This window comes from Suncus etruscus, chromosome 3 (assembly GCF_024139225.1).
Source record: "Suncus etruscus isolate mSunEtr1 chromosome 3, mSunEtr1.pri.cur, whole genome shotgun sequence".
Classification (NCBI taxonomy): domain Eukaryota; kingdom Metazoa; phylum Chordata; class Mammalia; order Eulipotyphla; family Soricidae; genus Suncus; species Suncus etruscus.
The window spans coordinates 162,703,571-163,280,286 of NC_064850.1; the positions used below are offsets into that span (position 1 = coordinate 162,703,571).

Here is a 576,716-nt window from a genome sequence, read left to right on the forward strand (position 1 = left end):
GGACCCAGATGAAGACAAAAAAAAAAGCCCAAAATGGATCATATATTAGTGTCAAGGTCATATTGAAATTTGTTAATCATATTTAATATATGTGTGTAACTAATGAATATAGTTTCAAATGTTGTATATTTTCTTCCTATGTATGTACATGTATGTTTAAGAGAGAAATAGAAATAATTTCATTATTTTATTATTTAAAAATAATGTACTATTTTATTTATAAGATATTAAAAGTAACTCAGGCCAGCAGTCAGAAATGTAGCGTGACCAGAGAATATGTGCCTCCCATATGTGAATTCTTGGGTATAATTCCAAAAACTACTACTAAAATTTGTTTTTTTAATAGCAGCCTTCAAAATCTTCTTGGTACCAACAGCATGGCACCTATGACAATTATGAAAATTTTATCAAAACTAAATAAAATATCTGATAAAGTATAAAAATATAGTTAAAATTTCCAAAATTTGGGAAACTCATTAGAACAAGATGCAACTTTTGGCATATCAAATTGGCAAGTATTAAAACATTTTATAATATCAAGCATTGATGAAAATGAGAGACTATGAGAACTTATACATTCTGCTAGGTAGAGTACAAATTTCTTTATGTTCATCTTGATGATTCCTGTTATATAGACACTGCAGCAACGTGATAAAGAACTCTGACATTTTCTAGATTAAACTGAGCTGTTACTCCATATGAGATGGTATACACAGAACTAAGAGCCACAAAAATTTTCACAACAGTACGAGGATTCTGAATGTACAATGGCCAAAGAAGAATTCCGATGCACTGTAGAGAGTCAGAGAGATAATTCAGCAGGTTAGGCATTTGCCTTGTATGTATCCGTCCCCAATACTGCAAATGGTGCCCCTGTGTTACCAGGAAAGATCTCATAGCACTGAGCCAGAAGTAAACACTGAGCACAGGTGAGTATGACCTCCCCTAAAAAGAACAAAACTAAAACAAAAAACCCAAAGCACCCTATAAAGATTCTGAAGCCTTTCTGAAAGCACTCGCCCATGTTGTATTTATCTGGCAAAAAGGGAAAGGGTGGGGAAGAAGGGGGAAATTGGTGGTGGGAATGTTGCCCTGGTGAAGGGGGTTATTCCGTTTATTACTGAAACCCAACTACAAACATGCTTGTAATTGTGGTGCTTAAATAAAGATTTATATAAAAAATTATAAAAACGGGGGGGGGGGTCATGAGTGGAAAATGTTTAAGAAGCCCTATTCTTGCTCTTAGTACAGTGATTAGGATATGGGAGCAACACATATATCCAACAGAAGAACACATAAATAAATTCTGTATAAATAATTCTTTGTATAAATACTTTGTATTTATATTTATAAATATAAATGTATGTATTTATATGTATAAAATACAAAGAATAATGTGGCCACTGCAAATAAAGTCATGCAGTTTGAAGCAACTTGAATAGAACTGAAGGGTATCAAGCTGAGCAAAATAAATCAAAAGCAGATCATACTGATCTGTGATATATAGAGAAACAACCCAAGAATATAAACAATACTTAGTGATACCAAATCTTAGATACTAGAATATATGCTTGCGAACATCAGCATTGGGGTAAGAAGTAAAAGGAATGAATGGTCAATTAACAAATAAGAGGACATGGATGGTGAAAAAGGAACTTTGGCTCAGAGGTAACATAGAGGAGCCAGAGAGATAGTACAGCAGGTAGGGCACTTGCCTTCCATGTGATCAACCTGATGTTATCCCTGTAGCCCACATGGTGCCCCAGGCCTACCAGGAATGATACCTGAGTGTTGAACCAGGAGCAAGCCCTGAAATGTGTCTCCCCCTCAAAAAAATTGACAAATGTGTTGCCATAGTACATGGTACCTGAGCATAAGTCACTTACATCTCCCCTCTTGAGATGTGAACTTTCTTGCTTTCATGCTGGGTTGTGTGTTGGGACTCTTCTGCCTTTAGAGAAGCCCACACTCTTTCTTGAGCAGATTACTTGTTACACTTTTTCTTTCTTATCCTCTTCCTTTCCTTTATCAGTACCTCCAAATAAAACTCAATTTTACTTCTCAATAAATAAATAAACAAACGAATAAATAAACCAGAGGTGATATACAAATAGAGGAGAGGGTCATGAGCTCTGCAGTGGTGGGGTTTATAGAAATATAGTAATCAATACCAGAAACTTGAGTGCTATAACCCTAATAACTAAAATATTAAAAAAATTTAAAAGAAATCTTTCTCTAGAGTCAGATTCCTAATCTGCTACTTACTCTCTATGGAATCTTCAATCAACTACATTTTCTCTTATAAATTTCTTATTCTGTCTCATATTAAAATGACTTCCTTCAGTTTTCCTTTATGGAAAATAAGAAAATAACAGCATTTAGTTCAGACTCATAAGACTGCACATAGTGCTAAGTAAACATGAAACATGACCATATTCTCTATGGTAATATCAATTCTGTATTTCCATAAAAAGCTGACAAGTGATATTTATTTCATTATTATCTGAGCTGATATAATGGCAAATAAATAGCAACAAATGTATCCATTTTCAACCATGGGAAATTTCCTGATACATAGTTTTGATTAAAAAAACAAACAATAAAAATATATTGTCTATAGAGGTCTAAATTTGTAACTATGAACAGGTGCAAGATATTAATATTTTTATCTGTATAAAAGTTTCAGAAAAAAACTGCTATGGGAATATATCCAAATTGACAACAGCTATTTTTGCAAAGGGACTGAGATAAATGACTAAGGAAAGGGAGTCAAAGGAGCTATATATTTATCTGTTATGTCTGAATTCTTACCAGAAAAACTGTATTCATGAAATACTTCGTGATTAAAAATTAATACTTATTTAAAAAATAATTAAGGTCTAATTGGCTCCAGACCAATACCTGTAGTCACTACATTTCAGAAAACCCTTTTCGTTTACCAGGAAATTCTTCCCTCTTTGGCCATTTATTCAATAAAATTATAAAAAAATTTTGTTGCCATAATGGAGTTTTTAAGTTAATCATTTATTTCCCTATAAAAGTGACTCACACCTTGATACATACATGGAGTAATGATCATTATCATTTCCAGTCATCAATATTACTTCTATTATACCCCAAAATTAATTTTATTAAAAATGGAAAATAGCTAACATGAAAATGTAGCTCTAGAGCTTATAACTTCTCAACATTTGCACATTAATAATATAGGGTTCAGAAAGACAGTAATTTTACCTAAAGAATTGTAAATAACACTATGAGGATTCAAAGTTCCTTTAAGGACACCCATCATATTTTTCATCAAAATAGATACTTCTGAAATTCATATGGAACAACAAAATCTGCCCTCCCCCAGATATGCTCAAAATTTTTTTGAGAAAAAGAATATAGGAGACATCATTATACCCAACTTCAAATTGTACTATGAAGATATAGTAATTAAAACAGAATGGTATTGAAATAAAGAAAGACCATCAAATTAACTGCAAGAGTTGAAAATCCAGAGACAAACTCTCAGGTTTATGATCAGCTGATCTTCAATAAAAGATCAAGATTATGAAGTGGAGTAAGAAAAATTTATTCAACAAGTGATGTTTAGAAAAAAACACCAGGTACATGCAAAAAAGAAAATAAATAAATTCAAACCTCTTTCTAATGCCATACACAAAAATCAAGTCAAAATGGTTTAAAATCTCACTGTCAGACATATCATAGCTGAATCCATAAAGTAGATGTGGAGAATCAGGCACAAATTTCCATGACATTGAAGCTAGAGGCATCTCTAAGGATGAAAGTCCATTGACCAAGCAAATGGAAGCAAAGATTAAATGGGGCTATATTAAAATAAGAAGCCTCCGCACCTCAAAGGAACAGAAGACCAGAAGACAGAAGACAACTGTAGACTGTGGTAGAATTTATTTGCTACTATTCATATGGTAAAGGATTAATATCCAAGTGTGGGATTAACCAGAAACTATTTCCATTCAGTATATGCCTTGTTATTATTCATTGGGTGAAAACATATTTTAATGTAGTTTTGTTTTTTCTGGTGAGGAGGGGTACATCTGACTGCTCAGGATTTATTCCTGGCTTTGCTTTCAGGGATTAGTCCTGGCATCCTTAGGACCATGTGGATAGACAAGGATTTAACCTGGATTTGCCCAATGCAAAGCAAATACCTTACCTCTGTACACTCTCCTGGATATTTCCCTTTAGATTACCATTACTACTTTTTCTCTTTAGTTTATTCAAAATATTTATTAATCCACTAAAACATAACAGAATTGACATCAAATTTCTACTGGCATACATGGAAATTAGTCAGGGGGAGAGAGACACAGAATAGTCTCTCATCTATAGGTTTTAAGAAAAATTAAAGACATTGAAATAATTCCCAGGGATGAGGGCCGGAAGGACCGGCTCAAGATATTTAGCTCACCACAAGGAATGGTGAGTGCAGTTAGAGAAATAACTACGCTGAGAACTATCATAACAATGTCAGTGAGTGAGGAATGTAGAAAGTCTGTCTTGAATTCAGGCAGGTGGTGGGGAGGGAAGAGATGGGGGCATTGGTGATGGGAAAGTTGCTCGGTGAAGGGGGGTGTTCTTGTTATGACTGAAATCAACTACAATTATGTTTGTAATCACGGTGATTAAATAAATTATTTTTAAAAAATGAAAAAAAATTAGTAAATTACATTGTTACAGAAAAAGGGGAAAAAGGCACTATGGTAATGGCCAACAGGTTAAAGAAAAATTAAACTTAATTAAGTAGTAGAGGAAAAAATAGTTCAAATAAAATGGAAAAATATACACTAGTAAAATTTAGCCATTTTAAAATTATTCTTTGATTATGTGGAGTGTATTGTGTTAATTCTTTTTTTTTTAATTCTTAAGAAGAGATATTTACAGTTACCCAAAAAGTAAATAAAAGTTCTTAGGAGCACCATCCCATAAGAAAACAGAGTGGTGTTCAAGAGATCCAATAAAAAAAGAGAGATTATGCATTTGGAATGTTGACTTAATTAAACAAGGAGACCATTAGGCAGATGTAGATTTATGTAGTTCCATCTGCATAAGAAAAAAATCTAAGCCTATAAAGACTTCAAGATTATGAAATTCAAATCTAAAACAGTCAAGCACAACAAAGTAGGCTTGCGTGAAAACTAATCAATCATTTCTCTTTGTTTTGTTTGTTTTACCTTTTATAAGTCACTCCTTGAGCTTCTGAAATAAAAGCTCTCAAAACTACTTCCGTTTGGAGTTGTACCTTTACATTATTCATCAAACTTGCTTAACAAAATTGTTAAAGTTCTTTTAAAGTTTATCTTTTAAAAGGAGTTAAACAATTATACTATCATTAATGCCTTACCAAAGTCCCAGGTTTTATATTCAAGACACAGTACCATAACATTAACAATTGAAAGAATGAGGCGATTCAGTGAAGATGTAGATCTAACTTCCTTATCCATAAATGTTTTGGGGCATTTATGAAGTGAAGTAAACTCAGGAATGAGTAATTGAGCCCTTACTAAGTATGTACTTTACCATCCTAGTTGGGTGAATATTTAGTTTTATTTACTTACAGAAAATTTAAAAATGCGTGTGTGCTAGATTTCAAAAAATGTCAAGGTTACCAAATGTACAATGGTAAACATTGCAGGAGCAGCTTGAATGCAAACTCCATCCAAACAGCAACAAAATAACACCACATTTTAACTGTGTTTTATACTGAAAATAAAAAAAATATTTGAGACCTTACTGTATTGATCTAATATTTTATAACCTTTATGACAACAAAAATACCATGACTACTTTTATTCTTCAACTTTCTTCAGACTCTCCCTGAGACATGTTATTTAAGCTTCTAATTAAGGTAATTAAATTACCTTCTAATTTAGATTACATCTAGTCAGAAAATGCAGAATAAGAAATTGAACAACAGAGATGATGTCTTATTATATGTATATATACATTTAGCTACTGTATAGTACTAATTTTGATTAGTACTGCTTTCAAAGAAGTTGATGTTTTTAGAAGAAAATTAGGGGGATGGAGAGATAGCATGGAGGTAAGGCGGTTTGCCTTTCATGCAGAAGGCTGGTGGTTCGAATCCCGGCATCCCATATGGTCCCCCGTGCCTGCCAGGAGCTATTTCTGAGCACAGAGCCAGGAGTAACCCCTGAGCGCTGCCAAGTGAGACCCCCCCCAAAAAAAGAAAGTTAGAAATTAAATTTAGTTCTGTTAAAAATTGAATTTATTTCCGGTGTGTTTGCAGATACTCTCCATTACAACACTCAAGTATTCTAAGACCAAGTCTCAGTTGAATATTGTTGAGAAGCGGAGTTCCCTTCTGCTGTACCTCACCTTCTGCTAGTGGAACTAACATGTTCGCAATATGCTAGAGCAACGATTATCCTCTCATGTTCTGAGAAATGAGGTTCCATATCAGAGATTCCCAGAACATGGCCCTCACTTTCTAAGTGCTTAACTACTAGAAGAAGGGTGGCGCTCAGTCAAAACTTAACCACAATACGCTGCAGACTCTTAACTAAATTGTTTGCTGGGGAGGGAAGAACAATGCAGGTTAGGTTGCAAAGAAACTGAAAGGATGACAACTAGAGAAATCAGACACCTGGAAGACCTCTCTTGATGTCAGAACGAAGCCAGATATTGATCTCAGAAACTATTCTTTTGAAGAAGGATACCCAAGTTGATTAGGTATCATTTCTTCTAACTGTTTGATAAAATTCTTAAAAGAAGCAGGGCTGGAGTGATAGCACAGTGGTATGGCGTTTGTCTTGCTTGCGGCTGACCCAGGGTGGACCTAGGTTGGATCCCGGGGGGTCCCATATGGTCCCCAAACCATGATTGATTTCTGAGCGCATAGCCAGGAGTAACCCCTGAGCTTCACCGATGTAGCCCAAAAGCAAAATAAAAACTAAGATTTCTTGAGGGAAACTCTCTAAGTGCAGAGCTTTCTTTTTTCAGGGAAGTTATTATTGATTATAAGTTTAAATTTGAAATAAGTTGCTTAAATTTAAAATTAAATTACTTAAATAGCCTATTCAAATTAACTTATTTTCCTATGTAAGGTGAGGTAGTTTGTATCTTTCAAGAAATTGTTCCATTTCATTTAATACATTTGTTGTTTATATATCTGTGGACTTTTACCCTCTACATGGGCAATTTTATAGATCTCTACATGGGCATCTCTGCATCACTACATGGGCAATTTTATAGATCTTCACTATAAAAATCTGGAGAAATTCTTGGAAGTAATACCTCAAAAGCTTTTTCCCACCCCTAGTAGAGTCCCCAGAATATCTCGTTCTCACTTGTTAATATTCAACTGCTAAAAATTCATCAAATTTATTTAAATTTTCCAACTGGCTTACAACTCAAGCAGCTTCCATAACACACAAGTAGTTTTTGACTCTTTATATTTTCCTATCCTTTAAAGCAGGGGTCTTCAAACTACGGCCCGCAGACCACATGCGGCCCGCAGAGGTGTCTGATCTGGCCCGCCAGCAGTGAGCGCTGTTTGGTTGCCAAGATACCTGCCAGTATATACATTTAGTGTATGTCCAAATATCAGGAACCATGCACTCAAAATGGTAACCATCTTTGGTAGCACTTATGCCTGTGAACAGACTTTTTCAAGAATGAAACATCTGAAATCTCCAACCAGATCAAGATTAACTGATGCCCACTTGTATCACTTGTTACAGCTGGCAGTGACAAATATGGAACCGGACATTGACCATCTCATTAGCCAAAAGCAGGCCCACAGATCCCATTGAAATACTGGTGCGTGATCTGTTTATTTATAAATGATTTTCATTTTATTTATATAAGATATGTGCAGTGTGAGTAGGAATTAGTAGCTCATATAGTCCGGCCCTCCAGCTCTCTAAGGGACGGTAATCCGGCCCCCACTTTAAAAAGTTTGAAGACCCCTGCTTTAAAGGGTGATGGTTTGCATTTTCTTTTAATTCTTTGATGGGTCCAAGAAAAGTCATTGATTTTTAATTTTATACTTCCTATATATAAATATACATAAATAGTGTCTTCCAAGTTCTTTGTATGTTGGACTAAAAAGGAAGTTTATTCTTCTTTTGATTAAGCCATATTTCATTGTACAATATATCACTGTTTCTTCTGTTGGTGAATTTTGTTTTGTTTTGATTTATTTTGCTTATTGTGATAAAGCTGATGTGAATATTTTTAGTTAACACAGAAATCATTAATTCTTTAGTTGTAGATTTTATATAAACAATAGAACATAATGCATCTACATAACAAATACTTATAGAATGACATTGTGACTCATTCAGCAGTAGTTAACTGGATATTCTCTGTGGATAAAGAAATTGAAGAGAACATCTAATTTATTGTTGGTAACAGACTTCAATCTGAGAGTCCTCACATCTTGTAGCACACACCATATATTCAGTTGTATATAGAAGTATTTTATCTTCTTAAAACTGAATTTCTACTGAGACACTATTTTATTTCTAGACACATATTTTCTTTCAGTTATTTTTAAGTAAACATTCACAGTCAATAAAGGATTCATATTTTTACTACTCCATTTACCCATTTCCCTCCCTAATTTCAAGGTCTAGACTCGCAGGGGTCCTCAAACTTTTTAAACAGGGGGCCAGTTCACTGTCCCTCAGACCATTGGAGGGTCTGACTCTAGTAAAAACAAAACTTAGGAACGAATTCTTATGCACACTGCATATATCTTATTTTGCAATGAAGAAACAAAACAAATACAAATACAATATGTGGCCCGCGGGCCATAGTTTGAGGACCACTGGTCTAGAGTGTTGATAGTGCTATTTCAGTAGTGAAGTAGCATTAAACTATATTGTGAGTTTTGATGACATTGGATGTGTTGGACAATTTCCAAGAGAAGTTTTATATCATTAGTACTTTTTCTCTTTTGAAAATTTACACACTATTTTATTATGTTTTGTCAACTGAAGATATTACTTCCATAAATTATAGCAAGTTACTATCAAATATACATTATTTTGCATTTAAAATTCAAAGCATAAAACACAGGTTGTCTGAAAAATTATAACTATATTTCAAATTATAATAATTCATCATGAACACATGAAATTGATTCACTTTATAATAGTTCTACATACTTAACAAATATTATTTAGCCAGTAAAATAATATGAAATAAATTGTGTCAAGATTAGTAGAGAATGTGTTTTATTATTCTTGATCATATTAACTTGTGTATGACTAATTTGATGCTCCCTCCATATAACAAAAATTTAATATCAATCTTACCATTAAAGCCATTCATACAAAATATTACTTGTTCTACTTTATATAATCAGATAATTTCTGACTTCCTACACTCCCATATACTAGTAAAGTTTGAAAGAAAATTTAATAAACACTTAATTTCCAGATCCTAAATTTTTAGTGGAATTCATCATGGTATTATCAAAGTCATAAAGAATGAGCACTTCTTTATTGAAAACATAAAAAGTCAATAAAAAATCTATTCATAGCATATCACTAGTCATTTTACAGAACATCTGGAAAACAGGACAATATTTAAACTTTAAAATAGTTCATGATGGCAAAATTTAAAAGATTTGTGGTCTTTAAAATTTTTTTATTGTATGACTGGATACTATAATTGATTAAAATGAAGCAGAGAAGTTTCAAAAATGGAATTAAAACAATTATAATAAAGTATTTATAATATTATTAAGTATGAAGTTATTTAAAAACAGTGAAAGAAGAGGTTGAATTAGAATAAATATAAGCATCTGTCAGAAATCTTTTATTAAAAAATTAAAGTAATTTCTGTAAGAATAATACAGAGGAAAAATGCCTACCACGCTTGGAGAATAGCAAATAATATAAAGGCTGGAAAAAATATTGAGTATGAGAAGTAGAAAGGCAATCTAACTATAGCAGAAGGTTTATATCAGGATTACTACAAATTAAATCCAAAAGATACACTAAGGTCAGATTTATAAAAACAAAAATAGCCACAAATACTGAGCCAGTTTTTTTAAATTACAAGTAATAGAAAACTATTGCTGGTTAATGTTAAAGATTGGGTTAAGAAGGAATAATCTGGTGCTGATGATTAAGGTTGGATTAAAGCAAAAATAACTAGGAGAGGAAAAATCAATATAGGCATGTTTTCTAAAATAGGTATGAGATAATAATGGTTTGAGTAATGGTTATGCAGTAAGATTTATGAAGCAAAATTTTTTTGAAAAAAAAGAATCAGTAAAACTGTCTCATATGATATATAAAACTAATCAGAAGAGTGATTTAAAGACAATTCCAATATAATGTTGGAGTGTTACATTTCCTCTTAGTTCATTATGGAAATTATTTAGAGAAAATATGTGTTTTTTTAATTATAATTTGAGACATCAGCAGATATATAAAAGAAAATGTGCTGTGTGTAGTACACAGTAGAATGTTAGGAATATTTTTTTTCATTTTAAAAAATTTCACAGAAAAGTAGCAGGTAAAGTATAAAGTTTTAACTTGAACACCAAATTTAAAAATCAATTCATTATCCATCATGTTTCAAGTTTATATTCAAATATCTTGGTCATAATTTCATTTAACTTGTATCCATGTATGTATTTTGCTCAATGTTATAAGCATGTCTTGATTTGACAGTCTAGCTTAATAAACAAAATGTTTATTAGTAAAGGCTAATTTTGCTATTTAAGTAAATAATCTCATTTACTACCTTCAATAAATTGTGAACTGTAGTATTTCTGGTCTCTGGAAATATTAATTCTAAATAACATCAAAATAACTATGTGGTCCAAAGGCAATGGGAAAATAATTTTATTTTATGAGACTTATTTTTTAAGTCACCTCAAAACAATTATTTAATGATTTGTTATAGCAAAACCACAATATTATCTGACTCCAAATCAATATAAATTATTAATTTTCCAAGTGAAGTAATTTTAAGTAATCAAAAGTTCAAATATAAAGTTCAAGTCACATGATTGATGAAGACTCAGCTTTATCAGGAGTGAAGTAATAGTTAGATTATTTTGATTAGAATATTTAAATTATGTTCACCCTAAATCATTGTGGCAACATCAATAAGAATTTAATATTGAATGTATCAAATGCAATAAAAAATGTGCCAGAAAGAACAATTGCTAAGGAAACTTAAGATCACGGACTGTTGTGATGTATATTGAAATGGATTTTATACTTAGTCCTCTTGAATTATATAGGGAGAGTCAAAAGTTCTGGTGTAGCAGAAATCACAATCTTAAAATCAAGGAAACAGGAGCAAATATTCTTACTCCATCTCAGTAGTCAAAGTTAATGATGTTGCATGATAAGTCAAAATGTGGTCTACAGTCTTCTGAGATCTTGTAAAAAAATATAAAAGCTCATACTCCACTTCAAAACTGCTAAATAAAAATTTGCATTGTAATTAAATTCTCTTTTGCCTGTGTATGTTGAAATTTCAGAAGCATAAATACATAATACAACAGGCCTAAAACCATATGAATGGGGATATGTATATCATCTGCCAATGAAATTGCCATCTGTGTCTTAATCATATTCTGTGATGTCACTCACTTAGTTAAAAAAATTATAAAAGACATTCTTTTGTGGAGCAGTGGGCAGTGGGAGTAACCTCCCATACACTTGGCTGGTGGATCATTGTGAATGCCCAAGGATACAAACCTGTAGTCCATGGGGTAGGGAATTCCAATTCCTTATGAGCCAGTATCATACATGATCACTTGGTCCCATAAAAACATTCTTTGTGAAAATATTGGATGATTAGATTTTAATTCAAGAATGGTTAAAAAATAAGTTATGTAAATTTTATACAGAATCTGATAACTATAAAAATACTTTAATGTATTCAAATATTGATAAGCATAGTTTTTAAAAAATATGACTTTATAGTATGGTTGTTTATAAAGTTAATGAGGGACTACTTTATAGTTATATAGATAGATCAAACCCTTATGTTGTACACCTTAAAATATAATGTCAATTTTTTCTTAATATACATCACTTATATATGGTATTTATAATAACTATGAAAAATACAATGGTTTGTATGGGTTTGTCAAGAATAATGAGGAGAAAAAAATAAATTAAATGGAGGAGTATAAATACGAATATGAAAGGACAGGAAAGTCTCAGATGCATTGGTGGTATTAAAAAGGGCAGAACTAAATATCCAAGCCAGAGTCAACAACAATGAAATAATGAGACCGAAACTTTAACAACCAAAATTAAAAATGAGCCTGTTATGCTGGCAGGCTGGGACAAAGGGTGGTGGCATGAGATACACTCTTGGAATATTGATGGAAGGAAGTTGACACTGGTGGTGAGATTGGTCCAGAAACATTGCATATCTAAAACCCAATTATGAAGAACTTTGTAAATCACAGTAGTTTAACAAATTCTTAAAATTTTAGTTGAGATCTGTTTTTATTTACTGTCTAATTCACCAGGGGATAAGTGAATCCAGAAAGATTTACTGAATGTTATGTACCTGTGTTCCTATTTATTTGGGAACAAGTCTTTCACTTTTATAATCTTGCTATAGAAATTGCTTCATTTAAGCCAGAGGACTATTTCTTGCCTAAGCTTTATTAAACTTTGTTAAACAATTATAGCTCTGATTGTAATTGTGAATTGGACTGAAAATAAAACTGTAGTTTTTGGTTGTCTGCCTCATTTTCTATTTTTTTAATTTTTTTTTTTTGGGCCACACCCGGTGACGCTCATGGGTTACTCCTGGCTATGAGCTCAGAAGTCGCTCCTGGCTTGGGGGACCATATGGGACACCGGGGGATCGAACCGCGGTCCTTCCAAGGCTAGCGCAGGTAAGGCAGGCACCTTACCTCCAGCGCCACTCCAGCCCGGCCCCTATTTTTTTAATTTTTAAATTTAAACACCATGGTTATAAGATTATTCATGATAGAGTTGAAGACTGTATTTTTATTTATGTTAGAGATGAAAAGGATGAGCCAACAAGTAACAAGCAGTCCTTGAGCATCACTTTAAGCACTATACCAGATAGTTCCTATAAAATACCAAGGTCTCAAAAATGTTCAGTTTAAGACTTGTGTCTCTATTCAATAAATATGGTGTTACTGTGATCTGTTATAGCTATTAAAAAACAAGACAAAGCTTTTCAATAATGTGTTTAAAACTTTGCTATTATAAAACCATATGTTTTCAGGCCCCCATTATATTTCACAAAGTCCAAGTTATAATATTTCACATATCCCCTGTTATATCTTATTCAGAACATACTCTAAAAAGTAAATATTAGATGATTTTGATCTTTAATTGCTTAAGTGCCTAATTTATATCTTAAAAGCATGTGATCTTTCCTATATTCCTATATGATATTGTTTATCTGATTATCTTCTCTGAAATTCTTGAAGCAATAATTAAAACCATGTTTTGACTTAATTTGAAAAGCTAACCAATACAGAATGTATTTAGTCATGTGTGGTATCAAATACATTAGAGTTTACTCAGTATGCCCCACAAAGAAATCTTCCTATAAGGGTTACCTTGAAATGTGCGAACAAGGTTCAATTTAGTTCTCTGGAGAAACTATTATCATTACTTAAAAATGTAAAACTCTTAAAATCTTTTCAAAGCTAAGTGCAGTAAAAGCCCTGGATATTGAGATGTTGTCCCATTTCAGTCCTTTGTTCTTAACCAAGTTTAAGAAGCAAACACTGCTTTCCCTTTATAGGCAAGAGGAATGTTATGGGAGTTGCCATCTTGGTGTAAGAGTATGGGTGAACATAACAGAGAAATACATCCTTTTACTCTCAATTTAGTGAGAGAAGTAGAATGCCTGTCTTGAATAGGGGGTGGGGAAGGAGAAGATGGGGACATTGGTGGTGGGAATGTTGCACTGGTGAATGGGGGGGGGGTGTTCTTTTTATGACTGAAACCCAACTACAATTATGTTTGTAATCACAGTGTTTAAATAGATATTATTAAAAATAAACTTCTCTAGCACAGTAAAAATTAATTTTATGGGTGAACATAACAGAAAAATGCATCTTTTTACTCTCAGTTTAGATGAAGTGACTCCTCGATAAGTGCTATCTTTATCTTTCCTGATTCCCAAGTCTCTAACATGGGAAATTCCAAGATTGCTCCAATTTTTCTTTAGAACTTACTGCTGTGAAAGTTTTCCATATATAAGCCATTAAGTTGATTTTTCATTTTCTAACTTATCTGATGATGTTCTGAATATTCGTTGGAGGTTTTATTTCTCTTGTGCTGTGACAAGTACAATGCTTCATTTCTTCATTCTAGGGGTATCTATTGGGTGTATCCTATTTATCACAACATTTGGACAGCACAGTATGAAAATAAATAAGCAAAGATATATTTTAAACATTTATAAATTTTGGAAAATATTATGAAAGAAAAGAAGCATGAGACCATGAAAGCAAACTATTAAAAGAGACGCTTGTCTCTTAGTCTTTAACTAATGTGAATAAGAGAGATCTTACTGGTAAAAGCATTATCTAACTATATAGACACTAAACTAAATCTAAATCTTGCTTGTTTGTTTGTTTTGGACCACATCAAGTAGTGTTCCCATCTCTACAATCAGGGATCACACCTGACAGGGTTCATTTTTGTGACAAGGGACCATTTTTGTGGTGCAGGTCATTTGCTTGCAAGGCAAGTGTCTGCTCACCATACTATCTTCCTGGCCCTATAATCAAAATTGATGCATCTCCCAATCCCTGGCTTATGGAAACATGTTCACAGAGAAACTCCGTTATTGCTTTAGCTGGTTCTAATGTAGTAGCTACTGTGAAAAGTGAGTGCCAGGTTTAAACCTTTACTGTAGGTGTAAGGATTGCTTATAGAAACATTCAGGACGCTGTAAAAGGGGATGAGGGTCAGCAAGATACTGTAAGAGGTCAACATTTATAAAATGAATACTGTGCATATTTTAAACTTTGAAAAAAGCATTTATCTTGAAATACTGCATTATATACCAAGTACTGAGATAATACATTTTTATAGGAAACTTGTCTACATTTTGATATGAGGAAATGGAAGGCAGACTTCAAGATGTTCGCAACTATTGGAAGGTTAAGGAATAACTCTCATAAAAGATTAAAAAAACCTGTATATAAATTATGCTAATCTATCCTGAACCATGTCTGTCAAATATCAAACTATGAAAATTTTCTAAGAATAAGTAAATGAACTGAGTGTTGAATTATCACAAAAGAGATAGAAAGAAGATTGAGTCCAAATTTGTTGCACTCTAACTCAATTTTTTAAAGTATTTTCTCAAAAAAATTTAAAAGTAAGTCTTTTCTTCACAGACTTATAATCATAGTCCTTGCTAAGTTCCCTGAAGTATTTAAAATGCAAATAGCAAGGATTATGTGATTCATTCTCAAGAGAAAAGACATGGAAATCAACCCCACACTGAAATTACAAGTCAAAATTTTTTCTTCATAAAAAAGTTATTTTGATTCACCATGAGATACAATTACAAAAATGCTAATGATTAAGTTTCAGTTATACAATATCCAACAGTGCATCAGTGCATATTTCCTGCTACCAACATTCCCGGTTAACTTTCCACATTCCTCCACCCCTAGCCTCTCCTCTGTAGGCATTTCTCTCTCTCTCTCTCTCTCTCTCTCTCTCTCTCTCTCTCTCTCTCTCTCTCTCTCTCTCTCTCTCCTCTTTTTCTTTCTCCTTTCTTTCTTTTCCTCTCTCTCTTTCACCTTTTCAGGGGGGTTGGGCCACACCCGGTGACACTCAGGGGTTACTCCTGACTATGTGCTCAGAAATCGCTCCTGGCTTGAGGGACCATATGGGAAGCCAGGGCATCGAACCGTGGTCTGATCCTTTCTAGGTCAGCCCCCACCACTGCACCACCACTCCAGCCCCCCTCTTTCACCCTTTTAAACACTGGTTTACAATATGGTTACAGAAAGGTATGTATCATGCATTATCACATCCTTTCAGCACCCAGTTCCTGTCCAGAGTGATCATACCAAATATCATTGTCACATGGTCTCTTCCCTGCCTAACTACATTCCCCCATTCTTTGTGGTAAGCTTCCTACAAATCCTCCTCATCCTCATTTTTATTATCTTCGGGTATTATTGCCATACAATTTTTTATATCTCAGATATTAGTGTGATCATTCTGTATATCTCTATTCCATGGACTCATTTCACTCAGCATAAGACTCTCCTTATTTAGCCATGTATAAACAAATTTCATTACCTTATTTTTCATTAAAAGTGTGAAAAATTGACTTAAACTATAGAATTAAAATGCTACATCTGAACCAAACCTTAGAGGATAGACTCAACAGAGGGTTGGAAATATTTTTTCTTTTTTTCTTTATTTAAACATCTTGATTACATATATGATTGTGATTAGGCTTCAGTCATGTAAAGAAACCCCCCCTTCACCAGTGAAACATTCCCACCACCAATGTCCCAAATTTCCCTCCATTCCACCCCACCCCGACCTGTACTCTAGACAGGCTTTCCAGTTCCCTCATTCATTCATTCACATGATTATGGTAGTTCTCAGTGTAGTTATTTCTATAACTGCACTCACCACTCTTTGTGATGAGCTTCATGAAGTGAGCTAGAAGTTCCAGCCCTCCACTCATTGTCTCTGAGGATTGTTGCAAAAATGACTTTTATTTTTCTTAAAACCCATAGATGAGTGAGACTATTCTGTGTCTCTATCTCTCCCTCTGACATTTCACTCAGCATGATAGATTCCATGTACATCCATCTATAGAAAAATTTTATGACTTCATCTCTCCTGACAGCTGCATAATATTCCATTGATAATGTACCAGTTTCTTTAGCCATTCGTCTGTTGAAGGGCATCTTGGTTATTTCCAGAGCCTGACTATTGTGAATAGTGCTGCAATAAATATAGGTGTGAGGAAGGGTTTTTTTGTATTGTATTCTGTGTTCCTAAGGTATATCCCTAAGAGTGGAATAGCTGGGTCGAATGGGAGCTTATTTTCCAGTTCTTGGAGGAATCTCCATATTGCCTTCCATAGAGGATGGACTAGACAGCATTCCAACCAGCAGTGGATAAGAGTTCCTTTCTCTCCACATCCCTGCCAGCAATGATTGTTCTCATTCTTTGTGATGTGTGCCAATCTCTGTGGTGTGAGATGGTATCTCATCATTGCTTTGATTTGCATCTCCCTGATGATTAGTGATGAGGATCATATTTTTTCATGTGCATTTCCCCCATTTTCTGATGGAATTAGATGTTTTTTCTTGTAAAGTCCTGTCAGTGCCCTGTATATTTTGGATATTAGCCTCTTATCTTAACTAGATTGAGAAAGGTTTCTTCCATTTTCATCTTGCTGAAAGTTTGTGTCAAGAATGGGTGTTGGACCTTATCAAATGCTTTCTCTGTGTCTATTGATATGATCATGTGATTTTTATTTTTCTTGTTGTTCAAGTTGTGTATGATGTTGATAGATTTATGGATGTTAAACCATCCTTGCATTCCTGGGATGAAACCCACTTGGTCGTAGTGTATGATCTTCTTGAATTTTTCCATTTCTTATAGGTTCTCATGTTTAGTAGCTTAAAGTTTCTCAAAGTAGTCTCTGATTACCCTTTGGATCTCTGCAATATCTGTTGTGATCTCCCCCTTTTCATTTCTATTACGAGTTATCGGGTTTCTCTCTCTCTTTCTTTGTAAGTTTTGCCAATGGTCTATCAATCTTGTTTATTTTTTCAAAGAACCAACTTCTGCTTTCATTGATCTTTAGGATTGATTTTTGGTTTTCCACTTCATTGATTTCTGCTTTCAGTTTTGTTATTTCCTTCTGTCTCCCTATTTTTGGTTCATTTTGTTGGTCATTTTCTAATTTTATGAGCTGACTCATTAAGTTATTCAGGTATGCTCCTTCTTCCTTCCTGATGTGTGCTTGTAGAGCTATAAATTTTCCTCTCAGGACCTCTTTTGCTGTGTCTTATAGATTCTGGCAGTTTGTTTCTTCCTTATCATTTGTTTCCAGGGAAGTTTTGATTTCCTTTTTGATTTCATCTGGACCCACTGGTTGTTCAGTAGCAGGGTGTTTAATTTCCAATTGTTAAAGTTTTTCTTTGTGTGCCTTTATAGTTCACATCTAATTTCAGAGCCTTGTGGTCAGCAAAGGTAGCCTACAAGATTTCTATCCTCTTGATTTTATGAAGGTATGTTTTATGTGTCAGCATGTAGTCTATCCTGGAGAATGACCCATATATATTGGAGAAGAATGTGTATGCAGGTTTTTTTTGCGTGGAGTGTCCTATATATATCTAATAATCCTCTTTCTTCCATTACTCTTTTCAGGACTAGTATGTTTTTGTTGAGTTTCATCTGGTTGACAGGTTGACCTGTCAAGTGTTGACAGGTTTGTGTTGAAGTCTCCCACAATTATTGTGTTATTATTGATGTCTTCTTTCAGATTTGTCAGTAATTGTATTAGATAATTTGCTGGTCTCATATTGGGTGCATATATATATCAGAATAGTCTGATTTCTTCCTGTTACACATATCCCTTGATTAGTACATAGTGTCCATCTTTGTCCCTTACAACTTTTCTGCGTATAGAGTTGATGTCATCAGATATTAATATGGCCATCCCAGCTTTTTTGAGGGTGTTGCTTGCTTGGATGTTTTTCCTCCAGCCTTTGATTTTGAGTCTCTGTTTCTTCTGACTATTCACGTGTGTTTTTTGTAGGCAGCAGAAGGTTGGATTCATCTTTTTGATCCATTTTGCCACTCTGTGTCTTTTAATTGGTGAACAGTTCATTGACATTGAGGGAGATGATTGTCATAGGATTTAATGTCATCTTTGTAGATAAGTTTGCTGTGTTTGTTGGTCTCTCTTGTCTTAGAGTAGAGCTGTCAGTTTTTCCTTTAAGTCTGGTTTTTCATCTGTGAAGTTTCTGAGCTGTTGTTTATCCATGAAGCATGGATCCTTCCTTCAAACCTGAACGTGAGTCGGCCTGGGTGCAGTATTCTTTGTGAGGCATCCATTTCATTTAATCTTGTCACAATATCCCATTACTGTCTTCTGGCCTTGAGAGTTTCTTCTGACATGTTTGCTATAAGTTTCAAGGATGCTCCTTTGAATGTAATTTCCCTTTTTGATCTTGCTGCTTTCAATATTCTATCTCTATCTGAGGGATTTGTCATTGTATCAAGGATGTGTCTTGGGGTGTTTTTCTTTGGGTATCTTTTAGCTGATACTTTTCGAGCATGCAGGATTTGATTACATGTAGTCTTTAACTCTGGGAGTATTGCTTTGATGATGTCTTTGACAGTTGATTCTTCCTGGAGATCTCCTACCTGGGCCTCTGTGTCTCCAATGATTTATGTTGTTTCTGTTGAGTTTATCAAAGACTTCTATTTTCATCTGTTCACATTCCTTGAGTACTTTTTCCATTGCCTGATTGTTTGTCTTAATATTCTTTTCCAATTTCTTCTGCTGTGTTGAGTTTTTCTGCATTTCATCTTCCAGCATGCCGATTCTGTTCTCAGCTGCTTTTACCCTGCTGTAGAGGCCATCCACTGAGTTTTTCAGTTCAGCTACCATGTTTTTCAGATCTGTTATTTCAGTTTGGAATTTTCTGATTTCTGTCTTTGTGTTCTGTTCAGATCGATCTATGCTTTCTTTGAGTTCTACAAACATCTTCCATATTTCTATTCTAAGCTCCTTATCTGAGAGGTTAATCAGATTGTTGGAATTTTTATGTCATCCAAGCTATCGTCTTCATTCTCTGTGCATGGTGTTTGCCTGCGAGGTTTTCCCATTGTCACGCTTGTAGTGTGATTTTTTTTCTGCCTGTTGTGGTGGGGTTCATTGGTTAGAAAGAGTGCGCGGCTGCTCTACTGCGGCCTGTAGGTGACAGTTTTTTGTGGGTGTGCTCCCTAGGCCTCTGTGGAGAGCTTCCAGTATTCAGGAAAGACAGACAGGCACAGCAAAGATTTCCCTTGAAGTCCTCAGAGTCGTCCGAGGATTGGAAATATTAAGGAAAGAAAAATAAAACTGAAAATAATATAAATGATCAAACTAAAGAACTAATTGAAAAAATAACCCCCCCCAAAAAAAAAATCTCAGGATCATGTGGGAAAATATCATAGGATTTAATATACAACTAAAGTTTTGAAGGAGATTAGGGAGAGAGTTCAAAGGATTTTACATGCTTGAACTGCAGATACAATCCCTAGTGCCACATCTTACCCTGAGCACCATGGGGTGCAACCCCCCCCCAATAAAAAGCAAAAAGGAAAAGAAAAAGTGATAGTATACTAAATGTAATACAAAGGAAAATAGAATTGGTCAGATATAATATTTCAATGCTTAAAAGTTGACCATTTCTAAATTGTGTTCAAACACAATTATTTACATTTTCCAGATTTGTTAGACAAGTCAAAGCAGAAGAAATAAAAAGAAAAAAGCATTAATTAATACATGATACTCAAATGGACAGAATCCAAAAGTTAGAAGAAAAATATTATTTTAGTCAAATAATCATCTAACATGTTGGTTCATATCAGAAATAGAGGCAGTGAGGCAATATATTTAAAGTATTGGGAATGAGTAACCCTTTGAACTCAGACTTATTTTTCAATAGAGATATTTTCAGGGATTAAGGTAGAAAGAAAGCCAAGTTATTGCATTAGTTGTACTATAAGACATGTTAAAGGAATTTTATCAGGGGCCTGAGTATAGTACAGCTATCAAGGCACTGGCATTGTGTACAGTTGACCAAGATTCTGTCCCTGGCATTGCATATGGCCTTCCTGAACCCTTCCAGGAGTGATTCCTGAGTGCAGAGCCAGTAGTTACAACTGGACATTGCTGGATATAGCTCCAAAACAAACAAAAAAGAAACTTCATTAGGCTAAAGGTAAATAATATAATAAAAAATTTATTTAGGGGCCAGAGCGGTGGCACAGAACGATGAGGCATCTGCCTTGCCTGCACTTGCCTAGGATGGACTGCAGTTCAATCCCCCAACATCCCATATGGTCCTCCAAGCCAGGAACAATATCTGAGCACATAGACAGGAGTAACCCCTGAGCGTCACTGGGTGTGGTTCCCCCAAAAAATTAAAAAAAAGAAAATTCATTTAATCAAAAAGAATATTAGAAATATCTATATGTGTGCACTGTTTAAAGCAAAAACAATTGAGTCTTTTGAGATTTAATTAATTTTGTTTTGGGACAACACTTGGCTCTGCTCAGTGCTTCTCCTGACTCTGAACTCAGGGTTCACTTCTGGTGATGCTCGTGGGACCATATGTACCTTGGGGATCAAACTCTCATAGACAATGTGTAAAGCAATCATCTTGCCTGCTGTACTATCTCTCTGTAGCCTCTTCTGTAATTTGTAAAACAAATCAAATAGACCAGAAAAGAAAGCACATTTTTTTGCAAATGACAAATTTCAAATTAAAATTTCTGGTTCTGTTTGGTACATATATTTGGTACATATATTTAAAGTATTGTACATCAAAAGTTTTAATTGTGAGGATCCCCAAGTAGTACCAGGAGTGGTCCAAGGGGCTGCCAGCACTACAGAGCCTGAGCACCACTGTAGCTCGAGCCCTTCACATTTAGCCTTCCTACCTAGTGGTTTAAGTATCACTGAGAGTGATCCCAAGACCATACTTGCTTAGGAGAGGTGCTCTCAAAAAACAATAAACATGAAAACTACAACATAAGGGAAAACGTGAAGGGTAGGAGGTAAACTGACTTACATTTTTGTAATATTTCTACATTTGACATGAAATAGTAGAATATTAGCTTTAAGCATGCCTTGAAAGTTTATAGCTTTATATAGTTGAAATTTATAAAGTAACACAAAGTAATTTAAAGAGCTAAAGTTAAAAGTTGATATATATGAAAAAAGAAAAATGTAAGAATATCTAAAAAATAAACCTGAAAAATCACAACGAAAAACAGAAAAGGAGGAAGAGAGAAGGCAAGAAAAATATAAACCAATATAGATTTAAACCAATAAGATTTACAGTTGGAAGCTGAAGCAATAGTATAGTGGGCAGAGTGCCTGCCTTCCATACAGCTGAACTGGATTCAATTATGACTCTAAACAAGGACTCCACATACCACCAGGAGTGATACCTGAGCATAAATCCAGGAATAACCCCTTAGTATCAACCAAAACACAACAAAAAATCAGCGACAGTAGTAATTATTTAAATATTGAGACTAGGAAGATAGTGCAGTGAGTAAGGCCCAAGTTCAATTTCCAGTACCCATACGGTCTCCACATGATCTCTCAGAACCTACCAGGTGTGGCCCAAAGACAAACAAAAATTGTTCATAAACTTCACAGTCCATTAAAACGTGATTGTAACAGGTATGTAAAGGGAAGACCCAAATATATGTCAAATTTTTCTAAGGTTAATAAATTGATTTGCCCTGAAGAGAGTGAAAACAAGGGCACAAAAATGATAAAGAAATTGAAAGTTTGATTAGAAGTATATTTCCTAAGCACAGAACCAGGAGTAAGCTTTGAGCTTCATTAGTTGTGGCTCCAAACAATAAATAAATATTAAAAATGTGTCTGTTAAGGAGGCAGGCAAGAAGGAGAGGGTTATGTGTAGTAGGGATTGTCAGAAACCTGGGGACATTGGAGTGAAGACTCTGGTGGAGAGATTATTGTTCAAACACTGTATGTCTATAGCTCTTTTAGGAACATATTTGCAAACCACAAGCCTAATTATTTTTTACCCCTTCCCATTCCCACATTGCTAAATTTTTAAGGAAAATTTATTTTCAAAAATAGTCTATTCTGTAGGAGAATAGAGTGATTTTGTATATTATTTATCTAATAAAACTCTTCAAAACATGAAGCAAATACTGATGGAAATAAAACAACAATTGGACAAATCCTCTGTTGTGAGAGGCAGCTTCTGCCATAGATTTCAATGATTTTATTTCTTAATATTTATGTTTTTGTGTGTGAATGTGCCACATGTGGATGAAAATAAATTTATAAGTATTTAATCAAAAATTTATGGGACCAGAGTAATAATAGAGTATGTAAGCCATTTGCCTTGCATGTGGCAAACATAGGTTTGATCCTCAATAATCTATGTAGTCTTTCAAACCTGCCAGGAGAAATCCTTAAATGCAGAGCCAGGAGTCAGCCCTGATCACCACTAGCTATGATCTATTAACATACAAATACACTCACACACACACACACACACACACACACACACACACACATTACTTGAAAGCTACAAGGCAGTTAATGCAGTGCTTAGAGAGAATTAAAAGATTCAACTCTAATATATTAGGAAAGAAGACACAAACCAATAATTTAGTTTCTTAAACTCAAGTAGCATAAAGAAGGGTTAAAGGGAAATCAATAAAAGAAAACAAACAAAAGGCAAAAGTGATATTAATAGAACAAAACCTGATTTTAAATAAATATATAAAATGCAGAACCTACTTAAGATTTACCAAATACTTGCTAAAATAAATAAAAATATAGAACCCCCCAAAATTGATAAGGCATTACTCAAGAGATAAAAATACAGACTCTCAAATATTTGTACAAAAGTATTCATAGAAGTTATTTGTGAGGATCAAATACTGTAAACAGCCCAAATGTTTATCAGCAGGGAAATGGAAAAACAAACTGGTTATAATTATGCAATGAATTAGAAAAGGAAAACTATAAAAAGGAACCAACCATTGATACACATAAGGACACTAATGAGTCACACACAGTACTCAGCTATAAGAGGCACACAGAAATATGTACACTGAATGCTTCCATTTATATGAGTTCTAAAAATGACAAATTGAAAATATAGTGATAGATATCAAAACTGCTGTTATCTTTGGGTGGAGGAAGCATGCAAAACTTTACTGTAAAGAGGCACAAGGGCGTTTTTTTGATAATGTCTGTGCTCTGTATCTTGATTGGTGTATGTGGGTTAAAAAGGATAGATACATCTTTCAAAACTGTCAAAGCATGCACTGAAAATAAGAAAGTTTAGTAAGTGATAAAACCAAATTAAAAAAAACACCTTACCAGATGCTTAGGTGTAGTAGAAATTAATTTGGATCAAGTATAAAGGAATTCGAAAACAAAACTGATTCAGAAAATTTTTTTTGTCTTGTTTTGTTTTGTTGGGGGGGGTCACACCCAGCGGTGCTCTTACTCCTAGCTCTGTGCTCTGAATTCACTCCTGGGAGGCTCTGAGGACCATATTGGATGTCGGGATTATAACCACCGTCTGTCATGCCTGGATCGGCTGCGTGCAAGGCAAACGCCCTACTGCTGTGCTATCTCCCCGACCACTGATTCAGAAAATTCTTAAATAATCACTAAGGTAAGAAAGAGAAGACTCTATAGAATGGACTAGAGCCTATATGAATAGTCTTTAAGCTATTTGCTCTACTTCAAAATATTTACATTATAATTACTGTGTGTCATATATTTTATAAGTAGCCATATAAACTTTTAAGTATATACGTGTACGGCAAGAAACCAAGTAAAGATTTACAAAGCCCCTAACCACATAAAATATTCTTATAATCTGCTTTATTTGCCCACAATTATAGAATAAGAAATTATTAATATACTGAAATATTTATGGGTGAACATATATGATAAAACACGTACTTTAAAATAATACAAAGGGAGAAATGAATGGGTAGATGGCAGAATTTGACCATGGAGGTTAGTAATTGCTATGTCTGGGTCTCTGTTACTCTAAATTATTTTTTATTTATTTGTCCTACCTCTGTACCCAGAATCACTTATGACAGTGATTGGTGGACTACATGGTATGCTGGGATAGATCCCAGGACGGCTGCATGCTAGGCAAGTGCCCTACCTGTGTTCTATCATTTCTGCCTAATTTATAATTATTTGAAAGCTAAAATTGCAGCAACCAAAACTTGTGTTCTAAAGCCAGAGAAGTTTTTTGTTTGCTTTTCATGAATAAGTACTTTGAAGTTTTAGGGGAAACATTTATTTAACTCCTTTTGTGCTCCACTGCTAATACTAAAGGATCGTGTATAGTGTTCCTACTGGGTTAGCTTTTTTTTCCTTGGGCTGAGAATTGCTATTTTTGCCTGTCATATCAGGAAGGTTTCACAGGTGAAGTGTGATGGGAAGGGGGAGTGAAAACTAAGGCTAAGAACAAGAGCCAAATTTTTATTCATTTTCTACCAAAAAAATACATAAATAAATAATTCTAGAAAACAAGAGAGAGAAAAAAAAAAACCAGAAATGTTAAGTTTGATGAGGTGGAGGTAGAAGTGAAGCAAATCTTTGATTATTTATCTTTCTAGTCAGGATATAAAGAAATGGTTTAATTGAAATTTTTAGTTTATAAATTAAAAAATGAGCTTGTAAAATTCAATTCCCTACAAACTAATGATTGCAGATTGTAGCTCTTTGACATTAAAAACATATTTAATACATATTAAGCATTCAGTAGACACTTTCAGTTGCTGGATATTTGTTCATTTTTTTAAACAAACAACATATTCTCTAGGATGATGAGAATATAATTGGAAATTTAATCAGCTTATTTTTAAAGTTTATTAAAATTCTACAACATGATAAAAACAAACAAAAAATAAATCTTTTATAGTTCTATGTGCATTTTTTGAAGTTTCTTAAAATAAAGGTTAAATTGTATATTTGTATATCTGTCAATAAATGATATACATCATCTAACCTGGTTAAAGTATAAACAGATCACAGGTAGTAATATAACATTATTAAAATGATAGAACAAATTGATTATGAATAATCTTTACTATTGTTTGATTTTGATACCTGGCACAGTATTCACGGGTTATCTCTAGCTCTGCACTCAGAGATTACTCTTAGTAGTTCCATAGGGATTATATGGGTTATTGGGGAGTGAGTCTGGGTTAGCAGTATGCAAAGCAAATGCCCTACTCACTTTACTATCACTATGGCCCATGACTTGTTATTTTTATTAGTAGATACAGATTGCACTTTTTTGTCTTTAAAATATTATAGTAGAAATACATAACAAAAATTTAAAAATTAAATAATATGGTATTACATAAAGAAGATATAACCCTCATGCTTTGTGCAACATTATGTCAAAATAGTAACCTATTTTTTAATTGTTGAACAAATTAATCAGCAATAATTGAATTAATCACAAGATCCTATAAGATAGACAGTATGTATGTATAATAAGCATTTAGTAGTCCTTCTGAAGAAACAGATAACCTGAAGGTCTAATATTCATGAAATAATTAAACAACAGCACAGTACATTCATTACCTTGAGTAGGTTTTAAGAGAGCATTTCCAAGAGCAAATCTTTTATACGAGTTCAAGGAAATTTGATAACACAAGGACTCTAGAAAGGAATAAGGATATTGGTGAGAAAGGGATTAAGAGCATTTGAAATATAATATGTACAGCATCCAATCCTTAAAATATGTTTTACTTCTATAAAATAAGTATATTGCTTCTATTTTATTTGTACTAAAATTAAACAATCTTAATATATATTGTTTACTTTAATGCTGACTATAAATATATTGTTAAATAATGAGAAGCTCTTCTTAAACATTTCAGAGAGGTATAAACGGGTAGAGTTACAGTTCTTTGTTAAATTGAAGAAATAATATGAAAAAGAAAGCGTGAATTGACACCAACTGAAAGATTTTACTGAATATCCCTATATATATTTTATTCATAATATGTTTGGGCTTATTTTAAACATCTAATAAAAATAGGTGTATATAACCCAAGAGGAAAGCAAAACAAACTGTATACATGGTTCAACTTGTTCAAATTGAATGTATACAAACATGCTCTATTGAAAGTCTTTACAACCTTAAAAGTATCATCTCATATGTATTGTGCTATGGTAACAGAATAGAAGTTTCTTTACAATTTCCTCAATTTATAAATCTAAGTATTTTCCAAGCTTTTTTTTTTTTTTTTTTTTTTGAGAAAGGGTTGGGCCAGCTATATTCAAGGGTTACTGAGAAATTATTCCTGGCAGTGTTCAGGAACCATACGGTATGCTGGGGATCGAACCAGAATTGCTGCATGCAAGGTAAGTGCCCTACTTACTGTACTATCTCTCCAGTATCATCATCTTCAAAATAAAATAAACAGGCCTGATTTTCTAGTGAGAAAATTATGCTTTCATCATGGTCCTACTTTGGGATTTTTTAAAATGCTTTCTGAGACATATACAAAGCTTTAAGATGAGAAATTGAAACTCAGAATGTTTTCATCTGTGTCTATAGGCATTTTAGACTGATTAGAAGCTGAGAATGAATTTATTCTCTTGGTTATAACTATTATAAAATGTTTTTTTCTAGAATAGCAGGTTGATATAAAAAGAAAATAAGAGAAATGTGATCAGATGATAAGATCAAGACAAAAGGAGAAAAGAGCAAAGAAGTTACCTTAGTGTTTGGGGCACAAGTAAAATAAATACAAGTAAGGGCCAGAGAGGTAGTCTGGATCAAGATGTTTACCTTGCAAGTAAAATGAATACAAGTAAGGCCAGAGAGGTAGTCCAGATCAAGATGCTTACCTTGCATGCTGTTGACATGAGTGTGTTCCAGAACCACATCTGTAATGTACTACTGAGCACCCAGAGGAGAGGTCTTTGAGTATATCATCCAGAGTAAGCCCTGACCATGGTGTGTCCAACCCCTCCCTAAGATGTATATATTAAAATAATAATCACTAACATATGAAGTATTATGCTATCATTTTATATAAATGTAGTTTATCTCAATGTGTTCCCTAAAAAGAAAAATTTTGTTATTTCAAATAACATTTTAACTATCGTCATGCCCACATATTTATTATATTTTTTAAAGATTACAATTTGGTTAGTGTAGTTAATCTCCCTTAAACCCCCTTTTTACTATTTAAGTTTTATTTTTTATTTTATTTTATTTTTGGTTTTGGAGCCACACCCAGGGGTGTTTAGGACTTTATCCTGACTCTGAGCTCAGGGATCACACCAGGCTTTGCCCTTAGATACAAACAGTAGTCTAGTCCAGCGTTTTTCAACCAGTGAAGTGTAAGTGATTTTTCCCCGATAAGCAGGATGGCCAAATAAATCTGGGACAACCTGATCTGTGTAAAAGATAAAGAATCAGTTCAATGAAAAATAAATTGTTAGGAAACTTTGTAGCTTATTTCTTTGATATTATAAAAGCATTAACTTTTATTTAGAAATCATTAAGCATTAAGTTTTATTTAGAAATTATCAAGGAAAAATTTGACAATGTGAGTAGCTGTTAAGATTACTCATCTTTATTATTTTTGCCCTTGATTATTGTACTTGATCACGAATATTGTCAGATTTATTTTATATTAATGTCTATGATATATATTAGGTTTTTTGGGCCACACCCGTTTGATGCTCAGGGGTTACTTCTGGCTAAGCGTTCAGAAATTACCCCTGGCTTCGGGGGACCATATGGGACGCTGGGGGATCAAACAGCGGTCCTTCCTTGGCTAGCACTTGCAAGGCAGACACCTTACCTCTAGCGCCACCTCGCCGGCCCCATAATGTCTATGATATATTTGATATGATTCTTGTATATAAGTGTCAAGATTTTCTAACATTCTTAGGCAAAACAAAAACATTTATCCAGGGGCCAGAAAGTTAGCACAAAGATGGGGTGTTTGCCTTGTCCAGGACGGACAATGTTTCAAATCACGGCATCCCATATGGTCCCCCAGGCCTGCCAGGAGCAATTTCTGAGCACAGAGCCAGGAATATCCCCTGAGAGTCGCTGGGTGTGACCCAAAAACAAACAAACAAACAAACAAACAAAAACAAAAAAATTCATCCAAAAAGTAATGCAGAATATCAAAAAGTTTTTTTTAAAAATTGCTAGATTAACAATGACCTTCAAAAAATATATTTGAGCAAAATTATCCCCCGCCCCTATCCTCTGACATCACACTTAGCTACATTTACAATTAATTTGTGTTTTGATAATTGCATACTAGGAATTCTCCCAGGAGTAAAGGAAAATAATTTTCCCTAAGGATGGTAGGCTAGTCAAGGCAATACTGTGACCTACTAACCAGGATTAGCCCTGCCACGGAAAGCCGAATGGCAAAGAACTTCCTGGCAGTCAGTAAAACTTCAGTCTAACTAAAAGTGCAGGAGCATGGGAGCAAAAGAATACCACTGTTCTCTTGGACTAACATTAACTCCCTGACAGTAAATAGGATCGTACCTCAATGCAGAACTGCTCAGTATAGAGATGCTAACTTTAACCACATTGTTAATATGGGTGTGAAATGATGTGCTAGGAAACTGAATGAACATCATGGTATTTATGAATATCAATGCATATTGGAATCCTGTCAAGTTTCTTGAAGGTTTAGTAGAATCGCACGTTTCAGTGCCTGTCAGAAGACAATGTGTTTGAGGCCACTGAGTTCTAAAATGAGAGCGTTCCAAGAACAGAAAAGGATTCTGTCTTTGGCAGCCAGAAAAAAGGCAGAGCTTCTACAATGAAGTGGGCACATTAAAGAAATTGACATAAACAACATTTCCCAAAATTAGTCTGCCTATGGATGTTATTGTGGCCTCAGAATCTGGTAGCTCTCATACCCAAATGACTTAATCATATATTCCCCATGCCACACTTCAGTTGATCCATCTTTTTGGCCTATGTTGGACTTTTAGTCTACTTTCCACCATTGAAACAGGGAAGGAAGGAGGGAGGGAGGGAGGAAGGGAGGGAGAGAGGGAAGGAGGGAGGGAGGGAGAGAAGGGAGGGAAGGGAGGGAGGGAGGGAGGGAAGAAGGAAGGAAGGAAGGAAGGAAGGAAGGAAGGAAGGAAGGAAGGAAGGAAGGAAGGAAGGAAGGAAGAAGGAAGGAAGGAAGGAAGGAAGGAAGAAGAGAGGGAGAAAGGAAAGATGTAGAAGGGAGGGAAGAAGGGAGAGAGAGGAAGGGTATGAAGGAGGAAGAGAAGGAGGGAAGGAGAGACTAATGGAAGAATTTATGCATATTTCGTGTTCTTTTCGTCCTTAAATCATCCTTTTCTGAAAGCTTATACCCATGGCTGATGAGTTTAAATTTCAAACTCATCAAAATTTTCAAACTGATAAAATGATGGTTCTTTGACTCTTTTGAATATATCTTTACTCTGAATTAAATCAAACTATTTAACTATTTCCAATTGTGAATCTCCAAACTGTAAATAGCTCATAGGTAGCTGTAAAAAATTCTTTTTTGAATGATACCACACATATATTCTATATATCACTGTTCATTTAAATAACATAAATATATAAATATAATGTGGCTATAATCATTAATGTTCTGGTATTGCATATGGTGAGACACATTAACAAGTACTTTATGATGATGTTGATGATGATGATGATGAGGAGGAGGAGGAGCAGGATAGTGCTAGGAATCAAATCCAAGACCTCTCATCACAAAGCATGTTAAGTGTTCTAAACTGAGTTAAATCACCAGCCCTTAGAGTGTGTTGCAGGAGGCTGAAAAATAGGACAGAAGGTAAGGAATTTGCCTTGAAGAAACCTGTCAGTCCTCAACACTTGATATGAACCCTTTAGTATCAACAAGCGTTCCCATAATTTAACCATAGAACCAGGAGTAAGCACTGAACACTACCGGATATGCCATAAAAACCAATATGCTTTCAAATGTAATCTATAAATAAAGAAGCTTAGCTGGAGTGAGATTAACAGGCACACTAACCTGGTAGTAGTGAGTACCACTGGCCCAAATATCTTTTTAAAATTGAGTAAAATATTTAAAAAATATCAGAGATTTATTGTTTCTTGGTCAAAAGAAACAATATAAGTAAAGCACTATAAGTACGTGTGCTTAGCCCTATTAAAATATATTTTGCTAAAAGAAAATAGTCTGAGGCCAACTGCTAGTGATTGTTAAGCCACCAAGGTTATAATGAATTTCTGAAATAGCAGTCTATAGTCATCAAGGTTAAATCTCTCTCATCCAAACAAACCCTGCTATGAGTTTGCAACTAAAAAGAAAGTGCTCCTGCTATATTCTTGTTCACATTAGACTTTCACCTCTTCTGAAGTCATCTTCCAGAGATACTGCCAAGCTGTTAGTGTCTACTATGAGCTAAAGCTGATCATTTTATGAGAAGTTCCTAGTTGAACTCCAACAGCCTGTGTAAAATACAGATTATGTATAAATCACTGTTGCAGTCCATGCCCAGGAATCCATCTAGTAGCATTGTTTATAATATGGATTGAAGAAAGCAACATCTTTAGCGGTGACTGTTCAGAAAATACAAGTGATATTTCTAAAACAAGAAGTAGAAATATTATCCTTACTTCAACATGTTTAGATTTAGGGAGAATTACTATAACCTTTTTAAAATAAGTTCACAACTTTGCCTATCTCTAAGTATCATCAACATTAATAAGGAATATGAAAAGTTCTTTGGCATATAAACTACTTTGAAATTTTAAGATGGGGATGAAGTGTTAGCACTATAAAGCAGGTAGTAGGGTGTTTGCCTTGCACACAATCAACTAGGGTTCAATTCCAGGCTAGCCAAAAGGATCGTCCAGACAAAGTCGGGAGTAACTCCTGAAAGCAGAGCCAGGAGTAATGCTTGAATATTACTGAATGTAGCCAAAAAAATTTTTAAGATGAAAATTTTAAGATACTATTACTATTATCTGTATTATATATTGTATATTTAACTCCTCATCGGCCAATTAAACTTTACTTTTGTTTTCCCATTTGTCTCCTTGGATTTCATTGTTAATTTCTTTTAAATTATTGTCTATGCCATGACTAATTAATCCTACAGCCATTTTGGGAAGGGGGGACGTTGAGCCACGTGTGGCGGTGATCAAGGTTCTCTGCTGAGGAATCACTCACCATTGTGTTCAGGCAGAATGCAAGGACTGAATCTGGGTAAGCTGCATGCTATACAAAAGGCTTACCTGCCTTTTTGTCTCTCCAGTCAAAATACTGTTATTTTTATTATTAGATTGCATTGGTAAGTCAATCTATTTCTTCTAGAGAAAATATACTTGATTTTTTAAAACTAATATTATTCAGAGAAGCTTCTGAATAATGCTGTTTTTATCATTAATTTTTTTCTTATATAAATTTTCTTTTTTCTTTTATTATTATAATAATAATTTTTGTTTTGACCAAAGTGGATTACAAACCTTTCACAGTAATATTTTAGGTACATATTGACATTGAATCAGGGGAATTCCCACCACCAATGTTGTACTTCCTCCATCCCTGTTCCCAGCATGCATCCCATATCTCCCTTTCTAACCCCCTGGGGTTGCTAGTATAAATGGTTCCCTCTGTGTCCCCTCTGCTTGTTGTAGAATGGGTATCGATTCTGTTGTCACTGGCTTTGCATTTGGTGTTTAAGTCCGATCATTTTGATCACTACCTATTGATCATACAGATGTTTGGTCTTGGAACCCTCCATTATTTCCCCCTAAATTTGAGAGGCAGAACAAGATGGTTCAAGTTGTGTGGTTCTGTTTGAAGCAAAGAAAAATAAATAAATAAATAAATAAATAAATAAATAAATAAATAAATAAATAAGGAGGTAAAAATCAAACAAGCAAAAAAAAGTCCTTCTAGAAACTATAAATATCAATTTGAGAGAAGGGGAAAAGGAAGAGAAATACAACAGCCATACAAAAAGGAAAATCAAACAAAAAATCCAGACAACACCACAGCAATAAAGAAAGCCACCACACAATAACCATGGTCCTGAAATAAAAAATTATTTTGTGTTGCTTCTTTTTTTCTGCATAGGCACATTAAATATTGGGAAAATTAGAAAAGGAATTCCCTTGGCCTGAGAGATACAGGGTTTCTCTTGAAGTATATTGTTATGGGAATAACTACCGCCTCCAAACATGCTCATTTACTCTCCCCTGGGACCTTTTGTGGTGTATGGAAAACTTCTGCTTCACCATGGATGATAAAATCAGACCTCTGTATCTAGAGATCTTGGTTTCTGCACAGGTCAAAGAGTGGAGCCTATGAAGTCATCTTTCTTTACTGTTCTAGAAGTTTGGTTCCATCATTGTTACTTTAATCAGTCTTCTGTAGTTGGTGGTCTTGGTTTTTGGACTGATCCTAGGATAGAGCCCAGGATAGAGTCTTTCATTGTGTTTCCAGAAGACCTGTTCAGTTGCAATTGTCTCAGCCAGACCTCTGGAATTAGAAATAAGATCTTGGTTGTTGTACAGATCATAGGCCAAAGCCTAGACTAAGTCATTTTTATTGGTCCCTGGATAAGTTTTGCCCCCTCATGGTTGTCACAGTCAGTCTTATGTAGATAGTGATCTTGGCTTTTGCACAGATCAAAGGATGATGTGTCTTCTGATTTCACCTTATCATTAGGTGTTGATATAAGACAACCTGCTCTTAGATCAATTTGTTGCCATATTAAATTTCTATAAGCATAGCACAGCAGTAGGGCATTTGCCTTGAATGTGGCCAACATAGGATGGACTCTGGTTTGATTCCTGGCATCCTATATGTATATGGTTCCCCAAGCCTGCCAGGAGCGATTTCTGAGCACAGAGCCAGGAGTAATCCCTGAGTGCAGCAGGGTATAACCTCCCCCCCAAATGTTTTATAACAATAAGTCAGATTTCTTTTTGGGGTGAGGGGTGGGACACACCCGGGACGCTCATGGATCACTCCTGGTATGGGGGATGATATGGGACACAGGGATCTAACCGAGGTTCGTCCTGGGTCAGCAGCATGCAAGGCAAATGCCCTATCGCTGAGCTATCACTCCGGCCCCTTGATTTCTTAAGAACTTTCTAAGCAGCCAAGCTTGAAAATTTTCAGCTTTTACTTGGAAGCTGATTCCTTTTATGTTTCTCTCTTTTTCTCTAATATTCCCCACTTCACCTTTTCCCTGTTACCTTTTCCATTTTCATTAATTTCCCCATGTCCCATCTCTATCAAAGACCATTTATCTTCTCCAAGGTTGATTTAAAAAAAAGGTTACAATCAAATTTAAGTTCTCTCTCATGCAATGTATTCATATCCCTGAGTCACATATCCAGTTTTTTCTAAATTTTCTTTCTGAACAAAACTACCCAGAGTACTCTTTGTTAATACTTTTACAATAATTAAAAAAATGTACAATGTGAATATGTGTAGCTATATTAAAAGGTTGACATATGACCTTCACCACTGATATGTTGTGGAGGTCAAAGACTACAAACTAAACAGAACAAATGAGATAATTTTTTAGAATAAACATTTTTATAATAATAATTTTTATTTTGACCAAAGTGCATTACATATCTTTCACAGTAATATTTTAGGTACATATTAACATTGAATCAGGGGAATTCCTACCACCAAAGTTGTCCTCCCTCCACCCCTGTTCCCAGCTTGCATTCCATATACCCCTCCCACAAATGAGATAATTTTAATTTGGAACAGAAATGAAGTCACTTAAAAGGAAAGATATGTTTCTTTTAGTATCTTTGTAATATTTTATAAAATGAAAATAATAGCCTTTCACCTCAGCATCTATCGACTTTCTGTTACCTATATCTTATCTCAACAGTTAGACGTAAATGAATGGAGGACAGGTTCTATGTATTAAATTCCCAATTATTCTTCAAAGCATTTAATATTCATATACATCAAACAGGTAAGTAGATTCGGCTAAGATATACAACATAATGAAATTGATTACTATCATGAAAAACACTGACTGAAACTTCTAAGGAGTTCAAACAATGCAAGTCAATATAACTGCATATACTTATCACAAATACACATTATATATATTATATATACACCTCCCAAGTTAGGAAAAATGGACGAAATATAAGATTGGAGATACATACAAATACAGAAGAGAATTTATATAAAATATGTAGAAAATGTGTAAATTTGACATCTGAATTAGTGATTTAAAAATAATCAGGACTATTTTCATTATTTTTGGTAATCTGGGTTTCTAAGAATTGATTTTAATGAATAAGCAACCTGTGGGTAACTATATAATTAATATTTATGATGAGATATTGACTTACGTGTGCTGGGTAAGTCATGTCAGCTAACCTATATGTTCTGTGTCTTCTAAGTGCCAATACTCTCCGTTTTCTCATCCACCTCCTCTGCAAAGATGCTCTGCAAATAAATGAGGTAATGTTTGGGAAATGTTTGCAGCTTGGGAAAGAAACCCACTGCAGATGCCTCAAATATTACTATTTTATGTTCCAACCCGATATATCATTGCTCCAATTTCAAATGGAAACTAGACTGTTCTGATCTATCGGGTTCTGATCAAAATCTGGGCCAACATAAGAGGATGATTACATTTCATTCGAATTCGGAGGCTCTGTTCGCATCCTTTGCACGTGTAAAGGGGAAAACTGTAGGAAATAAACAAAGCACATAAATCAAGCTTGGAAAGAAAAATCTCTATCCAGAGGACACACACACACACATATATATATATATATATATATATATATATATATATATATATATATATATATATATATATATACACACACACACACACACACACACACGTAATTTTTTATTTCAATGAAGAGCATGGACACTGTATTTCCCTGGAGGAATATTTCAGTCGAGGAAGGAGAGTGCATGCAATAAGTGTGTGCGAGCGGGTGTGCATGTGTGTGTGTGTGTGTGTGTGTGTGTGTGTGTGTGTGTGTGTGTGTGTGTGTGTGTGTGTGTGCTGTGCGTGCGCGCCCGCGGAGAGAAGAGCGGGGCGGGGGAGGCGGATGAGGAGGATGAGATCATAGTTTCAGGATCCTCAGGAAACCCTGGTACTGGCAGCAGCCAGCCTCTGCTGTGCCCACATGACCCGCAACTCTGGCAGCGGCCCCGGCACTTGCAACATGATTAAATAATCAGCGAGCGGCTCCGACTCGGTGCCCGGATCTCCCTCCGGACCCATGGACACCTTGTAGGAGTTTGGCGCGTCGGAGACCCGGGGAGGCGACGGTCCATTCCAAGGTGTGTGCAGGGCATGCCTCGTCTTCGCGGGGCGGGAGGGAGCCGGGGTGGGGGCGGCGGGCGCGGGCTGGAGGGGTCCGGCGGGCGGCTGAGGAAGGGGCGCCCGACTGGCCGTGCGCTGCCCCCCGGGCGGGCGCCGGGTCCTCGGCTCGAGCAGCCCCCGATGCGCAGGGACCGCGGCCGCCCAGGGTGCGCGCCGGGGCGGCTGGGGGGGCCGGGGCCGGGGCCGGCGGCGCCCCGGGGAGAGAAAGCGCGGCCCGGGCGGCCCCGGCCGGCGGGCTGGCACGCGCGGGAGCGGGGTTCGCCCTACGCCCACTCGCGGGGTTCCCACCTGTGCGCGGGCGCTGGCCGCCCTGAGCGCGCAGCTGGTGCGGAGCGCTGCAGCCCGGACTGCGGCGCGGCGCCTCCGGAGGAGCCTCCCCGGGCGGCGGCGGCAGCTGCGGCAGGAGGGCCGGCCTGGGCGCGGGGCGCGGGGCGCGGGGCGCGGGGCTTGCGCAGGTAATTCCCCGCCGCCCGCGCCGCTGCCCGAGTCGGTGGCCCCCTCGGCGTGGCCAGGGCGGGTTGTTTTGGTGGCCGGGGCCGTCGCTGTCGCTGCGTGCGGGGACGTCCTCGCGGGTGGGAGGCGGCGCTGGGGCCGGGGCCGTTGGGGAGGACACTCACTCGCCCTGGGGAGCTGCCGGGGGGCTCCTCCTGCCCGGGAAACCCGCCCTGGGTTCCCTTCCAGCGAGCGGCGTCTGCGCGTCTTCCAATGCGCTGCGGTGCACGGCGGAGGGCTGGGTGGGAGTGGGCATTGGGCACTAGCGGACTGTCAGGTTCGGGGGGGGCGATCTATTCTGGGGTGGGGTCCTGAGTGTCTTCCCCTCCTCCAGCCTGTTGCCCACTTTGTACTTTTCCTCTGGGCCTAGAGGGTGGACTGGATGTTAGCTCCGGTGCCACCTTTGGTAGGGGGTGGAGGTGTCGTGTCGTTTAAAAGACCCAGGCCGGGGAGCAAAGAGGTGGCGACCCATCCCGGCTCTGTTGGTTCTGTGCCCCAGACTTGGTAAAACTTTTCCTTAATAGGGTTGACAGAAGTCTAGAACTTGGGGAAGGGGGAAGGGTGATTGGATGCACACTTGTGATAGAAGCATAGCAACCGCCACTTACTTCATTCTCGTTCCTAATAAATGGTCTTCTCCTCAAGTCCATATGATGGTTAGTAAGTATTCCTTTTCTTTGAGCCTAACGATAATCTAGATTGTTGAAGAATAGGTCGTTTCTTTTGTACACACACACACACACACACACACACACACACACACACACACACGCTTACGTAAAGATCGAAACTTTAGGGCAAACAAAACAAAACAGGACAGCTTTCTTAACAGGCTCTATAGGCTGTTTCATCTGCTTAAGCTGGATTCATTCATTCCATTTTTACACCACTGTAAGGGGTAACTTATAGTGCCATGTACCGACAGAGGAGGAAATTCAAACACAGAGAAATGAAAGAATTTGCCCAAGGTCATATAACTATTAAATGTTAGAGTACACTTGGGCTTTTGACCAACTTCGTCTTTAAAATGGCTAGACAGTTAATATATGCATAAAAATAGAATCCATTGACTCTAGTGTTCTATATTTAATATATTGACCACATCTTTTTACCAAGATCAAACACTTAACTGGTTTACATGTTTGGAGTAATTAAATCTGCCTCTGTTTTTAATGCTACGATTATGGTAAATATTCTTAGAATGATTTATTTTGCAAAATTACAAAAATATTTCACCCAGCAGTTGACTATCATCACAATAAAATTCTTATAAAGCAAGTGGCCAAATTTAAATGCACTTAAAACTTCCTAAAGTACCATCTTGTTTTCTTCAGGACACCAACTTGCAGACTTTTTTTTTTAGCAAGTTTAATCAGCTTACTCCAATCATTCTGACAATAAGTTGGCAAGTTTAAAAGAATTCTCTTTAACTCTTAGTGCTTCAAAGCAGGCTGTATTTTGAGGGATGCCTGTATGTTTTGCCTGTTAGGCAGTGGTACGTATATTATACAAAGCTGTATAGCAATGTAGTCAAGCCCAATTGTTAATTCTAAAAATACTCTTAAGAAAAAAACAAAACTCCATTTGTTGCCAGAGAGATAATATAGCTGGTAAGACACTTGCTTGGAGCGCAGCTGACCCGGGTTCAATACTGACACCAGCCAGAGTGATTTCTGAGCACAGTTGGGTGTGGCCCAGATCTGCACCCCCAACTTGACCTGCAAACATCCACCTTTTTTTAAATCAACCATGAATTGTAGTAAGGCTAGCAGAGTAAAACTCCAACTGAGATATTCGAAGAACTGCTTTCATTTGAGCTTCTCATGGTGTTAGGTACTATTCATTTTAATGGACATATTTATTTCTTAAGCCTTAATCTGTTATTCTTTAAAGTAAAAGCAATTACATCTTGATATTATAAGCTTCATAATTATTTTGACACTCATGAATTTTCTTAATGCTAGTTTAATTGCACTCATTATGCACTTGCACTTTTAAAAATCCACATTTATTCAACACTAGAAGGGAATAAAGACTGGAATCCAGTTGAACTACATGGAAACATGACCTTTGAAAATTATCCAACTCTGCAATGGTTCATTTATTCCACTTTACCAAACTAAGACCTGGATGTTATGGGACAGAGGGTGTGCCATAGTAAACTGTTATGGTCAGAATAGTTGAATGCCATTAGACACAAATGTTTTGATCTCAAAGTTTTCTGAATTTTTCAAATATGTTTATATAAAATATTGATAGTTATTTAGGAATAATCATCTAGTTTATATAAAATATTGATAGTTATTAAGGAATAATCATCTAACACATACATGTATTCTTTCTTAGCAGATTCATCTGTTCCATTCTTATAGCTTGTTGTGTAAAGACATCTTTCACTTGCAATATTTATATTACCTGGTACATTTGACATGACTTTTTTCCTCTCTACACTCACCTATCTAGGGATAGGAAAATGTCTCAAGCATTGTTTCTGAAGAAATGCCTCTGTTTCAGGAGAAGCCTGAGAATCAGTGATGATCGGAAAAACATAATATGCTCCTACCTACAAAAAGGGTCCAAGTTGTAGCAAAGTTATTATGTATTTTAAGAAATTATAAGCTACTTGGAAGAAGTACTAGGAGTATTTACTAAGTCTTATTGTCTTTAACGATTGCCGACAGGCTCATGTATTATTTTTTGAATCACAGGTCTCTCTGGTATCTCTACACTTTTCCAATCCCAAATAGACATATGCTGTTCTCAACTCATAATGCACTTATGATCATGGGCGGATTTAAAATAAAACTCATGTTAATTTTTTAATAGAGCACATATATTTTACATGATTATTATCCTGTTTGAATAGCTAACTTTAATGAAATATAGTCATTTTTTTGTCTTAGAACTTTTAGAACTGTAGGGATAATATAGCAGACAAAACAATTGCCTTGCGCGCATCCAACCTGTGTTTATTTCTCAGCATTGTATTTGGTTTCTCTAACACATCCATGCCAGAAGATCCCTGAGCACAGACAGAGCCATGATTAAGTTCTGAGCATAGCTGGTTGTGCCTCCTAAAACCCCAAAATAAAAAAGAACAGAGACTGTCTTAGAACTTTTTTCAAGTATTAAAGAGTCATATATGTTTGCTATCTTAAAGACAAACTGTCTCAAAATACAAATATAATAATTAATTTATTAAATAGTCCCTAAGAGTCTCTATAGCCTAATTTCTTAAACTATGGTTTGAAAATTTATATGAATAATTAAACAATAAATCTATAAAGTTAATTCTGTATGATTTATCTGTAAATGTCTGGCATATGTGTTTATTTCATATACCTATATACCCAGGTTGAGAGCAAAAACTCAGGGCTATAAGTTGAAAGTGTAAAACATTTAAGAAAGCCTTCTCTCAGGTATATTTCAAAAAGGGGTGTGATATTAAATGTTAAAAATATGAGGGAATTGGGTATTAAAACTTTAAAAAAATATAATGATACCTAAATCTGTTGAATAGCTGCTGTGTCCTTGTTCTTCTATGAGCTCTATATGAACTAACTTAATGTATTCATCACCATAGAGTCTCATGTTTTCATCATTCCTAATATTTTTCATCATCACACCCAACTGTACTCAAGACTTACTTCTGGCTCTATTTATGCTCAGCACTCCTGGAAGGGCTCAGGGAATCCTATGAAGTACCAGGAATCCAAACCTAGATCAGCCCCATGCAAAACTAGTTACCTATCTATTATACTATCACTCTGGACCATAATTCTCTATTTTAAAGAGTCAATAGAAGCCCTAAACTCAAGTATTCTGGTTCCATAATCCATAGTGTAATTAGTTTTACTTGCTTATTAACAATCACATCATTGACAAATTATAACATCCTCTAATTAATTTGATCTTCTATATTTTCAATTATAATAGTTAAAAATAAAACTTTTCAATATCAATAATTTTGTCATGTATTTTATAGATAAAATATATGAAGTAGGGGCCGGAGCAGTGACGCAAGTGGTAAGGTGTCTACCTTGCTCACGCTAGCCTAGGAGGGACCATGTTTCAATTCCCTGGCGTCCCATATAGTCCCCCATGCCAGGAGCAATTTCTGAGCACATAGCCAGGAGTAACCTCTGAGCGTCACCAGGTGTGCCCCCCCCAAAAAAAAAATCAAGGGTGTGTTTTATATGTTAAATAGCTGTATTTTGGATTTTGACCACATCTAATTGTGCTCAGGGCTTAATCCTGGCTCTGCACTTGGAGATTGCTCTTGGTGGGCTGAGGGGACCACATGGGATGCTAGAAATTGAATCTGGGTGTACTGTGTGCAAGGCAAATGCTTACCTGTGGTTCTATCACTCTCTTCCCCCAATACCTGGATTCTTCTGATCATTCATAAACTAAATTTTTTAAACTGTTTTGTTTTTATTTCCATTGTATTTGGAATTTTCACTGCATGGTGGATATAAAGTATAACATTAAATCACCTGTTGGATTAACTTGCTTAAAAAATATTTAATTTTGGGGAACCATATCTGAATTTCCTCCTGGCTCTGTGCTCAAGGATCACTGCTGGAAGACTCAAGGACCATAGCGAATGCTAGGAATTAAACCCAGGCCAGCTGTGTGCAAGGCAAATACCCTACCTGCTTAACTATCACTCCGGCTTCTACTTGGGTAAAAATTTTAAAACTCTGCTGATTTTTAAATTGGAATCTTTTGATATCTTATAAAGATTGTTATATTAAAATCTCAATATTGTTAGAGCCAGAGCGGTAGCACAAGGAGTAGGGCATTTGCCTTGCTACGAGCTAATCTAGGATGGACTGTGGTTCAATCCCTTGGCGTCCCATATGGTCCCCAAAGCCAGGAGCAATTCTGAGCACATAGCCAGGAGTAACCCCTGTGTGGCAAAACCTGTGTGGCAAAAAAAAAAAAATCTCAATATTGTCCAAATACTGCTAATTAAAAACATGACAAATTAATTAGCAAAGTGAGCCACTGATTAGGTTTACTAATACATGTAAAGCCTTTTGCATGTAGTTTGAAAATAAATGCTATTTATTGTTATTTATCCTAGCAAATCTGGGTATTATGGAGTTGATATGATTAATGTTAATATTAACCATGAATCACAGTTTAGATTTAGTATGCTTGTAAAATGTAATTCTTCAGAGATCTTGGAAATATTTAAAGCAATATTTAAATTCTCTGACTCATGTGTCCCTATTAAGAATGAGAAACATCATTGTGTATTCATCTTGATACAAAGTTTGATATCATGTTGTAAATCATAACTGTTACTTTCTAATTTATGCCTGAGGCAACATATGTAATAATTTTCTTGGTGTGTGTATGATCAGTGTATATGTGCCATCAGATACATCAATGAGTGATTCTTTAGCAGGAGTTGACAATATAATATGCCATAATGCATCATTAAACATTGTTGTCTTTGCATAGCTTTGTGTGTTTACTGAATATAAAATATATAAGTCATAATAATATAGGTTTATACTTATACAAATAGAAATAGCAGTTATGAAAAGAACACAAAGTTTATTTCTTGCTAATGCTAGGTACCCATGTTGGACAATAAAAGAATATATTTTGTCTCCGACCTCAGGAAGCTAGGCTGATAATGCCCTAAAACATTCTCATCTTTTATCAGGCACATGGGAACATGGTAAAAGTTTTTAAAGCTTCTATTAAGATAACTCCCTTGCCTCTTATTCTGATATTTGTTGGCTAAGACAAGTCACATGACTATTAATAACTTAAAGATGAATGATACAGTCCTCTCATATGCCCATATAAAAGATTACTGCAATATAGTGAATAGCTAATGATTACCACATAAAGCTAACTTCTCTTCATTCTCTTCATTAATTTTATTATCTAAAATGATGTTTTATTGTAAAGTGTAATCACTAAAAATCATATTTTATAACATCTACATAGGAAAGTAATTCCTATGTAAGACCATCAAGAAAATAAATGCTAAACTAGTAAAATTGACATGACTCTCTCAGTGGTGATTCTATTTAGTCAAAAAATATAAAAGCTGTGGTTTATTTTGAACAAATGGATGATGCAACCTATTTAACAGTAAGAAAAGCCACTAACAGTGCCAAGGACCACAATACAGCACCCACGCTGTGTTTTCTAAATAGATTTAGTGGCATCAACTTGGTACAAAAGGCAAAGCCATTATGTGTGTATCTTTTTTCACCTTCATAAACATAGATAAGTATATATGTACTATGATATTTTGCAAACTTTAATAAGATATACACATAATTCAAATTAATATTATATTGACAAACAAAATATGAAAATTTAGAATATAGTCAATCCAAACTTGAATAGTGAACGTTAACAGATAACTTGAGATAATTAGAAATTTAAATAGCCTTATAAGAAATAATAGAAATATTTCTTTTATCAAGGGTTCTGCATGATACATTGTAACTTAGCAAACAAACAAAGAAACAAACAAATAAAAAAAACATGCCCCACAAAAACCAAAGCATCAGTCACCCAGTTTGGAATTTCTGGACTTTGTGGCTGCATACACAACTATGTAACAACTCCAAATTTTTTCAATACTGTCAGAACACACCAATTTAGAATCAACATAAATTCAAAGCCACCTATTATTCAGATACAAACAACAGAAAATCAACTAGCAACAAATCACTTAGCAGACCTTCTGACAATGACTTAATGATCTCCTTGTGAGATGCACTAATTTCACAAATTCTCTTATTGTGTTACCTTTTAAAAAATGAGGGAGAAAATAAAAATAAACGGTACCAAGACCAAATAGCCATATGAACATTGAGTGGAATTAAAAAATGATCTGCTTAAACATCAAACCTAAAGTCAACAACAGAATAGATACCCTATCTACAATAAGCCATAAACAGAGGGGAACATTTTCACTAGCACTCTAGGAGACAAAGAGGAGATATGGAACACATGCTGGGAAATGGGGTGGAGGGAGGACAACCCTGGTGTTGGGAATGGCACTGATTCGTTGTCACTATGTACCATAAATACTACTGTGAAAGATTTGTTATTCATTCTTCGGTCACAATAAAAATTATTATTAAAAATTGTATAACCACTTATCTGTAAACAAGAAATATAGAATATATTGTTTTGTGCCTGCCAAGGAAGTAGTATTGGGAATAGTTGGGAATGAGGAGACAATGGTAGAGGAAAGTTTACATTGGTGGTGGGATTGGTCATGGAACAAATGTATTGTGAACTACTATGTAATAGATGGTCTTTAAATAAAGTCATTTATTAAAAAAAAGAACTTAGTAAAAACAAACAAATAAAAATACCCAAAGACTGCATTTGGAAATGGGCAAAAATATGTAGAGCTATTTCATTAAAGAGAATATTTTAATAGCAATTAGCCATAATAAAAGTCACCTAGCATCAGTATCCTTTTAGGAAATGTATACTAAAATCACAATAAGTATCACTTCATAACTATCAAAATATTTATTATAAACATAAAAATACATTGGTTTATAATATAAACATATTTTAATATATTTGTATATTTATATACTTATTTTCTGACATTTGCGTTATATTCATGAATATACTGAATACCTTACTTCTTTCTTAAATTTGGTTTGGGGGCCACATTCAGCAGTAGTTAGATCTTATTTCTAGCTTTGCACTCAGGAATCACTTTTGGCAGTCTTGAGGACCTTATGGATTTCTGGGATCAAATGCAGGTCAATCACATGCAAAACAAATGCCTTCCATGATGCTATAACTCTCTGGCTCCTGAAGATATTCTAAAAGTTCTATTTTGTGGCTCAGAGAGTTGTCTACGTAGAGGATGTTATCTGAATAAAGAGTTTTAGTTTTTGCTCCTTAATTTATATATCTTATTTTATTGTAATATTGAGCAGGCTAAAACCTTTAGTACTATGTTAATAATGGTGAAAGTGGATACACCACCTTTCTATAGTTCTTCTGGGAAGTGCACTATCAAGTATAATATCCACTGAAAATTTTTCTTTGGGAGCTAGACCTTGCCTGTACTTGGGGCTTATTATCAGCTTTGTTGTCAGGAGTCATTACTGTCATGCTTGAAGGGCTATATGGCCTAGGAATCAAATCTGGCTTCCTATATAACAAGGATTTGTGGCTAACCTTTTGAGCTATTTCTGTTACCTTTGAAGAATTTTTTGGTAGATATTTTTATCAAACAATAATTTTGTCTCTGCTCAAATTTTTTCTGGGTAGTTTAGTCATAAATTAATTAACTAATTAATTAATTTTGGTCATTTTTTATCAAGTTGATCATGCTGATTTTATTTTCATTTTTTTATTTGTTTGTTTGTTTTGGGCCACACCCATTTGATGCTCAGGGGCTACTCCTGGCTATGCACTCAGAAATAGTTCCTGGCTTGGGGGGACCATATGGGACTCCAGGGGATCAAACCGCAGTTCGTCCTAGGCTAGAGCTTGCAAAACAGACAGATGCCTTACCTCTAGCACCACCACTCCAGCCCCTGATTTTATTTTCATTCTTTATGTATGTATATATTCATTTTGGTTTTTAGGCTACACTTGGTGGTTCTCAGGGATTGACTACTCCTGGTTCTGCACTCAGAAATCGCTTCTGGCAGGCTTGGGGTACCATATGGGATGTCAGGGATCAAACCCTGGATCTGTCCAGGGGTGGCAGCATGCAGAGCAAATGCCCTACCTCTGTGATACTGCTCCAGTTCCTAATTTTCATTTTTTAGTCCATAATATGATGAAGTATGCTGACGTTTTAACTATCTTCCAATTTTGCAAGCATGTAATGCTGATTTAGTTAGTATATTATTTTCAAAACATATCTGGGAATATTTGTTAAATTTTTTAGCTCTTGCTTTGCACATAGTTACCTGGGTTTAATCCCCAGCATCCCATATGGTCCCTCAAGCACTACTAGCAGTGATTCCTGAAAGCAGAGCCAGAAGTAATCCCTCAGCATCACTGTTTTTGTTTTCTTATTTTCTTTTACAATTTTTACTTAAGAACCATGACTTACACTACCGTCAATAGTAATGTTACATGTAGAGCAGCCAGTCACAGGCAGAATTGCTCTAGGATTTTCTCAGAGCATGTAGATACCAGGGATTTGCTCTCATTACCAAACACTTACAGGCCACTTCACTATGCCTTGACCTCATTTTCCTCACTTTTTAAAGTAAATATTTTTTGCATCTTTATTTAAAGAAACAGTGTTTTGACTTTTGGCACAGGAATTACTGTCTTTATTATTGATATTGGAGCCTCATAAAATTAATTAGGATTTTTCACTCTTAATGTTTAGGAATACTTAGTATTTTTTAAGTACTTGGTAGAATTCTCCAGGAAACCATCTATGCTGGGAGATTTCATTCTAGTGTATAGTAGTAGCAGCAGCAGCAGCAGCAGCAGCAGCAGCAGCAGCAGCAGCAGCAGCAGCAGCAGTTGTTGTAGTTGATATTGTTATAACTAGATCAATGTCTTCCTAGAGCAGCCAAAACAGAATGTTATAAACCAGGTATCTTAAATAATAGCAATGTATATTTTCATGGTACTAAAGACTTGAAATTCCAATATCAACCCATCAGTATAGTTGCTTTTTTTTGAGGCTACTTTCTTTTTCTGCATATGACTATGTTTTCAGTGTGCTCTCACTTGATCTTTCCTTGGTGCGGCATTAAGGAAACATATATAAACCTTTTCTCAAGACATCAGATTAGATCAAAGATTATCTTAAATGGCATTTTTTTTCATTTATTACTGTAAAGCTCTTCTCCCAAAATACAGTTGCATTCTGGACTAGGGGCCGGGACTTTCACATATGAATTATCAAGAGGCACAATTTTTCCCATAAAAATGCTTGAATAGGGGCCTGAGCGGTAGCACAGTGGTAGGGCGTTTGCCTTGCACACAGCTGACCCAGAACAGATGGTGGTTCGAATCCCAGCATTCCATATGGTCTCCTGAGCCAGCCAGGAACGATTTCTGTGTGCTAAGCCAGGAGTAACCCCCCCTGAACGCTGCCGGGTATGACCCAAAAAACAAAAATAAAAATAAATAAAATTAAAAAGCTTGAATAAGGATTCAAATGAGTTTTTTTTGTATTATGTGAGTTTTTTTTTGGGGGGGGGTTGTTGTTTTTTTTAGAGTTTTAAGGGTGCATTCTTTCTTTTTTTTCTTTATTTTAACATGTACATTTACTTTGTCCCTTGAGCCCCCAGATTGTAGTATATTATAATATATCTTACACAAAGCAATCCAAAGCCACATAATTTATGCAACTCCATTAACATTAAAAAGCTGTAGTATTGTTGACACAATTGATCATAATACAATAATTCATTAAGAATGAGTCAAAGGACACAGCAAAGACTGTGTTAGTGTGGAAATTTTTTTGCACAGACCCAGCAAAATATAGGGAACATGGAAAGAAAAAGCCTTGGTCTAAATACAAGGAGACCTTACCCCTGATTTTCTGGCATAAGACCAACTCTAGGCTTCAGGCATATTTGGTTGTCCAACCCAAGTCTTTGTCTGTAGTGCCAATACACTTTTATTTTACACACAGTCACTGTTGTTGGTGTCAGGTTTCTGTAGCAAGTTGTAATAATTCAAAGAATTATTTATTTTTTCTTAATTATTGAATTTATTTGGGTAGAGTTGTTCATAACATCTAGTTTTGAATTTTGTATGTCTCTAGAGATATTTATATCTATGGTGTAGATGTATGTACATCTAGAGATATGTATGTCTACAATGATATCCTATACTGTTGATATTTTGTGTCTTCTCTCATGTCAGTTTTGTAAGAGGTATAATATGACTGTTTTTATAGCACCATAATTTTACTAAAATATAAAATATTTGTATTTGCAGTTTTATTTCTTAGAATCATCTCATGTAAAAATAGTTTTCATTTATATTCCTCCATTATTTTTATAACCTCCATTTCATTTATTTCTTTTTAAAATAATTTTTATTAAGGAACTATAATTTATGAAATTATTTATATGTTGACTTTAGGCTTACTATGCTCCAACACTAAAGCCACCATTGTGTCAACTTCCCTCCACCAGTGTCCCCAGGTTCCTGCCAGATTGCCTCTTGTAAGGCACACTTTTATGTATGGTTGTTAGTCCCATTTCATTGTTCTAGCATTTGTTTGGTTGTTTTAGAACTTCATTTTAATGACTTTGCTTTCTTCAGCTTGCTTGCTCCAGAACGTAAATTCCCTCTCAGTACACTCATAGCTATTTCTTACATATTTTGGTTTGTTGTATTTCCAATTTAATTTAATCTAAGCATGTTTTTGTAATTTCCACTGAGATTTCTTCTTTTACCCAATTCTGGGTAAAAATAAAATTTATAAGCATAATGTTTTGTTTCTAGATATATAGACATATTTCTGTTATTTTTTACTATTAATTTTCAGCTTATTTCATTTTTGTCAAAATGTGATTTCAATTTAGTAATCTTGGGGTTTATTTCAAGGCCTAATGTTTTGTCCGTCTTAAAAGCTCTAGAAAAAGTGTGTATTTATCATGGATCGAGTGTTTTGTAAGTGTTGAATAGATGCTGTTTGTTAATGTTGTGGATGAGGTATATGTCCCAGTGATTAATCAAAAATTTGCTGTCCCTTTTTCATGATGTTGTTGTGATGTTCAAGGTCTAATTCACATACTTGGTTATGATGTTGACCCAAAAGCGGTGACACCAAAGTTCTATTCAGCATGTGATACAGGACCAAGAGTAAAATTCACAGTCTTATGCTGATAGGGCTCTACCAGAGACACATTAAATCCCCTGTGACCTTTAAAGCATGTTTGTGTGTGTTGTGTGTGTGTGTTTGTGTGTGTGCTTGTGTGTGTGAGAGAGAGAGAAAGAGAAATGTCTCCAGTTATAATTGTAATTTTCTATTTCTCTTGTCATTTTTATCCATTTTACTTTATACATTTTGTAGCTCTGTTATTTGATACACATATATTTAGGATTTCTATGTATTCTTTATCTATTGTCTCTTTGATTATTACATATTATGCTTGTTTATACCTGATATTTTTATTTGCTTTGAGGTCTGCTGTTTTTTGTTTTTGTTTTTTGTTTTTGTTTTTCAAGCCATACCCATTTAATGCTCAGGGGTTACTCCTGGCTAAGCACTCAGAAATTGCCCCTGGCTTGGGGGAACCATATGGGATGCAGGGGATCTAACCGCGGTCCCTCCTTGGCTAGTGCTTGCAAGGCAGACACCTTACCTCTAGCGCCACCTTGCCGACCTCGCTGGCCCCTGAGGCCTGCTGTTTTTAATTTAATATAGTAACAGTTTTTCCTTGAGTGATGGAACATCACTTTATCTTTTTACTTTCAAACTTTATATATTGTTATTTTTTTTCATTTGGTTTCCTTAAAAAGAATAATTATTTTTAATCCAATCATTAGGTCTCTGATTTTTTTATTTGATGTATTTGAAGCATTTATATCTATTATAGTAATTTTTTGTTTTTGTTTTTGCATCACACCTAGCCACGCTCAGGGGTTACTCCTGGCTCTATGCTCAGAAATCGCTCCTGCAGGCTCGGGGGATCATATGGGATGCCGGGATTCAAACCAATGACCTTCTGCATAAAAGGCAGATGCCTTACCTTCATGCTATCTCTCCAGTCCCAATATAGTAATTTTTTTTATATGGTAGGACTTATATCTCCCTTGGGTCTGTCTTGCCTTTGTCTCTTCTATTTTTCCCTCTACTTCCCCTTGCAGTTATAGAATTACATTTTGTGTCTTCAATAGTTTATGTATAAATACTTTTATAGTGTTTTAGGGTTTTTTGCTATTATATCATATATATGTATTAACTAATCTATCATTTTAGCAAATGACAACAGCATTGAAACACACAAATCTAACTTTTTTCATGTTCCTTTATTTTTCCCCTACTCATAATAAAATAATTTTCTTAAATATTTTCTCTATAAGCACTTATATCTAATAATATATTATTTTAATTTATATCAGCTGTCAAATAATTGAGAAAGCTAAAGAGAAAGTCATTGAACGTTACTCATATATTTTCTTACTGAACTTTGTCCTCTCTAGATGTCTAAATTTTTCTATTGCCTCTTTTTTGTGTTAACAACTTACTCTTACCATAATGTTTTGTTTGTTAGGTTTTGGGGGTTAAGGGTTCACCCACACTCAGCAAAACTCGGACTTAATCCTGGCTCTGTATTCAGGAATCACTCCTGGTGGGGCTTTGGGGTGACTGTAAGCAGTTCTAGGGAAACAACTAGGGTTAGCTGCTTTGAGACAAGTGAATCAAATTCCATACCATTTTTTCTGGCCCTCTCTCTCTCTCTCTCTTTTTTTTGGTGAAAATTTTAATTCATAGTTTATTTCCAAGATTTTTAATTTTTTTAATTTTTTATTTTTAATTATGAGAAAAATGATGCAAAGAGGACGAGGTAAAGTTACAGTGAAAGGACAATCGCCCATAAACAGAGTTCTCAGAAGAAATCCCCTTGCTGACGCCTAAATATTGAACTTACAGTCAAAGAACATTAAGAAAAATAAGGCAGAACCCATGTACAATTACTTTGTCCACAAGTCCCCAGATTGTAGTACATTATAACATTTCTTAGCAGTACACAAAGCAACCTAAAGCCATGAGATTTATGTGACTCCTTAAACATTGAAGGCATATTATTTTTTTATATTTTCATGCGCATTCATATTAGTTTAAGTTAACATCAAAAGCATAAGAGGTTTTTTTTAAGGGTTAGTCAAAAGGGCACAGTAAAATCAGTGTTAGAGTGGCAAATATAGTTTGCATAGGCCCACCAAAATATGGGGGACATAGAAAGGAAAAGCCTTGGTCTAAATACAAGGAGACCCCAACCCTTGAATTTTCCTGTCATAAGACCAACTCTAGGCTCCAGGAAAACTAGTTTATTCAATCCAAGTCATTGTCTATAGTGCCAATACAGTTTTATTTTTCACACAGTCCTATTGTTGGCATCAGGTTTCTGTATTAAAGATCCTGGAATCTGCACATCCTACATTGAAGTCAGGCTGGTGTGGAGTATCCTCTAGTTTTACCTCACAATTAAGGGGCAATACAGAAAGCCCTGTCCAGTAAGCAGGTCATTGTTGTTGTTAAGTCTTCTCAGTGTTAAGGGAAGTCTCTTTTGAGTAGGTAGATGTCAGAGCAGCGGTAGGGTCTTCCCTGGTAGAGGATTGCCTCCAGGTGATGTTATAGACAACCTTGGATGTTTCGTAGATGTCTTCTCTAGATCGGGGTGAATGGAGAATGCCCATTCTTTTGAGGCCTGTGCCAGGTCTTTATGTCAATATTCAGGGTGTAAGGTCCCATTGCACTACAAGATTTGTGTGTTCCCATCTCTATTAGATAAGAACTTATTTGTATGTATAGTATTTTCCCGTTTTAGTGTGCCTATACAAACAAGAAATAAAGCCACGTGGCGTTATCAGAGTATATGTGGGCGTAAGAACATGTCCAACAACACGTTCAAACATAAGCATTAAACTGAGGGATTCTTTCACACAAAATTCCATATTGAACAGTTTACAAACAGAAGATAAAAAAAGGGGCTGGGGGATCATCACTGTATAAGAGAATATTCAGCAAAAGTTATAGCCGTCAAAAAAACACACATAAAATGTTGAAAAGACATACGTGTACTTTCTATGCCTTTTGGAATAGTTGGGTGGGTGTTAACTCCAGGGCACCACTTTGGTCTGTGACTTAGGACTCAACAGTACTTAAGTTAAAAAGGGTAAATGAGGAGTAATGATGATAGGGGTTAAGAGAGTTAAAGAGAAAAATGATCTTTTGTAGGGGTGTGCGAAAGGGCAGAGTACAAAATGGACATTCTGCATACATAAAAACATAATTCAGTGATAGTGAGTACTATTAATGTATCTGATGTGCCCCCTCACGATGTTGAAAATATAGACAGGAAAGAGATTACCAGAGACTGCTCAAGAAGCTGGGAGGCCAGAAGTTCAGAGCCCCACCCAGACCCTCCCTAAGGAGCCAAATCGGGGAAAGCCTAGGGTACCTTCAAGCTCTGCCAAGGGACCCAACTCGCTGGCTTGCCCAGGCATGTTGCCCTGGGGAAGCCCTGAAGATCTGGAGCAAGGCGCTAGAAGGGTGCTGAGGTTACCCAAGTCCCGGGCACACACACACACACACCCAGGCCTGGTTTAGGAAGGCCTCTGGCATGGCAGAGGTTTTCTGGCCCTCTCTAACCATTCTTTTAGACAGGCAGATCTGCTGTGGACAAAATATCTTTGTTTTGATTCATCTGGGAAAGCATTAATTTTTTAATGGACACAGGATTCTAGGGACAGTTCTTTTGAAACTTGAAAATGTGCCACTTTCTTCTACTTACTCTTTTTGTTTTTTGATGCGAAGTCTTTGTCATATATTGTTTATCCCCTAAACTTAAAATGCTGTTTACTTCTTGTTTTTTTCATTTTTATAATTTTTATAAATTTTTATAAATTTGAGGTCTATTATGTTTTGGCATACATTTTTTTTTGTTTGTTTCAGATTCACTTTGTAAAACTTTCATGGGTTCATTTATTTTGCCAGTTTTAGGTCATTTTTAGAAATTTTTTGAACATTTTTTTTATCTCTACACATATTTTCTCCTTTCACATTTCCAGATATTGTTAGAACTTTCTTATGGTTTAAAAATGCATTGGCTCCCTATAATTGCTGTATCAAATGACCTACCATATTCCTCAGGTGATTTTAGGAAACCATTTTAGAAAACCATTGTAGGAGACCTTGCCTTTTGTAGCTTATGGGGGTCACTATTGTCTCTGATGTAAATCACTTCGTCATATTGCTCAGCTTTGCCATCACATCTCCATCATGATCTAATCTAATCTGAACAAATTCCTTCTCGTTTAAGGAAGTTGTAGATGCATTTAAGGATCTTTTGGTTAATCTACCTGTTTTAAGGATTCCAATTTGATTACATCTGCACAATTCTTTGAAGGATATAATTAATTAAATGGTAATTTAAAAATTAGTTTCTAGGGATTAGGATCAATCTTGATATGTTAGGGGTTATCAATTAGTTCAGCATATACAGATATCTGAGTCTCTAATATCTGATATTAGTTTCAGTCTGCTGACCAGGGTGGGTTATTCCAATTGTACAGCTCAAAGATATTTTATTTCTCTTGCCACTTCAATTCTGTATTGATCCAACCTACTGATATATATATATTAAAATATATGCTATGTATATATATTTATATTTTAATATATATTTTAAATATAATTTTTATTTTAATTATAGTGGCTTACATATCGTTGACAATAATATTTTAGGTACATATTAACATAAAATCAGGGGACTTCCCATCACCGAATTGTCCTCTCTCCACCTTCTTTCCCGTTCTTCTTCCCATATCCTCTTCCCTTACCCCCGAGGCTGCTAGAATAAGTGGTCTCCTCTGTGCCTAGCTTACTACTTAGTGGTCTTACACCTATTTGGTCTTGGTACCTCCCTTATTTCCCTCCCAATTGGGAGGCGGGACTAGATAGTTCAAGTTATGTGGTTTTGTTTGAAGAAGAGAAAAGTAATAACCTGGAGAAAAAAGAAAGAAAAAAAGAATCAGATACTCTGGAAGTGGGCGGAGTCCTTCTAGAGGCTTTCATCCTTGGTTTGAGAGATGAAGGGGACAAAGAACGTGAAACACCACAACAGTACATAAAGAACTGCCAAATAAAATATCCAGTGAGCATTCCAAAAACAAACAAACAAAACAGAACAAAAAAACAAGGGTAAGCACCATATAAAAGCCATGGTATTGAGATAAAAACATGTGGCAGAGTCAGGAGAGATGAAGTCATGAAATTTTCCTATACATGATATACATGGAATCTAGTATACTGAGTGAAATAAGTCAGAGGGAGAGAAAGAAATGCAGAATAGTCTCACTCATCTATGAGTTTTAAGAAAAATAAAAGTTATTTTTGCAACAATCCTCAGAGACAATGAGAGGAGGGCTGAAACTTCCAGCTCACTTCATGAAGCTCACCACAAAGAGTGGTGAGTGCTGTTATAGAAATAACTACACAGAGAACTACCATAATCATGTGAATGAATGACAGAACTGGAAAGCCTGTTTAGAGTACAGGTGGTGGTGGGGTGGGAGATTTGGGACATTGGTGGTGGGAATGTTGCACTGGAGATGGGGGTGAACTTTACTGAAACTGAAACCTAATCACAATCATATATGTAATCAAGATGTTTAAATAAAAAAAAGAAAATAAAAAAATGTGGCAGAGCACATAAGAAAAGAAAAGAAGAAAATAAATAAATAAATAAATATAAATGGAGACATCCACTTCAATAGCCAAACCACAACAATGAAATTAACAAAAAATAGATAAGTAAATAATAATAAAAAATTGTTTTGTGCTGTGGGAACAACTTGACCTAAGAGCAAGTTATCCTACCTCACCAGCTAATGATAAGACTTGTCACTCTTTGGTCTATCCAAATGCCACCATGGCCAGACAATATGTATCCTGGGACCAATAAAAAAGCCCTAGTCTAGGGTGTGAGCTACGACCTGCAAAACAACTATGATCCCTAGTTCCAGAGATCTGTCTGAGACTATTGCAACGGAAGGAGACCTCTGGAAACATAATGGAAGACACTATCCCAGGCCCCTTCCTAGGATCAGCACAAAGACCAGGACCGCCAACCACAGAAGATGAATTAAAATGACACTGAGGGAACAGAACTTCTAGATCCACAAAGAAAGACATAATCGTAAGTTCAACTCCTTGACTCGTGCAGATACCAAGACCTCTAGATACAGAGGTCTGATGTTATCATCCAGGACGAAGCAGAAGTCTTCCATACACCACAAAAGCATGAAGGGGAGAGTAAATGAACCTTAAAGGAGTCTATAGTTAATCCCATGACAATATACTTTAAGGGTAGAGAAATCCTGTATCTCTTAGGCAAAGGAAATTCATTTTTGAATGACCCCAATATTTACTGTGCATCTACAGGAGAGAAAAAAAAAAGCACAAAACATTTTTATTATATTTTTATGGATTTTAGAGAACTCCCAAATGGTGGTCTGGAGATCTGCAAACCTCACCAATTGTTTTTCAGCCAATTGGGCAGGAAGTTAATAAAAGGCCCCATTAGGTGCTGCTCAGGCCCTGAAGTTCCAGGAATACATGGAACACCCTGACAGAGGTGCTAAAATGAACCTGTGGTGCTAAAAATCAGGTCAGGTCATCACAGCTTCAGCAGGCACCTTATTTCTTGTAGAATCTCCCAGTTCCATTGTTACTTTTTTTTCAATTCTAAAATTTTACTGCATGCAATTTTCTTGTATCTAATCTAATCTATTTCTTAGCCAATGACTTCTGCTTTTTTCATTTGATTCAATTATGTTTGTAACTGTCCATTAAAATATTTTTCATTATGACTATTTTTAAAGTTTTGCAACACAAATTTAACAGTTTGACAATTTTTTCCTTCTTTATTTTTGCCATCTGCCCATTTTTCTTTCTGCATCTAGTTTGAGATTTTTCGGTGCCTGATTCTTGTTATAATTAATTTAAATTTAAATTAATTTAATTTAAATGATAATTATCATTTAAAACCTGGTCATTTTCTCATTATTTTAGGAACCTCTCGATTGCATTTAAACCTACAAGTTTAGTTATCTTCTATTAATATCACTTCTGCATGCAATCTGGGCATGATCCTTCCTTAACATCAGCAGTGTTGTATAAAGCTAGTTCCTTGCTGAATCTTCTTTAATCTGGTCCAGCATAGGAATTCAGGCTTCTCATTTCTTCATATAAATCTCTCTGATGCAGAAATTCTATTTCCTATATGGCCTCCACTGACAACATTTGGGTGGGAGGTGATCTGATGACTGTTACACTGTAATAACAGTTCTTAGTCTCCACTTACTCTCATGTGATACCATATGATAAAAATATAGAGGAGATTCAGTAATGCAGTAGGAGAAAAGAGTCCATACTCCTCGCATAGTTTGCATTGAAAATCCAGTCAATGTGGGGAGTGGGAAATTTCATTTTCCTCCAGTGGGACTGAAAATCCTTATTCCTACTTGGTCTTCAGTGACATGCCTTGATAATCCCTGATGAGAGTAACAGTCTAGGCTTCCTAATACATCATTCTTGATAACACTGTGGTAGGGCTAACTCATTTTCTGTCTTTCATGATTAGAGTAAAAACATTAATATTTAATTTATATTTTATATTTCATTTACCTCTTTGCTATGTTGCTTCTTTCCTAGTCTTTTGGCTTCAGAAAGCAAAATTTTGATATTATTTCTGATCTTTTAAAAAATCTGTTTGTTGCCATTTTTAGGTTTGTGGTTTCTTTACCTGCAAGTCAATGACACACGGACAATACAAACACCTAGAGAAATTCACAATATTGACATTTTTAGGGCCCTAAGGACTCCTTTCAACTTTTTCTTAACCTTTTCAAAGCTTTTGTACACTTTTTCATATATATGATGTTCAGCATTTGGGAATTTAAAAAAACGAATGGGAAATTACTTCTTCATCTTCATAGAAGTCTATATTTTAACTGCAGGTGTAAACTGAAAATAGCATTAAGCATTAAGCTGCAGAGATTGATTCTCGAGATTACTGCTAATCTATTTGTGGATAATAAGCCTTTGACAGTTCAGTGAGATTAGGATGTCTTTATATGATAACGCAGACAGGATCACAGAACATCTCATTAGTGCAGAGATTCATGGACCACAAGGAGGGAAGTACTTTTCTTTCTACAAATCAATGCTTTCTCCATCCCTAGAAAATCATTGCTGCTGGCACCTGTAAGGTTGAGAATCCCCTTCTTTCTCACAGAATTTGTCTTCTGGTTATCCTGGCCCTTATTATATTTTCATTAAGTGTTCTTTATATGTAGGCAATAGTTTCCATTTAAATGAAAAGAATGAACACAAAACTCCATTATAAACCTCCAAGGACCACCTACCAGAAAACATGTATGTTAATTCTTTTGATGTTAAATGATGCATTAAAAATGCATGTATTGATTTGTCAAGTTGTTTGATCACTTCTCAGCAGGCTATGTTCAAGAAATAGTACTAAGAGTTTTCTGCTGAAAACCAATATGCTGAGTAATCAGAGTTGACAGGGAGGAGATCACAAAGGACAACAATCTAGGGAAATTCTTCCAAAAGACTCACTAAATTATTGACATTATTGTTACTCCTGGAATTCTCATTCCACCAGATTCTGATCCTCAAATAAGCGGCATCCACACAACTTTTTATGAATGTGTATACCAAGCATTTACTCACATCTACTAAAACAATAGTTAGGGATAGAGTGTAGCAATCTCTTGTAACACGGCATATAAGTGGCAGAGCTGCCATATATGCTGGAAATTACCATAAACAGATGAACTTCTCTAGCAATTATAACAGAGACAAACTGTGCTTTGCATGGATCTTAAGTAACCAATTTAAGTATTTAGGAAATTCGTTTATTGTATTTAATATTTTCTTTGAATTATATTTTCCAAATACATTTATTAAATGCATGACAATTTTAACACCCATAACTTTGTCTTTAATTAAAAACATCTTAATGACTTGTATGTTTGTTTTTCATCATTTGCCCAAATAATTAAAGCTGCTCTGTAACTGATTTTGAGATTTAAACCCCCAAATTAAGCCAGGCCTATACTTCCCAGCTTTTTATTTTTGTCCCCTCACAGCATCTAAGTCATACATTAATGTTATTTTTAGAAAGACTTTATTTTTCTTTCTAGAACTGACACTGATTATGAAAATATTGGGAGGCAAGAGTGGGTTATCTCTGCACAACTTGAACAAAGGTAAATTTTAGTGCGTCTTGTCACAGAACATTGTTCGAGACAGATGCATATGCAAATGTCTGGACTCATCATTGTCTTTACAACACCAATTTCACCATAGGGGATTTCCTCTCTGCTGCATGCTGGCATTGCCCTCTGGGATCACGTGAGATTAAAAGAGTCTTGTTACTAGGTTGTTTATATTGAGGGAAAATACACTGCATATCTGAATGGAGATTTTTTTATTTGAGACTAGTAACAAACCTTATGGATGGAGATAAACATTGTCAACAAGAATTAAAAGGTTCAAAATTTACAAAAAATTTTGTTACAAGAAAATCCTGACAGATATTCAGAAGTTGTCTGTCTCTAGTCCTAAATTTTGTTTCATTTTATTTTATGTTAAAGGTACTATTTTATATCATTTCATTAACAATGTGCTCAATTTCGAGAACCAAATAGATTTAAGTTCACTTAGTATCTAGTTTTGGTTTCTATTTTGCCTCTTCCTTAGTTATCACATTTTTCTATGTGTGATTTTTGTGTTTTTCTTTTGAGTCCACACTTTGCAGTGTTCAGCATTTAATTCTGATTATGCCAGGGGGTCGTGGCTTGGAAGGTTAGTGATGTTGGGTATTGAACCTTAGTCAGTTGTGGATAAAGAACACTCATTAACCAGGTGTACTATCTCTCCAGCCCTGCTATGTATAATTTTTTTATTTTTTTTATTTTATTTAAACACCTTGATTACATACATGATTGTGTTTGGGTTTCAATCATGTAAAGAACACCCCCCACCACCAGTGCAATATTCCCATCACCAAGGTCCCAAGTCTCCCTCCTCCCCACCCGACCCCCGCCTGTACTCTAAGCAGGCTCTCCATTTCTCTCATACATTCTCATTATTAGGACAGTTCAAAATGTAGTTATTTCTCTAACTAAACTCATCACTCTTTGTGGTGAGATTCCTGAGGTGAGCTGGAACTTCCCGCTCTTTTCTCTTTTGTGTCTGAAAATTATTATTGCAAGAATGTCTTTCATTTTTCTTAAAACCCATAGAAGAGTGAGACCATTCTGCGTTTTTCTCTCTCTCTCTCTGACTTATTTCACTCAGCATAATAGATTCCGTGTACATCCATGTATAGGAAAATTTCATGACTTCATCTCTCCTGACAGCTGCATAATATTCCATTGTGTATATGTACCACAGTTTCTTTAGCCATTCATCTGTTGAAGGGCATCTTGGTTGTTTCCAGAGTCTTGCTATGGTAAATAGTTCTGCAATGAATATAGGTGTAAGGAAGGGGTTTTTGTATTGTATTTTTGTGTTCCTAGGGTATATTCCTAGGAGTGGTATAGCTGGATCGTATGGGAGCTCGAGTTCCAGTTTTTGGAGGAATCTCCATATCGCTTTCCATAAAGGATGAACTAGACAGCATTCCCACCAGCAGTGGATAAGAGTTCCTTTCTCTCCACATCCCTGCCAACACTGTTTATTCTCATTCTTTGTGATGTGTGCCATTCTCTGTGGTGTGAGGTGGTATCTCATCGTTGTTTTGATTTGCATCTCCCTGATGATTAATGATGTGGAGCATTTTTTCATGCTATGTATAATTTTTAAGTTGACTTATACATAGTTACTATAAACCATAAATTAAAATCCCAGAAACACTTTATTTTATACTTTTAATGTCTTATTTTTGAGGAAGCTAGAGAAATGTGCCATAAACAATTTAAATGTTTTGATTAAAATTATACACATTGGGTCCCAATACAGAGCAGGTGGGCATTTGCCTTGCATGCAGCTGACATGGGTTTGATTCCTGGCATCCCATTTGGTCCCCTGTGTCCTTCAGGAGTATTTCTGAGTGCAGAGCTAGGAGTATCCCCCTGAGTGCTGCCAGGTGTGGCCCAAAACAAAAACCAAAAAAAAAAAAAACAAACAAATAAATGAATAAATAATAAGATGATAAAATAAAATAATACACATAGTTGATTCTGAAAATACATTTTCTCCTTTCATTATTCTCTGTTACCAGTTGTCTTATATTTATTAATCCTTTCTGTTCCTTTTGTGTTTTCAAATTGATTATATTTCTCATTTACTCATTTTGACTGGGTGTCTAAATGGTTGTGCCTTACAGTGTTTTGAGGATAAGACTTTTCCAAACCTTCATTATACAGTGTTTGTTAAATAATGCCATTTGGGCAGGTTGGAGGAACCAAACCATTGGAAACATATTTTTAAATGGGGCAGCAGCTGTTTTCTCTCACAGTCATCCTTTCTAAAAGAAAGGCCCTTACACTGGCAGTGCTAGTCAGATGTCTGCTTTCTAAAATCATTGATTGGTATTTTTAATATGGTAATTAAAGAATGCTTAGGAAAGGCTCAAATATGAAAAAAAAATAGTCCTTATACAATTAATGAGGAAATAAAAGGGGGGATTTGGAAAGGTAAGAAGTGCATCTCATATCCTGTGGGCAGAAGTCCAGATTTTTCCCTACAGTGTTAGCTTCTATTTATATACACAAAATGTGTCAGGTGATTTTTTTTTATCCACAAATATACATAGAGCCTGCCTTTTCCTTTTAGCCTACACAGTGTAAAAATAACCTTTACTTTTAGAATGTATACAAAATAATGTTTGCTGCTACTACTGATCAACAATTTTGAAAAAGTGACAGTAAAGTATACTTTGAAAATTCCATAAACTTTGGGATAGTCAAAGTAGGGAAATATTTCAAAACATCTGACTATTCATTTTATTTCCCTCACTATAAATACTGTTTGTTGACTTTTAAATGTTTTCTCTCTCTTTTCAATAATATTTCATTTTTCTTACATATCTTATTTTCTAGGATCATATAGCATTAAGTAATACATCAAAGGTCTCTAAATGCCTCTGATATAATTGGTTTTTCTTTTGCTTTGTTTCGAGGCCGTTTGGCAGTGCTCAAGGCTAACCTATGGCTCTGCACTCAGGGATCACAACTAACAGGGACCATATGGAATGCTGAAGATTGAACCTAAATTGACCACATACAAAGGCTATTCTGTCTCCAAACCCTATATAACTCTGATATTTAGGGATTCAGAGTTGTTTCATTTTCACACTTTTTGAATCTTTGTATAAACAAGGAAGAAAAAACAGCAGAAACAAACCCAAAGTAAGTGCTGCTAATCTGTTAGACAGTCGTTAGAAAGATTAAATAATCTAGTCTCACCCAGCAAGAAAAATACTAGCACTATGATTTCACATGATTAATCCTGTGCAATGATTTTGTTTAATTTCCAGGGTTGAAATTGATAATTAAAGTTGGAGAAAAATGACAAGGATCAGTGATTCGTTTATTGCTTAACTTTAATTTTTAGATAAGTGATTATATATATATATATTATATATTTTACCAGCTTTTATTTTATTTTGGTTTTGCCTATTTGCTTTGTTTTGGGGCTACACCCAGTGGTGCTCAAGGCTTACTCCTGACTTTACCCTCAAGGATCATTCCTGGCGGGGACACTGGGTCCTAATGTAGTTTTAGGGTTGGTGTAGGCAAACACCCTATCCCGATCCCTGTACATTTACTTGCAAGATTTTTCTGTTTATCTGTTCTTTGGTGTGTGGGGGGGGGATTGGGCCACACCCGGCGGTGCTCAGGGGTCACTCCTAGCTATCTGCTCAGAATTAGTTCCTGGCAGGCACGGGGGACCATATGGGATGCTGGGATTCAAACCAACCTCCTTAGATCCTGGGTCAGCTTCTTGCCAGGCAAACACCGAACATCTCTTCGGCCCCCTGTTTATCTGTTCTTTTATCTTCTTTCTTTGGTTGATTTTCTCTTTTATCACCCCACTTTACTCCTGTGTAGCCCCAATCACCTTCCAGCTCTGTTGGATGGTTATACAAGGAGATGCAATACTAGCTCTATAAAATATAAAACATTTTAATCTTTGCCTTATGCTTCTCCAAGTTTTTACCAAATCTATGAGGTTAAATTTTTGAAATGACATGAAATCTATGAAAATTTTCTTTTTAGTTTTCTATAAATCACTTCATATTATTCACTTAGATTCACCATTTTATGATATTTTATGTAATATATATGTAGTATATTACATTTTATGATATTTATCCTTTGCATAATTCAAACTCACTACAGTTCTACATATTTTTGCCTTAATGTGCTAAAGGTAGATATATAAACCTCATCTAGACCCCACTGAATCAAAATCCCTTTGCATTTAGGATTTTGTTATTGCTGATGTTGTGCTTCTGCAGGCAACTAAGGTCACATCTTGTAGTTTTGGCTGGAGTTAGGGTGACATGCCTTATTGGAAGTAAATCCTAACCTATAGCCTCACACTTATTTGACATGTGCTCTATCTCTTAAGCTTTATCCTTGCTCCCACCTCACCAAGTGTTGGATTTAGTTTTGGGGGCAACATCTGGCGGTGCTCAGAGTTACTACTGGATCTACACTCAGAAATCGCTTCTGACAGGCTCAGGGAGCCATATGGGATATCGGAATCAAACCCAGGTCGGCTGCATGCAAGGCAAACACCCTACCCGCTATGATATTGTTCTGGTCCCTGAATGTCGGCTTTGAGTTAATGCTATAGGCATTAATACAGATCTGCACTGCACAAACTAGGATATATATATATATATATATATATATATATTTATATATATATATTATATAAAATAAGGAAGTAGTACAGAAAGATAATTCAGTATACTGAAGTATATGCTTTGCAGACAAGAAGCCCAGATTGAATCCTTGCAATAAACTGATCACTTGAGCACCACTAGGAATGACCTCATTGAATGACCTCAGGAGTAGCCCCAAAGCACCTCCAGATATATCTTCCCCCCAAACTCAAATAAATAATTTTTAAAACTCATTCTGTACATATATTACCCTCAAGTTTCTAATTAAACAACCTGGTGACAATTTAAACATAAATTATCTGTAAACAACTAGAAAATGAATGAGGAAATTTGAAGGAAATAGCAGAGGCTCTTATGAATAGAAAAGCATTCGTTCAAAGATATGTATCTAAGTCTAAGAACTGACATTCATTTATAAAATCAGAAAATAAATTGGTAACTAAACTCAGAAACTAAATTGGTAACTTAGAGACTAAGCTTATATAGACTGAGTGTTAAATAAGGTTACTTATCTTAGAGTGATATATATTTACATATATATTAGAAATAATCAGAGTTCTATATAAATATATAGGATAGAGTTATAGAGACTAAGATGTAAATATCTTGCTGGTTTTACTTTTATCAATGTCCCTAGGACCAGAATTACTAGGATATCTTTGTCCTATATCTTTTTCCATGGGGGAAAAGTTACAGTTATAAATTCAGTTCTTGAATATTAAGGCCAGTCTAAAAGAAGTAAACTGAGTAAAAGCAGTGAATATATTCTGGAGACTTGCTCTGGACCAGAAACTTTACTCAGCATTTAACCTATAATTGTTTATCAATTACTTCACAATAATTCTTCGCAATGGTATTGTCTCTGTTTTCTAGAAGACAAAATAAGAAAAAAGGATTGGAAAGATAGTAGAGTGAATGGGTAGAATGCTTGAGCTACATGCAAATGACCTGAGTTTGACCTCTGGCACCATATATTATTGCCCTCACACTGTCCTGAGTCATCCCTGAGTGGGAAGGCAGTAGGCTCAAGAAGCCTTGTGCACCTCAGAATATAGACCCCAAACAAATAAACAAAAATATGAAATGACATTTTACATAAACTTGCTAAGTAGGACAGAACTACCAAGCAGAATTGAAATTCCCAGGCTCTTGTTAGTAGTGAAAGAAGAAAGAGACTGATAGATTATCTTTAGAGTGCCCGAGTTTTGCTGTCTAATAAGCAATCTATTTGGGTTACAATAGTTCTAATTGGTAGAAAAGGGAGGAGTGTGCATATTGCCATTTGTATGGATCAGTTACCCATACATCATGAGTTACTAGGATGGACAGCTTAAGAGGAAGAGTAATAAAATCCAGAAAATTTACTCTCAATTTTTCTTTTAAAATCTGTGCTAATATCTTATAGGAATAGCTAATTATAAATGTAAGTAATAAGTCAGGCATATATGTAGTTATATATATAGTTTTATATATATATGTGTATACATAGTTGACTTCAACTGCTACCCACTTTAGCTCAAGCAAATTTCCCATTATGTGGAGAACTTTCAACAGCTCGAATTTCCTCCTGTATTTAATTTCTATGAGTCCATATCTCCTTAATGCCCAGTAACCATCCTAAAAACCCTGCCAACTTACACAGGTTATCCTGCTGTACCTATCCCCGATTTCTTTACTCTCAAAGTACTACTTATTTCAGGTTATATATTTAGCAGACTTGGCTAAAAATTTTGGCATTGGACTTGGAAATATAGAGGATAGAAATATTAAATAAATGTCTATTAAACTATTCTTTCATTTCTAAAAGAAGTACACACAAAAAAACCAGGGTTTATTGTTTTAACTAAACTTCAGTATTTCTCTAGGTAAAAATGAGTGTAGATTCTTTTAAAAGTGACACAGTAATAAATCATATTTCTGGTTCTTTTGTGTCTTCAGTATGTTTTCTAGGAACTTCCTATAAGATGCTAAAGCTACTGAGATGTAACCCTTTTCTTTCTCCAAAAGAAAATAAAACATCATCTAATGTATAAATGATTTTCTTCTAAAAGAAGTCTCAGAAAGTCAGCTCATAGATGCCCTCCAGTAATGAATTCAGTAGATAAATAGAAAAACATGATCTTGAGGCTAACATTGAGCACTTGTTAGTCAGAAAGAGCAATAGTTTTATGGTTAGCATTCACTCAAGAATATTTTTGAGAAATATGTAACATACTGGGACTGGAAACCTGGAAACTAGAAATGAAAAACATAGGTTATATATTGATCAATTTGTCTTTCTTTTAGAAACAAAGCAAGTAGAAAAAGATAATACATGGGTTAAGGTTCTTGCCTTGCATGCTGTAGACCTCAGCTCAATCCTCAGCACCACATAAAAGCCTAGGCCCCTTCAGGAGTGATCCTTAAACTCAGAGCCAGAACTGAACCTTGAGCCTAGCCAGGTGTGCCAACCCAAATCCCAGGAAGTAAAGACAACAAAAGCAAAAACCAAGAGTAAAGGTAAACTCAATATGACACATTACAAGTATAAAGAAGCATTTTTTATATCTAAAATCTGACAGTTTTATATGGAGGTTATGATTTAACCAGTTTATTTGGTGGAAAAAAAGAAATATTTTACTATAATGAAAAGCAACCAATGCAGTATAAAATATCAAATTAACAAACTAGGAGAGAAGTAGCAAACTGTGAAAATATTAACTGTTTTATAAGCAAGCCAGTATAGAATGTTATTCACAGTTATGAATGTTATTCACAACTATAATCAAGTGCATGAGATTCACTTGCAAAATCTAACAATCCATGTAGGACTTTAGAAGTTGCTTACAACTGGTGGTAAGAATTGAAACAGTATGTTTTATATTGTCCTACTTTTACACAAACATGACTTTCAAACTATTTTTTAAAAATATTTTTCTTTATGCTTCTTACAGCTGTTAAATACAGACTAGATAAACCTCCTAAAATGGTTAAGATCTATAAAAATTCATAATCACAAAACTTAACACCAAACATAGGTTCATAATAATTTTTTTACTTTATGGAGTTTATATCTTTTTTATTTCTTTTTTTAATATAATTTTTATTTTGATCATAGTGGCTTACATATTGTTGACAATAATATTTTAGGTACATATTTACATAAAATCAGGGGGGATTTCCATCACCAATTTGTCCTCCCTACACCTCCGTTTTTGTCCTACCTCCCATATGCTCTTCCCTCACCCCCAGGGCTGCCAGAATATGTGGTCCCCTCTGTATCTAGCCTACTACTTAGTAGTCTTGCACCTGTTTGGTCCTGGTGCCTCCCTTATTTTCCCCTCTAACTGGGGGGCAGGACAAGCTAGTTCAAGTTACATGGTTTTGTTTGAAGAAGAGAAAAGTAATAAACTGGGGTAAAAGTCTAATACGCAGAAAATAAGTGGAATTCTTCTAGAGGCTCTCATCATCGGTTTGAGAGATGAAGGAGAAAAAGGTGAAACACTCCACCAGTACAAAAAGAAGTGTCAAATATCCAGTGAGGACTCCAACAATAACGCTAAGCACCACCACCACCACAAGAAAAAAAAAAAAAAAAAACCGCCACAGTCTTGAGATAAGAAACATGGCAGAGCACATAAAGAAAGAAAAGGAAAGAAAAGAAAAGAAAAGAAAAGAAAAGAAAAGAAAAGAAAAGAAAAGAAAAGAAAAGAAAAGAAAAGAAAAAAAGTAAGTGTAAATGGGGGAACCAGCTTCAATACCACACCAAAACAAAAAATCGACCAAAAATAGATAGGTAAATAAAAAAAATAATAATAAATGAAGATAAAAAGTATGAATGAAGATAAAAAGAATGAACTACTCTTGCTTGAAACCCACCTTAGACTTCGGCTATTGAAACCTAAACAGACCTTGCCAGTGTCCAAATTATTTGTGAAAGAAAAGTGAAAGTGACAGTGAAGAAAATTGACAGTGAAAGAAAAAGCCACACCAAAGAAGAAAGAGTATACCCCTTTTATTTTTCTCAAAACCCATAAATAAGTGAGACCACTCTGTGTCTATTTCTCTCCCTCTGACTTATTTCACTCAGCATAATAGATTCCATGTACATCCATGTATAGGAAAATTTCATGACTTTATTTCTTCTGACAGCTGCATAATATTCCATTGTATATATGTATCACAGTTTCTTTAGTCATTCATCTAGGCTGAGGAGCATCTAGGCTGTTTCCAGAGTCTGGCTATTGTAAACAGCTCTGCAATGAATATAGGTGTGAGGAAGGGATTTTTGTATTGTATTTTTGAGTTCCTCGGGTATATCCCTAGGAGTGGTATAGCTGGATCATATGGAGCTCACCTTTCCGCTTTTGGAGGAATCTCCATATTGCTTTCCATAAAGGTTGGACTAGACTGCATTCCCACCAGCAGTGAATAAGAGTTCCTTTCTCTCTGCATCCCTACCAACACTGCTTGTTCTCATTCTTTATGATGTGTGTCAATCTCTGTGGTGTGAGATGGTACCTCATAGTTGTTTTGATTTGCATCTCCCTGATGATTAGTGATGTGGAGCATTTTTTCACTTGCCTTTTAGCCATTTGTATTTCTTTTCTTTTCTTTTTCTTTTTTTTTTTTTGCAATGATTCCCAGAGACAAAAGAGAGTAAGACTGGAAGGTCCAGCTCAAGACTTGAAGCCCACCACAGAGAGTGATGGGTGCAATTAGAGAAATAATTACACTGAGAACCATCATAACAAAATGTGACTGAATCAAGTAGAAGCCTGTATAGAGCATAGGCCGGTGTGGAGTGGGGAGGAGGGACACTTGGGACATTGGTGACAGGAATGTTGCACTGGTTAAGGATTATTTTTAAGAAAAAAAATTATGCTTAGTTTAAAAATGCAAACAAACAAACAATAAAAAGAGAGTATACATCTTGGGTCTTGAAGTCCACCAAATATTTCATGTAGGCATTTTATCTGCTTAACAAATCATAAAAAGGAAAGAGACTAATTTAAAATTAACACATGGACAGCAAAATACAGTTTATAAGCAATTTTCTCACACATTGCTGCATTTCTTACTCACAATTCTGTGAATTAGTGATGACTCGCTCCTTTGTCATCAGAATTGAAACTTGCCAAATATCACACAGCTAGTAAATAGCCAAATAGGAACTTGAATTCTATCTGGCTATTCTCAAATTCTAACTTTTTTATTCACATCGTAATTATGACTCAAGGTAGAATTCTTCTACTCATAAAGAGCCAGGGTAATAAACAGAAAAAGTAAAATCTTATTCATATTATAGATTATATTATATATATATAATAGATATTAGACTATATAGGGTTTATTCCAAAATTAATATCTAAGAATTCTAAAGTTTATGTGACCTTTTCCAGGATTCAAAAACAAAAATTTCCCATGTGAATGAATGAGGGAACGGGAAAGCCTGTCTAGATTACAGGTAGAGGTGGGGAGGGGTGGCAGGATATTTGGGACATTGGTGGTGGGAATGTTGCACTGGTGAAGGGAGGTGTTCTTTACATGATTGAAACCTAATCACAGTCATATTTGTAATCAAGGTGTTTAAATAAAGATATTATCAAAAACAAAATTTTGTTATTATTATTATTATTGTGGTGTTGGGATTGAGCCCACATGCTAGACAAGTATTCTTCTAAACTGTATCTCCAGCCTTTCAATGAATTTATTAGAAAAAAATATTTGTAAAGGAACCTGTACTAGATCTTGTGTTTATGTTTTGATCTCTGTTCAACAGAGAAAAGGCCTTTTGGAACATGTATTCAAAGTCTATATATATATATATATATATATATATATATATATATATATATATATATATATATATATATATATATATATATATATTGAGTCCTAAAGGGATATATATATATATAAAACAACATATATATATGTTTTATCACTAGCATTCTTCAGAATCACCTGGAAGGTGATTTTATAAGCAGATTACTGGGTCTCTACCCTTATTTTCAGATTTAGAGAAAGGGGGTGGGCCAGGATATGTTCCCAGGTGATACTGTGACCCTAGGGGCCACAGACACTTGTGAAGAATATGAAAGATACACATGGCTACAGGTGACATGGGTGTAAGCTATATTCATTATAAATGAGAGATAATTAGATCTGGGCCACAAGGCAGATGGGATGAAAGCATATGGGAAATACTTATGAAGAACATTTATCAGAGATTAACAGAAGGGGCAAAGGTTGATTGAGTAGATGGTGGTTTATACAGTAAAGTTTTGTTTTTACAAAGGGAGCAAGTTTGAACAGATAATGAATATCTTTATTTCAGAAGAAAATTAATTTTCTTTATCTTTCTGAGTTTGAGATAGCCATTAACCTGTAGGTGAAATTTGCCTCATCATAATTTTACATAGCAAATTAATGTTCATAGAAAGATTTCATGTAAACAACTTTTGAAATTTGCCAAAAACCCATTTAAAGATAACTTGTTATGAAATCAGATTATACTTCTTCCATTTGTGTGTGTGTGTGTGTGTGTGTGTGTGTGTGTGTGTTTTGGGGCCACACCTGGTATTGCTCAGAGACAACTACATGCTTGATGTTCGAAAGTTACTCCTGACAGTGCTTTGGAGACCATGTGATGATGGGACTTGAACCCAGGCCTCCTGCAGCAAGACTTGTGGTTCATTCTACTGGGCTTTCTAGGAGTAATTTCTGAGGCAGAGCCAGGCAGGAGTAACTCTGCTGGGTATGGCCTAAAAACAAACAAAGACAAAACAAAAGAAAAACTGTTTTTATGGGCCTAGATATAATACAGTATCTTTTCATGTGGCTGGCTTGGTTTAATCTCCAACATCCCATATGGTCCCCTGAGCCTCCTCAGGATACACCATCCAGCCCCCAAACCAAGCAAATAAATTAAAGTAAAAACTGATATAAACCTCAATTTTCTCATTCCTGACATGAGTCAGATGGTATTCCTAAATTATTGTGTGTAAAATCAAAATATTGGTTCTTTTTTCCTTGAAGATAATTTTTTTTTTCAGAATACATTCCTAGGGATTACTCCTGGTGGTGTGTCAAGGGTTCATATGCAGTGCCAGGGAACAAACTGTCATCAGCCATATGCAAGGTGAGAGCATTATCCCTGGTTCTATCTCTCCATTTCTTCAAGGGTATTTTTTTTAATTCCTTATAATCAGGTTTATCAAACCTTTTAAAAGAGAGTAACCACCTTTCCCAATGACTTTTTGTATAAACTAGAAAACAAATAAAAATCAAGCTGGCTTTCTTTTTCCTATGTTTATGTTTTAAAGATGAAAATCTCGGTCTAAGGAGGTAAAGACAAATTTCAAAATGACTTGGATTGTTGGAGGAAGACCTTGGTCTAGTTTCCTGGCCTAGTTGACCCATTCTCTATTTTATGCTCTTTCTGGAATGCCTTTGTACCTAACATTCAAATAACATTGTCTCTGATGGTTGCTGTAATTATACCTCAAAGACCACCTTGTATCTCAGATGTACTTTGAGAAGCAAGAGAGTCACTGCGGTATGTGTCCTCCTAAAGCATCTGGCAGAAACACACCTCATTCTGATAATTCTATTTGGTTGTATCTAAGAAATGGGTGCTACATGGCCACTTTGGGGAACAATTGACCATGATATTCTTTGCATTCTGTCTGTTTAGTTTTAGTATATGTTTCCTTCTGAGAAGAAAACTTTGTCCTTTGACAGTGGTTTAAAATATGTAGCTACCCCAGGAACACTTCTAAATTACATAATTGGGACTCAATCTTCGAAGATTCCGAGTCAGTAGATCCGAAGTGGACCTTTAAAATTGCATCCTTTAAGGCTTCCCCAGTGAGATAAGAGGACCAGTGCCTGGGGTGTAACAGGATCCCTAGAATTAACAGTGCTGTTCCCTGCCATTTCCTTTTTAGATGAAAATTGCTTTTGAGAACATAACATTGCCCAGATTTTCTCTCCAGACTAGAACATGTTCTGTCCTATCTGAGTCAGCCCATTCCCATTCATCAAACACTTTCTTTGTGTATCGCCTTAAAGGCAAAAGATGGTGTCAGCTTGGCAGTAGCAGCAATAACAGAAAAGCCATCACTTACTGAGCATTCACTGTGTGACAGATGAGTTCTCAGTGTTGTTTCTGTGCTTTCTCATGGCAGAAGTTTACTCTATAGACTTTTATTTATAGCTGCTCACTCAGTATCTCATACAGACCTCTTGATTACTCCTGTCTCTGATAAATGCTTTGACCCCAGGTTTCTCTCATCTTAACATGTTCCCCTGAAGTCTGCCAGTTGTTCATGCCATGGGCCAGGCTCTAGCCTAGGACGAACCATGGTTTGATCCCCTGGCATCCAATATGGTCCCCTAGCCATGAGTGAAACGATTGCTGAGCACATAGCCAAGAGTACCCTCTGAGCATCACCGGGTGTAGCCCCACAAAAATAGTAAACCTCAGAGATATCTTTCATTCATCATCCTGAAACCTATGAGATGTAAATTGAAATCTATCCTAGATGTATCCAGCATCATCTTCCTCTCCAATTTCATCTCCAAGTACTCTGTGCTGTTCTCTATATTACTGCTGCTCTCTAAGAAACCAAGATTTTTATTATCTCATGTCTGGAATAACTAATCTAGACCACTTTCCCCTAGAGCTACTGTCTCATGTCACACAAATCTCTATCCACTTATTCTCCAGTGAGAACTTTCATGTTTATTCAAACTAAAATAATATTTCTGTTCTTTCTTCCTTGCTTCCTTTGTAGCCTTATTACCACCATGCAGTGTCATATATATTTACTTGGTTGTTTATTGTCGGCTTCCACTGCATGTTAAGCATTTTGAGAGAATGGATTTGTTTGCTTATCTTTATATTTCCACCATGTAGTACATAGGCAGTGTTCGTTACATCTGCTTTGAGTTCTTGTATGAAGAATGAATACATCTAGTAGTTGTTACCCTTCTGAATTTGTAGCAAACCTTGTCTCTTAGACATACATGGAATTCTTATGGTAGCTATGTTTTGTTCCTTGTCAAACACTATTGGATTTATTCTGTTTACCTTTGTGTTTGTATGATGATATTTGTATGATGATGGGGCCAGAGATTTATCAAGCAATATGCAACATGGTAGTGCATACCTGTTGTGCACTACAGTGTTTGGACCCCTGAGATGGTGCTGCTGATATGTAGTTATGCTTAGGAGGTACCAGGCAGGGCCATGCCTTCCTTAAGTTTTGGTCTTTTGGGGTATCTTCCTGGCCCTTTGGATTGTCTTTTGTTAATGTTTTCTAATTTAAATAAAAAGGAGAAAATAGAGAAAAGAACAATCCCTCAAATGTAGTTTTAAATACTTCCCTTTCCTAGGTCACAAGACTGTCTTCATTCCTTGCCCCATTGATTTCAGAGCTGGCAAAAAGACTATCAAATGTACATGTACCCTAGGCCATGAGAGCTTCAGAGAGAGGAAAATATCTAGGCAAGCTTGCTATGCTCTCCTAGATCTTTATGGAGCCAGAGGAAAGCGAGACACATAGTTTTGCATAGAAAAAAAAAGTATAAAAGTCTTCATCTGGGACCTTCAGGCTCATTTCACATCTTCTCACTCAAATATACAAATGGATCTTCCCTTCCTTATCTACGTCTTCCTTGTCCACAAAGAGTCTTTTGCTACAGAAGTTTTGCGTGTGTTCTGTGTTCATTGATGCCAGAAATGTTAGTGCCAGTCTGACCTTCTTGTGCTGAGTGGTTATTTTATGACACAGGAAAGCCAATAAGCATAGTCAAGTTAAAAAAAAAAAACCATATGTAGGTTTGGTGTAAGGGCTTCTTGCAGAAAGCTTTCATCCCAGCCTGTCTGCACATAGAGACCCTTAGAAGACTGGCAGCTCTGCTTGTGGGCAAATTGCCATCAAAACAGATGGGCCTGGGCAGGGAGAGGAGGGGCAGGCAGCTAAGCACGCACGTCCATTCTGGCCTCATGTGTATTTCTCATTTGTGTTTTTCATTTACAGGAGACAAATTCCTGAGCAGAAAGGCAGCATTTACAAAATAAAGTCTTTTAGCCCTTAACATTCAAACATTAAACAAAAACAGTCCACGTGGTGATTTCATTTAATTTCACATTGTAAAACTTATAGGGTAACTTGCTAAAGACCCTCTGAGTTCCAATTACTCATTTCTGAAGATAATTTTTTCTCTATTTTCTTTTTCTTTCATTATTTCCTCTTTCTCTTTCTCATCTCTCCATCCCTACTTTCTTTTTCCCTCACTGACTTCCTCCCTCCCCTGTACCAGGGGTAAAATTCCTGGCCTTATACATACAGGCATATATTGTATCAATGAGTCACATCTTTTATTCTTCTTTAAAAATCTAATTTTAGAAATTTTATTAAAGTAAATTTTATTTATTTTTTTGCTATTTTCAAAAAGTGATAGGACTTAAATTGCTGCAAACGCAAAAATATTTGCATGTTGAAAGTCTACTTTATAGTGTTCCATTTGCCCACATAGAAACTTGAAAAAGAATAATTATTTGAACTTTGTAAATAGCCTTTAATTATTTGTAAACATTACATTTAAATAGAAAATTTAAACATTATCTCATAGGATTCAGTAGATGTGCTTGCCTGCGTGCAGCTGACCTGAGTTCAATCCTGATATAACAAAAGAATCCCCCAAGCACCTCCAGGACTTCTTAAGCACAGAGCCAGAAGTAAGCCTTGAGCACAGCTGTGTGTATCCCAACCACCACTCCCCCAACAAATACCTTTTTTAAAAAAAAAATTTTTATTGACACCATTGTGAATTAAAAGGCTTTCATAGTTGTATTTCAGGCATATAATGACAGTGAATTAGGGCCATTCCCACCACCAGTTTTGACCTCTCTCCACCATAGTTCCCAGCATGCATTCCATCCATATCTCCACCCATAGTCCCCTGGACTGCTAATGTAACAGGTCCCTTTTGTGTATAGCTTGTTATAATTTGGGTCTCTTGATTCTATTGCCATTGACTTTGGCTTGGGTATTTAGTTCTGACAAATTTTTTTCCACTTAAAAAAAGGGGGGGGGGATGGCTCATCTAATCAATCCACCTTTTTTCCTTTTCTTTTCTCTATTTATAACAAATACCTTTTAAATTTAAAATGTATGTGTAACTCATAGGCATATTATGATAATGCTTCATATTATATAGTACCTTAATACGTTTTTCTTTTGGTTTTTCGGGCCACACCCGTTTGATGCTCAGGGGTTACTCCTGGATAAGTGCTCAGAAATCATCCCTGGCTTGGGGGGACCATATGGGATGCCAGGGGATAGAACCGCAGTCCTTCCTTGGCTAGCGCTTGAAAGGCAGGCACCTTACCTCTAGCGCCACTTCACAGGCCCCATTTTATTTTTTATTATCAATATCTTTATTTAAACATCTTGATTACAAATATGATTGCAGTCATGTAAAGAACACCCCCCTTCACCAGTGCAACATTCCCATCACCAATGTCCCAAATCTCCCTCCTTCCCACCCCACCCTCGCCAGTACTCTAGACAGGCTTTCTATTTCCCTCATTCATTCACATTGCTATAATAGTTCTCAATGTAGTTATTTCTCTAACTGCACTCATCACTGTTTGTAGCACCTTACACTTTCCACACAATTTCACATATGTTTTTTTCACTAGAGCTTTACAATTACAATTGGGAGGTGAAGCCTGTTGTTAGTGTCTCTGCAGCTGAGGAAACTAAGGCAGGTTAAGGTGACTGAAGCTCAAAATTCAAGACTATTATTATTTTAAGTTTAATTTTATGTCTACTATATGAGTAAAATGACCCAATAATGACTTTTAAATAATCATAGTTTTGCCTTTTATTTTTTATTTTTAATGACATCGACAGTGGTGGCCTGATATGTTTTGAATGTCTTGGCTATTTATCTCTAAGTTAGCAATCAGATTGTACTGAATGACAAATTCTACGTCTGACAAAAGTCAAGTATTCTAGGGCCTTGGGTAGGTTGCTAAATTGCCTAAGATATATTAAGTGTTAATCATGTTGATGGATATCCCTCATCTTTCATTACTGTACTCTCTGCCAGTTGTTAGTGATAGTAAAATTACTGCTGTAGGGCTAGATCTATTTAAATTTTTTCTACTAGTTGGGGCCAGAGCAATGGTTCAGTGGCAGGGTGTTTGCCTTGCATGTGGCTGATCCAGGACGGACCATGGTTCGATCCCCCAGCATCCCATATGGTCCTCCAAGCCAGGAGCGATTTCTGAGCGCATAGCCAGGAACCTGGTTATAGCCTGAGCGTCACTGGGTGTGCCCCCCAAATTAAATTTTTCTGTTAGTAACCATTTTTGACCAAGAAACATTTTTAACAGGTTATTGCTTTATTATTAACGTTATGCCAAATAAGAAATGCTTACTGTGCTTTTTTCCCATGCCGTTGATCAATTAACACAGAATTGACAGAAAATGTTTATGATTCATACATGCAAAGTACAAATGATTTTCCAGAGCCTTAGGACTATTCAATTGACACCACACAATAAATGACACAATAGAACAGTATTATTTTATAATCTGTGCATACCCTAAATATATATTTAGTGTTAACTTTATATGTGTGCAGTAAAATAGTTTTATTGGAAGACATTTACTTTAAAAAATGTGAAGTGAGGGGCCAGAGCAACAGCACAGCAGGCAGGGCATTTTCCTTGCACATGGCTGTCCCAAGTTTGATTCCCAGCATCCATCCCATATGGCCACCAGCGCTTGCCAGGAGTAATTTCTGAACATGGAACCAGGAATAACCCTGAGTGCAACCAGGTGTAGCCCCAAAACATAGAAAGTGAGGTGAAAAAAAGAGAAAACAAACGTACGAAAAAGATAATAAATAGCTTCTCCAGAGTGGGAAAATGGCTGTTGATTGAAGGCTATATACAATTTCTCCAAATTGTTTTAACTGGAATTCTCTTTAGACATCAAAGTTAGTTTGATATTTTCATAAGAAAAACTTTGGACTTTATGTGGACCTTTTATATTTTTATTTAAAAGCATTTTTCATGTACAACTTATTTATTTTAAATGATTTTTATTGAGGCATTTATTTGCAAAGCAATTCATAATTTTAGGCATAGTGTTCTAGTGCCTATCCCACCACTAGCATTAATCTCCCTAACCCTGTCCCCAGAGTCCCTGCCCTGTGTTCCTGTCAAGGAGAACTACATTCTATATAGTTTGGATCTCACATTTTCAGTGTTATTTACTCTGTGGTTTGGTTATATAGCTATACCACCCCTCTACACCATCAATGTACATGATGCCTTTAACCTCCCCCCATTTCATCCCACCTTACTATGTGCCCCCACACCACAATTCCTCTCTTTCTTCTACCTATTTCTTCAGATCAAGGGGAAATTGGTTATCACCCCTTGCATTTTCTCATCCAGTTCTCCTTTATACCATAGAGAAGTGAGATCATCCAATGTTTGTCCTCTTGCTTACTTCACTTATGATATCCTCCAGTTTTATCCCAAGTTTTATTTCTATTTTATTATTCCTTGCAGCTGCATATTATTCCATTGACACATCTTCATAATCTACTTATGTGCTGTTTGACTCCTAGTTTTATGCCACATCTTGTCAAATTTACTAAGTGCTGTAATGCCAAGAATATTTTGTTTTGGAACCTCACCCGAGCTCTGTGCTCAGGGTCAGCCAAATCCAAGAAAATTTTATGTGACTCCTGGTAAATAGGAATATAAAAATGAATCTTCAATAAATTTAACTAATTATAAATCATAAAGCAATTTATCTTAAAACAAATTTTAAGACTTTTCAAGCCCCCCTACATTTAGTAACATGACCCCATAGAAGTCATCACCTGTTGGGTTACAGATCCTACCCTAATCAATAATTGTGCCCCACCCTAGGGTGTGACCTGGTGATAGTATATTGGATTATTCCTTACTTGGTATTCTGCTCTCACCTTAGGGTGGTATCTGATATTTGTGTATAAAAGCAAGGGTCTGAGGAAGGCTGGGGTCATTCTGGGGGACTCTTCAGCCTTATCCACTGAATAAAGTTGAAGCCCGACTGCCTGTGAGTTTTCTACCCGCTGCTATCCTGAACCCTCAGACACGTCTGCTGAACAGGGTGGTAGCTGAATGGTCCGAGCTGGAGGAGAAAGATCTCATCCTCCATCCCATCACCTTCTAGCCCAAGGGCTGAATTACAACAATCACCCACAATTTAAGAAGCAAGATGCTAGAAAAATGGTAGTGAGCCATTTTTCGAACTAAATGGTGGCTTTTATAGAAAATGACTGGAATGAGAACTTGCTATAAAATGGAATTTTTTGTCTAAAAAAGATTATTGCAAAAATGATAAACCTCTATTTGTATCACTGTGTCTAACTTTGTGAACTCTCCCTGAAGTGTAATGTTATATTATTTTTGTTTTTGTTTTTTTGGGGGGTCACATCCAGCATTGCTCAGGGGTTACTCCTGGCTCTACACTCAGAACTTGTTCATGGCAGGTTCCAGGGACCATATGGGATGCCTGGATTCGAACCACCGACCTTCTGCATGCAAGGCAAACACCCTATCTCTTCAGCCCCCATATATTATTATTTTGAAATGTCACAAACCACATACCTGAATTTATCATCCAAAATAGCAGATTTAGATTTGGGGCATAAGACTGATAATATAATTTTCCAGTCAAAAGAGCCAATCAAAAATCTTTGGAAAGTCAGTTTACTTAAAGAAATGTAAAAAACCACACTCTTCATGAAATTGCCTAGATGTCATCTGAATCATTAAAATTGTCTGTCTGGGGCCGGAGAGTTAGCATGGAGGTAAGGTATTTGCCTTGCATGCAGAAGGTCGGTGGTTCGAATCCTGTCATCCCATATGGTCCCCCGAGCCTGCCAGGAGAGATTTCTGAGCATAGAGCCAGGAGTAAAACCCCTGAGCCTATTAAAACCTATTAAAACCCCTGAGCACTGTTGGGTGTGACCCAAAAACCAAAAACATAAAAAAAATAAAATTGTCTGTCTGAAGAAATAGAAGTAAGTTAAGTTGCAAATCATTTTCCAAGTAATTGATATCTATTGCCAACTTGAACAAAGTAGAATGATTTTTTATGGTGGTTGGTTATCTGGTATGCAAAGATAATATACTTTTTTGTTGTCAGTACCATGTTGAAAATTATCATTTTAAACTTTTTGTTAAGACATAGGATTTTTTAAAGAGTTATACATTTCTTAGAATCGAAAAGAAAAATATTCCAGGAACTTGTGACAGCCAGGCTATTTGCCAAAAAGAGGGAGAGAGGGCTACACTTAATTATTTATGTATGGGATGGAGAGATAAAATAGTTAAGGAGTTAAGGTGCTTGCCTTGCATGGTTTCGTCCAAACACTGGGCATTACTTCCTAAGCACTTCCAAGCATTATTCCTAAGCACAGAAGTAGAAGTTAGCCCTGACCTACACTGGGAGAGCCCAAAAGTGGAAAGGAAAGGGGAAGGGAAAAAAATAATAGGGGCCATTTGTATGAAAACCTTAGCACTCAAGAACAGAGAGTCCATGTATCACACACACAAATAAATAAATAAATAAATAATAATAATAATAATAATAAAAGAACAGAGAGTGTGGCAGGGGTCTTCAAACTACGGCCCGCGGGCCACATATTGTATTTATTCCCAATTTGTTTCTTCACTGCTAATTAAGATATATGCAGTGTGCATAGAAATTTGTTCATAATTTTTGTTTTTACTATAATCTGGCCCTCCAACAGTCTGAAGGACAGTGAAGTGGCCCCCTGTTTAAAAAGTTTGAGGACCCCTGGCTGGAGTCTCAGAAGCTGTACATAACGAAAATTATGGCATAGATTGGATGGAAGCTAAGTTTCTAAATTGCCTTAACTCCTAAATTGACCTTGAGCTCATTAAAATAGGAGCACCTATATTCAGCACATACTCAAGGTGATAGTTTTAAATTAAATGAGATAGCATGTCAATTGAATAGTACATATGAGAGCAATCACTCTTATAAGAAGTGAGGCGATTTCTTTGTTGCTCTATGCTCCAAGTCAATGCTAGTCTGCTCAGCCTCTCCCTCTTCCACAAATTAGTTAGTGGAAGTGAATAAGTACTTTACTTCTTAAGAAATCAGGGTGTCCAATGATGTGGGTCAAGGCACAGCATTTGCTCCTGGAATCTTACAATATGGGAAAACTTGCTGAATAACCAGACAGGGATGCTTTTTCTCTTCTGTATTAGTTTCAACACTTATCTCCATCTTCCAATTTTCCACCCCTTTCACTTCTTTCTCTTTTTTTAATCTCTAGATTCAGTTCTTCCTTTGGTTCTGTGCTGCTCTTATAACTCCTCCTGCCTGATTCCAAGAACAAATTCATAACCTATAATGAATGACATCTATCAGATATAGTGGAGAGTTTAAACTTTGGTTCATTGTTTTTGAAAAAAACAGTGTGAAATCATATTTTCCTGTTCTTTAGAACTCTTAATAAAGGAAAATATAGTCCTTAACTTTTGTTAAAGTAGAGCAAACTGTATTATTCCTTAGTAGGCAGTTTCTATTAAAACCAAGTGTTCCGTTGACATAACCATGGTAGAAATAGAAGTAAATAATTCCTTCACATAGCTCTTTTGATTCATGAAGAGCGAAGAAATTTTAGTGGTAAAACAAGAGAGTAAGATTATAATAATTTCCATGAAATTACATTTGGATTTAATGCAAACACATAGGCAAGGAGCTTCCAAGAGTCTTAGATGATCTATACACCTATTTTTATCATATTTGTAACATGTTTACATAGAAAGCTGAAGGGGGATCAAGTTAGTTGTGATGTCACCCAGTGGTCTTTTGTAGGTTATATGGTTTTTGTAGTATAATGGATGGTGAGTCCTTGAAATCAGATCATATGTTATAGTAGTTAAAAGTAGTTTAAAAGTAGTTAATAGTAGTTAAAAGTAGTTAAAAGTTTATTATCCACCCAAATTTTTGATATTAGAATCTAAGATTATCCCACTTTCTTTCTCCATATTCCTTTTTTCCTTTTTTGATTTTAATCTGAAATATTGTTACTAAAGGGGTGCATATCACTTTATTGCCTTTTATTCAGTTCTTGTGCAAATTGATCATTTCCAACTATCATTGTCATAGTGGTTTCTTCTCTGCCCTAACTGCATGCCCTCACTCTTTGAAGCAAACTTTGTACAATGGACAGATCCTCCTGGCTCTTGTCTCTAGTGTCTCTGGATATGAATACCATATTATCTTTTCATGCCCCACAAATGAGTAAGATCATTCTATGTGTGTCTCTCTCCTTCTGATTACTTTAGTGCAGCATAATAATCTCCATATTCATACATGTACAAATTTTATGACTTAATTTTTTTTTTTTTGGTTTTTGGGCCACACCCGTTTGACGTTCAGTGGTTACCTATGTGCTCAGAAATCGCCCCCTGGCTTGGGGGGACCATATGGGACACCGGGGGAATCGAACCGCGGTCCGTCCTAAGCTAGCAGTTGCAAGGCAGACACCTTACCTCTAGCGCCACCTTCCCGGCCCCGACTTAATTTTTCTTAACAGCTGTGCAGTGTTATATTGTGTATAAGTAATACATTTCTTTATCTTTTCATTTGTTCTTGGGAACTTGGGTTGTCTAATGCTGCAATGAACATAGGAGTATGGACAGGAGTAATTTTCTGTATGTATTTTTGGGCCCCTAGGATATATTCCTGGTAGTGGTAATGCTGGAAGATAAGGAATTTCAATTTCTAGGTTTTTGATGAATACACACACACACACACACACACACACACACACACACAGTTTTCCCAAATAGACTGGGCCAATCAACATTTCCACCAGCAGTGAAGGAGAATCTCTTTCTCCCTGCATCTATGCCAGTACTAGTTGTTCTTGTTCTTTATTATGTGTGCCAGTCCCTGTGGTGTGAGATGATACTTCATTGTTGTTTTGATTTGTATAATCCTAGTGATTAATTATATGGAGTATTTTAAGTGCCTTTTAGCCATCTGTATTTTCTCATTGAGGAAATATCTGATCAATACATCTTCCCCTTTCTGATGGGATTAGATATTTTTTCTTGCTAAGCTCCATCAGTGCCTTATATAACTTAGATAATAAATCCAAATGGGTATTGGACGAATAGTTTCATACATTTCAAGGGAAGTCTTTGTATCCTACTCACCATATCCTTTGAGGTGTAAAAGCTGTCTAGTTTAATGTAGTATAAAATGTTTATTTTTTATTACACTTGCTTGGCCAGTGGTATTTCATTATTGAATATACGTTTAGGTTCAATATCATGGAGTGGTCTTCCCTTTTGCCCCTATGTCCTTATGGCTTCCGGTCTGATATCAAGGTCTTTAATTATTTTGATTTGACTTTTGTGCATGAAATTAAAGAGAGGTTTGAGCTCATTTTTATGCATGTAGTTGACCAGCACCACTTATTGAAGAAGCATTTCTTGCTCTACTTCATATTTCCCAATTCTTTATCAAAGAATAATTGATAATATATATGAGGGTCAGTCTCAAGATATTAAAGTTTATCTCATTGATCTGTGGGTCTGTATTGATTCGAATAAAGACATGCCATTTTAATGAGTATTTCTTTGTAGTATAGTTTGAAGTTTGGAAAAGTTATGCCTCTCACCTTTTTTTCCCAAGGATTGCTTTAGCTTTTGTGGAGGCTAATTATTCCATATGAATTTGAAGAGTGTTTGATCTATTTCTTTGAAAATGGCATTAAATATTTACAATACCTTGGGAAATATTGCCATTTTTTGATGTTAATCCTTCCAATCCATGAGCAGTGTGTGTATGTCTATTTCCTGTGTCCTCTTTTAGTTTTGAAGCAGTGTTGTGTAGTTTTCTAGATTCAGTTACTTGATTATCTGAGGTACAATTGTTAATGTGTTTTTTATATCTCTTTTTTCTCTTTCACTATTTGTTTACAAAGAGCAATAGACTTTCACATATTTAGTTTGTAGCCTACCACTTTACTATACAAATCTATTGTTTATAAAAGCTTTTTTTTAAGTGTTTAGGCTTTTTTATATATAGTATCATGTCACCTGCAAACAGCAAAAGCTTGATTTCTTTCTTTCCTATGAAATTGCCCTTGCTATTCCTTTCCTGCCTAATTGCTATGGCAAGTATTTCCAGTATTGTAAAGAAGTAGTAAGATTGACAATTTTGTCTTGTGCCAGATCTTAGAGGAAAGACTAGTTTTCAAACATTAAATATGTTTGTCATACTTTTGCTAAGTGGCTTTGGCTATCTTGAAGAAAGATCTTCAGTTCCCACTTTGTTGAAAGATTTTAACATGAATGAATGAATGTTCATAATGCATATAATGGTTTCTCTGCATTTATTGCTATAATAATATATTTTATTGATGAGTATCATGTTTATTTATTTTCATATGTTAACCCACCCTTGCATATTACATGGTCAGAGTATATGATCTTTTGAACAATTGTTGGATTCTGTTGCTAGTATTTTGTTAAGGATATTTGCATCTACATTCATTCATCAAGAATATTGGCCTGTACTAATCTTTTTTGTGGTGTCTTTGCTTTTAGTATCAGGGTGATGTTTACTTCATATAGACTATTTGGGAGTGTTTCTGTCTCTTCAATTTTCTGGAAAAGCCTGAGAAGGATTGGTAGTAGGCTCTCTTTAAAAGTTTAAAAGAATTAACTAGTGAGTCCATCTGGGCCTGGGCTTTTGTTTTGGGGAAGCCTTTTGAATTACCATTTCAATCCTTGATAGTGACGTCTGTTTATGAATTCTGGATCATCTATCTTGGTTCAACCTTGGGAGGTTACAGGAATCCAAAAATTTATCCATTTCATCTAGATTATTTTGTTTTGTGGCATAAAAATTCTCAAACTAATCTCTGATTTTTTTGAATTTCTGTGGTATCTGTTGTGACATCCCCCTTTAATTTTCATTTGGTTTATTGGGTTTTTTTATTATTAATCTTTAAACACCTTGTTTACAAATATGATTGTAGTTGAGTAGTAGTGTATACTTATGACTCAGATCTTATAGTGACTGCTTTTGGACACTTTCTAATATTAAAAATTTTTATTTTTTAATCTTTATTTAAACAACGTGATTACAAATATGATTGTAGTTGTATGATTTCAGTAAAGTTTCTGAGCTGTTGTTTACCCATGACGCTGTGTATTTTTCCTTCAAACCTGGCTGGATGACAAATTTTTGATGAGTATTCATTTTGCTGAAATATTTCACTATATCCTACCACTGCCCTTTCATCTACTACTTAAATTTCAAATTAGAATACATAATTTTACAAATGTATTTAGTTTCATCAATGGTCACTGATTGGTTCCACTAATAAGAAGTAGATATCGAAATATCACACAGGATTCCTGGAAAGACTGCTTGATGTCCTGTTGTTTTTCTCAGTATGATGACTTATAAGGCATTGGGTCAACATTTTTACCTCTCATTTCTCTTCCTACAGCTATCTTGTTGTAATTCCTCCATATGTATTTTCACAGTGATAAAGACTTATATGGTAGTGGTTGTGGCTATATGTGGGTGTGTTCCATATGCGAGTGTAGTAGGTTCAGTTCTTTGTGCTAAAGAACAGTAGTAAAACGAAACAGGAATTGAAGTCACTTAGTCAAACTCTTAACTTTTTATATAGTAATATATATTAACCAAGCAGAATTTTCTACTCAACAAGAGCTAAATTTCTTATCTTCTTTTAGTACCTAACAAAAGGACAATTTTAGTTGTTCACCAGAAACTGCCAACAGTTTAAGAAAGAATGGCATTTTAATACTAGACATTCTATGTAGAGACAAAAATCTCAGTAAAACAAGAAAATGTTTCATATTTTTTCAAGGTCCTTTGCTTCCTACTAGAAAAAAAATTGTGAGATCATTGAAGTGGCAAAACAAGTCTATTTTTAGAGTGAAGACAACTTGCTACTAGTCTGATTTCTTCTGTTTTGTGACTTGTATATTTCATCTTTTTATAATTTAATTCAGAAGAACAAAACAATAAACCAAAGAAGGTAATTCTATAGTATTTAATTCCTAGACCAAGGTCATAAGAATACAAATAAGATAGAGATTTAAACATCCAACATTCAGGTATTAAACTGTTATTAAGATATAGCTTCTTAAGCTTCTTTTTTTACCCATGAACATATTTTTGTTTGAGAAAAGCTTATTGTGACCTGGACTATATAAAGTGCATAAAATAAGCACACAAATCAAGCATTTAATGATGGCAAATTATATATTTTTCATCAGATTTATCAACTCATCAGCCAGTTCCTTGCTGCCTGATCAATGTCCTACTGGCAGTTAAATTTTATGCAATGGGCCACCTTGTATGCTACCCCCTAAGTATTTTGTCTCATGTTATTTTATGCTATTTTAATTTTTTAAAAAATCTTTATTTAAGCACAAGGATTACAAACATGTTTGTAGTTGGGTTTCAGTCATAAAAATTACAGTCCCCTTCTCTAGTGCAACCTTCCCCCACCTCCTGTATTCAAGACAGGCATTCTATTTCTCTCATTCACTACCTTTGGAATGATAGTTGTTGATGTAGTTATTTTTCTAACTGCACAATCTTTGTGGTAAGCTTCATATCATGGGCTGATCCTTCTATCTCTCATCTCTATGCCTTTAGGAATTATTACAATACAGTCTTTTATTTTTCTTAAATTCCACAGATGAGTGAGACTATTCTGTGTCTATCTTTCTTCCTCTGACTCATTTCACTCAGGTTGCACATCCATCAATGTGTAGAAAATTTCATGACTTTATTTTACCTGACAGCTGAATATTTCATTGTGTATATGTACCGCAATTTCTTTAGCCACTCACTTGTTGTTGGGTACCTGGTTTGTTTCCAGATTCTGGCTATTGTAAATAAAGCTGCAATTAACAAAGGCATGCAGAGGGCATTTTTGTAGTGTGCTTTTGTGTTCCTAGGGTATATCCTTAGGAGTGGCATTGCTGGGTCACATGTAAGTTTAATTTCCAGTTTTTTGAGGAATTACCATATTGTTTTCAATAAAGACTGAACTAGATGTCAGTGAATGAGAGTTCCTTTTTCCCAACATCCCCACTAGCACTGATTGTTCTTGGTTTTTAGTGATGGGTGCCAGTCTCTGTGGTGTGAGATGATACTTCATTGTTGTTTTGACTGCATTTCTCTAATAATTAGTGATGTGGAGCACTTTTAATGTGCCTTTTGACCATCTGTATTTGTTCTTTGAGAAAGTGTCTGTTCATTTTGGTTTATAAATGTATTTTAAAACAAACTTTTAAAAAATTAAGAGACTCCATATGATGTTCCTGCAGCTAAATAAGTTGGGATTTAGATCACCAAACTATAATGCATGAAGAGTATAAAGATCATTTAATTAAACAAAAATACAAGCTTTACTTGTGCCTGTATCAATTTTTTAAGTCACCTGTAAATTCTTTCTTAAACTAAAAATATTTATACCTCTATTGCCTGTTAAAATTGTTTCCATGAACAGCCTTAGAAAGGATTTATAGAGACTATTTTCTTTTTCATGAGTATGCAAGAATGTTAACACACCTATTGCTGTGACTGATTTGCTTTTTAGTTTTATCCTACTTCCTCTTTTAATAAGTTAGTCATCACATTGTCTATCGAAACAGTTTCCAATACCTGGTTGCTATGAAAACACGGTCTTGATTCCTAGATTTCTAGTACAACTAATGTTCATTGGACAAAACTTTGAAATTAAACAATTGACCAAGCATGAGGAATTTCTGCCAAATCTGTTCAAAATGTTTGTCATAGTTACTTGGAACTGAAGAAGAATATTAACTTAATAGCTTGGAGTCTGTTCCATTAAAAATCATAGACTTGCCAATCAGGTTGGTATTGCCTACTCTGAACAGATGAACAGTCACATGTTTTTCATATCAACTCATATTTTCATAATCACAGAATAGAACATAAGAGTCATAATAAAAATAAAACCTGTAGAAATAATGTTCATTAACTCTGTAGAAATTGTGTCCTTGGGAGCTCTAATTATATTTATATGTTATTTTCAATTTAAATAAATCTTAGTTAAACTGTGATTAATACTCTAAATAGATCTACTCTTTTAGATAACTAATAGGGTTTTAGGTTGTACAATTTTTAAATGAAAAATGTTGTCTAGATCTAATGCAATGTTGCTATGTTCTATAATTACATTATTCTTCCAAGATATAGAGTCACCTAACTTGTCTAGAAAACATTACCTTTTCATCATTGCCTTTCCATTATTGTTTGTACCTCTTAAGTAAACAATAATTGAATAAGTGCTTCTATACTTAAATTAAAATTTTATTTTATTTTATAAGTCTCCCACTTATTTTTGGGATCCCAGTTTCACTCCCAAGGATATTCTTTCTTGTGTTTAGGGCTATACCTGGAAGTACTGTGGAGCCATATTGGTCCTGGAGCATGCAAGGTATATTCTGCATTCTTTTAAACTACCTATCTTGTCTCAGTTTCTTCATTTTAAGCATGAATCTATGTTCTCTTCTTTGAAAAGTTAGAGGATATGACTCAAAGTTGAACTGATGATAGAGAGTTTAGAACCATTTTTATGAATTTCTGGGTTTCTATGGCTGATGTATTTGGCAAAATTGATGCTGTCATATCCAATACCTAAATTCAATCATTCCCACCCTAATGTATATGTTATAATTGTCATACGTTATATTTTCAAGTCTCTTTTATGAGTATGGGTGACAATGGAAAACAGTTCTACCATCTGGGATGTAGGCTGTTGTCCACTTCTAATATCTCTACTCTTGTTTTTTTTTTCAGTCCTGCTTTAATTAACAGAATTAATTAAAATGTAGCAGCTATCAGATCTTCATAAGATAAAGGTATAGGAATATTATAGACATTAAGTCCAATATGTTGTATTTAAAACTGAAAACTGTCTACTTCCATAGTGTATGACTAAAGTCAGAATAGAAATGCCAAAATAAAATATTATTTATGAGAATTAGATAGCCAAGAGGATATAATGGTAGAAAATAACAAGACAAAGTAATATAAATCTATTCATATATATTTTTTGATTTTTGGGCCACACTCGGCAGCACTCAGGGGTTACTCCTGGCTCTACACTCAGAAATCACTCCTGGCAGACTCGGGGGACCATATGGGATGCTGGGATTTGAACCACCGTCTTTCTGCTTGCAAGGCAAACACCCTGCCTCCATGCTATCTCTCCAGCCCCAATCTTTGCATATGTTTTATTTTTCCTAAATATTTGATAGAAATATGATCAAACTTTTACTATTAATCAAAGTTGTAAATAAAATGAATTATACTAGGTAGTGTTTATAGGAGGAAGACAAATCAATTTTTTAGTAGAAGTCTGAATATTGCTGATTAAGAAATGATGGAGGGGCCAAAGAGATAGTATGGAGTCAGGGCGTTTGCCTTGTGTGCTAAAGGATGGTGGTTCGAATCCTGGCATCCCATATGGTCCACCGAGCATGCCAGGAGCGATTTCTGAGCGTAGAGCCATGAATAACCTGTGAGCGCTGCTGGGTGTGACCCAAAAACTAAGGGGGAAAAAAATGATGGAGTCAGTTTCCTTATGGATAGTCACAAAGTGATCATTGTGCCCAAGAAAACACAAAATCATGACCTATTAAAAAAATCATGACCTATTTTCATAATTTTTCCTTTCTTGGACTGTATTTTATTATAAGATGATGATGTACAAAATTGTACTTTAACAAAATCATCTTTTAAAAGTCACTGGGATGAATCAATATAAATTCATGATTTTCTGAAAATCTGGTTTTATCCAAGGAAGAGCTGAGTGACTGAGCTTGTCTTGCTAGAAATATCTACTTCTGGTAATGACTGTATCCTTTTTTACTCATTGTGCAATATCTAAAGTTTCACTGGAGATATAAAGGCATAATATTAGTGAGATAATTAGAGAACTTCTGGTAGGAGATAAGGTTTCTAGTCTAGTTCTCACTAGCTGTCTGTGAGTTTGGGCCAGAGAGTTTCCTCATCTCTCTGAACATTTGTAACTTCTAGGATTTCCCATTGCATTAGTGTTGTGAAGAAATGATTAAAGAAACTATTTTATTTGAAAAAAAAAAAAAGCTTTAAATCGGTAGATAGCAAAAGTATCTTTTTCTTTCTTTTTTTTTTTGCCTTTCTTTTTCATAGTCATTATTCTTTTTATAACTTCTCAGCCTTACTACTACTTCATTCATTGGCTTATATTTTATATAATTTACTCAGCTATATAAATGTAAAAGTGAACTATTTAATAGTTCATGAGGGCTTGTAGTTCATAAAGTAATTTGAATACCTTGTTTTTAGCCCAGTCTTTAAATTTAATTTTAAATATATTAATTTATGTCTGACTAATTAGGTAAGAATTTTAGACCATATTTTTTTATTTGTTTTATTTTACTTTGGTTTTGGGGGGTTTCACTCCTGGCTCTGCACTTGGGGATCACTTCTGGCAGGCTTCAGGACTATGAGTTGCCAGAAAGCAAATTAAGGTAGGCTTAGTGCAAAACAAACACCCTATCCACTATATTGTAGCTCCTCAGCCCCTTTAGACCATATCTGACATTGTTTGTTTTGTTTTGTTTGGGGGGGGCACACCTGGTGATGCTCAGGGGTTACTCCTGGCTATTTGCTCAGATATCTCTTCTGTCTTGGGGAACCATATGGGACACCGGGTGATCGAACCACAGTCCGTCCTAGGCTAGCACATGCAAGGCAGACGCCCTACCACTTGTGTCACCGCTCCGGCCCCCATTTCTGACTTTGTATTTTAAGAATATTTAACGTCTAATAAGTCCTGAAACCAAGAAATATAATACTTTGCTTCACGTGATTTTTATATAATAATATAAAAGTGGTGTTTTTCCATCCCTTGTCAATAAACCTCTCTCATAAATTGAAGAGCATGAAAGTAGTTGCCCAAAGGGTTAAGCCCTTTAAATAGAGTGCCTTTTAGAGATGTACCCAAACAGCCCAAAAAAACCTGCTCTCTCAACCATTTAATTTAATTTAATTCAACAAGCTTTTACTGGGCCCCTTTCTAGGTGTTGGTTATTGTAAGAGCTGCTCTGGGGAATACAAGCTGAGCGAGCCAATGGTGTTTGCCTCCTATTAGTGCACATCCAGTGGAAATCAAAGAGGCAGCATATATTACTCTCAGAATGGACCCCGGAAGTACAGAGGGAAGAAAGAAAGAGTTAAATTCTGACCACAGCATTTAATGGGTTTAACGATGATGTGGCTTCATTTAAGCTGATCCTTGGGAAAAAAAATTAGAGAAAGGGGTCTAAGGCCTTTTTTCTGGCTGAACGAATTAAATGAGCAAAGAAATGGAAGAGTGGGACTTGTGAGGTGCTGGTACTCCTTTGAGGAGCTATAAGAAGCCAAGTTGACTAGATTGCAGAGAATGGGAAGCTGCTAGAGCCATCGGTGGTCCTCAAACTTTTTAAACAGGGGGCCAGTTCACTATCCCTCAGACCGTTGAAGGACCGGACTATAGTGAAAATAAAAACTATGAACAAATTCCTATGCACACTGCATATATCTTATCTTGAAGTGAAGAAACAAAACGGGAACAAATACAATATGTGGCCCACGGGCCGTAGTTTGAAGACCTCTGGAAGAGAGTTTTCAATAGGCAGCTTCAGAATAGGGATATACCATATTAAAGTTTTGATGTTTTTCCTTTGTTTGTTAGTTTCTGTTTTTTAATTTTGGGATTTGAGCCACACCTGGCAATGACCAGGAGTTTCTCCTGGCTCTACTCTCTGGAATCACTCTTGAAAGTGAGTGGGGACCATAAGAGATGCCAGGAATTAAATCTGAGTAAGCAGTGTGCAAGACAATCCCCTGCCCTCCCAAAATGTTATTCTTTTATTTGTTTGGGGGTCACACCTGACTTGCTCAGGGATTACTCCTGGCTTTGTGCTCAGAAATTACTCCTGCTAGTACTCAAGAGACCATATGGTATGCCAGGGATCAAAGCCGGGCCAGCTGCATGCAAGGCAAATAGCCTACCTGATATACTCTTGCCCTGCCCTCTCCCCCAGATTATTCTTTAAAAAAGACTAGAGATGTAGCTCAGAAGCATACCTAGCATTACTAAGGCTTGGTTTTCATCTTGCTACCATATTCCTGCCCTATTACCATTAAAGGGGATCACGCTGGGGCCTTCAAGATCACCAGATATTTTGTGACTCCCATCACACACTGTCTGGGTATTCAAGGGAGTGTCTCTGAACCCCATGGTATTTATGGGGAAGACCCCCAAATTAAAATGAACAATTAACTCCTTGAAAGGACGCCCCTCTCACTAGCCTGAATTATTGCTCCTTCACTGATGTCCTAAATCCTCTTGTATCCAGCAAAGCCAGTATGGCATCACACTGCACTAAACTTGCCTGCTCACTTCTCTGTTGCCAATATTAGGCTGCAAGCCCTTTGAGAGCAGAACCATCTGTTTCTGTATCATCAGCTTTGAGCTAGGAGGCAAATGATTTTTACTTTATATAGAATCATCAAATGAAAATACTGGAAATTATGAGCCATGCAATCAGGGTTTTGTTTTAGGAGGAAAAAATTGGTGACAATGCATTGGAAGATATGTGGAAATGGAGAGCCTTGGTATGGGAAAGCATTTTTAACTCTCCTGAAAGACAGACCGAGGGCCTCAGTCAGGATGCTGAGAATGCTGTGAGCATTCAGTGACTCCCTGAAATTGAGACCAACAAAAAGAGGATGGTTCAAAGAGCAGAGGTTAAAGGTTACTTTTATTTTTTTCCACAACACTTTCAGCTACCAAGAATATTAAAATATTGGAGGAGCAGATTTCAATTTAGACACTGGAGAGAATGAACTCTCTTTTTGTTTTTTTTTGTTTGTATGGGGCTACACCTAGTGATGCTTGGGGGTTACTCCTGGCTCTGCACTCAGAAATCACTCCTGGCTTGGGGGACCATATGGGATGCTGGATGATCAAACCGAGGTCCATCCTAGGTTAGCGCATGCAAAGCAAACATCCTACCACTGTGCTATCGCTTTGGCCCCATGATGAACTATCTTTTGGATGTGAGTCGCCGGATCATAAATAGATGCAGTAGTATTCAGTCTTTTGTGTAAAGAAGATAATATCTAGACCAACCAATGGAATTTAAACACCAAAATAAGGGATTATTTACATAGAACATATGTCAGTGCTTCTCTAAGAACTTTATACATGTAAACCCCATTTAATCCTTAAATAATCCAATAAAGTGAGTGTTGTTATAAGCGACTATTTTCTAGATGAGCAGAATTAAGTCAGCAGAGAAAATTATGTAATTTACTCAAGTGAATGTAGCTGCTTAGTGTTAAAGCCAGGATTAAAGTCCATATAGACTAAATAAGGGGCTGAGCTCTGCCTCGCTGTCTAAGACCTTAATAGATGGCACTTTAGTTAGTGAAATAATATAGAACTTGGAAGATGCATACAATTTCAGATTTAAATTCTCCCCAAATTTGACCATTAGAAGTAGACCCACACTCTCATCGATTGAACTCTGAGAATGGGGGACAATGATATCTACTAAATGTAATGGCCCCTGTCTTTTTCTTTCTTAAGTATTAGCAATTAACCTTTGATTAATAACAGTAAGTGGCTCTGAAAGAAATGTAAATAGGACCAGAGAATAATAATCAACACAATGAGAAAGGCTAAAATGAACTTTTCATTAGCTTTTCTTCAGAAAGGTCTTCAAAGACTTGAGTTGATATGTGGCAATTTGGTGACTCATTTGCAATATGTATTCTCTGAAAATTAAGTCCTCTAAGTGCACAGAAATCATTATGACTAGAGACAAGGAGAAATCTGAAAATGTATGTGGTATATGTATAGACCATAAAAAAAAGCAAAAATACATGTCCAGTATGTAACTGACACTGTTCCAGATGTGATATTTAAATATCTTGATTGAGGCCTGCAACTGTACAGATGAAATTTTGAAGTTGTTTCAAAAATAACCCAGGACTTTTCTGTGTCCCTTAAATTTGGTGTGACACTTTTGGCTGGATTCTGCAGGAATAATGTAAATGGTTTTGAGAAGTGAGTGGATTTGAAAGGGAAAACAGTTTTCTTGTCTATCAGTCAAGACCTTAAGTATTTGAAACTCAGTTTCCTTATTCAGAATAGGAACAGAGGAACTGACAAAAAAATAAATAAATAAAAGAAACTCATCTTCTATTAGAGAACTAATTATGTAGTGTTTAAAAGAAACATTTTCCTTTTGGAGAAAAACCTTAAATGTTAACGCATTTGTTACTGCATTTCAACCACTTAGCCCCAAGGAAAGAAGGAAAAGTAGACAGAATTACATCAGTTCAATACTTTCCTTGCCTTAATAACTAGAACTATAAGATTGTTAAATATATCCACAAAGAACAGATGTGCTAGAAAAATATGTCATAACTCCTAAGGGAATCTGAATATTTGAAGAGGGATAATAATGGATTAATTTCTTTTCTTTCACTCACCTTTCTTCTCCCTTCCCTTTGGGAATATTTAAACGTCTGTTACATTGAAATTCTGGTGTCTGCATTAGGGATTTATCAACAAACAAATCAGTCATGTCTAAGTCAACTTTTCTCCTTTTTCCTCCTCTCAGATTGGTTTTCTTTATGGCATGCTTCAGGAGGTAGAATTTCAGCTACCTCTGTTGCATTGGTATTATATAGCTTTCAAATTATAACCACCTTAAAAAAACTTTTTTGTTGTACATTCTTCAAAAAGCTTTCTTTATTTTATTTTAAAGCATCCAATAAGTGAAGAGCTCTATGACCATATATTACCCTGAAGGTTCCCATCTTGTCTAGAAAGTCACCTATACATTCTATTTCTATGACCAAATATCCATAATTTAAAAGTAAATTTGAAAATAATGGCAATGGACTCTCTTATAGGCCAGACAAAATAACATGTATCATTTTATATTTCAGTATCATAGAGTTAACTTCCATTTTCTTCCCATATATTGTTTTAGTCTCAAAGTAATTTCATCACTTTCCCAGTACACACAATGCAATCTTAAGAGTTAAGGTCTAAATATTATTGGCCGCTAAAGCAATCACTAGTAAAACTGTAAACTTCAGAATTAGCATTGCTTGCCTATCTTTTTTTTTTTCATTTCATCTATTCTGACCCCTTTACCAATTTTTAGAAATAATGCAGTGTTCTAAAAATATTACTCAAAAAAGGTTATCACTGAGTTTGAGGTTTGCTCTGTCAGTCCCTAAACAGCAGTTTGTATTTAGGTTCATCCACAGTTATTTATGTGCTAAGTGAAGAAGTTGTATAGATTAATGTGAATTTGCTTCTAGCTTTGAATTCCTTTGTTTGTTTGTTTGTTTGTTTGTTTGTTTCTCTGAAGTTAGAAAAAATTGAACCTCACTTAATTTCAACCAACATCTGTTACAATTTAGTGGTTAAACTGTCCTCTACCCTGAGTAAATCTAAATATTAGGCCTTTTGAGCCCCAAATCTCTTTTTAAAAGATTTGGTCATATCCTATACTCTTATTTTGATGTTGTTGTTGTTGTTTTTGGGTCATATCCGGCAGCACTCAGGGGCTACTCCTGGCTCTATGCTCAGAAATCGCTCCTGGCAGGCTCAGGGGACCATATGGTATACCAGGATTCAAACCACTGTCCTTCTGCATGCAAGGCAAATGCCTTACCTCCATGCTATCTCTCTGGCCCCGCTCTTCTGAAATAAAATGCATAGCTATTTTAGCCTCACTTATATACCAGTAACATGAAATAACCCTCTAATTAAGATATAAAGGAAAAGCTAAAGGAAAACTATTTAGAAGAGGAAAATAATGAGTTCCAGAGTTTCACATTCTCTGTATGATTATGTAATAATTATAATAAAATTTTAAGTCATATTTACCTCAGCATAGAGTCACTACTTTGTAACAATTACACATAAATATTGGAAAATATCTTGTATATGGTCATATAAATATAATGCTGGTGGCTTCTTGGTGATATAATTTTCAAGAAAATGAATAAATCTTTGATAAATTAATTTTTAAAAAGTACCATTTCCCACAAAATATATACTTTTATGGATTGTAATAAAAGAAATGGTTAGCATATTTTTCACTTATAAGACTATCTCAAGGGGTGTTAAGAGGTCTTACAAGACTCAGGGCAAATTCTGCCTTTGAAATAGTACGACAGGTATAATGCGGGACTCTGAGCACCTTTGACCTTTGCTTATCATATAGTCAGAGGTGAAAACTCTGCTCTGAGAACTATGTGATGAGAATAATAAACATTGTTTTCCTAAAGTTTAGGGAAAATTATATTTGACTGAAAGTAATTTTTTCATGCTAATTGAACTACATATTACTTCAACATGAGTTTACTTACTTTGAGTCATAGAATCAGACAGGAATGTGGTCTATATTTTTGATTTGCTTTATTTTGTATTTGTGGCCACACTTAATCTTTTTAAGGCCTTACTCCTGGATTTGGCCTTAGGAATAACTTCTGGCTGGGCTAACAGGACCATATGTGGTGCTGGGTATCAAACCTTAGCTGACCAGTTACAAGATAAGTACTATTAACCAGTTGCAAGGCAAGTACCATATTCTCTGTACTATGTGGCCTGTTTTTACTCTTGTATATTGATATATAAATATATATATGTATATCATATGTATATATGCATATATATATATCTTACATTAAAGTATCAGCACCATTTCTTGGTTAAAAGAAAATTAAGATATATATAAGACATAAAATATATATATAAAATATAAAAATAAGAAAAATAAGATAGGGTATAAGTATTCAGTATTTACATATGTGCCTTTTTAGACAAAAGTAATCATCAAAATTGTCTTCAATTTATGAGTGTACTAAGACAGTTATTTATATACAAGAAAATTAAGAAAGCAAAATAGTATAAGATTGAGAAGACATTGAAAATGGTGTAACTAAAGTAGATATTTTGAGGAAATAGAAAATGTAGCTACCGAAATTTTACATTAAGAATTATACCTTCTGGGGCCGGTGAGGTGGCGCTAGAGGTAAGGTGTCTGCCTTGCAAGTGCTAGTCAAGGAAGGACCGCAGTTCGATCCCCCAGCGTCCCACATGGTCCCCCCAAGCCAGGGGCAATTTCTGAGCGCTTAGTCAGGAGTAACCCCTGAGCATCAAATGGGGGTGCCCCCCCCAAAAAAAATAACAAAAAAAAATAACAAAACAAAACAAAAAAAGAATTATACCTTCTTGGGGCCGAAGTGATGATGCAAGAGGTAGGGCATCTGCCTTGCATGCGTTAGCCTAGGGTGGACCATGGTTAGATCCCCCAGCGTCCCATATGGTCTCCCAAGCCAGAAGCAATTTCTGAACGCATAGCCAGGAGTAACCCCTGAGCATCACTGGGTGTGACCCAAACCAAAAAATAAAAATAAAAAGAATTACACCTTCAGCAGTAATACTACTAAGACTCAATGTTTAATATTTGCTGAACACAAGTGCTTTAAACATTTTTAATCGTTTTATCTTCAGAACAACCCCATTTTTCAGATGAAAAAACTAAAGTCACAGGACTACTCAAGGAACTGAAATTGACCTACATAATCTGATACCATTTGAATTTGTGATCATTGCTCTTTAGTATTGAGGACTATTCCTAGTAATATAAAATCTTATTTAAAACATTTTCTATAGGCACCATGATTCACAAAATGATCATAGTTAAGTTTCCAGCTATAATGTTCCAGCACCCATTCTACAACCATTCAGTGCCAACTTTGGTCCTTCCCTTTGTTAGACTATAACAAAGAATAAATTCTAGTTCTCTCCCATAAAAGTGAAAATTTGAAAATGAGGAGTGGAGATAGATTGTGATGGAGATGACTGATTTCATACTATGGGGTTTTATATCTATCGTTTAAAAAGGTGAATAGACACAAGGCACTATCCATTGAAAGTTAAAAGTTATTTTCACTAATACTTTGTTGAATAACTTGAATTTTCACATTTAAAAAGCTACTACAGGGCCGGAGAGATGACATGGAGGTAGGCATTTGCCTTGCATTCAGAAGGACAGTGGTTCCAATCCAGGCATCCCATATGGTCCCCCTAGCCCGCCAGGAGCAATTTCTGAGCATAGAGCCAGGAGGAACCCTGAGCGCTGCCGGATGTGACCTCCCCTCCCCACCACCACCACCAAAAAAAAGCTACTACAGGCCAGAAAGAGAAAGCTCAATAGACTCGAGTCAATGTTTTGCATGTGGAAGGCCTAAATTTGGTCCCTGGGGACCAATGTACCTTCATTACATGGACACTTAAATTGTGGTATGAATGTGTGTATGTATGCGTGGAATGGGGTTACACTTGGAAGTGTGGGGAACTACTGCTATCACAATGATCAAACACCAATTCTGGCAGTGCTTTTGGAACAGACTCTAGCCTTTATTTCTTAGGGCTACTTCCTTAGCTTCTGACCGCCAGACTCTTGAATTTTCTATATAGTTTTACCTTGACAGTATCTACTGTTGAGTATTGGCTATTTATAAAATTAATTTTATTATGTGCCACCTCGTTTTCTCTTTTGTTTTTGGCTTGCACCTGACAGCATTCAGGGGTTACTTTTGGCCCTGCACTCAGAAATCATTCCTGGCAGACTCGAGGACTAGGAATCAGACCCAGGTCAGAAGCATGTAAGGACCTGGCCCTTATATACTACTTCTTAAAGTATCTTTTCACATATACTTTTGTAATTTACACAAGTTTATATTTTTCTAAACTGAATCATATAAAAAACTGAACATTTTCCACATGGTGATCTTTCAATCTCATATATCATTTCTTCTTTCAGACTTACATAAAACAGAATATACTTTTGTTTGATTATTGTTGGTGGTTTTTATGGATACCACTTATTTAAAATTTTAAAGACCATTCTTCAGTCTGGAATATTTCCATGAAATATTTTCTTTTTTCTAGTTTGACACCAACATGACTCAATACCTCAATGATGCATTTAATTATCATTAAATACAACCAAATTAGTACATAATGATTATATACTTAAACAAATACAACATTCTTGCCTTTTATTTTTTTAAGTAAATTATACCATGACATATCTATTGTATATTCAACTGATACCTTTTAATATTTTCCACAATTTTCTTTATTACATATACATATTTCATTAAACTTTGAATTTATATCCCTTACCACTATATAAATAATCTTTGTTTCTGTGGGTCTTTATCTTTAACTATGTCCCATTGACTGAGTTTTCTTCAAGGTTCTGCTAAGCATGAATGAACAGACCACAAAAGGTTGAGATAAAGTTCTGTGGCATGCTACAATATGTGGTTCAGTTTCTTCTACATTTTCAGAGATTTATTCATCAGTGACAGAAATGTGCCCCTAAGTGTTTTTTTCCTGTCAGCATTACTCATGTTACCTTAAGCTCCCTTTTCAAAGACTCTTTAGATGTTGTGGGATCCTAAAGTTCTTCATGAATAAATGTATTAAATTCTATTAAATAGTACAATAGAATTATATATCTATATAAATTCCAAACATATAAAACTACTGATTGTTAATGTCCTACTACTATATTGAAATAGAACATTAAAATGCAACATAAATTTGCTTGTATTTATGTATTTGTACACATATACAGACCAAAAAAATTCTATCTCTACTCTTGAGGAGCTTAAAGAGACTCTATAAGCCTTGAGAAATCTAGATTAATTCACAGCGTTTACCTTATACTGACATTAAAAAATGAAGTTGGCTGTTGTGTATGTAAACATTTTATGGAATTATTATGTTACTGACCCTACCCTGATCAGTGATTGTGCCCTACCCTAGGGTGTGACCTGGCATTCTGCCCCCACCCTAGGGTGGTACCTGATTCTGCTCCCACCATTGGGTGGTATCTGATCCCACCATTGGGTGGTACCTGATTCTGGGGGATAAAAACAAGGGTCTGTGGAAGGCGAGGGGCTTTTGGCTGGAACTGATGCTGAGGCTTTGGACTTCAGTCTTGTCCACCGAATAAAGCTAATATTTCCACAAGCCTGACTGTCTGCGAGCTGTTTACCCGCCACTTCACCTCAGAACCGCAGGCTGAACAGGATGGCAGACGCATTCTTAGAGCTGGAAGGGAAAGACCTCATCCTCCATCCCTCCAAAGCTTCAGCAACAGTTCATTGCTTTGTAAATTCTTCCTGCTTCTCATGACCAACTTTTCCATGAGGAAGTTTGATAATATATCAATTTTATTGTGAGATGGCAATATGTTTTCCAGGATCTTGAGTGGTCTTTTGGTCATAAAATATTTAATAATCTGTGTTCTAGATAGCATTAACTAATTAATTAATAATAATCATGAATTAATAAAGTTTTTTAAATGTACACTTAGAATCTGCTTGTGCATCTGGGACATCTCCATCCTTGTTGTTTCTGGTGTCAATTACTTAACCTCTGGGCTTTGACACCAATTTATTAAGTTCTTTACTAAGGAGCTATTTGGAGGCCATCATGGCCAGGAAACCCCACATCTTCAGCCTCTCAGTCACAACAGGAGTTATAAACTTGTAGTTGGAAGCGTCCTTGTAGATTTTGTCTTAGGTGGCTTTGTCAAACAAGAATAAGTTATTGATCATGTCCTGAACATTGCCTTTGGACTATTTCTTTTCACTGAGTCTTAGTTCTTCTGAGATGAACTTTCCAGCATTCTTCTCTTTTGTTATTCTTGGGAGGAATTGCAAAGCTAGGAGAGCTCAGCTACCATGGCAGCTGGACAAAAAGGAAGTAACCTGACTGGTTATTTTTTAAGAAGTTTTCAGGCATGATCTCCCTGGGACCATGAAGTGTGAGATCACTTCTTACCTCTGTTTTATACTATACAACTGAAACTCAAAATCATCAAGTATGCCCAAGGCCAGATAGTTGACATCTGATGGAGCCAGGATTCAAACAGGCTGAGTTCAACTTTACAATTTTAAAACTATATATCTGGGCCAAACCCAAGTCTCACATATGGTCCATAAATAGCACCAGGAAAAAAAAGAGATTTATGATCCATCTCAGAGGAAGTTGGCTTTCACAGACAGTAGAGCAAAAGTGTATAAAATAGCATGAAGTTTTAAAGGCAGCCAAAAGTTCATAAAGCATTCTTACCATCACACATTGGTTCTTGGCTGGGAAAGTCATCCTCACACAAGTATTTTGTCTACTTTGTGTAGTAAGTATGGCTGCACCTAAAATTTATTTTCCATTTTTGGGGGGAGGGGGGTCATATCCGGCAGTGCTCAGGGGTTACTCCTGGCTCTATGCTCAGAAATCGCTCCTGGCAGACTCAGGGGACCATATGGGATGCCGGGATTCGAACCACCATTCTTCTGCATGCAAGGTAAACGCCCTAACTCCATGCTATCTCTCTTGCACCCCAAATTTATTTTCATTAACATTAAGCAATATGACAATCATCCAAAAGGCAATTAGATAATACTGCCTTTTTCAGAGCTGTAGTTACTTGGTTACTATTTCATAAAACCCGCATATGAAAACAACTTACACAATGTCTGGGACTTAATAAACCATTCTTCTCTAAATGGGTAAATATAGGATCAAAGAGATGACTCTAAGGGCTGGAGCACAATCTATATCTGCAGCAGTTCTGTGTTAGATCCCCAGTACTGGGTGGTCTGTGGAGCACTGTTGGGAATGGCCCCTGAGCATCACATGCTATGAACCACATCTGATTGAGTTAGGATTCAAATACTTTTCTCTCTATCTTCACCAACTTGCTGTTTCTTATCTTTTTTGACAATAGCCAAGTGACAAGGGTGAACTATACCTCCTTATGATTTTGATCTGCAATTTTCTTATTTGCATTTTCTACTTGATTATCATATAAGATACTGATGATTTGTGATGTGCATATTTTCCTATATCTCTTATCTATATATCTCTCTTCAAAACTACAAATTTTTATGACCATTTCTTAATTAGATATCTTTTGGGGACACACCTGGTGATGCTCAGGGGTTGCTCCTGACTATGCACTCAGAAATCACTTTTGGCTTGAGGGACCATATGTGATGCCAGGGGACCGATCCGCGATCTGTCCTAGGTTAGTGCATGCAAGGCAAATGCCTTACTGCCTGCCCCACCACTCCTGCCCCTAGAAATCTTTTAAAACTATATGAGTTTTTTATATATTTTGGATAATGCTCTACCAGATATAGTTTGTCAATATCTTTACCCAGTCAGTAGACTGTCTTTTTGTTTTGTGGTATAGCATAGAAGTTTTCTAATTTTACATATTTGTATTCATTTGGCTTTTTATTTTGTCGTCCTTGTTTTTGTGTCAGAGAAACATTGCGCAAACATGTTAAAGAACTTACCATCTATGATTTCTGTAAGGAATTTTATGGTTTCAGGTTTATATTTCATGTTTCAAATTAAATTTTGTATATGGCTTAAAATAGTGATGTATTTCATTTTTTGGCATGTGACTTCCAGGGAATGTTTCAGTAACAAAATCTATGATAGGTAGCATTTTGCAAATTGAAATTGCAAAATTTGAGGTTTGCTAAAAATATATTAATTTTAGGTCATCATTGTAATCTATATAACAATTAAAATTACTGTTGTACACATGAATGTCAAATAATTTTGTGTAAATTAAACTTCAATTGGAAGAGCTGCACTTGGAAAGTTAATATATTAGTCACTAAAGGTGTTCTTCAAAATTGTGGCAGTGAGTAGATATCTAGGAATTCAAAAAGATGAGAAGTAGTCCAAACTACAGAAATCAGGAAATTAAAATAGGGAAGTTCTTTTGTAAAAATTGTCTGAGGCCAGGGCTGGAGAGAGAGCTTGGAGGTTAGGCATTTGCCTTGCATGCAGAAGGATGGTGGTTTGAATCCCGGCATTCCATATGGTCCCCTGAGCCTGCCAGGAGCGATTTCTGAGCATAGAGCCAGGAGTAACCCCTGAGCACTGCCGAGTGTGACCCAAGAACCAAAAAAATAAAATGTCTGAGGTCAAATATTATTTCAACTGACAATTTCATAGAATGACAAATATAAAAGCATTAGATTTTCCACAATAAAAACTCAGTATTGTGAGCATAGGAAATAATAGTTCTACAAAGCAGAGATGAATATACTTCTTCAGTTCATCTAAGTGCATAGTTGTGTTTTTAGTGTGAAAAAATTGAGTCACTATAAATTACAGTTACTCATGTTTGAGTTTCAGGTGTACAATATTCCAACACCAGTCCTTTCACCAGTGTTTGCTTCCCTCCATTAGTGCCCACTGCCCTGCATTCAGTAGCCACAGCCTACTTCTACGACAAACAATTAATATTTTTCTCTTTTCCTTTTAGGCACTGTGGTTTGCAATCCTGTCACTGATAGGGTGTTATGTATATCACTTAGCCACCTTCCAATACCACCTTCTGCTCCTCAGTGACCATTTCTCTCTATCATTTTTCTTTTTTCTTTTTTTTTTTGGTTTTTGGGCCACACCCATTTGACGCTCAGGGGTTACTCCTTGCTATGCGCTCAGAAGTCGCTCCTGGCTTGGGGGACCATATGGGACGCTGGGGGATCGAACCGCGGTCCGTCCTAGGCTAGCGCAGGCAAGGCAGGCACCTTACCTCTAGCGCCACCGCCCGGCCCCTAATTTTTTCTAATGGTTCCTTCCTTAATGTAACCGTCTTTCCCACAGTGGCAAGTGGCAAGTTTTCTCTTCAAATTTCTTTAAATCCTCATTGCAATTTAAAAAAATTGTCCTTTGCTATGAAATATAAGGCTATCTGTTGAGCTGAGGCTATTGTTATTTTTGTCATCTCTGTAACTAAGCTGACTCCACTCATGCTTTTTTGGTGAGTCTAGTCTGTCAACCCTCCTTACAGAACAGCTTTGTTTTAGACCTCATTTCTTATTTCAAGCAATTTCTGATTCTTACTCAGACTCTTAAATTTATGAATCATTCAAAGGGACTCTCCTTTGCCATCCTACTACCTTGTCCATGTGAAAACCAACAGCAAGTCAAGTGGTTCTGCATGATATGCAATGATGTTAACCTCTGGACATCATGTCTGAAACCATTACTCAGATCCAAATCGCCGTCCTCTTTGATCTGAGCTACTATAGTGTCTTCTCCTTTTGCCTACCTCACAGCTAAAGCTTTCAAACAGCAGACACAAAAGCTTCTTACATTTTTCTTTGAAGCTTTATTTTTCTTTTGTCTTTGTCATTTTCATTTTGTTGGATTCTCTTGGGCTCAATCAATAACTAAGGCAATAAAGAAAACACAACATTGCTCTTTAGGCTCCAAGGTCCCTAATAAGTCTGCCTTTTCTCTTCAGTTTTTAGTATCTTCTTGTATTTTCTCTGTATATACTGCTGCTTATATTACTCCATAATAACATTTTAAAGTATATTTTGGTCATAGAATGTCTCAATTATGAATAATTTTATAACCATTATGCTTAAATAAATTATTTATAAAAATAAATGAATGAACAAAACAAAAATAAAGTGTAAAACATATTTTACTACTGTGCCTAGTTTGAATTTTAATGATCTTTTTATTAATTGCAAAATTTATTTCAGAACTTGCAAGACAAAAATAATGTGATCTAGGTTGTCTCTCCAATAAATTATCTTGTTGTACTTGAGTTGCATTTCACTTACTAGGCCATCTATTTCTTTAGATGCGCAATGATTCTTTTCTCACTCAGAACTTACCCCATATTGTTTTTTTGTGTGTGTGTTAGTCAGTCATTTGACATCAGTGCTATTCCCTGCTTAATTCCATCTCAGCTGGCAATTGATAGGCCACAGCTTGGGCCAGAGATGTGACTCATTGGTGAAGCACATGCCTCAAATACATGAGGACTTGGATTCCATCCCTGACACTAAAAATAAACAGAATAAGCAAGCTCAATAAGTTTCTTTTCATTTACTTCTCTAGTCACCTTACCTGATATTATTATTCTACTTTTATTATGTTTTACATCTTCTTTGGAAATTAGTAGAGATAATATTTTAATATCAATATTCAATATTAATTTTAATAATCTGTGGAAAGTGAATTGCACTAAATAAACACCTCATTAAGAGGAAATTAGTCAATTAGAATCCACCATTTTCCAAAGAACAAAAATAGTTAACTACGTTAAAGATCAGAATGTCATCATAAGCAGTTACTTATTTGAGTTTGCTTTTTTAAACATATTAGTTTACTTAATATGTACCAAGTTTTTAATTTATAGTCTGTGTTCTGAAGAGTGAGGATTAAAAAAAATCCCTGATCTTCTAGAACTTGCACTCTGCTAAAAGAAAAATAACCAAGAAGTATTAAAGAAATGTATGTTATATGACAAGTATAAAAATTAAAATAGGGCAAGGGAGGATTCAGTGCCTAAGCTTGCAAAGAATAGAAATATTTTTTTATTTCTAAGTAGTTAGAAATAAAATAGGGTGATCAGGAAAGGTTTGTTATAAGGTGGCACTTTGAGTAGACCAAGCTTGCAGGCATTGAGGAAGAGCAGAGGGAGCAGTAAGACTAAATGTTCTGAAGGGAAAATGTATGTGTTGTCCTTAAGTACTTGCTTTCATTAAGGGACAATGGGACTAGTGTGGTTGGAGCAAGCTGAGAGAGCAACGAGGCATTGTTAGAGATGAGGTAAAAGACAGTATTAACTGGAGATCATTAACAGACATTGAGCATGACAAATAGCATGTGCTTTTTGTACATACTTAAAGCTACTTACTGATTTGGAACATGGCTGTGAAAAATACTAACTTATGGGAAATGGAAACAGTGTTACCAGCACAGAAGCAAGCTGTATGATGGGATTTGAATAAAATATTTGTAATTCTCTGTCTAGTGAGACCATGACAGACATGACATCTGTAAAGCCTACTTTCCTTTGTTAACCTTACGAAGAGAGAAAGAATGAACAAAAGTCAACGTAACTAGGGCAAATTATAAAAAAAAAGTAATTGGAAATAATTCTCAAAAAAAATCAACTAATTGTTTCAACATTATTTAAAATTCCAAACTCACAGGTTTTCTGTTTTTTTTGGGGGGGGTTGTTTATTTTGTTTTTTGTTTTGTTTTGTTTGGGCCACACCCGATGACTCTCAGGGGTTACTCCTGGCTCTGCACCCAGAAATCACAACTGTCTCGAGGGACCATATGGGATGCCAGGGATCGTACCCGCATCTGTCCTGGATTAGACACATGCAAGGTTACCCCTACCATTGTGTTACCACTCCGGCCCCTAAACTCACAGTTTTTTTCATGACTTTTCTGCCTTCCATTATAACCAGCATGAAGAAGAAAATCAAGTTCCATGGGTGGGGCAAAAATGGAAATATTCAAAAGTTTGAATGGAAATCATGAGTATTCTTTTACTTTATTTTTGCTTGTTTATAATTTGAGAACTCACCCAGTAGTACTTAGGGGACTTTCATTTGGGGTATGGCCTCCAATTCACTAATGGGTACACAGGACCTACTTTAGCCAACTGGATTGGAAATTTAATTTTGGCATCCAAAGGTAATTTGTTACTTGCACCTTGTGATGCTGGAACCACTCATGCTACCCTAACGGCAATCAAGGGGCCTCCACAGCTATACCTATCAATGCTTAAGGGCCATGTAATATCCATGAATCAAACCAAGGTTGGACTCATGCAAGGCATATTCCCTATCCACTCTACTATAAACTAGGACATTTATTTTTAATTGAAATTTTAAAATTGCACATGATGGGTTTATATGTTAGGCTCAAATTTTTAGATACAAGTTAAAAATTAAATGATATATATATAACACTTAATATGAGAGTTGAGAGGTTTCAAAGACATTGTTCAGTGAGTAGTGGGTTGTTGCTTACTTTGCAGGTGGCTGGCCAAGATTCAACCCTCAGCATCACAAGATCAGCAGGCATAAATATTAATTCCAGAGCCAGGAGTAAGCCCTATGCAAATATGGGTGTGGCCCAAAATATTAAAAATAAAGCTGATATACTGGATAGAAGATGCAAAAATAGAGAAGTTGCCAGTTCCCACTTGGTAAATTTCACTCAGATATCTAAGTTCATGTAAGAAAGGCCATATAACTCTGACATTGTCTATGCCTTATAGAAATAGAGAATAAAGTATTATTCTCATTTTTCCTTATCATATTTCTTTTAAATCAGAAGTCAGGAAAACCATTTTCTAGAGGTCTTGAGTAAATATAGTTATTCTCAGAGCTAAAAAACCTCTTTTTCTTCTTTGACTTCCATTTCTTCCCGAATAAGCTGAAACTAATATTGCATCTCATCACTAATTCTCTATGCAGAATTACACTATATACACAGAAATTTAATTTCTATACTCTTTGAAAATATTATTTTACATTTTGTAATTATTATAAGCATTTGAATTAGACTATGCTCACCTTAATAAACCACTAGAACCACTAGAAATTTTTTCATTTTATCCTAAAAATTTTCACTCACAATCCTATACTTAGGATTTATTTATTTATTTATTTATTTATTTTGCAATGCTTTCTTTCTCCAGATAACTCCTAGTGGGAGGCCAAAGAGCCATACCCAAGATATGATGGGTTGATACTCACTTTGGCTCCACAGTCAGAACAGCAGTGCTAAGGGACATTGAGCATAACATGGAGCAGTACTGGGTGGGGTGACTTGTAGTTCAGGAAATCAAATTCAGGGTCTCACACATATTAGGGATGTGCTAGACCACTTTGACCTATGTTTCTTGCCCATGCGTTTTATTTTATAATAGTATTTTTCCATGGGATAAAATGATTTCTTTGAGAACACATATTATGTCTTAATGTTTCTTATATTTAAATATATAATGTAATGTCAGGATTATGATGTTTTGAACATTTGTTGAATGAATAATTCCAAAGCAAATGTTACAGTCTAAGATCATGAATGTATTTACTATTTAGAATTTTATTTCAAATAAGTGCATCATAAAACAAAAGAGTGTGCCTTGTATGCATGAGACTTGGGTTCATCCTTGATAGCACAATCAAATAAAAATAATAATAAATAAAATGTTTCTAATGGAAAAAAATGAGTGTTTGCAATATAGTGTCATATAGGTAATTTAAATAAGTCCACTTTTATATTTTACCTAATATTTTGATATTCACTGATAAGAGTGTTGATTCTACTTAAAATTCTGGCTATACAAGGCATCTTACTTCTTCATGGTAATCATTGATAATCTCTAGCAATTTAAAATTGGAATAAAATTTATTTTACTTTTATTAGACATTTACAGTAAACAAAAGCAAACTATGCTTTTAAAATCAAAAATTCTGGTGCTGGAATAGTAGAATAGCAGGCAAGGCTCTTGCCTCGGGTATGGCTGACCATACTCCATCTCTTACAGCCTATAACCTGCCAAGCATGATCCCTAAGTGAACAACCAACAGGAACCCTAAAGTTCTGCTGGTGTGGTCCCTAAATAAAAACAACAAAAATACACTGTTCTATACGTTCATTTATTGAATTATAATTATAAACTTTAGAGCAAATTTGTAATATATCTCATTTAGAGTATAAGAAATATACTCTATCAGAGGAGAGAAAAATCTTTAGTTTTTTGTATTTTTTTTCCTTTAAGTGTGTGTAGTAACATTCTATAAACATATATCAAATATGATTGTGACAAGAATATATTTTACAATCACCAAAGATGAAATAGGTTCCTCTAAACACACTCTGTTTACCTAACATCTTTGAAAAGGAATTAAGATGAAATTTGAACTACTGTCATTGGTATCCTTAAGAACTCTATATAATCATGCATTTCTGAAACCACTGCCCTCTAGGGACACTTTTCTAAGTATTTTAAAACACATAGTATAGTAAAAAGATTATACTCATTAGAATTTTGAAAGACTGGCAAAAGAACTTGTTTTCTCTTCTAAATTACACATTTGATGTTTGCTGCTTCACATTATAGTTAGGTTTACCTACCAGACAATGGCTATTTTGTGTGTTTGTTTTTGGGCTACACCCTGCTGTGCTCAGAGTTTATTCCTGCTCAGTGATAACTGCCAGTACTCCGGGGACCATTTGTGGTGCCAAGATTGAACCTGGACTGACTGTGAGCAAGGTGAGTGTCTTACCCACTGGATCTTTCCAAAGCCTGGAGAAATGACTTGCATGGAATCCTTTTGAAACCTGAAATAAACAAGTAATATAAATAAATAAATAAATAAATAACTTAGCAAAATAAAAAAATTCATTCTTTGTATATGTGATAAATGATAGAAATCATACTAATATTTTGCTCCTTATTATCTTAGAAGGTTACATATGCTTATCAAAATATCCTGCCTCAAAAAAAAAAAAAAAAAGAAAAAATATCCTGCCTAAGAATCATTGCTATATTGGAAATTTTTTAAAGTGTGATTTTTATTAACTCGGGAATACATTTTCCAACTATTTATATCTAGTTATGCTTGTGCAGAGGAAAGTTGTGACTGTTGTATCACAATTATTGTTATATCAAAAAACTCTTAATCTGGCTAAATCTCTACATGTACTTTTCCTTTCCATTGTCCAAATTATTTGTAATTTGATTATTTGTAATCTTAAGATTTTGACAGCATTTCCTTTTTTGCCCACATGCTACAACCTATAGTAAAATTATATTAACATAATATTGGTATTTTCTGTCATTAACTAATCTGTCATGGCTGGAGGATATTAATTTTATTTAGTATTTATTTACTCATTTAATTTATTGTTTACAAAATTAAAAATGATTACTAAATCATTTTCCTAAAAATGTTAAGAAATAGCTCTTAAATAGATGCATAGGAGTACATGTGAGAATTCTTTATCCAATGCTAAATTCTACTGTTCACTTTTAATAATGATTGTAGGAGGAAATTAGATAATAAGGAAGATTTCCTTACTTTGTGTGATCATTTCATTTAGGCCAGGGAAAAATCAAAGCTTGGTCCATGAGCATCTGGGCATCAAATTTAAATGTCTTAATTGTAGTGGAATCTAGGAAATCTATATTTTAACAAGCCTCCAGAGCATTGTGATGTGTGTTTTGGGGTGAGGAGAGTAAAGCTGGCAGTGGTAGATTGGGGGGATTGCTATGTATGGGATTCTGTTGAGGTTACTGTTCCTGACAAGTGTTGTGGGAGCCACTTAGTACCAGAACCTATACCCTCAAGTGTAGATTGTGAAGCAGTGTGAAAGCTTAAGAACTCATGAATTAGGGGGCCGAAGAGATAGCATGAAGGTAGGGCGTTTCATGCAGAAGGACAGTGAAGGAAATAAAGCTGAGAGCAGAAATCAATGAAATGGAAACCCAAAAAAACAATCCGAAGATCAATGAAAGCTGAGGTTGGTTCTTTGAAAAAATAAACAAGATTGATAGACCATTGGCAAAACTCACAAAGCAAAAGAGAGAAACTTGATAACGCGTATTAGAAATGAAAAGGGGGAGATGACTACAGATACTGCAGAGATTCAAAGGGTATTCAGAGAATACTTTGAGAAACTCTATGCCACTAAATATGAGAACCTGAACCAAATGGATATATTTTTGAACTCATATAACCTTCCACGGTTGAATAAAGAAGATGTAGCATATCTAAACATGCCCATCACTATTGAGGAAATTAAAAATCAAAAATTTGCCCAAAAATAAAAGCCCAGGCCCTGATGGATTCACTAATGAATTCTTTCAAACCTTTCAAGAGGAAATACTACCAATCCTGCCAGGCTCTTTTATGAAATCGAAAAAACAGGAACACTTTCAAGTAGCTTTATGAAGCCAACATCACCTTAATACCAAAACCAGATAGAGATGCTGTCAAAAAAGAAAATTACAGACCAATATTGCTGATGAACACAGATGCAAAAATCCTCAACAAAATCCTGGCGAACAGGATCCAGTGCCTCATCAAGAAGATCATTCACTTTGATCAAGTAGGTTTCATCCCAGGAATGCAAAGATGGTTTAACATCCATAAATCTATAAACATAATACACAACATAAACAAGAAAAATAAAAATCACATGGTCATATCAATAGATGCAGAAAAAGCATTTGGTAAGGTTCAACACCCATTCTTGATGAAAACTCTCACCAAGATAGGAATGAAAGGAACCTATCTCAATATAGTTAAGGCCATCTACCACAAGCCAGTGGCAAATGTTATCCTCAATGGAGAAAAACTAAAAGCCTTCCCTCTAAATTCTGGTACAAGACAAGGCTATCCTCTCTCACCACTCCTATTCAACATAGTACTGGAAGTACTTGCTATAGCAATTAGGCAAGAAAAATATATCAAGGAATCCAGATAGGAAAGGAAGAAGTCAAGCTCTCACTGTTTGCAGATGACATGACTTAGAAAACCCTAAAGACTCTACCAAAAAGCTTCTAGAAATAATAAATTCATATAACAAAGTGGCAGGCTACAAAATTAACACACAAAAATCAATGGCCTTTTAATACACTAATAATGATAGGTAAAAAATGGACATTAAGAGAACAATCCCATTCACATTAGTGTCACACAAACTCAAATATCTTGGAGTCAACCTGACTAAAGATGTGAAGGATCTATACAAAGAAACTATAAAACACTGCTCCATGAAATAAGAAAGAACACGCAGAAATGGAAACACATACCTTGCTCAGGGATTGGCAGGATCAACATCATTAAAATGGCACAATTTCCAAAAGCATTGTACAGATTTAATGCGATTCCTCTAAAGATACCCATGACATTCTTCAAAGAAGTGGATCAAACACTTAGGAAATTCATTTGTAACAATAAACAACCTTGAATAGCTAAAACACTCCTTGGGAAAGAAATATGGGAGGCATTACTTTCCCCAATTTTAAGCTGTATTACAAAGCAATAGTTATAAAAACAGAATGGTATTGGAATAAAGACAGACCCTCACATCAGTGGAATAGGCTTGAGTACTCAGAGAATGTTCCTCAGACATATAACCACCTAGTTTTTGATAAAGGAGCAAGAAATCCTAAATGGAGCAAGGAAAGCCTATTCAACAAGTGGTGTTGGCACAACTGGTTAGCCACTTTCAAAAAAGCAAACTCAGACCCCCAGCTAACACCATTTACAAAGGTTAAATCCAAATGGATTAAAGACCTGATATCAGATCTGAAACTATAAGGTATATAGAACAACATGTAGGTGAAACACTCCAGGACATTGAGACTAAAGGCATCTTTAAAGAGGAGACAGCACTCTCCAAACAAGTGGAAGCAGAGATAAACAGATGGGACTATATTAAACTGAGAAGCTTCTGCATCTCAAAGGAGATAGTGCCCAGAATACAAAGGCCACCCACTGAGTGGGAGAAATTATTCACCCAATACTCATCAGATAAAGGACTAATATCCAAAATTTACAAGGTACTGACAGAACTATACAAGAAAAAAACAACTAACCCCATCAAAAAATGGGGAGAAGAAATGAACAGACACTTTGAAAACAAAGAAAGGCAAATGGCCAAAAGGTACATGAAAAGATGCTCAACATCACTAATCGTCAGGGAGATGCAAATCAAAACTACTATGAGGTACCACCTCATGCCACTGAGATTGGCACACATCACAAAAAAGGAAAAAAAGCAGTGCTGGCAGGGATGTGGAACTGTTTTTCACTGCTGGTGGGAATGCCGTCTAGTACAACCTTTATGGAAAGTGATATGGAGATTTCTTCACAAACTAGAAATTGAGCTTCCATACGATCCAGCTATACCATTCCTAGGGATATACCCTAGAAACACAGAAATACAATACAAAAATTTCTTCCTTACATCTATATTCATTGCAGCACTATTTACAACAGCCAGACTCTGGAAACAACCAAGATGCCCTTCAACAGATGAGTGGCTAAAGAAACTGTGGTACATATACACAATGGAATACTATGCAGCCGTCAGGAGAGATGAAGTCATAAAATTTTCCTATACATGGATGTACATGGAATCTATTATGCTGAGTGAACTAAGTCAGAGGAAGAGAGAGAATGGTTTCACTCATCTATGGGTTTTAAGAAAAATGAAAGACCTTTTTAACAGTATCTCAGAGTCAAGAGAGATGAGGTCTGGTAAGTGTAGCTCATGACATGAAGCTCATCACATAGAGTGATGAGTGCAGTTGGAGTTATGAATACACTGAAAACTATCATAACAATGTGAATGAATGAGGGAAGTAGAAAGCCTGTCTCAAGTACAGGTGTGGGGGTTGGGGAGGAGGGAGATCTGGGAAATTGGTGGTGGGAATGTTGCACTGGTTGAAGGGGGGTGTTCTGTACATGACTGTAATCATACAACTATAATCATATTTGTAATCATGGTGTTTAAATAAAGATAATTATAAAAATATTGGTATAAAATTTTGCTTTGCACCAAGCATTATAATTAACAAAAAACATTGTTGAACATGTGCGGCCATGATGAAAATCATTTATTGACAACGTAAACTGGTATAAACATAATATCGAAATAAAATTACCTGTAACAATATTTATTTAAAGTGCTTCAAATTCAGATTCATCATCAGATACACTAAAGAGTTTCTCCCATTCCTCTCGAGTTAATTTTTCATCAGTGTCCCAGATGGCAGGAACATCTGTTTCTCCAGTTTCTTGGCTTTCTTCTGAGACTGAATTCCAAAGCAGGTCGTCTTCTGTGCCATCCATTTGATTGCTGATGTCTGTCTTCAAAAAAACTCTTGATGATCATTTCTTTTTTATGTGTTCCTATGATGTTTTAACCCAGGATGTCACGAGAGATAGGCAAGGTTTCTTGAGACGCAGTGCGAACTCACAATTCGCCTGCGCTGTCATTGGACCGGCCGCCTTTGTTTATAACGCACACCCAAACTTTGATTTCTTTACTCTGGTAGAAAGCTCTGCACGTTATACTAGGATAAATACGGTACTTGACTGGTATATGGCTGACCCAGGTTCGATCCCCAGCACCCAAGTCTCAATCTGGAGTGAGCCCTGAGTGCAGAGCCAAGAGTAAGCCCTGAGCATAGCTGAGTATGGTCCAAAAACAAAACCAAATAAAAGAAATGATACACAGCTTTACAATGTATTAAAAAAAAATAAAGGCTATTTGAAGATCTGGTGTATCTTATATAGATACATGCTATTTTGCACTAATCATTAAGACAAACAAAAATAATTTGTTCAATATTTTAGCATGAATTAGTCTTAGGACTTGGAAGAGAAAAGAACTGAGTCCTATTTCTTTTTTTAACATAATTTTTATTTTAATTGTAGTGGCTTACATATCGTTCACAGTAATATTCCAGGTACATATTTACATTGAATCAGGGGAATTCCCACCACTGAATTGTCCTCCCACAACCGCTCCCATTCTGCCTCCCATATCCTCCACTCTCCCCCCCAGGGGCTGCTAGAATGCGTGGTCCCCTCTGTGTCTAGTTAATTACTTAGTGGGCCTATTTCTAAGGAACATGACAATAAAGAGACAATTATGAAATAATTTTAAATCCTTGAAGTACATCAGGAGAACCTAAACAATGGTTTTGTATTAGTTTCCTAGAGCTACTGTAATAAATCAGGACAAACTCAATTTTAAAGAAAATATATTTAACTTCTCATAGTTTTAGAACATAGGAGTTCAAAACTTCATGTTCAAAACTTCAGCAGGACCGATACTTCCCAAAAAGTTGTAGACCATTTCCTACCTTCTTCTGTCATCTTCTGGCCATTTTAGGTACTTACATCTTCAAATGATTTTCCTTGGACTTTGTTTTGTCTTATAATTAGGGCCCACACTATACCAGTGGTCTATTCTCAGATTTTAAATTTTAATTACATTTTCCGAAATAGCATTGCATTCACGAGTTTTGGGTTGACATACTTTGGCAGACACTGTTCCGCCATGTTATAACATCCCAAGGAAATGAGTCTTCACTGCAGAGCATATTGAAGCAAGAGGAAAGATGGCATTGTCAGTTTCATTTTCCATATAGACAGCATGAAATGTCCACCATTTTTCCATTGTATCATAATGCCTGTCATTTTACAAGAACTCAACAATAAAATGATTTATGAAATGTGCGCATGTACGCATGTTTTCTTGTGAAATACAAATCTAGAGATCAGGAAAATAAATTTGAGTGGAAAGAAGATTGGTTAAGATTACCAGTGGAAGGTATGTGCAAATATTAGAGCACAAAGTAAGGAACAAAAGACAGTCCACTTTTGAGAAATTGGCTAAGTAAAGATTGAGAACTTCCTGTGAAAACAAGAGACAATCAGGATAAAAGGTGATCTACAGTATAAATACCTGTATATGTCTAAGCCACCAACACTACCAAGCTTGTAGCCAAACTACAATTAAAAATTTACCCGCTGGAGGGCCAGAGAGATAGCATGGAGGTAAGGTGTTTGCCTTGCATGCAAAAGGTCGGTGGTTCGAATCCGGCATCCCATATGGTCCCCTGAGCCTGCCAGGAGCGATTTCTGAACATAGAGCCAGGAGTAACCCCTAAGTGCTGCCAAATGTGACCCAAAAAACAATATATATATATTTACCTGCTGGGGCCGGAGCAGTGACACAAGTGGTAGGGCATTTGCCTTGCACACACTAGCCTAGGACAGACCACGGTTCGATTCCCCAGCATCCCATATGGTCCCCCATGACAAGGAGCGATTTCAGAGTGCATAGCCAGGAGTAACACTTAGAATCACTGGATGTGTCCAAAAAATTACCTGTCAAGGAGCCGGGTTAATTTTTATTTTTATAGAAATAAAGAAACAAAGCAAATAATAATTACAATTAAATCAAAACAGATTTTAATTAATATCTTTATTTAAACATCTTGATTACAAACATGAGTGTAGTCATGTAAAGAACACCCTCCTTCGCCAATGGAACATTTCCATTACTCATACCCCAAAGCTCTAAATCTAACAAGGAACAACAATTGAAAGCAGAGAGGAATTCCAATTGAAGGAGCAGGTTTTTGAGCGAGAGTAAGTTTGGATTAAGTAGTGGAGGGATGGGGACATGGAGTGGTAGAATAGAAGAGAGAAAACTTGTAGGCCTGAAAATTTATTATAAGCCACTATGTAAATCACAGAGCCTAAATAAAGTTTAAAAGAATAAAATTAACGTGAGATTAGTTAAGGTGATTAAGAAATATGGTTTATTTTGGGAAGCTTTGATATAGAAAATTTCAGAATGTTAAGTCAAAATTACAGATTATTAAAAATGAAAAAATATTTGATAAAAAAACAACTTTCTAAAAATCTCTAGTGGTCAATAAAAGTAATTTAATACAGAGAACTCCTTTTAATCCTCAATGGCCCTGTTTCAGAGAAAGTATCTTGAAAAACTTTAATGTGAAGACATATGTTCATGACCTATCTCCTTTGAACTCAGCAACCCACTCTGGCTAAGTTGTTAGGAATTGGTTGAGCTGCTATGCTGGAGTATTGTGCTCATAACCTCTCTTCCCATTGCAGAATGCTTTATCATACTCACAGCTGGAAAGTAGCTTCCAAGTTTCAATTCAGACTCTGATCTTCCATGTAAAAGAATGAAAAGAATGTTCTTCAGACATCCCACTGAATCTATGATAAAACATCATTCAGGCATGCATAAGAGGACTCAGAGACTTTCCTATTGAGTGTGTGAAATATCACACAATTAAAGCATCCTTTATTATTTTTATATACTAAAGATTTAAACCTGAGCTTTTAGGTGATGCCATCATCCAATATTTTTTTCTTTGAAACATCTGCTGTTAAATGAATTTGGCCTCTTAAAAGTCAGTAACAGGTTTACTCAATGGTGATAATCTCAATTGGTGAACATTTCAATGTTTGGAAAAACACTGGGCAAATTTTTTCTAGCCAATCTATCAATTTGGCCTGATTTTCCATTTCAAATTAAGGCACAGTTAACATAATGGTAGTTGTGGTAGTAATTATTGTTCTAGTTAGTTTGCATCAACTACTTTTAAACTTTGAGATTATTTTACATGTTGAAATTGTATTTTAATTAGCGAGAGGGCTGGTAGTGCTCAGAGCTTATTTTTAGCTCTGTGTTCAAGAATTACTCCTCGTGGTGCTTGGTTGACCATATTATGTACCAGGAATTGGAGTGAACCGAAGTATCTGATATATAAAAACAAGACAATTAAACCTTGATACTAAGGCTTTGACACAATTTAGAAAAATTCAGAAAAACTTTTATATGATCTCTCTGGCCCTTATATATTGCTATTATAAATAATAATCATTGGTGAATTTTTTTTCTTGAGCTCAGCTTTTGAGCATGTGTTCATTATCATTTCAATGCCTAGAAATTAGCCTGACATTAATTATCTTACAAAGCTAAGCTTTCGAATCTGGCAAAAAAAAAAAAGAAAAAGAAATTCTCCCAGAACCAAAGAGATAGTATAAGTATTCTATAAGGCATTTCCCTTGCATTTGACCAATCCTGGTTCTATTTTGTCATGACATATTCCAAACACCGCAAGAAGTGATCCTTGAGCAGAGATGAGTAACTGAGCACCTTTGTGTATGGAACAAAAGTAAAAATTAAATAAACTCTTTCATTGTTACATAATTTTAGACTGAAATCAAGAATTTAGATATGACCCTTAAGGGAATTGATTATTTAAAAATTTGTCTTAAAAGATTAACTTTTAACATCAGAATTATGGGCCAGAGAGATAGCATGGAGGTAAGGCATTTGCCTTGCATGCAGAAGTATGGTGGTTCAAATCCAGGCATCCCATATGGTCCCCTGAGCCTGCCAGGAGTGATTTCTGAGCAGAAAGCCAAAAATAACACCTGAGTGCTTCCGGGTGTTACCCGAAACCCAAAAATAAATAAATAAAATCAGAATTATAAAACACAGTCAATAAAATTCTTAAGTGGAACATTATAAAAAACCGGTTGTTGTAATACTGTTCTGTAATAACTAATACATATAAATCTGTATGCTGGGATTTATACTAGCATGGCAGTAGATAAACATAGGTTTTAATATCACAATGTTACAAATAGTTTATTATTCTACAAATTCAATTAAATGGTCCAGAGTGGTGGCACAAGTGGTAGGTCATTTGCCTTGCACGCGTTAGCCTAGGATGGACGATCCCCTGGCATCCCATATGGTTCCCCAAGCCAAGAGTGATTTCTGAGCACATAGCCAGGCATAACCCCTGAGCATTACTGGATGTGGCACAAAAAGCAAAACCAAACAAACAAACAAACATGATACTAAGGCTTTCATATAGTTTAGAAAAGTTCCAGCAAACTATTTTACCTTTGGCAGTTACATTCATAACTACATATATAATATATATAATTAGAATTTAATGATCTTTAATCCTTAATCTACTTATAATATCACTACCAAGTTCTTTATTCTACACATTTATTTTGAAAATATGATAGTGAGGCCGGGCGGTGGCGCTGAAGGTAAGGTGCCTGCCTTGCCTGCACTAGCCTTGGACGGACTGCAGTTCGATCCCCAGGTGTCCCATATGGTCCCCCAAGCCAGGAGCAACTTCTGAGCATATAGCCAGGAGTAACCCCTGAGCGTTACCGGGTGTGGCCCAAAAAAAATAAAAAGAAAAGAAAATATGATAGTATTTTACTTTCCTGCATGTTAAATTTATGCAGCTTTCCTTACATAATATTGCTTTCTGGAGAAAACTTCTCTGTAAAATACTGGGATAACAATAAAGGTTTCTGTGAATCTGAGCAATAGATTGGTAAATGAGACACATTCAACATGAATCTGACCCTGTTGTTCACACCAAATGATGATTTTATAAAATAAAGTCAAGAAAAATTAACTATAGCATATCATAGTTTATTAAAAAGTCAAACATTTTGTGCTGGACATATTTTAGGGTAGTGTGATTTCAAACCACATTCTACACTGTGGTGTGTATATGTATGTGTGGGTGCATATATGCAGTACTGGGATTTTTAAATATTCCATATTGCCAATTTTATAGAGACAGATAACTAAACTGATATTTTATTACATTTGAGGTTACTTTATAAAGGAAATACAGTTAAGATCTTAGGTGAAATAAACTTTTGGTTCAGGATTTATCTTTTTCTAAATCTCTTGTCATTCATCTTTACTTTGTCTCCATATTCTCTTAATCTTCCTTAGTTATTCTTTTATTTTTCTACTCATTCTCTAATAAGTTTTTCCACATTTAAAATATTCTATTTATTGTTGTTTATATTTAAAGTTTTAAAGATTACCTTAAAACAATATTTAGAAATGACAATATTGCTAAAGGACTTCATAAGGCCAATCAAGTGATTTGACTAGCCTAAGAAAACTAGTTGTTCTTGAGTCCATATTCTCTCCAACACAAGGCCTTGATCCTTAATACTGATTTCTTCAGTGAATATTTACATAAAAAGTATATTATACTGACTCAAAGATTGATTTACAAATCTTTTAAAGTAGAGAAATTGATCTGCCTTCTACCTAAATGATCTGTCAGGTTCTGAATTCATTGGGTCAACAAAGATGAGTTGACCAAAGGAGATGGTCATAATCATGAATGGGCACACACACACACACACACACACACATGCACAAACGTTCACGCATGTGTAGAAATGCCCACACATTGAAAAGCTTAAGCTTTTCCACTCTTCACTCTTTTTTTCCCTGAGAAATTCATTTCTTGTAAGTTTTCCTTCCATTAATTGAACATTTTAGTCATTGATTACTGTCAAGTGTTTTAATATTACATTTTGAAAATATTTTTATTTTTCAATTCAACATGTATATTTTTGCACTTGACAACTCTAGTATAGTAGTAAACTCTGTTATCTGGCTAGTTTACTCCTTATTTCATGAGTTTTTTAAATTATTTGTTGGGGTTGGAAAACTACTACAATGGGTAGGAATGTTACCTTGCTTGCAGATGACCCAGTTTTAATTCCCAACATCCCTGGAAAATATGATTCCTGTGTGCAGTCAAGATTAAGTCCTGAGCATGCATGGTGTAGCCAAACATATTTCATAATTAAGGTAGCATAGTTACAATAATATATTATTTATGGTTTTCTCATACTAAGTTATTGTACACTACAACAATCTAAGTGCCCAAAGACATTGTTTCCATCGATGTCCTTATCATATATAGTTTTGTTAAATGTTTGTACAGAGATATTTTCTTTTTTTTAAATAACAAACATTCTTTTATTAAAATAATTTGATTCTCTTATTAATAAACGAGCTAAAAGATTTATTTTAATATATGATAAAATTATACATACTCAATAAATACTTAAATTAAAGGACGAATCATAAACCATAGTTTCAAACATTGTCTGAATACCTTCTTTCATTTTTTTATATTGGTACTTTCTTTTTTTGCATTTTTTATTTAAACATCTTGATTACAAATATGATTGTGATTAGGTTTCAGTCATGTAAAGAACACCCACCCCCCCCGTCACCAGTGAAACATTCCCACCACCAATGTCCCAAATCTCCCTCCATCCCACCCCACCCCCACCTGTACTCTAGACAGGCTTTCCAGTTCCCTCATTCATTCACATGATTATGGCAGTTCTCCGTGTAGTTATTTCTATAACTGCACTCACCACTCTTTGTGGTGAGCTTCATGAAGTAAGCTGGAAGTTCCGGCCCTCCTCTCATTGTCTCTGAGGATTGTTACCAAGATGAATTTTATTTTTCTTAAAACCCATAGATGAGTGAGACTATTCTGCGTCTCTCTCTCTCTCTCTCTCTCTCTCTCTCTCTCTCTCTCTCTCTCTCTCTCTCTCTCCTTCTGACTTATTTCACTCAGCATGACAGACTTCATGTACATCCATGTATAGGAAAATTTCATGACTTCATCTCTCCTGACGGCTGCATAATATTCCATTGTATATATTTACCACATTTCTTTAGCCATTCGTCTGCTGAAGGTTGTTTCCAGAGCCTGGCTATTGTGAATAGTGCTGCAATAAATATAGGTGTGAGGAAGGGGTTTTTGTATTGTACTCTTGTGTTCCTAGGGTATATCCCTAGGAGTGGAATAGCTGGGTCGAATGGGAGCTCAATTTCCAGTTTATGGAGGAATCTCCGTATCGCTTTCCATAGACGTTCGACTAGACAGGATTCCCACCAGCAGTGAATAAGAGTTCCTTTCTCTCCACATCCCCGACAGCAATGATTGTTCTCATTCTTTGTGATGTGTGCCAATCTCTGTGGTGTGAGATGGTATCTCATTATTGTTTTGATTTGCATCTCCCTGATGATCAGTGATGAGGAGCATTTTTTCATGTGCCTTTTGGCCATTTGTATTTTTTTTTTTATCAAAGTGTCTGTTCATTTCTTCTCCCTATTTTTGATGGGATTAGATGGGCTATTTTTTTTGTAAAGTTCTGTCAGTGCTCTGATTATTTTGTATATTAGCCCCTTATCTGATGGGTATCGAGTGAATACTTTCTCCCACATGGTGGGTGGCTCTTGGAACCTGGGCACTATTTCTTTTGAGTTGCAGAAGCTTCTCAGCTTAATGTATTCTCATCTGTTGATCTCTGCTTCTACTTGTTTGGAAAGTGCAGTTTCCTCCTTGGAGATAACTTTATTCTCAATGTCATGGAGTGTTTTACCTACGTGTTGTTCTATATACCTTATGCTATCAGGTCTGATATCAAGGTCTTTAATCCATTTGGATTTTACCTTCATACATGAAGTTAACTGGGGGTCTATGTTTGCTTTTTTGCAAGTAGCTAACCAGTTCTGCCAGCACCACTTGGTGAAGAGGTTTTCCCAGCTCCACATAGGATTTCTTGCTCCCTTGTCAAAAACTAGGTGATTGTATGTCTGGGGAACATTGTCTGAGAACTCAAGCCTATTCCACTGATGTGAGGGTCTGTCTTTATTCCAATACCATGCTGTTTTGATAAATATTGCTTTGTAGTAGCTTAAAGTTGGGGAAAGTTATCCCTCACATTTTCCTTTTTCGTGGGAGTGCTTTAGTTATTCGAGGGTGTTTATTTTTCCAGATGAACTTCATAAGTGTTTGATCCACTTCTTTGAAGAATGTCATGGGTATCTTTAGAGGGGTTGCATTAAATCTGTGCAATGCTTTGGGTAGTATTGCCATTTTAATGATGTTAATCCTGCCAATCCATGAGCAGGTATGTGTTTCCATTTCCATGTGTCCTCTCTTATTTCTTGGAGCAGGGCTTTATATTTTCCTTTGTATAGGTCCTTCACGTTTTTGGTCAAGTTGACTCCAAGATATTTGAGTTTGTGTGGTACTAATGTGAATGGGATTCCCTCTTGACTTCCTTCTCTTCCCTATCATTATTGGTGTATAAAAAGGCCATTGATTTTTGTGTGTTAATTTTGTAGCCTGCCACCTTGCTATATGAGTCTAATGTTTCTAGAAGCTTTGTGGTAGAGTTTTTAGGGTTTTCTAAGTAGAGTACCATGTCATCTGCAAACAGTGAGAGCTTGACTTCTTCCTTTCCTATGTGGATTACCATGATATCTTTTTCTTGCCTGATCGCTATAGCAAGAACTTCAAATACTATGTTGAACAGGAGTGGTGAGAGCGGACAGCCTTGTCTTGTACCCAAATTTAGAGGAAAGGCTTTTAGTTTTTCTCCATTGAAGATAATATTTGCCATTGGCTTGTGGTAGATGGCTTCAACTAGATTGAGAAAGGTTCCTTTCATTCCCATCTTGCTGAGCGTTTTGATCAAGAATGGGTGTTGGACCTTATCAAATGCTTTCTCTGCATCTATTCATATCATCATGTGATTTTTATTTTTCTTCTTGTTGATATTGTGTATGATATTGATAGATTTACGGATGTTAAACCATCCTTGTATTCCTGGGATGAAACCTACTTGATCGTAGTATATGATATTCTTGATGATGCATCATCTTGATGATCCTATTTGCCAGGATATTGTTGGAGAACTTTGCATCTGCATTCATCAGGGATATTGGTCTGTAATTTTCTTTTTTGGCAGCATCTCTGTCTGGTTTTGGTATCTTGGTGATGTTGACTTCATAAAAGCTGTTTGGGAGTGTTCCCATTTTTTCAATTTCATAGGAGAGCCTGGCTAAGTATTGGTAGTAGCTCTTCTTGAAAGGTTTGAAAGAATTCATTAGTAAGTCCATCTGGGCCTGGGCTTTTCTTTTTGGGCAGATTTTTTATTACAGTTTCAATTTCCTAAATAGTGATGGGGGTGTTTATATATGCTATATCCTCCTTACTTAACTGTGGAAGGTTAAAAGTGTCCAAGAATTTATCCATTTCTTCTAGGTTCTCATGTTTAGTAGCATAAAGTTTCTCAAAGTAGTCTCTGATTACCCTTTGGATCTCTGCATTATCTGTCATGATCTCCCCCTTCTCATTTCTAATATGGGTTATCAGGTTTCTCTCTCTCTTTCTTTGTGAATTTTGCCAATGGTCTATCAATCTTGTTTATTTTTTTCAAAGAACCAACTTCTGCTTTCGTTGATCTTTTGGATTGTTTTTTTGGTTTTCCACTTCATTGATTTCTGCTTTCAGTTTTGTTATTTCCTTCTGTCTCCCTATTTTTGGTTCTTTTTGTTGGTCATTTTCTAATTTTATGAGTTGACTCATTGTTATTAAGTTATCTTCCTTCCTGATGTGTGCTTGAAAAGCTATAAATTTTCCTCTCAGGACCGCTTTTGCTGTGTTCCATATATTCTGGCAGTTTGTGTCTTCATTATCATTTGTTTCCAGGAAAGTTTTGATTTCCTCTTTGATTTCATCTCGGACCCACTGGTTGTTCAGTAGCAGGGTGTTTAATTTCCAATTGTTAAAGTTTTTCTTCTGTGTGGCTTTGTAGTTCACATCTAATTTCAGAGCCTTGTGGTCAGCAAAGGTAGCCTGCATATTTCTATCCTCTTGATTTTATGAAGGTATGTTTTATGTGTCAGCATGTGGCCTATCCTGGAGAATGACCCATGTACATTGAAGAAGAATGTGTATCCAGGTTTTTTGGGGTAGTTTCCTATATATATCTACTAGTTTTCTTTCTTCCATTACTCTTTTCAGGGCTAGTATGTTTTTGTTGGGTTTTAGTCTGGTTGACCTATAAGTGTTGACATGGCCATGTTGAGGTCTCCTACAATTATTGTGTTATTATTGATTTCTTCTTTCAGATTTGTCAGTAATTGTATTAGATAATTTGCTGGTCTCTCATTGGGTGCATATATATCAGTATAGTCTGATTTATTCCTTTTGCACATATCCCTTGATTAGTACATAGTGTCCATCTTTGTCCCTTACAATTTTTCTGAGTATAAAGTTGGTGTCATCAGATATTAATATGGCCACCCCAGCTTTTTTAAGTGTGTTGTTTGATTGGATGATTTTTCTCCAGTCTTTGATTTTGAGTCTCTGTTTCTTCTGACTATTCACGTGTGTTTCTTGTAGGCAGCAGAAGGTTGGATTCATCTTTTTGATCCATTTTGCCACTCTGTGTCTTTTAATTGGTGAATTTAGTCCGTTGACATTGAGGGAGATGATTGTCATAGGATTTAATGTCATCTTTGTAGATAAATTTGCCGTGTTTGTTGGTCTCTCTTGTTTTAAAGTAGACCTTTCAGTTTTTCCTTAAAGCCTGGTTTTTCATCTGTGAAGTTCTGAGCTGTTGTTTATCCATGAAGCTATGGATCCTTCCTTCAAACCTGAATGTGAGTCGGGCTTGATGCAGTATTCTCAGTGAGGCATCCATTTCATTCAGTCTCATAACAATATCCCACCACTGTCTTCTGCCTTGAGAGTTTCTTGTGACATGTCTGCTGTAAGTCTTAGGGATGCTCCTTTGAATGTAATTTCCCTTTTTGATCTTGCTGCTTTCAGTATTCTATCTCTATCTGTGGGATTTGTCATTGTAAGGAGGATGTGTCTTGGGGTGTTTTTCTTTGGGTCTCTTTTAGCTGGTACTCTTCAGGCATGCAGGATTTGATTGCATGTAGTCTTTAACTCTGGGAGTATCTCTTTGATAATGTCTTTGACAGTTGATTCTTCCTGTAGATCTCCTACCTGGGTCTCTTGGACTCCAATGATTCTTATGTTGTTTCTGTTGAGTTTATCGAAGACTTCTATTTTCCTCTGTTCACATTCCTTGAGTACTTTTTCCATTACCTGATCATTTGTTTTAAGGTTATTTTCCAATTTCTTCTGCTGTGTTGGGTTTTTCTACATCTCATATTCCAGCACACCGATTCTGTCCTCCGCTGCTTTTACCCTGCTGGTGAGGCCATCTACTGAGTTTTTCAGTTCAGCTACTGTGTTTTTCACATCTGTTATTTTAGTTTGGAGTTTTCTGATTTCTGTCTTTGTGTTTTGTTCAGATCGATCTATGCTTTCTTTGAGTTCTACAAACATCTTCCATATTGCTATTCTAAACACCTTGTCTGAGAGTTTAATTAGGTGGTCAAAGTTTTTTAGGTCATCTGAGCTATTGTCTTCATTCTCTGTGCATGTTGATTGCCTGCGAGGTTTCCCCATTTTCCCACTTGTAGTGTTATTTTTTCTACGTGTTGTGGTGGAGTACATTGGGTAGAAAGAGTGCACAGCCGCGAAGCAAAGTGGAGCGGCTGCACTCTTCTGGAGCCTCTGGGAGTGTTGTTTTTCTGGGCCCTTTTCAGCCCACTCCCAAGAGGTTTTGGAGACAGGACAGTGGGAAAGCACATACAGGCAACATTCACAGTCGGGAATCACTGGGCAGGTGTAGATTTTCCCAGCCCGATGTCATAAACAGGCGACATTCCTTTCTGCAGTATACTGTGGATAGCCGGTGTTCATGGTCTGACACAGTTCTTCGGTGCTCCTGGCCTTGGGTGAGCCTCAGGGAGTGCTATTTTTCTGGGCCCTTTTTGGCCCACTCCCAAGAGGTTTCAGATACAGGACAGTGGAAAAACACACTCAGGCAACACTCACAGTCGGGAATCACTGCCCTTGAGTACTTTTTCCATTTCCTGATCATTTGTCTTAAGGTTCTTTTCAATTTCTTTTGCTGTTGAGTTTTTCTACATCCCATCTTCCAGCATGCTGATTCTGTCCTCAGCTGCTGTTACCCTGCCCAGTGATTCCCAACTGTGAGTGTTGCCTGTGTGTGTTTTTCCACTGTCCTGTCTCCAAAACCATTTGGGAGTGGGCCGAAAAGGACCCAGAAAAATAGCACTCCCAGAGGCTCACACAAGGGTCGAAGCGCCAAAGAACTAAGTTTTTCATTTCAGCTACCGTGTTTTTCAGAACTGTTATTTCAGTTTGAAGTTTTCTGATTTCTGTCTTTGTGTTTTGCTTAGATTGATCTATGCTTTCTTTGAGTTCTACAAACATCTTCCATATTGCTATTCTAAATTCCTCATCCAAGAGGTTAATCAGATGGTTGGGATTTTTTAGGTCATCTGGGCTATTGTCTTCATTCTCTGTGCATGGTGTTTGCCTGCGAGGTTTCCCCATTGTCATGCTTGCAGTGTGATTTTTTCTGCATGTTGTGGTGGGGATCATTGGTTAGAAAGAGTGCGCAGCCGTGAAACAAAGTGGAGCGGCCGTGCTCTTCTGGAGCCTCTGGAAGAGCTATTTTTCTTGGCTTTTTTGGCCCACTCCCAAGAGATTTCAGAGACAGGACAGTGGAAAAAAATTTCCAGAGATATTTTCTTGATGGATGGAATATATAGCATACCGTTTCAAAGCTTATATAAGTATTTTCCTATGCCTGACCATTTTATTATCCAGTTCCTAGTGTTTATGATTGGGGTAATCTCCAAAATATCAAGCAAAGTCATAAGCTTCAATGAGTGTTCAGTTAGACTCTGAATTTGATTATATTCCTTACTTAAGGATAAATATACCCTTGAATTTTCAACCTCTTATTTCACCTTTTATTCATACTTGCTTTTCTTCTTTAATCTTCATATAAAAATAGCTTTAGGCACTCCTAAAGAATAAGCTTGTTGCTTGGATGAGGTGATAATACACAGGTTAGTTATAGATTTGATCATTGATACCAAATTAACCTTGAGCACTGCCTGGTATAGCAGTGAATATGGTAGTCCCTTGCTTGCATGCATTCTCAGACCTATGAAAACCACTGTGACTTGGTGTCAGTAGGAGTAGTCCCTCAGAGCCCCATGAAAAACCACTCAAGAAGCCCTACAAATAAAATAAAATAAGATAAAATAAAATAAAACAAAACAAAATGTAAAGTCCATGGGGTGGAACAAGACTTTAAACCATGAAACCAGACTGCTGTAATTATTAAAATTTCCCAAGGATTGGGCTGCTTGTCTTATATTTCCACCCCACCACCATATAACCCTTTTATGTAAAGCACTACTGAAGAGTGAAAGCCTGTATTAGTACTCACATGGTGAATGAAACACTTGATTACTTCAGCCTTCTAGCCTGTGAAGAAACTCTATACTAACAGTAAACAAAAAAAAACATACCAGAATAAAGGAACAAGGAAGAATTTAGAAAATCAGAGAGCACTTGAAGTATTTTGGGAATGGAGGAGTGGTACTTGATTTAGCTGAGCTGACTTGTAAACGCCCAGGTGCCTGCAGAGATAACAAGGAGAAGCCAAAGGAAACTCCCCAGCAAACCTCAGGAAGGTTCTCAAGAATTAGAGGTAACAAGTGTTATTGAAGGGAGAAGAGAGAACTGGTTCTGAAAACAGGAATGGTTAGTTGAAAACCTGAATGTTTCTCCCAGTCCCTTCTTCAACCCCATGAAGCCTGACAGCTGGCCCTTTCTCATCCTGCAAGAGACATGGGGAGAAGACATTATACTGAAGTAGAGAGATTACAAAGTCACCATTATTGGAATCAATGGTAATTAGAGGTTAGGAATAATTCAGAATTTACTAGATTAGGGACTGAAGCCATGGCACAAGCAGTAGGACATTTGCCTTGCATGTGCTAACTTAGGACAGACCACGATTTGATCCCCCATTTGATCCCCCAGTGTCCCCCAAGCCAAGAGCTATTTCTGAGTGCATAGCCAGGAGTCACCCCTGAGTGTCACTGGGTGTGGCCAAAAACAAGCCAAAAAAGAATCTACTAGATTAGGTGTGTGCAGAGAAATAGAAATTTCTTTCATCTTACAGTCTTTTCCCCAGAACACTAGCAATCAGATTTCCTCTCCTAAACAGAACAAGGGGAGGGACAAGTAGTGCGGACTTCTTTAAAAGCTCTGACTACCTCAAGAAACCTACTTAACTTTGAATGTCACAGTGAAAAGGCTCAACTTCGTGTTACTACCTTATGGTAATATCCCATGGCCCTTTATGAAGTTTATATCTATTGATCACAGGAGCAAAGAGCTAAGGAAAATGAGAAAAAAAATTAAAAGGAAAAATTGAAAGAAAAATTATCTACTGGGAAAATTATAAAATGTATCTGGTATTAAAATATTCCCAAATGTAGAGCCTCAGGGATGTTAGAAACATTTTATGAAACAAACCTTGGTATTATAAATTATAAGCAAGTAATAAATATATTGACATAAATAAAATATTCAATGGATGAGAGATAAGGGATGAATTTCAGGGAGGATATAAGAGAAAGAAAATGCTGGAGGAAATATAAAATTGGAAGCTATAACTTAAGGTCTAACATGCAGCTAAATGTAGTTGGATTTAGGATGAAAAACACAGGGAAAGTGTAGTTCAGAAATGTTGGGAAATATTACAAAAATTTTTCTAAACTGGATGAAATGACTAAAAATCCCTGTTTAAGAAACTATCAGTGGAGAAAAAGATAGATTTTACCAAATTATATTATTATGAGATAATTGAGTACCCAGGATATAAACATAATAAATGAATGCAGGAACAGAAGGACTTCTCACCACCACAAAAATCTAAAAATTAGTTAAGAGCCTCTGATAATTTTTGATGGAAAAGTATTTAATAATGAACTCTGAATCTAATGAAGATAGTAATTTTTGTCAGAAGAGAATAAATATATTTTCAAGAACTCTATTTCCAAATTTATTTGTTTAAGTATCTTTTTCATGAATCTACTGAATATATGCTCCCTCACAGAGCTGTGAGCAAGTTTATTGAAAACAAAGAAAATAAAGAATGTAGGAATAAGGCCTAACACAAGAGAAATAAAGGAGAATCCTAAGATTATATCTCAATAACTATATTGCTATAAAAAGATGTGGACAGAGAAGACTGTAAGAATACAACTAATATTATAGCCTATATTAAAAAATAATGATACATATCTATTGAAGGGTTTGAGAAAATGTTATTGCATGTAGAAATTTAAGCAGATATATTTCCAATATTAATACCAGTAAAAATAAAAGCTAAAAAGTGGGTGGATTTAATTATAAATCTCATGTGACTTGCACTGTGAACAATCAGCCAAATGTTGCAAATATATACTAAGATCACCATATAATTAAGTTGAGAGGATCAAGGAAAGGGTAGTGTGTGTGTGTGTGTGTGTGTGTGTGTGTGTGTGTGTGTGTAAATAAAGAAGAGGAAAAGTTTATAGATGTATATGCTTATGGAAATATGTATGAAGATTTTATTTTCATTTGAAGGCACAGATATAACATCAAATTTCAGAACATCAAAAGAAAATAGATGTTGGAGAGTACCACTTAAGAAAACAGAATAATCATTACAAACAGTAGCTCCAAATCCAGTAGTGGTTGATTCTGGTGGGTTGGAGGTAGTAAGGATGAGATCATCTTTTCTTCTTTTTTAATCTTTATTAAGACATCATGTTTTACTAAGTAGTTCAGAATAGAGTTTCAGCTATATAATGTTCCAACACCAAAGGATGGTACAGTCTTTTAACCTATATCATCTTATACTGCTTTCAATATTTGTATTTTAAATATCATATATGTTTAATTGATTGCAACCAGTTTATTAGTTTTCAAAGCCTGTTTTCCAATTTCCCAAAGGTTTCTTCAGGGACTGTCCTACAGAAAGAGGAAGCATACAGATCTTACACCTGAATGTCTGCTAAAGAAGCTGTACCTTGTCATTGAACTATTTCCTTTAAACAAATTGTCAACAAGTTTGAAAAGCTATGATTGACCATGTACTCAGAGAAAAAATGTTCCCAGGATAATACCTTTTCAGAGCTACCAGATTTCATCTAGTTTGACATTACCAGTCACTTTTTTCATCATACCAATTTGCCCAATTTATTTTGGGGACATGGACACTTGAGCTATACCTAGCCTCAAATTAGTCCTTTGTATTTTTGTTTGTTTTATTATGAGTCAAACCAAGTTGTGCTCTGGGCTTATTCCTTGCTCTTTACTCAGGGATTACTCCTGGCAGTGCCTGTGGAACTATATATGGTAAAAGGCAAGTGCCTTAATCTCTGTAATATCTCTCTGGACCTGCTTTTATTATTTTTGGACAAATTCTCAGAAAGTGGACAACAGGTTTATACGGAATTTTTAAAGAAATATTTATATGTATGTTCATAATTGTTTTGCCAATTTATATTTCACCTACTATATAGAAGTTTCTCTTTGCCTTATATCCCTTCCAACATTAATTATTTCTTAACTTTAAAGTAACAGACACTTTCACAAGTGAGAGGTAATATCTCATTTTTCAGTTTTCATTTCTCTAATAATGGATATTGGACATCTATTTCTGATAGCTATCTTTTCTTAAGAAGTGTCTATTTAGGGGCCAGAGCAGTGGTGGAGGTGGTAGGACGTTTCAATCTCTGAGTGTCCCATATGGTCCCCCAAGCCAGAAGCAATTTCTGAGTGCATAGCCAGGAGTAACCTCAAGCATCACCAGGTGTGCCCCCCAAAAAAAAACAACAACAAAAAAGAAGTATCTATTTAGTATCAGCTCTTTTATATAAAGTTTTTATTAGAACACCATGACTTACCAAGTTGTTCATAGTAGTCATTTGGGGAATTAAATGTTCAAACACCAGTCCTATAACTAATTGACCTTCCCTTACCAGTGTCCCCAATTTCCCATGAACCAACTTAGCCTGTCCTTTGCAGGCACAAAAACTTATTTTATATTGTTATTACACAAAATCAAATCAAATTATCAAAACTGAGATCAATATGGTCATTTTGAAATAATTGCTATATATATATATATATATCACTATTGGATATGATAAATTACTGTCTAAGGATTTACTGAGCTGTCATTGGTACTAGTTGAGCCTTCTGTGTTGCTGTATAGGCTCACTGAACTTGTTAGATTTCTATGTAGGTTTTCTATCAGATTTCCTATGATATTACTGGACTGACACTACTATGAAATTTTGAGGTGTTGCACTGCTGCTGCTGTCACAGTACCCAGGATCTTTAGATTTGAAACAAATTTGGTGACTCGACAGTTTGATAAGGTTAAGTTGTGGAGCTGGGCCATTTATGTTGAATGGGGTAGGGTGTTACATTGGGCTGCTGAATTTTCATGAAGAAAGAGAAATCTACCCCCACCCATTCTGAGAATGATACAAAGGGATCAGCACAGACCAAACTACCCTGAAAGAGTTCGTGGCCATTATTTTCTTTTAAATCTTGGTAGAAGAAGATCTGCTCTTTATCCTCTGAGAAATATGGTGGATATAGGCAGAGGCTTCAGCTCTTTTTAAACTGGTTTGCTTGCATTTTAGCAAATGAGTATTGTGAGAATTTGATGTATTTGGGATGTTAACCTTTGGCCAAATTTATAATATATTTGCCTATTCAATAAGATGTATTTTCATTTTTATACAAGTTTATTTCACTGTAGAGATTTTTTTATTTGTTATAATCCCCATTTTTTATTTTGCTTTTGTTTCCCACCCCTTGGAGTCAAGTGCCAAACACATTTCTAAACTTGATGTCCAAATATAGCCTATATTTTCTTCTATATATATTTTTTTCAGTTCTTACATTTGAGACTTTACTCCTTTACTCCATTGTTCATTTTTGTCTATGCAGTTGCATATTACTTGGTTTAATTATTCTGTATATGTATGATCAGATTTCTCAATATCATCATTGTAATCTCTTGCAAAGTACCATTCATATGCGCTCAATCTTCATAGCCAATCATCTCTCAAAGGCATTCCTAAAAGAATCATATTGAATATTAGGTTTGCAGATATGGGTTTTAAGTGGAAAAATATTTGGCCTGTAGCTTGTAACGTGAAAATATATGCTATCCAAGAAGAAAAACAACCCTCTTTTACAGTCACCTTTAAATCCATCACTAAGAATAACCTATATTAAGTATTTTAAGGATGGGAGAAAATAAAATTACAGAGACTATTACTTTTTAATGACCAAATTCTTCATATATGTTAATGCCTTACAGCTCAGTTAAGACTTGAATCTGAACACGTTGTCACCCTTCAAGGATCCTGGTACCAGCATTTCATCTACAGACCTATATTCATCTAATATCTGTTTCCAGAGTGTGCAACAGAGGTTAGTTGCTTTTTCATAAATTAATGATATTTTGTTTGCCTGTATGTGCCCTGTTTTTAAACATTCATGAAGGTCTTTTTGTAGGATCAAATCCTAACTAGTACTTATAAAAAAAGAAAAGTAACATTTAGTCATGATAAAAACTGAGTTCCAGCCACTATAAATCTTATCAATTGTCTCATGAAGGTTGAGGAGGAAGAAGAAGAAAAAAGTCTATTGTGTTCACTTAACCTTGGGTCTGCAGACTGTTGCAGAATTTTAGTGAAAATTTGCATAGATAAAATATAAGTGTAGATAAGGTTGGGACCTAAGAAGATTTGATAGTTGAATAATAAACTATAAATAATACCAATAGCAATTTATTAAAAGCATTTTTTATTAATTAAAATGAAAATATTGGCAGGCTGGGGGTTAGTGGGATGATATGGAATATGCTTAGGAAACATCAGTAGAGGGAAGTCAGCTTTGGTGGTGGGATTGGCCGTGATTCATTGTATGTCTGAAGACCAGCTAGGTTTTCAGGACTTTGTAAATCACAATTTAAATCATGGTTTTAATTTTAAAAATTAAGGTGAAAACTTGAAGGCCCTAACAAAACAATAAAACAGTTTTTAACAGTGTGTTCTATTATATATTGCATAGATAATATTCTAGTAGAGTCAATCAATCATACATAAAACATACCATTATTTGGGGAGTGGGATTATCAGTAAGAATGTTCAGTATTCTTTCTATATATCCTTCTGCTAACTGTGAGAAGAAAATAAATTTCCTCCAAAATCTTGAAGACAAACAAAATACATGCAAAATGTAAATTAGTGTATAACCATTTTTCCATAGGAAAAATATGTACGTTTACAGAAAAAGTCCTTCGGTTTCAACAGATAATTTCTGAGTGTCAGTTAAGTACTAGTGTTCTGTTAAAGATACCACCTAAGTAAAAGTGAATAACATGGCCTTCATCCAACTCTGTCCACTAGGCATAATTCACATATGTTTGACACCATTCGTTTGCCTTAGGGAGAAGTGTAAGGGTAAAGAATAATAGAGACAAGGGTATAGGTTTTATGGAATTTTCCTAAATTATGGGCCATAGAGTTAGTCTAGGGGTTTAATGCTTGCTTTACATATGATCTGAGCCCTGCGTAATCTCTTGACCACATATGATTTCTGTGAACACAGCCAGAAATGATCCCTGAGCAAAAGAGTCAGGAGCAGCTCCCCCCAAAATAATGCTCTATTCTCTGTTCTCTGTTTTGGTCTCTCTCTCTCTCTCACACACACACACACACAGAATTATGAAACACAAGTTTATCTGAGACATTAAAAAATTCACCAAAATAAACTGTGCGATTCTAGTTTCTTAAATTTTCATCATTGGTTCCCTAATGTAGGCTTTTTTCCTTTGTTTAGAAGACCATCTAGAGCTGAAATTTTAAAGTCAACCACAAAGAAACAGAAAGAACACTTTCTTTTGAGAATCAACCTTTGCCTTTGAATATTTTTGAGATGTCAGTACAAGTTGCAAGAGCAGCTGTGACCACACCACTGCCCTGAGCTCGGCCAGCTGACAGTTGCCTAGAGTTGGCAGCCAGAGCCAGTAGAAATTTGGAAACTCCAAAATACTTTGGGTGATTCATTTCATTACAGAACCCATAAATCCTTTATCAGGCCTTGAAGAAGTTGTCTGGTCCATAAAATTACATGTATTTAACTCATTTTTTAAAGATATAAGTAGGTAATTCTTCTTAGTAGCACAGACCTTTGACCCTACTGAAAACAAAATTAATATTCAACACAAACTTGTTTGAGGAATTGTGGGGGGCTTTATGGTGCTCAGGAATTACTCCTGGTTGATTGGGTAGCCATGTGGAATGAACAGATGAATGGACCTGGAATGACTGCAATCAAAGAACCCTACCTCATGTACTATGCACCAGCCCTGCAACACAAGTTTAGTAGTGATTTGAAGAGTCTTCACTTTTATTCATATTTTTTTTTGCAAATCTCAGTTGAGAAATGGAATATTCCTTGTTTTTCTTCACTTCCCTTCTTTTCCTTTATGTAGTTTCCTTTCTAACATTCACATTGAAGTTTTGTGAAGAAGTCCTGAAAAAAAAAAGTTGATAGAAAGGGAGAAATGCTTTTTGTATCCACTTTTCCTCTTTTCTAAAATTAAAAATATAGGTTTTTTTTTTTCTTTTGGTTTTTGGGCATACAAGCGGTGTTCAGAGGTTAACACTAGCTCTTCTCTCTGGGGTCATTACTGGTGGTGCTCCGAGAACCATATGAAATGTCAGGAATTGAACTATGGTCTGCACAAGCAAGGCAAATGCTCTACTTGCTATTGCTCTGGTTCCCCAAAATATAATAGTATGACCATAATTTAAGATAATTAAAAACAATTTCACCAGTAGCTCTAAAAGGTTTCTCACACTAAAAATCTGTAGTGACCCGGAGAGATAGCACAGCGGCGTTTGCCTTGCAAGCAGCCGATCCAGGACCTAAGGTGGTAGGTTCGAATTCCGGTGTCCCATATGGTCCCCTGTGCCTGCCAGGAGCTATTTCTGAGCAGACAGCCAGGAGTAACCCCTGAGCACTGCTGGGTGTGGCCCAAAAACCAAAAAAAAAAAAAAAATCTGTAGTGGTCCTTCAGTGGCAGACAAACAGCATTCTGTTTCTTCTTCCAGTGTATCCCAATATATTTACTAATGAGAAAATTCAACTTTTAAGAAAAGAATTGTCATTTCAATGTTTTACCTACCACTATTGCCATTTTGAGTAACATTTTATGTGACTATTGAAACTCAGATGAAATGATAGCACAAAAAGATTTGTAATGCCTTCAAATGTTTGCCCATTCTGCTCAACGTTAAAAATAATCATAATAATACAGGAAATTGACTTAGTCGTGTTATGTATACCTGGGAAGTTTTTCATGCTGAGTTACAGAACAGAACTTGAGCTGCTTTGCTTTCTGCTTCCAGGAATGCCCATCAGAGAACATTCTTTTTCAGGCAGCCAAGTTTGGAAGTCAGTTGGTTTCTGGCAGTAAGTAGGGGGAGGGGATGGCAGAGGGAAAAGCACAGCGAGTCCTCGGGCTGATCTTCAGCTTCCAAGTGTTTCCGTAATAGCCATCAGTGAAAGCATCTCCTTTTACCCACCGAGAGACAGGTAAAAAGACAGCTGAGTAAATCAGCTTAGATGTAACAGCGGAAGCAAGCGCAGTCAGAGGGAGGCGGGAGGAGAGAGGGCGTTTGAAAGCTTGCCATTGGTGAGCTTACCAAAGGCATCTGCCAGTGGGACTTCAATGGAATGTGAAACCAAATCATTTTCAAGTTAAAGATAGACACAGTATACACCAGGATCTCAAGGCTGGATTTCTAAACTCCCATCTTTCCCTAGAATTTCAGAGAGCTATGTTATGATCTGCAATTCACCATTTAGTTCAAGTTTGTTTCTTAAGTTAATAAGCTAAGAATTCATATATGTTCTGGATGTGCTGGAATTAAAAGGCTTTGAGAGATCAAGGTGTACAGAGGGTAAGTGAAAATTAATTTTAATGTGCATTGCTTCTCCGGGAAGATTAATGTGCATTCTTTTCCCTATTTGTGTAAAGGAAAAGAATGAAATGATGAAGGTTTCCCAGTGTTTTTCTAACATTCTTGAGACAGTTGGCATTATACATTTTGTGCAGAAAAATAATAGTGTGTTTCAGTTTATTTTGATATTTATATTGTGTGTTTGCACCTTTAGAGTTGTTCTACCTTGACTTAGTTTTTCCTCTTGAAACTCTTCCATTAAGCACCCAGCTGTATTTGAGTTCCGGTGTCAGGAGCCGCATGTCCTGTCACAAGAGCAACTGAATGCGACTGTGTCTATCATGCCATTTGATTCAACTGTATTATTAAGAACTAGATTTAGTTCCTTTGTAAGGCACTATGAATTTGCCTAATTTTAAAATTGGTGGAAAAGAGGAAAAGAGATGGTCAAGGGTGATCTAAATGTGCGTAAGGAATCTTAGATGTTCTGGTTTTAAATAAGGAAAAATGGGCAATTTTCCAAAGAAAAGAACTACTTATTAATAGAAGTTTTTTTTTTTTTTTTGGTGTCGCCTCATTAATTCCAAGCAGGTTTTCCTCCTCCAAAAAGGCTGATATTTTCTAAGTGAATGGAGGCGTACTAAGTCTATAGAGCTTGAGAAAGGAGGAGGGTGAGAGAGAGTTGTTTCATTTGCTATTGCCACACTGTGTTTGAAGGATTTCAAAACTTTTTCTTTACAAGAATGACAATTTTTAGTTCGCTTCATCTTTTGACCATGTATAGGTTTTATTTTTTGTTTTGTCAAATGACCTCCCAACTCTGCTCTTAGAGACAGCCTTTCCAAACATTCCTACTGAATAAATATTGTCCATAATAGTCACTGAGAACATGGTGTGAATTGAAAATTCTACTTTATATGGGGAAAATAAATCTGCTGGCATTCTTATTACATAGTGTGGGCCTGGATAGTTGTTATATGTAACTGGCCTACTTTCCCCTACCCCTGTCGGATAGCCAGATTCTAATGAACTGTATTAGTTAAACTAGTTGATGGGTCCTTTGCTCAACTTTGATAAGAATAAATAAGATATTGTCATTTTGCTAAAATGAAAACAAATATTATAGTGTCACTAAAATTAATTTACAGCATTTAAATAAGTTAACAGGACCCAGTAAAATGTGAAGTCAAGTTGGCCGAGCATAGTTTTCTTGGCTCCTGCTTATTCCCCTGGTGAGCACTGCTGCCAGGAGCCCTCCTGCCCTCCAGAAAGAATCTGACTGTTGATGGGGCCTGGAGCCATAGTACAGTGGATAGGAGACTTGTTTTGCATGCAGCTCACATGGATTCAATTCCCAGGGCCCTATATGCTCACCCAAGTTTGCCAGGAGTGACTCCTGGGTGCAGACCTAGAAGTAAGCACTAATCAGTTCAAGATGTGGCCCCCAAAACAAAAAGAATAAGATGTTGAATGTTTTAAATTCTATGCACTAAATACATCAGTAATACTTGTTTTGATAAAAACTACAAACCTTGCCTCAAGTTAGGCACATTTCTTAAAAAATTACATTAACTTTTTCTAATACTCATAATTAACCATTTAACTTGCAAGAGTTGCCACCAATATTCATTTTCTATCAGTTGGTGCTACTTTTTTCCCTTTATTTAAACATCTTGATTACATATATGATTTTGATAAGGTTTCAGTCATTTAAAGAACACCCTCTTCACCAGTGCAACATTCCCACCACCAATGTCCCAAATCTCCTTCCATCCCACCCCACCCCCACTTGTACTCCAGACAGGCTTTCCAGTTCCCTCATTCATTCATATGATTATGGAAGTTCTCTGTGTAGTAATTTCTATAACTGCACTCACCACTCTTTGTGGTGAGCTTCATGAAGTAAGCTGGAAGTTCCAGCCCTTCTCTTATTGTCTCTGAGAATTGTTGCAAAAATGGATTTTATTTTTCTTAAGCCCATAGATGAGTGAAACTATTCTGTGTGTGTCTCTCTCTCCCTCTGACTTATTTCACTCATCAGATAGATTCCATGTACATCCATGTATAGGAAAAATTTATGACTTCATCTCTCCTGACGGCTGCATAATATTCCATTGTGTATATGTACCACAGTTTCTTTAGCCATTCGTCTGTTGAAGGGCATCTTGGTTGTTTCCAGAGCCTGGCTATTGTGAATAGTGCTGCAATAAATAAAGTGTGAGGAAGGGTATTTTTTTATTGTATTCTTGTGTTCTTAGGGTATATCTCTAGGAGTGAAATAGCTGGGTCAAATGGGAGCTCATTTTTCAGATTTTGGAGGAATCTCCATATCGCTTTCCATAGAGGTTGGACTAGACAGGATTCCCACAAGCAGTGGATAAGAGTTCCTTTCTCTCCACATCCCCGCCAGCACAGATTGTTTTCATTCTTTGTGATGTATGACAATTTCTGTGGTGTGAGATGATATCTCATTGTTGTTTTGATTTGGATCTCCCTGATGATCAGTGATGAGGAGCATTTTTTCATGTGCCTTTTGGCCATTTGTATTTCTTTTTTATCAAAGAGTCTGTTCATTTCTTCTCCCAGTTTTTTGATGGGATTAGATTTTTTTTTTCTTGTAAAGTTCTGTCAGTGCCCTGTATATTTTGGACATTCGCCCCTTATCTGATGTGTGTTGGGTGATTAGATTCTCCCACTCGGTGGGTGGCTCCTGTATCCTGGGCACTATTTCCTTTGAGGTGCAGAAGCTTCTCAGCTTAATGTATTCCCTTTTGTTGATCTCTGCTTCCACTTGTTTGGAAACAAGTGAAGATGCCATTAGTCTCAATGTCATGGAGTGATTTACCAAAGTGTTTGTTCTTTATACCTTATGTTCTATATACCTTATGGTATCAGGTCTGATATCAAGGTCTTTAATCCATTTGGATTTTACCTTTGTATATGAAGTTAACTGGGGGTCTATGTTCGCTTTTTTGCAAGTGGCTAACCAGTTCTGCCAGCACCACTTGTTGAAGAGGTTTTCCCTGCTCCACTTAGGATTTCTTCCTCCTTTGTCAAAATTAGGTGACTGTATGTCTGGAAAACATTGTCTGAAAGCTCAAGCCTATTCCACTGATCTGAGGATCTGTCTTTATTCCAATACCATGCTGTTTTGATAACTATTGCTTTGTAGTACAGTTTAAAGTTGGGGAAAGTAATCCCTCCCATTTTCCTTTTCCCTAGGATTGCTTTAGCTATTTGACAGTGTTTATTGTTCCAGATGGACTTCATAAGTGTTTAATTATTTCTTTGAAGAATGTCATGGGTATTTTTAAGGGGATCGCATTAAATCTGTATAATGCTTTGGGGAGTATTACTATTTTAATGATGTTAATCCTGCCAATCCATGAGCAGGGTATGTGTTTCCATTTCCGTGTGTCCTCTCTTATTTCTTGGAGCAGGGCTTTATAGTTTTCTTTGTATAGGTCCTTCATGTCTTTGGTCAAGTTGACTCAAAGATATTTGAGTTTGTGTGGAACTAATGTGAATGGGATTGCATTCTTGACTTCCTTCTCTCTTTCCTATCATTATTGGTGTGTAATTGATTTCTGTGTGTTAATTTTGTAGCCTGCCACATTGCTATATGAGTCTATTGTTTCTAAAAACTTTTTGGTAGAGTCTTTAGGGTTTTCTAAGTAGAGTATCAAGTCATTTGCAAACAATGAGAGCTGGACTTCTTCCTTTCCTATCTGGATTCCCTTGATATCTTTTACTTGCCTGATCACTATAGCAAGAACTTCCAGTACTATGTTGAAGAGGAGTGAAGAGAGCAGACAGCCTTGTCTTGTCTTGTACCCAAATTTAGAGGGAAGGCTTTTAGTTTTTCTCCATTGAGGATAATATTTCCCATTGGCTTGTGGTAGATGGCTTCAACTAGATTGAGAAAGGTTCCTTTCATTGCCATCTTGCTGAGAGTTTTGATCAAGAATGGATGTTGGACCTTATCAAATGCTTTCTCTGCATCTATTGATATCATCATGCGATTTTTATTTTTCTTCTTGTTGATGTTGTGTATGATGTTGATAGATTTATGGATGTTAAACCATCCTTGCATTCCTGGGAAGAAACCTACTTGGTCGTAGTGTATGATCTTCTTGATGATGCATTGGATCCTATTTGCTAGGATTTTGTTGAAGATCTTTGCATCACCATTCATCAGAGATATTGGTCTGTAATTTTCTTTTTTGGCAGCATCTCTGTCTGGTTTTGGTATCAAGGTGATGTTGGCTTCATAAAAGCTGTTTGGGAGTGTTCCCGTTTTTTCAATTTCATGGAAGAGCCTGTCTAGGATTGGTAGTAGCTCCTCTTGAAAAATGAAAAATGAAAAAATTCATTAGGAAATCCATCTGTGCCTGGGATTTTCTTTTTGGGCAGATGTTTGATTATAGTTTCAATTTCCTCAATAGTGATGGGGGTGTTTAGATATGCTACATCCTCCTTACTTAAATGTGGAAGGTTATAAGTGTCCAAGAATTTTTTTATTTCTTTTAGGTTCTCATGTTTAGTAGCATAAAGTTTCTCAAAGTAGTCTCGGATTACTCGGATTGGATCTCTGCAATATCTGTCGTGATCTCCCCCTTTTCATTACTAATACGGGTTATCAGATTTCTTGTTTATTTTTTCAAAGAACCAACATCCGGTTTCGTTGATCTTTTGGATTGTTTTTTTGTTTTCCACTTCATTGATTTCTGCTTTCAGTTTTATTTTCTTCTGTCTCCCTATTTTTGGTTCCTTTTGTTGGTCATTTTCTATTTTTTTCTCTTTTTAAATTTACTGATTTAAACAACTTTATTACATACATGATTGGTTTGGGTTTCAGTCATGTAGAGAACACCACCCATCACCAGTGCAACATTCCCATTACCAATGTCCCAAATTTCCCTCCTCCCCACCCAACCCCTGCCTGTACTCTAGACAGGCTTTCTATTTTCCCTCGTACATTCTCATTATTAGGATAGTTCAAAACGTAGTTATTTCTCTAACTAAACTCATCCCTGTTTGTGGTGAGCTTCATGAGGTGAGCTGTAACTTTCAGCTCTTTTTTTCTTTCCTGTCTGAAAGTTATTATTGCAAATATGTCTTTCATTTTTTTTAAATCCCATAGATGAGTGAACCATTCTCTCTCTCTGACTTATTTAATTCAGCATAATAGATTCCATATACATCCATATATAGGAAAATTTCATGACTTCATCTCTCCTGACAGCTACATAATATTCCATTGTGTATATGTACCACAGTTTCTTTAGCCATTCATCTGTTGAAGGGTATCTTGGCTGTTTCCAGAGTCTTGCTATGGTAAATAGTTGTTTTGATTAGCATCTCCCTGTTGATTAGTGATGTGGAGCATTTTTTCATGTGTCTTTTGGCCATTTGTATTTCTTCTTTGTCAAAATGTCTGTCCATTTCTTCTCCCCATTTTTTTTGATGGAATTGGATGTTTTTTTTTTGTAAATTTCTGTCAGTGCCTTGTATATCTTGGAGATTAGCCCCTTGTCTGATGAGTATTGGGTGAATAGTTTCTCCCACACAGTAGGGGAGCTCTTGTATCCTGGGCACTATTTCTTTGAGGTGCAGAAGCTTCTCAGTTTAATTTATTTCCATCTGTTAATCTCTGCTTTCACTTACTTGGAGAGTACAGTTTCCTCTTTGAAGATGCCTTTAGTCTCAATGTCCTGGAGTGTTTTACCTACGTGTTGTTCTATGTATCTTATGGTTTCAGGTCTGATATAGAGGTCTTTCATCCATTTGGATTTAACCTTCGTACATGATGTTAGCTGGGGGTCTAAAGTTAAATTTTTTGCAAGTGGCTAGCCAGTTGTGCCAACAACATTTGTTGAAGAGGCTTTCTTTGCTCCATTTAGGATTTTTGCTTCTTTATCAAAAATTAGGTGATTGTGTGTCTGGGGAACATTCTCTGAGTATTCAAGCCTATTCCACTGATCTGAGGGCCTGTCTTTATTCCAATACCATGCTGTTTTGATAACTATTGCTTTGTAGTACAGTTTAAAGTTGGGAAAAGTAATTCCTTGCATATTCTTTTTCCCAATGATTGCTTTAGCTATTCTAGGGTGTTTATTGTTCCAAATGAATTTAAAAACTGCCTGATGCACTTCTTTGAAGAATGTCATGGGTATCTTTAGAGGGATCACATTAAATCTGTACAATGCTTTGGGAAGTATTGCAATTTTAATGATGTTAATCCTGCCAATCCATGAGCAGGGTTTGTGCTTCCATTTCTGTGTGTCCTCTCTTATTTCTTGCAGCAGAGTTTTATAGTTTTCTTTGTATAGGTCCTTCACATTTTTAGTCAAGTTGATTCCAAGATATTTGAGTTTGTGTGGCACTATTGTGAATGGGGTTGTTTTCTTAATGTCCATTTTTTCCTTATTACTCTTGGTGTATAGGAAGGACATTGATTTTTATGTGTTAATTTTGTAGCCTGCCACCTTACTATATGAGTCTATTGTTTCTAGAAGCTTTTCTGTAGAGACTTTAGGGTTTTCAAGGTAGAGTATCATGTCATCTGCAAATAGCGAGAGCTTGACTTCTTCCTTTCTTATCTGGATTCCCTTGATATCTTTTTCTTGCCTAATCGCTATAGCAAGTACTTCCAGTGCTATGTTGAATAGGAGTGGGGAGAGAGGACAGCCTTGTCTTGGGCCAGAATTTAGAGGAAAGACTTTCATTTTTTCTCCATTGAGGACAATATTTTCCTCTGGCTTGTGGTAGATGGCCTTAACTATATTGAGAAAAGTTCCTTCCATTCCCATCTTGCTGAGAGTTTTGATCAAGAATGGGTGTTGGAATTTATCAAATGTTTTCTCTGCATCTATTGATATGATCATGTGATTTATATTTTTCTTGTTGTTGATGTTGTGTATTATGTTGATAGATTTATGGATGTTAAACCATTCTTGCATTCCTGGGATGAAACTTACTTGATCATAGTGGATGATCATCTTAATGAGTCATTGATTCCTATATGTCAGGATTTTGTTGAGGATCTTTGCATCTGTATTCATCAGCAATATTGGTCTGTAATTTTCTTTTTTGGTAGCATCTCTGTCTGGTTTTGGTATTAAGGTGATGTTGGCTTCATAAAAGCTATTTGGAAGTGTTCCTGTTTTTTCGATTTCATAAAAGAGTCTTTCCAGGATTGATAGAAGTTCCTCTTGAAAGGTTTGAAAAAAATTCATTAGTAAATTCATCTGGGCCTGGACTTTTGTTTTTGGGCAGACATTTGATTACTGTCTTAATTTCTTCAATAGTGATGGGTGTGTTTAGATATGTTACATCCTCTTTATTCAAACGTGGAAGATAATAAGAGTCCAAAAATTTATCCATTTCTTCCAGGTTTTCATTTTCAGTGGCATAGAGTTTCTCAAAGTAGTTTCTGATTACCCTTCGGATCTCTACCATATCAGTAGTGATCTCTCCTTTTTCATTCCTAATACGAGCTATCAAGTTTCTCTCTCTCTCTCTCTCTCTCTCTCTCTCTCTCTCTCTCTCTCTCTCTCTCTCTCTCTGTTAGTTTTGCCAGTGGCCTATCAATCTTGTTTATTTTTTCAAAGAACCAACTTCTGCTTTCGTTGATCTTTTGGATTGTTTTTCGGGTTTCCACTTTATTAATTTCTGCTCTCAGCTTTGTTATTTCCTTCTGCCTCCCTATTTTTGGGTCCTTTTGTTGAGTACTTTTTAATTCTATGAGCTGCGTCATTAAGCTATTCAAGTATGCCCCTTCTTTCCTGATGTGTGCTTGCAAAGCTATAAATTTTCCTCTCAGTACCGCTTTTGCTGTGTTCCATTGATTCTAATAGTTTGTGTCTCCATTGTCATTTTTTTCTAGGAAGGTTTTGATTTCCTCTTTGATTGCATCTGGGACCCACTGGGTATTCAGTATTAGGCTGTTTAACATCCAGGTATTAAAATTTTTCTTCTGTGTCCCTTTGTAGTTCACATATAATTTCAGGGCCTTGTGGTCAGCTAAAGTAGCCTGCAAAATTTCTATCCTCTTGATATTATGGAGGTATGTTTTGTGTGCCAGCATGTAGTCTATCCTGGAGAATGTCCCATGTACATTAGAGAAGAATGTGTATCCAGGCTTCTGGGGGTGGAGTGTCCTGTATATATCTACTAGGCCTCTTTCTTCCATTTCTCTTTTCAGGTCTAGTATATTCTTGTTGGGTTTTAGTCTGGTTGACCTGTCAAGTGTTGTCAATGCTGTGTTGAGGTCTCCCACAATTATTGTGTTGTTATTGATATTATTTTTCAGATTTGTCAACAATTTTATTAAATATTTTGCTGGCCCCTCATTCGGTGCATATATGTTTAGGAGAGTGATTTCTTCCTGCTGTACATATCCCTTGATTATGTCCATCTTTGTCCCTTACAACTCCATTTCAAAAACAAAAAACAAAAAAACTTCATATTAAGTTTACTCATATTTATAGACCAGGCTGTTAGGTGAAAGAGAGCATGTTTTCTTTCATCTTTTGTCTATGTATAGTATTATTCTGCTTATCATTCATTAGCATTTCTCTTCCTCTATTGTAAAAATAAGAGATATATCAAAACATTTTAAAAGAAGAAAACTTTTTGAGAAGTATATTATGCACTGTATAAAGAGAAATCACTCAGTCAAACATATGGACAGCATGAATTGCAGTGCACATTTCCTCTGATTAATTTTTGTTTATATTTTTCTCTGGGGTTATAATAAGATTCAGAAATTATAATGATGTCAGAAACACTTCTAAATTTCCATTTCAGGAGGATTTAAAGATCCCTTCTCAGCACTGTAGGGCTGCTCCTTTGTAATTCCTTAAATAACCAAACAGAAGAACTCTTAACTGTCTCATGCTTGCCAAATTATGAAGCCAATTATATCTACATTCTGAAAATGCCTAGAACCTACAGCATTTGTAATGCTGCAAATATCTTGTGTGACCATTTTCTAGAAACCAGAACATAAATCTAAATTACTTAGATACAGTATTATAATCTTTTCTTTAAGATGACATGAGGGAAGTGTTTAATTTAATGAGGCAGAGGATCCTGGTGTGTAAGTTACATTATATTTTTCATTGCACAAGGGTAAATTATTACTTCAGTCTCCGATATGGTTCCCAGGTGGCCTCAAAGACGCAATGTAGCTTCCAGAAATGCCCACTTTTGGCTTAGGCAATAACTTACTCCATGAGAGTATGCTTTCTGAGAATTACCCATAACATTTTTTACAAAACGCTGAATTTTCTGAAGGTCATTTGCAGATACTAACTAAACTTGATTTTTACTTAAAATAGGGGCATTGGATGAACTGAGAAAACTGCATATTTTATGTCTAACACATTCAGAAAACAAGCCAAAAAATTAAGAAATTAGCTTTAAGGCATATTAAAAATATTACAATATGATATTTTCTGTTATTTGGGGTGGTCTTTAAAAATGTATGACTACAAGAATTAAATATATTATTCTATTTTGAAAAAAAAAACATAGTTCTATTTTGAACTCTATATGTATAGATTGTGTTTTTTTCAAACACACTTTACTTTCAAAGGTAGTACAGAAATTAAGTTAAAACAAACAAAAAAATCCCCTCTCCAATAAGTATGGTAGCATTTGGGTAAATGTTAGAGCTTGACAATTTTCAAAACAGAGCCATTCGTCCAGGCTTTCTGCCAAACCATTACTGGTAATCTGATGACAAGAGATGAAGCAAATGAAAGTGGTGCTGCCTGGCTTAGATATGCATTTGCTAAAAAAGAAGCCAACACATTTCTTATATAAAACACCAAAATTACAATTTAGGAATACACACAATGCTTTTACAAGTCTAGAAATATACACGTTAAAATCAACTGTAAGTCTAAGGCAAACCCAGAAGTAGCAGATAAAGCTAAGGCTGACTGTATCCTTTCTTTATCTTGAGTAGTTTTCATGTATAACAGCATTTCTCTCAATGGCCACAAAGGAAGAAAATAGATTACTCATTTCTGGCCAAGATTTAGGACTGCTTTTTCATGGCTAAATTCAAGTGACTGTGCAGAATCTCTTAATGATCAATAAGTAATTTAAGCTGTGATTTCGATTTATTTAAATGATTTAAATAAACATCTTTAACTTTGCTAAAAATATAATACATATAAATAATAGTAATATAAAAAGAAATCAGGCAGGTATTTTTAGAGGAAAAATGAATATATATTAAGTACAAGGGAAAAGGAATACTGAGTATATAACTGAGTATTCGTATATATTATTTTGACCACTGGAGGGCTCTCAGTTTTGTTTTGTTTTGTTTTTATAATACACTTTATCTTACATCAGTAGGTAGAAAGAGACAGAATTATGTAGTTCAACATTTTGATACTGAATAAAGAAGATGGCTCTTCGTAATAAATAGTGAATTGCAACTTGGAAGATGCTAACAAGCTTAATCTGGATGTAAGAGGCTATGACTCCAAATCCCTGTGCTTGGAATGGTAATAATGCTCTGATGCCTATTACGGGGAACCTAAAAGGCCTCCCCCAAGATCTTGATGATGCTGCCCATACATAATCATCTTTTGACAGATTCAATTAGAACTTTAAAAGCAGGAGAGAAAGACAGACGGAGAGCTGTGTCAGACCCTACACATTTTGTATATTTTAAATAACTGGACAAATATTTGGGGGAATTGGGATCATGCTTAAGTTCTCAAGCCTTAAAAAACAGTTAGGAAACCTGAGATGTAACATGGTCTTTGGTTTGGTTGTTATTTTTTTTTTAATTTTTTATTTTTAATTATGAGAACAAAGATGCAAAGAGGGCAAGGTAAAGTTACAGTGGAAGGATAATCATCCATAAACAGAATTCTCAGTAGTCCCATTGCTGATATCTGAACTTTGAACTTTCAGTCAAAGAACATTAAGAAAAATAAAACAGAACCTATGTACAATTACTTTGTCCCTCAAGCCCCCAGATTGTAATACAGATTATTTCTTAGCAGCACACAAAGCAATCTAAAGCCATAAAACTTATGTAACTCCTTAAACATTGAAGGCAAAGTACTTTTTTACATTTCCATACACATGCATATTAGTTTAAGTTAACCTCAAAAGTTTAAGTGGGTTGTTTTTCTTAAGGATTAGAGTCAAAGGAGCACAGTAAAAATGGTGTTATAGTGGCGATTATTGTTTGCATAGGCCCACCAAAATATGGGGGACATAGAAAGGAAAAGCCTTGCCTAAATACAGGAGACCTTACTCCTGAAGTTTCCTGGCATAAGACCAACTCTAGGCTCCAGGCAAACTAGTTTGTCCAATCCAGGTCATTGTCTGTAGTGCCAATACACTTTTATTTTTCACACAGTCAATGTTGTTGGTATCATGTTTCTGCATTAAAGATCCTGGAATCTGCATATCCTATATTGCAGTCAGGATGGTGCAGAGAGGCCTCTCATTTCACCTCACAATTAAAGGGCAATGCATAGAGCCCTGTCCTGTAAGCATGTCGTTGTTTTTGTCAAGTCTTCTTAGTGTTAAGGGAAGTCTTTTTTGAGCAGGTCGATGTCAGAGCAGTGGTAGGGTCTTGCCTGGTAGACGATTGCTTCCAGGTGTTGTTGTAAAAAAAACCTTGGATGTTTTGTAGATAGCTTCCCTGGTTCAGGGGTCAATGGAGGATGCCCATTCTTCTGAGGCCTGTGCCAGGTCATTATATCAATGTTCAGGGCGTAAGGTCTCATTGCACTACAAGATTTGTGTGTTCCAATTTCTATTAGATAAGAACTTATTTGTATGTATAGTATTTTCCCATTTTAATGTGCCTATGCAAACAAGGAACAATGCCATGTGGTGTTATCAGTGCATATGGGGGCCATAAGAACAAGTCCAACAATCCTCATGACATGGTTCAATCATAAGCATTAAACGGAGGGACTCTTTCACCAAAATTTCTTATTGAACAGCTCACAAAGAGAAGACAAGATAAAAGTGGGTAACTGAAGAGACACAGAAGTCCTGGCATGTGGAGTCTTCTGGGTGCAGCCCCTGCCTTTGTAGTTTGTGTATGCATAGGAGAGGAGTTTCTCTCCCCCACCCTCCCCTCAGGGCCCACTTTGCCAAGCCTGGCACTGAAGACCAGTCTAACGTCCAGGGATCTCAGTCCCCTAGACTAAGTGGTCAGCCCAGGGGGCCTATGGCTAGCTGTCATGCCCAGAGCCCCCAACATACCAGCTAAAGAGACACAGAAGTCCTGGCATGTGGAGTCTTCTGGGTGCAGCCCCTGCCTCTGTAGATTGTGTATGCATAGGGGAGGAGTTCCTTTCCCACACCCTCCCCCCAAGGTTAGTTTTTATTTTTATTGTTGTTCATTTTTATTCATTTTGTAGAATTAAAAAAAAAAACTTTTAAAATTATCTTTGCTTTCAAACCTGTAATTGTGGCTTGAGCACTTTCACAATGATTTCTAGAGGTTTAATTCAGCCCAATTTTGTTAGAGGCTGTATTGTAGGAGAATCATTGATAGTATATTAAACAATGATTTGGGGGCACACTCAACTATGGTCAGAGCTGACTCCTGGCTCTGTGCCCAGGGATCACACCTGGAAGTACTCAGAAAATTGTATTAAAGTTCAGGAGTTTAAGTAAGGTTGGCCACATGCAATGCAGGTGTAGAGCTTGTTTTAAAGATGTGAACATGGTTTTGCTATACAATCAAATGTAATCTCAATTAGTAACTCTATCCAGAAAAAAGGGACGTGAGGTGCAGAAGCAATAGTACAACTGCAGGTTGCTTGGCCTTACACACTGCCAACCTGGGTTCCATCCCCAGCTCTACACATGGTCCTGGGAGCCCTACCAGGAGTGATCCCTAAGCACAGAGTCAGGAGTAAACCCTGTACACTGTATAGTGCGCTCCCCTAAAATGTAACTATGTCTTTTACAAATTGCTACTAGACACTTTACATCAGACTTGCTGAAGGTAAAATGCACACCTTCTAGTATTCAAGTGAGCAATACTAAACATCCGTCTGATGTGAGCTTGTTCTGTTCATAAAGACTATTCACAAAAAGAAAAAATAAAAAAAATGAAAAAAAAATGAAAAAAAAAAAAAGACTATTCACAAAAGTCTAAGTTTTTTCTTAATGTAGTCAGGCATTGTAATGGTGAGGCCTACCCAGAAAATGTTCTAGTTCTTCTTGTTCCTTGCATGCTTTAATAAATGTACCAAATCCCAAAGAGAAAATTCAGAACTGACTTGTGAAATACTATTTATCCTTATCTTTCTTAATTTGAGTGACTGCTCTTCATGTAATAATATAAAGTAGATTTTATAACTGTCCCATCAAGAAGTCAGTTCTGTTATCTTCTCACCTGCTACTTAAAAATATATATCTTCCTTCAATCAGCCTCATAAGAAATCAGCACTTCTTGCAGCTGTCAAAGATTTAACCTTGAGTTGACTATACAGAGTGTGCCAAGGCATCATCTTTAAGTGCTATAATATGTCAGATCACATACCTAGAACACTGTGGCTTAACTCTTTACTTCCCTTCAATATAGATTGAGTGTCATTACTGAGTAACCATTTAATTTTGTTCTTTTGACTACTATGAAAGTTTATTGTGATATATGGCACTTTGATAAAAGAAACAGCAAAAGTATACTGATAGACACTTCATATATTCCCAGCCAAAAGCTCTGCCACAGTGTTCTAGAAATTTGTGCTAGGAAAAAGTTCTCTAAATGTAAACTTAGCGGCTTTCTTTATTGTTAAAGAGAAACAATATGACACAGCAGTTTTCTTTCTTTGTTTTAACTGCCTGCATTCTTTGAGCTAAACTGAATGTTCAGTGCAACTGATGATATAATTTGGGAGTGCCTGATATAATAATTGTTTGGGTTTCTTTTGCTTTTTTGGGCCACACCTGTTTGATGCTCAGGGGTTACTCCTGGCTACACACTCAGAAATCGCCCCTGGCTTGGGGGGACTATATGGGACACCGGGAGATCAAACCATGGTCCTTCTTTGGCTAACGCTTGCAAGGCAGACACCTTACCTCTAGCACCACCTCACCAGCCCCTATAATTATTGTTTTAAAAGTTTGTTTATAATTATACCTTAGCAAAGTTCAATTTGCTTCTCTTCCACAACATCCATCTCTCTCATAGGATGTCATGCATGATCTACATGTGTTGACTGATGTATGCAGATTGTACAGTGTTCCATCATCAAACCAAAAATAGTATTTCTTAAATTAACTCTACTGAGCACTATCTTGTCTTAAATGCTTTCAATAATCAATCAATTTTCATAACATGTTAAACTATTAGTAAGGACTGACATGGCTCTTGCAAAGAATGAACAAATAAAACAATTAAAATTTCCTTTTTCAAAGAACTTTGTTCTATAAATCTTAATTCATATGTTCTCATTTATTTCCCCCCAAAAAATCTTTGCCATTATTTTACCAAAGAAACAGGATGCAGATGCCTATATTTATGAAGGGACTGACATGTATAATATTAGTAAGAGTATGGCACCTAAAACTCCAGTCATATTTTGTAGCCCCTCATTAACTCAGAAATAAATAGAACAAGGGAATCTTCTTTTCTTATGGTATGATTATCTATATTAAGGAGAAGTAAACAGAAAAAGTTGTTGTCATTAATTTTGCAGTGCTTACACTCATCAGTTAATGTAATTACACATTGACATTTTTGGTGGTGTTCTACTTAGCTGTAAACATTTATCTATTAATACACCTTGCTTTTACTTTATAATTATGAAGCACTATATATTAATTTAAATGAATATATTATACTCATGTGAATTAATCATTACTCTGAGAGATTTCATTGCATAAAATAGTTATGAGTAGCTTTCATACTACACTGTTATTGCTATTAAAGTAAGTGCTATCTGTCTATCTTTCCCACAACTTTGGTAAAATAATTTTCTAACATTGAACTGGATCCAGAGTATTTCACCTCTAGAAGGAGTCACTATTAGAGAAGAGGGCACATTTAATTAAGAAGTGGTGAATATCTTGGTTTCAGTTTTTTGCATGAGGAAACTATGACTTAGAAAAACTAGCTATCCCATGACAAAAAGCTTGGAGTAGAACTCATTCCATATTTCTCTGTGTCTTAGGTTTTCACAAATTCATGGCAGTGGTTCTGTAGATTTTCTAATGACTTACTAATCTAAGCTACTGCCTTCCAAAAAGTTCATCCTGCTGTGGTGTATTTATAAAAAGAAGAAAAATATTTTTGATGTGGAAAACTAGGAACAGAAGTATTAGAAATAATATATAGAGCATTTAAATTGGTGGTGACTATAAATCAGTATTTTTTAAAACTCAGTCACATATAATACAACAAACAGACAAATGAAAATATGTTTCAAAGGCCAGACAGATAGATCACAAAGCACTGAGGAGCAATACAAGCCTATTGGCTTCTCAGTTAATTTTTATTATTCCTTTATGCATTTGTCATTTTTGAAAGCTTGTAATCAAAAAACTCATTGTTAAGTCATATCTTTTTTCATGTGCCTTTTAGTCATTTGCATTTCTTCTTTATCGAAATGTCTGTCCATTTCTTCTCCCCATTTTTTGATAGGATTAGATATGAATGTAGAGGGAAGTAAAAGCCTTTCTCAAGTAAGGCGGGGGTGGGGTGGGGAGGAGGGAGATTTGGGATTGGGGATGGGAATGTTGTACTGGTGAAGGGGTGTGTTTTATACATGACAGAAATCATACAACTACAATCATATTTGTAATCACGGTGTTAGAATAAAGATTAAAAGAATAAAAAGTAAGGCCGAGAGATAGCATAGAGATAAGGGTGTTTGCCTTGCATGCAGAAGGACAGTGGTTTGAATCCCGGCATCCCATGTGGTCCCCTGAGCCTGCCAGGAGCGATTTTGACCATAGAGCCAGGAGTAACTTCTGAGCACCACCGGGTATGAACCCCCCCTCAAAATAAATAAGTACTATTAAAGACTTGAATCAAAAGCTAGGTACCACTAAATTTAGAAATAGAAAATGAGTATTCTCATAATTTTTCAACCACATAAAACTGAAGGAAAATGAAATAATCAACATTCTTTCCCAGTTGGGGGAGGGGGACAAACACAGGACCAATAGTTACAAGTGAGGTCAACCAAACTTTCCAAATTACCTATTAACTAACCTTAAGTACAACTCATCAAAGAAAAGGGGCTGGAAAGGGAGGGAACTTAACACACTCACACACCCTCTTAGTAGTAAGGCCTTCCTCATTAAAAACATTATATCAAAGGGATAAGGACATCACAATGAAACTGCAAGAAATATTCCTGATGAGCAGCAGTGTAACGATTCAAAAATAAGATCTTAGTTAACTGTATCCAGCATTATCTAAAAAGACTCACACGTTATCAAGCAGGAATGATTCCAGAAATGTAAGCAAGGAATCTCTTGAACATACGCAAATCAAACGACACACTCCACTGATGATTTTCACTCTTCTTTGAACTCTTTGGGTAATAACCAGTGCTTCATGGGGTCACTCCTGCAGTTTCTGGAAGCCTGTGAAGCACAGGGGTCTTTTTTTATTCTACATTTTATGAAATGAACAATACCAAGGCACAAAGTAGAATAATAATTATTTTAAAGTCGATTGAAATCATTGCATTCACTTCTCCTACTATGACTAATAAACATTTTATTTGCGAGGGGGGTAAAACTGGTTCCCGTGGGCAAGAACCAGGTCGCCCTGGTAAGTAACCGTCTGCCAAAAAGTCCACGTTGTTTCCGATCTTCTTCAAAGCAAGCCAAGTTCCTATTTCAGTAGTGATGGAAACCTAGGTGATTGTTGGAGGGAGCACCTTCTTCTGAGTGGCTCCTGTGCCCCGTTGGCTCCACCCACATCGCCACACTCACACATCCTCCAAAACGGTCTTCAGCCCTCAGTTTCCCCTCGACTTCCCTCAACTTCTAGACACAGCAACCCCCAGCACTCATCTGTTCGGCTGAGGCTTCCTCTTGGTTGCTTCTCCAAACTCGTCCCCAGGTGTTCTTCTCCCTTCCAACCGAATCGATTTCCTCATCCGCATCGGACTGGAAGCCTTGGCCTGACTTGTTCAGGGTCTTCATGCTGCCAGGCATCTTGCTCTGGTCTTCACCTCCTTGGGAAGATGTCGCCTCCCCGTCCTTCACTCCACTCTCTGCAGAGCCACGCAGCCACAGCAAGAAGTCCAACTCTCCGCCAACTGCATCGAAGCGACCCACAAGTGTGTCCTTCTCGAGCAGAGCAGCTAACAGAGAGTCTTCCGTGTCTTCATACTCTTTCAAAATCGGTCCAAGTCGTTCACCTAGGTTTCCATTTTCGTCCAAGGCCATATGATATTCGGAGTTTTTGCTCTCTATACACGCAGAGAGCCGCTTCAGCTTTCGCCACCAAGAGAAGAGAACAAGGACCATTCCCCAAACAACAACGGAGGTCACCCACTGCAGTGGGGACCCATAGAGATCAGGGTCTGGCATCCTGAGGCTCAAAGGCGCAGCCACCAGGACTGAGCACACGTACAGAAACGCCACCAACCTCTCTGCCGCCATGGCGCAAGGCCACCTTGGCTACGAACAGTGGAACCAGGCAACCCCAATGGGCCAGAAAGGGCCAGAATTCCATCGGAGCAAACCACTGTGGGGTTGCCCGCAGGGGACTGTGATGGGAACACCTCGGCCTCCTGGCTCCAGTGTCCCCGCTGGTAACCTGGGGAGCCCTCCCATCTTGGTGACATCTAACAAATATCGATATCTTTGGGGATCAGGGCGATATACAGCAGATAGGTTGTTGGTTTTGCAAATGGCAGACCTGGGTTCCACCCACGGCCACACCCCACCCCCATTTAAGTTCTTCTGAGTCCTGCCACGAGTGACCCCTAGAGCCAGGGATAACTATGTAATAATTGGATTTGTTTATCTCGAAGGGGACCTACCTTTTTAATCTGATGGTTTTTAAATGACTGCTTCGTTTTCACTTATTTGTATCTATTGAGCGCACTTTAAAATTTTCTCAAGTGGAAATAAATATCGTAAGAATTAATTCTAATTTTGACTTTCAGTGAGTTGACATTTTTCATTGATCCACTGTGCAAAATTAATGTTTTTCTTGAACATCAAAATTGTATTTTTTAAGAAAACATCCTATGTTTTTTCTTTAATTTCTCAAATTTTACTTTATTCTATTTCCTAATTTACTGCTTGAATAGCGTATTTTAAGATCATATTTATTTATATTAAAGATGTTCATGCTTGTTTCATATATTTATGTGCCCTTTTTTCTTTTTAATTTCACTATTACTAACACTGAAAATGTTCAGATATGCACACACAAACATACATACAAAATATGAGCATGAGAACTAAAGTTATAATATAGTAGAAAGAATACTTACCTTACATTAATTACAGATGAGTTTGAACCCTGGAATCCTATGAAGTCCCTAAATCCTACAAGAAGTGGCATACTGAGCATAGAGCAGGTATCGCTTGTAATACTGTGATCTACTTGCAAAATTAATGTTTTTCATGGACTTCAAAATTTTATTAACTATAGAAATCATTTAAGGCTGTTTTCTTTAATTTCTCAAATTTTTCTTTATTGTTCTATTTCCTAATTCTACCGCATATGGTCATAGCATATTTAAAAATTAAATGTATTTATTTATAGATGTTCAGGCTTCTTTCATATATGTGTCCTTGAATGAGGGAAGTAGAATGAGGGAAGGAGAAAGCCTGTCTGTAGTACAGACGGGGGTGGGGGGCACAAGGGAGATTTGGGACACTGGTGATGGGAATGTTGCACTGGTTAATGGGCGTGTTCTTTATATGACTGAAATCCAACTACAATCATATTTGTATTCAAGGTGTTTAAATAAATATATTACAAATAAAAAAAAGAACATACTAACTTAAAAATGCTTTGAAACAGGGACTGGAGCAATATCACAGTAGGTAGGGCCTTTGCCTTGCATAAAGCTGACCTGGATTTGATCTCCTGCATCTTACATGGTTTCCTTGGATTGCCAGGAGTGATTTCTGAGCACAGAGCCAGGAACCCTCAGTAACCCCCGAGTGCAGCTGGATGTGACCCCTAATCCAAAGAAAGTTATAAAATATTATGATCATAATGGAATGTATTAAGTTTGTAAGACTATACAAAATAGCTAAACAGAAAACTACAATTTTTGAAGATAGAAAAAGAAGAGAGTCATGAAAATACAATTTAAAATAATGTAATGCAATGGTCATATATGATCATTTCAATCAAATGAATCATATATAGAAATAGAATATGCAACTATAGGAATATGATATCTATAGTGGGCTAAATGTAAGAATAACCCAATTGTCCTAATATATTGATGTAAAAATTATGCTTGTGAATTATTCTAGGTTATCACTCTTGAGTGATGACCAGGTTTTCACAGGGAATCCTGTGGTCCATAGTTCAATTTAAGAATATAAAAGGTACATGCTAATGTTTTGGTATGAAATCATGTTATTCCCATTAAAATATTTTTTGATGTTGTTTAACAAAATCAATCAAGATAGCTGACTCTAAGAATTATTTTCATGGCAATCTAATACTGCACATAGCATGCTTTGTTATTCTTTGCTTCTTTAAAGAATAATGCTGCCATTTTTACTTTATATAACATCCTCTCTTGTTGGTTAAATAGATTGACTCCCTAATCAGCAAGGAAGATTTGTTTAAGAAGATAGCTTCAGGACTGAAGAGACAGGACAGAGGTTAAGGTCCATGACTTAACATGTGTTTGACACTTCTTCAAACCCTAACACCACATAGTTCCTAGGCAAAGCACGGGCTGTTGTAGCACTGGCATGCATGCATGATCCCTGGCATTGTAGGGCCCGGAGAATGAGCATTGCATCCTCAGGTCCTTGAGGTATGACCCCCTAAAACAAACAGTCACTAACATAGCTTTATAAACATAATGGAGAATTTGCATCATATATAGTTTCATAATAACTTTGTTTTGCTTTTGGGATTATACTCAGATGTTCAGGAGTTCATTCTGGCTCTGTACTCAGGAATCACTCCTGATACTGCTTGGGGGATCATATAGAATGCCAAGGATCAAATCCAGGCAAGCACCTTACCATCCACTGTACCATCTCTCTGGCTCCTTATAATAAATTTGATTAGTAATTATAACATGAATTATTTTTACTGAGATGCTGCTAGATGAATTTACTAACAATATTTGGCTTACAAAACAAACTGTACCTTGCATATGGCTGATCTATATTTGATTCCCAATACCCTTTATTGTTCTTTAAGCACTGCCAGGAGTTATTCTTGAACACAAAGCCAGTAGTAAGCCCTCAGTAGAACTAGGTGTGGCTCAAAAGACCTCCTAAAACAAAAAAAATAATGAGACAATAAATTTTTAACAGTGTAATTAACAGGCTAAGAATATAAGTGTCTCACTAAATTGAAGATATAAATTTACTAGGTATGATACACATGTCTAAATATGACCAAATGAAATACAGACCTTAGACTAAATGAAGGTAATCAAGTAATAATAAAAATGTCTTTCTGCATCACCTATATGTTTATTAACTCAAGATTTATAATTATAACAAATAAAATTATTATGTGAGAATATAAAATTTTGATACGCTAAGAGGTTATGGGAAGTGTTCTGAAAAAGCAATTCTTTAAAAATACATCAAGCATGATTTACCTGGATGAATGAAAAAAAACAAAACTCAAAGAACACAATGCAATCTGAATATTGTATATAAGATAAGAAAAACAATTCTTCATAAATGGATCACTAACCTGGTATCTTTCTTACAAAGCTACATATTATGTCTCAAGATTAAATATATCACTGTTACATGATGTAAACTCATTGCCAAATTATTAGAAACAACTATAGAATTTATATGACACAAAACTATTTCTTGCCTTTTAACTACCAGTTTATTAAAATACTATGACTTACTGGTGCTTATTAGCTGATGATCAATGCAGAAGAATCATTTTATATGTTACTTACTAGATTTTTCAGATGCTATGTCTATTTATGAACTCTAAGCCAGGCTGGGCTCAAATGACTTATATCAGGCTAGAAGGAAGTAATAAGACAAAAGGACACTATGGGGAACAAACAGGGACCTGGAATGAGTGGATTGAGAAGGAGCCTGTGGAAACTGGAAACAATTTATTAATCTGGATTTAAAGATTCAGCTGCATGATGAGAAAATAAACACAATTTGTACAAGTACCACTTAATACGCTTATTGTTTCCTCAATATCATAATTTTCCTGAAAATATTCTTGTTCTCAAGAGTCAATTGGATTGGGTTGTTTGGGGGTTGTGTGTTAACTGAGTGGAAAAATTTCAGTCAGTCAAATCTTAATTGAATGAGCCCATAGAATTTTTTTTGTCTGTAAGACTCATCTGTGCTTAGAGACTTTAACTAAGCAGACTTTTTCCCTTCTAATAATGATGCTGGGTTAATTTTGTTCTGGCATTCGTGCCTAGCTCCTTTGCATCTGACTCATTAGAAAGAAATGAGCTCCACTGGTAAGCATGGGTATGATGAAGTATGTCTACTTAGAGGGAAATTCCACTAAATAGCCACCATTTGTACCAGTCTTGGACCACTGAATTTATCAACTGATGGAAAAATTTTCTACATTATGGCTACACAGGACCAATAAGTATTTCCCGGATATAAACTCTCATCAGCTATGCCCATATGGGAAACCCTTGGAAAACTCTATCTACATAACTTATTTAAAAAGATGTAAAATAGAGCAGTATCAAAGTCTTAAGAAAATTATGGCACATAATTTTATTTGATCTACTTCCATATTCTGGACAGAAATGGAATAATCTACCCTGATGTTTCTCTTCATATGGTCTTCCCTACTTAGTGTGATTGCTCTGTTGGCTACTGGAAAATTATAGGCTCTTTCTCTTCTCAGCTACTAAAGATGAGATAATCAGTTTGTAATTCCCAAAGATATTTCTCCTTAAAATCGCTTTTTCATAAAGTTCTTGTTTTCAAATTCAGCACAGCTTCTTATGGCTCCTAAAATATCTGAGTATAGATTGTTTCAGGACACAAATCTTGCTTTTCATGGGGGTACTGCCACATCTATTTCTCTCACACTGTTTTCACAATGCTAATCCATTAGATCTGTTTTTCATCTACTCCCTAATCGTGGAACAGGGCTGACTAAATATGTACTTCTGTTTTAGTTACAAGATTTCACAGAACACTTACTGCAAGTTATACACACACACACACACACACACACACACACACACACACACACACACACTCATTAGTTCTCAGTATGTGTCTAAGGTGATAACATTACACATCTGTCTAGTACCTTAAAGATTCTAAACTGTTTAGAGAAAGTATATAAAACAATTATTCAGAAAAGCAATCAGTTACAGGCAAGCTTTCCAGTGTTCTCCACATTAGACAACAATTTTTAGGTGGCACTCTACAACTGGACAAACTATAAGGAAATTGCTGTTTCTATCAGATCAAGGTTGGAGTTCTCATCTTTGCATTAATGACAATCCAGTTCTCGCTGACCCTTTCTTACAAAACATATCAATCCTTCTGATGTGTCACAAAGATTGTCTGCTTTAGCAAGGTCAGCATTTGAAGACTGTGTAGCACAAGGCAATATTATATCCTGTGCTTATTTGTTTTGATCATTTCAGGTTTTCCATTCTACAACTTCTATTTGAGGCCTTTCCCAGCCTATAGCAGGGTTCATCTTCTCTAGATTACTATTTAAACTATACATATAATACACATGTTTGCCTCTCACAGCCCTTTATAGAGACCTTTTGTCTCATATCTAATTGTATATTCTATGATATTCTTTTTTTGTTTGTTTGTTTGTTTTTAGTCCTACCCGGCTATGCTCAGCGGTTACTCCTGGCTCTATGCTCAGAAATCGCTCCTGGCAGACTTGGGGGACTATATGGGTTGCTGGGATTCGAACCACTATCCTTCTGCATGCAAGGCAAACGTACTACCTCCATGCTATCTCTCTGGCCCCTATAATATTCTTCTACTTATAAATTATGCATATTATATTTTCAATTTTTAAGTTGTTAAATACTGTGATTTACAAAGTTATTCATGATTGAGTTTTGGGTATGCAATATTACAACTCTAATCCTTTCATCACTGCCTATTTCCCTCCACCAATGTCCCCAATTTCTTCTATTCCCCATTCTTTCCTGATGACTGGTACTTTTTTCTGCTTCTCCCCTCTTTTAGGCACTATGGATTGCAATATTGGCAATGACAAGATATGCATGTCAGTTTACTTCCTTTCAGGACTTTGTCCTTCCCTGTATTATTTCCTTATGTCACTGTCATTGTTTTATATGACATTAGAGATTGTGCCAATTGGATTTAGTTTCACTACTACCCAAAGTATTTTCATCTTGGGTAAAACAAGCAAAACACATAACAACCATCCTCCAATATATCATGACCTCTAGATAAACTGTATGCCTATTAACTCCTCTTTTGTCTCTGAAGGTATCTAAGAAAGAAGTTTTCACAAAAATTACTTAACAATAGTTGCAAATTAGGTTACTATTAAATTCTAACTAGGTTTAATATATTAACTTGCCACACTGCCCTCTTTTGAGAAATCGTTCCAAAGATAAAAATGACTATACTTTAATACACCATATTAACAGTTGTCATCTGTGAAGAAAACAAAAATTTGATGCTTCTCTAATTTATTCATTCAACAATATTAAATATCTAGTTAATATAAATCAACCAGTTGTGCTGTCAGACCATGAGTACTTCAGAGGCACTTGCTATATGAAATGCAAAAATAAATGTTGAGCACTCAGAAGGTCCTTTATAAAGAACTGCTCATAAATCAATATTGTGTTCTTCTTAGTCTACGATTTTATATTATTGTTCAATTCCTGCCTTCAAAATGTTTATAATTTAACATAGCTGTTGGACATTGTCCTGTCTTCCTCCCTCTAACTACAAGGGAAGAATATATCCAACATTCAGGTATTGAAATATATAGACATTAAATAAAGATAAATAACAAAATATTAAAATCAATATGCCTATTTTTGATAAAGTAAAATAAAAATGATCTTTTTTATAACATCTAATAAAATTTCTTGACAAGCCTTGACTAGCATTTTTGCTCTATTGATATGATATTTTCTAGAATTTTTTTCTTTCTTAACCTTAGGAGTTGAAAGTATGTTGACAGTTGTGCTTTCAGTATACAAAGTTACAACATCTTTACCAGCATACAATACCCAAGACCTTCCACTACTGTCTTTATGTCACTTCTTATCTTCCTCTTTCTTCCTCCTTTACCTCTTTCCAACACTGCTTAGTAATCTGTTGGTATCTAAAGGTCAAGGACTTAGACAGTCAACAATATCAACAAAACCTTTATACCATGCCTTTGGGTAATTTTAATTAAAATTCAGTTCAAATAAATCTTTTATGCCTAGCAAAAGCATCTGCCATATTTTTCCCACTTAAGAAAATGAGCTGAAAATATGAGCATTTTCCACTTATAAAAATGCTGTGTCTGTGTAAAGTTAAAATATCTTCCAATTGCAATTTCAACATATTCTGAAGAATTACAGCTTTAATATGCAACTCTCAGTAAGCAACATTGATGCGTCATTCAGTGACATGACTGCCCCCCCACACACACACACAATGCCTTCTCTCAGCCTGAGCTTAATTCTTCAAACCATTAGCTTACTCTTAGTCTCTTTAGCTGCTTCATGACCAGGACATACACATTGCCGGCCATATAATAGGTTCTCAAACTTTTTTTAAATAAATACATAAGTTGATTAATTTATGGAGATAATGGCTTCATCTTAGCCTTTTAGTTTTTAGTTATTTTAGTTTTAGTTATTTTAGATTTGGTTTTAGTTATTCATTCCTTCCCATAGTGTATTCGTAAATCAAAGATCTTCTTTCAGTGCCTGTGATTAATTAGAGAAAATTGTATAAAGAACAAAAATGCTATTGAAAGATAGATCCTTCTGTCTAAACAGAAAGGAAAATTTTTTGAATCTATATTTTGTTAGAAAGGTCCCTTACCTGTCAAAAATCTCTTAAAACTCAACTTTAAGGAAGATGTATTATGAATGGAGCTCTGTTGATTTATGCTTATCGCAGCTCTGACAGAACCAAAATTAAAGTCTAAAGTGTTTTTGTATCTAATCTTGAAGATGATATCTTTGATAATAAGACAAAATTTTGTTTCCTGCTTTGGTGAAACCTACATATTTTGATTGATGAATCCACAGGATTACCATTTTGTATAGAGTCAGTGATTATTCTATTTAAAAGGTATCCTATGAGTTTTGGGTTTGTTGATCTTGTCATGAACCTGATCATAGAATAACAGCTCTCTTTCCTCTCTCATGGTATCTTACAAGAAGAAAAAACCTTCTTGTAAATCATGTAAACCATGTCCTATCTAATAAACTGACATATTGGTTAGTGCAATGTTGATTACTGATAACAATTCAAATTATTCTTGGGATAGAAAGCATGAGTGAGCTACAAAAATTTACACAATTTTTGATTTTTTATTAAAAATGCAGTGCCAGTTCCTACATACTTTAGTACTTACTGAAAATGTATACTGCTGAATATGTAGTCATGTCCATACAATTTTCTTTTTATCTTTTGTTAATTTAATATCTTTATTTATACAATTTGATTACAAACATGATTGTAGTTGGGTTTCAGTCATAGAAAGAACAAACCCCTTCACCAGTGCAACATTTCCATCACCAATGCCCCAAATCTCCCACCTCCCTACCCATCTGCCTATATTTGAGACAGGCTTTCTACTTCCTTCTTTCATTCACACTGTTATGTTAGTTGTCAGTGTAGTTCTTTCTCTAACTGCAGTCACCACTCTTCGTGTTTAACTTCATATCATGAGCTGGACATTACAGCCCTCATCTCTATTGTTTCTGTCTTTTATTTTTCTTAAAACCCATAGATGAGTGAGACTATTCTGTGTCTATCTCTCTCTCCCTCTGACTTGTTTCACTCAGCATAATAGATTCTATGTACACCCATGTATAGGAAAATTTCATAATTTCATGTCTCCTGACAGCTGTATAATATTCTATTGTATATATATATATATATATATATATATATATATATATATATACATACACCACAGTTTCTTTAGCCATTCATCTGTTGAAGGGCATCTTGGTGGTTTCCAAAGTCTGGCTATTGTAAATAGTGGTGCAATGAATATTGGTGTGAGGAAGGAATTTTTGAATTGTATTTTGTGTTCCCTAGTGTATATTCCTAGAAATGGTATAGCTGGATCATATGGGAGTTCAATTTCCAGTTTTTTGAGGAATCTCCATATTGTTTTCCATAAAGACTGAACTAGACAGCATTCTCACCAACAGTGAATGAGAGTTCTTCCTCGCCACATCGCCTTCAGCAACGATTGCTTTTGATCTTTGTGATATGTGCCAGTCTCTGTGGTGTGAGATAATATCTCATTGTTGTTTTGATTTACATCTCCCTGATAATTAGTGATGTGGATCATTTTTTCATGTGTCTTTTGGAATAGGCTTGAGTACTCAGAGAATGTTCCCCAGATACAGTCACTTAATTCTTGATAAAGGGGCAAGAAATACTAAATGGAACAAGGAAAGTTTCTTCAACAAGTAGTGTTGGCAAAACTGGTTAGCCACTTGCAAAAAAAGCAAACTCAGAACCCCATCTAACACCATGTACATAGGTAAAATCCAAATGCATTAAATATCTTGAGATCAGGCCTGAAACCATAACGTATATAGAACAACACATAGGGAAAACACTATGATATTGAGACTAAAGCCATCTTCAAGGGGGAAACAGCACTCTTCAAACAAGGGGAAGCAGAAATAAACATATGGAAATATTTTAAGCTGAGAAGCTTCTGCACATCAAAGAAAATAATGCTTAGGATACAAAAGCCAGCCACAGAATGGGAGAAACTATTGACCCATCATATAAGGGGCTAATATTAAAAATAAACTGACAGAACTTTACAAGAAAAAAACATCTAATCCCATCAAAAATGGGAAAAAGAAATTGATAGACACTTTGATAAAGAAGAAATACAAATGGCCAAAAGGCACATGAAAAAATGCTCCACATCACTAATCATCAGGGAGATGCAAATCAAAACAACTATGAGGTACCACCTCACACCACAGAGATTGGCACACATCACAAAGAATGAGAACAAGCAGTGTGGCGGGGATGTGGAGAGAAAGGAACTCTTATCCACTGCTGGTGGGAATGCTGTCTAGTTCAACATTTATGGAAAGCAATATGGAGATTCCTCCAAAAACTGGAAATCGAGCTCCCATATGACCCAGCTATACCAATCCTAGGAATATACCCTAGAAACACAAAAATACAATACAAAAATCCCTTCCTTACACCTATATTCATTGCAGCACTATTTACCATAGCAAGACTCTGGAAACAACCAAGATGCCCTTCAACAGATGAATGGCTAAAGAAACTGTGGTACATATACACAATGGAATATTATACAGCTATCAGGAGAGATGAAGTCATGAAATTTTTCTATAAATGGATGTACATGATATCTATTATGCTGAGTGAAATAAGTAAGAGAGAGAGAAAGATGCAGAATGGTTTCACTCATCTATGTGTTATAAGAAAAATGAAAGACATTCTTGCAATAATTTTCAGAGACAAAAGAGAGGAGGGCTGGAAGTTACAGCCCACTTCATGAACCTCACCACAAAGAGTGATGAGTTTAGTTAGATAAATAACTACATTGCGAACTATCTTAACAATGAGAATGTATGAGGGAAATAGAAAGCCTGTCCAGAGTAGAGGCAGGGATACAGTGGGAGGAGAGAGATTTGGGACATTGGTGGTGAGAATGTTGTACTGGTGATGAGGGGGTGTCCTCTTTTATGACTGAAACCCAACCACAATCATGTTTGTAACCAATATGTTTAAAGAAAATATTATTAAAAAAAGGAAAATTAGAATTATTTCTTACGATATTTATTTCCACTTGAGAAAATTTTAAAGTGCGCTCAATAGATACAAATAAGTGAAAACGAAGCAGTCATTTAAAAACCATCAGATTAAAAAGGTAGGTCCCCTTCGAGATAAACAAATCCAATTATTACATAGTTATCCCTGGCTCTAGGGGTCACTCGTGGCAGGACTCAGAAGAACTTAAATGGGGGTGGGGTGTGGCCGTGGGTGGAACCCAGGTCTGCCATTTGCAAAACCAACAACCTATCTGCTGTATATCGCCCTGATCCCCAAAGATATCGATATTTGTTAGATGTCACCAAGATGGGAGGGCTCCCCAGGTTACCAGCGGGGACACTGGAGCCAGGAGGCCGAGGTGTTCCCATCACAGTCCCCTGCGGGCAACCCCACAGTGGTTTGCTCCGATGGAATTCTGGCCCTTTCTGGCCCATTGGGGTTGCCTGGTTCCACTGTTCGTAGCCAAGGTGGCCTTGCGCCATGGCGGCAGAGAGGTTGGTGGCGTTTCTGTACGTGTGCTCAGTCCTGGTGGCTGCGCCTTTGAGCCTCAGGATGCCAGACCCTGATCTCTATGGGTCCCCACTGCAGTGGGTGACCTCCGTTGTTGTTTGGGGAATGGTCCTTGTTCTCTTCTCTTGGTGGCGAAAGCTGAAGCGGCTCTCTGCGTGTATAGAGAGCAAAAACTCCGAATATCATATGGCCTTGGACGAAAATGGAAACCTAGGTGAACGACTTGGACCGATTTTGAAAGAGTATGAAGACACGGAAGACTCTCTGTTAGCTGCTCTGCTCGAGAAGGACACACTTGTGGGTCGCTTCGATGCAGTTGGCGGAGAGTTGGACTTCTTGCTGTGGCTGCGTGGCTCTGCAGAGAGTGGAGTGAAGGACGGGGAGGCGACATCTTCCCAAGGAGGTGAAGACCAGAGCAAGATGCCTGGCAGCATGAAGACCCTGAACAAGTCAGGCCAAGGCTTCCAGTCCGATGCGGATGAGGAAATCGATTCGGTTGGAAGGGAGAAGAACACCTGGGGACGAGTTTGGAGAAGCAACCAAGAGGAAGCCTCAGCCGAACAGATGAGTGCTGGGGGTTGCTGTGTCTAGAAGTTGAGGGAAGTCGAGGGGAAACTGAGGGCTGAAGACCGTTTTGGAGGATGTGTGAGTGTGGCGATGTGGGTGGAGCCAACGGGGCACAGGAGCCACTCAGAAGAAGGTGCTCCCTCCAACAATCACCTAGGTTTCCATCACTACTGAAATAGGAACTTGGCTTGCTTTGAAGAAGATCGGAAACAACGTGGACTTTTTGGCAGACGGTTACTTACCAGGGCGACCTGGTTCTTGCCCACGGGAACCAGTTTTACCCCCCTCGCAAATAAAATGTTTATTAGTCATAGTAGGAGAAGTGAATGCAATGATTTCAATCGACTTTAAAATAATTATTATTCTACTTTGTGCCTTGGTATTGTTCATTTAATAAAATGTAGAATAAAAAAAGACCCCTGTGCTTCACAGGCTTCCAGAAACTGCAGGAGTGACCCCATGAAGCACTGGTTATTACCCAAAGAGTTCAAAGAAGAGTGAAAATCATCAGTGTAGTGTGTCGTTTGATTTGCGTATGTTCAAGAGATTCCTTGCTTACATTTCTGGAATCATTCCTGCTTGATAACGTGTGGGTCTTTTTAGATAATGCTGGATACAGTTAACTAAGATCTTATTTTTGAATCGTTACACTGCTGCTCATCAGGAATATTTCTTGCAGTTTCATTGTGATGTCCTTATCCCTTTGATATAATGTTTTTAATGAGGAAGGCCTTACTACTAAGAGGGTGTGTGAGTGTGTTAAGTTCCCTCCCTTTCCAGCCCCTTTTCTTTGATGAGTTGTACTTAAGGTTAGTTAATAGGTAATTTGGAAAGTTTGGTTGACCTCACTTGTAACTATTGGTCCTGTGTTTGTCCCCCTCCCCCAACTGGGAAAGAACGTTGATTTTTTTTTTCAGTTTCCTTCAGTTTTATGTGGTTGAAAAATTATGAGAATACTCATTACTCTCTGTTTCTCAATTTAGTGGCACTTAGTTGTTGACTCAAGTCTCTTTATAGTACTTCTTTATTTTGGGGGAGTCATACCAAGTGGCACTCAGGAGTTACTTCTGAGATGTATTCTTTAGCTCTGGTAGTTTCTCTGTGATGGTATTCTTGACTGTTGATTCTTTCTGGAGATTTTCTTCGTAGGTCTCTGGGACTCCAATGATTCCTAAGTTGTTTCTTTTAAGCTTATCAAAGACTTCTATTCTCATCTGTTCATATTCTTTGAGTAGTTTTTCCATTGTCTGATCATTTGCTTTAAGGCTTTTGTTCCATTCTCTTTTGATGTATGGAGTTCTTCTGCATCTTATCTTCCAGTTCACTACTTCTATCCTCAGCTATTGTTACCCTGTTGGAGAGCTTTTCCATTGAATTTTTTAATTTGTCTTCTGAGTTTTTCAGACCTGTTGTTTGACCTGTTATTTTTGTTTGGAGTTTTCTGTTTTCTATCTTCATATTTTCTTGATTCTTATTAGTGTTCTGTCCTATACTTTGAATTCTGTGAATATCCTTCATATTTTTTCTCCAATCTCCATAACTAGGTGGTTGTCTGTTGTTGGGTCATCAGAGTTGCCGTCTTCATGATCTATGCCTGATGTTGGTCTGCATAGTTTTCCCATTGTCACGCTTGTATTGCGGTTTTTTCTACGTGTTGTGGTGGTATTATTGGCTAGGTGGAGTGCATGGCCCTGAAGTGATGCGAAGCAGCAGCTTCCTCTGCTTCCACCCCTTGTAGTGGGAAGACTCACCTCAAGAGAACCAAGCCCTCAGGGGATGGATGCCAGAGACTATCAAAGTTCCCAGGCTGGGGCAATCAGAGGGAAGCCTCAAAATGTCTGCCGTGCTTAAGAGGCCCAGCAGAGTCAACTGTATCTACTGTCTCCTTCTGCCGTGCTTAAGAGGCCCAGCAGAGTCAACTGTATCTACTGTCTCCGGGCAGGAAAACTCACCTCAGGAGAAGTTAGCCCTCAGGGGATGGATACCAGAGACATCAAGTTAGTGTGTTCTTAATGAAAAAAATATAAGATATGTGCTGGTCACAAAATGAGGCTTAAAATTCTTTGGATTTAAGCAGATTACTTGGCATTAGGTCTTTCCTTTCTATTCTGTGGTGGCACAGATATATGTGAAGGAACAAATATACATTTGATACTTATAAGGTCAACTTTTCTTTATCAGTTCATGGAGCTTACATTCCCTTTATTAATGATGATTGAAGAGGAGGATCATTTAGAAAACAAGCCAGTCTCTGTTATCTCTATCTTAATATCTGCAAGCTATACTGCTGTTGATTTTACATCACTCTGGGCAGAGTGCCTTATTTTACAGTTCCCTGGTGTTATTTTGGAAAAGTCTTCTGCAGAAAATGCCAAAACACAGCATGAACTCTTGTCCCTTTTCAGGGGGAAAATCTTTCTATCAGTGGGATTTCTCAACTGTTTCAAAAGCCATTCAGAACTTCACTGGCAAATTTTGTTCATGTGGAATAAACCAATTGTAGTTTAACCTTTAAATAAGAGATAAAATAAGTGACAAAATAGTTTATCTTTTAATTTTTTTAATTCATTGATTTTTATATTTGAGCTACAGTCAGTTGTGCCCAAGACTTCCTCCTGGTTTTGTGCTCAAGGATCACTCATGGCAGTTCATGGGAGACCATATATAACTCTGGATCAAACATGGATCGGTCCCATGCTAGGCAAAGGCCCTACCCATTGTACTATCTCTCTGGGCCATAAAGCTATTTTTATTTATTTTTTATTTTTATTGAGGCATTGTGATTTTTAAAGTTATTTATGATTGAATTTTAGGAAGATAATATTCCAATAACAATCCTTTTACAAGTGTTCACTTTCCTCCACCAATGACCCCAGTTTCAATATAACCCACCAACCTACCTCTCTAGCAGGCAGTTTTTCCTTTTGATCACTGTGATTTACAATGCATAGTGCTTCATGCACCACTGTTTTCCACCTTCCAACACATTCTCCTCCTTTGGAGTAGCCACCATTCATTGTTAGTGCAATGCTCATATTAAAGACAAGTTATCAAGTTTTAGTTATTGTTATCTTTGGGCTTTTGTTGTTTCTTTGTTTGCTTGTTTGTTTGGGGGGGGCTTTTGTTATTTCTATACTTTGTTTCTCTATACCCTACCTACTAGAGATCATCCTGTGTCGGTCTTCTGATGAACTTCACTTAGCATGATATGGCATCTTTAAGGATTCAACACTATAGGCCAAGCAAGTGGGAACAAAGATAAATGAATTATTGGACTACATTAAGTTAGAAGCTTTCACACCATAAAACAAATTATTAGGAAGATAAAAAGACACCCATTTACTAGGAGAACATATTTTTCCACCTCTCATCATATATAAAGTGTAAATATCCAATATATAAAAGCCACGAATAGACCTTTATAAGAAAAACATAAAATTCCAACAAAAATGGGATGAACAGATGATGAAACTGTCAAAATGGCATTTGAAAAAATTCTCTACATCATTACCCATAGAAAAATGCTTACCAGAGAAACTAGCACACATCAAAGAATACGGAAAGAACCAGTGCTAGTGGATATGCATAGTGAGCAGGACTTTCATCTTCTGGTGAGAGTGTCAATTGGCCCAGTCTATTTTTTTACATTTTTTTATTTAAACACTGATTAAAAAACTCAGTTACAAAATTGAATTTCAGCCTTACAGCAAATGCCCCCTTCACATATGAATTTTTCCCACCAATGTCCCCAATTTTCCTCCCACCACTTGCTCTGGGGCAGGTATTTTGCTTCTCTCTCTCTCTCTCTCTCTCTCTTTCTCTCTCTCTCTCTCTCTCTCTCTCTCTCTCTCTCTCTCTCTCTCTCTCTTCTCTCCCCTCCCTCTCTAGCCTCCTCTATTCCTTCATTTTTTCCTTTTAAGAATCTGTAGTCTGCATTATTGTTAGCAAAGTGATATTGTGCATATCATTTTATCTCCATCCAGTACCCAGTTATTATTCTGAGTGATCAGTTTCAATTATCATCTTTATAGTGGTCAATTCTTTGCCCTAACTGAACTGCTCCACTATTACCATGCACCAGTCCTCTGGGTTCTCCTTTCTGTTTTCTCTGGCTATTATTATCACATTATCTTTTATCTTTATTATATCCCATAAATAAGTGAGATTATTTTATGTTTATCCCTCTCCCTCTGACTCATTTCACTCAGTATGTCCATATTGATCCATGTATAAGCCAATTTCATGACTTCATCTTTCCAAATAGCTGCATAGTATTCCATTGTGTAGATGTAACACAGTTTCTTTACCCACTTATCTGTTCTCGGGCACTTAGGATGTTTGCAGATTCTTACTATTATAAATAGTACTTCGATGAACATACCAGTGCAGATGGCATTTTTGTATTGTGTTTTGGGGTTCCTAGGATATATCCCTAGGAGTGCTATAGCTGGATCATATCGGAGCTCAATGTCCAGATTTTTGAGGAATATCCATATTATTTTCCAAAAAGGCTTGGTCCAGACTTTTTGGAAAGCAATATAGACAGTCCTCAAAAAATTAGGAATTGATCTTCTACATGATTCAGCAGATCTACTTCTTGGAATATTTCCCCAAATCCCAAAAACACTTTTCAGACGACATTTGCACCCCTATGTTCATTACAGCACTATTAACAGTAGTCAAAATCTATAAACAAACTACTGGTAGTGTGTCTAAGAACAGATGACTGAATAAAGAAACAATTGTATATAAGCATTCGAATACTGGCTGTAAGATGTGATGAAATCATGCAATATACTGCTAATAGATAGAACTGGAGAATATCATTCTAAATTTACTCTTATAGTAAAGCATTACCCCTAGCAGAGCTCATGGGACTCTGTGCCACTGCCTGTCGCTTTGTTGATGTGAGCCTGGCATGCAGTGCTTCTTGGGTCTGTGTGCAGGGGCTACAGACCCTGTCAGTGTTCAGTAGGCCTTGAGTTTTTGGGAAATTATACTCAATACTTTGTGCAAATTGAGTATCTTCTGCTTGATCACTTGAGCTATATATACTTTTGACCACAAACAACTGGCCTTAAATATTCAAGCCCAATGTTTGGGCTTTTTTTTTAATGTGTGCATTCTCTCTGGTGGGAACTGATTATTTCATTTAAGTGTTCCATTTTTCCCATAACCCTGCTAGCAATAGTTTTTTCTAGCATTTTTCATATAGCTCATTTCTTACTCTGTGAATTGATAACTCATGGTCATTTTAATTTGCATTTCACTGCTAATAGGTTATGCCAAACACTTCTTTTATTGTTTTTTGTTTTTTGTTTTTTTGTTTTTGGGCCACACTTGATGATGCTCAGGGTTTACTCCTGGCTATGTGCTCAGAAATAGCTCCTGGCTTGGGGGACCATATGGAACACTGGGGAATTGAATCACAGTCTCTCCTAGGTCAGTTCATGCAAGGCAAATGCCCTACCGCTTGCACCACCATTCTAGCCCATATGATGAACACTGTTTATGTACTGGTTGACCACTTATATATCTTCTTTGGAGGAGTATTCAAATTTTCTCACAATTTTTGATGGTGCTACATTTACTGTTGTAGAGCTTTGAGATTATTTTATATATCTTGGCTGTATATTGCTGGAGATTAGCCCTTTTGAAGTTATAGTGTGCAAATATTTCCCCCATTAATTATATTTTATAAGATTTTCCATATTTTCTTCATGATGTAGAAACTTAATGTATTTATTTATTTATTTATTTTTGCTTCTTTTATATCCAGTGAAATAAAATAATTGAATTATTCTGTAAAGTCAATATCATAAAGTTTTGCCTATTTTTTCTATATATTTTATGGATTTGGGTCTTTAAGACATTTTTGATTAATTTTTATGTATGATGTGAGATGTGGTACAATTTAAATTTTTGTATGTGTCTAGCCAGTTTTTCTACCAACATTTGAAGAGGATTTTCTTTCTCCATTCTGTGTTCTTAAATTATTGTAAATTCACTATTCATATAGCTAAAAAAATTTTTTGCAGTTTCAATTCTATGCTGTTGTTATGAAAGTCTGTTTTTTTCTAATGCTATCCTTTCTTGATTACTATGACTTTACTGTATAGTTTACAGTCAGAATGTGAAGCCTCACATCCCCTTTCTCTCTGATGAATTGAATTCCTTGTACCTCTTCTGAAATATATTTATCACTTTATGTTTATTTAGTTGAGAATCAAACTCACATACAATGGAGCTGTTTGATGATATAACTTAAAATGATATTCATGGTGATTAGTAGGAGACTGTCATTGATTTCAAGTTACAGATCATTACTTCTAATTTTAGTTCAGAATTTATGAATGAAAAATTGACAATTATTTAGTAGACTCCAAGGAGTCTGGGGTTTCTAAACAAGTAGCCATGATACTTACATAATACCTTGTTTTCTTACTTAATTGTTGATATTTAGAGAAAAGAAGAGAAGAAAAATATTGATAGAATTAGGTCCTAATGTCCTATGCCTTTGCTAATAGCAAAGAAAAGAAGTACCATATTTTCCGGTGTATAAGACGACTTTTGAAACAAAAAAAAGTCAACCGAAAATCAGGGGTCATATTATATGCCGAGTATATCCCGAAAAATATTTCAATATGCTGCTAAACAAAAATTGTCTCAATATTGCCACAAAACGAATTTTCCAACTCGATCCTGCATCAATCACTGCCAGGCTGCTCGGACTGCCTCTCTGACTCAGCCAATCCAAGCAGGCTTTTTATGCATGCAAACTAGACAATGTTCTGGACCCGAATCTACACTGTAAAAAGCCTGCTCAGATTGGTCAGAGTCAGAGAGGACGTCTATTACAGTAGAACCTTTGAACCTTTGCTTGTTGTGATTGGCTCACTGTGGTACATACAATTGCAGCACAGGAACTTTCTGTCTGATACAGCGAATATAGGCCTAAACCTATGTTTTAACTGCAAAATTAGGGGGTCGTCTTATACGCACAGTCATCTTATACACCGGAAAATATGGTATATAGTCAGCCCCAAGCACAGTGTATTTCACAGAGTCATTATCACTGTCTGTGGTATAGTCTTCTATTTATATTTTGCAAATAGGATTTAATTGAGTTTCTTGTTCCCCTTCAGCAGCTCTTATCTGATCCTTCAGAAGTGTAAAACCACTATTATTGCATGGCTAAAAAATGATACCATGCATGGGAAAATTTCAAGGAAAAGTGTATTTGCACTCCAAAATGGAAAGGAGAACATATATTAAGTAGTGTATCTTTTACACACATAAATGTAGTAAATCGATGAAAATGACATTTCATTTGCCTTTTTGATTGCAGTAGACCAAAGATTTTACTAGCTCTGAGTCTCTGCTTTACAAAGTCACCTTGTTAGTTGTGTTTCCTCTGAACAACTTCACAGGTCAGGGGCCAGCACTGATGATGTTTTGAGATAGAGACATTATTCTTTCTCAGTGGTTGGCCCTATCTTTCCACATGACAGGGATAAACTTATAAAATGATAAGCAGTAAGTGCTATAAGAGTACTCTCCAAGGGTTAAATGTTCATTCTTTACCTCTGGTAGAGAAAGGGAAACAGAATCACAGTGTTACTTGGTAGATTAAAACATTTTAGAGCCAAAGTGATAGTACGTTGGGTAGGTCATTACCTGGACTGTGACTTATGAACACTTGCATGGGCTCAGTTCTGGGCACCATATATGGTTCACCAAGCATTGATAGGTGCAATTCCTGAGCACAGAATCAGAATAAGCCCTAACACCGCTGGGTGTGATTTCAAAAAGAATAAGTCAGTTTAGAGAAATTAACTGGAGCATTAAAACATTGGAGAACATTTACCATGCATATATTTTCACACAAAAAATAAAATTTCCATTAATTTTTTCCATGTAGATTTACCAGTGTATTTGATTGGGCAGCTCTTCTTGTTAGAGTGGGAAGAATAGTGTTTTCTCATTGTCAGGCAGGTTCTGAGCATCTTTATGCTGTTTGTTACTGCTGCCTGTTCTTTGATTAGTTACTTAACACCCTTTATCTAAGAATCATCTCTGGGAATTGAGTGATGCAGTAGATAGGAATACAATAAGACCCCTAGTGTATGAAAAGGGAATAAGAGGCATTAGTTCCCTCTAACATTACTTGTCTATGCCTCCTTTGCTAACTCTCCTGGTCTTTTCATGAACACTTTTTACCTTTAGATCTACTAATACCCTGAAATGAGGTTCTAGTTCATCCTATTAAATAATGACTAATATTTAGAGCATTCAAAATGTACTGGTCCTTATAGTCAGTAAATCATTTAAATATATCATCTATTTACTCCTCATCACAAATCTGTGAGCCATGTTATCATTATTCCCATGATATAGAACAGGAAACTGAGACAGTGGTCAGCTTATTTACCAGCCTAAGAAACAGTAGACCTGGGATTGACAGTATAATTCTAGAACTCTTATTTTTCTTTCAAAACACTATACTTATGTTCAATTGATACTGCCTAGGTTTTATTCTTTGTCCTCACAGGAACTTTAAAAGAGTAGGCCTTACCTAAATATGTTAATTTGTAGCTTATTTCTTAGAGGAAATCTTTTTTAATACTCTTATTTAAATACCATAGTTTCAAAAAGGTTCATGATTGAGTTTCAGTCAATGTATACCACCCTTCACCAGTGCACATTTCCCACCACCTCTGTCCCCAATTCCCCTCCCTCCTCCCATCTGCATCTGGGGTAGACATTTTACTTCTCGATTCTTTCTCTTCTCTCACTCTTTTTCTCTCTCTCTTTCTCTCTCTGCTCTTCTCTTTTCTTCTGTTTATTTTTGGTTTTGTTTTTGGTTTTGTTTTTAGTTTTTTGGGCCACAGCCGGTGACGCTCAGGGGTTACTCCTGGTTATGTGCTCAAAAATTGCTCCTAGCTTGAGGTATCATATGGGATGCTCTAGCCCCAAATGTGTAAATCTTCATCACTTTAATTTATAGGTTTGCTTGATCAGCTGCTGTGTACTTTCATAATAAAAACAAAAACTGTTTATTTCACTAAGTGAAGTAACTAATATGAACAACTTTCAAACGTCCTGTCAGGCAAATCTTTAGTAAGATGTACTTACAGATCACTTGTTTCCAGATATTTTTCTATGGAGTGAGGATATAGTTTAAACCAGCAACTCTTAACCTAAAAATAGTAACATTTTGGGGGCAAATCATTCCTTGTTTTTTACATCATGAGATGTTTAGCTGAATCTATCTCCTCTACCCACAGAGATGAGTGACATCTTTCCCCTCCACAGTTGTGAGATACGTCTCCAGACATGCTAAATGTCCCAAGGAAGAGGAAGCAAAGTTACCTCCGAATGAGAACCACTGGGCTCAGCTTTCACGGAACTTACATCTGATTGGGCAAAGAGAAAAAGAGATAAATAATATACCTGTAAAGAGTATCAAGTTAAAGTAATTGAGCCTGCTAGGGACCTATTTAATAATATAGGAGAGACCCCACCTCAAGCTTCCTTCAATCTAACCTTGCTCCATTTTTGGAAAGCAACACTCATTCTGCTTTGCAATGACATTGCAAAACTACATCCCACTAAAGGTGCTTATGGGCCTTGTTGGATTGATATATTCCATTCATTAGCTATAAACAGAGCTCTCCTTAATCACTAGAGATCTCATAAGGAAAGATATACAGGTAGAAACTAAAGTCTAGTGGGAGGAGAAGATTCATAATCTCCTTACTCCATTTCTGTTCTTTTCGAATCTTAGCATTTCTCTGACTTGATGATGAAAGTGGCCTGCCCATTGCACTGGGAGACTGCAGGTCACCAAGGCACAAGATGTGAACAGACTTTATTCTTCAAGTTTTCTGGGATACATTACATTCCTGTTCTGTTTTTATTTGTCACATTTATCCTAGGTTTACTGAAACGAGATTAGATTGCTTGCTGTACAGTTCAGTGAATACTTGAAAATAAATTACCCTTTCAGATATAAATGAAGGTATTTTAAAAGTTTCAATAAAAGCCCCAGATACAGATATCTGCTGGTCTATGTTTCAAACTCTGTCAGAAACAGGTATTTGCTGCAACTGTGAGGGCAAAGATAATAATCCTTTTTGTATTTTTTATTATCCACACGATTTTGTAAGAAACTTCCTTTTATTTGGAGTACCTTGCAAAAACATTTATTTCATTCCCCAAGTCCCTCCCTGCCTCTGCGTTTTTCTGATAGGTTTTCTTCCTTTTCCCATACTCTTAGCCAGAAATACAAGCCTCAATAGCCATAAAGTTAACACCACTGTAGATAGTTGTCCTGATTTTATGCTCTGTTGTTGCTCCAGGTTCAATAGCTTTCCCCTGTCATATGTTCTACCTGCTACTTCGATTCTTAAAGGAACTGTAACCTTGACAAGAAGACCTAATACCCATCATGAGGGACCCTATGGCCAATTTGCAAAGTTATTATTTATTTGTTTATTCAGCCAGTCAGCATTTACATTTATTGAATGCTGCTTTGTTTAGTCCATGTGTCAAGTACAAGTACTCACACTTTGATACACCTAGCATTCATTCTAGACCTTACTCTCATGTCCAGATTCCACAAGCATGTTGCTTTGTCTTATTGGCAAGAATGTCTCCCATTATTTGATGCTAAGCCAAACCTGGTTATTTGCTTTATCTATATAAATCAAGTCAGAGTTCCTCCTTGTTTGCAATTAGTTATTCTTCAATAAACTACTTCCTGAATTTACATTTTTAAAAATTAAGTTTATTTTCTAAAAATAGTCCATTTCCATGTCATTACATATGAAGTGCTGATTCAGTTCTTTTTTTAAATATAAGTACTGTGAAAGTTAACAATGCACTGTCAGTTTACACATCTCTATGATGGGCATGGAGACATTATTAACAATAAAAATCATTGATGTTGTGGGAAAAAATAAATGTTGCCATCAGTGTAAATAACTATTAAGATAATATATCATTGATTTCTGGATGTCATAATAAATAAAAATGTGGCCATAAAGGTAAATTTTAAATTTACCTTTAAATTTTTTAAATTTACCTTAAATTTTTAAATTTAAAAGTTTCTTTTGAATTTTATGCTTCTAAATTTTTTTAGCAAATCATAGAGTCCCACAGGTCTACAATAACTATTTAGCCCTTTATCAAATCCCGTAACTTAAGACAATTACAATTAAATGATCTGAAAATTAATCTTTGCTATGTCTATATACACTATTATAAGTAAGTCATATGGATTATATCATTTAATTCTGGAAATGTACAGTTGAACAGGGTACCCCAGAATGTTACAGAATAACTCTAGATGAATTCTTCAGTGTATTATTTCCAGATCCCAATGTTCCCTCTACAGTATAATTAAATTTCTTTTTGAGATTTTTCCTACTCCAGATAGAACATTCATAATAAGCCCTTTAAGCAAATCCATGTCCTAACACTATGAAACCCATCTGTGCATTTTATATGAAACCCCCTCCATCAGTAACACTGCCCCTAAAATTGATTTGAGGGAGGGAGGCAGGTCCACTGGTCATGGGTGTAGAATTGAGAATAGGTGTAGGACGAGCCATCATTAATACTAATTGTAAACCAAAAGCAAAATTAAATTTTAAAAATGGTAGACTTCATTATTAAGGCTTGTTTTAGTAATGAAGAGAGCTGAGGATACTCTACATTAGTTTAGGTGTTTTGGAGTTTGTTATTTTTGTTCTTTTTGTTGTTGAGGGGGGTGCACCTGCCAGTGGTCAGAACTTACTTTTGTCTCTGTGCTCAGAGGATCAGATTCAGTTCACTGGATTTAACCAATGATGGCTACATATTAAACAAGTGCTTTTAGGGGCCAGAATGATAGCAAAGTGGTAGGGCATTTGCCTTGCATGGAGCCGACCCAAGATGGGTAAAGGTTCCTTCCCCAGTATCCCATAGGGTCCCCCGAGCCTGCCACTGGATGTGGCCCAAAAACTGAATTTAAAAAATGTGCCTTTATTTCTGTACTATATCTCTGTCCCCTGTATTTTATTTTAATGTAAACAAATTGCTCTTAGAATCCTTTGGTTTGAATTAAGAGGTGGAGAGAAAAATTGTGATATATATTAGATTTAAACAAAATCTAATATGTATCAGATAATTAAATGAACATGATTCCAAATATACTTAAATATAGATTATAAACCCTGAAAGAATAATCACTTATAAAAAAAATTCCTCGCCATAGCCATAACCTAATAAATAGTCATAATTGTTGTTCTCTGAATCATTTCTATTTTGAATACTCATTTAATTGTGTTGAAATAAGGCAGAACAATTATTCATTAAAGATGAGGTACTACTACAGTGATAGGAGATTTCCAAGATCTCACCACATCCTCAGAGCAATAGACAGTGTGTGAAAAGTTATCGAAGGATTCTACGAGTCCTCTGGGGCACCCTAGAACATAAGTAGCTCTTGTGTGACAACAATGAAAGCACTGGGAGCAGCGCTGGGGTCTCCCTCAGTGATTGCCCAAATAAAAGCTGCCTGTCTCTAGCTGCTGCCCCATTCATGGTGGTATTCCCTGAGCTGCTGAAAGAAAGTACAGATTAGAGAAGTAGCTCTTTCCTGTGCTATTTAAAACTCCTGGATGCCATTCAAATACACAATCTTACCTCCTTAGTAGAGAACTTAAGTCTCCTGACAGGAAAACAGCTTGCATATTCCACATGATTTAAAGCTGGCTTTCCTGAGAATCATGTTGCTTTGGCTCAATGAAGTTCCTTCGCTTCAAATCCTCTCAGAAATGTCACCTCAGTGCTGTCGCGAGCCTGTTGAACACTAACCGGAAATCCTGCAATTATTTGTAAGCAATATCTGAGCAATAGGCTGTTACAAAACATCTCTGGAGAGTAGATAGGATTTTAATCCGTGACTGGAAGTTAAAGGAATTTAGTGGCTATTTCTGGTGACATTTTTAATTTGCAAACATATCAACCTTTAGAATGAATATTAATTTAAAAGCAAAGTGTCAGAATATTCTCTGATGGTCAGAATATTGTCTGGTGTTTAGATCCTATGAGAATCTCCTCTGTTTACCCTGTGTGTTTAAACCACAGTCAAAACACATGGATGTGAAGTATGTTCCCCAAAGACAAATATCAGTATTATAAGAATGTATGAGTTATTGTTGATTTACAGAATTAACATTCATAAAATATCTGATTTGTACTAGCATTTTATGTTGTGAAAATCTACAAGAATCACTCTTCCATAACAGTAGTGATCAGAATTTATTCCTACTTCTGTGCTCAGGAGTGATCCCTGGTTATGCTGCAGAGGCCATAGAAAGTACAGTGAATTCAAGGTGCATAGAAGGTGCAATGAATTCAAACAAGCAAAGCAAGTGTCTTACCTCCTGTTCTATCTCTGCAATCCACCTGATTTCTAATGTTTTTAATTTTAATAAAATATATTTGTCCTTTATAATTCCCCGCAGAAGTTTTAAGGATTTATTTATAGGATGAACTAGCAATATATCAACAATGTCAAACATCCACAGTTTCATTGTTAAGATCCAAAGACTCAATTTTTTTCTTTAACATCTTTCATATTAAGTGATAGAAACTATTTTTCCTAAAGGAGGATAATTTGAGGCACACCTTGCCAGACTTAGAGCAAGTACCTTACCCCATATTATAGCTTATAGAAATTGTATTTTAAAATATAGAATTATAGTCGATGTTAATATGTACCTAAAATATTACTATGAAAGATATGTAATCCACTTTAATAAAGAAATAAATAAAAATAAGAAAAAATATATAGAATTATAGTTTCTGCTCCATATTTTAGGTTTAATTACCAGTATGAAAGTTTAGCATTGTACATTTCTCAGAATAAGATTGTGCATTTCTTTATTTCAAGATTTTACATTCCCATTCATCATTAAGCACTATGTATAATTGTATATACGTAGACATATATACACCTATAAAATTGTAGCCTTTAGTAACCTCAAACCTAAATTGCTATAACAAAACTTCAAAACTCATTAATTTTCTTCAATTTTATATTATATTGTTTCTATAAATTATCTGTCATTTATATTTTAGTCAATCTGACCATGGAGATTCTAGAAAAGAGGAAAAGCACAGGTATCAAAATATATAAATATGCCAAAACTCTATGAGTAAATAGTTAATCTTTCCCCCATGAGATTCTAGTCCATTTATATTCATTTTCTGTCCTAGTCATCCTTGAAAAAGACTCTTAATAATTAGCAGGTGGGGGCCGGAGAGATAGATAGCATGGAGGTAGGGCATTGCCTTTCATGCAGAAGGATGTGGTTCAAATCTGGGCATCCCACATGGTCCTTCGAGCCTGCCAGGAGTGATTTCTGAGTGTAGAGCCAGGAGGAAGCCCTGAGCATTGCCAGGTGAAGCCCAAAAGTCAAAAAATAATAATAATAATTAGCAGGTATACATACAAAGCAAAGTTATATAAAGGCAAAGAGATTAGAGTTTCCAAGTGACTGCAAAGCTAAATGAATCCTGAGGCATGTATGAGTTGGCTGTATTAAAGTTAAGAGGATATCTTTGCCAGTGTTATTTATTGAATTTTTACAAACTTTGAGTTTATTACTGAGATATATAAGTATAGAAAATAACTATGGGGGCGTGGGGGCAGAGTAATAGCACAGTAGTAGGGCCTTGCATGTGGTCTAATCAGGACAGACCCGGGTTCAATCCCAGGCATTCCATATCATCCCTCAAGCCTGCTAGGAGTGATTTCTGAACACAGAGCCAGGAGTAACCCCTGAGGGCCATCGGGTGTGGCCCCACCCAAAAACTAAAGGCCCATTGAGCCTGCCAGGAGTATTTCTAAGTGCAGAGCCAGGAGCCCTGAGTTCTGCAGGTGTGGCCCCCAAAACAAAACAAAACAAAACAAAACAAAACAAAAAGATATATATATATATATGTATATATACAAAGAAAAAAACTACATGACAGGGAAAATAAAATATCTCAGGTTTGTAGTCACTTAAGCATCTCTGGTGTAAGTTCATAAACATAAAGATATACCTTTGGTTTGGCCACTCACTGTTGACTTGTAATTATCAGGCATATTCTAGTAATAAATCAGACATTTCACTTTATAATCTCGAGTCCTTACCAAGTTTTATAACTTTGAGCAAAAGAAAACTATAATTAGTAGCTCACTTGAAGCAGTCTTTGTGCTTTGGCCTAATATGGATATAAAATGTATCTGGCATTAGTGTTTCCCAGTATTACTGCTGCATGCCAGAATGTTTAGACCTTAGCACAATGAATCCTTTATTACAGTAAATATAAAAAGGCATAAGATTTTAAGTACCTCATTATATTTTTGTAATATTCCTTGTACTCGGAAGCATGCTTTAACATATACTAAGTATTTTAATTTATTTTCAATGTAGTTAATTTCATTATTTTAATGATATCCTTTAGGACTTCTTACCAAACATTTATGATGTTGTGAGCTGAATGTGTTCATTATTATCACTTTGATGCAGAAGAAAATTGAATCTTTTAAATGTCTCCACATTATTTTTGGTATCAAGTAGGGATGACATTCTTCGAAATAGGCTGATCACAGAACAGGTCCTTGCCTGCAGATCCTGATTCTGGAAAACCTGTGGAGCTGATTACATTAAGAGGACAACTTAGTTATATAAATGGTTTGATTTTGGAGGTGCTTATTATCCTAAATACTAAGCACTTTCAATGAACCCTGAAAATACCCACTAGGGCACTTCACATTTATAGTTAATAAGATTTGCTTATGGTTTTTTCAGCCTATTCCTGAAACTTGTAAAGGTTAAGAGTATTGTAAATCCCACCCTGTAGTGTGAAAAGGTAATTAAGAGTTATTGTTGAATGGAAAAAGAGGAAATTTACTTTAGACTTTGTTAAAAGAACACTAACTGTATAGTCTAGATGTCCTTTCCATTCTCTGTGTTCCTGCCTTTTCATGAATCATCTTCAAATATGTATCTCAAATTGTAGATAGTAAAGAATGGGCTGCAGTGGGAAATGAGTTATATGAATGGTATGTGGAAACCAGACTCAGGCAGATGAGGGTGCTGCATTGAAATAACCATGATCAAAGGCTTCCTGAACCAAATATTGAACAAATACACTAAATAAGCATCACTAGAATAAATGAAGGGTCCCTTTAGTTTCTCAGATATTTTCTCTGAAATATTTATAACAGAAACTGACTAGCATCATTTTTCTAGTACGTAAATCATTTTCTAATTTTTAGTATTTTGTGAAAATTATGTCTTATTTACTAATATTTCATCTAAATGTATTACCAGTATCTATTTTCTTAACTTAATATAAGCATCAAAAGATTGAGGCAGAGACATATTTCAGACACCTCACCCTTCTTATGTTTTTAATTGCATAGAATGTGATCACTTAAATAGTGTTGACTGAATATGTATGTGCGCAGTTACTTTTAATTTTCTGGGTTGAGTATTTTGAGAAATGTTCTGGTTGTGTTTCAGAAGTTCTTAACAACCCTTACCCTTTATATCAATACCTTAAAAGGTCATTGTAGAAGTTATTTCAAAATGAACAAAATATCAGCAAAAATTTCTCCTTAGCTCATGAAAGTTCACAGTGAAAAACTAGATGCATTACATAAATTTTTGTCTCCTATTTTACTATACTGATTTATGTATAAGATTAACAAACAAACTTGCATTTTAGAACTAAGATTTTCAACTTGATACCTTTAAGCTTAAAAGAATATGACTCATTTGAAAAATAATTCTATGTGTCATTTTTTTACCTTGTTAGGAAACAGTACATTCTATGTCCAAAATTGAGCTTACATGTATAATATCTAAAGGTCAGTTTGAGCAATTAAGAAAATGACACTAATTTATTAGAATAATATTCACCAGCTTTTGCTTTTAACCACTTATTCACCACAATTAAATGTTTGGAATAGAATGCCATGTTTCATTGATTTTATTTTATAGCAATATGACATTACAAGTAACAAATTTCATGCTACTTTTCATTTCATTCAAATTATTTTCAAATTTCATTCAAATTATTTTAATGTACAGGTTATATGTTCAAATTATTTGTCTTTACAGATTTCCATTTGATGTTGATAAAGTGTATGCTTAAGAATTTCACAGTCTACTGAGAAATTAAAATAAACTTTCAGTCATTTTTGACTGAATATGTGTATTTAAAGAAAACTAACCAAGGATCTATTTTTTTATTTAAAATGGAATCAATTTTGGGTAATATTCATAAATACCGTATATACAAAGTTAATGCATAACAAATTATTTAGGAAGCAATACTTGATGTTACTACAAATAAATCTCAAAGTTTCTCTTTTATTTAAGTCTCTTTGTAACATGTATAATTCAGAGAAACAGACATTTTATGAGGTGGTCACAGAAGATTGGATTATAGCTTTTGTTTCAAATAATAGAAGGTGAACAATGATGGAGGCTGGCATGGCCAGAAAGGTTGAGGGTGTATAGAAAAGCACACAGAAAAATTATGCAGGGTTTTAACTAAACAATAAATAATAAATGAAGCTGGACAGAAAGCCTAGAGTCACAGACTCATAAAGCCTTTTAATCCTGTTGCCAAAGGACAGGTAGGGCCTATACATATAAAGAATTTGAAGTATAGTTGTCACTTTTCCTGTTATACAAATGAGGGTTGTGTCAGTCAAGTTCCCATTAGTACAATAATATGCACATCTGGTAAAAAGTAAATCAGATACTGATTGGTAAAGTTTCAGTGCCAGGTAGTCTGTGTCTGTTCAGTTATTTCCCAGAATTCCCAGGGCCACAGGGATTTTCATGAATTTATGAGTGAGCTTCCTGCATTTTCCTAACTGCTAGGCTTTTTATAGTCTCCTTACACTCTTTTGATTCCAATTACTTTTTTTCTTATTGTTTTTCTATTTCTTGTTAAAGGATAAAGTTGATAAGGGTTCATATTTCTTTTATTCAACATATGTTAGGTAAAACTTAAGTACAAAAATTTATTACAAGGAAATCTGAGAAATATAGTGCAATTGTTAGAAAAGAATACTAGGAGCCAGAGAGGTGGCACAAGGGGTAAGGTGTCTGCCTTGCCAGCACTAGCCTAGGACAGACCACGGTTTGATCCCCCAGTGTCCCATATGGTCCTCCAAGCCAGGAGTGATTTCTGAGTACATAGCCAGGAGTAAGCTCTGAGCATCACCGGGTGTGGCCCAAAAGAAAACAATCAAAAAAAAATAGAAAAGAATACTAATGCCATATCTTCTATGTTTCTAAAAATTAGGAAAAGTATCTCCTATTGATTAGTTTTTAGATTTAGCATTATCATGAAGGAATCGTGGAAATTTTAACTGATACTGTGTTTTTTTGTAATTATTTATCTCACAGAGCTCACCTTCTGAAGCTCACCACAGAGTGGTGAGTGCAGTTAGAGAAATAACTACACTAATAACTATCATGGCAATGTTATAAGTAAGAGACATAGAATGCCTGTCTCAAATATAGGCAGGGGTTGGGGGAAGAGGAAATTGGGGGAATTGGTGGTAGGAATGTTGCACTGGTGAAGGGGGCTTTCTTTTTATGACTGAAACCCAACTACAAACATGTTTATCATGGCATTTAGATAAAGATATTATTTAAAAAGAAAATAAAAGAAAGCACAATTTTATAAATAAATAAATAAAAGTCACAAAAACAAAATTAAATATGTGTTTATAAATTAGTACCAGCCAAATGAAAGCATATTTAAGTGCTTCTCTGGTTCCTAAAATAATACTTTCACCAGTAAATAAATGTTCAATGAATGCATACTTAAAGGCATGGATGAATAAATGAATTTAATATGATAGAAAAGGATAGGATCTAAAAAGCAGTAAGTTATCTAAATTAGTTGGTAAATTAATAAAGGAGAAATACCTTTCTGAAGAAATGTAGTTGAGGATAACACTTAAAGGATAAGGAAAGTTTAGCAAAGAGAACTGGTAATGAACAGAATTTGCAAGATGAAATCAATGGGGATGCGACTGTGACAGGAACACAGAAAAACTAGGTTTTAATGAAAAAATATGCTAACAAAAAATGGACCAGGTTTGTATCAGTCATTGATAGCAACAAATGTGATATATTTTGTCTTTAGCACTTTCCTGGCAACACAGGAGAAGCATACAGATAGAAATGTAATCATATGATCTTTTTCTTTTGATCTATTTGATTAAATATATTTTATCAAATCTATTTTATTTCATTTTATCTATTTTAATCTGAAAAGATTATTCCAGCTTACTCTGAAGAATGGGTTGAAAGGTGTAGAACAGAAGCATGGAAAAAGGCTAGAAACTATATTGCAACTCATCCAAATAAGATGAACTAAAACCAGTAGAGCAAGGTGGAAGCTAGAAAACTGGGTAGATTTGGTGAAGAGGTAACTTTGAATAGATAACAATGCAGTAAAAATTCTGTTTCTATACTTTATTGTTATTTTTTTCAAAATGCCATTATAATGACTGTGCTCCCACTAAAAGTAGACTTCAAAATAGGGAGTGCAGATTCTTTAAGAATTTTTTTCTCTAAAAACTTGGAAGGTTTGCTCAAAACTTGGTCAAGTCATAAGCATTCAAATTCAGTCTGGAGGAGCAGAAAAAATAAAAGTAAGTGTAAGGCTCTTACCTTGCAAACATATAGCCCACATTCAATCCCTGGTATCCACACATGATCTTGAGTCTACCAGGATTGATCCCTGAGAACACAGCAGAAGTAAACCCTGAGCACTGCCCAATGTGGGCCAAAAACTAAAATAAATTCAGTCTGTTTTCTGGAGTTCTTCAAAATTCACTCCCAATTATGTTGTTTTACTCTTCAAGAGATTAAGGTAATTAGGGACCATCTCTAATATCTTCTCATTCAGTATTATAATTATACTTTAATTTTAATGTTATAAAAGATAATCCAAGTATTGGACAGACCTTATATTCATAAGGTCAGAGCTTTGCTATTTCAGAACTAGTTTTAATAGTTTATCTCTTCATTAGAGTTTATTTGGAGATACATAAGAACTCCCTGTACAGAGGACAAGAAATCTGATGCTCATAAATTCCATTCTGCTCTCCTCTCTTTCCCATTTATCCTTGGCTTGTAGATTTATCTCTGTATGTTATCTTGAAAATGGACATCAGGGCAATTCCCAGAGGCATTGGGAAGCTTATTTTAGTGTTTACCAATGGACTTTTAAGAGAATAATGGCAAAGAGCTATTATGATATTGAGAATAGTTATGTCTACAAAATGGATGTTACCCAAAAGTTAAATGGGGGTGGAGGAGGGCAAGTGCAGATATATCATACAGGAAGTAAAGTCCTTGCTTTTCACATAGCCAACCTGTTTTGATCTTAGCACCTCATATGGTTTCCTGAGCCCCACTAGGAGTGATCCACAAGTACAGAGCCAGGATTGAATCCTGAGCACCATTGGATGTGGGGAGGAAATGAAGGGAGGGGAGGAAGAAAGAGAGGAAAGAAGGAGGGAGGGAGAAGGAAGGGAATGAAGGCGATTTCCTCCTCTGTCATAAAGTTAGAACCTCTTTACTAGGACTGTACTGGCAGTGACCTTCACAAATGTTAAATATTTCCATTTAAATATTATTTATAAGAATAATTTAACCAAAATAGATTATTTTGATCTATAAATCTATAGATGGGTTTTTGATGTGTTATCAATGGCTTTTTGATGGGTTATTGATCTTGAGCTGAGGACGAAGTAACCATGAATTTGACAAAGGATTTTTGGTTTCACTTGCCAAGCATGTTGATGTTCGTTGCTTTATTTCTGTGTTTCATATCTGTTTTCCCATTTCATTGATATTTGGCCCAACCTTGTATTTGCATGAAACCTATTTAAAAGCATTTTTCTAAAACACTGAAAATGACTTCTATTTGTCTCTTTCCCCCCCCCTGGTATATAATTAACTCATTACAAGCTATGTTATATATGATCACATAGGAAATTGAGTGAACTTTATAAGTGCATTTTCTTTCCTTTCTTTCTTTCTTTCTTTCATTCTTTCTTTCTTTCTTACTTTCTTTCTTTCTCTCTCTTCTTTCTTTCTCTTCTTTTCGTCTTTCTTTCTTTCTCTCTCTTTCTTTCTGTCTTTCTTTTTCTTTCTTTCTTTCTTTCTTTCTTTCTTTCTTTTTCTCTCTCTCTTTCTTTCTTTCTTTTTCTCTTTCTTTCTTTCTTTTTTTCTTTCTTTCTCTCTTTTTCTTTCTTTCTTTTTTGCCTTTGGAGGGGGTACACACCTGGCAGTACTTAGGAATAGCTCCTAGCTTTGCATTCAACAAATACTCCTGGCAGGCTGAGGGAACCACATGGGATGCTCAGGATTAAACACAGATTGGCCTTATAACTATTTGCTGTACTATCTCTTTGACCCTACACTTTGTTATTCTAAGTTTAGCTTTAGTTTGTATATGGATATATAATGGAAAGGGAATATAAAATAATGCAAAGTTTATTTTCCTTAAAAAGACAACATATATTTATTTTGATACTTTACTTTTCCCCCATCACACACATACAACAGAGCTCAGTATTCAGACTTAAATAAAATCAATTACATAGATGATGTAGCCAAAAAAGTCTTCCTTTTTGGTTATTATTAAGATTCCCAATGCACAGATCACCCATGTATATCTCTCATTATTCTGCTTTCTGGCATCTGGCACAGAAGATGAGCAAGAGAAAAGAGAAAAGAAAAGAGCAAAGGGAAAAGAAAATGTTGGCCTTCCCAGGCATCCTGATTTACTGTTTGAAAAACAAAACCAACCAAAACAAAAACTCCAAGTAGAAAACATTTGCTTTGCTCCTGTTCTCCCTTTGGGACATGGCCTTTTTATAATGATGATGGTAATTAGATCTCTCTCTCTCTTTTTTAATGCTCTTAATCATCTTTTAGATTTGGGGCCAATGTCTCAACCTCCAAAATAGAATCAAAATTCAGGTTTAGCCTGTGGCATTCCGACCACTCCCCTACTGTTTAACAAACATTCATTGAGCTTAAACACACACTACATTAGGGCTATCAGAAAAGCTGCTACTTCAGCTATTTATGAACAACTACTCTAATATCAATTAGATACATATCAATTCTAATATCAATTAGAACATTGAAATAGTTCATTGGATAAGACTCTTTTTTCAACTAGAATTGAAAATCTAAGAGATTTGTTAAAAAGCAAAGATCGCTCTTTTTCTACTGTCAGATTAAGAATTTGCATTTAATTCCAATGCCCATTGCAAATTTTTTGCTGCTCTATATCATTGGAATACTTAAAAATCATTTTCAATTTTAATCCTACACCTAGTAACTATCGGTAATAGGGCCTTTTATGGAGCTTAAACTTACATCTTTGAAGTTCCAGTGGATTTCCAGTGAATAAATCTGTTGTTATTATCCCCCAGACTGTTCAAAGTTTTATAAACTTTGTGTCTTTTTACTGCCTCAAACTTTTAGTCTGTAGACAAAAACATTTCTATTCTCTTTAGATGAGTCACAAATAGCTTGTGGTAGTCATAACCAAAAATAGCATGTAGAGTGTAAACAAAATATTTTTGTAAAGTGTTAACACTTTCTTTATGTATTTGTAATTTCTTCATAAGATTTGTATACTGATTAAGTGACATAATTCTTAATAACTAATTAACACAGTGCTCAGAATGGCAAGCACTCAGTAAATACTACAACTGTCACCATTTAATTTCTAAAATATTTTGATCATACATCATGTACTGGCCATTTCTGTTTTCTACTGTTTGCTTGGCTCCCTTTATTCCATTATATAGGAGTTTTATTTGTTTTTATAGCTAATATTATATGGAAAGAAAAAGTTCTTAGATATATAAACACATGCATTGGACCATCCATCTGTTCATTTTCTATTTACTTTTATCACAGAAATTGTATAAATATCACTATCATTTTTATTTTGGAATTTTTGTGGGGAGGGCCCACACCTGCCATCATTCAGTGATAAGTTACTCTGGCTCTTCACTCAGAAATTACTTCTGACAGGCTCAGAAAACCATATGGAATGCTGGGGATCCAACTCAAGTTGGGCATGTGCAAGGTAAATTCTTTAACCACTGTCCTAACACTTTGATTAGATATCAATTTCTAAAATAGATTATAGTGTATAGCTGAATAAATAAAATCCAAATTCAATCTGCAGCACCACATGGCCCCATTATTATCACCGATTGTACTCTTGGGGTCCCATCTACTGCCACTTGTGGCTCTGCTGATCCCTGGCATCTTAGGGTCTGAGCAACATCATATCTTCTAATCCAATAATTTAACTGGCCAGACTGATTGGCCATGAGTGACTTAAGGCCTCATGAAGACCACATGGGAGCCCTCCCAGTCTCCAGCAAATTTTTTATCTACTGATTTAAATTATATCTTTCTTGCAAACACTTATTTTACTATTAGTAAATAATAATATTATTATGGACAATATATTTCTCAGATATTTTTAATAAGAGAAATTTATGCATGTGAAAACAAAAAATTTATTTTGGTTTATTGTGATGAGTCACATTTTAGGAGTACTATAATCTAGTCATATGGTCGAAGAACAAGTCAATATTCATATTTACAAATAAGATAATTTATCATTTTACCTGATTCTCAAACTTTTACACTTTCACATTCATCCCTCAAATAAACCTACTAGGGAGATTTTACATTAATACACATTAATGTTGGGGCCAGAGAAGTGGCTCGAGTAGTAGGGCGTTTGCCTTGCACGTGCTGACCTAGGGCAGACCATGGTTCGATCCCCGGCATCCCATAGGATCCCCCCAGCCAGGAGCGATTTCTGAGTGCATAGCCAGGAGCATCACCTGGTGTGGCCCAAAAACGAAAAAAAATGTCAACATAGTAAACATTAATTTTCAATTATTGCTCCTGCTACAGAGGAAAGAATTATGATATGTGAATGGGAGGCATATTCCTGATTTCATAGTTTGAGGAATCCCATAGCAGGAGGCTAAGTCATTATTAAATTTTAACACAATATATGTTTTTTATAAGATTTAAGCTTAGACATATATCAATGATAACTTTATTTTACATTTTAATATTGCTCAACACAAAGTACAAATTGTCAGTCTGAGAAAAGGGGAAGACAATTAATTGCATTAAGGTAACTCATCTTGATTAAACTTATATGGACTGTAGCTATGAGGTTAGCTTCTGTATATTGTCTTGTGAGGAATCACTTTTGCAGAATAGAGGAGTGCTTAGTACATTAACTGTCTGAGAATTGTATAATTTTTATGTTAATGGAAATAAGTATTTAAAGACTGAAAAGGGCCAATCTGAGGTTGCTTTTTACTGTACCATTAATATTCTTGAAGCCCTGCCAGGTTTCCCAAACCACATAATATAGATGCTATTGCCTTCAATGGTATAGCTTGCTTTTAAAAAGTTTCTCTGAAGCGGTTTTGTTAACAGCTCATAAAAAGAATTTGTAAAAATCTTTATTTTTACAATATTTCTATTAATAAAATCTAGAATAATGAGAGGATTATGTAACCTGAGTGAGTGACAGTACTGGAGTAAGGTGTCTTCCGTGCATGCTGCCAAATCCTGAGTCTCTCTTGGTACCACATATAAGCACCTCCAGGTGATCCCTGAATACAGAACCAGAAGTAGTCTCTGAGTGGTGCACAGATGGGTGCTACTCAAATACAGAAAGCAATGAAAGACATTTAGTAAGCTATTGGAATATTTTGTTCACTAGTGTAATACAAATACCTAAAGTTTTAGTAAAATATTTTCTTACTTGCAGGCTTACTCAACATTATTCATTAAAATATTTAATTCATATCTTGAAATTAGTTGATATAAGTAACTATTTTGCAAATCCTTTAAGTTTTTCTTAGCTTGCTAACCTTTTCTTGCTTAAGTATATTTTCTAAACATGAGTACTTTTTTATTACTCAAAAGCAGGTGTCAAAAACTTGGATTTTTGATTTCAAATCAACTTGTCAAAGTAAAATGTAGTATAATTCCATCTCCTTTCATCATCCTAACTGAAAGTGTTCAAGAACTGTTAACCAGAGGAATAGTAAAAGTAGGGGCTGGAAATATAGTACAGCAGTTAGGGTGCTTGCTTTGCATGTGGCTGACATATGTTCCGTACTCTTCAATTCATATGGTCTTGAGCTTACCAGGAGTGATCCCTGAATACAGAGCAAAGTGTTCATCTGCGTTTGTCCTTTTTTTAACAGTGTTCATATAGTATTATTTAAGTAGCATTCAAATTCTTTTATAGGGTCACACTCTGTGATACTAGAGTGAAGAGAGCCCATTCCAAGCAGTTCTTGGATAAGGAGGTGCTCAGGGGTCACTAGGGTCATACCTAGCCCCTGGGAGGAGGCAACATGTGATGCCAGAGAGAAAAGAGAACCATATTCATGCCTTGCATGTGGTCCACTATTTAACCTATATCCCTGGTTTTATATTCAGCTTTTTTTTAATGAGAGCACATTTGGGAAAAATTATTAAAAACTAATCTTTTACTATTTCTTAAAATATTTTCATATATAGATAATATATAGGTAGGTTCACTAAACTAAGAAGAATAGTAGAAAGATATTTTAAGGAGTGCAATGAGCCATTATCCAATTGAATTCTCTTTCCCTTAGCTCCAGATCATGCCTTTCAGTTACTGAATTTAAAGGTCAAAATTGGTTATTCACCCAGGAAAAAGAAGAAACATTTCTTATACAAATAAAAAAAACATTTTCCTTTCCAATTAGTGTTAGATCCAGAATACCTGTCACTTTTTTTTAATTGCTAGAAAACATGATGAGGCTATCATTCAGAATAACTTCACCATCATTTATGAGACTGATTGTTTTCCAGCCATGCTCATAATACCTAAATCAATAATTAACATTAAATGGGTAAAAAAAAATATTCTAAATATAAGATGTAGGTGACTCTGGACTCCCAAATATATGTCAGCTTAATCTAGGATTCCACAGTCTTCAAAGTAAATAATAGCTAAGAAAAAAGATGAAATACTTCTTTAAGATTTACAAGTCAGGTAAATCTAGAAATGATCATTTTTCTTTGCTTGATAGAAATTTAGAGCCTAAGCTTGCTTTTATCAAAATCCTTAGTAAGTCAAAGGTTAAACCCATTATGTTATAATATAGTCTTTATAGCCATAGTCAAAGAATTTTTGAGAGCAAGTCTAAAACAAAACTGAAAAGCTACACCAAGTCACTTCAACAGAGCTCATTTGTTCTTTAATAGGAGCAGTTAGAGGAAAACTATTCCTTGACATCTTTGGCACTGCTCTTACATTCTTAGAACAATGGCCAGAAATAAGTGAACTATGAAATATGTCCTTTCTCCCATGAACTGTAAGTTGAGGGCCATTTACTATTCAGCATGGGATGTCTTTCTGTGCTGTGGCTTATGATGTATCCATTCTTTGCCACGGAGAACTAAGATCTCCAGATCAATACCTTAAATGGAATACTAAGGCCTTCCTATCCCTGTTCTCTTTGTGTACGTGTGTGTATCTCTGTGTGTATAAAAAGGGAGAGAAAGCACTTAAGAAATATTCTGAGGGGTGGAGATATCTTCTGATGTATCACTGTCCAATTTAAATGCAAATCAAATGTGTAATTTTGGTTTTTCTAGTGATTACATTAAAAAGATAAAGATAAAATTAAATATATTTTATTTAACCCGACTTATCAAAAATATTCTCACTTCAACATGTATGGGACACAAATCTTATTACTGAGATATTATATACTCCTTTCTACACTCCTTTCTATATGGTGTGATGTCTTTTAAAATCATTTTTGTTTGTCCACAGAATATCACACAGCGAGGTCTAAAACATGAGTCCCTTTCAGCACAGTATCCCATTTTATTGTTTCTTTGTTTTGAATTATACCCAGTGGTGCTCAGGAGTTTCTCCTGACTGCACTCAGGAAACACTGTTTCTCCTTCTGATGCTTGGGGGATCATATGGGATGCCAGTGATTGAACCCAGGTTGGCCTTATGTAATGCAAGCCCCTTACCTGCTGTAATACTGCTCCAGCCCTAATATCTTATTTTAAGTGACTTGCTCCTGATAGAGAAGCTCTCAACTTGAATTTCTCTCTAAGTTTCAAGATATACACACTGATGAACATCTGAGTTTTAATCACCTATTGGCATTTCCTTCTACAACAAAATATTTCCTCTCTCTGGTGCTTTCTGAAGCATCATATATACCTGGTTTCTTGCACATTAACGAATTACTGTATTTAATGTTGTCAGAGCTGCTGACTCATTGCCCATGAATGCCCCTGCAGCTCATGGCGACTGTTTGACAGAATGCCAGTAAGACTGCCTACAGCTTCTGAAAAGCTGACCTTGTAACAACATCCACATTCTTTTGGTTGGTTTGCTGACATATTCTCAACTCAAAAACCTGTTTTCAAAACAGAAGTATAATGAAGTATTGAGCTTTAAAAGCAATTGTATTTCATTTTATTAAGTAATCTAGTGAGTGAGAGAGGGTAAACCAGCCAGGAAATGAGGGTACAGAGGGAGTCATCTTAGAAGTTGACATTTGAGCTGCAGTCACATTATTCATGGGGACAGTGTTCTAAGGCAGCATGGACATCAAAATAAAACAAAGCTGTCTTGGGATTTTTTAAAAAACTTTCTCAAGAGCTTTTATTATTACAGAACTGTTTGAAATTTTCTAACATATTACTATTACTAACATATTCCTGACCTATTTGAAAATTGAAAAGTTATTAAAAAGTTACTCCAGTCTCCACCCTAAAAATGTTTTCTTCAATTTTTTTTCTGTCTAAAGGGATATAAGATATTCTTCATTGATTAAAAATACTAAGCTACTACTAAATACTTAATATAGTTATCAAGTTAACCAGTAACTTTTTTATTCTGATTCAACTAGTAAATAAGACTGTGTTTCAGATTATAGACTTCCAGGCAGGAATGTTTGGGGTCCTATGCTCATTAAGAATAAAATTACCAAGTGATTCATGTATCACATGTAACAGCCAGTCTGATTTTAGTGAGTTGCATGCAGAATGAGTATGCTCAGCTAGTTGTTTTGACACGCTCTAAGCACTAGAGGGAGATAACGGTTCCTCTCTCCCCTTTGTTCTTCCCCATGGGGCCACATTGAGTGCTTGTAGAGATGAATGAAAGGTAAAAGTTCATTAGTCCATGACATGAAAGGGAAGTGAGATTAGATCTCTAGAGAAATCCAATTTGGGGTGACATGCAAACCTTGAAGCACACTGTTTCTCCTATCCAGCTGGAGGCAACATTTTAAAATGTAAGATTTCATGTAAAAGTCTGGGTTTCTACCCCGACACGAAAGAAGAAAAATGTAGTCACTATCTTCATTGCACAGCTGCAGAAAGCTGATTTCTTTAAAACTGGGTACACAGTGTTATGATTTTTTTCTCATGCTACCACTCTTTTTTTTTCCAACACTGAGATCAAATGTTAAATGTCACAGTGAAGTTTTCATCATTGTTTTCTTAAGAATTATTTTTATAATAATAATTTTTATTTTGACCAAAGTGGATTACATATCTTTCACAGTAATATTTTAGGTACATAGTGACATTGAGTCAGGGGAATTCCCACCACCAAAGTTGTCCTTCCTTCATCACCATTCCTAGCATACATCCCATATACCCCTCCCTTATACCCCGGGGCTTCTAGTATAAGTGGTCCCCTCGGTGTCTAGCTTGTTGTAGATTGGGTATCGATTCTGTTGTCATTGGCTTTGGATTTGGTGTTTAAGTCTGATCATTTTTTATTACTACTTGGTGATCATAATACTGTTTGGTCTTGGTACCTTCCAAGAGCTATTTTGTTTTGCCTTTTCATTGTTGTTCTCAAGTCACTATCAAAAGTGGAAAAATTACAGCAGAACAAGTGAATTTAATAACTTCAAAAAATGTAAAAGAGGTTATTTCTCTCCTTAGTTTAAAAAATAAACAGGAAAAATATACAGGGACTTTGCTTGAATTTTTCTACATTCACTTTGAGTTTCTTCCAGATTCCTGTCTCTGAGTACAATGTCTATATAAGCCTGTGAACACACATAGATAAACATAACTTTCTAGCATGGCAAATGCTCCCTTTCTCCTGATTTTTCTTTGGTTTCTATTTTCTTGAATTTTGTTTAGTATACAATATGGTAAAATTAAAATCACAAGGACTGAGATTAAGACTAGAGTAAAAGTTCTAAGAAGATATTCTCAAATATTGCTTTGGTTTTAGGTCAAAGATTCTCAGATCTAGCTTTATGGCCATGCCAGTAATGTCCAGATCCCACACATGACTGTAGCAGGCAGCAGATAAGAGATTGAAATAAAATTGGTGCCAGGCATGTGGCCCAAGTGCCTTTGTAGTCCTTGAAAAGAACTGGGAAAGACTCCATCAAAGTAAAAAATTTAATAAAAAGAAATGTTGGCCAGGAAAGATAGTACAGAAGGCAAGCTGCTTCTCCTGCATGCAGTTGAACTGGGTTTGAGTCCCAGCACCCCACATAGTCCCCTGAGTAATTCAGGCCACATCCCAGTGTGGCCCTCCCAATAAAAAAAGAAAAATAATTTAAATATGCTCTTACTTGACACCACTACTCTAACTACCAAGAATATCTCTCGTGGCTTACTACACCAGGATTTCTAGAATAAAAAAGGGCAAAATACCTATTTTTGAACTCAACCTACTAGAGGGACAAAAATATCTGCATGTGCTTATTAGCTGCAGAGGAAGCACAGCGCTAAGGCTGCATTGGTCTAATATAAACAAACCCCAACAAACAGCTGATACTCCAATTTATTCACACATTGCTTCTTGGTTTTTAAAAGAAGCAGCAATATTATGTTGGAAATCACAGGGAGCATTTGTTATTTTTCTTTTGTATCAGGCACCCTATAGAGGGGTCCTTAAATCTTGGAACAATTCTATAAAGGAGGAACTGTTATTATTATCTGGGCATATAGAATAAGGATTTTGGAATGGTTAAGTAGCTCTCCTTAATTCACATTTATTAAAGCAGTAATGAGGTGATATCCCTTCATCTAACCACCTTAAAGATTCCCTTCCTCTTGTAACAATTATTCTTAAAGTGAAGTCCCTGTGATTGTGTGGACCTTGGTACTAATGATTTAAAAGTAATAATGAGCAGACTGGAAGAGAAGAGCACAGTGGGGAAGCAGCTTGTTTTCTTTCCAAGTGGTAAACTGTGGTCAAGCCCCAACATTCCATATGGGCTCCTATCCTCTCTAGGAGTGACTCTTGAACACAAAACTAGGAGTTCACTCTAAGCACCAAAAACAAAAAAGAAGAAAGAAAAATTATGATGGTTAAAATTATATTATGATAAAGAGAAAGTAAGGAGAACTTAAACAGAAAGTAAGGAAGCAAACATCATCAGCAATAACAGTCTTATTGAATCTTAAAACTCTAATATATGCATCACTAATACTCTAAGAAAATGCATATGCATAAAGTACTGTTGGCACATATTGAGGGACTCTATCATCTAGTATCTAGGAGTGAAAACTGAACTAGCCTTCTTTCTTGGACAGCATGATTTCTTGAAAGAATAATTGGCACACAAACTAATTATTCAGACAGGATATTTGACAAATATTTTCTTGGATGAAATTAACCTGTCACTTTAGAGAAAATTAACATTTTTTCTAAAAATAATAACATTCACGTTTTGAAGTGAAAAATAAAATGTTGGAAAACTTTTTCTCCCTCTAATCCTTTCTTCCTTTATTTGGTCATTTTTTTATATATTTGTTTTGATCTTTGGATAAAATCAAGCAGACATTTGCATCACAGGCTATTATTAATCTAATGTTTCCAAAGAATGCCATGAGGAGCATAATAGCTTCCCAATACTTAAAAGATTTTCCTGATGAGATTGATAGTGCTATAAACAAATATAATTTCTTATTTTTTGTCCCCCAATTCACAATACATACCAGGCAAAGGGCCTGGGTTGAGGTGTATCTGGGGTGCATTTATTGTACCTCCTCTTTCTATACAGTCAGTGTAAAGAACACAGCCTGTGGTAAGAATTGGGAGGCCTTATCTTTTCTTTTCTTTTTTAATAAATAAATATATATACATACATATATATATAAAATCCTTCGCCAGTGTAATATTCCCATGACCAATATCCCAAGTGTCCTTGGGAGGGGAGGAAGAATAACTTCTTATTAATGAAAAAAATTTGAATATCTGCAGCTCTCTCTGAATCAATGCTCATTTTCATAAGAAATACTGTTCCATTAAAAGTGAGAAGATAGGGGCTGGAGAAACAGCACAGTGGCATTTTCCTTGCAAGCAGCCGGCCCAGGACCTAAGGTGGTTGGTTCAAATCCCGGCATCCCATATGGTCCCCCGTACCTGCCAGGAGCTATTTATGAGCAGATAGCCAGGAGTAACCCCTGAGCACCACCGGGTGTTGCCCAAAAACCAAAAATAAAAAAAAAAGTGAGAAGATATATGCATACTATAATGAGTTTATTATTAATTGTAAATAATAATTTAAACTTTTTAACTTCTAATTGGAAGAGAAGTAAAATTTTGGGGTTTTATACAATAAAAATATTGAGAACCTATAATGTAAAATATAATGGCATTTTAAACTCTCAGATGTCATTGCAATTTACTGAGTCTCACTTAAATGTTTTATCTTTTATCCCAATCTCTTTAAAAAAGACTCTTGTTCCCTCTCAGTCTGATAAAAATTATGTCAGATTCTCAGTAATTCTCAGCTACTAAATTCTAAGGTCATTGATTCAAGGCCAGCAGTCAGAAGTGCACCATTGAAAAGAAAACCTGAACATTTAGTCCCAGAATTAGATCTTTCTGTCTCTTTATGATTTCCAGGAAAAACGTTCCTTTGTCAACAGAGATTGTCATCCATAGGTTGCACATAATTTTTTTCTGCTTAATCAAATTATATTCTACAAGCAAAAAAAATACATATTGAAGAATCTGGCTTTTATGTTAGAGTTTGTTGCTAAAATTTCACTCTGATATGTTTGTATAGCTGCTTCATTGTAATAATAACTTGACTCTTAGGTTCTATGCATAAAACATCACTTATGTAAGTGAAAAAGGTTTTAGAGAAATAAAGTTGGTAGGAATGGTTTGGACTACAGCCACTGGTACTTAAGACTTATTCCTGACTGTACTTATATGACTCCTCGTGGTAATCAGTGGATCATATATGGTGCTAATCTGGTTTGAATTTCCAGCACCATATATGGTCCACTGATTATCACTAGGAGTCATTTAAGTACAGAGTCAGGAATAAGTCTAAAATATCCATATATATATATATATGTACATATATATGTATATATGTATGTATATACATACACATATATGTATATATATATCCATTATAAAACTATATCCATTATATTTTACTTTTCTCCCTCTAACCCTTTCTTACTTTATTTGGTTATTTTTTTCTTATATATTTGTTTTGATCTTTGGACAAAATCAAGCAGACATTTACATCACAGGCTGTTATTAATCTAATAAGTTTCCAAACAAAATTTGAGCAAACTATTGATGGTCATATATTACTGAAGAGACTTCAGTAGAATCTAATATAGCTGTATATAACTAATTTTAAAAAATGAATTGTTGGAGTAAGAGAGATAGTACAGGGGTTAGTGTGTGTGTGTGCATGAGTTGATCTCAGATCTACCCTTAGCACCGTGTGGTCCTTCAGAAATCTTGGGATGCAGCCCAAGGACCAGAGGCAGCTCTTGGCTGGATCAGGTAATTCCAGGCCCTTCAGGATCTGAATAGCACTTTATCCTGCAGCATTATCACACAGAACCATGGGCCTGGTTGTCTGAGAATCTTCAGTACTGCTTAGAAACCAAAGCCTAAAAAAATTAATCTTACAATCTGAGACTAATGTGTGGTGCTTGTCTTTATTGCTGTCGTGCTCACTGGATATTTTATTTGATATTTCTTTTTGTACTGTTGTGGTGTTTCAATTACCTTTTTCCTGTTCTCTCTCAAACTGAGGTTGAAAGCCTCTAGAAGGACTCTGCCCATTTTCAGCTTATTTAATTTTTTACCCCATTCTATTGCTTTTCTTTCCTTCAAACAAAACCACATAATTCGAACTATCTAGCTCCTCCTCTCAAATAGAGGGGGAAACAAGGGAGGGTACCAGGGCCAAACAGATATATGATCACTAGTAGTAAGCTAGACACAGAGGGGACCACTTACTCTAGCAGCCCGGGGGGTGAGGATGGGGACTCTGGGTTGCAGGAAGGGAATGGGGGTGGAAGGAGGACAAATTTGGTGGTGGCAATTCCCCTAATTCAATGATAATATATACCTAAAATACTACTGTGAAAGATATGTAAGTCAATATGGTCAAAATAAAAATTAAAAAAATTTAATCTTAAAAGTAAATTTTGTCCCATTTTTATTTAACCCTTAAAGCTCAATTTAAATTTTTTTTGTCAGATTTGGCAGGGAGCTTACATTCCAGAGGTAAAAGTGTGAACTTGAATAAAACATCTTTTTCCTTGGCCAACAAAATATGTTATCTTTCTGCTTTATTTGGCATTAACTTAAACACGGACGTGTTAATGTTAAAATGTTAATGTTAACATGTTAAAATGTTAATAAATTGTTCTTTTTCTTCCATTTTAGTTGCATACTATTCTACTTAATTCATAAAAGATTCCTACATACAAAAACTTGAATCCCTTGTATGTAGTGATTGTGCAAATAATTGAGACACTCTTTGGTTCTACAATTGTATTTTTAAAATGTATACATAAATGACATAGTAACTTCATTTTGAAGAGTATTTTTAAAAAACAGTTTTTTTTTGCTATTTGGAATATGGATTCTCATATTAGAGATGTTTTAAAATAAAACAAGCAAACTATAAAGTAAAATTATCTACTGATTACTCTAATATGTAATAGCATTTACATAAGTAAAAAATAGTTGTCTTGGATGTTCCATATGTTCATATATTTTGTCATGTAACTAATATTTTTTAAAACTCTGTAACCATAAAAGAGAATGTATTTATCTTGAAAATATGTGGACTACTAATAATAAGTAAAAATAAGTAAAAATTTTTAATTACATGTAATTTTATTAGTTTATGACCTTATCATCTTACTAAAAATTATGTGTTATTCTTTTTTTTGTTTGTTTGTTTTTCGGGCCACACCCGTTTTATTCTTGGGGTTATTCTTGGCTAAGCGCTCAGAAATTGCCCCTGGCTTGGGGGGACCATATGGGACACTAGGGGATCGAACCGCGGTCCTTCTTTGGCTAGCGCTTGCAAGGCAGACACCTTACCTCTAGCACCACCTCGCCGGCCCCATATGTGTGTTATTCTTAATGGTGAAAAATTGAAAGCATTTTCATTGAGGTCAGACACAGGCATTGATGTCCATTTTCTTCACTCTTAATCAATAGAATATTAGAAGTCCTAGCAACAGCAATAAGGCAAGTGAAGGAAGCCAAAGGCATCTAAATCAGAAAAGAGGAAGTAAAACAATCTATATGCAGATGACATGATGATATACATTAAAGACCATAAACAATATACTAAAAAGCTCTTAGAAACTATAAGCATATATAACGAAGTGGACAGCAACAAAGCCTTACACAAGAATAAGTTGCATTCTTATACAAATCAGATTATACAAATGCACTCCTTTATACAAATGTATTTCTTTATACAAAGTCAGAAGAGAAAGAGATCAAAGAGTCTGCCCCATTTAAAATAGTGTCAAAAACTATCAGTACCTAGAAATCAATTTTTAAAAAGAGGTAAGAGACCTGCATTACAAAAACTCCAACACTTAGGAAATTGAAGAAGAGGGGCTGGGGAGAGAGCACAGTGGTAGGGCATGCAGCCAACCTGGGAGAGACCCAGTTTGATTCTCAGCATCCCATATGGTCTCCCAGCCTACCAGGGGAGATTCCTGAGTACAAAGCCAGGAGTGAACCCTGAGCCCCACTAGGAGTAGCCCAGAAATCAATCAATCAATCAATCAATCAATAGATAAAGTTAAAAAAAAAAGAAAAAAATTGAAGACCTAAGGAAATGGAAAAACATTCCAAGCTCCTTAATCAATCAGAAGGCTCGATGTTATAAGATGATTATCTTACCTAAACTACTATATATAGATATAAATACATATTTAATGCAATCATTATCCAAATTAAGACAACATTCTTCAAGGACTCAGAACAGTCATTATAAAATGAATAGTCAAAACCATACTGAAAATCTAGAAACTGAGGAGGCATCTCAATATCTAACTTGAAGCTGCACTGCAAAGCCATAGTGATCAAAACAATATGATATTGGATCAAAGACAGACTTTCTGATCAATGGGTCAGAATAGACTTTCCAATGACAACTCCTCAGGTATAATTTTTGACAAAGGAGCCAAGAACATGAAATGAAATAAAGACAGCTTCTTCAACAAACGTTTTAAGGACAATCAAATAACTACATGTAATTTATCCAAATTAAATTATCCAAATTAAGTTATCCAAGATAACTAAATTACAGATGGCTCCATATTTCAGACCTTACACAAAAATCAACTCAAAGTGGATCAAAGGCCTTGAGATCAAACCTGAAAGTACATTGAAGAAAACATGGGCAAAATGCTCCAAGACCTAAACCTCAAGGAGTTTGCCAATGATATGATGCCAATGACAAAAACTACAGAAACAAATCTGAACAAATGGAACTACATTAAACTAAAAACTTTCTTTATTGCAAAAGAAACATAAACTACTATTAAAAGACAGCTGACTGAATGGGAGAAAATATTTGCATTCAACATATCAGATAAAGGGCTGATACCTAGAATATAAAAAACTCAGAAAGATTAAACTTCTAAAACCTCAAAAGCCCATTAAAAATGGGGAGATAAAATAAATAGACCCCTTTGTGAGGAAAACCAGCAAGTGGCCAGGAGCACATGAAAAACTGCTCATTATCATTTATCATTAGAATAATATCAATCAAGATGACAATGACATATTATCTTACACCAGTAAGGATGGCACATATCAAAATACCGGGAACAATCTGTTTTTGTGAGAATGTGGTGAAATGTGGGAATGTTGTCAGAATCCCTATGGAAAACAGAAGAGAGGATTTTCAGTAAATTCAGAATAGAGCTGCCAGATGGCTCAGCAATTCCACTTTGGGGTATATATTCCCAGGACAGAAAAATATTCATTCAAAATGATGTATTCACACCATAATTCATCTTTCAGTATTCAGTATAATAGCTAAGAATTGGAATCATCCTAGATGTTCAACAACAAATGAGTGGATCATGAAGATGTGGTACATATATATAATGAAATATCCTATATTTTTAAGGAATTATGCAATCATGAAATTCATTGAAACATGGATGGAACTGAAAGATATCTTGTTAAATGAAGTAAGACAGGAGTAATGTATAAATACAGGATGATATCACTTAGATGTAGTATTTAAAATCATTTTATGAGAGAATGCAATGGTATAAATGGAAGTTGGTTCGAACAGTCTTGACTACAGAGTATATTGAGAAGGAAAGAAATAGAGTGGATAGTAGAAAGACAGATGTGAAATAAAAATGGATGGGGTAAAGTGGACTCAGATTCATTGGTGGTGTTAAAGAAGAACAGAAATAAATATCCAAGCCATGGACTCAACAATGTTGAAACTATGAGTCCCAAATTTTCACAATCAAACTTAAACAGGTCCCTGTTATGATGGTTGGCTGAGACTGGGGGAGATACGGAATAGACTCTGGGAACACTGGTGGAGAAAGATTGACACTGTTGATGGAACTGGTGCTGAAACATTATTTGTCTAAAACTTAACTATGAATAACTTTGTAAATTACAATGCTTTAGCTAAAAATTTTAATAAAGATTGTGTGTTTATTGATGTTTGCAAATATATATATGAACATATATTTATATAATTGTAGGCATCTACATATATCTATATAAAATCTGCAGTGATGTGTAAGGATTTTTTCTAGATAGTAGAATGTGGATACCAGTCAATCCTTTTTATCAACTATAGTAATTTTCACAGATCTGAAAATAATTCAGAATTATTTTTGAAAAAATTATGTCCAGATATGTATAGCTCCTTTCTTATTATTTTGCATTTTTTATTTTGTAGAAGATAAAAACATGAATACTTAAATGAGTTTTCAGTGACTGCACTTTCCTAGGAGGATAACCGTCCAGGTGCAATGTAAATCATGCAGGACCTGAGGGGCAGGACTGGGGAGGAAATGTGTTTTTGAAGTGCAAATATCATCTGAATAAACAGCTGCCATAACTTAGAGTAAAATGCTACAGATCCAAAGCAGTCCCTTTAAGACCAAAATATAAAACTAAGGTATGATACATAGAACTGAGAACTTTAAGCCCCCTGTTCCTTCTCAGCCATTTTAAAAACAGTTGACTGAATACCCTACTGAAATGTTGACATCTTTTTATTTGGGAGTTGCCTCTAGCATTATGGCATAAAAATTTTTGCTGTCATTTCTGAATGCATATGTTTATTCTTCTGAAAGCTATTTTGTCCAAATATTGTTTTTTAGCTGCTTTATGTGACTTTAACCTAAATGATGTATGATTATTTTTATCTCTAAACATGGATGAAATTTCAAGGGTAAAACTGAGTATCTACTTGTTCCAATACCCTTCTTGTTTTGTGTTATAGGGAACATTAAAGTAGTTGATTGAGGAGTACAGGTGAGCAGTAACTACTTTTTCCCTATGGGAACCTGGATTTTTACAACTTGAGCAAAATTCATGCTTCTGAGACTATTGGACTACATTAGATGGAAAGAAATTATAAAGACATAACTCCCCTAAAGTGAGATAAATTTCACTGAGTATTTAACTAAAGACCTAAACATCTTCACAAAAAAGCAGTTGGTTACATTGCTGAGAAAGAACTGTAGCTAGACTCAAAGTTTGGTTGACACCCAGGATCCCCCATTGGAACGCTTCTTCAACCTGTATTTTTGATTCTTAGTCATGAGGCCACAGGGAATCTGAAAAACTAAACTTTCCTGGTACCCCAGTAGCTGTCCTAATAACCTAAAGTAACAATCTGTACCCTTACAAGGAAATATGAGCAGAGGTATAAGACCTCCCTGGCTTTTAAACTGAACTCTATCAACCAACATGAACATGAAAAACTAATCACCTTGTGTCTGCAGTGGTTCTTTATTTAGGGAAACAGCCACAATCCCAAACCTATTAAACTCTAAGTTCCTAAATGCTTTTCGATAAAAGTAATAAAGGGAAGAAGGAAAATAGGGTGAGATTAGAAAAAGAATGACCCTAAGGGAATTCTAGATACGAAATGTCAGGAATGGTACTAGGATAAGCAGTCAAGATATATAAAAGATAAATTTTTCAAACTTCACTCTTCACCAGCCCCTTTTCTTACTGGCTTGCATATCTTAAAACCAAATGCATAGTGTTCTCCTACCCCATAGCTAAAAACATATGAAAAAAGATTTTTCTCCTTTGCTAGGCTTTCTACTTTAGGAAATCCCAGTTCCTACTTTCCCTGATTTTTCTTCCTTTCCTCAAATAAAGTTTCTATTGAATTTCGTCTCCAGCCCTATTCTTTCAGTCTACACTGCTTGAGGACAAGAATCAAAGTTTGCTAGAACACTTTGATCTTCTTAGGCCAATAATCTGATAAAAAAAATTCTGAATAAATTGATACCCAACTATAGAAATTGCTATTTGTTGATTCCACAATCATATTCTCATATGTTCAGTGAAGATTGCTATACATAAGGAAAGCTGATTTACGAAGGATGATGATGAAATAAATAAGGTATTTCCTGCCCTGAAGTTCCCCAGAAGAAAAGATTCCTGGGAGTAACATGGCCTTTGGTAACAGGAGCTGTATGAGCAAATCAAAGGATTTTGTGAAAAGACTAAGATTTCACCACCACAAAGGACCAAACCTCAGTTTAAACTGATACCATGAATAAACGGATATTACCTTTCTAGATGTCTATTTTTATATGCTCTAAGTTGATCGTTTCTTTTATTAAAACAAAACTTGCCCCTTACTATTTCTATATAGCCTCTGAATTCAAAACATGGAACCATAATTCACAATACTAAGTATGACTAAAACCAGTCAAATTTTTAGTCTCTAATTTTTCAGAAATCTAGTAAAAGTGACAGTAATTTTATTGTATTCCATGACATTAATTTTTCTTTTTTTTTTCTTTTTTTTGGGGGGTGGGTTTTGGGCCACACCTGTTTGATGCTTAGGAATTACTCCTGGCTAAATGCTCAGAAATTGCCCCTGGCTTGGGGGGGACCATATGAGACCCTGGGGGATCGAACCGTGGTCCTTCCTTGGCTAGCGCTTGCAAGGCAGACACCTTACCTCTAGTGCCACCTCTCCAGCTCCAACACTAATTTTTCTTATCTTTAGTCACCTGGTAGCATTTATCACCTAGAATTTAAATTAATGGATATAAAATTATAATAAAAAAATTTAACTAGGGGCAGGAGCAGTGGCACAAGGCTTCTGCCTTGCCCAAGCTAGTCTAGAACAGAATGCGATTCAATTCCCCCCACCCACCCCAGCATTCCACATGGTCCCCCAAGCCAGGATCGATTTCTATGGGCATAGCCAGGAGTAACCCCTGAGTGTCACCAGGTGTGTCCCAAAAAACAAAAACAAAAAAATATTTAGGGATACAGTCTAGGAATCCAAAAACACTATCAATAAAAGCCCTGTAGCACAATTTTCAATAGCCAGAATCTGGAAACAACTCAAGTGCCCAAGAACAAATGAATGGCTAAAGAAACTGTGGTACATCTACACAATGGAAATTTATGCAACTATTAGGGAAAATGAAGTCATAAAATTTGCTTATACATGGTTAGATATGGAGAATATGATGAAGAGTGAAATGAGTCAGAGGGAGAGAGATAGACATAAAATTTTCTCACTCAAATAAAAATAAAAGATAATATGGTAATAGGGGCCAGAGCAGTGGCGCAACCATAGGGCATTTGCCTTGCATGCGGCTGACCCAGGATGGCCTGGTTGTGATCTCTGGAATCCCATGGTCCCCCGAGCCAGGACTGATTTCTGAATGCAGCAGAGCCAGGAGTAACCCCTGAGTGTCACTGGGTGTGGCCCCTAAACAAAAAAAAAACAAAATAAGATAATATGTAATAATATCCAGAAGCAATAGAAATGAGGGCCAGAAAGACCAGTCCATGGTAGGACACTTACCACAAAGTGATGAACATAATTAGGGTACAGAAGTGTCCACTATGACACTGACAGTTGGAACTGATCACTCTGTAAAATTGAAATGCATGGTGTCCTTTTATTAACAATAGTGAAAACCACAGTGTCAAAAATGAAAAAAAGAGACGTGAAATGCAAACCCCAGAGGCAGGCAGGGATCAGGGGATAAAAGGATAGAAGGGAAACTGGGAACGTTGATGGTGGGAAAAGTGCACTGGTGAAGGGTGGTGTATATTCTATGACAGATATTCAATAATGAGCAATTTTGTGACCACGATGCTTAAATAATGTAATTATTAAAAATTATAAAAGGAATTTTAAGTGAATTAGGTATAATTTTCTGCTTCTATTCAAAGTTAATGTGAAAACTTGCTTTGCTAGTATTTAATGGCTGCAGCAATAGAGTAGGAATGATGCTTTTAATTTAGTGAGTGTAGGAAGTTGCACCCTTAGGCTGAAAAGCAAAAAAGAATTACAGATATTCAGTCCTGCTTACTTGGGAGTAGTCAAGTGGAATGGAAGTCAAGCAGAGTAAGAATGGAGCTGCATCCAGATTACACTACTGCTTTTGATAAACGTCCAGGAGAAATATGCTGAAACCAGGGTCACTGCCTAAGGAAGGAAGAGCAGAAACAAAACAAAACAAAAGAAAAATAACAGCTGAAACTGGTTTACATTAAATTTCAGGTTGCACCTTTCTTTGGTACTCTGTGCTCAGTTGAGCTGTGCTACCTCAGTCATTCTATGAGTTTCTTTTATTGATCTCTATTTGTGAACATTATTGGTTCTCCCTCTCCAATGCAAACACAGTACAACTAAGAGTAGTCTAGAATGACCAAACAACCTAAGAGAAATATAAAATGCAAAGCACCCCTCACACATTGCTGGGAGGAGGAACAACAATTAGAAGCATGATCCTGAAATGTCTGTAGGAGCAAGGGGTTCCTTGAGGGACTTTATAGTTCAAGATATACACAGATATGTTTTTTATGTGTGTATATTTTATTATACTTATTCATATGATCTTATATAAGACTGTGTATATTGCTTAACATTATATAATATTCCTACTTCTTTCTGATATGGTTTGGGGAATTGCATGAATGGGGAAGGCTAGTATTTTTTAACATATAACTTATTTCCAGTTGCAAAGGTCAGATTTAGAAATGAACTTTAAAAATATAAAACTATTTAAAAGCAGTAATTTAAAAGTAGTAATTGTAAAAAATACACTTAATTCAAAGAATGCTAACTATATTTCCCCAATTATATCAATGTAGAAAGCATTTGGAGTCCAAATAATAAAAAATGAGGAAGTAATTAACATTAGTAAATATGGGGAGATATGAGCATTCCCAGACTCTAAAAATAACCTATCAAACCATATCAAATACATGTAAGACCTATTAACACCAGCATATAATAGAAGCAAGAATATCATGATAATTAGTTAACCTTTCTAATAATTCCTGGGGAAGGATCTTGAAGTACTATTCACCCCCTTTCAGTACACACAGCCTTTAGAATTCCTGCAGCAAAACAGAAACAAAAGCTATGTTTGCAGCTTTCCATTTGTTGTAAAAACATACATTCTCTTTATATTTCTTTTTGAATACTGAAAAAAACAATGTGGGTCTTCCATAAAATTAAAAGGGTTATTATTAATTTATATAAAAAAATAAGAGGGCTACCTCTACATGGTCATGCATAGAATCTTAGAAATGGAGATCTGGATTCTGTAACACAAGAATTAGTTGTCTGGTGGCAATTTCTCTATCTCCTGTTAAATAATTATCTTGCTATAATTAATACACCTGTGACTTGGATTGAATAAGGGAGATTTATTCTATAGAATTTTCTTTATGAAAATAAAATCGTAGGATGCCTAATCCATAAAAGTTAAAATTATAATTGTAACCACTTTAGATAATCTGTGAAAGAAAACATAGTGCTAGATGGAGCCAGGACAAAAGGCACTTATCCCTTAGGGCACAGAGCCAGGCTTCTTCTGCCACTTTCTGTCCACCCCTAGAGCCACAAAACATTTTCTCCTCTTTATTTTCAGTGATTCACCCACCTCCCCACATTCTTTCCTTCCTCTAATCCATGGAATTTTGTGAGGTCCAAATTGTTGCTGTTTCAGAGCACCGGGAAGGGTAACATCCAGCTTGTGTGTTGATAGGAAGAAAGATGAAAGAGAAAAGGAAAGAAAACTGTGGAGAAGGAATAAATGATGGGAGATGGTGGGAAGAGAGTTGCAGAAAGAGCAACAGGAAACCTTTAACAGCTGGAAAATGAGTTAAGAACTTTTCTCAGATCTCACAGGTGAATTGTCTTATAACATTAATGGTTATGAAATCTTTGCTAGAAATATTAACAATTTTTTGAAATATTTTATATTTATGCTCTTATTGCACAACCTAATCAGTGGGTCATTAAATGATGTCAGGTTGCCTTTGCTATAATCTACCTTTGCATGTTATCTACATATGACCACTTGGACTTAAACCACTAGCAAAAATGTTAGTCTGAAAATTTGACTTCGACTATAATTTATACTCATTGTGTTGTAGAACTTGAGGCTCATTTTTCATAAGTTAATCACTGGCATAATACAGAGGATACCCTGTTGACCTATTTCTGGATATTTAACTGAAAACAAAGAACTGTGATAGAAGCTCAAACTTCACAGCGGCTTACTCTGATACTAACCAACAGCTTAATCTTGGGTTTAATCCCCTAAACTGTACTATCTCATTTGTAAAAATGACTTCTTGCACAAACATTCATTAATCTAAATATTTTTTAGAGTAAAGCAAACACACAGGTCTAAGTTGAATGTTAACAACCAGTAAGAGTGGAAGAGGGAATTTGTAAAAAAGTCTTATGTTTTAGATTTGCTTCTTCCAGCTTTCTAGTCCTGTAAAAGTATATGAAGTAGAGGTTTAGATAAATAAAGATGTATGTTTTCATTGCAGAGAAATAAGATTTAGCAGTACCTGCATGAAGTTCTTGAAGAGTCTTTATATGCCATAGTCAACTGCAATTTCAAAGAAGAGAAAATAGATGATTCTGAAAAGTTTATGCTGTTCCTTCACTGAATTTTAGGTGAGTGTCTAAAACAAAAATGGATTCTAAATTATTTCCACTGATAGTGCCTCTAGCATGAAAAGTCATGTTAAATATTATAAATATCTTGTACTATTTTTTTTTTGCTTTTTCAGGCCACACCCGTTTGATGCTTAGGGATTACTCCTGGCTAAGCACTCAATAATTGCCCCTGGCTTGGGGGGACCATATGGGATGCCTGGGTATTGAACCTCGGTCGCGATCTTTCATTGGCTAGCGCTTGCAAGGCAGATACCTTACCTCTAGCACCACCTCACCGGCGCCAATATCTTGTAATTTTTTCTTTTTTTAATATATTTTTATTTAAGCAACCTTATTACATACATGTTTGAGTTGTTTGGGTTTCAGTCATGTAAAGAACATGACCCATCACCAGTGCAACATTCCCATCACCAATGTCCCAAGTCTCCCTGCTCCCCACCGAACCCCTGCCTGTACTCTAGACAGGCTTTCTATTTCCTTCATACATTCTCATTATTAGGATAGTTCGAAATGTAGTTACTTCTCTAACAAAACTCATCCCTGTTTGTGGTGAGCTTCCTGAGGTGAGCTGTAACTTCTAGCCCTTCTCTCTTTTGTGTCTGAAAATTATTATTGCAAGAATCTTTCATTTTTTCTAAAACCCATAGATGAGTGAGACCATTCTGCATTTTTCTCTCTCTTAATCTCTCTGACTTATTTCACTCAGCATAATAGATTTCATGTACATCCATGTATAGGAAAATTACATGACTTTGTCTCTCCTGACAGCTGCATAATATTTCATTGTGTATATGTACCACAATTTCTTTAGACATTCATCTGTTGAAGGGTATCTTGGTTGTTTCCAGAGTCTTGCTATGGTAAATAGTGCTGCAATGAATATAGGTGTAAGGAAGGGATTTTTGTATTGTATTTTTGTGTTCCTAGGTTATATTCCTAGGAGTGATATAGCTGGATCATATGGGAGCTCGATTTCCAGTTTTTGGAGGAACCTCCATATTGCTTTCCATAAAGGTTGAACTAGACAGCATTCCCACCAGCAGTGAATAAGAGCTCCTTTCTCTACACATCCCCGCCAACACTATTTTTTCTCATTCTTTGTGATGTGTGCCAATCTCTGGGGTGCTAGGAGTTACCTCATAGTTGTTTTTATTTGCATCTCCCTGATGATTATTGATGTGGAGCATTTTTTCATGTGTCTTTTAGGATTTTTATTTCTTCTTTGTCAAAGTGTCTGTCCATTTCTTCTCCCCAATTTTGATGGGATTAGATGTTTTTTCTTGTAAAGTTCTGTCAGTGCCTTGTATATTTTGGAGATTAGTCCCTTATGTGATGGGTATTGGGTGAATAGTTTCTCCCACTCAGTGGGTGGCTCTTGTATCCTGGGCGCTATTTCCTTTGAGGAGCAGAAGCTTATCAGCTTAATATATTCCCATCTGTTAATCTCTGCTTTCACTTGCTTGGGGAGTGCAGTTTCCTCCTTAAAGATGCCTGTAGTCTCAATGTCCTGGAGTGTTTTTCCTATGTGTTGTTCTATATATCTTATGGTTTCAGGTCTGATATAGAGGTTTTTAATTCATTTGGATTTTACCTTCATACATGAGGTTAACTGGGGGGGGGTCTAAGTTCAATTTATTTGCAAGTGGCTAGCCAGTTATGCCAACACCACTTGTTGAAGAGGCTTTTTTTGCTCCATTTAGGATTTCTTGCTCCTTTATCAAAAATTAGGTGATTGTATGTCTGGGGAACATTCTCTGAGTACTCAAGCCTATTCCACTGATCTGAGAGTCTGTCTGTATTCCAATACCATACTGTTTTGATAACTTTCGCTTTGTAGTAAAGTTTAAAGTTGGGGAAAGTAATTCCTCCCATATTCTTTTTCCCAATGTTCTACGGTGTTTATTGTTCCAAATGAATTTCAAAAGTGCCTGATCCACTACTTTGAAGAATGTCATGGGTATCTTTAGAGGGATTGCATTAAATCTGTACAATGCTTTGGGGAGTATTGCCATTTTAATGATGTTAATCCTGCCAATCCATGAGCAGGGTATGTGTTTCCATTTCCGCATGTCCTCTCTTATTTCTTTGAGCAGAGTTTTATAGTTTTCTTTGTATAGGGCCTTCACATTTTTAGTCAAGTTGATTCCAAGATATTTGAGTTTGTGTGGCACTATTGTGAGTGGGGTTGTTTTCTTAATGCCCATTTCTTCCTTATTACTATTGGTGCATAGAAAGGCCATTGATTTTTGTGTTAATTTTGTAGCTTACCACCTTTCTATAAGAGTCTATTGTTTCTAAAAACTTTATGGTAGAGTCTTTAGGGTTTTCTAAGTAGAGTATCATGTCATCTGCAAATAGTGAGAGCTTGATTTCTTCCTTTCCTATCTGGATTCCCTTGATATTTTTTTCTTGCCTAATCGCTATAGCAAGTACTTCCAGTGCTATGTTGAAAAGGAGTGGTGAGAGAGGAAAGCCTTGTCTTGTGCCAGAATTTAGAGGGAAAGCTTTTAGTTTTTCTCCATTGAGGATAATATTTTCCACTTGCTTGTGGTAGATAGCCTTAACTATATTTAGAAAGGTTCCTTTCATTCCCATCTTGCTGAGAGTTTTGATCAAGAATGGGTGTTGGACCTTATCAAATGCTTTCTCTGCATATATTGATATGATCATATGATTTTTATTTTTCTTGTTGTTGATGTGTATTATGTTGATATATTTACGGATGTTAAACCATCCTTGCATTCCTGGGATGAAGCCTACTAGATCATAATAGATGATCTTCTTAATGAGGTATTGAATCATATTTGCCAGGATTTTATTGAGGATATTTGCATCTGTGTTCATCAGTGATATTGGTCTGTATTTTTCTTTTTTTGGTAGCACATCTGTCTGGTTAAGGTATCAAGGTGATGTTGGCTTCATAAAAGCTATTTGGAAGTGTTCCCGTTTCTTTGATTTCATGAAAGAGTCTTGCCAGGATTGGTATTAATTCCTCTTGAAAGGTTTGAAAGAATTCATTAGTGAATCCATCTGGGCCTGGGCTTTTGTTTTTGTGCAGACATTTGATAACTGTCTTAATTTTCTCAGTAGTGATAGGGTTGTTTAGATATGCTACATCCTCTTAATTAAACCGTGGAAGATTATAAGAGTCCAAGAATTGATCCATTTCTTCCTGGTTCTCCTTTTTAGTGGCATAGAGTTTCTCAAAGTAGTTTCTGATTACCCCTTGAAACTCTGCCATATTAGTAGTGATCTCTCCTTTTTCATTCCTAATACGAGTTATCAAGTTTCTCTCTCTTTCTTTGTTAGTTTTGCCAGTGGTCTATCAGTCTTGTTTATTTTTTCAAAGAACCAACTTCTGCTTTTGTTGATCTTTCGGGTTGTTTTTTGGGCTTCCACTTCATTGATTTCTGCTATCAGCTTTGTTATTTCCTTCTGTCTTCCTATTTTTGGTTCCTTTTTGTTGAGCACTTTCTAATTCTATGAGTTGCATCATTAAGCTACTTAGGCATGCCCCTTCTTCTTTCTTGATGTGTGCTTGTAAAGCTATAAATATTCCTCTCAGTACCGCTTTTGCTGTGTCCCATAAGTTCTGATAGTTTGTGTCTCTATTGTCATTTGTTTCCAGGAAGGTTTTGATTTCTTCTTTGATTTCATCTCGGACCCACTGTGTATTCAGTATTAGGCTGTTTAACTTCCAGGTATTAAAGTTTGTCTTCTGTGTCCCTTTGTAGTTCAAATATAATTTCAGGTTCTTGTGGTCAGTGAAGATAGCCTACAAAATTTCTATCCTCTTGATATTATGGAGGTATGTTTTATGTGCTAGCATGTAGCCTATCCTGGAGAATGTCCCATGTACATTAGAGAAGAATGTGCATCCAGGTTTCTGGGGGTGAAGTGTCCTATATATATCTACTAGGTCTCTCTTCCATTTATCTTTTCAGGTCTAGTACATTCTTGTTGGGTTTCGGTCTGGTTGACCTATCAAGTGTTGACAATGCTGTGTTGAGGTCTCCCACAATTATTGTGTTGTTATTGATACTATTTTTCAAATTTGTCAACAATTGTATTAATTATTTTGCTGGCCCCTCATTCGGTGCATATATGTTTAGGAGAGTGATTACTTCCTGCTGTACAAATCCCTTGATTAAGACAAAATATCCATCTTTGTCCCTTATAACTTTCGTGAGTATAAAGTTTGCATCATCTGATATTAGTATGGCCACTCCAGCTTTTTTATGGGTGTTGTTTGCTTGGATGATTTTCCTCTAGCCTTTTATTTTGAGTCTATGTTTGTTCTGACTATTCAGGTGCGTTTCTTGTAGGCAGCAGAAGGTTGGGTTGAGTTTTTTAATCCATTTAGCCACTCTGTGTCTCTTAACTGGTGCGTTTAGTTTATTGACATTGAGAGAAAGAATTGTCCTGGGATTTAGTGCCATTTTTCTAACAAAGTTTGGTGTCTCTGTTGGTCAGTCTTGACTTAAAGTAGGTCTTTCAGTTTTTCTTTTAAGATTGGATTTGAGTCTGTAAAGTTTCTAAGCTGTTGCTTGTCTGTGAAACCAAGTATTGTTCCTTCAAACCTGAAAGTGTATTTTGCTGGGTGCTGAATTCTAGGAAAAGCATTTATTTCATTGAGTTTTGTCACTATGTCCCACCACTGCCTTCTGGCCTTGAGTGTTTCTTGTGACAGGTCTGTGGTGAATCTCAAGGATGTTCCCTTGAATGTAATTTTTTTTTAATCTTGCTGCATTTAGAATTCTGTCTCTATCTATGCGGTTCATCATTGTGACTAGGATGTGTTTTGGGGTGTTTTTTCTGGGGTCTCTTTTAGTTGGTATTCTTCGAGCATGCAGGATTTGATTGCATGTATTCTTTAGCTCTGGTAGTTTCTCTTTAATGATGTTCTTGACCATTGATTCTTCCTTGAGATTTTCTTCCTGGGTCTCTGGGACTCCAATGATTCTTAATTTGTTTCTGTTGAGCTTATCATAGACTTCTATTTTCATCTGTTCCCTTTATTTGAGTAATTTTTCCATTGTTTGATCATTTGCTTTAAGGCTTTTTTCCAGTCTCTTCTGCTGTATGGAGTTGTTATTCATCTCATCTTCCAGTGTACTAATTCTATCCTCAGCTGCTGTTAACCCGTGGGAAAGCTCATCATGTTTTTCTTCAATTCATCTACTGAGTGTTTCAGACCTGTTATTTGACCTGAAATTTCAGTTTGGAGTTTTCTCATTCCTATCTTCATATCCTCTTGGTACTTATTAGTGTTCTCTTCTATACTTTCTTTGAGTTCTTTGAACCTCTTCCATATTTTGACTCTAAACTCCTTATCTGAGAGACTTACTAGTCGGTTGGCCATGTTCTGGTCATCTGAGTTACTGTCTTCCTTCTCTATGTCTGGCACTGGCCTGAGTTGTTTCCCCATTGTCACACTTGTATTGTGGGTTTTTCTATGTGTTGTGGTTGTATTTATTGCTAAATGGTGTGCATAGCCTCGTAGCGAACCACGATCCTCTGGCTCCTCCCTTTCTGGGCGTGTAAAGTCACCTCCAGGGAAGGCTAGTCCTCCACAGATGAGCCACACACAGGATGAAATCAGGCCGAAAATGCAGCACAGCACAGAAGACAGGCAGATAGGGGTGCTGGCATCTGAGTTCCAGCAGAGTTCAGTGACTTCCCCTTTCTGGGCATGTAAATTCACCTCCAGGGAAGGCTAGCCATCCGCAGATGTGCCACACACAGGATGAAATCAGGCCGAAAATGCAGCACAGCACAGAAGACAGGCAGATAGGAATGCTGGCATCTGAGTTCCAGCAGAGTTCAGTGACTTCCCCTTTCTGGGCATGTAAATTCACCTCCAGGGAAGGCTAGCCATCCGCAGATGTGCCACACACAGGATGAAATCAGGCCGAAAATGCAGCACAGCACAGAAGACAGGCAGATAGGAATGCTGGCATTTGAGTTCCAGCAGAGTTCAGTCAATATCTTGTACTTTTAATGAGGTGCTAGACAATGAAAGATTCATATCTGTGCTTCTTGTTTATAATTTTAATTGTCTTCTTTATGAAGTATGAGTTATAGATATGGCCTTGACATCTCTGAAGATGGTTTCTCTGAAGAAAATGTTCTAAAATTTTATTATTATATTTTCTAAAGGCCATCTAATTTTAATCATTTTAATATATTAAAATACTAAATATCAAAGTAAAAAACTAAAATGAGGCAAAACCATGTTTGTATAGTTTTACTGAGAGAAAAATTCAAAGGGGTGATGAAAGTTTAAAGTTTAATAATTAACTATCTTAGTGTAAACTAACATTTTAGGGTTGCCCATTAAAAGATTTTATAATGCCTAGTGTAGATGTGGTTTAGTGTAGGTCTGGTGCATAGATACACAGTTAAGTACATTTCCATGCACACACATACTAAGATTTATTGTTGCCTGGCCATAGCATGAATATATACATATAAATCACATTACATACATAATTACATTTTTATTCTACAAAAGACCGGAACCTGCAATTTGGTGCTTTACTGTTAGTTAACAGTATAGGGCTGTTATTTCTAAGCTAAACAGAAATACTGGAGAAATTGTGTGGTGGTCTTCCTGAGGAAATTGTGTGACTTTGTACCTTCTCCTGAGTACAGTTTTCATATTTGTAGTTTTATTTTTTTACTTGAACAATAGTGAATTTGTGAACATTAATTTTAATATACCTCTCTATTCACAAATCTATTTAAAACAGTGTAACTAACCAGTAGGGCATTGACCACCTTCTAATTATATTTAAACAAACAAACAAACAAATATGTTAGGGGGTGCAGAGAGGTAGCACTGCAGTAGGGCATTTGCTTGTATGCAGCCAACCCACAATGGACATGGGTTCAATTCCTGGCATCTCATATGGTCCTCCAAGCCTGCCAGGACTGATTTCTGAATTGCAGATCCAGGGGTTTAGGGTGTTACCCAATAAATAAATAAATACACTTAAAAAATAAAAGCCAGATATGTATTCATTATGATTTATGTTAAATATGATTTGGGGGCCATATCTGTCAGTGCTCAATGATTACTCCTGACTGCACTCAAGAATAACTCCTTGCAGGGCTCAGGGGACCATATCAGATGCTGGGGATCAATCTTGCACTGGCTGTGTGCAAGACAAGCACCTCCCTTTTATATTATTTCTCCAGCCTCTGTCCTTTACACATTTGATAAACTACAAATTGAAGGTAAATATTTCTCCATCATCATGGGGTCTGTTGATTTGATGTATTTAGATTCATTGGTATTTATAGTAAGAAAGAGAGAAAGAGAAAGAGAAAAATAAAATATTATTTCAGGTAGTTACAGGGTGTTTGGAAATACAGTTCACAGAAACTAAATCTTGAGCCCTTGAAAAGTATCATTAGTCAGTTTGCCTACTACAATACTCTGAATAAGAAAACTAAAATTAAAACGTATTTGTATAAATCCATATTTACTTATTATACATGTCTAAATCTGTTTTTACCTTTATATCCTTCCTTTGCCTGGCTTCTGGAGCTAGCTTCCATGGGCTGGATTTTCTAGTCCTTAAATTGACTCTCACTTGTATCCTCTAGTGACGTTGAACTCTGAGCTCCAATGTTATCATCTTTTGCCATATTCTTAGAATGTGTGCATTAGTGCCTTTGCACTCCCAATGCTATGTATCTCTAGGTTGAATCACTGACCAGATCAACTTCTCTTTTCTTCCATCAACTGTGAACCCATTTTTTTCTGGATAAAATTCCACCTACTTTAACATTCTAATTGTTTTTTTCTTGGTTGATTTCAAACTGACCCATCAATGTTTTATTAATTTCTTCCAAATTGATTGAAGGATAAAGTTAACAGAGTAGCACATGTACTTGCTGGACTTCTGTGTCAGTGCTGCGCATATGTATGTTGCCATCCATGGTGCCTGAGCAGGTCCCCTACATCTCCCCATTTGAGATGTATACTTTTGTGCTTTTGTACTTTCACATTGTGATATGTACAGGGTCTCTCTACACCTTTGAAGAAGCCATTGCACACATGCTCCTTGGGCCCATGGAAATAGTGCCTGTACGCACATGTCCTCATCTTCCCTCTTGAGATATTCACTTTCCTACTTTGATGCTAGTTAGTGCTCTCTTCACTTTGGAGAAGAGCACATTCTACTTTGAGTCTCTCTCTCAATCCTTCCTCTAATTTCTAAATAAAATTTGTTTTACTTCAGAAAAAATGTAAACAGCTTCTCTCAGGGAGGTAAATGATCCTTAGAAAATAATTTTAAAGTGAAGTGTAAATTTGGTTTTTGCCACACTAAAAACATTTACAATTATATAATATATAATGCATGTCCTCTATTATATATACATATATATATATATATATATATATATATATATATATATATATATATATATATATATATAATGAGATTGGAGCCACACCCAGTATTGCTCAAGTTTGACCCTGACAGCACTGTGGGAACTAAATTTAGTGCCAGGGATTCAAGTGAGGTCATCAGAATGCAAAGCAAGTGACAAATCTGTTCTATCTCTCTGACTCCTAACTTACTATATTTAAAGCTGTATCTTAAGTCACATAACATTGTGAATTTAATTTAATATGTAAATCTTCACAAAACTATGTTTATATTTTTATTTTGCCTATTAAATCAAAATGTGAAATTTTAAAATTCTAAGATATGTGTTCAATATAATTTCAATAGTCACCTTCTCAATAATCTGTAAGTTTATATCAAAATTACTTTTAGGGTATCAATCTGATGCATATGTTCACACTTAAATCTAGAGCTACAAGTCAAATTTATTATGGATCTCTTGTTCAATAATATTTTCTTGCTACTTAAGTTGTCTTATAATCATTTCAAACTTCCTATAATAGATTCTGAATATATTGGGAAGTAAAGGACCAGGATACTTTTTTTTATTATAGGTAAATAGTTCAACATTTTCTCAACAATCATACTTACCCTAAAGAATTTTCTTTGTATTAAAGTAGTTTTTATCATTTTGGTACTTTACTTAATTATTTAAAATAAAAATCTTGGTATTTGCATTTCTTTCTCATTTTTTATACAGCCATTCTTCCTTTGTTGTTTTCTCATAGCTAACTGTGACGGCTCATCTGTCCATTTTAATGAATAGTGGGTATATTCAAAGGGACATTGTGTCCCTACTACCAACAGTTTTCATCTATAAAATATTAATGTGAAACTTGCAATGCCTAATTGAGAATCTTCTTCAAGAATGTTAAATGTCATCATGAGCAGAAATACTTGGATCTCTTCAAAACTTAAATATTGATGACAGGATGAATGTCTGTATGATGTGGTTTAAGATTCCCTAAGATTTAAGATTCTGTTACCAAAACATATCTTCTTTAGTTTGGGACAGCAATTAAAGTTCTATTTATTGGAGCTGGAGCAGTGGTGCAGCAGTAGGGCATTTGCCTTGCAGATGGCTGACCCAGAACAGACCTCGATTCAATCCCCCAGCATTCCACATGGTCCCCCAAGCTAGGAGTGATGAGTGATTTCTGAGTGCATAGCCAGGAATAACCCCTGAGCATCACCAGGTGTGACCAGGTATGGCCCAAAAATCAAAAAAAAAAGTTCTATTTATTAACATTTCTCTCCATCTTTCAGAAATGATATTATAAAGTAATTTTTAAAATATATCTATAATTATGTATCTGTAAGAAAAAATAAAATCATCCAATTGCTGTGACATGGATGGAAATAGAGAATATCACAGACAGTGGAGTAAGAAGGAAAGAAATAGGTACAAAATAGTCTCATATGTGAAATTTAAAGTTAGGAAGCAACAAAGGGCAAAAGGTAACAGAACTCAGACTTTCCCCCACCTGAAAAGGTATGTCTACTTTGTTGTGATGTCTAGATGCTAATCTCCATAAAGCAACAAGGATAGTTCCTGGAAAGATTAATTGCTCAGCAAACAGTAGACAACTCTAATTATCCTATCCTATTTCTGACTGAGACAATTTGGGCTGCCTCTTTCTCTGTCTCCTACGTTCCTAGCAAATTATGCAAAAGGTCCAACAGAACAGTTGAACCTCAGGATCTTGCTTTGCCCATCAGTTGTCCTTTGAGAATATAAGAATGACCTCCATTAAAGTCATGTTCTTTGAGTCATTACTTTTGTTAATGCTGATTCGTCTTTCTAGACTAGCCTTCTTGCAACCAATCCACTCCCCCCACATACCCATGAACCCTCCAGTGACTTGCAATAGTCATTTTTTAAAAACAGATCCATCCCAGCTGTTGTTGTTATCATTTCAGTGAAGTCACTGATGAATTTCTTGTGTGTCAACAGTTTTCAGTACTGCCTCTGAATTCACATAACCCTTGGGCCATTTTTAGATTAGCTCCTATTATATACACAACAGGAAGGAGAGCAGTCTCATTCAGTCTCTAATAGTCTCATGGCATCATTTCTCATTTTTCTTATGTTATCTGTCTGTCTTTATTCTGAATTCTCACTAAGAACAAATGGTGTGTGTGTGTGTTTGTGTGTTTGTGTGTGTGTGTGTGTGTGTGTGTGTGTGTGTGTGTGTGTGTGTGTGTGTAATCTTTGAATCTCCTGTACCAAGCTCAGTGAACCCTCCATTTTATTTTAAAGGAAGTGTGGATGGTCATATTTTGAGATGTGTCTTTTGAGTGCTTTACTGTACTAAAGATGATAGCATTTCATCCACCCGTTACAAGCAAAACAAGAACTCAATTAGGAAAAAGGGAAGTTAACACAGAGAATCTGTCACTCAATTCACTGAGTTACAGAGAGACAACTCAAATCACTCACCCACAACATCAAAGCAGATGCTCCACGAACATTATCTAATTTAATTTTCATAATAACCCTTCAGTTTAGCCATTATTTTCCTCTTTACTCAAATAAGAAAACTAAGGTTCCAAGAAGTTAAGTACCTTACCAATGCCACATTTCTATTAAGTGACAGAATGAAAGAGTGAAGTTACATCTTTCCACTGCAGCAAATTGCCCCTCTAAAAGAGCTTTCCAGTTTAATCCTTTAAGAAGAATATGCAATATGTAAGATAGTGATAAAAATTTTCATTTTAAATATTTCCTGAGGAGTAAGCTATTTATAGGTCTAGAGTTATTTTTTTTTCGACTGAGAAACAAGTGTATGTTTAGTTTGGTGCTAAAATTAGTACTATTTTGGTTCAGTAAGAGTTTAAAAGATGTAACCCTTATTTATGTAAGGAAAAACCTCATTTATTGATGTCAGCATAAACTTAAGAATATTGATGTCTAAAACTGTAGAATAATTTTAGGGATAAATGTTATCTGCAATCACTGCTTTACATGGATGTCTTTAGAAGGCAGAAGTTTCTGTCTCTTTTTTTCCTTCTTAAGAATATTTTATGATTGATGCTCCTGGCAGGCTCGGGGGAGCATATGGAATGCTGGGCTTCAAGCTATCATCCTTCTGCATACAAGACAGGTACCCCATCTCCATGCTATATGGCCCCTTTTATTATTTCTTTTTTTTGTTTGTTTGTTTTGTTTTGCTTTGTTATGTTTTGTTTTGTTTTGTTTTTCTGGTTTGTCCTTTTTGTACTTTAGTTATTAGTGCCCGATTTTTTCTTGTTTGTTTGTTTGTTTTTAGTTTGTTTTGCTTTATTTTTTTACCCTTTTCTTCTTTTTTTCCTTTCTCCTAAAGAGAAATCTATAACACCTAGACAGATTTCTCCTAGTACCTATTTTTCCCCTTTTGCTTTTGTTTTTGTGTTTGTTCTTCTTTTCTTCTCCCTTTTCTTTTCATATATCTCCAACAGAACCACATTACTGGAATCATCTTGCTCAGCCCCACAATTTGAGGGGGGAAAATGAATGGTAACAAAACCAGACAGTCGAATGAACATTTAGTGGAAATAAAAAAAGATCAGACTAGAACAGCAAACCCATAGTCAATGACAACAGAATCGATACCCAATTTACACAAGCTGTACAAGTGGCGAACAGTTACACTACCATTATGAGGGGGTAAAGGTGGGAGATCAGTATGCTTGTTGGGAACAGGGATGTAGGGATGACAACACTAGTGGTGGGAATGCTCCTCATTCATTGTCACTATATGCCTTAAATATTTTCTGTGAAAAATTGTAACTCACTTTGACCGCAATACAAAAAAGAATATTTATGATTGATTGATTGATTGTGCATATTGACCAAATGGTAGAACCTACACTTTTCTAACATATGCAAGTCCCTTAACTTCAATACCCAGCACTGCAAAACATACCACTCAGGACAATTGAGTGTATAGTCTAGAATGGTAGTCAGAGAAATATACCATCAAATAGACACTCTACATCTCCAGGCACAGTCCCCACTCCAGTCTCACTGGAGTAACATGCATGCTTCTATGTCTGTCTGTGAATAAGATAACTTATAAAGAAGACGACAAAATAAGAACCTGGCCACATTCCCAGATTGTATCCGTGCCTTGTTAAGTTGTGTTTGGTTTATTAATTGCCCTTTATTTCATCAGAAGAGTTTACAGACTTCCTGTTTACCTTTATCTAAGTATTATTTAGTATTTGGTGACATAGTACAGGGATTAAGGTACTTAACTTACTTATGACTGACTCTGGTTTGGTCAGAGTCAAATGACTACATGGATTTATCCCTGAGTTCAAAGCCAGTAGTAAGTTCTGAACACTTAGAGTTATTGCTGCATGTAGTCCCCCCTCAAATATATAATTATAATTTAAAACAGTGATTATCCCAAGAATGAATAAAGTGACATTTTTCTGTCAAAAACTAAGGATTATGATGGATGGGTTTACAAAACAATAATGTGCCTTAACAGTCATTCGTATTAGTAAGTTTATTGCTTTAGCTTGTAACAATGAACTAGAAATTTTACTGTTTGTATGCAAATATGTTATACTTTCAAACTCAAATAGATAATTGTTCTATTTTACTTCAAATTCTAGTTGTATAACTATGTGAGCCTTCTATAAGTTGTGTTATCTTTCTAATGTTGGGTTTTTTTTAATTTTTATACCATTCCTTATTATATACATTATATAAACAACTCCAGTATCACATGGTTTCCTTTCTGGCACTAATTTTCCCCCAGGATAGTAGGAGGATGCAGGTAGGATCCTAAGGTGGGGGAGGGGAGTACTTATTACTCTCTAGATAAGGTTACTTTCTTCCTCTCAGCCATGCCAAATGAGCCATTCATGACCTCAGTTAACACTGTCAATGAGTCACCCTCCCCTGTTCACACACTTCCTACTTCAGGATCACTGTGCCTTGAGCAAAACAAAGTCTGTACTGGAATTGCTGTCATAGTCCCATGATACCTCGAATTCTCCTTTGGTAAGCAATATTTTCAGACGTTAATTAAACACAATGTTAAAATTATCATAACATAAAGTTTTCTCATTTACTATTGGGTTTTTCTTTCCAAAGTCATACAAGGAGTATGTCTCAACTCATTTCTTCTAAGGAGATTTCTCCATTTGATGAGACTTTTGTAACTGCATATCACCCAGTTCTAAAACTGCTGTATGTAGGGCTTTCACTTGCAAACTAGGAAGGGTTTTAGTAAAATATTATCAACTTCCTTCTGAAAGATTATGAAGGCCCCCACATGAAGACCAAGTTAACAGTCTAGTTTATCATATGATTACTTTCTCATTAAAATACTAAGGCCCCTTCACATTCACACCTAGAGTTCATGCTAATGTATACCAACTCCAATAAGCTGTGGTTGCCTAGTAACCAGGGGAGGCAAGACAGAAAGTCTGAAGAGCATAAATGAATAACTGAAACATTAGCTTTAGTTTCAGCTGGCTGACCCAAACCTTAATTCTGCACTAGCCACCCCAGACATTTCTAATAGTCTGGTGGAACAGTAGCTTTATCAGAAGTAGCTCATTAAATCATGAAAAATGAGAATTAACATTTAGCATAATGTCCTCTACAGTCTGACAGGGATTCTGAGAATAATTGTAGAAGCAAAGGGACTGGATCTTAACATTGCTGTTATACTTATTACATAATATTAAATTAAATGTCTGTTGGACTAAAGCTCCCAAACAGCTTTTGTGAGTGCTCCAGCTTTTGATTGTTCAGTGTTTCTTAGAAAATATTTCAACATTTAATCTATTCTTTGATAGTATAATCTTGCTCAAGTTGAGATTTTAAGGGTCCTGAAACATTTCTTTCCCTTTTGTTAGGCATTGTTCTAAAAAGTAGTGTAAAAACAAAAGAAAATGGGTAGAATAAGAGGACCTTAAGCTAAGTAATATATTAACCTATTAAATAATTTTAAAAATCTAATTCATTCTGAAGAAAGCATCAACAATAACTTACAGTATATTTCTATAACAAAACCCTATTTGAACTCGACTAATTGTATGCCTAGGCTTCCAAAGTCACTGTCTAAAAACTCTGCTGCTTATGAACATGATTTATTCAAGGATTAGGTAAGGGGACATTACATTTTTATGAAAATAGTAATAAATGTTCAATGAGTTTAAAGTAAATGCATGAATTTTCAGTGAAAATTTTACATTGAAATACTAGCATTGGGAAGTGGTTTTACTGTCAGGCTTCATTCTGTGTCCTGCTCTCACTTCCCTTCCTGAGTACCTGGAGTTTTTTTTTTGCTTTTGTTTCTGGGAATCACACCAGATGGAGATCAGGGTTTATTTCCTGGTTCTGTGCATAGGGATCACTCCTAGTGGTGTTCAGAGGACTCCTGTGTGGTGTCAGGAATTGAACCTGGGTCACCATAAGCAAGGTCACCATAACCTCTATGCTAACTTTCTTTCTAACTCTGAGAGAGGAATGATTAAAGAAGTATATCCAACATGCCAGTGCTTGCAAAGGAAATTTGTTTTTTATTTAAATAAAAAAATATGGACCCAGATGATTTTCCAATTCTAACTGAGAGTAGTCCCTGAGTGCAGAATCAGATATAAGCCCTAAGCACTGCAGATATGGTCCAAAAAAGAAAAATGTCATTACTCAAACAAAATAATTCATATTGACTCTGCCCTGCCTGAAAGTAGGACAGAAAATTATGCATTACTCTTTCATGAAGAGTGTACAAAGATCTGCCCACTTGACTTTAAGGCAATGATTCTAGCCAGAAACAACTCTGCCTCCCCCACCAGGGAACACTTGACAATATCTGTGGACAGTTTTGATCACCTTCCTTATGACTAAGGTGTGAAAGGCTATTAGCATCTAATAAGTAAAAGCTAGGATGCTGCTAAATATGCTACAATATTCAGAACAGTTTCCTAAAGGAAATCATTTATTTTTCCCAAGTGTCTATAGCACAGTCATTAAGACTCACTGTGTAAAATATGAAAAGACACAATCCATCTGTACAGGGTTTACATTAGGCACTTTCCATAGGTTGGTTATCTAGTTAATAACACCATTGTTCCATTAGGTATGTTCTACTGTTACCCTCATTTGGAAATAGCAGAATTGAGGCTCAAAAGGTTAATTAACTGGTTCGAGGTCATACAATCAGCAAGTAATGAACCCTGAATTCAAAATAGATGAAACTTCAAAGAGAAGGACCCCGCTCAGATCACTGTGCCTCTCTAGTCAAATGTAATTACACCTGACACCTTCTCTCTGTTCCATGAAACTGCATCTCCAGTGTCCCCATTCAGGTCATGTATGTCATTTGAGCAAACTAACAAGGTAACTAGCATTTTCTCTTTATTTATTACTAGAATTTACAGTTAATTTATGAGGTTGTAGAGGCATGAACTTAACATTGTCAGAGACTGAGGCAAGGGATCGGAAATAGGAAATTTTATTTTAACATGTCAGTCTTGGAGCTGGAGAGATAACACAGCAGTAGGGTGTTTGCCTTGCATGCGGCAGATCCAGGACAAACCTGGTTCGATTCTCCCCGTGTCCCCCAAACCAGGAGTGACTTCTGAGCACATAGTCAGGAATAACCCCTGAGCTTTACCGGGTGTGGCCCCCAAAAATATGTCTGTCTTTGGGGCCAGAGAAATAGTATAGCAAGTAGGGTGCTTGCCTTTCATGCGGTTGACCTAAATTTGATTCCTAGCATCACATGTGGTTGGTTCCTGAGCATCTGCAGGAGTGAAACCTGACCAAAAATGAGCCCTGAGCAACACTAAGTGTGTCTCCAAAATCTAAAAAAATAAAAACCCTAAGTAAATAAAATCTCTCTTTGGGGACAGAGATAGATAAGATAAAACAGCTAGATAAGATAGATAGGCAGATAAGATACTTGCTTTACATATGCCTAACCTGAGTTTGATCCCCTGCACCACATATGATCCCCCAATTATTGCTGAGGGTCCTCCTTGAGCACAGAGCTAGGATAATCCCTGAGCACAATTAGGTGCTACTCAACTCTCCCACCCTTCAAAAATAAAAATAGTATTCATAAGTCCATATTTAGATCAGGGAGATAGCATAGAAAAGAGCACATGTTTGCATGCAGGAGTTTCAGGTCAATTCCTGAGATCTCATAGTCCCCAGGTACTGTTGCTATTGGGAGTTACCCATGAGGCACCCAGTTAGGAAAAGCCCCAGATCACAGCACAGTTGTGGACCCAAAACCTAAATAATTCTCACTTTGGTGAGAATATGGGATTTCAAGACAGAATATGGTGCTGGCAGAACTGGTTAGCCACTTGCAAAAAAAGTGAACATAGAACCCCCAGTTAACATCATGTATGAAGGTAAAATCCAAATGGATTAAAGACCTTGATATCAGACCTGAAACCATAAGGTATATAAACCATAAGGTACACGACACTCCATGACATTGAGACTAAAGGCATCTTCAAGAAGAAAACTGTACTTTCCAAACAAGTAGAAGCAGAGATCAACAGATGGGAATACATTAAGCTGAGAAGTTTCTGCACCTCAAAAGAAATAGTGCCAAGGATACAAGAGCCAGCCACCATGTGGGAAAACTATTCAACCAATACCCATCAGATAAAGGGCTAATATCCAAAACATACAGGGCACTGACAGAACTTTACAAGAAAAAAAAATCTAATCCCATCAAAAAATGGGGAGAAGAAAGGAACAGTAACTTTGATTAAAAAAAAAAAAAAGAAATACAAATGGCCAAAAGACACATGAAAAAATGCTCCTCATCACTGATCATCAGGGAGATGCAAATCAAAACAATGATGAAATATCATCTCACACCACAGAGATTGGCACACATCACAAAGAATGAGAACAATCGGTGCTGGCAGGGATGTGGAGAGAAAGGAACTCTTATCCACTGCTGGTGGGAATGCCATCTAGTCCAACCTCTATAGAAGGCGATATGGGGATTCCTCCAAGAACTGGAAACTGAGCTCCTATTCGACCCAGCTATTCCACTCTTAGGGATATACCCTAGGAACACAAGAATACAATACAAAAACCCCTTCCTCACACCTATATTTATTGCAGCACTATTCACAATAGCCAGGCTCTGGAAACAACCAAGATGCCCTTCACCTGACGAATGGCTAAAGAAACTGTGGTACATATACATAATGGAATATTATGCAGCCATCAGGAGAGATGAAGTTATGAAATTTTCCTATACAGGGATGTACATGGAGTCTATCATGCTGAGTGAAATAAGTCAGAGGAAGAGAGAGAGATGCAGAATAGTCTCACTCATCTATGGGTTTTAAGAAAAATAAAAGTCATCTTTGCAACAATCCTCAGAGAGAATGAGAGGAGGGCCAGAACTTCCAGCTCACTTCATGAAGCTCACCACGAAGAGTGGTGAGTGCAGTTATAGAAATAACTACACAGAGAACTACCATAATCATGTGAATGAGGGAACTGGAAAGCCTGTCTAGAGTACAGGTGGGGGTAGGGTGGGATGGAGGGAGATTTAGGACATTGGTGGTGGGAATGTTTCACTGTTGAATGGGGGGTGTTCTTTACATGACTGAAACCTAATCACAATCATATTTGTAATCAAGATGCTTAAATAAAAAAATGCAAAAAAATATATGAGAAAATCTCAGGAAGAAAAAGTTCAAAGAAATTAATGAACAATTATAAATTAATGAATCAATTATGTTGAAACAAAAAGAAAGAAAATGCCAGTTTTGAGTGTCTCAAGGAAAGAGTCTGGGGAGAACTAAGAGTGTAGGAGGTGTTGGGTCCTGTTTACACCGTGATTGGTTATCGGTGTATCCTCAAAGAGCTCCCATAATGAGAGATTAATTCCCATTCCCGTATCCCCTGGTAATATTTATCAGCAGAAAATAATTCACACAGTGAAAAGGTACAAGAATGGGTTCAGGAAATCCAGTGCTCAAGAAAGGAATTGAAACCACAAAAGCTTTCTGCTCATAAGATGGAGTGCAGCTCAGTGGAAGAAGACAGAAGAATGAGCCCCAGCCTTTCTCAGACCCCTGCTTTTATTAACAAGAATCAGGTACTACCCTAGGGTGGGAACAGAATACCAAGTAAGGAATAATCCAATATTGTATCACCAGGCCACATGCTAGGTGGAGTACAATTATTGGTTAGGGTAGGATTAGAAACCCAACAGGAGGATGTAACACTCTCCTTGTTTCAAAGGGGATGGCAGACTGGCCTCTTTTATGGAGAAGCCTCTTGCCTGCCACTGGTCTGCTGTTCAAGGCAGCAGTAAAGCATGCATGGGCAGTGCAGACTTCTGGGAAATGTCTATGATCACAAAATCGGAAGAGGGCAATTCACTTTAACTAACACTTGCTAGAAAGGAACCCCATCATCTCTGGCATGTGAAAAGAAAACAAAACCCCATTTTCAGAATATAATTTTTGCTTCTTGACTCATTCCCTCAACCTATTCTGTAACTTTTCAACACTCTGGCAAGGACAAGTTGAGTCTTACCACCTATTCAGGCTCTTCTTAGGCATTGATTCATGACTCAGCCTGTGCTCTAGCCACACCAAAACATTCACTGTTTCCTCAAGAAACTTTTTCTTTGTTGGTTAGACAGAGTTACCCCGCAAAACCCCATATTATTTTGCTACGATGCTGTAACAAATTGCTGCCAAATTAATGGCTTAAATACCAAAAACATTTATCTCATAGTTAAGGGGAAGAGAAATATGAAATCACAGTACTGGTAAGTAGATGATGCAGAAGTTGAGTGCCTTGCATGTGGCCAACCCCTGTTCAAACCTTTTTTGGTTTGTTTGTAGCTCCAATCTCTGCCCCTGACTTCACATGACCTCCCTGTTTGTATGTCACTGGTGCCCTATTCTTTCATTTTTATTTTTGCTTTTGGCCACATCTAGCAATGCTCAGGGGTTACTCCTGGCTCTACATTTAGGAAATACTCCCTGTGGTTCTTGGGGAACCATATTGGATGCCAGAGATAGAACATAGTCTGCTATGTGCAAGGCAAGTGCCCTACCAGCTATATTATCTCTAAGGCTCCATCTCTTATTTATATTATCTGTTGTATTTAAGACCTAGCATCATTTATTGGAAATTCAGCTTGATCCTTAACAAATTGCATCTGAAAGACTTTGTTTGCAAATATAGATCACATTCTAATTTCTGTAGAAACATACATTTTAGGGACACTACTTATATTAGTATTCCTCAGAGAAAAAAAAAAACATTAAAGATATTTATTCAGGAAAGTAATCACTGGATTAATTCCTGAACTCCAGATGTTAAGTTCCCATATCTGAAATCTGGTGACCTGATATTTAGAAAAGCTGACAAAGTTCTAGTATAAGTCTGAAGGCATTAAAAGAATGGTCCCAGCACAAAAACAAAGAGAAATTTCTCTTTACACATCCTTTTCTTTTATGTGCCTTCAACTCCCTCCCATCAGATTCTCTGGGAATGGATAAACTCACTCACTGTGTCTCCCTTCACTTTCACCCATGTACCTGACATTTGTTAAGATTTCAGCTATCCTGATGATGGTACTTGATGGTGCACTTCTTTTTTTTTTTTTTTCTGGTTTGTTTTGATAGTGGTGGTGCACTTCTATTTGACACAATGACTAGTTCATTAATTCTCCACTTGTCTCAAACCCTTTTGCCCGGCTGCTCATTTGGTGCCATAGAATCTCTTTGATGCAAACCTCCTCCTTCCATTTCCAAATACCCAATTGTATCTTCATTTGTAGCCTTCAACTGAGGAAGTTCTCTCCAACTGCACTCTGTGTGCCACCCCTTTCTATTTTCTCTAGGACATCAGCCAGTTCATCCTCCCACATCATCATTCTCTGCCATTAGCAAAATATTGTTCTCAGCAGATTTCCTAGAGTCTCCATTATTTGAAACATTTCCCTGATTTCGCATTTCCTTTCCACTGCTGCTTAACTTCATTCTGTTCCACTATAAGTCAAATTCCCCCCCCCCCAAATGTTTACATAAACTGATACCAGTTCTTCTCACTCATCTGTCCCCTCAACATTCCATGAAAGAGGTTTCTGGAATTTTTCACAGTGCCAGTCACCACACACACAAGAAACACATGTTCTACCATTGAGTCACATTCATAGCTGGGAACAATTCTTATAGGATCTCTCCAGAATCAATGCTTGCTTTATTTTCTCTTAGCTTCTCAAAAATTTTCAACTGAATTTTGCTCCTTTCTCACCTTCCTGAAAATATTTCCTGTCATGGCTTCCATAGAAATTTTGTCCCAAGGCTTTCTTCTGTCTTGAAGTGATACCTACATGTTTCTCCCTGCTTTTATTTAAGCTTTATAGCTGCAACTTCCTGTTTATCTTTATCCATCCAAGCCCTGTTTTAAGGCTTATATAGATACAATATATGTGATATCACTGTATAACTATCTCAGAGAATGTCAAATTCAATAATTCCCTTCTATATTTCTGATTCTTCACTGCATTTCCCTTAATATTCATCTGTATCCAGCTTTATGTCTTTATGAATGACACCTCTGTTTACCTCAGAATGATGGAGAGTGGGACTATTTATAGCATCTATTTATCATAATAACTTTCAGTATCTGCTGTCAACTCTTTCTCCAAATATATTTCAAGTATGTCCACTTCTTTGCTGTCTCTACTGTCACTATTTAAATTTAAATTGTCAGTTGCCTTCAACATGGTTTGGCTTTATCTGCCCTTTGCCCTCTCCTTTGTATTCTCCTCACCATGACCAGGTTGTTCGTTATAAATAAGTTACCTGTGGCCCTAATGGCCCCCAACGTTTTAGGGCCCACACAGTTGCACATTGCTATGCCCTTGAACCCATGAGGCCACAGAATCAGGCTGAGTTTTCCCTGTAGGCAACATCAGGCTCACAGTCACTACTAGGGAATCCTCCCCACAAAACAAAACATAAAACAATCAAGAGATGGTGGAAAGTATGGTAGTTGTTTGAATGGAACATTCAGGAGGAATGTTTGGAGGTTGATAGAATGTCACTCACTGGAAGCTTGGTGAGGATGTGGAGAATCCATTACACATCTAGAAATGTAAAAGCTCTATCTCTCAAATCCTAAAATACTGTATACTAATTATAAACAATTCAAAGGGGAATGTTTAATTGAGTTAGATGGTATTAAAGTCATGTATTAAGGTCTTTCAAAGCTTCCCATTGAATTTAGAATAATTTCAGAATCCCTGATATAGTCTAAAATGAATTTTAAAATCCCTTTTCTATCCATGAACTTTAGTCACATCCTCTGCTTTAGTCAAACAGAAGTCCAGCCACTCTGACATTCTCATGTTCCTCCCTTATTTTTTTCCGGTAGTGTCTCAGCTTTCTTTATCAAGGAGATCAGAGATAGCACTAAATCAGCTCAGGATGTTCATTTATGGTTCTCATTCCAAAGATAGATGTGGACTTCATGCCCCACTGTGAAACTGAAAACAGTGGGTCAAGACTTTTATGTAATCTTGGCCATGATATAAATTATTACAAGTTAAAATATTAAGACCAACCATCTACTTAGTTACCTGAGATATAAGAAGGGATCCCATACTGGCTCTTCCTCCCAGCTCATAAAATTTTAAAATTTTACCTTGTAGGTAAAAATTTTGAACTGTACCTTGCTTTATGCAGAACTTCAAAGCCTCCTCCTGCTGAGGATGATCCTCAAACTTACCCCCATTTCTGCTCATTGAAATAACTACGCTAAAAGTATTATGACAATGTTAATAAGTGAGGGAAGTAAAATGCCTGTCTCAAATACAGGCAGGGTGTGGGGGAGGAGGGAGATGAGGGGCATTGGTGGTGGAAATGTTACACTGTTGAAGGGGGACGTTCTTTTTATGACTGAAACCTAATTACAAACATGTTTGTAATCATGGTGCGTAAATAAAGATTATTAAAAAAAAAGAAAAAAATTTCCAGCTATACCATCTATACAGAGCATTGCATTTGGGACTTTTCTTTGGGGTGATCACACCCAGCAGTCCTCAGGACTTATTCCAGCTCTGAGCTCAAATATTTTACCTGATGGTGCTCAGGGAACTACACAGAACGCTGGAAATTCAATACAGGTTGGCTGCATACAAAGCAAGTGCCCTACCCATTGTAATATTACTCTGGCCCTAAATCGTTTTTGGTTTTTTTTTCGTCTTTTTTTTTAATTAAATAATTTTTATTTTGACCAAAGTGGATTACAAAATTTTCACAGTAATGTTTTAGGTACATAGTGACATTGAATCAGGAGCATTCCCACCACCAGTGTTGTCCTCCCTCCACCCTTATTCCCAGCATGCATCCCATATCCCACTCCTTTGACCTCCGGGCTGCTAGTATAAGTGGTTCCCTCTATGTCTAACTTGTTGTAGATTGGTTTCAATTCTGTTGTCGGTGGCTTTGGCTTTGGTGTTTAAATATGATCAATTTTTATTTCTACTCAATGTTTATACACCTATTTGGTCTTGGTACCCTCCATTATTTTCCCCTCAATTTGTGTGACAGAACAAGATGGTTTAAGTTATGTGGTTCTGTTTGAAGAGAAGAAAAAAGAAAGAGAAAAAAGGGGAAATGAAAATCAAACAAGAAAGAAATGGAAGAAGTCCTTCTAGAGGCTATAAATATCAATTTAAGAGAAGAAAGAAAAAAAGGAAGAAAAACATAAAAACCATACAAAAAAATGAACCTGAAAGGCCCCATAGCAATAAAGACAACAACTAAACAATAATCATGGTCCTGAAATAAAAACAAAACAAAGCACACAAAAAAGAAAAAAACAATAACAACAACAACAACAAAAATTAATTTGTGCTTTTTTTGCATAGGCACAGTAAATATTGGGAAATTAGAAAGGGAATTCCCTTGGCCTAAGAGATAAAGGGTTTCTCTGCCCTTGAAGCATACTGTCATGGGAAGAACTATAGGCTAATAAATGCTCTTTTTCTCTTCTCTAGGTTCTTTGGTGCTGTCTGGAAACTTTCTGCTCAGTCATAATGATAAAATCAGGCCTCTGTAACTAGAGATCTCGGTATTTATACAGGCTATAGGATGGAGACTAGAGTAAATTCTTTCTTTATGTTTCTAGAAATTCTGTTCCAACACTGTAATTTTAATCATTCTTGGGTTTTGCACTGATCCTAGTACGAAGCCTAGGATAGAGTCTTTCATTATGTTTCCAGAAGTTCTGCTCAGTTGCAGTTGTGTCAGTCAGACCTCTGGGATTAGAGATCTTGGTTGTTGTTAGGGTCTTTTTGATTGGTTCCAGGATAAGTTCTGCCCAGTCATGGTTGTCACAGTCAGTCTTCTGTAGTTAGTGATCTTGGCTTTTGCACAGATCAAAGGATGACATGTCTTCTGATTTCATCTTATTGTTAGGTAGTGAGGTAAGACAATCTGCTCTTAGACCTAGTTGTTAACATTTCCTCATTGTCAGGATGTCATATCAGAACTGGCACATATTGGTGTTCGAGCAGTATTAAGAATGTCCCAGAGGAAATTTGGTTCCTGGAGCTGTTGTAGAGAACTGTGTCAGATCTATGTCTGAGATCTAGGATTCGAGGATGGATCACCACTATCTAATCACATGGAGTCTAAGTTAGGACCACCTGACATATGCTCAAGTTGGGAGGTGACCTTTATTGTAAAATGTATGAGTTCTTATCCCTAGTAGATAAGAGCTTGTTTCTTTTTTTTTTTTTTTTTTTTTTGTTTTTGGGTCACACCCGGCGGTGCTCAGAGGTTACTCCTGGCTGTCTGCTCAGAAATAGCTCCTGGCAGGCACAGGGGACCATATGGGACACCGGGATTCGAACCAATCACCTTTGGTCCTGGATCGGCTGCTTGCAAGGCAAACACCGCTGTGCTATCTCTCCGGGCCCAAGAGCTTGTTTCTATATGTAAAATTTCCCCTTTATTAGTATGCCTTTTGTCTTTGCAAAAAGAAATGGTGCTATATTATATTGCTGGTGCATTCGGGGGTGAGAGTGTCAGGATCCATCATCTCTGTGCCCTGGTTTTAACCTGAGCTTTTATCCCAGGCAAGACTTTTTCTTGTAGGTTTTTGTACCAAGCAGAATCAAAATAGGTGAAGTTAAGGAAAAGAAGAAAAGAAAAACATATATATATATATATATATATATATATATATATATATATAATGTACACTCACATATATAAAGAAAAAATAAATAAAAATGAGTTTAAAAAAGTAAGAGAACAAAGTGATGCAGGAGACTACCTTACATTTGCGGATAAACAGGCTAAGAGATAATATTATAGAGGTCTTCAACTTTTAAAGGAAATAAAGGCTTCCACATTGTCTTGAGATATTCTTGTGTGGGGGGGGTGGAATTCAGGGCACATTTTCATCACACACCCTGGTCTTGTTGAGTTTGAGAAATGATTTGTGGCAGAAAGGGCTTGGCTAGAGTTCTTGCACTGGGAGTCCTTCCGGAGCTGAATCTGTTATCAAGCGACAGTCCACAATGGAGGGGGGGGGGGGGTGTGAGAAGGAGGGCCACAGAGCATGAGTCAGCAGGAGCATTGGTTGTGGTTTCTTGCTGGGGGATGAGATGTGGGGCTGAACGGGTGTCCCTTTGCTTGGAAGCTGGGTGATGGTTTATTGGGGCGTGAAATCTATCTTGATATCTAATGGGTTAAGAACTGAAAAAAGCATTAATAAGGTGGAATATCAAATTGAGTTTGGGGGGTGAAGGAATAGTAGGATTTTTGAAGGGGGGAGGGCTACTATATAGGAGGGGTTATATACACTATAGGCATGGATTGTTTACAATTTAGGTTTGGCTCTCATAGAGGAGTCCTCTCTCTATGTAATCAAGCCCACATAAGGACAAACATTAATGATTTATTCTTAAGGTGTTGTTAGAAGTCTGACCCTAATAGGATGGGTCTGAGTTCTTAAAGACTGGTTGAATTAAGATAAATAATTAGTTTAGGTATAGCTTAAGAAAGTGAGGACGGGAAAGCAAAAGATAAGAGAGAGGAGAACAGAAAAATTGGTAAATATAGTAAAAATAAATTTAAAAAACAATTAATAAATCAAATTAAAGAGATTGGGTTGGTGGGTCGAAGTTGGGAGGTTTTCCCATTTTCTAGGCATTTCGTCAGTGATGGAGTTGTGGTTCTGAATCATTTTTGAGTGATTTTGATACTATTCTCCTTACCACTTTCTTCCAGACTAGGATATATAACTTAAACACTAAATTTAGTCACACAAAAAAAGAGTCATCTCAAAGAATATTAATAAATTCATAGCCTCACTTGGAATATGGAAGTCTATAGTTTAAAAAGTAACAATCCACTTAAAATCCAAGCCTAAATGTTTACACACACACACACATATATATATATATATATGTGTGTGTGTATTATATATATATATATATATATATACACACACAAAAAAGTCTTTGCGTGATGCCTAGTAAAATGGTGGGATACCTAGTAAAGAATGTTTTAATATTTTGCTTACTTTTATTGAGCCACAAACACATTCTAATGTCTGAAATAGATTAAATAGGTAGTGTTTACATTTGATACTTTGAATTTTAGTCCCACAAGGATAACAATTTGGGTGGGCAATTGAAATCACAGTATAACTTGGGATTATTCTATGCTTCTTGTATGAGTTTTGATGCATACAAACACATAATTCATTGCAATGTGAAGTGTTTTTACACACAACAAATATAAGTGACTAATATCCTCCAAAAACATTATTCATCTTTGATGAACAATAAAGAATACTAGTGCCTTTCTGCCTTGTATACTTGTAAGCAATAATACTGCTGCTATATTAAGAGGTTCTCCTTAGGGGCCGGGTAGGTGGCGCTGGAGGTAAGGTGTCTGCCTTGCAAGCGCTAGCCAAGGAAGGACCGCGGTTCGATCCCCCCGGCGTCCCATATGGTCCCCCCAAGCCAGGGGCGATTTCTGAGCACATAGCCAGGAGTAACCCCTGAGCATTAAACGGGTGTGGCCCAAAAACAAACAAACAAACAAAAAGAGGTTCTCCTTAATGTCTTGTCTGGCAAAGCATATTGTGGTGCCTTCAGTAAAAAAATAAAAGAACACCTGCTCACCATTATTTATGTGCAAATATCCTTTCAGATACCTCAGTGCTTCCTTCACAGGTTTCCTGCCCCTTCCCTTCCAGCATATTTATTGTTCGTGTGTGCAATGGTTTCTTTAGTTTCTCTACTTCATAAGTTGTCACAGAGGCTCTAAAAAGAATGCAATGACTTAATTGGCCATTGTGCTGTGTGGAGCACTGATAGTACTTCCCGGGGTGACTCCACTCAACTTCTTAGGGTGATTTATGGGAACCTCTGAAATGGCGATAGATGAGTGGTCAGACCCTGCTGATGAAGGATCTGACACAGAAGATTAAGGGAGGGTCCAAAAGGCTCAATTTATTTGCAATTATGGATCCATTTATATTAAATATGCCTAGGTACCAGAAATAATTATGGGGGGCACAGGGTACACAGGAATCCTTATTGGTGATTCTCAGATTAGAGGGTCAATGCAAGGCCTGAGAATAAGATGAAATATTACTCAGACCTGTAGTATTAGCCCACTTATATGTTGCTTATTAGCCTCTGGAACTAGACCCAATGTCGCTCAAGGCACCATATGATAACCATGTTTCTTAACCTCTGTACCATCTCTCTCCAGCATCCAGATGAAATTCATTTCAGGTTTTTTTTTTGGGGGGGTTGTTTTTTTTTTTTTTTTTTTTTGGGGGGGGTTTGGTTTTTGGGTCACACCCAGCAGTGCTCAGGGGATACTCCTGGCTCCACACTCAGAAATCACTCCTGGCAGGCTCAGGGGACCATATGGGATGCCAGGATTCGAACCAATGGCTTTCTGCATGAAAAGCAAACATCTTACCTCCATGCTATCTCTCTGGCCCCTCATTTCAATTTTTTATTTATTTCAATGGAAATTAAGTATATTGACTGAAATTTCAAATATCAGATACTTATTTTTAGTTATACTATATTTAAGCAATATTTCTCTAATATTCTTTTCCTATTACTCTTTGTGGGTAATTTTGATCTACGCTCTCTTGAATACATATTGTTTTGTTTTATCAGTCCATCCTAAATCACCTTATAAACATCTCAAATGTGTCAGCTTTTCTTGATAAACTTTTTCTTCTATAGGAATTGCCTTTTGTCATTTAAATCTTCATTTTCTTTTTTTTTATTTCTTAATTTTTTCTTTTTATTTATTTTTACTAATTTTTTGTTTTATTTTGTTTTGTTTTGGGGTCACACCCAGCAGCGCTCAGGGGTTCCTCCTGGCTCTGTGCTCAGAAATAGCTCCTGGCAGGCTAGGGGGATGCCAGGATTTGAACCACCGTCCTTCTGCGTGCAAGGCAAACACCCTACCTCCATGCTATCTCTCCGGCCTCTATTTTTAATAATTTTTTGACCAAAGTAAATTACAAGTCATTCACAGTAAAATTTTAGGTATATAGTGACATTGAATTGGGGCCATTCCTGCCACCAATGTTGTACTCCCTCTACCCATGTTCCCAGCATGCATCCCATATCCTCCTCCTTTGCCCCCCAGACTGCTAGTACATGTGGTCCCCTCTGTGTCTAACTTGTAGATTGATTGGGTGTCAATTCTGTTGACCTTGGCTTTGAATTTGGTACCTAAGTCTGATCATTTTTTATTTCTACTCAATGTTCATAGGACTGTTTGGTCTTGGAACCCTTCATTATTTCCCCCTCAGTTTGTGAAGCGGAACAAGATGGTTCAAATTATTATATGGTTCTGGTTGAAGGAAAAAAGAAAAAAAAGTGGGGAGGGGCAAAAATCAAACAAGCAAAAAATGGGAGGAGTCCTTCTAAAGGTTATAAATATCAGTTTAAGAGAAGAAATGGAAAAAGGAACAAAAACATAACAGCAATAAAAATAAATCAAACCAAAAAAATAAAAAACAAAAAGCACCACAGCAATAAAGACAACAACCAAACAATAATCCTGGTCTCGATATAAAAACAAAGCACAAAAAGATAAAACAAAACAGCAATAACAACTAAAAAAATAATTTGTGCTTTTTTTTTTTTTTTGCATAGGCACAGTGAATATTGGGGGATTAGAAAGGGAATTCCTTTGGCCTAAGAGATACAACGTTTCTCCGCTCTTGAAGTATACTGTCATGGGCATAACTCCAGGCTCCGTACCTGTTTTTTTACTCTTCCCTAGGTCTTTTTGTGATGTCTGGAAACTATCTGCTCTGTCATGGATGATAAGATCAGGCCTCTGTAACTAGAGATCTTGGTATTTTCACAGGTCATAGGATGGAGCTTAGGATGGAGTCTTTCTTTATGGTTCTAGAAGTTCTGTTCCATCACTGTTGTTCAGTCTTCTGTAGTTGGTGGTCTTGGTTTTTGCACAGATCCTAGGACATAGCCTAGTATGGATTCTTTCATTATGTTTCCAGAAGTTCTGCTCGATTGCAGTTGTCACAGTCAGACCTCTGGAATTAGAGATATTGGTTGTAGTACAGATCATAGGTCAAAGCCTAGACTAGGGACTGTTTTATTGGTTCCAGGATAATTTTGCCCAGTCACGGTTGTCACAGTCAGTCTTCTGTAGTTAGTGATCTTGGATTTTGCACAGATCAAAAGATGACATGTCTTCTGATTTCATCTTATCGTTAGGTGGTGAAGTAAGACAACCTGCTCTTAGATCAAGTTGTTGCTTTCCTCATTGTCAGGATGTCATATCAAAACTGGAGCGTGATGGTCTCAGAGCAGAATAAAGAATGTTCCAGAGGGAGTTTGGTACCTGGAACTGTTGTGGAGAACTGTGTAGGTTCTATGTCTGAGATCTAGGGTTCTGGGTTGGACAATCACTGTTTAATCACATGGAGTCTAAGTTGGGACCACATGACATATGTTCAAGGTGGGAGGTGCCCCTGTATTATAAAATGTATGAGTTCTTATCCCAAGTAGATAAAATCTTGTTTCTATATGTAAAATTTCCCCTTTTTTAGTATACCTGTACAAAAAGAATTGGTACTATATTATATTGCTGGTACATTTGGGTGTGAAAGTGTCAGGCACCATCATCTCTGTGACCTGGTTCTGAACTTTTATCCCGGGCAAGACTTTTTCTTGTACGTTTTTGTACCAAGCAGAACCAGAACAGGTGGAGTTAAGGAAGAGAAGAAAGCAAAACAAGACAATATACATACATATATATATATACACTCACATATATATAAAGGAAAAGATAAATAAAAATGAGTTTAAAAAATAAAAAATGATCAGATTTGGAAAAAATGAGTTTTAAAAAAAGTAATTAAGGGAACAAAGTGATGCAGGAGACTACCTTACATTTGGATATAAACAAGTTAAGAGATAGTATTATGAAGGTCTTAAACTTATAAAGGAAATATAGGCTTCCTCATTGTCTTTTGGAATATTCTTGGGGGGTAGAATCCAGGGCACATTTTCATCACACACCAGCCTGGTCTTGTTAAGTTTGAGAAGTGCTTTGCGGCAGCAAGGGCTTGGATAGAGTTCTTGCATTGGGGGTCCTTCTAGCTGAATCTGGTATCAAGCAACAGTCCACATTTGGGGGGGGGGGATGAGAAGAAGGGCCACATAGCATGAGTCAGCAGGAATATTGGTGGTAGTTGCTTCCAGGGGACAAGATGTGGGACTGAGTGGGTGTCCCTTTGCTTGGGAGCTGGGTGATGGCTTATTGGGGCAGGAGGTCAGTCTTGATACCTAATGGCTTAAGAACTGAAAGTAGAGTGTTAATAAGGCAGGATATTGACTTGGGATTGGGGGGTGAAGCGATAGTAGGATTTCTGAAGGAGGGAGGAGGGATAGTATATAGGAGGGGCTATATACACTATAGGCATTGAATTGTTTACAATTTAGGTTTGGCTCTCATAGAGGAGTCCTCTATGTACTTATGCCCACATAAAGACATACATTAGTGATCTATTCTTAAAGGTGTTAGAGGTCTGACCCTAATAGGGTAAGTCTGAGCTCTTTTTTTTTTTTTTGGTTTTTGGGCCACACCCGTTTGACGCTCAGGGGTTACTCCTGGCTATGAGCTCAGAAATCGCCCCTGGCTTGGGGAGACCATATGGAACGCCGGGGGATCGAACCGCGGTCCGTCCTACGCTAGCGCTTGTAAGGCAGACACCTTACCTCTAGCGCCACCTTCCCGGCCCAAGTCTGAGCTCTTAAGGACTGGTTGAATTAAGACAAATAATAAGCTTAGGTATAGCTTAAGAAAGAGAGGAAGGAAGAGAAAAAGATAAGAGAGAGGAGAACAGAAAAATAGGTAATTATAGTAAAAATAAATTAAAGAGAAAAGTTAATAAATCAAATAAAAGAGATTGGGTCAGTGTGTCAGAGTTGGGAGGTTTTCCCAGTTCCTGGGATGGGGTCAGTGATAGGGTTGTGCCTTGCTAAATGAAGATTTCAGGATTAGATAATGGCTGGAGCAGTTTAGGATACACATAGGTTTTGAGTCTTGAGCACTAAACAATGTGTTAATGAGCCCTACCTATGTGGAAGGCTACCCTATGTAGTATTGTCCACTGCATCTTATATATCAAAGTTTCTTTCCTAAAGAGAAACTATCAGTGTGGGTTTTGTTTGACATAGATTGAATTGACAATGATGCAACTCTTCATTTTCAAATGTGCTTTATTATCATAGTTGTCACTAATAACTTTGAGTTGCTATTGAGTGTATTGCAGTGCAATTGCTTTCTAGTTTCTTTTTATCTGTGAACTGTGTAATATACACACAAACACACGTGGCTTGATAGTTACTGTACACATTAACCACATTACATCAACTTGCTATTGACTACTTAATTATTTGTCCTACTTAAAAGGAAGTTCATTAAGATAATTCAGCTTATATTATTTTTATAAATACTTTTAAACACTGATTATGCTCTTAGGTATCTTAGTCATCAATCCATGAAACTGGAGAAGGTTTGTTGTGCCTCTGTATTCTGAGTTTCTAAAACAAAGTCAAAGAATCTGCTAAATACAATTAATATTCCAGCAAGTGATTTCCAAGCTAGTGATATTTCAACATGTGGTTTTACTCCTTAGATGCTTAAACTGGCACAATTAAATTATCTCTCCACTCTAGTCAATTATATTTTTCATGTATATCTGCAGTTATATTTTCTTTACCCATATTATTATCTCTCATCTACTATAGAGGCCATTTATGTTTCTTTGTCTATATCTAGCACAAACTGTACTTTCAAATGGCTTTTAATTAAAGTGTACTGAGTTAGAATAAATAGTAAAATTAGGATAATCCCTACAAAAGATACAATAAAATAGTCATCCTGTGTCGTATGTACCCAGACTAAGAAAATGAACTCTCTCCAAGGTGAATCACAAGCATCCATCTCTTTAATTTTAAACATAGATTGGATTTTTCAGAATGTCCTTCCTTTTTTCCTCTAGCTTAGGAAAAAAATGCTTCTTGTCAAATGGAGACATCATTTTGGTAGAGTAGACACACCAACTATGACAAAATATGAAATTTTCACTAGGGATGACCAAAGGAGAACCTTCCCTTATCCCCTATGAGTTGCCTAGTAGTCTACCCATCCAATCACACAGAGATTCTATTCTCCCAACAGAATACAAAACCATATAAGAAATCAGAACCCATGGATGAACTCTTCCTAATTTTATATCAATTTAAACACTCTACTATCCTAGCCTCTGAAGATTTTTGCCATTTTTTCTCATGACAGATTTTGGCCTGGAAGGTTATTTGCTATTTCTTGTTATCCTTTGTGTTTTGTTGTCCACATAATATGGCTTTAGAGATACTTCATGGGATTGTACCTGATAGACACAAAACAACATTGCTCACACTTCCTTTCCAACCAATTACTCTGAGCCAGTGTTTATCGTGTGTCTCCTGTAAGTGACAGAAAATCGAGTTTTGTTCTCTTTTCTTATTCTGCTCTTTGGTGGCATGGGTGGGAAGGAGGGAGACAAGTTCATTGACATTCAGAGGTATTATTGAAATGAAGGGATTTGGGGCCGGAGTGATGGAGCAGCAGTAGCATTTTTGCCTTGCACGTGGCTGACTCACGACCAATTGCGGTTCGATCCCTATATGATCCCCCAAGCCAGAAGTGATTTCTGAGTGCGTAGTCAAGAGTAACCCCTGAGCATCACCGGGTGTAGCCCAAAAACAAAAAACAAAACAAAACAAAAAGCGATCTGTTGCTATATCTGTATAGTTTGTTCTATGTTTGGTTTGTTTTGCTTGGTTGTTTGTGCTATGTGATGTTTCTTTTTTAATATGTGGCCTTTCAGTATCCTTTTAAGTCTGAATTAGATCCCAAATAAGTCCTTAACTACTGTTTGGAGTGTTATTGTTTCTTCTTCAACTCTGGGTGACAGAGTTTTGCCAAATGCTGTGCATATGATATTTTTCCCTTGTCTATTTCTCTGCTTATTACATTCTAATTACAAAATATCCTGGTATATATATATTTTTGGTTTGACTCTGGACCTCTTGTCTCTTTGTCACTTTGACAAGAGTAGCCTCTTTTCACTTTGGACCTCTTCCATATTCCCAGTCTACATATTGGGAAACTTCTCAATTATTTCTTTTTTGGGGGGTCACAACTGGCAGTGCTCAGGGGTTACTCCTGGCTATATGCTCAGAAATTGCTCCTGGCAGGCTCGGAGAACCATATGGGATGCTGGGATTTGAACCACCATCCTTCTGCATGCAAGGCAAATGTCCTACCTCCATGCTATCTCTCCGGCCCCCAATTATTTCTTTATCTAGCTTTTTCTCCTCTCCTTCTTTCTTCCCTTTCTGAATTCCTATGATTCTAAAATTCTTACTATTAGATTTTCACTCATTTCTCTTACATTCTCTTCTCTCTTTCTTTTTTTCCATTTTTTTTTAATTCCTCTTCTTTCTTGCTGGATTTGTTTCTGTCTTTGAGTGTACTCTTTTGCATCTTGACTTCATCCATATTGCTCTTAAGGCTTACTATTGCATTAGTAAGTTAGGCTACTTCTTTTGGATAATTTCTTTCATTTTATCCATCAAACTCTCTTCAAGTAAATTTATTTTTGCTCCAACAGTATCTTCAGGTTATTGAACATTGAGATGATTGTTTCTTTAAAGACTACTCAGGCAGATTACAGAGGTCTGATGTCACTGCTGATCCCTCTGGGATTTGTAGTCTTCTCTTGGCACCTTTGTGTTCTTTTATTTTCCTACTGTCTTAGATGTTGTTATCATCATTGAACAGGAATAGACAGTATTATTGCTTTTTTATGGCCAGATGGTATTCTTTCAGTTAATGCTGGGAGTGGGCAGTCTGGAAGATCCTACAACCTTTGTTCACATGGCATATGTGATTAAGTCCCATGTTGTAATGGTTCTGTTGGAATATAGTGCACATGGTTTGATGATTATGAACTAACTATCTGCATACAAAGTCCCCAGGAGCCACTCTCAAATTCTGAATATTCCTTTCAAGCTGTGCCATGCATGCAGAGTCTGGGTCTGGGGGACTGGGGTCAGAGCAGATAGATGGAGCTGGATTAATCCTCATAGGCAAAAAGTCCAGGAGAGTTTTGCTCCTGGAGCCCCCAAAACTCTGAGTTATCCAGTATAGAGTCTGGAGGACCTGGGTCAGAGTAAGTACGAGGAGATGAGAGTATAGCTTTGTACTGTTAATCTTAAAAAATCAAGATTTTCATTTACGAAAGAAGATCCATAACTTGTAATTAAGATGTTTGAAGCAATTAAAAATACAGTTTGGGAATAAATTTCCTACTATTTGAATCCCTGCTGAGGTTCAATATTCACAATAAGTTGTCTTTCTATGTAACCATGAATTTTACAGACTTATTTTAAAAAATATTTTTGTAATATGTAAACAATAGATGAACACAAAGAATTCATTAAATTCATTATTTATCATATTATTAAAACTCAGAAGAAGATCACATAGTTTAAAAGCACAATAAAGACAAAATAAAATATTTTTTGAGTTTTATAAATTTAATAGACTTTGCACCAGTCTATCCTTTCAAAAAATTTTCATAGATACTAATGCAATTAATATATAATTTTAGGTCAGCTTTTTAAAGTAAGTATGTGGTTGAATAAGATGTTTGAGGATCACAATATTTTTGACCTAAACCAATGGCTTAACAATAAAGCTCCTGTATAGTATAAATAAGTAATATTTTAAATGTGACATGAAAAACTGCATATGCATAAGTTCAAATTATTTTTGACCTGCTTTAATATCATTAACATTAGCAAATAGTTTTTGTATTTTTTTTGCTTTATTCAATCCCCTGATATCTGAGCCTATATTATTATTACTTTTTGTTTGTGGTAATTAAGTGCCCTTACTCTGAACACAGAGTAGTGAAGTTGATATAACTGTTTAATGCCCTCCATTGCTATGGGATAAGGCTTGGTAAATGGACTTCCTGAAGTTTATTCTGAAGCATTACGTCACAAAAACAATTTCTTTATTAGTAAGTGGATTCTTCAGACAAAAATGAAGTGGTTCTCACCAGCACAGACTATATCTCAAAATTTATTCATATTGAATGAAAAGTTTATCTTAACATTTGTGAAAGAGGATTTAGAAATTTGTGAAACCAAATATGCTGACATCATATTCCCAAAGCTTAAAGAGAAAATCAAAACAATTGCTTTAACATCTGACAAAGGATGTTTGCTAATCACAATAAATGCTCTAGTTACCAGTCTGCAGAAACTTGATATGCTCTTACATTTATAATCAATATTACAATTATATACCTAATCAATGTGTAGGAGAAAGCCCAAGGTAGATTCCCAAGGAAATGAATACAAACAGTGAGAGAATATAGAGAGCTATATATGAAAATAGTTTTGAATTATTCAAATTGTGATTCTATTTTTTCCTCAACTGTCCTTTTCTTGCCTTTTCTTCCTCAACTGTACTGAAGTGGATTGGGGATGCTGGTTTTCTAGTATATGTGCTTCTTGCCTCTTCTGCCTACTCTGCCCCACTTACACACTTTATAGGCCTATGTCATCATGAGCCACAAATACTTAAGGATGTTTTAGGATGGTAGCACTGCCAAAGCTATTTTAATAATCTCTGCTGATTTGTTGGAAGGCTTTTCTTTTTCTAATGATAAAGAAATTGTGCAATTTTCAACATTCCTTTTAGTCTTTGTGGCAAGTTCCTGTCATGACCATTTTTTTCTTCCACAGTGTGTGTGTGTGTGTGTGTGTGTGTGTGTGTGTGTGTGTGTGTTAAACCTTTGGCTCCTTGAACTAAAGTCTTCAAAGGAATGTTAATGTTAATTTACCTCTGCAATTGGCTTTGGTGTTAGGTAATTTCCTGAGTTAGATGACTGTGGAGTAAAGCAACTGTATACTCTATCTATATGAGTGAACCGCTGAGAGACCTTGTTATACATCAAGGTGATCTTTTAAAGGTTTGTTTATTTAACATTGGGAAATTATGGAGCTATTCAAAAAAAACACCGGTGTATATATCTGATTATTCATTTTTGTGATGTAAATATCTTACATCCTTTTTAATTTGAAAAAACTCACTAATAATTATATAAATTTTTCTTGAGACTGATATAAAATAAAAATTAGATGAATTCTTAATGCATTTGGAGTTCATATTAATATTATGCTAATAAAATACTAGATTGGTAATTATCCCACAATCCATTTCACTCTGAGAATATATGTAAACTTAACAAGTCAGTCCCTTAGATGATTTCTACCTGAGAACAAGCCACTCTCACTATTTGCTCCAAATGTTCACTTATGTTCTTTTTTAAAAAAAAAAAAAAAATATATATATATATATGGAACGCTTCACGAATTTGCGTGTCATCCTTGCGCAGGGGCCATGCTAATCTTCTCTGTATCGTTCCAATTTTAGTATATATGCTGCCGAAGCGAGCACCACTTATGTTCTTAAATGGCATCATGTTTCAAGCATATGATTGAAAATATGGATTGGTTTGAAACCAGTGATTTTAAGTATATTAAGTCAGGATTCAGTGTAGGAACCTGAAGCTACATTGTTACTCATGATCTCTGGTGGTAAGGATCATCCAGTCCAATCTTGTAGTGCTTGGGAGTCTCCAGGCATACATACAGCTGTGTTTAGAGGATCAGAGCTACAACCAGAGATGCTGAGAATAGCCCCTGTCCAATTTAGTGCCAGAAAATGGCAGTTTTATCAACGAGGGTAAGTCAGGCATCAAGGATCTCGTGTTCAAAAACCAAACCATTTTATAAATAATACTAACAATAATTTATTGAGGATGTATGGTTCAAATTCAGTGCCTGGTGCTTTCCTTGGACTATCATTTAATCCTTTTCTATAACTTAGTTTACAAAAAAATTTTATAGCTGAGTAGCATAAATTGAGTGAATTTCAATAAATCTGTCCAAGACCAAAACTAATAATGGGACATATTTCAAATTTTAAATTCTGGGTCACTTCACAATCATTCTTAAAAGCATCTTCCTTCTTCTGCCTCCCCTTAAGATGCATAATTTTAAGAAAAGTCCTGATATTTCTTTAAGATTTAACCACAACAGGGAAGGCTATGAGCACTGTTCAGGAAGAATGGGAATAGATTCCTCCACTATTCTGCAGAAAATAAAGCATTTGTGCCATTATGCCAAATTTTTTGCTGGTTACTTGGAATGGAAGGTGAATAATATGGTGTTTCTCTTCCTGGAAGAGTTAAGTTGAGGGAAAAATTATATGTGTGTTTGCATATACTAAACAAATTGTTATCAAGTGTGAGCAAAATTGGGGTCGTGAGGAAAACTATAGAAGCTCCAAAGAATAGCATGAGGGACGACTACTGGCTAGGGACCAGGAGCCCTAACTGTGAACTATTGTGCTTGAGAAGAGCAGAGCTGAAGAGAAGGAAGCCCATCCTCCAGGACTCCCATTAGCTTCCTTAATATCCTGGAAATAAAATGAAATTGAGACCTTAAATCTTAATAATATGGCAATTAAATTAGTGTAGGGGTTTATGGGATTATTCACAGCAGATATGGCCTCAATTCCAAACCTTTGCTCTTAATACAATACCCCCAAATATAGGTTGGTTGATTGCAACAGACTATCACCCCATATCCAACTTTAGTATAAGTATAAATAAAACTGAAGCCTAACCGATTAACTAAGAAAATAAATTTTACCTTCAGATCCAAAGTTTGCTCTGGAAAAATACTTTGAGATTAACCAGAATCACCACATAGGGATGTCGTGTTTTCAGCATCAGTGTTTCCTTACTAAATCAATATTTAAAAAAAAAAAAAAGTACTTTTAACTAATTGTGAGGCATATAGTGCATTTCCTACTGTTAGTAATTAGCATTTTAAAATATATGCTAATAAGAGTATTAAATAATTATCAGTGTTTCAAGGAATGCATGACAAATTAAAAAGCATATAGTTCATCCCTGTTGGGTTAAAGATTTGGGAAGAACTTTTATTCTTTTTCCTGGAGACACATTTTTCTTTTTTTTTTTTTTTCCTTATTCATGAAGTTGAGTCAGCAACAGAAACATATTCAAATTAGACTTGTCATACAAGGGAAAAAATCTGACTTTGTCGGGGTGGGTGGAGGGGGAAAAAGCAACTTTTTGTCAGTCTTTTGTATTTCAGCAGCTGGATTCATTGCTACCATGGTAACGGACCACATGATGAGGTGTATTAGATTGCTGTGTGTTGAGCACAAGGGGAAGAATGAACACAGCGTTTTATTGAAGTTAAAGGTTACTTTGGAGTTTCTTCTGTGGAAATGTGTGAGGTCAAATACTATAGCTTACAGCATATGTAGTACCGTAGAGGAAGAATTAGGGGCATGTCGGTGCATTTAACTACAAAACCAGGTAAGGTGCAATTGAATCTATGAAACGGAACTCCTTTGACTTCTGTTGCAGTGGCATAACTTGCTGGATGGAATTTCACTGTCGCCCCCACCCCCTCCCCCACAAAATTTTTCCTGTCCTGTTCCTCCACTTCTATTTCTCATTTTATCTCTTTCTACTTTTAAAGTCGAAGGTATTGTGAATTGTTGTGGTTCTGTGGTAGTTTGCATGTGAGGGTTTGTATGTACAAGTAAAGGAAACCGGAAAGGAAATATTAAGAATGCAATCATCAGGGTCTGCCGATCATGTGAGGCTCACAAACATGTTGCCCTGTTCTGTTCTTTGAAAACTGCCCACTCTTCTTAGAGGACACCTTCTAGGGGCATCGCTTCCGAGCTTGGCTCTTAGACTAACTTAGCAGCAGGACAAAGTTCTTCAGGATTTATTTCGAGTATTTATTGGAATTGGATTGTTCTCTTCTCTTTTATCATGGTACAGTAGCCAGTCTTATCCAACATAAATAGCTGACATTTTATCTATGGAATGTGTAACGTAGTTTCTTTCCTCTGGTATTCTGTTCTTTCAGGTATTGTGGTTGTAGGTGTGTTTGAGAATTTAAAATAGAAGCAAATAAGTCTAGGGATATGTATTACAAGAAGTCTTGCTGAGAGGCAGAGGGGAACCGAATGTAAACAATTCAGTGGAGCTTGGCGAAGACTCAGCTCCCAGGGCGCAGCGGGTTGTTTACACATCACCCAAGGCTCCCTTGCAAAAGGAGTCATTGGCCTTCATAGGCACCCAGCAAGTTCAAGGAGAAAATTTTAAATGAACAACTTATTTTGCTTCCTTGTTTGTCATTTTTATGATGTTTCATATCCAGCCGTTAAATAAGACACCAGGATTTGTTTTTTTGTTTTGGGTTTTGTTTGGTATTTTTTGTTTGTTTTGTTAGCCAGAAGCTAAATATGTAAGTAGAACTTCTGCCCTCTTAAGACAAAGTTGTGGCGGCAGTTTTAGGGTCAAAACCCCAAGGAAACTGAGCAGAGACTCACAGGCATGTTCACTGCTACCCAGGGTGCTTTTATGTGGGAAAGTCTTTGAAAAATAGCCTGAGTCAGCTAAAAGCAATTATTTGCCTCTAATTGGCACTGGTTAAATAAAAGCCAAATAAAAGGCCTAGTTTGATAATATACCAATCTTTTTTTTTTCAAAGAAAGGAAATTCAGATTTTTAAATGAATGTATGATTTGTGATTTTTCATTACTATTTTCAAAGTCTTCTTTTGTTTTTATACCTTTAAGTTATCTTCCAAATTAGAGCAAATTATCATAGTTATCCAAAACAGCTCTTTGCAAAGTTTGTATCAGAAGCATTCTAGCAACACCTAGCACTTGTAGTGCTTCTGCTTCTATAAAATTTATTCTTTTTTCTGTTGTATTTAAATTATAATGAACAGTCAGCAGTTCTTCCAAAATATGCTTTCTCAAACTTAATTTGTTCTTAAGAATAAGTCCCCAATACTAAGAAAAATGTTGCCTGGTACAATAATGTGTGGCATGGAATTGTTAATATTCTAGATGAAGTGTGCTCTCTCTTTTTTCCAAGGACAAATAAAATAGGAAAGGAGAGAAAAACGAGATTGATAGAGACACCAGGAAGATTATACAAGGGTCAAGGTGCTACATTACATGTGGTCAAACATGTGGTTCCACATATAGTTCTCTGAGCATCACCAGGAGTGACCCATGAGCTTCTTGGTTATGGAAAATAATGCTATAATGAAGTCGAGAGAACAAGTATTTCTTCCAAGTACTGATTTAATGCCTTTGGTTTTATACTCAAGAAACGGATTGCTGAATCACATAGTAATTTTTTTGTTTGTTTTTGGGCCACACCCAGCAGTGCTCAGGGGTAACTCCTGTCTCTGCACTCAGAAATCACTCCTGGCAGGCTTTGGGGACCATATGGGATGCTGGGGATCAAACGCAATTCGAGCCTGTGCAAGGCAAATGCCCTACCCACTATGCTATCTCACCAACCCCATATGGTAATTTTATTTTAAAAAAATTTAGAAACTTTCATCTATCTTTTATAATGACTGAATAGAAGCTCCTTTATAGTTGTTTTGGTAATTACATTTGTAAGTGGCAAAATGACTTTAGTGTGCTTGCTTTAAGGCAGTAATTTTGCCAAGATGTTTTAACTGGATCTCATTCTTGTCAGCCTTTTTATAAATTTTGCTTTATTGTTAATTTTGAATAATTAGTATGTTTCTTAACATTTTAGCTTTAATTTCTAGAACTCCCTAGCCTGTCAGACAAATAGATAATTAGCTGCAAACATTTACCTCTATTAAGGAGATAGAGATTCAACAGAGTCTTGATGAAGAAAAACCATAATGACTATTATAGCCTCTTCAATAAAGTTAATGATAATTTTAACCTCAAGATAATATATCTAAAATAGATTAAGTCAAGCCAATGAATGATGACTGAATATCAGCAAGATATTTAATTTTTAAGAGTTGCTATTTTTAAGCCTATGATTCACTAAGGATATTTTTATTGATAAAATGTGTAGTTTTGTCTGAAAAGTATTGGACTCTTAAAATATTCATAAACATTTGTAATAAAAATCACAGTGGGGGGCAGAGCAGTGGCACAATGGTAGGGCATTTGCCTTGCATGTGGCTGACCTAAGATGGGCCATGGTTCAATCCCCCAGTGTCCCATATGGTCCCCCAAGCCAAGAGCAATTTCTGAGCTCATAGCCAGGAGTAACCCCTGAGCATCACCTGGTGTGTCCCAAAAACCCAAAAAATAAGTAAATAAAATAAATAAAAATAAAAATCACAATCAGGGCCAGAGAGATAGCATGGAGGTAAGGCATTTGCCTTGCATGCAGAATGTCGGTGGTTTGAATCCCGGCATCCCATATGGTCCCCCGAGCCTGCCAGGAGCAATTTCTGAGCCTAGAGCCAGGAGTAACCCTTGAGTGCTGCCGGGTGAGACCCGAAAAACAAAAAATAAAATAAAATAAAAATCACAGTGGTATCATAATCATGATGCTGATAACAGCAATAGTTATGAATTCAGAGAATAAGATATTTAGAAAATTCTCAGATTTGTATGTAGTAATAAAAATTAAAAGGAAAAGTGGAAATTTCTAATGGGTACTATGATTTCCAGGTGCTTACACCCAAATATACTTAATGCCATTTATAGCACTAAAATTGATATGTTTATGTTCTTATCTGACTTCATAATTATGTGTGCTGGCTTTGCTCAACAAGCAGTAAAGGTTTTCATCTATAATATTCAAATTTTTCAAGAATTATGTACGTATGAATAAGTTTCTAATAAGAAAATTATAATCTCATTTTTAGGAATGACCAATTTATTACATTTTAATATAAAAGAGGACAAAGCACTGTTTTCATTTTTATGACATTAGCTTAATACACTTGAGAATTTTATTTTATTTTATTGGTTTTTGTTTTGTTTTGTTTTGGGGCCACACCCTGTGATGCTCAGGGATTACTCCTGGCTATGTGCTCAGAAATCGCTTCTGGCTTGGGGGGACCATATGGGTTACCAGGGATCGAGCGTAGGTCCATCCTGGGTCAGCCACGTGCATGACAAACACCCTGCCACTGTGCTATCACTCGGTCCTGAGAATATTAACATGATTTTTCACTACCCTGGAATGTATTTCATGATGTACTCATTATTATATTGTTTCAAAAGTATATTTTAAATAAGCAATATTTTATGTTTGAGATATATTGGTTTGTCAGGAAAAGATTATAGTTAGAAAGTATATGCCTATGAAAGAAAATGTCTAATGAATTAACATTTCCGTCATTAAGTATTTATCACAGCAGTCAAAATAATATAGAACTGTGATTAAAGCATCCCTATAATGACAGAAATCATGGGGCCCGGAGAGTTAGCACAGCGGCGTTTGCCTTGCAAGCAGCCGATTCAGGACCAAAGGTGGTTGGTTCAAATCTCGGTGTCCCATATGGTCCCCCGTGCCTGCCAGGAGCAGACAGCCAGGAGTCACCCCTGAGCACTGCCGAGTGTGGCCCCCCCCAAAAAAAAACCAAAAAAAAAAAAAAGACAGAAATCATGAAAGAATAATTTTAAGAAAAGTATTTACTCTTGGAAATATGCTATCATCAAAATTAATACAAGTAGCAATTTAGAATTATATTTGCAACATATATGAAAGATAAAAGTGATTATTCATAATTTATATTAATAATTTACTTAATACCACTTATAGCACTATTTTTTTAAATATGGAACGCTTCACAAATTTGCGTGTCATCCTTGCGTAGGGGCCATGCTAATCTTCTCTGTATCATTCCAATTTTAGTATATGTGCTGCTGAAGCGAGCACCATTTATAGCACTATTTAGAATCATATTTGCATTATATATGAATGTTATAGTGAGTATTCATAATTTATATTAATAATTCATAAATTAGAAAAATAATGACTCTGTATTTGGGCAATTAAAGTGTTAGGTAACAACCAATGGTGCTCAGGGGTTACTCCTGAGCAGGAGTCACTGTCATCAGTAGTGGAAGTAATATGTGGTGCCAGGAATGGAACCAGGGCCGACCACATGAATGGCAAACTTATAATCTCTTCAGTCCCTATTTTTTAAACTTTATTTATAAAAAGTTATATTTTTACCTAAACACTTTGCTTTACAATACTGTTAATAACACAATTTAAGGTCTAAAGAGAGCACATGCATTGCCTACTGCTGCCCCTAGTCTATCCTTGGCATTACAAGTGATTCCCTTAGCACTTCCGGGCTTCACTCCTGAACAAAGAGCCAGGAACAGCCTGAAAGTGCTGCCAGGTGTGATCCAACTGCCCCCACAACATAAATTGATAAACAAATAAAAATAAAATTGCAGGTAAACAGTGAAATATACAGTCACCACATATATTAGCATTCCTCTACCAAGGCTAGTTTACCCCCAACTCTTCAGAAATCTTGTCTTTTCATTTTAGTCAAATTATTGTAGTTTGGATTACATATTAGAATAGTATGAATAGTTAAGATTTTGATATACAGTTATCATACCTCACCCTCAAAAAACTGTCCACCAATGACATTGTTATTTCCAGTTCACATATCCTCAGGAAGATTTTTTAGAGAAGTTTTAAGTGTTAAATAAAATTGAGAGAGGTATAGAGATTTCCCATATATGCTCTTTCCCCACACCTGCCTTCTCCATTATTGGTATCACCAAAATGTTATATTTGTTATAATTAATAAGTTTAGATGAACACATCAGAAGCACTTGTAACCTATATTTTATGTTTGGTTTCGTTCTTGGTAACATATAAGATTTTTGACTTTAATACAGAATGAAATGCTGCTTCTAATATAGAAACACATACTGAAATAGTATCTTCACAGCTACAAAGCTGTGAAATTGGGGTGTTGTCACCTTCCTGGCTCATTAATGTGTCCACCGAAGTGGCTGTTCCTCAAATCTCATAGTTTTGAGATTTGGGGGGTTAGAGGAGGGAACCTCCTATACAGTATTCAGGAGATCCTGGGTACCCCCACTAGAGATTCTTGCCTACTGAGATGTATGTAGCTTCAATGCACTGATCTATTGCTCTATCAAGTAGTGCCAGGGGTACCTATCAGTTCTGGGGCCTCTAGGGCTTGAACTCAGGAGACAATGTGGTCCCAGGTATTGAAACAGTGTTGAGCATGTTCCAGGCATGCGCCCTAACTTCTATACTATCTTCTGGCTCCAGTTATGAAAATTTTATGAAGGTGTCATTATGTTAGTGTGAATTATTAATTCAATTTCTAGCCTTTCTTCTTCATTCTCTATAAGTTCTGGAGGGATACTGAAATCTCCAAGCCTCCATTCAAAATCAAGAACTAGATGGGGCCCGGAGAGATAGCACAGCGGCGTTTGCCTTGCAAGCAGCCGATCCAAGACCAAGGGTGGTTGGTTCAAATCCCAGTGTCCCATATGGTCCCCCGTGCTTGCCAGGAGCTATTTCTGAACAGACAGCCAGGAGTAACCCCTGAACAACGCCGGTGTGGCCCAAAAACAAAACAAAACAAAAAAAGAACTGGATAAGTACCATCTGGGAAGTAACCTCAGAGCAATGGCATTCTTGTCATCTAGGAAAGTCCAAAAGATATATATCTTATAGATAAGGAACCAGGGGCCAAGACTAAAGACTAGAATAAAGGGTAATCCTCATATTATTACTTCAGAAATTATAAAGGTTTTAGGAGTGCTATGCCAAGAACTGAGAACCAAAGCCTATATATATATACACACACACATATATGTATATATATATATATTATTGTTTGTTACTTTACAATCACACACTATACTTCACACTTAAAAGATATGCGTCCTGAGGTTTTACATTTAGAATTTTCTTGAAGTATGTCATATAATACAGGAGATAATACATAGGTAGCTTGATCATTTTCATGTGGCAAAAGAGCACTAAGATTTACTTTAAAAATACACTTATTTGTCTTTAAAAAATACTTAAGCCCTACAGATATAGCCAGTTCAAGAATAATGTTCTAAACTTTAAAAATATAGAGCATTAATATAGAACTAGGCAAAGAAGTGACTAGAGAGATAACAGTATAATAACATCAGAAAAGACTGAAAATCAGATATTTCTAGAAATATAAGCTAGCCATGAAATATGTTACTCTTGTCAGTCAGAATTCAGAAGATGTTCAGGGATCAGACATCATCATCACCACTATTTCCATTGTCACACTAACATGACAACCATAATAACCATGTATCATTCTCTTGGCATTAGGTGAGCATGTTTTCTACTTTATTTAATTTTTCTAGAGCTTCTGAAGCAAATATTTTTATTAAAAGGAAATTGTACAGTCCCTAATATCAGACTTACATGTCCAGGTGAAATTTGATTCTTGACTCTTCTACTATGCTGATCTTTCTTCTGTGGAATTCAAAATGCTATATCCTGGATCAGAATACTCTGGAAATATTGATGTATTTGAAGAAATTCATGGCAGAATTGTAGAAAATAGACTAGAGTGAAGCTAAACTAGATGGTGAGAAATAAGTGAAGAATTACCACTGCAATCTCAAGCGAAGATGAGGAGACTGAACTGAGAGGGTGAAAATAGAATTAGAAAATGAGTCAAGTTGAGAAGTATTTTGTCAATTAGTTAGTTCAAAGATAGATAATGATTGTTGTGACCAAGAAAACAGCATATCCTACACTAGGCAAGTTTTTATAATAAGAACACGACCTGCATAAATCATTCTGCTGGAAGCAGGTACCACGTCATCTCTCTTTCTGAAGTGTGACTCCATTATAATGTTGTTTGGAGACGTAACTGAAGCAGGAGCTTTATAAAAATTTCCCTATATTAAAATATTAATTTATTTTGCTATTGACAAATAACGATTTTTTCTTCCCAACATATAAGAATTTTAAAAACATAATAATGAGGGATTATTCAAAAAGATCAAACACATTTTCCTTTCTCATTATGGAAAGTCTTATAATTGAATTTAAGATTTGGGTAAATTATTATTCTCCTGCCTTTTCTCCCTAAAGGTGGATTAATTTTTCTCTTAGCAATATAACTTAGAGTTATTTATGGTTTGAAAAATAGTAGAATTAATTACTTCCAGAATTAGAGGCCTTCACTGTTTTTTAAGAAGTTCTTTTTATTTCTACCAAAGTCTGTAGATCACTGTTTGGAGAAGTATATTTAGAAATCTAGAAAAGGTGCGGAGAAATCTAGAAATCTAGAAAAGGTGTGGAGTGTTGTCTTGATAATCAGTGTCTTGGAGGAAAGAGGTATAACTGAAGGGGATATGCAGTAACTTGATTAAATAGAGAATTTGTGTAGTAGTTGTCAGCTGAAGAAAGTGAGGAAGGGTAGAAGCCAAGTGGGCAAAGTGCTGACTATGTAATTTTTCCCAGTATTATGGATCACAGTAGAAAATACAAGTATATATGGCACCCAAGCACATAACATTAAAGCTTTTACAATTTTTGATATAATAAATTAGAACCCCCTTCCTAAATGCCAGATAGTAATCTCAATGCTTTTTACCTAACTTATTTAATTTTAAGCTAGTTTATCCTTATTTAGAGAACAATGCTAGCTGCACATAGATATCACTAAGTACATGTAAGTAGTTTTCATGGTCATATAATACAACATCATGAATCAGTTACTTTAATCAACTTTATTTTATGGCTGAAAAAATTAAGGCCGGTGAGGTTAAATAATCTCCCTAAAGTTTCTTAATAAGCTATATATTTAATGGAGTTTAACCTCTATATCATCTAGTCTACTCTTAACCTTCTTAAAATCTATTTTATATATAAACAAATAATACCTGAAACGTGTTCACAAAATGCTTTAGGAATTATACATTTTTTTAAAAATCAGAAATTATTACAATATAGTAAGTTATAGGAGACATTATGATACTGATGTCATTATACTCAACATTATTCAAAAAATAGATATTTAGGTATCTTTGAATTTTTCTGGTATAAGGTTGATAAAAGCTTTGTTAATATACACTATATAAATTTGAGTAACACACAAAAATAATAAATAAATAAATAAATAAATAAATAAATAAATAAATAAATAAAGAGGGGGGGCCAGAGCAGTGGCACAAGCAGTAGCCTAGGACGGACTGCAATTCAATCCTCCACCATTCCATATGCAACCCCAAGCCAGGAGTGATTTCTGAGCGCATAGCCAAGAGTAACCCCTAAGCGTCACCAGCTGTGGCAAAAATTTTTTTTGAGTAACCCTTTTATACCCAAGTAATATTAGTCACTTTGAATAAAACTGTTGACGTTTTCATAGAAATGTTTCATATATACATCTGTATAGTTCTAGTCCTTTGGTAGAGAACAGTTGCTCATAATGGTGCTGATAACAGCAAGTAGAATCCTTTTTCATGCTTGGTATTTGGATGATATGTCATCTTGTTCATCGTTTTCATGCTAGGAATTAAATTATCTGACTTGTGCATCTTTTAAGCAAATGGTTGCAGCCAGAAATAGCTAGAAGAGTATCCTGATAGTTAAATGGTTGATTCCAAACAGAACCCAGCCAGATTCTAGAAAAAAGTCAGGCATTAACTGGTTTCTGATTTCTTCCCCTAGGTTATAGTTAAACTGGGAATAGATGTAATTTTTCATCTGCTGCACAAGAACATTTTTATGGGAAGTTGGGTGATTGAAATCTAAAGTTAAGCATGCCAAAAACACTAAAGTAAAGAGACTTAAACATTAAAGATGCAGGCAGTACAAGAATAACTGCTCTCTTGTGCTGGAATTCCTGGAGAGTATCATTCTACTGTGGATGGTGAATGAGAAATGAATGGCATAGGAGACAGAGGGGATTTGAGGACACCCTAACTTAGGATGGCAGAAAATTGAGCACTGTATGGGAATATAGAGACTCCAGAAAGAGCAAGTAAAAATTTCAAGACAGTTGTATTGTCTTCTGCATATGTGTGTTCTATAACTTCTTTCTGTGTCTGTATCTGTGACCTCAGAGTGTGGAGGCTAACTATATCACTGGGCAAGAGTGACAGGTCCACTACACCAAAAAGAGGACAAGGAAAACAGTACTGGGTACATCCCAGTTAGTGAAAGCCAAATGTGGGCATGGACTCTGGATCCTTTATAGCTATTGTCACCACCATCTCAGATGACTGCTTCTCTACATACTTACATCGCAATGTTTTTTTTAACTGCTGGGCAGTATATGGTTAATGTTCTTTATTCAGTGGATCACCAAAGTAAACTCTGCAACATTATGTGTCATTTATTAATTAGAGTAGTTTTTCTTAATCAAAGTAAGTTCCATAATGAGATTTACTGTTTGCATTATATTCAAATCATCTAACAATCCTGCAAGGGAAGTTACATCATTTCCTTTTCAAAGATGAAATGAGTTCTTGGGGGCCACTGAGTTAGCAATGCAAAGGAGAGTTTAACTTACTAATTTACTAAATAAGTAACTGCAATAAGTCTTACTTTCCTTTAAATTTCTCCAGGAAATATGTCTACTTTAGACAACTGTCATTCAATAAATAACTCATACTTAGTTAGATTATTCATCATAAATCCTATCCTTTTAATACTTTCAAGATAGCCTATAAACACAGTAGGGATTTAATAAGTGTTAGAGCTCCAATTATTTTCTTTTTGGTCTTTAAAAGTAATTATTCTGATTCTAACACATTGCATGAAAAATAGTTTTGGAACAGAAGAAAATAATTAGCAATTACAATTCCAGTATGACAAACCAAGGGGGAAAAGAAGGGAAGCAATTCTTTCTAATTTAAGGGAAATGAGCTTACCTCTAGAGTCTAAATGAATGAATTTAAAGTAACAGATAGCAAAAGATCTGAACATTCTTTGCCCATTTGAACCCCAACTCTTACCAAAAAAATCCACTATGAATACTGAACTACTTTCTCATGTTCATGGAACAATCAAACATGTATAATTTTTTTCTGACCAATAATCCTTCACTAGCTTTCTAGGTATACATTTTATCTTTATATAGCACACCATTCATCTTTCTAAATACCATTTATTTTCCTCATTTCCTCTCTTATTCAATATTGCCTTTGAGTTTAGCTATCTTTCTTTACTACAGGAGATATCAAAAATATTCTGTAATTAAGCTAATTTTCTGGGAGAATTAATGGTTAAATTTTTGATAGGAGAAATAAGCCAAAACAAATTATCAGCAACTTTTTCAACTTAGCTACATGGTGATTCTTTTGATTATACTTTTCCTTAATTTATTAAGAGTCAATCTGACTCACAACCTTTATTAAATACTCTTTCTGTCTGGTTTCTTCACCTCAACTTAATTATTTCCAGATTTATCTATGTTTATATATGTTTCAATGATATATTCACTTTATTGCCTTATTGTCTGTACATTTTTATTGATTTGACATTGGTAATGCTTCCAGATTTTTTACCATTAGAAATAAAGCTAATGTTCCTGTGAAATTTTTGTTTTGTTCTGTTTTGTTTTGTTTTGGAACTATACCTGGTGGTGCTCAGGGCTTACTCCTGCCTCTATATTTAGGACTCACTCCTGGCAGAGTCGAGAAAACATACAGGGTGTCAGAAGTCAAACCCAGATTAACTGCATGCATCCAGCCCTTAGCATGTGAAAAAACCATTAAACAGATACATATTTTACCTTCCTTTAAAAAATCTAGAGAGAATTGGGGGAAGGGTGTTGGGTTACACCCAGGGTTCTCAGGAGTTACTCCTGGTTCTGCACTCATGAATTACTACTGAAAGTGCTCGGGGGACCATATGTAATGCCAGTGATTAAACCCAGGTCGGCACTTGCAAGGCAAAAGCTCAAGAGCCTTGACCACTGTGCTGTCTATTACTGTGACCCCTAGAGAGAAATGTTTTTTTTAATATCTTTATTTAAGCACCATGATTACAGACATGATTGTGCTTGGGTTTCAGTCATAAAAATAACATGCCCTTCTCCAGTGCAACATTCCTACCATCAATGTCCCCCATCTCGCTCCTTCCCCACCCCTGCCTGTATTCAAAGTAGAAGGCATTCTACTTCTCTCACTCATTAACATTGTCATGATAGTCACTAGTGTAGTTATTTTTCTAACTGCACTCACCACTTTTTGTGATGAGCTTCATATCATGAGCCCCTCCTTCCAGTCCTCATCTATTGTCTCTGAGCATAATTAGTGATGTCTGTTTTTTAAAAAAAAAAACTATAGATGAGTGGGTCTATTCTGTGTCTCTTTCTCCATCTGACTTGTTTTACTCAGCATAATAGCTTCCGTGTACATCCATGTAAAGGAAAATTTTATGACTTCATCTCTCCTGATGGCTGCATGATATTCCATTGTGTATATGTACCACAGTTTCTTTAGCCATTCATCTGTTGAAGGGCATCTGGGTTGTTTCCAGATTCTGGCTTTTGTAAATAGTGCTGCAATGAATCCATATATGTAAGGAAGGCATTTTTGTTTTGTGTTTTTGTGTTCCTAGGTATATCCCTAGGAGTGGTATAGCTGGATCATTTCCAGTTTTTTGAGGAATCTCCATATTGTTTTCCACAAAGGCAGGACAAGATGACATTCCCACCAGCAGTAAATGAGTGTTCCTTTCTCTCCTCATCCCCAAAGCACTGATTGTCTTGTTCTTTGTGATCTGTGCCAGTCTCTGTGACTTGAGATGATATCTCATTGTTGTTTTGATTTACATTTCCCTGATGATTAGTGATGTGGAGCATTTTTATATGCCTTTTGGCCATTTGTATTTCTTCTTTGAGAAATTGTTCATTTCTTCTCCCCATTTTTGATGGATTAGATTTTTTTCCTTGTTAAGTTCTGTCAGTGTCATGTAAATTTTAGATATTAGTCCCTCATCTGATGGGTCTAGGGTGAATAGTTCCTAGAGAGAGATTTTTAATGATTTATTAAGAAATGAGCTAGGTAAGTATAAAAATAAAACTTCCTAATAAAAGATGATACATAATAGCATTAAAATTGTATATTACTATATGTCAAAAATGTCATTAACAATTTGCAGTTTAAATGATAGGTAAGAAAAATAAGTAGGGACTAAAATATTAAGAACTGTCATAGAAAAGGTTTGAAAAATTGAAAGCCTAATGTCTGAGTTAAGCTTTACAACAGTCCTAAAAGGTAAACACTGTTATCCTACTTTAAAATAGTTCAGAATGTGACCACTGCATTGTGCTATCTTATTATGAGAAAATGGACCATATATTATAAATATGACATATTTGTCAGAAAAGTTCAGTAACCTAACAGAAAAGTACATGTGAAACATAAAATATCCATAAAATATGTCTGTTTGCTACACTTAAGTGAGATAAGTCAGTAATCTTATTTCTTTTCTTGTCTCCCAAGAACTTGGACAAAAGATGAGAAAAAATGCTGACATAGTGGTAAAATGAAAAAGGAACATAAATAGGTAGTTCATAGCCCAAAGGAAATAAAATGTATGAAAATATAAAAACATTTTAACTTATGAAGTTAAAAATAAAATAATACTCTAATGCCTTTCAAGTAGATAATATATTTGAATATTAGTTTGGGGACTGTTTTGCTTTGTAAGTATTGGAGTACCAATATCTTACTTTCATGGTAGAAGTAAAAAAATTAGGAATTCTGATAAATAATATGACACTACAAGTATTAATTACCTTGAAAATAACTTTACTCTGGTAAAATTACAAATTGGAATAAACTAAAGAAATAATATGAAGTGGATTCTCACAAATATTAGTAAGGGGGGTTTAGTATCACTTATGGAGGTGCAACATGAAAACAATTTATATTTTATAACATAAAACAAACAGCTAATCATTAGGTAAGAAATCATACACAGCTACCAAAGGGGGTTTTACCAGGCTATCATAAACTTAGTAGGAAGTGGAAGATATTGGCACAAATTTTTTGGAGAGCAATTTAGCTGTATTTTAATTTACTTTATTTATGAGATTTGACCTACTAATATATATATAATATATTTGACCTACTAATATAAATATATCTAGAATGAAAACACCATCCCAAAGAATTTATAAACAAAAATTCATTACGTTATTAAAAATAACAGTTTAAAGTAAATAAATTCCCAACATGGAGAGTTAAAATAATTATCACACATCCATATGATGAGAGCCATTTAAGTTGTCATAATAATATTTAGATTAAGAGACAATAAAAGCAACATACTTGTAATGATAAACTGAGTAGTAGAATAATTTTTCCTTTTCTACATTCTTTGTTTCCTGTTTCCTTTATTGACTGTGTACTACTTTTGCAATGCTGTTCTGCAATATGGATTATATTATAAAAGCAAAATTTGAAACTAAATATTCAATATAAAGCCAATTATGAAAATAGCAAGATTATCAACTAAAATGTTAATAATGTGGTTCTCTATTTCTTACGTTTAATCTTTGGGATTGTTCTAAATAGTAAGAATTAGTTAGATAGGGCAACTTTGTTTTTGAGGAAAAAAGAATAAAACAGGGGCCAGAGAGCACAGCGTTCGGGCATTTGCCTAGCAAGCAGCCAACCCAGGACCAAAGGTGATTTGAATCCTGGCATCCCATATGGTTCCCTGAGCCTGCCAGGGGCGATTTCTGAGCTGAGCTCAGAGCCAGGAGTAACCCCTGAGCATCGCAGAATGTGACCCCCCCCCCCAAAAAAAAGAATGAAATATTTTTTTTACTTGTGAAAAGTAATTCGAGAAAACAGAAAGGAATTATATGCTCCTTCTTCTGATGGGAGAAATACCAGCCAGTTCAGAAGGTGAAATCACCTTATGTAAATAAAAAGTTTAAATACACTTGACTTTAGACTTAGATTTGGAGACTCAGAGGACATCCCTGAAGCTCTCTGCCTATGCTGACTGTATTTATTTAGCTTTATTTCCTTAAGTCATACTCATAGCAAATCTGTGTGTCTCACTATCTCCTGTGAAGGGCTTTTCAGTCAAATAGGGTGGCTGCCAGCAACCCCCAATTCACATACCGCCAACATCACTTTCCCAACTGAAAATTTTTCTTAGTAAGTCAAACAAAATCCCAGTTAATGTGTGGCCAAGGATAGCTTGATAAGTGCTCAGATCCCTGAACAATCAGGGGTGTATTTAGACCTACCCCCCACATCTAGCTCAGGTGCCCACTTCTATGACTGATGTCAATAAAGTTATGCCTGCGGCAATCAAAGGGAGTAGATTCAAGAAAGATCAGAGGGAAAAGGAAAAGAATGTTGGAAGGACAGTATGATAGTTACAATACCAGACATTTGCCAAAATTATTACATTCAGTCTTCAGGGAATTACATAACATATATTGGCTGTTCATTTTCAAAGAAGGAAATTGTAGATAAGAAAAATTTTAGTTGATTGCTCCAGAACATGCAGGCAGTTGTTTGCTCAAGAACATGGCAGGGAGGAGATTTGAAGTAAAGTATATCTGAGTCCTCAGCTAAACCTCTACTCCAAAATGTAGGTCTTTCTGCAGCTCCTATAGCTCCTATAGTCAATTCATCTGCAATCACATAAAACCATTTCAAATAATGAACTTCCTTGTTGGGTGTGTGAGATATGGTAATGGGGAAAACAAAATACATTCCAAATTAAACATCAAAGCATTCAAGGGTGATCCTCAGCTTCCATCTACCCCTGAAAACTGCTTTGAAATAAGATACCAAAAGGAATGTTATGTCAGAGCAAGTACCTGACGTAACTTATTGAGCATTTTTCACATTGGACAGTTCAGTAAAGTCCCATCCAATATATTAAAAGAATTTTATACTCAATTTTTAAGAACTGTTTTTGAAAATGTTTCCCATTTCATTTTGTTATTAAAAGAGTACTTTCAACAGCAGACAGGGTATTCTCAAAGATATAAAAGCAAACATAATCTAAATTAGGACTCAAAGAAAAGACAGGAGAGAGGACATTCAAGGTGGAGGGACAGAAATGGCAATGAGGAATAATGGTCTTTGTAAGTCTGGCAGTTCCCCAATCAAAACAGACAATCTAAAAGGAACCTAAGTTTATTTATACCTGCTGAGAACTTACTCTACCTAGTGATTAAGCCTCCAGGCCACACTAGATAAATTTTGTAGAGCTTTAAAACTGCAAAGGTTGTGTTTCCTTATCCTTCTTGTTTCCTGTCTTTGATTCTACCTTATTAAAAACACACAAACACTTATCTCTCCACAGTTCCAATAAGTTCTAAAAATAAATGTAGGGTTTTGCTTGAACCAGGACATTATGTCCTTCAGTCTTCTTTCCAAAATCTACAGGGTGTCCAAGTTGCTCTTGAAGTCTGTCCACAAGCGTAGCAAATTCATTTGTTCCCAGTTGAATGTCTTTTCTTGGCAAAGCTGCACATTATAGATAATACCCATGATGTAACTTCTGGGTAAATAATTTGTAGTTAAAAAAACACTAACAGGGGCCAGTGAGGTGGTGCTAGAGGTAAGGTGTCTGCCTTGCAAGCGCTAGCCAAGGAAGGACCACAACCGCGATTCGATCCCCCGGCGTCCCATATGGTCCCCCCAAGCCAGGGGCAATTTCTGAGCGCTTAGCCGGGAGTAACCCCTGAGCATCAAAAGGATGTGGCCCGAAAAAAAAAACAAAACAACAACAACAACAAAAAAAAACCACTAACCTTGAGATTCCCTTGAGATTCACTTAGCACAATTTATTTAGCTCTTCACTCAGATGAGTTAAAATTTCATATGTTAAGTAGTGTATGTAAAAGTGTTTTGAACTTTAAGTATTAAAGCAGAGGGCATCATTGAAGGAGATTCTGGCATTAGGATGGCCAGCCTGCACACATCCGTCTGAAACTAATTCTTTTCTTTTCCTTTATGTGCTATAACATATTTTTCATCTCAAGACCATGGCTTTTATGTGGTGTTTATCTTTATTGTTGGAGTGCTCACTGGATATTTTATTTGACACTTCTTTTTCGTACTGTTGTGGTGTTTCACCTTTTTCCCCTTTGCCTCTCAAACCGAGGATGAGAGCCTCTAGGACTCCGCCCATTTTCGGCGTATTTGATTTTTACCCCAGTTTATTACTTTTCTCTTCTTCAAACAAAAACAAATAACTTAAACTATCTAGTCCCGCCTCCCAATTAGAGGGGGAAATAAGGGAGGTACCAAGACCAAAGAGATGTAAGATCACTAAGTAGTAAGCTAGGCACAGAGGAACCACTCATTCTAGCTGCCCTGGGGATAAGGGGGGAGGATATGGAAGGAGGACAATTCAGAGATGGGAATTCCCCTGATTTTATATTAATATATACCTAAAATATTATTGTCAATGACATGTAAGCTACAATGATTAGAATTAAAATTATATTAAAAAACTATAAAGAAGTAGATTTCATTAACCCTTTTGCTCTGCTTTACAAAATTAAAAAATTTAAATATTTACAAAATTTAAAAGAGTGTAGATAAGTAGGAAGAATAAAGATCTTCAAGTCAGATTTAGGTTTCAAAACAATTTCCATCCAATAACTAACAGAACTTTCTGAGTCTACAAGTCTTTGAGTAATCCACTTGTCAGCTGGGACTCATTGAGAAATCAGATAAAGTTGGTGTGAACCAACGAGAAAGCTCAGTGCTCCCTAAAACCCTTGGGATTTCTTTGGGGATTCCTGTCCCTTAACCTATTATTCCCCTGGTTCCTATATGATGCAACCTGTATCTCATTATGCCTTGGTTGCATTGGGGGTGAAACTGATAGCTATCATTATCCACCAAATTCACTATGCACCTTCACATGTCTAGTAAACTCACTATTAAGAGTGGAGGTTGCCGGAACAATTGAACTAGGCTTGAAGCATATAGCCTTTGTCCTTTTTCAGCAGCCTCTATATTCTCCCATTTTTTCAATCTTATTTCATGCCCATAGATTGCTTTTTTAGCAATTGTAAACAATGACCCTCTTACTACTCAGAGAAATTTAACTCCCTTCTGTTCTTGTTTCCACTTTAATATTAAAATACATCTATGTGCTAGCAGAGCAAAGGGTCTCCAAGTGGCCTTCTTAAAAGACAAACATAATGTTGGGGCCGGAGAGATAGCATGGAGGTAAGGCGTTTGCCTCTCATGCAGGAGGTCATCGGTTCGAATCCCGGCGTCCCATATATGGTCCTCCCGTGCCTGCCAGGAGCAATTTCTGAGCCTGGAGCCAGGAATAACCCCTGAGCACTGCCGGGTGTGAACCAAAAACCACAAAAAAAAAAAAAAAAAAAAAGACAAACATAATGTTTAAAAGAAATTTTTTCATTAATTAAAAATACATTAATTATACCTGCCTTTGTTCTTTTCTAAGAGGTGTATTTTAGATAGAAATATAAAATTCTTCACAAGTATGTAAATGCATAATTAATTATAGTGACACCTATATGATTTTGTATTATATAACCAGTGTTTTTTTTCTTTTTTTTTCTTTCTTTCTTTTTTTTTTTTACAAAAGTTTATTCTTAAATGTACAATGTTTCAAAACACATCATTCTAGCTACTGTTGGCAATAGAAGCTACTCAAGAGAATCCAGATATTTAACCAGGAATAGAATTAAAGATCACCATGGTCGCCGGCACAACGAAGAGTTTACTTTTTGCCAGATTTCTTAATCCCACCAGTGGCCAGGGGCCCCTTACCCGCGGCCTTGGCCTTGAGCTCCTAGAGCTTCTTCTGCTCCTCCTTCTGCTTCTGCTTGAACGCCTTGTCTTCCTCGTCCATTTCCTTGCTCTGCTTCTTGGGCTGTTTCAAGGGCTTCTTCTTGCCACCTTCGCGGCCCGACATGGTGCCTGCCGCCCCTGGCCCAGACTCGGCCACCGGAAGCGGATAACCAGTGTTTCTTATAACTTACTTTGGGTATCACTAATCATGCTTACAGTTAATTATTTTTGTAATCATATGTTAATGTTTTTCTGCTCCATAGGACTAATGGCAGAAACTGTTTATCATGTTTACCATTTGCCACCAATGCTTCGTACATCATCAGTTCCACTTATTTAACCCTTTTTACATTTATAAAGAGATGAATATTATGGAGGGTGATATGGGGTTTAGTGAGTTCTTACCTTTAGGATGTTTGACTTGTAAAGAGATTATAAAGCCTTATAAAGAAATCCTATAGAGTTGAGACTATCAGCAGAGCCTTGGCTTCCTTATTAGATCCTTATTTCTCTCTGTTTGGGTTTTTTTGTGATTGCTGCTGTTCCCATCTTGTTAGTCTTTTCTCTATTCCTTTTGGGTTTATCAGACTCCATGGAGCTGAATTTCTTTGCCGTATTCCATTGTTTCACTGAAACAAACCACTATGCTTTTAGACTTGTTCAAGGAAACTTATCTTACCCATTAGTTGAAATAGTTGTGCTTTTCTTCCCTGAAAAGTTCTCAATGATAATAATTTGCTTTTTAGTTACCATGTTTGTTCATGTAATAACCTTACTTTACTGTTATGTAGCATTTCTTAATCAAGCACCTGTGCTCTGAACTGTAATGAAGATTATAAATTAATTTTTGGAATACAACTCAATTCTCTGCTGCAAAGTTACTTATATATGTGAAAACAGCATATTACAAAGCGAAGACCCCAAATTTATACTTTCCTCTCTGGACCTTTTTCTCATCTTCAGGTCAAGAATCTGGCCTAAGGAAATGGATTCCAAACTATAGTAAGAGATGGAGACAGATATGTTCAGTCTTTCTTTCCCTGCCTGAATAACTCCCTAATTATTTGTTTTTAGATAGTTGGCTGAAATTAGGATTGAATTTGAATAACATATCCTTGAAAAAAATTGAAATGATCAAGCTGGAGAAGAAATTCTTTGTGTGTGTGTGTGTGTGTGTGTGTGTGTGTGTGTGTGTGTGTGTGTGTGTGTGTGGTTTTTGGGTCACACCTGGCAGTGCTCAGGGGTTACTCCTGGCTACATGCTCAGAAATTGCTCCTGGCAGGCTCAGGGGACCAAATGGGATGCCGGGATTAGAACCGATGACCTTCTGCATGAAAGGCAAACGCCTTACCTCGACGCTATCTCTCTGGCCCCGTGGAGAAGAAATTCTTACATAATCCAAAACAACAAAAATTAAATCAATTAACAGGTGGTTTCTCAGTTTTAAACAAGTGTTATACTGGTAGAATTATGAGATAAAATGAAGAATATACTATTAGATTCAATTTTAGATAACTACTGAATACTTTCAGTATAAGTATATCCTATGTAGTATTTATGACATATTTATTTTAAAATTATCTCTTTATTTACTAAATCTGGCAACCTTTTATGCTAGATTTATAACATCATTTGAGAATGGAGAGTGGGCATGACAGAACAAATAGAACACAGATTATGAAAGAATGCTTACTCTTTATTTTCTTTTATTAATTGAATTAGTATATTTCTTAAAATCTATTGTATCATATAATTGCTTTTCCTCTGTAATACATTCTTATTCCAATCCGAAGTGACAACTCTCTGTACTTAATTTTTAAAATATGATGTTCCCATAAGCTATCTAATACTAATGTGTGAGAACATAGTCATTTTCTCACCTTTATACTTATATCTTTATTGGTGAGGATAGGTTGGTTCAACCCAACTGTACTCAGAAATCACTCCTGGCAGTATTTGGAGGGCCATACCTGTCACCAGTGTTTGAACTGAATTGAGTGCATGCATGACAAGTACTTAATCACAGTACTTTCTCTCTTGTCCTCTCCTTTTTTGTTATGTCATTTGGCCCTTGTACTACCCCATTCTCTATGACTACTTCCCATGACTTTGCTACTTCTAGCATTTGTTTCTTATTTAAGAGTTGGAACCAATATGAAAATGGTGTTCAATATATAGACTTTAACATTTCAGAGAATAAATCTAGAGGAATTGGAAATTCTGCTTTAATGCCCTATAAGTGGAAAGCTCTCAAAAGCACTAATGAAGTAGTGGATGTATCTGTAGATTAACTCTTGACAAAGAGTACAGTTACAAGGAAGAACAACTAGTTCCTTTGAAAATATTACATTCCCACAGTGTTTGTGTATTGCACACATATATGCCTAAACTCTTTGTCTTTTGTTTCCATTTGTTAGAGATTTCATTCATTAAAAACTATAAAAGAATATTTACAAATAAATTTTTGAGCCTTAATTCAAATGTATACATTTACTCAGGCAAAACATTTTAAGATATACACTTCTCACTGGTTTTCCAATAAGAAGGCAGACCAAACAAATGCCACTATGTCTTAGATCTTAAATTGTAGTAACAAATAAAAGAGGACTGTACAAACAGGTTTGAATTGTGCTGGTCCTAATGAGACTGGACTGAGTAAAGATGGAGTTAGTTTTGTAAAAGTAAAAATCTTTAATGTTCTGAAGTGTTCGGCTTTATTTAAGTGACTTAGGTTTCTTTGAATTACATTATCACATGCTCTTGCAGTGGTGGGCAACCTTTTTTTTCAACTGAGCCAAATCCCGCCAAAACCACGATTGAAATTTATTTTGAGAGCCACATTTTTAAAACCGAAAATACATAGGATGGTGCACTGTTTTTCGTTTCAATAAGTTTTTATTGAGAATATTCTGCATGCAAGTATCCACATAGGTCGAGAGAATACAAATAACACAACTAATAAAACAAAAACTTTAGAACGATGTTATTTATCGATAACAAATTCTGTAAATTTTGCCTTACAATGTAGAGAAAATTACATCTTGACCATGGCTGATAAAATCACAAACACTAATGTGAACATTGGCCTTGGTTCTGATCAAAGCTGTGTGGAGCCGTCCGCCGGGGCTGCACACAGGGAGCACACTGAGAGAGGCTAGGAGCTGAGTCCTAACTTCTAGATCGGCCTCCCAGCACACAGAAGAGCCGCATTAAAAAGTGTAAAGAGCCGCATATGGCTTGCGAGCCGCAGCTTGCAGACCACTGCTCTTGGGCTAAAATTGTGTGTTTAAAACAAGACTGAACTTTTGAAAAAATTATAGTTCATTTTAATCAGAAGATACACACATTATTTGAGTAGAAGTTATGTTTGAAAGTAGCAATAGAAAATCTAGTAAAGTCTTCTTAAATTAAAAAATTGTCTACTTGGTTATAGAAATGACAAAATCTAGAGCATAATTTCCTACTTGGTCCTCCGATAATTTACTCTTATTACTTTGTCATATATTATCATTTTTTAAAAGATAGGCATAGTACATAACAAGGTAAAATCTTTTAGCTGTTTAGTGAGAGTGCTAGAATTTGAAGGGCCTGTGTGTCTTTGAAAATAATGAGAAATCCAAAATTGGCCATTAGGTATTAACTACAATTAGATCAAGTATTATATATAAAAGATCTGTTAATCATCAAAGAAAAAGTTAGCTTAAATTTATTGTGGTGATTGAGTCCAACTCTACCTGTGAAAGTTTGCTCTAACTTCACATCCACAGATAACACTGAGTTGAAAATTTTATGCAATGTACAAAATGCCAGAATTGTTCTGTAAAAATAACTTCAAACAAAGTGAAACTTTCACTTAAATGAAATCATAGTTATTTCTTATAAAATGGTCCATTCTCTACCATCTCTTCACCTGTCAAAAAAACTAAAACTCTAAGAGCAAGCATGAAAGATTACTCTCATTTTATATTTAAGTAGTTTCTCTTAGCAGAGAGTAATGGCTGACCCTTCTTATTACCAAACATCTAACAAAAGGCTGCTTAGAAATATGACCCCCAGTTCTTGAGAATAGTTCCCTATCAGTAAAAGAGCAGTGTAGGGAAAAGCCACATAATTGACTTAATTTTTGTTTGTTTTTTGCTTTCTGAACCATAGCTGGCAATGCTCAATACTTACTCCTGACTCTGCTCTAAGAAATAACATCTGACAAGGCTCAGGTAGTAGTATAAGAGATGTTTGGGTTGGCCATGTGCAAGGCAAGTGCTCTACCCACTAAGCTATCTATCCTGGCCCTTAATTAAATTGTTTAATCTGAAAAATACCAAATTCTGACTCTATGATTCTCACTGCATAATAGGCTAACTCCGATCCCTGATTCATGTTGTATATCTACTATCTGACTAAAACTCCTTCATTTCTACTTGTATTATTTAACTCCATGTACGAAAGTCTTCCAAGTCTTTTCTTTTTCTATGAAGTGTAACTCATTCAAATTATTGCAGCTAATGTAATCTACCCTAACTTCATTTATTCTAGATACTAGCTGTACTAATGAATACCTTTCAGGTGGGCATGCCTTAGTGATGTTTACAGACACTAAGATAACAATTTTACCAAGTATTTTATGATTATAACTGTTATAAAAGTAAATTATGAGAGGTTTTTTTTTGTTGTTGTTGTTGTTAGGGAAACTTTTTTTATTTTTTTTATTTAAACACCTTGATTACATACATGATTGTGTTTGGGTTTCAGTCATGTAAAGAACACCACCCATCACCAGTGCAACATTCCCATCACCAATGTCCCAAGTCTCCCTCCTCCCCACCCGACCCCCGCCTGTACTCTAAACAGGCTCTCCATTTCCCTCATACATTCTCATTATTAGGACAGTTCAAAATGTAGTTATTTCTCTAACTAAACTCATCATTCTTTGTGGTGAGCTTCCTGAGGTGAGCTGGAACTTCCAGCTCTTTTCTCTTTTGTGTCTGAAAATTATTATTGCAAGAATGTCTTTCATTTTTCTTAAAACCCATAGATGAGTGAGACCATTCTGCATTTTTCTCTCTCTCTCTGACTTATTTCACTCATCAAAGAACTAGAGTATAGTAAAAAAATTAGAAATGTTTCCAAGGAATAGTAAAATGAATGAAAGCTTTTCAGGTTTAGGACTAAAAGGGGGTGGAAAGTAAAAATAGAATGGCACAGGCAAAATCAGCAAAAGGAAGACCTTAATTCTGCTTTACTTGCCATTTTTCAAAATGCATTTTAATTTACTGCAGAAACATTCATATACAAAAGGCATGACTACTAAATGAGCTCATGCAATCAATCACAAGTTTATTATAATAGGATTCAAACAATAAGTCAAGGCAACTGGCTCAGCTATTGAGATTATTTTGGGACCCTTAGAACAAAAGTGTCCATGTTGTAAGGTGTTCATTTGCTAATTCTAAACATATGGTATATAGAATCCAGATAAGTGCCTAAGTTCTAGGATAGTCATAGGGTTATAAATGGCCAACCCAAGCTTACTCTTGAACACCAGATATGGTCTCTGAGCAGAGCCATAGTGAAATATAAGCACGGAGCCAAGAATAAGCCCTGAGCACCTCCAGGTATGGTTAGAAAAAAAAAAAAAAAGAAGAAGAAGCAAAAGAATCCAGATTACCAAATAAACCAGATCAAGTTTTACTACACTTTGAAGTTGGATAAGCCATCACAACTCCCAAACTCCCACCTACACACACACCTACTCCTTTAGCTATTTTCTCCAGCTGCATTTTCTTATACCTCAGTCTTATCCTTCTCTTTTATATGCTACCCTGCTTTATTGAACCCCTTCCTTATGCTATGATGGTTTTGTGAACAGTTTTTTAAGAGGAGAACATTTGATAAGAATTGCCAATCTAATAGTAACACTACAGTCTCATGACCCTTCCCTGGAAAATTTTGCGCATAGTTAATAGTCCTAGAAAGGTCTTGGTTTTTGAGAGCCCAAAGCTAACAGCAGCATATTAATGACAGATTAGTGCAAAATATTGGCTTGGAAAAAATTCTCAGAACATGTAAATAACTCTAAACTTTTCATGATTAGCTCAAAATTCTTAAACTGAAAAGCATCACACTGATTCTGCATTATGTGGATAAAGGCAAGATTTATGTTAAAAAATAAACAATTGGGGCTAGAGTGATAGCACAGCAGTAGGGCATTTGCCTTGTAAGCGGCTGACCCAGAATGGACCTGGGTTCAATCCTGGGCGTCCCATATGGTCCTCTAAGCCAGGAGCGATTCCTGAGTGCATAGCCAGAAGTAACCCTTGAGTGTCACCGGGTGTGGCCAAAACATAAATAAATAAACAAATAAATAAATAAATAAACCTTGATCATATGTATCTGTGACATTTAAAAGCTGAAAATGACCAAGATTTTTTTTCTTTTTTTGGGTCACACCCGGTGACGCTCAGGGGTTACTCCTGGCTGTGCGCTCAGGTGTCGCTCCTAGCTTGGGGGACCATATAGGACGCAGGGGGATCAAACCGTGGTTGGTCTAGCGCTGGCAAGGCAGACACCTTACCTCTAGTGCCACCGCGCTGGTCCCTATATTTTTCTTTTTGTTAGGGATTTTGTTTTCTTTCTATTCTCTACCATCACCTTGACTCTACATTCTGTAGAAAATATTAAAGTTGTATTAACAACGGCAATATCAGACTTTTAAATACTGTGTCATTTAATGTTTCTTTCACTTATTTTCAGATTATCAAAGGACTTTAAAGAACAATAACTTTAGAGAACAACAAATATTTAAAAATATTTGTGACTACATCATGCCACAGAGCTATGATTTGCTTGCTTGATTGATAAGACTTCTGAGGATCCTAGAGATGACCTATCATTTCTTGATAGGCTTTCTATAGAGTTCCTACTCCTTGAGGTACTCATTTTATGAAACAAATTTGTAAATCAATGAAAGAAAGGGGAGACTTACTGGCGAAAGCAGTATATAATGAACATCTCTCAGCATGGCTCAAGGAATTGAATTTCTGGTGTTGTTCATTCCCATTGATGCATTGGACCTATTGATTGACTGTTGCACTTTATTATTCTCATGATGTTGAACACAATGTTGGGAAACAGTAGAAGGGATGCATATTACACGTGGAAAATTAGAAGAAATGGCCATTCTTGTTTGCCCCTGAAGTAGCCTCTGACTTTCATTTGAAATAGCTTGACTTTATGTGTAAGAGATGGGACTGACTCATGCTTCAAGCCTAATAATTAACAACTCCCAACCATGAATTTTATATTACTTGAGCTAAAAGTATAGTGTTGGGCACATATAGTTAACTAGCCAAGTCCCAAAGTCCTTTTCAACAGCTTTTTGGAGCTCTTAAAGAACAGTTTTTAGTAGTTCCTTTTTTCAATACCTAATCATTTCTAGGTAGTAGTTTAAGCTCATTAAATCTTTGAAATCACTATTATATGCACCACGGCTCTAGTGCCTTGATGGCAGAGAAATGGTGGGTGCTCGTCTGTGTGCCCCACAGTCAGGAAATTACTTGAGTATCCCTCTGCGAAAGACTTTCTTTAAAAAAAAAAAAAAACTACTTATTCAGTCTGGGACAGTCTGCTGCTTATTTCCCTTTATTGTGTCCTCACAAGATACAGGGCCACTTGTTTCCACAAATGCGGACAATAGAGCAGGAATCTGGAACACTTGTTTTAGTATTCCTAGAGTGGACACACATTGATGCATCACAAGATGATTTCTGCAGTCTCAAAAGAGAACTGATGTTTGTGTTAATGTTGTTCGGCTAAAAGGGTTTTGTTCTACATTTCTTGTTCTGCATCAGTGTGTTTCTAGACTTGTGCATGGGATATGAGGTTATTTGAAGTGAGGGACATGTGAGTCAGTGAAATAGTATGTTATGTGTATATTTTGTTTCATTTGCAAGCACTAACTTGAGAGATTGTGAGTCCAAAAATAGTTTTATTTTCTAGTTCTCCTGACAGCTCCATTTGCCACTTGTTCTTTTTATGTTATCATAAAAGAATATAATAAAAGGATTGGGATCTTTTGTCTTTTAATGTAATTCAGTACAGCATTGACTTTGGGAATAATAAAGTCTCCAGTAGCGTGAAACTCATTTCCATACCCTTTAGCCAGCTAACTACTCTTCAGTTTTAGAATATTTTATCTATTATAAGCAAAGTTCCCCAGTTAGGTGATTTTTAATGTGTCAAGTTGGGGTTCCAATGATTATTCTAAAGTAATAATTTACTATGTGATTTTTTACATTTTAATAATATGGAAATATTTACTCCATCAAATTTGATTGCAATAATTAAGAACTAGTTAAATTTATTACTAGAGGTGGGATTACAGTATAACATAATTAATTCTAATCAGGAAGTCCCCAAGATTTAAATAGTTTATATAATTTTGTGTATGAAAATTCTATCAGTAACACCCCATAGTGGGGCCTGAGTAATACTGTACAGCAGGTTAGGTGCTTGTCTTGTGTATAGTCAACCTAGGTTCTAACTCCAACTCCCCATATGTTTCCTGAGCCTCTCAGTGATGAATCCTGATTGCAGAGTCAGAAGTCAGTCCTAAGTATTAACAGATATAGCCCATTAAAAAACAACAACAACAATAATAAAATTCTAAAGTTAAATACTCAAAAGAAAGGTTCATATCATTCCTGTCTAAGCCTGTATATAATTAAATGCATTCAATAATCACTGAGGGCCAAAATATTCTATTTTAGTTTGTTATCTGATGGAATCCAGCAGTTTTTAAGTACATGGGGTCAAATAATATGACAGGATAAAGAGACAAAAATCTTGGACTGAAAGTCTGATCTGATCATCTATTTTTTATTTAGGTTGTTTGTTCTTTGGGCCACTCCCTGCAGTGCTCAAGAGTTATTTCTGGTTCTGTGCTCAGAAATTATTCCTGGCAGGTTCGTATTTTATATATGACTCATAACAGTTCTCAAGGGACCATCTGAGAAGTCATGGATCGAACACATACAAGACCAATGCCTTACCCAAAGTTCTATCTCTCTAGATTTCTAATCTATATAATTTCTAAGACTCACTTTTTTCAGCTTTAAATGTAAATAATAAGAGCAATAGATCTGAGTATTAATTATTTTTATGAAAATTAGAATTAACATTGTAGGTCTCAAGAGGAAAAATGGCTTTTAAAATCTATTTGTTACCTCAGTAATATTTCTTAATACTTTTCAATATTTTATATTGCTGATATGACAAACTATCACACATTTATAGAATTAAATTAATTTAAATGTATTATCAGACAGTTCTGGAGGTTCAGAAAACTAAAGAATTTCAAACTATACTAAAAAATTAGAGTATTGAAAGATTTGCTTTTCTTCTGAAAAATCTAAAGAATCTTTTCTTTGCCTTTTCTTTATTTTGTAGGCCACCTGTACTTCTTGGATTGTAGACTTTTCCTTTGTAAAGTCTATCTCTTTCCACTCTTATAAATTATAAAGACTCTTATAATTATATTGGAACCATCTAGGTAACCCAAAATCCTCTCCACATATCAAGATTCTTACTTAGTCATATCTGCAAAATCCTTTTGCAAAGTACAGTAGCATATTCACAAAGTCTTGGACTTAGGAAATAAGAAGCCTTGAAATTCAATATTCTACCTACCTATCAGCTTTAATTTTCTTATCTATAAAATAGGGTAGTTGTAAAAAATAGTACAAGAAGAAGGAAGCTTGCTTGCAGGAATAGATACCGATTCGATCCCTGGCATCCCATACAGCCCCTGAGCAACACCATGAGTAATTCCTGAGTCCAGAGGCAGGAGCAAGCTGGGTGTAGCCCTCGCCAAAAAAAATTCCACAACAGCATAGTATTTTTTTTTCAGAGTTAGAATAAAGACATGTAAAATGCTTAGTTAAGAGCTCATCCCTACGTGGTTAGAATTTAATAAAATTTGATACATTCCCATTCTGGAATTGCCAGCATCATCTCAACCTGATATGTAATTCCTTTTAGTTTTCTCCTTTCTTGAGAGTCTGTGTTCTCTCTTGGATATGTAATTTTCTTTCTCCAGGTCTCTCACTTGCTGTCTATCATTACCTCTTCTTTCTCTCTTTACTTCCTCTCCCTCCGTGCCCCACCTCCTATTTTTCTAAATAAAACTATTCTACTTCACCAAATGAGAATTTAAAAAATGTTGACTCTTATGGATATTATTATCAATGAATCCATTTCAGTCTCTTCCTACGACACAACCCAGGCATTCATGCCTTTGCCATAACAAAAAGATTCAGAGGACCTGAGGGATTGAAGATTGAAAAAGAAGGCACATTCCCACCAGCTATTCTTCCCTGTTCAAATTCTTGGCAACCTCCAACTTAGAGCCATGGCTCTCTCAAGAAACAGAGTTTCTTCTAATTGTTCCTTAATTTCAGACAAAATTCTTTTCAATGGAAGGAATATAACTGGGAGCCTTATAATTCATAGATAGACAGTGATCCCACAGCAAGAAATAAGGGCTGCCTCTGTTTCTTCTTTTTCCCTTCGTACTTTCCTCTTGCCAGTCAACCTTGGTCTCGTAGGGTGTGCATGCTGCCATTGTTTGCTGCGGGGTATCCAGCAGCCATAACTTTTGGCTGCTGTTACACTATGCCTGTTTCTTTTCCATGTGGCCTATTTAATTTTGGCATGTGCATTCATTAACCCCATGTACTTGCCTATGCTTTTAATGAATAGCAATCATCAGAGTTCTCACAATGCCATTGCTGTTTTCTAACTTGTTTTATGTTATGTCCATTTGAGATGTTTTCCATTGAAAAATTAGAGTGAAAAAGGAAAAATACATAATGTTAGTAATTTAATTTCTAACTGTGTTATTTCATTTTCAAGGGACCCATTACACTGGTAGATTGTAAAATTTTAAAATGTAGATTCACATAAGTTATTGTTTTAAATGAGAACAAAATAGTTCCTTCTAAAACCTAAAAAGTTTTAGGTTTACCATGTTAAAAAATGTTTGGGCACAGTTATATTTCTAGGGACATTATAGAAATTTGTATGAAGAACTTTTTACATATTAAGTAGACTTTTCCTATCTTCTTTCACAGGTTTCTTAGATTATTTGAAACCCTGTTTTCTTTTTATGCTTGTTATTGACTCTAAATCTACAAATGCATCCAAATGGCCATAGTGGTCTCTTCTCACCTCCCTCTTTCATCCCTACTCCAGCACTTGCCCTTCCATTTTCTCATCAAAAAAAAAAAAATTCCATGTAGTTTCTAGAGCATATTAGTCACACTTGACCTCCCAGAAAAATGCCCAAGTTATTACTTCCTTCTCCCAGACAATCAGAATTGCCTTCTCTTCACTGCATTCATCTCAGCATGGTATTTTTTAAAAAGTAATTAAATTTATTACACAATAGTGAACTTTTTTATTGTTACATTTCTAAGGACATAATTTTTCCAGTTTTATCGAACTACAATTGACAAAGGAAATTGTAACATGCTTATAATATACCTTGCTATACTTATATAAAATTAGCCCCACAATTAAGTTAATTTACACATCCAGCACTTAAAATATTTATTTTATGAAAATGATTTAGATTTATTGCCTTAGGAAAATTCAAACTTTAAATGCAGTTTTGTTAATTCCAGTTAGCATACAGCTATATTTGGATATGAGATAATCAAAGTTTATCCATCAGACAATTTTTTCTTTTCTCATCATCATCATCATTATTATTATTACTATTATTTGGTTTTAGGGTCACACCGGCAGCTCTCAGGGGTTACTCCTGCCTCTACGCTCAGAAATCGCTCCTGGCAGGCTCAGGGACCATATGGGATGCCGAGATTCAAACCACTGTCCTACTGCATGCAAGGCAGATGCCCTACTTCCATTCTATCTCTCCAGCCCCTTTTCCCATTATTTTTGTCTTAAGTTTTTGAGAGTGTGTGGCAGACCTTGTTTGTTCTTTGTGTCTCTGAGCTTGGGTATTGCACAGGTGGGACCATATAATGCAGAGGATAGAACTAGGATCAGCTTCATGTGAGGCAAGCACTTTAACACACACACACACACACACACACACACACACACACACACACACACCTTCTCTCTATCTGCCCTTATACTTAAGGTAAGAATTATACATTTTCCGGGCCGGGAAGGTGGCGCTAGAGATAAGGTGTCTGCCTTGTAAGCGCTACCAAGGAACGGACCGCGGTTCGATCCCCCGGCGTCCCATATGGTCCCCCCAAGCCAGGGGCGATTTCTGAGCACATAGCCAGGAGTAACCCCTGAGCGTCAAACGGGTGTGGCCCAAAAACCAAAAAAAAAAAAAAGAATTATACATTTTCCCACACCTATATTCATTGCAGCGCTATTTACAATAGTCAGACTCTGGAAACAACCAAAATGCCCTTCAACAGGTAAATAGCTAAAGAAACTGTGGTACATATACACAATGAATATTATGCAGCCGTCAGGAGAGATGAAGTCATGAAATTTCCCTATACATGAATGTACATGGAATCTATTATGCTGAGTGAAATAAGTCAGAGGAAGAGAGAAGACACAGAATAGTTTCACTCATCTATGGGTTTTAAGAAAATAAGGACATATTTGCAACAATCCTCAGAGACAAAGAGAGGAGGGCTGGAAGGTTCAGCTCAGGACATAAAGCTCACCACAAAGAGTGTTGAGTGCAGTTAGAGAAATAACTACATTGAGAACTATCATAACAATGTGAATGAATGAGGGAAGTGGAAAGCCTGTCTAGAGTACAGGTTGGGGTGGAGTGGAGAGAAGGGAGGAGGTAGGAGGGACATTGGTGGTGGGAATGTTGCACCGGTGATGGGCTGGGTGTTCTTTGTATGACTAAAACCCAACTGCAATCATGTTTGTAATCAAGGTGTTTAAATTAAGATATTAAAAAAGAATTATACATCTTGTTACTCTAAATCACAATGACTAATACACATAGAAAAGAAGAAAATGACTAGAGTAGCATAATTAAGAAATTTAAGTAAAGGGCAGGAAATAAACAAATCAAAGAAATGGAATAAGAAAAATGAGGAAAGATAGAAGAATTGCAAAGAATTATTCTTACAAGTCTCTTTTATCATAAAATTGCAACATTGAACTACCCATTGATTTTATCCTGCTCAACTCTTCTCTCACATCCACTAATCTTATTAGCCCATTTTAGTTTGTATTTGTTGAGAAGATTCACCTGTACCTGCCATGATAAACAGAGTAATTCTCTTGAGTCTTATATTATGGGATTCCATCTTTTTTTCCTGAGGTACAACAAGATGTCTGGTTTTCAATCCAATTTGATCACCTGCACAATTACTTAATCTTTTAGAAGCTTAATTTCCACATCAGTCAAATGGAAAAATATTATGATATTTCTTATAAAAACAATGAGAAAATCCATTTAAAAATTATACTATTTGGTAAATTTTAGAGTAAATGCTAATTGTTTAAAATATTGTCATGGTTTTAATTATTTTTCCCAGAAATTCAAATGATTAACATTGATGCCCTCTTGCCAAAAACGTAATACTTTCCTGTTGTGTTTTCTTTCCCAGTGTGCAAACTCCTCACTTAGACTGAAAAGAAAAGGAAATTGTGAAGTCCATTACAATTGAACTTTCGATTAGACTGTAAATTGGACTTAAAATTGGTTTAACATCAAAATTTATCTTGATGCTCAATGCTCTGTCCACCCACTTATTCTTATTCTCCTTTTCCCAGTCTTTCACATAGAACAATTCTTCTAGAATTCTCGGTAACAACATGAGCAGTAGCAGCCCCATTTTTTTCCTCAGCATTCAAGATGGACAAGAGAGAATTTATTTCTTTACTTTTTCTAAGTAATCTTCCAAAATGAAAGATGAGCTCAAATAATTTCAAATGTAGGAGTATGCCAGTACTACTTAAAGCACTTTACAGTTCCCAATACACAAATGAGAGTTTCTGCTTGGGACATTGAAAATCTAATCACTCTGGTTTCTACCATTTGATGGAGGAACTCATCACTGTCTTCATTTATCACTGTTCCTTCTCAACATATTTTGCATTTTTCTGACCTTTGCCATTGCCAGCCTTACCCTTATCCCAATAGTTGTTCTGAAGATGCTTCCACTGTATTTCCCTTACTAATAATCAGTGCCCTTGTAATATAAAAATATCTCTGATTCTTACCAAAATGTGTTTTTCTTTCCTGCAACCAGACCATGTTTATTTAATAACTATAATTTCTTTGTGGATCTATGAACTGCTGTTATGACAAAGGTAGAAAACCATTGACTTTCAGTCTTCCACGTCTTTGGACTGACACTAATCCATGGACTGGCAATTGAAGACTGGTCTAAATCTTATGCAAATTACAAAGGCTAAAGATAGTTTAGCAGGTAGGGTGCTTGTCTTGCATGTATCCAACCCATGTTAGATTCAGGTCAGCAACCCATTTGGTCCCCTGAACATTACCAAGGAGCTAAAAGTGAACCCTCAGTTTTGCTGGGTATAGCTTGAAAACCAAAAATAAAAATATAAAAGCATATATCCTCAACTCCAACTTCAATCGGATATTTGTCTTTTGGTTAAGTGTCCTTTTAGGCTAGTGGTGGACAGTCTCAGTAGGGAACCTCTAGTGGGTTCTTTCCAGGTCTGATGAGCAATTCACCAGTGAGCTTACATCTCTTTCCCCTTGCCCAATAAGGACACAAGTTCCCAAAACAGAGGATGATGTTCAAAGTGGAAGAACAAGTCAGAAACCCAGTCGAGCTATTTATTTTAGTAACACCATTTCCTTCTTTAAGAGTTTCATCTAGATAAAGGAATAAGAATAAAAGAATATACAATTACACTTCGCCTCAGGAAAGAGCTCTGTATACATTTTTTTCTTATTTGCCAAAGATTAGGAGTAGAATGTAAATCTGGAAAAGTCAAATCAAAGGCCTCTTTCATTAACAGAACTGGAAATGAGCATTTATGTGCCACCAAAAATACATTAAAGGGCAAAGGAGCTTGAAATAACCTTCATTGTAATTATTAACTTGAGGATTGTAGCAGTTAGTGATTGCTAAACCCATCATCTTCCTGTTATTCAACCAGGGCAAAATGGAGGGCAAAAAGCATGCTTAAGTATTACCATATTAAACACAAGACTGAAAGTCCTGAGAGTTTTCTTACATGGACCAGAAACAAAGCAGAGACAGATATTGGCTTTCACTGCTTTAAATTGTGAGGTCGTGAATCCATGTGTGAATTGTGCTCATATGGGCCTCAGTTCACAGAATTCTGCACATTGAAATTATTTTAATGCCTATGGTTATTTCTAGCATACTAGTATTTTCAATAGGAGTTTCCCATTAAAAAGTAGCATATATGAGGCCTGAGAGATAGCATGGAGGTAAGGCATTTGCCTTGCACACAGAAGGACAGTGGTTCGAATCCCAGCATCTCATATGGTCCCCCGAGCCTGCCAGGAGCGATTTCTGAGCATAGAGCCAGGAGTAACCCCTGAGCACTGCTGGGTGTGACCCAAAAACCAAATAAATAAATAAATAAACAAACAAACAAATAAATAAATAAATAAATAAATAAAGTAGCATATATAGGAGCTGGAGTGATAGTTATGGTATAAGTGTAGAACCAGTAGGGCATATGCCTGATCAGCCCAGGTTCCATCCCTGGCATTCAATATGGTCCCCTGAGCTCACCAGGAGTGATATCTAAGTGCAGAGCCAGGAGTAACCCTTGAAAACCAGTGGGTGTGGTCAAAAACAAAACAAAACAAAAAAATAGCATACAGAGCAGGAGCAGAGTACAGCAGAGTTTCCCTTGCACATAGCCAACCCAACTTCAATTAACAGCAACTCATTTGGTCCGCAAGCCGCAAGGAGTGTAGAACAGAACATTTGAGCATTGCTGGGTGTGTCTTTGATTCACCTAACAAAAAATAACAGAAAAAAATTTAGTGAAATTTGAAGTTACTGTGAGTGTACAGCAAGAGAAAAATTCTCTCTTTTTTTATTTTTTTGACTTATTGTTAATTTCTGGGTTTTACCACCTTTTTATCTTATCCTTTCAGAAAATCCCAATTAGTATCAAATGGTAGCAACTAGAAGATAATTAGTGATAAGAATCTAGAGGTAGCCTAAGAACTTGAAAATTAAAAGGAAAAATTATTTTGATATCTTCTCTCCCAGAAAATGCTTATTTGAAGGCTTGTCACTTATGGTTTTGGATAGTCACTCAGACAAAGGATCAGACTTCTCATCCATAATTTAATATATATATATATATATATTGCCTCTATGACTACCTCACAAGGTTCTAGAGAACAGTGTTTTATAATATGCAGAGAATTATAAGATTCTTTTTTTAAATATTCAATGTCATGTATACTAGAAATGTGTATCTATTATAGATGATGTTGGATTAAAGATGTATTGTGAAAGAATGGGATGTGGTATTTAAATGTAAGTTTGTCCTCTTGCAACCAGACACAGTTTATAATTAGATTAGCAGTGTGTCATATTTTTGGATTTATTCTTTCTTTCTTATGTGGTAGATTGGGAAAGGGTTCCACACAGTGCTCAGGAAGCAAGGGTCACTCTTAGCACTCCTCAATCAGATAATCTAATGCTCAATTCTGTAGTACTGCATGCCACAAGAACCACGTTCCACAGTACAAGAGCCTCCAAGGATACAATAGGTTTGTGCACTTGACCACTGAGCTATCTCCCCAGCTCCTATTATGTATTTCTTTTTGCTTCCCTAACCATTGTACTTTGGTGCTTCACCTCCCCCGCATAGAGGAACAAAGAACAGAAGCCCTCCTGGTTGGTGTCCCAGGCCTCTTAGAAGATCTACAGGAAGAAGGGGGACTGGGTGAACTCATCTCCTACAAACTAGTTAGTGGGGGGATGCCAGCAGATTGTTTCACAGTATATGAAAGAAAAATCTGAACAAAATGTTTTCCTATTTGCCAATCACCACATTCTCCTGAATGCCTTACATCTCTCTCAAATAAGTCTTTTAGCTTAAGACACATATCTTTATTTAAGCACCATGATTACAAACATGATTGTAGTTGGGTTTCAAAACACTCCCCTTCACCAGTGTAACATTCCTAACACCAATACCCCCCCTTTCTATTTTCCTATTAATTATTTCTTAATTACAGACTAGCAGAACCTTTCCCTTAATCACATGCTCCCAATCCTACCTTTCTCCTTTCTGGATCTTTCCCCCACTCAGCATGCTAGAGTAGTCTTGCCAAAATCTATGTTCCCTACTTAGCAATAGGTGGCATGCTACAATAATAAAGCTTTGTATTATCTAGACATGACAAATAACGCTTTCTAGATCTATTGCTTGTTTACCTCACTGGCATCTCAATGTTCATATGTACTCAGCAACACTGAACTGTCCCAGTTCTCAAATGCACACATACCCTTTTTAAAGCTTTATAGTTTTTTGTGACTTCCTTTCCCTATAATTTCCCTGTTGTCATTTTCTATTTTGAAAAATTCCCATTTTTATCTCTAAAACTTTTCAAGAATCATTTGTCTTTGATACCTCTTTTAATTAAATTACCATATCTAGTATTACAGACTTTCATTAATTTTTATTATATGAATTTATAAAAATTAGTTAAGTTTATTTATTTACCTTTTTTTAGCTTTTTTTATTTTGTTAAATTTTTGTGGACCACCCACAGAACACTTATTCTAATGGTGTGGGTCTTATAGTTGGGGTGCTCTGGCCCAGAGGTGCTCAGATGTCACCAGGGCTACTCCTGGATACAGCAAAGCATATGAGTTACCACTTGAGCTATCTTCCAGTATATTAAGATTCCGAAGGGGGTGTTCTTTACATGACTGCAACCTAATCACAATCATTTATGTAATCAAGATGTTCAAATAAAGAAGAAAAAAAATATTCCTAAGGGCAAGGTTCTTGTATTAATAATCTTCAGACCTTGATAAAAACTAGTACTGTCTGATAAACTAGCATAGCTACTTTATAACTATTTCTTACATAAATGAAAGAATAGACTTTCATAAGTGAAAAATATACATATCATGTAATTCATGGGTGTTCTAGGAAATTCTAAAAAATAAATACCTGACAGGGTTGCTTGTTTCTTTGCATTTGGTTTTTTGGCTACACCTGGTTGTACTCAGGAGTTATTTCCTGGCTCTAACCCCAGCAATCACTGGCAGGCTTGGGGAACCATATAGGATGCAGGGGATGGAACTCTGGTCAATTACCTGCAAAGCAAATACCTTACCCATTGTGCTATCTCTCCAGCTCCCATTGCTTAGTTTTTCCTTTAACATTCATGTAATTTTATGTAATCTTTTAGAAAATTCAGTTTGTAAGCATCACATCTGCATGAAGGAACATCAGAAATTTAAGACCAATTAAGACCTGTTGTGGGGTTGTGTACTTTGTTGTTAGATTAACCAGTTTTCACCTTAATCAAAAATGTCTTCTTCTTTACATACATTTATTCCAGCTGGGCAGGAAGAACCTCTGCCAGGGGTCCTCAAACTTTTTAAACAAGAGGCCAGTTCACTGTCCCTCAGACAATTAGAGGGTCTGACTCTAGTAAAAACAAAATTTATGAACGAATTCTTATGCACACTGCATATATCTTATTTTGCAATGAAGAAACAAAACAGATAAAATACAATATGTGGCCCGTGGGCCATAGTTTGTGGACCACTGCTAGACAGTCTCTCTACCCCAACCTGCTCTCCACCCATGGGAATGATTCTACTCTTCCCGTTAGACTTCAGCTCCAGCAGATCTCCACTTCTCGTAGTGGAAAGATCCCTGGACCCATTTTTGTCTCTCCCATTTGGTTTGGATTATTTCCTGCAGATGCCTTGTTTCCAGACACACATCCCCAATCCCCTCTGGGTTGGGATATGAATAATTATCTACATTTTGTGATATTAGTAGCATCAAAGATGGGTTGCTTTCTCCTTTCATATAATTTTAAGTTCCTGCTGTTAATACTAAAATTTATGAAAAAACATACTGCTTATAATTTTAAGGGCAAGATTTCCTTTTTATAAATGTATACTCTATTTCCCCTCCCAATATCTGTCCTAAAAGTTGTGTTCTTTTCTCTTTCCAAACAATGGGAAGGGTAATCGGGCATTATGTATCTCAAGTCTCACTATTCAGAGAAATTGGAAACTAAGGCACCCAAGTGATGCTTCTTGCTTTTTTAATTCATGGGCTCCCATTGTCCTGAGTTCCTCTACTGAATCAATGTAAGATGTTAACTATTAACTGCATTTTACTATTATAACTATAATCGTTGACTATTAAAGGAATGGTCCCAATTTTATCTAACAATGCTGCTTCCCAAAAAACTCTGGAAGCAAAACAAGATGTGTGTTATTTTTCTTTTATAATTATTATTATGTCCCTTGCTTTATGTTATTTTATAATTTGAGTGCACATTTTACTTAGAAGTGCGACTTGGAACTTATTGTTTAACTAATAGCTATGCTTTCCTGAGTTAATTAACCAAAAATGTTTATCGATAAAAGAAAAGGTAGTCATCTATTTCAACTGTTTCATTAGAAATGATTTTGCTTTATAATTCATGCACTAGATCATAATAAATATACATTAGCTTCTCTACTTCAAATAATCTTAGACTTGTGCAAGTTGAATTTAAATCTCTGATGAGTATTTTTTGAAATATATTTGAAAGCTAATTTTATGAAAAGCATATTTAGCTCTGATTTTTCTTTTTCCCCTCCCCACTTCTTTCCTTTTTCTGCATTAATTTGTTGCTTGGGTTTTGCCAACCACTGTAAAGAAATTAAAATAGTTAAAAATTATTTCCCTCAAAAATCTTACAGGGAAATATGCAAAAAGTGAGCTAGAAAAAGATATGTCACAATTGAGTAGGCCTTTTGCTCTGAGAGTTTAAAAGCCAGTTTCTACCTCCCTGGCATTTTCAATCAGAGCCTTCTAGACTACAATCCTTTTTTATTTATTTTTAATGTTCCTTTCATCTTTTAGCAACATATAGACAGATGCAGGAACATATCACTGGTTCTATACCCTCCTTTTCTACTATTTCAACTCACTTTTGAGGTCTTGAAATAAAAATTGGAAACTATATCAAGAGTATTTTGTGAATGTCAGATATTATTACCCACTCTGTATAAAATAAGTGGGATTATTTAAATCAGGCAAAGGAAATTTTTTCTCTTGATATCTATATATCAACTATATTGCTTACTTAAAATCATATAAAATAAAAGTACTGGGTCATGTTCATTGGTAAGTTATTTCTTCATGTGAGAAACTTTTTTAATTACTCTATTTCTTTCAATTATTATATAGGGCTGGCCCTAGTTTCATTATACTGATTGTGAATAAAACACAACTTACCATTTAACTCTAGAAATCAAGATTACTCCAGGTCCTTCTTTTCCTTTTTGGCAATAGACAAATAATTCTTGATTCATAAAGCTAACAAGTTTTACCAGTTGACTATCAGACACTGCTTTTCATCATCATGTTTTTCCTTTTACCCTTGGGTAAATCATTTTGTTCATAAGCCTGTGACCTTTTTAGAATTCTTCTGCAAATTTACTCCTAGGCAAACAACCTTTCTCACAATCACATGCTTTATTTCTATAGTATAATGACTTTATTATGTTTTTGTTGCCATTAAGCTTTTGTATATAAGAATTGTGACTTGATTACTGTTGTAGATACAGAGTTTGATTTAGGAATTTTATTTGATACAAAGAATTTAATAAAGATTTGTTGTGAATGTTGAACATGGAAAAAATGGAACTGTCTCTGAAAAAAATCAGAGAAAAGATAACCAGACAATCATAGAAAGTTCTTGGAGTTTTCTGAGGAAGATAAACCTAAACTGACATATGAAGCGTGACTGCAAGCTAACAAGACATGATAAGGCACCCCAAAATTTATAAGCAGCAAGGACAAAACCCATATTTATAAAAGATTGGGGGCCTTTGAAGGATAAGTTAAAAAGATCAACTTTACCTATGTCTCTCTACCTAGTGTAAAAACACAAAGAAAAAAAATAAAATCATTGTGATATTACATATGTGTTCTTGTGTGAGAGAAAAGTACTTTTAGTTTTTCAAAGTCTAACCAACTTAAATAAACTTTATATCCACCAGTCTATAAAACTTCATACTTAACCCTCAGGCTTCTACCTGATTAAGCCACATTTCCATTAATGTTCTCAGTATTTTATATTGCCTCAAGTCAACTTTAATCATTCTATCTTTGGATTCTATTTTAACTGCTGGCATTTTCATAGTATTTTTTTAAGAGTTTCACTGTAGAGAAGAGTACAATTAGAGATTTTTATGCAAGTAACCACTTAGCATGAAATAATGATGTACTAAAAACTGTTGCAGTTTCTAATCACCCATTTTAAATGAAATTTTTAAATGTCCTACTTATGAGAGTTGGGGTATACTGGGTTATCCTATAGCAGAACTAGGGGAAAGAAGTGTTGATCTTCCAGTCCAATGTATTACAATATATTGTACTAAGTTCCTGAGACTCTCAGCCTCATCATTTGTTGGATAGGCTCCATAGTGTCCACTCTTCTTCATAGGCATTGCTAAAATTAGAAGGAAAAACTACACATAAAATAAATCACCTGACATCTGGTAGACAGTCATATTCAATTATATTTCAAGGTCATCTGCTTGTAGACCTATTTTTATGTTGCAAAAGAAAAATTCTATAAGCTTTGTAACAAGTACAACTATAAAGGAATATACTCACAGCAGATTAGTGAAAGTAAAGCTATACTTTTGAAATTTTGTTTTAAATAGTCTTTTTCTGTATGTTTGTGGCATAACTTCAACAAGTGTGTTTACACAAAAATGGATTTCTGGCTCAATGATGTAAGGATAATATACATTGTACTCATTTTGTCTCATAGAATGATTGAAGATAGTGGGAAAAAAGGAAATACCATGGCAGAAAGAAGACAGCTATTTGCAGAGATGAGTAAGTATGGAATTTTTAAGGAACACTTTATAGTTTCTGTTAAACACTCATGAAAGTACTAAAAACAACTACTTAATTCTTAAGACATTTTCACTATTCCTTAAGAATCTAAATTCCGTGCAGAAAATACACACACTCACATTTTTTTCTATTGATTAGAGTTATTTTTGATTGTTAAAATTTGTTTCATGGTTATATATTTATATGAAAGAAAAATTATGATCTTATAGAGATGTAATACATTTGTAATAAAGATTTAATATAATCTATAAAATTCTAAAGGTTGTATTTATTCTCCTGCACAACCATAATGCCTGGAATATTGTAGGACAGGAAAAATTTATAAAATAAATTGAACAAAACTGCTCTCAAAATTTTATCACATAGTCATATGGGAAAGACATGTCAGTCATAGTGACCAGACCAAATATGTAAATTATTATTTGGATATCATGTATATTTGGGTGTAGACCAGATTCTAGAAGGTGAAAATGAAGATAAAAATGTAATAGAGCTTAGCAGTTCCTTACTAAAAAACCAAGCCAACTGCAATAGACTGCAGTAGTGAAGCCATTAATTAAGTAAAGATTATTGGTTGATATAAGTATGTATTTGCTATACAAGCAGTTAGTTGGTATTGTCTTCCTACAGTTTATTCTAATTACTAATAAGGAAGAACTTGACATTGGGATGGAAGAGACAGCAGGGCAATACATATTGCAAATAAAATGAATTAAAGAAAAAGTATTACTCCCTCATTGTATTTTTATCTTTCCTGCCCTACATGAGAATGAGCAGAAATGAGCTGTAAGTTTTTTTCCTGCGAAGACAATTGGCAAATTTGGGCTTCTAGTCGACTGAAATTGATTGGCTATATGTAAGATAAAGGAAAATTTCAGTTAAGATTCAGATTTTACTTTATCATCTCCTAATGTACCAATAGTGTTAGAACTAATAAAGAGAAAAAAAACTAAAATTGATGTGAAGAATGTCAATGATGTTTTTTTTCTTTCTACTTTTGGAAGATATCTAAATTGTTGATGAGAATTTTAGCCACAGTTTCCTGGACCGTGTTTGCATCTTCTCTCATGACTTACCTAGCTAGTCATCTGGAATAGTAAATGACCTTTGTTGACACAAATCTCAAAGAGCTAATGACCTAATTGATATCTGCCATTCTAGAGAGACAATCTGAGTTGGTATATCATTAGTTCTTAGACTAAAAAAAAAAACAAGAGTCATACACATTATGAACCAGTTTTTATCAGATTAAATAAGGATATATATTAACACAATAAAATCATAGAGAAAATCTTTGAATCTCTAATTCTTATATTAAAAAGTATATGAGAATATTAAAAGTAATGCATATTCAATGACTTTATAAATACCTGAGTTAGCATTAATACAAGAAGACCTCTGTTTCTGCACCTGATGCAATTCCTACCACAAATACATTTGTCATAAAGGTGTCATAATTGTTATTGAATTTAAATTAGCTATCTTAAATAAAGATCAATACATAGCTATAGAAAGGAACTTTACTTTCATTGAAACTTAGGAAAATTGTTCATTCATTTACCAAATTGTAATTTTGTCTTTTTATAAAAGCTGTGCACATTATTAAATATTTTATGAGTTCTCCTGATTAATGATCAGAGTTGTTCAGCAAGCCACACAAATGTCTAGATTTCTCCCTTGCATATACTACTCCCTATACTCAGATGCTGTCTTGAAATGGAAAAATACACCAGACCTGAGTAATTATCAGGAAGTGTCATGAGTACATAAATTCATAGTGTTCATAGTCAGGGAACTTCTTTAGGAGAAGACAGTTGACAGTTTTTGAAGAAGGAATCAATTTTGGTAGGCCAACCAGCAAACAAAGAAGAAAAGTCACCTCACTAAAATGTATGTGTTTTAAAAAAGACATGGTTACCCTAGCTCTATCAGCAGAATAGCAAAGAAAGAAAATGAAAATGATTATCAGAAAAGACTGGTGTTTATAAAAAGGTAAAAAAGAAACTTCTCCCAGAAGTCTGAAACTTATAAATAGGACATGCAAAGGGTACCAAAAGCTATAAATTTGTTCAGCTAGGTATTATCTTGTAATATTTTTAGAGTATTAGGTTTGGGGGCCAGACCCCAGTGGTGCTCAGGTCTTACTTTGTGCTCAAAGATCACTCTTGACAGGCTCAGGGGAACATATGGTGTGTTCGGGATTGAACTCAGATCAGCAGCATGTAAGGTAAACACCCTACCACTGTAATATTCAATTATAGTTTTAAACAGCAAAAGGGAATGCCAAAGGGATTCTTGTATTGAAAATTACAATGTCAATGAAAAATTGTATGAAGGCAAGGAAGGCTATATTAAAAACAGTTGCAAGAGGGAGAGAAGGTTGAATGAACTGAACAAAAAGTACCAGTGAACTAGTGCCAGAGTACTGAAGGTTGTTAGCTAGGAAGTTTTTGTTTTGTTTGCTAGTTGTCACAGTAAGGAAATTACCCTCCAATTCTTTCAGGAGACTGAGAGATTTTCTTCAAAGATTCTTTCCTTTTAAAGGAAGAGCTTTCAGATCCTTCAGAAAGTCATTCTGAGCTATAAAATTGGCAAGAGATTGAGAGACTTCCATCTCAAAGGGACAACACAATAGAAAGTTTTTTCTTGTAAATGATGGAAAGAAAAGGAGATCAAGAGTCTGAAGTCAGGTAGAAGCTTATCTAAATTTTAGTGAAATTGAGGGAAGCTTAAGAAGAATATAACCATAAAAAGGTCAAAAAACTAAGAATAAAGCGCATGGAGACTAGCAATTGATAGGAAAAATTTTGTTTTGGTTTTGGTTTTTTTGGGGGGGTGTTGATTTTTCTTTTATTAATTTTATGTGTTCCTTCCTTTTTCCCTTTCTTTTCTTAAATTGATATTTATAGTCTCTAGAAGGACTCCTCCTGTTTTTTGCTTGTTTGAATTCCCCTCCCCTCCTTTTTTTTTCGTTTTTTTTTTCCTTACCTTCAAACAGAACCACATAACTTGAACCATCTTGTTCTGCCTCACAAATTAAGGGGGAAATAATGGAGGGTACCAAGACCAAATAGTCATATGGACATCGAGTAGAAATAAAAAATGATCAGACTTAAACACCAAATCCAAAGCCAACAATAACAGAATCAAAACCCAATCTACAACAAGCTAGACACAGAAGGGACCACTTATGCTAGCACCCTTGGGGGGCAAAGGAGGGGTGATATGGGATGCATGCTGGGAATAGGGGTGGAGGAAGGACAACATTGGTGATGGGAATGCCCCTGATTCAATGTCACTATGTACCTAAAATACTACTGTGAATGATTTATAATCCACTTTGGTCAAAATAAAAATTATTAATAAAAAAGTAACTTTAGCAAATTCTTGTGTTTTAGCAGATTCATTTTAGCAGATTCTTTGAGCTCATTGTCACAAGCAGCAGAAAAAGAGACAAAAGGAAGTGAAATTAAGAGCAGCAAAGTGATTCACAAATTACAATTACAAGCAAAAATAAAAAACCTAGCAAGTAGCTTAACAAGCATATATATATATATATATATGTATAACCTTGGTAGTGGCCTACATTAAATAAATAGATAAATAAATGCAGATCACCTTAAATTAAAAAAACTCTTGCATAATGTTCAAATTTACCAGTTTACTTAATATAATTGGTTAAAAAGATAAAACTCCAGCTAAGTAAAAAGTCACCCTCACCTTGAGTGGTTCAGTAACCAAATAGTTTATCTAGCATTCCACAGAGATAAATTGTTTGCTCTTAGAATTAAACTCTCTTCTGTTTCCTGTGCTCAGAGCCCACTGACTATCTTTTATAACCCTTATGAAAATGCTCAATTGTTTCATGTCAGAATTGTCAACTCCTCAGAGGCAAGTCCTGAACTCAGCCACCTTAAAGGCAGATTCAGTGTTGGTTCAAACGCCTGTGGTTTGTAGGAATGGTAGGTTTTTATCAAAGGAAAGTATTTGGGATACAACTTTTCCAAAGATGAAGAAGGTCCTGGTAAAAAGGAAAGTGATACTATTGACTTCTCAACCTACGAGTGACCAGAAATTCAAGCAAAATAGCCATAGGTACAGGAACTAAATAAACATTGCTGAGTTGTTTGAAGGCAGCTACAGTGTTAGCTATTCAACAAATGAATAACTGCAATGGAATCTAGAACATGATTTTGCATTTTACCATAGGAATAGTAGAAAAATTAATTTCAAAATTTTAGAAAAAATAAATGAATGAAATATGCAACTACCATAGTCCATGGTCGAATTATTTTTACTTGTATCTTCATTTCCCATGCTCCACAGTCATTGTAATGGTATGAATCAACAACGAATCACCATTCTGGAAACTCTCTTAAGTTATCACTTACTCTAGTAAACTACTTACCTCTCAGTTTCTCCGTTTCTGTCTCTTAGTAACCTTCAGATTTTAGTAACCTTGCAATCAGATTGTATACGTTTTTGACCAATTCTCATCTATACATGTTTAACTTTCTTTCAAAGCTTTATCCTTATTGTATGACTCTCAAGTATTCCAGGAATCATCCGGGCTATTATTGTAGTCTCATCAGTCAATTCATCTAGACTATCTGAAAACTAAATATTAGTGCTCACCACACACTATTTAATCATCAAGGCTCCTGTTATTCTCCAGAAGGAACCAACCAAAAAAGAAGCATTAACAAATCTTCAGATTACCTATCTCATTCTTCTGTAATACAGAGGATCAATTAAATCTTGTGATGAAGTAGAAGAGAGCAGACATTGAGCTCCTGTTCCAAAGCATCATTTTACAGCCTACTGCATCGGGGAGAGGTGTACTTTGGCTCAATTGCCTTTGGAAGGAACTCCAGGAGAGGCAGATGGAGAGGGACCAGGGTTTTTCTTTTCAGAGGAAAAAGTCTTGCCAGAACTAAGAAATTTAAGTCGTTTTATATTTTGGCTGCATAAAGTTTAAATACTTAATCTGAATAATTAAAAAAATAATCTATGTCCCCGGTGTCTCCTTTTAAAGGATTGTTTATGAATATTGGAATTATTACTGATTATTGAGCCAAATTCATCAATAATAACACTGCTTTCTATCTAGGGAAAAAGACTTAATTTTCAGATATTTCTAATAGTCTTCTCTTTGATTTTCTAGATCCTAAAGAGTTCATTTCCTATGAGCTTCTCATATTTACAGAGGACATGTACATTGAAATATAAGTAATGGTATTTTGTTTATTTGGGACCACACCCAATGGTGCTCAGGGCTTGCTCCTGGCTCCGTTCTTTGGGATCACTCCTTAGGGATCATTCCTGACAAGCCTTGAACTACTATATATAGTGCTGGAGATTGAACCTGAGTCAGCTGAGAGCAAGCCACAGTAATAACATTTTTTAAATAAAAATTCAGAAATTTTATAAACATGAGCTATAAATTGGAAGAACAACATAAATATTAAATCTAACTTTATACCCAAAAAACTTCTCAATAAATCATAAAAAAAGGTATTCAATATAAGTACAGGAAAGTGTTTTTTTTTTGGGGGGGGTGCACACCCGGTGACACTAAGAGGTTACTCCTGCCTATGCGCTCAGAAATCGCTCGTGGCTTGGGGGATCACATGGAACGCCAGGGGATCGAACCATGGTCGGTTCTAGGATAGTGCATGCAAGGCAGGCAGACACCTTACCGATTGCGCCCCACTCCAGCCCCAGGAAAGTGTTTTTAAAACTAGAAATTTCAGACTTGATAAAAGTCAAAAGACCCACTTATAATTTAGCAATTATATTAGTAAATTTTTTATGATATTCACTAATTATCACAATGAAAATTTCAGTATATTTTGAGCAGGTATGAGAGAGGCTTTGGCATCTGACTTCTGTGAATATTTTATTTCAGGCAGCTATCATATAGGGCTCTAGAGTCTCAAAACTATATATGATGATAATGAGGAGAATAAACAGCAACTTCCACGCATTGAAGCTTTGTTGCTCTCTTGTTCTGTCATAGACACTGTATTCAAAATGACTATGGAGTTGAACATCTACCACCGACAATGGCCAAAAGGAAGCTACCTCCCCAACTAAATTTTAAATTCCATGAAGACAGGGAGTTGTACAGAATCTTCAACTGGTGGCAAAGACACTAAAAATACTGATAACTGCTCCCCAGTGCTTGGAAAATAAATCACCAAGTTCAGGGGGGTGAAGATTTATGGGGCTCCAGAGGGGAAACTAGATCAAATAAATTGATGATTCAGGAAGGCAAATTAAAGTTCAAACATTTTATATACATTTATCATTTGTTGTTTCTCAGCAGTGACACAGAAGGCCATTGAAGGAGGCCCATCTGTTCTAAAGCATTTACTGTGTTTGCCCTAAACTTTTTATGTTTGTGCCCACTTTAAATATGAGAAATTGGATAGCAAATAAAAACTTGACAAAGTTTACATAACAAGAAAGTGATAGATTCAAGTTTACTGAATTTATTTGGGGTGGAAGGAAGATCTGGTGACATACCATGCAATCTCAGAGATTATTTTCCTGGGTTTGTAGTCAAGAGTGACCTCTAGGAGGTTCTCAGACAACAATATACAGTGTCACGAATTGCACCAAGGTTAGCCTTCTGTAAGACAAGTGTCGTAACCCCTGTGCTAGCTCTTCAGACCATAAAGCCTGCTGATTTTAAAGCCCGTTTATTCTCATTGTATAATCAGCCATCTCTATCATAGGAGATTGCAAGATATCTTCGCTGTTATCTTGGCTGGATATTTGTGAATCCAAGAACAGTCCCCAGAATGAGAAATTACTTCCCATCCCCTTGTCCCCTTTCGGGGGAAGACCTTGGAAATATTTATCCGCAGCAAATAATAATCCACACAGACCAGAACGATAGGGTTTAAAAGATCGGGCAAGGAGAGCCAAAGAATCCTCCTGCAGCCAGCAGCTTTTCACAGAAGGACCCCTAACTCCTGTCCCTCCAGCTATTTATTCCCAACTCCACAGCGCCCCACCTGGAAGGGTTAGGTGGGGCAAATCCTAAGGAGACACTTTTATATACAATTCCAAGAATCATCTTGTGGAAACTTTTTCATATGCTACAGGAGATAATCCTACCATGTCTTTGGCTAAATGTCCATCTTTTAAAAACATTTTTTTTGTTTGGGGGCCACACCCAGCAATGCTTAGAGGTTTCTTCTGGTTCTGCACTCAGCAAATTACTTCCAGCAGGCTCAAGGGACCAGATGAATTGCTGGGGATCAAACTTGGGTTGAGTATATAACAGCAATTGTTCTACTCTCTGTGCTATTTTTCTAGCCTTCTGAAGAATTTTTTAAGGGGATTTATAGATTGGGTAAAGAAAAGTCCCTGCCTACATTAAAATTCCAAGTGTTCAAAATCAAAGAGCCTGTTTGTCAAGTAATAAATTCTAAAGATAATAAGTTTTAATGATTGTCCTCATAAAACCATAGAATATAGGAGGGTTTTTGGTAGAATTTTAAAGAGAATCTGAAAGAGATTAGTTTGAGTTGAAGGAATATGGCAAATTTTCAGTGAGGGATGCTTGCTAATTCACTTCTTATTTTATTAGAAAATACTTAATTAGCTTCCTGTATAGATACTTCCAAGTCAATTAATTTCCTTGCTACTCTAACATTTTTAATGAAACATTTCTGTAGTAGTTAGTGATAAAGTTCAAAACATTTAAAAAATAGCTATGTGAACTGACACAATTCCCTGCAATAGCACCAGAAACCAAACTCCCCGTAGGAAATTCCTAAAGCTGCTCTGGCACCAACTTGCACCAGCTTTGATATGACATCCTGAAATGAGTAAACAGCAACAACTTTATTTAAGATCAGGTTGTCCTAACTCATCATCTAACGGTAAGATGAAATAGGAAGACACATCACTCTTAGATCTGTGCAAAAACCAAGATCACTAACTACAGAAGAGTGACTTTGACAACCATGACTGGGCAAAAGCTATTCTGGGATTAATAAGAAGGACTCTAGCTTAGGATTCAGCCTAGGATTTGTACAATAACCAAGATCTCTAATTCCAGAGGCCCTACTTCCACAACTGTGATGAAGCAGAAATTCTTGAACCACTATGAAAGACTCTAATCTAGGCTTCTACTAGGTTCTTTGCAAAAAAACCAAGACCACTAATTACAGAAGACTGATTATAACAACAGTGATGGAACAGAACTTATAGAACTGTAAAGAAAGACTATCCTAGGGTTCACCTATGACCTGTGTAAATACCAAGACCTCTAGTTACAGATCTTATCATCTACAACTGAGCAGAAAGTTTCCTGGCACCATAAAAAAAACCTTGAGGTATGAGAATGAGTATGTACAGAGCCTGTAGTTGTTCCCATGACAGTATGCTTCAAGGGTGGAGAAACCGGGGCCGGTCAGGTGGCACTAGAGGTAAGGTGTCTGCCTTGCCAGTGCTAGCCAAGGAAGGACCTTGATCCCCCGGCATCCCATATGGTCCCCCCAAGCCAGGGGCAATTTCTGAGTGCTTAGCCAGGAGTAACCCCTAAGCATCAAATGGGTAAGTCCGAAAAAACAAAACAAAACAAAAAGGGTGGAGAAACCCTGTATACCTTAGGCCAAGGAAATTCCCTTTCTAATTTCCCCAATACTTAATGTACCTTTGCAAAAAGAAACACTTTTTTTTTGTAGCTTCTGGTTTTGGTTTTCTTGATTGTTTTTTGCTTGTTTGCTTGTTTGTCTTTTTGCTTGTTTTTTTCTTTTTTGGTTTGTTAGAGGGGATGTTATCTATTTATCCCTTTCTTCTTTTATTTTTTTATTATTTTTTATTTTTTTGTTTTTGTTTTTGGGTCACACCTGGCCATGCTCACAGGTTACTCCTGGTTCTATGCTCAGAAATTACTCCTGGCAGACTCAGGGGACCATATGGGATGCCGGGATTTGAACCACCAACCTTCTGCATGCAAGGCAAATGCTTTACCTCCATGCTATCTCTCCAGCCCCCCCTTTCTTCTTTTAAATTGACATTTATAAAATCTAGATAAACTTCTCCCAGTTTTTTTTCCTTTTTCTTTTCTTCTATTTTTTTCCCAACAGAACGACAGATGTAAATATAAGAGACATCCCACTTTCAGCATAAATGTAGTAGACATTTTTTGTTTGTTTGTTTTGGCCACACCTGGTGATGCTCAGGGATTACTCCTGGCTATGTGCTCAGAAATTGCTCCTGGTTTGGGGGACCAAATGGGACACATAGCCAGGAGTAACCCCTGAGCATCACCATTTATGCTGAAAGTGGGATGTCTCTTATATCTACATCTGACTTTCTGATAATCTCTCACCCTTTGAATGTGCTAATCCTTGGACTGAATCTAGAACATAGTATGCATTTATTTAATATCTATTTTATACTTCCAAATTTTAGGAATTCAGCCCCACATTTATGGTTCATAGTAACTATATAAGAACATAGCTATTTTTTAAAATAAGTTTTATTGTGACCAAAGTGACTTACAAATCTTTCACAGTAATATTTAAGGTACAAGTGACAATGAATCGGGGCATTCCCACCACCAGTGTTGTCCTCCCTCCACTCCTGTTCCCAGCATGCATCCCATACCTTCCTCCTTTGTCTCCTGGACTGCTAGTGTAACTGGTCCCCTCTTGTACAGCTTGTCGTAGATTGAATATCAATTCTGCTGTTGTTGACTTTGAACTTGGAATTTAAGTCTGATCATTTTTTTTATTTCCACTCAATGTTCATACGACTATTTGGTCCTGGTACCATTCCCCACACACACACCTCGCAGGCCCTTGTTTAGGTCTTTTTAATATATTTATCTTTTCCAGAATTTTATGGATAAATGGTAGAGTATCATCCCTATCTTCCAGATGAGAAATTTGAGGCTATCTCAGTGTGAGGCTGCTCAAAGAAATTGGTCGTAGAGACCATGCAGAGAAGATAACATTTAGTATGTTAAAACCTCACAACCAGATTCTAACGATCAATCACAGTATCAATAATTATCTGATGAGATTACATACTGATATTATTATCTTGTTTCAGACATAGATTGAGCAGACATAGACTGAGGCTTTGTCCCTTAGTCCATGTACCTGGTTGGCTTTCTGACTTCCTTTTTGAAGACGTGTACTCTCTTTTTCTAGAACCTATGATGTATGGTGCTTTGAAAGTCTGGCAGTTATATTTATCCTCTAATGAAATGATAAAATGTAACTTTTATTATTGTTTTATTTTATAAACACTATAAATTCCTTTCCATTTACATGGCAAACCCGATGTGCATTTTCTTGTCACCAGGGGCTCAAGATCTGGATCGTATCCGATTATCTACCTACAGAACAGCATGCAAACTTAGATTTGTTCAGAAGAAATGCAATTGTAAGTATTCCAGTTACATGAGCTAATCACCCTCATGAATCCCATCGGTTACATTCGTTAGTTTATTGAAGCAAGAGTCTTTTGCTAGTGTTGATCAGCACATGTTTGCACAGAAAGAATATAGTGATGCACAATTGAGAAAAATATTACTAAGTGGGACCTGAGTAATCCTACAACTGACTTTACTCACAGCCTTCCCAGGTTTAATATCCACATCCCATATAATTCCCCCCAAGTACTGCCAGGAGTAATCCTGAATGCAGCACCAGGAGCATCACTGTGTATGCTCACCCCCAAAGAAAGAAAAAGAAAAGGAAAAGGGGGGAGGTGGAAGTGGGAGTATTACTAAGGAATTCTGAAGGAATTCTCACTTTTGTCTGCTAAAGAATTTAAAAGGATTGGCCTCTGGTTGTGTGTATATTCCTACACTTGTAATGATTAAATTCTAAATGGATATTTTACTTCTTTTATCTTGTTTTGGTATGATAAAAGCAATGCCATCAAAATGCTGTTCAAGAATGTCATATCGTACATCAGTTTTCTTTTTTATTTGTAATTCTTTTTCAGATATAAACAAATGTTTATAAGTGCCCGGAGAACATTTAGGTTTCTTTCCAAAACTACAAAGTCAACCCATTTTATCAGAATAGTTCACTATGGTTATCTTCTTGAGACAATGGTATGTGAGAAAACTGTAAAACCTAAAAACAATAAATAAAATTTAGTTCTGTTTTTGTTTTTTTGTTTTTTTTTATTTCAAAATTTACAAGAATTAATGAATAGCAAATTAGTTCACTGTCCACTGTGAGCAGATTTTTGGTCAGTCAATGCTTTTATCCCATAAGTAATTTATTTTCTCTTCGAAAAAATTTTTGTTGGGGCCAGAGCGATAGCACAGTGGTAGAGCATTTGCCTTTTACACGGCCAATCCAGGACAGACCTTGGTTTTATCCCAGACATCCCATATAGTCCCCCAAGCCAGGAGCGATTTCTGAGCGCATAGCCAGTAGTAACCCCTAAGCGTCACAGGGTATGGCCCAAAAAGCAAAAAAAAAAAAAATGTTTTATGCTTTCCAGTTTTGAGAACTGAAACTATAAAAATTAATAACTTGTTCATGTTTTAAATTAGTATTGAATAAATATGTGGATTAAAACCACAATGCACTCTTGAATATATACATAACTCTTGACTAGATGCATGGATGTATGAAATTCAGTGAACACAGAAGCAGTCATGCCTTCATCTTTGTTTCCCAGAGTCTCTAAGCAGATATTTTTCTGGGCTCTGAGCAGGTCTCATCCTGTCAGAACTTCTAATCTTCCAACTTATCATGATATATGGAACAGTGTCCATCTGTCCTTTGGGTTTCTCCTCTACAGCTTATTCTCCAGCTATAAGAGGCTAGAAATAGGGGTTAAGTTGAGGACAAGATGAGAATGGAAAAACACAGGTTGGCCAAATATTACTGATATGTGGGACTCCTTGCAAAGTTAAGCAAATTGATGAAAAAAAAAAAAGAGTGAAGGAAACTCTACAATTGTGAAGGGATGTATGGCTTCTTTAGGCTACTTTCATCAGAGATGGAATTTCCAAAAGACATCACAGATGATACTGATGAACAAAAATATCAATAAATAATAGGAAGAGTGGATCCTAAATTAAAAAAACTAAAATTAAATTTTGCATGCAACTGCAGCCACAACCCCCACTTCAAATCCTTATAGCACAGGGGCCTCAAACTTGCGGCCCATGGGCCATTTGTGACCCTCGGTACAACATTTTGTGGCCCGCGGCCGGCCTTCAAATAACTCAGTATTCGCGATTATTCGCTTACCAAATAATTGCAATAAAAATCGCATTAGTAAGAAAATAATCGCATTAAACATTCACATACCCCAAGCAGTTTTGTTTGGTGTATGCAAATGTTTAATGCGATTTTTGCGATTTTTTTCTTACTAATGCGATTTTTTTCACATTTTTTATTGTAAGAATTTATTCAAGAGACAAAATTTATTAACATAATGAGGTAAACTAACATAACATAATATAGTAGCATACATAACATATAATATAATTGTTATAATAATACATGTAAGTCAAAGAAAGTTTCTGACTAAAAACACAAATTTTTTTCATAATGGCTTATATATCTTTCACAGTAGTATTTAGTTACATATTAACATTGAATCAAGGGAATACCCATCACCAAATATGTCCTCCCCCCATTCCAGTTCCCTTTCTACAACCCATATTCCCCACCATCACCCCCCAGGCTACTAGAGTAGGTGAACCCCTCTTTGTCTGGCTTACTACTAGTGATCACATATCTCTTTGGTCCTGGAACCCTCCCTTGTTTCCCTCTCTACTTAAGAGGCAGAGCTAGATAAATTGAGATATGTGGTTTTGTTTGAAGGAAAGAAAAGCAATAGATTGGGGTACAAAATAAGAGGAAAAAATAAAAAAGAAGTCAAAAGTCAAATACGCTGAAAATGGGCGGAGTCCCTCTAGACTCGAGGCTTCCAACCTCAGTTTGAGAGAGGATGTGAAAAAGGTAATTGAAACACCACAACAATACAGAAAGAAATATCGAATTAAATAACCACTGAGCACTACAGCAATAAAGACAGGCACCACACAATAGTCTCGGTTCTGAAATCAAATCATGTTCGAGTGCAAAAAGAAAGAGAAAGACAAGACAAAATAAAATAAAATAATATTGGAGACATCAACCTTAATCTCTACACCAAAAATAAAGACGTCAAAAAAAATCGATCAATCGATAAACATGTGAAAAATGATTGTTTTGTGCTTTTTTTTTCTATTCTTTTTCCCCCTGCAAAGGCACAGTAACTATTGTGGATATTGTAGAGGGAATTCCATTGACCTAGGAGATACAGGGTTTCTCCACCCCTGAAGTATACTGTCATGGGATTAACTCTAGACTCCTTGCATGATCATTTACTCTCCCCTTGTTGCTTTCGTTGTGTGTGGGAGACTGCTGCTTTGTCTTGGATGGTAAGATCTAGAGATCTTGGTGGCTGTGCAGCTCAGGGAATGGAGCTTATGAAGTCTTTCTTTGTGGTTCTAGCAGTTATGCTTCTTCAGTGTCGTTTTAATTCATCTTCTGTAGTTGGTGCTCTTGGTCATTATGTTGCTCCTAGAATGGAGCCTGGGATAAAGTCTTTTGTTATGTTTCCGGAAGACCCATTCAGTTGCGGTTGTCTCAGTCAGACTTCTGGAATTGGAGCTCTTGTTTGTTGAACAGATCGTATCATGTCTTCTGCAAACAATGAGAGCTTGACTTCTTCCTTTCCTATCTGAATTCCCTTGGTATCTTTTTCTTGCCTGATCACTATAGCAAGAACTTCCAGTACTATGTTGAAGAGGAGTGGTGAGAGCGGACAGCCTTGTCTTGTACCAGAATTTAGAGGAAAGGCTTTTAGTTTTTCTCCATTGATTATAGTATTTGTCATTGGCTTGTGGTAGATGGCTTTAACTAGATTGAGAAAGGTTCCTTTCACAGAATGGTCTCACTCATCTATGAGTTTTAAGAAAAATGAAAGATATTCTTGCAATAATAATTTTCAGACACAAAAGAGAAAAGAGCTGGAAGTTACAGCTCACCTCACGAAGCTCAATGCAAACAGGGGTGAGTTTAGTTAGAGAAATAACTACGTTTTGAACTATCCTAATAATGAGAATGTACGAGGGAAATAGAAAGCTTTAAATTTTCCTCTCAGTACTGCTTTTGCTGTGTCCCATAGGTTCTGATAGTTTGTGTCTTCATTGTCATTTGTTTTCAGGAAGGTTTTGATTTCCTCTTTGATTTCATCTCGGTCCCACTGGTTATTCAGTATTAGGCTGTTTAACTTCCAGGTATTAAAGTTTTTCTTCTGTGTCCCTTTGTAGTTCACATATAATTTCAGGGCCTTGTGGTCAGCAAAGGTAGCCTGCAAAGGTAGCCTACATTGATATTATGGAGGTATGTTTTATGTGCTGGCATGTAGTCTATCCTGGAGAATGTCCCATGTACATTAGAGAAGAATGTGTATCCAGGCTTCTGGGGGTGGAGTATTCCGCATATACCTACTAGGCCTCTTTCTTCCATTTCTCTGTTCAGGTCTAGTAAATTCTTGTTGGGTTTCGGTCTGGTTGACCTATCAAGTGTTGACAATGCTGTGTTGAGGTCTCCCACAATTATTATGTTGTTATTGATATTATTTTTTAGATTTGTCAACAATTTTATTAAATATTTTGCTGGCCCCTCATTCGGTGCATATATGTTTAGGAGAGTGATTTCTTCCTGCTGTACATATCCTTTGATTAATACAAAATGTCCATCTTTGTCCCTTATAACTTTCCTAAGTATAAAGTTTGCATCATCTGATATTAGTATGGCCACTCCAGCTTTTTTATGGGTGTTGTTTGCTTGGATGATTTTCCTCCAGCCTTTTATTTTGAGTCTATGTTTGTTCTGACTATTCAGGTGCGTTTCTTGTAAGCAGCAGAAGGTTGGATTGAGTTTTTTGATCCAGTTAGCCTCTCTATGTCTCTTAACTGGTGCATTTAGTCCATTGACGTTGAGAGAAAGAATTGTCCTGGGAGTTAGTGCCATCTTTATATCAAAGTTTGGTGTGTCTTTTGGTCAGTCTTGTCTTAAATTAGGCCATTCAGTTTTTCTTTTAAGAACGGTTTTGAGTCTGTAAAGTTTCTGAGCTGTTGTTTGTCTGTGAAAGCATGTATTGTTCCTTCAAACCTAAAAGTGAGTTTTGATGTGTGCAGTTTTCTAGAAAGCCTGTCTAGAGTACAGGCGGGGTTTGGGTGGGGAGGAGGGAGATTTGGGACATTGGTGATGGGAATGTTGCACTGGTGAATGTTGGTGTTCTCTACATGACTGAAACCCAATTACAATCATGTATGTAATAAAGTTGGTTAAATAAAAAAAAAGAAATTAGACACTTTTAAAATAGCCTTAATCAGCTATAATGTAAGTTCGAACACATGTTTTGTTTTAATATCTATAAACTTCTTTTAGATGTTCCCTAAACACCCCAAATGCAGTTATCTGTTGACTTCACGTTTACTCTACAGAATTATTCATACAGAGTATATGTATATGTATGATGTATATGACATATAGAACTGACCCACATATATAGATATATATATTTTTGTATGAAGTATATGACTTAGGTCCTGCAGAAGTATTCTGTATATAAAGTAGGTCCTGAATAAACATTCTTCCCCGAATGAATAAATATGCCCTACCAAAATGATTTTTTATCAGTCAAGTGCCGAGTCTTATATTGCCACCTTCTCAGTGATCAACCAAAAAAAAACTTGAGGCTTCCAAAGAACTCATGAAAATAGGTCAAATTCTTTCTAGTAATTGTCCTATTTTAACATCAATTGGATTCTTAATTACATCTGCAAAATCCTTCTTTCATTGCCAATACCTGGATTAATGGCAATACTTGTTTAAATAATGCAGAGAAGATGTACCCACAAGGAGCAAGCATTCTGTAATGAGGAGGGGGTGTGGGAGAATATATGATTTTAAAATTCTGTCCACCACTCTGCCCAGAAAATTAGATATTTTCTATTTTTCGATGGCTTTAGAATCTTGTATGAGAAAAAAAAAAAACAGTGCGGCAAACCCTCTGGCACAAAAAAATAAAAAAATAAAATAGATCTAAAATATGAGGTGTACCTATGAGAAAGATAGACAGACTCTCTTCAGTCATGAAATTAAAAGACAGCAGGAGAGTTCTCTAGTCCTACAGTCCAGCACCTGCCAGCCATAAAAGGGGTCTGCCCTTTAAATAAGACACAACCCCTTTAAATAAGACCCTAATCATGATTGGCTGCTGAGTCTATAAAACCCTCGCCAGGGTTGGCAGTTGGAAGCGATAATTGGAGGAGTAGGAAAAGAATTGGTTAGCCGGTGGAAGAGAGAGCTGAAGGAGCAAGATGAGAGTTGGTTAGCAGTTGGGAGAAAGAGGTGGAGGAGCAAGAAAGGAGTTGGTTGCAGTTGGAAGAGACAGTTGAATGTCCCCAAGCCCCGCTCTCTCTCCTGGCCTAGGGTCTTGTCATAGGTTCCTGGTCTTCTCTAATAAATAAGACTATGATATTTGTCAGAGTCTTGCCTGTAGGACTCTGGATTCTAGCAGCAAGGGCCCATCTCTAGCAGATGGAATCTAACAGATTCATTCAGTCAAGAGAAGAGGCAGGTTCCAAAACCTTGGAGCATAATTACATTTGTTTTTTATTGTCCCAAATATTCTTGATACATGATTTTCATTCATAATGTGTTATCTTTCTAGATGTTTTAGACATTTTCTTTAAGTGCTTTGGATTAGAATAGTGCACTCTAGAACATTCCCTATGGGGAAGTTGGTGGCAGCAAAACATAAACAAACACATAATAATGGGAAACATGTGGTCCTCTGGACACAATGGCACTCTGGTGAAGTGTTTGCCTCTAATCAGAGTACGCTTCTGATGAACAAAATTAAGATCTGCATTTTAAATCCTGATACCTGTGATACAGGCTTAATTAAAAGAGCTTCTTCTCCTTAGCTACTTTCATTGTTAAGATCTTAAAGATGCAGAATTTGCTTCCTTGTTAGTATTTTTATTTCTAGAGAACACTGTGAGTTTTCCTCAAGTGGTTGCCACCACATCACCTTGATTTTAGCCAGTACCTGTAGCACTATTTGTGGCATCTGGATGTAGCTACCGCCAGCTTCCTTCTCTCGTTGCAGCATTATTATGGCAGGAATCTGCATTACTTGTGCTCTTTTGCTTTTACAAGTTAAAAAAGTGAGTCATCTTTTAATGCCAGTCAACTGTGAAAGTCTTTCAGACTTCCCCAGTCCATCAAACAGGTGCAAATAGAATGCTACAGCCTTTTCCTAGTTATTCTGCCAAACTATGTGTCTGGCATTCTGCCAGAGTATGCAGAACCAGTCAGCAGAGCTTCACACGAATGCCAAGATGATGCCCTCCCAAAATCTGATTCCAAAACCTGGCTAGAAGAAATCATGTATAAAGAGAGCCATTGAAAGAAAACTAGTTATTTTTTCACCATTCAATGTTAGCCTAAGATATCTGCTTCAAGGGCCCGGAGAGATAGCACAGCGGTGTTTGCCTTGCAAGCAGCCGATCCAGAACCTAAGGTGGTTGGTTCGAATCCCGGTGTCCCATAGGGTCCCCCGTGCCTGCCAGGAGCTATTTCTGAGCAGACAGCCAGGAATAACCCCTGAGCAATGCCGGGTATGGCCCAAAAACTAAAAAAAAAAAAAAAAAAAGATATCTGCTTCGCCTCCTCTTTTCTTTTTAAATCATAATTATAAATTTTTATTTGTTCCAGGTGAGGAGAGCATAGCACAATAGATATTATGTAGTTTCCCTTAAATAAACACCAGATATGAGCATATAATTTAGAACCCAACTCAAATCTTCCAGGTGCAATAGTCTACAGTAAACAGTCTGACAATGTCTACAATGTCTGACAAGCTTGTCATAGAAGGTGAGCCCAGGGACCACTGAAAAGCTAATACAAAGCAATGACACGAGCCCTAACTAGGTAACTTTATTTATCAGGAAAATAATATATTCTGCATAATATCATCTATGATAAATTTTATGGTTTCAAATCTTATACAGCTAAATATGGTTATATAGGATATATTGTAGTGGAAAAGAAAATAGTTAAGGAAACTTTACATGACCAAAAAGAGTAGAGTCTTTGAACATACTTAAAACCATTTGTCCCATGAATTAATTACTCTGGAATGGTTCAATCAGTGATGCCTGGAACTGTATTAGAATTGGTACTTTAGCCTGTTTTCCCCCAGAAGAGGAGGCTCCATGATAAGGCTTATGTTGAAATAGTTCATTTGAATAGTCAATCCAGAGTAAAACTGGAAGAAAGGAAAGAAAGTCCCCTAGACAACATAGTAACTTCCTAAAGAGTCTGTGAATATTAATTCACTTGTCTGCTTCAGTGAGGCAAAAACTTGGAGATACTAATTTACTTGGTAAAGTGTGACCTACAGCAGTGAACAGCCCCTGCTTCTGGGTTGTACAGGGGAGTCCTCAGAGATTCCAGTTATATGCGCCTATACAGCAATAGCCAGAGATCAAGTACTGTCAGGGAGCAACTACATACAACTGGTCAACATCTATGCTATAATGATCACTTCTTCAGGAGTTGGATAAAAAGGTTGAGCTAAGATTTTGCAAAAGTAGAAAAGAAGGTACATGGAAGATGTTTACCATGTCCTTGAGTTTTCTGCGCTGGATATTTTCTTAATATTTTCTACGGATTTCTACAGATGAGTTAAAAAATGCATTTTCCAGGTTCTTGACACAAGATACCTGCAGATACTCTGTCCTGATGATTAGCCATTAAGACATCTCTTTATCCCAAATTTTAATCCAACTTCTAAACAATCTTTGTATTCACTAGTACTGAACCATAGCAGTTTTATCAGTGGGTAAATGGGTAAATAAAATTAATTTCCCAGTTTCTCTTCACTTGATCTCATTGCACAAATGAATAAAAGAACTGGAGGTGAATGAGAGATGAAGCTAAAGATTAGGAGAGGAGTTCAATGTGATTTTTATGCATAAAATATTGAATTTTACTCAGTAGACAATGCAATACTGTTTGACTGAAGTTTATAATATTTCTTAGGATAAAGGAGAAAGGGGGGCCAGAGAGATAGCATGGATGTAGGGCATTTGTCTTGCATGCAGAAGGACGGTGGTTCGAATCTCGGCATCCCATATGGTCCCTTGAGCCTGCCAGGAGCGATTTCTGAGCATAGAGCCAGGAGTAACCCCTGAGCACTACTGGTTGTGACTCCCTCCCACCAAAAGGCGAAAAGGCAGAAAATTCACTTCTACTTTTATCCTTTTATCCTTACTGAGTGAGGATAGTTGCTGTAAAAACCTGACTAAAGCAGTGAAATAAAGCAGTAAAAGCCCTAAGTAAGTTACTAGAATGTAGAAATGATAACAGCATATTTGAAGGAAACTATACTCAGTTACCCATGAAGCCTAAAATAACTGCCCAGAGGGGACATGAGATAATAGATCTTCTTCCTAACTTTACTAAGAATATTCTGAATAAAGTTAAACACTGGCAGTTAGAAATTAGTTATTGTTCACATCTTTCTTTTCATTTACCTTCTCATTATTGGTACAATACTTTGAAAAAATAATAGGCTTGATAAATGCTTGTTCAGTTTAATTTAGTTTAATTTACAGGATGACAGATATTGAGCCAACAATTATTATACCTCATTTTGAATAATGATACTGGTCTTCAAACATAATTTAAGTAACACTGAATACTTTCTTCCTAATACACCATGGGTATATAGCCAGGGCCATTGGGGGTCAACATGATGTTTTATTTTGTTCTTCACCAAAATATTTTATGGAACTTTTTTTAATATTCCTTTTCATCATCTACCTTAACCAGGGAATTAAGGTAAAACTAATATGTTATCCTTGTAAGACATTCTCTCCACAACCCTTAAGCAAAGTAAATTATCTTTGTGTTGGAGGCACAACTTAAGAAGCTTCGAGTTGTTGGAAACATAAAATAATTTGGTGAGCTATTTACTCAGATGATTTTACATTTATTCTCTAGAAAGATATGACTCACTTATGGGAATCAAATCTACAAATTGTGTTTTTATTAACATTTTCTGTTCAAATTTGTTTTTGGTTAATATGAGTGATAGCTAAACTCTTCAGGGTAATCTTATGAAAATAGATTTGTTGACCTGGCAAAGCATACTATAATTGAGTTCTTCCTCTCTAATAACTTTTTAAAAAATGAAGCAACATCACATTTAACTTTAGGTAAATTTTGGTGCATATCATTATAAATAACATCTTTTGCAATTTGGTGCTTTTTTATTTTTGAGGTGAGGAGATCCCAAGTGTTACATTGAGATGATCCGAGATCAAACTGGATTCATCACGTGCAAGATATGTGCTTTCACCACTTTACTATCTCTCCAATGTATCACAGCTTTTTAAATACTATTTTGCATTGAATGCCTGAATAAAAAAAAAATTCAGAGTGTCCTAAAAAATGGTTAATTTTCACATGACTTCTTTGACCACATTGTTCCTGACTCTCCTGGTACCTTTTATGCAAATTCCCCTGAATCAAATGAGAAATGAATTCCTGCTCTTTCTGTCCCTTACTTAATCCCATCCTTAAAGTCCAGTTCCACAACAGTAGTTCTCAAACTGCATTGTCTTTCATAATCAACTATGGAGTTGCTGATGTCCAAGGCTGCCTTTGGCCATTCCCCAGCCCTATCAAATCAGATTCCAGTTTGAGATCCACACACCGCTATGAAGAACATCTCTGGTTTCCACTACTACACTTTTTGACTAACTCTGGGGATCAAATTAGTTCTCATGAAAATTTTAATTGAAAATGAATTTGAAACAAAATTATACATTAAACTGTACAGGATATAAGTTCTCATTATTAAACTATACAGGATACAAGTTCTCATTCTAGTTGCTTGCTAAAAAGTGATAGCAATATTAAACAATGGGCAATGGAAATGATTAGTAAATTACAGACCAGCTTTTCAGTAAATTCCAGGACAAGTTTCTTAATTAGGTCAAAACTCAATCTGATCACTTCATCTTCATTGACCACTTTGCCCTATTGACCATTTCATCCTCTTCTTTCTTTCATCCTCTCCTTATCTTTATAGGTTCACATCCATGAATTAGGAAGCAAAGCAGTACCTTCTCTCCTCCAAATCTTTTCCAAGTTTTTTCTTATCCCGAGTTCCAGTGATTTTTTTGGGGGGTGGCCACATCCGGTGACGCTCAGGGGTTACTCCTGACTATGCGCTCAGAAATTGACCCTGGCTTGGAGGACCATATAGGGTCCATTCTGGGTCACCTGAGTGCAAGGCAAACAGCCTATCACCACTTAAATGGTTTTTTAATGTTTAATCTTCACTCCTTTTTTTTTTTTTGGTTTTTGGGTCACACCCGGCTGTGCTCAGGAGTTATTCCTGGCTCCATGCTCAGAAATCGCTCCTGGCAAGCACGGGGGACGATATGGGATGATGGGATGCCAGGATTTGAACCGATGACCTTCTGCATGAAAGGCAAACGCCTTATCTCCATGCTATCTCTCCGGCCCTATTTTTTTTGGGGGGGAGCACACCCAGCAGTGCTCAGGGGTTACTCCTGGCTATCTGCTCAGAAATAGCTCCTGGCAGGCATGGGGGACCATATAGGACACCGGGATTCGAACCAACCACCTTAGGTTCTGGGTCGGCTGCTTGCAAGGCAAAAACTGCTATGCTATCTCTCCGGCCCCTATCTTTACTTCATTTTGTGGACTGTTGATTTTCAGTATATCTTCTGAATGAATGTTTCCTTAGGGGAATTATAGTCTTTTATATGGACAAGACCCCATAGTTTGTTGAAATTGTTGCAGGTTGAAGCAGTAGAGAGCAGGAGCAGTAGTAGCCTCCAGAAAAGCAGAATGCTACAACCCCTGACCCAGTACAACCCTTTACTGATGATGTGCCTGGGAAGATCCGGACTGACAAGATTGGCCATAAGCATCTATGTGCATGGATATTTGCTTCCCACCTGCTCCCCTAGGCAATTGTAAGGCTTCATCCAAGTTCTACTTGCTCTACACAGCACAGAAACCCATCACCTGAGTTCTTGGGGAGTCATGAAACTTAGCCTGAAGCGAGGAACTTTCTCTTTGTAAGAAAATGTCAGTCCTGAATTCTGTCTGGGGCTCATCGACAACCTTCAAAGAGAAGAATTTCAGAAAAAGAAGCAAAGTTAATATTTATATATTATGAAGAAAGGAGGAGTAACTATAAGAGTGATAGGGAGAAATTACCAGCATCTCCAGAGGGTTGAGAGCCAAGAGTATCCCATAAGTGAAAGGAAATATGTATGATCCTTTCTGTGTAAACCCAGACTGGGATGGAGACTAATATTAAATGAAAAATCCATTTAAGAATTGTCATAAGAAAAATTCATTGCTGATGTATGTTTATCTTTTAGTGTGAAAAAAATGTATTGGATAATTTAAAAAGTAAATCCTCATAATTAACTTTTCTATAAGCCCACAATCACATTTTAAGATCTGTGTTGTGAGTGAACACAAGTTGGCAATGAAGCCTGCTGTTAAACAGAAATGTTACCTAAATTAGATTCTCATTCTTTAGAGACTGTGGTTAAATGGAATATTCATGTTGTGAATTCTGAAGTCCATGAAGTTTAATATCTATGGACGTGACTAATAAATGAGTTATTTTGGAAAATAACCTTTCTCCTTTGCTAGAGGATTTGATGCGTAATAGAATAGCATTTTCTCTCTATGCCTTTCTCTCTTTCTTGCATGTTCATACAGGTATATGAATAAAATCTGCATTTTATATATTCTCAATGACATATTGCCAAACTTTGTTCAATTCTCAGCTTGGCTGAAATTTTTCTTTTTCTTCTAATTAAGGAAGCACATCATAAAATAGTGAATAATCTTCTTAGAGACATATATCTCAGACCATTCTAAAACAATATGAATATACATAAGTATAAGGTATACTTAAAACTTGGGCTGGAGAGATAGCACAGCAGTAGGAGATTTGCCTTAGATGCAGAAGGACAGTGGTTCAAATCCCGGCATCCCATATGGTCCCCCAAGAGTGCCAGGAGCAATTTCTGAGCGTAGAGCCAGGAGTAACCCCTGAGCGCTGCCAGGTGTGACCCTAAAGCCAAAAAAAAAAAAAAAGATATACTTAAAACTATGTAGTTACTCGCTTCTTACAACACAATTACTAGGCAGTAGTAATTGACAGACAATTACTAGGAGTAGCAGGCTATCTTGGTGCAGCACTGAGGACCACTAACTTTGAGCAATGCTTCTCATACTTAATAAGGACAATCTGCGTGAAGATGGTACAAACTACCGAATATGCAGACTCTAATTTTCTTGGTCTGGGGCAGGGTCTGGGATTCATCATTTAAAACAAGACTAATTCTTTTCTTCCCTAAATGTGATTCTAGACTAGCAGTAGCAGCAGCTTGACTGGGAGCTGGTATACGTATAACTGTCCATGATTCTAAAGTTCAGCCACAATTGGAAATACTACTGTAGCATAACTAAAGGGAAATCATCATAAAATGATTGTTCATTGACCTTCCCCAGTTGCAAACCTTTTGAGAACTTCTAAAGGTTATAATCTTAATCACCTGGAAAGAACTTTTTGGAACCTTTTACTCACATTCCTGAATTTCAGAATAGTAAGTAGCAGAATTGGACTTGAAAATGTTAAAGCCATGGGGGGCCGGAGAGATAGCATGAAGGTAAGGCATTTGCATTGCATGTAGAAGGACAGTGGTTTGAATCCCATAAAGTCCCCAGGAGCCTGCCAGGAGTGATTTTTGAGCATAGAGCCAAGAGTAACCCCTGAGAGCTGCCAGCTGTGACCCAAAAACAAACAAACAAACAAAAAAAGAAAGAAAATGTTGAGGCCATCAGCAAGTGCTTTATAAAAAAAATATATCATTGCCAGAGAGATAGCACAGCAGGTAGAAGGTTTGCCTTGCACGCAGCCAACCCTGCAGACCTGGCTTCAATCCCCAGCATTTCATATGCCAGGAACGATTTCTGAGCAGAAAGCCAGGAATAATCCATAAGCGCCACCAGGTATAGCCCAAAGATTAAAAGCTAAACAATAAAGGATAGCATGCTTAGATTTGTTTCCTATACCCAATGTTTCATGTGATCCATAGTAAGCTAGATCTGGACTAACTCATGAAGCAAATGAAACCCTGAATGTTTATATTCCTATTTTCTCCAAATTTTCTCATATTTTACACTACCCACGTCAATTATTTCTAATTATAAACTAGTTTAGAATTTTGTACTTTTCCCAGAAATATTTGTATTTCAGTAATCTCTAACTACAAAACATAGTAATAGTAATAGCCCATATCCTATTTGAATAGTGTAAGATATCAGTGCAAACCATCTCTTGAGATCAACAGTCTTCCCTACAAACATACAAATCCCCTTCCTAGCGTGCCCCAACTTCATCCTTTTCAGCATCACAATCAGATTATCAAAGCTTCATTCATTTCCATCAGACCCATAATTATTATCTCTATTGTAAACAAGTGACCTAAACCAGCATTCTTCACCTTCAAAATTGTGCCTGTCTTAAAGGTCTATGAACAAGAAGTTAGAAACAAGATGGTAGACCAGAGATTTTCAACATTTATAATCTTCATTCAGGCTGGCACCAATCTTTATACCAGGGTATGAAGACTACTGATCTAAGCTATAATAATTAAATAATAGGGGCTGGAGCGGTAGTGCAAGGAGTAAGGTGTCTGCCTTGCCCACATTAGCGTAGGACGGACCACGTTTCGATCCCCAAGCATCTCATATGATTCCCCCAAGCCAGGAGCAATTTCTGAGTGCATTGCCAGGAGTAACCCCTGAGCATCACCAGGTGTGGTCAAAAACAAAAAAAATAAAATAATAGTTTTAAATTCTAATTAATTAAAATTTTTAATTTAATTTTATTTTATTTAAACGCCTTGATTACAAACATGATTATGGTTGGGTTTCTGTCATATAAAGAACACCCCCATCACCAGTGCAGCATTCCCATCACCAATAACCCAATTCTCCCTCCTCCCCACCCCACCCCTGCCTGTACTTTACACAAGTGGAAAAAGTGGAAGGTGTAAGTAATGTATGTAATTAGTACTAATATTACAATTCTGTGACATTAAATACTGCTTTTAAACTACACTTTATTCTTGATACAGTTGTTGAAAACCAATTATTTAAACATTTAAACAAATACCTTACATGGTATATTAATATAAAATGTGTGCAGTTATAAAGAGAAGGAAAACCCATTCCTAATTTGTGCCTCCTAGCTGGTGGGGCTGTGTGATGGACAGTTGAGATTCATTTAGTAAAATGTGCACAGTGCCATCTAGTGGTATACTGTCATCATTGCACAGCCTCACCAAAAGTCATTTTCCAAACTGATTTCTCAACAGTAAGCAACATTAATTGCCATGTCGGACTTAAAAGAGTTCTTAATAACTTTTTAATGACTCTCAACTTAGAGTGATTTTAGTGTTTTGTTTAACTAAACAAAGGCTGTGATACTTAGTTTTCTCTATAATAATTCATAGATATTAAATGCTTACTGTAAGAAGTGAATTATCTCATTTGATCTCTATATTGGAGGAAGGAGCTATTGTTGCCTGCCCCTTCACAGATGAGGAAGCCAAAATTTAAAGAAGTAACTTGCCCAAATAACTTGCCCAAGGGAAACTAATTTAAATCCATTTGGTTTCTGTGAGCAAGTTTCTACTCCTGAAGTAGTTCCCATGAAAATTAAGTCTCCAAGAAATATTTGTGAGAGAACCTCCCTCACCAGGCCTCGATATATTGACCTGAACTCCTCTAATTCCGGATTTATAACAATAACACTAATAAACTCCTGCTTTTATAATGGGGTGTGTCTTATGCTTCTTTTTTATCAGTCACATCTTATATGTTCAAAACTACATATTGATTCAATTATTGACTTAGCCCACTAAGATGCAGTTGAATTCATAGGTCTTGCAAATGTGAATAGGCTAGCATGGCTGTAGATTGAAAAGTTTAACTCTTGACATTACCATTTGTTGGTCATCTATTACAAATCAAGCTTTTTGGTCAGCAGTTCCATTTCTTTTTTTTTTTTTTTTTTTTTGGTTTTGGTTTTTGGGTTACACCCAGCAGCACTCAGGGGTTACTCCTGACTCTATGCTCAGAAATAGCTCCTGGGAGGCTCGGAGGACCATGTGGGATGCCAGGATTTGAACCACCGACCTTCTGCATACAAAGCAAACACCTTACTTCCATGCTATCTCTCTGGCCCCAGCAGCTCCATTTCTATTTTCTCTTTGAACCAACACTCCCTCTGGAATCTCCTCATCTCTATCAAGAGAATGAAAACTTTTTCACAGATGAAGTAACTTGACAGTTTTAACAGAATTTGAAGAGATGACTCAACCTTTTGAATTGCAAGATCTAGTATACTTTCCACTCTTAAATGGTAAATAGATGCAGTATGCATGAGCACAGTATTCCTCTGTACCACCATACCCTGTGCAGAAAAGTCCCCAAGTCTTCCTTGGACTAAGCCTCAGACAGCAGTCACTGTTACATGCAGGTATGTCTATCTCTAGTGCTTTCTTTTCTTATGGTCAGAGTTCAAACACTTCATAGCTGCATTTCTGTTCGTATCACTCTCCCAATTTAAAAAACTGTGCCTTTATGCTTTCTATTAAAAGCCCAAAATCCACATGACTACAGCATCCCTGTGACTTTCTCTAGTTCTTCTGGCCTCTTTGTGATCATAGTGTAATCCCTTTCCATACCTGAATTCCATGTCATCATTCTTGATATCTGTTTATGTAATCCTGAGTGATGTGTATGTCCCTAGCAGACATGCTCCTGAGACATTAGTTCCCTGAGACAGGAACCACATCTGTATTGTTTGCACTTAAGTCCCCAAAGCCTGCCTTCCCATAATTGTGAAACCTAGTGTAATTATATCATTCTAGGATCTATTATCTCAGCCAGAATTAATACTTTATCTTTGTCATATCTTAAATGTAGGAACACACAGGGAATACATTTATTTTAGTAATTTTCATGTGATTCCATGACATGTTATTTGTCCATCACAATAAACAATTATTATTTCATATAACCCATACTCTACACCAAGCATTCTACAAGCATAATCTTATTAAGTCTTCATAGTAATCATCTGGAGGTAAGAGTGATTATTGACTTCACTTTCTAGGCCAGGTATTTAGTGGGTATACATATGAAAATATATACACACACACATATATATTTTGAAGACATCCTTTGAAGAACCCTTTTTCACTGTTGAGTTATTCTGTTGCCATATGCTTACTTAGCCAACTGTTGTTCATTAAGTTCCATTGATGTGTGAGATTCTGTAACTGTTGGGGTGAGAACAGTTATTATTATGATTGTCTCTTCCAATTGAATGTTCTAGACAGATAGGGTAGCAGACATGCAACTCATTGCAAAAATAAGTCACTGTATTATATTTGAGATAAATTGCATTCTAAGGCTGCATAGAGGGGCTCTATGTGGATGAAAAGTAGACAAGTAAATAGGAGCCAGATCAAACGGAACTTTGCATTAACTGTTGATAAGTTGAATTTCAATATAATAGGAAGTTATTCGAGGAGTTTAAGCAGCATACAAATATCGAATATGATGATTAGCTCATACAACCATAGAAATAGTACGAGGCACTCATTTGCCTTGCATGCAGTCTACTCACAGCACTGCTGTGAACCCCAGAGCACCACCAGAAATGATCCCTGAGCACAAATCCAGGAATAAGCCTTGTGCACTGCCAAGTGTGGTCTCAAAGTCAAAACCAATAAACAAAAAGAATATCGCATCTAAATTATTCTACTTATAGCATATTAAAGAATTGAGATGAAAAAGATAAAAATGTAAAAACTAACTTAGTTAACCAAGGGTGGTACTATTGGTGATGAAGTTGGGCAGTAGGAATCAAAGTGCATAGAAATGGAGAAATTGGAAAGATATTTAGGAGATGGAATCCAGAGAACTTAGTTATTGACTGAACTGAGATGTGAAGACATAGGGATGAAATCCAGAACTGGAGGAGGGACAGAGTTGAGGGAGTGATTTTTACTAGGAAACGGAGCCCCAGAGAAAGTGAATTTGATAAGAGAAGAAATAAGTATTACTTGGAATTGTCTAAAGGACCCCCCCATAGGCATATTGACCACTTTTTACAGTGGACCCAGATAATTCCTCTCAAGGAATTTTGAAATTTTTCCTGGAATTTAAGAGATCCAAAAATCCAAGGTCCCTCTCTCTCTACAGAGCTTTCTCCTTCTTTGGTACTCTCCTACTCCCTCCTTTGCTGATGCTCGAAGCAATGCCTGTTTTAACTGATCCATAGCCAAGGATCAGGTAAGGACAGGTAATGCCTTTGGTGACTTGGGCACCCATAACAATACGAAAAATAGGTGGGATATTATTGTGGAAATTTTCATCATCGCTCCCCTGTTTTCTTCCTGCATCCAAATAGTTCCTCAATGATCAGATCCAGAATAATGTAGGGATCCCAGATACTTCTCTCAAGAATAAAATTAAGTAATTCAACTTATAGGTGCCATCTCCCTGGGAGATGCTCTATGGAAACACTGGCTAGATAACACTAGAAAATACAAATTCTTGTTATGTGATACATGAATGGGTTGCAAATTTATAATAATGAATTTGTTAAAATCCAACAAATATGTGTCTATTTCAGTTGGAAAGTAATTTGTATTTCTCTGACCAAACTAGAGATAAGCAAATAGTTTCTTCTTTTGATTCACATTGTTCATTTTCAAGATCAGAGGATATTGTCCTCTGACTGCATTTTCTGGTTTAGGAATACTTCATAACTGGGGAAATCTGAGGCTGTAAGTCTTTGGGATTTATAGAAAAATGAGCCTGATTTCGGCCAGCCCTTTGGATTCCAAATGGAGGATAAAGTGTTGTTAATTAATTATGATAGGTTTTTTTTATCTTTTTATTATAATATCTTTTTTTAAGCACCATGATTACAAACATGTTTGTAGTTGTATTTCAGTCATAAAAAGTACAGCCCCCTTCATCACAAAGAGTGTTAAATGGAGTTAGAGAAATAACTATATTAACAATTATCATGATGATGGAAGTGAATGAGACAAAAAGAATGCCTATCTCAAAGACAGGCAGGGGATGTGGGAGGAGGTAAATGGGCGGCATTGGTTGTGGGAAGGTTGCAATAATGTTAGTTTTTTTATAAAGACAGTTTTAAATGTGAATAAAGAGTAGGAGACAAAAATTTGGAATATGTGAAAGCAAAACATATTAATAAATGAAATAAGGGTGTATATATACATATATGAATATACTTCATTGAGAATGCAGCATTGTCTCCAAGAAAAAAATATAAAGAAAAATGAGTCTAAATGTGGTAAAGATGTCAGAATTCCCTTACTATAAATAAGAATATAAAATGCTATAACTGCTTTGGAAACTCTTCTAAAATTAAATATATACCTATCTCACAACTAGGCATTTTTGTCTAAATATTTTAAAAGACAAAGTAAAATCATATGATTGTACAACAATATATATTGGGGAGGGAAGATTTTGTCCATATCTGTGATGTTCAGAGGGTATTTCTGACTTAGTACTAGTAAATCATTCCAAGTGGTACCCACAGGACTCTATGTAGTGCCAGGCATCTAACCCAGACTTCTAATCTGTTCAGCTATCTCTGTTCCCTAAACAAAGATTTGTATGTGAATATTCATAGCTCCTTTGTACATAAAACAAACTATGCCAATCAACAGGTAAGTTGGTAACCAAACTTTGCTTTGTCCAGATATCAGAATACTACTTGGCAAAAAAAGGAACATGCAGCAACATAGATAACTCTCAAAGTAGTTAAAATCAATAAAATAACCCAGACCCCACCCTGAAATAGAGGATCTACTGAATGATTCTCACTATAGATATTCCAAAAAATTATTGCGGAAAAGTCCATAAATGATTGCCGGGGACAGGGAATGGGATTATAAAGGAACATGAGGAAACGTTTGGGAGCGATGAACACTTTCATCATCTAGACTGTAGCAATAGTTTCTACTATGTTATAACAAAACCTCAGAGCAAACAGAAATGGAAATGGATTTCTTCACTATCCTAATGAAAGTAACCGTGACTTACTTTACATGAGCTAGTCAATAATGTAGCTCAGAAACTGATCTTGATCTGCTTAGTTAAGTAATCTGTGACTTAATTCTGTTACATTGTAGAGATCATTTTTCTTTTCACCTGTTTTATCTTATCTAAACTCATTTTCTCTTTTCCTAGTCTAACCCTATGCTTCTATAAGTAAATGGTCTCTTTAATGCTCAATACAATATTATTACCTTTTAAACACTAAAATTTAACTGCTCTTCACTTATTCTTTGAAGAGTCAGTAGCTACAGTGGGAAAGCCCTTAAAAAGAAATAGTTATTAACTATAACTGCAAGTGATATGTACTTTAGACTTGCTAAGAAACTGGAACTTAATATTCTCAGCAATAATTAGTTATAATTATGTGTCCTGATAGAGTTGTTAATTAACACTAGTGGTAACCACATAATGGTAAGAATATAAATGTACCAATGCAACACATTGTGCACTGTCAGTGTACATATTATTATATACCAATTATATCTCAACTGTTTTTTGTTATTGCATCTCCTGCCTCATGCCTAAGAATTCATTGCCTTGACAGTGCTGCATAGCCTCTGTAACCATACTCCGAGCAATGCTTGGGGGTCATGGGGTGCCAGGAATCAAACCTGCAGACAAAGTCAGCTGTATGCAGGACATGTGCCTTAACCCCTGTACTATGTTTCCATTCCCTATTTCAACTTAAAAAAAAATACTTATGTTATTGACTAGTCTTAGCATCTGCCCGTTTATTTCCCTTAGTTTCTTTACATGTCACAAGTGGATAATAACCGTATTTCAGGGGCCATTATAACATTCAAAAAATTCACTGCCAACTATTATCTCCTTAATGTACACTGAAAAATAAATCTTTGGAATCATACACTATCATGTATATTTACTATTTCAACCTCTGTAATAACTGATCACATCCTGAAGCTTCTGAGGCACCTACACAAATCAAGATGGCAGTACAGGTGAAATTGTGAATTTATCATTCTTCACACATTCACTCTGCTCTGATTATATGTAGTGCACCTGGTGGACATTTGGAACGTCATAGAAGCATTGCGGGAAAATGCACTGAACAACCTGGATCCAAACATAGAACTTAATGTGGCCCGCCTCGAGGCTGTGCTCTCCACCATTTTTTACCAGCTCAACAAACGGATGCCAACCACTCACCAAATCCATGTGGAGCAGTCCATCAGCCTCCTGCTCAACTTCCTGCTGGCTGCCTTTGACCCGTAAGTGCCCTTTGAATGACTCTCTTCCTTTTCCATCTGCTATTCCTCCTGTCCTGCTTGGTCTTCAAATGATTTTCTAGAGTCACCAACGACCTTAGAATAGTGACTTATCTCAATAAGGCCTCAATGTGTTTAACAAACTTTAAATGTAGAAAAGTCTAGGAAGTAAAATAGCTCTATCAGGGCTCAAGGGCAATTGTATTTCTTGTGTTGACTTGTTTAACTCACTCCACTTTTCCTAGATGCCCTAGAATATTGAAAATTACCACATGAAGGTATGTCTGTGGAGCAATTTAATGAAGCCTAAAGAGGGAGAGAAATTAGGCCCCATTGCAAGTAGTTTAATCTGGTGTTTCTTAGGAGTCTTATCAAAACACTAGAGCAAACAGGAAAAAATTGAGAAGAGTGTGTGGACCAGTTTAAGGGAAGGAACCAGGATTTGCACTAAATGGATTAGTCAAAAAAGAACACATACAATGATGGGAAGTTATAATAGAAACCCAGCCTCATTATATTATCATTTTCTGCTCAGAAGATTAAAGCATTTCAGCACTGGTTGAGACTTTAAAAACTAGTAAGGCATTTTCCTTACACACGATAACCTAGGAAGGATGGTGGTTTACTCCCCCAGCGTCCCATATGGTCCCCCAAGCCAAGAGTGGTTTCTGATCACATAGCCAGGAGTAAACCCTGAGTGTCACCAGATGTGGCCCAAAAAGAAAAAAGAAAAAAGAACTAGTTTTTCAGATTTCTCAGTTAACAGATGAGTGAGCTGAAATACAAAGAGATTTCTCTTTTTTTTCTTTTTTTTTGGTTTTTTGGGCCACACCCGTTTGACGCTCAGGGGTTACTCCTGGCTATGCGCTCAGAAATCACCCCTGGCTTGGGGGCCATATGGGACACTGGGGGATCGAACCGAGGTCCGTCCTACGCTAGCGCTTGCAAGGCAGACACCTTACCTCTAGCGCCACCTTCCCGGCCCCACAAAGAGATTTCTTTATCCAGGGTCTTTCCACACTCCACATGTTAGTGGCAGAGAGGGAACTTAATACTCAGCAAATGTAATACTTTGTGAATTTGTAAATTCTCTGTTTTATATTATCAGTCTAAAATTTCTTTATTTTTCATTTTTTCTTTATTTAAACATCTTGATTACATATATGATTGTGATTAGGTTTCAGTCATGTAAATAACACCCCTCTTCACCAGTGCAACATTCCCACCACCAATGTCCCAAATCTCCCTCCATCCCACCCCACCCCCACCTGTACTCCAGACAGGCTTTCCAGTTCCCTCATTCATTCACATGATTATGGTAGTTCTCTGTGTAGTTATTTCTATAACTGTACTCACCAGTCTAAAATTTCTAATAACTCTTGGTCTGGGAATAGTATTGACATCTCCAATTTGACAACAGTTTTGGAATATTAAAAAGAAAAATTGCTAACTTGACCTTTCAGCAATCATTTTTAAGACTCTGAGAAGATTCTGCTTAGTCTAATTGTCTGACCAATGCTTAGGAATATTTGAGGCCCATACTAAACAGATGATGGAGGGAGAGGAAAGAAAGTATAGCAGTTTAACTCAGGAAGCACAGAGAAACAACTTATGAAATAAAAAAAGGAAAGTCATATATACCTTCCTGCATTAAAAAATCAAAACATGTGTTTTATTAAATTTTATTTTACTTGACCTGCTTCAAATTTTATCAGAACCAGCCAATTGGGCTGGTCAAGAAAATTGAAATTTGAAAGAAGAATAAAATTCTACTTCACTTGAATATGTCTTTTTCCCCATTCAAAGTTCCTCAAGAATAGCATATTTCCTAGTCCACCCCCACCAAAAAACACCTCAACCTCTATTCTTAGCTCTATGCTTACTGCCAACTACATAATCAGTGTCCTGGTTGCAAATATCTGTTCTTTGGCCAAGTCTGCCCCTTAGAAGACAATACACATGCAGGATGATTTGTGGAAAGCTGGGAATACACATTTCATACCCATGACCTCTGCCCATGCTTGCCATCATGTCACAGAATATTCAGTTCTTCTAGTCTAAAAGATGGTTGTTCATAACTCCTTCAGATAATGGCTGTCCCGGAAATATGTTATCCAGTGACCCAATTACTGTGAGACTGTGAGGCTATTCTTTCTACATCTAGATGATACCTTCTTTGGTCTCCAGGGAAACAGAGAATAGAGATGATAAAAGAATGAGAAAGAACAAGTTAGATAAGGGAAGAATATTAAGAAATAGTCGCATATTGATTCCCCCTTTCCTCCTCCTGCTTCTTTTGTTTTGGGGCCACACCTGGTGGTGTTCAAAACTTACTACTGACTTTGTACTCAGTGAGCACTCCTATAAATGCTCATGGGACAATATGGGATGCCAAGAGTAGAACCCATGTTGGCCACATGTAAGGCAAACCCCCTTCCCACTGTGCTAGCCCCCTGAAGTCCCCTACCATCTCTTCTTTTGTTCCATTCTTTCTTCATACTCCCCAAACTGGCCTACCTTCTGCTTGACTTGCATGCAGAGCTGCCTTCCAGCTGAGGTGAGGCTCTCTCTTTCAGACCCAGACAACAGATTGGCATAAACATTTCCTCTCTCCTCTTGACCATATCCCAGTCAGAGTGAGAGGATTTTTGAAATATTCTAAGAACTTTTGTCTCGTTATTTTTAGGAACTTGAGAGTAACAAAGGAACAACAACAGAAAGTTATAAGATGAAAATAATTCTTTTTTTTTTTTTCATTTTTGAGCCACATCTGGTGGCAGCTTTCAGGGGTTACTCCTGGCTCTGTGCTCAGAAATCACTCCTGGAAGGCTAGGGGAACCATATGGGATGCCGGAAATCGAACCCACGTCCATCCTGGGTTGGCTGCATGCAAGGCAAATGTACTACTTCTGTTCTGGACCGAAAGTAATTATTTTTAAACAGCTTTCTTGGGAACCAAATGTTACCTTGAAATTAATAATGACTGCAATGTATGACCATTTTAGGGGGAGGAAGCATATCTGCCCATAAATTAGGGTCCAAGTACAACAGGCTTTCATTTCCCAAGATAATGTTGCTCACTGTGGTCCAGGACCAATAGCTCCTTACACATGATTCTATTCTTAAAACACATGTCTTCCTGCCTCTTACAATCAACCACATCTTATTCTTTGTAAGCAGAGTCACAGACTCAAGACATTAATGAATCAATGAAGGAAGGAAGGAAAGTCAAAGGTTGAGTGGTGGTAGTGTTCTTTTTTTTACCCTTGTCATGCTGGGTTTGTTGAAATTTAATCCAATTTTTACTTACTAAAACATAGATTTGATTTGTCATCTGGATCCATACTATCAAATTCTACTTGTACTCTATGATGAAGAAAACTAGATGTCTAGTTGCTCATCACCAAATATAATGTGGGAGGGTACTATTTTCACCAAAACTTCAATGCATATTTTATTTTGGTTTTTGGGCCACACTCTGACTTGGGGGACCATATGGGATGCCAGGAGATCGAACCTTGGTCTGGCCTAGGCTAGGGTGTGCAAGGCAGACACCTTACCGCTTGTGCTACCACTCAGGCCCCATTTATCTTATATCTCCCTTTTTTCCCTGTAAAACACTAATTTCAACATCAGACTGATGACCAAATCAAATTTAAGTTCAGCAAGTTTTCCCCTCTTGGGAAAGTTTCTTATAATGTAGTTGTGTGTGGCAGTGCCCTTGTTTCTAGCAAATATTATTTCAGGTAATCAGATATTCAACACTCATAGTAGTATAGTAATAAATATTAAAAACCTTTTATATTCTGGGACCAAGTTATATAGTTAATTTTATTCTATAAAAATAAAAACGGTAGTAGTAGCTAAGATGTACTCAACATTTATTTTGTGCCAACAGTGTTACTGGTTTGCTACTATTTTTCTCTAGGCCAAATAAAGTTGAAGCCAAATGTTGAAGGCTTTGACTTTCCTCCATTCATTCACTGGCTTATTCATAACCTGAGTATTATGTCTGTGAGTCTGTATACAGGATTAAATAATTGAAAAGTGTTATAGCTTCATGCTAGAGGAGTTGATTGAATAAGAAATCATTTTGTCTCAAGAATCAGTTAAAGTTCATCTCTATTTGTGATTTCTCTTTTGTTTTTTTATATTAGAGTGAAAGCGATTTATTTTCAAGATCTACTTTCCTTTTTATAGGCTATCATTATTATGCTCACATTCTTAACCTTTCCAGTATCTGATATTTAGACATACTTGACAAGAGTGTATATGAAAGAAATATTTGGACTTAGCAAGTTTTACATTGTAGATTTAGAGTCACTTTTATGACAGCCCTGCAGAACTCCAAATCCATCATTTCATAGTTTTATGTCAAGAATACAAAATCCTGGCATTTTCGTCTTTGACACATCGCACCTGGCTGGGCCATTTGAACATCATTCCTACAGCTGAGCCCTCCCGGTGCCATCAGAGGTGCTACTTCCGAAGCATGGATATGAAATGATTCTGGAGCTCTGCCAAACAACTTCTGCCTTTTGAATTTTAAAAATCATTCTGATGTTTATTGCAAGATTTACTACAAAGTACACAGCCATTTCTCTGCCCACCAACAAAACATATTATTCACACTTGAGATTATGTGATTGTATGCAAGCAAAGGAAAAAGAGAAGCCACATGAAACAAATATTCTTCTTTCATTCTATTATCTGAACATCTAAAGCTAGATGTTTAAAAGAATGCATACTTTGCTTTACAGGGTTTTTTCTAAGTACATCTTATATGCAAGCTATTCATAAAACATTCTCCTAGAGCCAGCAAAATTTTGTTCTGGTCGAAAATACTCTGTTCCTAAATTCCTCTATCTTGCTAAAATGGAATCACTTTCCAAAGAGTTTTCAAAAATGTGGGTAGATTTTACATCCCTAATGTCACTCAATTTCCTGTCAAGGTTATACTTTGGTTGAGGAGCAGATGGGGTTCTGTGGGGTATGGGAGATCTCGTGGCAGTGTGAATCTTTTATTCTGGAAAAACTTCTGGCAAACTCACCTCCCCAGTGATAGGAGAAATTTTTTTCCCATATGCCTAGCTAAGTTTTTTTTCTTGTTGTTTTTAAACTGTATCCAGTGGTGCTCAGGGCTTTAGTTCTATACTCAGGAATCACTCTTGGCTGTGCTCATGGGTCAGTAGGGGGTGCTGGGGATCAAATCTATGTCAACCACATGCAAGGCTAATTTCCTACTGACTATGCTGTCTCTCTAGCCCCTACCTTGCTAGATTTTAAAAAGCCCAGAGAGACTCCAGAACCAAATAGAAGATTTCTACAGGTGCACATGCTAAATTCATTGTCCCTAAAACAAGAATAATCACTTGTTAGATGGTGCCAAACTTATTTGGTATACTGTTCCTTTTTCAGAAAAAAAAAATATTCAGCACCCTCCTGTAAATAATTTTTCTTTGAGTGAACAAACAGAAAACACAATCTAAGCTACTACACCACTCATCATTGCAAGGCCCACCCACCCTAGGAGTGGAATTGGCCATTTTGGGAAACATTGATGTGTGCAATCACTTCTAAATTCAAAGGGTGATGGGGCTGAAGAGATAGCACAATGGTAAGGCATTTGCCTTGCGCACAGCCGACCCAGGACTGATGGTGGTTCAACTCCCAGCATCCCATATGGTCCCCCCAAGCCTGCCAGGAGCAATTTCTGACAACAGAGCCAGAAGTAACCCCTGAGCGCCACAGGGTGTGATCCAAAAATAAAACAAAAAATAAATATATAAATTCAAAGGGTAATGTGGCTGTGTATCCTGTGTGCTGTAAAGTCAATCTCCACCATTTAACTCAAGCAATCAGTATTCTTTAATATAAAATAAATGGTAAGTCAGAATGGTTCTTTTTCCTTGTATTTATTAATCTAATATATTAAAGTTTGATATTTACTTGTAACTCATTTAATTTTAATATAACACATTTGTATTTTTTTGATGAGCAAATGAATTACAGGAAATATGTCATTTTTTTTTTATTTTGGAGGCCACACCCAGCAATGCTCTATACTCAGGAATCACCCTTGGTGCTGCTCAGGAAACCATATGAAACACTTGGAATCAAACCTAAGTTGGTCGTGTTCTGTGTAAAGCAAGCACCCCACCCATTTCTTTCTATCCACAGAAACTGTTTTATTTGTTTATATCCTCAACTTCTGGAACACTGAAAATAAATACTTATTGAGAATGATCTATAAGTGTTCCATAAGAGAACAGTAACTCCAGAGAGATGTTATAGTAGAGATGAACTGTAGAAACCAGAAAAGATGTTTTGTGCACCATTAATTTTGCACCAGTGTGTATAAAAACAGGTCAAGTGCTGTGTTTATCAAAAATGCTTACAAATGTATTGTAAAATATGTTGCTAAGAAGAATTTCTGTGCTCTTGAAAAAAACAATTTCTCTAGATTACCCAAGAAAACATCAGTCAGAAAGCAAATCTTCATTTTGAGGACAGACTTGAAGAATATTCTGGTTCCTGTAAATTCAAACAGAAAACACTCTTGGAACATTAAAGAAACTCTGAATTCTATTAGGAGTTTAACCAACTGACTTAGCAATATCTATTTATTGTTTTCCATTGTGTTATAAAGAGACATTTTCCTCCTAGGTAATTTTTCTCTTTAGGTTAGAGGCACCTTATGAAAATCTGAATATTTTAGTAAAAAAAAAAAGCCAAAGAACAAAGAAACGCTAAGTTTTGCTTTCTTATATTTTTGTTTGTCTGAGAGCTACTCACACCTCTGTGCATTGACACCACTTCTGTCCTGGGCCTCTCACATGCCAAGCACGCTCTCAGCCTCTCTAGCTTTTTCTCTAGGCAAGAAACTTTTAGGGAGAGTGTGGGTGGAGAGCCATTTCTAGGGGATACTCAGTAGATTTATCATCCCCAGTGATTCTTAGCCAACCAACTCTCAGTTCAGTACAAGAACCTGAGGATATAATTTCCCCTTTCAGTGCTGAGCTACCTGGGCCATTCTTGTACCCCAAGAAGATAAACTTTGAGGAAATTTTAATTTGTATCATTTTCTCATTTTCTGATTCTCTCATATCATTTTGGGTATTAAATAGCAATAAACAATTTGATTGGGTACTTGGATGTCAACTAAAACAAAAAATTTGTATAGCTACACGCTTCAGAGAATTGACTAAAAGTAGAATACACTTTCTTGTGCCATTAGTGAAGAAATGAATAGAGTATGTTTAGTGCTTTGCATTTTCACTTTAAAGAAAAAATTATAAATAAATATAATTTCATTTTATTTTTGAGAGAAAATTATTCTTTCAAAACAAAATAAAGCTAAGCAGAAATTTCATCTTACTGAAAGCTCTATTGTGTCTCTGAAGAATCAACTGCACTAGGAACTTTTGTTTGCAAAGAAAATCTTCTGTGGCCCACCACACCTATGGAAGTCTACTGGCAGGGACATACTTGCCACAGAAGAGCTGGGTTACCTCCTTTCTGAGACAATGGCCAGCCTTATACATGAAATTGAAGGTGTGCTACCTAAAAGAAGACAAGAACTTCGATGGTTTCAGCTTCCTCTTGGCATGGCCCATTCAAGGCAATTTAGCCTACAGCATTAGGAACAACCTGTGTTTTCATCCACACACTGACAGGTCTGCTTTCTGAGTTGTGGCTGTCAGCCAACATTCCATATGTGTGGCTTTACCACTTTCCTCCTGAGGCATTGCTCAGGCAGACTCACTTTGGAACAATATGTTGCTTTCCTGCTCATGTACACAAGTTCTCCAGAGAGGTTCCAGATATCTATTCACTGTATACTTGACTTTTACCCCCAAGATACTATGGATGGCCATGAATCAATTTGGCCTCAAAGAGGCATAATTCCGAATGAGCATTGTTCTTAACATATCTGCATTTAAGGTGTACTGATTCCTCCCTGTTCCTTATTTCCTGTGTTAATGTCAATTCTTTATTAACTACAAAATAGTAACTCTGATCTCAAGCTTCTTAGGTGACTTAAGAAAAATCATCATTGGTGTAAAATTTTATTAAAGGCCTATAGAAAAATCTTCTTTCTCTTTTCATCTTTCTTCACTCTATAATCTACACAGAAAATTTCCCAAAAGATAACTCAAGTGTATTTAATTTTTTGGTATCTGCATTCTCCGTTGTGGAGTCAGTGTTCTATGTTGATTACTTACCGTATTTGCCGGCTTATAAGACGAATTTTTGGCCCTGAAAAATATGCCTGCAAGTGGGGGGTCATCTTATACGGCAGGTACACTTCAGATAGACTGCCCATAGTGCTTGCCCCGTGCCATAGTCGCCTCCCGATGCCCGCCCACTTGATTCCACATACCGTTCAGGCAACAGCAGCGCTGCTGGGTGTATGCTCTGCTGTTATGCGATTTTACCACTCTCGCAAAATCGCGAATCACGATAGCATACTGGGTGTATGGTCGGCTGTGTGCGATTTTGCGAGTGTGGTAATTTCGGGTTACCGTATATTTCTTTGCATATGCATTGAAGATTCGGATTTTGCGCTATCATGGTGCCTGTTAGAATGTTGAAGAGCTCGCACTTGCGCACTAGTGAGGTCCCAGGGAGATGCTGTTGCAAGGGTGGACAGACTGCTATAGTGACAGGGCGGACAAACAGGGAGCAGGGACCAATCAAATTAGGCTTTGTATACAGCCAACAGCCAACCACAATACTGCACCATTGTACAGTTCAGCACAGAAAATGTCCACCAGTCAAACCCTTATGATCCCTATCATGGCACCAGCCAAAAGAAAGAAGTATGATGCAAATTTTAAACTGAAAGTTATAAACTTTGCTAAGGAAAATAATAATTGTGCAGCTACAAGACAATATGGAGTAACAGAAAAGATGGTTCGGGACTGGAAATCAAATGAGAAGGCATTAAAGAGTATGCCAAGGAGTAAGTGTGCATTAAGAAGAGGCACCCCACACTGGCCAGAACTCGAAAAACTTGTAGCAGACATGATGGCTCAACATCACCAAAACGGTTATGTGGTGACACGAAGTATAATACGCTTGTTTGCACTTCAGTGGGCCAAATCTAACCCAGATCACAGCAACAATTTTAAGACCACTATATCCTGGTGCAGTAGATTCATGGCAAGGCATGATCTGGTACTAAGGCAAAAGACAAAAATCGCCCCAAAATTACCCTCAGATCTGGATAACAAAGTGGGTAGTTTCCATCGATATGTAATACTACAGCGCACTAAACATGGCTATGCGTTAAGTCATATTGGAAATATGGATGAAACTCCAATGAATTTTGATATGATTGGAAATAAAACTATCCATCAAAAAGGTGAAAAAACTATTTTGATAAAAAAACAGGACATGAGAAGTCAAGTTTTACAGTGGTACTCGCATGTATAGCTGATGGCAACAAACTGAAACCTATGATTATTTTTAAAAGAAAAACAATGCTAAAACTCAAGTTCCCTGCTGGTTGTTTTGTGCATGTGCATGAAAAAGGTTGGATGGATGAGGAGGGTGTGAAGCTATGGGTGGATAATATATGAAGCAGACGACCTGGTGGTCTACTTCAAAAACGTAGTCTACTGTGTGGAATATGTTCCGAGCTCATTTAACTCCCAGCACCAAGGAAAGGCTTGCAAGAATAAGAACAGATGCAGCAGTTATTCCTGCAGGATTGACATCATTGGTACAGCCCCTGGATGTGTGCCTAAACAAACCATTTAAAGATCGCATTCGAGAACAGTGGAATGAATGGATGGTTAGCTGCGAAAAGTCATACACAAAAGGAGGAAACATGCGTGCTCCACAGTTGGATGTTTTGTGCCAATTTGTCATAAAAGCCTGGAATGATATTGATGCGCAAATGGTAATCAAGTCTTTCAAGAAGTGTGGCATATTAAATTCATTAGATGGTATGGAGGACGAGTACTTGTGGCAAGAGGAAGAGGAATCTGAAGCTGAGGCCATATCATCTGATGCAGAATTGGTAGATCCATACGATGACTGCCTTGCAACTGTATCCCAAGATGTCGTTGATGAACTTTTAATATCAGATGATGAAGAGGAGTTTGAAGGCTTTTAAGGGGAAACTGTCAAGCCAACAAAATTGCTAGGGACTTGCCTGGCACTTGCTCTCTCCCTCTATTTGTTATCTTACTTCTATCATTGACAGTCCCTCTAGGTTGTGGGCTGCTTGCCTATGTTCCTGAGAAGCATCTACGGTACCAGTCTATAGAGTGTGTTTTCTTTAGTGAATTACCGGTATGTTTACCGGTAATAAACTTGCACTGTTTTATGTATATGTTTGATTACATATGGCCTTGTGACAGTTTTCCTGCATGTCATAAGCATTTGAATATAAATTAAAATGTTGAAATCAAATCTGATATTGTTTTACCTTTTACTTGGTGTGTGAAGGTGTGCGGAAGAGGGGGTAGTCTTATACAGCAAGTATATAACAAACTCTGTATTTGAGTGGAAATGTTAGGGGGTCGTCTTATATGCCCAGTCGTCTTATACACCGGCAAATACGGTAAACTCCTTCAGCCATCATCATGAGGACCAGGCACAGGCTCGAGGTGAACAAGGACTGAACAGGGTACTGTTGTACAGACAGTCCTGCACATCCCCTAAATCCTTCTTAGTGATAGGGGTCACATTTGCAGTCTGGCACAGTAGCTTGCATGCCAATAGATTCCAGCAGACTAATTTCACACTTGAATTCCTGCAAAACTCTCATTGAGCTGCCCTCCACTGTGATTTATCTAGATTTATTGTGTCAATTTGGCAGAATAGCTTTGATACAACCACTGTTGGATTTAATATCATTAATCTTGTGTTTCCAGGAACAATACAAGACTAGTTCTCTTCCTCTGATCTTCATCTTTAAAAGTTAAGGCTTATAGATTTACCCATAAACTATAATCATTTTATTCTTTGAAAAAACATTGTATACCAATGTCATCTGTGGTCTATTCCCTTTTTTAAATTTCATTGTTCTCTTCAATTCATTAAAAAAAACTTGCATTGCTTTTGAAGTTTAATTTTTTTCATTTCTGTTTCTTTAGCATTTTAATTGATTGATATCTTCTTATATGTACTTTTCCATATTTTGCAACATTCTCTTTTTATTTGGATTATATTTCAGCAAAAGAAAATATATTTATTTCTTGCAATAAAAATGTTAAGACCTGGTTATCCATGTAATTGAAAATGCTGGGAATTGTGAATATAATAGTTTTGTTATAAATCACTGCATTTTTGTTATAGCTACCTACTCTAAAATCAGTCAACAATTTAATGAGTGGACCTTAACATTTATAGGGATACCTATGATAATAATTAATATTCATTTCCTAATGTTAAATTTTTATTGTTTACTAAATCTGTGTGAGACAAAATGCAAATGCTGGATATTCAGCTCATTTACCCTGGCAGGTGTCTTTGTCCCCCCAAACACCTCACAATGTGAAGTCAAAACTCATGTATACATGCAAATAACTCAAAGTCACTTAATATGATTAGTGTCAAATAATAGGTAAAAGTGAAGTGTAAGAAGTTGTCTCCACAAAGGGAAAACTGTTTTGAGAACAGGGGATTAGTAATACTAAGATTAGTATTTATACCTAATCAATGGGTTGAAGAGCCTTGGACATGCATGATGCTAAGGATGAGACCACTGAGGCAGAGCAGGATAATAGAAGACATGGGAGCAGATGAGATGGGAGAAAACAGATCAAGTTAGATAAATCCCTTAGAAGAAAAGAGGAAGCGAAAGAAAAAGACCATTTAACATGGTCAAATGTGTAATGCAAGTGTGCAAGCACAGACATCATCTCAGAGACTGTTTCTGTACTTGGAAACAAGAGCTCGTAAAATAGCAGTAAGAGAATGGGATGGAGGGAATAGATTAAGTGTATACTTACATGGTTCATTTTAGTTCCTCAAACATTTGTTGGGGATGGTAGTGAGATGATAAAAACAAGTCCCTCACCCCCAAGGTCCTTTGTTGGTAAGTACAGAGTGATTTTGAGAACCAGATAGAGTACTAAAGGAGGAAGGAAAAGTTAGCAAGAAAGTGGATCTGAGAGGCTTTATGATAGAAATGAGTTATACTTTGAACATAATAGATTTGAAAATGAGGTGCCCATTTTCAATAATAGTTATATTTAGTCTGATCCTCTAGCTTAGAAATATAAACAAAAAATCCACTAGCATTGGATTCGCTCAAATTTTCACTCTGCCTATTTGTGTTCCAGACACTATGCAAAAATAATATAAATATTAATGTCCTCCCTCTCTGAAGTCTAGTAAGGAACAAAGACAATTACTTATTATATTTTAATCTTTTAATATTTTCTTCGGAGGGTTATAGTTCTAGTTTGACCTTCTCCCATCTCATCTGATATGCTGACATATATTTAATCAAATATGTGTGTTTTCACATTAGTGATTCAGTGGAGATAGTACACCATTATCAAAGCAAACTTTACTTGCCTTTCAGCCACATCATTATTTTCAATAACTTCTTAGATCATTCTCAATAGTAGTAAGTAATAAAGAAATCAATTACTAATATAATATATTTACTGATTTCAAAGACATAAGAATAGACAGTTTAGTCTAGTTAGGAAAGAATTTTGCTGAAATATTTAAGTATTTCTTTTATATGTATAACTAACTCGTTTTCTCTGTGGAAGACAAGTTAGTTATTCTTCCTGAATCAAGGAAGATTTGACAGTTCTCTTATAATTTTGCTAAAAAACTATTCAAATGGTGTTCTTGTTTTTGTTTTTAATATCCTTATTCCTCTTGAAAATTTAATGTATCACATAAGCACAGTTAGCTTGTGAGAAGAAATGATGCCAAAAACTATGTCTATAATGATGTTAGACTTATATGTGAATAAAGCTAATAAACATAGAACCTATATTGATTTGGAACCTATATTAACATGAAAATCAGGGAATCTCAATAAAAGGAAGTGATTGGAAACCAACTACAAACATGCTTGTAATCATGGTGCTTAAATATTTGTAATTTAGGGGACCGAAGAGATAGCATGGAGGTAAGGCGTTTGCCTTTCATGCAGGAGGTCATCGGTTCAAATCCCGGTGCCCCATATGGTCCCCCGTGCCTGCCAGGAGCAATTTCTGAGCCTGGAGCCAGGAATAACCCCTGAGCACTGCCGGGTGTGACCCAAAAACCACAAAAAAAAAATATTTGTAATTTAAAAAAAAAGGCTTTTATTTAATAAAAGAAAGATATAGACAAAAAATTTCCTGTTATCTTGAACAAATTCAGGGATCTTCAGACATGAAGAAAGATTTTTTCCAAAGCCTTATTTAAATAAATTATGGAGACTGTGAAATCATGGTGCATAAAATTATTTTTAAGCACAAAGTTAAATTACAGAAAACGATGTTCTGTAATTTAAATCCTGTTACATAGACATATTCCAGTGTTCACTTTCAGCAAGTGACAGAGAAAAACTTGAAGAGTCTGCTATTCATTTTTTATAAATATATATATAGGAAATAGAGTTTTTTCCAGATATGTGTGTTAAATTGTATTCATAACCTTTTCCAAAATGGCTGCAGCCACATAATGCCTGAAGCTACACAGTCTTATGATTTCTACAAAACAGAAAATGTCAGACTTCATCATTGAAGGTGCTCCAGAATATGACATTGTTTCTTTTTTTTCCCTCCTCTTATCATTGAACAGGGAAGGCCATGGTAAAATTTCAGTATTTGCTGTCAAAATGGCTTTAGCCACGTTGTGTGGAGGGAAGATCATGGACAAATTAAGATGTAAGTTATTTCTTCTTTGTTTGTCTTTCCCATGTGCTAAGTTGTCTTTCTTCTCCCTAGTGTCCGGGTGTACCTTCTTCCTTGCTGTATTTGAATCATTTGAAGTATCATCTTCATTGATCTTTAGATTTTTCCATAGAAATATTTTCATATAAATGTTAATAAAATAAAATTACTATGAATTACTGTTATTTATAACCCAGCGAGTTTCATCAACTACACTAACTGTGATATTTAAGTTATAAGCATTCTTTCAAGTTTGTATTTTTGCTACCTTCCAGGCCTAAGTCCATTATCATAGAGGCACAGGAGATAGGTTAGACAATCTTCTTTTTGTAGGGAACTTAAAGTCAAAGCTTCTGGTACTTTCCTTTACTCTTCTTGGTGCTGTTCACCTCACTGGGAATGTTAAACCTTCTGAAATCCACATTGCCTTCATGTAAGCAAAAAGACACTCACGATGGAGAATTACGTTAGATGCTATATAAAACCTGATCATCAAAGTACACTGAGTGATTGTGTACTTTTTTGCCATACTGTTACTGGATATGTTTTTGTATGTTTTGTTTTTTAATCAGGGAATCATGGAGTTCAGGCACACAGCTGTGGCACAAGACACCAAGCTTGATCCCCAACAACTCCCTCACAATGCCAAGTGTGTTCCTCACACTGCTGAGTGTGATCCCCTGCGGCACAACCAACCCCTCAACAGCAACAAAGATGTGGGTGGTTGTTTATTTTAGGAAAAGAAAACAAGACTAAAAGAGTTAAAGTAAATCACATAGTTAGGAATGTGCTATTCCAGTGGTTCTCTAGTGTGTCTGTTCTCAGTCTCAGTATATGTAAAATCACAGCAGACTTTTTTTCAAACATAGACATCTGTCACCCAGGCTCAGAACTTCTGATTCAGTAGAAATTCTGGATTAGTATGAAGGTTCTAAATTCTGTTTAGGATGAGGACAGGGGTGTGAAAGGTTTCATTGATAACAAGATCAAAATGATGTATGTTTTATGGTTTTTGTTTTTGTTTCTTATGTTTTGTTTCATTTTGTTCTTTTTGTGGTGCCAGAAATCAAAATCAAAACATCGCTCATGCAAGGCAAGTATTCTACCCCTGACTAAACTGTGTACCTGGCTCCTAGGCTGGGCTAATTTCTTTTATAATATCTTTATTTAAGCACCTTGATTACAGACATGATTGTAGTTGGGTTTCAGTCATATAAAGAACACCCCTCTTCACCAGTCCATCATTCCCACCACCAATTGGGCTGATGGTTAAAAAAAAGTGATGTATTGAGCTCTCTCCCTTCCCCTTAATATTATAATTTTTGGTGATAATGCTAAATGAGAAAGTACTTCGTTAGGGAGATTCGAGAGTCTCAGTCCCCCAATTCAGCCACAAGGCTTTGTTTTCAGATAGGAGTGATCTTAATTATCCTTTTCTGTTTTTTTGGTGTTCTCCCTGGCTGCAACCATCTGTGATCACAGCCCCTTTTCTCTCCTGATGTGTGTCAATTTCTGAGGGGCAATATCTTACCTCTTGTTGCACTCTAGGAATAAACAAAGGAAGATACTGGTGGGGGTCTATATTTTAAATCTTCTATTCCCTTGGAATGTCCCCAAATATTTTTCAAGGCGATTCACATCCTTGGACCAGTAGAGAAATGAAAGTACACAGAAACTCCTCTTAAGTCTATGACAATCCTCACTTTAGAAATGGAAAGTTGGAACTGCCAAATGTAGTAGGCAAGAATCAGAAAAACCCAAATGGACTTTATGATGGTAGGTTTACTTTCATTTTATTTGGCCTCAGTGATGTGGAAAATTAAAAACTCTCTACCTTAAGGCCCGACTTGAGATATTAGAAAAATTAGAAGGTGGCGGAACCAATGTCCTTTTATTAAAAAAAAAAAATTCAGAGTAATCCAGGATTCATTTCTGCCAATGTTAGGCTCAGAGGAGGAAGTTTAGTAAAATTAACTATGGCAGAGAAAGAAGCAGTAGGGACCTTCCCAGCTGGCCTTAGAACACAATTAGTCCTTAGACCAATGTTTAGTTAAGCTAGATAAACATTGTATTGGATAAATACGTTTCTTTAATTTTATGAAACATTTTCACATATTTTCCTGGATAAAAATTCTATTAAATAGATTAATAGATCTAAAAACTGAAAGAATCTGTTTTCTGGGCTGGAGCAATAGCACAGCAGGTAGGGCATTTGCCTTGCACGTGGCTGACTCATGTTTGCTCCCTGGTATCCCATATGGTCCCCTGAAACTGCTAGGAGTGATATTTGAACACAGAGCCAGCAATAACGCCTGAGGGGCCCCCAAACAAAACAAAACAAACGAATCTGTTTTCTATCCTTCAGAATTACTCAGAACCTTTCTTGAACCAGCCTGATTCTTTTGTGTGTGTGTGTGTGTGTGTGTGTGTGATGTGTGGTGGGAGGTTTCACAAGTCATTTCCAGAGGACCTCAGGGTCACCTTAGGCAATACACTAACTGTTCCAGATGCTTTAGTGCTTGAGACCACACTTCAGTGCTAGTCAGGCCCATGCTGGGGACCATTTGTACCACATCTCCTGTGTTCAGAGTCCAAGGCCACCACAGCATTGGTAATTATGCATGAAATATATAAGTAGGGGCAAGTTGGACCACTGGGAGAAGTGGCTGGTTCTTGGTGAATAGGTGATTCCCATAACCTTCTTTTGCTGACTTACCTTTCATAGTAGAGCAGGCAAGGGAGTGGTTTTTCTCTATTGTGTTCATAATAAAAGTTAAGTGTAAAAATGCAGAATTTATCAAGGTTTAATGACTTTATTTTTTCCAGTAATATTTTCAAATATCTATACCAGCCAGACTTACTTGGCAAGTTTCCTACTATTAGGCATATGGACACAAGCTAATTAGTTTGTTCCAACTAGCCTCTTACTTTTTCTAAGCATAGATAGACAGAATGAAAGTAAATTAGAATTTTATTTATTTTAGATTTTGATTTTATTTATTTTAGATTTTTGACATTGCTGTTGTTGTTACTGTTTGAAGATCCAGGAATCAAACTAGGGCCTCACTTGTATAAGACTTTGCCACTCAGAACTCTACTTACTGGGGTTACATCCTTGATCTGTGCATTATAACTTAAAAAGGCCAAAAACAAAGCAGAAAAGTTAAAGCTGTGTTTTTTTGCTTTTGTTTTTTTTTTTTTTTTGGGGGGGGTGTTTCGGTCACACCCGGCAGCTCTCAGGAGTTACTCCTGTATCTGCACTCAGAAATCACTGCTGGCAGGCTCGGTGGACCATATGGGATGCTGGGAATCAAACCAGGGTCTGTCCTGGGTTGGCTGAATGCAAAGCAAACACCCTACCACTGTGCTATCTCTCTGGCCCCTAAAGCTGGGTTTTTTAATCGCTTTAAAATTACATTAATAGGAATAGCACTCTATGTTCTACCACAATTTCTATTATCAAAGGGAGTCACATCATTCAAAATACTCAGGGCCACCAGGATCCTCTAACAAGTACTCAATGTATATCCTAGAAACCAACACATGTTACACTCTGGGGATGCCTCATCTGAAGGACATACCCCTAACTTCAACATTGTTTTTGCTGTGATGATAAGCTATTGTTTTCATGGCTTTGATACTTATTTATACTTCCACTCTATCTCCTGGAGAGTCCTACAGACCTCAATAAATTCTGAAGCCCAGTGCCATGATGCTGGAATATCAAATTCTGTTCAAAAGCTGCTGGAGATGTTCGGTTTGCTTAGTTTGGAAGGCTAGCATTAAGGCAAATGTGTTTTCTGAGTTCCTCTTTCTGATCTACTTGTTTTTCCTTATCTTCCTCCATGCCTGCCCCCAGAGTAGTGTTTTAACAAATTGGCCTGCCTTTACTTTTCAATATCTCCAAGCATCTTTCAGACACTACCTGAATTCCTTAATAATGTTTTCAATGATCTCTGCCTCAACTCCCACCATCCTCTTATATGTACCAAGGCCCTGAATATAGAGAACTAGTTGGAAACCCTTGAGCACATCACTCTTGAGCTTATCTCCATGTATGTGCATATCCTAATCCTGTCTATAATGCCTGACTGACTCCTCCCCATATTGTTCTTTTTACTGTGCCTAGAAGGCACCTCTGGAAAGAAAGCTCTTCCTTTCAATACTCTCCCCTTTGGGAACTGTTTGAGCTCCTGATGCATCCTGTACATTCTCCTATTCCTATTTTCACAGCACTGTATTGTGACATGTTAGATCAAATATGCCTCTTATTATCCTCAGTAGATTGGGAGGCCCTGCCAGACGGCAAGAATGATGCCCTGATTTTTCTGAATATTAATTGCAATGAACAACAGTTCACACACATAGTATAATCTAAATTCATCTTAATTGAAAAAAAACAATAAATGTCAAAATAAATTCTTATAAAGAATTTTTATGGTACTCTAGGAAATACAAAGGTGTTTTAGGATAGGATTTGAAACTATCAAATATCTCACTAGGGAGACATCACCTAAACATGTAAGTGACTGGAAATGTAATATAAAATTAACAGTAAAGTAATTACAGTAAAAAGAGCTAACATTTTTATAATGTATAGTAGATACTTTCTGCTGCTCTGAATAGTTTACATCTCGGCTTCTTATCTCTTAAATAATTTAATTCTTTTATAGACCCTAATTTATATTTATGTAAGTATATAAAATTGTATTTATAAGCATTTGTTACATGTAAATACTTTTATATAATGTATAGATATGCATGCATGTATATTTACTTGAATATAAAGAAATAGAGAGTAGAGAACCCAGAACTAAGATATCAATAAGCACATTATTTTAGAGCCCCTTCATTATTCTTTTATAACCCTGAGTGTCTGTTAATAGCTACTTCCGTTTCATCCCAGGGACTCAGTCCAAATTGAATTCTTGCTCAGCACAAATTCATCAACACAAAAGAACTTCAGGTTTATAGAAGATCACTCTAGTTGCCATGGCTTTTATTCTGAAAATATTGCCTGAATTCTTTCATAAATTATTTAAGAAGACTGGCTTTTTCATACATACCCTGACCTAGTAAATTGAAGCCTAAGAGATGATTAAAAGAAAGTAATTATAATGCAAACAAGACGGCAATTCTTTATTTTGTTGCTTTGCTTTGTTTTTTGGGGGGTCCACACCTTGGAGCATTCAAGAGTTACTCATGCCTCTGTGCTCAGAAATTGCTCTCGGCAAGTGCAGGGGTTCAAACCCAGGTCCATCCGTGTCAGCTACATGCAAGGCAAACACCCTACCCGGGTGCTATCACTCTGGCCCAAGATGGCAATTCTTTTTAAAGGACAGTTTCTTTTCTCAAATTTCTTTTTCTCCTTAATTAGAATTTCCTTGATTGGAATTTTTAACAATAATTTCTTTGTGTAAGCACTTTGGTTACAAAAATGTAAATTGAGATGATTCATAAGAAAGAACATGTTTGTAAGTTTTAGGAATGCAATGTAACCAACACTAACCCATGCCCAAAGTACCGTTATCCTTCCCCAGTATATGTATATGAAATTAGTCTCTTGTTGTTGATTTTTCTTTTGCTGTTAGCAACTTAGTGTTGACTAGTTATGATAAAATAAAAGATAAATATTTCTATGGACACAACATTGTGAAGATGCATAAAAACATTTATTTTGCTGCTCAATACAATTTATCTAGCCTAATAATGAATAAGCTGAAACTCGGTAGAAATACTTTGGAACTGAAATATTTGAAGAAAATACAAGCCTATTCACATCCTCAAAACACAATCCAATAAAAACATCTAATGTGCACTCCATTTGGCTTTTCTGTAAAAACAGTATCCCCAGATTGTATTTTGACCTTGAAAATTAAACCTCAAGTGAACATTGAATTTACAGAAGTTTATCCCAGTAACTAAGCTGGCCTAGCTACAATCTAGCCTGGGGACTAAACAGCAAACTCCTGTGTTCCAAAAGTAATTTTCAGAGAATAATTATGAAGTTCCTTGGGAAATTATGACATCAGTATTCATTAAATACACAGTGGCAGAAGCTGAAGATCAGAGGTTCAGTAGATCAGTAATGCCAGAGCCTCTGCTGAAATCAGAAATCTTGACTTTCCCTCATTCATCATCCACAAGACCAGGCTTCCTCTTCTCAGTATCAGTGAGAAGACCCTTCCCTGTAAATCAGCTCCTTCCCTGGAATGCACAAGGATTTATAGAAAGTTTTCTGCTTCTGTGGAAAGTCAGTCAAGTGTTCTTATGGCATTCTTTTCCCATTGGGTTTGTTTTTTCAGTCTCTTAAACCCAAAACCAAGTGTTAGTGGTAATATAGAGAGCATACATTATATTTTATATTACATTTCTCATTATGTCTAAATAATGTCACCATATTTCTCACACTTAGTAAGTTCCTCCCAGTGAGTTGCATATGAGTTGACAACTGATATCATTAAAATAGATGCTGTTCTGTTTTGCCCAAGGTACTGGTTAAAGCTATAAGTTCTAATTGTCTACAAAAAGTCAATTACATAGAGAAAACACCATGCTGATAGTATTTCAACATAAAAGTTAGCTTTTATTCTTTCACAAAAATAAATATACTTATTCCGTAAAATCTTGTTTTTTGCAGAAATTATATGAAACTATCTAAAAACAGTGGGTAATGTTTATGCTATAAGTAAATATCTTTCCCTTTTCTTGCTACAGATATTTTCTCAATGATTTCTGACTCCAGTGGAGTGATGGTTTATGGGAGATATGATCAGTTCCTGCGAGAAGTCCTCAAATTACCCACAGCAGTTTTTGAAGGTCCCTCATTTGGTTACACAGAACAGTCAGCTAGATCTTGTTTCTCTCAACAGGTAGGGGAGAAAACATGTTAAAAGAGACATCCCTCAAAAGCAGTCACTTACCTTCCATATGTTACTCAACAGTAGTTGCTTAACAAATCCATTCTTTTTTTTTCTTTTTTTTTTTTGTTTTATTGGGTTTTTTTTTTTGGGGGGGGGTCACACCTGGCAGCGCTCAGGGGTTACAACTGGCTCTATGCTCAGAAATCGCTCCTGGCAGGCTCAGGGGACCATATGGGATGCCAGGATTCGAATCACCATCCTTCTGCATGCAATGCAAATGCCCTACCTCCATGCCACCTCTCTGGTCCCAACAAATTCTTATACTCTGTAGTCTGTCTTCCATTCTCCTACAGAAGATCTCGGAGTCAGCAATTAGACTTAGCAATATTCGTAGCAGTAATAAGCAATGACATTATTAATATTAGTGGTTCACAATAATAACGTTATTTTTATTCACCACCAGTGTGCTATATTCTTTTGTTCTTTACTTGCATGGACTATTTGAATGAGTCCTTTAAGCAATCCTATGCCATCATCATTGTCATAATATGCTGCACTATGTTAGGGGAAAATTGCCACGCAGCTTCACATGAGACTCAATTGTTACCCGTCTCCAAGTATCAACAGTCTTTAGCAAAGATGAAAAGACTTAATCTGTGTGTGCTACATTGGAATCTAGAAGGTTCAGAATATTCGAGACATAGTTCCCCAATCTTCCAAGACATGATATATTTGTGCTTAGAGTGACATGTTTTAAGTAGGGGACACATGTTAGCCATGGGAAGCTGCTTTCAAATTAATGTCCAGTGCAGTGATACTTTATATGTTCATAAATGTTTTCACAATTTTTTAAATGCAAACTAAACTACATCCTCAAAAAAAGGACCTCTCAAAGAGGTTCTCTCTTTTCTTTTAATAAATAGATCCCTGGGACTGGAGTAATAATATAGAGTTGCAGTGCTTACCTTCCACACAGCTGAACCAGGTTTGATCCATGGCGCCTCAGATGGTCTGGGGACCCTTCCAGGAGTGATCCCTGAGTGCTGTCATGCATACTGTCCTCCTTTTAACTAGTGAAGGGGGGAATTGTTCATCACTATAAATTGTTCATCATTAGTGAGAGCAGGGTTGTCTGACTTTTTCTGACTTAAGTTCCAATATGTCAATATTGCTGTGGTGGGCTTTTTGCTATTTTGCTATTTTATGCACTGTCTGCTCATCTACTCAGAACAAATGTACAAATAATCTCATCCCAGAAAATTATAACTACATGTTACATAGATATACTCTACAGAGAAACAAAAACAGCCTTAATTTTTACTCAATTCTTTAATCTCAGGTAGTTTATTATAGAAATATAAGAAGATACTGTCTCAGATATTTCTTTCAAAATTAACAAGAAATGGAGCCAGAGTGAGAGCATATTGGTAGGGCATTTGCCTTGCACACAGATGACCTGGGACAGACCCGGGTTCGATCCCTGGCTCCCGTATGGGTCCCCTGAGCTGCCAGGAGTGATGTAGTGATTTCTGAGCACAGATCCAGGTGTAACCCCTGAGCACTGCCAGGTGTGCCCAAAACAAACAAACAAAAGGCGAGGTCAAAATTAACAAGAAAAATAGGACTCAGTTTAATGGAATCCATTTATTTAAAAAGAACTGTGTGTTATGCTGCCATTGCTCAAAATTCCTTTGAAATATTCTATGTCCTGGCCTATTATATCATCTTTGATATAATCTAATGATGATAAAGTTTTATATATTAAAATATTAATACATCTTGGGACTGGAGAGATAGCACAGTGGTAAGGCATTTGCCTTGCACACAGCCAATTCAGGACGGACGGTGGTTCGAATCCCAGCATCCCATATGGTCCCCTGTGCCTGCCAGGAACCCCTAAGTGCCAATGGGTGTGACCCAAAAACCAAGAAAAATATATATATATATGAATACATCTTGAAATTTCTAGGAGTGGCTTTAGTATGCTATATACTGAAAGTGGAAGAGAATATTTAAAATATAAAAAGATTAAACACAAATAATAATCAGATTATTTTATCTTCTATTTTGCACATTTTTTAAAAGAAACCATATAAGGCATTTTGTGTTTATATCAAAAAGGACCAGGATTGTGAAATAGAAGTAGATATCTGAGAGAAAACACATAAAAAAAATAAGAGAATTTTGTAGAATTTAGCATGTTCCATATGATGGAGAGTATTATGCTGATGAAATGAGTCAGAGAAAAAGGGATCGACATAAAATGATCGCTCTTATTTGTAAAATTAAAAAGATATAAATATGGTAATAATATTCAAAGACCATAGAAATGAGGGCCAGAGGGAAGTGTCCATGATAGGAAGCTTGCCACAAATAGGTGGGGAGTGAAGTTAGGACAGAGAAATGACCTCTATTTACAATGATAGCTGAAAATGATCACTCTGGACAAGAACTCGGTGTTAAAAGGAGATAGATTTATATTCATGATACCCCTTCAGTAAAGAAAAATGTCTGCCACAGAAGCAGGTCGGGGGTGGGGGGGATGACTGGGAGAGGGCAGAGGGAAACTGAGGATATTAGTGGCAGAAAATGTGCACTGGCAAAGGGTGTTGGACCTTGATATTGAGTTTCATAACAGAAACTCAGTCATGAACAATTTTGTAACTATGTATCTCATGGGGATTCAATTTAAGAATTTATTTTTTAAAAATAGAGGCAAGAAAGACCACCCATTGCTCCTAATAATTTTCCCTCCTAATCCTGCAAAGCAGAATCATTTGCATTAATCCAAAATAGAGAAACTTAGAGATAGTTTGAGAATGAGTCTACAAATATGAAAGATCGATAGGGGTGTTATATTACAATGTGGCACACTTGAACATTTGTGAAGAATGTCTCTTACTCATCTTCCCTCATCTTTTCCTTGCCGTCTCTTTGGTGTACAAGTAATTGGTTTTTGTTTTGTTTTGTTTTGGTTTGTTTTGGTTTGGTTTGGTTTGGTTTGGGGGCCACACCCGGCGGTGCTCAGGGGTGACTCCTGGCTGTCTGCTCAGAAGTAGCTCCTGGCAGGCACGGGGGACCATGTGGGACACAGGGATTCGAACCAACCCCCTTTGGTCCTGGATCGGCTGCTTGCAAGGCAAACGCCGCTGTGCTATCTCTCTGGGCCCCAAGTAATTGTTTTTTAAAACGAATCAGAATTGTTTTCTACTGTTGCTGAAACTGATTCTACCTCTATGGAGATATTCAGTTCTGTGGTTCTTTCTATATATAAAGCAACTTTCAGGTTTGAAGTATGTTAATACTTTAATATGTTAATTGGAATTAACACACTCATGTTTTAGAGGTTAGTTGAATGCCTTGTATCTTCAGTCCCACATAATGTATTTAAAGCCAGTATATTGAGTTTTCTTTTATATAAATTTGTTTTCTGTGTTTGTGTGTTTTTGATGCAGAAAAAAGTGACATTAAATGGTTTCTTGGACACGCTCATGTCAGATCCTCCGCCTCAGTGTCTGGTTTGGCTGCCCCTTCTTCATCGATTGGCAAATGTAGAAAATGGTAAGTAGTTACTACTCAGCAAAGAAAAAATTTACACCCCATTATAAATTATTAGAACCAAGCTATAAAGTTTATAGCTAAAAGTCAACATCACCAGTCAGTAATTTCTGACTAAGGAGCCAGGAGTAACACTGGAGAGCTGCTGGGTGTGACCCAAAAAACAACAAAGCAAAATAAAACTCACTGTTTAAGGGAAGTCTGTTATTAGTTCTGACTTGGCTTTAGTTCTGAGTCTCTCTCCTCTGTCATACAGGCCTTAGAGAGGCACATTACCAAAATTAAGACTAAAATTCACTGACTCAGCATATATATCTCAGGCACAGGTCAGGGGTGACTTGTATACTTACTACGGCAGAAGAATGAGTAAGGAATGTGACTTTTCCTATTAAGTATTTCTTTCTAATTTTCTAATATTGATATATATGGTATTTATTGACTATTTCCTCCTGGCACATTAAGGTATGGTAAGAAGACAAGGAAAGAATAAGGTGACAGCACCTGGATAGATTTTAGCCAAAAGCTCCAAATCTTTAAATCGCAGCCATTGCAGTTAAAGATAAAAGTAATAGAAATTTTGCATGATTTTTAAATAAAAGCAAGGTTTCTTGGTTGAAAGAAATTTCCATTGGAATATACAAATTAAATATCAAATTAAGTTCAAGACAAGATTTTAGGAAATTTAAACATGGAGCAATTCAGTTTAATTTTAGATTTCCTATTGTTTAATTTAATTCTGAGATTTCGCTAGACTTAATTAGAAAATGATTTATGCTGCATCTCTTACTAGAATTTTAACTCCTTTACACTTGTTCTTAAATATGCTGTAGAGTTAAACTTAGCTTCTTTTCAATTCTCACTTTGAACTGTAGGCATCTGTCTTTATAATTTCTTTGAACTGGAATTTTTTAGTTTTTTGCTTACGAACGTTTAAACAACAATCCTACTAGTTTCTCTGTAGTCACTGCCAATTATATAACATTTTATACTAATTTAAATTATTAAAAAGCAAAAAAAATGAACAGTCAAGTTCTGAAACATGCAGGATGCGTTCATAGCACTATATGCAAAGCTAGTCATTTTCTAGTCATAAAGTTCTCATTCCATTCTGTGTTTCCTGCTACAAATCAGTTTCTTAGGCCCTGTGAAGAAAAGTTGTCCCTAGACTGAAGTGTCACTCCCAACCTTCCCTGAGAGCCAGAAAAGGGAAGAGATGATGCTTATTCAAAAAATAGACCATCCAACATAGGATGCCTGGAGCCAGAGAGCTAGTACAGGAGCTAGGCACCTGCTTGGCATGAAGGGCACTTGACTGCCAATGCCAACAGGAGTAATCCACCAGCACAGAACAGGAGAAACCCTGAGTACCTCCAAATATTTTCCTCAAAAAATAAAAAAGAAAAGAAAAGAAAAGAAAAATAGAGAATGCAAAACTGGTTATAGTTTTGCATCTATATTTAATTTCTCATTATTTTTCTTATTTGCCTTGACTGATAAAGTTTAACTTTACCAAAAACGTTCATTGAGGACAATTGTTTTTTAATATCCTCTGCACACAGTAATTAGATCATTACTTGAATTTAATCCTTTGCTAGCTTCAGATCTCAAATATTTCACCTTCCTACTTTCTTTCTTTTTTTTTTCTTGGTTTTTGGCCACACCTGGTGACGCTAAGGGGTTACTCCTGGCTATGTGCTCAGAAATCGCTCCTGGCTTGGGGAACCATATGGGACCTGGGGAATCGAACTAAGGTCCATCCCAGGCTAGCGCAGGCAAGGCAGACTCCTTACCCCTTGCGCCACCGAACCGGCCCCACCTTCCTACTTTCTAATTTAAATTTTCCATAAAAAGGAAATTAAGAATCTCTTGAACTATTTTTAATATAATTTTTATTTTAGTTATAGTGGTTTACATATCGTTCACAGTAATATTCCAGGTACACATTTACATTGAATCAGGGGAATTCCCACCACCGAATTGTCCTCCCACACAACCGCTCCCATCCTGCCTCCCATATCCTCCACTCTGCCCCCCAGGGGTTGCTAGAATGCGTGGTTCCCTCTGTGTCTAGTTAATTACTTAGTGGGCTTATAACTGTTTGGTCTTGGTGCCTCCATTACTGCCCAATTGGGAGGCGGGACTAGAAAGTCTTGAACTATTTTTAACTAGAACAGTGTTTAGATCACTTATACATGTTTTGGGGCCAATCATCATCCCTCACAGGAAAGAAACAAGTCTGTTAGCTGGAGGATCTGTCACTCATTGTAGAAACCCATTAGTCATCCATTTTGCAAAAGTAACTTAATATTCTTACTAAGTTTTATACTCCCCTTCCATTTCCCTTTTATCTTCTTTCCACATTCCATTTCTCTAATGTCTGGTTTCTGCCCACTGAACTGCCCACTCTTTCTCCATTGTGCTTCTCAATCTTCCAGTGAATTGTGTTGGTTTCCTGGAGACAGAGAATAATTTTAGGGAGAAGAAAAGTAAGTTTGGGTCATTTGTATTCTGGTGCAAAAGATGAGAATATAAAGAACAAATGGCATCATAAAAGTTTGCTGTTAAATAATACCTATCCTCTGTTCCATTTCATTTCTTCTACCAGTATAACAGATACTTGGTAAATGCCATGGAATTTCAAGCATAATTATAAAGTTTCTGTCTGCCTAAATTGATCTGAAACCATAGCACACGGCAGAAAAGTATAATCCCCGTTAAGCTGTATTTGTCCTTATTCAGGCTCATATTTTTATTTATTTCTTATGTCCTTTTTCTGCACCTCCTTCCTCCAGTCTTCCATCCAGTTGAGTGTTCCTACTGCCACAGTGAAAGTATGATGGGATTTCGCTACCGATGCCAGCAGTGTCACAATTACCAGCTCTGTCAGGACTGCTTTTGGAGGGGCCATGCTGGCGGTTCCCATAGCAACCAGCACCAAATGAAAGAGTACACATCATGGGTAAGGCAAGCCACAAGCAATACTTAGAGTTGGATGTATAAGTGTTGTCCTCAGATCTAGGGTTAATACAGAGTGGTGAATTGACAAGAGTAAGAGGTAAATTTACTTAGCACTTCAACATGGCTTCCTTACTCTCTCCCTGTCCTTGGTTTTTTCCAGAACTCTTAGTTAACCTATGTGAACCCAAGATAGCTGCCCAAGAATTAAAGAAAGACTCAATCTGTATTACTTTATGAAATATAAATAATTCGTATAGAATGAAGAAACTAAATGTCAGAGGTCAGATATAATAAGTGGATAAAGTCCTTGTCTAATTTACAGCCAACTCAGATTTGTATCCTGACACTACATATAGAACCCCAAGCCAGGAGTGATCTCTGAGTGCAGAGCAGAGAGTAAGTCCTGAGCACTGACAGGGGTGCCCCCCAAAAAACAAAACAAACATAATAAAGGAATATTGTGCTCGCTTCGGCAGCACATATACTAAAATTGGAACGATACAGAGAAGATTAGCATGGTCCCTGCGCAAGAATGACACGCAAATTCGTGAAGCGTTCCATATTAAAATAAAAAAAGAAAAATATCAAGCAACTTTTCTAACTTTCAGAATAAGTTAACTTTGTTCCCAAGTTCTGCTTTTCTTTCTGAGGGGCTGAGAATTGTTTAGACATTATTGCTACCTTCTTTACTTAGATTGTGGAGTTCTAGTAAGTGCATAACTGAACATAAATGAAAGACGTGTAATAGAGAAAGCTGAATCATGCTGTCCACTGCCTTTTTGGAGTGGGGAGAGATATTAATTATCCTGTGTTCATTGACTGTGTGGCCACCTGACTAACAATGACCTGTAACTGTCCAGGGTATGTGGCTCTGAATCTATGGGAGGAATTTGAGAACCTCCATGAACTTGATGTTAAAATGGTCAATGATTTTCTAATCACTTCCATTAAACTAAAATGGCAATTCTAAATATGTTCTTGCTCTTCTAGGAAATTATTGATACATATATTTTATGTGATGATGCATCATCCCTGCCAACTTGTCCTACAACAGTTGTATCTCTGAAAAATGCAAATTTTTCTTTTTTATGGTTTTCAATTCAGCCTACAATTTTTACTTAAGAAGTAACTTGTTCCTTTTTTATACTATGCATTTTAAATCAAGATGTTCTTTCTAGAAATTACCATTAGAATTAGATGTAATGGGACCAGAGTGGTGGCACAGCAGCAGGGCGTTTGCTTTGCACACAGCTGACCCAGGATGAACCTCAGTTCGATCCCCGGCATCCCATATGGTCCCCCAAGCCAGGAGAGATTTCTGAGCACATAGCCAGGAGTAACCCCTGAGTGACACCAGGTGAGGCCCAAACCACCCCCCCAAAAAATAGAATTAGATGTACCATGTAAATATATTAACCATTTAGCTCCTGTGCTAGCTACATCAAGTAATATCATCACTAGGATCTTCTTACCACTGCAAATGGGGTCACTCATTGTGGGTTATATAACATGCTGAGAATAAATTAATAATACATATTATGAAATACTAGCAAGTGCAGTTGATAGACTAAAACTCCTTCTAGCTTTTTATCAACAACATATTGCCAGTTTTACAACTCGTTTTAACTCAAATCTTTGGGAGCTAATGTTTGAAACTAATCATTCTTAATTGCTGTTTTACAGAAATACTAAGGTCAGAATAGGAACCTATTTCTTTAAGGTTGTAGACTCTAAAATGATATGGCAGAACAATGTCTTTATCTGTAGGATCATGAGATCCCAGAGTTCAGAGTAATTGCTTTTCAGTGATTGCTGTGCTATTTGAAGTGTCCTTCAGTAGTTTATTTCTTAGCAAAAACCCAAGAGGGACTTGAACAATAGTCTATAATATTATTTAACTTTTAGGAGGCCTCCCCAGCAGTGCGTGGGGGCCACCAGGTCAACATGTTGATACTGGGGACAGGGGACCAGGAGGCAAGTAGTGTCAAAAAACTAACTCGAGCCCTGTAGTATGCAATGCATGTGCAAATTTAAGCTAATTCCCTAGTTCCTTGACTTCTTTTTTAATTAAATAACAAAGATCACTTTATTATATTCCTGTTATAGACTCTAAATGTAAAAGAAAATAACAAATTTTAAGTGCCAAAGTGGAAGTACAGCAGGTAGAATATTTGCCTTGCACACAGCTGACCTGGGTTCAATCCCCTGCAACCCATATACCCCTGCTCCCTGTCATCCAGCACTGCCAGTAGTAATTACTGAGTGCAGAGTAGTGATCCCTGAGAATCAGGTGTGGCCCCCCAAAAAATTATAAATTTACTTCACATGGAAATGAAACCTCACAAATTTATAGTAAGTGATAGATTCTTTGATCAGTTTGATTGTACAGTGTTTTTTTTTTTTTGTTTCTTTGTTTGTTTTGGTTTTTGGTTTTGAGGTCACACCCAGCAGTGCTCAAGGGTTACTCCCGGCTCTACACTCAGAAATCTCTCCTGGTAGACTCAGGGGACCATATAGGATGCTGGAATTTGAACCACTGTTCTTCTGCATGCAAGGCAAATGCCTTACTTCCATGCTATCTCTCCCGCCCCTTGATTGTACAGTTTTAAGAAATCTTCCCCTACTTCAAATGAAAAAGTTGTAACCTGGTGCTTTGGAAAGAACATGAATTTTAAATTTCAAGGACTCAGATTGAAGCTTCACTTTGCTATTTAATTGGATGTATTCTGCCTCACCTGAAACAGCTACCATGTAACTAGATTCCTACAAACTCTTCGTGTTTCCCAAATAATTTTATTTTTTTAAGCAGAAATGATCTTTCTTGAACCAGGTTTGATCCTTGTCACCTCTGTGATTTAAATTCTTCTTTGTCTCCTTTTTTTATGTAAGATAGACTTGAGTCCTTGAAGTGGTGGATAAGAACAAATTATCTAGGAAGTATATAGGAAGTTTTCATCTCTCTTCTTCCCTTTTCTTCATCTGGAATTCCTTCCCCAAACCACAGAGGTTTTTTGGGGGGCGGGGTGCTGGGGGGGAGGGCTTTTTGTCAGGATTCCTGCTAGTCCCCACTTCAGCTGTGCCATTCACAATGGTGGTTCCTTTATCCCAGCACTTGCTGACAAGAAGGAGCAAAAGTCAGGTCCTGGTGGGCTGTTCCGGTACTTTACTTCCAATATCAAACTACCTGATTTAGCAAGTCATCAAGAAAAGACAGAGGAAGGGAGGAAGGGATAAAGGAAGGGAAAGAAGATGGAGGGAGGGAGGAAGGATCTATAAAAATCATTTCACTTGATAAAATTGTTCATTGTTAACACTTCTACTTCCTTTGTTCTTTTTTTTTTTGTTTTTTTTGTTTTTTTTGGTTTTTGGGCCACAGCCAGCGGTGCTCAGGGGTTACTCCTGGCTATCTGCTCAGAAATAGCTCCTGGCAGGCACGGGGGACCATATGAGACACCGGGATTCGAACCAACCACCTTTGGTCCTGGATCGGCTTCTTGCAAGGCAAACGCTGCTGTGCTATCTCTCCGGGCCCTGTTCTTATTTTTTAATATTTATTTAGATACCATGATTTGAATTTGTGCCCATGTATAATTTTAGGCTTATAATATTGCAACAACAATGTCAGTGTCAGTGTCAACTTTTCTTCACCAATGTCCCCGAATTACCTTTTCCTCCACACCAAACTTGACTCCTTGGCAGGCACATGTTTAGATTAATTATTGTACTTTAGGTCTCATGCTTCAATATTTATGATTCTGTTAGACAAATACATATACCTTACCTCTACACAACCAATGTGTCTAAGGCCCTGCAACTTAGGTCCCTATTATCTTGTATCTACTCCTCATTTCCCTCTTCTAGTTTTCTCTTTACTTTCTTTTTATTATTGTAATCTAGGACCAAGTTTTTGCTTCACTTTAGTACCTTGTGTTCCATTGCCATGTAATTCTACATGTCACAATAAGTGAGACCATCAATATTTGACTTTTTTTTCTTTTTTTTTGGTGGCTTTTGGGTCACACCCGGCAGTGCTCAGAGGTTACTCCTGGCTCCATGCTCAGAAATTGCTTCTGAAGGCACGGGGGACCATATGGGATGCCTGGATTCGAACCGATGACCTTCTGCATGAAAGGCCTTACCTCCATGCTATCTCTCCGGCCTGACCTTTTTTTTCTAACTTACTTCACTTAGCTTGATATCCCCTAGTTCTATCCAGGTAGCTGAAAACAGCATGATTTCATCATTTCTTGCATTGTGTGTATATACTACACCTTCATTATCACTCATCTGTTATTGGACACCTAGCCATATATCCAAGCCATTGTACTAAGTACCACAATGAATAGGGTATGTATCTGACCTTTTTTTTCTTCTTTGGATTTTGGGACACAGTCAGTGATTTTCAGGGGTTACTCCTGGTTATACTCTCAGAAATTGTTCCTGGCTTGGGGGACCAAATGGGATGCTGGGGGATCAAACTGCAGTCCTTTCTTGGTCAGCTGCTTGCAAAGCAAACGCCCTACTGCTGCGCCATCACTCCAGCCCCTGCATATGACCTTTTTTTTTTTTTTTTTTTTTTTGTTGTTTTGTTTTTGGGCCATACCTGGCGTTGCTCAGGGGTTACTCCTGGCTGTCTGCTCAGAAATAGCTCCTGGCAGGCACGGGGGACCATATGGGACACTGGGATTCGAACCAACCACCTTTGGTCCTGGATCGGCTGCTTGCAAGGCAAACGCCGCTGTGCTATCTCTCCGGGCCCTGCATATGACCTTTTAAATGTTTTAATGTTTGAGGTAGACAGCAAGAAGCCAAATTCTAGTGGAACTCATTTTCTCTACTCAATTCTACCATCTTCTTTCCAGAAATCACCTGCTAAGAAGCTAACGAATGCATTAAGCAAGTCTCTGAGCTGTGCTTCCAGCCGTGAACCTTTGCACCCCATGTTCCCTGACCAGCCTGAAAAGCCACTCAACTTGGCCCACATTGTGTGAGTGACTCTGCCCTCCTAATGAGAGCATTTTTCACAGAAACACTCGCAGATTTATATAACAGAAATGTCGTATCATTTGGCAGGTCCAAATTTTAATTAAAAAGACTGAAGGCCATGTCATAATTTTTTGTAGGTATATAGATAGTATTCTGCTATGGTGGGATGCAGGGGGTGGTATGAGGATCATTTGGGGAAGAAACACTGAAAAAGCATACTTAAATCATATGTTAGTGGGGTTTGCCCAAGTGTGCAATCACAATAGTATTGCCATAAAGAGAAAAAAATATACTTTCATATCCTATGTACTTTGGGTCCCAAATATAAAACATTTTTTCTCTATCATTAATAATCTTAAAGACACCAGCAAGCTCAGGGGTTATTGCTGTTTGATCTCAACCTACATAATGTTAAGACTCATGCTCTGTGCAAGGTAAGATTAGTGAGAGTCAGTGATTAAGAGATTAAGAGAAGCAGTGGTGGAAAAGTCAGCATATCATGCAGAAACAGACTTTGAACATCATGGGGTTGGAGGTATGATTCAGTGGAAAAGCACATGCCTTGAATGTGTGAAGCTGTGGGCTATGGTGGGCCTTGGCTCTGGCAAGGCTCAAGCACTACTTACTGCATCTTCTGGCTCTACCACTAAACTCCATATGTTGCAAGTGCTCCCAGGTGCCCTGAATATAGCCTGGTAAGAACCTATTACCCCCTGCCAAAAATAGTGTGCTTTGTATAAATACTAATGACCAGTATTAGTTTACTCGTATGTTACTTTTAGAGCAACACCAGCAATACATGCCTAAAATTTCCTATTACTGACATTGAACTAAGTGCTCAAACCAATAATGTAGGAGATGGAAGGTATTAGGCATTTGCCCTGCATGCTACACACACAAGTTCAATATTTGGCTCCACATATGGTCCTCCAAGTCCTACCAATTGTGATCTCTGGGCTCAGAGCCAGAAGTAAGTCCTGATCACCACTGGTTATGACCCAAAAACAAAATTAAAAAAAAAAAACTGATGTAGGCCAATTCTATAGGATATGCTTGTATTATTTTGGGGTTTATTTTATAAATATAAATCTTAAAATAAACCAGGGATAAATATATCTAAGGAATGTCCCAAAGGACAAATAAATGAACAAAACTAAATTAGAGATGTCTGGCCTGCTTTAGAGTTGCTTTCTTTCAGCCACAATAAGAGCTCAGCCAACAGTGCCACATTTGATTCAAGCTGCAAGGTGCCAGGTAGTTAAGGGGCTCTGAATGGCCTGACTCGAAGAGCTTTGCAGTGGAAACCGCTGCCTCTATCCCACTATGAGACAGAAGAGATGAGGTAGCATCAATGACTCACTGCTCAGGTTCTGAGCACAAGATGTTCTGCTGGTCCTCAGGCCTATGTATGCGTTTCTGTGTTTACAAGTTATTCTCTAATGAGTAAAAGAATAAGTATAATTTAACCTGTAGTTGCAATAAGATCTAATATGTTGTTAATCGCTGAACTCACAAGCAGATGCACTATCCAGTTTGGGTTCCTTGAAGAGTTTCAGAGTTCCTTTAAAATTCTAGACAAAATTTTATTGGATTCCAAAATATTAGTCAAAATATTTCAAAACCTGAAACAAATGTATTATAATCAGTTATGTCAACTATGTGATACATTTTCTTTAAATAATTTTTTAAAAATCCCTTCTATAATTTTAATATTATTTTTGATTATAATAACTAGGGGCCACAAAATTATTCTAGGTAACTTGTTTACAGTAGTATTAACATTTATGATCTTAATGTACACAGTTACCATTCTCAACACATCAAAAGCTATGACCCTTTCAAACTTCCAATAAAACTGTGTTACTGCTTAAAAAAATATTTCAAAATCAAAATATTGATCTATAATCACATGATATTTTTTTCAGGGTGAAGGTCTTAATCCTCCCACCCCTCCCCAAGCAGTGGTCAGGGGCCCCAAGTCCCAGGCCTATAAATATTCAGCATGGCTGTGAAGACCCAGCATTGCAGTGCTGCTCAAGCCTGTCAGTGCTGGGGCCCATCAGAGCTACTTCCTGTGGTATCTAGAGGGCCATGAAGAGTCAGAGAATAAACTTGGGGCTTCTGCATGTGCTTCAGTCCTTTAAGCTATTTCCCTGGACCCAAGGTCTTAACTTGTATAAAATGTTTTTCACTGTTGAAATAACAGACAAGAAATTCTAGGTATGGAATATCCAGTATTTCAGAACTATTTTTTCTATATTTAGCTTTAGGCATTTTCCCTACTTGTTGCTTCACTCAAATGCATTTACTTTGCACATATACTCATGTAGTTTGGTCATGGTGGGAGGCTGGAATTCCTTTTACTTTAGTATGCTGTTCATGAAGCTATTATAAGTCATAGGCACATTAAAGCCTTAAGCGGTGACATTGTGGCATTTATTCTTAACTATTGTACCAATTGTAACTATTGCCATTATTAAGTATGTATTCTGTTCATTTTTTGCTGCCTAAAGTGATACTTGGTAAGTAGTTCAATAGTCCACAGAGTACTTCTAAAAGACATAGTCATAACTTTAAGTGACTATGAGACACAAACGAGTGAGTGATATGAGATTATTGACAAGAAATTCTGTCTTGAGCTAAACACAATACCAATTTTATAAATATTGACCTCCTTACCCAGAATAAAAACTTTGCAAAAAGTCTTATCTTCATCTTAAGAAGCTATTATTTTTTGTAATTAAAAAAAAGGTTTAAAATCCCCAATATGACTTTATATTGGATAAGATATTATTTGATTTTGGAAAACAATTGAATCTTTGGTCCCTTTGAAAACCACCAGGAGTTACCAAGTAGGGCCTTGAGTTTAAAAGCACTGTGATGTACCTTAAACATTTACTTAGAAACAGCATTTTTAATTTCTTTGAGAACAACTTCAATAAGCTTAGCAGGCTAGTTAAAAATACACTGTGAATCTACTTGGTTTCTCAATTCCTAAATATAGAATTAAAGGAAGAAACGTTTTATGAAAAAGACAAAATAAAACAAGACATGTTCAGTTTTAATCTTTTTGATTTTTCTAAGAAGTCACAATGAAAATTTTTTAAATTTTTTTTAATTATGAGAACAAAGATGCAAAGAAAGAGGACAAGGTAAAGTTACAGTGGAAGGACAATTGCTCATACACAGAATTCTCAGAAATCCCCTTGCTGATTTCTGAACTTTGAATTTTCAGCCAAAGAGCATTAAGACTTTTGTATCTAGCCTTTTTTAAGTACCTTGTTACATTTACTTTTTTTAAATAAAGAAACTACAGAAGAAAAATAAAAGAAAAATAAAGCAAAACCCATGGACAATTACTTTGTCCCACAAGTCCCCAGATACATAATATTTCTTAGCAGCACACAAAGCAATCTAAAGACATAAAACTTATGTAACTCCTTAAACATTGAAGGCAAAGTACTTTTAAACATTTCCATGCACATGCATATTAGTTTGAGTTAATCTCAAAAGTTTAAGTGGGTTGTTTTTCTTAAGAATTAGAGTCAAAGGAGCACAGTAAAAATGGTGCTAGAGTGGCAATTATTGTTTGCATAGGCCCACCAAAATATGAAGGTCATGGAAAGGAAAAGCCTTGGCCTAAATACAAGGAGACCCTACCCCTGAAGTTTCCTGGCATAAGACCAAGTCTAGGCTCCAGGCAAACTAGTTTGTTCAATCCAAGTCATTGTCTGTAGTGCCAATACACTTTTATTTTTTACACAGTCTCTGTTGTTGGTATCATGTTTCTGTATTAAAGATCCTGGAATTTGCATATCCTACATTGCAGTCAGGATGGTGCAGAGCGTCCCCTCATTTCACCTCACAATTAAAGGGCAATGCAGAGAGCCCTGTCCTATAAGCAGGTCATTGTTGTTGTCAAGTCTTCTTAGTGTTAAGGGAAGTCTCTTTTGAGCAGGTCGATGTCAGAGCAGTGATAGGGTCTTCCCTGATAGAGGATTGCTTCTATATGTTGTTATAAAAAACCTTGGATGTTTTGTAGATAGCTTCCCTAGTTCAAGGGTGAATGGAGGATGCCCATTCTTCTGAGGTCTGTGCCTGGTCATGATATCAATGTTCAGGGTGTAAGGTCCCATTGCACTGCAAGATTTGTGTGTTCCAATCTCTATTAGATAAGAACTTATTTGTATGTATAGAATTTTCCCATTTTAATGTGCCTATGCAAACAAGGAACAATGCCACATGGCAGTGCATATGGGGGCCATAAGAACAAGTCCAACAATCCCCATGACATGGTTCAATCATAAGCATTAAACTGAGGGACTCTTCCACCAAAATTCCTTATTGAACAGCTCACAAAGAGAAGAAAATATAAAACATGGGTAGAATAGTCACTGTAAAAGAATACTTAGTAAGAGTTGTAGCAGTCAAAGAAAATACACATAAAATATTCAAAAGACATGTGTCCATTTTATGTCTTTTGAAATAGTTGGGGGTTGTTAAATCCAATGCACGACTTTAGTCTGTGATTAGGACTGTGCAGTACTGAAATTAAAAAGAGTAAATGTGGGTTACTGATGGTTGGGGTGAGAAAGTTAAGGAGTAAAAATGAGCTTTGTAGGGGTATGCAAAAGGGTAGAATCTGTTGCGGCAGGAGGTCGGTCTTGGTGCCTTTTTAAAAATCTGATGTACCTAACTTCAAATTTCACAAAAGACATGCCCATGAATGCTGAAGCGATAGCACAGTGGTAGGGCATGCAGTTACATGCATGTGTTGCATGCAGCCAACCCGGGACAAACCAAGGTTCGATTCCCAGCATCCCATATGGTTCCCCAAGCCTAACAGGAGTGATTTCTGAGCATAGAGCCAGAAGGAACCCCAGAGTACTTCGGGTGTGACCCACAAATCAAAAGGGGGGCATGCCCATGAAATTTAATATATTTCTTATAAAGGAAAAAATATTCACAAAAGTTTATTTTAAATGAGTCTCGTATGTCAAAGTGATATCATAAAGCATGTGAAACCCTGTTTTCAGAACTTTTACTAGTATATTTGTAGCAAATAAAAATACACATACTACATTGATCTCACCCAAAAAATAACATCTTAGAACACATGTTAGTAATGTATAGCAAAAACTGAAAATGTCCATAAAAAATGTCTTATACCACTAAGATTAAAACCTGAATAGTATCATGTCCATTTTCATAAGTCGAAATACTACGATGTGATGTCTTTTTATCACATCAACACCAATATATTCAGTAAGTCAATGTAATTGACATCTGGTTTATCAAAAATGCTACATTTTCAAAATCAAAAACAGAATTATAGTGAAACCAAAATTTTCTCTCCCTCCATCGGATACTTGCATCATTTTTTGTCATCTCTCTGAACTTTAAATCTTTTGTCAGTTTACCATGGGAAAAATTATGGTGAAGCTAAACCATAATTGAAATCTGCTTGGAGATGAGATAGAAATCTTAGCTATGTTGTTTTGTCTGAACTAAGCAGTCAGTAAGAAAAGCAAACTTAAAAGAAAAATAAGGTAGGGAGTGGTGTTTCAGGTTATGGATAATTCAAAGAAATTAAATTTCTCTTTGTCATTTGTGGGAAAGGTGGAGCTTTGGAGATGCCTGGCCTGCATGCCCATTTATATGATTCAGCCATATAACAGCAAGTCTGATAACCCTTGTATTATCCATTTATTACATTTTACTTAGTACCAAGAGCAAAATAAGTACAAAGTGAGTATATTACTGGTCCTTCCAGCTTTGTCAGCTTGGGAGATAGACATTATCATCATAAAGGGTAACTGAGAAGTAAGTTTTCCAAAACTTCAAGAATATGCTTTTTTTGTAAAAGAATGTTGATTTTTGTTACTATAAAATTTTCAAGGCCTCTCCTTTTAGGTATCAGTAGACTTAGGCTGTTTCTAATACTTGTTCTTTCAGACTGATTCAATCAAACACCAAAGCTCAAAGCAAATGCTTAAACATTCCTCTAGAGTTCAGAGATTTTTCTCTTGAATTTTAGCAAGATATTCTGTCTCCTCAAGAAAATGTAACTTTACAGCAATTGTAGAATTTAATTGAAAGGCAGAAAGTTTCTTTCTGAGCCAGGGAAGAAAGAACTGTGACCTTCCCAGCTCTTTTCCATGAGGAACAGTGGATAGTTTTTAACTTGTGATTAAACTTTTCTTCACACTGTACTTTCTTTGTAGGCCACCCAGACCAGTAACCAGCATGAATGATACCTTATTCTCCCACTCTGTACCCTCCTCAGGAAGTCCTTTTATTACCAGGAGGTAAGCTCCAATTTTATTATAACATAATTATTCTCAGGGTTGTAGAGATATCTCAGTGGGCTGAAGCTCATGTTTTGCATGTGGGAGGCTTGATTTTGATGACAAAATATATTCTAGTGTATACCAACTGCAGATTATTGTTGAAGACTAGTTTGAAAATAACTGTCACAACTTTTCAATGTCTTTGTTGTGGATGCATTTGACGAGAGCTGGGATGGCTTTGGGGATTAACATCTCTTCTGCAAACTTGCCTTTATAATCCACCCAGAATACAAATACAAGGTATATTTAAGGTATAATACAAGGTATATATTTACTACTAACACACAGGTATTTTATCTCTTTGAGAAAGTCACTTCTATAGCATTTTAAATGGTCCCATATAAAAAGAACTCTTTGTGTTTGGGTTTTTGGACCACATCCCGCTGTGCTCAGGTCCTACGCCTGGCTCTATGCCCAGAGATCATTCCTGGCGGGGTTCTGGTGTGTCCATGTGTAATGCCAGGGATTGAACCTGGATCACCTGCATGCAAGGCAAAAGGGTCTTACCCATTTGACTACCTCATCAAATCACAAGAACCCTCTTTTTGGTAAGCTGAAGGTTCTGAGGGTAGAAGACTAGACTTGAAAGTGTAATTTCCACATAAGTAAACTTATAGATAATAAGAACTTTAAAAAAGTGCGTATGTGTCTTATCTTTTGCACAAGATCCACTCCCACATGAGCAAAGAACAAGTGAAGCAGATGAGAGCTAGCATGATAAATATGTAGGATTTAAGGAATATTACAAATCTTTTGATCAAATATTATGAATAAAATACCAGAGGTTCACTTTATAAATACATGGAGGAGGCTCACAAGAAAACAGACATAAAGGTAAGAAAAATTTATCTGAGTCATTGGACATAAGATTTCAAATGCCTACCACTGGGGAAAAAATTCTCATGTTTTCATAAAGAACATAAGCAGCAATTTCACTGTAATATCCTGGCACGTTTTCATAAAAATTTAAATACACTGAGACTCAAAACAATGCAGGTTTTTTCATGTAAATATCCATATTTGCCCAGAAGTAGGAATCTGAAAAGATATAATTGTAATTGGTAGAGTAAATGAAATGTGAAACCTCATGGCATTTCCTTTCTATAAGTTAATTGATACGATGAGGAGACAACTGAACTACCAAAGATTCACAGCGACATAATATAGCTTACTCCTCAGTATGTCTCATTTTCAGAATCACCAGCAAATTCAGCCAACCTTTCTAAAACAAAGTCATAAACTTCAGAGTCTATTAGAAACATGAACCTGTGCATCTATCCCAGAATGATCTGGCATGATGTTGAAAATAATGCTGTGCTTTTACTATGAAGCTCTGCTTTCTGCAAATATCAAGCAGAGAGAGACCCTATCCTTACTGAAGATCATTTTATATCATTTCAGCTCGGACGGTGCTTATGGTGGATGCGTCTAGATGGATAACATGACTTCCTCTACTCTAGAATATTCTTATAATACTTTGCGTTGTTCTGCTTCCTCCAGGGTGCATGATATGCATTAACCCAAAATATGATCTTATTTCTCTTTTTTTTTTTTGCCATTTTTAAGTCCTTTGGGAATATCTTTGTGAATCACATCAGGTTTAAAGCCTTCATTTCCTCCTTTCATCATGGAGTTTGACCTGTGGTCTCTGTCTTTAAGAGTGCTGTTCAATAAAGCTGTGTATACTGAACATCTCTCCTTTCTGAGTGGACCTTGCTCTATTGATGGAAGGTTTAATGATGTCTTATTGTTTGACTTCCTCAGAGTATCTGAGGAGATAAATAAGTGCAACCAGCCCAGTGACTGAGGAGCATTAACTCATTAAGTTGTGTGTTAATCAGCTTGATCATGAAGTCTGGTCAGTACCCAGCCACAAATCACTAATAAGAGCAATAGTTCTCTTGCTGACTGCTAGTTACCTGCTCCAGCACTACTAAATTTCTCCCATGGTCCTGTAGTATATCTTAGTGATGACAGAAATCTCATAAATTTTCATGAGATTTATTTTTGTTCAATTGTTTTCATTGGACACCATGATTTACAAAGTTATTCATTTTTGAATTTTAGGCATTCAATTTTCTAATGCCAATCCTCTCACCCGTATCAACTTATCTCCATCAATGGCCCTTGTTTCCCTCCCACTTATCGCTCGCCTACCTCCTCGACAGGCATATTTTTAAGTTAGGTGGTTGTATTTTGGATCTTATGCTTTTAGTTTTGTTGGTTCTGTATTAGATATTCTATTAAGAATCTCTAGCTTGAGCTAAATGTCTCAGCTTGCTTCTCTTTCCCACATATCTTACTGATCCCATAATCTTATATGTAACTGATATCAAAGCGTCTTCTTCTTGGAATGAATTTCTTCCTTTATACAATTTATAAGACCCCAAATAGAAAAAAATTTTAGTCTAATGAGCTTCTTGAAAGGATGGAATGGGAAGACAATGTCACATCGCTAGACTGTATTACAGTAGAAGAATTGAATCCATATACAGTTTCCTCCTTAAGTAAAACAGCTAGATCAGGGGTCTCAAATTTAATTTACCTGGGGGCCACAGGAGGCAAAGTCGGGGTGATCCTTGAGTGCAAAGTCAGTAGTAAGCCTTGAACATTGGGGGTGTGACCCAAACAATTAAAACAAAACAAAACAAAACAAAAAAGATTCCTCTAGGGCAGGGCCACAAAATATTGTACGGAGGGCCACAAACAGCCCACAGGCTGCGAGTTTGAGACCCCAGAACTGATTATACTGAAGTATCGATTTCAAAACCAATTTTATGCAATTAATGCTTAATTTCTTTTGTCACTTGATAATGCTGGTGGTGAACCATTATGTATTTTCTAACCAGGTCAGAGAGAATAAGGATATAACTCAGTAGAAAAATTCCTGCCTTACATATGTGAGATCATGAGTATAATTACTTAGACCAACAAAAAAAATTTTTTGTTTCCTTGCCCATGTTCAAATTCTAAGATTGGTAGAAAGTCATCATGGCAAATGTCATAAATTAAAAGTTCTGTTTTTCCTATGATTAATATTCTCCAAGGACATGTGACTCTCAACTCACTTCTATACCATCCTATTTTTCCCATTAAAATTGGGGGCAAAAATCTAAAATTTAAACAAATTAAGAAAGTAGAAAATTTGCCAAGCAGATATTTTATTCACCCTGCGTTTTCAGTCATTATATTGTGTAATCTTAGAAAGATAAAGTGGAATGAGGATGACCCAAAACACCAGAATTTTCATTACAAACTCCCAACTTATTCCCTTATAAGAATTCCACTTTGATCTTCATATGCTAGCATGTTATATTTTGGCATACATATATATATTGGCATCCTAGTAATCTGCCTCATTCAGATTTGAGTATATAATTCTGGTTACCACCACCATCTGTCACATCCCTTGTTCTTATAATCATGTCTATAATCAGTTCTTATAATCATTTCTGTGATTCACTTTTCTTTTACTTAAAAGAAAATGGGAAAGAGTAATAAAGATGACTCATTTAACTCTTTAAATTAAGCTTTAGTAGAAGTCTTCCTGTAAGAGAGAAAGTGAGAGAGAGAGAGAGAGAGAGAGAGAGAGAAGTGTTTGTGTACAGGCATGAAGTCATGAAATGCTGCTTAGTCATTTGGTATAGTATGGGTCACATAACACAATTTATTGTTCAATTCAGTTCATTTATTTTCTTTATATCCCTATATCAAAATTATCTTCTTATAAATGCATAAATTTATTGTATACATATAGTTGGATCAATGGAAACCTCTCATCCCTGCTAGAAAGAGAATTCTACAGGTGATGGATGTTGAAAAAGTCACATCATCTAAGCATATCAATATTTAAAGTATTATTTCAAATACCACAAAGCTTTTACTCTCCTTCAGGGCCCACAATAATATATGTCTTATGGGGCCAGAGAGATAGCAAGGAGGTAAGACATTTGCCTTGCATGCAGAAGGACAGTGGTTCGAATCCCAGCATCCCATATGGTTCGTTCCCCCTCCCCTCAGTCTGCTAGGAGCGATTTCTGAGCATAGAGTCAGGAGTAATCCCTGAGTGTTGCCGAGTGTGACGCAACCGCCCCTCCCAAATATATGTCTTAAGTATGTTCTCCTTTTGAGAGATTATTCTTGAAAAACCTGAATCTTTCCCAAAATCCTTATCTGGATTAGATTAGTTAATCAGTCCTTTCCTTTGTAAAAATAAATGTATTAATTGTGACTTTCTTCTTCATTACCCATAATAATGGTGCCAAAAATGACTCATAAAGTGTTTGAACATAATCTAATATACTATTTTCTGGTTTGTCACGATAACATTTGGTTAACTCCTCATATTGTATTGGCCTCAGTAGTGCTTATGGTACAAGCATGCCCATTATCCAAAGCACTTTTCAAATCCTGATTCTTACCCAGGGAAGTAGAGTTTGTACGTGATTGTTTTTCTTGGCTAATTATTTATTCAGATAGTTGATTGGTTTGGGTTTTCAGCTACAAAAAGGCTAACTTGTGGGTCTTTTGAAAACATTGCCTATCCAAATGCTCTGTATGTAATGATCCAGATTTTTCGATATTAATATTACTTTTTAATTGTCAAACTAAGTTTTAATTGGTTATACTCTGATAGCCAAATATAATTAGAAATACAATTGAGTTACAGAATCCACTCTGCTTTTGAAAAAAATCCATTTCTGTATGACTAATTTTTTCTAAGAAAATAGATAAATGTATAAACCCAATAAAATTATTTTATGGAGATTTCTCCATACTCCACACTTTCTAGACATGTCATCTAAAATAACATAAAATTTGAAGAATTGCTATCTACAGAAAATTATTTATTTCATATACTCTCAAAGCTCCACTAACATACTAAGACTATTTTTAAACTTGCATTAAATTTGTCTTCATACTCAACTATTACAATTTTCTTTTTCTGATGTCAGTGAATAAGCAAGCCCCCCCCCCCTTCTTCTTTGCCTAAAAATCCTCATTATCTTCTTTTCTGTTTCTTTTTGTTGTTTTTATTATTGTGGTTTAGGTTTTGGGGCCATACCCAGCAGTGCTCAGAGGTTACTCGGGGCTCTGCGCTCAGAAATCGCTCCTGGCAGGCTCAGGGGACCATATGGGATGCGGGAATCGAGCCACCAGCAGTTCTGGGTCACCTCGTGCAAGGCAAACGCCCTACTGCTGTGCTATCTCTCTGACCACCCTCATTATCTTCTTAACCTTGTCTCAGTTGTTGTCTGTGCTCAGTTTGTCCTCGGGAAACTTTTCTAGACGCTCTGCATTGACAAAACAGAGTGACATTATTTAGCGATGTCTGGAGACAACATAGCAAAAGTGGTGAGTCAACTATGACCTAAGAATAGTATTTTTTCTATAGTACCTGCTTAAGATGGGTGACTTTCTTTCAATCCTGACTTGACAGCTCATTTTCACTTGAAACATTAAGCATTTTATGTTTTTTTCTGATTTGCATGTGGCAAATATTTTGTTTCAGATATAAAACATTAAAAAGGTTGAAAAGGAGAGGAAAACAGAATTTTCAAGAAATTACCTCTTATAAACTTACCTGAGGGCCCCTTATTGTAGTTAATTTACTTTGATCACCTTGTTACTAATTATATATGTAATTATTATAGTGAGAAGGAAAATATTATTCACATTGTCAGTAATTAAAGGTAGGAGCCAACTTTATGTCACACCTTACACTTCAAATGCCATACAAGTCAATTAGAATCAATAAAAATTGATATATAAAAATCTGTACTTAATTTGTCATAGTTTGGATATAATTTTTATTTAAACATTGTGATTATGGTTACAATTTTATATAATTTATTTACATAGGTTTTTCCATAAAATTGCTTGGGATTTTCAGGATTTTATTTAAAGCCTTTTATTTTATTTTATTTTAAAAATAAAATAAGGTGAAACTCCAGAGTACAGATGTGTGATTTATTGTCTTAGAACATCCCCCAAATTTCTTTCACTTGGATATTTCTTGCACTGACATTAGTTTTCACCCTCCAAAAAAAAATATTGCTTTAAATAAGAAAATGTGAAATATTTTAAATGATTTAATCATCTCAGAAACCATTTTGTCATTAAATATAAATTTATGCGGTTGTGTATGTGTGTGGAAAAAATGGGTAGAAGTTCACCTATCTTTATATATATACTATTTCATATAATTCTTGAAAGGAATTAGTGAGAAAAAAAATAAGATACGCTTTTTTGGGGGGAAGGAGCTTTAAATAATTGTTTTGCATTTTGTTTTGTGTATTTTTCTTGCAGCAGAGCACATAAATTTTAAATCTTTTCTTGTCATAGTCTTCAAGGTATGGTTGCCACCTCACCCCAATGTGATAAATTTGTATAAACAAATTTGTCACATACCTGATGGAAAAAAATGACAATAATGAGAAATATTATATATAATGCAGTTTAAATAAAAAAATTTATGTATATAATACAGTTTTAATAAGAAAAATTATGTATATAAAACAGTTTTAAGAGTTTAATTACTTCAAGTTAAGATCAGAAAAGATTTATCACCCATGGTCAAGCTCCACAGGTTAAGATTAAGAATGAATTTGCGGGGCGGAGAGATAGCATGGAGGTAAAGAGTTTGCCTTGCATGCAGAAGGTCAGTGGTTCAAATCCCAGCATCCCATATGGTCCCCCGAGCCTGCCAGGAGTAACCCCTGAGTGCTGCCGGGTGTGACCAAAAACAAAACAAAACAAAACAAAAAGAATGAATTTGCATTGAAGATAAGGCATATAGAAGAAATTTTTGGATTCAGATTTATGTAAAACCTATCATTGCCTCTAACACTTTTACATGCCGAAAGCACTCATGTTTTGACCAGGACATAAATTCTACTATACTTGAGGGTCAGAGCAATAGGACAGCAGGTAGGACATTTGCCTTGCATGCACTCTACCTGGGTTAGATCCCCAGCATCCCATATGATTTCCCACGTCTGCCAGGACCAAGTTCTGAGTGTGCAGCTAACTCCTAACTGCCAGTGGACGTGGCCCCAAAAACAAAAACAACCAAAAAATTCACTGTCTTATTCCAAAATCAATAGCAAGTGGAAAATATCACTTATCTATGCAAACTGCCAAACTACAATATAAATATGTACAATGTAGAGAGTTATATTATATACTATAAAGATAGTTTTGTTTTGTTTTGTTTTGTTTTTGAAGAGGCCATTATAAATTTTGCTTTACTGAGCAACAATTCAGGAGAAAAATTTTTAACTTTGTTTCCTTTCAAGTTCTCTGGAAGCTTCAAAGAAATTCAAGTGAAAAGTACTTTATGCAAAAAGATTTATAAACCCGAGTTTTGGGACCTAATTTCTGACCAATTAAGTTCTTGATTTATTCCATTTAGAAAGAGGGCCTTGTGTTTTTGTCATGCACTTAGCTGCTTCTTGTACATTCTTGTATTTTTTTTTTTTTTGGTTTTTCGGGCCACACTCATTTGATGCTCAGGGGTTACTCCTGGCTAAATGCTCAGAAATTGCCCCCTGGCTTGGGGGGACCATATGGGACGCCGGGGGATCAAACCGTGGTCACAGTCCTTCCTTGGCTAGCGCTTGCAAGGCAGACACCTTACCTCTAGCGCCACCTTGCTGGCCCCACACTCTTGTATTTTTGACTTCACAAAAAATAAGAAGATGAGGCTAATTTTAGAAAATGCACAAGCTGTGGACATTGAGTCTTCAAAGCCAAAAATGATACTAAGACTAGACCATCCTGAATTCTGCCAGAAATGATTCCTGAATTCAAAGTCTTGAGCACTGCCAATGTGTCCCAAATATCAAAAAATAAATAAATGAAATAAAATTACAAGACCTCTCTTTTAAAGAAATATTATAGTATATACTATTATGAAACAAGAATTCCAATTATAATTTCTCTAATTTTTAATTTTTCATTTATTTCTGGGGTTTTGTACTTTGGTCTAAAGAGTGGTACTTTCTCATACACACTTAACATTTGTAGTTAAAGTTTAAAGGTTTTGACATTCTAATATATAAACAATGCATACCATATTATGAACTTTCAAAATGTTGGGAAAGTTTGTGGCAAAACATCATTTCAATCTTATTAACTTAAATCGTCTTACTCAAATAGAGCCAAACAGCTAATTATTGTATTCTCCCTAAAGAGAAGAGCACAGATAATTTTAGATTACACTAATGTTACAGGAAATTAATCTAGAGAAGATCAAACTCTCATTAAGCATTTTACAAGTATAGTTCTAATAGCAAGGAAGTGTGAATATTCATCACAAAAACCTGAGTGACTTTGACTTTTATTAGGTATTATTTAAGTATCGATTGGTACTTTGATAAAAGTTCATTTAAAATTTTAGTCATCATTTAAATTTCAAACCAGCATCTTTTGTAACGAATTTAAAACTTGTTATCATGAATAGACTCAATTTACAAGTTAAGACTCAAGAAATAATTATGAATCAAAAGCATATATACTGCTGTTTTCTCTGAATGTTTTCTTTGCATCTGCATAGAGCCATGGTTAGATAACTTATTATGCTTTCAATATGACAGTCATCTCTAGATAATGTCAACAAATAAAGTTGGGAACTACAGAGAAAGCCAGAGAAGTAAAATCCTTGAGTGATAGCTAAACCGGCAGGACTTAGTGTAATATTGAACCTTTTCCATGATAATCTATAGGGGTGAGCAAATTTTTATTATGTCTAGGCATAGGCAATCAATCTACTTGGTAAGTACAGAGTAAGAAGTTAAATCTGGGATCATGGGAGCCAATGTGATTGAAATTGTGGATCTCAGGCCAGTTTTTTTCTACTTGTTCAACTCTGAAAATCTGACAACATCCTGAACATTCCAAAATAATAAGAATATTGTCCAACTAGAACTCAAATCTAAGCTTGGGGGATTCTGTTGCCAGATTCTATTCTTGAATGCATTGCTGTGTTTACGCTCTTCTTGGCATTCCCATCTTATTAACTAGCTCTCCTCCCAAGGACAATGAAGTAGAGCAGAACAAACTCCTGGCTAGGGCCGCTCCAGCTTTTCTGAAAGGCAAAGGGTAAGTTAAAACCCAGAGTGTCTCAGAATCCTGAATTAACATCACTAAAATTGGAGATTTCTTTTCTCAAAAAATATTTGTGTTTGGAAGAGTATCTTTGACTTGTTTTTTAAAAAAGAAAAGCAGTCCTCGTAACCCCATTAACAGCACCAAGTAGCTATTTTAAGCAAATGCATCTGTGTTGTCACTCACTTTCCCTAATTCTCCTTTGTTTTAAGATGACTACGCTTGAGATTTGATTTTTCTGAAGGATTCTTAATCTCTGATTACAGCCCATTTCAGTGTGACTGCTGTACAGATGAAGTTCTTGGTTGGCCTCAGTGATTTGAAGAATTTAAATATCTCCTTACAAGTTACTTACATGTGTGGAAGTCTTTATTTGCAAAGTTAGTGGAATGAAATTGTGACTTATGTTGCTTGAATTTTTGCTTGGTTTGTGATAGAACATCACTTTTTTTTCCTTGTTTGGTTTTCAAATGCATTTTCAACACAAATGCATTCCTACCTGCTCTCCTTATTTCTATCTACCTCTCTTAACAGCTGCCTTTCTTTCCTCCTGCTTGTTTCAGGATTCAGTACAGTCTGAATGTGGCAGACAGGCTAGCTGATGAACATGTTCTCATCGGGTTGTATGTCAACTTGCTCCGGAACAGCCCATCATGGTTAGTGCAGGTTTGACAGCTTGACTGTCCTTAGTAAGGGGAACTGCCTGATCACTTGACAAGCAGTCTATGGCAGGGGTAAAGTTACTGAGTGCCAGATGTGTCACTAAGACATTGTAAAATTCATTTAAGGTGCCTCTCTTAATGTTAGTTTGAATATTCCACATCAACATATCTTAGAAAAACACACTTGTTTTTCTAAAGGAAATATTTGTGTAAATAGATGCCATGCTACTAGTATTTGGTGGATGCAGGATGCTAAATGTTACTTGTGTAAATAATTACTCCACAAAAGTGATGCTTAAATATAAGTTTACATGTAAACTTATATATGTTTATATATTTTATATTCACATGAGCCAACATTTTAAATCCTCTTTTGCCTTTTCTTCTACTAATTCACAGAAAATATTTCTCAGTGCTCACCACCCTTACCATTTGTATTATTAACTAGTTCTTTGTTTCTAGAACTCTCCTCCCTTTAGTTTCCAAAGTTCCTTCCTATCATTGATCTTGATGCTTAGAATTACTTTATACGATTCGTGTATGAAATTATTTTGTTTATCATTAATTTAATAATGAACATATCTGCTAAATAGTAAGTATTTAACTTGCTTTTTTCTAAAATATAACTATAAAATTAAACATTTTATATTACTATATGCTACTCTCTGAGGATATAAAAGCAATCTCTTAGCAAAGTCCTCATTTGCTCAAATTTTCCAAGCTTGCAGATAAAACAGTATTTCTTTGATCTTTTCCTAATTCAATTTAAAAAAAAAATGAAATGTCCAAAGAGAAATATTCAGTCTGTCACTACTACCACTTTCTCCTATTTAAGTAATGAATCATATTGATCCGATTGTCACTTAAGCCCATAAAATCTTCACAGACTCACCTAACTTGTACTTGATGAAAGCTAGGCATAATTTGTATTTTGAAAACCAAGAAAATTTTCAGAGTAAATGATGAAGCAGGATCTTTTTTAATATTTTCTGCCCTCCATATTTCTTCTTTTTTCTATAATTACAAAAAGCAACTTCTCTTTTGGATGTTTTCCATTTTCTTCCCATCCTTTATGTTTAATCCTAACAGTTCCCTCCCTACTCCTACCACAAAAAAGTAAGTAGTGATCTCTCACCTCCTTTGTCATCATTATAGCTGTAATTCTTCACCTTTATTCAACTATGGTGAGAGCTATCATGGTAATAAGCATAAAAGCAACCATTTCTTAAAGCAGTTGCCTTGTGCTTAGCATTCTTAAAAGCTTTACTTAAATAATTCACCCCTAGTCCTTAAAGCAAATCTATAAACTAAATACTGTCACTGCCATCTTATAAACAGTAAAGGTATCAGTTTAGGACAGTTAAATGTAATTCTCCTACAGCCATGGAGAGCTAACCATCTGAGGATTCTAATCACTGTCCATCTGATCTCAAGCTCATAATTATTATTATGCTAATTGACTCTTAAAAACCCTCCAGACACACACACAGACAGAGAAAGTTCTTCTGGGAATTCCTCAATGTGGCAACCACCATCTATCCTTTTACTGAAAGTACACATCCTTTAGTACTACTTTTATTTCATCTCAACAACTGTCTTGTGCACACTAGCAATAAGAATGGTGGTGGTGGAGCCAGAGAGATAGCATGGAGGTAAGGCATTTGCCTTGCATGCAGAAGGTCCGTGGTTCGAATCCCAGCATCCCATATGGTACCCTGAGCCTGACAGGGAGATTTCTGAGCGTAGAGCCAGGAGGAACCCCTGAGCACTGCTGGGTATGACCCAAAAACTAAAAACCAAAAAAAAAAAAAAAAAAAAAAAAAAAGAATGGCGGCTGTTAGGAAGATACTGCTTACTCATTCAGTTTTATGCATTGTGTTTCTACATTTTGATTTTAAGTTTCAAGAGAACAAATGGATACAGAATATGAATGATAGAAATTAAGTCATTTTACATTTATGGAATGCTTCAAAAAGCCCTTTCTTGTGCATTATTTAATTTGTTTATACACCCCTATCAAGTTTGGATATTTTTCTTTTTATTTCATTGGTAAAAAAAAAAAAGTTGCTAAATCTGAGATTTTCAGCAACCTATCTCAAGTCACCAACAAGCAATGGCATTTCCACAGGACTTTTGTCTCTTGGTCCCAGAATCTAATTAAACTCTATTTTCAGCTTCTTTTCCCATGTATCTTCACAACGCCTAAAAATAGGAACCTAATAGGTGTTCTTGATTCAAAGTATTGTGCTTGTACTTCTTTGTAATTCTGCCTGGTTGACCTATGAACGGTTCTTCTGTCCTGTATTTAAAAAAAATTGTCATAAAAAGAAGTGGTGATAGTCAATCAAGAGGAAACAATTCAATGGTGTGGGGAAAGCAAAGAATGGATGAGGAAGAATAAAATCATCTGTAATGCTTTCTATATCCTCTATTTTTATTAGCTTTCCAGGGAAGCTATGACAAAAATTATCACTCTGTGGCTTGAACAACAGAAATTAACTTTCTCACAGTTCTGGAGGCCAAAAACCCAACACCGAGGTGCTGACCCAGTTGGCTTATTCTATGGTCTCTCCTTGACTGTACCTTGCTACTCTCCCCCAGGGACTCTTCTCTGTGTATTTCTAGTTTACTTCCTCTTCTTATGCAGACACCAGTCATATTAAATTTGAGTCTCATTATTGTGACCTCCTTTAACCAAGTTACTGCTTTAAAAACCTTATTTCTGAGTAGTCACCTTCTGAGAAAATAAGACTTAGTAGTGCTTCAATACATGAAGTTTAAGGAGAGAACTTAGTTCATCATACATACATACAACACTGACTCCCCTAAATTGTATGTTTTAATATTACAAACATGTAGTCTAAAATTTTATTTTATCACATGTTTATTTTGCAATCTTCTGAAATAAAAAGGAATTACTTAGTGACTTTCTTTTATTAGTTTTTATTTTCTTGTACATTCCTTTCTTCAATGCTAATGTTTAGGAACTTAGTTCTAGAACAAGACTTCTAAGAATGGTATTTGTGGGACCAGAGAGATAGTATGGAGGTAAAGTGTTTGCTTTGCATGCAGAAGGATGGTGGTTCAAATCCCAGCATCCCATATGGTCTCTCGTGCCTGCTGGGGTGATTTCTGAGCACAAAGTAAGGAGTAACCCCTGAGCGCTGCCGGGTGTAACCCAAAAACCAAAAAAAAAAAAAAAAAAGGAAAATGGTATTCCTTTAGAGTCCTGTAAATATAATTCTAAAGAATGTCATAAGGGGCCGGCGAGGTGGTGCTAGAGGTAAGGTGTCTGCCTTGCAAGCACTAGCCAAGGAAAGATTGTGACTACGGTTCAATCCCCAGGCATCCCATATGGTCCCCCCAAGCCAGGGGCAATTTCTGAGCGCTTAGCCAGGAGTAACACCTGAGCATCAAACGAGTGTGGCCCAAAAAACCAAAAAATAAATAAATAATGTCATACATATATGCTCATATATGACTTGATTGTGTTATACTCATGAAGATTTGCCTAAAGATCAGTTTATTAATTGATTTTCAAATGAATTCCTTTAATATCATAGATTCTAATGCATTTTAAGTTTTCATATAAAATGAGAGTAACAATAGTTACCTGAGGAAATAGTAGCTGTATGTCAAGAAAATAATTGCCAGGAGAGAGATCAAAGCACCAGACTTATGGGTGTGAGTCAAAGACCAAAAGTACAAAAATATTTCAATAAAAGATTATTGGCTATATAAAAGAATTAATTAAAAAGAAGAATCAACCTCAAATTTCACTCATTCGTGGACTACAGAGTGTCAAAATAGGAGAATAAACAGTACTAAATAATGACAAAGCCTGGCTTGAAATATAGTACCAGGGAGTGTAGAAGAGGAACCAAACTTGAAGAGTTATAGAGCAAGTGGTAAGGGATGATGAGAACTTTGTTGGGGAAGCAGCTAGTAAGTTTATGTATTGAAACCATCAACTTTAACACTATTGTAACTTCCTAAGCTATAGTAAATTATTAATAAGTGAAAATTTAATCCAGGCATTCTTGTTTATTACATGTTTAATTATATATATTATACTTCATGAGAAAGAAGTGATTAAGTATATCAGTTGACACCATAATGTTTTGTAACAAATCATTCTGAACTTTATTCATTTGTATTATAGACATTTTTCTTGCTCTAAAAAGAAATCAATCTGTTAAGGAATCTTTAAACTAATTTAGAATAATTTTATGAATTTAATTAGAAAGAGTATGCTAAATTATCTGGTGACCCAAACACATCACTGAGAAGAGCAATAGAAGACAGTGAAAACTCAAGCGTTTCTAAAAGGCAGAATGCTTAGCTATGGAGATGTCTGTAACCTAGTGGGTGGTTAAAGTCGGGAACAAATGAAATGAAAAGAAATGCTAATAAAAAATAAATAGATTTCTTGATACATTCTTATTTGGTTATGATTTTTTTGTGGGGGAAGCTTGAACAGGTCTATAAAGAAAACAAAGAAATGTAAACAACATCTAAGTTCCAAGAAATATTTGCTAAATCACAATTTAGCAAACCCTAGCTTGCAGGGATGGGGGTAGTTTAATTTCCTGGAATGCCATTTTTAAATCATTCGCAATGGACTGTAGTCATGTATTTAAGAGAGAAAACAGAGAGCTTTCGGATAATAGATTTCCAAAGCTCTGAAATGTAGTCTACACAGAAGCCACTTTTTTAATTCATCATGTTCATCTAGTAAGATTACTGATTATAAAGTCTTAAAATGAATATCCAGGAATGAAGAAAGTGTTGGGATCAGTATTTCTTTAATGATTTAGGGATTATTGGCCATTCATTTTCAACTATTTGTAACTGAAGTCTTGAAATAATGGAATTTATTAGAGGAATGCCTCATTCACCCTTGTATAATTTGAACATACTGAAATGACATATGTGAACTCATAAATCGTTTGTGTGCACAAAGGGATAATATATCACTCCACCCCTCATTCACTCAGTGCTAGGGGGAAGAAAGCCATGCAAGTATGAGTTATAGCCTGCTAGACAGGAACCCATAACTTCACATATTACATTTCCCAGAGGCTTTTTTTCTATAACCTTCATATTATTTATACTTGCTGGTCATTCATTGACAAAAGACACTTTTATCATAATGGCTTTTATCAAGGTTTTCTTGTATTATTTATTTATCAAAACAGTTACAAATGTTTTAAACAAAGTCACTTTTAAGTAGTCAAACGTATTATCTTGGGTTTGATGCATTGGGCTGTTTTGTCTATACAAACTATATTGAGACTAGGCACATGATTTCCAGAGCACCAGCTAATTTTAAAAAATCAAACTAAATCATTTCTTGAGTTTATGTTTAAAACAAAAAATAGATCTTTTTATTGAAGCTGTAACAAGAATTTCAAGTGGTATTTCTAATAACTAGAAAGTGAAAGCATTGTGTGATCAAGGCAAACATCTGCTTTAAAATATTACATTTTCAAAACTAAGTTTGCTTTTTATTAATATAAATATTTTCTTACTATAAGTATACTTACTACAAGTAACCTCTAGATAGAAGTTTTGTCTTAAAGAAAAATTTGTATAATGACACATATATTCTATAAATATCAATATGGTAAATATTTTGTCTTTTATGTAGTTACATTTGGAGTTCATCTGATGTGTTATCTTTTTTGTTTTCAGAACCTTCTAGCGACTTAATACTATATTTCATTGCATAACAATCACAGATTTTATGCCAATCTTTTTTTATAAAAATGTAATGACCATATAATGACCATAATATTACACCTATTTAGTGTCCATAATTGCTGAAAAAATAGGGTTGATAATTATCTGAAATGTTGGCAAAAGCCAAGAAACGGCGACAGAACGGTATTCACGTACTCAAGAACACCATTGAGCCCCTATATCAGGAAACCTAAAAAGAGCTTCTTCACCTCTTCATCTCTCACCATGAGCATACAAAGGCATCCTAATTTCTAGCTACTCAGAAGTCTCAATATATCTCAATATATCTCAATATATCCCGGAAACATTAGAAATACTAGTTCTGAGGTCCCAATATTCCTCTGTACTGCAGACACCACATTTTCATAAGTGACATGAATGCACAGAAAAGTTTGAGAAAACCCAACTCTGGACAGAATTTAGATGACTGATGATACTTTGGAAGATACATGAATCATTAATGAATCTCAATTAATGGGGCAAAGTAATCTCAATTAAAGGAGCAGAGTAAGTATATTGAATACTAATTGTGTCCCAAGAGCCTCGCCAGCTTGCTTCTTTCATTTAGACAAAATTAAAAATAAGACTTCATAGCCTTACTTGGTAGATGGAGAAAAAGAGAAATTTTCTAGGTAGTTGTTATTGCCTGGAGTTAAGAAAAAAAAAAAAAAAGCTAAATCTTTAACAGTGATAGTCAGGCTTGAAGAAGTTGTAGTTTACATAGGTAAGAAGTATGCACCAAAGCAGAAGTGATGTACACAGGATTGTCTTCAAAATGACCAAGTGTATCATTACAGTAATGGATTCAGCCAATCAAGAAAAACTTATTTGAAAGTAGCAGTGAGAATGCTGGAAGCTCATAATGATTTAATGCATCTTTTTACTTTAGAACAAAGGATAAAATAATAGGCTTGGCTTAGTTTATATGTAAATGTACTTATCAATCATACTACTTATTGTATGAATCCAAGTGGAAAATTTATACACCATTGGCATGGTATTAAAAATATATTCCTAATAAATAATCATAGTGTTGGAATACTTATATTTTAGTTTTGGACCACACCCAGTGGCGCTCAAATGTTACTGAGATGGTGCTCAGGGAGCCATATTGGTGCCATGATCGAACCTGGGTCAGCCACATGCAGGGCAAGCGTCCTACCTGCTGTGCTACCACTCTGGCCCCTGCAATATATTTTTAAGGAGCAGGATTCTGTATGAGTCAATGAAAAATAATATAAGAATATATTTGGGGATAAACACAAGTTCATAATTTTGTGAAAAGGACTTTAGAAGATGAACTTTTCCTTCTGAGTTAATTCAAATTGTCCTTAATCTGGTATAACCGACTTATATAAATTTCTAGAAGCTATATAGTTTATAGTAATGACAAAAGCCAATACAATAACTTCTTTTCTCTGGAAGTAAATATATGATCCATCAATACCACTCCTGGGAATAAACCCTAGGGACCCAAAAATACGATGCAGAAAAGGCATTTGTATACCTGTGGTTAATTGCAGTAATATTCACAATAGCCAGAACCTGAAACCAACCCAAGTGCAATTAGGACAGACAAGTGACCACTATAATGATAGTTGGAAAGGATAACTCTGAAAAACTGGTTGTTGAAAGGATGTAAAGTATTATGCATAACACTTTAAGTAATAGTATTGCAAACCGCAATGTTAAAAAGTTAAAGAAAAATGTCTGCCATAGAGGAATGCTAGGGAGTTGGGTCGCGAGAGGGAAACTGGGCATTGGTGGCAGAAAATGTGCACCCGTGAAGAGATGGGTATTGGGACATTGTATGACTTGAAATTCAATCATGAACAACTTTGTAACTAACTGCATTTCATGGTGGGTTGTTTTAAAATTTTATTTTTAAAAAAGGCAGTTTACCTGGGGCCGGAGCGATAGCGCAGCGATATGGTGTTTGCCTTGCACGCGGCTAACCCAGGACAGACCTGGGTTCGATCTCTGCGTCCTATATGGTCCCCCAAGCCAGGAACAATTTCAGAGCGTATAGTCAAGAATAACCCCTGAGCATCACTGGGTGTGCCCCCCAAGAGGCAGTTTACCTGACTATTAATATTACTGTTGAGAATTATATTATCTATTGCTATATGCATAACAAATTACTCCCAAAACACAGTTTAAATGTTTTTGATTTAGGGGCCACACCCGGCAATGTTCAGGGGTGTTACTTCTGTCTTTGCACTCAGGAATCATTCCTGGCAGTGCTCAGAGGACCATATGATGAATCTGAGTCAGCTGCATGCAAGCACACTATTCACTGTACTATTGCTCTGGCTCCTTAAATATATAATCTCATAAGGGTCGTGAATCTTTTTTTTTTTACCTTAGCTACTTGCCTTTGGCAAAAGAGCTTTACTTTCAGGTTGTGGGCTATGGCTGTGATCTCATCCACATATTCAGTTCTTCCTTATATGGACCTTTCTACAGGGCTGCCCTATGCCTTGGTTGCTACCTTCCATTGAGCAAGAAATCTATTGAGCTCTCCATAAAAAGAAAAAATGCTCAAGAGAAGATGTGATGGTCTATTTATAGTCAACTATTGGGAGTAGACTTTGGCATTACTTCTTCTATAATCTATTTATTAGTGCAAACCCCTACATCCAACCCATATTAAAGGGAGTATAATTAGACCCAAGTGGGAATATTAGAAGGCGGAGATTACTACACCCTGACATAATTTTTCCCCAATCTTGCTTCTATATTTTCTAATATGTCTACATGTTTTCTAATATATCTACTCATTTTGGACATATTCTATCCAGCTAAAAGAAAGTGCTAAGGATTATAAATCAAAGAGAAAATCTTTCACAGAGATGTTGATTAATCATTTCTTCTAAATAAAAACAATTGCTTAGGCTAGAGACAGGATTTATTCATGTCCTGCCTGGTCATATATTATATCATGTCATGATTCCAAGTTTGGGATCATTAACCTAACAGGAGTTTGTATAGTGTTTATGTTTTTAAACTGAAAAATGGAAAGAGAAAACTCCCTGGGTGGTAACATGGATATTTTCAATCTGTCTCAGCTGCCTGATAGTCTCCTTCTTACTATGTTCCCAACAGTATGCTTGAGAGTTCAAACCGGCTTGATGAAGAGCACAGGCTGATTGCCAGATATGCAGCAAGACTGGCAGCAGAGTCCACTTCTTCTGTAAGTAGCTTGAGAGGACTTGTTATCTTTGTCCTTGGTGCTCCTTTGTGGTCTACAAAATCTAAAACAATTTGTCTCCACTTCTTCAATTTTCCAATTTTCATTCTGGTATGGCTAAGCCATAACTTACCATTGCTATTGCATTGCTGAACTGCCCCACACCTAGTTTCTCTGTAAAATTTCTGATTGGTGAATTCAAAGAGCAAAGTCATGACCCAGATCCACAACAGATGAAGAAGTTTCTGCTCTAATCAAATATGTAAAATACATACAAGGAAGAGAAAACTTTTGTAATGAAATAAAAAAAAAACTGGAAATCGGGTTTGAAGAGAAGGGTCAGAGAAGGGTTGTGCCTTGCACAAAGCCAGCTTGAGTTCAGTCTCTGGCACCTCATCTGGTCCTCCGAGCTCCACTCAGAGTGATATCTGAACATAGAACCTGAAATAAGTTCTGAGCACAGCAGAGTGTGGCCCAAACCAAAACCAAAATGATATTTAAGAAACTGGAAAACATTCTAAGTTCCTATTTGGCAGACTTAATTATAAAAGCCATTTAGGAATTTAAAAGTAGGATCTGAAAATAACTATTAGCAGTACAAATCATGTCTGTTTAAAGAAATGACAATTAAAAATTACTGAGCAGTTTTATAAAAATTAGTCCTTTAACAGGCTTAGTCATATCTACAATCAAGTTTCTGGACATTAAAAGCAGACTGAGATTCTCCATGCCTTTGGACTTAGACAACATTTCTGAAAGCTTAGCACTTTTTAGCATTAATTATGACTATTTTAAAGAAAGAATAGTAACTGGCATTGAAGAATTTCTACAATGTACTGTATAACAAAAAATCATGTGGAAATATATATACTTGACCTATTTTATAAAATAATAACATTAATCCTTGACAACACATGTATCACTATAAAATATTATTACAACTACCTATACATACAAACCTATTAATAACATACAGTTATGAATACATATGTATATTGAATCAGAATTTAAATGTGGTCTGGAGAGAAAGTATAATCATAAAGCAGGAAGCTGATCTGGGTTCAATCTTCAGAATCCCATCTGGTCTCCCAGTCCCTCCATGAATGACTCCTGAACACAGAGCCAGAAGTAAACCCTGAACTCAGTGGGGTGTAGCTCAAAGCCCAGAAAAATACTTGTGTGTATATATATATACATATATATATAGTTTTATATATTATTTTATATATACACATCTGTATACATGAATAAACTGTAGGTATAAACTGTTGTATTTATGGTAAAACTGTATGATACAAATTAATGAGCTAGTAAAGTACAAATTTTAAATATATATGTATACACATATATATGTATATACAACTATAAATTTATTTTATATGAAATAATAGATGCTAAAGAACAAGTTGAACAAACTAAGAAGAGTGTCTATGACATTCATACCTTGAAAATGTTAATCATATGTTAAAGTTACCAAACAGTTATTCTAGATACAAAACTAACTCAATAATCCAATGATTTTTGTTTTGTTTTGTTTTGTTTTACGGGCCACACCTGTTTGATGCTCAGGGGTTACTCCTGGCTAAGCGCTCAGAAATTGCCCCTGGCTTGTGGGGACCATATGGGACACCGGGGGATCGAACGGCGGTCCTTCCTTGGCTAGCGCTTGCAAGGCAGACACCTTACCTCTAGCACCACCTCGCCGGCCCCAATAATCTAATGTTTTGTTTGTTTTAGTATCACATCCTTTGGCAGTGCTCAGAGTCTACTCATTCCTCAGTGTTCTGGCAGTGTCTGAGGGACTTGCAGTGCCAAGGCTTCTACATGCAGAGCATGTGCTCCATTCCTCTATTCTACCTCTTCAACTCTGGTGCAGTATTTTCAAACCCATCTAAACTGGGAAAGTAGTTGCATTGGAAATACATCTAAAAAAAAAAAAAAAACAAACATTTTCCCCACATTTGGTGTATTTGCTTCCCAGAGAATTTTATTCTGCTTTTCTTTATAGAGAACTACTTCAGATCCACAGAAAAACTGGTCCATAGGAGAAGAAACGAGACTTCATCTTATGAATTTTGTTTCTTGTCTAGGTCGTTTCTTTCTGTTGTTGTTGCCTGTATATCTCGTGGTTCCTGCCTTCTCAAGATCATATGTTGTCTATCAACAGTAACTATTGTCAAATACATGTTTTACAGCAGCCAACCCAGCAGAGAAGTGCGCCTGACATCTCCTTCACCATCGATGCAAATAAACAGCAAAGGCAGCTGATCGCAGAACTAGAAAACAAGAACAGGTAAGTTTTTAGACATGCTGGCTTTTGATAATATTAATCATAATAATTTTAAAATCTGGGTATACATTCTTTGATTTTGGTTTTCGTTTTGTTTTGTTTTGGGATCATATCTGATGGTCACTACTGGCTCTATGCTCAGAAGTTGCTCCTGGCAGGCTCGGGGACTGTTTGGGATGTGGGATTTGAAATATGGTCCGTCCTGTTGGCCGCGTGCAAAGCAAACACTTTACCACTATGCTATTGCTCCAGTCTTGCTTCGGTCCCATAATCTGGGTGTACATTTTTAAAAAACAGTGTATTGTATTCATTAATAACGTATAGCCATGCTCTCAAACATTTCTTTTTCCTTTGCCCAATATGCATATTAAAGACACAGGACACAGTGTATAGAATCAGTGATCTGATTGCTGAAAATCTGTGGGTTGTTTTTTTTTTTTTTTGGTTTTTGGGCCACACCCAGCAGTGCTCAGGGGTGACTCCTGGCTGTCTGCTCAGAAATAGCTCCTGGCAGGCACGGGGGACCATATGGGACACCGGGATTTGAACCAACCACCTTTGGTCTTGAATCAGTTGCTTGCAAGGCAAACGCTGTCACTGTGCTATCTCTCCAGGCCCAAATCTGTGGGTTTTAAACCATAAGAAAGTTAAGGAAAAAAACTATATAGTTTTAAGATTTCAATGAAATTAATATTGGCTCCTTAGAGTCCTGTTTCCTTTTTTTCTGACATACTTACTTCCATTGAGGAAATATACTTATTTTATACAGAAATGTCCTCCTAGGGGGTAGGGGGGAAATATCTCTGCTCTCCAGAGACAAGGAGATGGCTTGTGTGTAGGGAACCATCCAAGGAACACATGCTAAGAGGCATGTAGATTGACACATCACTATTCAATTGTTCAGGCAGAACATCTTCAAGATGTCCAAGATATTTGTTTGTGAAGGACATAGGTAGATCCTTGATTTAACACATATTGGTCTGTAGACTATCCCTTCTTCCATCATCACCACCACCACCACCATCACCCACCTACAGCATTTTCTCAAAATGCCCCCTCAATCCAAGTTGTCTTTTGAAATTTTTAATTTTGGGGACCCACACCCATCTGTGTGCTTAGAGCATATACCTGACTCTATTCCCAGAACTGCTCATGAAGTTATATGTATAATGGTCTGACATTTGACCAGTTTTTTCCCAAGGGAATTTTAAACCATAGGATTTTTTTTAAGTTAAAGTATAACTGATATTCATAATAAAGTGAATGAATGAGGGAAGTAGAAAGCCTGTCTCGAGTACAGGCGGGGATGGGGTGGGGAGAAGGAAGATTTGGGACATTGGTGATGGAAATGTTGCACTGGTGAAGGGGTGGGGTGTTCTTTACATGACTGAAACCCAACTGTAATCATATCTGTAATCAAGGTGTTTAAAGAGATAATAATAAAAAAAAAAAAAACGAATTACGCTCAGGGCCAGAGAGATAGCACAGTGGTAGGGCATTTAAAAAAGTATAACTGATATTGAAAAAAATGAGTTTTATGGGTATAATATTATTATTAGATATTTTATACATTGCAAAATTATCACCAAAGTACATCTATTTATTATTTGGCACCATAGGTAGTAGAAAAATGTTTTTGCTGTGATGAGAACTTTTAAGATCTACTCTCTCAAGAAGTTTCAATTCAGGCAATACAGTGTTACTGTCTATAGTCCCCAGACTTTTACATCTCTAGGACTTATGACATCAGGATTTGGACTCTGATATATTGGTGAAGCAGGCAGTTGTAAATTAGCCATTTGGATCCAAAACCATCTGTTTCCTTAACAAGTTCACCTACCATTTTCAGTACTTTGTTCTGTCTTATTGTTTCCTCTACGTTTTGTCGAATGAGAAACTGACCCCTTCCACCAAGAGCATATGACTTGTAACCTCGCCTAATGGCTTCTAATGCACTTAAGGATAATTTGCCTTGCACAAATCACCTTTCCTTTACAACTGACCTAATGTTCATCTCTGTGGGCAACAATGCCCCACAACATCAATAACACAGGACACATCTATCCCTGACAGAGGTCACACCATGAACACTCCTGTCCCAGATTCAATTACAGTGAATCCTTTCAAAAGCACTTTCCTTCTGAGGCTTCTTTCCTTGATATCCACAGATAAGGTTAAAAATGTTAAGAAAAGAAAAAAAGCCCAAAAAAAGAAAAAGAGAAAAAAAAATTGTCTAACTGGGGCTTCTCAGAAAGATTCAGTGAGAAGTATTTCATTCCTGGTGTGAAAATGGGGTGATTTAGTCTTGTGAAATGAGCCCCATTCATCCTATTTTCCCTCCAAGTACCTCTTACGTGGTAGCTGCAGGCACTTTACACTGCCAGACTGGGATCATAAATAATAGAAAGACAGCTTTTTGTCTTTTAAGCAGTGTACTTTTTTCAAAATGGAGCACATTACCTAGGCCTTATATTACCTGTTAGAGAAATTATTGGGTCGCGGTGACAACACTCAGCTTTGAGGCTCCAATGACTCACCACCAGCTCTTTTGAACTTAGGAGTACTAGAGATAAAGGCAGCTCCCCTCTCCCCCACAGCTGCCAAGAATCTATAGTCAGTGCCTTGGAAACTGTGTTTAGTAAGAGGCACTTATCCTAAGAGGACACCTTCTTTCTTTTGCTCTCAGAGCTTTAATGTACTTACTTGATGTACTTACATAATAGTACCTGAGTATATTGGATGTAACTGAAACTGGTTTATCTTCCTCCTCTCTCAAGAGAAATTTTGCAGGAGATCCAGAGACTACGGTTGGAACATGAACAAGCATCTCAGCCTACTCCAGAGAAGGCTCAACAAAACCCCACTCTGCTGGCTGAACTCCGCCTCCTCAGGTAAGAGAGGGAACCCAGGGGTCAAGGATCATAGATGTTAAGGTGATGGAAAATAGCCTTTTGCCAGACACTAACACTTCTTTTCTTGTTGTTGTTGTTGTTTTGTTGTTTTTTTTTTAATAACACACACTTACTTACTGAGATCTGAGGGGTCTGGAGAGAGACTGTTGATCATACTTTTTTTTTATTGTAAGACTTTATTCAAGAGACAAAATTGATTAACATACTGAGGTGAACTAACATAACATAAAATAGTAACATAACATAACATAATATAATATAATAATACATGTAAGTCAAATAATATTTCTGATTAAAACACAATTTTTATCGTAATGGTTTACATTATTAGAGGCATTTTTAATTTATTTTTTCACAAATCTTACACAGTGATATTTAAGGTACACAGTGACAATAGATGAGGGCCTTTTTACCACCAGTGTTGTCCTCCCTTCATCCCTGTTCCCAAGCATATATCCTTTATCTCCCTTCTTTATCCCCCGGAATGTTAGTGTAACTAAAAGCATATATGCAGTTCCAGATATTTTTACTAGTGGTTTCTTAAAGGTTTAGAGTCAAAGAAGCACTGTAAAAACAATGTTAGAGTGGCAATTATCATTTGCATGGGCCCACCAAAGTATGGGGGTCATGGAAAGGAAAAACTTTGACCTAAGTACAAGGAGACCCTACCCCTGAAGTTTCCTGAACTAAGACCATGTCTAGGCTCCAGGCAAACTAGTTTGTCCAATCCCAGTCATTGTCTGTAGTGCCCATACAGTTAAATTTTTCACAGTCTCTGTTGTTGGTATCATGTTTCTGTACTGAAGATCCTAGAATCTGTATATCCTACATTGAAGTCAGGATGGTGCAGAGCAGCATCTAATTTCAACTCACAATTGAAGGGCAATGCAGAAAGCCCTGTCCAATATGCAGGTCATTGTTGTTGTTTAAATCTTCTCAGTGTTAAGGGAAGACTCTCTTTTGAATAAATAAATGTCAGAGCAGCAGTAGGGTCTTCCTGGTAGAGGATTGCTTCCAGGTGATGTCATAGACAACTTTGGTTGTTTCATAGATGACTTCCCTGGTTCAGGGGTGACTGGAAAATGCCCAAACCTCTAAGGCCTGTGCCAGGTCATCATGTCAATGTTCAGAGTGTAAGGTTCCATTGCACCACAAGATTTGTGTGTTCCTATCTCTATTAGATAAGAACTTACTAGTATGTATAGTATTTTCCATTTTAATGTGCCCATGCAAACAAGGAATAATGCCAACTAGCGTTATCAGCGCATAAGGGGGCCGCCAGAACAAGTCCAACAATCCCTGTGACCTAGTTCAAACATAAGCATTAAACTGAGGGACTCTTTCACCAAAATTCCTTATTGAACAGTTCACAAAGAGAAAAAAAGATAAAAAGTTGGGAAAATAAACAATCTAACTTAAGACAGTGGACTCAATTGTCACCATTTATGGGAATTAATCAAAAAACTAGTATGGTATCATCCACAGTTACACAATGAAAGAAGGAAGAGGCCAAGAGGCCGCTGGGAGTAAACAAGTAGGAAAAGAGTATTGACCTCTTCCCAGCCTGAGAGTCCATCCTCTCATTTTTATTTTGAAAATATATGGTACCCCCACCTGAACTGGTCTCTTCCCAAACAGAGAGTCCATCCTCCCATTTTTATTTCAAATAAATATGGTACGTGCAGGCCCCACGCGTTTTTCAAATGGAGACCAATGAAAGAAAAAAAAATACCAGTGGTTGTCACGACTTAACGGCCCGCCATCCACCTCATGTGTCCCCACCCCTTAGGGTCGGGAGAGAAAGGGGGAAAGCCTGAGGACCATGATAGAGTTCACCTGGGCCGGCAACCAGGAAAGGCCTGGAGTAGGTGGGGAAATAGGGGAACGGCTGGAGGCCTGCCAAGCCTCCCAGCACCCCCCAAGCTAGGGAAAATGCCTCCGGTATAGGGTGTCCCCTAACTCCATACCTGAGAAGAGCTGGCCTCCAGGATCAAAACAACGGAAGCCAGCTATCTGCCCGGCCCCTCCCTGTGCTCCTCCTCCCTAGATAGGGAGGCGGGGAAGCCTGTAGACACCTAATAGAATCCCCCCGGAACCCACGGCAGGCCACCCGAGGTGGCACTCAGGCCAGGCCTAGAGTCCAGGGAGAAATAGGGGAACAGCTGGAGGCCTGCCAAGCCTCGCAGCACCCCCCAAGCTAGGGAAAATGCCTCTGGTATACAGTGTCTCCCCTAACCCCAAACCTGGGAAGAGCAGCCTCGATCATACATTTTTTATACTCTTCTATTTGACATAAAGAAAGCAAAAAATAAAAATAAAAAAAGAAGAAGAAAGAAAGCAGTATTCTTTGATCAGAAAAAATTTTTGGTCTGGAGAGATCATACAGTGGGTATGACATTTGCACATGGACAACCCTGGTTTGATCTCCGGCACCACAGATGAATCCCTAAACCATACCAGGAGTAATCCCTGAGCACTAGCAAGTGTGGCCCTGCCCCCTCCTAAAAATAAAAGAAAAATATCACTGCAAAAAATTTGAACTTTACTCTAGTTATTGCCACTGTCACTATAAGTTGACAGTGCTCTAGGTTATAAACGAGCAGTTAAAAAGTTATCATATGTTCTTAAATGTTAAAATTAGTCCGTACCATGTAAGGGAATACCAATTTACTCTATATTTTAGTCTTTTACAGTTCTTTGAAAACAGGCCTTTATATCTTCTTGTTCTTCAAGGGAACAAAGAGGCATGTTATTATCCAATCCATGTTCATAAAGCATTTGAGTTGAGATGGCCATCTAGTCCAAGTCCTGATTTCAGTGCACGTCTTAAAGTTGGAAATGTACCTTGCAGAGAGTAACAGCCTGAGAACTAAAGTTCCTCCCACAGAGGCCTTGTGCACAGTGATTCATACAGAAGGCTCCAGGCACGCTGGCTTGCCCCATATTTTGAACAGGCAGGTAATTAAACTCATTTATATAAAAATTGGAGAAACATAAATTCAAAGACAGTTCCTTCTGGAAACCTCATCTAGCCCATCTCTATAGCTTATCTCCTTGTAGGCACAAAGCCGCCATAGTTTAGTCTTTGGAGAGGTCTCAGAACCTGCTACTTGTTACATGTTCACAGCATCCTTTAAAAGCAAAGGAGTGGAATGGAAAAAAAAAAAACAGAAATTCTTCCCTTTTCAGTCTGCATAATTTCTGGTCCTACTGTCAGAGGCATGTATTAGAAATCCTTGTACATTCAATTATAATAGTTCTAAGGGGAATAAAAATTTAATAAAAGAAAAACATTTCACATCCTCATCCTCCTCTGCATAGGCATATAAAAGCAAATATGGTGCAGTGGTCATTTATTTGCCTTGCATGTGTGAAAAACTGGATTTGATTTCTCATGCGGGGGGGGGGGGACTTTAAAAGTAAGGGGGAAATTTTTTGATTCTTATGTAAAACAATTGGCCCTTAACATGTTGAAAGCTAAGTCAAAGCTACACAGAAACAGAATTGAATAAATGCACCTGGAATAGTTTCTTGTCTACCCACAGGTTCCTTCTTCCTAGCTGCAATGTTCTTTATACCTTTTCAGTTGATTGTCACATTTTTTTATTGGGGGAGGAATCATAATTGTATTTTTTCTAATTTTTGGAGGGTTTCCCCTATGCTAACATTTACTTACTAAAATATTTTGTTTCATTTGGGAATTATATCTAAAAAAAGGCATCATCTGAGAACAGATAAATTTTCCAACTGACAGTTTTTTCCCTGTTATTCTTTAAGCCTTCCAACCTTCTGACTTGTGGGCCAACCACTCTGAGAATACCTGTAATTCAGGCTTTCAGCTGTGGCCCACACCTAAGGCCTGAAGAATTCAGTCTCAGACACTTAAAATTCCCCCTGACTTACTAGCTGCCTCCATATTCTACATACTTGTTCTTTCTGGTAGAAGACCCTACAATGGAGATTATTTATCCATATACTTTTTTCTTATAAACCACTTTCTGGGTGCTAAATACTTTCACAGTCTGATAATTTTACAGATGCCCTGACATGCCAGTTTCAGAAACCCTGCCCTGGGATTGTCAGTGGTTTCCTAGAATCATTTCAGACTTTCAGAGTTCCAAAGTAATATCCTCTTCCACAGTTACTTTGGCCTTACTTCACCTTGAGGTTGGCATGTGAAGCAGCCTCGGGAACTCCTCATTGAATCTTTGCTAGAGGTTACTCCCACCTGGAGCCTCTTGACCAACCAACAGGAGAAATTTCTTTCATTTTGAAGATGGGGGGGGGGAGTAGTTTTGCTTTTCATAAACCAGTTTATTTTTATCTTAAGAACACTCTGACCTTTATAAAGGATCATGTTTCCCTTTTTACTTTAGCCACAAGAAAGCTAAAAGACACATTTGCAAGCCAGATTTGGCAGCTTGAATAGGATTATAGGATAGGTTTTTCTGTGAGCTAGCCTGATATTTCCTATGTACTTAACTCTACATTCAATATCCTGTATAATTTCTAAAACAAACTGGCAGATAGATACTATTATTATACTCTCTTTATAGCAAAAGAAATTGTGTTTTGCAGACATTAAATAAATTGTCCAAAATCCTGCATAATGAGTAGCACAGGTGGATTCTATCTCACTTTCATGGATCTTAATTATCTCCTGCCTGAGTTATTCTAATGAACATTTAATTGATTCCCAGCATCTAGTCCATCTACACTACTTTTAGAATTATCTTTTAGCATCTTGTTATAAATTTAATGCAATTAACGAATATTTCTAAAATACAGTATGTCTAGTACTTCTCTGGAAATGTACTATCAAGTGAATAGCCAAAGACACCTATGACCTCTGTTCTCACAGAAAGTGTATTTAAGTAGAGAAATTAAATCAGTTAATCACATAAATGATAATATAATAATAAACATAAAAATGCTAAAAATGAATCTTCCTTCTTGAAAAAGACATGCCTAAACCCTAAATCCTTGACTAAAATTAGAGAACTTTTCATGAGACTTATCTGAGTTAAAATATGCATATGGGACATAGAGATAGGGTATTAAGACTGAACCATGGAATACAATATAATATAAAATAATATTTTCAGGAGTCCATTTTTGATTTAAACACCATGGTTACAAGGTTACTCATAATAGTTTTTTCCCAGATAAAGTTGTTCATGATTAAGTTACATTCATACAATGTATAATATACAATATAATAATATTTTAGGACTCCATTTTTATTTTTTTAAGTAATTTTATTTTTAGAGTACCTTTAGTTAGAAATATCATGCAATGAAACCCACAAAAGACATACATATAGAAACCTGTGTATTACAGCACTTAAATACTTCCTGCCCCAATATACAAACATTTACCTGGGAATGGTTCCACATTGTGAGCTAACAAGTGACTTCTTTAGGTCTTTATGTACAGGTGAGAAAAGTGCCTTCTTTCTGAACCTGATGTTCCCCAGAGACACAGATCCTTAACTTTCAGCTTAAGACAGGACCAATGGCCAGCTGGCATCAAGAGCAATCTCAGGAGAGCCTTTTTTTGGGGGAGTTTATTGCACACATCTGCTTGATTTGGAACCCTATCCTCTTTACAGAGTCCCTCCCCTTCAATCTCCAGAAGGTTGAAGCTTCCTCCTCCTTCCTCTGGAGACACTCTGAAATTCTCTTCAGGTGGGAGTCAGGAGGTGGATCATCCAAATTTGTTGTTATGGGAAGCTGGAAATCAGGAAGCACATGTGCTGTGTGCTGTGAAGGTGCCAGTTCCAGGCAGGTCCCAATGGTCTCTCTGCAACTTTAAGAAAGTATGCTCATATTGTGGTCCTCTTTCTCCATTTTGTATTGACTAACTTGGTACCTGGAGTGATGGTTAGTGTTGGACCTTCTGGACCTTTAAGAAAGGTGAAAGTATAGCTCAATTTTTATTACTTCCTTACGTTTCTTCTGGAAAATCAGAAAGCATCAGGGAAGGAGGCTTCAAGAGTACTAACCCTGAAGCTTCTGGATTGATAGCTTTCACTCTCCATTTTTTATTTAAACACCATGGTTACCAGGTTACTCATAATACAGTTTTTTCCCAGATAAAGTTGTTCATGATTAAGTTATATTCATATACTGTATAACAACCTTCACCAGTGTACATTTCCTGCCACCAACGTCAACAGTTTCCCTCTCACCTTTTATGATGCCTTCTTGCCTCCCATTTACCCTCTTCCATCTGCCTCTAAGGCAGGCATTTTACTTCACTTCCTCCCTCTCTATCATACATATATATAATGTATATGTATATGTATATATATGTATATATATACACACACACACACACACACACATTCCCCCTCTCTCTTTTCTTTTGTGACATTGTGCTTTTTACTACTGCAAATGAAGGGGTGCCATGAATGTCCTTTCTACATTAGCATAAGGTCCTCAATAGAGAAAACATTGAGAAAAAAATTTAATTAAATGATAATTCAAGGTTGAATAGGGAAGCAACTAGATGGATTTTAGTTATTTGGGTTTTACTTCTATCAAATACCATTGATTTTAAATTATAATTGTACATTTGTTTGGCATTTCCTTGCCTACTAATCATGCCATAGCCTCTAGGTGCCCTTTTCTGTTGCTTCACAAGATTGGGAATGCGATTGGATCAATGGCTTGGTTGCTGCTGCTGCTGCTGCTGCTGACATCTCTTTCTCTCTTAGACAGCGCAAGGATGAGCTGGAACAGAGGATGTCTGCTCTCCAGGAGAGCCGGCGAGAGCTAATGGTTCAGCTAGAGGGTCTCATGAAGCTTCTAAAGGTAAGATATTTCAAATAAATAATCCTTAAACCTGTGATTTTGGCATTCGTAAAATGTTTTGCACATAATATGCCATGATTTTTTTCAATTATCATAGGTAATTGCCCAAAAGTGCCCTTTTAGGTTCAGATTCAAATAGAAGGTCCTTTCCTAGACACAGAAAACAATATTAATGATCGGTTAGAATTCATTCTCACACATCTAGAACCAGAATACTGAGTGCATTGTGGGGCAACTTTTTCTTAATTTACTTCCATTCCTTATGTCCTTAAGTGAAAGAAAACTGACACTTTTAGATAAATTATAGAACTATTTTAGCTTTCAACAATTCTAACTAAATTGAATAGAAGCTCATATCTAATGCAGAAAAGTAAGATTCTGCCATTGAACAATCATGTTGATTATTGCTTAATTAAGAGGGATGACTTTGTGAATTTCAAAATAGTTAATCCCCCAGCTGTGTAGTTTTCACAAGCTATGTAACTTCTATAGATTTTAAATGGAAATTGAAATATTTTTCTTGATATGCATTGAGAGAGGGTAATAAGATGATCTACAGAGGCCCTCTACAGATTACTATATTGTTTTATTTTCATTCAGCAATGCATTCTTCCTTTAATTTTTTTGCATTCTTCTTCTAATAAATCCTTTGTTCTATTCTTTAATATGTGCTCAATTACATGCCCCATGGAAACAACGTGGGGCCATAAGTCCAAAGTCAATAGATGTGCTAGTGCCATGTGGTCATCCTGCCAAATGGAAACAAGTATGAACCAATATGGATTGGAAATGGATTAAACTTAAAATAGGAATTGAAACTTCTGATAGAATAATGAAGGGGAAAACCCTCACTGCAGCTCATGTATGAGACCAAATATATGCCACCTCCCTGCTGTATCATCACTTATTTGCTTCTATAATGTGTGTTCTCTTTTTCTTTGTTTTTTCCCCTTTTCTTTCTTTTCCCACTTTAGGTTTTTTTTCTTTATTTTATTCCATGTTCTTTTCATTCTTTTCTTACTTTACTTACATAGCAATTTTTTTTGTTGAATATATTGAATTTGGGGCATTGTGATAAATGTAATACTTCTTCCTTTTGTTTTGGTGATGTTTTTAGTTTCAATTATTTGATCTTTTTCTGTCATCAGTGTTGGGAATTTTTACTAAACAAAACTTACTTTCCAATGTATTAGACATGTGAAATATAGAATTCAATTTTTATTGTAATTTAGAAGTTAAGACAACTTTAAAAAGCAATTATCTCTTGCTTTGGTGTTTTTAAAAAAATTTGATGAATCAAAAAAAGCTGTTTCTACTTTTCTTTCTAAATATACCATATTAAGAGGGCCAATTGCTAGTTTCCTTTCACTGAAATACAAGAAGCTTAGAAAGAACAACCAACATATAATTCTACAGTTTATGTCACCATAGTGGTGATCTTGGAGTGTGTTAAGCAATAAATCTCTTGGCTTCAACTGACTCTAACAGAACATAGTGTATTGTGTCAAGATATGAGATTATGTTAAAAGTGAAGAAAAGAGATGAGTCTGCAGTCTAATACCTAAATAGACTTGGCATTAGCTATCTGAGGAGGAAAAGTCTTGACCTGCTATCAAAGCAATGTCGATGTCTCCCCCTTTACCTCATCTTGTATTTCTTCACACTGTGTACATGCTCTTATTGGAACCGTGGGTAATCTAACTATTATTGATTCAATCTTTCTGTAGGAAGAAGAACTGAAGCAGGGAGTAAGTTATGTTCCCTACTGCAGGTCTTAACTAACAGTGGAGGGCCTGCCATCCTGCCGGTTTTTTGGTTTTTTGTTTTTTTTTTTTTCATTGCTTTTGCCTCTAATGTGTGTTCATGCTTCAGTTTGGAAAGAGGAAAAGAAACCATACTAATTTGCTTCTTTTTCAATGTAGTTGCTTGAATTGAGATATATAAAATTGAGCATTTTATAACCATTGCTACTGTCAGCACTGAAAAGAAGACCTAAAAGAGGGAACAAATTGTAACTTGTTGGAAACTTTTCAGATCTCCCAGGTCTTAGTTTCAAAGCAGTTTTATGTCTATCTGAATTACGGATCAGAGGCTTCTCTTACTAGAAAAATTTTCACCACAGTCACTAACCAAAGCTCCCCTAGGTGAAACCCACAACATTCACACGTCAACTTTGACATACTCTCACTCATGAAAATTCATCTCAGTTTCCATCTTACTAAAAAGATGTTGAACCTTTTGTTTAAAAAAACAGTCAATTGCATCTCTTTTCATGACATAATTATTAAGACCTGTTCCCCTCTACACACACAAATGTGTTCATTTAATCTTAGGTAAGACTGAACTAAATAATTATTTGTTCCCCCTTTAGTTCTTCCCAAGAAGAATTCCTACTGTTGGTTGAATATCAAAAGAATCTGTCTTTTTAGCCTTTCTCTTATCACGAAGAACCTATCTGCCCAGGGAGTTCAGGAAATCTTTCTCTGGACTTTCATCTCTAAAAATTGGGGATTGTGACATTCTAGATCTTAAATTGATGTCTAACCCTGTGGTCAGGGTCAAAAGTCAGCAGAGGGAGCAGCCTACTCAGAAAATAATAGTAATAATAAAATAGAAACAAAATAAAAGCAGCTTTCATTTCAAGTGCATGTACCAAGCTGTGTATGAAAATATATTCCATGTGCTAGTATTATTAAACATATTTTTCACAGTATTTCCATGGATCAATTAGGAGCGCAGCCTCTGTCCAATTTCAACCTGTTTATTCTTCTGTATTCTCTTTCCAATGATTTATTGTGAGTGTTGTGTATAACAAATAATGTTTGCAAAATGCTGAACACATTTTAATTCTCATTCCCATGGTCTGTAAAGAAAAAAAAGGAAAGTGTAAAACTTATCTGTAATGTCAGACAATAAAGACAATGTATTACATGATTTTGTATTTTGTGGAAAAAGAGTTACTTCACTGAAGTCAGATTTTAATAAGACCTGTCCCCAGGTAAAAGACACATATTTACAGCCTATATAAAGACCATAAATGCCTATATGGGATGTTATCTTTGTATTTGCACACTTAGATCATGGTAAAAAGAAAAAAGCTTTCCTAGATATTTCTCTCTGCAAACAGTCTCTTTCTTTCCTGTCTCTTCGCATGTACATCAAAAAGGGAAATAAAGCTCAAATATCACCTCCCACTTTTAGTAAAAAGAGAGGACAATCAGCCTATAGTGCATTGACATTACTTTAGCTATTTCCTTAGGGGACCCTCTTCTTCACTATTTCCCAATGTAGCCTGAAAAGGCTCAGTGGACAAGGAGATTCATGAACAGATGTATACCTAGATCCCAACCATGGCACTGTCTTGGATAACTGTAGCAAGCTGCCTTGTCGACGACTTCCTCTCCACTGAGCTTGCAACAGCTGCCTGGAAGGTCAGACAACAGCAGTTCTGCTGAGCAGCTACTTAAGTATCATTAGTGCTAACACCTAGATGTGGAAGTGCATCTCTGGGTGGGTCCAGGAAGAGTTCGACTGTTTTACTCATTTATTTATTTGCTCTTAAGTGCAGCACTTATTTTTTTTTTCAAAAAGGCACAAAAAGAAAAAACAAACAATGGTTTCATAAACCTAAAAATGAAAGCACAGAGCATGCAAATATGCCAACCATCAGGGACATGAGTATCATTCTGAGTGTTCTGGAATGTGGCCAACCGTGGAAACATGAAGGGTGATTTCATCAGAACAGAAATGCTAGTTCTGAGGGGACTAAAATCTCTGTTGATGTAAAATCTAAAAAGAAAATTTTCATTTGGAGTTTAGTAGAAGTGGCTGATTCTTTTTTTTTTTTTTTTTTTTTGGGTGTGGTTTTTGGATCACACCCGGCAGTGCTCAGGGGTTATTCCTGGCTCCAGGCTCAGAAATTGCTCCTGGCAGGCACGGGGAACCATCTGGGGGCGCCAGGATTCGAACTGATGACCTCCTGCATGAAAGGCAAACGCCTTGCCTCCATGTTATCTCTCCAGCCCCAAGTAGCTGATTCTTATATTGACCATCAGTCAAAATAAAAATAGGTAAAACCCCATATGAAGAAGTTGCACATGGAAAAAAGCAAGTGTCATTCAAACCTATAGAGTCTTCTTGATATAACATGATCTAAGGAGAGAATTTAGAGGTTTTATTTGGGCATCTGCTTCTAAATTCTGTTATGTTTTTACTTATGACCCTTTCCCTTCTGGGACAGTCTCTGTAAAACCAAATTTAAGACATGCACACAGCAACTTGTGCTTGATTGAGTAATCTCTACTTGTTTTATCATAAGTCTGTGTCATTCAATGTGTTTTATTATATGGGTATATATAATTCTGACTATATTGTTTCTTGTTTGAAGTAATGCATGAATTTATCCCCCTTGAGGAAACAACCTAATTTTTAAATAAAAAGAAAAATAGTGCCTGTAATATAATATGAATATGATATCATGAGCAATAAATTTTTTTACAAAAATTGAATGAAAATTATCCTACCCTCTTTCTTCTTTGTGTATTTTTAAGATTTATTTATATAACCGTAAAAAGAACACTCATAAAATGTTGAAAACCATAGGTAGCTAGACCATAATTAATTGCAGTGTTTGTGGCAAATTTTATGTGGCAAATATGATGTCCCAGTCCAAAACCAAAAATCCTGACATTGAGTTCAGAATGTAAGGTCTCAATAATAATTTCCTTACAAAGATTACTTAAATGAGATCTGAATTCTACTGTTTCCAACTCTTCACTCTGTTATAAAATCTTGAGCAAACCAACTAACTTCCTGTTCATTTGTTTCAAATATACTGATAATAAATGGCTTACAGAGTTATGGACGACAGTTAAAAGATAAGAGATGCTTTATTGAACACTATCTGCATGTTAATGAATTACATATGTGTATATACATACAACTCTACACACAGCTTTGTGACATTTTAATCTGATCTAGGCTTCCATATACATATTCAATTCTTACAGCTGTCACAATCAGAACAAGAAGGTTAGGTGTCATTTTCAAATTTTATCTCCTGCTCTATTCTATTCGCTGTTAACATCTGGCTAGCCCATTTTCCAAATAAGTTACAGAATATGAGTAGGCCAGGAATGATTCATTTTGCCAGTGTTGGTTAGACCTTCTCTTGTTCATCCTCTCTAGTGTTATGCTACCAGTGCATATCAGATATGCATATCAGATGCGATCAAAATTGAGGGGTGGAGTAGATAATACACCTCATGAATATTTAAGTAGATTGTAAGGAGCAACATCTAATGTTCAAAAATATTCCCTCCCAAACTAACTGACTCCCTCTCTTCCTCTCTTCTGTATGTGTGTCTGCCTCTCTCTTTCCCTTCTTATCCCTTCCCTATTTGTTTTATTTTTCAGTTAAAGATAATTTATTCTAGAAGAGAAAACTTGTTTTTCTGCTTAAAACCCTTGGAAGATGGCCCTCTAGTTTAGGATAAAGCCTGGGTCTCTCTGACTGACATTGGAGGCTTCCAGTCTGTCTCTAGTTCCTCCCAATCTCTTTTTTTGTTGTTGTTGTTGTTTGTTTCTGGGCCATACCTGTTTGACGCTCAAGGGTTACTCCTGGCTATGCACTCAGAAATCGCCCCTGGCTTGGGGGGGCCATATGGGACACCAGGGTCTGTCCTACACTAGCACTTGCAAGGTAGACACCTTACCTCTAGTGCCACCTTCCCGGCCCCTCCCAACCTCTTTCTACTCCCCATGTCAGCAAATCCTAAATGCATGGCCCTCATACCCATTATCTACCTCATGATATTCCAAAGGCTGGAATGTCCTCCTCTCACCTAATACTTTTTTTCTGTCAGGAAATCTCTACGGTTAAAACCCACATCAAATAATATGTCTTTCCTGACCAGTAAGGATTAAACATTATTGATTTCCTCATGATATTTTGTACATAATTCCTTTTCAAAGCCTAATTAATGAAATTCATATCAATGTGTTTCTTTCCACCAGTGAATTTGTATTAGAAGAAAGAATGAGAAGGCTGCTGAATAGAGATAAACATTGCTCTGCCGTTTATCTTTGGAGGCTGCTAAGTAAAACTGGCCCTGATATAGACAAGCATGAGAGGCAGACTTTTCAGATTCCATTGCAGGGATAAATGATACCCCAGACTAAGATCTCACTCTCTCTAACTACTCCACCATTTCTCCAGGGTGTGTTTGTTTAGCAATATACATTTGGCCCTTTCCTTTAACCCTCCTTTCTGGTGCTGGTGAAACCAAGTTACTTCCTGGAAAAAAATTTTAATATGTAAAGATCTTGTCAGACTGCTTAAAAATTGATACATGCATGTTGAGTGGACTCAGGATAGAGTGTAGAAATAAATTTTTCATTTATTCTCTAGGAAGGGAGCTATTTAAAATTTGCCAACCATGATATATGTTTTCCTTCTTCCATAAATCAACTCTCTCCTCAGGAATTTTAGATCTATATATTGATCTGCATGGACCATTGTCCCTTAAGTCTTTGCTCCATTAATCATGGAGTCATTTCCAGGAAAGGATGCTCCCCCAGATAACTCACTCTCACTCTTCTCAAACTGCTAGCAGACAGCCAGTCTCTATGTGCAGGCCAGTCTCCTTTTGGCAAGGATCACAGCTCCAGAAAGGATCACTCCTCAAAACCACCACAGACCCAAAGGCAACTATCCTTTTCAAGTAGCCCCACAAAAACAGAATAGAAAAGGAAGGATAAATGGGGTTCCCAGCAGAAATTAATGGAAGCTTCACTGCACCAAACTAGACAGTGTCCTAACAAGGAGAGATGAGGCCATGGTTGCCCAGAGAACTACATTCCTAGACTTAAAAGTGCAAATGAAGTCTGGACATGACCTGAGAAATAACAGTTTATGTGGAAAATGTAGGTGAATCTTTTCTCTGGCACAGAATCTTCCACCTAAATTCATCATAAACTACTTAAAATTATACCAATTAGCAATTCATCTGGGAGTTGGTGGCTAGCCATCACATATTGATATAATTTAAATTCATTTTATTGTTTTTCCCTTTACCACAGAACTAACTACCTTTTATTTTTCTCTTAACACAGAACCACCAATATAAGTTTTGAAAAAAGGATGCAGACAGAAAGAAAAAGGGAAAGTTGGCTGGGGAGAGCAGATTTTAAGCAGGGAGATATGAGACTAGAACACCAAAGACAAACACAGTGCCCTCGGCAAAATAGGAGAGGTTGGCTCATAGAAAGAGGTTAAAGGGAACCAGAGAGATAATCTAGCAGTCATGATACTTGCCTTACACATGACCAACCTCGGTTCAATCCCTAGTACCACATAATGTCTCCCCAGCCCTGCTAGAGTGATCCCTGAGCACTAAACTCGGAGTAAGCCCTGAGAACTGTTGATGTGGCCATAAAACAAACAAAAATAAAAAAGAAGGAGGAAAGAGGTTAGATAGATGGGACCTGGTGTTCAAAGGGGAGAAAGGCTGCATGAATACCCTATACCTTGAGTGCTTCATCGTATAAGCACAAGCAGAGTTGGTGGCAAGATAGGCCCCAGCATGGCCATTGACATAGTGCTTTGCACCCCTGCACCTGCCATGTCTGGGTTAAGTGGAAGCTCTAGGCCCCACCTCTATCAGCATTCATGATGGGTCCAAGGCCCACACCTCCTCAGCCTACAGGTTGCACAACTTTCTACATTTAGGGAAGCATAAATGGAAGTGTATGTAGGTTAGCAACAGTGCTGAGAAGCAGCTGTGGTATCCAGAGAAAGCCAAGAACCTATCCACTAAAGAGAATTTGACTGAGTTATTATCAATTATCCCATGGGATAAATGGGATAAAAGACAAACACAGGGCCCTCAGAATAGAAAAGGAGAGGTTGGCTCACAGAAAGAGGTTGGAGGGAATCAGAGAGATAATCTAGCAGGCAGGATGCTTGCCTTACACATGACCAACCTGGGTTCAGTCCCTAGCACCACATATGTGCCCTGCCAGAGTGATCCCTGAGCACTAAACTAGGAGTAAGCCTTGAGTGAGCACTGCTGGTGTGGCCATAAAACACCCAAAATAAATAAATAAGGAAAAAGATTAGAAAGGTGGGGCCTTTTATCAATTATCCCATCTGAGCCTTAGTTTTTGCTCAGCTGAAAACTGGAAAGAAAAAATTGTCTTATATGATTTTTTAGAAGAATTAAGTGAGCTATGGGGGATTAAAGTGCTTTACAGGTTTTAAATTGTGATCCTGGTATAAACTATTATCATTCCTGATTGTTCACTGATGACTAAGAAAGTGCATTTGAAAATGCATTAAATACTACTGATAAGCTAGAAAAGCAGAGTTGTAGGTGAAGAGGAAGAGGAATATATAAGGACAGGGAACAACTCTGAGGGTTCTGCCTGAAAGGAATATACAGCAGGCATTGCCATGTGGAAGCAAGCTCTTAGGGCAATATATGAATCTCATTCATAAGCTATAGTCATTTGTACCCTTAAGGCATGCAGAGCACTGGGTCAGGGGCTAGGTCAACCACTCTGGCTCTATGACCCGAGCAATTCCTTTCTCCCCTCTGAGCAACAGAGTCTACGCCTAGACATTTATATTTACGGATAACTATTTTCTTGGGTCTTGGAGAGAATTCAATGAGAATCTATATGAAAAATCAAAATATTGAAGAAGTACACCTCAAATGTAAAATCATATATGGCTGGGCCTGGAGAGCTAGCTCAGCGGTGCTTGCCTTGCAAGCAGCCGATCCAGAACCTTAGGTGGTTGGTTCGAATCCCGGTGTTCCATATGGTCCCCCGTGCCTGCCAGGAGCTATTTCTGAGCAGACAGCCAGGAGTAACCCCTGAACACGGCCGGGTGTGACCAAAAAAAAAACAAAACAAAAAAAATCATATATGGCTGACATAGGAAGCAGGGGGTTGCTGTAGTAGCTCACAAGCAAAGATTTCGTGGTTCTAAAATTGAGCTGCCTGGAGCTGGAGCGATAGTGCAGCGGTATGGCATTTGCCTTGCACGTGGCTGACCTAGGACAGACCTCAGTTCAATCCCCGGCGTCCTATATGGTCCCACAAGCCAGGAGCGATTTCGGAGTGCAGAGCCAGGAGTAACCCCTGAGCGTTACCGGGTGTGACCTCAAAACCAAAAAAATAAAATAAAATTGAGCTGCCAAAGTTTGGGGAAAACCAACCTTTCTTTAAGCAGACTGAGGTTCACTGCAAAGCATCTTGAGCAGGCAAAGTTCTCTTCCTGGGGCCTGGACAGTCCAGTACAAGGTACTGTTGAGAGTGAAAGAATGGAGCCCTCACCCCAAAGCATCACATGAATTATTGGCTGTTTTCTGTTTGAGTGTCCTTTTTCTATTCTGGATGTTTCTCAACTTACAATTTGACTTAAATGTGTGATACCGAGCCCTGGAAAGCTAACTGCATGTTGCCATGTTAACAGGACTAAGGTGTGTTTTAACTGCAAGCAGTTGAGCCCACAGCAAAGATCTAAATTGAGCATTCAAGGGCACGCCTAGAGTTTGAATGGTTGATGGTGAATCTCTGGGCTGGCTATGGGGAAGTCTACCTTCTCCCTGGTCAGATCCCACAGACTGACATGGCATTAACTACTATGAATACATAAACTGTTGTGAACACACTTGAGATTCTCCATGAATTTTCCTATATGACTGATTTCTTTCACAAACTAATTATTAATACAGAAAATGTCTTATCAAGACGCCTCATTGTACAGACAGAGCCATGAAGTTCAAGGAGTGATCACTTCAGAACAGTTTCATGGCCCGGGGTTTTTTGTGCAGAGTTTTCAGATGTCTTCTCCTTTCTTTGCTTTATTTATTCTAAATCCCCACTATTCTTATGGTACTGCGAAGAGGCCATTTCTTCTTCAGGAATCAATAGCCAACAATTCAGGAAAGAAGATGTATTTTTCTCCTCCATTTAAATCTCTGAATTGCAGAGTAATTTGACAATACAATTCTTACTGTAAAACAGAGATTAAAAAAATTTATGCCAGGGCTATAGGCTAGATAGATAGTACAGCAGAAGATAGACAGGGGCTTGCCTTGCACACAACTGACCGGGTTCAATTTTCAGTATCCCATATGGTCAACTGAGCACCACCACGAGTGATTCCTGAATGAAGAGCCAGAGAGTAACCCTTGAACATTGCTCGGTGGCCCAAAAACAAAACAAAAACAACCACACCACATTTGAAACTTAAAATGCATATTATTGCATAATATCCATTAAACTATAAATAACTTTCTGAGGGACAAGAGAGATAGTACAACAGGTAAGGCATCTGCCTCACATGTGGATAACCTTGGTACAATCCCAAGCACCCTAGATAGTCCCTCTAGCTTGCCAGGAATAATTCCTGAGCACAAAGCTGGTAGTAAGCCCTGAGCACTGCCTAGTATAGACCCCAGAACAATCAATCAATAAATAATTCTCTGAAAGTCAACAGGTTGAAAACTTAGAATGTGAAAATCCATATCTATCTCAAAAATATAGTTTATATTTAAAACTCTCCTTTATTTTTTAATTTTTATTTTATATGTAACTTCCTTCAAGGAGAAGATACACACTTTGAAATAATCACTGCCTCAGAGACCACATTTATTATGGCACAATCTGGTACTGATACCCTAAGTTTCAATATACAACTCAAACTTTAGATTATATATTTAAATTTTTATTCTCTGTACCTACAAATAAAGTTTAGGGTTCCCCTCTCTGTTACAAATATTTTCTCTTATTTTGGAATCTCATTTTTAATATTTTTAACTTCTGATTTAACTTGGCATTTTGTGGGAAAACAAATTAATGATTGCCTTGTCTCTGCAGACGCAGGGGGCAGGCTCTCCTCGCTCCTCCCCCAGCCACACCATCAGCAGGCCCATCCCCATGCCTGTCCGGTCAGCATCAGCCTGCTCCACTCCGACTCACACACCTCAGGATTCTCTCACAGGGGTCGGGGGAGATGTGCAAGAGGCATTTGCACAAAGTAAGTGCTTGATGATTTTGTTATTATTGTGTCTTGTTCCTACTCAGTGAGTCACCAAGGCCTATTGAGTGTCCCAGCTGGAGTCCACAGAGACCCACCTTGAATATTCTAGGGAATTCCAGGACCTGTGTCAGATCCTGGCCTTCATGTTGTTCTGCCAGCTATGTTGTTTTTCATTTCGCATCTCACCTTCCTTTGGTGACTGCCTGATTCTCCTTCCCTTTTTCTTTTTCCCCTATTTTTGATTTTTTTCTTCATTAAGGGAAGGGAAATCTCTTCTCTTATATCCCACAAAAATTCACAGTACAGAGTTTAATATACTAGCCTTGCATGCTGATGACCTGGTTCCAGCACCACATGTGGCCCATGGCTTTCTTGAAATTAAGCAATCTCAGCTCTTTGACCCTCAGGTAACCAAGAATGACACTGAGCCATTTTACACATGCCCTAAGGAGTGAGTGCATCGGGGCTACTTAATAGAGGGACACAGGATAATCCAAGGTCACAGGATGTGACTTCTGTTTACAGACTGCTAGGCAAATGACTCTCCATTTGGAATTTTTTTTAACACTTTGTGCATCTTTTTCCTGTAATCACTTTTTAAATGTAGGAAATGTTAGGAAAAATCCTCCTGTAAACATTACTAGTTGGGTCATATTTTTCTTATTCATAAATATATGTCTAGAATTATATATACTTACCTATATATGAAAATAAGGACCCATACTCTTTTGCAGAAAATAACTGAGTTGCATTGAGGTCTGTGATTTGTATTTTGTTTAAATTAGTAACATATCATGAACATCCTTCCAGATCCTTGTATAGTTCTATAAAAGAGAAAAATATGACTATAAGATTTAAGGATAAAGGAAACAGACAAAGCAACATAATAATTAATAATAACAATAATAATAATAATAAGGACTTTGGGCCTGAGATATAGCACAGCAAGAAGAGTACTTGCCTTGCACATAGCCAATCCAGGTTCAAGCTCTGGCTTACCATTTGGTCCCCTGAGCACCACCAGGAGTGCAGAGCAAGGAGGAACCACTGGGCTTTGCCAGCTATAACAAAGCAATAACAACAAAGACTTCAGGAAACCATTTCCTGTGTGTGTGGTAACCAAACTTCATAACTTCAGTTATGCAGAAAGAAAACATTTAATGATCAGTAAGAAATATGCCTTAAAGATAGGAAAATTATATAAACAGAAGAAATGCAAATTTTCAGTAAGCATAAAAATTATGTACAGCCTCAAAAAATAGTTGTAGCAATGTAAATTAGCAAGTATCACACTTACATTGCAAATTTTAAAAAAGTTTAATATCAGTAATTTCAGGTATAGCAAAAATATAAGGAACTAGAAACTTCATTGAGAGGACAAACTTTTCATACAGAGCATAAACTCTTACCACATTTTAAAGGAAGAAAATTACATATTCTTTACTTCATTAGGGGAGAAAGAAAAATTTATGAAAGGGTTTTATCTCTCCTAACATAACTTTCCTTATTTAAAAAATATTTTAGAAAGAGGTCCTTTCCCTAAATGGCTTTAGTTCTCAGAAAGTCATGCAAAGTAAACAAAATAGTAATACATGCCAATTTTTTTAATGTAAGCTAACTACAATATCCTTGATACCAAAAAAAAAAAAACCTTTCCATCCCAAATGTGTCTTATATCTTCATTCTTCACCCCCTCTCCTCATCTCCTCTAAATTTTTATGGTAGTGAACATGGAAAAGAATGACAAGAAAAATAAGATATCCTGCTACGTTTTCAAGTTTATAGTATTTTTAAGTCAACTTGAGCTTTCCACTATGATTAAAGTTTTTGACCCAAGTTTGAGTTTGTAATATACAGGTATCTAGTATTTTACTTATTTAGTATAACTTTCTGAGATAATACAAGAAAATAATGCCCTGTAGACCAGCTGCTCACTCATAAAGAGCATGTTATGCTTCTCTGTTAGCTTCCTATTTGGGATCTTGAGCCCTTTTCTTCCGAAGAGATACAATATTCTCTACCATAGAAAAACAAGGTCTGGAGCCGGCGAGGTGGCGCTAGAGGTAAGGTGTCTACCTTGCAAGCGCTAGCCAAGGAAGGACCGCGGTTTGATCCCCCGGCGTCCTATATGGTCCCCCCCACGCCAGGGGCAATTTCTGAGCGCTTAGCCAGGAGTAACCCCTGAGCATCAAATGGGTGTGGCTCGAAAAACAAGGTCTAAGTTTCAAGTTAGGTCTCAGATATACTGTTATCATTTCTTCTTCTCTCAAGGTTCAAGAAGAAATTTAAGGAATGACTTACTAGTGGCAGCAGATTCCATCACTAATACCATGTCCTCCCTTGTTAAAGAGCTGAATTCAGGTCAGTGCCCGACTCCTCTCATTTGCTGTAATTGGTGCAGAGGGTCCTCTGTTGGCAATCTGCTCTTGTCAAATATAGAAGATCTGTGTGATGTTTTGTTGATATATTCAGAGATCTATATTTTGTTAATTAGGAGACTAATAATTCATGTTCAAGGCCAAAAATTTTTTAAATGTGGAGAACAAGAAAAATGTTAACATTGACCTTAAATTAACATATATATCACCACCCAAAAAAATTTCCTGCTGAGGTATTTAATAGGTTCAAATGTTTTATTTAATAACTCACATTATGCTAATATGGAATATAGACTCTTTTAGGATAAACTGAAATTTACCTTTGCAATATCTACAAAGAGAGATATATTAATAATTTTATTTACTTGTTTTATTTAATATTTTTTTAAATTTTTAACAGCATAAATTGGCAAATGCAATTTACTAGTACATCATATTTATTCATTAAATCCCACCTATCAAGGTACTTTTTGGCAGGACTATGGTCATGTAGTTGGATTAAAAGCACTTTATAAGAAATAAAATGTCCGGGCCTGGAGAGATAGCACAGTGGTGTTTGCCTTGCAAGCAGCCGATCCAGGACCAAAGGTGGTTGGTTCAAATCCCGGTGTCCCACATGGTCCCCTGTGCCTGCCAGGAGCTATTTCTGAGCAGACAGCCAGGAGTAACCCCTGAGCACCGCCGGGTGTGGCCCAAAAACCAAAAAAAAAAAAAAAAAAAAAAAAAAAAAGAAATAAAATGTCCATATTAAATTCTGGATTAAATTTCTTCCCTTTTTTTTTTATTTGTTTGTTTTTGGCCACACCTGGTGGCACTTGGGGGTTACTCATGGCTCTGCTCTCAGAAATCGCTCCTGGCAGGTTTGGAGGATCTTATGGAATGCTGGGGATCGAACCTGGGTTGGATATGAAAGGCAAACACCCTATTTGCTGTGCTCTCACTCTAGCCCCTGGATTAAATTTCTTAAAGTCAGGGCAGGAGCAATAGGTCTACAGGTAAGGTGTTTGTCTTGCATGTGGCTGCCCCAGGTTCGATGATCCCCAGCATCCTATAGGATTCTCCGTTCTTGCCAGGAATAACTTCTGAGGGCAGAAATCCCTGAGAAGTAACCCCTCGGGATAACCCTTGAGTGCTGACAGCTGTGACCCAAGTAAAACAACTTTAAAGATTCTCAAAGTCTATATAACAAAAAGCAAAATAATAAAAAAATGTTACTGCTTTTATATGCTATGATTACTATGTAGGATAAAAATAAAATAAGTTCATGTCACGAGCCCAGTGTTCTAACAACAGATAACTTTAAAAGATTACTTACTGTGGAAGTTTCAAGTACAAACCATTTGCTTATACTCTTTAAGATATTTCCAAGTATTTTAGGATTGTATTTGCTAAATTAATTATAAGCCAAACAACAGTTTCAATGAAACCAATAGAAAGGGTTGAAAACGGGGGCCGGGCGGTGGCGCTGGAGGTAAGGTGCCTGCCTTACCTGCGCTAGCCTAGGAGACGGACCGCGGTTCGATCCCCCGGCGTCCCATATGGTCCCCCAAGCCAGGAGCGACTTCTGAGCGCATAGCCAGGAGTAACCCCTGAGCGTTACCGGGTGTGGCCCAAAAACCAAAAAAAAAAAAAAAAAAAAAAAAAAAAGAAAGGGTTGAAAACAGTTTTAACATGTTGTCGATTACTAAGACACAAAACATCTTGCAAAGTTGCTAAGATAAAAAAAAGTAAGTTATGTGCTTAGTGATTTTATAGTATATCTTGTTAGTATCAATTCTTATTGTGAAGAAGTTTTGACTTACTATGTCATCTGATCAATGTTTTAGCAGATCATTTGATTTATTAAAACTAGTCCCCTTTTTATCAAGGTCATGAAAAATCCATCAAGTTGTGCTTTCTTTTTTTTAATTGTACCATAGAGGTGGGGAGTGAAACTGAGAGCAATGTGGATTCTGAATTTGCACAGACTCAGTTTGAGGAACTCGTTCCCTCACCAACCTCTGAAAAGGCATTTCTAGCCCAAATCCATGCCCGAAAACATGGAGGAGCTACCCCGAGTACCATACGCAGTGATATGTGAGTATCTTTTGCTTGGAGATATTTTCTCAGAAACAAACAGTACACAGGGAACAGAAGAAAGTGTAAACTTAGTTGCTTAGTTTATTTTGGAAAGAGATGGCATAGTTTCCCATATAAATATGGTTGTTCCCTAACATGTTCCAGTTCCAGTCTTAAGATCCTAGAACACCGTACTGCTCAGTTCCTGATGTATTGGTGGAATATCATCAACCTACATGGATTCAGGAGTTGCTGGGTGAAACTTAATAAAGGCCTCTTAATATTATCTACAATGGTTCTAAATCTTTAAATAGATAGATAGAACATGCTATAGAGATTAAATAACCATAAATGTGATGTTGAAGTTCCAGTCCTGAAATTTCTACTTGACCATTCTTTTCATTTAAGGGAATATTTGAATGTCTGCACTATATAAATATACATTGGGTGTGTCCTGAAGTATTTTAATAATACTATTTAGGTAGTGAATTGAAGTTTTGTTCAATGAAGGGATATTGATAGATAGATAGATAGATAGATAGATAGATAGATAGATAGATAGATAGATAGATAGATAGACAGGTAGATAGATAGATAGATAGATAGATAGATAGATAGATAGATAGATAGATAGGGAATATTTTGGTGGAGATAGTCACACATTAATGAATGAGATTATTTTACATTGAATTGGGCAATTTAAGTGGATTTATTAAATTCAAACCTAGTTATATATAAGTATATTACTTAGGTTACACTATTTACATACCATATGTCAATTTTCTGTTATCATGAGACCTGATTTTATCATTTAAAAAGCAAAATCAAAAATGTGGGTATGCATGTATAACATAAAGTTAAATTAAGAACGAGTATTTTTAACCATTCTTTCACTAGAGGGCTCACTTTCCTCATGGAACATTTTTTGACTTTCTTTAAGTCCTCAAACTGGAAAACAAAGTTCTCTAAAGATAAGTCTGATTGTTGGGGGTGGAAAGTGGTGGCAGAAAAGCAGAGCCAGGAATGAGCCCTGATCACTACTGAGTGTAGGTAAAAAAAAATACAAAAATAAAAAAGAAGAAAAAAGATAACTGGCTCTTTTAAGACAGGTAAATTTATATTCCCATAAATCCTCAAAAAAGAGTAGATGGTCAATGATTATCAGACTACAATAGAAGAATTGCATAGAAGATATGTGTATTATATATAGATAGTGTATATATGTATATTACACATATGTATATACACATACATGTATATACATATATATACATATATATATATGTATATATATATATATATACTTCTTCAAAAGTTTTCCCTTAGGTATAAGAAGACTGAATTGAAGTGATTTGAAGCAGTGAAGATGTACACTAAACTCTAGTTCAAACATGAATTCTGTTCAGATTTGTCTTTTAATATTTTCTGCCTAACACTGCCTGTGGTTTATTAGGGTTACAGAAGATGGGGACCCCTACGTGCGGCCTGAAGATGAGAACTATGAAGATGATTCAGTCCGGCAGCTAGAGAATGAGCTTCAAATGGAAGAATACCTGAAACAGAAACTGCAGGACGAAGCCTACCAGGTATGAGGACCAAACACTGTTTGCTGCTGCCTCCTCTCCTGGTGGCCGGGTCCTTCACATTCCTTGGAGAATCTAAGCATCTCATTCCGTCCACCCACCCATTTCTGGGATTCTCCAGCTGCCTTCCTTAGTCCATTCTAGACAAGTAAAAGTTGTCAATACTTTTTTTAGAATTGTCATTTACTAGGTCTTCTTATAAATCCTGATCTGGAAAATAGAGAAATTGTTCCACTAGCAGAAACATGGTGAGTAACCATCAAGACTCCTGCAGAATAATGAAGAAAGATATTTATTGCAGCATTTTTTAAAAGGTACAGACAACAAGGTACAAAGAAATTGATTAGCATAAATCTATCTCCTCTATTAAATCATGTGTCCTCAGTCTCCCTCATTGCCCGGCTTACAGCCAAATGTCAATAATAGGAAAATAGCAAACTTTACTGAGAAAGGTTGGAGGAATCCTAATACCCATTTTCAGGCAGTGTGGATAGACATATTGTTCTGTTTACTGGGAGCTAGTATTACATCTAAGCAAAACATGGTGCAATTGGAAATAAATGTGATTAGTATCACATTCTGAAAAAGGCTGCATTTTCCCCATGAAAATTGCTCTAAAGTTTTTTTTTCCTGTTTCCTTTTCCTGTCTTTTGTAAGAGCTTATAAAATTAGTATTCTCTCCCTGGTTGAAACCTACTGCTCCCTGGGCCTCATGGGTAATTTTACCCTATTAGACTTTCTATGCAGTGGTCAGATAACCTTCTTCCATACCCTGAGGTCAAGAGGATTTCTCTTACTGTTAGTGAAGGAAAGAGAAGCAGAGCTACTAAATTCTTTTGCTTCTCAGATGTTTATACTTTTAATATTGACATATTTGACCCAAAAATGTAGAGTCAAGAAAATTGGAGCAAATATAGCCTAGCCGCAACAAGACAATACAACAAGATAAGGTTTGCCTCTTTCGAATGTTCCATTAGCCTTTTCAATTTAACATCCCTATTCCAGAAGCAATTTAATCAAAAGCAAAAGACAGCTAAAATGTCTTTTGTATCTATAAACAAATGTCTTCTATATGTAGAGCCAAGTTTTCAATGCTATAGAAATAAAATTATCTAAAGTGCAAAGCTATTAGACCATTCTTCCTTGTGTTTAGTTATGATCTTTAAACAGAAGGAAATTTGTCTGGAACAAAGATGCCAGGTGTCTCTGGAAATTCAAAGATGTGTTTCTACACCTGTCTTGTTTGGCTCAGCTCGGCAGAGGGAAAGAGAATGTGATTTTGTAACCAGTGTCCAGTTTATACTGAAAGTGGCATTTGGTAGATTTCTCTCTTGGTGCTTATTTTAGTTTCTGGATTTTGGTAACAACAGTATCAGGGTTTCTTGTTTGTTTTAAAGGAATTCAGTCATTCTAAGATAATGGGTTTTTATTTGCCTTAATGAAATAGGAATTTAACCTAATATCTTGAAATGAAGGGAAATTTTATTAATAACAAGATCCTGTTGAAGTTTTGTATATCTTTAGCTTTCTGCTTTTCTTTCTACTCCCAGAAATTCTAGGGGAAAACAAAACAAAAAAGGAGCCACATACCCCATTTCAGATGTATGACCTGGAAAATGTTGAGTGGTTTTCCCAGGATGTTCTATGAGTGTGTGATGATTTGAGTAATCAGAATGCTACCTTTGGTCATTGAACTTCTTCTCACTCTTCTTTTTCTCTGTCCTTCTGCATGGCTTTCAACCAAATAATTCACCAGCTTGACTGCTTCACAGACTTGACATATCACCTTTCTTGTTTATGTCCTTTGTCACCCACAGGTCAGCTTGCAAGGTTGAATACAATATCCTTAAACACTCTCCTCTCAAGTAAGTACCATCTTATTTCAGAGGAATTATAGCCACTTTACACTGGATTCTGGTAACTTGTAACCTAAAGTCACAGTCACTCTCTTTTAGGTATTTCCATGTGCTTAAATACCCTTATCCCTTTCTGATATCAAGATTACTGCTGATCTATTTTATTTTATTGGAAATTTGTCAGATAATCTTGGGAGTTAACTCTTGGTTCTATTAATTAGGGAAGTTAAGACAGAAGTGTATAATGTCCCCAAAAATATTCTTGACTATGAAACCACAGTATGTTTTATATAACATCCAAATTCCCAGCCTTTCTAGCATCAACAAAGGAAAAGTTCAAGTTTCTACTATACTTCCCAGAGTTCATCAAGGTTTAGCTCCTCGATCATAAAATACCTAGAACTACACTATCAAACATGCACATCTGAACCAATGAAACCAAAAGCATGCATTATTAAAGAAAAAATCAAGATATAAAGTGTAACTTTAATGGCTTTATAATTTTTTGAAATGGCTGATACTAAAGCCATAATATTTGTGATTTTTTTCAAATAAAAATTAATGTAAAATATTGCTTATATGTTAGATGACCCTCCCTGTCCCTTTCCATGTCCTCCTAAATACATGGAAATTTTTTAGTTATTTTTTTTTCAATAGAGAGAGAATAGTAGTTGGCCTGGAGATTTGTAGAAAAGAAAATCACCTGATCTTAAGTTTATGCTTTGATTCCAAACATTACTTGATTCCTGATAAACCTAATTCTAAACATGACTTTCTTATCTTAATATGTACCTTAAAAATGAGTTATTCTTTTAAAAACACTTAACCTAGTAGCAGACCTACTGTAATTTTGTACATAGAAATACATACCATTCTGCTCACTATTTTACAAGGAATTTAATCTCTGGGATCTGCTGTTAGTGTTATGTAAGTATATGAAAACCCAAAACACAAAATAGCTAATTTTTTCTACTATTCATTTTTAATCATCTTATTTATTTGGAGGATCCTCCTGAGCATTGTACAGGGAGTTCCAGGATCACTCCTGAAAATACTTAACAAACCAAGCATGGAAGTTCAGTGCTAGACCCAAAGATAGAGATCCATTCAAGTTCTATAGTGGCAGGGACCCAAATTATCCTATTGGTGACTGGGCCTCCAGGACTGCATTCAGGGATACTTAGGAGGTTTTGTAGTGCTGAGGACCAAACCTGGGTAAGAACTCTTGTGCCTTAATCCTTGGACTATCTCCCAACTCCATCTTTACTTTTAAAAACAAATCAGAATTTAGCTATGTGGAGTAATTTGACAGTTCTTTGACTACATTTTTTCATACATCTATACATTGCTTGAGTTTTAGTTCATAGCCATTTTGATCTCTCCTATTCTAATTCAAAGCTTATACAATCTCACAACCATTTGGCTACCTACATTAGGAATAAAGTATAGGAATACATTAGGAATATAGGAATGTTTACATTAGGAATACCAACCATGGAATCCCATTAGTGTAAAGTACAGTTGCTAGTGAACTCCATTCAGTCTACCTAATTTTAAAAGATAGGTATTTCCTAATGAAATTCAGTTAGTAAAGAATACATTTTAGTCTGAGGTTGACTGACTTCATAGAGCTTCACACTGAAACTAAGCAAGTAAAAGAGCATCTTTGCTTATGAAATAGGCATGATGAAATTGATCTGATAGTGTGAAAAGAGGGAGCTGGTTGTTGTTTTTTTAAGCACATTCTCTTCTTTCTTCCTCAGATTTGAGAATGCTAGACTACATGCTCTCCTGATTGATTATAACTACAGTACAAAAATTCCCAGGAGTGGATTCTAAAAATATTCATTCCAGTTATTTAAAAAAATAGCCCCAAAGGAACAAGCTTTTTCCCTTAATAGCATTTTCTTTCTCTTAGCTCCCGCAGTTTGATTATTTTTGTTCTGTGCATTATTTAAACAACAGTAGCTACTTCTTGGAAAAATATTTTTAAGCCTCTAATAAAATGTACTTGATATATGGCCAGATAAAAATAGATATTGTATATAAACACCAAAGATTTTAGTACACTGAAAGTTTATGGGCTATTTTTGTAAATATTTCATTGCTAATTTGGTGCAAAAAATTAAAAACTGTTATGACCTCTGCCATTTACTATACTAGATACTACATATAGAATACTATATATAGAGTTACTATATATAGAATCCACAGGACTCTAAATATAAATCAGCCTGAAATAAATTTGAAAAACTCACTTAAGACCTGACAGAACACTACAGAAGCTAGAGGGTTGGTTTTTTTTTTTTATTTTTGCAGATTGTTTTATTCATCTATAATTTTCATTAATGTAATCAAGAAATACTGGTGATAATTTTGAAGGGATTGAAAGGGAGATGACTCAAAGGATTAGAGCATGCTTTGTATACGCAAGCCCCAAATAGCATAGTCTACTCCCTCAGCACCATCGGGTACATTCCTGATGATCCCAAACAGTAGGCCCAAAAATCGAACCATTCAATCCAGTTATATAAAAATCACTAGGAGTATATCCTGAATATTGCTATTGAGACCCCACCAAAAAAAATCTCTTCATGGAGCCAGAAAGATAAAGACTTTTCTTGCATATGACTGCAGTAGCTGTGACTTTGGCTCAAATTCCCAACATCACATGTAGTCCCTAGAGCATCACCAGAAGTCACTCCTGTGCACAGGGGAAAGAATAGCCCCTGAGCATCACAGGTGTGGCCCATATCCCAATTTATCTATTTGGACTTTTAAATTCTGCTACAAAACAAGAAACTATCCCACAGTCTATGCATGGCTTATCCAAAGAACCTGTAATAATCCTATCAAATGAAGTTCATAAGGCATCCACCAACTAGAGCCCTATATTGTGAAGGGCAAATGTGGGACATCAGAAAAATAAAAGATCCAGTCTCTACTCAAATAATTTTAGTCTTCTTTGAAGATAACTATGCTTTTATCAGCACTCTAACAAGAATAACTAAAGTAAACTTTAGTTTATTGCTATTTGGTTAACCAATTTAGAATAATCAATATATGTGATGGCCTTCAGCTTAGAGTGAACTACTATTATATTTTGACCCACTCGAATCTTAGAGATTAATCTCTCTTTATTCTCTTTGGCCACATTGTAAACCATCCTCCTTTGCCCTCTACATCTGAACTTCATCAGTTCAGGGACTGAACAAATGAAAGTGTTATTATTTTAGTTAGTATGGCATTCAGATGGTGGCTTTGTATTGCTTTTTCCAAAGAACAGCACAAATATTTGCATTTACATTGCTTTAACTTAACCTCCAGATGCCTCAGATATCCACAAAGCAGGAGATGTCAGTGATTTAAATCAATGTTACCTTTATTTCATAAATAAATGAAAGAGGCAGACTGAGTAGTCCATAATGTCCCAGATGCTTGTTCCTGATCATCATAGGAAAGGAAGTGTGTATGTGTGTGTGTGTGTGTGTGTGTGTGTGTGTCTACCTCTGTGTGTGTGCTTGGGGAAAGGGCTTCATAACCCTAATTTAGAAGAAAGTTCATCTTTTAAAAAAATTACACATTCCTTATTCCCAGGCAAGCTATAGTCAGACAGATGATGAAAGTAACATGAAAACTGATGATGAAGGAAAGCGCTGTACTCACCCACACAAAGGAGAAGACAGCAGCCTGGCAACAACCTCATCGAAGAGAGAAACCACCACCATAAACAGCCGCTCCCGACAGACCCCCACCCCTAAGATGTATTCTGCCGACTATAGTGCAGCTAACTTATTTGTTTTAAGATCTGTAGTTCGTAGATGTGTGTCTGAAGAAGAAAAACAAAAAGATTTCTGTTCGATGCTAATGTAGCTACATCTTCTGTAACATCACTTACCCCTGGTTAAAATAAAGCAGGCTGAAAGACAGCTGCCTTTTCTCATGATGGCAGCGTTAACAAGCATCTCAAACCTTTGCACATGATATTGAGCCTGTTCAGTTTACAATGACACTATTAATAACTGTTTATAGTTAGAAATTTGATTTCTGGGTTCTTTGAGATTTTAGCAAAACTGTTTATTATACACTGTACATTTTTTCCCATGCAATTGGAAAAAAAAAAAAAAACCACTGACAGATAGTGACTATAACCCTTAAGGATTTGGTTCCTGAGTAGACAGACTTGGAGCCTGAAAGTCAAGAAAGTCCTTGGTCCACATGACTTACTGTTGTCTCCAATTTCTGTAAGTGCGAACTAGAGCCGATCACAACAGGAAAATCCAGACTCGGGGCCTCTTTCCAACCTGGGGTTGTTTTCTTTCAAAATACTCTGATGAATCAGCCATAGAACTTAGTGTAAATATTTTTTCCAAATAGATCTCATGTTCAAAAGAAAAAAAAGGCAACATTCAAATTATATAGAATCTAGTTTTTAAAATCAACACAGATCTTCTTAAAAACTGTGAACTATGTTTTGAAATACTCGTTACTAAAGCTGTTTATAAACCACAGGTGCCATAAGATCCACAATGGACTAAAGTTCTTCACACCTTTCCATAGTCTTGTTCCTCTCGTTGTAGCTTTAGGAGCATGTTTCTAACCGCACTGCTCATTCACAAGTTCCCTTATCAGGTTGTTTGGAGGCCTTCAGCTTTAAATGTACAGGCTTAAAGTGCGCTTGCAAACATTCACTCTCCTTTCCTTTCTGAATATGTATTGCCTTAGCTGGCTAACTGGTGTTCTGCATGCAGCCTTCTGTGGTCATGTGAGAGGAAATAGAGACAAGCTAGGATACTGCACTCAGTGAGAAGCTGATGTGCGCAAGATCTGTCCAAGATGGGAGAATGAAAAACACTGCGGGGGGGTCTTTTCTGAGGGCCCTTTGGGGGAGCACAGAAGACCTCCCTTGGGGATCTTTGCAAAATTGAAGCTAATTATCTTTCCCTTGTTTCAAGAGTTGATCCCATGAAAAACTTGCAACTTATTGGGTACAGTACCCTAGTAAATCCACAGCTTCTCTGGAATTCCTTTTTCCTTTAAAAGAAGAGAACATTGATTTAGAACACCAGTGCTCTAAGGTGTTCCTTGCACCAGCATCACACCCATAGCCTGGAAATTAGTTAGAAATAAACACTACGCCCCAATCTAGAGTCTACACAATCATAAACTCTGCCCTGAATCTGTGTTTTAATAAGCCCTCCAGGTGATTCTAATACATACTAAAGGCTGAGAAACACTGCTATAGAATAAAGTTGCAACATAAAATCTTTGCAATCTGAGTCAACCTCAAAGCTTTTGCAACTCAATTCTACTTTCAGGGCTGGCAGACATCTCCTACTCCCCTATTCCATAGCTGGTAGGTGTCCAGCTGAGAGCAGACCTCTGGGCATTTTCGGTCTTCCTCATCAGAGGGCTTCAAGATGTCCTTGGCTCTAGAGTTGGTCACACAACCATCTCCTTAGCTGCTTTTTAGGATAAACTTGCTTTCCAGAGAGCTGTACAGCTCTTGGTTGGCAATAGTAAGGAACTTATTCCATCCATGGTTGGCATTAGTAAGGAACCCATTCCACCCATGGATGGATTTCATCCTATTCCCCTCCAGAGAACCAGCCTGGCAAATGCCCTAGAGAACAGGCTGATACCAAAGTGGCACAAATGCACAGTTCTCAGATTTATTTGCACAGATAAATATTATTGCGGGTTTTGTTGGTCAAGCTTAATGTTTATCTCTTTTCCACTGCCCATCCTCTGTTGAAGCTGCTCATCTCTACATGGAGCAGGTGGCCACTTGTGCCTCATACTCAATACTTAAAACTACTACATCCCAGCTACCTACATTGCTGTCAGCTCCAAATCATAGCCAGCTGTTCTTCAACTCTGGCCCTGTGGCAATTGACCACGAACTGGAAGGAGCTGATCTATATTGTCATGTTGTCTTTCTACATAAAGTTGTTCGTCAAAGGTTTGAACTGTTTTACTGATAATCTTCCCCTTGTCATAGCTTTCATTGACAACTTCATCACAAGTTGTCAAGTCCATCCTACAAAGCCACTGCAAGGACTCTGGAAATTACTGCCAATGACCAATTCCTGACTAACCAGCCACCTTTTCTTTCTCTTAGCTCCACGTCAGCAATGAGACCAGACTCAAGCACCCCTGTCCTGTAACCGAGACAAAATGGCGTGTATTGTTTTGGGGTTTTGTATTTTTGGGTGGATTTCTTTCTTTGATTCTCCAAATTTACTTTTGGAGCCTGTCCTAAGTGCAAACCCAGCAGGTTTCAACAGTCCTTTTCGTTAGATAACAATTATATCTCACAGGGGATGTTTACTTTTTATTTCACAATGAATTACACACCCATCTCCATTAGAAATGATGGCCTATTATTGAGCACTGGTCTAACACAAAACACCCTCTTCCCCCACAGAACCATGTCAATGGAGGGAGGAAACAGGGTGAACCCTACTGTATGGGATTCAGGAATAAATTGTGTGGTTGGTCTAGATGGAAATCGGGGTAAGTTTGATTGGTCAGAGGGAGATGTGTTGGAGATTGTGGGAAAAAAATGGATTCTCAAATGATCTACTTTAAGGCAGGGAAGGTTCATTTGTAAGTAGTAATGTGAACTTGAATTGCATAAGAGTGTGGCCTTTGTTGTGATATACTCTGTATTTTCTAATATGCATGAGCCAAAGTGTTGCATCATAAATTAGCACTGATGTCTACTTTTATTTTGATCATCTTTGTCCACCCTTATTAGTTCTTGGCTGTTAACTGTAGATAGCCCTTGTAAATATAGCAACCTTTGATTGCTGCAATCACTTTGGTTGATTTCATACAAGGAGCCACAAACAAAAACTCCACTGTGTCCTCAGAAAATAGGGTGTTTTTACTTTTGAACCTAAAAGAGTGAAAAAAAAATAGAAGCATTACATCTTAAGGCTAATTAACTGTAAGGCATTTTTAATTATGACTACTGTAATTTGACATCATTGAAATAACCAATTCAGAGACACTAAAAATTTCACAATATTCATTGGTATTGTAATAAGACTACTATTGTATGGATTTTTTTTGTAATGCTGTTAAGTATTGTTTTGTGTGTGTGTGTGTGTGTTGGAACCTCCTGGGGACATGTTATATTTTGAAGTGATTAAACTATTTAATTGTGTGTCTATATTTTGGAATGAAATTATTTCTTCATTAAAAAATGTTTTTTAAAATGCTATAGCGTTTGCATTTTATTCCCTATATTGTTTCCATCTATCTTTCTTAAAGCTACTAAGAATTATTTTATTCAAGGAGAATAACTGGTAACCATGGACCAACAAAGATTTATTGCTACCACTTCTGCATGAAAATGTAGTTCAGATGTCCCTTTTGGCATTTCTCCAAACTATATAAGTGAAGTTCCAGAATCATTTTGTTTTAGTAGGTATAAAGAAGGGCAAGGGAACTTTTTTTTTAAGAAGTCCCTGGTGGAATGCTTATGGTCCAACAAATTTTAAGAACTGTTACTTTGTTCATACTTGAAATTTGGTTCAGGGGCAAACAACATGAGTTGTTGGGAGCTAGTTACAACAACAAGGAGCAAGTTACAATCCCAGAATTTTAGGACCACAGTCAATACTGCTTAGAATCAGAATAGGGTGTTGGAAACAAAGGGCTAAAAGAAATTGAAAAGAAACGCAGAATGGGCAGCTAGCAAGACCCTAGTACCTCAACACTAAGAAAACTACTGAGTTGCTGAGGCAGGGCTCCTGTGACTAACTCTGTTCTTTCTCCCAGAGGAAATATTCCTTGAGAAAAGCCCATTATAAAGACTAATTTACCCCAATATATTGTTGTGCTCAGATGTGTAAAAGTGTCGCCAGGATAGATTAAACTACTTATATACTCGAGTATAAGCCAACCCCCTGATTTTACCCTAAAAATGGATAAACTTAGTGACTCGAGTATAAGCTGAGGTGAAAAATGCAGCAGCCACTGGTAAATTTCAAAAATAAAAATAAAGGGGCTGAAGTGGTGGCACAAACAGTAGGGTGTTTGCCTTATACACACTGACCTAGGATGGACTGCAGTTCAATCCCCCGGCATCCCATATGGTCCCCCAAGCCAGGAGCGATTTCTGAGTACATAACTAGGAGTAACCCCTGAGCATCATCAGGTGTGGCCCAAAGACCAAAAATAAATAAATAAATAAATAAATAAATAAATAAATAAATAAAATATATACCCAAAGCAATTACAATAATTAAAGAATTCAGTAGGTTAAATATTTCTCAATATTTATTGCTAAAGAAAAACTAAACTAGCAACTATAACTTTAAAACTCTAAATAAAGTTCAGAAAGCCATAGCTTAACAGGTAATGAAGCTAAATCACAAAGCTTAAAATCCTTCAAAACTGGATTACTCATCATCATCATCTGTATGTCCAAACAGAGTTTCAGCTGTATTTGATGTGAGGGGATCAGAATAGATAATGTCATCATCACTGAGTTCATAGATATCATCACTGCTGTCGGTCTCATACAAAGCACAGAATATTGTGGGCTAAATAGTTCAGTGGCCTACAGTTCAGTTCAGCTGCCTACCTTGTCAGCTCAGCCAATACTTGTGGACTGAGCTGAAGCACCGCCCCCTCCAGCGGACGGCAGAAGACGACTGGAGACTACATGCAAATAACCTGTAAGACCCAAGTATATATATGGTAGTTAGGCAATTGACCAAAGAATGTTGTTCTACTAATGATTCCTGATCCTAAGCAATAAGTATTGAACATGTAGGAGAGTTGGAATTTTCTTTTTTTCTTTTTTTTTTTAGAGTTGGAATTTTCAATCCACAAACTTTGGTCACAAAGAGTCTTGGTCACAGCTTTTTATCTTATTTTTATTTTGTTTCCTTAATCTCCCTCAAATCCTGGCTTCTTTCCAGTTCACCTGCAGTTACCACCTTAACTTGAATCAGTTGGAGAAGTCTAAACCAGTGCAAAACTGAAAACCTTGAGGAGCTAGAACTGAAGGAGAGAATTCCTGTTTGAAGATTAAAGGGTGAGTCTTAATCTGGGGAATTGTTAATCAGGCTAACTATAAGCAGAGTAGTTTCCAGGAATGCATTCATCTCTGATGATTTTTTTTCATCTCTGATGATTATTAATACACACTTTGGGAGTAAAAATTAAAGAGGCCTTTCAACATTTCAGTCTATTGGGCAGCATTGTGAGATTAGATCTATGAAATGTTTGCACGGTTTTATCTTACAGGTCTAAGTCAATTTCAATGAGTACTTAGGCTGCTTTACAAATAATAGATGTATAAAAATGATTAAAATTAAATAAAAAATGTTTTCATGTGTTTCCTTGAACATTGACAGTTCAAATGGTTTCTTACGATGGTGTCTAAAAGTTTACTAAAAACCAAAGGCTGCTTTCTACTTGTAAATGTATATGTTTATTTTGTTTCTGTATTGGATTATTAGAATATCTGGCCTAGAAAAACTTTTGCTGTGAAATAAATGTGGTAAATAGAAACTGGTTCTAAATATAATCATTTTGTTTAAAACATATTTTTATAGAGATTAGATATAGCACTTCCATTCTACCTGTCATAATTAGATCCTATGTTTTAAGAGGAGAAATTGACTTGTTTTCAACATTCTTGACTAGTAGAAAGATAAAATAAAGTTTTCCATACTAATAATTTCCAAGTCAGACTAAATTGAAAGAGAAAGAATCAACCCAAAATTGAATACATCTAGGAACATTTGATATCTGAAATTTTTGGTAACTTAAATTTCTAGAGCTACTTAGATCTAGTGATATATTATTTCAGACATTATTCTGATTGTCTGAAGCCAAGCATTGTGCCTAATTGAAGTTTAGAAGATGTCGGGGATTTCTGCTCTGTGACCTGAAACACTCAGACATTCTGGATGTTCTCTCTGTTATCCTGTGGCCTGGACTTTGAACCTCTCCACCCATCATTCGCTGAGCTTCAGAAGTGAGCTGTCCCACCCACAAAGAGTGGAGCTGATCTTTGCTGTATAACCTGAGGCACAGCAGACATTCTGGACCTCCTCTCTGGTGTCCTGTGGCCTGGGCTTTGATCCTTTCTGTCCATCGTTCCCAGAGGGCTCTATTACAGAGATGAGTTGTCCTACCCACAAAGGGTGAAGCAAGAGGAACATGGCATCTTCACTTTGCTATGTGGCTGCACACATCTAGCCAATAAACCTCACCACAACATGTAGGGAAAAAAACTACACTCCAAGCATGATAATGGGAAAACAACGCAGACCAACGTCATGCATAAAAAATGAAGATGGCAGCTCTGATGACCGAAAACTACCAATCACCTTGCCTCTCAGAGGAGTTTAGAGAAAAACATGAGGGATCCTAATAGAAATCAAAGAAAATATAGATCGAGCTGAACAGAACACAAAGATAGAAATCAGAAAATTCCAAAATTAAATAACAGGACTGAAAAACACCTCAATAGAAAGCCTCTCCAACAGAGTAACAGCAGCTGAGGACAGAATCAGTGAGCCGGAAGATGAAATGCAGAACAACTTCATACAGCAAAAGAGATTGTAAAAGAACCTTAAAGCAAATGATCAGAAAATGAAAAAATACACAAGGACAAGTATTTTCATACTCATCCTCTGATAAATACAACAGAAATAATATAAGAATTACTGGAGTCTCAGAGACCCAGGAAGAAAATCTCCAGGAAGAATCAACAACCAAGGACATTATTACAGAGAAACTCCAAGAGTTAAAGACTGCATGCAACTAAATCCTGCATGCCTGAAGAGTACCAGATAAAAGAGACCTGAAGAAAAGCACCTCAAGACACATCCTAGTCACAATGACCAATCCCACAGATAGTGATAGAATACTGAAAGCAGCAAGATTAATAAGGTAAATTACACTCAAAGAAGCATCCTTAAGATTTACTGCAGACCTGTCACAAGAAACCCTCAAGGCCAGAATGCACTGGAGGAATATAGTGACAAAACTCACCCAGCCAGACTCACTTTCAGATTTGAAGGAAGTGAACATAGCTTCAAGGATTAATAACCGCTTAGAAACTACACAGTCTCAAAAACAGCCTTAAAAGAAAAACACATGGGCCCGGTGAGGTGGTGCTAGAGGTAAGGTGTCTGCCTTGCAAGCACTAGCCAAGGAAGGACAACGGTTTGATTCCCCCCCCCCCCGGCGTCCCATATGGTCCCCCCAAGCCAGGGGCAATTTCTGAGCGCTTAGCCAGGAGTAACCCCTGAGTATCAAACAGCTGTGGCCGAAAAAAAAAAAAAAAAAAAAAAAAAAAAAAAAAAAAAAAAAAAAGAAAAGAAAAGAAAAAGAAAAACACATCAGTATTGAGGAAATTAAAATAGTAATCCAAAGTCTTCCCAAAAACAAAAGCCCAGGCCCAGACGGATTCACTTATAAATTCTTTAAAACCTTTCAAGAGGAATTACTACCAATCCTTTTAGGTTCTTTCATGAAACTGAAGAATCAGGAAAACTCCCAACATAGTTTTTATGAAGCTAACATCACCTTGGTACCAAAACCAGACAGAGATAATGCAAAAGGAAGGAAGGAAGGAAGGAAGGAAGGAAGGAAGGAAGGAAGGAAGGAAGGAAGGAAGGAAGGAAGGAAGGAAGGAAGGAAGGAAGGAAGGAAGGAAGGAAGGAAGGAAGGAAGGAAGGAAGGAAGGAAGGAAGGAAGGAAGGAAGGAAGGGGAGGAAGGGGAGGAAGGAAAGGGAGGAAAGGGAGGAAAGGGAGGAAAGGGAGGAAAGGGGAGGGAAGGGGAGGGAAGGGGAGGGGAGGGGAGCGGAGGGGAGGGAAGGGAAGGGAAGAGAAAGGAAGGGAAGGGAAGGGAGGGAAGGGAAGGGAGGGAAGGGAGGAAAGGGAAGGGAGGAAAGGGAAGGGAGGGAGGGAAGGGAGGGAGGAGAGGAAGGAAGGAAAGGGAGAGGGAGGGAGGAGGAAGGAAGGAAGGAAGGAAGGAAGGAAGAAGGAAGGAAGGAAGGAAGGAAGGAAGGAAGGGAAGGGAGGGAGGGAGGGAGGGAGGGAGGGAGGGAGGGAGGGAGGGAGAGGAAAGAAAGAAAGAAAGAAAGAAAGAAAGAAAGAAAGAAAGAAAGAAAAAAAAAGAAAAAAGAAAGAAAGAAAGAAAAAAGAAAGAAAGAAAAGAAAGAAAGAAAAGAGAGAGAGAAAAAAAAGAAAGAAAGAAAGAAAGAAAAAAGAAAGAAAGAAAGAAAAAAGAAAGAAAGAAAAAGAAAGAAAGAAAGAAAAAAAGAAAGAAAGAAAAGAAAAAAGAAAGAAAGAAAAAGAAAGAAAGAAAGAAAGAAAGAAAGAAAGAAAGAAAGAAAGAAAAAAGAAAAAAAAAAAAAAAGAAAGAAAGAAAGAAAGAAAGAAAGAAAGAAAGAAAGAAAGAAAGAAAGAAAAAAAAAAAAAGAAAGAAAGAAAGAAAAAAAAAAAAGAAAGAAAGAAAGAAAGAAAGAAAGAGAAAGAAAGAAAGAAAGAAAGAAAGAAGAAAGAAAAAAGAAGAAGAAGAGAAGGAAGGAAGGAAGAAAGGAAGGAAAGAAGGAAGGAAGGAAGAAAGAGAGAGAGAAAGAAAAAAGAAAGAAAGAAAGAAAGAAAGAAAGAAAGAAAGAAAGAAAGAAAGAAAGAAAGAAAGTAAGAAAGAAAAAGAAAGAAAAAAGAAAGAAATAAAGAGGAAAGAAAGAAGAAAGAGAAAGAAAGAAAGAAAGAAAAAGAAAGAGAAAGAACAAAGAAAGAAAGAAAGAAAAAAGAAAGAAAGAAAGAAAATAAAAGAAAATTACAGACCAATATCCCTGATGAACACAGATGAAAACTCAACTCTAGGCTCCAGGCATCTAGGTTGTCCAATCTAAGTTATTGTCTGTAGTGCCAATAAACTTTTTTTTCTGCATAGTTGCTGTTGTTGGTGTCAGGTTTCTGTAAAGATTCTGGAATCTGTGCATTTTCTACATTGAAGTCAGGATGATGTGGAGCATCCTCTAGTTTCACCTCACAATTAGAGGGCAATGTGGAGAGCCCTGCCCTGAAAGAAGGTTGTTGTTGTTGTTAAGTTTTCTGGGTGTTAAGAGGACTCTCTTTGAAGAAGGTCGATGCCAGGGCAGTAGTAGGGTTTTCTCTGATAGAGGATTGCTCCCAGGTGATGTTATAGACAACCGTGGTTGTTTCGTAGATGGCACTCCTGGTTCAGGGGTGAATAGACAATGCTTGTTCTTCTGAGGCCTGAGCCAGGTCATTATGACAGTGTTCAGGGTGTAAGGTCCCACTGCATCACAAGATTTGTGTGTTCTTATCTCTATTAGTTAAGAATTTGTTTGTATGTATAGTATTTTTCCATTTTAATGTGCCTATGCAAAAAAAGGAACAATGCTACATGGCATTATTGGTGCATATGGGGACCGCTGGAACAAGTCCCACAATCCCTGTAACTTGGTTCTAACATAAGCTCTAAATCTAGGGACTCTTCTACCAGAATTCCTTATTGAACAGATCACAAACAGAAGAACAGACAAAACAGTGGGGGAAATCGTCACTATATAAGAGAATATTCAGTAAGGGTTATAGCTGTTAAGGGAATACATAAAGATATTCAAAAGATATATACGTGTCCCTTTTATGTCTTTTGAAATAGATGGGGGGGTGTTAAATCTGGTGCATCACTTTGGTCTGTGATTTGGCCTGTGCAGTCTGGCGATAGTACCATATCAGGAAAATTCCTTGAGCCCTGACTTCTCAGAAACTGAGTCGCTTGGCAAGCAATGGTCCACAGTGAAGAAAGGAGGAGTAAGGGGGCCTCTGAGAGTAGATCAATAACAGCAGTGTATTGGGATTCTCTCAGGTTGAGAGTCTATCTTATCACTTAAGGTGAGGTTTGGCAGTTGGCTTTGTGTGGAGATAGTGGTCTGCTTCTTGAGGAGTAAAAAGGGTAAAAAGGAGTAATGGAGTAATGATAGTTGGGGGTGAGGGAGTGAAGGACTAGACATGAGCTTGTAGAGCGGTGGGCAAGGGCAGAATACAAGATGGACATCTGCATATGCAAAACATACATTAATCATAGGAAATCCTATTAATCTATATTATATGCATGGGAGTGCGGTTTTGCAAACAGAGACCGGAGAGAAAAAAAGTTGCCAGTGACTGCCCCAGCCCACCCTCTGGTGCTGGTAGAGGGTTGGGATAGGCCTGGGGTTCCCCTTTAGAGTCCTCCCTGGCACCCACCTCTCTGGCTGCCTGGACCAGCACCCAGCATGTCCCTGGAGTTTCAGGAGAAAAAGAGGGGGCATGGCTGGGAGACTCCCTGGCCTCTCAGCACCCCCCTAGGCTATGGAGAAGCCCTTTAGCCTGGAGCCTCCTCCCCCCTACACCCCATGCTGGCGAAAGCTAGCTCCAGAACAGAAAAGGATTTTGGTATAGAACCAGAAGCCAGAAATCTGCCCGCCTCCTCCCCTCATCCCCTTTCCAGTTGTGCTGGGGTGGGGGTTGGGGTAAGGCCTGGGGTCTTTGTTAGAGTCCTCCCCGGCACCCACTTCTCTGGCTGCCTGGACCAGCACCTAGGCATGTCCCAGGAGCGATTTCTGAGTGCACAGCCAGGAGTAACCCCTGAGTATCACCAGGTGTGACCCAAAAACCAAAAAAAAATTTTTTTGAATTCAGTTGTTTCAAAGAAAGAAAATGTATGGAGAGTGACTCTTTTTGGATGATAAAACTACAATGTTGAGTTTAGAAAGAAATAGTAAAAAATAATTCAAAATTTGGTGATGGGTTTGGTATACATTTTAAAAATATTTTTCTTCCAACTATTACTGCATAATCTAAAATACAAGTTACATTTTTAAATTTATTAATAGTTTAAAAGTGACATTATTTCTCAAAAAGTATTAGAGTGCTGGAAAGATAGCATAGCAGTAGGGTGTTTGCGTTGCACGTACGGCCTACCTTGGCAAGGACTGGTTTGATTCTCAGCATCCCATATCATCTCCTGAGTCTATCAGGAGCGATTTCTGAGCGCATAGTCAGAAGTAATTACTGAGCATCGCTGGGTCTGGCCCCAAAACAAAACAAAAACAAAAAACAATATTAGATATAAATTAACTATGAAGTATTTGGCTTTTTTAAAGTAATATTTTTTTTATTATTTAGCTTAACTTAAGTAAACAGGAGATGAGTTTTTAATGAAGCTACATTACTCTTCTATTTAAAAGAAAACGCGGGCCCAGAGAGATAGCACAACGGTTTTTGCCTTGCAAGCAGCCGATCCAGGACCAAAGGTGATTGGTTCGAATCCCGGTGTCCCATATGGTTCCCCGTGCCTGCCAGGATCTATTTCTGAGCAGACAGCCAGGAGTAACCCCTGAGCACCGCAGGGTATGGCCCAAAAAAAAACCAAAAACAAAAAAAAGAAAAGAAAAGAAAATGCATTGTATTTGGACCCTTTTAAAAAATATATTATATCCTCCATTCATGGGCTTTCTTACTTATTTTATTAATACCAAGGACAAAAATGCTGTCTTTTTAAGAATGAAGCCAATTTATAGCACCATTTCAAGGCAAAAGACTCATAATTAGAACACTCAGCAGAACCATTCCTGTCAATTTGTATTACCTTTGTGTTACAAATAAACCCATTTCAAGATTTAAAAAAATTCATACATGCTCTTTTCTTTTTTCTCTTCCCTATTCTCCTTTTCCCTCTTTTTTTTATTTTTATTCCTTACTCTCAAATTCCAGGTTTGCGGGGGAGGAAATAGCGCATGTGTAATCTTTTAAGGGTTGAAAAATATGTATCTGTTTTATTTAAATTGAATCCTCTCAATCCACATTTTAAGAGTGCTTAGTCATCCAGCAATAACCTAGGGGATTACCTTTGCTGAGAAAAATCTGCAGACAAGACGAAACTGGAAGAATTGGGCATGCCATCAAGCAAGAGAAAGAAGAAAAAAATACAGGAAAAATCCCATTTATGAAAGGTGATATGTTTTCCGAAGGACTTTCAGAAGACAGGATTCTCCCTACCTCCAGGACTAAATTAACTGACTTCAATTTGCTCCCACTAGATCTGGAAGCTGCCAAGAGGAAGATTTGCCCCCTTCCTTGGCTTTGCTTTAGTTTCTGCAAGTCTTCTGGTTTCCCTAGCAACACATACTAAACTTGCATAATTTTTTGCTGTGACCATTATTTGTTCTAGTAAAAAGAATTGGGAGTCCAGAGAAATATGGAAAACGATTTTCAGTACCAAACGTTTTCCAAAGAGAGCAGACCCTGCAACAAGCCTTATTGTGAAAACCCCAAACCACACGCTCCCCCCAAAACATTTCCAAGATATCAACAGAAATGAGGAATAATGGGTGTAGAACACTGGAGAAGCTTTGATAGAGAATCTTTTCCTGGTTCAAAGCCAATTTGGGAACAAGGATTCTCTGAAAAATAAAATTCTTTTTAGTTTTTGTGTTGTTTTTTTTAATGCTATCTTGGAGGTATATATGAGGAAATAGAAATATTTTTTCCTTTACTGTCAAAAGATCTAAAAATCCTTCTTTTAGATTTTTGGGCCAAATATATTAAAGGCTAATAAAAAGAATATGATTTTACAAGAAAACCTTATCCAAGGCTAAGAAAAGATTCTGGAAAATATATGTAAAACTACTTATCTTCGCTTGCTGGCCCTCCACAACAAACAAGTATACTTATTCAATTCTGGAAATACATTTTCCCAGCTATTATGAAGATTTCTGTGTTATAAAAACTGAGCAGTCAGTTTAAGGAATTTTTGTTTTGTTTTGTTTTTGGTTTTTGGTTTTTGGGTCACACCCGGCGGTGCTCAGGGGTTACTCCTGGCTGTCTGCTCAGAAATAGCTCCTGGCAGGCACGGGGGACCATATGGGACACCAGGATTCTAACCAACCACCTTTGGTCCTGGATTGGCTAGGCAAACGCCGCTGTGCTATCTCTCCGGGCCCAATCTTATTTTTTTTTAATAGTCATTACTAATATAACAACTAGCACAGTATTAAATGCCAAGGCTATGGTGCTGAGTAGTAGTACTATATAAAGCTAACAAAATTTATTCTAAGTCTGCACAGCTTTGTCCTAGCCTGATCTGAAGGGAGAAAGCTTTATAAAACACTATTGGTATATTTATTGGCCTTACCAGACTCTAAACCTGTGGTGACCAGGGTCAGCTTATATTTGTAACATCACCTAACCCAATACCTGATGCCAAGTGGGACAATAAATCTAGAAGAAAGCAAATATGGAGAGCACGTGATTCCTCATAATCTTCCTCATACTATGCTCCTAAATATTGGAAACTGTGGCTAAGACTTGAAATGGGGATTTAAGGAGAAAGCCTGGAAAGCACTAGAAGTGAGAACAAGTGTTTCTAAAAAGTAATCCCAAAAGGAGTCAATAGCCTCAAGTGAAACTGAGGAGTGCTTTTGAATTGTTTGCTTGGAAGGTAGATTTGCAGTGGGGGGAGGAAGTTGCTAAGTGATTTTTTTTTCTGAAAAGAAGATCCTGGGCAATATAAATCTGGCCACCCATGTGCTTGAAAGCTAGGTAAGATGTGGTGCTTGTTCTGCAAATTGGAGATACTTGTGGTTATTATTTAGAGATTTATTTTTATTTTTATTTGCCGGCTCCATTTTTTTCTTTCTTCTTCCATTTTTCTTTTCTTTTTTCTCTCTCTCTTCTTTCTTTTTTTTGGTAGTTGTCACCAAATTTTTTTCTCCCCTTTTTCTTGTTTTATCTCCAATGACGGTGGAATAGATGCTCAGTCTACAACAAACTGTAAAGTGGAGACCAGTTGCACTAGCATACTGGGGGGTAGAGGAGGGAGATATGGGATGCATACTGGGAACAGCGGCAGAGGGAGGGCAGCACTGGTGGTGGGAATGCCCCTCATTCATTGTCACTATGTACCATAAATGATGCAGTGAAAGATTTGTAATGCACTTTGGTCACAATAAAAATTTTTAAAAATTGGAGATACTGGTTGGTACACTGAGCTCCATGCTGCAAGAATATTTGAGGGCAGGGTTAGGATGTGTTTTCAAATCCTGAAAAATGTCTCTGTTCCAGCCAAATCATAGTGATTGATCATTCAAGAGCCAAGTAAAGATACTCAGACACCCAAGTGGGTGACAAATCTCAAGTAAATTCTGCATTGTGGATCCAGTAAGATACTAGTCTAAGGTGGGACATTTGGATAACAGACAAGGCCTTATCTATCATGAATATATTGTCTTTATTTAATGTTAGTGTCCATACGAACAAGACCACATAATCAGAGTAAAGCCATCAGCCACAAACCCCTTCCTTACACATATATTCATTGCAGCACTATTTACCATAGCAAGACTCTGGAAACAACCAAGATGCCCTTCAACAGATGAATGGCTAAAGAAACTGTGGTACATATACACAATGGAATATTATGCAGCTGTTGGGAGAGATGAAGTCATGAAATTTACCTATACAAGGATGTACATGGAATCTATTATGCTGAATAAAATAAGTCAGAGAGAGAGATAAACACATAATGGTCTCACTCATCTACGAGTTTTAAGAAAAATAGACATTCTTGCAATAATAATTTTCAGACACAAAAGAGAGAAGGGCTGGAAGTTACAGCTCACCACAAAGAGTGATGAGTTTAGTTAGAGAAATAACTACATTTTGAACTATCCTAATAATGAGAATGTACGAGGGAAATAGAAAGCCTGTCTAGAGTACAGGCGGGGGTTGGGTAGGGAGGAGCGAGATTTGGGACATTGGTGATGGGAATGTTGCACTGGCGATGGTGGTGTTCTTTACATGACTGAAACCCAAACACAATCATGTAGGTAATCAAGGTGTTTAAATAAAATATATACAAAAAAAAAAGTTTTTAGCTCCCCCAAATATAGTGCACATAGTAAATATTCACTGTGAAAAGTTCATTTAACACATTAACTTTTATCAGCATTTTTCAAAAAAAAAATTTTAAGCCAAGGTTTATATATGTAATAAAATATTGTAATTCATAAAAACTATAGAATACAAATTAATAAATTTATAAGTTATGATATTATACATAATACAAAATAGTCCCAAGTACAAGGCTTCAGTACTTGCTAAAACATTCACTCTGACTGAATTTTCATCCATCATCCATTTTTGTAGCTGATTACTCATTCTGCTCAATAGTAACTGAAAAAATATTTTGAAAAAAATATTTTGGCCAGAAACTGAGACAGGTAAAAATCATTCTTACCACAGATTTATGTTTTACTTCCAATTTCAAATGTCAAATATCATGTATTCCTTAAATGAAACAAAATTTTATCTTGGTATGTTTACATAAATTGCAATAATCTGTTGATACATAGCAATAATATATGTGTATGTGTGTCCCCATTCATTAGAGTAATCAAAGTAATCACAATGTTGGCACAATACCTAGAGTTTTCCTCGTTTATAAGTCATCAACAAATTTGGCCCTTTCAATTTTATGTTTGTTTTGTTTTGTTTGCTTAAAGAGATCATTTATAATGACAAGAAGAAGTACTTAACATTTATATTTGGATGTTAGACTAGCAATTAGAAAATATTAGAAGGATCCGTAAGTTACTCACCCACAGAATGACACAGGAGTTATTAATTGGGACAATTATAATTTCTTTCTCTATATAGCAGGTAATAAAAACTAAATTAAGAAAAGTTTCTCGGGCCCGGAGAGATAGCACAGCGGCGTTTGCCTTGCAAGCAGCCGAACCAGGACCAAAGGTGGTTGGTTCGAATCCTGGTGTCCCATATGGTCCCCCGTGCCTGCCAGGAGCTATTTCTGAGCAGACAGCCAGGAGTAACCCCTGAGCACCGCCGGGTGTGACCCAAAAAACAGAAGAAAAAAAACAGAGAGAGAGAGAGAAAAGTTTCTCAGGACACCCATGTTTATTTTCCTTGAAAAGGTACATTACTAGTGAATTGTCATAACCATACCTAAATCTTGTATTATTTTTTTATAAATTGGCATTTACTGAACAACTGTAAGAGAATAAATGATACAGTTCTCCCCTTAGAAACATCTGCTTCCAGAAGGAATTTGGCAGAGTTTATAAGTGATATCAGACCGCAAGGCACAAATGTTACAATCTGGTTAATTCTTGCCTGGCATTGTTACCTCCAGGGGAACTATGGCCATGAAGCTAAAGTTTGAAATGGATTATCGTACATTATCACCAGGAGGAAAAAATAAATGAATGTAGAAAGTGCTCAAAGCAATAGTTTTCTTAAATCTCTTAAATATTTGTTTTCAACATTCCATAAAACACCTAGCTGTCGTGATATGAGAATTGGGAGGTGGAGTTCCAGAGAGAGAGATTTCCTGTCATGTTACCATCAACAGGTTTATTGACTAACCATAAGATGTAAGAAGTCAGTCATCAGTTTTTTTGTGAGCGAAGGCAAGTCTTCTTTATTCACAGATTAGTTCTCCTTCAGATATCAGTTGTGTAATTGAAATTACATAGTATCCTTTGCTACTGCCATTCCCATTGAAATTATTCCCAAGACAGCAATGCAACAACTGCTTTTGAGTGAAATGATTCACACAGATAAAGTAGAAGACTTGCCTTTTCATTTATTTTATAATAATGTAAGATAATGTGAAACCAGGATACAATGAAAGGCATTAATGAAGTCAAGGAAAGTCAGTTTTCATTTTCACTATAAGTGAGGCTAGGTTGAAGAAGGAGGAGGAATACACAGATTGTCTTTTGGCTCATAAAAAGGAGTAATGACTCATGGCCAGGGTTGGTTCTTTTTCCAGGTAAGAAATGGAAAATTTAAAGAAATATAGAGGGTTTTTTCACTGAATTGCATGCAATCATTTTGGTATAATTCAGCCACCAAATCCTTAAACTTTTGTTCTTTGAAATCAGGGAGTCCATTTAAAAATAACAATAATCTAAGAATCAAAAAATTTAGCTTTTTATACCTAGACTTTTTTTTTTTTTTTTTGGTTTTTGGTTTTTGGGTCACACCCGGCAGCGCTCGGGGGTTACTCCTGGCAGGCTCGAGGACCATATGGGATGCCGGAATTCGAACCACCATCCTTCTGAATGCAAGGCAAACACTTTACCTTCATGCTATCTCTCCAGCCCCAATCCCTAGACATATTTTAAAAAATTTCAAATTCATTTTCAACTAACTTCCCATCTAGTGTGTAAATGTCAATCTTAAGCTTTTTATAGATTTATTGTAATAAAACAAAATGATATAATAGTAATTTACATTAACTAGAATAAAACACTATGTAAATATTATTTACCATTCAAATATAAGATAGCATTATCATACATATCACTTCTAAAAATTTATCTTAGTTAATATGTATGCCCAGCAAATGGACCTTGAATAATTTTTTTAACCTCATCTTAAAAATTAGACATTGGCTCATTTAAAAACAATATTCTTAAATGAATCCCCATTAACCATGCTTCTGCCAAGGTACCAGCACCATTCTATCATCCTCTTCTCAGTTATTATTAAGCAATTGAGGTAAACATGACCTAATTACAGCAAATTCCACTTCTAAGATTTAGCAAACTTTAAACAAAGGCTCAAGGTAACTTGATCAAAATGCTGAAGCAAACTGCACAATGATGATTATTTCTAGAATTTGACATTAAATGCTCAACTAGAACTATACATATAATACATTTTTATGTATGTAAAAATCAGTGTCAATATCTCCTCTTTTCAGTAATTATATATTTTATTATAAAAGAAATGTCCAGGGCCAGAGCAGTAGTGCAGCGGTAGGGCGTTTGCCTTGCACGTGGCTGACCCAGGATGGACCTCGGTTTGATCTCTGGTGTCCCATATGGTCCCCCAAGCCAAGAGTGATTTCTGAGCCCATAACCAAGAGTAACCCCTGAATGTCACAGGATGTGGCCAAAAACCAAAAGGAAAAAGAAGGAAGGAAGGAAGGAAGGAAGGAAGGAAGGAAGGAAGGAAGGAAGGAAGGAAGGAAGGAAGGAAGGAAGGAAGGAAGGAAGGAAGGAAGGAAGGAAGGAAGGAAGGAAGGAGGGAAGGAGGGAAGGAGGGAAGGAGGGAAGGAGGGAGGGAGGGAGGGAGGGAGGGAGGGAGAGAGGGAGGAAGGAAGAAGGGAGGAAGGAAGGAAGGAAGGAAAGAAGAAGGAAGGAAGGAAGGAAGGAAGGAAGGAAGGAAGGAAGGAAGGAAGGAAGGGAGGAAGGAAGGAAGGAAGGAAGGAAAGAAGAAGGAAGGAAGGAAGGAAGGAAGGAAGGAAGGAAGGAGGAAGGAAGGAAGGAAGGAAGGAGGAAGGAAGGAAGGAAGAAGGAAGGAAGGAAGGAGGAAGAAAGAAAGGAAGGAAGGGAGGAAGGGAGAGAGGGAGGGAGGGAGGAGAGAAAGAAAAAGGAAAGAAAGAAAGAAAGAAAGAAAGAAAGAAAGAAAGAAAGAAAGAAAGAAAGAAAGAAAGAAAGAAAGAAAGAAAGAAAGAAAGAAAGAAAGAAAGAAAGAAAGAAAGAAAGAAAGAAAGAAAGAAAGAAGAAAAGAAAGAAAGAAAGAAAGAAAGAAAGAAAGAAAGAAAGAAAGAAAGAAAGAAAGAAAGAAAGAAAGAAAGAAAGAAAGGAAGGAAGGAAGGAAGGAAGGAAGGAAGGAAGGAAGGAAGGAAGGAAGGAAGGAAAGAAGAAAGAAAGAAAGAAAAAAGAAATAAAGAAAGAAAGAAAGAAAGAAAGAAAGAAAGAAAGAAGAAAGAAAGAAAGAAAGAAAGAAAGAAAGAAAGAAAGAAAGAAAGAAAGAAAGAAAGAAAGAAAGAAAGAAAGAAAGAAAGAAAGAAAGAAAGAAAGAAAGAAAGAAAGAAAAAAGAAAGAAAGAAAGAAAGAAAGAAAGAAAGAAAGAAAGAAAGAAAGAAAGAAAGAAAGAAAGAAAGAAAGAAAGAAAGAAAGAAAGAAAGAAAGAAAGAAAGAAAGAAAGAAAGAAAGGAAGGAAGGAAGAAAGGAAGAAAGGAAGAAAGAAAGAAAGAAAGAAAGAAAGAAAGAAAGAAAGAAAGAAAGAAAGAAAGAAAGAAAGAAAGAAAGAAAGAAAGAAAGAAAGAAAGAAAGAAAGAAAGAAAGAAAGAAAGAAAGAAAGAAAGAAAGAAAGAAAGAAAGAAAGAAAGAAAGAAGAAAGAAAAGGAATGTTCAGGAGAGTTATCAGCCTTTGGTGTTGGGAGTTTGGTTGAAATCACACTTAGTCAGCTCCTATAATTCAAACAGGAAGTCAAAAGACAACTGACTAAAAATGATAGAGGAATTTTGGTTGTGGTTTTTGGGGGTTTTGGGGGGGGGGTTGTTTGTTTGTTTTGGTTTTTGGGCTCTCCTGGCAGGCACGGGGGACCATATGGGACACCGGGATTCGAACCAACCACCCTTGGTCCTGGATCAGCTGCTTGCAAGGCAAACACCACTGTGCTATCTCTCTGGTCCTATTTTGGTGTGTTTTAAGCGTGAGGTATTGAAAGCTTTCCTGTATTCCTTGGCTATGGACTTCCCTTTAAAACAGCAGCAAGAACATAAAATGGTTGCCATACTTGAATGCTAACCAAACACAAAATGACAAGCACAGATTTTTGGCTTTATTTTAAAGCTTGGTTTTTCAGCAACCCCTTTTGTTGCTTCTACAAACAATGGTTTCAGTGTTTCTGAGCCAGATCCCGAGAACTCTGAGCAAGGCCTTCCCTAACACACCCCAACCTATTTCACACATGCACAGCTATGTGTCCCCTTTGGGACTGAAAGCAGGCCACCTCAAACCTCCCAGACCACTGAAGGAGAAACATTTATTTATTGAAACTAAAAAGAGTGGTAACCGAAACTTGGAATTTACAGACCAAGCTAGAGAGTAATTGGATGAAGGCCATGTTAAGTGGTTTCTATTTAGTTGGGAAACAGCTTTATCATGAGCCCTGAAGTTGATGCAATAGAGAGGAGGAAGTTTTTACCCACTGCACTCATTCACTGTAGGTTTAATGTTTTGTATTCGAGTTTATCATTTTGGCTTTAATGTCATTTAAGAATATTAGTGATAGATATGACTCATCACCACCCCAGTGGGCTTTTTAGTCTCCTTCCAGTCTAACAATTAAAATAGCCTCAAATCCATCTTTAAGACGTAAGTGTCTTAGGTAAACATGTGCATATGTAAGTATTTTGGTGCAGATGCAGGGACTCGAAGTAAAAGCTGTCTGTCAAAGATGTACTCTCCACCCAAGACATTGCCTCTTTTCAAGATCCACAGTAAAATATCAGATTCGTTCCAAACCATTTAAATATCAGGGGTTCTTACTCTTTCCTTATAACTTCTCAAAGGTTCCCTTAACTGAGCGTTAACCAAGTAAGACAATTAGACTAACAACTGAGCATCAATATTTTAAATTTTGACTACATCAGACTTTCCACTTCATTTTCTAAAAGATAATGTGCCATTAAAAGGGAAAAAATGTTTCAGCCTTGTCAGAGTAGCACTCACTATCAGTTTCTATCACCTTAGAATTGTAGCTGTAATAACCTAATGGTCTTAATGCCCATACAGTGGCACCTTCACATATTTTGATTGAGTCAATTGAATGAGAGACTATTCTTCTCTTGAGATATATATATATATAGATATATATATATACACACACACACACACACACACACACACACACACACACACACACACCATTCACCAGTGCAGCATTCCTATCACCAATATCCCAAGTGACCCTCCTCCCCACCCCACACCGGCCTGTACTCTAGACAGGCTTTCTACTTCCCTCATTCAGTCACATTTTGTTATGATGGTTCTCAGTGTAATTATTTCTGTGACTGCACCCAACAATCTCTGTGGTGAGCTTCATGTCGGGAGCTGGACCCTCCAGACCTCCTCTATTTTGTCTCTGAGAATCATTACACAAATGTTTTTCATTTTTCTCAATATCCATAGATGAGAGACCATTCTTATTCCCACAATTCTTTGTAATTCACAATATATCTTGATGAGGGTCTGGAGAGATAGCATGGAGGTAAGGCATTTGCCTTACATGCAGAAGGATGGTGGTTCAAATCCTGGCATTTTATATATATATATTATGGTTCTCATCAGACTTGAGTTTCAAAATCATTCTTATGAGGGGATCATTTTATAAGTGAGAAAGCTGAGGTTTGGAATATTAGGTGATGTACTAATAATAGTCATGCCCACAATGTGGCCAAACTGGGATTCAAGCCCAAGTTTCCTTATTATAAAACTGATCATCACTTAGGTGAGACTAAAAATTATTTAAAAATTCAGTTTTTGCAGGCCTCCAGTTAAGATCAACAGTTATCTTATAGATGCATATAAAATAATATATTCATTTTGTGGGGTCAGAGCAATAGGGCATTTGCAGTGTATGCAGCCAACCCAGATTCAATCCAGGGCATCCCATATGATCCCCCAAGACTGCCAGGAGTAATTTCTAAATGCAGAGCCAGGAGTAACCCAGAGTTCTGCCAGGTGTGCCCCCCCCCCAAATAAAAAAAAACAGGGCCCGGAGAGATAGCACAGCGGCGTTTGCCTTGCAAACAGCCGATCCAGGACCTAAGGTGGTTGGTTCGAATCCCAGTGTCCCATATGGTCCCCCGTGCCTGCCAGGAGCTATTTCTGAGCAGACATCTAGGAGTGACCCCTGAGTACCGCCGGGTGTGGCCCAAAAACAAACAAAAAAAAATACATTTTGTGCTGACTACAACTCTTGCACATCCATAGTATGGGGATCACAGTGATAATTATATGAAGAAAATATTTTTAGCACAGCTTCTTTTATTTATTTTTATTTATATTATGAACTAATGAATATTACTTTTTCCTCTCTTATATTCACTATTAACCTTAAATATTAAATGAGATAGTCTAATGTTTAAAACATAAAAGACATACTGTAGAAACCAGAGAAATATTACAGGAGGTAAGGTGCCTGCTGTACACAATAACTGACTTAGGTTTGATACCTGGTACCTGTATGCCCCCCCCATACATCATAAAGAGTAATCCCTGACCAGAGAGTCAGGAATAAACCATGAGTATGACCAGTTCTGCTCCCCATAAAAGGAAACATGTAATATGCAAGCCATTTCTTAATATGTTGTTAAGGATAACTAAAAAATTAATATAGTACTTAGACACCACCTTGCTCATCCTAGGGAGGGATCTAATTGCCAGAGTGAAATGACCATGCGTTAAACTTCCAATGTTACCTGCGCTATCATTCCCCTTTCAAGATTTCCAGACTATAGAACCAAAAGTCTCCAGTTATGACATTCTTCTGCCCTCTCATCCAAAACCACGCAGACACTAGCGCATTCGTGTGAAGATGTTTCAATTTATATCTTCCACTTCCAGTAGGTCAGATTGAATCTGACAATATACAGCCTCATAATTCAGTTAACCAAACTGAGTAACTAGTTGGCAGCTTTATTTTTTAGAACACTCAAATAGCTATGCAGGTTTAGGAATATAATCTAAAAGTTCAATGTAGGGGCCAGAGCGGTGGCGCAGTGATAAGACGATTACTTTGTATGTAGCTGACCCAGGACATACGTGGGTTTGATCCCCAGTGGACCATATGGCACCCCAACCAGGAGCGATTTCTGAACACATATCTAGGAGTAACTCCTGAACATCACAGGATATGGCCCAAAATCAAATAAATAAATAAATAAATAAATAAATAAATAAATAAATAAATAAATAAATAAATAAATAAAAGGTAAATATATTAATAGACAATTTTGGTATAATCAATGCAATAGATCACATTCTTAAGTAACAGGGTACCTGATACTCCACCATCCAAACATACAAAATGCAAATAAAAATGTGGAAATTACAGAAATCAACTGTAATTAAGGTTAGAGAGAGAAGCCAAGGCATATCTCCAAGCCCGTTTTCCTGAGCCTAGTAGATGAGGACCCAAAATCAACACTTAATGTTTTAGTAACAGAAATCAAGAAATTCCACAAAATTAAGCAATTCATAGATGAACAATTCAACCAACTCAAAGAAGAATTCTTTCAGATGAACATATGGAATTGAAGGAACTAAAGAACACATTAAAAATCCATAGTAACAGAATCTCACAGGTGAACTGTATAGATGAACATGAAGACAAATTATAAGCCAGAACTTATTTTAAAAAAGAGAAAAGAGAAAAGAGACCAAAAATTGAAAGAAAATGTAAGGTACTCAATGAACAAATTCAAGAGAAAGAGTCTCCAAATTATAGAAATATCATAAGGGGAGGAAACAGGAAAAGGAAAGAATAGTGGGAGATATCATAGAAGAGAACTTTCCCACTCTCTGGAAAGATGCTACTGCACAAAAGAAAAGAAGTGAAAAATGTGCCCAAAAAGACCCAAACAAAACAACACTAAGACATCTAGTAATCCAAATGGCAAAAAACAGATGGATTTCTTAAAGGAGTAAGGGAGAAAAAAAAAAAAAAACCTTAAATATAAAGGACAAAACATAAGACTCACACCAGATTTCCCATACATAATGGTCCAGGCAAGAAAAGAGTGAAATGACATTTTGAAATTACTGAATGAAAGAAATTTCTAACCTAGAGTCAAACTTCTCATTTATAGGAGAGGGAAGGATAAAAACATTCTCAGACAAAAAAGAATTTGCAACACTTGTGATAACCAAACTGACTCTAAATAAACTACTCATTAATCCTTAAACTCTTCCAATATATCAGCGATGGGAACCCTCCCTAATACCTTCTATGAAGCTAGCGTTACACTGATTCTCAAAGCTTACAGACACACTATCAAGAAAGAAAACAAAAGACCAATCTCACTGATAAACACTGATGCAAAAATCCTCAACAAAGGGGCCGGAACGATGGTGCAGGGTTAGGGCATTTGTCTTACACGTGGCTGACCCAGGACGGACCTCGGTTCAATCCCGTGTCCCATATAGTCCCCCAAGCCAAGAGCAATTTATTTTTTTGTTTTTGTTTTTGTTTTGGGGTTTTTTTTTGTTTTTTTTTTTGTTTTTTAGGGGTTTTTGTTTGTTTGTTTTTGGTTTTTGGTTTTTGGGCCACACTGGCACACTAGGGGTTACTACTGGCTTTTTGCTCAGAAATTGCTCCTCGCAGGCACGGGGGACCATATGGAATGCCAGGATTCAAATCACCATTGGTCCTAGGTCAGTCGCTTGGAAAGCAAACACCCTACCACTGTGCTATCTCTCCAGCCAGAGAGCAATTTCTGAGTACATAACCAGGAGTAATCCCTGAGCATCACCAGGTGTGGCCCCAAAACCAAAAAAGAAAAAAAAACTCAACAAAATCTTATCAAACCAAATCCAACAGCAAGTCAAAAAATATATACATTATAACCAAGTGAGTTTCAACCAGGGATGCAAGGATAGCTCAATATACATAAATCAATCAACATCATATACCACATCAGTAAAAGGGAAGAAACATTATATGATCATATCAATTTATGCAAAGAAAGCATTTGACATGATTCAATGCCCATTCATGATGAAGACCCTCGCAAAATACTTGTAGACAGAAATTTCCTCAAGACAGAAACAGCTATCTATAAAATCTCATAGCCAACATTATTCTTTTTGTTTGTTTTGTTTTGTTTTGGGGTCACACCCAACAGTGCTCAGGGTTTACTCCTGGATCTAAGCTCAGAAATCGCTCCTGGCAGACTCAGGGTACCGCATGGAATGCCAGGATACAAACCACCGTCTTTCTGCATGCCAGGCAAACGCCCTACCTCCATGCTATTTCTCTGGCCCCCAACATTATTCTTAATGGTGAAAAACTAAAAGCATTTCCATTGAGTTCGGGCACTAGGCAAGGATGTCCACTGCCTCTAGTCTTATTCAACTAACATTAGAAGTCCTAGCAATAACAACCATGCAAGATAAGAAAATCAAAGGAATAGAAATTGGAAAAGAAGTCAAACTATCTCTATTTGCAGATGATATGGTGATATATAATTGGAGACCCTAAAGTGCCCACAAAAAAAAACTATTAGAAACAATAAACCAATGTCATAAATTGGCCACAGAGCTACAGAGTCAATACATAAAGAACAAATGAATTCCATTATACAAATAATGGCTCAGAGGAGAAAGAGATCAAGAGGTCTATCCCATTTAAAATAGTGTCCAAAACCATCAAGTACCTAGAAATTAATTTAACAAAAGAGGTGAGAGACCTATAGCATAAAAACTTTAAGCACTTAAGAAAGAAATTGAAGGGGTCGGAGCAGTGGCTCAGCGGTAAGGTGTTTGCCTTGATTGTGGCTGACCTAGGACGGGCAGCCATTTGATCCCCCAGCATCCCATATAGTCCCCCAAGCCAGGAGCAATTTCTGAGCACAAAGCCAGGAGTAACCCCTGAGCATCACCGGGTGTGCCCTTCCCCCCAAGGAAGAAAGTAAAGAAAGAAAGAAATTGAAGAAGAAAGCCTAAGAAAATAGGAAAACATCCCATGCTCATGGATTGTAAGAATCAATGCTATCAAAATGACCATTTTAACTAAACTACTCTGTAGATTCAATGTACTCCTTATTCAAATTCAGACAACATTCTTCAAGTACTAAAAACAGTCATTATAAAATTTATGTGGAACCATATATAACCCAGGATAGAAAAACGCATCCTGGCAAACAACTGAGAGGCATCTTACCTAACTTGAAGCTGTACTACAAAGCCATAGTGATCAAAACAGCATAGTATTAGAACAAAGACAGATTTTCATATCAATGTGCCAGAATAAAATATCCAGTAACAGATCCCAAATATATCGTTAATCTTTGATAAAGGAGACAAGAATATGAAATTGAATAAAGATAGGTGTGTTGGGACAATTGAATAACCACATTTACAAAATTAAAGATTGCTCCATATTTCACACCTTACAGAAAAGTAATTCAAAGTGGATCAAAGACCCTGAGATTAGACTTTAATACACAAAATAATTGAGGGACGGCTGAAATGGTAGCACAGCAGGGATGCCATTTGCCTTGTACTCAGCTGACCTGGGTTCAATCCCCAGCATTCTATATGGTCCCTGAAGTCTGACAGGAGTGATTTCTGAGCACAGAGCAATGATTAATCTCTGAACTTTGCTGGGTGTGGCCCAAAACCCAAAAACAAACAAACAAATATATATATTTGGTTTTTGGGTCACACCTGGCTACTCCTGGCACTACACTCAGAAATCGCTTCTGGCAGGCTCGGGGGACCATATGGGATGCCAGAATTCCCGTCCTTCTGCATGCAAGGCCCTACCTCCATGCCATCTCTCCGGCCCATATATACATATATATTTTACATTTTCTATAAAACTAAGAAGAAAGGATCAAAGAGGGGTGGGAGCCCAGGCACCAAGTGATCTCAGATGCATTGGCAGGGTAATAAATAAGGGCAGAACTAAATATCCAAGCCAAAGTCAACGATAATAGAATCAAGGGACCTAAACTTTAACTATCTAAATTTAAAGGAGCCTATTAAACTGGGAGGCCAGGGGGCAGAGGCTGGAGATATACGGGCTATTGGTGGAGCTAAGTTAACACTGGTGGTGGGAAGGGCCCTGACTCATTGTATATCTCAAATTCAACTATGAAGGATTCTGTTTATCATGATTGTTTCGATAAAATAAAATAAATTGGGGCCAGAGAAATAGCATGGAGGTAGGGCATTGGCCTTGCATGCAGAAGGATGGTGGTTCGAATCCCAGCATCCCATATGGTCCCCAGAGCCTGCCAGGAGTGATTTCTGAGCCTAGTAGAGCTAGGAGTAACCTCTGAGAAAAATCGGGTGTGATCCAAAAACCAAAATAAATAAAATAAATTCAGTGAGGAAAACATAAGCAGAATATGACAAGACTTAAAACTCAAAAATATCTTCTATGATGATTAAAGATCCATCATTGCCAATGAAAAGGGCTATAGAATTAAATCTGAATAAATGGTACTATAGCAATATAAAACGTTTCTGTATGGCAAAAGAAACATGGGTGAAGACTAAAAGACAACTGAGTGGGAGAAAATATTTTCACTCAACACATTAAATAAAGGGTTGGTATCTAGGATATAAACTCACAAAACTAAAAATCCCATTAAAAATGAGAAGAGGTGTTGGGCTCTGGCAGTGGGCCACCCAAAAAGGCCAACGCAAGAGTGGGAGACAGTCTTCCACTGTGAGGCCAGACTCAGGAAGAGGAGGGAAGACCAAGTCCAATACACAGACCACTCGTAGGGAAGTGTTGTCTAGCAATAATTTTCATTTATTGAAGGTAGGAATAAGGTTTTTAAAGACAAATTTAGGCGAGAAACAGAATATGAGTAATACAGCTTTACATTGTTCAACTATTACAGCACCTAGATGGTATGTGAAAATAGCAGTTACAAGGTATAGGGCATCATTAACTCAGATGGTATGTAAGGATAGCGGTTACAATGCTCATGGCACCATTAACCTAGATGGTATGTGAGGACACATTGTTTTGACCTGGATGACTTTCTTTTCTGTTCAACCTGCTCTCATAACAGCAGGGAGCACATGTCTCTAAATAGAGACTTTCATCTATATTCAAGGCCAGCTTGTAGAATTCTCCTTACATTTTCCAAGCTTCACCCCACAGAGAGGAAATAAATAGAAATCACCCTGAGTAACACCAACAGATGGCCAACAGTCACATCTTGCTGCTTTTAGTATTCTTATTAGATATTAGTATTATTATTAGTATTACTATTAGATATTAGTATATCTGTAGGATTTGGGTCTCTTTTAGTCATCTACCACAAACCAATGGCAAATATCATCCTCAATGGAGAAAAACTAACAGCCTTTCCTCTAAAATCTGGCACAAGACAGGACTGTCCTCTCTCACCACTGCTATTCAACATAGTACTGGAAGTACTTGCTATAGAGATTAGGCAAGAAAAAGATATCCAGGGAATTCAGATAGGAAAGAGAGAATTCGAACTCTTGCTGTTTACAGATGACAAATGATACTATACTTAAAAATCCTAAAGACTCTACCAAAAATCTTCTAGATAAATAGATTCATATAGCAAGGTGGCACACTACAAAATTAAAACTCAAAGATCAGTGGTCTTTTTATACACTAATAATGATAGGGACAAAATGGACATTAAGAAAACAACCCCATTCACATTAGTGCCACACTAACTCAAATATCTTGGAGTCAACTTGACTAAAGACGTGAAGGACCTATATAAAAAAAAACTATAAAACACTAATCCAAGAAATAAGAGAGAACACATAGAAATGGAAGCACATACCCTGCTCGTGGATTGGCAGGATTAACATAATTAAAATGGCAATACTCATGGCCGGAGAGATAGCATGGAGGTAGAGAGTTAGCCTTGCATGACGAAGGACGGTGGTTCTGATCCCGGCATCTCATATGGTCCCCCCGAGCCTGCCAGGAGCTATTTCTTTTTTTATATATATATTTTATTTAAGTAAGATGATCATATTTGGGTTACAGTCATAACCAGAGCACTCCCTTTCACCAGTGTAACATTACCCCCTTCCCCTTCCCATCCCCTGCCTGTATTCGAGACAGGCATTCTACTACAGTTATTTGTTTTTAAGTTCAGTAAGTTGTATTTTTTTCCTTAAAGGATAAGAGTAAACAAATATAGTAAAGGTGTGATAGTGACAATGGCCGTTGTTTGCATAGGTCCAGAAAAATGGAAAAATGGAGAAAAACTCCTTGACCTGATTACAAAAAGGCCTCACCATAGAAGTTTATTGGCATAAGACAGACTCTGGGTTCCAGGCATACCAGTTCGTCCAACTCCACAGTCATTCTCAAGGTCCCAGTGAAACTTTTTCACACTTTAGCTATTGTTGGTATCAGATTCTTATATTTAAAGACTCTGGATTCTTTCATCGATGTCAGGCTGATGTGGAGCATCCTCTAGTATCAGCATACCATTAAATGCAGAGTGATCCGCCCTGCATGCAGACTGTTGCTGAGTCGTCTGGGTGTTGGGAGCACTCTTTGGAGTAAGTCAATGCCAAATCAGTGGTAGGTCTTCCCTGGTAGAGGCTTGGATCCTGGTAATGTTAAAGACAATTGTGGTTGTTTCTATAGATAGTATCCATTGTTCAGGTGTGTGGGGGTGATGCCCATTCTTCTGAGGCCTGAGCCAAATCATTATGCCAATGTTCAGGGTAAAAAGCCTAATTACATTACCAAATTTGTGTTCCCATCTCTATTAGATAAGAACTTGTTTGTATATGTATTATTTTCCCATTTTAATGTGCCTATGCAAAAGAGAAGCAATGCCACAAGATATTGTTGGTGCATCTGGGGGCCGACAAATAAAGTCCAACATTCCCCATAACTTCGTGTGATTGGACAAGCGAAGAGAGCATGGAGCCATGTCCTTGTTGCCTGCTGAAGCTTCTGACTCCCCGAGAGACTTTTGCTTCCTAATTGCTGGAAGTTGAAAGTTCAGCAGACACCTCCCAGCCCCTTGCAGGAACAAGGAAGCCTGGGGTCTCTTTTAAATTGCACCTCATGGAAACCAATTGCTGGGACCCTGAGCAGGTGTCCAGGAATAACCCTGGGGATGGGGAGGAAGGAGAGAGAAGGCTGTGGGGGGGGCTGCGGAGGCTACATCTTGGCCAAAAAGCCGACAGCATGGAACCTTGCCATGACGCGTTGCCTGCTGAAGCTTCAGACTCCACACAAAAATTACTGTGAAAGATATGTAATCTACCTTGACCAAAACAAAAATCATTAGTACAGAAAATGGTTAAATGTGGGGTAACAAGAGATGGGAGTGAGGGAGTAAAGGAATAAAATGAGTGCCTGGACTGCGTTCAGATAATGACAAGCAGATGAAACAATGATATCCATATATTTCTTACAATGTTCCGCACGGGGGCACTAGCGGTTTCACAATGGACAAGTTTAATAAGGAAACTTCCCTGATAAGTCCTAATGCCATAACCTATTGTGACCCATGCCCCGCACCCCTTCCTAGGCCTGGTTAAAGCAGCCATTGGCATGGCAGAGGGCTGCCAAACGCCACGCTGGCAGGACCTCCAGGCTTGGGTCCCAGGAAGGAGAGAGATCCTTCCAAGCCAGAAGGCCGGAATGTTTCAGCCCCCGCCCCCAGACCCTCACTTTGGAGCTGGGAGGGAAATGGGGAGAGCCTAGGAAAACCAATAAACTCCTCCAAGGGACCCACCTCAGTGGCTTGCCCAGCCATATGGCTAGGCAAAGCCCTGGAGTACCGAAGGAAGGAAGTAGGGGGGTGCTGGGGTGACCCATGTCCCACACCCCTTCCTAGGCCTGGTTAAAGCAGCCTTTGGCATGGCGGAGGGCTGCCAAATGCCATGCTGGCAGGACCTCCCGGCTCAGCTCCCAGGAAGGAAAGAGATCATCCTCAATGGAGGATGAAGGGGAAGGTCGCAGCCCCCGCCCCAGACCCTCCCTTTGGAGCTGGGAAGGAAATGGGGAGAGCCTAGGAAAACCAATAAACTCCTCCAAGGGACCCACCTGGTGGCTTGCCCAGCCATGTGGCCAGGCAAAGCCCTGGAGTACCGGAGAAAGGAGGTAGGGGGGTGCTGGGGTGACCCATGTCCTGCACCCCTACCTAGGCCTGGTTAAAGCAGCCTTTGGCTTGGCGGAGGGCTGCCAAACGCCATGCTGGCAGGACCTCCCAGCTCGGCTCCCAGGAAGGAAAGAGATCCTTCCCGAGCCAGAAGGCCGGAAGGTCGCAGTCCTCCCCTCCCCCCAGACCCTCCCTTTGGAACTGGGAGGGAAATGGGAAGAGCCTAAGAAATCCAATAAACTCCTCCAAGGGACCCACCTCGGTGGCTTACTCTGCCATGTGGCCAGGCAAAGCCGCCAGGAGCTATTTCTAGGCATAGAGCCAGGAGTAACCCCTGAGCACTGCCAGGTGTGACCCAAAAACAACAACAACAACAAACAATGGCAATATTTCCCAAAGCATTGTACAGATTTAATGTGATCCCTCTAAAATATCCATGACATTCTTCAAAGAAGTGGATCAAACACTACTGAAACTCATTTGGAACAATAAACACCCTCAAATAGCTAAAGCACTCCTTGGGAAAAGAAATCTGGGAGGCATTACTTTCCCCAACTTTAAACTGTATTACAAGGCAATAGTTATCAAAACAGCATGGTATTGGAATAAAGACAGACCTTCAAATCAGTGGAATAGGCTTGAGTATTCAGAGAATGTTTCCCAGACCAGTGTCCGCAAGCCAGGGCTCGCGAGTCACATGTGGCTCTTTACACTTTTTTAATGCTGCTCTTCTGTGTGCCAGGCGGCCACTCCAGGAGTCAGGACTCTGCTCCTAGCCTCTGTCAGTGCACGCCCTGTATGCAGCTCCCCCGGCCTGCTCCACACAGCTCCAGTCGGGTCATGTGGTACGGGGGGATGTGACTTTCTGTGTGGCGCCATGGCAGAATATTCTCAATAAAAACTTATTGAGACTAAAAACAGTGTACCATCCTATGTGTTTTTGGTTTTAAAAATGTGGCTCTCAAAATAAATTTCAATCATAGTTTTGGCGAAATTTGGCTAAGTTGAAAGAAAAAAAGGTTGCCTACCACTGCCCCAGACATACAATCACCTAATTTTTGATAAAAGAGCAAGAAATCCTAAATGGAGCAAGGAAAGCCTCTTCAACAGGTGTGTTGGCACAACTGGTTAGACACTTGCAAAAAAGAAATCTCAGACTCCCAGCTAACACCATATACAAAGGTAAAATCCAAATGGATTAAAGATCTTGATATCAGACCTGAAACCATAAGGTATATAGAACAACATGTAGGTAAAAACACTCCATGACATTGAGACTAAAGACATCTTTAAGGAGGAAACAACACTCTGCAAACAAGTGGAAGCAGAGATAAACAGATGGGAATATATTAAGCTGAGAAGCATCTGCCCCTCAAAGGAAATAGTGCCCAGAATACAAGAGCCACTCACTGAGTGGGAAAAACTATTCACCCAATACATTCAGATAAAGGACTAATATCCAAAATATACAAGACACTGACAGAAATTTACAAGAATAAAACATCTAATCCCATCAAAAAATGGAAGAAGAAATGAACAGACCCTTTGATAAAGAAGAAATACAAATGGCCAAAAGACACATGAAAAAATGCTCCACATCACTAATCATCAGGGAGATGCAAATCAAAACAACTATGAGGTACCATCTCACGCCACAGAGATTGGCGCACATCATAAAGAATGAGAACAAGGGGCCGGGAAGGTGGCGCTAGAGGTAAGGTGTCTGCCTTGCAAGCGCTAGCGTAGGACGGACCACGGTTCGATCCCCCGGCGTCCCATATGGTCCCCCCAAGCCAGGGGTGATTTCTGAGTGCATAGCCAGGAGTAACCCCTGAGCATCAAACGGGTGTGGCCCAAAAACCAAAAAAAAAAAAAAAAAAAAGAATGAGAACAAGCCGTGCTGGAGATATAGGAACTCTTATTTCACTGCTGGTGGGAATGCCATCTAAGTCCAACCTTTATGAAAAGCGATATGGAGATTCCTCCAAAACCTGGAAATTGAGCACCCATATGATCCAGCTATACCAGTCCTAAGGATATACCCTAGTCTCAATGGCATGCTGGCATGTGAAGGCCTTGGAGCTGGCACGCAGGAAGAAGTCCGCAATTAAGATATGCTGCATGACAGGAGGCGAGTGTGGCGGTGTCTGCTTTGCAGCTCACCTAGAAACAGGGCCGGACTGGCCGTTGGAAGGACCTGGAATTGTGCGGCAGTTTGAGCACTCGGGCTCAAAAAGATTAGCAATCACTGCGCCTAGGAACACAAAAATACAATACAAAAATCCCTTCCTCACACCTATATTCATTGCTGTGCTTTTTATAATAGCCAGACTTTGGAAACAACCAAGATGCCCTTCAACAGATGAATGACTAAAGAACCTGTCGTACATATACACAATAGAATATTATGCAGCCGTCAGAAGAGATGAAGTCATGAAATTTTCCTATGCATGGATATACATGGAATCTATTATGCTGAGTGAAATAAGTCAAAGGGAGAGAGATAGACACAGAAGAGTCTCTGTCATCTATGGGTTTTAAGAAAAAAATAAAAGACCTAATGTAATAATGCCCAGAGATAATAGAGATGAGGACTGGAAGGACTGGCTCAGGATATGAAGTTCATCACAAAGAGTGGTGAGTGCAGTTAGAGAAATAACTACACTGACAACTATCATAACAATGTTAATGAGTGAAAGAATTAGAATGCCTGTCTCGAATACAGGTGGGAGTAGGAAGAAAATGGGGACATTTGTGATGGGAATGTTGCACTGGTGAAGGGGGTTGTTCTTTATATGATTGAAACTCAACTACAATCATGTCTGTAATCAAGGTGCTTAAATAAAGATATTATTTTTAAAAAATTAAAGATGTCAGGGTTCTACAATCTGTCTATACTGCCTTTCTCCCTTATTCATCTTAACTCTTTGTTCCAATAGTTTCAAATTCTTCTTTAATTAGAACGTTCAATCTATTATGCTGAGTAAAATAAGTTAGAGGGAGAGAAATAGATGCAGAATAGTCTCACCATCTATGGGTTTTAAGAAAAATAAAAGACATTTTTGCAATAATCCTCAGTGACAAAGAGAGGAGAGCTGGAAGGTCTAGTTCACGACATGAAGCTCACCACAAAGAGTGGTGAGTGCAGTTAGAGAAATTACTACACTGAGAACTATCAGAACAATGTGAATGAATGAGGGAAGTAGAAAGCCTGTCTAGAGTACAGGTGGGAGTGGCATAGGGAGAAGGGAGATTTGGGACATTGGTGGTGGGACTGTTGCACTGGTGAAGGGGGGTGTTCTTTACATGACTGAAACCCAACTACAATCATATTTGTAATCAAGGTGTTTAAATAAAAATATTTTAAAAAGATTATACAGACAAAAAATCTTTTTTCACAGAGCTAATGTGTCAGTCTAAAGTGTGTGCTCTTTGTAGTAATAATTTTGACTCAAAATAAGTAAAATCAGAGCCCTTCAACTAACTACTTTCTCCACAAAGACATAAATCCTAGTAAAGTCTAATCCAACTTGACGAGTTTCAAAAACCAAGAGAAATGAAAGCAATTGGCTATGAAAACAAAATTCCTGGAGTTCCTACTGAGCATTTGGATTGGATTCTGTGCCCCCCCCCCCAGCAGTTTCCTATTATCTTTCTGTTCTTAGACTTTCTCTTCAGAAATCCCTGCCTCCCTGGCCCATCCCCACTCCTTTTGCCTAAAACCCATAGGTGGTAACATCTTTGAAGTCAGCCTCTGCTTTTGCCCTGAGCTACACTGTCAAGTATTATAGCTTAATGAATTTTCAAGGCAAAGAACAGAGAAACTAATAAGAGGGTTCCCCCCTCCATTTGTTAAAACAGTTTTTTCTCTGCTGATAGCCATAAAGGAATAAGATAGTCACACTGATTAAACCTATGATCATTTAATTGCATCTCCTACCCTAGGTCTCACCTCCAGCAAAGCAATAATAATCTTGATCTTACAATCTCTCGTACCACATGACTTTGTAGTTTGTGTTGCCAAGAGCATCCTGCACCCGTTTCCTAGGGCACTTCGTCACAGGCAGAAAGCATGTCTTTGATCAGCATTTCAGTTCAGCAACCAGCTTGTTCTCAATATCCAAAGAAGGGAACCGTGATGTCAGAGCAATTCCTGGCCCTGTGTGAAGCAGAAGGTTTTGATTCTGGCATCTTATCTAAGCCCTGAAAAAAAAAAAAATCTCTCAGATAGGGAAATGTTTGTAAATTTATATAGATAAATATATATATAAACTATATATATATGTATATATATATATACACCCACATCCTAACCTTATATTTAAGATTGGAAAGTACAGTGGCTAAGGTGTTTGTCTTGCATATGGTTGACTCAGATTCAATCCCAACACTCCATACGGTCCCTCAGTTGCACAAGGCTAATGCCTAAGCATAGAGCAAGGAGTAAGCCCTGAGCACCACCATGTATATGGCCCCAGAGCAAAACAAAATAAAGCAAAAGTTTATTATTTTAAAGAGTTATTTATTAGGGGAAATGGAGATAAAGAATGTTAAAAAAAAAAGACCCAAGACAATAGTGGGTAGAGATGGAAATGCTGGTAGGGGTTGTGGTATTAGAATGTTGTATGCATGCAACCTTGTCATGGACAGTATTGAAAATCACAATAACAAAAATAATTTTTTTAATTATGTCTTGTATCTTCAGTGGCAGAGCACATGTTTTGCCTGCAAGAGACCATAATTTCAACTTTTCTTCCATTCTGCCAACTTTGCATATGACCTCCATGTCCCTCCACCTTCCAATACCTCCAGGTGGCCCAGTGACCCCCAGAACAGCTAGGCCTGAACCACAACCACATCGTCAGCAGGTAGGGCACTTGCTTTGCACGCAGCAGACCTGGGTTCAATTCCTGGCATCCTATATGGTCCCCTGAACCTGATGGGAGTGATTTCTGGGCACAAAGCCAGGAATAACCACTGAGAACCACCAGGTGTAGCCACCCCCCAAAATATCACACTAACAAGTTATTTTTAAATTGAGTAAATTATTTTATTAAGATTTTGGTGTTAGTTTTATAAGATAGTATATATAGTAAAACAAAGACTAAGTAAATACTATTTAAAAAAATTAGGTGGCAGGCAAAGGTATTTCTAGTTCATATAACATTGATGTAACATAAAATCCAAGACGGGGACATCATCAAGGGTATTGCTCTGGCTGAAAGGTGGGGGCCGGGAAGGTGGCGCTAGAGGTAAGGTGTCTACCTTGCAAGCGCTAGCGTAGGACCGCGGTTCGATCCCCTGGCGTCCCATATGGTCCCCCCAAGCCAGGGGTGATTTCTGAGTGCATAGCCAGGAGTAACCCCTGAGCGTCAAATGGGTGTGGCCCAAAAACCAAAAAAAAAAAGAAAGGTGGAAGACAAGTCTGAAAGCTGTGCTGGCAGAACTGCCTAATGCATATTTTCCCAGGATGGCTAAGTAAGTAGCTGATGACGACTAAGAGAAAAGATTGGATGATACCTTCACTTTTCCTTCTTTGAAGAACTATTCTCATTAAGCACCAAAAATAAATAAATAAAATAAAATATTAGGTGGCAGGACCAGAGAGATAGCATAGGGGTTAAGGTGCACACCTGTTGCTGCCAGCACTGGCTAGATTCTTCAACTCCATATGGTATCCCGAGCATCACCAGATGCAACCCTAGAAACCCACAATATGTGACTCTATAAGTTCCAAGCACTGCAAGATGGCCCAGACAACCCTAGCACTGCTGGGGCCTAGCACTGAGTTGCCAGTCTCATTGGCTGAGAATTGCTAGGAGGGGTCCAGGCTTCTTGAACATCATTTGTGAGGCCAGATAATATTATTATCACTGTTTTATGTTGTCATTGAGAATTAAACAATGACTACAGTTTTGGTTTTTTTTGTTTTGTTTTGGGTTCTTTTTTTTGGGGGGGGGAGAGTTTGGGTCACACCTGGCAGCACTCAGGGGTTACTCCTGGCTCAGCTCAGAAAGTGCTCCTGGCAGGCTTGGGGGACCACATGGGATGCCGGGATTCGTCCTTCTGCATGCAAGGCAAACGCCCTACCTACATGCTATCTCTCCGGCCCCAATGACTACAGTTTTGGTCATACTTTACTTTTTTTTTTTTTTTTTTTTTTTGGTTTTTGGGCCACACTCGTTTGACGCTCAGGGGTTACTCCTGGCTATGCGTTCAGAAATTGCCCCTGGCTTGGGGGGACCATATGGGACGCCGGGGGATCGAACCTTGGTCCTTCCTTGGCTAGCGCTTGCAAGGCAGACACCTTACCTCTAGTGCCACCTCACCAGCCCCTGTCATACTTTACTTACACCATAACTTCCTTAAGAATACTGGCCGGATCTTAAGCTGGCACTGTTGAAATTCAGACTGGATGCTTTGTTGTGGGATTCATCCTGTAGATTATAGGATATTTAACAGATCCCTGGTTCTGACCATTGGCTACTCATGGCACCTCTTCATCATAGTTCCATTGTCACCAGTGCCTCTCAGGTGAGAACCACTGTTCTCTAAAGGCTGTATTGTAGGGAAGAAATAGTATTTGTGTTAGATATTTTTGGGGTTATGGAACATGTGTTTATTCATATTTAAATTGTATTTGTTTGACTCATGCACTTTTTAAAATTCTTGTGGTAGGTTTCTCAGACTTGAAATCTTAAGATATAATAAAGGAGGAAACAAATGATTTCTTAAAACTCAAGAGAAAAATCCATTTCTCACTAATCCTAAAGTTTATAATTTCAGGCAAGACTCTGTGTATCAAATACTTGAAAGTAAAAACAATTAAAAATTTATCACTTTAAAAAAAGAAAAAAAAATAAGAATACTGGCCGGGAAGGTGGCTCTAGAGGTAAGGTGTCTGCCTTGCAAGCACTAGCATAGGACGGACCTCGGTTCTCGGTTCAATCCCCTGGCGTCCCACATGGTCCCCCCAAGCCAGGGGTGATTTCTGAGCACTTAGCCAGGAGTAACCCCTGAGAGTCAAATGGGTGTGGAAAAAAAAAAGAATACTTGGCTTCTAATCACTTAAATTTAGTTAATGTCAATGTCCAGATATTTGATCTTAATTTAATTCTGAGTATGAAAATAAAAAAGAATGAGGGACCGGGGTCGGAGAAGTGGGCAAGCGGTAAGGCGTCTGCCTTGTCTGCACTAGCCTAGGAACGACTGTGGTTCGATTCCCGGCATCCCATATAGTCCCCCAAACCAGGAGCTATTTCTGAGTGCATAGCCAGGAGTAACCCCTGAGCATCACCTGGTGTGGCCAAAACAAACAAACAAACAAACAGAATGAGGGATCAAAGAAGTACCAGTAGCAAGTCCTGAGTCCCAGTAGGACAGAGCAACAGTTCTTGATGTAACCTGAGAGTACTGTTTCTATTCTGCAGGATTCTGTGAACACTCTGATGTTAAAGAGTTCCTGGGCCAGAGAGATGCATAGAGGTAGGGCGTTTGCCTTGCATGCAGAAGGACGGTGGTTCGAATCTCGGCATCCCATATGGTCCCCGGAGCCTACCAGGAGCGTAGAGCCAGGAGTAACCCTTGAGCACTGCCGGGTGTGACCCAAAAACCAAAAAAAATAAAAAAAATAATAAAAAAGGGTTCCCTAAATCACTAAATTTAATGTAGAAAACTCCCTTAAAGGTTTTCAAAGAAAAATATCCAAGTACTTCATGAGATCATGTGTAAGACAGCAATTGTTTTCCCCTGTATTTAAAATAAAGCTGAAAACTCTATATGGACAGAGAGTAAGCAACAGAAAAAAGTATTTTGCAAAAATCACAAGACAGTTGTGAAAACTTGGCCATCATTTCTTCAATGACTAATAATTATTTAAGAAGAAAATATCAGAAATAACAGTGAGCAAATAGTGCTAACCAACTTCTGATAAACCTAAATTTTTGATTGTGACACATGATTGGAACTGTGGTTCCTTCACAATGAATTTTCCTACTTTTATTGGAATGGACTTTTATTGAAGGATTAACTATATTTTTTTCTAGAATTAGTCAAACTTTACAATGCGACTCTCTTTTTAGATAGGAACAATTGAAAGTGTTGTTAGGGGAGGAGGATTTTAACCTGCAAAGAATATTTAGGCATTCTCCCAAGCAAGAAGTTGATTTCCACATAAAATTGTCAAAAGACTGAGCCATCTGGAATGAAATGCTGTGCACATTGTTGGTGTCTCACTATAAGCAGGTTCACTTCAGGTTAGTGCCACCAAAAATAGGACAGTGTGCAACTCACAAACGTTATTTCACAATAAACCACAGGTTTATAAAATACCTAGGATAAATATATTCATTTTAACGATTTCAAATTTTTAAAAATTCATTTAAATAAATACTTTTTTTGGGGGGGGGGTTTGGGCCACACCCGGCATTGCTCAGGGGTTACTCCTGGCTGTCTGCTCAGAAATGGCTCCTGGCAGGCACGGGGGACCATATGGGACACCGGGATTCGAACCAACCACCTTTGGTCCTGGATAGGCTGCTTGCAAGGCAAACGCCGCTGTGCTATCTCTCCGGGCCCTTAAATAAATACTTAATGCAACTATTAATGTATCTACATCTAGAATTTTCTATAAATGTACCCTTTTCAAGATCCCAGGGTGCTTTCGGCATTAGAGAACACCAGACTATTTAAAAAGGAGGTTAGAGATCTGAATTCTAGTCACCACTCTACCATTAACTTACTTTAAAAATATATTATAAAAGATACTTAAAATGAAACTGTTCTTGTGATGGGAAATATTGTCCCATATTAGTGGGACAATTTAATGCAGATATTCCTAGTCATCAAGCAGCTTCCTTCCTATATTGAGTCAGGGACTCGAACTTTTCCTGTTTATAATTCCTCTCTGTCCACTAGAGCAGCATTTCTCAACTAACGCCAAATGGCCATCTACAAGCCTCCAGTATGTTCCAAAGGGATCATGTATGAAAAGCATGTAAATCAGAGGCCACTACATGAGACTGGAAGTCATCTTGAAGGACAAGGGGGGTCAAAGAAAAATAAAATGGTCTAAAAAGAAACACAATCAGAAAAATGTGGACAAAAATTATACTAGTGTGAATCTTCTAAACAATTGAAAGGGGGAAAGCCCTCTTCCATGGAAAAATCCCATCACTTTTTTTTTTTTTGGTTTTTGGGCCACACCCGGCGGTGCTCAGGTGTTACTCCTGGCTGTCTGCTCAGAAATAGCTCCTGGCAGGCACGGGGGACCATATGGGACACCGGGATTCGAACCAACCACCTTTGGTCCTGGATTGGCTGCTTGCAAGGCAAACGCTGCTGTGCTATCTCTCTGGGCCCATCACTTTTTAATAGAATTCCTCAAGTGACACATCTTGCCTTAATTCACATCCAGTCATATGGCCATGCCTGATTGCAAGGATCAGGACTGTGGATTGAAAAGTAGGCCAAGGATAGCATGAATTTTGGGGTACCCAGCTATAATCATTTCTGCCATCAGACTTCTATTTATCTGTGCAATGGTAAAAAACAATACCTTCTCTGTCACTGTAGGGACATTGTGGGGAAAACAGCAGTGAATATAAATATGCCTTGAAAGTGGTTTGATTGAACCCCACAAAGTATTATTTGACCTGATACCTGGCACCTTCATTTTATTCTCCAGTATTTCAAGATTAAAATCTATCTTTAACTAATAGAGTTTTGTTGTTGTTGTTGTTGTTGTGCCACACCCGGTGACGCTCAGGGGTTATTCCTGGCTATGCACTCAGAAATTGCTCCTGGCTTGGGGGACCATATGGGACACTGGGGGAATCGAACCGCCTTACCACTTGTGTCACTGCTCTGGCCCCTAATAGAGTTTTAAGAGCACATATCTCTATGTGTTTGTTATCCTTTAATCTCTAATAACTGTTTAAAAAGTTTACCCCTATATCCGCAGAACAATCTACTTACTTGATTTCTACATCACTTCATTCTTCACCACATTGTTCTTTTCTCTTCTTACTCCATTTTGCTGAGTTCTAAACCTCCCTCTAAACATTTGTACTGCAATACTTAAGCCTCTGTCCTGAACTCTGTCTCTCAGCACATTTGTTTTAAAGGCATCTTTTTTTTTCTGGCTAAGTGAAATTATATCTTCAGTCCAAGATGCTCTTCTCCAAACTCCCACATAAAACAGCCTCCTGACAGGTCCATGCCAAAACTTCAGAAACAGCTTAAATGGCAGGCTGGGGAAGGGGGAGGAACTGGGGACATTGGTGGTGAGCTTACATTGGTAAAGGGATGGCTGTCGGAACTTGCATAACTGAAACTCAAGCATCAACAGTTTGTAACTGCATATCTCACTATCTCACTGTGATTCCATGTTTAAGAATAAAAAGAATAGCTTAACGTTCACATGCCCAAACAGAATCCCTCATTTTTCTCTCTTAAACCTTTTACTTGTGGGGCCGGTGAGATAGCATGGAGGTTAAGGCATTTGCCTTGCATGCAGAAGGAAGGTGGTTTGAATCCCGGCCATCCCATATAGTCCCCTGAGCCTGCCAGGATCAATTTCTGAGCATAGAGCCAGGAGTAAACCTGAGCACTTCCGGATGTGACCAAAAAAAAACATCCTTTTACTTGGCTAATATTTCTAGATATCATTTTTCTCTTCTCAGCAAATGGCATGAAACATTCAAATAAAACTAAAAAATGATTTTTACTCCTTTCTTTCCATCATATCCTATTGGCAAGTCCAACTGACTTTAGCAGAACTGCCAAAAAAGTATTCTTTCTGGCTTTCTCTGTCTTCTTAATACCAACTATTTACTGATATTGCTACAAAATTCTTTTTACTTATCTAGTTTAACTAATTTCGTATTTGTCACTAGAAATCTATTCTGCCTGCCATAGCAAAAGTAATATTTCTAAAACATACTATATTTTTTAAAAAATCTGAAACACTTCTATTTAAACACAGTTTAATACAAAAGAAAAACTAAAGCACTTATATACCTGTTTTCATAGAACATCAATTGTCTGGTGCATTGTTTTTTCAGAGATGTCAAAGCTTGAATAAATAGCAATTGACTAGGTTTAAATTTACCACTCACTTTCTAGTCACTGAATAAAAATAAATTAGTAGAAATAACAGGGAAAATAGGCTCATGCATGAGTCACTCCTTTAGTGTATTATAAAATAACATGACATTAAATTGCATTTAAATTGAGAAATAAATTCCTGCTGCACTTCTACTACTGTAATTTCTGTATGTGTTCAGCATAGAGAATGAGAGGCTAAGAGATTCCATGAAAATGATGAGTGAGGAAACAAACAAAATATAGAAAAATCATCTTCAGGGGCCGAAGAGATAGCATGGAGGTAAGGCGTTTGCCTTTCATGCATCCCATAATGTCCCCCGTGCCTGTGAGGAGCAATTTCTGAGCCTGGAGCCAGGAATAACCCCTGAGCACTGCCGGGTGTGACCCCCCCCCCAAAAAAAAAAAAAGAAAAAAGAAAAAAAGAAAAATCATCTTCAGAGATAGAAAATTCAACAGTAGGGCCGGAGAGATAGCATGGAGGTAAGATGTTTACCTTTCATGCAGAAGGTCAGTGGTTCAAATCCCAGCACTCCATATGGTCCTCTGAGCCTGCCAGGAGCGATTTCTGAGCATAGAGCTAGGAGTAGCCCCTGAGCATTGACCCAAAAACCAAAAGAAAGAAAATTCAACAGTAAACATTGACCACAGGCTAGCACTTGGTTATTAATATTAAAATTACAGGGGAGGGACTTAAAATATTTCTAGATGTATTACTCTTTGAGATGTATTTTCCAGAAAAATGAATGGGTTGTTACAAAGAAGAGGATGTAACCATTGAAAATACATCAATGAAGGAAAGAAAGAAGAGGAAATTAAAAAAATAGTGTGCTGACTATGGAGAAATTTTTGTTTGTTTGTTTGTTGCTTTTTGTTTTGTTTTCTCAAAAACTGAGGCTAGGGATGTGGCTCTGCAGTAAAGCACTTGCAATGCATGTGTGAGGACCTGGGTTGAATTCTAGGCACTACCACAAAAATGTACTGAATAAGCTATCTAGGACATTTACAATATATTCAGCAACTCTGTATCTAAAATGCACTCTGAAAATGCATGTACTGAAAAGATTATTAGGCCATTATTTATAATTGAAAAATACTAAAAATTATTAAATATTAAATTTGACATTATTTAAATTGTCTAAATTTCAAAGCATTTGAAAATATTTTATTTCTATAAAGGTCCCAAAGATGGAAGAACTATGGTACTTAGGCATATGTAGTATTGCAAAGCTACAAGAAAGAAAGAGTGAAAGAAAGAAAGAGAGAAAGAAAGAAAGAAAGAAAGAAAGAAAGAAAGAAAGAAAGAAAGAAAGAAAGAAAGAAAGAAAGAAAGAAAGAAAGAAAGAAAGAAAGAAAGAAAGAAAGAAAGAAAGAAAGAAAGAAAGAAAGAAAGAAAGAAAGAAAGAAAGAAAGAAAGAAAGAAAGAAAGAAAGAAAGAAAGAAAGAAAGAAAGAAAGAAAGAAAGAGAGAAAGAAAGAAAAGTTTCTGAGCTGGTATGTTTACGAACTGGTATGGAGAATTCCCATGAAATGTTAGTTGAAAAAACAAAGTACAAAAGACCATATAAAGCATGTGGCTTTTCTATTAAGAAGAAAAAGAACAAAGAAAACATGATATGTTTCTTCTTACACTTGCAACAAAGAATTCAGGAAAGATAAAGTATGAAGCAATGAAGTTGGTTATCTACAAGAAGTTGGAACAGTGTGATCAGGGGAGAAGCAGAGGTCAAAGCAGAAGTTATGCTTCTGTAAATATAACTTTCCATGTAAGTATTATTTCAGAAGGATGTCAGTGTTCTACATATGCAAAACTTAAATCAGCAAAGATAAGTCAAAAAATGTACCCTACTTAGGTTTAAATTAAGAACATGACTACAAAAAAAAAAAGAAAAAAGAGAGAAAAGACTATTATCTTTATTATATAACCCCAATCTTGAGCAGCCCAGTAGAGTAGAAAGAGAACAGCAAATAAACTTTGAACGCTTTCAATATATTTGGGTTTGCTTACTGATAGGGAGAAGCAATTCTGAAACTCTTTCAGGTATATTATAGAAATGACTCAAGAATGGGGCTGGAGAGAGAGCACAGCAAGTGGTAGGGCATTTGCCTTGCAAGCGGCCTGTCCAGGACAGATGGTGGTTCAAATCCCCACATAGCAGATAGTCCCCAGAGCCTGCCAGGAGCGATTTCTGAGAGCAGAGCCATGAGTAACCTCTGGGCACCGCTGGGTGTGACCCCAAAACAAAAATGAGTAAAGATTTGTTAATGGTGTTGGAAGCCAAGTTTTCCTTGTTGAAGGAATCAGGATGGAACAACCCTTTTGGGGGTATGAACATATTTCCAAAAAAGCTACAGGTGGGGCCAGAGAGATAGCATGGAGTTAGAGCTTTTGCCTTGCATGCAAAAGGACGGTGGTTCGAATCCCAGCATTCCATATGGTCCCCGGAGCCTGCCAGGAGCGATTTCTGAACATAGAGCCAGGAGTAAACCCTGAGCGCTGCTGGGTGTGACCCAAAAACAAACAACCAAACAAACAAAAAAGCTACAGGTGTCAATTCATAACTTTTAAAATAGAAGCAGAAAACATAGTTTGTACATATGTATGTATAAGTATGGCTAAATGTGCAAATGAATCTGTTTCTATATGTATATATATGAAAATATTAATATTTTTATGCCTCTATTTCCTGGTTTTAGCCCTAGCTATTCCAACAGCAATGAGTATAACTAGCACCCAGTTACTGGTCTTTGATAGCATTCTTCTCTTAAATAAAACACAGAATTCTCAGAAAAAAATAGTTAATGCCAACACTGGGACAAGAAGATAACAAGATAAACATGAAATATATTTTGTGCCAAGAAGTAAAAATATACAGAAAAAATTTAATAGAACATGTCAACAGATTCAGTTTGAGAAAGCTGTCACAGGTTAATCTGGGACAATTTGATGATCAAAAGTATTAGGAATAGAAAAGTTGGAAAAGGGACCAGAGTGATAGCACAGTGGGTAGAGTATTTGCCTTGCATGTGACTGACCTGTGTTCAATTCTCAACATCCCAGTAGTAATTCCTAAGCACAGAGCCAGGATTAGCCACTAAGTATCTCTTGGTATGGCCCAAAAATTGAAAGGGAAAATAAGAAATATTAATCTTAAAGTCATTAATTCATGGAATAAATTATACTAATAAATAAAGTGTCCTGCTTATATTCTGACTAATAATACCTGTGAGAAGAGTGCTAAATGTCGGGGAAAATATCATTTCTGTCACTATGATAGTAATGATAGGTTCAAGTAAATTATCAAGTGATGCTAAATCTAGGAGAATTATTTTTTGTGAAAAATACTGTAAGCACTAACCTAGGACAGATCATGGTTCGATTCCCTGGCGTCCCGTATGGTCCCCTAAACCAGGAGCTATTTTTGAGTGCATAGACAGGAGTAACCCCTGAGCATTACTGGGTGTAACCCAAAAACAAAAAACAAAAAGAAAAGAAAAATACTGTATTTGTATGACCTAAAGAAATTCCTCACATATTTGTATGTGTTTAATAATTAAAATATTGTAATGATAAAGAAAAACTGGGAAGACACTTTGATCCAAATTAGCATCAAGTATTGAGTGATGGGCATCAGAACCCTCCAAACATAAGATAATCTGAAAAGATTCAACCTGGTAAAGTAGCCTGTCAGCCATACACACTTCTCTGAAACTGGTTGGGGAGAATCATTCTCAATTTAAGGTTACATCATCTTTTACCCTAGGGCTATTTGTGTCTCTTCTTTTGGAACTCTTTTCTTGAACATCATATTTTAAAATCTTCCTTGTAAATACTTTGTTGTTTTTCTTTCAGTTTTAAAAACTCTTGGTTTTGTCTCATCTTATTTAACACAACTTGGACAGCACAACTTGAATTTTTGTTTTGGTTTTGGGGTCACATTCAGCAGAGCTCAGGGCTTACTCCTAGCTCTTTGCTCAAAGATCACTCCTAAGAGGCTTGTGGGACCATATAGGATGCTAGGCATTAAACCCAGGTCAGTTGTGTGCAGGCACATACCCTACTTGCTGTCCTATCATTCCAGACCCACAATTTGAAATTTTTATGAATACATCTTCTTAAATTATATCATTTATTTGAGTGATAACAACACGGCTATAATAAGTTCCAATCACCCCCTCATGGCCTAAGACATTGCTTAATCATAGAATAGCCTTTATAGATAGATATTAAATAAATAAATTACTCTTTTCCCCTACATTTTCAAATATTGAAGACAAGTATAAGAGAGGAAGAATGTGGAGCCAGAGAGACAGCGTGGGGGTAAGGTGTTTGCCTTGCATGCAGAAGGACAGTGGTTCGAATCCCCCATCCCATATGGTCCCCGGAGCCTGCCAGGAGCAATATCTGAGCACAGAGCCATGAGTAAACCCTGAAGCACTGCCGGGTGTGACCCAAAAACAAAAACAAACAAACAAACAAAGAGAGTAAGAATGTGAGTTATCAGATTATTTTTAAGTCTAGGTACTATTTTCTATGTTCAAAACTCTTCAAAGAATGTTTTATTTCACTTGTATTGTCTGCTCTTCCAAATGTCTGGATAATAGTTTTACTCCAGACCACATGTACACTAATATTATTTTTTATCTCTCTATTATAATACAGCCAAATATCCTAAAAGTACTGAATTGACACTAAGGTAGCCAAAGCTGTAATTTCTCCTTTCAGAGTTTATTGAATTTAGTGAGGTTCTGTTGGTAATGAAAAAAAAAAAAAAAAAAAAAGACTTCTAGACAGTGGATTAGAGTACAGTAAACATTTATTGAGTGACTCAGGAGTTGCTATTAGCTAAATAAATTCTAAAAAGGAAGAATTGAAAGGGGGATTGGGAGATTTAAACCCTTAGTCATTGAATCAGACAGACAGAACTAGTGGACAACCTACCAGGAACAGTGAATTTCAACCTCCAACATGTGAGTTTCCATGTCCCATGACTGAAACATTTTGTAATTTATAAAAACATCACTTAGCGGGGCCAGAGAGATAGAATGGAGCTAAAGCGTTTGCCTTCCATGCAGAAGGACGGTGGTTCGAATCCCGGCATCCCATATGGTCCCCCTAGCCTGCCAGGAGCAATTTCTGAGCGTAGAGCCAGGAGTAATAATCCCTGAGCGCTGCCGGTGTGACCCAAAAAACAAACAAAAAAAAAAATCACTTAGCTCTCTTCTCATTTTACCACTATTCTTTGTTCCCTCCTTAAAGTGATCATAGTGGGCTTACTTAGGATACAAAAATAAAAAATTAAAATAATAAAAATTAAGATAAAAATACTATAATGCTAGTACAACAAGATTTACATCAGAATATACAATTTGAGTCTCCAGTTGACTTGGTCAACTCATAAAATCTGATGAGAGTCTATTTCAACATCTATAAAATAAGAAATTAATAAAAGAAATCCTAAATATCTTAAAACCCATTTTATATATATAATAATATATTATAACAGTGTCATTTTATATCCTATACAAATATCAAAATTCAGTTACTAATTTTATTCTCATTGTTATTATTACTGATAAAATATATGCTTGGGTCATTTTAAAGCTCTCTAGCAACTTTAGTTTACCACAAAGATGAAATTTCTATGTGTACATAATTCTTTATATAAACCTAAATGCTGGATGCATACAGCTAACCTGAGTTCTATCCCTAGCACCCCATATGGTCCTTCTGGCCCCACCAGGAGTGGTCCCTGAATATCAAACCAGAAGTAAGCACCAGAAGTGAACACCACCAGGTGTGACCCAAAAACAGAGAAAACAACAACACCACCACCAACAACAAAATTAAACCTGGAATCCAATCTAGTGTAACCTTAGAACTGGGGCTCAAGTGGTAAAGCACATGGCAGACCTCCCTCCTCCTCGACTAGGGAGTTTGATGAATACTGTCTGCAAAGTTATAATGACTAAGTTATATAATCATATTTTTCTCTGTATTTATCAAAGGTGGAGATTTCAGAGAATATTGTTGCTGGTTTTATTTTCCTTTTGAAAGGTATCAGGTGTTAGATGCACTTCTCCAAGTAGACATAAAAACTACCAATTTGCCTTGCATGGAGCCCACTTTGATCCCTGGTGTCCCTGGTCCCTTGAGCCTGCCAGGAGCAATTTCTGAACAGAGAGCCAGGAGTAAGCCTTGAGTGCCACCAAAACAGAAACATTTCCTTAGAAATATAATCTATGGGTCAATGGGGGCTGGAGAGATAGTACAGTGGATAGGGCACTTTCCTTGCACATAGTCAACCCGGGTTCATTCCCCAGCATATTATATGTCCCATCCACCCAAGCACTGTCAGAAGTAATTTCTTAGTACAAAGCCCATAGTAATCCTAGAGACCTAGTGTAGCCCCAAAATTAAAATAAATAAATATAATCAATGGTTATACATCAATAAAATCAGTATGCTCTAATTAGTTCAGGTCTTGAATTCTACAACCTACCAAAAAAATAGTGAAATATGAGTAGTTCAAAATGCTTTGCTGTTCTTCAAAGTGCCATCTACTCCAGCAATTATTAAATAGAATTATATAGTCATAAAATGTAATCATTAAGCAGAACATGTTCATATGCAAAAATCAAGCATGAAGTATGTTGTAGTATATTTTTATAACCAAAGTATCAATCTGCTAACAAGTTTTATCATTATTTGATTATTTATTTTTACATATGACAGAGTGAGGTCAAGGATGTTCCTTTTATGTTTCTCACTCACTTATTTTGGGTCTTTAGAAGCCATGTATAACCACAATTTATCCAGAATAACATCCAAAGTTTACTTTGTGACCAGCAAATGTCAGTAGTTATAGTGATCACCCACTGCAAATATAAAAAACGCTAAGAATCTCTTCGACATATGGGTATTTCCACGGGAATCTATCACATACGTGAATGTCATGGATACAGGTATTTCAACAGAGAAAAAACTAGGAATAATTGTTCTGGGTAAACCTTAGTGAATATTCTTGAAACTAATTTTCTGTCACATTTGGTGTAAAGCAAAGATAATTTTCCCTTATCTACAGTTCTACAGTATTAATTTTGCCTACTCAGCAACCTAGTAAATGTTATTAATTGGATAGTTTTTCTCTCTCCTACTGCAACCATTGTTTGAAAGTATATTTTCTTTCACTATTAGTTAATTCCATTTTTCTACCTCCCTTGAAACTTAGTAACCCAATGCCATCTACCAACATTCATAATTCTGTATCCATTTCCAATAACAAACAGAAAGAGAAAAAAAGCATTTCAGTTCAGGTACATTAATTGAATAACTTCAAGACTTAATCCAAGTGCCCACATATGACTCTGTTGGACTGTCAAATTGAAACCACAGTGGCATCGTGAACATTATGTTGCCACTTATAATACATTTCTTATGAAGTATGATATTCCTATGCAGAAGTTCTATGGCTTAAAATAATTTCTCTATAAAAGGGAAAAAGAAGGGCCGTCGCGATAGTGCAGCAGTAAGGAGTTTGCCTTGCAGGCGTCTGACCCAGGTCAGACCTGGGTTTGATCCCCGAAGTTCAATGTGGTCCCCCAAGTCAGGAGCGATTTCTAGCCAGGAGTAACACCTGAGCATCACTGGGTGTGACCAAAAATAATAATAGTAGTAATAAAAATAATAATAATAAAATAACAAGTAAAATAGAAAAATAATAAAAGGGAAAAGAACTGCATAATACCAGTTCTAAAATCAGCAATAAATTCTTTGGGCATCTAATAAGATCTAAGATATCTTAGCAAGCTCCTATAATTAGAAAATATACTTTAAACATACTTTTATCTACATATCCATTATTTACAGCAGTGTATTTAAAGCCCATGGTACAGAAAAATATGGCTAATTTAATGTGAAATATATGGCCATATAATTTTGCTGTATTTCTTTAAATAGTCCAAAAATGTTTTAAACAGTTAACTGATATATGAAAAAAGAGATATTTTATCAATTTAAACTAACGCAAGCAAAAATAACTGTAGGTTCAAATAAGTATTCTATAGGTTGTGTTTAAATAAAAGTCAGTTATAAAGTTAAAAGATTTTCTAACTCATCAGAAACTTCTTAAATATTTTCATTCTATGAACTCTCAAATGCGAGATATAAAGAAGCATAATGGCAAATAACAAATACCCAAAGGCAATAGAAACAAACAACATGAGAACTGGTCTTCAAGAGGAAAGATCCCACTTGAGAGGGCTGCAGGACAGGACAGAGAGATTGCAGCAATGCTTAGGGTGTAGGGGAGCATTCAACCTGGAGCAGGTAGAGCTAAAATGGTAGTAAAGTGTTATGTATGAAATCCTATCAGCAACAGTACTGTAAACCACAGTGCAAAACCCTACTAAAACTCTCCCTCCCCCCCTTTCTCTCTCAGACACACACACACACACACACACACACACACACACACAGCCTTTTATAGAAGCATACTAGTAGGAGAGGGAAAATAGGAGGAGGCCACATTAGCGGAGAGAAGGAGATAAGTGTTGAAACATTGAGTGCCTAAAATCCAAATATGAATACTGTAATTTTGCCACAACTAGATTTTTTTAAAAAAGTTTCTTTCTACAACCTAATAACGGATAAACCAATGCAAACTTGTTGTAATAAAGAACACTTCAAGAAAGTAATCATCCAGAATGTGTATTTACATAAAAACACTGTGCTTCAGACTATACATATTAAAATATTGACTTATAAAAAACTGTTCAAAGATTATTTAAAACACTTAAAAAGTCTAGTAAATACATAAATGAGAATTTTACTCTAAATCCTTTTCTATAACAAAATACATTTTGGGAGGGGGGGTCATACCCAGCAGAGCTCAGGGGTTACTCCTGGCTCCATGCTCTGAAATTGCTCCTAGCAGACTCGGGGGACCATTTGGGATGCCAGGATTCAAACCAATGACCTTCTACATGAAAGGCAAATGCCTTACGTCCATGCTATCTCTCCAGCCCCAATAACAAAATACATTTTTAAATAATCTTTGTAAAACTCCTAAAATATTTTATTAATATAAAATGTCTCTTTTCCTGCCTAAAACATTCACAAATTGTAAAAATTTAACATATTAACTATTTGAACTTGTTGTCATAGAAACTGAGGAAATATATGATAATTTAAAAGAATGAGTAACCAGTGCAATTTATAGAAATATTTAATGTAAGGTTTTAATGACAACAATAATTATGTCATAAAACCATATGCAAAACAGGGGGCTGAAGAGATAGCACAGCAGTAAGGCGTTTGCCTTAGATGCAGAAGGACGGTAGTTCAAATCCCAGCATCCCATATGGTCCCCCGAGCCTGCCAGGAGTGATTTCTGACCATAGAGCCAGGGGTTAGCCCTGAGCACTGCCGGGTGTGACCCAAAAACAAACAAACAAAAAAAAAACATATGCAGAGCAGAACAAATCTAAGCCAATCATTGCCTTTTAAAATATAATGATATTTGAGATTAATTTTGTAAAGCAATTTTATATAGGTATATCTCTCTGGGTCTTTGTACTACCCGTGATTCTCCTCCCAGACAACTGTTTCTAACCAAAATGTCTCAGGCAAGTTCTCTTCGTTATCAAACTTTCAAGATTAAATGTGAGACTTCCTGATAACTCCCAGGCCCCCTCTGAGTATCCCATTGAGGCTATCATCACCCTGAAATGTAATATCCTACTCCTTTTTTAACCTCTGTATCTATTCACCATCTAGTGAAGCTTCTTCTTTGTGTTTCCCCTTCTTGCACAGAAATATGTCAGCCTTGTAAACCGTGGTGCACAAATGTACATGGGGAGGAAAAGAAAGTGAAAGAGAAATTGGAGGAAGATCAACAGAGAAAAAAGAAATGCTATAAAAGGAGGGGGAAATAGTATTTTTCAGATGTGTCCCCACTAGCAGATAGTACTTTTGTATCGAGAAAAAATAACTTTAAACATTTTAATATGTACAGGTGGAAGACATTCATGAGAGATCATTTTCAACTATAGCTCGGGAAAGGATTTCTACCACACCTGGTTTGCAAACCTGAGTGTGGTACTTGTCCCTACTTTTCCTGGAAGTGTTTCATTTCCTCTGGTGGATGTTAATGGTGAGTGGAGTCCTTACAGTGACTGAGGCTTGCAGCAGTTCCTTTTTTTTTTTTTTTTTTCATATGTATTTTGTTTTGGGCAAACCATCTGTCTAACAAAAATGAGTGCTTATGCTTATTTTCCCTGGTAAGCCAAACCTTCAGTTCCTGTGCTTCTGTTTCCTTTGCCTGTGCTGCACTAACATCTTTAAACAACACTTTCTACTTGTTAGACAGGTACCACCTCCTTCTCACTTACTATGTATATGTTCCTATGGTTGCATGGACACATTGCTGTAATTCATTTACCTGCTGGAAGATTGTGAATGTAGTGCCAAGACAAGTAACAGGCCAAATGCATCATAGTCATTTAATAAACATATATTGAATGATGACATGAATTATTTATCAGCCCTATTTGGAAATTCCTACTTGTAACTCAACTTCCTACAATTATTGTATTCACAGGTTTGATAATACAAACTGTGTATGGAAGGTGATCAGACTACCTAACCATTCATTCTTCTCTTTAAGTCTTCATCTACACTTCTATTCCCAAAACCTGGATGAAAGCTATTGTGGATATGATGATTTCAGCACTTAAAACCCCAAACCTGCACTTTCTACTATGTCCTTGCCTCTATCCTTTTTTTTTTTTTTTTTTGTGCCTTAATGATCTACTTAATAGGTACTTCCCACTGATTATAGTCTACTCCATTATCCAAGGGTTGAACTCTACTTTCATGTACCTCTAGTTTATTTCAGGGAAAGATCACTGGAAGAAAAAACTGAATTTAAACTATTTACTCTCTTCCAGGCTTTAGTTTCATCTCCATGTCCTTCCCAATCAAATGTTCCTTTACTACATTCAATTATCTAGAGTCTGCTATTTAGACAAGGTCCTATTTGGACAAGGCTTCTTTCTCCTCTGGGTATAGAATAACCAATTCCCAGGAACATTGCTAGATTTTTACCTTGTCATATGTAGTCGAGAGTCCCTCATTCTTACCATCTTTCAGTGTAGACCAGATAACCTAGCTTACTGCTTACACTCACTTGTCAATGGTAGCAGATCTCAAGGCATCTGGTTAGCCCTATGTGTATCAGCTTGAGGCAAATACACAGCAATAATGTCGGGCAATATGAAACCAAGGAGTACTATAATGTCCATCCACCTCCAGCTGATGAACCTATATTAAAATGCTTTATTTGGGATGATCCAAATAAAAATATATTGATATTATTTTTCATTTTATTGATTTTTTTATTCGGAATAATATACTCACCCATTTAATAGTTTGGTTCTCTCTAGTCTTGAATGTGCTAACTGATTGACCCACTTTCATCTGACAGTCAAGAAACAAATGCAGATAATGGTCTGTGTTATATTTGTACCTTTACAAAGAAACCATTATGGAAAGAAATGCTAACTTTTTCTTATAGCGGGTTTGGTTTTTATTAATTACCTTTTGAAGGAATATTAAACATGACCCACTTGCTCCTACATGCTACGCAATTCTGTGTGGGAAAGGGGATCAAAAAGAATAAACTTCAAAAAAAAATAAAAAATAAAAAAATTTTTAATGGCCCGGAGAGATAGCACAGCGGCGTTTGCCTTGCAAGCAGCCGATCCAGGACCAAAGGTGGTTGGTTCAAATCCCGGTGTCCCATATGGTCCCCCGTGCCTGCCAGGAGCTATTTCTGAGCAGAGAGCCAGGAGTAACCCCTGAGCACTGCCGGGTGTGACCCATAAACTAAAAAAAAAAAAAAAAAAGAATAAACTTCAACCTTGGATTTTGTTCTGAAGAGAGTTTGGGAGATGGTTGTGGAAATAAACTTGCTGCCCATCAAGTTAATATCATGACACAGAAACTGAACAGAATGACTGACTCTGAGTGATTTATTGATCTGGAAAATTGAATGATGAGATAGATCTTTTCACTTACCATTATATATCTGCTCCAAGACAGTCAAATGTAGTTACATCTAATGGCTTATATAATTTGATTTAATGCCAGCCCAAAAATATAGCAGAAGCTCAATTCATGTCAATTGTTTATATGTGGCAAAATATATTCATCGCCACTGAGTATTTAGAGGGATCTCCACCCCACAACTGCAATCACTTAGAGATTCTGTTTGTGGGAGTCTAGCCTTTTTCCAAAGGGTAGCATTGCCTGCTAAGAGGGTTCTGTTCGGTTTTCTATTTATCTGCAGTATTCATATTTTAGCGTCACTTGAAAACTCTTCTCAGGGATTCTTGTTAATTTCTTCAACCTGTTCACCACCAATTATTTCCTTCAGCAGTCAGAGAAATTTTGCTCAGCATCTAATTTGTTGTTGTTTGGGGGGCCACCCCCGGTGACACGCAGGGGTTACTCCTGGCTATGTGCTCTGAAATCGCTCCTGGCTTGGGGGACCATATGGGACGCCCGGAGATCAAACCGCGGCCAGTCCTAGGCTAGTACCTTACCCCTTCATGCCACCACTAGGGCCACGTGCTCAGCATCTAATTTTATGACTGCATCACTTAGCCTCTCTCTTAATTTAGGTGACATTTATTCTTTACAAAATTCAAAGAGGGGCCTGTAGTTATGGTGTATGCCTTGCATGCATCTGTTCTGGGTTCCATTCCTGGCACCATATTCTTTCCTAATGCTGGAGTCCTCAAGCACCATCACAGTGATTTTGCCCCCCAGCACCACAGGACCTGAGCAGCACTGCATCATTGACTCCTAGCATTGAAACACGCCCTGATAGGTCAAGAATCAATAAAATACTCTTAAACACTCTTAATCACTGAAATACTCTTAAACGTCACCTGAAAGAGAGTCCCAAAATACAAGTACAGTATTCCTGGTATTTTATCTTGAGTGGAGTTTTTTCTCAAACTAGTCCATAAGCTACCTGCAGCAGTAATTATGGGTCTTCATTTTGCAATATCTGTGATATTCACTAGAATGTTTTAGACATTCTACTTTTAATAGGCTCGAAAATAAAAGGAAATCTGGGCCAAAAGAGATAGAATAACAGGTAGGGTGTCTGCGTCACTGTTGGCTGATCCAAGTTTGCTGTCCAGCATCTTATATTGCCCCTTGCATTGCCACCAGTTATGTCTGAGTGCACAGCCAGGAGAAAACCCTGAGTGACACCCCCCCCCAAGAAAAGAAAACAAATGTAAACTCTAATATTTGATCTGTGATGAAATTATAAAGTGATTTTGCAAATTCTGCTTTACAAATACACACTTATATTATTACTGTTATTATTTGACATAAAACCTTATTATTATCAATTGTACTTTCTTAAAATATCTTCAAAATTTGGGCCATAGAAATAGCACAGTGGTAGGGCATTTGCCTCACACACAGCAGATCCAGGATGGACAATGGTTCGAATCCTGGAATACCATATGGTCCCCCATGCCTACCAGGAGCGATTTCTAAGGTCAGAGCCAGGAGTAACTCGTGTGCACCACCGGGTGTGATACAAAAACCCAAAAATATTAAAAATAAAAAAAATCTTCAAAAATTTTATATATTTTTTAAATGATTCAAATACATTACTTTTAGAAAATTTTGTTGGCAATTTATATCTTTCTACTTACTTAGATTTTGTTATTTAAAAAAATTTAGATAAGTAAAAGTTTTAATATGCTCATCAAATGAACCCGGGTCGGCTAAATGCAAGGCAAATACTCCACTTGCTATACTATGGCACCAACCTCCAATGTGTCTTTTTAAATTGGTTCATGATTTACTTATAATAATTTGCTAACTCTGTACAATTAAATTCCTTTTCAAAAATTAATTTAATTATGCTAAATATTAAAATAAAATTTTTATGCTTTCATTAGTACTGTGTCTGGTAACAGAGGGTCACAATCTCCAACATTCACTCATTTACTTTTTTTTTTTTTTGGTTTTGTTTTTTGGGGTCATACCTGGCAGCGTTCAGGGATTATTCCTGGCTCTACACTCAGAAATCGCTCCTGACATGCTCAGGGGACTGTATGAGATGATGGGATTCAAACCACCGACCTTCTGCATGCAAGGCAAACACCTTACCTCCATGCTATCTCTCTGGCCCCTCATTTACTTATTTTAAAGTAGATATATTCCTGACAGCCCTGCTAATTCCTCTCTACCCAGATCCTTGTCTATCTATATACACATGACTCATATTCTTTTCTTCTGCTAGTGATTCAAGAAACATTTATTCTATTCCTTCACAACTATATCTGGGAGTCGTATTAGAAACAAAAATAAATAATTTGTTAAAATTCATCAGCTGAGCAAATCTTGTCTTCCCCTGAAAATTTACACTTACTCTTCACCACTTTGAAAATGCCTCTATGTTGTTTAAAAGATTTTTATAGTTCTTAGAAATATTAATTTGTTTTAAAAACTGTAGAATTGATGTTATATATTTTCTTTTTCTAAAAAGTACTTAAAATATGGTATTAGTGATGGTGTTAGAGATGTTGTAAGTACCTACTGATATATCCCTAACAATTTGTGCTATGAATAGAATTCTAACTCCTTACAACTATGTCCCTTTTGCATGGAAAAGCCACCTCACAGCAGATCAAAGGTGTCCAAAAAACAGCATCCTTAGGGCCCAGACAGATACTATAGTGGGTAGGAACTTGCTTTGCATGTGGCTGGCTAGTTTTGATCTCTGGTACCACATATGGCCCTCTTAGCTTGCCAGGAGTGATTTGCCGGTGTGGCTGAAAAAGCAAACAAAAATCAACATACTGTGGCAGGATCTTTCCAGCAAATATGGAAAGATTTAAAAAAAATTTTTTAATTTTTAAGTTGTCCTTTCCCTGATGTGTATTACATAGACCTCCCTGTGGAATAAAAATGTATAAGCCTCTGAAGGCCAGACCATGTATTTTGTTTTGTCTTGTTTTTATTTTGGGTGCTCAGGAGTTACTCCTGGCTCTGTACTCAGAAATCCCTCCTAATAGGCGTAGAGGACCATATGGCATAAAGAAGATTGAACCCGGGTTGGCTAAATGCAAGGCAAATACTCCACTTGCTGTACTATGGCACCAACCCCCAATGTGTCTTTTTAAATTAGCACTTTCTCTGCCCGATTCACCTACAGATACTTACTTTTAATTCCAAATAATTATTGTAACCATGTTGCATAAATTTCAATTATTTAAAACAATTGTAAATAAATATTAAAAAAAAAACAACCTAAGAGTTTAAGAAAATAAAAATCAAAGTCACCTATTACTCGTGCTCTACAGATTCTTTTGGAAAAATTTGTCTTCCACTCCCCACAATTTTCAATATGGGGGGGAAAGTGTTCTATAGTAGTCTAATTCATATTAATCTTGAATAGTATATATAGTATATACATATATATAATTTTAAGTTATTGATTTCTTCTTAGACCTTTCCAGAAATGTAGAGGCAACCAGTAAACATGATTCTTAGAGTATGTTATGTCATATACCTTGGAAATGGCCTTGGCATTTGTGTTATTAATAACACAGAGTGGGGAAATTGCTGGAAGAAACACAAAGGACTAGAACACATGACTAAAAAGGGGGAATGTCCTTGAATCCCCAAACAGCATTGTGGTTACCAACTTCCTGTTAAATGTAGACCTTGGAAAACTAGTCCTAGCCAACAACTGGAGCAAGCTCAGTAAACAGAGCCCTGGCCTTATTTCTCTTGTCTCTTTAGGTCCAAATAATACATTAATTTATACTTCCCCAGCTATAAAAAATGTGATGCAAGTGACACATGTGCTGTAAAAGCAAGCATGTAGTCTATACACAAATACACGAGTTAGCACGGTCCTAATCATGCTACTCATGCCCAACCCTTTATGCTTATTCCTTCCCTTAGTTAGCTCACTCCTTAAGAAACATTGGCTTCGGGGCCAGAGCAGTGGCTCAAGCAGTAAGGCATATGCCTTGCCACGCTAGCCTAGGTCGGACAGTGGTTCGATCCCCCAGGTGTCCCATATGATCCCCCAAGCCAGGAGCGATTTCTGAGCACATAGCCAGGAGTAACCCCCGAACGTCACAGGGTGTGGCCCAAAAACCAAAAAAAGGAAAAAGAAAAAGAAGCCTTGACTACAAAACTTAGTTTGTGACTCTCCCTTGAGAGAATCTGTACCCATAACTCACCTCTGTATTATTCTCTTTAATATTTCTAGCTATAATCACTCTAATTGATACTGTCTTATTCTAGTACCATTTATAGTTTATCTTTCTTAAAATGAGCATTTGTGGGCCAGAGAGAATACAAGGGTAGGACACTTGCTTTGCACATAGCTGACTCAAAGTTCAAACCCAGCTTCCGATATTGATCCCTGAGCCCACCAGGAATACTTCCTGAGTGCAGAGCCAGAAGAAACACCAGAGCACTGCCCGAAAACAAAAACAAACAGAAAGAAAAAAAGAACATTTGTGAAGTCTAAAATATTTTTCCCACTGAGTCGAAACATAAGATACTACAAAAATATATATAATATATATTTAAAACACTACCAAAAAAGTTGTACTAAAATATGACACATACCAAGTTCAACTTTTAAAATACAAAACAAAGTTTGTCTTAGAATCAATGACTATAGTGACTGTTTTCTTTCTTTTTCTTTTTTTCTTTGGTTTTTGGTTTGGGGGTCATACCCAGAGGCACTTTGGCGTTACAGCTGGCTCTGTGCTTAGAAATCGCTCCTGGCAGGCACAGCGATGCCAGGATCTGTAGGGTTCCAGAGTAGAAGGATGAGACCACACAATTGGAATAAATTTTAACACTTTATCGTCTACCAACAAGATTCCCCAGCCTGGCTAGCCAGGGCCATCCCCCTAAGGAGATGAGCCCCGCCCAAGGTCATGATAAAGATTCTATAGGGAAGGGATATAGGGAGGTTCCAGCTTTCTGATGAGCCTTAAAATTATTGGCCTTTGTCTAGAGGTACCTTCCTATTGCTCCCTTGTCCTTCCCTGATAGGCTGCCTGGTATGGCCAGGTAGACTGAGGAGGGGTCTATGGAAATAGGCTTGTGAAGCCCCAGCATGTGGCTCACACTGGGTGGTCCTTACAAAATGGTGTTTCTTCCAGCTCAGAACCTAAGAAGAAGCCTGCCACGTGACTTTTACAAAATGGCATCCCTCCTTGTTCAGAATTCAGGTCCCAACAGATCCAAACCACTGTCTGTCCTGGATCAGTTGCTTGCAAGGCAAACGCCCTACTGCTGTGCTATCTTTCCCAGCCCCATGATTGCTTTCTTATTATAAAAGCAATCCACGTTTCTTTAAAATCTGATAAATATAAATAACAGAAATATATTTGCAAGTAACAGAAATTTTTTATTTAATATGAAATTTGTGTAGCTTCATAAGAGTAACAGAGGATAGGGTTGATTTAATTAATTTAGAGACCGCTTCCTCTTTCAAGAGCAGTTTCATACTATAGGTGTGACGGGAAGAAGTGACAGATGGAAAGTACAGGGGCAGAGGGCAAGGGCATCAGACAAACTGGTAGTGATAGGTGTTATTTAATTATATATCTGAACCATAAAACCAACAAAACTGAAATTATTAGATCCAAACTATAATAAACAAACTTAAAAATGTGCCTGTCAATTGTAAAATAAATGTACAAGCCTTATTTCCAACCCCAGGTGAGCAGGTTATAAGCAGGGTCACCATGCAAATTAATAAGCCAAGCCAGACATAGGGGAGAGAATCATGAAATCAGATGGCTTCTCACCTCGTGGTCTCTCTGGGCCTGCCAAACTTTCTTTATTTGCAGTTCAAAGTCAGCTGAGAGGGGGAGAGTCCAGTGAGAGACAAAAGACCTTTCAAACTAATCTAGTCTAAGTGGATTTTTACATGTCAAAGATATATAGGTGCAAAGGGAGGAGGAAGCTAGTTTTTGTTTTGGGTAAAACCCAGTTGTAAACAAAGAGATACAAAGAAACCAGGAATGAACTTTCTTTTGGGTTAAACAAGGTGGTAAGTGTTAAGTTTGCCAAGTGGTGCAAAGGAGAGTAAATAGGGACATTGGTTGAAGGAGGTTGGCACTGTTGATGGGATTAGTACTGGAAAATTGTGTACCTGAAACCCAACTATGAATAGTTTTGTAGATCATGGTGCCTAGATTTAAAAAATTAAAAGTAAGTAAATAAATAAACTTCTGACATTAAAAATCAAAGAAACTAGTATAGATACTGTCTAGATGGATGATTTAAAACAGGGATCTTCAAACTTTTTAAAGTGGGGGCCAGATTACGGTCCCTTAGAGAGCTGGAGGGCCGGACTATATGAGCTACTAATTCCTACTCACACTGCACATATCTTATATAAATAAAATGAAAACCATTTATAAATAAACAGATCACGCACCAGTATTTCAATGGGATCTGTGGACCTGCTTTTGGCTAATGAGATGGTCAATGTCCGGTTCCATATTTGTCACTGCCAGCCATAACAAGTGATGCAAGTGGGCATCAGTTAATCTTGATCTGGTTGGAGATTTCAGATGTTTTATTCTTGAAAAAGTCTGTTCACAGGCATAAGTGCTACCAAAGATGGTTACCATTTTGAATGCATGGTTCCTGATATTTGGATATGTCTCAGAGGGGAGAGATGCGTAGAAATTCAAACCGTTACTTGACTTAAATGCGTCTTTCAGAGAGTCACAATTCTGCAGTTCAGCCAGTTCCATTTGGTAAATTGTAAGGACATTTTCAATCTCAACAGAAAATGGAATATGAAAAAGCTGTATGTCCTGTTCATGGAGATGAAGCTCTTTGAATCTAAATTGAAACTCCTTTTGCAACAATTCTAGTGAAGCCAGACATGTTTCCTTTGGGAATGCAACCAATGGTTTGTCCGCTGACAGGTTTTGAGTTGTTGGGAGATAACTGAAGTTTTCCTCCTGTACTTGTTTAATAAGAAGGCCTAATTTTACTTCAAATGCTTTCACATGTGATGCCATATCACAGATGAGCTTCCCCTTGCCTTGAAGTTGCAGATTGAAAGTGTTGAGTAGCTCTGTTATATCTGTCAGAAAGGCAAGGTGCCATTTCCATTCTGCATCATTGAGCTCTGGTACTTCTTGGTTTTTTGAAAGTAGAAAAGCTGTAATCTGCTGAAGTAAGTCATAGAAACGTTTCAAAACTCTCCCTCTACTCAGCCAATGGACTTCTGTGTGGTACAGAACATCTTCATGGGCAACATTTACCTCAGATAGAAATTCCTGAAAGTGTCTGTGGTTTAGTGTATGAGTTCTAATGTAATTAACACAAGATACCACAATTTTCATAACAGAGTCCCACTTCAGTGATTTACAACACAGCGCTTGTTGGTGGATGAGGCAGTGTATGGCAATTGGATGAGGATGGCTATGTTTGTCCATCTCTTGTGTAATGTGAGCAATTACTCCTCTCTTAGACCCCACCATGCTAGGAGCACCATCAGTTGTTACACTGACTAGTTTAACCCAGTCAGCTCCAAACCATTCACAGTTTGGCAAACCTTTTCAAATATATCCAGTCCGGTGGTTGTACCTTTGATACTTTGCAGTGCAGCAAGCTCTTCTGTGACTTCAAAATACGCATTTGTCCCACGCATATAAATGAGAAGTTGGGCAGAATCACGAACATCATTGCTTTTGTCGAGTGCCAAGGAAAAATAGCAAAGTTTCTTTGCAGAGTTTTGCAAATGGTGCAGCAAATTTTCTCCCATTTCTTCAATCCTTCGTGTCATTGTAACTCCTGAAAGGCTCACTGTACTAAATAAATCGGCCTTCTCTGGACACATCTCTTTGGCAATAGAAATAAGGCATTCTTTAACAAATTCTCCCTCCACAAATGGTTTGCCATTGCGCGCTATTAGCTTGGCAACTTGAAAACTTGCCCGCAGTGAGGAAGTATTTAACTGCTTCTGCTTCACAAAAGTATTTTGCTGAGTCGTCAGTGTATGTTTTAGTTGAAATATTTTATCTTTTCTCACTTCTCCAACCAAACAATCATATTTATCTTTATGTTGAGTTTGATACTGGTGTCACAAATTGTATTCTTTGAACTCAGCAACTATATTCTGGCATATCAGACACACAGCTTTTTCTTTGTACCACATAAAAAAGTAATCGTAAGTCCACTGTTCTTTGAATATCCTACACTCACCGTCAATTTTTCTTTTTCTTGACATCATTGTTTCCTAGGGATTCCAAACTGATATTAGTGAAATACAAATATGTGTGTATATATACACACAGTGTATGAACCCCCATTAGTCCCTGATGTGAACACTTACCCCTTGCAGGCTTTTCTAAGTAGACCAGCTCAGTCCCTGATAGTTCATCAGGAATCAGCATGTGAACACTGAAAAGGAATTGCAAAATGCATATAAAATTTTCAATGTAACCCCTTTAAAATTCTTCAGCATCGAACCCTTAATTTTCCACATGGGCAATTCAGCACCAAACCCCTAACTTCCCAACCACCGTCTACCCCCTAACTTTGATTTCAGCACTGAACACCTCACCACCCCCAAAGGGGAATTTTCATATGAGTCATCCACAGCCCAATCGGGCAGAATCCCCCAACTGGCAAAAATTTATTTCTATGGCACTTTTGACTGACCTTTGTCAGTGAAGGGAGTGGAGGAAAACCTCACTGACAGGCAGGCACAGCACACAGACACCACGTTGCCTAGGGGTAGAGCAGGTGCCTTTTTACATCATATAATCACCCACATATGGTACTCCTCGCCACTCGGTGTCCAGCGCCCTCCAGTGACGTCATCAGCAACGCACGCACCAAGCGCTAGGCGCAAGGGCGCCATCAGTGTCCCTCTCAACACCGCCCTCATGCCCACCCTCCCAGCACACAACATGCCGTGGGCGGAGGCGGTTGACGTCATCCCTGAGAAACCGTGACACTGAGTGTATATGCTGGCAGGTATCTTGGCAACCAAACAGCGCTTACTGCTGGTGGGCCGGATCAGACTCCTCTGAGGGCCGCATATGGCCCGCGGGCTGTAGTTTGAAGACCCCTGATTTAGAACATATGTGTAAACATTATGGATAATTTAGAACATATGCAATTTTCAGATCACTCTTTAATCTCATATCTCTTGCTACAGGTTGTATTTTAGCTTTCTCTCTCTAAATAAAGTCTTATTTTCAAGTCAAAAAGAGTCATTTCTTTTCTTCTGTTTTGACTTCCGTGACATCAGCCTTCTTAGATATCAGCCTTTTCCTAGATAGATTTCATATTTTCCATCTACGCTACACTAGCAATGGGGTTTCTAGCCTCACATTCCAAACAAGAACTCTCAGATTCACCTAGACTGCTAAAAGCATCAAGATTATCTCATGTCACCTAAATGATAGCCACTGTTGAGGAAATTTAAAAAAGCACCTGAAAAATATATGAATTGCATGACTTTTGAAAAAATACCCAACTTGAAAAAATGTCTATTCTTATGAAAGAAAAGGGGGGAAGGGGAAAGACTGATACCCGAGAATAATCTCCAAGGAAGGTAGGTGTAGGGGAGGGTTTCCCCACATGTACAACCATTTTTTAGACACCAGTTAGATATCCTACAGTTTTACTCAACTCAGCTTACCTTTGACTCCATTTACTGAAGGACAGACATCTTGAGATCCCAAAGGCAGGGCTTTCAAGAATGCTGTCCACTTTAGATGCCAGTCACAAGCCTAGTGTTAATCCATGCTTCTGACCAAATTGTTCCAAAGAGAAGGTTCCCACAACCTCTTCAATACACTTCTGCTGCCCATAATAAACGTAGATTGTTACCTGTTCTTTGGACTTACTGAATAAATAAGAGATTCTCATGATCCATATCTTATTTGATTAATCTGTTAGAACAACTAACAAAATGTAGGAAATTTGCTAAGTTTCTGATCACTGGTTTATTGTGAAGACAAAAGAAACTTTGGATATGGTATGAGGTAGTCATAGAGCTTCTGTGCCTTCTTCAGTCATTTCATTTCAATGTTTTCTTATGTTCAACTCAAAACAACTCAGAAAAACTCTGACAACCCTCTTCTTGGGTATTAATAGAGGTGTCATTATATAGCCATGATTGAGTCACTTGCTGACCATTAGCAATTAAACTTGAATTTTCAGTCACTCAATTGATTCCTGAAGGATACTAAGGATATAACCTGAACTTCGAACTTTTAATTACATAGTTGTATGGTTGGTTCTCTTGATATCCAGTACTTCAATTCCCACTCATGCTTTCCAAAAGTCATCTAATTAATATGATATACATCTTTATAATGCTCAGCACTTAAAGAATTCTAAGGTGGGCCTGAGCAATAGCACAGCAATGGGGCGTTTACCTTGCATGCAGATGACCTGGACTGGACCTGGGTTCAATTCTCGGCATTCCATATGGTCCCCTGAGCCTGTCAGGAGCAATTTCTGAGTGCAGAGCCAGGAGTAATCCCTGAGTGCAGCTGGGTGTGCCCCCCAAAAAAATCCCAACATGTCTATAAGCTATGAGTCAAGAACTGTGAATAATGACCAATAATATATGAGAAATTGCTTTGGTTCTATAAATGATTGAATATATACTTCACAATATTGCTGGGCACATTTCTTGAAAACTATGATAATTTTATGTCAACTTTTGTAGATGATGATAAATGGGCTATTTATTCAAAATTAGTCTAGTTACTAAGAATATTTTTAAATATGATTAAAGTCAGTTTATTCCATATTGTATGATATGTGCCTAGACCAATGGGTTAAAAACCTTTAAGAGAAATAACTAAGATTTCCCAAAGGAAAAGAAATTCTGGTTGAATTGCCTTATAGATTTCTAATTTACCAGTACACTCTCAATAAATTTAGATACAGATGATTAGAGGATGCTCCACACCATCTTGACTTCAATGTGGAATATGCAGATTCCAGGATCTTTTTTTTTTTTTTTTTTTGGGTCACACCCGGCAGTGCTCAGGGGTTATTCCTGGCTCCAGGCTCAGAAATTGCTCCTGGCAGGCACGGGGGACCATATGGGACGCCGGGATTCGAACCGATGACCTCCTGCATGAAAGACAAACGCCTTACCTCCATGCTATTTCTCCGGCCCCAGATTCCAGGATCTTTAATACAGAAACCTGATGCCAACAACAGAGACTATGTGAAAAATAAAACTGTATTAGCACTATAGACAATGACTTGGATTGGACAAACTAGTTAGCCTGGAGCCTAGAGTTGGTCTTATGCCAGGAAACTTCAGGAGTAGAGTCTTCTTGTATTTGGGCCAAGGCTTTTCCTTTCCATGTCCCCATATTTTGGTGGGCCTATGCAAACGATAATTGCCACTCTAACACATTTTTGCTGTGCTCCTGTGACTCTAAACCTTGAAAAAAAAAAAAAGAACCCACTTAGACTTTTGAGGTTAACTTAAACTAATATGCATGTGCATGGAAATGTAAAAAACTAGTATGCCTTCAAGTTTAAGAAGTTACATAAATTTTATGGCTTTAGATTGTTTGTGTACCACTAAAAAATGTTATGATGTACTGCAATCTGGGGTCTTGAGGGACAAAGTAGTTGTACATGGGTTCTGTTTTATTTTTCTTAATGTTCTTTGACTGTAGGTTCAAAATTGAGATGTCGGCAGGGGGATTTCTTCTGGGAACTCTGTTTTTGGGTGATTGTCCTTCCACTGTGACTTTACCTTGTCCTCTTCCTTTTCATCATTGTTCATATAATTAAAAATAAAAAACACAAATGTCCCAGACCTATTACTGATACTCTGTGTTCCTGGATTTTCCTGCCTACCTCAGTTTTCTCATTTGTAAAAGAGCAAAAAAAAGAAAGAAAGAAAGAAAGAAAGAAAGAAAGAAAGAAAGAAAGAAAGAAAGAAAGAAAGAAAGAAAGAAGAAAAGAAAGAAAGAAAGAAAGAAGAAAGAAAGAAAAAGAAAGAAAGAAAAAGAAAGAAAGAAAGAAAAGAAGAAAGAAAGAAAGAAGAAAGAAAGAAAGAAAGAAAGAAGAAAGAAAGAAAGAAAGAAGAGAAAGAAGAAAGAAAGAAAGAAGAAAGAAAGAAAGAAAGAAGAAAGAAAGAAAGAAAGAAAGAAAGAAGAAAGAAAGAAAGAAAGAAAGAAAGAAGAAAGAAAAAAGAAAGAAAGAAAGAAAGAAAGAAAGAAAGAAAGAAAGAAAGAAAGAAAGAAAGAAAGAAGAAAGAAAGAAAGAAAGAAAGAAGAAAGAAAGAAAAAGAGAAAAAAAAAAGAAAAGAAAAAAGAAAAAAAAAAGAAAGAAAGAAAGAAAGAAAAAAAAAGAAAGAAAGAAAGAAGAAGAAAAAAGAAAGAAAGAAAGAAAGAAAAAAAGAAAGAAAGAAAGAAAGAAAGAAAGAAAGAAAAAGAGAAAGAAAGAAAGAAAAGAAAGAAAAAGAAGAGAAAAAGAAAGAAAGAAAGAAAGAAAGAAAAAGAGAAAGGAAAAAAGAAAAATAGATACAGATGTAGACATTTTGAAAAGTACAATTGATAATAGAAATTCCCAGTAATTAAGGAATAAAACCACTTTAAGTCATTTTCTAAAGCTTTGTTTTCTGTGCATGAAAAACATATAGCAACATTTTACTCAAATGATATCATATTAAATATACATTATTTAATATGTTAATTAATCTTTTTTCTGCTCTTATCTTTGATCATAATTTTTTAGAAGTTACATACCAAGCTATAATATGTTTAACATTTTATTATTTCTGGGTGTTTTTTACTGATTTCATTTTGCTCCTTAAATACTCATTCTTATTATCTGATGTGAAGAGTCACAAAACAGTGGCCTGAAGTCTGAGGTCTCTAGAGGTCAAAATGAAAGGTCTTGCACTTGGCAGATATGTACATATCTCCAAATTAATCCAATTATGTATAAGTATTCATGAATTGTATATATTACAAGTGAATAGTTTTTATGTAAAAAAAAAAGTCTTGTATTGGTTGCACTCTGCAGACTAGCATTCATTTTGAATAAAGAGTATGTTGCCAATTAAGCCTTCAGTCAAAGAATGACCTGGTATTAACAAATACTACTGTTCAGGAAATAACCCCAAAGATCTGAACCCACCATGCAGGTCTTTATGGCAAGGATGTGGATGCCATATTCTGCTCCAGTATCATCATTACTAGCAGCATGCAGTCGCTTGCAAGTCACATCTGTGGCTTGCCAAGAATTTGATTAGTTTTATAGGAGCCTATAGTGGGGTAAAACAACAAAAAACAAAGGAGAAGAGGAGTTATGTGTGGACCTGTTTGAAATCTCAATAACGACAGACTCTGTATTCTATACTTACTTATTTACACTCCTCATTATGAGATAAAACCACATGTGCACTCGTGAGTGGTGAACAGAATGAATGTTTTAGAAGAACAAAGAAACACATGGTAGCATGGCAAACCACATTACTGTTTTTCCAAAGCACAATTGACTGGGGAGTTTCTGAGCCTGCATCTCTTCCCATAGATTTTCCCCTCCATCCATTAGCTTCATTTATGGAGGTCCTGAACCACGTCCCCAGTGTCACTATAAGACTCCCAGCAGCTGGATATCTGTAGACAGTTCAATGAAATCTTTCCCAATTAATCTTCTCAGACTTCAGATAAAGAAAAAAACATTTTGTGAAATGGTGATAATAATGGCAAAAGTTAATTTGTGGATGTAGTTAAATGCAATTTAAGGAATGTCTTGAAACATGACATAATTAGCGGTTCACTAGTACAGATAGTTACAGTTCAAGAAATTAATATTTAAGTCTCCTGTTGGATTATTTTAAAATAATTGACATGCTTTCATTTAATGCAGGGGTCTCAAACTCAATTTACCTGGGGGACGCAGGAGGCAAAGTCGGGGTGAGGCAGGGCTGCAAAATGCTGTACGGAGGGCCGCAAACGGCCCGTGGGCCGCGAGTTTGAGACCCCTGATTTAATGTATATATATGTGCACATTTTCAATATTCTAGAAAGTATTGATCATGAATGCCATATTTCATTTTTAAGATTAATAACCTTCCTGTCTAAATATTCCTGGACGACTTATATAGGATATGTTAGTTGACTTTATTTTATTTATTTTTTTTTTGGTTTTTGGGCCACACCCGTTTGATGCTCAGGGGTTACTCCTGGCTATGTGCTCAGAAATCGCCCCTGGCTTGGGGGGACCATATGGGCCGCCGGGGGATCGAACCGCGGTCCGTTCCTTGGTAGCGCTTACAAGGCAGACACCTTATCTCCAGCGCCACCTTCCCGGCCCCGACTTTATTAAATCTGTAAGCTTAAAAAAAATTGTGTGGCTGGAGACATAACTAAAAGGGTAGGGTGCTTGCCTAGAACATGACTGACCTGGGGCCGGAGAGATAGCATGGAGGTAAGGCAATTATCTTTCATGCAGAAGGTCATTGGTTCAAATCCCGGCGTCCTATATGGTCCCCTGTGCCTGCCAGGAGCGATTTCTGAGCACGAAGCCAGAAAAAAGCCCTGAGCACTGCCGGGTGTGACCCAAAAACCACAAAAAAAAAAAAAAAAAAAAAAAAAAAGAACATGACTGACCTGCATTCAAGCTCTAGCACTCCATAATGATTCCCTGAGTCTGCCAAGAGTGATCCCTAAGAACAAAGCAAGAAATAAATTCTGAGCATAGATGGGTGTGGTCCAAAATCAAACAAAAATTGAAAGAATTGTGTTTATTTGTTTGTTCGTTTGTTTGAAAGATCTGAATGAAGGCCAGCCATGTGCAAGTACCTTACACAGTTCTATTTCTCGGGCCCTAGGGCTTTCATTCTAATAAAGAGCAATTAAGTACCTGTATTAAAATTAATTCCAGTTAAGAAAAAGATGAAGTAATAAGTTATCAAAAATGCCACATAGGGGCTGGAGCGGTGGCGCAGTGGCAGGGAATTTGCCTTGCACGTGGCTGACCGAGGACAGACAGTGGTTTGATTCCTCAGTATCCCATATGGTCCCCCAAGCCAGGAGTAATTTCTGAGCACATAACCAGGAGTAACCCCTGAGTGTCACTGGGTGTGGCCCAAAAACAAACCAAAAAAATGTCACATAATATAAAAAACACAATTTTTACTTAAACACATACTTGGTATTACTTTATTTCATAGTCCTAATTATCAGAAAAAAAGAATTACAAGAAAGGCATAAAGATTAAGTTACTAAATTAACTGCAGATTTTTAGCAAGAATCAGGGCCAGGGGCTGGGAAGGTGGCACTAGAGGTAAGGTGTCTGCCTTGCAAGTGGATGACCGAGGTTCGATCCCCCAGTGTCCCATATGGTCCCCCCAAGCCAGGGGCGATTTCTGAGCGCATAGCCAGGAGTAACCCCTGAGTGTCAAATGGGTGTGGCTCTAAAACCAAAAAAAAAAAAAAGAATCGGGGCCAGAATTTTAAATGACTGAACAAAATTATCTTCATCACCTAATAAGAACATGCTCTGGCAGGTTTGTTCATTCAACATGGACAGAATACTTAGGTAATGATCACAGCAAGGTTTTATGATGCTGTTGACTCCTGAAGAAAGGACTGTGTACAGAAGAATCAGAAACCATTCACAATTTCAATAATATAATAAAAGAAAGTAAATTTCTGCCTTAATCAGCAATGTCTTAAGTATTAAATGTTACAATATTATTTGTGAGAGACTATCTCACAGTAAATTGGAACATAGATAACACAAAATAAGTGTGAATATGAAAAAACAGAAAAAAATATAAATTTTATCAACTTATCACTGGTTAAAAAGTACTTTAGAATTTCAGGGATATAGATCCACACTTACATACATGTATAAAATTCACTGTGATCACAAATAAAATTCTAGACTCTGAATGTTCAATAAAAATTCCAATATTATTTGTTCAGTGATGATGCCTTACCATTCTCAACTGATTTTTTTTTTTGAGAAAATTACTTGTATTACAGGATAAAAATCTTCTACAGGTTGAAACTAGTACTTACTGTGTGCAGCACATATTTGAAACCCTGAGATTTAAAAAGTGTAAAAATATTAGAATGATATGACTTTTAGAACTTTTTAATTTATTTTTTAATAATATCTTTATTTAAACCCTGCAATTACAAATAGGATTGTAAATGGTTTTCAGTCATAAATAGAACACCCTCCTTCACCAATGTCACAGTCCCATCACCACTACTCCTATCTCCCTACCCCCTACCCCACCTGTATTCTACTTCTTTCTACTTCTTGATTTATTGACATTGTTATGATAGATCCTGTTTGTGTTTGGGCACAAAGGGGTCACTTTTAAAAGCTGCTCCTTCGCTCCCTACCTGGTTTCCTGTTCTCCTGCCAAAGAAGACCCCAGCAAACATAATCTCTCCAGGGCCCATCACAAAGATAGACTGTCTCCACCCACAAAGACTAAGCTAGTTCTTAATCATTTTTATTTCACTAGAGATAATTATAAATGTGGCCCAAAAACCAAAAAGAAAAAAAAAAAAAAGAAAGAAAATACTCATTTTTGTGAAGCAGAAAAAAAAAGCAAAGAAGGTGTGGGAACTATGATGACAATACCCATTCATTTTGCCAGCTAAAAATACCATACCTTATTAATAAATTCATTTAAACTTCAAGGTCCTTAATGAGGATAAAAAATACATGACTCCTTAACAATCCCTTTATTCTCTCAGATATTGAAGCATTCTCCATCTGACAGAATAAAAGGACATTATAAAGAATCCAAATGATTTTTAACTCAACTCTATGTCCCCAAACTAATTTATACAGATTTAAAAATTTATAGACGAGAACTTCTCCACAAATATGATTTTTCTCTGGGTTATACCCACTCAAATTTACTCAGTAGTGTACATAAGGGCCCATGCAGGCACTGTGGAGGTCTTGTCACCATTCCTAGGCTGGCTGCCACCCCAAAAGCCTACTATGTCCCTACAAGTTTTTTAGACTTTATGCCAGTTTTCCTCTTACAAGGAAAGTCCCCCAAAAGTTAGTTAGCATTTTCTAAACCCGTGGTATATGTGTGAGGTGCAACAGTTAAGAACAGTATAAATGTTCAAAATACAGGAAGGCCATCATTTCTCTGCTAGGGAGCTTAATATTATAAAATCTGTCTAAAATCAAAATTTTAAGCCAGGACTCAAGCTTAGGTGTTAGCTTTTGGGTGTTCCTAGGTACTCAAAATGTGGTCCTCGATCCAGCTGCACTAATTTCACCTAGAAGTTTGCTTTTAAAAATGCAGATTCTCAGGCCCAAACTCCCTCTCCATGAAAAATGGATACTAGCAAACATCTAGAGGCTGGCTACACATTAAAGTTTGAGAAGTTCTGAGCTAAGTCTTTCTGCTAGGCAGATTTCTCTTTAATGGATGTGAAGAGATGAAGTGGATGCTACCGCTGAATTCCACCTGAGAGTGGGGCTAGAAAATTTGCATTGGGAGATGCTTTTATTTTGCACGCGCAAACAAGAATTAGGACAAGTTCTTGCAGTTTCCAACAGTGGAGATCAGCAAGGGTCGGGACAACTTCCAAAAGCAGCAGATACTGAGCCGGGGTCTTGAAGAAGCCAGGACATTTTCTTCCATTCATTTCTTTAAAAATCGGCACGGATTCAAATGGACAAGTGCCCGCGTCCATACACCGGAATTGGCTTCCCCAGCCAAGAATTCCATTTTCCAAAGAGAATCTCAGTAGCAACAGCAGCCAGCAGATTTAAACCATCCACAACAGATTAGATCGCTGCGATTCTGTTATGAGTATCATAGTTTAGCTGAGAATATCCTGGTTTCATTAAAAGTATAATCGTGCGAACACTAAGACGAGCCCCCTCTCCAGCACCCATCATTCACAGGTCCCCCCAATAGTCACCTTTCACCCTGGTCCTTAATTCTTTATTAATCCTTAATGGTCCTGGTGCGGCACTGGCCTTTTCTAAGTGGCCGAATTGCACCGGCCACCTGCCCCTCGGGGGCCCATCCCCAGCTCACTGGCTCTTGAGATCAGGCCACCCCTTCACCCGCCTTCCTAGAGCCCTGGCCAGCAGCAGCGTGCCCCTGGCAGCGGACTCGCCGGCTGGGCCTCTGCGCGCCCCGACAGCCCGGAGAAGGGGTGGCGCTGGCCGGGCTGGCCGGGGTGTTGTTGGGGACGCGCGTCACGCGCGCGGCGGGGCGGAGCGCGGCGGCGGGTGGGAGGAGAGACAAAGCCCCCAGCTGTCAGGCGGAGGAGCCCGGCAGGGCCGCGCCGAGCAGGTGAGTCAAGTGCAGGAAAGGGGCCCGCCCCGGCGCACCCCGACACCCTGTGCCCAGCGCGGTCCCGCCCGACCCGCGCGCGCTACGCCTCCCCCCTGGGCCTGGGAGCTGCGGGATCGGGGTTCTCCGAGCTCAGGCAGAAGTTGTGCGGGGCTCCCCGTTACCCCCCCCGGGGAGGCCCCCCGCCGCTCTCTTTCGGGGGGCGGGCAGCGGCTGCGCACCCCGGGACGGACGTGGGAGGGAGCGGAGGCTGCCTGCCACGCTGGCAGCGGCTTACGGGACCGGGACTCGGGCGCTGCCCAGGGAGGGGGCTTCGCGGATGGACGCTCGCTGGCCCTGGCGCGGGTCTCCAGACGTCAGAGTTGGGGCGCAGGGCTTGGAGGGGGCTTTGGCCCCAAGTGCGCCTTTTGGGGTGGAGGCGGAGGAGGAAGTGCCGCGTGTGTGGCCGGCCAGCTAAGGGCACCCCAGCACCCCAGTCCCGCCTTGGCTCCAGGTGCAAGCCCCGTGGCGAGGAGCCCGCTCCTTCCTCTCTCCTTCCCGGGCTCCACCGCTAGTTTCACCTGCGTCGGGAGCCCGGGCAATAAGAAAGAAAGTAAGGGGTTGTTCTACGCTTTGGGGGGTGTCATCTTCCGGGAGCACCCCATGAGCCGGGTTGGGCAATTCGGAGACTTCCTCACTCGGCTCTGGACGCGTTTTTTTGAGTCCACCTTGGAAGCGCAGCGGGGAACCAGACTTAGTGCCAGCGGAGGGGTGGGCGCAGAAAGAGCCCCCGGCACATTCTCAACTTGGGAACTGGCCCCCTTCTGTCACTCGCCCACACTGGCCAGGCCGTTTTGCAGAGGGCGAGCTCGGTGACTGGGCGCTGCAGCCGTCGGTTCCACCCGAGGCGCCTTTATCCTCGCCGCCCCCCGGACGGGTCAGCAGCGCTTGGGTGGCCACTCTTCCGAATCGTAGGCGCCCGCCTCCGTTTGCACTTGCTGTTCCTTCCCTGCAGTTTCTCCCTCAAGGTTGTCTTACCATCCTCTCCCCCAAACAAACTAAACAAAACAGCAAACAACAGCAAAAGCGAGGGAGGAGCAGAGAGACGCGGTCCGTGTTTGAGTTGCTTTGCTCCTGGCGGGCGGACCCGGGTTCGGTTCCGAACATCCCAGAAGGTGTCGTGGAGTTCTGAGCACTGCCGGGCGTGGCTCCCAAACCAAAAAATAACAACAAATGACTACTAAAAATAATACATAAAATAAATAAAAGCGTGCCACCAGGGTACGCAAAGTCAAGGGTTAAGTGTTCCCAGCACCGCCCCCAGCCCGCCCGCCCCGGAGCAAGCGCCCGAACTTTGCTGATGAGCCCGCGGCTGGTCCGAAGGCCGGTGCCGGGGAGGTGGATCCTCTTGTGAAGCTGTCTTGCTTCGGATTTGCACTCAGCTTCTGCTGAACCCGAGAGGACCCTGGCTTTGCTTGCACCTTTGCTGTGCCAGTCGACGGGATGAAGCCGAACAGAAACCCCAAGGTAACTCCGGAGGTCTAGCAACTTGTGAGATGACTGTCTTGGACCCTAAGTTCTTCTGGCAAGATAAGGGGAGAGCGGTCTTGACCTCTTAGCCTGTAGCTCTTCTGCAAAGGCGCCGCCCCCGGCACCCCCAGAACTTGGCTAGCACTCTTTGGCAAAACTAGTTCAAGTATTCTATTAGTTGGGCTCTATGTTCGGTGCGTCTCCAAAGTAGTAAGTTGGGCGTTCCGATATCTTTAGGTCAATTTAGGCAAACGGCTATATTTCCATTCCGGAGCAAAGGGGCTGTTTCTACAACGCGAAGGTTCCCAGGTATTGCTGTTTGCTACAGCTATCTGGAGAGCTTTGAGAATTTCGGATCAGTCCATCACCCCAATAATCCAGGCCAGTCAGACTGGAGATGCAAAGCCAGGATTGAAGTGCGTTTCAGAATCCTCAGGTGATGATGCACTGTGCATTAAACTTGGAGAACCACTATGGCAAAGAAGACGTTCGGTAGCCAGCAACAGCAGCCATGCAAGGCAAGTTGTCAGTTCAAATACTTGGGTGGGTAGGAGGAAAGACGCTGAGGTTTGCTGCAGCTGATGGACACCCTAGGCTAGGGGACTGTCATTTGGCAGCTTGGCTGCCTGGGGCTCCTGCCACTACTGCGTTTTCTTTCCCACCTTCCTCTGCCTAGGATCTTTTTCTTGGAGATGTTAAGTTCACAGTCAGTGCCCGGACTCCCTCAGTTGTTAAGGAAACAGGTTGAAACTTTTTATTCCGTGATGACTCACTTGTAGCAGGCAGTGGAGACACCCAGCAGAAACTCAGTGAGAGCAGCAAGGTGTGTCAGCAGGCTGCTCCCCCAGGTGGAGACTGTGAATGGGAAGTCATTATATCCTGTAGCTTATTGACAAGCTCTTCTCCATTCCTTTGAAAGCATATTTGAATATCTGATCCTTATCGCTCTGCTTGAAAACACCCCGTCTTTCACCCTTTCATTCCACTTACACCTGGTAATGTTGAGAGAAAACGGACACATCTTGTCATTTTCTTGATGAGAAACAAGCAAATCAAGATACAGGGGAACTATATATTGGATTGAGTTATCACAATGTTGTAAAATAGAGAGAATGAATTTGCAGTACATATTTTTTAATCCAAAAATAAAACTGCCCTTTGATTACGCATTCAGGGTGGATTAAAAGATATTAAAATATGCATGAATCAATGTTTGTTTTTTAAATCAGCCAGCAAGGCATGACCTAAAATAACTTAACCTGTTCAAAAATGTAAAATTTATTGAATTTTTTTTTTAATTTTCTACTACCTTTTGGGTGGGGTGGAGGAGAGTTATGTTGAGCCACACCAGCTGTGATAAGGATTTTATCCTGGATTTAAACTCAGGAATCACTCCTATGGGTAGCTCAAGGGTGTTAGGGATCCAATCTGGCTGGTTCTATACAAGGAAATTGCTATAACCCACTGTACTGTTTCTCCAGACCACTTTTCCTTTCTCTTTATCTTACCATGGCCTGAAATGCTTTCTTTCCCATTCTCACTTCCCTTTAGAGGGAACAATAGGGCTGGCATATGATATAACAAACCATCAATATTGTCAACTGCTGAACTTTGAACCTCTCTTATAGACCCCCCACCTTCCCTGTATCTTTAATGCACCTTCCTATCTGCAGTCCCCAGCACAAAACCCTTTTGAGTTGTTGCTGTTTCCTTTGGTATCTGGAGAGATTCTTAGGTAGCCCAGCATCCTGACTATATTCAGTTATTTTCCAAGACAGTTTCTCTGGAGCCAAAACCTTTTATAATCCTTAAGTGCTGTAAATGGCAGTTTATTTGTGTACACTTAAATGTTTACAGCAACCAAATTAGCATTCTGAGCATAAGTAGTAATAATCAACTACATTCTTAAGAATTCACCTCATGAAAGTTCACTCTAGTCAGTACTATGAGGGGACAAGAATACATATTCATCTATTAGATACTAAAAGGAAAAGATAATTCAGAGTAAGACAAAAGGCAAATAGGAATCAAATAGTAAGACATAAGAAATAGTAAGACATATAGGAAGTCAGCTTTCTTTATTGCTTTCTGCCACTGTTCTCATTAAAATGGTATATTAGAAGGAGATAGGGATGGAGAGGTAGAACTGGAGTTAAGGCACATGCCTTGCATGCAGCTTTCCTTCTGTTTGAATCCCTGGTACCACATATGATCCCTTAGCACTCCCAGGGGTCACTTCTAAGTAGAGGGTCATGAATGAATGGAACCTGAGCACATGCTGGATGTAGGATATCCCCTAAATAAAATAAAAAATAAATAAAATGGCACACAGAGGCTAGAGAGGCAACTCAAAGGCTAGAGAAAATGCTTTGCATTTGAGAGGCCCTGAGTTCAATCCCACCACCTCATTTCACTCCTGATCTCAGTACCAACCACACGGTACTGATGGGCCCCACAGAACAGCATTACCACCTGTTGCTGAGCTAAACTGTTAGCACAGTTAGCTGAGTATGGTTAGAAGTGCCCTCCACATCTGCAGCCAAAGAATAAAGGAAGTATAAAAAATTGCACATGTACATTTAAATATTAGCATATTTAAAAGCGGGAGTTGGATGTATTGTTCGATACATGCCATTAAAAGTAAATGTTAGTAAAGCTTTACATAGAGGGAGCATTTACACTAGAAGACCAGGGGGGGCAAGTGAGGGAGATATGGGATGCATGCTGGGAATAGCGGTGGAGGGAGGACAACACTGGTGTTGGGAATGGCTCTGATTCACTACCACTATGTACCTTAAATATTACTATGAGAGATTTGTAATTCACTTTGGTCACAATAAAAATTATTTAAAAAAATAAATGTTAGTAAGAATTTCCAAGAACCAAAATGATATGACTGCATCCATTCTGACTCCTTTGTAGCTTTAAAAAAGAGAATCTAGGGGCGGGAGAGATAGCATGGAGGTAGAGCATTTGCCTTGCATGCAGAAGGTCAGTGTTTTGAATCCTGGCATCCCATATGGTCCCCCCAGCCTGCCAGGAGCGATTTCTGAGCATGGAGCCAGGAGTAACCCCTGAGTGCTGCTGTGTGTGACCCAAAAACCAAAATAGAAAAAAAAGAAAAAAAAGAAAAGAGAGTCTAAGGACCTACCCCTGAAATTCTAACTCCATTTTTCAGAGATGACATTGAAAGACTGAAATGTGACAACAACCTGGCTTCTTCAACTGTGGGTCACCACTCCTCCATATGGGGTGGCATGATTTTTTTAATTTATTGATAATTTACCCAGTAAATATTTGATCCATGTGCTTATTCTATATACTTCTATGTCTATTTTCTCCAGGGAAAAGGGTCACAGCAGAAAATGTTTTAAAAGCCCTGGTCTGAAAAGGTGGGACTAATGCAGATTAATGAGAAACTGTTTCTCAACAGATGGCATAAACCATTTACAATTAGGCCAAAAGGGTGGGGTAGAAAGAAAGGGTGTCTGTCATCTAACTTCAGAAGAAAACAGATAGGAACCACCCAGTTCCATCCCATTTATTTCTTTAAATATATAACCCTTTGGAGTTTTTAATATCTCTAGAGCTAAATATAATTGGTTAGAAAGTGTTCCCATAATACTGCCATGTCTAAAAATTAAAGTCCAAAATGGCAAATAGCAATGCCAAAGCTAGATTATTAGGGCACTGGCTCCTTTTTCAGTATCTGTTAAGTCATATTGCTTGTTTCTTGAAGAGATTTTGATCTTATCTTACCAGGAAGCTTTGGCTAGACAAGTCTGGTTCTAATTATTCCTTCTCACCTTAAAACAGAGGGAACTGTCCTGGTGACATAGCTCAGTGACTGAAGGTGTGTTTTATAAGCAAGAAACTCTGGTTCTAAACATAGGGAGATTATTGCAGCATCCACCTGAAGATCATATATTTATCTTCAACCATTCTAAACATTTAAAGTAAAATTTATTCTCTTAAATTAAAAGCATCTGGGGCCGGGCGGTGGCGCTGGAGGTAAGGTGCCTGCCTTGCCTGCGCTAGCCTAGGACGGACCGCGGTTCGATCCCCCGGCGTCCCATATGGTCCCCCAAGAAGCCAGGAGCAACTTCTGAGCGCATAGCCAGGAGTAACCCCTGAGCGTCACAGGGTGTGGCCCAAAAACAAAACAAAAACAAAAACAAAACAAAACAAAAAAAATTAAAAGCATCTGTCTATAACTTTTGCTCAAAATTTCTGCTCCAATATCGAATCTTATATTGCAAGAACTATATACAATTTGTTGTATTCCAAACCAAAACCCTATAAAAGAAATTTGTGGAGGCTAGAGCAGTTGCGCAAGCAGTAGGGTGTCTGCCTTGCATGCACTAACCTAGGACAGACCTTGATTCGATCCCCCGCGTGTCCATATGGTCCCCCAAACTAGGAGCGATTTCTGAGCGCATAGCCAGGAGAAACGCCTAAGCATCACTAGGTATGGCCCAAAAATCAAAAAAAAAAAAAAAAAAGGAAAACTTGTGGATAGATTTGTTTCCAAAAATCCTAATAACCCATAGATTTAAAAATGGTTTCTGAAAAACATATTCAGTGGTGTTTAGAGTGTGCTGAGTTGAAGTGCCATGGCTTTATCTTTCTCAGAATTCAGCAAACTATGACCTATTTGTTTTTTATAATTTAAAAACTAAAATAACTTTTTGTCTTGTATTTGGGCTATTCACAGGGATGCTCTGGGGTTATTCCTGACTTTACACTCAAAAAATATTCCTAGTGATGTTTGCTGGGGATTGAACTAAGTAAAAAATCTAGAGAAGTTTAACAGTGTAGTGGTTGCAAAATATTTTTCTTAGATATGAATCAAAACTGATTATATAGTATTAATTGGTATTAATGTTAGTATTAATCAATACTAATCTGTCCCACCAGAAATAATTTGAATTTCTGGATCACAATATGTTCTATTTTTGAATTGGAAAATTTCAAATTTGTATTAAATGAACATTGTGCTCATAAGCAGCAAACAATTCATATTAAATGTGTTAGTCCCCAAAGTAACAATCATTCATATTATGTTTTAAGTGTCGGAATTTATAATCAATGAAAGACATCTAATAAATAAATCTTCCAGTTTGCCTTCATATACTAAAACAAATAAGCACATAACTACCTTCACAGATTAAAGGAAAGCAATCTCCTCTTGCTAAAAAATATTGTATTCTGCATACTGTGAGTATGCTCCCTCATTTTCTAGAGCCCTGAAAATTATGACTAGCTCCATATAAATTGGGATAGGCCTGTTTGGGCTTGTTAAGGTTCAGAAGTTTTATAGTTGGGCACATCACCAAAATTTTCATCATTTAGAAATGTACATTTTTACAAAAGGGAATACACAGAAGTGGAAAATGAGACTAAACACTCTTTAGTGATTAGTGAATTTATGTTTGATAACAAAAATTCCTCCTTCTCTAAAGGGAATACAGTTGATGAAGAATAAAAGATCGATTTTAAGTGACCAAACCCTCATTTAAAGTAAAACTATTGAAGTGGAATATTGTTCTTTAAACTTTAAAAATATTCAGTAAATATGTCAGGTTTTGTGGCTTATGTTATGTAGTTACTCTACTCCGATGTAGTTGGACTATAGTTGGACTATAGATGCTATAGGCAAGATATAAGCAAATAAGTTATGGCTGCAGTTAAACAAACTTTATTTGGACACTGATATTTTTTTTATTTTATATGATTTTTCAAATGTCTACATTTTCTTTTTTCTTTTTCTTTTGGTTTTTGGGTCACAACCGACAGTGCTCAGGAGTTACTCCTGGCTCTATGCTCAGAAATTGCTCCTGGCAGGCTCGGGGGACCATATGGGATGCCGGGATTCAAACCACCATCCTTCTGCATGAAAGGCAAATGCCTTGCCTCCATGCTATATCTCCGGCCCCATATATTTTCTTTCTTCTATTGATATTTATTTAACCTTAAACAATTTTTTGGAGTAGAGCAATAGCACAACAGTAAGGCACTTGTCTTGCGTGCAGCCAACCTGGTTTGTTAAAGCCACAGATCATTTGTTTTATTCAGATTTATTAATAGAGCATCTTTAAAAGTGTCCTAATGACAAAAAAAAAAGAGGTCAAATCTAAATACCTGAGCCAAAATCAATGACAACTGAATCAAGAGACCCAAACTATAACAAGCTAAACACAAAATGGGCCTGTTAACACTAGTAGCCAGGGGGCTAGGGGTCGACAGATTTGGGATGTATGTGGGCAACTATGGTAGAGGGAGGTCAACAGTGGTGGAGGGAATGATCCTAATTCACTATCAGTAAACACATGAAATACAACTGTGAAAGACTTGTAATTCACAGTAGCTTTAATAAAAAAAATTTTTTTTAAAAAGTGTCCTAATGGAGCCGGAGAGATAGCATGGAGGTAAGGCGTTGCCTTTCATACAGGACAGTGGTTCGAATCCTGGCATCCCATATGGTCCCCTGTGCCTGCCAGGGGCAATTTCTGAGCATAGAGCCAGGAGTAACCCCTGAACGCTGCTGGGTGTGACCCAAAAACAAAAACAAAAACAAAAAACAAAAAAAGCATCCTAAGGAGGACCCTTCAGAGTCAATATACTTGCAATTTAGAGCTTAACAAAAAAATGAAAATAGGGGTTCTTTTCATAAACCAAACAATATATAATATGTGATATAAATTTCTAGGCAACTGAAATCAACTAAATAATTTCTTTTTGAAAAATAAATAGAAGTAAATTTATCTCATCCTAGGACTATTAGTAGTCATGCGTAGATAACTAACTCCTATTAACTTAATGCACTTCTGTACCTGATGTAGTAATTGAGAGAGGAGGAGTGAGGGAGACAATTGAAACTAGATTGCTTAACTCTTGTGCTTTCTGGATAAGGAATCAGTCCAAATGGAATTAACTTTCCTCCCATAGCATAAGGTGTATTTCATATTTTACTAGATTTATCTTATACCATAAATAGACTTTCAGTTATCTTCAAAGTAATTCTTAAACTAGGAACTGATTATAATATGGAATTCATAATTGCTGATTGTTTAAGTGGAGCAAAATACATGTATTTGCTAACAAGCAAACTTTCATCTAATTAGGAATTAAATATACCACAGTAGAAATAATCACTGATATTTGAAACCAGTAGAGGCAGCTAAAAAATGAGACAATTACTTTGAGTTTTACTAAAGTACCTGAAGTTTTTTTTAAACTGGGTGTCATAGATAAAAGTGAAATCAGAGTCAAGTACTGACTAAAAACTGACTAAGGTGACTAAGGTTGCTTTCAACAATTAATGAGCAGATTGGTGGATATCTGCAAACTCATGACATTTGCCTGCTTTCATTCAAAGATAGTCTTAAATCTAATCCATTTGTCAATCTATCATATATCAAGGAAAGTATAAGTCTTAGAGGGCCACATCTGATAGAGCTCGGGACCACATGTGGTGCGGAGGTCAAGCCTGGGTCAGCCACATTCAAGACAAGCACCCTGACTACTGTACCATACCATAATATACTTGTAATCTCCAGCTCCAGAACATAATTGTAACCAAGAAAGCACTATTTTCATTTTCCCTCGAAACTGGTTCTGCCCTCCAAAAGTGGAAGAGAGTATAAAACGACCCTTCCTGCTACCTTCCATCTGATTCATCTCCCCATCCCACCCCCCACAAAGGAAACCGATCAGTAAGGCTCTTGTTAACTTCTTGCCTCCATCATGTTGTTTTTGTTTTTTCCTTCTGAGCTCAAACCTTTTTTTTTTTTTTTTTTTGGTTTTTGGGTCACACCCAGCAGCACTCAGGAGTTACTCCTGGCTCTATGCTCAGAAATCGCTCCTGGCAGGCTCAATGGACCCTATGGGATGCCTTCCTTCTGCATATAAGGCAAATGCCCTACCTCCAAGTTATCTCTCCGGCCCCATGAGCTCAAACCTCTTAAAGGAGCTTCCATGGGTCCGCAGCAGCAATAACCAAGTCTTGTATGTAGTGCTGGCCAACCCAGAAAGCACTTTCATGTACAGCTGAGATATTTAAATAACATCAGTGGGACTGTTCATTCTCTATCCAAGCACTCGTCCTTTTAGCAATTCCTGGTAAGCTTGAACTTAAGGGCCTGTTTTTATCTAGAATTGTTGTAAAAATAAATATAGCCCATTACATATGAATTTAAGATAAACATGAAGGTTTGGGAGGTTTTAGCACCAATATTTACCATGGGACATACTACTATGTTACTGCAAAAAAATTTAGTCCTGGAACTAAAATTCTAATTCATCTGGGCTTCCTATTTTGGAGATTGCTGTTTATTGGAAGGTTTTGTTTTGTTTATGCAATATTTTTGTTTGTTTGTTTTTTGGGCCACACCCATTTGATGCTCAGGGGTTACTCCTGGCTAAGCACTCAGAAATCGCCCCTGGCTTGGGACACGGGGAGGGGGGATCAAACCGCCATCCGTCCTAGGATCTAGCACCACCGCACCAGCCCCTATTTGTGCTAAATTTTGCAACCATGCTCTTATTTCATAGTAACACTCAAAATAATCAATTCTTCTGACCTATGAAATACCTGATGTGAGACTCTCTTTCAAGGATAAGACTGGGCTGGCTTCCCCTACTAAAGAAAAAAAAAATCCATTTTCTGAATTTTCCTAAAGTTTGCTTAATTAAAAGACTAAATTAAAATAAGAGGACCAGTAACATAGCTAAAAGGACTGAGGCACATGCCTTACATGCTTGAGGCACTGCATGCCTCACCCCACCCGGCCCCCATGGCACCACCAAGTGTTTCCCCAGCACAACACTAGGTCCAATGAACATCACTGACTGGCCCTAAAGTTGAACCATTTGACCCAGTTGTCTAAGTATCACCAGAAGGAGGCCTCAGGCCCCTGAGTACTTACTGAATGGGAATCCTACCCCCCAATAAAATTAGAACTAGAAAATTAGCTATCTTTCTATTTTCAGATTCTATTCTGTTCTCTTGGGGTTTTTATTTTAATAGGTTAGATGTATTAAAGGTAAATGCTTAGCTCAAGTGGGGTAACATGAGTGACCCACAAGTCACAGCCACAGGATATTGCCAATCTTACTTCAGTTCCTTGGTAGTCCAGTGATGTCTTGCTAGTCAAGTGGGGTCTCATGCAGCATTAGTCCATGAAAATAAAGCATTTTTAAGTGCATTCCATCCTTCCTCAGTCAGAACCTTCTCTTTATCAAGACCCACACAGGTGACTCAGAGGTAATTAGAATTTGAGAAGCCTTGAATGAGAGAATTTATTTATTTACATATAGATGAATCTTTCTATTTAAAACCATGTTAAAAATTATTAAACATTGTGTCTGTCAACACTTATGAAGGGCATTTCTTTGTATTGAATATCTTCAAAATATGTAATTGTTATGTCTCTATTTTATTTTTGGCAATGCTAATAATCATTCCTATTAATATTTTATAACAAACTTGTAAGTAAACAAATATAACTTTGAAAAGGCCTCTACATGGACTTCACAAACTACATAGGTGTTGGGTGAGGAGTGCTCAAGTGCCCACGGCCCCACCCTAAAGATACATGGTGAATTGGGTTGAGTGATTTAATGCAAGGGCTCAAGGATGAAGTGTTATGTGGTCCCTCTACCCTTGCAGGGCTATACTTGGTGATGCTCAGAGGGACCATATGATACCATTGATCTAACCAGAGCTGGTAGCATGCAAGTCATTCATTGAAACCCTTGTACTGTCTCTCCAGCCCATTGGCAGAGTATTTAAAGTGGCATACACTTTCTGGTCCTCCAGTCATCAGTATTTCTCTTTTATTTCAGGTATTTTCAATTACATAAGAAAATTCATATGCCAATGCCACAATTCATATAGTTGTACCCTGAAGTTTCTACTAAAAGTGGACAAAGAGTATCTCATTTGGATTTAGGACAAATTCCAAACTAGTTTTGTCAACTTTACATTGTAAAATGTCAGAAAGATGTTTTCATAAATCAGGATTCCTTTTGAGTTCAAAACCTCACTTCCTTAACCCTGTCTTCTTGAGTTTTAGAAGTTATAATATATCAAAGAAAAAATATTCTGGGTTGGATGTATGGTAATAGACTAGAAGCTTAGTTTAGAGATTCATTTCATAGAGGGCTGGCAGTGGCATTCTGCAATGTGACTTATTTTGAAGCACTCTATGCCCTAGACATAGACCCAGAGTCCCTATCTCAGACTAGAACCTGTGACTTTGTGCTCTTACAATCCCAGCCTCCCACTACCATCTACTACTTAGTTTTTTTATGATCAAGGGATTGTGAAAAATGCCAGGTCTTGAATTTCTTATCAGGGTGCCACACATTGTTTTATAAAATCAAAACACAAGGTGTTATTTATCTACCTCCTGTGCTTCAGCTATGCCCATCAGCTCTCCAGGTATGTGATGTTGAGTCAATAATTGGGTAAGAGTTCCCTGAAAATCTTTCCTATCCTCTTACTATTTACTGCCTCCCACATGTTCACTCAATCATCTAGAATCGGTTAGGTGGCTCCTCTGGATTGGCCTTGAACTCCCTACACATGAGCCTCTCTAATGTATTAAAAATATGATCAAAATTGTCTTCACTGCTGGAAAGTGGAAACTCTTGTAAGGGCCATTGATATATAATCTAGAATTCTCTTTCATTGATTTTTTTTACTTTGGAAAATATTTCAGTAGGTAAAGGGGGGGTATTAAATGCGTTTCTGTTCACAAATTCTTTCTAAAAGTCATTCCAGAACATTATGCTTTTTGCTTCAATTCTTAATATCTATAAGATACGAATACCACTGGAAAGACTGCATTTTACACTAGATAGGAAGGTTAAGCAGATGTGGCTAAATATTTGGGTAGATTCTAATATGGATCGGGAGACAGTAGAGGATGTTTGTAGATGCTACGAAGGAGACATGGTGGAATTATACCAAACAGCCTCTCCGGAAGATGTTATATTTTTTTACCTTGAACTACATCAGGGATTTATTTTTATGAAAAACATCTCATTTGTTAGTTGAAAATCTCAGGTTGAGACATTCCCATGTCCCCCATCCAGTCCAAATTCAAAGCAAATCATTGATGACCCATCCCCTGGAGATTTTTTCCAGACATTTGATTTAGAATGTTTTTAGGCAAAGTGAAGGCACTTCTACATTGGTGTTCTATACTCATATAACAACTGAACTATAAGGAGCCTTGCTCACTCTGGATCTAGTTTTCATTATGGAAGGGGTCTTTGGTGAACACAGGGACGGACAACCTGGTGGGGCGGGGCTTAGCTGTGGCTGCTGCTGCTTTGAAGTAGCAGAAGACTGACTGGACTTTAGAAAAACATGTAACCAGAAACAAGAAATATCTGTCTTTTAGGGCTATTGTTTGTCTTATTTGAAAGGAACAAGAGGCTCCTGGTACAGCTTACTGACAGCTCTCACAATTTAGTACACAGACTACAAGGAGTATAATTATAGTCGAGAATGTGTTCTTGTTCTTCCCCCGTGAGAATTTACTACTCTCTTTACCCATCACAATCACCATGGTTACCAACCCCAATCAAACTGTGACTCTGATTGGTGATATTTATCTCTCATAGAAGATTGTATTAGGTTGTCTTTCTGTCCTAAACTATTTATCTCTCTTTCATTAATGCTCTTTATGGCAATTTGACCAGACTAAGAACCTTGGGAGTGGGGTTGTAAGGAGTCATCTGATACCACTTAATGTGGTTTGTTGAGCAATCGGACGCAGATGAACCAAACAAGATGGTTTTGCTCTATACACTATAATCTCAAGCTTAAGTCCATTTGAGTCATAATTTTCCATAGGATTGGTGACCCATCCCAGTGGAAATATTCAATAATATTTTTGTAAGGCTTGGTAGCATTTTAAGGGGTGCTTTTAGAATCTAAAAGCTTTAGAATCTTACATTGTTCAAATTTTTAGTTTGTTTTAAAATGTTGTTAAATTGTTCATTACTTTTGGGTTTTTTTATTTTGAGATCACACACAGCTGTGTTCAGGGCTTCCTCCTGGCTCTTACTCCTGGTTCAGGAATAACTCCTTCTGGGGCTTGGAAAACCATAGTTGGTGCCATGATTTGAACTTAAGTCAGGCTCATGCAAGTCAAGTGCCTTGCCCTTTGTTCTATTTGATCCATGAATTTAGGTTTTAAAGATCCAATTTTATATGGCTTTCATTGAAAAACTTTTGTATTTCTCTATTTGAGAAATTCTATTAATATGTTAATACCATGTATAGAGGTTCTATTAATAATATAAACTAGAAGAGCAAATTGATTTTAGTTATAAAGAATTGGAAATGAAGTGATAGATATAAGTGAGAATAGAAAAGGAGAAAGCAGCCACAGTTACCAAAAAATTGAAAAGAAATCATGAGGAAAGATAAACACTTTCACAATACTCCTTAGTATTATTATTATTATTAATTTTTGATTGATTTGGGTTTGGGTTTGGGGCCACACCCGGTGATGCGCAGGGGTTACTCCTGGCTATGTGCTCAGAAATCACTCATGGGTTGGAGGAGGATATGGGATGCCGGGGATCTAACTGTGGTCCCCTTGGGTCAGCCACGTGCAAGGCAAACACCCTTCCGCTGCGCTAGTGCTCCTGCCCCAATACTCTTTATTATTAAAAGTGATCTCTAAAAATGATTGCCAGTGGATAAACCTCCTTATTGTTTCTAATTCATGTGCAACAAGCCCATTTCAACTGATTGTTGAGGGACCTGGTTACTATCCCAGCTCTACTTAAAGTGGAATCCAAAACAACTTAATTAGTGGCCTCTAGTTTCATCATTCTAAGGAAGGTATCTTACCTATCCTTTTGCCAGAAAATAACCCCTAAGCTTTCTTAGCATAAAAAATAATAAAAAATACAATGGGAAATTGTATTTTCCTTTGAGAAATTCATACATATTTTGCCTTTTATTTGTTTTAAACAAGAAGAAAATTGTTTTGACAGTCTGTAGCACATTGAGCTTTGCGTATGGAAATAGAGAAGTGGTCACACTATTCAAAATTCCATTTCTTTATGTTATTATACAGTGTCAGTGTAGCTTCTTGACATATGAGAGTAGTGTAACTTCCTGTTGTGGAGATATTTCTGTTGTGGAAAAGACCTACTTAAAGACTTCTTGGTTTCGCTTTTCCTTTGCAACTGGCTGTTGACATTGGGTGGTCTTTCCAGCATTTGGCCTTGGCTGAAAAAGAATTCACATATCTTAACCTGGTTGAGCTAATGGAAGACGTGAATAAAGCAGGATTATGGACCTAGTCTATAACTATATTATCTAGACCTAGTCTAGAACTGTAGGGTACTTATCTGAGACCCACCCATTTCTGGGAGGGGTCTTGGGAACCGGATAATAGGTGTGACTTTACCTGCAAGACCCGGCCCATTCCTGGGAGGGGTCTTGGAATAGGTAAATAAACCCAGAAGCCAGGGGATTAAGGGTTTTTGCCTTTTGGCCATGCTGGGCACTCTGAGGAAGATGGCTGAAAGAGTTTAGACGCAGGGTAGCCTGGAATGGCTGAATGCTTAAAAGGTTATGAGATAGGCCACACACACGTGGTGGCTAGGGCATGAATAAAGCTGATGGTTCCTAATGCCTGCCTGTGAGTGAGTCTTGATTACGCCGATTACCTGGGCCTGGAACCCGCCGGGTGCATGGGGGTTGCTGAGCCACGTGGCCTGGGATGGCAGACAGAGAAATCCACCTCCATCCATCGCCATCCAGCCCCATCCTTAATTATTTAACACTACATAGAACTATATTTTATATAAAAATTAACAGGAAAATTAGACTTGTGTTATAAATTTTTTTACTTTTATTATTATTATTCAAACTTGTTTTCCCTGGTCCTTTTATTCTAAAAAAGTTGGCATTCAAATTGAGATCTGCTGAGAAAAATCAACCAGAACTCTGATGAACCAGTGATAGGCTTCAAAGAAAGCCTGGGGCCCCACAAAAGCCACAGAGATAAGAGACACTCTCATTTATCTAGACTTGATTGACTCTGTCTGTATTTCCAGACCTTCTAAATCATATTCAGTTGACAAGGAAAATATATTCAAATTAATCATTTAATAATTTAAATGATGAGCAAAAGTATTTTTCTTTTATATGGACACTTAAAATAGCTAGACTATTCTATATGTAGCAGTACTCAAGGTCTTGGGAAAAAAAAAAAACTTTCCCTAAAGACATGAAGCTCTGGGTGAGTGACCTTTGGAGAATTAGCGATGTGAAGAAAAGAGAAAAATACTGTTTCCCAGAGGTGCACTTTACCTCATTCTTGTTTTCAATAGCCTTGGTAGTAAAGTCTGAACTATGTACTAGTATATTTCTATTTGAACCATCTGAATGAACAGCCTAAGTGCAGAATAAATGGCCATAGAGAAAACATAGAAAGAGTCCTAAGGCTCAGCGGTGGTACACATTGCCACTCAGAGTGTAATTCCTAAGCCCACAACATCAGTAGCTCCTAGATATCTGGAAAGGCAGAATCATGGGGCCGGAGAGATAGCATGGAGGTAAGGCGTTTGCCTTTCATGCAGGAGGTCATCGGTTCGAATCCCGGCGCCCCATATGGTCCCCCGTGCCTGCCAGGAGCAATTTCTGGGCCTGGAGCCAGGAATAACCCCTGAGCACTGCCAGGTGTGACCCAAAAACCACCAAAAAAAAAAAAAAAAGGCAGAATCATAGACCCTCTGCACATACATTGAAGAATAACCTGCATTTTCACAAGATTCATAGGCAACTCTTTTCAAACTCCACCTACTATCAGAAAAACAATACTCACGAATTTTCCCCTTTTGTTCACTTTCCCTTTCAATACCACTGCATTCAAAGCATGGTGAAGCAATTTTGAATGTCTATTCAAGGTCCCAAGACTGCTATATATATTATCCTTAGAACCCCAGCACTGCACTTTGCCTGGGACATAATAGGCATATAAGATGGCACACAAGAGTTCCAAATTGTCTAAACATCTAAATTTAAACCCTAGTCTTGCCACAAGTCTCAGCTCTGTATCTAATAAAATAAGAATAAAAATCAGTACTTCTTGTAGGATTGGGGGGGCAGTAAATGAGCTGATGCATTAACAGCTCATTTAGCACAGCAGCTGCTGCATATTAACTACATGTAAGTGACAGCTGCTACTTGTATTCATATGTGTTCAAATGAATACGAACTTTATTTCAAACCACAGAATCAACAATACTCTAAGCATGTGTCCCAAACTATAATAGTCAAACTTTAAAATATGCATGATAAAGATATTGGCTGGGAGACAGGAGGCAACCTGGGGATATTGGTGGGAGCAAGTTCACACTGGTAGTAAGCTCAGTGTTTGAAGATTGTATGCCTGTTTGTAATATAAAATTATACATTATAAATCTATACTGTACATTATAAATATACATTATAAACAATTTTGTAACAGTGCCTTGATAAAAAGATATAGAGATTAATATTCTGTGCCCTGTTGCTCTAAAATTAATACACAAGAGGCCAGAGAGATGGTACAAATAGGTAGGATGCTTGCCTTGTGGTCAACCCAGGTTTAATTTCCAGTATCCCATATCCCCTATACCACTAGGAATGATATTTGAGCACAGAGTCATTGCTGGGTGTAGTCAATGAGTAAATAAATAAAATTAATTTATAAAGCCAAAGAGATATTACAGGGGTTAAGGCATTTAGCTGGCCCATAGCCAACTCTGGTTTAATCACTTGCACTACATATGGTCCCCTAACTCACCTCTGAGTGATTCCTGAGCACAGCACCAGGAGTAAAGCATGAACACTGCGTGGTGTGGCCCAGAACTGCCACCCTTCATGATATAAGATATTTCAAAATAATTTTCAAAGAAAGTTCAACATAAGAAAATAAAAATGAAGAAAGGAGGTGGAAATGTAGAATAGGGGAAGGATGCCCTCTAACTGAAAACTCAGAGGCCCACAGTTTTGGGATGCAAATCTGTATGTCAACAGATGTGTGATCTACAATAAACAATCTCCTTGGGTCTCAATATTTCCTAAAAATTAGGATTAATGCCCCACCTTTATTTTGGTTTTTGGGTCACACCTAGCAGCACTCAGGTGTTACTCCTGGCTGTATGCTCAGAAATCGCTTCTGGCAGCCTCGGGGGACCATATGGGATGCGGGATTTGAACCGCCGTCCTTCTACATGCAGGGCAAATGCCCTACCCTCCATGCTATCTCTCGGTCCATAATGGCCCTTTTTGTTTCATAATGTTATGGTGATGGAGGAAAGCAAGACCCATGCTACTTATTTTTGTATCACTATCTCTCCACATGATCCAGGCACATAAGAGTTCTCTGACGCCTGTTTACTCAGTTGGATTAAATATGGCATTCTTAATGCAATGGGGATATAAATTGATATTGCATTATTACTCTCCAAAGGCCAGCTATTATAACAGACAAAAATATTATTCTTTAGCATTTCATTCTTTAAGGGATGAGAATGGGACAACCAGGGAGAAAGTCTGAAAGATTCCTGTGGGCAGAGTTAAGAGAGATGGTGATGGGGAGAGGGAATTGAAAAACAACCAGGGATTTACTCTGGCTCTCAATACCAGATAGAAGATGCTAAGGGAGAAAAAATGGGTAACAGCAAAAAAAAAAAAAAAAAAAAAAAAAAAAAGCTTCTAGATAAAAAGGCAAAATTCAACTTCCAGAGAAAATAGCAAAAGAATTTTGGCAGCTCAAACCTATGTTCTATGAGAAAGAACTTTGTAAAATTAAGAGCTATAGCTCTATGTAATTATGGAAATACAGGGCTTAAAGAAAGCTTTTTTCAAATTGGATGTTTTTACCTGGATTTGTTTCTCATAATAGGATGATTTTCCACATCTAAGTATTTAATCTCTGACTGTACAGTAGGTGGAAATTTAGCATAATTGAAATTCAGTTGCTGCTCTAAGTCCCAGATTGTAAGTGGATTCCTCTGTAAGGCAGACCCCACAGTGGTTGATGGTGGTAATTTGCTTCACTGCCAGAGAGGTTCACAGAGACTTATGAAAAAACATGTTATAGGCCCCCTGGGCTGACCACTTAGTCCAGGGGACTGAGATCCCCCACGCCAGACTAGACCCCATTCAGGGGTTCTCTTCTTACTATTATTCATTTTCAAAAGTGCGTGGGCTTGTGCCTACGTGACATATATACTTTTTAACAACACCCAAAAATATTCTTAATTCTCGACTGTTTTTAGGGGAAAAAATGGAATTCCCTAGATTTGGAGGATAATATTCAAATAGGTCTCTAAAATCAGAGTATATATAGACGTGACTTCTTATACAGTGGTCCTCTCAGACTGCCAAGCCTAATCCATAAACAATTCATCTATCCAATGTATATAGCCCCTCTGATATATTTCCCCTCCTCCACACCAGAGCCCCTTCTACTCCCTCATCTCCCAATCCAGATTCATTATCTTCCCCTTAATTAACCCTCTTTACCCACAGTTCTTTCATTTGTTAGGCACCAAGACCGACCTCCTGCCCCAACAGATTCTGCTCTTTTGCACACCCCTACAAAGCTCATTATTACTCCTTAACTCTCTCACCCCCAACCATCAGTACCTCACAATTACCCTATTTAACTTCAGTACTACACAGTTCTAATCACAGACCAAAGTCGTGCATTGGATTTAACAACTCCCAACTATTTCAAAAGACATAAAATGGACACATATGTCTTCTGAATATTTTATGTGTATTTTCTTTAACAGCTAAAACTCTTTCTAAATATTCTTTTACCGTGAAGATTCTACCCATTTTTTATCTTGTCTTCTCTTTGTGAGCTATTCAATAAGGAATTTTGGTGGAAGAGTCCCTCAGTTTAATGTTTATGATTGAACCATGTCACGGGGATTGTTGGACTTGTTCTTACTGCCCCCATATGCACCGATAATGCCACGTGGCATTGTTCCTTGTTTGCATAGGCACATTAAAATGGGAAAATACTATACATACAAATAAGTTCTTATCTAATAGAGATTGGAACACACAAATCTTGTAGTGCAATGGGACCTCACACCCTGAACATTGATATAATGACCTGGCACAGGCCTCAGAAGAATGAGCATCCTCCATTCACCCCTGAACCAGGGAAGCTATCTACAAAACATCCCAGGATTTTTATAACAACACCTGGAAGCAATCCTCTACCAGGAAAGACCCTACCACAGCTCTGACATCAACTGCTCAAAAGAGACTTCCCTCAACACTAAGAAGACTTGACAAAAACAACGACCTGCTTACAGGACAGGGTTCTCTGTATTGCCCTTTAATTGTGAGGTGAAACAAGAGGACGCTCTGCATTATCCTGACCGCAATATAGGATATGCAGATTCCAGGATCTTTAATACAGAAACATGATACCAACAACAGAGACTGTGAAAAATAAAAGTGTATTGGCACTACAGACAATGACTTGGATTGGACAAACTAGTTTGCCTGGAGCCTATAGCGTTGGTCTTATGCCAGGAAACTTCAGGGTAGGGTCTCCTTGTATTTAGGCCAAGGCTTTTCCTTTCCATGACCCTCATGTTTTGGTGGGCCTATGCAAACAATAATTGCCACTCTAACATCTTTTTTACTGTGTTCCTTTGACTCTAATCCTTAAGAAAAACAACCCACTTAAACTTTTGAGGTTAACTAATATGCATGTGCATGGAAATGTAAAAAAGTACTTTGCCTTTAATGTTTAAGGAGTTGCATAAGTTTTATGTCTTTAGATTGCTTTGTGTGCTGCTAAGAAATATTATGTACTACAATCTGGTGACTTGAGGGACAAAGTAATTGTACATGGGTTCTGTTTTATTTTTCTTAATGTTCTTTGGCTGAAAGTTTAAAGTTAAGATATCAGCAATGGGACTACTGAGAATTCTGTTATGGGTAATTGTCCTTCCACTGTAACTTTACCTTGTCCTCTTTCTTTGCATCTTTGTCCTCATAATTAAAAATAAAAAATTAATAAAAAAAGAATAAACATGTTGGCAGAATTGGAGGAAATGTTGCTGCATATCTCAGCAATTCCTGTCCAGTATTTATAAAAGACTCTTTAAAAAATATTAGTTTGAGAAGGTTTCTACACAAGAAATCACAGAAGTTGGACAGTGGCTACCCATCTTCTCAGAGGGAAAGGCCACAGCAAACCTCAAATCCAAGAGTCACTGCCACCTTCCTGCCATGGCCACAAAACTGCTTCAGTCTCATTCTACACTTTGATGTTGCCATGTTCCTTCCATGGAGAGTCATAGGAATCAGATACAATGCTTGAAGCAGTGCAAAGATTTATTTCTACAATGGCATGCATGGTGCTAACTCTGAACCTTGGGATCTGAATATGAATTTGATGCCTCCCCCCAGCCAATTATTGCTCACTTTGCAAATATTCTTTTGCATTTCCTTATCAACACATGCAGGAGAATTCCCTGACACACTTCTATGCAGACTACTCTATTTTCAAGGATAGCTCATTAAAATGGATAAAAGGATAAGTAGAAATCATCAAAAGCATTTCACAGATATATATATATTTTGTCTGGGGTATTTCTTACATGTAGTTTGATAGATTTTTTAAAAGATGCCTTGTACATGTAGCATGACGAATATTTTAATTCTAAAATAGAAAGGGCAAGTCTTAAATTATTTTTATTCTGGTTCACATGAGAAGTAGCAGATGGATGAAAAGGATTTGAAAGCAAGAGGGTGAGACTTAGTTTGTCTAAAAAGAACTGAATGTCTATTTTATTATAGCCATCACTTTAGACAATTTCTGAGGATTTACTCTTATTTTTATAGAAGCCCAAATTATATGACCATAAGCAGTTTATTAAATTATTACCACTCATAATATGAACCTCCAAAATACTTTTATTGACCAACTATAATTTTTCAAAAGCCTTTAAGTATAGAAGACATGTCCTTTGGTCATTTGCCTTAAAGAGTGGAATGCCTAATACCATACTCAATACTCAAGATGCAGAGTAATTTGATCTCCTTGACTTGACATATAATCTCATTTGGTTTTCTGTTTCCCTGGTGTGTTCTCAGCTATATGCTTCCCGGCAGTTGAGCCTGTAAGTCCCATGGGGCCTTGAATAAGCAGTCTGTGCCTCCCTCCAATGGCCTTGAGCCCAACCAGAGGCCACTAATGTAGGTGGTGCTTGGTGAAGGCAGGGCTCACTGGAAGGCTAATATTCAGTAGCATCAGTTTGAGGATTAATAGTAGTCTGACCTTTTGTTAATACAAGCTGCTTTCCTCCTAGAAAGCATAGACCTGCCACACAAGAATAGTGCAGAAAGGGAGTGATTCAGTATCTCAAAGCAGTGTGTGTGTGTGTGTGTGTGTGTGTGTGTGTGTGTGTGTGTGTGTATGTGTGTGTGTGTGTGTATGCGCGTGCGTACGTTGTGTGATGTCTGGAGTTTGGAATTCAGTCTGGAGCTCATTCTGTAGATTCAAGGATATTTCCTGGGAGGAAAGCCCAAGTTTAACAGTGTTCTCTTGTAAAAGCAATGAGGAGTTGTGGAGACAGTGATTCCTGTCTCCTTGATATATCTAGTATATCCTTAGTTGACTAGAAATCTGACTTGCTAGATAAATAGCACTGCAAAGAGAACTTTTAGTGGCGTAGCATGGTTAAACATATGTTTAGAACCCTCATTTCATTCTGCTATCTTTCTCAGGTGTCTGTGTTTTTATGAAAACAGGATTTGGAGGAGAATTTCCAAGTTAGAACAGACGTTCTGCTTCTGTACCCCACTCATGGAATGCTAAACTTCTGGATCTGTTCTAAGAAAGATGATTTGAAAAAAAAATTTTTTTTGGCTTTTGGGCCACACCCGGCAGTGCTCAGGGGTTACTCCTGGCTGTCTGCTCAGAAGTAGCTCCTGGTAGGCCCGGGGGACCATATGGGACACCGGGATTCAAACCAACCACCTTAGGTCCTGGATCGGCTGCTTGCAAGGCAAACGCCGCTGTGCTATCTCTCCGGGCCCATGATTTGAAACTTTTAAGGGATGAGAGAAAAGGGACATTTATCAAAACATACAACGTACTTTAAGGCTTTGGTCATGACTCTTGTAAGAGTAAGAGAGAAAGCAACTGGTTTGTTGCAACTCATTTATGAAGTGCTGCCTGGAACTAAAAGTGAGAAAAGTGATGTTCTATGTGGTCACTGCCAGTGTAAAATAAGCTCCTCTCTTGGAGGTCACAGGTATTGGTACTTATCATCACCATTTTGAGTGGGTGGCCCAATTAGAATACAGAATACCTGCCTGAGAACTGATAAATAGGAAGGAAGAGATTATATCCCTGTGTTATAAAACAACAATTTGGAAGGAAAAAAAAAGTAAATTCATGAGAGTTCATTTCTAAACTGATCTTTAAAAGTCACTTTGGGGGCCCAAGTGATAGAACAGTGGTAGGGCATTTGCCTTGCATGCAGCCTACCTGGGACAGACCTGGATTCGATCCCTGGCATCCCCTATGGTCCTCCAAGCCTGCCAGGAGAGATTTCTAAGAGCAGAGCCTGGAGTAACCTCAGAGCACCTCCAGATGTAGACCCAAAAACAAACAAAAGTCATTTTTGATTTTTTTTTTAATAGTAGTCACATTGATAATACTGGGGAAAGGGTAGGTCATGAGGAGTGGGGACTAGGACTAAATTCAGGCCTCATTTCACACATGCTAGGTATGGCCCTATTACTTGAGCTATAGCTCCCTTCACCCAACTGAATCCCATCACTTCTGGTTTTAAGTTCATGTGTTTGCATATATATATATATATTTAGTTTTTGGGCCACACTACTGGCTGTCTGCTCAGAAATAGCTCCTGGCAGGCACGGGGGACCATATGGGACACCGGGATTCGAACCAACCACCTTTGGTCCTGGATCGGTTGCTTGCAAGGCAAATGCCACTGTGCTATCTCTCCGGGCCCTTGCATAGATATTTTTAATGGTAATGAAGGACTGGGAAGGCTATTGTGGAAGAGGGAAAGGAGCAGAGGAAATTCCAAGTTAGGCAAGGTTGGACAAAAGCAGGTAGTGGCTTTTGAATGCTAAGATCAGGTGAGATGTTTTTTTGAAATCTGTGCAAATTTGAGCAAATCCCTCACTTCATCTTGCCCCCTACACACCATGGCTTCTATTTTCCTCTGAAGTGATAAAATAAAAGAAGGAATGGATTGTGTTCAATTCTAGTTGCTCTCCAATCTCCTGACTCTGTTTTATTGTTTGGGGGAGGGATTCTCCCAAACATTTCTCAGGAAGTCCCCTGGCTCATCAGATCACTGGTCCATTGCAAGAGCCTAAAGATATGGTGCTGCTTGGATTTTGCAGTACCAAGGATTATTTCAGCCACCCTGGTGATGCTCAGGAGCCTGCAGGACTCTACTCAATGAGTTGGGAATCCAAGGGATAATTTACCAGGGATTGAACAATGGTTGGCTATATGCAAGGCAATATTTAACTCTTGTATATCTCTATCGCTCTCTCTCTCTCTTTTTTTTTTTTCAGTTTTTGGGACACACCCAGTGGCAGTACTCAGAGGTTACTCCTGGCTCTGCACTCAGAAATCTATCTTGGCAGGCTCAGAGGACCATATGGGATGTGGGCATCAAACCCAGTCCATCCCAGGTCAGCAGCATGCAAAGGAAATGCCCTACCCCTATGCTATGACTCTGGCCCCCACTCTCTAGTCTCTTTTTCTTTTACGTTTTTAAAATTTATGTAAAGTATAGGCATCACGTAGTTGAAATAGTTGATCATAGTACATTTGTTTCTAGATAAGTGAAAGCAAGTGAAAAAAAAAAGCAAAGAAAAACTAAATAAAAAGAAAGAGAAGAAAGTTTTAAAAAAAAGAAAAAAGAAAAAGTTCAGTAGCAAGCACATTTGTGAAAATTATTGTATCTCCAATGAAGTCATTAATATGATGGCAGAATGATGACAGAAGGTTTAGTAAGCTATTTGTTTTTGTTTTTGTTTTTGTTTTTGTTTTGTATTTGAGTCATACCCAGTGGCGCTCAGGGGTTACTCCTGAATCTGCGCTCAGAAATCGCTCCTGGCAGGCTCGGGGGACCATATGGGATGCCGGAATCAAACCACCATCAGTCCTGAGTTGGTCGGGTGCAAGGCAAAGGCCCTACTGCTGTGCAATCTCGACGGCCCCAAGTAGTGAGCTATTGTTATTAGCTGTCCTTTCTGTTAAACTGGTGTGTCATTCTATAGGGATGATAGCATTAAACAAATGAAGTTGTCCAGAGATTCACAGCACTTTTACTGATACTACGAATTTTAGGGTTGTGGACCCAGCTGTCAGGGCTCCTGGAAGAAGGAAGATACAGGGGAAGGGTGCCTGTACTCACTCCAAGAAGCCCCGGTAAAATTATCCCCAGAACCAGCATACCTTAAGTTTGGTAAGATTGGTGTCCCCAAAGGGAATTGCAGAGGGTCAGTGATGAGGAAGAGTCACTGGGGAAATGACAATTGTGGATGATGGGGGCAATAAGCTTGGCTTTGGCAGGGTTGGGGCGTGGTCCATTCTCTTCTCCCAAGATGGCCAGATTTCTTCTATGTGAGCCAGTGTATCCATGATCTGCCAAGGCTTGGTTTACATCTCTTTCAAGAAAAGAGTGAGTTGATGGAGTTTGCCCAGTTCGAATATGGCGAGTACATTTGTGGGTGTGATTATAGCTGCCAGGCTTCCCAGAAGATGGAAGATACAGGGGTGGGAGTGCCCACACTTGTTCCAAGATGCCCTCGTGATTCCCAGATCTGGAATACTTAGAGTTTATTCAGACTGGTGTCTCAAATGGGAATCAAGAGGGTCAGTGATGAGCCAGGGCCATCAGGAAAACAGCAATTGTGGGTGATGAAGGCAGCAGGCATGGCTTTGGCAGGGCCTCTCTAGTCTCTTTAAAAAATAAACTTAATTTTGAGGCAACATGCAACAAAATGTAGTTGTAAGGGACCAGAGTGATAGCATAGGAGTGATGGCGTTTGCCTTGTATGCGGCCAACTAGGTTGATCCCTAGCATCTCATATGGTCCCGAGCTTGCTGGGAGTAATTTCTAAATGCAGAAACAGAAGTAACCCTGAGCACAACCAGATGTGGTCCCCCAAAAATTGTCATTGAAAAATCAACACAAATTTATCCTTCATTCATTTTTTCTTTAACTTAGCATCTTGCAAATTGGCAGTTCAGTGTCATAATTAGAACATTAACACCCATACATTTGACAGTGTAGACATGTTTGTTATCACTAAGACATCTCATTTTGCATTTAATAGTCTCTCCTCTTACCTCCAACAATCCTTCACTTTTTAATTGCTTGTAAACATTCATTTGTGCTCTATTTTTATAATTTTCTCATTTCAAGTGTGGTAATTTACATATAGCATTAAATTTTTTGGTTTTGTTTCACACAGCATAATTCTATGGAGATCCATCCACAATGTTGTGTGTATTAAAAGTTTTTTTTAATTGCTAAGTAGTATTCCAAGGAATGCATGTTTGTTTAACCATTGATATTTCTACTAAAGGATATATGAGGTTTTTCTACTTCTATGAATAAAGTCTATATAAACTGAAATTTTACTTTGGGGAAATTTCCCCAAGGACAATGGATATGGTTTTGTTCGTTTCTAATGCCAAATTTGCATTCTCAGAAGCAATACAAGTGTTCTTATTTCTTTGCATTCCCTTAGAATTTTATGTCCCTATTTTCCATTTAGTAAATGTATATTATCTTCCATTGTAGTTGTAATTTTCACATTTACTTAATAATGAATGATGTTAATGTCCTTGGATGCTAGCTATACATTCTTTCAAAATACCTTTTAATGCCTTTTTTTCATTTTCCAATTGAATTTGTTTTTAGTCTGGATATTTTTAGTTCTTTTTATATAAGTACTACTCCTTTCTAAGATATATGATCTACAAATATTTTATCCTAATGTATATCTTAGATTTATATCTATTTTATTTGAGTAAAAATTGTTAATTTCCACGAAAACAAATTAATCCAGTTTTTCTTGAATTTCATGTCAAGAATAAAAATGCTTTGTCAGGCCTGGGTCCCAAAGCCTTTCTTCTAACTTTAAAAAAAAGCTTCTTGGGGCCCGAAGAGATAGCACAGCGGTGTTTGCCTTGCAAGCAGCCGATCCAGGACCAAAGGTGGTTGGTTCGAATCCTGGTGTCCCATATCGTCCCCCGTGCCTACCAGGAGCTATTTCTGAGGAGACAGCCAGGAGTAACCTCTGAGCAACGCCGGTGTGGCCCGAAAACCAAAAAAAAAAAAAAAAAAAAGCTTCTTAGTTTAACATTTTGTTTTAATATCATGATCTAGTTCAAGTTAAATATCAAAAGCCCAAATAGTAACTGTCCTATTCCTGCTATACACAGGGGAGGAGAGGTTAGGGATAGGGATGGGGAACCTGCTAATTCCCCCCTTACAGAAGACTTGCCCTTCCCCAGCACCATCATAAAGCTGTGCCTTACATATCCTGGATATATGCCAGAATAAAATCTCTCTGGGTATATTAAATTTATGGCAAGAGAATTGCTTTCCAGGTGACCTGATCTGGAGGAGAGTTCATACTAGAATCTGTCAGAATTCATTCTGATATGTCACATATTTGTTATATAATATTGAAATATCATTCAACTACTTTGAATCTTAGCTTTTTCATTTGTGATAATATGACTTTGGGGAATCAATTGGGTAGAGATGGAAAATGACTGAATGGGGTACTCAATAAATGATCTCATCTTTTCTGAACTGATTCACTGCAGCTGTTGACAAAATAGCAATGGGCTATTGTCAAAGAAAAGAATAGGAAAAGGTCAATTGTAATATGGCAAGCCTGAGTTTTTCTAAAGGCTAATTATCTGGATAATAGATAAACTAGAAACCTTATGTTCATGTTCTTGCTTCCTAAATTGTGGCCAATATTTTGCCTGATAATGTAGCTATTGGGTATTAGTGAAATAAAGAGAGAAAAATGGCAGTTTCACATTCAGTTTAAAATTCTATTCTGGTACTGCACCCAGCCAGACTCACTTTTAGGTTTGAAGGAAGTACACATGGTTTCACAGATAAAAAACAGCTCAGAAACTTTACAGACTCAAGACCAGCCTTAAAAGGAAAACTGAAAGGTCTACTCTAAGACAAGAAAGACCAACAGACACAACAAACTCTACACACCAAATCCCATGACACTAAATCCCATGACAATTCTCTCTCTCAATGTCAATGAGTGGCACAGAATGGCAAAATGGATCAAATAGCTGAATCCAACATTTTGCTGCCTACAAGAAACACATCTGAACAGTCAGAACAAACTTAGATTCAAAATCAAAGACTGGAGGAAAATCATCCAAGCAAACAATTCCCTTAAAAAAGCTGGAATGGCCATATTAATATCAGATGACACAAACTTCAGATTCAGAAAAGTTATAGGGACAAAGATGGTCATTTCATACTAATCAAAGTATATGTTCAATAGGAAAAAATTATACTTCTAAACACATATGCACCCACCGAGGGACCAGCAACATATTTAATACAATGTTAACAAATCTAAATAAAGATATCAACAGCAACACAATAATAGTGGGAGACCTCAACACTGCCCTGTCATCCCTTTATAGGTCAACCAGGCTGAAACCCAAAAAGAATATAAAAGCTCCGCAAAGAAAAATGGAAGAAAGTGGACAGATATATATATATATATATATATATATATATATATATATGTAGTGTTTGCCTTGCAAGCAGCTGATCCAGGACCAAAGGTGGTTGGTTCAAATCCCGGTGTCCCATATGGTCCCCCGTGCCTGCCAGGAGCTATTTCTGAGCAGACAGTCAGGAATAACCCCTGAGCAACGCCGGGGTGGCCCAAAAACCAAAATATATATATATATATATATATATATATATATATATATATATATACATACATATATATACATACATATATATATAGGTATGTATGTATGTATGTTATGGCACTCCATCCCAAGAAAGCTGTATACGTATTCTTCTCCAATGCACATGGGTCATTCTCCAGGATAGACTACATGCTGGCCCATAAAACATATCTACATAAAGTCAATAGGATAGAAATTGTACAAACTACCTTCTCAGATCACAAAGCACTAAAATTGAAAGTGAACCACAAAGGGAAACAGAAAAAAACTTTAACACCTGAAAATTAAACAGCTCACTACTTAATAACCAGTGGGTCAGAGATTAAATCAAAGAGGAAATCAAAACATTTCTGGAAACAAATGACAATGAAGACACAAATTATCAGAATTTGTGGGGCACAGCAAAAGCAGTACTAAGAAGAAAATTTATAGCTTTGCAAGTACACATCAAAAAGGAAGAAGGATCATTTACAAAAGGCTTAATGACTCAGCTTTTAAAACTAGAAAATGATCAACAAAAGGAACAAAAAACAGGTAGAACAAAGGAAATAATAAAGCTTAGAGCATAAATCAATGAAGTGGAAATCAATAAAACAATCTGAAAGATCAATGAAGAAAAAGCTGGTTGTTTGAAAAAATAAACAAGATTGATAAACCACTAGCAAAACTCACAAAGAAACAGAGAGAGAAACTTAATAAACAGGACTAGAAATGAAAAGGGGAGCTCATGACAGATACTGCAGAGATTCAAAGGGTAATCAAAGACTATTTTGAGAAACTATGCCATGAAACATGAGAACCTGGGGGCCCGGAGAGATAGCACAGTGGCGTTTGCCTTGCAAGCAGCCGATCCAAGACCAAAGGTGGTTGGTTCAAATCCCGGTGTCCCATATGGTCCCCCGTGCCTGCCAGGAGCTATTTCTGAGCAGACAGCCAGGAGTAACCCCTGAGCAACACCGGGTGTGGCCCCCAAAAAAAACAACCAAAAAAAAAAAAAACATGAGAACCTGGAAGAAATGGATAAATTCTTGGACTCTTACAATCTTCCACATCTAAACCTAGATGATCTGGCATATATAAACAGGTCCATCACTCCTAATGAAATTAAAACAATAATCAAGTCTTCCCAAAAACAAAAACCCAGGCCCAGATAGATTCACTAACGAATTCTTTCAAACCTTTCAAGAGGAATTACTGCCAATCCTTTCCATGCTCTTTTATGAAACTGAAAAAACAGAAACACTCCCAAATAGTTTTTATGAAGCTAACATCACCTTGATACCAAAACCAGACAGAAATGCTACAATAAAAGAATACTACAGACCAATATCCCTGATGAACACAGATGCCTCAACAAAATTCTGGCAAATAGAATCCAATGCCTCATCAAGAAGGTCATACAAAAAAAAAAAAAAAAAAAAGAAGGTCATACACCACAACCAAGTAGGATTCCCAGGAATGCAAGGATGGTTTAAGATACGTAAATAAATCAACATAATCCACCATGTTAACAAAAAGAAAAATAAAAACCACGTGGTCATTAAAAAGATACAGAGACAGCATTAGACAAGGTTCAACACCCATTCTTAGTAAAAACTCTCATCAAGATGGGAATGAAAGGAACTTTTCTTAATATAGTCAAGGCCATCTACCACAAGCCAATGGCAAATATTATTCTCAATGGAGATAAACTAAAAGCCTTTCCCCTAAAATCAGGTACAAGATAAGGCTGCCCTCTCTCACTGTTCCTGTTCAATATAGTGTTGGAAATTTTTACTATAGTGACTAGGCAAGACAAAGACATCAAGGGCAGGAAGAAACCAAGCTCTCACTGTTTGCAGATGACATGATACTATATTTAGAAAACCCTAAAGACTCTACCAAAAAGCTTCTAGAAACAATAGATTCATATAGCAATGTGGCAGGCTACAAAATTAACACGCAAAAATTAATGTCTTCTTATACACCAATAATGATATAGAAGAAATGGACATTAAAACAATCCCATTTACATTAGTATCACACAAATTCAAATACCTTGGAGTCAACTTAACCAAAGAGGTGATGGACCTATACAAAGAAAGCTACAAAACCCTACTTCAAGAAATAAAAGAGGACACACAAAAATGGAGACACATACACTGCTCATGGACTGGGAGGATTAACATCAGTAAAATGGCAATACTCCCCAAAGCATTGTACAGATTTAATGCAATCCCTCTAAGGATACCCATGAAATTCTTCAAAGAAGTGGAACAAACATTCCTAAAATTCATTTGGAGCAATAAACACCCACTAATAGCTAGAGCAATCCTTGGGAAAAGGAATATGGGAGGCATCATGTTCCCCAACTTTAAACTGTATTACAAACCTATAGTCATTAAAACAACATGCTACGGGAATGAAGACAGACCATCAGATCAGTGGAATAGACTTGAGTGTTCAGAAAATGTTCCTCAGGCATATAATCAACTAATCTTTGATAAAGGGGCAATAAATGCAAAATGGAGCAAGGAAAGCCTCTTCAACAAGTGGTATTGAAAGAACTGGTCAGCCAGTTGCAAAAAAGTGAACTCAGATCTCCATCTAACACCATGCACAAAGGTCAAATCCAAATAGATTAAAGACCTTGACATCAGACCTCAAACTATAAGGTATATAAAACAACGTGTAGGTATGACACTCCATCATATTGAGACTAAAGGCATCTTTAAGAATGAAATAACTCTCTCCAAACAAGTGGAAGCAGAGATAACAGATGGGACTATATTAAGCTGAGAAGCTTCAGCACCTCAAAGGAAATAGTGCCTAGGATACAAAAGCCACCCACAGAATGGGAGAAGCTATTCACCCAATACCCATCAGAAAAGGGTTAATATCAAAGATATACAAGGTACTGACAGAACTTAACAAGAAAAAACAAAAAACATTTAACCCCATCAAAAAAATGGGGAGAAGAAATGAACAACTTCTCAAAGAAGAAATACAAATGGCCAAAAGGCACATGAAAAAAATGTTCCACATCACTTATTATCAGGGATGTAAATCAAAACAATGAGGCACCATCTCACACCACAGAGAGACTGGCACATATCACAAAGAACAAGAATAATCAATGCTGGAGAGGATGTGGAGAGAAAGGAACTCTCATTCACTGCTGACAGGAATGCCTTCTAGTCCAGCCTTTATGGAAAACCATATGGAAATTCCTCAAAAAACTGGAAATTGAGCTCCTATATGAGCTTGCAAGGCACGCACCTCAGCTGCTGGACTAGCTCTCTGACCCAAAATATTTTATTTTTTTAAACAAGACAAATTGTATAAACAATTTTACTTTCCTTATTGACTAATAAAATAAAAATCCAGTTCTCATCTTACTTTTATTCTCTCAATACTTAACATTTTCTTTGCCTTTCCCCCCCCCCACCCCCCGTCAGATAGCATCTTCTCCTTCCCTTATAGGTAAAGTAGTGTGAAATGTTTCTTCCTCTCTTTGCTAGTAATAATCTTTCTTCCAGCAATGTCTTGAGAACTATGTCAATATGAATTACTTGATTGGATTTACCTCCAATTTATATTCTTAAACTGTTTTAAACTAAATAAATATAAGAGGCATTTGTGAAATGATCATATATAGCAAGCACAGGTGAGCGATGAACAAAATGAAGCTGAGATGCAAGGTGGATGGAGGATGTTCCTAATTTCCTCTTTGAGTGGTGGGAAGAGAGCTACATACAGTTCATACACATAGTCCTCACAGTCTCTTTTAGCAATATTGGTTGAGTCACAAGTAGTCTTCCAATTATTCACCTAAACCCTGCTTTTGCACTCTTTTTTTTTTTTTTTTTTTTTTTTTTGGTGCACCGTTCCTGGAGGTACTGCAATACCAGGTCGATGCGTGGAATGGACGGAGCAAGCTCCTATTCCAGTTCCTAGTGCCAAAAATCCATTTAATATATTGTCGTCGGATAGACGACGTATCAGATATTAAACTGATAAGAACAGATACTACACTTGATCTTAGCCAAAAGGCCGAGAAGCGATGCTTTTGCACTCTTAAGACCTGGAGCTCACATATCTTTCAGCCTTTACATTTAGATCTGTTCTTTACTGTCTATGAACTTGTTTATCATTTCATCAGACCTTGATTTGAAGATAACTATTAATTTATATTAAAAAAGTAAATTATTACTTGACACTTCTTTTTGTACTGTTGGGGTGTTTCACCTTCTTTTTCTCCTTCATCTCTCAAACCGGCGATGAGAGCCTCTAGAAGGATTCCGCCCATTTTCGGCGTATTAGACTTTTACCCCAGTTTATTACTTTTCTCTTCTTCAAATAAAACTGCATAACTTGAACTATCTAGTCCTTCCTCCCAGTTAGAGGGGGAAATAAGGGAACACCAAGACTACTAAGGGAACACCAAGACCACTAAGTAGTAAGCTAGGTACAGAGGGGACCACAATTTCTCGCAGCCCTGGGGGTGAGGGAGGAGGATATGGGAGGTAGGACGAACATGGAGGTGTAGGGAGGACAAATCGGTGATGGGAACTCCCCTGATTTTATGTAAATGTAAACCTGTAATATTATTGTCAACAATATGTAAACCACTACAATCAAAATAAAAATTATATTAAAAAAAGAAGAAAAAGTAGTATTATTTTTATGTATATATTTTGAAACTGGATCGTGACATTATTTGCAGAATACATAATGTTAAAAATTCGAAAATTTTTGACTGTCATAATAAGCCTGTTGATAAAAATAATCTGTAACTTTATCTCAATTTGAAGAAGTCAGTATTTTAATCAAAGTTAGCATTTGCTACCTGTCAAGAGAGAGATCTTGCTTTCAATAGAATCTTCCACTACATGATTCTCATGACCTCAACTTATTAGGGGAAAGAGATTTTTAAAAAGAAATATTTAAGACAGGTCCCGGAGAGATAGCACAGCGGCATTTGCCTTGCAAGCAGCCGATCCAGGACCAAAGGTGGTTGGTTCGAATCCCAGTGTCCCATATGGTCCCCCGTGCCTGCCAGGAGCTATTTCTGAGCAGACAGCCAGGAGTAATCCCTGAGCAATGCCGGGTGTGGCCCAAAAACAAAAAAAACAAAAAAACAACAACAAAAAAAAGACTGACATCACACTAACTATACTACCTTTCAGTGAATAAAAGAATCCTAAAAATTGTTCTAATGATATAGATTAAGAATCCTAATATATTGTTGTTTTTACTGAATTAATTTCATATGATGAATCAACTAAATATGGGTACTTTGTATGTGTTTTCTTTCACTTCTTTTTTCATTGCTGTACACACTCAATGGCTAAATTATAAATCCTTGCTCCCATATTAAAATATATTACTTACTCTTCCTTTTTATTAAATATTTCTAATATTCTATTATACCAGGCTCCCTTTTCTCAGAGAAGCCACTCATCTCGACAACCAGGAGAAAAGCCTGGATGCTCAAGGTAAGATTTAAAATTAAATTAATATTTATTAACATATTCAATTAAATGCATATTAACACATTTATAATAAATTTACTTTCAAAGTACAATTCTCCAATTGATGTGGATATTTAGCAAAAATACCACCATTAAAGTATTTCTAATCTTTTCAAATTATTCCATTTCCCGCCTGTGAATTAGAGAACTAATTAAACTGCCCTCAGCAATTTCTCAATAAGTGTTCAAGCTGGTTAAATTTTAATGTTGGAGGTCTTATTGCTGATAATGGAGAGAAACTATCAAAATAATCAAATGACCTCATGTCATTTCCAACTTTTTGTGAGTGACTTTTATCTGATCTTGTTAAAAGTCAACATCTCTACTGATTTTATTATATAAAATGAATATGTTTGGAAAAAGCTAAAGAAACTGCCAGTTAAATTTTCAGCTTGAGATGAATGTTTGAGACTGAATCATTTGACCTTCAGTTATCTTCCTCTGATACTCCCAGTCTGTCTAATACTGCCTCAGATTTCAAGCACTCCCTTGAACAAAGAAACAATTAACTGAAATTCCACCAGATGGCAATATTTGGAAAGCCATCTAGAGTGGTTTTTAAAGCTATGGGCTATTGTCCACATGCCTCACAAAATGTAAAGATCTTTATTTTCCTTAAACATTTATTTCCCCCCACAGCACCAAAGTTTTAACAGGGTGTGGAGAAAGGTCTGTGGGCTTGGAATGTATGTGTCTTCTTTTTTCATTGTTCTGGAATGATAACTTCAGAAAATTCCATCTTAAACCATACTGGGAAAGATTTAAAGCTCAAATCAATTAATTGTATGCCAAATTTGTGAGTTTTCGTAAGTGTTATGGCAGTGATCATTTTGAAGGAAATTATTAGAAAAACAATAAAATGAAATTTTTCACCTAAAAGGTAGAATTTTAAGGAGTTGCTTTGATTTTTAGAAAATGAGTGAATTATGTAATCAAGGTATTTATAATAAAATTAAAAAAAATAAAAAAAAAAGAAAATGAGTGAATTTTGCAGGTTTAAGGGTTTTGGGTGTGTGTGTGTGTGTGTGTGTGTGTGTGTGTGTGTGTGTGTGTGTGTGTGTGTGTGTGTGTGTGTGTGTGTGTGTCCAGTAGGGGGCTCCTATTTTTGATGTCCAGCACAGTCCTGCTTTACTTCCTTTGTCTTGGAGTGCAATATTAGCATTTCCCTTTCATTCTCAAAAGCATTTTCATTTGGATTATATTTTAGCCTACACGTGACACTCTAAATAAAGTAAATGGTCTGTGATCATAGCTCATAACACAAGATAATGTCACCTGAATCTAGAGTTCAATTTTGAAGTATTAGCTCTTAGTAAATTGAATGTTTTTGCTTTGGTCCTCACTAAATAACTGTCCATGAGAAATATAGTGACAGTAGAAAAGGTTGATTGATCAGTCTTTTATGAAATAAAATAAAGAAAAATTATGAAAAAGAATCACCCATCACCCCATCTCTAAATAATTTTTGAAAGTTTTGTCTATTTGCTTTTCCCTTAAGTATCTCCATTTTTTTATATTGGATATCAAAGTTTATGTAAACTTTGAGACTAATGCCAAATATTAACAACCTTCATGAGTCCTCCTGAAAATAGAACTGTCATTATAGTAGAATCATATATTTATATGCTTGGTTCAGTTTGATATTGCTAGATGTTTTGGTTGGGTGGAAGCATGTTCCCAGTGGTGTTTCAGAATCTGGAGGATGCTCCTGGAAATTCTGACTATCCAGGCAGTTTAGTTTTATAAAGGAACCCGAGAATGTGGTTCCACTTAAGTTCTGCAGTGCTGGAGATCACCAGCTTTATCCCAGAAGTGCTCGGGAACCTTCTGGAGATATTCTGGGGACCATGTGGTTCTGGGGATCAAACTATTTCTTAGGACAAAAATCCCGAAGTGGGATTATTATTTAAGAAAATGACTTATAGCACAGTAGCAGGGCATTTGCTTTGCATGCAGCCAATTCAGGATGAATCTGGTTCTATCTTTGGAGTCCCATATGGTCCCCCCAACCAGGAGCGATTCCTGAGCGCATAGCCAGGATTAACTTCTGTGCATCACCGGGTGTGGCCCAAAAACCATCCCCTCCAAAAAAAGTCCATTTCTGACTTTTAATCTACCTTGCCATTATTTTTCCTAAAACCGTAAGACTATTTTACAGACATTTTCAGTTCAAGGGTGTACACATCACTGTATGAGAAGGAGCATTTAACTTATTTAGTATTGAATGTTTGATCTATGTAAAGAACTATACTAAGTGATTTGAAATTTGTATAAATGGAGTGTTCATTCTATATCAGTTATTGAGTATGTTCTAGAAATGGTAGGGTTTACATAGACCTATAATGAAGTATAGATAATGAAACATCATAGTTTATACTTTTTCATGGGAGAAATAGTAGAATAATATAGGGGTCTGGAAGAAAAAGAAATGTGAATATAGCATTTGAGTTGAACCCTCACACTTAGTCTGAGACATAAAGATGGTTGAGTTTGTCATTCATTCTGTACGCATGTATTTATTTCTAGTATACATTAACTTCTTTCCTAAAAGCGAGGGATTTACACTATGGATATTTACTTAAAAAAACCTACCAAATATTAATTAAAAGAGATACATGCACTCCCATGTTCATTGCCATATTATTTACAATAGCCAAGAACAGGAAACAACTAAGTGCCTATCAACTGTGGAATAGAATGTTATTCAGTTATAAAAAGATGAAATCTTGTCATTTTCAATAACATACATAGAACTTGTTATTTTCAATAACATACATATAACATAGAGAGTGTTATACTTAGATAATTGAGTCAGAGAAAGATATAAACTATTATTTCACTAATTGTGATATAAATATAGCAAATAGATGAATTAAATAAAAAAATTAAAATTTGAACTATAAAAATACATTTAGGGGGCTGGAGAGATAGCAACAGAGGCAGGGCATTTGCCCTGTACGCAGCAGATCCCGGATAAATGGTGGTTTGAATCCCGGCACCCCCTATGGTCCTTTGCCTGCCAGGAGGAATATCTGAGCACAGAGCCACTAGTAACCCCTGAGTGCCGCTGGGTATGACCCAAAACCCAAAAATAAATAAATAAATAAATACATTTGGTTCTCAGAAGAATGGGGAAAAGGCAAGGATCAGGATAACAGGAACTAACTGTAGGGTGAGGAATAGCATCAGACTTATAGTGGCGAAATTAATGAAGCATACATACAGGTTGATTTCTCCTGGTACACATTTGAAATTCATATAATGTTTCACAAATTACTTCAATATAAAAAGTTAAATGAAACTTAGTAATATGAATGTAAATGTAAATACAACAGTTCTTAGAACTTAAAATCTAGGTGGAGTAGTTTTTCAAAAAAGCTAAGTGTAAGAGCCAGAAAGATGGTATATCAGATAGGGCATTTGCTTTGCACACAGTCAACCTGAGTTTAATCTCCAGCATCATACATACCTGAGTGCCAGGTGATCTCTGAACACTGAACCAGGAGTAAGCCCTGAGCACTAGTAGAAGATAGTAGGAATGAAACAGGAAATAGGGTGTCCTTTGAAGAGATGCTTTTCATGGCTCCTCTTTGCACCATTTTCATCAGCAGGTTATTGGGTCAAAATCTCTGGAAAACTTGCATCTGCTAGTTTGAAAATAATTCAAGTTGTATTAATCAAGATTTCAATTCCAGACAACCTATATTTACCGGGAGTCCCCGAAGTGAGTAGACTTCCTGGGCAGACACAGAGCCTTGGGCTGGGATCATCGAGATCCTGTCCCGCCTCTGCTGACAACTGAAGCAAATCACTGAGAATTAGAGGGTTTCCTTGGTGTATTGCTTTTGAAACACCTGGAAGGAACCTTGGTAGTAATCTAACCAATTTACTCCTTTTTACAGACAAACATTATTGGATGAGGAAAGTTTTAAGACCCTTTGTAGGTCAATCCTTTGATGAGAATGGCGGGCCAGGACCCTAGCTCAGTGCAAGTATATGCTCCCTCCGTGCTCACTGCTTTCACTGGTCCAGGCCTCATAGAAACTACAGGAGTAATAAACACGACAAAGAGAATTAGTCTGGAATTCCTTATGCTCATAGAAGCAATTATGTCAGTTTGCCGCCCCCCAGACCATAGAGGAATGTTTTTAAACATTCCTTTAATATGAAAAATTTAAAACTGGATGAATAGATGAAAAGAACAAAGATAAGCAAGCTAGAAATAATACCTACATCTGCTTTTTAGAATCTGGGCAAATAACTTGATATCATTGAGACTGTTGATGTGGAGAGGCAGGGAAAGGAGATTCTGGACCACACCCAGCAGGGCAGTGCTCAGGTCTTTTATCTTGTCTGTGCTTGGGGCTATTCCTGGCAGTGCTCAGGGAACCTTAGACAGGGCCAAGGATCAAATCTAGTAAGTGCCTTATCTCCTATCTCTTCATCTTGTTCTCACCAAGTTCTTACATCCTGTGTGTGTGATTTATAATCTGGGATAACATAAGTGACAGGAACTTGAGGAACACTCAGTAAATATTTTGTTTTCCTCTCCCTGCTTGAGCTTAGGATTTTTTTTGTTTGTTTATTAGTGAAGTTACCCTATAGGACTCATGAGAATTAAATGGTGAAATGACTGTATATTTACAAAGGTATCTGAGGCAGACCTTAATGTTCTTATTTCTGAATGACAGTTAACTGTGCTTAAGCAGAAATTTGGAGATTGGATTCAATGCTCTCTTTTCAGTAGCTTATTTATTATGGGCTGTGATATTTTCATAAGACTTAAGGACTGATTTTCTCTTGTGTTTTACTTTAAGATGTGTATCAAGTATAGAGAGATGAATGATTAGAAAAGGTAATATAACTAAAAATTAAAATTACTGACTAGAGAAGGCCAGAGCGGTTGACACAAGCAGTAGAGTGTTAGCCTTACACGCGCTAACCTAGGATGGACGGCATGCTGTTCGATCCCCCGGCGTCCCATATGGTCCCCAAGCCAGGAGGAATTTCTGAGCGAATAGAAAGGAGTAACTCCTGAGCATCACAGGGAGTGGCCCAAAAGAAATCAACAACAAAAAAGTACTGACTAGAGCTGGTGAGAAGGAATGTACAACATACTAATATATATTTTGTTTCACTGTTCTGAATATTTGAAATGCTCCAAAGAATTATATACTAAATGTTGTCTGTGAAATGTAACACTGTACAGAGGCAGAGGTATATTTTACGTAAGAGAATGGGATGTCAACCTTGTTGGATCTGTGCTCTCATATGGGATGTGTGACTTAAGGAAGCATTTTGCTATAGAGCAGTAAGCACTTTGCAAGTAGAAGTACAGGATACTTTGTGACTCTCCAGCTGTGACAACAAACCTCGTACTAGTGTAGGAAGATCAGACAAAGCTTCTGAAAGCCATTCATCTGAGACCTGGAAAAAAAAAGGAAGAATAAACCAGGTGTTAAAAAGAGGGAGATGGTAAAGAGGGAAAATGGTTTGTGCAGAAAGAGTAGCGACCTCAAAGACCTGGAGAGGAAATAAGAGAAGCAGATGGTATGTGTATGAAATAGAAAGAAGCTCAGTAATAAGCATGAAAGGAGCAGGAAAAGAAAGGATGGACAGAAAAAAAGATCAGGAAGGGTTTTGTGAAGTCAATATGGAATTTTGAATTGTGTCGTGAAAGTGATGATTGAAGCACTTTTTTTTTTAATTTAAACAACTTTATTACAGACATGATTGTGTTTGGGTTTCAGTCATGTAAAGAACACCACCCATCACCAGTGCAACATTCCCATCAACAATGTCCCAAATCTCCCTCCTCCCCACCCAACCCCCGCCTGTACTCTAGACAGGCTTTCTATTTCCCTCGTATATTCTCATTATTAAGGATAGTTCAAAATGTAGTTATTTCTCTAACTAAAATCATCCCTGTTTGTGGTGAGCTTCATGAGGTGATCTGTAACTTCCAGCTCTTTTCTCTTTTGTGTCTGAAGATTATTATTGCAAGAATGTCTTTCATTTTCCTTAAAACCCATAGATGAGTGAGACCATTCTGCATCTTTCTCTCTCTCTCTGAATTATTTCATTCAGCATAATAGATTCCATGTACATCCATGTATAGGAAAATTTCATGACTTCATCTCTCCTGACAGCTGCATAATATTCGATTGTGTTTATGTACCACAGTTTCTTTAGCCATTCATCTGTTGAAGGGTATCTAGGCTATTTCCAGAGTCTTCCTATGGTAAATAGTGCTGCAATTAATATAGGTGTAAGGAAGGGATTTTTGTATTGTATTTTTGTGTTCCTAGGGTATATATTCCTAGGAGTGGTATAGCTGGGTTGTATGGAAGCTCGATTTTCAGTTTGTGGAGGAATCTCCATATCGCTTTCCATAAAGGTTGAACTAGACAGCATTCCCACCAGCAGTGAATAAGAGCTCCTTTCTCTCCACATCCCCGCCAACACTGCTTGTTCTCATTCTTTGTGATGTGTGCCAATCTCTGGGGTGTGAGGTAGTACCTCATAGTTGTTTTGATTTGCATCTCCCTGACGATTAGTGATTTGGAGCATTTTTTCATGTGTCTTTCGATCATTTGTATTTCTTCTTTGTCAAAGTGTCTGTCCATTTCTTCTCCCCATTTTTTGATGGGATTAGATGTTTTTTTCTTGTAAATTTCTGTCAGTGCCTTGTATATTTTGGAGATTAGCCCCTTATCTGATGGGTATTGGGTGAATAGTTTCTCCCACTCAGTGGGGGGCTCTTGTATCCTGGCGCTATTTTTTTTTTTTGAGGTCAGATGCTTCTCAGTTTAATATATTCCCATCTGTTAATCTCTGCTTTCACTTGCTTGGGGAGTGCAATCTCCTCTTTAAAGATACCTTTAGTCTCAATGACCTGGAGTGTTTTACCTACGTGTTGTTCTATATATCTTATGGTTTTGGGTCTGATATCAAGGTCTTTCATCCATTTAGATTTAACCTGATATTAGGTGGGGTTCTAAGTTCAATTTTTTGCAAGTGGCTATCCAGTTGTGCCAACACCACTTGTTGAAGAGGCTTTCTTTGTTCCATTTAGGACTTCTTGCTCCTTTATCAAAAATTAGGTGATTGTATGTCTGGGGAACATTTTCTGAGTATTCAAGCCTATTCCACTGATCTGAGGGCCTGTCTTTATTCCAATACCATGCTGTTTTGATAACTATTGCTTTGTAGTACAGTTTAAAGTTGGGGAAAGTAATTCCTCCCATATTCTTTTTCCCAATGATTGCTTTAGCTATTCGAGGGTGTTTATTGTTCCAAATGAACTTCAAAAGTGCTAATCCACTTCTTTGAAGAATGTCATGGGAATCTTTAGAGGGACCATATTAAATCTGTACAATGCTTTGGGGAGTATTGCCATTTTACTGATGTTAATCCTGCCAATCCATGAGCAGGGTATGTGCTTCCATTTCTGCGTGTCCTCTCTTATTTCTTGGAGCAGAGTTTTATAGTTTCCTTTGTATAGGTCCTTCACATTTTTAGTCAAGTTGATTCCAAGATATTTGAGTTTGTGTGGCACTATTGCGAATGGGGTTGTTTTCTTAATGTCCATTTCATCCTTATTACTATTGGTGTATAGAAAGGCCATTGATTTTTGTGTGTTAATTTTGTAGCCTGCCACCTTGCTATATGAGTCTATTGTTTCTAGAAGCTTTTTCATAGAGACTTTAGGGTTTTCTAAATAGAGTATCATGTCATCTGCAAACAGTGAGAACTTGACTTCTTCCTTTCCTATCTGAATTCCCTTGGTATTTTTTTCTTGCCTAATCACTACAGCAAGTACTTCCAGTGCTATGTTGAATAGGAGTGGTGAGAGAGGACAGCCTTGTCTTGTGCCAGAATTTAGAAGAAAGGCTTTCAGTTTTTCTCCATTGAGGACAATATTTGCCTCTGGCTTGTGGTAGATGGCCTTAACTATATTGAGAAAGGTTCCTTCCATTCCCACCTTGCTGAGAGTTTTGATCAAGAATGGGTGTTGGACCTTGTCAAATGCTTTCTCTGCGTCTATTGATATGATCATGTGATTTCTATTTTTCTTGTTGTTGATAATGTGTATTATGTTGATAGATTTATGGATGTTAAACCAGCCTTGCATTCCTGGGATGAAACCTACTTGATCGTAGTGGATGATCTTCTTAATGAGGCATTGAATCCTATTTGCCAGGATTTTGTTGAAGATCTTTGCATCTGTATTCATCAGTGATATTGATCTGTAATTTTGTTTTTTGGTAGCATCTCTGTCTGGTTTAGGTATCAAGGTGATGTTGGCTTCATAAAAGCTATTTGGAAGTGTTCTTGTTTTTTCGATTTCATGAAAGAGTCTTGCCAGGATTGGTAGAAGTTCCTCTTGAAAGGTTTGAAAGAATTCATTAGTAAATCCATCTGGGCCTGGACTTTTGTTTTTGGGCAGACATTTGACTACTGTCTTAATTTCCTCAGTAGTGATGGGTATGTTTAGATATGCTACATCCTCTTCATTCAACCATGGAAGATTATAAGAGTCCAAAATTTTATCCATTTCTTTCAGGTTTTCATTTTTAGTGGCATAGAGTTTCTCAAAGTAGTTTCTGATTACTCTTTGAATCTCTGCCATATCAGTAGTGATCTCTTCTTTTTCATTTCTAATACGAGTTATCAAGTTTCTCTCTCTTTCTTTGTTAGTTTTGCCAGTGGTCTATCAATCTTGTTTATTTTTTCAAAGAACCAACTTCTGCTTTTGTTGATCTTTTGGATTGCTTTTCAGGTTTCCACTTCATTGATTTCTGCTCTCTGCTTTGTTATTTCCTTCTGTCTCCCTATGTTTGGGTCCTTTTGTTGAATACTTTCTAATTCTATGAGCTGCATTATTAAACTATTCAAGTATGCCCCTTCTTCTTTCCTGATGTGTGCTTGCAAAGCTATAAATTTTCCTCTCAGTACCGCTTTTGCTGTGTTCCATAGGTTCAGATAGTTTGTGTCTCTATTGTCATTTGTTTTCAGGAAGGTTTTAATTTCCTCTTTAATTTCATCTTGGACCCACTGGTTATTCAGCATTAGGCTGTTTAACTTCCAGGTATTAAAGTTTTTCTTCTGTGTCCCTTTGTAGTTCACATATAATTTCAGGGCCTTGTGGTCAGCGAAGGTAGCCTGCAAAATTTCTATCCTCTTGATATTATGGAGGTATGTTTTATGTGCTAGCATGTAGTCTATCCTGGAGAATGTCCCATGTACAGTAGAGAAGAATGTGTATCCAGGCTTTTGGGGGTGGGGTGTCCTGTATATATCTACTAGACCTCTTTCTTTCATTTCTCTGTTCACGTCTAGTACATTCTTCTTGGGTTTCAGTCTGGTTGACCTGTCAAGTGTTGACAATGCCGTGTTGAGGACTCCCACAATTATTGTGTTGTTATTGATATTATTTTTCAGATTTGTCAACAATTGTATTAAATATTTTGCTGGCCCCTCATTCGGTGCATATATGTTTAGGAGAGTGATTTCTTCCTGCTGTACGTATCCCTTGATTAATACAAAATGTCCATCTTTGTCCCTTACAACTTTCTTAAGTATAAAGTTACATCATCTGATATTAGTATGGCCACTCCAGCTTTTTTATGGGTGTTGTTTGCTTGGATGATTTTTCTCCAGCCTTTTATTTTGAGTCTATGTTTGTTCTGACTATTCAGGTGCATTTCTTGTAGGCAGCAGAAGGTTGGATTGAGTTTTTTGATCCAGTTAGCCACTCTGTGTCTCTTAACTGGTGCATTTAGTCTATTGACATTGAGAGAAAGAATTGTCCTGGGAGTTAGTGCCATCTTTATATCGAAGTTTGGTGTGTCTGTTGGTCAGTCTGGTCTTAAAGTAGGCCGTTCAATTTTTCTTTTAAGAATGGTTTTGAGGCTGTAAAGTTTCTGAGATGTTGTTTGTCTGTGAAACCATGTATTGTTCCTTCAAACCTGAATGTGAGTTTTGCTGGGTGCAGTATTCTAGGCGAAGCATTTATTTCATTGAGTTTTGTCACTATGTCCCACCACTGCCTTCTGGCCTTGAGTGTTTCCGGTGACAGGTCTGCAGTAAATCTCAAGGATGTTTCCTTGAATGTAATTTCTCTTTTCGACCTTGCTGCTTTCAGAATTCTGTCTCTATCTGTTGGATTCATCATTGTGACTAGGATGTGTCTTGGGGTGTTTTTGGGGGGTCTCTTTTAGTTGGTACTCTTTGGCCATGCAGGATTTGATCGCATGTATTCTTTAGCTCTGGTAGTTTCTCTCTTTTTTTTTTTCTTTTTTTTTTTTTGGTTTTGGGCCACACCCGGCAGTGCTCAGGGATTACTCCTGGCTGTCTGCTCAGAAATAGCTCCTGTCAGGCCTGGGGGACCATATGGGACACTGGGATTCAGACCAACCACCTTTGGTCCTGGATCGGCTATTTGCAAGGCAAATGCCACTGTGCTATCTCTCCTGGCCCCAATAGTTTCTCTTTAATGATGTTCTTGGCCATTGATTCTTCCTGGAGATTTTCTTCCTGGGTCTCTGGGACTCCAATGATTCTTAAGTTGTTTCTGTTGAGCTTATCATAGACTTCTATTTTCATTTGTTCCCATTCTTTGAGTAATTTTTCCATTGTTTGATCATTTGCTTTAATTATTTTTTTCAATTTCTTCTGCTTTATGGAATTGTTATTCATCTCATCTTCCAGTGTACTAATTCTATCCTCAGCTGCTGTTAACCCGTGGGAAAGCTCAACCATGCAACCATGTTTTTCTTCAATTCATCTACTGAGTTTTTCAGACCTCTTATTTGACCTGAAATTTCAGTTTGGAGTTTTCTGATTTCTATCTTCATATTCTCTTGATACTTATTAGTGTTCTCTTCTATACTTTCTTTGAGTTCTTTGAACATCTTCCATATTGCGACTCTAAACTCCTTATCTGAGAGACTGATTAGTTGGTTGGTCATGTTCAAGTCATCAGAGTTGCCATTGTCATTCTCTATGTCTGGCATTGGCCTGCGTTGTTTCCCCATTGTCACATTTGTATTGTGGGTTTTTCTACGTGTTGTGGTTGTATTCATTGGCTAAATGATGTGCACGGCCGTGAAGTGGCCCACCCTTTCTGGGCGTGTAAACTCACCTCCAGGGAAGGCTCCAGAGAAGGCGAGCCATCCGCAGATGAGCCACACACAGGATGAAATCAGGCCGAAAATGGAGCACAGCACAGAAGATAGGCAGATAGGGGTGCTGGCATCTGAGTTCCAGCAGAGTTCAGCGGCTTCCCCTTTCTGGGCATGTAAGCTCACCTCCAGGGAAGGCTCCAGGGAAGGCAAGCCGTCCACAGATGAGCCACACACAGGATGAAATCAGGCTGAAAATGGAGCACAGCACAGAAGACAGGCAGATAGGGGTGCTGGCATCTGAGTTCCAGCAGAGTTCCAGCGGCTCAATTAAAGCACTTTAAGTAAAGAAGGAAGTCTACCTGTTTTCTTTGATTGGTCTTCTCAGTATCTCGGGAAACAATCAAAAGAGAGAATAATATTCTATATAGAGAGACCAAGTGAAATATGATAAGCTTCTAGCAAAGGTGATGACAGGTAAAATAGTCAGTGGTGGGTAAAGGAGAAGTCAATGATCAACTCACAGAATACTTACATTGATTTCTGTGTGACGGGAGCTATTTCTGTGCTGAGAGGAAAATTAAGGTGAGAACTAAAAGGGTGATGCTCTTTTATATAAAGGAGACTAATGGTGAGAGGTTATTCACAGAATCAGACGTGGAGCTTTAAGGGTCCCCTAAATGGATACCAAATTGGAAAATAGTTCACTGGAAACCATGGAGTTCAGTGGGCTCCCTAGTAGCTCTGCTAATAACAGTGCTGTTGATTGGCAGAAGATGATGCCCAGGTTTCTGGCATAAATAGTAAAGAGGCGGTACAGTTACATATATGTGTGTGCTTGTGTGTGTGTATATACCATAACTAGAGATAGTTATGATATGGTGGGCTTTATTTAGAAAAGAAACATAATGAAGAAACATGGTACGTTTATGTGTAAGTATCTGTGATTCAAAGATTTCTGTGAACGAAGATTTGGGATCTGAATCCCAAACAACAAAAGTTATAAACCATAAATTTTGTTTGGTCAGCTGTGTGCAAGGCAGATGCACTACTGCTGCACCACCACTCTGGCCCTCATAAATTTGTTTTAGAAGATACTGCTATGTAGGCAGTAAATAACACATATAAGAAAAATTGTCCATGTTGAATACAGTCTAAGAAAAGGAAGTCTAGTGAAGAGTCTTGATTATCATAAAAATTTAAAGGTAAGTTAAGAAAGATAAAACCTGTGTTCATACAGAATTACTTACAAAGCCAAAGGTGAAAACCACCCAGTGGATGAATGAATAAATAAACGATTTGATGTGTGCATATAATGGAATATCATTCAACTTTGAAATGGAAGCAAATTCTGAAACACACTTAGGGCAATCTCTGGTTTTGTACTTAGCAATCATTCCTGGCAGGATTCAGGGCAGACTGTCATATGCTGGAGGGTTGAATCCAAGTTGACCACATGCCAAGGAAAATACCCAATCCATTGTACTGTCTCTCTGGCCCCATGGATCACCAAATTTTAAATTATAATGTTTAACAGGGAAAATTTAAGTATGTGTATCTTACTACATTTAAATAATAATAACCAAAAACACAAGAGAAAGATCAGGGCAGGAGAAATAGCATAGCTATAGGGCGTTTGTCTTGCATGCAGCCAACCCAGGACAGAACTGGGTTTGATTCCTGGCATCCTATATCCCATATGGTACCCCAAACCTGCCAGGGGTGATTTCTGACCACAGAGCCAGGAGCAACCCTTGAAGAGAGAGAGAGAGAGAGAGAGAGAGAGAGAGAGAGAGAGAGAGAGAGAGAGAGAGGAGAGAGAGAGAAAGAAAGAGAGAGAATGAGAACACTTAGGTTTACTGTCATGAAAATTAAGGAAATCTACCTGTTTTCTTAAAATGATCACCCCAGTATCTATGGAAACAATCAAGAGAGAATATTAAAAGTAGAGAGACTTTATTTCAGGAATAAAGAAAAGGCCAATATGTCCCAATGATCCACTAAAATAATGAGGAAAATATGCCTAATGATTTAGCAATTTAGTTGTTAGTAATATTGATGAAGCTGATTTCAATGGCATGGTCAAAGTAGAAGCCAATGTATTGAAAGTTGAAGTGAAAGAGAAATTTAGAAGCAGAGGTGGGAGTTTTAAACGCCTCTTAATATATTTGACTATAAGGCTAAATACTACTACTACTCGAGTAGTAGATCACACCCTAGCATTACAAGGTCCGCAGGTTTATCTCAGTACTGTATGGTGCCCTAAACACCACCAATTAGTCAGGCAATGAGAACAATGAGTGGTCAGGCCTTTGCCACTAGACCAAGCATTCCAGTGAATGTCTTAGTCCCCCCACTAGCTCTGCTACTATGGCTTTTTTTTTTTAATGCTGCTTGGCCATAAAGATGAATATATGGGAAAAAAAAAAGAATTGATTCAAGTGGAAGAAACAGAGGTTATGCTGCTGAGAAGGAGTCAAGAGAAATGGTGTGTAAGTATCTGGGTAGAAAGTCCCAGAGTAAGCGTTAGAGAAGTCAGAAGGCAGTTGGGATATACCCCTTTACTACAGCGAGCAGAAAGCATAAGATATCTGTGCTGCAGGTAAATATATTTGAGGAAAAGTTTTTGTCTCATGGTGTTAATATTTTCTGTCTGATTGAACCCAAGTTGTCTGTGTGAAAAGCAAGCACCCTACCCACTAATTTATTGAATTGATTCACAGTAAAATGCTGAATAGTGTGAGTAGTTTGACTTCTCTCCTCTTCACAAACATATAGACCAAACATGGGTGCTAATGGTGCCAGAGACAACTACTGCAATGCCAGTAAGGGTAAAACTGCACACCTTTGGTACATTGCATATCCCCCACCAGAGATCTCTTCCCTTTGCATAAAAGGTCATAGGATAAGGCCAATATAAATTTTTGCTAGCAAAAATGTCACAAGTTACTTTGAGGTTGACATATCTTATCAAAATTTTCTTTACAACTAGGCTGTGGTATGTGGAAAGAATGCTATTGATGTCTCACACTGGTGCTTGGAATGCTTCTATATCCTGAGGTTCCCTGATCAAGAAGTGTGTTTCTTCCACCATACTTAACAATAAGAGTTTATTTTTCTATCCTAGAGAACCATTTAAATAAAAGAGTAAACGAAGATGATAACCACTAACCCTTTGATATTTTTTATTTCTTCTGATACCACAAGAATGTTAGAGCTGAGTTTTAAATGCTCTGCAAGGATGAAATCCTGTTTGTACCATCTGATTTGAGAATAACTTGTCTTGTGATTTGATTGAATATCTGAAATGTGGCTAGACAATTCAGAAACTTTTATACACTCTAAATTTTATTAGTAAAACCAATATAAAATAAAAATCCCCACATGTGGCCTATAGCTACAGTTTTAGACAGCCAGCACTTGAAGCCAGATTAGATAGAAGTGAAATTTTGAACACAGTTTACAAAGCCACTTTAGGAAACTACTCTAGTCTTTGATGCCAAAACAAGTCTGGGCTGGTCTCATACTGACATCAACAGTTTGGTACAGAGTAGACTCCAGTCTGTGTAAAGGGAACAAAGTCTGAAAAACATGCAACTAAGGTGGTTTTAACATTATTTCTACTTAAATTTTCCTAAAAACAATAAGTTGTTAATAAAGGCGGGGAGAGATAGGGAAGTGGAAAAAAGAACTAGCTGCTTAATACCTGCGAAGTAAAAATACTCTATCAGCAGCATTACATACTTTCATCCTTAACCTTTACATGTCCAACATGAAACAAGTTTGTGCTTTTATATGTGAGGACCTTGAGCTTACAAAAAATAACTCATTTGTTCAAGGCACGTAACTAGAAAGTGGCAGAGGTAAGAATTTAAAGTAATGTCCATGAACAATTTTCATAGGTACAAATACTTGGAATTATCTCAATGTAGGAAATCTTCAAGGTAAGATATGGAGGTAAATTGGAAATAATGAGAAGTATATCATTTTAATTGTGTTTATGTATGTGTTTATATGTGTTTAATTTTGATTATCTTAGAAATTGTACCCTTCCTACCCTGTTCTTTCACTTCTGTTATGTAAGTTCAGACTACTCTTTCTTGAAAAAACAAATAGTGCCTTAAAAACATATAACTGGGCCTGGAGAGATAGCATAGAGGTAGGGCATTTGCCTTGCATGCAGAAGGATGGGGGTTTGAATTCCAGCATCCCATATGGTCCCCCAAGCCTGCCAGGAACGATTTCTGAGCATAGAGCCAGGAGTAACGCCTGAGTGCTGCCAGGTGTGACCCCCCCAAGAAAACCAAACAAACAATAAAAGATATAACTGATTACTTGAATTAAAATCATTCAAGAAACAGATTCAGCAATATCCTAGTCATTATCTATGTGAAAGTCTCAAATCATTTGGTACTTACCAAATAGATACACTTACCATAAGGTATTTGGTGTTCAGGGCTTACTCCTGGCTCTTTGTCTAGAACACAGCTGGCACTCAGGGGACCATATTTGGTACCCAGGATCAAACCAAGGTTGGCACAAGCAAGGCAAATGTCCTATCGCTGTACTTTTATTCCAATTCATATTTTTAAGTTATTACAACAATCATTTTATCAAACATCTCCCAGAGTTCAGTTGCTGCATGAGTAGCCAAATGTATCTTAAATGCATATTTTCTTCTATAATGTTTTGATTTTTCTCATTATTAAAAATAATGTCAGGGGCCGGAGAGGTGGTGCTAGAGGTAAGGCCTTGCAAGCGCTAGCCAAGGAAGGACCGCGGTTCAATTCCCCGGCGTCCCATATGGTCCCCTCAAGCCAGGGGCAATTTCTGAGCACTTAGCCAGGAGTAACCCCTTAGCATCAAACAGGTGTGGCCCAAAAAACCAAAAATAATAATAATAATAATAATAATAATGTGAGAAATCATGAAAAGCACATCATCTATAATATTACTGTAATATAATTTTTGTTTTAGCCATCCGCATAATTTTACAATGTTAAAACCATACCTTGGGGGCTGGAGAGATAGCATGGAGGTAAGGCATTTGCCTTGCATGCAGAAGTACGGTGGTTCAAATCCCAGCATCCCATATGGTCACCCGAGCCTGCCAGGAGTGATTTCTGAGTGTAGAGCCAGGAGTAACCCCTGAGCACTGCCAGGTGTGACCCAAAAACAAAACAAAACAAAAAAATCCATACCTTATGCAAATTTTAATACATTAAATCAGTTTGCCAACTGTCACACATATTTGTGAGATACTATAGATAAAATAGTGTAAAATGGCCTCTGGAGTTAGCATACCATTGTTATCCAGTTTGCCATTTGCTATATAGTTTGTTTCTTTGTTTTGTTTTTTTTTGTTTTTATTTTTAGGACCACACCTGTCAGTGCTCAAGGTTTACTCCTGGCTCTGCACCCAGTTGTCAGTCCTACACTCAAGTATCAGTTCTGTTCTTAGGTATCTGTATGGTATTTAGGAACCATATGTGGCAGTGGGCATCAAACCCAGGTTGGAGACATGCAAGGCAAACATCTATCTGCTATCTTTCTGGTACCTATGTAGACTTTGTTATAAAACCTAATATATATGTGTTTCAGACTAATTAAATAAGATCCTATGACTGGTAATATCATGCCTATATGTATCTCCACATACCCAATCTTTTATGGAATTCCTGGTTGAATATTACCTTGGACTTCACTTGATTCACATATGTAATTCATAATTTCTAAAATATATTCCCAAAATAATAGACAGTACATCGTTTTTTATTGTTTCCACCCAACTCCTTTTTGAGTTTTGTGGTGTCTATAAAAATGGCTTGGTATCTGGTTGCCAAAGACTTGAACTATGCAAGAGAGATTTTCAGCATCCCTTATCTCAAATACTGTTCTGTCTAAAATTCACATGCTGAGTTTTTGTTTCTTTTCTTTTTTTTTTTTTTTTTTTTGGTGGTTTTTGGGTCACACCCGGCAGTGTTCAGGGGTTACTCCTGGCTCCATGCTCAGAAATTGCTCCTGGCAGGCACAGGGGACCATATGGGATGCCGGGATTCGAACCGATAACCTTCTGCATGAAAGGCAAACGCCTTACCTCCATGCTATCTCTCCGGTCCCTTTTGTTTCTTTTCTAAAGTTAGTCATGCTAAAGTTAGTTAGCAATTTAAAGAATCATACATTGATCAGATTCAGAGCAAACAGCATTAAGGAACAGGAGAGTAAAAGGAACAACATAAACTTCAAAGTGATTCTCTATCTAAAGGGTTAATTCTAAGTCAGAAGCCTGTCCTTATTTTAAAAAAAATTTATTTTTAATTTGGGCCACACCCAGTGATGCTCAGGGGTTACTCCTGGCTATGTGCTCAGAAATAGCTCCTGGCTTGGGGGACCATATGGGATACCAGGGGATCAAACCTCAGTTCGTTCTAGGTCAGCTGCGTGCAAGGCAAATGCCCTACCACTACGCCATCATACTGGCCCTATTTTTAAAATATTTTTTTAAATATTTTATATTTGTGCTTTGGAGTAAATTGCTAATACTTTACCTCACCTTGTCATTCCAATTTCTAATATTGTATTTTGGTTTAGATTTCTCAAGGCAATGACTAGACTGAAAATATATATACTTAATCAAGTTGTTTTCATGGGATCATTTTGCTGCTGTTAACTTTGTTTGCTCTTGGGGAGTTACCTGCTTATTATATATCAGCCTGTGTGACTTAATGCTACATATGCAACACTACTGTGGTTTATAAATGAAAACTATACATTTGTATCCTCTTCCATGAATTGACTTAAAGAAAATTTTCACTTGGTTTGCCAAAACTATGAATTGCATGCTTGAATATTGAATAATAATATTGCCTCAAACCAGGAGTAGCATAATTCTGTGAAGGCGGCTTGAAATAATAGTAGTCAAGTACTCTCATCTCTTAAGAAAACAATAGATAGTAAAGCATTTCCTAACTCAGGCACACTCATTATTTTATAGAACTGAACCTCATAAAAAATTATCATGTAGTAAGATAACAAAAATTGAAGAATATGCTTTAAAATTTAACTTTACCTATGTAAATTTATTGTGGCATTTAATTGGAAAAAATTGGCATTCCTCACTCAAACAATAAACACATTTACCTTTACAGACCTCAATAAATGTTTTAAAATAATGCAGGATTTGGGTTAGTAAGTTCATAAAGGCTTCAGAAGAGGTAGATTTTGAGCTTTATATTTATAAAATGTAAGTAGGAGAAAAGAAATAAAAAGGATATTCTAGGCAGCAGTCAGGAGGAACAAGGAATAATAGAGGGCAAAATGTCTGAAGGGATTATGGGAATGAAAGCTTTTCTAATGAGAATAATGGGGGATTAGGGGACAAAAGAGAAATTGAAGTCAAACTTCAGAATCCCAAATACCAGCCTAAGTTATTTAAATATATTTTAGATGGTAGGAATATCAAATATGATGCAAATACTCTCTAGAAAATTGTAGTACTTTAAACACAGCTTTGCTTCATTTATATATATTCATTGAAGGAATAAATTTAATAGAACAAATTATATATATTTTGGGTAAATAAATAGCCAGAAATTGATAAACTTCTAAAGCATGAGAAGGGGGTGATATATTGCTAGCCAAATAAAGAACAAAAATAGGGGCCGGAGAGATAGCATGGAAGTAGGGTGTTTGCCTTGCATGCATAAAGATGGTGGTTCGAATCCCGGCATTCCATATGGTCCCCTGAGCCTGCCAGGAGTGATTTCTGAGCATAGAGCCAGGAGTAACCCCTGAGCGCTGCTGGGTGCGACCCAACCCCCCCCCAAAAGAGCAAAAATATAAAAAATCTAAGTTAAATAATATAGAATTGTTGTAATTTGGATGAAATAATTTTGAGGAGAGAAAATGAAAAGTTAATATTATCGCTATTGTGTATAAAATATTATAACTACTAAAATAAAAAACCTCCTCCCCAAAAATACTATAGATAAGAAGCCATTAAACATGTGGTATTGCATATTAAAAATGAGACTATCAAATTGAAAGTCAAGAGGTTGGGCCCGGAGAGACAGCACAGCGGTGTTTGCCTTGCAAGCAGCTGATCCAGGACCTAAGGTGGTTGGTTCGAATCCTGATGTCCCGTATGGTCCCCTGTGCCTGCCAGGAGCTATTTCTGAGCAGACAACCAGGAGTAACCCCTGAGCAACTCCAGGTGTGGCCCAAAAACCAAAAAAAAAAAAAAAAAGAAACTCAAGAGGTTAACTTTGAGTATAGTTAAAATGTATTTCAGAACAGGAAGCAAAACATAAGAGTTGGAAAACGTGAGTAAAATATTATAGTATTATTTAACATTAAGAAATATTTTTAAAAGAATAGAAAAGAAAAGGCAGAGAGAGACAGCACAAAAAGCCTGGGTGCTTTTTATGCACAGCCCTAGCTTTCATCCCCAGTACCACATGGGAGTACTCCAAGAATGACCTCCACAATCATTTGGTGTGGTCTTTCCCCAAAATGTATTATAAGTAATGATAATATTGGAGGGAGGAAGATAAGAGGAAAAGAAAAACACAAAGAATCAAATTAAAAGAGGCCACCAGTGTTTCACAGGATGAATTTAAAAACTTGAATGTATCTTGTGAAATTTGAGGGTTCAGAGGTCTTGAAGCTAATAGTCTAACTTAGAGCTTTAAGTTATTGAGTAACCTAAAGCAGACAGACAGGTGACAGAAGCTCTAATAAGCAGAGTAGAAACCATGAAACCATGCTTGCGGAGTCCTGGGGGAAATGAGGTTGGTGTAAGGATTCTATAAGCACCACTATTGATTAAGAATGAGAGAAAATAGGGCCCAGAGAGATAGCACAGCGGCGTTTGCCTTGCAAGCAGCCGATCCAGGACCAAAAGTGGTTGGTTCGAATCCCAGTGTCCCATATGGTCCCCCGTGCCTGCCAGGAGCTATTTCTGAGCAGACAGCCAGGAGTAACCCCTGAGCACCACTGGGTGTGGCCCAAAAACCAAAAAGAAAAAAAGAATGAGAGAAAATAGACATTTCTGACATTAAACAGTTTGAAACCTTACTTCTCTTGCCTCTCAATAAAATAACTTGAATGTATACTTCAGGAAAACAAAAAAATATATAATAATAAGGAATAGCAGACCATCCAAAAAGCTGAAATAGGAGAATTTGACTATAAGAAACACTATGATATCAGCAGTAATGTCAAAGTAACAGATCAAAATTATGCCATGAGTTCTGTGACTAAGATCCTAAAGAAAAGCAAGGTATTGACCTAGAGTCTGGGCTGAAGGGGCCAAATGTGCTTTGGTTTTATAGAGACACCTGGCTATGCTTGGGGCCCATTCCAAATTTGGCACTCCATTGTACTCTCACTGTGCTTCAGGGATTAGTGTTATAGTGTAAACCTGGGTCCTTTGAGCTATTTTTCTAATCCCTGTAGGCCTTTTTAGATCATAAGGATGGTATGTTTATTCTATCAAAAATAGTTAATAGGTGGTCAAGTTGAAAGGCTCAGTCAGTAGAAAGAACCTAGACTGTAGCTGTGAGGCCTAGAGTTGGATCCTAAGTATGCACCCATGCATGGAGACTTACGCAGTATGTTTTTTTCTGGGACCCCACAATAGAGTATTTGTTTGCACCACAGTTATATATGTTTCAGCACCATGACCAGAGTGTGAGATCCCTAGCAAATAAAATATGTACAAGCAAGGCAACTGAAAAACAACTGAAAATCAAATCACAGTACAAGCACCTTGATCCATTGTATGGGTCCTCTGTAAGCACTGCAGCTAAAGAGTGGGACCCCAGGAAATTGTGTGAAGACACCACAGTGCTAACTACTGGCAAGGCCCACAACCAAATGTATACATGCTAGTCATCACAACAACAGCAGAAGAGGAAAGGTGGGATTTATTTGTTTGTATTTAGTTATTTATTTTGTTTTGTGGGCTCAAAGATCACTTTTAGCAGGATTTAAGGGACCATATGGAGTGTCACAGATGTGTTTAAGGCAAACACCCTATCCACTATACTTTCTCTCTGGTCCCCCAGAAAGAGAATTAAACAAAAATCTTTAAAAGCCATAGGGAAAATAAACTAAGTAGATATGTATGCACAAAGAAAGACATATGATGTATACACATAGAAAGACATATCAAATATACAGATATGTTGAAATTCGAGATTACTCTTAAAATGAGACATACTTCTGAACAATTAACCACATGTGAAAAGAGAACAATTTGACTTCAATGATTTCATTAATTCTTCTAACTGAACCATTTAATTGCGATTCTCTCAAATAGTTGATAATGATAATTGTTGGTAAACAATTGACATTGGTTGTTGACAGTCAGTATCCTACTGACTAATCAAAATAAAATATATCTGAGTCTTTAAAGATATTATAGGGCAAGGAGGATAGTTCAAAGACTGGAGCACTAACCTTACATGTGCTCAGACCCCAGTTTGATCCCTACCACTGCCTGGCCAGGTGGGTCCTGGTGAGGCCCCAGCACATTGCTGGATCTAGCAACAAATCACTACCTAGGCCCACAAGACCAAGTCAAGCACTATCGGGAGTGCCACCACACACACACACACTGTGCACCACTGGGGAGCTCCTTCAGAGAAAGATATAATTGTAACCTTAGAAAAACTAAAAGAAATAACTTTAAAATATTCATATTTGAAAAATATTCATATTAATAATGAGGCTTGAAAAAGCAATAATAGTAAGAGATTATACTTACTTTTATATATAATTTCCATATTTCTCAAACTCAACATATTTGACAAATTATAGGCTTACAACAAATGATTAGACATATAGAATAAAATGGAAGGAAAGAAAAACAATAATATGTGAAAGATATTGCTTTTGTCTACATTTCACATAATATAAATTTGGACCAAAGCTATAGTTTGCCTTGCACATGGTCAACCCGGATTTGATCCCTGGCATCCCATATGGTCCCCTGAGCCTGCCAGGAGTAACTTCTGAGAGCAGAGCCAGGAGTAACCCCTAAGTGCCACTCAATATTGCCCCCAAAATAAAAAATAAAAAATAAAATAACATGAATTTGGTAGACACATAATAATAATAATACTATTTAATAGAATTTAGTGATTCTGAAGCAATGGCACAGCAGTAGTGCATTTGCCTTGCACGCGGCTGACCTAGGATGGACCACACTTAGATCCTGGCATGCCATATGGTCCCCCCAATCCAGGAGCGATTTCTGAGCACATAGCCAGGAGTAGCCCCTGAGCAACAGTGGATGTGGCTCCCCAAAAAAAGAATTTAGTGACTGAATAAATATTTAAACAGGTATTTTAAGGGGAGAAAAATTAGAATAAATAATATTTTAAGGGCCCGGAGAGATAGCACAGCGGCGTTTGCCTTGCAAGCAGCCGATCCAGGACCAAAGGTGGTTGGTTCGAATCCCGGTGTCCCATATGGTCCCCCGTGCCTGCCAGGAGCTATTTCTGAGCAGACAGCCAGGAGTAACCCCTGAGCACTTCCGGGTGTGGCCCAAAAACCAAAAAAAAAAAAAAAAAAAAAAAAAATAATAATATTTTAAGGGGCTGGAGAGATAGCACAGTGGTAGGGCATTTGCCTTGCACGTAGCCAACCCAGGATGAATGGTGGTTCAAATTCTGGCATCCCATATGGTCCCCCGAGTCAGCCAAGAGTGATTTCTAAGTGCTGAGCCAGGATTAACCTCTGATCACCGCTGGGTGTGACCCCCAAAAAAATATTTTATGACTTACACTTGGGATTATCTAAACATAAGATATTGACAAAGATATTATCAAAAATGAAACCCTTGTCTTAATCAGTACCATTACTCTAAACTGGTGAGAAGTAAAAACATCCATTTTATTAAATGATTTATTATTTACTTAAATATTTGTCATTATAAAAATATGATAACCCACATTTTTATTATAAATGGCAAACTATATACTAAATAAAACTCACCTGGGGCCACAGTAAAGAATAAATTAAAACATCAATTTCTGGTCACGACTTCCATATAGATAGCACAGAGCGTATGCCCCAGACTACAGTGTGTGGTGCCTTGCACTTGGTCAACCCGGATTTGATCCCTGGCATCCCATATGGTCCCCTGAGCCTGCCAGGATCTATTTCAGATCTATTTTCATGATTTGATTGTGGCAAGGTAGAGTGCCCAGATTTTATTGTATTAAATGTACTCAGAGTTCTAGAGCCCTGAATACTGATTGTGTTTTCAGTGAATTTTTAATCCTACCCTGTTGCCATAAACTGGAATTTTACTAACATCCTGATCCTATGTACTAAAGGTTGTTTTCTCCTTTTTTTTTTTTAATTTTTATTTTGATCATAGTGGCTTACATATCTTTCACATTAGTATTTTAGGTACATATTAACATTGAATCAGGGGAATACCCACCACCAAATTTGTCCTCCCCCCTTCCCTGTTTCCTTTCTGCAACCCATATCCTCCACCATCACCCTCTGGGCTCACAAAGTAGGTGGTCCCCTCTTTGTCTAGCTTACTATCAGTGATCATACATCTGTTTGGTCCTGGTGCCCTCCCTTGTTTCTCCCTCTATTTGAGAGACTAAGCTAGATAAATCGAGTTATGTGGTTTTGTTTGAGGGAAAGAAAAGCAATAGAATGGGGTAAAGATTAAGCAAAAAAAATTTTAAAAAAAATGCTGAAAATGGGCAGAGTCCTTCTAGTGGCTATCAGCCTCAGTTTGAGAGAGGACTTGAAAAAGGTAATTGAGGAGCCCGGAGAGATAGCACAGGGGTGTTTGCCTTGCAAGCAGCCGATCCAGGACCAAAGGTGGTTGGTTCGAATCCCCGGTGTCCCATATGGTCCCCCATGCCTGCCAGGAGTAACCCCTGAGCACCACCAAGTGTGGCCCAAAAACAAAAAAAAAAAAAAAAAAAAAAAGAAAAGAAAAGTAAAAGGTAATTGAAACACCATAACAATACAAAAATAAATGTCAAATTAAATATCCAGTGAGCCCTACAGCAATAAAGAGAAGCATCACACAATAGTCTCGGTTCTGAAATCAAATCATGCCAGAGTGCAAAAAGAAAGAGAAAGATAATATAAAATAAAAAGGGAGACATCAACTTCAATATCTACACCAAAATAAGGACATCAAAAAAACAATCAAGGGCCCAGAGAGATAGCACAGCGGCTTTGCCTTGCAAGCAGCCTATCTAGGACCAAAGGTGGTTGGTTTGAATCCCGGTGTCCCATATGGTCCCTGGTGCCTGCCAGGAGCTATTTCTGAGCAGACAGCCAGGAGTAACCCCTGAGCACCACCGGGTGTGGCCCAAAAACCAAAAAGAAAAAAGAAAAGCAATCAATCAATAAATATATACGTGGAAAAATGATTATTTTGTGCTTTTTTTTTCTTTTTCCCCCTGCATAGGCACAGTAAATATTGGAGATATTATAGAGGGAATTCCCTTGGCCTAGGAGATACAGGGTTTCTCCATCCCTGAAGTATACTGTCATGGCATTAACTATAGACTCCTTGCATGATCATTTACTCTCCCCTCGGTGCTTTTGTGGTGTATGGAAGACTTTTGCTTCATCATTTATGGTAAAAATCAGTCCTCTGTATCTAGAGATCTTGGTGACTGTGCAGCTCAAGGAATGGAGCTAATGATGAAGGCTTTCTTTGTGGTTCTAGCAGTTCTGCTTCTTCAGTGTCATTTTAATTCATCTTCTGTAGTTGATGTTCTTGGTCATTATGTTGCTCCTAGGATGGAGCCTGGGACAGAGTCTTTCGTTATGTTTCTGGAAGACCCGTTCACTTGCGGTTGTCTCAGTCAGACCTCTGGAATTGGAGATCTTGTTTGTTGAACAGATTGTAGACCAAAAGCTAGGTTAGAGCTTTTTGTTGTTGTTGTTGGTGGTGGTGGTGGTGGTCCCGGGATGCGTACTGTCTAGTCCTGGTCATAACAACCAGTCATCTGTATATAGCAATCTTGGTTTTTGCACAGATTCAAGGGTGACATGTCTTCTGATTTTGTCTTATCGTTGGCTAGTGAGGAAGGATAACTTGCTCTTAGATCTAGTTGTTCTCATTTCCTTGTTGTCAGGTTATCAATTTAGAACTGGCATACGTTGGCTTCAGAGCAGTATTATGAATGCCCTGGAGGGGACTTGGTTCCTGGAGCTGTTGTGGAGAACTCTGTCGTTTCTATGTCTGGGATCCAGGAGTCAAGGCTGGACGATGGGTGCCTATTTCCCTGGAGTCTAGGCTGGTTCCCCATGACATACATTCAGGGTGGAAGATGTCCCTGTGTTGTAAAAAAAAAAGTATAAGTTCTTATCCCTAGTAGATAAGAGCTTGTTTTTACACATAAATTTTCCCCTATTTTTAATATGCCTTTGCAGGAAGAAGTGGTGCTACATTATATTGCTGGTGGATTTGGGGTGGAGAGAGAAGAAAACAGACCCATGACAGACACTAAAAATATATATGCTCAGACATATCTAAAGAAAAAAGAGTTTCTTAAAAAGAAAATAAAAGGATTAAATAAAGGACATAATTAAAGGAATAAAGTGGGGCTGGAAGGGATAGCATGGAAGCAAGGCGTCTGTCCTTCCTGCAGAAGGACGATGGCTCACATCCCGGCATCCCACATGGTCCCCCATGCCCACCAGGGTCAACTTCTGAGCGCCACCAGCTGTGACCCAAAAGAAGCAAAAAACAAATCAAATCAAAAAACAAATAATAACAATAATAATAAAAAAACAAGGGGGGAAAAAGAGAAAAAAAAAACAAAGAAAAAGGGAGAAAGTGATACAGGAGATTACTTTACATTTGGGGAGAAACATTATAAGAGGTAGTGTTATGTAGGTCTATACTTATGATGATAGTATAGGCTTCCCCATTGTCTTTTGAGATTTCCTTGTGAGGTGTGGGCTTCACGCAGGGAGCTCTTGGGTAGAGTTCTTGCAATGGGAGTCCTTTTGGAGCTAATCCAGTATTAAGCCATAGTCCACAATAGAGAGGTGATTAGGAGGGCCACACTGCATGAGTCAGTCAGGGTGTTGGTTGTATTTTCTTGCCGGGAATGAGGTGTGAGTTTGAGTGGGTGTCTTGGGAACTGGGTACTGGTTTGTTGGTGTAGGAGGTTAGTCTTGATGCCTAATGAGTTGAGAACTGAGTGTGAAGAGTTATAACATGGTGAGGATATCGGGGATTGGATTAAGGGGTGAAGGGATAGTCAGGTTTCTGAGGGGGGGAGAGGGAAGAGTACATGGGAGGGGTTATATAGGGTATAGGTATGAGTTGTTTATGGTTTAGGTTTGTCTCTTTCTTTTTTTTTTGTTTTTTGGTTTTTGGTTTTTGGGCCACACCCGGTGATGCTCAGGGGTTACTCCTGGCTATGCGCTCAGAAGTCACTCCTAGCTTGGGGGGCCATATGGGACGCTGGGGGATCAAACCTCGGTCCGTCCTAGGTTAGTGCTGGCAAGGCAGACACCTTACCTCTAGCGCCACCACCCGGGTCCCTAGGTTTGTCTCTTAAGGAGGATTCCTATCTCTGTGTGCTCCTGCCCTTATATAAACATATAGAAGTTAGCTTAGGTATATATTAATGTAGAGAGGTGGGGAGGGCAAGAGATATGCTGAGTACAGAAAGATAGGTAGGTATAGTACTTGTAAGAAAAGGAAACTAATAGATCAACTTTTGGATATGTATAGGTTTCATGTCTCGAGTACTAACCATTGTGTTAGTGAGGTCTATCTATATAGGTGTTTACCCTTTGCAGTATTGTTCGCAGCACTCTGTATATCAGCTTTCTTTCCTTTTCTATCGAGGGGGTAACCGTGTGGTTTTTATTTGACATGGATTGAATTGATGGTAATGAGGTGAAGGTGGAAGAAGAGGGAGACAAGAAGAGAGAAAAGGGAAAACAAAACAGAACAAAACAAACCAACAATTAAACAACAACACCAACAAAAATATGAAGTAATGAGAAGAGAGGGTAAAAGAGCAAGGGCATGTTTGTTTGCTTGAATGTGTTCGATGCTTAGGCCCTGTAGTAAAAATCTGTAGGTCACGGTTGTTGCTTCGGTGGTCTGGCTGGTCATGCACTTTAGGTCCTAAAAGAAGGCATAATCTAGAGATAAAGAGTATGTTAAAGAGTTATATCTGGACATTTTCATGATGCAAGCTGAGTATGGTGCCTCATGTGACTCAGCACCGAGGTACCACCATAGGATGTTTACCCTTTGTATCCAGGAACCCCTATGGGCAGAAAAACTGAGAGGTTATTTTACATGTGGTAAGGTTAAGGCATTCAACCATAATGTTTTGAAATGTGTGAATTGGAGTCAATAATTTCCCATCATAATCTTTACCTGTATTTCTGTATAAGATCCCTAATAAATTATTATGGGCCTTTGTAGTAAAACGATAATTACATACCTCTTCTCTCTATGCCGCTGTTCCTGATGTTGCTGGTTTCTTTATGATATAATGTATAGTCGGGCTTGTGTTGTTTCTCTTCCCTTTATTTTGGGCTCTACTTCCCAGTATATGGTGATTATCACAATGTTTGAGGTTTTTATCCTGTTACACCCTGTTATTTAATCATGGAGTTTTGGTTATATATCTGGTGCCTATTCTAGGTACTTCAGAATAGTGCTATCATTCTGTGTTTATCTTTCATCTTCTGGCTTGCTTCGTTTAACATAATATGTTCTAGGTCCATCCACGTTGCTGCAAAGTCTGTGATTGTATCATTTGTGACTGCCATGTAGTATTCCGTTGTGTATAGATACCACATCTTAATGATCCACTCATCTGTTGTTGGACATTGAGGTTGGTTCCAAGACTTGGCTATTATACTGAGTGCTGCAATAAATAGTGGGGTGCACACATACTTTGGGATGAATGTCCTTTCTACTTGGGGGTAGATACCTAGGAGAGCAATTGCTGGCTCAAATGGCAGCTCAATTCTGAGTTCCTTGAGCACTCTCCAGACTGTTCTCCATAGGGGTTGGACTAGGGGGCATTCCCACCAGCAGTGGATGAGAGTGCCTTTCATACCACAACCCCACCAACAGAGATTGTTTCCATTATTTATGATGTGAGCCATCCTCACTGGTGTAAGGTGGTACCTCATTGTTGTCTTGATTTGGATTTCCCTAATGATGAGTGAAGGTGAGCATGTTTTCATGTGTTTGTTGGCCATCCTTCGGTCTTCCTCAGAGAAGTTTCTATTCATTTCATATCCCCATTTTTTATGGCTTTATTTGGTTTTTGGGGGGCTCAGCTTTCTGAGTGCCTTGTATATTCTAGATATCAGCCCTTTATCTGACATGTTGAGTGCAAAGATTTTTTCCATTCAGCTAACTGTCTTCTTGTGTTAAGTAGGGTTTCTTTTGCCATGCAGAAGCTTTTCAATTTGATGTAATCCCATTTGTTTATGTTTGATGCTAAAGTTCTTGCCATTGGTGCTCCATCCTCGAAGACCTTTTTGATATATAGGTCTTCGAATGTTCTGCCTATTTTATTCTCAATAAACCTTATAGATTTGGGTCTGATTTCAATGTCTTTGATCCATTTTGAGTTGACTTTTGTATAAGGAGTGAGGTATGGGTCAATTTTCAATTTCTTACATGTGGTTTTCCAGTTGTACCAACACCATTTGTTGAAGAGACTTTCTTTGTTCCATTTCAAGTTCTTGGCTCTTTTGTCAAATATTAGTTGGCTGTATATCTGGGAGCTTATGTCTGGGAATTCTGAGGTCCTGTCTTTGTTCCAGTACCATGCTGTTTTGATCGCTATGGCTTTATAGTATAGTTGCAGGTTAGGTAAAGAGATGCTACCCAGCTTCTTGTTTTTCAATATGTGTTTAGCTATCCTGGGTCTTTTGTGGTTCCAGATGAATTTTGTGATTGATTGCTCTAATTATCTAAAGAATAATGTCTGAATTTGGATAGGGATTGCATTAAATCTACATAGTAGTTTGGGTAGGATAGTCATTTTGACTATGTTGATTTTACCTACCCATGAGCATGGGATGTTCTTCCATTTTCTTAGATCCTCTTCAATTTCTTTCTGAAGTGTTTTGAAGTTTCCCTGGTATAGGTCCTTCACTTCCCTTGTAAGGTTGATTCCTAGATACCTAATATTTTTTGATACTATTTTATAAATGGAATTATATTTTTAATCTCTCTCTCTTCAGCTTCGTTATTTGTATAGAGAAACATTACTGTCTTTTGTGTATTGACTTTGTAGCCAGCCACTTTGCTGTATTGCTTTTTTAATTTATTTTATATCTTTTGGTTTCTGGGTCACACCAGGTGACGCTCAGGGGTTACTCCTGGTTCTGCAACCAGAAATTGCTCCTGGCAGGCTCAGGGAATATAGGATGCCCTGAATCAAACTGGGGTCAGTCAGGGGTTGGCCGCTTGCAAGGGTAATGCCCTACTGCTGTCCTGAACTCTCTTGGTCCTTCCTCCTTTTATTTATTCTCTTAAATCAACCCTTCACTCATGGAGCATCCATGTTTCACACCAAAACTTTAACTATCAATGCCACTTATTTTCAGCCTATAGAAGAACAAATAATTTTATACATATACTAATTCTATCAATAACTATATAACTTGTTTTTCTTTGGTAAATGAAACCAAGAACCTCATATTAACCTCAGAGTAATAAGTACAAAGATCTGTAAAACAGGATCCATAATTCACTTAACCTCTATTTCCCATTTTGGAGAGAATAGTAATCATGAATAAAATCATGCAGGGAACTTGACTTTCACATTTGCCTGACTGACATTCAAGGATGATCAGAAGAAAGATCTTTACAGTAAATTTAGCCCCATTCCTCTAGAACAGTGGTTCCCAACTTGAGGTTATATGGACTTCTGATGGGTCCCAGGTAAAAATGTCATAAATGAGGAGCCATAGCATGAGACCAGGGAACCAACCAGTAAAACATTTGGGTTGCAGAAAGGAAGCAAGATCGAAAGGAGATAGCAGTCAAAATAAAGTTGAGAAACATAGTGACATATGATATTATGGCATCATCTCTAATTGTTATAGGGCTCCATTTTTTGCACATAAAACCAATGTGAAGAGGCTTGGAAAGTTTTTTTTATTTTTGTCTGGATTTTCCCACCTCTTTGTGACTACAATGGTAAATTTAAAGGAAGGAAGGAAAATGATTCTTTGGTGGGACAGTGGGGGTGTTGAATTGAAAAGTCACACAAGCTAAATCTACATTTAAATCACAGATTAATTATACATTTTAACTTGTATAATTAGGATTCTTTAGAGGGTTGTTCTTGAATGGTTTTTAAGTACAGCTAGCTTCTCTCCTTCACTGGACCTGCTATAGCAGATCTCAGTTTCTTTTCTAGATTTGAACTTTTTCTTTCTACAGGGTAGTCTAGGCATGACATCAGTATGGAGTTGCATCTGTTTCCTAACCGCTGTGTAGTTTATTGGCTCAGCTCCCCAGCACAAGCTTTGGGAACTCTTGTCAAGTATTGCGAATGTGGGAGGAGGCCACTAGTGGAATGATTTAGACTCCCAAGAGTCGAGTATTTTGTGTGCAGAATGTGAGACTGCTGCTTAGCAGATTCTGGTCAAATATAAGTGACCAGCAGAGATGAATATTTGGACTTGTCATACAGTTCCTGCAGTTATCCTCTCTGGAAATTGCAGTGTTCTAGCCAGCAGTAGGAAATAGCAGAGCTCTGATTCTTGATTACTTCTAAACAGTCCTTGCCTGTGGATTTTTAAGCAGCTATTTTAATGTGCTGAAAGCAGGGTGATTCCGACTGCAATGATGCCATCTTGTTAGTGTGAGAGGTTGTGAAGATGAAATGGTGATGGCTCAGTGTTCTTGTTATCTCTCCTCATTAGGAAAACAGGTACTCTAATGTCAGGACAGCTCAGAGACTGTCAAATGTATGCCCTAACTAACTCATTTGACTTAGTGGCTGTCTTCTTCCTAAGGTAATAATGCAGCAAGCTGAAGTTTTTTTGAACAGCAGCTCAGAGATCTTGCATCCCATTAAACATGGTCCTACACAATAATCAAGTGAAAGAATTAGCTTCTCTAAGAGTTGACAATGGATTCCTAGCAGGCGTGTAAACAGGCTTTTCTCTTAACTTCCACAGGAATTCATTTCTTATGCTAATACCAGGAGGCAGAACTAGCACCCCAGAATTAGAGGTAATCAGATTAAGCACTACCCTTCCTGTAAATGGTATTGTAGCCTTTGGACAGAGTTAAATTGTATGGGGTCTTAAATGTCAAAAGTCAAGGTTGAAAGTAAACAAGAATCACTGAAGACTTCTGCAACCGCATGGAGGAAAGAAAGATTTCATAGGGCTGAGTTAAAGCATTGCTTAAAGAGTCAGCAGCCAGAGATAACTGTTTTGGAGAGTTTTAGGAGTGGGAGAGAAAAGGAAAGACCTACAAATCACCTTTTAACAGGAACAGAGCTGGTGACCAAACCTGAGAGAAGGGGAGTTAAAGAAGCACTAGTACAAGCAAGAAATGTGGAGAGAGAAGGAACCAAGTCCAAGAGAACAGTTTCTTGTTCAACCCACTGTGTATTGTCCAAACCAATGGTGCCAAGTTCATTACTGCCCTTGCCTCTGGGTCTGCTTTTTCAGCTAGGACGAGAACACAGTGATGACTAGAGACAGCACACCACATTTTTACAAGGTGCTGCTGGAAACCTGAATGGAGATTGCCTTTGCTGTTGCTCTCATGGTGCCTCTCCCTCAGGCAAACTGGCTGATTCAGCAGAGGAGGCTAATTTTCTGCTGGTATGACTGTTACTGCCATTGAGCTTGAGGTGTTCCTCCTCCCTCCACCCCAAGTATTTGGCAACTCTGAAGGAAAAAAAAAACAGTGTCACCCAAAACCCTTAACCTTCAGCTTCCCCTCCCACTCCCACAGCATCAAGAATTAAGAATCTCTGTGTGGCTTTCCCATCATTTGGAGTTCAGATAAAAGTAAAAAACTGGGGCTGGAGAGATAGTACACTTGCCTTGCACAGGTCAACCTAGTTTCAATCCCTGACATCACATATGGTCCCCAAGCCTGCCAGGTGTGATCCCAGTGTACAGAGCAAAGAGGAACCCAGAGCACCTTCAGGTGTGCCACCCCACCCCACCCCAAAGAAGAAAACCAAAAAGTTAAGGACAAAATACTGATGACAGATTCATGAGCCAGCTTGGGCTGTGGCTGGAGATAGAAGACAACAGGGTCCTTTCTCAAGAACATTCTGTAGTTGTGTTCTGCAATTCATCATGCAGCCTAAAGCATTAACTTTAGGCTTTAGGTCATTAAAACATCTGAAACATTTTTTTGATACTTGGTACTAAACCTCCTAAGTGTCACAAACTTTTTCACATTATTCTCTGTGCCACTGGATTAAAAATAAATGTTGAAACTTATTATTTAAATTACTAAATCTTGGGGGAGTTGCCCAAGTGATGATCAGAAGATCCTAGGGCCACTCCCCATGATTCTTGGCCAAGTGGGTTGGTGGTTCAGTACAAGAGCCTGACAGGCAGTGCTGCTTGGATTCAGTGGTGCCAGAGATTAACTGGAACTTCTGGGGCCACATCCAGTAATCAGGGGACTCCATGCCAGGAATAAAACCCCACTGAGGCACATACTAGACGTGCACTCTAACCAACCACACTGTATTATCTCCCAGGCTGTGCATTGATTCTTCCTTCCTTCCTTCCTTCCTTCCTTCCTTCCTTCCTTCCTTCCTTCCTTCCTTCCTTCCTTCCTTCCTTCCTTCCTTCCTTCCTTCCTTCCTTCTTTCTTTCTTTCTTTCTTTCTCTCTCTCTCTCTTTCTTTCTTTCTTTCTTTCTTTCTTTCTTTTCTTTCTTCTTCTTTTCTTTTCTTTCTTTCTCTTTTCTTTCTTTCTTTCTTTCTTTTTTTTCCTTTTTCTTCTTCTTTCTTTCTTTCTTCCTTCCCTCTTTCCTTCCTTCCCTCCTTCCTTCCTCCTTCCTTTCTTCTTTCTTCCTTTTCTTTTTTTTTTTTTTTTTTTTTTTTTTTTGGTTTTTGGGTCACACCTGGCAGTGCTCAGGGGTTATTCCTGGCTCCAGGCTCAGAAATTGCTCCTGGCAGGCACAGGGGACCATATGGGGCGCCGGGATTCGAACCGATGACCTCCTGCATGAAAGGCAAACGCCTTACCTCCATGCTATCTCTCCGGCCCCTCTTCCTTCCTTTTCTTTCTTTTTCTTTTCTTTCTTTCTTTCTTTTTCTTCTTTCTTTCTCTCTTTCTTTCTCTTTTTCTCTTCTTCTTTTCTTTCTTTTTCTTTCTTTCTTTCTTTTTTCTTTCTTCTTTCTCTTTCTTTCTCTTTCTTCTTTCTGTCTGTCTGTCTGTCTTTCTTTTTTTTTTTTTGAGCTCATGTTTTAATGAGCCTGTGCTGAGGAAATGGGGAGTAAAAAATAGAACTTTGGGGACCTGGGTGTGAGAAACAAGTATTTTCCAAATGTGGCTATAGTTTTCGATTCTTCCAGTGTGGTATGAATACTCATCTCATGTAATTTGTCAGTTATCTACCCTTGAATTAGGGTAGACTTTTATGTTTACCTTGACTAGCAAAATCTGATAACAGAAATTATGCTATGATTCCTAAAACAAAAGCTTCCATGCCATTTGGTCTGCTTTGGAGGAGCACTTGTCCTTGAGCTGCAGTGCCAAACCGTGAGTGTGTAGAGGTGTGTGTAGGTGATTATTCTGCTCTAGTCCCAACTGATATTCCAGACAAAATGCAACATCAAGCCTCAATTGTGAAACTGAGAGAGCTATTAGGATAACTGCGGTTTTTTACAGCTGCCTGGCAGATCCTACGTGTCAACAATATTGCTGAGCCCAACCAGCCTTTAGAATGCAAGATAATAAAATGATAGCTGTTGTTTAAACCCACTAAATTTGGGGATGATTTATTTTATAGTAATTGAGACCTATCAGAGGGTATGGTTGTTACCTGTACTGCATAACAGGCTGTCCTAAAACCTAACCACTTAAAACAACCATGTTTATACTCATGGTTTTGTGGTCCAGAAATCCAAGAAGGACTTGTCTAGGGAATTAGGATCTCCATAGAGAATTCCATTGGTTCAGACGGCTGAGGCTGTGATGTTTCTTCAGTCACCTGTTTGGAACCTTGAAGTTCTAAGCTCCTCACTTTTCATGATCACTTCTTCCATTCCCGCACAAGTCTCTTCTGCTGGGGCCTCTCCAAATGGCTTGTACCTTTCTCAGCCTGGTGGTTCCAGGCCATCCTGTTCCACTTCTTACACAGCAGTTGGTTTCAAGTAGATAAGTATTCAGTCATGATAAGATCTAGGTTAGGTAGAAGTGAACATAATTTCTACCAAAATTTATTGTTCAAAGCTATTACAGGATTCTGAAGGAGGGTAGAGGAATAGGCCCAGTCTCAAGAAAAAGTCAAAATGTATGGTCTCAGTGGACAAAGTGGGAACCTAGCTTTATAGATCAAAATAGTGTTTAGTAAATTGTATTTTCTAATATTATAAAAAATATATATTAATATTGATTAAAAACCTCTAATATTATAAATGAAGAAGTTGAACATGGGCAGATTAGCCAGTTATTCAGCTTTTAAGTACCAGCATTGACATCAAATTCAAGTTTGTATTAATTCAAACTAGGACTTCTTTCTACTTTTTTTACAAAATATAGCAGATATTCAACTTATACAATATTTTCTTTTTGAGGTAATAAAAAAATCAAACAATATATCACATAATGATTTTATGTTGTAAAATGAACATAATTTTGGTTAAAATTTTTAATCCTACAGGGGCTGGAGAGATTTCGTGGAGGTAGGGCACTTGCCTTGCATGCAGAAAAACAGTGGTTTGAATCCCAGCATCCCATATGATACCCCAAGCCTGCCAGGAACAATTTCTGAGCGTAGAGCCAGGAGTAACCCCTGAGCACTGCCAGTGTGACCCAAAAACCAAAAAACATTTTTTTAAATCCTACAGTTACATTTTTTCTTTTTATACGAACTCTTAAAAATTAGTAAACTGTAAGTATTCAATAAAATATTGGTGGGGTTTTTATTTGTTTGTTTGTTTTGGTTTTTTACTTTTTGGTCCAAACTTGATGGCACTCAGGGATTACTCCTGGCTCTGCACTCAGAAATCACTCCTGGCAGGCTTAGGGAATCATATGGGATAACGGAAAGAACCCAAGTTATGCAAGGTAAACACCCTATCCACTGTGCTATCACTCCAACTCCTCAATAAAATTTGTTATATGTAGTTCCAGTGTACATTACTTCCATGTGAATTTATATTATATTTTATAACTAAAAATTTGTACCTTTTGATGATGATTCCCCATTTCATTCTACCTTACCTCTGGCAACAGTCAACCTGTTCTATGTAGCTATGTCAGAAATTTTGTTTGAAGGGTTTATTTTGAAGTGGCTTTTGAAAGTTGGTATTTCTTGTGTTTTTGTTTTTTAGATTATGCACGTGAGCATGCAATAGCTCCCTTTATCTGACTTATTTCACTTATAATACTACCCATAACGTTTTTTGGTTTTTTGGTTTTGTTTTGGGACCACATCTGGCAATACTCAGGCCTTATTCCTGGCTCTGCACTCAGGAATTACTTCTGGCAGTGCCTGGGGGATCATATGATATGTTGGGGATTGGATCTGAGTCATCTGTGTGCAAGGCAAGTACTTTGGTTCTGTCCATTCATATTATCACAAATGCTAAGGTTCCTTTTTTGATTTTTTGTTTGTTTGTTTGTTTGTTTGTTTTTGGGTCACACCCAGCAGTGCTCAGGGGTTACTCCTGGCTCCTTGCTCAGAAATCGCTCCTGGCAGGCTTGTGGGACCATATGGGATGCCAGGATTCAAACCACCGTCCTTCTGCATGCAAGGCAAATGCCCCACCTCCATGCTCTCTCTCCAGCCCCAAGATTCCTTTCTTATGAATAAATAATATATATCATTGTACATATATCTGTACTACATTTACTGCATTCATTTAAAATTGTAAGTCAACATTTACATTGCTTTCAGGTCTTAATTATTATAAATAATTATACATGTATGTATAAGATATACATATTAAAAGATATCCATACACAGATCGATGGGTACATATATCTAAGATTTGTGTTTTCATTTCTTGTGGACCACCTAACAATCCTAAGAGATGTCTGCTGGCTCTGTGCGAACAGATCACTCCTGGTACTGTTCAGGAAACTATGTGTGGTACCAGGGATCAAACAGCTGCCAGCACATGCAAGACAAGTACAATATAAGGGGCCAGGCGGTGGCGCTAGAAGTAAGGTGTCTGCCTTATCTGTGCTAGCCTTGGATGGACCGAGGTTCGATCCCCTGGTGTCCCATATGGTCCCCCAAGCCAGGAGCGACTTCTGAGCGCATAGCCAGGAGCAACCCCTGAGCGTTACCGGGTGTGGCCCAAAAACCAAAAAAAAAAAAAAAAAAAAAGACAAGTGCAATATCCTTTTTACCGCATCTCTGGGCCCAGTGCTTTTTTTTTATTTTTTAAATATATACCTAGATGTAAATTTCTATATTATATGAAAGTTCTATTTTTAATTTTTGAGGAACCACCATACTCTTCCAGAGTCGCTGCACCAATTTATAGTCCCAACAATGACTCATAAGGGTTCTCTTTTCTCATTCTCGCCAAAACTTATTATTTGTCCTTGTCATAAGTTATTCAAGTAGGTTGTGATATGATCTTACTGATATTGGTGATCATTAACAGTTTTGATTTACATTTTTCTGATGTTTAGTAATATCGAATACTTGTTCATGTTGGACATCTAACTCTTCTCTGAAAACAGTTCTTTTCATTGGTGGGGATGGGGGAGGTGGACACCAATAAAGATACACCAATAAACCTGGAGGCACCATACATAATTCTCCACCAACTGGGCCATCAGTTAAATGCAAGTGCCTGAGGCCATGGTGCTGCTTGAGCCTCAGGGCCAACCTCTCAGAGCTAAAGGCCCCTGGAGCTATACTGGCAGTGCTGGGGACCTCCAGACCTGCATTGGGAGATGCTCAGGGTATCATGTGGTTCCAGGAATCAAGCCCAGGTTGATTCAATGCATGCTAGGCATGTGCTTAACCAAGTTCTTTTCATTTTATAATTGAATTATTACTATTTTTATTAAGCTGTATGACTCATTTATATATTTTGTTCATTAAAATCTTCTTGGTTGTGATGTACAAAATTTCCCTATTCAAGGAATTGATTTTCATTTTATTTATTTTTCTATGCAGAACTTCTTTCAACAGATTCAGTTCTTTTTGCTTTTGTTGCCTATGCTTTTGGGGTCAAATCCAAAAATGAACCAAGACCTATGTCAAGCAGTTTACCAACAGTTTTATTTTCTGAGAGTTTTATGATTTAAGGTGTTACATTTAAGTCTTGTGATTCATTTCAAATGTTTATATATGCTTTAAGGTAGTGATTTGATCTGATTTTATTCTTTTGCACATGTCCAGTTTTCCCAAGGAAATTAATTGAAAAGATTTTCCTTTGTCTATTATACAGTATTAGTCTCCTTGTAAATAAGTTGACTGTGTGTATGTGATTTTATCTCTAGGCTCTATTTGTTTTCATTAGTTTACATGTCTGTTTGTATGCCATTCCATATTGTTTTGATTATTTAGCTTTGTAAAACAGTTTAAAATCAGTAAGCATGTCTCCAGCTTTGTTCTTCCCCAAGATTCTCTGACTACAAAAGATATTTTGCAGTTCCATACAGATTTGAGAACTGTTATATTTCGTGGAAAATGTCATTATAATTGTGATAGGTTATATTACATCTGTAGATTGTTCTGGATAATACAGACCTTTTCACAATATTCTACAAATACATAAACGTGGAATCTTTTATTGTTCTTCTTCTTAGTATTCTTTCATTAATGTCTTTGCTTTCAAAGTCTTTCACAACCTTGATTTAAGTTATCTATAGGTATTTTATTCTATTCAATTCCATTATTTTTTTTTAATTTTTATTTTTAATTATGAGAACAAGGGTGCAAAGAAAGAGGACAAGGTAAAGTTACAGTGGAAGGACAATCACCCATAACATAATTCTCAGAAGTCCCCTTGCTGATATCTTAACTTTGAAATTTCAGCCAAAGAACATTAAGATAAATAAGACAGAATCCATGTACAATTACTTTGTCCCTCAAGTCCCCAGATTGTAACACATTATAATATTTCTTAACAGTACACAAGGCAATCTAAAGCCATAAAACTTACGTAACTCCTTAAACATTACAGGCATAGTATTTTCTTACATTTCCATATACATGCATATTAGCTTAAGTTAACCTCAAATTTAAGTGAGTTCTTTTTAAGGATTAGAGTCAAAGGAGCACAGTAAAACTGGTGATAGAGTGGCAATTGTTGTTTGCATAGGCCCACCAAAATATGAGGGACATGGAAAGAAATAACCTTGGCCTAAGTACAAAGAGACCAGACCCCTGAGGTTTCCTGGCACAAGACCAAGTCTAGGCTCCAGGCAAGCTAGATCGTCCAATCCAAGACATTGTCTGTAGTGCCAACACACTTTTATTTTTCACACAGTCTCTGTTGTTGGTATCATGTTTCTGTATTAAAGATCCTGGAATCTGCATATCTTACATTGAAGTCAGGATGTCCTTTCACCTCACAATCAAAGGGCAATGCAGGGAGCCCTGTCCTGTAAGCAGGTCGTTGTTGTTGTTAAGTCTTCTCAGTGTTAAGGGAAGTCTCTTTTGAGCAGGTCGAAGTGTGAGCAGTGTAGGTCTTCCGTGGTAGAGGATTGCTTCCAGGTGATGTTATAGACCAGCCTGGATGTTTCGTGGATGGCTTCCCTGGTTCAGGGGAGAATGGATTATGCCCTTTCTTCTGAGGTCTGTGCCAGGTCCTTATGTCAATGTTCAGGGTGTAAGGTCCCTTTGCACTACAAGATTTGTGTGTTCCAATCTCTATTAGATAGGATCTTATTTGTATGTTTAGTATTTTCCCATTTTAATGTGCCTATGCAAATAAGAAGCAATGCCACGTGGTGTTATTGGCGCATATGGGGGCCATAAAAACAATTCCAATGATTCCCATGACATGGTTCAATCATAAGCATTAAACTGGGGGACTCTTCCACCAAAATTCCTTGTTAAACAGCTCAAAAAGAGAAGATAAAAAGTGGTTAGAATCATCACTGTATAAGACAACATTTAGTAAGAATTATAGCTGTCAGAGAAAAAACACAAAATATTCTAAAAAATACGTGTCCATTTTCTGTATCTTGAAACAGTTTGGGGTTGTCACACACAATGCACAGCTTTGGACTGTGATTAGGATTGTACACTACAGAAGTTAAAAAGAGTAATGTAGGTTAGTGATGTTTGAGAGGGGGTTAGAGAGTTAAGGAGTAAAAAAGAGCTTTGTAGGGGTGTAGGAAAGGGCAGAATACAAAATGAACATTCTTTATACGCAAAACATAACATAAGAATAAGGAATATTCTGAATACATGAAGTACATGAAGTACAATTCCATTATTTTAAAAAATATTAATTAATTGATTAGTTTGTATGTTTATTTGTTTTTGGACAACACTCAGTGGCTCTCAGGAGCTGCTTCTGGCTCTGTACTCAGAAATCACTCCTGGCAGGCTTAGGGGATCACATGGGATGTTGGGAATCAAACCCAAGCCCATTCTGGGTCAGCTGCATGCAAGGCAAATGCCCTACTGCTGTACTATCTCTCCTCAATTCCATTATTATTGGAATTTTCTTGATTTCTCTCTCTCTCTTTTTTTTTCTTTCTTTTTTTTTTTTTTTTTTTTTTTTTTTTTTTTTTTTTTTTTTGGTGTGTGGTTTTTGGGTCACACCCAGCAGTGCTCAGGGGAAACTCCTGGCTCCATGCTCAGAAATTGCTCCTGGCAGGCACAGGGGACCATATGGGAAGCCGGATTCGAACTGATGACTTTCTGCATGAAAGGCAAACGCCTTACCTTCATGCTATCTCTCCGGCCCCTTGATTTCTTTTTTTAGATAAATTATTTCTAGTATTTAGAAACACAACATATTTTGTATATATGTATTGTTCAATTTTGCTGAATCTATTTATGAGTTCTAACAGTTTTCTGGAAATCTTCAGAGTCTTCTATTTATAACATATCATCTGCACTTAGTAACAAGTTAACTTTTTTTGCAGTCAAATGCTCTACCACTGAGCTATACCCCCATAGTTAACTTCTTTTTGATTTAGGAACCTTTCATTTCTTTTTATTGCTTAGAAATTTGTATTTTATTTTTTCTATAAGGAAGATATCAGCTCCCACCCCAAATATACTATACACACATGTACACATACAAACACACATACACACATCCCTTGCTACAATTCTAATTTATTTTTAATCTTCAAGATATTCTAAATGGCCTTGCTTGGATAAAAAGCACAACTGAATGCTTAATCAATATTTAGAGCCAGGAGTATAGACTATTATAATTGGCAGGCACTATTAGAATCCAAGATTTGAAGGAATAGTTCCCAGAAGGGAGAGGAAGACAAAAATAATAAAAATTCACTAGGCATGAATTTTTGTAATGGCATTTATTCCTTTCACTACATACCACTGCTTTTCATTATAAAGATCCCATTGCTTCCTTTGGGCTAATAACTCCCTCCCTAAAGAGATTGGAATTGGAAGATTTAGAAAAGCAAACTATTCAAGTCGAGCTGATATCAAGTATTGACTCAAGTTATGTTAGCTGACTATCAATTCATTGCAGTTTCTAAGTTAAAATTATGTCTAGGAATGTCCTATGTATTTATTTCTCTCATGAAGAAATGAAATGAAAATTTCCTGAAGATGAGCCTTTCTGTTTGTGTGTGCTTGACTCCATAACTAGAGCTATCATGTTCATGTTCTGGAGATGTTCTGTGAATGTAAATTGAGTTACATGAAAGATACTTGGCACTCTATGCTTTTAAGTAATAAAATATAAATGCTAATTAAAACATTTTGATGGAAACAGACTTACTTTATGTTTTTCAGTTGTATTTTTTAAAATAAAATAAGCTTCTTTAATTTTCTTTTTAAAAATGTCATTTGGATGAGGTCAGAAATTGGGAAATTTCTCTTTCATTACTCACATTGCTTCCCAGCTGCTGGCCTCATGTTCTCTTGACATGAACTGTAGCTCTGTCACCAGACATACCAGATTGACAGAGAAGCTCCAAGTTTTGGTAGACCCTCCTTCCTGTGGCCCCTGTGGCCTGGATTCTGAGTGGTTTGGAAACTCAGAAAGGCACTGGGATCAGTTACAGCTATTGTCCCCACCTTTAAACACTGGTGAGCCTTGTATTTCTATTAGAGTTTTTGCACTCAGTTTGGACATTTCATTATCAAAGTCAAAGTAAATTATAGTGGGTTGGTTGATTTCTGAGTAGTCCTAAGGACAAATTACCTTTCGAGAGGAAATATTGTAAATTATACCTAGATTCTCTTTTTTTCCCTTGCTACCCAATGGAACCCAAATGCTTTTTATTCCTTTTCAGTTGTCTTACCCCATTGGTTCTACAAGATGTGTTTTATTTAAACATGGAAATAGGGAAAGGAAATAAGAGAATTTAATAAACTTGGGTATGAACATATTTTAGTGAGAGCTTTCAAATAGGCATGTCGATTGCTGGCTGGTGGAATTATAACAGTCTTGGCATAGTGAAAATGAAAGCAGATTTGAACTTTGAAAACAAATACCCCCAAATGCCTGCAGTCTCCTTTTCTCTCCAGAAAATGTCAAAGAAATGGACACTGTTCTTCAAGACTTAGTTATGGGAGAGATGATTATAAATATGGATAAGAAAATTATTTTTTTCTATCAATCATACATACTACTAACTTCAAATTCTGGATATCTTCCACAATCCTTCCTTTTACCATAATTTACAACTACTAGCCTCCCACTGCTTCTGCACCTCACTCCCATAAATATTGTCCTCCTCTGTAGTCTCCCAGTTTCATCCATTTAGCTCTCTACCTCATACCCTTTTCCGGCTTTATCTTTCTTCCTTTTTGATTGGTGGCCTCCACAACAGTTCTCTTTTCTTATTTCTTTGCTATCACATTCCTTTTCCTCACAACACTAGAGTCTGCATTCTTACCCCCAGGTCTATCAGTCATAAGTGGAAGGAAGGCCTACTTAGTGACAAAGAATGATAGCTCTGACATCTGGCAGGTGTGTTCCCAACCAGCTTTGCTACTCCCTGGCTGATGATCTGGCTGTAATTTAACTAGTTACCTTGTCTGACAAATGGGATTTAAAATTGCCCCATTCTCAGTGTCTGTGAGTATTCAAATACCTTTTTAATGAAAAGCCCCAAACCAGGTCCATAAAAAGTATTTGGCAAATATAAATATTAGGTGTTGTTGCTAGAGAGAATTCCACATATGTACTAATAAACACTGCTATTAAGTAATGGTTTATATTCTGTTTTTAAGTCATAGTCTATACAAGGACTGTTTGAAGCCCTGTATATTCTAGTCTTTCTGATCCTTCTGACCTCATGCCCTATGACAATTCGTCCCACTCCCACAACACACACACTAATACAATTATATGCACATTCTTCATTAACAGAGAAGTTAGAACTCTGGAGAGATGGTAGAGGCACATGCCTTGGTGGCGGCTACTGCCAGTCCAATCCTTAGTATCATATGATCCCCCAGGTGCAGCCCTGAAGACCCCTAAACACTGGGTTGGGTTGGGTGATTCCTGGCACTGCAGGGCTCCTGCTGCACCATACCCTCAGGCCCTGAACCAACATTGAACCAACAAATTAGATTCTAGCTGACTGAGACTCTCCAGGAGGATACCCAAGGCTTTCTGAGCACCAGTTGGGAGCACCCATAATAAATCCAAGAATTTTTGGTCTATTTTATTAAATTTATCTACCTCCCAATGCATAAAAAAAATCCCAGCACATAGTCAATGCTCAATAAATATTGTATGAATTACCGAGCCCTAATACAAACACCCACTGCCTTAGTGTCATTATCCCTAGATTCCAAAGTCAATTCCACCAATCATGGCCACTTTAATTCTGTATTCCTGTAACACTTAATTTCTTTCAATTATAGCACTTATCACATTGTGTTTTTATGGAAAACATATTTATAGCTCTTAAATTTAACCAGATGGTAAAATTCAAAACCTCATTTTTATTTAATAGACTGAAATTCTACATTGCACAGATTTGACTGATTACAGAAATCACAGTGGTCTGGGAATGTTTTTAACTTGCTTCCCATCATGTTCTATAAGTTATTCCACAAAATTAAGTCCAAGCTGGAAAAAATCCAAGAAAAATTCTGTGTGTCATAATGACAGTACAGCAGGCAGGGTGCTCGCCTTTGCACATGTCTGACCCAGGTTTGATTGCTGGCACTTTATATGGTCCCCTGAGCTCTGCCAGGAGTGATCCCTAAGAAGAGAGCCAGAAGTAAGCCTTGAGCACTATGAGGTGTGGCCCAAAAACCAAAGGGGGAAAGAAAGAATGCTAACATTGGGCCAGAAAGTCAGTAATGCAAGTGGATAAGGTTTTTGCCTTGGTTCCCTTGATCCAGGTTTCATCCCTGAGACCACCTGTAATCCCTCAAAAACTGCCAGGAATGATCCCTGAGCACCACTGGATGTGGCCTCCAAATTAAAACAAACACAAATAAAGAAATCTAATGCAGTGGCGTATTCTGACAATACAGTACCTTACTACTTTAAGAGAAAATAGGATGCAAGTCTGTCTTGTGAACATGTAGCATGGTTTTAAATGTGACTGATAAGTAATCTTCAGAGATAATCTTGAAAGTTACTCATGGAAGATCATACCTCTTCAATGTTGACTTTAAAGGGGGCTTTTTTAATCTAAGGGGAAATTGTTTATTTTTCTAAATAAAAATATATTACTAAAGCTAGGGAGCATATATATATCATCAAAGAAATAAATCTTAAGAATCTAAGAAATAAAAATTTCTGGTTTTGAGTTAAAAATAATGAAGAAAGACCAATCACAAATGCATATCTAGGGGCCAGAGAGATAGCATGAAGCATGCAGAAGGTCGAAGGTTAGAATCCCGGCATCCCATGTGGTTCCCTGAGCCTGCCAGGAGCGATTTCTGAGCAAGAGCCAGGAATAACCCCTGAGTGCGGCCGGGTGTGACCCAAACCCTCCAATATGCACAAATATGCACAAATGCATATCTATATCACAATGTGACATCGAGATGATGAATGACTGGCCACATATTTATTAGCAGATGTTACAATGGATATGGAGCATATTTTAAATCTCTGATAACTCATTCTTTGCCTACTGGAAAATATTTCCTACTGGAAAATAGCCTAGACATACACATGCGAGAATTACTTGTCCTAAGGAGGCAATGGTGACTGCTAAAGGGAATCTGTATTCAGAGGTGATAACAATCTAAGGACACACCCATCTTAGGTGGTGTGACAGCTGTGAATGCCTTTGACAGCAGTGATTAGCAGCTTCAGTGAACACATTTTAATGTAGAAATGGCATTTGTGATTTGTAGGTGCTTCTTGGATGGAATCAAGATTAACATCCATCTCTAGCTAATGATTTCATCTCATCTCTGCTGTTCTATTTTGTATTTATCAAATCCAAAGCAATGCAAACTCGCTGTTCATAGATGAACCCCATGAGTTGGAAAAGTAGCGAGGCAGTGATTTCTGCCAATACCCAATTATCAGTGCAGCACTTGCTTGGCTCAATTCTCAGGAGAAATGTCATTGTGCTATAAGCTAGGAACTATAAAAATTAAAATCTGGGTTGGTGCCCAGTTCCATCTGCCTTGGTTACACCTGTGTTCTTAGACTGTTGCTGGCTTCCTTTTTTTGACTTGTTCTCATGGTTCTGTTCTCTGAGTCTGCTTTAGTATTTTTGCTCTCCAAACATGTGTTTGAAATATTTTACCTTTTTCCTTTCATCTATTTCCTTTTATTTTATTTTACATTTTCTGGGGTGGGGATCTTGATACTGCCAGAGTCAGGGCTCAGAGGCAAAAACTCTGGTGCCAAAGTGGTGCTCACCAGTAACCATTTTTGCTGATTCTAGTACTAGTTTGTCTATAGCCATAATACCCACAATGCCCAATTTTCTCCACTGTTACTGAGGACTTTTTAGTCATAATTGCTAATAGTATATAGAGAACCTTGATTTATTTTTTAACAAGGGCCACTTCCAATCATGTTCTCTAATAACTTCTCTAATACTTTCTCCATGCTTTAATTACCTTGTTTGGATCAGAATATTACTGGTTTTGCAAAGGATCATAGGTGTTTGTTTGTTTTTTAGAAATCATCAAGTACATTCTCTAATATAGTTACAAATTGTCTGACCTTCCGATTCAAACTTTCTGTGATATTTTGTCTTGCAGTCTTTGTAGTCCCTTTATGAGGTTTTCTTTTTCTTTTCTTTCTTTCTTTTTTTTTTTTGTTTGTTTGTTTGCTTTTTGGGCCACACCTGGCGGTGCTCAGGGGTTACTCCTGGCTGTCTGCTCAGAAATAGCTCCTGGCAGGCACGGGGGACCATATGGGACACCGGGATTCGAACCAACCACCTTTGGTCCTGGATCGGCTGCTTGCAAGGCAAACGCCACTGTGTTATCTCTCCGGGCCCTAATCATTCAGATTTTAAGGAGTTTCATGTCAGGTCTACTTATTCTTTCATGTGAGTGTAACACACAGCTTCAACTGTCACCCATGAGATCATTCATTCCAAAACATATAAGTTCAAGGGCCTCTTTATTTCTCTATTTAAAAATAGTTTATATCCATACTGTGTAAAATCTATTGAACCACTCATCATTACAGGATGTCCTACAGGTACATCTGTATGTCTAAAACACACTGACTGAACCTTTCTTACAAAAGGACAATTAAACCAATATTTTCTACCTTGATTCCTGAATCCATTCTTACTTGGTCACCCAAGCCATGAACTTGGGATTTGTTTAAAATTTGCCTTTCTACTTCACTATCCATCCTTAATTCCCATCAATAACAATGAGCACATTCAGTAATTTAACAAATCCTAACACTTAATACCTTCTGCATACTCATAGTGTGCTTGGTTCTACAACCCTAGTGCTAATGCAATCATGAATTAAGCAAGAAAATATAATCAAGTGACCTTAGGTGGCCCAATGCAGTCATTCTAAGACAACTGGATTAGTGGTTGACTCTGAGGGTCTAAGGCTATGGTTCTGTTTGGGTCTTCTGGTGTGGGAAAGTACCTGGGTCACTACAGCAGTGGTGGCATGGGCTGTATGTGTATCCTCTAGGACCTTAGGGCTATGTCCAGAGATGCTCTAGGGACCATGAACCAGTGTCAGCCACAGGCAAGAAAAGCACCTGAACCCTATATTATCTTTCTCCAGTTTCCTTTTTTCTTACATTCATCTCTTCCTTCCAACACTCAGTTGTAAGTGGTGAATTCTTCCCTCCCTCTTCCTGTCTTTTCTATACTTTCTTCATATCCTATTATTCTCCTTTCCAGCAGGGAATGTTCCCTCCCCCTACTAGGGCTGAACTAGAGAATGGCTGCCAGGTAACCTGATTTATGGGGAGAGGAATGAAAACACATCTGTTTAATATTTTCAAATTATTATCCCTGCTACCCTTGCCTCTCGAAGGGTAATTCTGTGTCTCTGGAGCTCGCTGGGTCCCTTTATAGGCCTGTGGCTCAGGGCAGTCCTAGAGAAAGATTTACAAGGCCTTTAGCTACCTCCTCTACCTGACTTGCTTCCTCTCTCCCTCTTTAGCCCAATAACCTCAGTCCTTGGGTACAAGCTCCTCTTCCTGAAGAGTCTTAGAAAACAGTGTGAATATTCACTTCATTGATTAGTTGGTAAAAGTGATAGACTGTGCACTGAAATTCCAACTAATGTATTCTCCATGATAATAAAAATTCAAACATACAACTTAAAAATGTAATCAAAGTAAAGTAAATAGTACTAAATGAGAACCCAAAATAAGAAGTAGTACACTGAAAGCATTACATATTTGATCTGGAAGGGTGCCTTTCAAATTCAGACAAGGCACAAATGAAATGAAAGTTTTTGTAAAAGGGAACAAATTTAGTGAGGAAATTGTCAACTGAACTAGAAAAAGAAACAGAAACTGTAACAGAAATAGTAAAAGAAAGTGTGGGTCTTGGTAGCACTTACTAGATTCTCATGCCCTTTTAGCTCAGTGAGGCTTAGTACCTATTGCTTATTTATTTATTTATTTATTTTTTAGTACCTATTGCTTTCACCTAGACATATCTGTGTGCCTTGTTAGTCTTAGATCACCATCAGATTTTTGTTGGATGAGGAAACGATTGCCATGTAAGTGAGACATGGATGAAGTCATTAACTTTGCAAATTCAATGGAGTAAAAAATAAAATTATTAAAATAAAGCCTAAAAGGAGAGTATAAAATAAAAAGCCTTCTTACTTGAGATTGTTATTACAATTTTATTCAAATTCCAGAAGCTTAATGCCAGAAATAACTTATATCAGGAATATATACTGGAGAATTATTGGAATGATTTGTTTGTTTGTTTTGTGGTCACACCCAGCAATGCTCAGGTATCACTCCTGGCTCTGCCTTCAGGAGTCACTCCTGGTGGACTCAGAGGACCATATGGGATGTTGGGGATCGAACCTGGGTTGGCCACAAGTGAGGTAATAATCTCTGTGATTCTATCTCTCTGGTCCCAAGAATGACAAAAACATTGTTCTTTGTTTTATTGTTATTCTGGGGCCACACCTGGTACACTCATCAGTTAATTCTGGCTCTGAGCTCAAAAATCACTCCTGGCAGTGCTGAGGAGACCATATGGGATTCTGGGGATCAAACCCAGGTCAGTTGTATGCAAGGTAAATGTCCTCCCCATTGTGCTATCTCTCTGGCCCCAGCAAAATTTGTTTTTTTCTTTTTGGTTTTTGGGCCACACCCGGCGGTGCTCAGGGGTTACTCCTGGCTGTCTGCTCAGAAATAGCTCCTGGCAGGTACAGGGGACCATATGGGACACCGGGATTCGAACCAACCACCTTTGGTCCTGGATCGGTTGCTTGCAAGGCAAACGCCGCTGTGCTATCTCTCCGGGCCCCACAAAATTTGTTTTTTTTTGTTTTGTTTTGTTTAAACACCATACTTGCAAGGTTGTTCATAATACAGTTGTGGGTTTGTTTTGTTTGTTTTTGTGCTTTGGGCCACACCCGGTAACGCTTAGAGGTTACTCCTGGCTATGCGCTCAGAAATCGCTCCTAGCTTGAAGGATCATATGGGACACCTGGGATTGAATCACAGTCCATCCTAGGTAAGCACGTGCAAGGCAAACGCCCTACCACTTGCACCACCGCTCTGGCCCCTACAGTTGTTTTGTTTTTTTGTTTTTTCCCACAGATAAAGTAGTACATGATTTAGTTGAAGTGGTACACCAGTGCACAGTTCCTGCCACTAATGTTCCCAGTTTCCCTCTCACCCTCCCAGATGCCCTCTCCCTTCCTGTCTCTGGGGTGTATATATATATATATATATATATATATATATATATATATATATATATATATATATATATATATATATATATATATATATATATATATATTTCTCTCTCTCTCTCTCTCTCTCTGTCTCTATTTTTTTCCTTTTAGACACATTCATTTTCAGTACAGTGCGCATTTCTGGCCACCAATGTCCCCAATTTTCCTCCCACTCATTCTCCCTCACCTGCCTCTGGGGAAGGCATTTTCTCTGTGTGTCTCTTTATCTCTCTTTCTCTCTCTCTCTCTTTTTAAATTTTAATTTGGGTTTTTTTCTAGGTGGTTCACAGAACCAGTATACTCAAGGTTTGATTAGGTATTGCAACATTAAAATTTCTCAATACTGACCAGTATTTCGGAATATCAGATACATTCTCAGTGATTTCCTGAAATAGAGGGGAAAGACATAACATTTTGACAGTGATTAGCAGTAATAAGACTGTATATTATTGTCTTTCATCATTTGTTGTCATAGGGAGAAACTTCTGTTTTTGAAGCTTTCCTGAGCAAGTCTTTGCAAAGATTTCAATTCTGCTTAGCACCTTGAGTGAAGGAAATAGCTGGGCTCACAAAGTTGGATAAATCTACAATTACTATCTTCTACTGAAACTCTTGGATTTAAACATGTTCTTAATCTATGGGAAAGGACATTCAGTGTAGACATTCTATAAAGAACTGCTCAGGTTAATTTGCTCAGACCAAAAATGAATCAAACGGGAGGGGAAAAAATGAAACATGTATTCTCTCAGCTTTATCCCATAGCTAATTTTGCTGTGGGTATTTGCAGTGGCTTGCACTGTTGCTAATTAAGAGGAACCATGTATATCACTATCTCCTTTCAGCACTCAGTTCTTGTCCAGAGTCATCAGTTCCAACCATCACTGTGGACCATTCACTATCCTAAGTGCATTCACCACTCTTTGTGACAAGCTTCCTACCATGTACTGGCTCTCTTGATCCTCTTCTCCATCATCTCTGGGTATTATTACCATACTAGGATTATTTTCCTTATACCCTACAAATGAATCGTTTCACTCAGCATAATAACGCCCATATCATACATGTACAAGCATATTTCATGACTTCATTTTTCCTAATAGCTGCATAGTATTCCATTGTATAGAAGTTCCACAGTTTTCTTTAGCCACTCAGCTGTTCTCAGCACTTGGATTGCTTTCAGATTCTGGCTATTTTAAATAGTGCTGCTATGAACATAGGAATACAAAGGGCTTTTTCTGCATGGTGTTTTTGGGTTCCTAGGATCATATAGAAACTCAATTTCTGGTTTTATGAGGAATATCCATATTGTTTTCCAAAAATGCTGGACCAGTCTACATTCCCACCATCAGTGAATAAGAGTCCCTTTCTCCCTGCATCTGAGTCAGCAACCGATTGTTCTTGTTCTTTATGATGTGTGTCATTCTCTGTGGTATGATACTTTGTTGTTATTCTGATTTGCTTCCTGATGATCAGTGATGTGGAACAATTTTTCATGTGCCTTTTGGCCATCTGTATCTCTTCTTTGAGGAAATGTCTGTTTACTTCTCCCCATTTTGGGACATTTTCTTCTTACTAAGTCTATCAATGCCTTGAATATCTTAAATAGTAACCCTTTATCTGATGGGCATTGGGTGCATAGTTTCTCTCATTTTGTGAGTAGTCTTTGTATCCTAGTCAATTTTTCACAAATAAAGGCTAATAAACTCTATAATGATGGCAAGATGACCTTATCCTGGTCCTTCTGCTACCAATATTTATGTTGTCTTTCACTCCAGTGCTCTTACCCTTACTGTTCTATGAAAGGTCAGAGACCACTTTTGAATAGCAGAGGATCCTTCAAATTCTCTCCTCTCTGGAGGAAGTGTTGGACACATCTGGGGTCTGTTCAGTTTATAATCCATTCCAGAGACTTTGTGCAGTACTAGCAGTTCTGATCACTGCTATCTTTCATATGGTCATGTTGGGAGTGCTCGTAAAGTAGCTGATTTTTACCTTGACCTATAACATTCATTGAGTTGACGTTACTGCCTAGTACACTGATAAAAAGAATGTTATTTTATCAAATGATTTGATTCCAGTATTGAAATTTGAGCTTCCAGTTCACCAACTCTTAGCTGTATGACCTTGAGCAAGTTTCCTCATCTTATTAGTTTACTCACCTTTAAGACTGGGATGATAGTACCTGTCTCAGTGTTTATGAGCTGTGTATCAGAGTGCACGCTCAGTTTCCAAATACTAACATGTGTATGCACTTGCTTAATTTAAATAAAAATAAAGGGGGCCGGAGTGGTGGCGCAAGGGGTGAGGCGTCTGTCTGCCTTGCTGGGGTTCGATCCCCTGGTGTCCCACATGGTCCCCCAAGCCAGGAGAGATTTCTGAGCGCATAGCCAGGAGTAACCCGTGAGCGTCACCGGGTGTGGCCGAAAACACGAAAAAATAAAAAAAAAAAAATCAATAAATAAAGGGGCCAGAGAGATAGCACAGCGGTAGGGCGTTTGCCTTGCAGGCAGCCAATCCAGGACAGAATGTGGTTCGAATCCCTGCTTCATCCCACATGGTCCCCGGTGAGCGCCAGTGGGTGTGGCCCAAAAATCAATAAAAATGAAATAAGAAGCCCATGACCTGCATGCAAGGCAGGAAAAGATCACGAATTGGGGGGAAGGCCTGTTTTGGGTGACCAAAACTGTTCTACAGCGATGGATCTCTTTTTATGGAGAATACCTACGCCTAAAAACAAACCCAAAGCCTCTTAATGGGCCATCTTTCATCTTCCCAAGCTTCCAGGTCCCTTGGATGAGAAGGACATGGCATTCTCTTGAGGTCTCCCCTTCTTTGGGGGGGGGCGGAACCTTTGCCCCCTTCTCCTTTCGGGGAGAGGTTGCTGTTGCCGGGGGCCAGGAAGGGCAATGAATGAATGAAGCGCTTGGGCGTGAGGCCTCGAGTCTGGTGGCCCCGCAGCCCTTCCTGCTCGAGCCCCGTCTTCTGGAGGCGAGCGAGAGCTCTGGCCTCGGGGGGCTCCGGGCCGCCTCCGCCGGCCTGGGCCCGCGTCGAGCTCGGGCGTCCGCGGCTGCCCTGGGCCGCGGGCGCAGGAGGCGGGAGCGGAAGGCAGCGCGGCGGGCGAGGGGCTGCGCGGCGGCCCGGGTCCCCGCCCGGGGCTCGCGGGTTGCCACGGCGACGGCCGGCCACGTGACCCGGCGCCCTGACGTCACGGCGGGGCGGGGCGGGGCGGGGCGGGGCGGGGCCGGAGGAGGGCGGAGGCGCGGAGCAGCGGAGGAGCGAGCGCAGCGCAGCGCAGCGCAGCGCAGCGGAGCGGCGGCCGGCGGCGTCTGTCTGCGCTCGGAGCGGGCGGGAAGGCGAGCCCAGCCAGCAGCCTGCAGCTTGCAGCCTCCAGCCTCCAGCCTGCAGCCTCCAGCCTCGAGCCCCCAGCCTGCAGCCCCCAGCCAGCGCCGCACCTCCCTCCGCCAGCCCGAGCCCCGCCGCCCCCGGAGCGCGCCAAATGCCCGGCCCGACCCAGACGCTGTCCCCCAATGGCGAGAACAACAACGACATCCTGCAGGACAACGGCACCATCATCCCCTTCCGCAAGCACACGGTGCGCGGCGAGCGCTCCTACAGGTAGGGCGGCCGGCCGGGCGGGCGGGCGGGCGGGCAGAGGGCGCACCGACGCGAGCGGGGAGCAGAGCAGAGCAGAGCGGAGGAGAGCAGAAGAGAGGAAGGAGAGCAGAGGGGCCGGGCTCGCCCTGTCATCGGCCCCGCGGCGCCGGGCGTGCGGGCGATGCCGTGAGAAAGGCCGGCACCTTCGCCGCCAGCCTCGCCGCCCGCTGGGCTCCCCGCCCCGTCTCTGGGCGTGCGATCTGCGGCCCTCTCCCCCGGGACACCGGCCGTGGCGCTGCCTTTCTTCCCTCCTTCGCCCTTTTGCATTTGCGAGGCACACACACAACTGCGGGGTGGACAGGAAAAGGCTCGTCCTTGGCCCTGGGGGGGGTGTGTGTCTGGAGGATGGAGAGGAAGGCTCATCCTTGCCCCTGGGTGTGTGTGTGTGTGTGTGTGTGTGTGTGTGTGTGTGTGTGTGTGTCTGGAGGATGGAGAGGAAAAGGCTTGCTCGTCTGTGTGTGTCTGTGTGTGTGTGTATGTGTGTCTGGAGGGTGGAAAGGAAGGCTCCTCCTTGCCTCTGGGTGTGTGTGTATGTGTGTGTCTGGAGGATGGAAAGGAAAAGGCTTGCTCGTCTGTGTGTGTGTGTGTGTGTGTGTGTCTGTGTCTGGTGGATGGAAAGGAAGGCTCGTCCTTGCTCCTGGGTGTGTATGTGTGTGTCTGTGTGTCTGGAGGATGGAGAGGAAAAGGCTTGCTACTGTGTGTGTGTGTGTCTGTGTGTGTGTGTGTGTCTGTCTGTCTGTCTGGAGGATGGAGAGGAAAAGGCTTGCTCCTGTGTGTGTGTGTGTGTGTGTGTGTGTCTGTGTCTGGAGGATGGAGAGGAAGGCTCGTCCTTGCTCCTGGGTGTGTATGTGTGTGTTTGTGTGTCTGGAGGATGGAGAGGAAAAGGCTTGCTAGTGTGTATCTGTGTGTGTGTGTGTGTGTGTGTGTGTGCGTGTGTGTCTGGATGATGGAGAGGAAGGCTCGTCCTTGCCCCTGTGTGTGTGTGTGTGTGTGTCTGTCTGTCTGTCCGTGTGGAGGATGGAGAGGAAAAGGCTCGCTCTTGCCCTGGCGTGCGCGTGCAGGAAAGATGGAATCCTCCACGAAGCTGCAGTCTGTGATGCTAAACCGCCAGATTGATGGAGCTTTGTAAGAATTCTGCTCGCTGATTGGTGCAAGGATTGACAGCAGAGGTCACGGTGTCAGACATTCACCCAAATTTTCGCCGTGGAACCCAGGGTTTATGAGAAAGAGAGTAGACCGTAATGGAGCTGGGGGGAAGAAACATAAAACAAAAAACCTGCGTGCCTTTATGCATTTTTCTCAGGAGTTTATGGCCTCCACATGGGTGGGAGAGCCCGCCCTTCTTATTTACAGGAGGGAGGTGATTCCTGGTATTTTGCAGAGGTCTGATTTCAGGATGGGACTGATGTTGCTCATTGTATTGTGAGCCTTTGATTAATGACTCGGCCTGCACGGTTGGCATCATTTTTACATTAGCATATCTGGCAATATGTTCTAGTAGATAAGCTCATTAAAATTGTTTGAATTGTTTGATAAGGATAACAATGTAAGGGAGAATGCAACTAGAGTCTAATGCAGCCAAAGGCTAGATTTGAAGGGAGACTGATAGCTTTGCTCCTATTTCCTCTGAAGTTCTTTTGTACTGGACTGGTTATTTTTAAATGCTACCTTGATAACCACAACAATGACACACAGACCTCCAAAGAGCATCCCCTCTCGAGCTACTGACCAACAGGAAATCACTTTTTTTAATCCTCCATTTAAATATTCAGATAATGTCACTGGTGGAATCTTTTTTGTATGTAAATTTTGGATAATGCGTCCAAAAACGCCCCCTTTTCTTCCTATTTAATCAAAGAATTGCACTATTTGCCAACTCAAAAAATAATTATACATGTATACGAGCAACCCTCCCCCTCTTTCATCACTGGCAATTATATAAGTACTTGGAGTTAATTTTGGCAGTGCCAATGAGGTCACCAAAAATCAAGTCTTATGTTCTAACTAATAACACATCTTTACAGAGTAAGTGCTTGTTATTATTTTCATGTAAGTTCAAATTGGTCCACGACATCTTGAATTTTCCTTTTGTAGACAATTGTGATTGGAAAGCTCCACCTTCATGGACATAGACTTTAAAAACAAAAAAACACAAGTTGCTTTTAAATAACACTTCCTAAAGCCCTACTAATAGCTAAGAAATGGGGAGCCATCATATTCTAAGTGAATCCGTGCTATGTTTAAGACTGAGTTCAAAATTTACCATGTGGGTTCAAGGAAGTTGCCTAGTTGGGTTTTATAACTTTATATGCTAACTTAAAATAACAATAGAAAAATCACTTGGCAGAAAGTAAATACTACCATTTTGGTGACAATACCTGGAATATAAAATGTTATTTTTGCTTTTGATCTTCATTTATTTTTTAAAACTTCATCCAAATTGTTATTTCTGATTACTGAGCTATTGCCAGCTTGCCTCTTGTGTACGGGAAATCTTGTAAAAATTTTTTAATAAGGGGGGCCGAGTGGTGGCGCAAGGGATAAGGCGTCTACTTTGCCAGCACTAGCCTACGATGGACTGCTGTTCAATCCCCTGTTGTTCCATATTGTCACCCAAGCCAGGAAGCGCATAGCCAGGAGTAACCCCTGAGAGTTACCGGGTGTGGCCCAAAAACAAAAACAACAACAACAAAAAAAATTTTTTTTTTTTTGGTTTTTGGGCCACACCCAGTGGTGCTCAGGGGTTACTCCTGGCTGTCTGTTCAGAAATAGCTCCTTGTAGGCACGGGGGACCATATGGGACACCAGGATTCAAACCAACCACCTTTGGTCCTGGATCGGCTGCTTGCAAGGCAAATGCCGCTGTGCTATCTCTCCGGGCCCCCAAATTTTTTTTTAATAAGGGACAAATTCTGAAGTCACCATGAGCAAACTATATTCATATTTTTATGTAGCAGGATTAATGGACACTATGGTGACCCTTGCCATGGGTTAAATGAAGAAGGGAATCTCAAATTTACATTTGCATTATGTAAAGAAGTTAGATAAAGAAATGCTCTTGATGTTTTGTTTGGCTTTTCATTCAATACAGGGTACCATATTATCACTCCAGCCTCTATTTTGTAGGGCCTTTGGGAAGAAAAAGAATGACTTTTTTTTTTTTTAATAAAACCACACCCTAAGATGCTGGGTGGAGGTAGAAAGCTGTTTTGGGGAAATCTCATGGTGCCAGGGACTGAATCTAGGTCTCATGCTCTGGGCTTTTTAAAAATATTTGAATTGTTCCTAATTTCTTAATTATATTGGTATCCTAGACTATAGTAGGATTGCCAGCTAGTTGCTTAGGAAAACTGGTAGGCTGTTTGAAAGCCAGGATAGAGAGTTAATCAAATAAAAGCTTTCCTTTGGCTCTTGGTTCAATATAGCTCTCAAAATCGTAAGCTGTGCTAGAGAATTCTTAGGGTCCCCTGGGAGACCTGGTTAGATAGAACTTTCTTCCTGGTCCTGTTATTGACATCTAGATAGGCTTCCAGCATCCTTTCTCATTGACTTTATTTTCCTTAATTGCTTCATACAGATAAGCATTCATACATATAACATGTAGGCGTTCTTAAAAGGGTGTGGTAATGTTACCAACTAATGTTCAAATAAATAATTTCTTGAAAGACATATAAAGATAAGAATGCTGTTGCTAGGGCCATCGCGGTAGTACTGCAAGCACGGTGCTTGCCTTGATGTAGCCACCTGGGTTCAGTCTCCAGAATCCCACAATCTTCCGAACACCACCTGTGTGGCCCAAAAACCAAGAAAAAAGAAAGATGCGAGTGTTAGCAAAGTGGGTAGTTCTTTTGAGCTTCAATCTCCCAGACTCATAGCACAGGTGAGAAGAGAGTGTGGCATAGCTAGAAAACAGATTGGGTCTCAAGCAATGGCCTTGGGCAAGTGCTCACTCTTCCCAGTAGGAAATATGATTGTTGTACCAGATTGTTTATAAATAGGGTCAAATATGGTTTCTGACCCAGTTAGCTTAGCCCCGATATCTCTGTGTAAACAGAGCCTTTTTTTCCGAGCCTGGACTAGAATGGTTAGTCAATTGTTACTGAAGCCAGTGCCCCTCGATTAGAAAGCACATTTCCTCTTGAAGATTATCCTCCATTAATAATTTCCATGGGAAAGAGCTTGAGCAGAAATGGCTCAGCAGAGCCTAGTGGCCACATGTCCTCTGCTCCTAACTATGCTGCTGTGATCTTCTATTCAATGCCAACCTTCCCATTGCCATTATGAGCCCTGGAAATCCATATATTTTGAAGAGCTGCTTAAAAAGTAAATGCGGTATGGGCCATCTGAGGTGACTGCTGAATTCACAGTGTGAATGAGTAGTGTCCAGGATCTCCCTGGAGAGGCCACTCCCTCTGGCTCTTTTTTATGCAGATGCTGTTAGGAAATGAGATTTATTAACTGGCCCATTGCCCATCGCATCACATCTTTGTTTGCATACCACAGGCTTTAAGAATGAATGTATAAAGGCAGGAGACTATTTCCAATGAGTGTTTGAACGTGCAACTACAGTAGCATATGTTTCTGAAGATTTGGCCCCAGGAAACGGACTGGAAAGAACGAACAAAATTTCAATGTAAACCTGAAGCATGGTGCAGACATCTTAACTTTGCCAATTTTGAAATTTTGAATTTCTTTTAAGAATATCAGAAAGAAGTATTATGTATATGACTATAAATTGAATATAATGAATATAATTGTGAAAGCATGCTCTATTTAATAGGAGCTCTTGAAAGCAGATCACTTTTACCAGAATGTAGATTTTATCTGACACACGCCAAACAGCAGCTGCAGACAGCGCAAGTCTACCCTGTCTTCTGAATCTACTGCTATCACAGGAGATGTTCAGAAATACAACTATTTGTGCTTTTTATTTTTTCTTAGTAAAATCATTGGATCACATGACACCATGATCATTCCGGAACTTCTTTCCAGGATTTGTTTTTCAGTTTCTTTCTGTTAAGGAGCTGGTCTTTGGGATGCTCTTGCTTATGGCAGGAGGCTTGTCCTCTGGTAGGCAGTGATGGTCATTGGTTGTTACTGTTATAGTGCATCTTTGTTTGATTTTTGGGTCACACCCAGTGATCACTTGGAGCTGATGAGGTAGTATAGTAGATAAGCTCTTGCCTTGCACATGGCTGACCTGGATCTAATCCCCACTGCCAGGAATGATCCCTGAATTTAGAGTCATCAGTAAGCCCTGAGTACTGCTGGGTTTGGCCCCAAAATAAAAACAAAAACATAAATAAAATCAAAGTTTCATCAGCTTGCAAGTCCAAGTCTGACATTAGTGGAAAAACACGGAAGCCTTGAGAGGCAGGCAGGCAGGCTAGTGAGAGTCTGAAAACGCATAATGCCCTGAAAAACAGCGTAAGAAGGGCTGGAGTGATAACACAAAGGTAGGGTGTTTGCCTTGCCTGCAGTTGACCTGGGCCAGACCCAGGTTCGATTCCCAGCATCCCATATGGTTCCCTGAGCCTGCCAGGAGCGATTTCTGAGTTCAGAGCCAGGAGTAACCCCTGAGCGCTGTGGGATGTGACCCCCTTATAGCCCCCCTCCCCCTTAAAAAATGCCAAAAAACACCCAGCATAATGAAAAGATAAATGTATGCTGGAATAGATCTCTAGAAATGAGATTGAAAAGGTGGAGGCTTTTCAGTGCCCCATTGCAGGGTCCAGGTGGCATTTTTTCTCCGGGAATTATAATCAGCACTTCACCCTGTAACAGAACTGGTATGTAGGCCTGACAGTGAGTTCTGGGTTTGCAGATGTCCACTTTTTAATTAGCAGTCCAGCTTTGAGGGTTGGCTAGTGAAGTGGGCTTATCTGATATGCTCATGCTCCAAAACTCAGAAGCTGGATCCCCAGAACTTGATTGTGATGTTCTCATTTAGTGCCATAATATGTACAGACATGACTCAAATGAAGCTCTTTGAAGAACACCCCATGTGACTTTGTTATAGCCAAAAGGCAGAGGCAGTCAGTCATCTTAGTGACATGCGCTGGAGTGGCATGGATTTAGTGTGCAGGGGTGGATTGGTTTCCTTTTGGATTTTGTCAGTTTCACTTTAAAGGAAAAATGGGTTTGTTCCTCATTACTGACAAGGATCTTTCTACATAATGAAGTATGTTGGAATGCATTTGTTAGAATAGTTTCTTTTTTCCTGACTGTAGGCTATCTTTCAGCTATCAGCCTCTCTAATACTAAATTGTATATATCATCTCAGACTACTTCCTAAACACTATCTTGCGACACTTTTTCTTGTAACACTTCAAACATATATCACAGTGATATCAAAGAACCTTGTTTCTTAACTCATTTCCAAATTTTGGTCACTTATCTTGATGGTTTGGGACCTTGGCTCAAAGTTCTTTCAAAATGCAGATTTATTGTTTGCATAAGCAAAAACTGAAATTAGTCTTTTGCCTTATAGCTTGAATTAAATGTATCCTACATATTTTTATTAAATTCATCTCCAAAGATATAACTTATTTTATTGATAACAAGTCATTAGTTGGTTAAAGATTAAACAAGACACTTAGAGGCCACCAAAAATCATTTAAGTGGGTTACTAAAAAAAAAAAATTGCATTTTCTGTGTCAAATCTACTCAGGCTAATTTAGGATTTTATTCATTTGAACCAGGACAGACTCTCTGTCTTAACACATTGTTTTGTTTGCTTTTAAAGGAGTAGAAGGAAGTAATATATATCTAGGATGGTCAAGTTAATAGCTGCTTTGAGTTATGGTGCATGCTATTTTGTGGAATTTACCTGGTAAAGAAAACCAAGGCCACCTGCTATTTTCCGGTTTTCCAGGCTTTGGCTGATTCAGGCAGGTAAAATGTACCCGAAGAATCTGGTTTGGACCATCTGGGAACAGAAAAGATTACAGGGCAAGAGTACATGTTAGAAATTTGTAGTGTGCATTGGTAGAACTCTATAAAACTTGTAATCTTTTGTACAAAGTTGATGCATAACCAAAGTTACGGTTACATAAGCCTAAAATGACAGTGCCTTTTCATCTTAGACTTCTGTGATCCTCTTTTGTTATTTTCCTAGAGGTGGTGGTTGTTTTGTTTTACTCTAAGACATTAATTCTTTGTTCGTTATTTAGTATTAGCTTATCCTGGCAAAGCCCCAAGTGGTAATTGGTCAGAAATGCCAGAGGCATTGACATCTCAGGAAGACTTCGTGTTTTACTTTGCTTGTAAACAGCATTCCCATTTTCATTTAACAGCTCTCAGGACTCCATATATAGGATGCCTTTGGTGCTCAATCAATTAGAAGCGAAACTACTAAAGTAGATCCCCCACCTTCTTGGCCCTCCACCCCAGTTTACTTCTTTTTGGCTTTTTGAAATGCAAATCATTTTCAGTTGCCTATAATTTATTTAAAATTCTCTCCCTGAGATTGCACATAATTATTGTTAAGTTATGGTTTAAGCCAAACTTCCAGCATTCTCTATCTATTCTTTCAGCAAAGTTTCTACATTCCCTTTATGTGCCACTCTTGAAAAGTGGCTAGACTGGGAACAGCAAGCTGGCAGGCATCTAAGCGAGAAAGGTGCCCTCTTCTGATGCTGTTAATCTTGTGATCATGTTGCTGATCATTTGCAGATGCATCCCTCCCAGAATCTTTAAGAGCTTTCAAAAATAAAGTTATAGAGAAGTGTGTGTTGAGGATATGCATCTCCCACCAGGGCCTCTATATGTAAATTTAAACACAGTAGGGGAAGCCCCAGGTGAAACATTGGTGAGTAGCTTATCTTGTTAGAAGCTAAAAAAAGGCACCCCCCAATTTTTGATCTGCTATTTTGACCCCCCAGTGCTATGGTTTTTATGTTGACCATCACTTAAAGATTGCACAATATGCTCACTTTTGTATAACAGCAAGAAAAATGATGGTGGATGATAATGGCAGGAATTGGGCAAGATATTGCTGTGTACAGTTTCATGTCTTAAAAGATACTGGAACCATGTGACGGTATCACCAAAGTAGTGGTGTTTCGTTGAACACTTTAATTGCCTGGATTTTATATATAAAATGGCTTAGTAATATTTTACATGCTAAACATGTTGGGAAAGATCTCATAATATGCACAGAGGCATGGATGGTATTAAAGACTTGCCTAGAGCAAGCACCATGCCTCTTTACAACAACCTGCCAAACCACAGCTGAAATGTGCTTGTCCCACACCTGCCTTTTGAGGTTTCACACGCTGCCCTCCACTGCCCCTGCTTTGTTTCATTTTCTCCTACTCCATAGCTGCCTGTACTGTTTCCTTATGATGTGTCTTGCCTGTTTAATATGTTCCAGGAATCTTCCACTAACTGCCAAGTAATCTCGATGAGGATGCTTCTTAGATATCTGCTTTGCATTTTTGTTTTCTTCTCCTTTATCAAATGCCTGCTGGTATAAGGTTCTGCAGGGTGCCCTAAGCCTGGGAGGCTGCAGATTATTGCCAAGTTCAGTCACTCTGACTGCAGGCCCTTTGTCCTTTCTCCAACTCTTAGCCTAACCTCCTGTCTTATGGAAGTTATTGAGCAATATCTGGCTTGAATGTAAGCCCGCCCCCACCAAGAGAGTGCATTTGCCATACCAGCCCCTTACCCAGCAGGCCGGGCTGGGCGTAGGCTGAGTGAATCCCCATGGAGACTGACCAATTAAGAATAAACAAAGAGCGCTTCGAATATATTATCTGAGCTGTGGGGACCTGCTCACTCAATGGTCACACGCTGGAATAAAAAGCCGATGCCGGGAGTGGAAAGGTCTGTGCTAGCAGAGGAGAAAGCTGAAGAATGGTTGATGGTGGATACAGTGGAGAGACATGTGGGCATGGGTGAAGGTGCCACCAAACATAGGGGAAGGCAGCCTCTGGGGAGGGTTCCCCTGGGATCTGCCTTCCTGCCTCACTGCTTGCACCCCTCTGTTTTGGGGAGCAGAATAATAATAAATCTGGTTAAATTTACTCCTTAATCACTTGCCCTCCAGGGGAGAGAGGAGACAAGGATGAAATCCACCTAGA

General features: G+C 37.1%; 2 protein-coding genes, 5 non-coding genes and 1 pseudogene across 13 annotated transcripts in view; 3 read left to right on the plus strand and 5 right to left on the minus strand.

Moving 5' to 3' along the window:
• Positions 1-35,910: 35,910 nt before the first annotated feature.
• On the plus strand, positions 35,911-412,180 carry DTNA (dystrobrevin alpha). 6 transcript variants are annotated; one of them, XM_049769646.1, is made up of 22 exons: positions 35,911-36,099; positions 129,857-129,969; positions 206,241-206,370; positions 285,103-285,170; positions 295,524-295,604; positions 316,524-316,737; positions 330,502-330,587; positions 337,311-337,465; positions 340,912-341,017; positions 343,807-343,973; positions 348,835-348,959; positions 355,183-355,266; positions 373,926-374,013; positions 376,206-376,303; positions 379,078-379,191; positions 385,931-386,027; positions 396,915-397,074; positions 399,349-399,438; positions 401,375-401,531; positions 402,967-403,099; positions 404,914-404,961; positions 408,550-412,180. In XM_049769646.1, exons 4-21 carry the CDS (start codon positions 285,104-285,106, stop codon positions 404,929-404,931), a joined length of 2,040 nt encoding a protein of 679 aa, XP_049625603.1. In that variant the 5' UTR covers positions 35,911-36,099; positions 129,857-129,969; positions 206,241-206,370; position 285,103; the 3' UTR covers positions 404,932-404,961; positions 408,550-412,180. The 6 variants fall into 6 exon arrangements, 4 of the variants coding, with proteins under 4 accessions (XP_049625603.1, XP_049625604.1, XP_049625606.1 ...); XM_049769647.1 differs by having other exon boundaries at positions 411,074-412,180; XM_049769649.1 differs by having other exon boundaries at positions 376,209-376,303.
• LOC126005074 (small nucleolar RNA SNORA51) lies at positions 193,868-194,000 on the minus strand. Its single transcript, XR_007494255.1, has one exon. It is a non-coding gene; the product is annotated as a small nucleolar RNA SNORA51 (small nucleolar RNA).
• LOC126005606 (U6 spliceosomal RNA) lies at positions 242,752-242,858 on the minus strand. Its single transcript, XR_007494651.1, has one exon. It is a non-coding gene; the product is annotated as a U6 spliceosomal RNA (small nuclear RNA).
• Positions 249,089-249,195, minus strand: LOC126005693 (U6 spliceosomal RNA). Its single transcript, XR_007494733.1, has one exon. It is a non-coding gene; the product is annotated as a U6 spliceosomal RNA (small nuclear RNA).
• LOC126003469 (translation machinery-associated protein 7-like) lies at positions 262,839-263,251 on the minus strand (annotated as a pseudogene).
• LOC126005742 (U6 spliceosomal RNA) lies at positions 344,433-344,539 on the plus strand. Its single transcript, XR_007494779.1, has one exon. It is a non-coding gene; the product is annotated as a U6 spliceosomal RNA (small nuclear RNA).
• Positions 412,181-482,487: 70,307 nt separating the features above from the next.
• The window catches only part of MAPRE2 (microtubule associated protein RP/EB family member 2), a 198,004-nt gene continuing 103,775 nt past the window's right edge, over positions 482,488-576,716 (plus strand). The window contains exons 1-2 of one of the 2 annotated variants that reach the window (XM_049769713.1): positions 482,488-482,619; positions 515,070-515,131. In XM_049769713.1, coding sequence (XP_049625670.1) covers positions 482,596-482,619; positions 515,070-515,131 — 86 coding nt within the window. In that variant the 5' untranslated portion in view covers positions 482,488-482,595. Of the gene's footprint in view, positions 482,620-515,069; positions 515,132-567,461; positions 567,595-576,716 lie in introns of those variants that run through there. The other variant, XM_049769712.1, reaches the window with a different exon arrangement.
• LOC126005384 (U2 spliceosomal RNA) lies at positions 513,508-513,698 on the minus strand. The gene has a single exon (XR_007494492.1). It is a non-coding gene; the product is annotated as a U2 spliceosomal RNA (small nuclear RNA).

Excerpts from the sequence above, each read along its gene's own strand:
- DTNA (XM_049769646.1), top strand. The coding sequence starts at position 285,104 with ATGATTGAAGATAGTGGGAAAAAAGGAAATACCATGGCAGAAAGAAGA. Across the intron at positions 316,738-330,501 it reads CTGCTGGCTGCCTTTGACCC|GGAAGGCCATGGTAAAATTT; the intron begins GTAAGTGCCCTT and ends ATCATTGAACAG. Across the intron at positions 397,075-399,348 it reads GCAAGAGGCATTTGCACAAA|GTTCAAGAAGAAATTTAAGG; the intron begins GTAAGTGCTTGA and ends TCTTCTCTCAAG.